Source organism: Callionymus lyra, chromosome 12, assembly GCF_982586985.1.
Source record: "Callionymus lyra chromosome 12, fCalLyr1.hap1.1, whole genome shotgun sequence".
NCBI lineage: Eukaryota > Metazoa > Chordata > Actinopteri > Syngnathiformes > Callionymidae > Callionymus > Callionymus lyra.
This window is the reverse complement of record NC_141829.1, coordinates 17,898,595-18,397,279: the sequence shown is the minus strand read 5'-3', so window position 1 is coordinate 18,397,279 and position 498,685 is coordinate 17,898,595. Positions and strand designations below refer to the sequence as shown.

The 498,685-nt window shown below is 36.7% G+C and overlaps 1 protein-coding gene across 1 annotated transcript; it reads left to right on the top strand.

Annotated features, from left to right (window-relative positions):
* Window positions 1-150,372: 150,372 nt before the first annotated feature.
* On the top strand, window positions 150,373-498,406 carry lrp1bb (low density lipoprotein receptor-related protein 1Bb). Its single transcript, XM_087804844.1, has 92 exons — window positions 150,373-150,742; window positions 245,698-245,820; window positions 275,336-275,473; window positions 300,783-300,902; window positions 301,818-301,946; window positions 303,681-303,938; window positions 307,196-307,358; window positions 313,837-314,059; window positions 315,758-315,950; window positions 316,019-316,162; window positions 319,531-319,767; window positions 319,846-320,026; window positions 324,382-324,601; window positions 324,974-325,163; window positions 326,408-326,530; window positions 326,835-326,978; window positions 329,288-329,413; window positions 331,131-331,244; window positions 338,370-338,450; window positions 338,540-338,710; window positions 343,537-343,719; window positions 351,567-351,767; window positions 355,822-356,067; window positions 360,919-361,116; window positions 362,011-362,215; window positions 366,022-366,186; window positions 366,258-366,502; window positions 372,726-372,857; window positions 372,938-373,165; window positions 375,301-375,475; window positions 375,687-375,781; window positions 379,038-379,187; window positions 388,277-388,417; window positions 388,496-388,621; window positions 389,757-389,888; window positions 390,466-390,600; window positions 390,713-390,842; window positions 392,292-392,418; window positions 392,526-392,677; window positions 394,633-394,757; window positions 394,824-395,195; window positions 400,202-400,391; window positions 401,619-401,823; window positions 405,129-405,321; window positions 408,492-408,617; window positions 411,134-411,262; window positions 411,446-411,565; window positions 413,285-413,398; window positions 413,529-413,678; window positions 414,767-414,889; window positions 422,247-422,366; window positions 424,848-424,976; window positions 425,129-425,251; window positions 427,207-427,347; window positions 427,517-427,704; window positions 430,699-430,882; window positions 430,978-431,063; window positions 435,701-435,823; window positions 441,314-441,495; window positions 441,575-441,774; window positions 443,238-443,426; window positions 443,569-443,717; window positions 444,837-444,930; window positions 445,081-445,197; window positions 446,287-446,406; window positions 447,756-447,875; window positions 454,150-454,266; window positions 458,180-458,286; window positions 460,799-460,931; window positions 462,306-462,412; window positions 462,672-462,804; window positions 463,944-464,066; window positions 464,232-464,354; window positions 467,816-467,953; window positions 468,248-468,382; window positions 469,930-470,049; window positions 470,151-470,392; window positions 470,466-470,689; window positions 472,150-472,256; window positions 474,871-474,987; window positions 475,846-476,019; window positions 478,030-478,155; window positions 479,413-479,577; window positions 485,610-485,771; window positions 486,276-486,450; window positions 487,803-487,907; window positions 491,270-491,383; window positions 491,817-491,893; window positions 493,140-493,230; window positions 493,476-493,626; window positions 495,934-496,008; window positions 497,316-498,406. Exons 1-92 carry the CDS (start codon window positions 150,664-150,666, stop codon window positions 497,454-497,456), a joined length of 13,917 nt encoding a protein of 4,638 aa, XP_087660970.1. The 5' UTR covers window positions 150,373-150,663; the 3' UTR covers window positions 497,457-498,406.
* Window positions 498,407-498,685: the final 279 nt, after the last annotated feature.

The following is a 498,685-nucleotide window of genomic DNA, read 5'->3' as shown; positions in this document are numbered from 1 at the left end:
TTTATTTAATCTACTTAACCGTAGCGGTATTGAGGCGTAACACCTTTTTTTTAAATATTTTAATTTTTTTTTTTAAATTAAAATAAAAAGTGTGGGTCTCCAGGAGCAGCTGGGACGGGACACCCGTTAGCGTCAGTTAGCACAACACCCCCCTCCTGTGTCTCAAGTCTGGATAGCAACAACATGCTATACCTACCGTCAGATGACAATCACTTCGTTCATATGGTTACGTTTTGTTTCAATTTGTTTTCAAAACTTATTGAAGAGGAATCTTCTAAAATAAAATACTATTATTATTATTTATTATTTTTATTATTCATTTTTTTTTATCACTGTCGTGATTTTGGGTTGGTCCATTTTGAGGGTGATGTAAAAATTGTTGTCTCGAGAGTTTTTAAAATCTTAAACTTAACTTTTCAAATTCAACCACTTTATTGAATTCGATACATTTCTCATACTTCTCGACTAGTTTTAAAACGTGAGATGATTCTGTGAAAATAGCAGCAGTTTATGAATAAAGACAGAAATCACCCCCTCGTTTCCTCAAACATGGTACTATCCCACATTGGCAAACTGCATTGCGCATGCGTTCTTCTTCACTCGATGTCGTAAGTAAACTTAAAACCTTGGCTTAGAATCAAAAACTTTTATTGCCAATTTTGTTAACGCAACACATGTTTTTGTGGTGGGATTACAAAATGAATCAATGATATAATTAATTAATAATTCTTAAGACGTTTTTATTATGTTATGTTCAGGCTTTTCCTTGAGTTTCTGGAACTCCTGTTGTGTTATCAGTTTTATCTTGACCTTTAAAGTATATACTTTATTGAGTATTGTTCTGATTGTTTAAGCGCTTTGTGACCCTGGCCTGGAAAAGTGCTATACAAATGGAAATTACTTACTTACTAATATAATTTGAAATAAAATTGGATTACTAAAATAATAAGATACCATAAAATAGCATCTCGTCCTTAAAAGGAAACTCAAAAAATAGGAAAAATACAGTTATGTCATCCTCTACTTCCGCTTTCATGCAACATTTTGTAAAGGTGTATATATAATACATTTGAAATGTGCACGGAATATGTTCAAGGGGATTGAATAGTTTTATAATCAGAATTTCTTTTTTTGTCAGATCAAAACCTTGGTCAACACTACAATTACGCTTAAAATGGCTTCATTAAAACCCAACAAATATAAAGATTTAATAAATCCACTCAAATTGTGTGGTAACGTGCATCCTTGGCCCCTTCAATTGAGTGATTTTCGGGATGCATACTGAAAAAAAAGGGCCTTTTTAAAACCAAAATATATAAATTCAGCACTAACCTACATATTTAGCTCTTATTTAAAAAAGAAATATATACATTTACTTTTTTAGTATTATGTACTGTATGTCTTAATATGTGTTTAAATGGTTAATAATAATAAAAAATAAGCTGCAGTGACAACCTACATTTGAGATGAATAAAGGCATATCATATATAAAATAAAATGAAAAGATTTTTATTTATTTACTTTAATTCTGGATGTATTGGTTCGGCATTAGTCTCATCTGTTAGCAACAGCTGACACACATCTATATGCATTTGTTCAGGTGCTCCACCAAAGCTCTTTTAATCCAGCATTTCCAAAAAAACGGCGCTAGGTTGAGGCAAACAGCCGGATCTTCATGAAAAATAAAATCTCACATCAAAGCCTTATGAAGATTAAAAAAAAACCTCCTCAGGAATAAAAATAAAACAGGTATTTTTTTCCCTTAACAATCTCAGTGGAAATACTTTAATATTTCTAAAACGCAGGTTGCCTTTTTAAAGTCATTTATAAATTCAATTCTTGCGCTAGAATTTTCCAGTCCATAGGGGACATCAAAAAAAAAGCTGCAGCGAGAGCTTGTTACGGACCAACCTTAGTTTGGAGCCAACTTCTCTGTGTTCTCCTTGTTATAATACCAGGGTAGCATTTAAAGTTGCTGTTTGATACTTAAAAGCTGCTTCTTTTGTCCAGAGGATTGGACAAGAAAAGGATGCACTGAATCGATAAGTCTGAGAAATCCACTGGAGTTGAACTTATTATGTGCTTCTGTCAGCTCCGCCGTTCTCAAGCCACTGACTTCTGTGGAGTTTGGAGCAACAAAATAACTAAGTGGGGGCTGGTTTGACAAAGTGTGAGCTTATCCTTACGTCTCGACTGTACAGGATATATATCCCATAATTCCCCAAAACTATGGGTTGTGATTACGATTTAAGACATGGACTTGAGTGAAGGAAAAAGAAAATCTGGTTACAAAAAAAATGTTTTTACCGTTAATCTTTAAAGTAAATTAACAAAAACGTTCAAAGACAATAAATAATGACGCTTCATGAAGCAGTATTCCCATTTTAATTGAAAAATTGTAGCTTTAACTACTAGTGATGGTCTGATGAAGCTTCATGAAGCAGTGTCATTATTTCCAGAGCCCACTAGATGGCGGTCTCTGCACTATTTCCCTTTTGTTTTGAACAACTCTTCTAATGAAACATCACATCATTTTTAAACCAATGGCACCACCTACTGACCTCTAAACAACATGACACTGCTTCATGAAGCTTCACCAGCACATCACTACTAATTACATCTCTAATAAAAGCTAGTAGTGATGGGTTGATGAGGCTTCATGAAGCAGCTGATACTGTATCATGATACAGTTTGAAAGTCCACTAGATGGCCCTCTTAGTGTAAAAGACTCCAGGTTTCATTGAATTAGTAGATCGGAGCAACATACTGTAAAGCACAGAGTGACATCTTGTGGCCATTCAAAATGAGGACAATGTATCATGATACACAGCTGATGCTGTATCGTGATACAGTTTGAAACACCACTAGATCAGTGAATCAATCTAATTAAAATAAAAGATGCCAGGTTTCATTGAATTAGTAGATCAGAGCCAAAGATTTTAAAGATGAGAGTGCCATCTAGTGGCCTTTCAAAATTAAGACACTGTATCATGATACATCTGATGCTGTATCATGAGGCCTCATTAATAGATAATTAATAATTAATGTATATTTTAATGGCTCTCATCCTTTATCAACCCAAACCTCCGTTTGTTTTTCTCTCCATTTTAAATTAGTTATATTTTATTACATGTGTTGTTTTTCAATATGATTAAAAAAAACAACAACAAAAAAATACACAGGCATTTTATAATTATTTGAATGAAACAAGGGAAACATTAAATTATTTAAAATAAATTAAAAACATAGCCTTTTTTATATATATATAAATAATGATTTACTTTCTCCATTGCTTAAATATGTATTACAATTTTCAAATGAGACTATTTTGTAATAAAACATTAAAATGTTGAAGATGAAGTTCTGCGTTATTCTCCATTTGTGAGTAATCGATGAAGTATTGGTAGCACTGCCGGGGGAAGTTGATGCATGTATAAATAGAAGAGGAGAATCTGGATCTAGCAATGTTTCCAATTTATAGGATACAATGAAATGTTTATGGAATTCATAAGAGGAGCCTGGTTTATTATTTCACATTTCCTTCCAAACATTTATTGTGAGTTATTTGTGTCAGCATTGATTTGCTATGTTTGTCCATCCATTTAGCTCGTCCAATGTGTTACTGTTCTTGTTCATCTTCAAGGCGATTGTGTCGAGCGTACAGACCGGGGACCGAATAATGATCTGCCAAATGAATGAAACATATGATTAAACACATGAAATATGTTTCGTTAAAATACAAATATAAAGTACGAAACACCTCCAGGGTGTAGTTTTGTGCTTCGGGAAGTCGTAATTTGACCAGTAAATCAAAAACTTTGACTCGATATACAGAAGACATGTTAACGTCTACACAAACACAAGTAACAAATCATAACTCCGAAAAAAAAACCCAATAATCATTTACAGCTTTATTTCATCCCTCCTCCTCTGTATACATTTCTCACCAATATAAACATGCCTGCAAGTGATTCGTAGCTGCTGTTAACCAATGAGGCGTCTGTATTTTGATCATGTGATGAAGGACTGTAGACAATAGTTTCAATAAAGTTTTGAGAATTGATGACTATTAAGAATTGATCAAATATAATAAAATTACAGCGATAATATTAATAAATAAGTGTTTATTGTACTTATGCATACTACCGTGGCTCACAAAGTGATACTATGTTGACTTGCAGAGTAATACCACCGTGACTCATGGAGTAATACTACGGTGACTTGCAAAGTAATACTACGGTGACTCGCAGAGTGATACTACAATGAGTTGCGGAGTAATACTCCAGTGACTCACAGAGTAATACCGCGGTGACTCACAAGGTAATACTATGGCGACTAACAGAGTAATACAATGGTGACTCGTGGAGTTATACAACGGTAACTCTTGCAGTAACACTACAGACACATCGCAGGATGATACTATGGCGACTCACAAAGTTATACTACGGTGACTCACAGAGTAATACTACGTTGACTCGGGGAGTAATACCACGGTGACTTGCAGAGTGATACTACCTTGACTTGCGCAGTAATACTACGGTGACTTAATCAGAAATACCGCAGTGACTTACAGTTATACTACTATAGGCTCATGGAGTAACACTACATTTAGTCGCGGAGTAATACTACAGTGGCTCGTGGAATAATACCCCGTAGACCAGCAAAGTTATCTCCGGAGCATCGTAGTTTACCAACATTTTGACAGATTTTTGAGCGCCTTATATGACATGAAATGGGTTCAAGGTCAGTAAGTAAAAACAGAATTAATATATAATGCTTTGACTCTGATTCTGATAGGGCATACTTTGTTTTTTGAGAAAGTTAAAAGATTATAGGTGCTCCTTATAGTCAGAAAAATAAGGTAAATCAAGTTGTATGATTCGAAGTTGATCTACAAGAACCATCATTTCTTGCCTGATACTTACTGGAAGGGCTTCGGAATAATGGGATTAGCAGTGTTTTTTAATGGAGACAGAATCCTCTAGTGGCTGTAAAGGGAAAAATAAATAATAATAATAAATATCTGTTGTATAACCAGTGGCATAACGATTAGAAGTGACAGTTACACATGTAGAAAACAAATGTACCTTGACACATGACGTACTTCTACAGCACAGTTGAGAACCATGGTCTAAAAAAACCTAAAAGTATGAAATAAGAATACGCAGTGTACCCAAAACTATTATTTTTATAGCCAGTAGTAACATGTAAATGGTATAAATCGCAAAATATTTGTGATGTTAGTAACATTATAAGCATTTCTGGGGGGGAAATTGAAATGCTGGAATATAAGTGAAGCCAGAATACGAAGCACAGTTTCATGAACACAACAAGACAAAAATGGGTTCTTTGGCAGATTGTCTCCCTGGTACGAGGCTGGTTGACGGAGAGGTAAGCAGACAGGAAGGCAGGTGGGCAGACAGGAGGATCTGGAGGTACGAACAAGAGAATCAGCAGGAGGCGGACGGGCAGGCATAGAGAGAAAACTAAAAAACTTCAATGTGCAGCTAATGCTGCTGAGCAAGCAGCTTCAACTCACCGTGTAACAATTATGTGTGGACAAGTGGGACGGTCTGCTTCTCGTGGAACACAAGAAGCCTCCAGCTTTTTATTCCCCCCCCACTCTCTGCTTAATATTGGGACACAATTCCTAAAGTTTTCCCAACAACTTTTTTAAAGGTGTTTGTTTGAATCCAGAGGGCTACTTTCTTCCATGACAAATCAGAATAAAGTCGATGTTTTATTGGAAAGCTCTGTGGGCACATGATAGTGAAAGATGGCAGATGGTAAAAGAACACAGCCAGGAAGTTTATCTTGATTGATATCATCGACTTTTCCTGGCAACATTTGTTTTTTTAGCACCTGCGGAGACATCTGCGCCGTTGGCATCAAGTAAATTAAGATGCTTCTTCCATAAAAGATTTATGCTCAACTTCCTCTCATTTTTCCACGGGGTGTCTCAGGCATGGACGCCATTGCAAAAGCGTTTTGACGGCTATTGAACCCATGAAAAGGTTTGTTGCTTTTGAAAATAAGAAGCTAAATTCAACCAAGCTATTGGGTTGCCAAAAACATGGGATACATTTGTGTTTATTAAAGATGAATTCCCAAACAGATGTAAGAAAATCATCTCTATTTTAGCTTCAAGGCAGATTCTTTCCTGTGTATTATTAATGCAAGTCATTTTAACCTGTGATACAAAGCATACATGATTTTTGAGAAAATTAAATATTGCTCCTGCTCCTTATAGTCCGAAAATAACGGAGTAATATTACTGTGCCTTGTGGGTTATACTACCTTTTGTGTGGTTATAGTACCTTTTTAGGTTCATTTTATACAACCAGATACTCTGTATCACTAATACCAAGTTGATAACCTGTGATACAAAGCATAGAATTTTACTTTAGTGAAATACAGAGTAATATTACAGTGACTCGCGGAGTAATACTACGGTGACTGACGAAGTAATACCACGTGGACTTGTAGGGTAATAAATATAGTATGGCTTCTTACTATCACTCAACCAGGCATATTTGACTGGAGACTGTTGGTGTAATACTATGGTGACTCAAGGAGTAATACTATGGTAAACTGCAGGCTATTAACACGTGGACTGGCAGAGTAATAATACAATTATTTGCAAAATAATACTAGGTAAATTCACAGAGTATTACAATGACGACTTGCAGATTAATACTACAGTGACACATGGAGTAATACCATGCTGACTAACAAAGTAATACTTTGGATACTTGTGCACTTTTACCATGGTCACTTGCAAAGTAATACTAAAGTTACTCGCGTAGTAATACTATTGTGAGTCGCAGAGTAATTCTACTGTGATTCACAGAGTAATACTACAGTGACTCATGAAATAATACTACCTTAACTCGCGAAGTTATACTACAGTACTTATTAATGTTAAGTCAATTAACCAGTGATACAAAGCATGCCATTTTACTAAAGTGAAACACATAGTAATACTACAGTGACTCGTGGAGTAATACTACGGTAACTCGCAAAGTAATACAACATGGACTCACGTAGTAATAAATATAGTGTGGCTTCTTAGTATCACTGAATAAGGCATATTACTATGGAGCCTGTCGTAATACCACGTGTACTTGTGGAGTAATACTATGGTGACTCGCAGAGTAAAACCATGGTGAATATTGTGAAGTAATAACACGTGGTTTCGCAGAGTAATAAATATAGTGCAGCTTCGTAGTATCATTCAACGAGGCATATTACTATTCAGCCTGTCGGTGTAACACTTTGGTGTATGGCGGAGTTAAACCATGCTGACTTGTGGAGTAATACTACGGTGACTCGCGGATTAATATTATGGTGACTTTCGGGTTAATACTAGAGAGTGGCAGAGTAATAATACAGTGATTAGCAAAATAATACTACTTTACCTTACAGAGTACGTCAATGACAACTTGCAGAGTAATACTACAGTGACTCTTGCAGTAATACTACAGTGATTCGCGGAGTAATCCTACTGTGACACGCGGAGTAATACCATGGTGACCTGCATAATAATACTAAAGTGACTCTTGGAGTTATCCTACCGTGACATGCGGAACAATACCATGGTGACTCAGAGTAATTCTACAGTGATGCGCGTAGTATTACTACAGTGACTCACAGAGTAATAATTCAGGTTAATTTGAGACAACCAGATGCTCTTCTGCGTATTAGTAATGCAAGTCTTAACTCGAGATACAAAGCATGCAGTTTTACGAGAGTTGAGCGAACACGATTATTCATCCCCTTCATTGGCTTTACATGAGAGATCCTCGATAAAGACTTTTAGACAGTGATTTATCTGACCTATTACAATCCTGTTTTAAGGAAAGTTTACTTTATTTATTTCATTATCATAGTATCTGCTTGGATTGTCTGAGGTAAAATGATATGAATAGCATGTCATCCTTAAATCTGTTAATCCAGACAAAAACACTCAAAAAGTCTAATTTACTTTCTGGCATATTGATTTCAGCATGCCTAAATTTACTCTTGACATTTTTTATATACTTGCATCCATCACCTTTATTTTTGTACATTATATTTGCATTCTGTTGAATTTAATTCATATTTATTTCCCCTTCATTTCATGGTTAAATTATTATTATTATTATTGTTCAAAGTTGCAGTATGTCAAAATATGTTTTCATTAAAAAGCAATAATGATAACCTTAAATTGTAAAATTTAAAAGATAAAAAAAACTAAATGAGATCTCTGCATGTTTGCAAGTACTCTTTTGAAAGCTAAGTTTTTCAAAAACGTTTTAAAAAAATATATAATTTTGTAATATTTAATCCCCATCAATTTAAAATTTCTGACATTTCAATTTTTTATTAATTTAATTCAATTTTAATTCAATTTTTTGAATTAATTAAGCAAGTTATTTGATTCATTTTTCTTAGTACTTGACTAATTTTTTTTCAAGTTACTTTATTTGGGGATATCATAAATTATTCAACATCAAGACGTTTCAAGACTGTTGTTTATGAATATTCCATGTTTTTCTCACTTAACATTTTATTATATTGTGCTTCATACAGTAGTTCTTATAAAGTATATACGTTATTATACACTATTTTTTTATTTTGTATTTATTAGTCACAAAAATGGCATTAACTTTTATTAAACAATATTGGAATAAACTATAAATTCCTGTTGGAGGTTTTAGGATTTATTTACTCCCATCCTATAAACTCTAAGAGCTTTAACGCAAACAACACTGACACGGGTTCATGTGTTGCACCACAAATCAACCTGTTGTTTTCCATATTTCCGGTCATTCACCTCATCTAAACAAGTGATCGCGAGCGGCAGCCTGAAATACGTGACCCTATAGGTGCCAACAACCAGCTCATTCACTTCACTTCTTCCCTACTTTAGATGGTAATTACTGCGCAGCCAAGCATGCTGAAGAGAAAGAGGGGTTGAGCCTGTGCTTGGCAAATCTGTGTTTAAATCACTAAGGTCCCTGGCACTTGCTATAATGACAAGTTGTTTTACGAGATGTTTCAAAAAAGCTTATTACGGTGGCTGGAAAACAATTATAATCCTGGGTGGTTTGGGGGTGAGTTTGTTTAAAGCCATGCCTAAGGACCTGGTTAAGAAATTCAACGGCTCAGAAAGTGCTGCATTGGTAATTGTTTTTGAAATTGTGTTTCGAAAATCTAGTTTTCAAACAAATATTTGAATCCATGTTTCCTGAAATTGCACTGAATATTCTTTACAATTTATTTTCCTTCTCCAAGCCACTGAAGTCAACAGGAATATTGTCTTTTTATACATTTTGCGATGAAGCTTCATGAAGCATTGTTTTCAGTTTCAGAAAGCCACTAGATGGCACATTCATTTCGTAACACTTCCTCTCTCTTTGCGCTTGATGGATCTACTGACTCCTTTAAGAAACATCTTAAGACGTTTCTATTTGTTCAGGCTTTTCCTTGAATTTCTCGAACTCCTGTGTTTTTCTCAGTATTATCTTGATCTTTAAAGTATGTACTTTTTTGAGTATTGTTTTGATTGTCTAAGCGCTTTGTGACCCTGGTCTCGAAAAGCGCTATATAAATAAATATTACTTACTTACTTACTTACTTTTATGAAATCTCACGTAGTTTTTATTAAATTGTTGTCTGTGATGATAACAAACACTCCTGTTGTGTTGTTGTTTTTATTTCAGAAATCCTTCTATTGATTGGTATAAAAAACTTTTTGTTTTGCCCTCATGTTAAAAAAACAACAACACTTTTTCGTAAAACAAATTAATTAAAAAAGAAAACAAATATATACAGTATATACACAATTCTTACAGATATAATAAACAACAATAATAATATAATTTAAAAACAAAATAACTGATCTTAAAACTCCACATGAGAACGATGCTTCATGAAGCATCGTGAACACTATTGTTTTGTTCAGGTTTTATTTTTTTTCGTTTGTAGAAATGTATGGCTCACATAAGAATTATCCATAGGTACAATTTTAGCCTTTTATTATTGATGTCTTTTTTTGAATTTTCAGATATTTTTTGAATGCTTTTTTTGCCCATATTCTGTTAAAAACAAACAAACAAAACCGTTTTTATCAAACAAAGTATTGAAAACAAAACTTAAAACGGTATCAGATGGAATAAAGAACAGTAATAATTAAGAAACTAAACGTCTTAACTTAAAATTCCACATGAGGACGAGGCTTCATGAAACGTCACCAGCCCGGTAAATTGGTTCTAATTGGTTAATGTTAAGTTGAAATCATTAGTCTACATTTAAATACTTAATTAAAAAATAAAAAGATGAATAGATCTAACACATCGAGTAACGGTTCAACGCTCTCCTTCAAATGTGATCATCAATAGGAACATTCACTGAAGCTGAAGATGATAACCATGAGATGAAGCTGCTTTGATTCCAAAACAACACTCACGTTTGATCTTGTTATCGCTCAAGAAAATGGACTCATAAAGAAGAACGTAGTTTATCATCTTCCATCATTACACTGGATCATGTCTCATTCATGATGATGGGATTAATACGCCTCGATAAAAATCCGCCTCAGCATCAAGCTGTTCGTATTCTGTCTCGTCTGTCTGCCAATAGTAAAACCTTCCCTCTTGTTTCATCTCACAGTCTTTAAACTCATGCGTGTAGTCAAAGACAAACACAAAAAAAATCCTCACAGCATGTCAGCAGTTTTCTTTACAACCAACAGATGGCAGTAAATCCCTTTTCCCCCTGACTGCTCTCTTCGGCTCTGACATAAATAGAAATTGCTGTTTTGAAGAGTTTCAAAGGAAAAAATGACACACACGAGGAGAACAAAGCACCTGACACACTAGTACACAATTCTTCCTCGGTCCCGGGACGGTTCGTTATTCCGTCTGTACGGAGGACAAGGAACCATTTAGAGGATCCACTTGCAGTTCAAGCAAGATTTGCCAGAATAATTCATCAGAAGTAACTTACATTACTTCTTCATACTTTATAGCCACCTCACTATCCTATTTCCCCCTCGTTGAATATCTTCATGGAACACATTTTTAAGCTTGTTTTTTGGGAACTTAGCTGTTTTATTATGGTCAAATCTGAAAGGCGTCTTCCTCGATGAGTCGCAGACATTCACATCACTCAACAGCCAGTCGTGAAATAAACTATATATTGTGACGGCTGTTACCTCACAGTGTAACATCGTCTGCCTTTAAACTAGAATTTATTGTCATTTATTGAAGTTATTTGCTTCATTGCCTTGAATTAATTTCTAAACTCGTATCTTCAGCGAAAGTGTTTTTTTTAAAATTAAAACTTATGTATTTTCTTCATTTAATAATGTACCTTGTATGGTCAACAAGGTAGACACACACAGGTTTTAAATCACAGTTTTCCCCATAAGTTAAAAATAATATACCTTGAATTAAAAAACTTTAAACAATTGGTTATTTATTCGTTAGTTGTATTGGGCAGTAGCCCAATAACCTGTGAAGTATTTTCCTGGACGACCCTTGAAGCCTTTTCCTCTATTATGCCACCAATAAACAACACAACATAATGTACAACCTACAACTCTATGTTAAGGAGTTATGTTGTAACTGAGGAAAATGGCTGGTTTTCGACCCTGTCCAGATAATGAAGTTAAACTGCACATTTTAAAGTGTCCATTTGTCACTATTGTAAGTAGTGATGGTTTGATGAAGCTTCATGAAGCAGTGTCATTATTTTCAGAGTCCACTAGATGGCGGTTTCCGCAGTATTTTCCTTTGTTTTGAACGACTGTTCTAAGGAAACATTGTCATTTGATGGGGACACCTACTGACCTCTAAACAACATGACACTGTTTCATGAAGCTTCATCAGCACACAACTATTTGTAAGTTCCTACGTGATAACATCTAACGTGGAAAACGACTTTTTAAAAGCTTTTTTTTTTTTACAAGTGAACGAAACTTCAACTAAGCGATTAAGAGTCACTTTTATACCAACATGTATATTATCAAAAGGACGTGCCTGATTGTACGTGAACGGAATGTGTATGGGCTACATGTGACAACGCCTCTAATTGGCTGAACTGTGTCCCATGAAAAAACTTACGAGTAATCAATTCATTTCAACAGTTTTCATTGTATAATAACCACATCTATTTATTTGGTAATCCCCCGTTATTCACTCGAATATTGCAGTGTACAATTACAGTGAATTATTTCGGTCAAACATATTTCGGCCAATCAGTAGCATCGTCACATGTAGCCAGGTAATTGCTTTGGGGAATAAGTAATGTGTGTCGTCAGACCAGGAAATGACAGATGGACAGATGCTTAGAAAACAATCCGATTGACCAAGATAGTAATTTTGTTAATACAAATGTTTAATGTGTGTTACAAATGTTGTTCAACCGTTCAATTGAAGTTCTGTTCACTTATAAAAAAGCTTTTAAAAATGACGTTCGAATTTGCAGGATGTGATGTCATCACGAAGGAAGTGCCCAGACCGAAATGGTACTTACCCCGGACTAAGGCACACCTGTGCAATAATCATGATGTTGAATCAGCATCTTGATACTTTACACCTGTGAGGATGGATGGATTATCTCGGAAAAAGTAAAAGAGCTCACTAACGTAGCTTATCACAGAGTTGGCAAAAATGTAAAGAAAAATAGGGTTTATTGTATATATAGAATAAAATTAAGCATTTTGTGTTTAAGTGAAAAATCAAAGAAAATATAAAAGTTTTTATATTTAATAAGTGTATTTTTCTGAAGTTGATGCTTTTTTTTGTTGTTGAGTAAAATAGTCGCATGACTCGAAAAAAATTACATATTGAAATCGAAGTGTTTCCATTTAAATCTGAACTAAGATTTTTAATTTCAACATGTAGTTAATGAAGGTATTTTTCTTCAAATACTTACCTGAGATGTTTCGATGGCTCTTTTCCATTGAATTTGTTTTTGAGCCAATAATTCCCTGCAGATACTTCATTTGCCCACACAGCAGCCCGTGAGGTCTCACCACACCGTCACCTTCCCTCCATCGATGCTGTCAGAGAATATAATATAAGAGTCTGTCCGTGACTGACAAGACCTCAATCTCCTCAGGAATATTAGTTGGCCAGTGACATCCTGTAACGCACCTCACCTTTGAGTGACTATTTCAAGGTATCCACTGTTTTCTCTTTTTCAAATCCATTAGAAATTGCACTTTTGCACTCAATGTTACTCTTTTACTGGAGTGGGATATTGCAATTTTCACATAATCACCTGAGAAATGAATAGACTGCTAGTGATGATCTGATGACGCTTCAAGAAGCACTGTCATTATTTTCAGAGCCCACTAGATGGCGGTCCATTAGAGTCCATTATTACATAATAATGGGCTTCACTCCTCCTCCAGCCAGCTGTTATCACGGCCCGCTTTGTTTATACAACGAGTCCCTTAGAGGTGGAGACTTCTGGTATTAATGACGCACAGTGACATACGTTAATGCTTGACCAATCATAACAGAGTGGGTGTGGTTATCATAAGCAACATTTCGTCTTCAAAAACCCCCCAAAGTGTTTTCAGTGGGTGGGGCTTAAGCATATTTTCTAATGTAAATATCTTTATTAAAAGAGAGTTTTGTACAAACAGACTCATACTGGTGAGTACAATAGAGGTCCAAGATCAGTTTAAGACTCACTTAAATCAACACAATAGTTACACCTTTAACACTGGAAGTTGTCTGTCTTCGTAAAGTAAAGTCATTGGTAGGTTTTTCCTTTTATTTTATTCACTCTATGTCTATTGCGACAAACAAGCTATTGACCCAGTTTGACTTCTTAAAACCTTAAAAACCTGATTTGAAATGTTAGGAAATATGGTTTTACATGAATTTATTGAAAGCTGTTTTTTTTTTAAAGTGTATGTCTAAAATGCTTTATTTGTGTAAAAGTTGTATCTATTGGTAAGTATCTGATCAGATTTTCAAAGTTTGGGATCAAAACCCTAACTATGATTGGTATAAAATTAAAAAAAAAATAGTCTAACACAATACCAACTCCATATTTTCTAAAGCTGGTACCGCAAACTACAACAAAAGTCCTGTTTTTGCTTGTGCAAGACTTACTCGCTTCCATGAAAGCCTGTGAAAGGGACAGCAAAAAACAAATAAACAAAAAAAGTAAAGAAACCCAAAATGCCTGAGGATTTCAACCTCGACCTCTTCCAGGCGGCACATGTAGACATACTCATGCCAAACATATTCGTGTGAAAACCCAGCAAACCTGAGAAGAGGATTATGTTGTTTGGGCTTTTCAGAATTTCCACACACTCACGCGGCCTATACATGAGCTCTGTAGAGGTCAACCCACTGATGCTGTTCTCTGTTTGAACCAATACAGCGGGTAGCTGCCAGATATGGTGAATCCAGAGTAAACTGGCATCCAACAGGGTAGCTTGTCCGGGATCGGCCTGTAAAGTCGCTCTGCAGCTGCTTCCTCAGTCTTTTCCAGCGACTAAGGCATGTTCTTTACTGCAAGAGTTTTGAGAAACTAAAAGAAGCGGAAGCCAGAGTTCTATTTGTTTTCTTTTCGTTTCATAGATTTGGTTTTAGAGACAGCCATCCTAAAACCATACACCTGCTCTCCAGAGTAAACATATATGGTTTTCCCAAGTTAGGCCTACCTGGGATAAGGAGTTAATCGAAGTGCTAAACAAAGTCATCCAAAAAGCTAATCCTTTACCAACATTTACCGTATTTTCCGAACTATAAGGCGCAATTAAAAGCCTTGAAATTTTCCAATAAACGACAGTGCGCCTTATAATCCGTAGCGCCTTATATATGAACATTACCTGGTGGGTGACTTGTTTACAAACACTTGATGATCCTGCCCCGACTGAACCTACACGCCGTGGGCAGAATTATGTCATTGCATCATCACAGGGTGGGATTAACGTCACACGTCACATTATAGTGTCTATGGAGTAAGATTACTGCCAACATTTTGAGCGAGTGTGTCTTGGTTGTTGTACACTCAAAACCTTTTTTTTTTTTTGACACACCCTCTGGGCTCATTCAAAGTTTTTTCAATTTTTGGGAATTCCTAAAGTTATGATGGTCCACTCATTTCTCTTTACTCACCTGATTGGTTCTTTCCATAAAATGAATTATCCAATAGGGTTGTTTCAACCTGACTTCTGCAAACATAACTAATGTCCCGAAGAGATTTACAGGTCGGACTGTCCAAATTATATTTTGCTGGGTTATTTTTTCTTTTAATTCCTTGAGACTCCATAACAAGTCAGGGTTTAATGTCATTTTAGAATGTAGCTAATCATTAAGATGTGTAATTGTTAGCTTGATAAGAAATGCATTTGGATGGGTTTGAGGATCCCTGGTCTAGAGAAGGATTCAACAAAAAAAAACCTTGTGGCCACATGTGCAATCACAACTGAGGACCATTAATTTTAAGAATAGCATAATGGATTATTTGAATGTAAAATGTAGCAGGTATGTTTTCTGACGTATTAATGTTTGAACTCAATAATTTTATTACTATAATTATTATTATTTTTTGTCTATGCAGTGTCTTTGTAGTTTCGTCATTTTGGTTGTTGGTATCAAACAGGCCATGGTAACCCTTATTATTACTCAGTTTCTATAATGTAGTCATCAGACCAAACAGCTTGGTGGCCCCTGGTCTAGAGTATTGAATATAGTTTTTTGGGTAAAATTTGTTCAAATTTCCAGTTGATCGATGTTCCTACCCTTAGGCACATGCCTTAGATGTTATGGTTGGATTGATAGGAAGCTCAATGTCTTCAAAAGACTGTCAATGTTCAAAAAAAGAAACAAAACAAAATTGATTCTGTGAAAGGTGAATCAAAAGAAACAAACTACCAGAACATAGATCAATTTAATACACCGGCCCCAGGCAGTACACGCAAAAGAAAAAATGCACAAATATCCAGAGACAAGAGGTGAAAGAGCCAGAAAAATAGGAGACTTGCATCAGACTAGCTGGCTGACGCAACACAAGTCTGTTTCAGGAACTCCTTTACAGGAATCCCTCTGTATTGAGAAAAGTCAAATAATGCTGTTCAAGTAATTACTTTGGATGCATGTGGAACCTTTTTACAGTAAATAAGGGCGACACTTTTTCCTGGTATGTCTCGGTCCCCAAGACTACACAATACATGGATCAGCCTTAGATGACAGAAAAAACTGAAGGACAGGTTAAAGAAGAGGTTATACAAAGAAAGTTGCTGTGATTGCAATGTTCATGAATGCTGTCTTGATTGGTTTTGTTGGAATTTGTAGAAATGGCTTCACGTGTGAATCAGCATCAACAGTGAGAACATCAGCTGAAAATAAATTACAGAACGTTGTAAAGACAAGATGAACACGGAGAAATGACCCTAAGATCACCATGTAATGAGTTTCACACTATGACTTTTGACCAAATTAGAGAAAGTATTACAGACCAAGAATACACCTCCACACACCTTAAACAGGAGAGAAAGTAGCACAGACCAGAACCCAATTCTACCCCTACTCCTACTCCTAACCCATATCAAAATAAAACAAACTTTTGCACCGTTTGAACAATCGATGTCTAAATGACCAGAGCCACTGAATTTGGGTCATTTTGACAACGTTGTGAATGAAACAAGTCTGAGGTTTAGTCCGATCAGCTTAGCATGTTTGTGAAATATGGAAATGAGGATAAACATGTTGACACCGTACTCTGGTGGATTGTCCTTGAATTACCTTTCACCATCTGTCTTAAAGCAGAAGACTAGCAGCACGGCATCTTTGTGACGGAATAAAACACATCCAGCTCTTTAGACTTCAGATGCCACCTCCTGCTACCCCTACCCCTCACAAATATCCTAACCTTGCAAAATAAAACAAACTTTTGCACCTTTAGAACGATCGAGTTCTAAATGACTATGGCCACCCTGAATTTGCATCCTTTTGACAACGTTGTGAATGGAGAGTCTCTGAAGTTTGATTCATTCGACAGACCTTGATGTTTACCACAACAACAGGATCATAACATCCTTCTACGAAATCTAAATCCAAGTCTGATGCTTCCGGTACATTTGGGTGTTCAGAACATCTACCTCGTATATTTTGTAAAGCGCGGATCTGTTGTATTGATGTTTAAAATACAAACATTTCCGTGTATGGATTCCAAGTTACTAACGGCCTTGATTCTAAGCAAGCCATACACATGACGACTATGCCATCTAAGTAATTTTTCTCGGCATCAGTTTACTGATGAATCTCCAGCGTCCTCACTCCACCGTAGACGGCGCCGCTTAATTGATGTTCTGGATTGCTCCTCCGTGGTTATGTTTCTACTTGAACCGAACAACACAATCTGCTTGGGGAGTTGTGGAAAGCAATTATTCTGAATTTCACACCACAACTTTGGTCAGTAAACATAACTGTGACTGCATTCCAGAGCTCATCTGAATAATGCTGTCAGGAAACAGAGGGAGACGAGGTCTGCTCGACGAGAAGAGAGAGAGTCGAGATAATTACCCGGTTTCTCACAAAACAACACCAGCACCGCCGACCGAGCTATGAAGCGCCGGACACAAAAGACGTGGTGATTTGTTGTTTGTGGTGAATAATTATAAAGCTATATCTCTTGGCTCAGCATCTCGAGTGAGGGGTTGTTTTTTGGGTGGAGTTTTCTTTTTTTATTGGGCTTTGCTGTAGGAGGCCACCCTCACACTGAGCTTAGTAGCAGGTGAAATATGGAAATGAGGATCAACATGTTGACTCTGTACGCGGCTGGATTGTCCTTGAATTACCTTCACCGAAGATCCTGAAGCAGACTAGCAGCACGGCACTTTTGTGACAGAATAAAAACCATCCAGCTCTTTAGACTTCAGTACTGTGAGTAAGAATCCTTTTTTTCGGGTTGTCTTTATGCCACCTGCTGCTGTCTGTCTGACGTTGCCTCTCCGGCTCATGCTGATCCGTGTCCCTGGAGGAAAATTGCGATCCTCACTAGCTTGGTGTCTTGGAAATAGCCGCGTGCTACTTCCCAAAAGACTCAAAAGACGATTCTCTGTTTGCTGACTCATGCGTGTTGCTGCCAGGCTGGAAAACAGAGAAGCAAAAAAGCAGTTTATTACCTTTCATTTGACTCCCTTTGTCAAGAACACCATAACATATCTATCCATCCATCCATCCATCCATCCATCCATCCATCCATCCATCCATCCATCCATCCATCCATCCATCCATCCATTTTGCAAGGATTATAGGTCATTAAAAAACGGTTTCCTTTTCGTTCAATGAAATCTGGAACATGTTACAATGAATTTAAAAAGTATAAATAAAAAAAGGTGACCGACATTTATTTTAACCGCAACAAACTGAAAGCAAAATCGTAGATTGGGGTGAAACAATTCTTAAAGTTGGACAAACATTGTAATGGCCAATTGTGGTAAAATTGAGCTCCACAGCAGGGGCTTCATCCCCCAAAACTAACTGTACACAAGAATAAAACTTCTTCCAAAATAACTATTACTACTACAACTCTTTAAAGTCTAAATTTCAGTGAGCCATGGATACTGCCAAAAATGTACTGCCTTTAATGCCTTTCCACTTTTATTTACTTTTAGTTTAAACTAAAAATTTGGAGTTGGTCTTCCATTATGTATTATCTTTAGCGTTTCTGCAAAAAGCAGTATTTAAAAAGGCAATGCTACCAAGCTAGCACAATTCGCTCACTGTCATTTAAAACTCCCCCTCTAATAACTCTTCTAAGATTATATTAGTATACATTAGGTAGAACAAACTGTGATTGATCAGTTTGCCGCTTACTCTCCAAACTATAATACATAGCTTTGACTTTGCCAAGGCTTCCTGAAGTCTTGACTGGCTCTAAATAGAGTCAGATGATGTTATCCAATCACATATGTGATCCAGGATTAATGACAGTATTCTATGTAAAATAAATAAATAAAAAATATATAAATTAAAGAGAGTACAATTTTACGATCAATTTTCAGACCTTCTCTAAAGATTTTTCCTCCTGATACTATTACAAACTAAATAACACGAAGCAAAGTGCTATGGGTAGCAGACCAGAAGAATCAATCTCACAGTGAAAAGATCAGTAATAACATCCCATCAATGAACGCAACTTTAAATTTGAAATCAAATCTGAATTACTCAACCAGAATTCTTGCAATTCCCAAAAAGAGTCTGAAGTAATATAACAATTATTTAAATAAATAAAATACTGTTTACAAACCAGAACTTTTCAGCCGCTATTCAGGTCACTCCAATTTCATTAGATGGATTTTAGTTTTAACGTCTCTAGGTCTCAGCACGACATTGAAGTCCACACTGGTGTTTGAAAGCTGCTGGTAAACCTGAGTCAACACTGACACCCATCATCAGTGCCATTACCTTCTCTTGGATTGTCCTCTTTGCTGTGGCCCCCGGACTGATAGCTCCGTACAAAGGCGAGGCGGGCGAAGAAGGAATGATGCAGTTTGATAAAGAATATTGAGTCAAGAGCTGCTATTTACGCTCTACAAACTCATCTCAGCCATCGCGTCTTTAGAAAAGTGGCTTTGTGGAGCACAAACACAGAGCCTTTTTTTTTTTTTTTTTCGGCCGCTGCTCAAGTTGTTATTTGAGGCACAATAGTGTTTGTGGTTTGATCCGTTTAGGGCTTATTTTGAGGGCCATTGAATGCGCTCACCGTAAAATATGTATGTTTATCTGTGAGATACAAAGAAGACATCACAAACAAGCAACACACGCTTATTCATGGAGTAAGCTGCATTACATTGTTCGTGTTGGACAGTTTTACATGTTTTCTTGGTCACTATTACTTCACTGCATGTTCATCGTATACGCAGACGGCTTCTTTGCAAGTAAATCTGCGAGTGATTGAAGTGACAGCAGCAGGCATGGATTTTGCAGGAGCAGTTTTTACAATAAAAAATACAAACAAAACATGTTCAAGTACTTTGTTTATGCACATAGCCGCCCAACACTTTATGTTTATAAAAGCTAGACAGAGAAAATAACAAAAGTTATTGGGAAAAAAAAGAGACACAAATCAATGCTTATGATTGGAATAAACACACTTATTGAAAATAAAGTGCATGCACACAGATCTGCACAACGCATATAAAGCATGTGGTAGGTTTTTCAGATCTAGACTGGAAATTGTAGCGCATTTGTTTTCATGAGGACCTACATAAAACCTTGGACTCTGGAGTCCTGGCAATGCCTACATTAACTAGTTGGTTACCAGATTTACAGTGAAATCAAATCATAAATAAAACTAAAAACAAAATGTGTAAAAAAAACAACAAAAAAAACAGGATTCAATAATTAAAGGAAACATGGAATAATAGGAAATAGCAAGTGACATTTTTTGGCATTTGGAGAAATTGTTGAAAAATGTAGTTAAAAATCATTCCTTTATTAAGTGAAGACATAATGAAAATAAATATAAGAGTGAATAACACACAAAAAAAATCCAATATTATGACAAAACAAGAACCATTTAAATGATTATAATTAAAAGTGAGGTTCTTAACCCTTTTTCTCTTTAGCCACTAAGTAAGATCAGTGGTCTCATTGTTTTTTTGCACCACAGACTGGTTTAACGTCTGGATTATTTTCCCGAACGAACATTCAGATAGAAAGGTTAGGCTTTTAACTTAATTTTTCATAGTTTACAGACTAATTTTTAACCAAAAAAAAACCCCTTGTCAAAAGTCACATGCTAAAGTTAATTCTGTTAAAACAATATTTTCAAACCCAAAAAAACTTTCAGAATGTAAAAATCAAGAAGGAAGGAAGCAAATTCCTCATGGACCGGTAACAGGCATCAGCCCAATCTGTTGAGTGTTCAAATTTGCTCAACCACATTTTAATTGTTCCTTTTGTTTTAAAACACTGCTTTGTTTGATTAGCAATAGAATGTGTGGGAATACTCTGATGCTGCCTCATTTAAAACAAGCTGTAAATCCTTCTAGTTTGTCTTCTTTCAGGTTATTAGAGTATAAAGATGGGAACAGAAATAGTTTCAGTGTGAGTTGGGAAAGTTCTGTATTAACCTCTCCTTGTACAAGTAAAATTGTTTTGACTTAAAACCAATTTGGATCTGTGTTGTGTTTCCTTTGTCTAAGCTCACAACGTTAACTCAATTTCGTAACCTGACAATAGAGAAGAGTTTTTAGCTTTCCTATTTAAATTTGTTACACAGAGAAAAACATTTCCACTTAATCATTGAGTGGAGTTTTGTGAACGAAAACAAAGTCATGGGTTTCTCCTGAGATCTACATCGTAACACAGCTATGATAACTGACATAATAACTCACAAATGGGACAAATGTTTGCGTCTCTCGAATGTTTTTTTTATAATTTCTTTTAACGAGTCTCACTGGAGTGTGGCGCGATGGCTGCGAGTCTCGAGTAGAGAGAGTGTGAATGTTTGGTCTGCTTCAGCTCTAAACTTTCTTTTTGGCCATTTACGCACCAGCGACTCTGGAGACTCAGACAGACGGTGGAAGAAAGTGACTACGAAAATGCCTTGTGTTTGTGAGGAATGCAGAAGTAGAGAGAGAGGGAATTGGAATGATTACTGTTTTTTCTTTTTTTTTTCCCGCTAATACTGGTCGACGCCACGAAATTGGTTTGCTCGTGTGCAAGGCAATTTATTGCTGGAGATCCAGATCAGAAGATTAATGATATGATTATATACTTTCATTCTTATCACCATTATCAAAAAATGTTGCGCATGTATTTAAGCTTTTAATCAATATAATATGGATTTTGAATATGAATGTTAGAATCATCTTCTTACCTTCAGATGAATTACACTAAAGATTTATACTGACTGTACTAAGAAAACTAAGATAGAGGACCGCAGAATATCATATCAGATTTCCAGCGCTTGACCATCGGTTAGCAAAATAACTCAAGGAATTGTAAAAAAAACAACAACAAAAAAAAGCCATCTGGTTTTACACTATTTGAAGGATCTGTTATTTACTGAATTTTCACTGCAAGTTTTGGAACGCTGCCATCCGGTGCTTAGCATATATATGACATTAATGACATGGAAGAGAATGCTATAAAAACGATTTAACAGAACAATATTGGAGAAAAGAGTATGTTTAATTTGGACACGGTTACAAATTTAATTAAAATCCAACTGAAGATCTATTGAGTGTCTTTTTTTTAAAAACAGGTTTTCCTCTCAAGGTTGGGTAAGAAAAAAAAAGGGAAAGTTGAAAGATCAGAATCAGAATATGTTCCTATCAAAGAGAAAAGCAAAAGTTCATAAACCTCGGAACGAGTTAAGGCTGGAGCCAATATGAGTTTGGCAGACGCGCTCAAATATAACACATTTCCTCAGAAGGAAAGTGAAACAATAGCTAAGATCACAGAAGCCCACAGGCTCTGCAGGGAGAAGTAACAAGGTGAACACTTCAACCTTTGACCTTTATTTTTGAGAAGCAGAAACAAGAGAAAATATTTTCCCTGTGAACTTGACTGACGTTTTCTAAAAAAAAAACCAAGAGTGAGATATTAACCGGGTGATTGTGTTTCGACTTAGTTTTTCTATTTAATATTGTAGTGGTGATAGTAAAGAAAGATTAAAAATAATTTTGTTTTTAAACAGTGAATTACTTATTTGTTATCATAAACGCTGCTAGAAAGGAAGGAATGATGTGTTTAGTCATCAGGTTGTCATTGTAACTATGAAAGATTTTCTCTTCGTTTTGCTCAAATTTTCTTAAGAGCCAAAAAAACCTTCTTAAATGAGTCTCAGAAAGAGTATTTCTGTCATTTATCATTGGATCAGCATTGATAAAATGATGAATTAAAGGAGGAGACACACTATTTTAAATAGTGTGCTGTCCAGATATTAATAAGTAGAGATTAATAAAGGATTATCTGTAATATTTGATGTAAATTATCATTTTTTTAAATAGCTTTTTCCCGTTGAAATTCATGATTATGTCAGATGATAACATTGATACATAAGAAAAATTAAATGAAGACTTGAACAAACGCAGTTCTATTAATTTAAATTCTGCTGTATTTGAGACTCAAGTGTTGCCTTGTTATTTTATCTAAATAAAAACATCAAGGTCTATACGAAAAAAACGAGATTTTAAACCATTAATCCGACCAATCAATGTCCACTTCAGGATTTGACTATTCAAGCACAAGAAGACCAACATAAAAAAACCCTTATCTTGCAAAAAGGAACAGCAAAGTTTGATAAATATCATAAAAAAACAACAACAAAACGAATTGGGACTAATAAATAAATAACAATAAACTCATAATTAAAAAGTTATTGTATAATAATAATCGTAATAAAGCGATTAAGAAGCCAAAATAGGTGCTATTAATTCTATTAATGTTCAATGAGTAGACGAGGCCTTATGATACAACATTAGCTGTATCATGATGCAGTGTCTTAACTTGGAAAGGCCACTAGATGTCACTCTCTGCTCTATAATCTTTGGCTCTTATCTACTAATTCAATCAAACCTGGCATCATTTCCACTGAGAGCACCATCTAGTGGCCTTTAAAACTGTATCATGACACAGCATCAGCTGCCTCATGAAGCCTCATCAACCCATCACTACATACAACTATTTAAATCTGCTGAAATTCACTTTCAAAAATCAAAAACTTTTTTCACTCTTGATTTTCCACATAAGTAAGTCATGAACTATACGAGCTCACAACAAAGTTTCACCGCCTCGACCGAAAAGGCCACCACAATTGAAGCCAATTTTCATTCCTACGGAGGAGACACCGGGACCATTACTCTCGGAGCGCAGTTATTCTAAATTCCCGACCAACAATCCATGAGGAGAGAAAAAAAACCCTCCGACAATAAAAACAAACAGACCGTGCTAAATCCACTCAATTCCCACCAAAAGCCCATTCACTTGCAGTCAGCGGCGTGTAGAAAACTGATTGATGAAACGATTATGCTGGGAAATGTGATTCCTCTTCCCGCCCCACCTCGCCACCCCCCCACACCCCAGATAAGAGATGCCACTATCAGTGGCGTTCAGGTGACGCACCCGGTTTGTGTTAGTTCTTCGGATATAGCCGAGAATTTCCACAATATGGACATTTTGTCTTTGTCGGCGACGAGATGAAAGAGGGGAACGCTATCATGCCTTATTCATTTTCTTCCTTCTTTCTGAGGTGGAGATGAAGAGGCAGACACGGAGAGGAGAGAGTTCAATTCATGGGCTCGCAGTTCAATATATCGCTGTATGTTTTTTCTTCCCTCCAAGAGACGCGCACAGAAATTCTTGCTCAAAACTTGATATGAGTTTTCTCCACATTGACCACAAATATTTACTTTCCCAACTTTTGATTCCACCAACCGGGGGGGCCTTGAATGTTGCACCGCTCGGTGGTGTTTGCTTCATTACTGACTAAAAATAAATAAATAAATGATGCGATTGTGCTGTGTTTGCGCAGGCTGTTCAGCGTAGCATACATTAAACATGCAGGTTTCTCTCTTCGCCGATGCATCGCTGCACATCGCTGGACAACGGGGTCAAAATAATTCCTGATCCAAACCCGGGGTTCATGTTGACAACAAGGGTGTGTGTGTGTGTGTGTTGACATGATTCCCCCCCCCCCCCGCTCCCTACCCTGCCGACGACACGACTAATCATGAATAGCAATGGAACGAGATCGGGCCGTGAACAAATGTTTACGCTCTCACTGTCTCACGGAAGCCGAGCGGCAAAGAGGTGGAAAATCAGGAAAGTTGTTTACACATGGATTTGTACATTAACCCAAATCTGCTTCTTGTCAACTGTGGTGTTCGTTGAGAAAGAAACCTCCGTTGATCTCATAGCCTTACAGGAAGTCCATTTGCAGAGAGAGGACGTCTGGGCACAAACAACTGGGGAAGCTTGTCCTTGGGAAGCGCTGGTATGGTGGTGTTCAAGGTCAAAGAAAAATCCATAATAAAGGAACCTTGTTAAAGATCACGTGGTTTCAGGTCCTTACGGACAAGTGAGTTGATTTTCTGGCCTTGGCTGGAGATAAAGGGATTTTATTTTTAAGGAGAATTTACATTTCTATGGTGTGCAGTGTAGTTTTTTGCAATTTTATTAGTGGCTGTAATACATGTCAAATTCAAGGTCTAAGGGCAAAATCCAGTTCTCATAATTACCTAAAGGGTTATTTCATCCGAAATTCATATTTTCCAATTTTCTTTTTCACATCCTGTGTAGACAGTATACTGGATATTTACCTGGAGTACTTCCTTTTTGTGTAGGATGTTGGCCTAGCAGTGCACAAGTTTGTTTTTCAGAACAATTCGTCTTGTTGAGGCATCAATACAAGATGGACGTTAAAGACGAGAACCACATAGTATTTGGTTAGAAGTTTGAAGATGAAGACAACTGAGCTTTAGTCGCTACAATAAAATACATTTTCGCCTCCAAAAAGCAACGAATTACTCTGAAAATAATCCCAACCCTTATTCAACCTTAGGGTGCGTAGAAAATGAGTGAATTTTGGGTGAGCTATCCCTCTAATGTGGGTCCAGTGAGATGGTTGTCTTATTCAAAATGTTATAGGCAGAAAGCAGCAGATTGATGAGCTCTACAAACAGTATACATTTTTTGTCAGCTGCGGGCAGATTTATAAAAAAAAGGACTTCGTTGTCAGTGGCTAAAACAAAGCATTTTACCAACATCTAAATTGACAACTTTAAAGATGAAAGAACAAGGTTGTCTGATCGGTTTAGGTTGTACATGTACATGTACATGTGTGGAATGAGGAATACGCTATTATACCCTACTTTAAAGACATTTTTTTTACTGTATCTACTCTATTTAAGTTTTGAAAAGCTAAAGCCGAGATAAATGTATCTGTATCAAAACTAATCCTTTCATGTTCCCTTTGATTATTTAATCTGGTGACCTTTTCTGTTAGTGACGGGTTGATGAGGTCTCATCATACAAATGAAGTAAATACACTGTATCAAGATACAAATGTGAAGTAAAAAAACTGTATTTTGATACAGTTGTGTAATAAATACACTGTATATACAGCTGTGTAGTGAAGACACTGTATCATGATACAGCTGTGTATTGAAGAAACTGTATCATGATACAGCTGTGAATAAAGACATTGTATCATGATACAGCTATGTAGTGAAGACACTGTATCATGATACAGCTGTGTATTGAATACACTGTATAATGATACAGCGGTGTAGTGAAGACACTGTATCATGATACAGCTGCGTATTGAAGACACTGTATCATGATACAGCTGTGTATTGAAGACATTGTATCATGATACAGCTGTGAATAAAGACAGTGTATCATGATACAGCTGTGTATTAAAGACACTGTATCATGATACAGCTGGTAGTGAAGACACTGTATCATGATACAGCTGTGTAGTGAAGACACTGTATCATATTATATCTGTGTAGTGAAGACACTGTATCATCATAGAGCTGTGTAGTGAAGACACTGTATCATATTATATCTGTGTAGTGAAGACACTGTATCATGATAGAGCTGTGTAGTGAAGACACTGTATCATGATACAGCTGTGTAGTGAAGACACTGTATCGTGATACAGCTGTGTAGTGAAGACCCAAAATCATGATACAGCTGTATACTTAAGACACTGTATCATGACACAGCTGTGTAGTGAAGACACTGTATCATGATACAGATGTGAAGTGAATACACTGTATCATGATACAGCTGTGTAATAAATAATGTATAATGATACAGTGTCTTAATTTTGAAAGGCCACTAGGTGGCACTTTCGGTAGGAAAACAAGGGAAACCCAACAAATACTATTATTATCGTTCACCTGTTATAATCTTTTAGTATTGCATTTAACTTATAACATTCAATTGTGTTATTTCTCAGGTACAACCTTTTCATATTTACTATTGATTAGATGAAATATATTCTGCTGCTTAAGGAGGCCATGAAGAGGAACTACAGGGGGCTCGTCAATACTTTAAGGTTTTAAAAATACTTTTGCTCAATGAACTGCAGATCCACAATATAATAATTGTTTTTAATAGATGAGAAAGAGTTCTGAAATTATTTGAAATACAAGACGCCATTCCTGCGTCGCCGCCCACCACCACATCCTATTGGCTCATCACCATGAACATACGTGTAATGAACTTCACAACCTCTCGCTAATAAACCAATGTATTTGCCTCCAACTGCTGGTGATTGATGTGTTTGCCGTTAGATTTAATATGGAAGCTGTTGATTCGTCTCTAATCTCGGGGGCGGAGGGATGTCATCACAACAAATATCGGCTAAACTGCAATTGATACGGGCGAGTCGTGGAGCCGACTAAGTATCCTGGAATCATTTGAAGTTATTAGGGCTTCGGTTCGGGATTAATACCGTCATCCATCACAGCACAGATAAGTCTTATTACAGTGGCATTTCCAATTCTCTTTATGAGATGAAAAGATGCCAGATCCTGTCGGACTCCCACATATTAAGTTATTACATTTAAGATTTTTATTAAACTTAATCACTGTGTGACAGTGCGCTGTAGTTAATCTATGGATCAGGAACATTTTCGAGGGGTGAATCTAGAATTCACAGAAGCATAAGGAAAAGTACTTGAGTGACACCATCCACCGGTTCAGGAGTTGTGTGGGTCAGTACAAGGGCAGCACCAGCTCAGTGTGTCAACTTAATTTTCTTTCTTTTAAAACTGCAGTTCCACGTCTAGTTCGCGTCGCATATAATCTTATCCGGAATTAAGACTTGTCTAATCAGGGTCGTTGTTTATTCCGAGGACAATTTGAAAAGCTTTCACAGCCGATTAGTCAGACTTTAATGAACATGTTTTGATTTGGGTGTTTTCAAATTGCTTCCATTACAAAGCGAGGTAAGTGCTGTGCTTTAATTCAAGGTAAGACCTTAAACCCTTTTCTGTGTTTTAAGAATTTATTTATTTTTATTTAAACTTTATTCATACAGGTAGTCTCATTGAGAAAATAGTTCTCATTCGCAAGAGAGAAAACATACAATAAAACAAATAAGTTACAGACAGACAAAATATACAGTATAATACGAGTACAAACACAGTACAAATCAAAGTAGATTGAAATTGAGATTTTTCAAGTGCCCTATACAGTAGAGCAGGGATGTCAAATTCAAATACATCAGAGGGCCAACAATACAAATTAGCTAGAAGGTTCAATGTTTATTAAAACATATTAAAATGATTGCATATAACCTATTGAACCAAGACCTAACACAGTGACACAGTGTACCGGCCGCGAGCAGTCACCAGCAAAGGGCTTAATAGACAATTGGCTTCACTTGTCATTGGTAACAGATTGTACTATACTTGTGTTATCAACAGAACTTGGCGGAAGGCAATAATTATACCCGACTTATTAATGGTTCACACAGAACTGCGACCTCCCATGATGCATCCCTGCCAACAGCGAAAGCTTTAAATATGTCAATGATATTTAAATTAACCATAACCAGTGATTCTAGTCTCAGAAAATCAAATGAAAACATGATTATGAAACGGATTCGCTGACATGAAATGTTGTAGTTCAGCGCATCCCCAACCTGCGGACCTGGTTTTCCATATAGTACGCGTCTCAACTCTGATAGTAAAAAGGCTTCGGTAATACTACTGCGAGCCATCACCACTATAGTCAGTCTTTAGCTGCGCAGCAGTTTCAACTAAAATTGCCTTGTTTGAAACATCTTAAGATAAAAGCCTGTGTGCCTTGACTTCGACACATAGAGGGTTCTGTCTCCATTCAAACACCCCATAATCCCATCACATCAAAGCCCTTCCAGTCATTATCAGACAATGAATTATTCACTTCAAATTGGTACTAAACCATATATAACCAACATAAATCGCCTAATATACTGTTTATTATAAGTCCATAGTATTACTCCACCGGCTTTCATAGTATTACTCTGCGAGTCACTGCAGTACTACTCCACCTTTTTCCATAGTATTACTGCTCGAGGCTCCATACTATTACTCCGCGAGGCACAGCAGTATTACTCCACCCGTTTTCATAATATTACTCCTCGAAGCTCCATAGTATAACACAGTGAGTCGCCATAGTATTACTCCGGGAGTCACTGTAGTATTACTCTGCCCGGCTTTGTAGCATTAATCCGCCTGGTTACATAGTGTTACTCCGCAAAGCTCCATAGTATTACTCCGTGAGTGACCGTAGTATTACTCCATGAGTCCCACATAAAATGACCAAAACACCCACGCCTCATTGATCAACATCAATACACATCTAAAATACAGATTCACACGAATGAGTCATGATCATTATTTGGTAAAAGAAGATGTGAGGAGCCATTAAAGTGGCACTGGGGATGAATGTTTGCTATTTTTTGGCAGTAAATATAAAACGTTGCAATAAAAATGTGCATCAATGACATAAGGAAGACAACAAAAATAACTGCTCTGTAAATCAGATTTGACACCAGCCTGGAGTGGTTTGTGGAACGTCCTTATAATACAATCAACAAATTTAAAACGAGACAGAGATGTCTACAACGCTCTCCTCGTCATTCAGAGATGTGAGTCGGAAGTTCTTGTGCGGTCTGCGCGACACCAGGATGGGATTCAGGATAAACATTTCAGTCGCGTCTCACTGAGCAACAAATCACTGAGGGCTGATGGGAGTTCAGCCATCATATGAACGTGAACTGGTGATGGGTTGACTCTCAATAAAAACTACACCAGATTTCTTAACATTAGTAGATCATGGATCATAAAGCAGAGAGTGACATCTAGTGGCCTTTATAAATGAAGACACTGTATCATGATATATCTTCAAAATGTGACCCACCATTTCAGGGTGATTTGCTAAGATCCCTGTTTAAACATACTTGATTGGTCTACAACAACTTGTGTTAAACCCTCAGAACTTGCTAAATAGCTCAATAGCAAATAAGTATTTAAAATTAACCACAAACGAACCATGTTTTTTAAATTCCGTGAAAACACCCAAAAAAAACTATTTTTCTTTCACAAGTGACAAGGTTTTTGTGCGTTTTAGTGCAAAATAATTAAAAAAAGCAATGTTTTGTTTTTACCTTTAGATTATGTGAAAACATCCATTTAGGCAGTATACAAGTTTTTCCCCTTTGAAAGATAGAAATTACTTTTTATTTTTGCACATATAAGAAGGGTTGCATGCCTTTTAGTGCAAATATATATATATATATATATATATATATATATATAGACCACATTAACTATGTAAAACAATAATTTAGGCAATATAGGCATTTTTTTGGCCTTTGGGTGAAATATTGCCATGTTCTTGATTTGCAACTTTTTATTATTTTGCACAACTAAAAAAGTTTTTTTCTACGATGTACCCATTTAAAAAGTAGTGCCATTTTACCCTTTTGAAAAACATTATTACGATATGCTTGATTTGTTTCTTTTAACCTTTTTGTTCTCAGGGTCAAGGTGACCCGAAGGCCCGAGAACAAATGTGTTTCTGGTATCCCTTGTTTTGCTTCTGGATCCAGGTTTAATACCTGTACATTTCAATAAAACACACATTCAGGCGGTATACGCTAACGTCTTGATTTGTACCCTTTTTTCTTTGTTGCATTACGAAAACGTTTTGTGCTCATATTAGCGCCAAATCATTAAAACTACAATGTTCCCTTTCCAACTCCGACACAGTAGATGGGCTCCAATCTCCGCGAGATTACCATCGAGCAGCACAGTGTGTTGGTGTGTTGCCACCGTCTGCCGTCTGCTGAAAGCCCGGTGGATCAACACTGAAGAAGAATCTCTTTCAGCAACAACACAATATGTTGTGTGGCACTGCTTACCAGAAAGACAATCTATCTCTTTCAATACTTGTGAAATAATGATAGTTAACAGACAGATACATTTTTACAGACAGACATATTTATTTTATCTTAACAGATGATTGTGAACATCTGGAGATATTTGTATGTTTTAATAAGAAAAACTGCTGACTCTGGCTTTTGCCAAGATGCCATTTAGCGTTACTTTAGCTAACGTAATGTGATGTTTTTACATTTGTTGGCATAGTTTAACCAATTGGATTACATAAAGTTATTTCACCGCTGAAATAAAAATGACATTGAGCAAGGACTCAGTTGGCTTCTCAGACTTTTCCAGCCAAATCTTAAATTCTAAGAAGATCTCATTTACATTCCCTTAAAGTTCTTTGTGAAGAGGCTTCATTTGAAATCTCCATGACCGTCTGCCAACATGTCTGTCTTTCCCCGTCAGAAGTGCGAAGTTGGCAGCTGCCTCGTCACTGGAAACGATGAATTTTCTAATTGTTACCGCCGTGTCGTGACAGCAGTGGTGCCGCTTGCATTTTGCCAACTTTTTGGAGAGACAGGGATTTGATTAGTAGAGCTGGACTCGTCTGAACATATGTGGAAGAGGAACGAGCCCAGGCCAAGAATGTGAATCATTTGTTTGGTGCAAAAGTTAGAGGACGATTGATTAAAATGTCTGCAGCTTTTGTTTTACAGTTTTAAAATTCAGGTCTTTTTTGGCTTGTTCCGTTTGTGATTAATGGGCGCTGGATTTTTTCTTTTTTTTTTTTTTGTAACTTTTGGCGTCACATTTTACTCAAAACTTTGTTAGAAAAATGATTTGAACTAGCATGCATCAAAACCAGATAGCATGCTGCTATGCTAACCGATGAGATTAAGTCGTTTTGTGAAGTTACAACAACAATTAGCGCCGTCATGATGTGTTAAACCAAACACAAAGTTAATGGTGCCATTTCGCATTGTACCATCTGCAAGCTTTTAAGACGGAGAAAAAATGGTTAGCTTTATCTATTAGTGTCTCGTTCTTAATAAAGCTTCTGATGTGATAACAAAACCAATATTTAGCAAATAAACTGGTAAGCAAAAACATGAATTATTGAGGTCATTACATATACCTTGCCTAATTTCATTCAAACAAAAATAAAACTTTTTCTAGACAAAATTTAATTTGACCACAAACTAAAACTTACCTTTCCTCTAGTTACATTTTATTTTGTCAAGCCAACTTCTATCTTGTCCATTGTTTCTCCAAATGTTGTTGGCAGTTGTCTGTGGTGGCTCCAGTCAGTGTGTGGCGTGGTCTCCTAATGACACAGACAATCTGCCTTTCAAATAAACCGAACTGAACTGAAATCCATGCAAGCCTTTCCATAGACCGGCGTCAGCTCGTTTACGGTTCTGTTCTGTTTACAGTTCAGGATTTGTAATTTCCTGGACTCTTGACTTTTCCTGTCTCTTTTGTTAATCAGAATTGGTTACTTTTATTTTGTTTGATTGACTTTCTCTTGTTATCATCTTTGTGTGTTTCAATTCAATTCAATTTCAATTCAATTTTATTTAAAGTGTCTTATCATAACAAAGTTATCTCAAGACACTATACAGTTGAAATAAGACTACAGTTGATTAAGGAAAAATAGATCCCAGCAATTCAACAAAGAGCAAGAAACAAAACACTGTACAGTGAAACCAAAATGCTGCCCATGACAATGTAGCTTCCAAGCTAACCACCATCCACTCCTTCTTGTAGATCCTGCAATCCGTTGTCTTTTTCACCGTATAGATCTAATCCTGCAGTTGGAAAAAGGTAAATACCATAAGTTACTGTATATGGCTAAACTTTTGAGAACCGTCTTCAGGAAGCATCTAGGTCCACGGATTAGCAATAAGCTTCATTTTCTAGGACAAATACAAATAAAGTAAATAAAAATGTCCCTGAGTAGCTAAAGGGCGGTTTTGACCTCCTTTTTGACAGTTTACCGTTATTGTAGCTTCAAAAAGTCTTTTGGCATGAATCTAATTTATCATGTCCTTAATGCTCTGTAAAGTAGCTTCAACAGCCATTGGCGTCTCCTGAGAACCGGCCCGTGAAGATGAACATGTCGTCGCTCGGGCGCCTTTTGTCAAAGTCAAGAAAAAAACTTCTCTGCAAAAGTGACCAAATATTAGTGCTGAGGAAGGGAGATAGTTTGTTGAAGAGATGGAGATACAAGGAAAAGAAGGAGGTAGAAGCTCATTTCCAACACATGTAATAGTATCGTTGGAAACTTTTTTTTGAAACCTGATTTTAAAAGGTAGATAAATAATAAAATAGTTATAAATCGAGTTGTCTCTCCTGTCTCGGATGGCGTTATAAATGCTGATGCACCTGCGTGATGTGTCAAACCCACACTCGGAGCATGACGGGAATTTATTCCGAGAGCAATCTGCATATGTTAGAACCAAATTCCAAACACAAATCTCTTAAAGCGGGTCATCGGGCGGACAAACCTGTCAGTATCTTCGTGTGTGAATCGCGCTGACGGTGAAGGATTATTTTGCGAAATATCACTCGTGTTGTCAGACACAGAAGCGAATAAATAAAGATAAAAACTGCTGCGATCTCTTTAGTTTATACAGATGTTTATTTCAAAGTTCATAACAGATGATTTCTCAGCGAATATGTTTTCTTCTACATCTTTAAAGTTTGTGTGAATCTTAAACAACTCAAGGTTAACAGGCAGAACAAGGATAATTGACAACGCCTGGAAGAGGCTGGATTTCTGCTATTGCTCGGTCAGAAGGCATATGTTGGAACAGCAGTGTCTCCGAGACAAGAACGTAGCTAATTATCAAACACTGTCAGATATGTGTTGGTTATCACTTCTCACTGCTTGGTGCAGATTTAAAAACAAGCTAATAGAAGTAAATTAAAAAAAGAAAACTTTTGGATTCTCAATGAAACAAACCTGTTAATAATTTGGGATGTATGTTGGTTTTCTTGTCCAACATCAATCCCCTTTTTTTAAAAGCCTTAGTCTCCGAATGACAGCTGTGGTTCTTCAACATACACCTTAAAGTATTATCTGATGGTTTGATGAAGCTTCATGAAGCAGTGTCATTATTTTCAGAGTCCACTAGATGGCGGACTCTGCACTATTTGCCTTTGTTTTACACATCTGTTCTAATAAAACATCACATTCTGAAACTGATGGCGCCACCTACTGACCTCTAAACAACATGACACTGCTTCATTAAGCTTCATACGCCCATTACTACATATCAGATGTACAGTAACTCAAGTGTAAAGGTACTTTTATCTAGTAATGGTCTGATGAAGCTTCATGAAGCAGTGTCATTATTTTCAGAGTCCACTTTATGGAGGTCTCTGCACCATTTCCTTTGTTTAGAACTGTTCTAATGAAACATCATACGATTGTTAAACGGATGGCGCCACCTACTGACCTGTAAACAACATGACACTGCTTAATGAAGCTTCATTATTTATTTTATACCCTAATTTACCAGTGTTTTAAGGCTGGGAATTTGTTGAAAATTAAGTCCTCATTACCTTGAACAACTGTCCCTCCGAGAGTCTGGGACGGACTAGCGTGGCTGACTAAAACAAACACTGTATCATGTATAATTTTCCACAATTCAATTTCCAATCAAAGATCAACATGAAATTCATCCATTCAGTCTTGCTATGACAGGTACACATAAGGCAAGGCACTTCCTGTTTAAGTGATAGTTGTTTTGCTTGTGTTTTTGTGAAGGCGGTTTTGGTTTTTTCTTATTGTGAATGTGCTTCAAGTGTTGTGTAGGAACACCTCAGAACTTTCTTCTATTTGATTTGAAAGATCGACCCCCTCAATGGGAACGTCTTTGAATCCCTCCATGACTATCTGTAGTCACTATGAAGGGAAATGAAGAAATGGCAGTTGTGTGAAGCTCCTACTTTGAGTTAAAATCCTGCTGTAAATCTCACGGCTTAACCGGTTTTCAGTGATGGCTTTGCTTTCCCTTTACGTCTCCTGTTTCTCAACAACGCCACGACTCATTGGAGCTTCACCTCTCCGCCCAAACCCGGGTAGGATCAAGACTGGAGAGGGTAGAGCCAACCACGAACCACACTCCTGATGCAACTGTTGAGGCAGGAATTTATCGAGCAGTCAAACCATTGACCGTGAAACCAGTGGAATCTCCCAAGTCTCAGTGGAGACAACCTGCTCCAAGAGGACATTAGTCTGATGAAAAAAAGGGTCCTAAAGTGATATCCTCCTGGATTTAAACTGGGGCTGAGCCTGTATTTGTTTTTCTTTAGGAATATCGGCCGACCCATAATAATCAAAGTAATTGATGAGATTCCTCTGTTCGGATTTTATCACATTTCTGTCCGGTTGAATGTGTTGGCGCCTCTTAACCGAGCATTGCTCACTTTTATATAGATCCATATTTCCTCCCTTTATTGTCTTATTTTCCTCTGAATGTGTCGTTTAATGAACGCCGGTTGAAATGAATCCGCAAATGGGTATTTTTATTGTTGGAACTGCATCACACTCTGGAAATGAGTTCTGTTTGCAGAGCTCAAGTCGTTTTGGTGAGTAATCGCTAGACTAACAGCACAAACCCCTTTGTTTATACATCATTTAAATTAAAATTGATTCGGTTCTGATGAATGGGAACATTTTGATCACGTGAAAATGAATGAGTGAGTTTAATTTTAAATGCTTTAATTAAAGCTGAAGACACTAGAAAATAACTTGGTTTGTCTCGTTTGGAAAATGTCCATTTAGTCTAAAAAGGGAAAACTTTGAAAACCATATTTAGAAACATACATATTTTTTGAGTAAAACTTGTGACTTATGGGGTAGAACTATCTTGCTTGGCAGTTTTCATACCACTGAAGACCTGTGAAGTTACCAGGAACATAAAACCAGAAACTCCCACATCAAGAGCCTTTAATTATTTTAATTATTGTAGCAAAGTAAACAACTGTGAATCTAAGAAACGACAATGCAGTTACACAATTATGGCACTAGGGAGAGCCAGAAACACCATTTTACAAACTACAGATAGGGCTTTTTTATTTTCTTAAATCTTAAATCATCTTAGAAGAAAAACTGAAGAATCTGTGTGATCAATGAAATTCAACTTCAATGTTTAAAATATGTTGGTTGTTAGCATGGTATAGCGTTGGTAGCAAGTCAGAAAGTGATTTTCAATTTAGTCCCAAGGCAAACTTGGCAGTGTTGGGTCATATTTTTGAGTTTCCAACTCAAATAAATGCATACAGAACTCAAGTTATTTTTCAGTTCAGTTCTGTGTGCCTGTATTTTTCTTTTATGGCCTATAAATATGTGAAAGATTGAACGAACCACTCAGTTTTCAACAACTGCCAGATATTGAAAATGGAAAGCTTTATGAATGTATCTTTTAAAATGAACTACTTATTCAAAGTATGTTTTGAACCTCTACAGTAAAATCAATATCAAAGAAACTGAATGTCTATGACTATACAGTATATACAATGTAACCTTGGTGACATCTGCATTTTACTGTAAAAATGCAGCTGAAAAATCAGAGGTATAAAAAATTGTTGCATGAACCCACATTCCCAAGCTCCCATTACAATAATCCTTTCATCTCTTTGAATAAAAGAGTCACTTTAAAAAAGAAAACCGTCCTTTTTTTTCCAGCGAAAAGGTTTTGCACCCTCATTCTGATCTCTGTCAGGTTAAGAAGTTGTAAACCTTCACCTCATCTGTTCTCTGGATGTCAAATATTGCTTGAAAACTGAAGTCATTTTTCAGTTTGATCTATTAAAAATAGCGTTTTCGACGTAGACATGCTGTTATGACCCCAACGCGTGCACTCTCATGATGGATTCAACTCGTGAGCTCGAGGGCGGGAGCGCGAGGAATAAAATAAAGACGGACATAAATAAATCTGAGTAATGTGTTCTCGACCAGTCGGGGTTCACAGCGCATCATATATGTTGGATGTATCATGGATGTCTTGCTATTTCAGATGATTTCACTTTCTATATACTGTTGTTAATGGTTAGCGACACATCGTATCATAGTTTACTTATGGAAAAGCTTCAGTGTATATAATTATATTTCAATCTATACATGAAATACAATTATTTCATGTATAGATTGAAATCAGTTCATTGAATTAGGTTCGTACCTAACTTTTAGTTATTTTATTTAAATTAATGATTGTGTCAAATCAAAACATTGATATAAAGTAAAAGTAAGATCTTTATAAAGTCATTTATAATTTTTTTAACAGACTTGTTTTCACACAGACAACTCAAACAAAAGAGGAGCAACACGGCAAAAAAAAGATTTATCAAAAGACATCATGCAAATAGAAAGAGTAAAGAGAGAGATTAAAAATAACATTTACACAGTAAAAGCATATTTGACAACAGTAATAAATCAAAAATTGCTGGTATCTTTTTTCGTGACATGCACATCTTATTTCAATTCGCCAGTTTCTGACACTAAAAAGGACCAATGATATTCTCTGGAAGTGACTTCGTTTTCACCAAAATAAATGAATAATCTTAAAGTATTTTTTTCAAGTCCCATACAAACGTTTTTCACATTATCTGAATATCTTCAACAGCAAAGTTTCTGTACTTTAAACCTTGTGTTCTCTCAGGGTCAATGTGACCCGAAGGACCAAAAAAAAAGAAATTTAAGTGGTTGAAGTATCCCTTGTTTTGTTTATGGGCCTTCGGGTCATATTGACCCTGAGATAACACAAGGGTTAAGAATCCTGATTAGAATTGTCCGGGGAAGGATACACAATACATTCATGTCTCCAGGACTCTGTAGAACAATGACACATACATAAATACAACAAAGAAAAATAATTACCTAGTGGTATCAAACAAGTCATATTGATTCATGAAAGCAAATGAACAGGGTAGTTAACTTTAAAAAGGTTTCAAAAAGAAGAGTAATACATGAGGGAAGTCATAACAAAATAATACAGATATGAAGATTTAATGTCGACGAATGATGAGTCACGCAGCAAAAACAGCCCAGAGTAGCTTCTTCAAGGGTGTTTTGATTGATATCTTCTAATATCTCTATTTAATCTCTCGTCTTTAGCAGGAGAGAATACGGCAGAACATTTTGGAATATATAACCCATTGGCAAGTGCTTTACTGTTGAGTCTCGACAGTGACTCTTTCAAGAACACCCTTCATAAGCCGAAAGCAAATATTGACTCATTGTTTAATTTCTTGCTGTTCAGCTTCATTGTTTACTATGTGGTTTCTCGGAGTCTTTTGTGGCATGATGAATGGATTATAGATCTGTGGTTGATGCTGCTGTTTCACGACATGCCGTTAACCAGAACAACCAGACATGAAAGTCTGCCATCTTTATTTCAAATAAAAGTATATTTTCTGAAGGTTTTAACATCGTGATTAGGCTTTACTAGGCAAACTGTTATGGTGTTATTTTCAAATGCTTTTTTGATCACAAGCAAAAGGTGTTAAAAACAGAACCCAACTATTTCCGTTTGTCACACTGTTTTTTTTTCATTCTAGGTCTCTTGCCTGAGGACAAAGCCTCAAGAGTTTTAAAGATCAACAGCAAAAGCCAAGTATGTCCAAGTTACCGGGAATTTTCTGTAGACTAAATAGGGATACAGTATATATATGTGTCTCAACAAGAAGGATCTGTCTCGCCTGTAGTTAATACAAAAACTCTGCAGCGAGAATTCTAATCCGCTCTAGTAGAAGAACTCACATTTCTCCAATACTTAAATCTCTTCACTGGCTGCCAGTTTCTTTTAGGATCAACTTTAAAATTCTGGTTCTTACTTACAGATCTATTCATGGTCAGACTCCTCCTTACATCAGTGATCTGATCCAGCCTTACACCCCAGCTCGGGCTCGGAGGTCTGTGGATCAGAATCTACTGATGGTTCCTGAACACGCTTCAGGACCAGAGGAAAGAAATCCTTCCAGGCTGTTGCTCCTAAGCTTTGGAATGATCTTCCTCTCTCTCTGTGTTTGATAATCTACTGACTACTTCAAGAAACATCTTAAGACGTTCTTATTTGTGCAAGCTCAGCTTTTTTTCTGATTTTCTGGGACTCCTGTATTTGTATTATGTGTTTTAAAGTATATATTTTAACTGTGTATTGATTTTGATTGTTAAATCGCTTCGTGACCCTGGTCTAGAAAGGCGATTTTCAAATAATTACTTACTTACTTAATTATATATATATATGTAAATGTATATAATCTTTTTTGGGGGGGTACTGTAGTATCAAATTCCACCGGGGGCAGTGTGTACTCTGTGAGTATCAAGGAAGAATTTCTCCAAAACAATCTAAAAACAAGACACCTCGATCTATTGATAAACCTGTCAGTTAGAGTCTCATCTGGAAATGCTTTGGATTCGAGGCGGACTGGACTTGGAGTAAATATGAATCCTCAAAAACCTCCAAACGTGTTTTTGAAGTTTGAAAACCAATGGTGGAAAGATTTTGCCAAACACTTGAAAGACATCCTGACTTGTTTAAAGAGTTCAAGGTGAGTGGATTTATGTCATGTTTAACTAACAGTGAACAAACGTTCTGTTATTTGAGAAAGACAAACACTTCCTGAAGCTGCACTTACTACAGACCTGCAAGATTCTAATACTTTATCGTCACATTAAGTTAATGTTAACGTATCTATCTATATATCTATATAGAGTATAGATATATTGATTAATACATGTTGATGTTTAATATTTGCGCAGTAAGCCGAAACAAATCCAAATTAGTAGACCCTCCCACTAATAATGGCATGAACGGACGGACGGGCAGACAGACAGACGGACAGACAGACAGATAAACTTCATAAATCCCACTGGAGATCTCTTTGGTGAAATTTCAGACAGACAATAGATTCATAAAACAAGAACGAACAAAGAGCAATAAAAAGAACAAAAAGAGAAATTACAAAAATCCAAGTATAACAAATGAAGGTCAAAGAAAAGGAGACAAAGAATAAGATAGAATAGAATTATCTTTCCACAATGATAAATGACAATATTTCAAATAAATATCAATAAATTTCAAATGTCAAAATAAATAAATTACTTTCTTTGTAGACAAACCATGCTTTTCTGTGAATATATATATATATATATATATATATATATATATATATATATATATTTACTTATACATTTTTTACTTTTTTTCATTTATGTATTTATACATTCCGTCTACTATTTATTTTGAGAAAATGTATAAATACATGAAAAATGTGTATGTATTTATACATTTAAACATTTATTAATACGTGTCATTTATCGTCCTTCATAGATAATGGGTTCATGGTACACACCAAATATTACCATGGATTTTACTTTATAATAAATTAATCAATACCGACCAATTGGACGACGACAGTATTAAATGAATATGACTTAATAAAAATAATTATTTTGTGGAATCAAAACTAGGTTTTAAACAAAACCTTACATATATATATACAAACCTTATTCGGGCAGACAGGGTTAAAACAAGGCTACTTCAGTCCGAGTCTGCATACGAAAATGAAAAGTGCTAAATATTTAAAATGGAATTATTCACAGCTGTGGACTCAAAGTTTAGCAGAACTCCACTGAGGTTCAGAGTTTTTAAAACACCGCCCGGAACCTCTTAAGAACTCAAAGATGACCTCGTGCAAATGTTGTGAAGATATAAAACGTGAACAGTTCATCTTCGGTGCTTCAGTCTTGCTCAATCAATTCTTGTGTCTATATTCATAATATATTCTGTTATCTAACACCAGATGTTACAATGCTATTATTTCAGTCGTTGAAAGATTCACATGTTTGGCCTTTGAACAACAGCTGAATGTCTATACATATAAATATATGATAAAGACCTCGAAGTACATGGAATGAGATTCAGAACTGGAAAGGATGTCAATACAGGAATACACAACTCATCAACTTTATGGTGCGTGACCATCCAGTCCTGCATATTTACACTGATGGGCATAAATATTGACTCACCCATGTCGTCTCTTCCATGAAATTTCTGAGGGAAATATCAGCTTATTATAAGCTACATCCAACTATCCGACAACTAAAATGCTACTGCGTAGGTTGTTCTACAGATAAAAAAAAAATCAGTCGGTCAAATACAGAAGGAGGTTCAAGGTTGCATGGAATCTCAGGTTTTTAAAACATTGAGGTATGAAAAGTTGTCTGAAGAAAGGCACTTTACACTTTTCTTTTTCTCTGTCAAGATAGTTCAAGCCTCAGTTTTGGTTTGGAAGAGTTACCGTAGTTACACAGGAAATAATTGGTGCAGAAGTAAAGCTATACAGTCAGTGCAAGCTGCTGACGAAAGCAATACAATGTAATTAACATGATTGATGAAAGAAGAATTCAAAGAATCATATGCTTAATATACTTAAAATACTTTTCCCCTGCCAATTTATCTTAATCATCAGCAGCTCAATTCTAATGACTGTTAGTTAATACAGGATTTTTCTTCACAAATGTGTTACTGTTTTCATTGAATAAAGGTTAAAGTAAGTTTGTTTCATTCACTTTGCAAGGGGGGGGCAGTTGACACCCATGAAAATTCAAATCCAAACCATATTTAATCGATTTTCTTTTATAATTGTAGCTTCTTTTGGGCAATCAAATACATTTTTTTTAATATCATCCCATGTCATGTATATTTAAGTGATTTCAGTTTTGTTTTAAATTTCTTACAATCCTTCCAAAAACAAAAATAATAATCTAAGTTACCCGGTCAACCCGGGAAGTTCAGCCACTAGTATATTTGTTTTTCCTTCCCGTCCCATTGGTTGAGGCCATCTTTATCTTCATCCCTGTAACTACTGCCTGAAAGCAAATGATTTTATGAAAAATATTTTGATTCTATTTATTTATTTAGCCAAAAAAAATATTACCAAGCTTTATCTCTAAATTTGGCGGAGCATTAGTCGAACAGTAAAGGGAATGACCCCTCTATCTATTGTAGAAGGGGTCTGATGAAGCTTCATGAAGCAGTGTCATTATTTTCAGACCCCACTCGATGGCGGTCTCTCCACTATTTTTACCTCGTTTTCAACAACTGTTCTAATGAAATTTTTAAACTGAAGGCGCCACCTACTGACCTCTAAACAACACTGACACCGCTTCATGAAGCTTCATCAGTACATCACTACCGCAAACCTCGGCGTCAGCTTAAACGACACTGCCTGAAGAGGGATTTGGAGCAAGACTTTTGATCGGATGAGTAAATAAGACAGTAGTGGTTGTGTAAGTATTCTATCCATTGAAGGTAGTCATCAGAGCTGTGTCTCAAATCGCATACTTGCGTACTTAAACTTAGTATTTTTAGTGCATAAGTGCGTCTCAATTCTTAGTATGCGAAATGTAGTGCACTATGCACACTAAATAGCCACAAAACTGAGTCCAGATCAACGGACACTTTCTACCCTAAATGGCCGCCATCTTAGTGATGTTGTAAACGGAAGTTACGTCACTACCACTCTAATGGAGTGCATTTTTAGCCAGCAGTAGGAGGATGACACTTCTTCGTTGCTGATATGGGGTAAATATCTTGCGAATACTTTGTTTCTCATATTTCTTGATCCAAACAAAACGTGCTGCCAGCAGGTGTGATAGTATAGTGTTCCTATAGCTTGTTGAAATCGTTAAATAGTAGTAGAAGAAGAAGATGTCACGTTGTTTCTGGTTAGCGTGTAGCAGCAGTGTTTGATTTGAGACATACCATCTGTCGAGAATTAGTTACTAGTTAGTACGTACACTATCCTGATGCATACTAACCACCAGTGCACTAAGAGAAGTATAGACATAGAGTTCTGTAGAACGCTCTCCAAAGAACAGTCAGATAAGATTCCATAAAACATGATTAGCCAGATATTGTATTTTGGGGTTGATGACGCTTCATGATACAGCATCTGATACAGTGACATGATTTCAAAAGTCCACTAGATGTCACTCTCTGCTTTAATCTTTGTCTCTGATCTTCTTATTCAATGAAACATGGCATCACTTTCACTGAGATTTCCATCTAGTGGCCTTTCAAACTGTATCACGATACAGCATCGGCTGCTTCATGAAGCCTCATCAACACATCACTAGCTGGAGATGGAAACTCACTGGCAACAGGAAAGGAGACAAAAATAAACAATCAAGTGAGTGATTCGAAAATACTGACAACGTCAAAAACAGCCCACACAGAACATAAAGTATTCCAAGGAGCAAAAGGACGAACTGGAACTGGTAAGGGTTAAAACCAGGTGAGGAAACACAAAACTTGAGGTTGTTTTTTTTGTTGCAGAGAAAAGAAGCTGCCATTCAATCACTCCGGCTGCGTACACATGCCATCCTTTGTCAAGGTGAGAAAATAAATAAATCCAGAAGGGGCTCGACAAAGAGTAAGAACAGGAAATGTACGACATTGGGCAAAGTCTACAATGTACGACAATACATCCTGTTTTTTTTATCAAACTCAAACTTTTATCAAAAGGTTTATTTTATTGACGTCATGTTAGCGCCAAAAGGTTGTGTTTCTATAAAGTCGTGTTCGAGTGAAAAATACAACAAAATATGTTTTCTCCTCTTAGTTATAGTCTGCAGATCTGTCACGTCGCTCATGATATATAAGGTGACATATTAACTGTGCGCTCAATGGAAGCTGCAGGGAAGGTAACTTGCATATGTGATATGTCACTCCAAGATATTGGGAACTGTGCGGTGTCACGAATAATTAATGTGGCTCTTTTTTTTGTGTGTCTTTAGGCTTTGTAGTAATGACTGGCCTGTGAAGAATAATCACCAACGTTTCTATTCTGATCCGCACTTGGCTGCCTCCAGAGTCCTACCAGCGAAAGGGACCCGCCGATGCCTTTATGTGGCTGATTGTAGAAGTATTTTCACATTATTTCAAAAAGTGACTTTCAGACTTTCTGCTGTTGGCCAGATACGGAAGGAAACAAAGAGTTTGAGTAATTATATTACGTGAGTGGAATTGACTCTGGGGCTAAATCCGCAACGTGAATTGTTTAGGAAATAATTGCTACACATTCACGGCGGTACGTTGCTACCGGACTCTAGTGCCTAATTGTATTATTTTACTTCACGTAAACACCTGGAGTCACCATTGAGGTCAGGGTTAAGGATTATTTTTCTAAAAATAGCTAAAACTTTTACACAGTTTCCGCCAAGATCTCAGGAGTGAAAGAAAAAAAAGCATCGAATGTACATATAATGTAGTTTTGTTTGCCGAGACCAAAGATAAAGATGGATTAACAGACAAGGGTCTATCATATATTGAAAAAATATATTAAAGATAAATATTTATTTTGCGCAACGATTCGATGTCAGCGATATTTTTATGAACTGACTCGGCAAGAATGATGTGTCAGGAGATACAGCCTTATATGGAGGAAATCCAGTCTGTCGCTGTGTCTCAAATCACATACTTTAACTTGGTATTTTTAGTGCATACATGCGTCTCAATTCTTAGTATGCGAAATGCAGTGCGCCATGGACAAGTTGTCGTACTAAAACGCTCACAAAACTAAGTATGGATCGATGGACACTTTCTATCCTTAACGGCCGCAACTTTGTGACGTTGACGTTGTAAACAGAAGTTACATTATATATATATATATATATATATATTTGCCTGCTGCTAACTGGAATTAGATAAAAAAAAAACTAGGAAGAATAGGAAGCAAACTTCGAAAATGATAAATATACAAGGATCGTGACAAGATGGGCACCAACAATGGAAATAGTCTTAACCAAAGGTGTTAATGGCATTCTGCATGTATAAACAGGATGTATTTTGCAACAAATATTTTGCCGTAATTAAATTGTGCTTAAGTGATTGTTGTTATACACTGTGGGTAAACTTGACAGTTCACTAGGTAGAATCTCAGTCACTGTTGCCCACACTACAGCCATTACTACATTTTTGTTTATAAACAGTGCGTGACAAAAAAATAGGACCACCCATTTTTAGAGAGTGAATTAATTTTTAGAGTAGCTTAATAAAAATTAAAGTTGTATGTTTTTTTGTTGTTATATTCTACCTACTTTTTTAGTCTCTAAGAAGGTCTGGTTTGAAAGATATCAACATTTTAGGGCCAACGGAACTATTACCTGTTAAGATTGTGAACGAAAAAGAGTGTTATTTAGTTATTGTTTATTTCATAAATAGTATTTTTTTAATCCTGACTTTTTAGCGAAGAACCCAGAGAGTCTTTATTTGTTGTTATTATTATTATTATTAGTTTGTTATGTGTGACTTTCTTGAAAACAATACAGTTTTAGTTTAGGCTCCAGTGTGATCGTCACACTTTTTCTGTTACAGAAAGAAAAAAAAACATCTCTCACGCGATAAAATTTAGCGATCCATGGTATAAGTAATTTTTGTGTTTTTGTACTTCCATAGACAGTGAAAGTAGAATGTAATTGGCCTATTTTGTATTTTTAAAAATAAATCATAGTTTTGTGTAGGTTTTATGCTACATGGTAAAATTCATTACTTTATTATTAATTCAATACTATGACTCATGGTCTGCTGATCTCTTGTTCCTTTCCACTCGGTATGTAATGTTCAAATTACATTTCAATCACAGCATTTTCTTTCATTAATCAGCCCTAAATCATCGAAGCCACTCGCTGAAAAAAGCCCATCAACATCAGTGGGTGTTTTTTTTTTGTTTTTTTTTTAAGAAAACACAACATTCACTGATTAAATTTATGTTCTGAAATTGCAACCCAGACATTCACAGTAGGATTCACCATTCTTTCAAAACCAGAATTATGCTGATAGTCACGCACTTAAGGTCCTCTGAGGCACAAAATGCTCTAACAAGCAGAAGATTTGCGACCTTACTTTTGAATGGCTCTCAAAATCACTCGCCGTTGATTGCGTTGCTGGTCGTGGTAACAGCGAAGCTTCAGTTCTTTTTTTAAAATCTGACAGAACTGGGAAACAGCACAGAAGCCGAAGGTTGAGAAGAAATAGTTTTATAGATGAAGGCGTGCGGCGTTCCTAAGTAACACATGCGGCTTCTGTGGGCGAGGGGTGTCTCTCAGGAAATCAAGTCGGTGAGCGCTGTCTGGAATTATTAATCAACGCGCAGGATTACCTGACGTACCCCAGATTTGGAGGTCTTCAGTCGAGTCGCTCAGATTCTGCACAGGATTTAAATTTGAAACGACTAACTAAACACCTTTATTGAAAAATACCTGTATAAACTGAAGGCATCTAGACATAAACAGAGTAAGTAATATTTACAGTATATAGCGATTTTCTAGACCAGGGTCACAAAGCGCTTAAACAATGAAAACAACAACCAATAAAATATATACTTAAAAGGTCAAGACAGAGACGAACACAGGAGTCTCAGAGAATTAAGGAAAATCCTGTACGAATAAAAAGGTCTTAAGATGTTTCTTGAAGGAGTCAGTAGATCCATCAACTCAGAGGGAAAGGAAGATCGTTCCAAAGCTTAGGAGCAACAGCCTGGAAGGATTTTTCTCCTCTAGTCCTGAACCGTATGCGAGGAACCATCAGTAGATTCTGATCCACAGACCTCAGAGCCCGAGCTGGGGTGTAAGTCTGGATCAGATCAGTGATGTAAGGAGGAGCCTGACCATGAATAGATCTGAAGGTAAGAACTAGAATTTTAAAGTTGATCCTGAAAGAAACTCGTAGCCAGTAAAGAGTTTAAAGAATCGGGGAAATGTGAGTTCTTCTACTAGAGCGGGACAGAATTCTCGCTGCAGGGTTTTGTATTAACTGCAGGCGAGACAGATCCTTCATGTTTAGACACGAAAAATAAACCGTAACAACAAATTTAAGGGACAAAAGTGAGTAAAAACCTGACAGCTAAACCACCACTAATACAAAAAATAGCAAGGTGAGTCTGTGTTGTTCGGAGAACAGAATAACTGATTACTCTCCTAAGGTCAAAAGGTTTCCTCTTGAACAAAAACATGTACCTAATAGGGCGCTTTGTGCAACTAATTGGCTGCCCCTGGTATAGATGAACGAAAGGAAGACGAGTTAAAGAAGCCACCACAAGGCTGGAGAAACCTTTTTATTCGAGGTTCGGGACTTGGGCATAACCTCCATTTCACTTACACCATTACTATACTTTACAGTTCCAGACTCAAGTTTGATTCTGTCAAACTTTTTTCACTAACCTTGCTACCTTCTCAAGGGGGCCATCATAACGCCACAAACGGAGGTCAGGAACGACAAAAAAAAAGTCCAGGGAAGAACTTTCCGGACCGACTGTCAGGGTTGAGGTTTGGGTGCACGTGCTAGACTTTTTTGATGGTGCATGCCATGACCTGACCCATGACCATAAGACCATATGACCCGCCTACCTATTTCAGAGTCATGCCTCACTTTGTTTATTGCGTTGTTCATTTAAGCCCCAGCTTTTGCCAGTTGTGATGTAAGTGGACCTATTCTGAGACTGTAGTTTTGATATTGTTTGCTTGAAACAGTTTTTTACAGTTTTGACCTTTCTGTTTCCATTATTTGATAAAAAAAAAAACTCTTTATGGATTACATTTTTGGACTAAACTGATTTTTTTTATTTGTTTTTGGGTCACCTCTGCTAACCTTCTAGCACGACATACTGTCCTAATACATTTTGAAGAAAAAAAAAGCAGGTTTATTGTGTCGCGCTGATTCCATGTCACCCTCTGACCGATCACTGGCCGCAGTCGAAACAACCTCACATTTTACCTGCTCGCTTGGAACCAGAGCAATTCAATTCAATTTTACTTACAATATCTTATCATAACCAAGGTATTTAAAGACAATTTACAGTTTAAGTAGATCCCAGCGAATCTACAATGAGTGAATCATAGCCTGGTGAGGAAAAACCTCCTTTTAGAAGGCAGAAACCTCGAGAAGAACCAGACTCAGTGTTGACTGACTCTGGCTGTGACCGGCTGAGTCAGTCTAAAGTCAAGTCAAGTAGGACTTTGGGGCCCTAGAGAGTTCACTACTGTTGCCAAAAACATAGACCCAAGATCCTTCCATTTGTTCTTTGTTTCACACCCAATAAGAGTTATTTGTAACTGAAGAAGTCTCTTGGATGATAGAGGTAAAACGTCTTCCCAAAGCTCTACACCAATGGTATCATTTTTTTTGTGGGAGGGTGGATGTAATTATATAAAAATAAAAATACACATAATAATGTTTTAAAACTCGTCAACTTTAAAAGGATTCATTCATTCATTCGTTGTCTACCGCTTTATCCTGGGGTCTGGGGGGGGGGTGAATGGAGCCTATCCCAGTATCATAGGGTGAGAGGCAGGGGACACCCTGGACAGGAGGCCAGTCTGTCGCAGGACACACAAAGACAGACAACCATTCACACACACTCTCTCATACCTACAGACAATTTCCCAAGGTTCTCAATTAACCTCTGTATGTTTTTGGACTGTGGGAGGAAACTGGAGTGCCCGGAGTAAACAAACGCAACACGGGGAGATACATAAAAACTCCACAAAGAAAGGTTGTCCCGGCCTGGAATCGAACCAGCAACCTTTTTGCTGTGATATTTAACATTTTCAAATTATATTTTAAATGTAATACCCTTAATTAAGCAAACCGCACCTGAGGTAACACCAAGTATTTCAACCGGTATATAATATTATTTATTTGAGATTCATCCATCACATCCTTTGAAGACAAAACAACACTTGCTTAAATGGTATTCACGTCCTCACAGATACGTTGCTTCAATAAACTACTAAGGGGAGGAAAAGAATCAAAACAAAATTGGTCTCCCCTCCTCTGCCTGTGTGTCCACCGTCTGCTCTTATTGAGACACACACAACAACACAAACACACACTGACACACAGGCTTTTATTATGTTTACTCACAGCATGCAGTGTCTGCTGTTTGAAGCACTTTTTTTTAATTCCAACTTTGAAAATCCAGCAACTCATTTCGCCGTCTGCCTCTAAGTGCTTCACCAGCGATTCATATTTGTTTACCTCCCCCTGTTAATCAAAAGAAAATATCAGTAAAATGAACTTCCCTAAATGTGAAGTGGATCAAAAAACGAGATTCTTGATGTAACGCGACGGAAATGTTTAAATGAAGGAACAAAAGTTACAGATGAGTGAATCCACCATTTGGTTTCAAAAGTCTGAGTCAATGTTTACATCTCTTGAACATGACAAATGCTCTTTGCCTTTAGCTCCGTCTGCACTTAACGCTCCGCTGCCGGTCCGTCCTTGCTATATCAAATGTTTCGCTAACCTTTCATCACAATCTGTGCGTTTCTACGCTTATTCATACACAACTTTTCAAAGCACTTCCAACACCGCAGGGAGGAGAACATCGTCCCATCTGTCGAGTCAGATCGACTAATAATCATTCACTATATTTTATTTTTTTACAGGGTAATGGACATGAATGTAACATAACTTGAGATTTTAGCTCATTTTATTAACATGCAATCTTAACATTGCATGCACACTTAACAACGGATTGTCCTCTTAAACATTTCCAACACGTGTTAAATTATCATTATCAGTGGGGGTCAAACTTGAGGAACACAGGCCATTTGGGGCCCTCGAGATGATATTCTGCGGGCTGGAAAAGGGTCATTTCTTAGAAAAATGTCAGATGGTTAAGGATTAAATATTATTCCAATCTATGCTATCATTTGTAAGCATTGATTACACCGTTAGGATAGAAGATATTTATTAAAAAAGATTAATAGTATACCACACAAAAATCGCCAAAATATTAAACAACGAAGTAAAAACAAAATACGATCCAGGTCCCAGAGTGAATACATATAGGTCTTGTTTCTTCAAATATAATATTGATGGGTTCATGAGGCTTCATGAAACAGCTGATCCTGTATCGTGATACAGTTTGAAAGACCACTAGATGGCGCTCTCAGAGAAAATGATGCCTGATTTCGTTGAATCAGTAGATCAGAGCAAAAGATTATGAAGCAGACTGACATCTATTAACCTTTGAAAATAAACACTATATCATGAAACAGCTAATGATGTATCACGAGGCCTCATCAACCCACTGGTATATTATCAAACTTTAAATTAAACGTTAAAAAAAATCTTACCATAATACTGAATCAATTGGAGCCCTGGGATAGTTTCTCTGCAACAACATGGTCCTATATAGGGTTTGTGTTTTACTCATTTCACTAGTTTACAGTAGGGGTGTTAGAAAATATTCATATGGCAAAATATTGTGAGATTCTTTTCCATGATACCGTATCGATATATGTTAGCATTGTATCGATTATTGAAAATTCACACCAGTCAATCTGTCCTCCACAGTTTGATACACATTGAAATCCTGCGAGATGACTGAGGATGAGAGGATACAGTCGACTCCAGTAACTTATCCTTTAACATTCTAATGTTACTTCATGGAAAAAGTGTTTTTTACACAAATTAAAACACCTTTTAGTCTGTAATAAACAATCCAACAGACATTAAATAAATTGCTTTTTGTTTCTGCTAAGAAATGCCTCATGGTTTCGAACCAATCGAAGGCTAAAATCCAATAATGCTCTGCAGAATTTAAAACTCTTGCTTGATAGTTAATTATCATCATCCACCATGATCAAACATCACCAGAGCAGCTGGGTGTAACGTTCCAGCCTCTGCAGTATCAGGGCTTTACCTGATATGAAGTTAGCAGTAACAGAAACTTTTAAACAGCTCTGCAGAATTAATGGGTATGCCTCCCACCTCAAGCTGCTGTCTGGACAGCCGGTGTCCTCGACTTAACATGTCCATCACACCAGCCCTCGTCCTTCACTGGCATACTGATGCCGGAGCTGCTCGGTGGAGACAAACAACGGCGAGCTGCTTTTGTTTTGCTTCTCACGCAACATCAGGGAGTGTTTGAAATGCAAAAGTAAAAGTTGCTCTTGCTCAACAACACCTGAGTGAGGTTGTTCTTTCGTCGAACAACTCAAAATATTTCTACTCTACTAATGTAATAAAACTAGTGATGGGATGGTGAAGCTTCATGAAACAGTGTCATGTTGTTTAGAGGTCAGTAGGTGGCGCCATCGGATTAAAAATGTGATTTTTCTTTGAACAGTTCTTCACAACAAAGGAAAATGGTGCAGAGACCGCCATCTAGTGGACTCTGAAAATAATGACATTGCTTCATCAGACCACAACTAAATGAAACCTGACATCAATTTTACTGATAGTGCCATCTAGTGGCATTTTATACTGTATCATGATACAGTATCAGCTGCTTCATGAAGCCTCATTGACCCATAACTACCCAGTCCTATTAGAAATTAAGTGTATATTGTTTTTATTTAATTAAATATAGTACACAACAAACAAAAAATATGATAATTTAGTACTCTCCAAATACTTGACTCTATATTTGCAATACTTTAAGTAGTTGAATAAGTTTCCAAAGAACCTCTTGTACATGCTTTTGCAGAAAAAGGTGAAGTTTAAACAAAGTTGAAGCTCTGTCTGTACGCTTCCTAATTCCTTACGGTTCCTTTCAGTTCTCCTTGCAGATGGCATCATCAATGGAGGTATTTGGATGTTTTGGGATCGTCCGTTGGGACGACAACAAGTGAGCGCCTGTTGCTACATTCGCATCGACATACATTTCTGCCTATAACACTGAAAAAGGAACGGTTTATTATTCTTCAAATAATCCCAAACTTTAAGGTAAGAACATATTCTGGTTGTTATTGTTCTTCGGAATATAAATGGATGTTTGCAACTACCGAATTCTATTCATCACCGTTTTTTACCCTTAATATAAATAAATACATTTTGCATAGAACAATTTATAATAGAACACTAATAAGTACCATAGACTGAACTGTATGGTCTGTTTAATGGAGGGACAAAAGTAGCTTAATAGTTCGCATTGAGGCGCTACTTGCAGGATTTATGGCGCGTTGTTATCGTGCAATAAACAAATGCTTTGTATGATGAGTAAAAATGGAACTGGTGGCAGTTTGAGAACATGTTGATTTATTCTTCGCAGTAACTTGTGAAGAATTGCAGCGCTTACAACAAGAAATCAACCCCTCATGACAACAATCGGGCCTCAGCTGTGTTTGAGTCCTGTTAAGTGCAACATTTTCGCCCTCGTGCCTATTAACAGAATGCCGACGTCGACAGAAAGTCAAGCGCGGACCATTTATAGGAGGGCTGGGACTTGTGAAGCTGCGTGATTAGTCAAGAAAATGAGCCTGAAGTTTAATTAAAGTCATCGGGCTATTAGAAGCCAGTGTGATAGTGCCTCACAATGCCTTCCCCTCTTGTCCATTACCCGTGTTTAATCAGAGGAATCCCTCAGTGATACGCGATAAACGTTACCGCCCCATATGGGTCACTCACCTGTGAACTATAAGGCTGTTATAAGCTGTTGGACAAGGTGAGTAGCTTGAAGCAATTAGCGCATGATAATGTTGATGCAGTTCACCTTGCTTAAAAAGGTACAACACTATAATTCAGCTGATTCGTAACATTATTAATAAATAAAACAAGATTGTCAGATAACCTTTAAAGTCATTAACGTGACAGTTGTTGGACTTTTTTTGCAATTAAGTTGCATCCAGAGAAAACCAGACGTGAGGTTAAAGTATTGAGTCGTCTTATCGACTGCTTATTTTTAGATTGTCCTTGTTTAGGGTTTTGTCGCTGGAGATTGGCAGAGTCATTAGATACAATCAAGCTCAATAAGTACAACGAAGCATTCAGACGCCACGGGTTACGAATGATTCATTAATTAGTCGTAATTACATTTTTATTTGTTAAATCACATTTATAAACAGTAACTTTCATTTTTGGTTGATTTTGTGATTGAGTTGTCGGGATGAAAACAATGGTCGTGTTGGTCTGGTGAATTGTATATTAGAACTATAGTGATACACACTCATGAGTTGATTCAATACGATATATTAAGCTCAGGATACATTTCGATATGATATATTCAGCTCAGGATACATTTCGATACGATATATTCAGCTCAGGATACATTTCGATATGATATATTCAGCTCAGGATACATTTCGATACGATATATTCAGCTCAGGATACATTTCGATACAATATATTCAGCTCAGGATACATTTCTATACGATATATTCAGCTCAGGATACATTTCGATACGATATATTCAGCTCAGGATACATTTCGATACGATATATTCAGCTCAGGATACATTTCGATACGATATATTCAGCTCAGGATACATTTCGATACGATATACTCAGCTCAGGATACATTTCGATACGATATATTCAGCTCAGGATACATTTCGATACGATATACTCAGCTCAGGATACATTTTGATACGATATACTCAGCCCAGGATACATTTCGATACGATATACTCAGCTCAGGATACATTTCGATATGATATATTCAGCTCAGGATACATTTTGATACGATATATTCAGCTCAGGATACATTTCGTTACGATATATTCAGCTCAGGATACATTTCGATATGATATATTCAGCTCAGGATACATTTCAATACGATATATTCAGCTCAGGATACATTTTGATACGATATATTCAGCTCAGGATACATTTCGATACGATATATTCAGCTCAGGATACATTTCAATACGATATATTCAGCTCAGGATACATTTCGATACGATATATTCAGCTCAGGATACATTTTGATACGATATATTCAGCTCAGGATACATTTCGTTACGATATATTTAGCTCAGGATACATTTCAATACGATATATTCAGCTCAGGATACATTTCGATACGATATATTCAGCTCAGGATACATTTCAATACGATATATTCAGCTCAGGATACATTTCGATACGATATATTCAGCTCAGGATACATTTCGATACGATATATTCAGCTCAGGATACATTTCGATACGATATATTCAGCTCAGGATACATTTCGATACGATATACTCAGCTCAGGATACATTTCGATACGATATATTCAGCTCAGGATACATTTCGATACGATATATTTAGCTCAGGATACATTTCGATATGATATATTCAGCTCAGGATACATTTCGATACGATATATTCAGCTCAGGATACATTTCGATACGATATATTCAGCTCAGGATACATTTCGATACGATATATTCAGCTCACTATGTCATAAATTTAGCTTGAAATACAATTCGATACGATATATTCAGCTCTCCATACATTTCTAGACGTTATATTCAGCTAACGATGTGATGTATTTAACTCTCCATAGATTTTCGATACAATATACCTGTATATAGCTCATGATACATTTCAATAAGATATAGTCAGCTCACAATGTATTTCACTATTATATATTCATCTTACAATATGACTCGATACCATATATTCAGCTCACGATATTATTCGATACGATATATTCTGCTCCCGATATGATTTACTACAATATATTCGGCTTATGATATGATTCGATACGATATATTCAGCTTATGATATGATTTACTACGATATTTTCTGCTCACGATATGATTCAATACAATATATTCAGCTTAGGATATGATTTACTACGATATTTTCTGCTCACGATATGATTTACTACAATATATTCAGCACACAATATAATTCACTGTTATATATTCATCTTACGACATGATTTGATACGATATATTCAGCTCATGATATGATTTACTATGATATATTCAGCTCACGATATGATTCGATATATTCATCTCATGATATGATTTACTACGATATTTTCTGCTCAAGATATGATTCGATACGATATATTCAGCACACAATATAATTCACTGTTATATATTCATCTTACGATGTGATTTTGTTGACGATATATTTGGCTCACGATATGATTCTATAAGATATATTCGGCTTATGATATGATTCCTTTCGATATATATTTAGCTCAAGATATGATTCAATATGATATATTGGGCTCATGATATGATTTGGTGATATATATTCAACTCACTACACAATTCGATTCGATATAGTTAGCTGATGAAATATTCCAATACACTTGCATCACTTTTAGAAGAATTTAGGGTGGACTGAATTTTTGTGAGATCTTGTGATTGTATCTTTTTCTCTAATATTTAGAACTAAAAGCCAAAGGAAAGAGGAAAAATGAAAAGTAAAAATTTTCGTTTAAACAGACTTTTAATGTCATTTGTAATTAACACAACAGCCTTATTATTACATATAATTTGCAAATAGACTAATAAAGTACCAAATAACATTAAATTATTCCTAATTAATTGATAAACATTGATGAAATGATATTATGAATATTCATTTATTTTTCTCTCTGTGAAACTGTAAATCAAGATCAAAAAATAAATATTGCCAGTGTTGGTGATGTTACATATTAAAAGAATAAAACAATATAAATATAAGATAAAATACAGTAATAAATAAAGTTGAAATAAGACACAACAATAAATTGAAATGTGAATAATTGGAAAAATCAGTGATTCATTCAATATATGATGATTATTATTATGAACACCATTTAATTTACATTTAAAAATAATTTAAAAGAATTTATTGTAAAAAAAACAACCTGAAAACCTACAGTGAACTCACCACGGATGCAGTTCTACTTTGACGGAGGATTACCTTCACAAGGTTCTAAAAAGCCAAACGAGGGATTTGAAGCAACACAATCTGCTTGTCGTACTTTCATGCATCTGCAGCGTTTTAGTTTGTTTACGAAGACGCTGTTGTCATCGGCCTCGTTTCTCTTCTCATAACTTTCCTTCTGCACCTGCTGCTGCTTGAATCGCCCGGGTTTTTTATCGCCCTCCCGATGAGTTATGACGCCAGATTTATGCGCGTTCGTATGCTGGGTATTAATTGCGAATTACGTTTATGAAGCAGGTGAGATAAATCTATCAGCCGTTGATTAGCGGGAGACGAAGTTTCACCAGGTAATGATGTCTAAAGCTATTAAAAATTTAAACCCACTTGCGTGGATCTCTGTCTGCCTCATTATGTCCCGGGATTATTTCTTTATTTATTTGTGTGCGTCAAATGAGGTCTTCGTCAGAAAGCAAACAAGGGAGAGAAGACAGAAAAGTTAGTGCAGGAGGTTCGCTCGAGGTCACGGTGCCATTCAGAGAAGGATGTGAAGGATTCAAATCTCAAAAGCCTTGATGGACCTTTCAATGGCTCGGAATTATTCCAATGTCGAGCACATAACCCACTCGAATCAACTGCTATGAATGTAGAAAAGAGGCTGAAAAATTATATTTTTACATTTGTGCATGTTTTAAACATCTGTATAATATATATTTTGACATCTGTGTATGTTTTTAATCATTTACTTTAACAACTGTGTATGTTTTAAGCGTCTTTATAACCCTTGTGTTGTATCTGGGTCAAGATGAACGACCTCCACCACTGCATATAAGCCACAGAGGTCGTTCACCTTTGACCCAGAGACCACACAATGTGTTATAACACCAGTTTATGTTTAAATGATATTTTAACATCTGTGTTTGCTTTTCAATATCTATTTGAACATCTGTGTATGTTCTTTTAACATATTTTTAAGCATATAGTTTGACATCTGTGTATATTTTTATATATATTTTAAAATATGTATTTTACCATCTGTGTATATTTTTTTAAACATGTAATTTTACATCTATGTATATTTTTAAACATGTCTTTTTACATCTATGTATATTTGAAACATACATTTTTACATCTATGTATACTTTTAAACATGTATTTTTACATCTGTGTATACTTTTAAACATGTATTTTAACATCTGTGTATATTTTCAAACATTTTTACATCTATGTATATTTTTAAACATGTATTTTTACATCTATGTATATTTGAAACATACATTTTTTCCATCTATGTATACTTTTAAACATACCTTTTACCATCTGTGTATACTTTTAAACAACAAATTTACCATTTGTGTATATTTTTAAACATGTTTACATCTCTGTATATTTTTAAACATGTATTTTTACATCTGTGTATTTTACATCCTTGTATATTTTTAAACATGTATTTTTACATCTATGTATATTTGAAACATACATTTTTTCCATCTATGTATACTTTTAAACATACCTTTTACCATCTGTGTATACTTTTAAACAACAAATTGACCATTTGTGTATATTTTTAAACATGTTTACATCTCTGTATATTTTTAAACATGTATTTTTACATCTGTGTATTTTACATCCTTGTATATTTTGAAACATGTATTTTTACATCTTTGTATATTTTTAAACATGCATTTCAATATCTTAATATATATTTGTAAACATGTACTTTGACATCTGTGTTTACTTTTAAACATATATTTTAACATCTGTGTATATTATTAAACATGTATTTTAAGATCTGTGTTTTTAAAATAAATATTTTAATATGTTTTTTTAACCTATTTCTAAACATATATTTTATTATATTTGTATGTTTTTAAAATATGTATTTTAATATATCTGTGTTAACACATGCTCACATCTGTGTATGTTATCATAACCAAAAGAAAACCAAAATAAAAACACAAAAACACATTTTTTAAAAAGGTTTCTATTCTATCGTGCTGCGCCTCCGCTGTAGTTCTTCTGACGCCCTCCAGGGAAGATGCACCTCACACTTTGAAAATCTACGATGGAAGGAATTATTATTACAGAAACAACAACATTTTTCAATGATTTTCGTCGTCGAACTTGAACCAATTATTGAACAAAAATGGAGTGAGAACAGATCCGAGCCCTCAGACACGATGCTTCAAACGGAGGTGATCCGTCTAAATGAAGCGAACCATGATAGTCCGAATCACTTCAGATCAATCACACAACAAGGACGAAAAAACCCACCAGTTGTCGAGCATATGGTCAATATTTGTAGCGGCGCCAGACCAGCAGGGGAACACCACTATACCCCGAGAAACACAGAGTGAAACTGCCATAAAAAAAAAAAGTACTTAAGGCCTGATTGTTGGTGCCGCCTGGAGCCCAGTTAGAGAACATCCTGAATAGTTGATGTCACGAGCCCGAGGCCACGAGTCAATCAGTGTCTGCGAGCTCGCCCTGAAACAGCCCTTCGCCGGCGTGTTAATTAGTCATGACTTCCCCTCCTGGCGGCGGCGGCAGCAGCAGCTGAAGGTGGAAGGAAGACTTCCCACATTTGATCTGCCAGGATCCTGGTTATCTGTTGTTCAGTATCATTTAGTGGCACCGTTGGCAGATGAAAGCGGATCCTGAGCTGACGCGGGCGGAGCTGACGGCGTCTTAAAGAGGCTCGGGTTCTCTTGAGGCGGGTTAACGTTACGCGGGAATTATTTTCTCTGATATTTAATTGTAGACCGAGTCATAATGAGACCTGATCGCTTTCTTTCTTTCCTTCATTAGTTTTCCCAGATAAGACGTTGTACCGCAAATTAGGGATGGATCTCTGATTGCTGACGATAAATCCGATTGAAAATTACGCAAATCCTATTTCCATTGTTAGATGTACGCCCGATAGTACGGTGGCTGAGAAAGTTCCAAAACTGGGGATGAACAGAAAGCGAAAACCGTGGTAACCGAGGCCGAAACCCAACTTTCCTGACTGAATGACTTCTAGTAACGTTTTCTTCTCCAAGATGCAGTAAATCCCTCATCATGACCATGTTTTAAAGTTATTACTTTATAAAGTTCTCCTATGTTTGAAATCTCGGTGAATGAGAGGTTACGAGAGCCATTATGAATGCAATAATGGTCTTCACTCCTCCTCCAGCTAGCTGTAATCACTAGTGATGGTCTGATGAAGCTTCATTAAGCAGTGTCTTTATGTTCAGAGTCCACTAGATGGCGGTCTCTGCAATATTTGTTTTGAACAACTGTTCTAATGAAACATCACATCATTTTTAAACTGACCTCTGACCAAGATGACACAACTTCATGAAGCTTCATCGACTAGTAATCACGCCCTGCTTTGTTTATACAACGAGTAGCTTGAACCAGGATTGATTATGTGTGGTAACAAACCTCAATTGTACCCCCCGGAAAACTCAGTTTTCAGTGGGTGGGGCTAACGGGTTAACGGTAATATCATATCTGATTTTGCGTCATCACAAAATCCTGTTTCAGAGGTTTTATTTTGCTGATTAAAGTGTTTTAGAACGAAAGCCAAAAATGCACTTTTGGTAGGCGGAATAAATAAATAAATCGGTTCATCCGTAGCCACAACACAAGAGTAGTAGATGAGGCTTCATTAAGCAGCTGATGCTGTATCATGATACAGTTTGAAAGACCATTAGATGGCGCTATGAGTGCAAAATGATTCCAGGTTTCATTGTATTAGTAGATCAGAGCCAAAGATTATAAAGCAGAGAGTGACATCTAGTGGCCACTCAGCATTAAGACACTGTATCATGATACATTTGAAGCCTCATAGTCACATCACTACACAATGGCATTAAGTTATAAAGGGAATTATATTGTTGACCCACTCAGAAAAAGCAAATGAAGCAGAATATTTCAGTATTTTTGTTATTATTCTGATAGATTTTCCGTGTTTAACTAGTACTGCTTGTAACCTATATAGTATGTTTTTCGTACGGCTAAGAATAAAACTAATAACGCTACAGAGAACGCGGTACAATCATGTAACATGATGTAACATGCATGAGTCCATCAGTTCCGTTGTGGCTTTGTGTTGTGTTATTATATACATCCTAAGTATTCATATTTTTTTTAAGTCTTTAAATATTGTTTATCTCATTTTATTTCATAGACCACTGACTAGCATGAATTATTTACCCTTCAAAATAAAACAACAACTTATGTCCATTATACAATAAAATATATGATCATGATTAACATTCAAATTTTCACTCATTTTAAGGGTTACTGATGAACCCAGTTTAATGAATTCAAAATCCAGTCACGCCTCAAAACTGAATCAACAAACGAGGCGCAGGAATATGGGCCAAGATAATTGATGAAGAACCTCCATCGAAGAACGTCCGGCTGTTCCAACAATGAGGCTCTCGCACTGCTCTGAAGACGACCAAGGACATGAATGAATAATGTGTGCAAAAAAAAAAAAAAACGCCGATGCTAAGCAGATTATCCAGGTGTGAATGTGATTGTGAATGGATGATGGAACGCGGCGGAAGAAAACTCTCCAAAGCATGTCGTTATGAGGCAGGAGTCATTTCCCGCGGAGCGATCATGCAGATTCTAGCCCCGTCATGACCGCAGTGAATCTAAAACAGTTCAAGACGTGGCAGACGTATGTTTGAACTATAGAAGGAAAATGGTGAAGTGCTCTGATGGTCCTTAACGTACAGAAACAGAACATTTATTCATCGTCAAGTGAAAGAGGAGAACTTTGATACGTTTTGTTATCGTGCTGAAACACTGACATCTATCTTGGTTCGGGCTCGTCTTTAATTACTGCCATACAAAGCAAAAACTGATACATGAACTGAAAGTGTTTTTCTTCTTTTAAGATGAAAGGACTCAATGATGAGCTACTTTAGATGTATTTAACGAAATGAAGAAAAAAAATAATGTTGGATAAACACGGATCTGGATTATTTGTTCTTTTTGGGTGTGTTTCACGTTAGTTTTTGTTTAAGAGAAGTTAGACTAGTACCTCTGTCTGTATCTGGGATTCATGGTGACAACTAGTGATGGGTTCATGAGGCCTCATGATACTGCTGTGTATTTTAGACACTGTACCATGATACTTGTTTAGTGAACACACTACATCATGATACAGCTGTATGGTGAAGACGATGTATCATGATACAGCTGTGTAGTCAAAACACTGTGTCATGATACAGCTGTGCAATCAAGACACCGTGTCATGATACAGTCGTGTAGTCAAGACACTGTGTCATGATACAGCTGTGCAGTCAAGACACCGTGTCATGATACAGCTGTGTAGTCAAGACACCGTTCCATGATACAGCTGTGCAGTCAAGACACGGTTTCATGAAACAGCCGTGTAGTCAAGACACTGTGTCATGATACAGCTGTGCAGTCAAGACACCGTGTCATGATACAGCTGTGTAGTCAAGACACCGTTCCATGATACAGCTGTGCAGTCAAGACACGGTTTCATGAAACAGCCGTGTAGTCAAGACACTGTGTCATGATACAGCTGTGTAGTCAAGACACTGTTTCATGAAACAACCTTGTAGTCAAGACAGTGTATCATGAAACAACTGTGTAGTCAAGACAGTGTTTCATGAAACAGCTGTGTAGTTAAGACACTGTATCATGATACAGCTGTGTAGTCAAGACACTGTATCATGAAACAACTGTGTAGCCAAGACATTGTATCAGGATACAGCTGTGTAGCCAAGACATTGTATCATGAAACAGCTGTGTAGCCAAGACATTGTATCAGGATACAGCTGTGTAGTCAAGACACTGGTTTTCTAAACAATTGTTTTCTAAATTAACTAAATAAACCAATTAAAAACAGAAACATTGTATTTTCTTTTTAGTTGCAATGGAGACAGTTTTCTGAAGTTTAAAAGGTTAAAATATTGGTATATTCTGAAAACTTGGCATCTGTAATTTTTTTCTCTCTAAAACGTTAATGCAATGCTTGGTTGTAATAAAAAGCAAATTAAAGCATGTCCACCTCATGCCACCTAAAACCCACCACCACCCACTCCCACAGTATCCAATTTTTCTGAGGAAAACACTGTGACAACATAAAACCCTTTTTTTTTTAGAATAAATTTCAATCTCTTTCTTAACCTTGTTATTGAAAACAGCTTTAAATGTGCTTTAAAAATTACCAAAAGAGGCACTTATTACAGTTGTGTTGAAAATAAAACAGTGTATAAAAACCTGAATGAAGCACAAAATCCTTTTAATGGATTTTATTCCGATGCATTGGACAAACTAAACTTTATATCCTTAATTTAAACATGAATAAAAATTAAACCATTTTCCAAGAAATGAATAAATGGGTAATTGGTGAAGTTGAATTAGAGCAGAGGTAAAAGGTAAAGCATTCATGGGCAAAAACGGCTAACAATCATCTGAGCCTTTTTTTTTAGGATGGAGCCCTATTTTACCTTTGCTTCTAAATCAATGGACCGCATTAGATATTGTTCAGAACAGTACACTTTCACTTCGTTTGAAATGTTAAAAGCGTTTCAAGAACTACAGAAAATGAAAGGCTGCTGTGCAAAATTCAACTCTGTTGCCTTAAAAATGGTGCAAAACCAAAAGAAACACAACAGATTATCAAAGACTAAGCAAATGAGCAGCTCCAGGAAGATCAACAAAGGTCTGAAGTTAGGAACTTTTAGGGTACAAGTGGTGCAAACGATGACCACTCGACTTCCACATTGGAGACAGTGAACGTGGTGGTGCAAGCATAATTTGAAGTTTCTCCTTATATTGTGCTCTACCTATTTAGCAAATACCAAGGACCATGGATCAGTTTACCTACATAAAAATAGTGAAATAGGTCATGTTGTCTCATCCTTAAGTGGAAACGCAACAACGCTAACTATCTCACCATCCTGGAGACTAATTTGCGACGTTTCCTCGACACGTTGAGTTTCCAGGGAGTTAGAAATTCAACCATTTTTTTGGAGACTAGTTAAAGACATTTTTAAATCTCTGTCAGATCTTAGCGACCTTGTCCTGGTGAAACCGCAAAAAATTCAAAGTCTCCAAGTCGTTGCGTCTGATCTGTCGCACCGGCGTTGTCACCCGACAGACACTGCAATAACCTCAACCCTTACCCCAACCCTAACCCTGACCTCGACTCTAACCCTAAAATTCAGGCTGTGTCCCAAATATCGCAACTCTGAGTGCACTGCTTTACAGTACATGTACTTGCCCAGTATGCAAATTCCGACTGGTTAGTACTGTCTCAAATCAAACACTGCCGCTACACACTTACCTGGAAAGGACTCGACAGCTTCTTCTTCTACTACTTTTTAACGGTGATTGCAAACTGTTGTTGGAACCTTATTGCTGACATTTGACAGCACTGTTCGCCAATTGAAACAAGTTATTAAGTTGTGTTTCATTGTGTTACTGTGTTTCGTTAGCTTCCATTTAGCTTCATCTACTCCCCTAAGATGGCATCTGTTAAGGGTGGAAAGAGTCCATCCATCCACACTCAATTTTCTGGCCATTTGAGTGCTCATTGTGCACTACATTTTCGCACACTGCTCATCGGGACGCACTTGTGCACTCAAAATATTAAGTGCAGAAGTGCGCAAATTGGGAAACAGCCTAACTCTAACCCTAATCCAAACTCTAACCCTAACCTCGACTCTAACCCAAAAGTTATGGTTGTCCTTGGACCTTAAACCTTCAGAAAGCCTGTGTGGTGTCACAAAAAAATGCAGTTTTTTGAGGGCAAAAAGTTGCAAGAAGTGTGTTGTTGGAAATTAAGTTGTTTACACGAATAAATATGAGTTCAAAAGTGATGCAAAGATTTCAAAACTATATACGATATTTCAGATTGTCTTTTCTCCCAATATATTCATTTTTTTCACCTCATTAATCTTTTCTTTAAAAAAAAAAACGAGGCATCACACAATGTGGTTCGACGTGACGAGTCGTTCTTGAAAAGAAAAACACATTAATATGCTTTTAGAGATGCCGGTCTGTTGGGGGGGAAGCGAACAATAAGATCTTGAGGCTGTGTTCGTCTCCATCGGGGAGCAGACCTTGTATCAAGGTCGAATCTGCAGGTAAGAGAAACCGTGAAGGTGTCAGACGCACGGCGGCCGGATTTAGAGTGGATATACATCAACTTACTTTTGTCTCGTCTCAACATCCCACACTGCCTGAACACAATCATCAAATATTAATGTCCCTGAATTGAATGGATCCGCGAGTTTTATAGAAGCGCAAAAATAAAGCTCGCCGGGGGATGATGCTCGCAACAATGGGAAATACATACACGTGCGAAAAGGCCTGCAAAACAAACACCCTCCGTTCTCATTTGCACTTTCAAAGTATAGCGGCGACTCGAACGCATCCAGATGGCATGAGCGCCGGAGACGGATCGCGTTCACGATCCCTTTTTTTTTTCGCTCGCTCGTTCACTTCGCTCTCGTTTTCAAAAAACGGCACATGCTGCGGAAAAAGTTGTTGTGCGCCGACGACAACGGGCGCCGCAACATTTTCCTCCCGCGCGCTCGCCGTGATTTAAAGCGACGGTCAAAGTTAATGCCGAAGGTCTGCGAAATGGAAATCTTTCAGTTTTATGAAGGAAGGAGAAAGACGTTAGCAAGTGCTCACCGAGCGGCGGCGGCGGCGGCGGCGGCGGCGGCTGAGAAATGGGGACGAAATTGCCGAGTTGTCAGATTGCCACCTGGAGTAGCACGGGCGGCGGAGGTTGGACGTGGAAGAAGGGCTTGAGCATGAAATCCCCCATAAACCAAAAAAACGCGGCAGTCGATCATGGAAGTGAGATGAAAAGGAAATGTTTCACGCAAGGTCACCGCGACGCAGAAGTGACATTAAAAAACAGCTCCCGACGTTAATTCACTCTAAATGTGCCATTTATATGCCGCGGGAAGCTCACCTGCCAATATGTGCTTAGTAAAGCTTTGAGCTAAAAAGGTCATTTGGAAGTTCTCGGAAACTTTTTCCTGCATTACTTCCACGCTTTTGTCAGGAGGAACATTCTTCATCGCGGGGCTACGGTGTCATTTTTTGCCAAAAACCATTTTCATTTTTGATGAGCCGCCCGCGAAGACACGAGGGAGTCTGATTGCTACACACTTCCAACTGATGGCTTCATCTGTGAAGCATCATTTTTTCTTTTTTTCTTTTTACACGGCGACGAGAATAAAGACGACGGGAGTGACGTTATTTATATTGGCGTATTAGTCAGCACGCCGCTCACGTCCTCTTCAGCGTTATCACACACAGAGACGAGAGATCAATTTGCGTTTCTTTGCTCGGGCGGCGGCGCAGCGACTCCACCTGCTTTTTCTCTTTTCCGGCGCGAATTCAGGCAAATTAAGCAAAAGCTCCAGGAAATACAGCGAGTCCTTGAGTCGCCCACGATGTTGAGGAAACTTTCACAACCCCCCCCCCGTGAGTCGTCACTGTTGATGCAGCTTCACATTTACACAAACTTAACTATCATTCAGCAAAATAAATGCAGCAGTTTTTTTTTTAAGAAATCAGTAGCAAAGTACATTTTAAATGTGTTTGAATTTTCTTCGGATTACTCCAGGTATCCATTATAGATTGAATGGAGGGAAGACAAATATGTGCATAATACGCACAATGAAAATAAAATAAATACACCATAACTGTCATTGACATTTCCTCCTTCTCACTTTATTGGTTACGTTAAGTTTCAAGTTCAGGATTTTAACTTGTGATTGACTGATGAAGCTTCATGAAACAGTGTCATTATTTTCAAGGTCCACTAGATGGCGGTTTCTGCACATTTTTCCTTTATTTTGAACAACTGTTCTAATGAAACATCACATCATTTTTAAACCGATGGCGCCACCTACTGACCTCTAAATAACATGACACTGTTTCATGAAGCTTCATCAGCATATCAACAGTTGTAACACAGGTCACTGAAGGTGTCATAAGACTGACTCTGATTGGCTGAGTTGTAGGAAGTGTGTGTTTGGCTTCTGGTTTAAAGGGAAAAAAAGAGAGCAAGTTTTTATTCTTGTTAAACAGAACGAGGAGAGAACAGCGTGTCTGTGTTTTGGTGTTGGCCTCAGTTACCATATAAAGTTAAGAAAAACTTTCTCATTTTGTCGTCAGACTGGAACGCTACAATATATTACAGCTCCTCTTATCGCGCTGCCTCCCCACCCTCGTCTGTAACGCTGTTATTTTTCGCGATCTTTATTTTCATTTTTTTCTTTATTGTATTTACACCTTGGAGAATAAAAACAAGCGATATAATGCTCACTGACACAATCAGGATACAAACACAGTAGGATTCAGACAGAATCTATATATTTAAATATGTAAGTAAGTAATATTTATTTATATAGCGCTTTTCGAGACCAGGGTCACAAAGCGCTTAAACAATCAAAACAATACTCAAAAAAGTACATACTTTAAAGATCAAGATAATACTGAGAACAACACAGGAGTTCCAGAAAATCAAGGAAAAGCCTAAACAAATAGAAACGTCTTAAGAGGTTTCTTAAGTCAGTAGACTCCATCAAGCGCAAAGATGTAGTACTGAATGCTTAAAAAAAAAAAAAAAAAAAAAATACGCGAAACAGCAAGACGTAGAAGTAGCTGGCGAAATAATACTTAATATATACAAGTTTCAGCGTTACTTTGTGTTAGCGTTACATTTTAAAGAATAATCATGTTTATACCACTGATTCTGTTTGCTAAATGCATCTGAACTATATGTAATTTTTTCATCTGAATAATACTTCAGTTATATCGTCATTTTCCCTCATAATATTCTACGTCTACCATGTTTTTACCATGTTTCTGAATAAGGGGAACACAAATTCAGCAGACAAAAATACTTGTAGAATACATAACAATTAAATTAATAAAATCGCTAATATACAAACAAAAATAAAAGAAGTTTAGTATCTCTACATGACCAAAGCATCCACAGAAACAGGGAAAAACAAAAGGAAAGACAAATAAACCAGTGCATGGAATCTTTGAGCGGCGCTCAGGACTCGACTCAGGTGGTTGAAGTAGGTGTCCTGATTACTGATGAGGTTCAGATGTGAGCCATTAGTGAGGAAGAAAAAAAAGAAATGAGACAGGAAGTGAGAGAACACAATAACGCCAAAATAAAATTGAAACATGACAGTTTTACTTGAATTCATCCCATTTTTTTCCTATAATAGTTCACTATCTGAAAGGGTTTCTTCATTCCTCGGTGTCCGTCATTATCAGAATAGCTGTTTTGACACTCACTCTTACAAGGGTAGACAGAAAAAGTGGAAAGTAAAAATATTAACAAAGTAGCTTTTCAGATGTTCAGACTGGAGCGAAAAACTTCTTTGAGGACAATGCAGGGTTTTAATATGAGAATAAAAGTACTCCACAGATTTTTACATTACATGACAGACAGACCTCTGCCAAGCAGCTCACCTCTATCTGCTGCACTGATAGGTTGACGGTATCAAACATTCAGTTTCACTTATTTTCTACTCAGCCTCACGTTGACCAAGGGTTGGGATAATTTTCGGAGTAATCGGTTCTTTTATAGAATCATAGATGAAAATTATATGTGTTACGCGATCAGCGCTCATTTATTTCGTCCTTTTTGTCCAAAAATTCACAATTAAAACATCCAAATACCTCCATACTGCTTGTCCGTAATGTCCATCTTGTAATGAAGTCACAGCATTAGAAATTGTTTGTATAAAAAAAAATAAACAAGTCTTTCTTTTAAGCATGTTTGTAGCAGAAGCTAAACGGCTAACACGCAACTTAGACAGGAAACACTTTAGGTAAATATCAAGCCAGTAGACACTGTTCGCAACCATCAAATGGACTAAGACTAGACTTGCATATTCTCCTAAGCATAGCATACTTCAAAAGATTCCTCGGATCCAGATTGTAATCCCAAACACCACAAAACTTCTTGATCACTTCGCAGACGGACAGATCGTCACCTTTTAAAATTAACATGACCAGTGGCAATAACACCAGGTCCAGAGCCGACTCAAAACCACCGTCCATTCACATGGCAGCAGATAAAAAGTTCAAGAGTTTTTTAATGAAAGTGTTGAAAACACCCACTAAAGATTTGGGCATCTTACCAGCGACAATCACCTTCAGGGCGGAATTTAAACACGTGTGTGTTGATATCACGTAACAAAGTTAAGTTATCATTGCCCCAATTAAACATCTAAAATAACACACTAATATTTAGTTTTTTTTAACTGCTGGAAAACAATTTATTTCTTCATGAGAGAAGAAACCAAAGTGTATTTGCCTCATAATTATGGAACTCCAGGGCATATGAACAGGTTGCAGGTTGACCACGGTGTGTTGTTAATTTGTAATTTGGAGTCCTTGTAATTGTTTTGTGAGAATTGTGTTACTTACTCTGAAATAATTACAACCCTTTACTCGACATGAGGGTGAATAGAACATTTGTGAAATTTGAAAATTGGGAAAACTTTCCCATTAAGTTCCTTATCACAACAAATTTGGATTAGTGAGTATTTAGGCACCTCATGAAATGTTATGTATTTTCTGTTTTCTTGCTTATTCTTAACACAGCATGACCATACTTCAAAAGATTCCTCGGATCCAGATGGTAATCCCAAACACCACAAAACTTCTTGATCATTTCGCTAACAGACGGACAGATAGTCACCTTTAAAATAAACATGACCAGTGGCAATAACACCAGTGCTGTGTCTCAAATCGCATACTACTCTTAGTATACTAGAAGTTAGTATGCATCAGTTTAGTGTACGTACTAACTAGTACGCAAATTCTCCACAGATAGTATGTCTCAAATCAAACACTGCTGCTACACACTAACCGGAAAACACATGACAGCTTCTTCTTCTACTTCTATTTAACGATGTTTCAACAGCTGTTTGAACGCTATCCCCGACACCTGCTGGCAGCACGTTTTACAAGTTTGGAAAAAGAAATAAAGAAAAAATATGAGAATCGAAATATTCGCGAAATATTTAAGATGGTTTCCGGACCGAAGACGTGTCATCCTTCTACTGCTGCTGAAAATGCACCTGTAAGTATATGCATATATATGCATTTAAATATGACGTAACTTCCATTTAAAACGTCATTAAGATGGCGCCTTTTAGGGTGGTTAGTGTCCATCGAACCATACTCAGTTTTGTGGGCGTGTTAGTACGCCAATTTAGTGTGCATGGAACACAAAATTTCGCATACTAAGAATTGAGACGCACTAACGCACTAAAAATACTAACTTTGAGTACGCTAGTATGCTTTTTGAGACACAGCACAGGTCCAGAGCCGACACAAAACCACCGTCCATTCACCTGGCAGCAGATAAAAAGTTCAAGAGTTTTTTAATGAAAGTGTTGAAAACACCAACTAAAGATTTGGGCATCTTACCAGCGACAATCACCTTCGGGGCCCTCCGGGGACGGCCTTTTTCACCGATAAGTTTTGAAAAGCGCCGCCCGACTTGTTGATCAGACACGGCCACTGCACCCGAGGGGTTCAAAGACACTCAGCTGTGTGCGCACTCGAGTGTGAAGGGTTGGACCTGGGAAGCCTGATGTGTATGAGCGAGACAATCGCCGGCCTTGGCCTCTCCGTGCGAGCTGCTCCCGGAATGTGTTTCTCTATGAATGCAAATGAGGAGGAAGAACGCGACGGCGGAATAAATGCGGAGAACAGATGAAACTACCTGGAACACTGATTCACTGAGCTCAGCCGTCGCCGCTTTTGCATGCAGCTCACTCGTGCAGCTCGTTTCCAATATAACCTGGGTTCTCTGATAAAAGGATTTCAGACTATAAGAGGATGTGAACAAGCACGTAATTTGGGAAGAAATATCGAAGAATTGTAGTGGGTGGGGGCTAAATGAGTGATGTACCTGGAGTATTAAATGGTTTTCCACTCTTTGCCCTCAGGCTGTCAGTATAATTTTTAATAATACTTGGGGCATGTAAACCATTTTTCAACTATTGCACTCCATGCCCACTATTGACGTGAGGCCTCCACACTATATAACACGCAGAGCAGAGCCTGTGGTGTGGAATTGAATTGCTGCTTGAGGTCCTCGGCGTAATGGCCGTGCAAAACTGGAGTAAAGCGGTGGAATTTCAACACGTGTGAGTTGATATCACGTAGCAAAAGTTAAGCTATCATTGCCCCAATTAAACATCTATAATAACAGAACAATGTTTGGTTTTTTTAAACTGCAAGAAAACAATTTATTTCCTCATGAGAGTACACACCAACGTGTATTTGCCTCATAATTATGGAACTCCGGGGCATATGAATAAGTTGCAGGTTGACCACGGTGTGTTGTTGATTTGTAATTTGGACTCCTTGTAATTGCTTTGACCACCATGTGAGAATTGTGTTCTTCAGTTTTGTACACAGCATGTGAAGAATTAATGATTATATTGAAGGAGTTCAGTACCATCAGAATATTAAATGTTTTAATTCAACATCACACTTTTTTTCAATCATTTATTTGTATTTGGGATTATTTAATAATTATAATATTGAAACATAGAATTCGTTTTTTATTAAATATTTTCAAAATCAATTTTTTAAAGGGTTTAATGATTCCTATAATTCAAAGATCATTTGTATAGGTTAAAACGTCGCTTAATTCTTGGCCTTTTAAATTAAATATTAAATAAATCTGAGACTTTCCAATTCAATGTTAGCAAAACAGTGCCACCAGACAAAACCTGCTCTTGACTTTTTCAAGTGGTGTCTTGTTTTAAAAAGGGCTCGTATCTGGTTGGACAGAGTCTCTTTCTATAGCTTGTTCTGTAAAAACAAAGTTGGGAGTTTTAGGAAGACAAATTAGGGACAACTTAGAAAGTAAAAGTTTCATAAAGAGACTCACCTGATACTAAAACATGACATCACTTAAAACAAGTCAAAACCAGGTTTTCAAACCTGATACTCCAAAAGACAAACATTCCCATTTTTTTTTAATTCAAAAGGCTATTAATTAAAATAAAAATGGAATATTGAACAATTATTTTTTAACTATTTGAATTAGAGTATGAACTCTAATTCAAATAGTTAATCTAACACTATGTGTGAAAAATACATCATTTATTTAAAAAAAAAGAAGGATATTCAAAAGAAAAAAAACCCAATTAAATTATTTGATAAATTAAAAAAAAAGAACATTTCAATATACAACTAATTGAATAGTTCAAAAAACGATTTTGAATGATTTGAAATGAACAATATTCTGATGGTGCTGATATACTTCCAGATGATTACGCCGTGAGTTTCTTTTCAGTCCTGTATAAAAAATTATCCCGGCCAAATGCCCCAAAAAACTTGTCTCCAATTCAGAGCTGAATTGAATGACACCTGGTCCGTGCTGCTCACAAGTTTATCCCAGTGGGATATAACTGATGGTCCATCTTGTGATCACAATTTTGAACTTTCTATTTTTTATTATATCGTCTATAAATAAATACTAATTTTGTATTATCCAGGAAGAAGAAAAAAACTGATTTTTCAAGACCAAAAGGGAGAGGTTATCAAACTGCTGAATACATGTTTTGACAGCTAAGGTAAAAGTTATTTTTTGCCCCACTTCCCTATGATTAATTTAGTAAGGTTCGGCCCCTTTTATATTTCACCTTAAAGAGCTGGTTCACCCAAAACTTCCCTTATTTTCTATTCACCCTCATTTCAACTAAGGGTTGGGATTGTTTTCAGAATAATCAGTTCCTTTTTAGAGTTATAGACAAAAGTGTTTGTTCATTTTATCGAAAATGAAGCCGAAAATAATCCCAACCCTTTTTCGACCTGTGGGTGAGTCGAAAACGACCGAAGTTTGAAATTTTGGGTGAACCATCACTCTAAATCAAAAGTGTGGATGGATGCTAGAAAGTGGTTGCCAAATTTAGGACCGGGTTGCAGCCGTTACGCCTTAGGGGGTACTGGGGGACGCCAGCCAAATTGTGGCCGGGGTCAGCTTCCCCGCATGCATCACCATACATGCCAAATATAAGCAAAAATTTTAACCAACACCTCCAGCCATCTCCTCCCCCTCAAAGATACAGATGGACCCCAAACCTCATCCGCCAACGTCCAACTGAATCAGTGGGAGGACAGGGGAAGTCAATCTGTCAGGGTCCGTCAAAGAGTGGGTCATACACGGGGTGAGGGCCCTCGGAGTCAGGGGTCAAGTAATAAGGTGGAGTTTCAAGCGACGAGGGAACAATTCAACATGCGTTAAATCACCCTGCACCAGTTCTTGGATCAAACTGACTGAATTCTCCGCATGGTTGACTTGATGGCTGACATACCACACACTGTATTGACTGTGGAACACAACCGTTGGGACACAGTAGTGTTGTGTTTTTTTTTAAAAGAGAAGAGCATCAGAATGTAATTACCGCAATTAGAGGATGCACAGGTTTTCCCACTGACAACAACCAAGGATTTAGGCCATTGGAGCCCGTTGGTTATTTGTAAACTGGCAAAAACTCAATAGTCCGAAAGGGTAACAGAAGAAATATTGAAAATGTGTTCAGTCTATTCACTCATTCGACTGATAAGATTATGGTTAAACCAATATCAACCCCCATTACCTTTTAAAGGCTTTTTCTGTGCATTCACCATTCCCTAGAAAGGTGGTACTATGTTTTACTACGTCTCTCAGCTGGTTCTGGAAATAAAACCACATTGTGGTTCCCTGGGATGAGCTGGAGATTATATTTCTATCGACTGCCGGGACCAACGTTTTTCGATTACAATGTTTATTGGCTTTGATTCATCGTTTTGTGTTGTTCGCTTCCTGGTTTTCGTTTCCCGTTAATTCCTAAAGTTGGTGGACGTTTTGGTTTATCGACATATCTTGGACTCTTATGTGTGAGGTATTGGATTCTGGTTGATTTTTTATTTGGACATTGTTTTATGACAACTCTTGAGATGTTTCTTGAAGGAGTCATTAGATCCATCAAACACAGAGGGAGAGGAAGATCGTTCCAAAGCTTAGGAGGAACAGCCTGGAAGGATTTCTCTCCTCTGGTCCGGAAGCGTGTTCAGGAACCATCAGTAGATTCTGATCCACAGACCTCAGAGCCCGAGCTGGAGTGTAAGGCTGGATCAGACCACTGATGTAAGGAGGAGCCTGACCATGAATAGATCTGAAAGTAAGAACCAGAATTTCTAAAATTGATCTTGAAAGAAACTGGCAGCCAGTGAAGAGATTTAAGAATCAGAGAAATGTGAGTTCTTCTACTAGAGCAGATCAGAATTCTCACTGCAGAGTTCTGTATCAACTGCAGGCGAGACAGCTCCTTCTTGTTTAGACACGAAAACAAACTGTTGTTATAGTCCAGATGATAAGATACAAATGCATGGATTATGAACTCAACATTGTGCTCTGACAACATTTTATTCAGTCCTGTCAAGAGCTGTCTGGTTCCAAACCAACTGGGAACGGCATTCATCACTTATTGGTCTGGATGCCACCGGGGGATATGTAATATACCTGCGACCTTTAAGTCCTTATCTGGATTTAAGTGTTCAATATCTGTGCTCTGTGGGCTTAGATGATATTCTGCTTCTTCCCTTAATGGTCTTTCAAAGGGCGGGAGTCTGTCCCAGCAAACATGTGACAATTTGGAGTCTCCGACTTACTTCTATATTATTTCTTTTTGAGGTAGCAGGAGGGAACCATAGAAAGCCCAAGACAGCATGGGGAGAACAGAAAAATCTAACACATAAGGAACCCAGGTACGTTTCAAGGTTACCTCGACCTGGAATCAAAACCTTCTTTATGTGAGGCTACAACTATTAACACAATCCAACATGGTGCTACACGTACTTTTTTCTTCTTCTTTTGAAGTCTTTTCTTGCACAGTATTCGTGACTTTGATGCAGTGCACTTTCCCCATGTTGCTTCTCCTGCCCCATTTCTCTTTTGCTAAACACTTTTCAATAAAACAAGTTGAATATTCATCGACCAATGGAAAACTAAACCCTTTAAAAACTTCCTCCCAAAGTCCAACAATACCGAGGTCGATTGGGAACTTGTGGAAATTGTCCGTAGATATGAGTGAGTGTGTGAATGGTTGTGTCTGTTAGAGTCCTTTCCAGGGTGTCCCCCACTTCTTGCCTGAAGAAACTGGGATAGCAGCCCAGACACCCCCTACCCCTCACAGCCTAATCCCAAGGGGTAGAAAATGATTGAGTGTGTGTCCATGTGTGTGCAAAATATCCAACACAAAAGATTCAGTGGATGTTTCTGCTTATAGTCGACGGACTTCGTGGTTGTTTTTCAGAACGTGATTATGCAAATATATGTTTAAATCTGTCTGTTAAATAGATGCATGAGCGCCTTTATGTTCATACAACAAACATCAACATCTGCCGGATGAGAAGCGACCTGAGCATCCATCTGGAGCCTCCGTCCACTCGTTTTAATGGGGAACCTCATCCGATCGAAGCCTCTCTCCGCTGAAGACGGCTGTCACTTCTGATCGTAACTGGAGGTAATTGCAAACTCAAATAATGACGTTGTTTAGCTGCAAAGTTACGGGGATGTGAAGACATTTTGCTGTCCAGGGAAAAAGTTAATCAGGGGCTGAAATAATTAAGAGCAAACGATGACTGATGGCTGTCAAGAGGATTTAATTGAGCGTCCTGAGGGACTTTCCCCTCCATCGTGTCCTTGACGCTTTCTAGGCAACGATTCAAGGACACGTTGTATGAAGTGAGGAATAGTAAGTACATTTTAGTCAATTTGTTTTACTGATTCCTTTCATTTCCTGTTGTCTCCTTTTCCATATTCCCCATGTTGACAAGTAGCCCCCGGACTGACCTCATCAGCGATCAGGAACCTTCTTTTACTTCAACCTCCTGAGACCAGACCTGGTCCAGATCGAAGAACCTCCTGCACTGGTTCGGTATTGTTCTCTTGTCTCCCTTTACGACATTCCTGTTGGACCCCATTTTGTATTTTTGACCCTTTGCATGAATGCTTTGGTTTGTTCTGGTTTATTTGTGAGTGTTTTGACCACCGTGTTTTTTTCTCTCTCTTTTACAGGTTCCCTGTTTTTCTCTTTTCATCTCCTGTTTATTTCCCTCAGCAGATGTTTTGGACATTTGAACTCTTCGAGATATTGGACTCTGGTTGTGTTGATTGGACTATTTTAATTGTGTAGTTTGACCTCTGTTGATCACATTGTTATATTTCTGTCGGTAAAGTTTGTCAGTTGAACCTCTGAAAGTGCCCCTTGTTTTACTGAAGCACAGCACCATGGTGCAATGTACTGTTTCCACCACTAGTGGTCGCAACAGTTTGTCATGCAAGAATAGCAACATCGCCCGATAGTTATACGATAATGTTGTCTTTGACGCTGAAGATGGAGAAGCTGACGTGGGTTAGGGTGAGATGACATATGTTTTCATATCCTATCCCATCTTGTCAAGCTACGCATAATACACATGGTCGGAAGGTGGTCAACGAAAAATAAGTAAAATTTGAGGTGCGAAATATTTTCTATGGCTAGCATAGCCTAGCATAACCTTGCGATGACGCAGAGCTTGAGTAATGCGACGCTTTTAACTTTAACGTAAGAGCTCGATTACAGTGTCATGTCTATGTTACTGACTTTTACAGACAACAAAATACTTTGGGTGTGTGGAGAGATCTTTAAGTTACATTAAATACTTTTCTTACTTACTTTACTTACTTGCTTTACTTGACTTACTTTACCGACCTACCTACCTGCCTACTTACTTACTTACTTAAGTGTATTTAATTTACTTACTTACTTACTTACTTACTTTACTTACTTTAGTTTATTAACTTCACTTACTTACTTTACTTGCGTTTTTTACTTATGAACTTACGAACTTACTTACTTATTAACTTACTTACTTACTTTATTTACTTCACTTACTTACTCACTTACTTTATTTACTTCACTTATGTACTTTATTTACTTCACTTACTTTATTTACTTCACTTACTTACTTACTTTAATTAGTTAAATTACTTACTTACTTTATTTACTTCATTTACGTACTTTACTTACTTACTTACTTACTTTACTTTACTTTACTTAACTTACTTGACTTTACTTACTTTACTTACGTACTTACTTTATTTACTTCAGTTACTTACTTTATTTACTTCACTTACGTACTTTACTTTACTTTATTTACTTGACTTTACTTACTTCACTTACTTAACTAACGTACTTTACTGACTTACTTACTTACTTTGTTATAACTTGTGATTAAACAACCAGAGAGGTTTCGTGATAAGTGTTGTCATTTTTAAATATAGCCACTAGTAGTATTGATGGATTGATGAGGCCTTATGACGCAGTGTTTTAATTTTGAAAGGCCACTAGATGGCGTATACTGCTTTAACATATTTGTCACTGCTACTTCACATACTTTGCTTCCAAGACAACAAGAGCAAAATCCTTAAAGCAGGATTGTCCAAAATTTCCTGAGGAGGGCCACATTTGAGGATTAGAAATCTAGCAGGGGCCGAATGTGAACTAATACTCCTAATACTATTGATCCGTTTGATCCATGGGATCTTGTGTGACATGTAATAGTTTTATTGGTCACAAACTTTGCACGTCTGTCTTAAAGCTTTTTATATACTTTACTAGCATTATTTAAAAATGTCTATTTCCACATTTTCCTCAACAAATTTGTTAAAATAATTGAATCATTTGTTAACATTTTAAATGTTAAAACCAGTCTTTTAGACGTGTGTTCATCATCCTCTAGTTTGTGTGTATTCTCTGCTTTCTTTCCCCATTCTGGCAACGATCACATCAATGTTTCTCTCTGCATGATAATGAATAAAACATCTGAAAGAGAAGTATAACGCTGGCGTAATAAGTCATTCCCTAATTACTGCAACAAAAGCCTCCAAGTATAATAGAACAAAGCTTTAATTTTGACTGAAATGTTGCTCAGAGAGCCGCGGTCAATACTCACCCGTCTGACAGAAACGCAGTAAAGGAATCGTTACTGCGTTTACAACGCCGGAGCTAAGATGATTTTGAAGTTTTAAATTAAAATATATACAGACAAACTACAGACTTCCCTGCTCAAATAGAAATGAGGCAGGTCTGAAAGATTCTTATAAAACCTAATAAAAGTAAATCTGTTCAAGGAAATATTTTCACTCAACATTTGATGAATGACAAAAACATTGATAAGTTCACAACGATCCAGGCTGTTGCTGTTAATTTATCGCTTTCATTTTGTAATTGTGACGTTGTAAATAAAGCTGCTGCGTATTCAAAGCTGGTGAAGTCATCAATTATTTCAGGGGTGGATCCGTCTCTCCTAGTGTTGCTGGATGGTGTCTGGCGAACACAGTGTTTATTAACAAACAAGGATTTGAGAAAATGTTGATTCATTAACATATGGATAAAGTTAAACCCATAATCTTGTCATATTCTTTGTTTTCTGGTCACATTATGATATTCAAAGTGATTTGTTTCCTTCTATTTGACTTTATTTTATTTAGTTCTTGTGTATTTCATGTACAAATATTTGTATATTTTATACATTATATTAAATAAAATCAATTAATGTATTCATTCATGTATCAGGTAGTAAAGAAAATAATCCTCTAGACCGTAACCAGCATCTTTGATTAACATTAAAATCTTAATAAATTAATATTTTATATAATTAAATTGTAGCATACCGACTCCAGTCTCTCAGTATTGATTTAGGGCTTAATTCTGTCAAACGTAACAGACTGAGTTACGTTCCTTCATTAATATTTTAGGGCTTAATTGTGTCAATAGTAACATACTGACTTACGTTCTCTCAGTATTATTATAGGGCTTAATTGTGTTGAATGTTACAGACTGAGTTACGTTCTCTCAGTATTATTTTAGGGCTTAATTGTGTTGAATGTTACAGACTGAGTTACGTTCTCTCAGTATTATTTTAAGGCTTAATTTTGTAAAATGTAAGAGACTGAGTTACGTTTTCTTAGTAATGTTTTAGGGCTTAATTGTGTAAATGGTAATGGACAGAGTTTTGTTCCTATTAGTATTATTTTGGGGCTAAATTTTGCCAAATTGTATCCGACAACGTACATAAGCGAATTTCGATTTTCCGATGCGAGTGACAATGCTGAAAATAAATGATTTTGCTTTATTTTATGTTTTTTTTGGTGGGAAATACAGTTTTTTAAATCTTATCCGAAATGTGTTGTTGCCTCATATTAAAAAAAAATGAAAATAAAAAACTGTGTTTCACTTATGTTATGGGAGTCGGTAAAAACTGCTTTACCGACGATCACTATTCAGTTTTACCAACAGTTTTTTTTTTCATTTAAATGAGCCTCAGATACAACTTTATAACTCAGTGTTAATTTTTTTTTCAAGTCAATCAAACAGTAGTTTCAGTGGAAGTTTCAAAAGATTCAATCCCGCACTCGAGGCACATCGGCCAGACGGCACCGATGTTTTTGGAGAGAGGAGCTCTTTGTTTTTGAGTAGGTCTTTCATTCTGGACCTCAGGCGTGTCTGCAGACAAACCAAGGAAGACAAAAACACTGCGAACCGAGGCCAACACTGTTGCTGGACCGAAACAAAGCTGGCTCGATGTGGAGTGAGAGAGAGGAGAACATCTCTTGATGATGAGATGTGGCAGGAAGGAGAAGAATCTGTGCGCTGGGATGTTGTTCAATTATGAGAAGAACAACAAATAAAAAAATGTAAAAAAAATAATAAACAGATAAAGATCCTACATCAGTGCATAAGCTTTCAGTTTGTTATATGTCAATTAAAATCCACAAAATATAATATAAGTTTGAGTAAAGGTTTTTTTTTCGGCTCATCAAAAGGCGTTTCTTTTGCCAAAAACTGTAAAAAAAAAAGAAAAAAAAAAGTAGGGCAGACAAAGCCAGTAGCCTGTTAAAGCAAATTACATTTTCATATGGCTAGTTAAGCTATAAACTACAGATGGGTGACAAATTAAAGGTTGTAGGTCACCGTCAGCCCCTAGACAAATCTAAATGCTCGTTGACTTGGATACTTCATGTCTCTGTAGACCCATTGGGCAGAAAAAAAAAACTTGTCCTCCTAAAAATAAAAAAATAAAAGCCCCAGTCATTTCGTTTGATAAGGGAGGAGGATTTATGTAGAAAATCTCCCATTTTCTACTTTATATGACCGGACAGATTGAGCGCAGTGAAGCGACGTGAAAGATGGAAAGGCCATTTTTGCAAATATGTACTTATAGTCAGTGCGTGTTTTGAGGGAATATTGCAGAGCGAAATTAAATTGCAGAAGCACAAATGTCCCCGTTATGGCGAAGGTGAACCGAACGCGTCCTCGTAGATTTGTCCTTAGGTGCGTTTAAAAAAAAAAATCCTGGTATATATTTAACGGCTTGTTATAGAACATATCCGCGAAGCAACGGCATAATTTCCTCATTTACTTCCTATGAGGTCCAAAACAAATTGTTTTCTCGCTGTAAACTTCCTCCACACTTCTTAGAGGAATGGAGAATCTAATGGTGCAAGAAGCAGAGAGAATGTCAGCATCTCGACTCTCTTACCTGCTGTTTTACAAAGCACAGCATGCTGAAGGCAAGAGTCGGAAAAGAGGTCATGATATCAAGGATTAATGAGCCCCGGTGATCTTCCATTCCTCTCGGATAAGAAAAAAAAAAAAAAAGAAGCCCAGAACACTGGGTAACAACCAAAGTTATACCTTCTGCAAAGAATGTAATGCGGTATCACAAATCGAATTGATTCCCTTATAGAGAATGAATTGAATCAATTAAACTGAATTAAAAAGTCACTCCTTTTCAATCGCTCATCTTTATACTCTTTTCGGGGGAGATTGTCCAGGTTTCTCATGGATTATAGCAAAAAACTTTTTTTCTATTTGAAAAAGAATGTATAAAATCACAAAGATTTTAAATAAAAATTGTGTTTAATGTACTTTTTAATAGTCTTTATTGTTAAGATAAAATATTTAAATAATATATAAGTTTTGTTTTTTTTTAAGATAAAGTTCTTTACTGTGTAATAAGGTGGTAATATTCTTCTCAAGTAGAAAAGTCGGAGCCTATTCATACGTATCCTGTCATGTTCTTTTCTTTGTGAAACACTCTTGTGATCGTCAAGTACTCTGATGTGTAACTGTGGAAAAAGTGTTTCCATTAACCCGAGAAGTACACTTTCTTCATTAAGATTAGTTTAGTTTAGACAAACCTTAGATGGTACATACATGTTGTGTTTGTTTTGAACCTGATGAGTATATTGGTGCTTTAATATTCAACTTTTGAACCAACAATACACGATCTGGAGCTTATAGTCCATGCGTTTGTTTCTTCTCGTTTGGACTATTGACTATTGTAACAGTTTATTTTCATGTCTAAACAAGAAGGAGCTGTTTCGCCTGCAATTAATACAAAACTCTGCTGCAAGAATTCTGACCTGCTCTAGTAGGAGAACTCACATTTCGCCAATCCTTAAAACTCACTGGCTGCCAGTTTCTTTCAGGATCAATTTTAAGATTGTAGTTCTTAATTTCAGAGCTATTCATGGTCAGACTCCTCCTTACATCAGTGATCTGATCCAGCCTTACAACCCAGCTCGGGCTCTGAGGTCTGTGGATCAGAATCTACTGATGGTTCCTGAACACGGTTCCGGACCTGAGGAGAGAAATCCTTCCAGGCTGTTGCTCCTAAGCTTTGGAACGATCTTCATCTCCCTCTGTGTTTGATGATCTACTGACTCCTTCAATTATTTTTATCTACTCAAATGTGGCCCTCTTAGAAAAAAAGGTTTTCACATTACGGCCCATGAGGATTTGCGTCAGCTGCATATCAGAAAAGATGGTGTAGTTCCCTCTTAACTGATCTTATTCAATGTAAAATCTCTAATGAATTCCTTATGTGTTGCTTTGAGTCAGTTCAATGTCTGAGCTTCAGAACAGTTTCAAAGATCGCCATAAGTATATATGTGTCTTGACAAAAAAAAAAGAAATAATACATTCCTTAACATAACATCAAGCTACCTTAATGTCACAGATTCTGACATGCCGAACATAACTCATGTATAGAAGGTGTATTACTAGGTCAACACAGTGATTTTACTTTTAATTTTAGAATATTTTAGAATATTCATTTTTACTATTTTTTGGGGCTAAAATTTTGCAATCATTGCGTTTCAATAGTAAGTTAGTAATTAAGTACCAGTTTGGCACTGATATCTGATAAAACTTGTGATGGGTTGATGGGGCTTCACAAGGCAGCTGATGCTGTATCATGAAACAGTTTCAAAGACCACTAGATGGTGCTCTCAGTGAAAATGATTCCGGGGTTCTTCGGATTAGTAGATCAGAGTCAAATAGTATGAAGCAGAGAGTGACATCTAGTGGCCTTTCAAAAATGAAGACACTGTATCACGAGGCCTCATCACTAGATAAAACCTACATGATACCCATCTCTGAATGAGTGAGACACTGAGCTGTGCCAATGAGAGAAGAAAAAAACAACAGCAGCGAAAAACTAATGATGATGGAAAGTAGCAGGAATTCAGACAGACTTGGAAAATAAACATCTGGCAGACTAACAGGGAGAAAATTGGGGTTAATTACGAGCGGCCAGACTCGTTCCCGACCTCAATCAGGTGCGAACAAAGTCATGTCATTACATAACCCGACTTTTTAGTGGCGCGCTGATGCAGAAGACATCTGTTGTATTTCCCATTGTAAACAACTCCACTGATTGAAAGAGTTGAAACATCTTCTTTCCTGTCTGAATCAAAAAATACGTGACTCAGAAATTGTTCCAAAAAAGTCAAAGTTGAGAGTTTTCTTAAAGTCATTCAGACTCTTTTTTTTGAAGAAGTCTTTAATGTTGGTACCATAATGCTGCACTTGAGTGTTTGAGTGAATCCTATTTTACTTTTTTCCTCTATCAAAAAAAAAGAAGAAAAAAAATCGTCTCAAAGCAACAACTATTGAGAGAAGGAAAAAAGTCCAATGGCACACATAGAGATTATCAGCAGAAACTCTCCTCCTGGATGTGGTTATCTTCCTCTCCTGAGTGGCGGCCTCTATCCTTCGTAAACATAATTTAAATTCCAAAAAGGGATTCCGAACTATTCCCATTGCCAATTATATTGCTGGTTAGATTTATCTGGAGGTGAGTTCTTTCACAAGTGCAACTTAAAAACTATTAAAGCGCGAATGTTTTCATCCGAACAACCTGGTTCTCGGTCTAATTAGAGAACGCTTCATTATTTCTGAATTCCTTTCAGGTGTGTTGTTTGGCAGAGTTGAAAACAATTAAAAAAAGAAAGTTGATTTTCTTGAAAATATTTTAACCTATTTATAAGTATACTTTATACATTTCTTCACTTTTGGCAATTTTTTTCAGTATGTTTTATGTGTTTTACACAGGAGTTCATCTCCGGTCTATCCCTGGCCTCCTAATCCTGTTTGAGGTTCTTGTTTTCTGCGAGTGGACTCTGCTGGACTTGAGGAAATGATTATTAATTCAACACTTGTACTTGTTACTTGTTTAGTACTGCACTTGGTGTCCCTGGACATGACAGAGGTATTCATTATTTATTTTCATCTACAAAGTACAAAATTCTCATGTTGTTGAAGCGTCCTGCTCGTTCATGATGGTAGATTATCCAGTTTCAACGGAGCGTTCACAAAAGATGCCGTGGATTCCAACAGTATCAGATATTTTTGTCCGACACTGATGAAGATACTTTACCGAAAACCAGCTTCAGACTGGGAAAGCTTTGTGCCAGTTCTGGCAAAGTATAATTCCAATTTCGGTTGTTTGAGGAACACTCAACCCCCCCGAGTTGATAATCCAAGATGGCTTAGACCACTGGTCCCCAACCTTTTCCAACTCAAGGACCACTTTTAAGTCTCAAAAACCTTTGCGGCCCACGTGCGGACCCCATAAATAGGAAGGCATTATAATGCGTTCTCATTTCCTTGTCACATGTATAATACTAGAAGTAAATACAATATAATGAAAATAATATTTGAAAATGTTTAATATCCTTCTAAGCTTAACGAGTTTTACGTTTAAAACATTATGTGTATTTTTATTTTTATATAATTACATCCACCCTTCAACAAAAAAACGATAGCATTTTGGAAACGATTTTGCGGCCCACTTGCAATACCTTTGCGGCCCACCAGGTTGGGAATCCCTGGCTTAGACCTCTATTGTACTCATCAGTATTTTTCTTGTTTGCCAATTAAACTAGAAATATTTACATTAGAAAAACACTAAAAACACTTTGTTTTTCTGGATATGAAATCTTGTTTACGATAACCACACCTACCCTGCTGTGATTGGTCAAGAATGGAGGGCCGTCCCCCCGTGTAATCATTCCCTGAAGTCTCCACCTCCATGGGACTTCAACATTTTAACAGGTGAATGAGTCAGGAGAGTTGGGTTTTCAAATTAGTTTAATATAAAAATATATATTTATGTCAAAAGTATTTCCATTTTGATAATATCCGTTTTTCGTAAATTGGCAAAATAAGGGGTGCGGTTGCTCTTATTCACAATTGAGCTTCTAAGAGCTGCCGTTGCTAAATGGCCACGGTTTGATCACTGGATCATAATACAGCCGCCAAAACTCTCAAACATGTTTTTGATAGATTGACTTTATTAATCCCTCTGAAGATCTCCTTCAGGACATTTGGTTCCAGTTGACAGCAGACATCATAAAAACAAGAACAAATTTCAAACCAAAGAACAAAGTGAAAGTGATAAAAAAGTGATAAAGTATAAAGACAACACAAGTTATTAAGTTGTGTTTCATTTTTTTATTACTGTTCCTCCTGTTTTCTGGAGACATTTTCGCCGGTATTTGCTTCCGTTTAGCGTCATCTACGTCACTTAGATGGCGACCATTAAGGGAGCAAAGTAAGGTAAGGTAAGGTAAGGTAAAGGTAAAACTTTATTGTTTTTTTTTTTAATTGTTTTTTTCCAATAGCCAGCTATTTTTCATAAACAATAAAAAATAATAAATAAAAATAAAATAAGAAGAACATAAAGAGAAAAAGAACAAGATGACACAATCTAAGTCTAAAGATAAAGACAAAGAACATAGGTCAAAGAAAAAGAACAAAGACAAAGGATACAAAGACTAACATAGAACAGAACATCCAGATACTTTCACTCCACTCCTGCCCCCGAACTCAGAATTGTACAATTTAATAGCCCAAGGAATGAATGAGTCCCTGAGTCTATTTGTTTTGCACCTGGGTAGGAGCATTCGTGCTCTCATTCTGCTTCTCTGCTCACTGATGACAGTGTTCAGAGGATGACTGTCATCATCCATGATGGACAGTAGTTTGTTCAATGATCTCCTCTCAGCAACTGTCACCAGTGAGTCCAGCTTCATTCCAACCACAGAACCAGCCTTTCTGATCAACCTGTCCAACCTGTTGACACTCCTCTTGGACACATTTCCACCCCAACACACCACAGCATAGAACATGACACTGGCCACCACAGACTGGTAGAACATGCAGAGGAGCTTCTTGCAGATGTTAAATGATCAAAGCCTCCTGAGAAAGTACAGTCTACTCTGAACCTTCTTATATACATGGTCTGTGTTGCAGGACCAGTCCAGTTTACTGTCCATTGATCCAGACTCAATTTTCTGGCCATTTAAGTGCGCCAATTTAGTGCTCATTCCAAAGTACATTTTCGCACACTGCTCATCGGGACGAACTTCACTCTTTCTCGAACACAAATGTACTCCTGTGCCCACAAACATAGTAAATCACATGGAACAGGAAGTCCCGCCCACTTCACAAAAACAGGGAATCCAGTATAGGCAGGTTTATGAATGGCTTATATGCTGTAAAAACTTCTTTTTTTTCTATGCATCTGTCTGGAGAGTACATGATAAGTACAGTAAACAAGTCATGCAGGATTTCTGTGAGCAGTCGATATGTTTACGACCCCCCGGACCCCCGAGTTCTGTACTCCAATAAAAAACAGCATTTTTATAAACTGACAATTCCAGTCCACGTCTGAATCGACGTCCTTCTCTTTGGTAAGCATTTGAATCTTCACACCCCCGACACATATCATTCCCCGCGATTAGTTCCGGATTTTATCCTCCGTCCTTTTCTCCTTCAACCGGGCTTGACGGAGCAGAACGCTCCATCGTTCCACGGTTGTCGTCTCCGCCTCCCGCCACCTATTTATTGGGGCTGCCAGAGGTACTTCTTTATATTTACATGCCTCCGTTGGGCGTTTATATTTTGCACAACCAGTCATGGAGATTTAAACGCGTTTATCGTTGTTTGTTACTCCAATGCTGAGAATGCTGAGTAAGCAAGTTCTTTGTACTTCAGTGTTCTGTAGAGTAGAGCTATGAAATGACATTCAGAGTTAAGATATTTGAATAGAAAAAAAATAAAATTATGCTTTTATTGCAATGCTTTCTTAACTTTGGTGGGTAGTAGGTTGGCTTTAATGGCCATATATATCGCTTTAAACATAAGTTACTTGACAATGAGTTCACTTAAACAGGTGAAAAACAAAATTTTCAGTTTTTATTTCTTGTTCCTTGGACTTATTTAGAAATTGTCGGTGGTTGTTCAGAGCAAACCCAGACCATAATGAAGTATAATTTGTCCGGATAAGTGGTGTTGACGTGCATCCTCCAATACTCAAGGGGGCCACAGCGAGCAAGACAATTAAAAATTGAAAAAATATGATATTGTTATAACCAAATTTTTGTAAAACTGTATGTTTTCTTTCCTTTGGTCTTCATTATACATTTATCTAGAACAATTTTAAACCCTTTAAAAGTAATCAAGAACAGTTTGTCACAGTTTGATTTAAATAAATATGTATTTCATCAGATCCATCCTGGTTCAAAACAAAGTTTCAAAGTGCAAAGGAGAAGCTAAGAGTACAATTATTTACACCCACTGTTGCATGAAATGATCATTATGCTGTTCACACTTGATAAGCAAAGAATACGTCTCACAAAAGTATTCTGGAGATATTTAATTGCAGCTGAAGTTGTAAATATTAACTAATTATGAAACTGTTCTGAGTGCAACGTATTTATTTTACAAAGGGATCAACTTTGTTTCTTTGTAATTATGTTGCTGCCATAAAGTTAGTGGAGAGTGAACGATATGGAAGAAAAATAAACTTCTTCAGAAGCCACACGACCTCAATTTCCATCTTCACGATGCGATAAACAGAAAGAAAACTTCACTTTACAGTTTCTTTTTATCAAGTGTTTATTGGGAATAAACCTCTTCTTCTGTTTTTCAATATGTTTTTGGTCACAGACATTAAAAAAGATTGAAATTCACTGAATGTATAAAGGTTTATTCTTTTCGATCTTTGGCAACGTTCACGAGAAAAATCGTTCTTTTATTCATTATTCTTTTATTTAATCACACCTATTTTAATTATACCAACAAAAAAAAAACAAGCCAATACAAACGTATTGCCATTTTACTGCAGTATTTTCTCGCACCTTACCAAGAAATATTACTTGTTTCTACTTATATTCTTATTATCGTCAGGACTGGAAAACTGGAAAAGAGCGATAAATCAATGAATGAATCATTAGCATTTAGTATTAAATGGATCTAAAGGTGTAAAGTGTAGCTTGACTTGTCCTTCCTTGTTAAATATAAATGAAAATGACTGCGATAAATGTTGTTGGTTGAGTTACATGTTAATGTATCTGCATGTCCCTTTAAATACAAATATAACAGCTCCAAAAAGAAAAATCTATAATTGTTTTCTTGTCATTTTAATTATTTATTTTCGGCACATTGTAGTCACTGGGTGAATTATTTTCAAATTTACTGAAAGTTTTTTGGGAAATTCTGGGCTAAAAAACTGTCCACCGTCTGTTTTCTTGAAGATTAAACACTAATAAAAGTTTTGATTAATAAAAACAACATTGTTTTAGGTGCATTGTTTCGGAGTAAATGAATTGTTAAGTAAACCAGCAGACTTTTTAAAATAATAATTTAACGATGCAGGAAGTGTTTCCAAGATAACAGCCGATCATCTTTGGCGTCAAGAGGACAATAAAAAAAAGAAGCTTATCATATACCGAAGAGACTTTTTCCTCAAAGTCAAAAAGTTCGATTTAATTAAACACTTTATCCTCCTTTTTTTTATGAGACCTACAGGGACTGATCCACTTCTGACTTCTCATGAATGTTGATTTCTATTTTCTTTTTTATTGTTTGGAGACGTTTTTGAAGATTCATTACGCACGCTGCTCCGCTATTGTGCTCACAACAACACAACCCCCCAATGCACACACCATCGTCGGGAACATCCAATGTGTTGCTTGAAAACCCTCGCTGGTGTTTGTTGCGAGAGGCGAACGCTGAGATCTTGATTGTAATCAATACTCTGATGAATCACCACGAGCTCATCAGAAAAACATTTTCATATTCAAAGGTATGCTGTGATGCATGTGCTCGATAGGAACTCATTTTGAATACATTCATTTGTGTTTCTTTTGCCCAAGAATAAAAGAGAAATAAATAAGTGAAATTTAATTTATTTTTCACAAAATATCTAATTTTAATTCCAAATAAATCCCTTTTTATTTATACCTTTTAGACATGGATAAAGCAGTGGGAGGAAAGTGAATATATAAAATACACAGGAAGCTCTTACAACACAACACATCACCAAACCCATGAGCCTTTGAGACATGAAAGCAATTTCAAGATACGTAACTATTAAACCGAGTAATCTCTGTGAGATGTTTCTTTTGTGTAGCAAAATACTCCATAATTGACCCTGAAGATCACTGATTATAGCAACAATCTTTCTTTGACCTTCACTGTTTTTCTTGTTTTGTGTTTTCGCTCTGAAGATTTTATTTCGTTGGATAACAACATTCAGTTGGCATCTCCAATTTTTCTTTCATTTTCAGACATTCAAGCATTTTTCTTTTCCAATATCTGTCATTTGTTTTCCTTGGACATCCATTGTTTGATGGGTGTATTATCTGAGAGTATCACCTGCGGTGCTGCTGACACATACGCCAGCTATTTTAGGCCTTTAAATGCCTTTCACTTTTCAAAGAAAGCCTTTTGTTTTGACTGTAGTTCTAGAGTTGGTCTTTTATTTGTTAGCAAGTATTGTTTTTTTGTCAAAGACCACCTTTAAAATGCGATGCCACTAAGCACAATCCCATTTAAAGCTCCCCCTCTAACCACTCTGCTTAGAAACTGTTGGTCAGTGAGTGCAGGAAGGTCGTGAGCTATGCTTTTTTTGTCCCGTTCACATGAAACCAAATCATAATTGTTCAATTTAACATTCTCTCTCCAAACTAAAATACATTCATTTGACTTTCCCATTGATGTATGAAGTCCTTACAGGGTCTTAATAGAGACAGATGATTCTGGTAGGTTTAAATCCGGATCTTATCCAATCAGAATCATTTGCCAGGATTATGCAGATAAGTAAAATGTATTAAATAGACCAAATATACTATTTAGCAATACTCTAGATAATTATTGATGAAGTGACAGATTTAGTTTGAACATTAATCATGGGGTCAAAGTCATGGGGACTCCAAGTTGCTTTCAAGATCTCATCATGTTGGTATTGAATCACAGCGTGTTGTTGTTTTGACATGTCCCAGCATGCATTGCAATACTGAATGGTTAAACAAGTCGACTAACTTTCTGGATAATTAAATGAAAAATATTTCAGTGGGATTGTAGCTTAGTAGCTTAACTTTTTTTTTTAATTTTATTTATACAGTATCTGTTAAAAAAAAAGAATCTTTCCCAATGAGAATTTTGAAAATAATACGTTTAATCAAGAGCCTTAAATGACTTTGGAGCTCCCGTCACTACATTAAAATGAACATACATTTTTGCCTTTAACTCTAAAAAGGAACATATCACTCTGTAACTAGTAGTGATGGTCTGATGAAGCTTCATGAAGCAGGGTCATGTTGTTTAGAGGTCAGTAGGTGGCGCCATCAGTTTAAAAATGATGCTTCATGAGAACAGTTTTTTTCAAAACAAAAGGCAATAGTGCAGAGACCGCCATCTAGTGGACTCTGAAAATAATGACACTGCTTCATGAAGCTTCATCAGAACATCACTAGTTATGACTAGTAATGGGCAGTTGGAGCTTTATGAAACAGTGTCATGTTGTTTAGAGGTCAGTAGGTGGCGCCATCAGTTTAAAAATGATGCTTCATGAGAAAAGTTATTTTCAAAACAAAAGGCAATAGTGCAGAGACCACCATCTAGTGGACTCTGAAAATAATGACACTGCTTCATGGAGCATCATCAGACCATCACAAATGAGTAAAGAATGAGTGAATCTATCATCTTACCATCATTATCTAGAAAGTAAATATCTCATTAGCATCAACACAAGAATAAAAAATTCAATGCCTCTAAACAAGTCTTCCCACCTTCCTCGTCTATGTAACTATGTGCAAATAATGCCATCCAGAGGGGCCTTCAACAGTTTCTTTACCAGAGTCCATAAGTGCATCTACAGATGCTGGAGACGCTCAGGTGTCTTAACCTCAACACATATAGGCCCATTATTCCTATAACGGAGAGGCGTCCGGCGTGTGCGAGATGCTGCCAAACGCTCAGCAGAAGACAGTCTGGACGTGATTCTAATTGATTTTAATGACTAAGTTGAGATTTTAATAAGCCGGGAAGTGGAGGCAGTTGGAGAAAATGCTGTTTTTTTTGCTTGTTTAGGTTTGACACTTCTGCGGTGTCAGGGTTGCTGCTGTGGGACAAAGACAAAGACTTGAGAAAAAAAATATATTTGCACCACTGAGTGCACCAGAGACCTGGTTATGTATCTTAAATTGGGGAGAAATTCAACACGCCACTCTTGCATGAACCTCGACTTATCAGACGTGCAGTTTTTTTTTTTTTTACTGTTCCCCGCAGACCGTGAAGCCTACAGCCATGAAACAATTCGGAATAAGAGTGGTTGTTAAAGTCGCAGTGCAAGACAATTTTAAAGCATACACTTGGAAATACTGAGGCTTGCTGAAAAAATACTTATCAAGAAATAAGCTTATCATGGGTTGTGTGGGAGCAACACATGGACTCGCCAAATATAAGACATCATTGTTCAACGCTGGGTCACTTTTTATTAAGTAAATACACTTGAAGTTGGCGCTAACTTACCATGTTGAGGGGCCAGAAAAGTGTAGAAATGAAGCATCATCAACCCATCATTGCTAGTGGTGTTGATGAGGCTTCATGAAACAGCTGATGCTGTATCATGATACAGTTTTAAAGACCACTTGATGGCACTCTCAGTGAAAATTATACCAGGTTTCATTGAATAAGTAGATCAGAGCCAAAGGTTATGAATCAGAGAGTGACATCTAGTGGCCTTTTTTTAATATTAAGACACTGTATCATGATACAGCTGATAATGCACCATGAACCATCACTAACCCATCTCTACTCGCTACCATAATGGCACAGATTCTGACAAAGATGATCGTTACTAAAACAATGACAATATAAGTAAGTTAGTAAGTAAGTATAACACAAAATAAACAGTGTTTTAAATAGGAAATAGGGGGGAATTAATCCCATATTTATCCCTACAAAGTGTATTACTATTGAAACACACTTAAATTATTATTATTATTCAAAATATTATAACAAGTTTTCAAATTTTGCGACAATTCTTTAAAAGACATGTGCAAGTTTTTGTACCTATATAATACCCATTTATGTGACCCAGGTCTAGAAGGTGCTTTCAGATAACTATAACTTACTTACTTACTGTATGAGCGACACAGAGAGTTTTACCAGGAATAATCAAAATGTTGTATTAGAGCCAAAGAATATAAAGCAAAGAGTGCCATCTAGTGGGCTTTCAAAATTAAGAGATAGCATCATGATACAGGTGATATTGTATCATGATACTGCATCATGAAACAATATCACCGGTATCATGATACTGTATCATGAAACAATATCACCTGTATCATGAAACAATATCACCTGTATCATGATACTGTATCATGAAACAATATCACCTGTATCATAATACATTTTATATTTTATCATGATACTGTATCATGATACAATATCACCTGTATCATGATAAATTTGATATTGTATCATGATACAGTATCATGATACAATATCACCTGTATCATGATACTGTATCATGAAACAATATCACCTGTATCATAATACATTTTATATTTTATCATGATACTGTATCATGATACAATATCACCTGTATCATGATAAATTTGATATTGTATCATGATACAGTATCATGATAGAATGTCAAATATATCATGATACAGGTGATATTGTTTCGTGATAAATTTGATATTGTATCATGATACAGTATCATGATACAGTATCATGATAGAATATCAAATATATCATGATACAGCAGTGAGTAGTGAGTAGGTTGATGATACGCATGACGATACAGTGACTTTATTTTTGAAAGGACACTAGATGTCACTCTCTGTTTCATCATTTTTGGCTTGGGTTAATGAGGCGTCATGAGTCAGCTGATGCTGTTTCATGATACAGTTTCATAGACCACTTGATGACATTCAGTAAAAATGATGCCAGGTGTCAATGAAGTAGATAAGAACCATGTATTACAATGCTAAGAGTGACATTAAGTAACCTTTCAAAATAAAATAAAATTAAAACACTATCAAGAAGCCCCTCTGAGCCACAGTCACCAGGTTCAAGAATACTTTCTTCAAATCCACCGTCCAAATGGATCTTCCATGAGAGCAGATTAAAGTGACGTTATTAAAGTTTCACACTTGGATTTGAAACGGTGCTCCATGGGAGTCGCACAAAGAGCTGCAGGAGATCTAAAAAAAAAAAACAACATCTTTTCTTCGTTCTTTTTTCTCCCCCCGTCATTTGTTCTCATCACCAATCATCGGCGAGTGGACATCAACCTGCACCTCGCTGGACGTTTCATCTTGATGTGAGAGTCTTGAAGGGTCCACGCTATCAGAGCAGCTATCAAAGAGCACAGTAGGTGCTCCTCTCTTGTCACTACTCTTTATTGTTTCTCGCCAAAAAGCAAGGTCCTTCACCAATCAGCCCGGGAATTGCAGATGGCGCCTCCGGGTCCCAGAGGAGGTCATTACGATGGGGATGAGTGGCTGGAAAGCACTGTAATAGGGGCAGCGGAGTGATAGCCGAGCAAGACCGGGTACTCAATGGGTGAGAAATATAAATTGGAGGATTCTGATATGGAATAGATCGGCTGTCTGGTAAGGAAACTTTTGACAGTAGGTAATCTTGCCGGTGTCAGCAATTCCCAAGTGTAGCATTTTTTTTAGAGAGAAAATCCCTGAAATGTGAAGGAAAAACTTTGATAACAGGAAGTAGGTTTTGATCGAGTGAACAGGCTGTTAATAACACTCTAATCTGAGTTAAGGTGTATATATATTTATATATTCTTTGAAACTTCCATAGTAGATCAATGCAAGTAGATTAAATGTGAGTCATATTTATAATTACACTGTATATATATATATATATATATATATATATACATACATATACATGTTTCAATATGTATGTGTATCTAAAACTCAGAGTATTCCATAGTCTTTTCTGCTTATCTAATTTCAGTATTATCTTGATCTTTAAAGTATGTACTTTTTTGAGTATTGTTTTGATTGTCTAAGCGCTTTGTGACCCTGGTCTCGAAAAGCGCTATAAAAATAAATATTACTTGCTTATCTTATTTCTGGAGCTGATCCGGTTATCTTGTTCTTTCGGTCACTAACCACTAGGGGGAGTGCATTGCCAATAATCTGGCAATACGATGCGGATCACGATACAGGGGCAACGGAACCTCATATTGCCTTGTCAAAAATGTTTATTTTTGGTGTATGTTTTTAGGTATAATTATAATTTTCCTATATATTATTTGTATTTATTATGTTTACGTCATTATTACTTTTGTATTTATTATCATAATTACTGTTCTATTGTATTATTTGTCGTATATTTATTGTTTTTCTTTTACAGTGTATGTGTGCTGTATGTCGTAATAGGTGTATGTACTGCTAAAACAAAAAGCAAAAAAATTCACCAATGTGTGAAAAATAAAGGTCAATATATATATATATAGATTGTGATACTGTAGGAACAAGGATATATTTGTAGTATTGTCAAGGACTTGACTCTGGTGTTTCAGAATTTAAAGACCATAGGACTTTTGTCAAATTTGTAACTGCTTTCTTTTGTTTTGGAAGCAAAATGTGTCCAGACATCAGCTGGAGTCGACTGTATCCTCTCATCCTCAGTCATCGCCAGGATCTTGTGTGAGTTTATTGCCATCTAGAGGCTGGAAGCTTAATTGCAACAAAAAAAATATTTGAATGTCAAAAAAAAAATTCAAATTCTTTTATTTTAGACACACTTATTGAAATATATACCGTTAAACAAAAATAAAATATGATTCGACAAAAAACATAAAAAATGTATTTATGTAATAAATTAAATATAGATACAAAGCTGTAGAATATCGATAAGATATCTTAAAAAAAAAAAGTATTTTGTTCTACAATATTCTCACATTCCTTCTACCCACCATTCGGGACCATAGTTGAAAGAAGGGATAATACATCGAGAGGTTTTCAAATCAACAGACACTACAACAGTCCACTCGTGAGTAAGACTCAAGAGATACTTGAACCGGTCCTTGAGAAGGACCCCCATCTTTTCTGAGAACCAGGGAGCGTGATTATGGGAACATGTTATTCAACATCACTTCAGTTTTATTCATCTTCGTAAAAATCTATTGCTTGAAAACGTTTTTAGAACAAATGGTAATTTTGGATAAAAGCTTTAAGTGTGACTCATTATTTTACTTTAATGTGCAATTGAATTGGATCTTCAAGATTAAGCTTTTAAACTAGTTTGAAATGAGAATTAAAAAGAAAGAAAACCTTCGTCATCTCGACTGTTTTCGAACTCAATGTCTACATTAATCTATGACCATAAAGATAGATATGATTTATAATCCAATTATGTCGTAGAAAAGCCCTTAAGAGAGTTGTGACTGCTGCCCACCTTAACTTAAAATATCAATAATACTGATGAACTAGAGTTATATGTACATCATATAAAGCAGTGGTCCCCAACTTCTGAGAGACTTTTGTTACTGGGCCCCACAGAATAAAATCATACAATCTCAGTTTTCATTATAATTTCTGTCTGAAATGTGTTTTTTTTTCAGCATGTGACTTTTGACTCTTGAAGGAACACAAACTATTTTTTAAAAACAAAACTTGTTTCATAGTCCTTCCATATAAAAAATGTTTAAACAATAACTCACACACTGGCACAAGTCTCTAAAAGCTAGGAGACACATACATACAGAGCACCATCACCATACACAAATATATTTTCTTAACCAGTCCAGAGTTTTTGCTGACTAAGCATTATAGTGAGATGTTTTTTTTATGTAGTTAATTCAGTTTTTGCAGGTCATGCTATTGTATTTTTACTTACTTTCTATCTTGTCAGAAAGTTAGCTGTGACGCTAACGCATTGAGGGAATAAATTGCTTTTCTGTTGTTAGGCTTTCCCTTTGTGATTTCCTTTTTTTGTTTATACACTTGTTTTAAACAATACTCACCCCATCCTGGTTTGGAGAAGAGAACCAGAGGGACTGAACCACCCAGTTAAAATAGGGGTGTGGTCAGTGGCATGTTCAATTTGGACAGGGGGGGGTTTTAGGAGTAACCTTTAATTTGTCGTTTGCTCTCCGCAGGAGGTGTTTTGCTTGTATTTTCTATGGCATGGTTTTTTTTTCCATTTGTTCATTTACATTTTTATTTAAAAAAAAAAGATGACAGCTCCCCGGTACAAAAAGAGGTCGGGGGAAACCAGGGGCCCCCCCCATCTTCTGCTAAATACGGTCGATCACTGATATTTCTCTCTGCGATCAAAACAAACAAATGAAAACATGAATTCTAATTTCATTTACAGTTTATATTTGTTCATTTAAACATTTCTGACATGGATCAAGTACTTAAATTTAAATGATTGCAGACGAGCTACTGCTGTAAATGTTTATATTCAGGGTAATTAACACAAATTCTTTATTTACAGACGATCAGGGGCTCATTTTAAACAGTATAAAAATTGAGTTTAACAAGAATAAAAGTGTAAATAAGTAACTTAAAGCGTAGTAGAGTATTGATGATGATGAAGATGGTCTGGCCGTCTGAGCTTCACATGAATGTGTTACGCAACACACGCGCACATTTTTATCGCATTTATAAAAAAAATCAAAGCCTTTTGTTTCTCAAATAATAAGATGATGTATTTATCTAAGTGTGTTTTTTAAGGAGATCGCTCCGAAACTTCTTTTGCCTTCATTCTGCAGCTTCACTTTGATCAATCTGACGTGATGTTGTTCCACAAGAACGTCTGTGACACTCATAGAGAATCATTTTTTGTAATATTATATAAACAAGCTCATCATTCCTTTACATTTTTTTCTGAATAGCATGAAAAAGCGGATTAAAATATTCAATATAAAACGATCGATGTTGTCTTGATGAATAAAGATCATTCGTTTGGTGAATGAGAACATATTTATAAGTTTGTGAATAATTATCATCCACTTCAAACACTTGTGTGTTATTTTCTGATCAATATTGATTTTTCATGCAACTCTGATGTGAACATCTCAACATGATTAGTGAGGCTGACATGCATCTGAGCAGTAAACAAGGGAAGCTGACCTTGAATGGCTGGTGTGTCTTTATAACATTTCTCTCGCCACACTTGACACAATAACCAGAGGTTCAGAGCTAAAACTAACCACTCATTGAAGTTTCCATGTCCAGTATTTATAAGCGCTTGTTAAATAATCACTTTTTGATGCGACATTTAGACACTACAAAGTCACACTGTGGAATAAAAACAGCTGAAAAGCTAACAACTGTGTGTTTTTAAGATGTTTAATGATTTAAAAAAAAGCTATTTGTAAAAACCTTTTTCTTTACAAGATGATACAATTCAAAGTTAATTATCAGCTCCAGGTGTCGCCTGTGAGTTTGTTTTTTTTTAATATTGAGGAATCTAGTTAATGCAAAACAAACATCACACATTTCCTGCTGCTGAGAGAACAGATTGTCTTTGTGATCTTGTGAACGCTCACAGGAAGAGGAAGGAGAGGAAGGAGGATATTTTTTTTTTGTTCTGTCGAATTGTGAAGGTGATCGTCTCACTTTCTGATGAGAAATGTCTCAGCACTTCACCTTCGACCTCCTAAATCTCAAGTAAAGGAGAAATGATTTCTACAAAGATTACATTTATTAGTCATGTCTTTTTTAACAATAATAATTTCATTGTTTAAAAATGTGATTTTTTTAAAGATTTAATAAAAATATTTTGGATGAGAAAACAAGAAGTTTTAACCTGACAGACGACACAATACTGACTCTGTTGTTCTCAGTATTATCTTGATCTTTAAAGTATGTACTTTTTTTAGTATTGTTTTGATTGTTTAAGCGCTTTGTGACCCTGGTCTCGAAAAGCGCTACATAAATAAATATTACTTACTTACTTACTTACTTACTCCTTTAAGAAACATCTTAAGACGTTTCTATTTGTTCAGGCTTTTCCTTGATTTTCTGGAACTCCTGTTGTGTTATCAGTTTTATCTTGACCTTTAAAGTATATACTTTTTTGAGTATTGTTTTGATTGTTAAAGCGCTTTGTGACCCTGGTCTGGAAAAGCGCTATATAAATTAATATTACTTACTTACTTACTTACAATATAAGGTTTTTAAGTGACGTATCAGAAGATAAAGCCTTTAAAAGATTCAACAAACAAAGCCAGTCTGGTGAGCTTCTGGTGAACAAAGTGACTTTCAAGTCAAAATCTTGGCGGTAAATACAATTCGACGTATTTAGCACGAGCTGATGCCGCTGTGATCGAGCTGACATGTTCGCTCCATTCATCCGCAATTAAAGGGAATAAAATATATTCTGTTCAAATAATCTGTTTTGCGGCGTGTAAAGAAAAATCCCGACATAACATACGTCATGGCCCGAGGGCTTCAATTTCCATTTTTAATGGGGAAAAATAGACTTTTGAGGAAGAAAAACGACCAAAAATAGGAAAGAAAAAAATATAACTTTCAGGTTTTATACATGTTTTAGCTTAAATATGAGAGAATTAAGAAATGCATTAAAATAATGTTTAATTTAATTAAGTTAATTTAAATTATGATGGAAAATATGAGGGAATATAAAAAACACAGAAAACTTTAGTCCGTTTTAATAATAATGAAATAAATGCTTAAATATTTTCCACATATATTCGGTGGAAGAATACTTTTAAGAAAATCCCCCAAAAAATACAAAATAAACCAAAGAAAAAAACACTTAAAATGACCCATTACAAGCAACATCAAAAAATGTATCCAATGTTTAGCAAATTGTTTTAAATCAATAAATATGAAGGAAAGAAATTAATTAATTCAATACAATTTATTTAATATGATTTTATTAAATAATAAGCTGAGGCTCAAGGCTTTTTCTAAATAATAAAAAATGAAATTATCTTTCCTTTTAAATAACTAAAATATCAGACAATAGATTTTTTTCCCCATTATATCTATTAAATAAGTATGTGTTAACCCTTGTGTTGTCTCTGGGTCAAGGTGACCCGGAGGCCCGAAAACAAATATGTTTGTGGTATCCCTTGTTTTGTCTCTGGGTCATAGTGACCTGGGGGCCCGAAAAGAAATGTGGTTGTGGTATCCCTTGTATCGTCTCTGGGTCAAAGTGACCCAAAGGCTTGAAAATCAAATGTGTTTGTGGTATCCCTTGTGTTGTCTCTTGCTCAAGGTGACCCGGAGGCCAAAAAAAAATTGTTTGTGGTATCCCTTGTTTTGTCTCTGGCTCAAAGTGACCCGGAGGCCCGCAAAAGAAATGTGGTTGTGGTATCCCTTGTGATGTCTCAGGGTCAAGGTGAACGACCTCCACCACTGCATATCTATTCATTTTCTCTCACATTTATTTTCATAACTTAAACAATTTAATAGTTTTTTTAATGCGAAGACAGAAACGAAACAGAATTTTTACGTAAGAAATGTGTTAAAAACCATATTATTGGTGAAATAATACAAATTAAATTATTTTTGACAAAAATAAATGTAAATATTAGATTAGTCAACCAAATGTCCCAACCATTGGAAACCATTAAATAAAATAAAAAATAATTAATAAAAAAACAGTAATTTCAGATCAATCTTCAGGAAAATATCTCAACTACCAAAATATCAGAGGATAAATGTACAATCTTTTTAGGAAGAATAAAGATAAAATTCATTTTTTTGACGCATCATGTCTGGTCTCTCGCTTAGAGAAGAGCTCTGTCATTCAGGAGAGACTCGACGTAGAACAACTACACCGAGAGAAACCATCCTCAGTGAAAAATGGATGGATAATCTGAGATAAACTTTTCCTTAGTACAATGTATCATAAATCCATGTGATTGAGTTGAGATATTTCGAGATGTGAAAACACAAACATGACTTTATTGAAAACATTGAAATCAAGATTTTGATTGTGAGCAACATGGAATGAAAAAAAACCACATTCTCTTCTTTGTATTTCATGAATTTCTGAAGACCAGACATTTCCGTTGACACGCTCCCGCACGAGTGGAGGAATTGATTGAAAGAAATGAAAAAGCTGGTGTGAGGGCGGAGGTAGAACAGCGCCGATGACATGTAAACATCCTTTTCCTCTGTATGATTATACTTCGGCGCAGGAGCGCTACCAGAGAGCAGAAGGAAGACACCGGCTGGATTATTTATAAGCTTTTCGGAGGAGGAGGCCGAGTTTGTCAGTCGGAGCTAAGAAGCTGCAGGACAACATCGTCAGGGATTTTACCGACATTAGGAAATATTTGTTCGTCTTTATTTCATGATTAACCGCGGTTTACTCGAAGAGAACCTTCGGCGCTAGAGCGACAGAAGCCGAGGGATCATGATGCTGCCATCAACAGGTAGCTGAAAAAGAAAAGCGAAGAGGTTCCTCACGCTTTTCCTCGCGAAGCTGCATCACGTCGAAGCTCCCGTCAATCCAGGGAAGTCGACGATGAAAAGAGGAACAAGCGAGGGCTCTTAGAGGACTAACTTGAAGGTTAAAATACTTTTTCTTCGGCTTCTGAGGAGTCTGCAAGGTTCAAGTATCTTCCAGACGTTCCCCTCTGTTGTGAATTCTTCACGCTAAATTATTGATTTTCACATTTTTCTTCCCTCTCATACCAACCTTTCATCAAGCGTTTTTCTTGAGGTGTTCATCCACGCTAGAATTTATTATTTTGAAAAATATCCCATTTAAAAATGTAATCTTCTTATTCTTAGTTTACTCGTTTATTTCTGCCTTTTAATCAAATGTTTCTAAATTTGAATTATTATGATTTTTTTTAATTATTTATTCGTTTTTCCAAATTACTGTATTGTTAAAGACTACCATTTCTGAGTCATTTGTTTTTCAACCATCTACTAATCTTTGGCTTTTAACCCCTGTCTTGTCTCTGGGTCAATGTGACCCGGTAGGCTCAAAACAAGTGATCGGATCACAAAGCAGTGTCATGTTGTTTAGAGGTCAGTAGGTGGCGCCATCAGTTTAAAAATGATGTGATGTTTCTTTAGAACAGTTGCTCAAAACAAAGGAAAAATAGTGCAGAGACCGCCATCTAGTGGACTCTGAAATAATGACACTTCTTCATGAAGCTTCATCAGACCAGCAATAACAGAAAAAACAAAAGACAAGGGATACCACAAACATATTTGATTTAGAGCAACTAGGTCACCTTGACCCAGAGACAATACAAGGGCTATCTATTGATAGTTTACATTTATATATAAGTGGATTTATAATCAAATGGCAGACAAAGGGCCAAAGTAGAGGCAAAATAATAATAAACATTTTAAATATTTTTGAATTAAGAATTCTGTATCAAAGGACTTTAGCTACAGCAGGTGTGGCCGGGGGGCCACAAGGGGCCCTTTTGTATCAATATTCTGTATCAATGCGTTTGAAAAAAAAAATGTTTTTGTCCACTTTTTCCTATTACAAACATCAGTCAAAACTAATTGAAACCAAATTTTAAGTACTTTTATATTTCTCATTTATATTTAAATACAATGCATATAAACACATCAAACAATAAAATACAAGTTATAATTTTATTTATTTTAATATAATTACACTTATGATACAGGTGATTTTTTTGTGCGTTTTTTAATTAATTAATTCATTTTATCTTTTGTCGTCTTTCTTTTGGCTGACGGTCCCTCAGAACAACAAGCTCAAAAAGGTCCCAGTGTAACTCACTTCAGTCCTTACTTTCCATCCTGAACCTCATACTTGATTGCACATAATCGTTGACTTTATGCCAGATGCTGGTTCCATTCTCCGCTCACTGTTGTACCTGCAAACAATCTGTGAACACTAATTAAAACGCGACGAGCTTAACAACGCAAAGAACTTGCAACATCACTGAATACATTGTCGCCGTCACTCTCGGCGAATCCAAGACATGTTAGAGGAAATGTACCGAAGACCCACTTCACTGTGACTTGCAGTTGATGAACGTTATGTTGTTGTTGAGTTTAAAAGGAATAAAAACGACTTTTTTTTTCCAGGTATAAACTCTATAAAACATTTATTCAAGTCTCAAGTAATAATAAAACATGCTTTTAGGTCAAAGGTATATGAAGTAAAAGCATTATTGTTTTCCTACCAACCAAACAACAGCAAAACCCAATAAAGAAAATGTGAAGCAAAATATTACAATGTAAGTAAGTAAGTTAGTAAGTAAAATAAAGTGTTTATTTCTAAAGCGTCTTTCTAGACCAGGGTCACAAAGCACTTAAGCAATCAAAAACAATACACAGTTAAAATATATACTTCAAAAGGCCGAGACACATAAGACAATCACAGGAGTCCCAGAAAATCAGGGAAGCCTGCACATATAAAAAAAACTAAAATAAAATAAAGATGTTTCTTGAAGGAGTCAGTAGATCATCAAACACAGAGGGAGAGGAAGATCGTTCCAAAGCTTAGGAGCAACAGTCTGGAAGGATTTCTCTCCTCTGGTCCTGAAGCGTGTTCAGGAACCATCAGTAGATTCTGATCCAAAGACCTCAGTGCCCGAGCTGGGGTGTAAGGTTGGATCAGATCACTGATGGAAGGAGGAGCCTGGCCATGAAAAGCTCTGAAACAAACTGGCCTCCAGTGTAGATTTTTCAGGATCAGGGAAATGTTCTTCTACCAGAGCAGGTCAGAATTCCCGCTGCAGAGTTGAATGCCTTATTGACTTAATCCAAAAAATTAATTATTTTCATGTTTTTCACAAACCATTATTTGACCTATCATAGGACCAAGTTTGTAGTTTAAGAATTGATAAAGTACTTCAGGAATCTCTATGCTTTTAAGGGTTTTGGTTCGGTAAGTCAGCATTACATGGAGCTTTAAAAAGGTCTTTCAGTTAGTGATGGTCTGATGAAGCTTCATGAAACAGTGTCATGTTGTTTCGAGGTCAGTAGGTGGCGCCATCAGTTTAAAAATGATGTGTTGTTTCATTAGAACAGAGGTTCACAACAAATAAAAATAGTGCAGAGACCACCATCTAGTGTTTCATGAAGCTTCATCAGAACATCAATAACAGAAAAAACTTTTTTGTGTTGCGGCTAAAACACTGTCTCACTACTAGGGCTAATGACAAAAGTATTTTAAGGGGCAACTAACGTGTTGATTTAACTCTTTTCATTTAAATATTTGAATTAGAAAATGTGCCAAAGCCCCACCCACTGAAAACACTTGGTTTTTCTGGAGATTACATTTTGTTTACCATAACCACAACCACTCTTCTGTGATTGGTCAAACATTAAGGTTTGTCAACGCGGGTCATCAATCCCGGAAGTCTTCACCTCCAAGGGACTCGTTGTATAAACAAAGCGGGGCGGGATTACAGCTAGCTGGAGGAGGTATGAAGCCATTATTACGTCGCAATGGAATCTCGTAACCTCTCGTTCACCGAAATTTCAGACGGTGACTTTATAAAGTAATAAGTTCGACATATGGTCATGATGAGGGACTTACTGCATCTTGAAAAGGAAGACGTCAACATTTGAAACATGTGAGGGAGTCGGGAGCGTTTGAGTTTCACATTATTTGCCCTTTAAAATGTAGAAACAAGATACGACAACCGGCGCTAAACCTCTTCCGTGACAACAGGTACATGAATTATAAAGACATCTCAGCATTAGTACCACAATGTCCTGTGGATGTCCAACTAAATTGATGCACCTCTCAGCTGAACAATTCTTAAGTAAAGTAGGATTTAAAGATCAATATGAATTTAAAGACTTATCATTTTAGCGAGAACATTCGGTTCTCTGTTGAAGACAAGAGCAGTAAAACACGCTTTTGAGAACAAGAGGTACTTCTGAAAATCATGATATTCAACCCACTCCCTCACAGTTTCTGCATCTTTCTCTCCATCATTTTTCTTTTATCATACCATTAAAAATCATCGCTTATTTTTAAGCGCATTCTTGTGAGAAAAAAAGGCTCGTCTTCGACGCCATGACTCAGGTCACATCCAGACAGATGACCTCAGCAGCTGAGGTCGCCTCCAGCTCCAGGCTCGTAACACAAACTCACTCCCCGGTTACTGGATTGTAATTATAAAGGAAACTCAAAAGGTTAACATTAACGCATAACTTCTATTTAATAAACCAATTAGCGTGTGAAACGACAGTACATGTGCTTTTGTTGCCGCGCGAATGCCATCAATATTAATTTATGCAGAGAGACAGAGAAGTGCTCACGTTCATTAAAGTTCTGAATCTTCTAAATATGAATTCATGGCTGCAAAACTCTTAATTTTTGTTGATGAAGATGAATTATGAATTATCTATTTTTTGCTAATGATCTGTGGGAGGTGTGTGAATATTTCCCAAGGTGAATAAATGTTTGTTATTTTCACCTTTTGAATAGAGTATCCATCTCCATTGATTCCCGTCTTTATGATCGCCGACGTCAAACTTCATAACTTTGGATTCCCTCAAAATGTTTTTTTATTGTTTTGATTATTATATTCTTCTTTCTGTAATCAATTGTGTTGTTTTTTAAATAAGCCATAGATCATCTTGTGGGGCTTTTTTGGCGTATTTAGCGCCACCTATGTTGGGATATTTATTAAATGGAAGAGGTGTAAGCAGAAAATAAACATTCCAATGTTTAACCTTTTATGTAAACTCGTCATACTGAAAGTTTTTTAATGTCCAAAATCATAACTTTACGACTACAGTTGTAACAATAAGATTATTTGTACAATCCATGTAACAAACGTATGTTGACTTTATTACGACAAACCCTTTAATTGCAAATTCTATTTTAGCCTTGTGTTGTCTCTAGATCAAGGCCACACAAGGTATACCCTAAACATACTTGTTCTTGGGCCACCGGGTCACCTTGACCCAGCCACTGCACAAGGGTCAATAAACTCCTTTGCTGTCCCTAACAAGTCAATATTTTATTATTATCTCGGTTCTTCATGAGTTCATCTCTCCATGGAAACATCCTGACTCGATGACCTTCCACCCGCAACTGGAGCAGCTGTTTTTTTTTTTACCATGAGCTCCTTCTGAAAGACCGAGTCACTTACCAGCTGCTTCAGGCAGTAGTCTGGACACCCATCTGTGCTTTGGGTCACCACCCAAATATTGTGAGGGTAGATTCATTGGTAAATTTGGCACCACAAAAAAATCCAACAATGTTTTTATAGTGACAAGATGGTTTTAGATAAGATAAGGGACAGATGTGGCGGATGTCGAAAAAAAAGAGTGAAACCGATTTTGAAGGAAACTAATTGGTCTACGACTTTGACTGCAATAATATTTTGCCCCCTTGTGTGATTGAGTATGACACCCTAGATCTAGAATATCTATCCAGTTGGAAAGTAAATTTAGTGTTTGGTGTACATCCTCGTAACACTAAGAAGATGTCATGGACCTAATGGTTGATTAATGAAACCCTTGTGAAAAGCCTTGCCCAAGAGATCTTCGCCTCTATAAATATTTCCACACAAATGAGTTCACTAGTGTGAATTCTGAATAATTCAAATGTTCAGTTTTTGAATTTTCTTTTTTTTGGTACCATTTTCATCAGCCTCTTAAAGTGTTGCCAGAATCTTCTAGTTTCACTTTCAAACTACTTTCCTGCTCTCTGATGCTCTACAACCTTTCAAGACCGTCAAATGACTTCCTTTGTGCCGTGTCCTGCAGTGACACAGAATTGAATTGTGCTGCAGGGATTTGAAAAAAAAAAGGCAGATTGCTCTGTGAGCGTTGAGCCGCAGTCAGACGGTCTGATTCTGTTATGCCTACAATTCCACCTTTTCAGGAGAGCTCTGGGGTGTCGAGAATGTTTTGCAGTCAATCCTGAAGATGGTTAGATAACGGCTGGAGCCCCGTGCTCGACAGGAAATTTGAGTTGAGATGCGTTTTTTAATCTAGAAGATACCTTTATTTACATTTAATGTCGGTGGTTAATGGTCGATATTAAAATAAATGATGCAGACGAGTTCATCACCCAGACTAATAAAAGTTCACAGAGATTGTATTTTGTGTTACATCCGGGAGATGAAAATCGTAAGCTGGCAACTTAAGCAATAAAAAACAACAGCCTAGTGGAGAAGAAATCCTTGGGTTCCTTTATGAGAACATAAACTCATAATAATAATAACAATAATAAACCCAAGGTTACTATTGTAAGAAAGAAGAACCAATGCCAGTGGACTGGTGCCCTCGATAGCTTCATGCTCACCATCAGCGGCTCCCACAGAACAAAGAAGTCGACCGTTCACAGTTGTAGCGTGGATTATGGGCCGTCCACAGACGGCTGCCCAAGGTCGGAGAAGCATGGACCCAATGCGGCATCTGGGACCACCACCATCACCCTGACCTACGAGAATCACTCTCTGTAGGGGGAGGGGAGTTTGTTAGATGCAGGGATAAATACTGTAAGCACTGAAATATCCATGCTAGCAAAGGCTTGCTGCCAGGGGTCCACTGTACATTGTAGATACAGGAAACCTGCCCCCTCGATTCTCATGTGACTACGCTAACAGCGTTAACCCGGACCATAAGTGTGTGCCTTGTTACTCGCTAGAAGTCCCAGCAGGCGGCAGAGTGTCTACTTTCAGTAGACAGTTGTGTGTTGCAGGGAGAAACACAAAGGACAGTGAACATGTTCCCTGTTCCAGAACATTCCTGTCCTTGACTGGACATCCGGATCAGAACTGTCACAGTTGCAGACACTTATAACAACGTGCACCCCCGGGAGAGTGTCTGCTCCCTTCTTTAGTTTAGCCGGGATGTGACACGCTTAGAGTGACATTAGATGAATCTGCGGCCACACTGTAGAGCGAAGGAAGAGTGTCCTTGCCCTTTTAGTTAATGCTTGTGACTGCGGCTAGAAGAGGACGTCTCTTTGAAGCGGCGGGAAACACCGAACGATTTCTCGGCTGGCAAACAAGTCAGTGATTTGACATCAGAACCTGCTTCACGACAGAGCTGTCACCGGACCCCGGACGTCCACTCATCAGGGATGTGGCGAGTCGAGAGCCAAAAATCGAACGTGGCAGGGAAGCGGTTAGTGGCGCCGGACTGTCAGATCTCACTTAGTAGTCCCGGAGTAAAAGACAAAAACTGGCAGAAGGCGTCGTACCCTATTAAAGCGCTCAGGAAAACCGAGACATACTCTGGAAGTTCTTTCTATAGTTGATAAACTGCAAAAGACAGAGCGGCAGAAAGTTTTCTACCTGGCCAAACTCGCCATGGCACTTGGCGACATGGATACTGCCCCTCCATTAGGGGCTACGGGCCTGCCGGAGTGATTTTACTGGACCTGGGTTGCCGCCCCTAGCCTCGGTGCCATCCTATTTATACTTGGGGCTCCTACACTCTCTACCCTAAAGAAATAGTCTGGGATGCCTTGACCCGCTTTTGTATGGAATTCGAAAATTTGTCTAAACTGTGGACGAAGTGCACTGATTGCACCCTGCTATCTCCGCCCCATCGCCAGGACTTCACGTCATCATCAACATGGCCAACGTGGAAGCCAACGCTAGCGATACTAGTAGCTTGATCGAAAAGGCGATTACGTCTGTTCTTGCCGTTTCAGAGCTGTTCTTACCGGGAATAAGACGTTCTCGCCCTCGCGGCAGATTCCTAAGCCCAACACAACAACGCGGCCACCTGAATAATAAGGCGATCTGATTGGATCGTGGTATGAAAGGGTCATCCAATCGGAAGAGGCCCCGCCCAGCATGCAACATATGATGCCTTCATTAGCTGATTTTGAATTCCAAACGGAAGCGGGTCAAGCGATCCCAGACTATTTTTTTAGGGTATGGCACAGGAATTATCTACTCTCTTATGTGGGCGCAGGTATTTTTGCAGGTGCCCAGGGGCCTTTGTCGGTGTATTTTTTCATCATGCTGCCGATCTCTCTCACATGAGCGACAGGTTTTATCCCAAGAGAAGCTCAATCACCTCTGTTTTGATAAACAGACGTTCTCGATGTACATCCAGATACTGTGAAATACTTAGCACCTCCACCGACGTCTTGCATCCCATCTGCTGTGGCGTTATCAAAGTGATGGCCCACAAGCTGCAAAGGCGCCGCAACACTTTATTTCCAATCTTCGAGCATGCCTCCTTGGGATGCAAGGATCTCACCAACACCGGCCCTCTTGGACTGCAGAATATGTCTCAAGAACCAGAGTCAGAGCAGGTGGAAGGTCGACCCCATGCGAGCCGCCGCTGAGGCAAACAATCCGGGCAGAGAGTGTGAGACACCAGACGCACAAAGCATGTTGTTATGAAGCCGACAGGGTCACACCACAAACCAGGCACACCTGGGGGCTGATGGTCATGGTAAAGATAGTAGATATCTTTGTATGAAAAGTGAAAATGCTACCTTTTGCCAACTGAGACATTTAAGTGGACAAAAGGCCACTTACTGGACCCCGTTGAGTGCCGAGAGCACTAAGATGATGCCACAGGCTGCCTTGGTGAATCCCTCACTCTTTCCTTTTCACTACAAATTAAATCCATGCGTTTTGTTTCACCGGCAACAAGTATGATTCTGATTCTTTCTCAGTGCTGAATGGTGGACTGTAGAAGGTATTAGTGATCGTGATTTGAGAAATGGTTGAACTATAGTGTATTTTCTTAAAAGATGATTATATATACACGTCCCAAATGTTTATAAAACTTAAATGAAAGATTTTTTTCTAATATGTTAAATAAGGAAATCTAAAATAAATACACTTGTCTAAAGAACATTCTCCTTATAGTTTGGGGCCAAAAGAATTGTCAATCGTAGCAAACTGAATTGTTTTCGGTTGGTATAATTTTAGGGCAAAATTGTATCGATTGTGAGGGACCGAGTAACAGTACATTTTTGTGTCTGTATTATTTTTGGAACAACATTTTCAAATGTAACTGACAAAGTGGCTTTTCTTTCGTAAATATTTGGGGCTATAATTGGGGCTTCGCCAGGCGAGGTAAATGATCAGGGAAAAAATTATACCAAAACTGAAATAAGGCAATGAAACTGGTAACTACCATTGTTTCCGTCAGAACTGGTGCCCTCACCAAACCGACTATTGGTAGCCATCACAATGTAGCACATTGAGTGTTCCATTTTATTGTCATTGTATAAATGAGCGACTCTCTGGGTTATGAATGCAAAATACATTATTTGAGAAAAGTCAAACGTTGTTTTCGTGCAGTCAGTTCCTTATTAACCCCATAACTGCCTCTGAAGGCATAAGTGTCAGCCAGGGGTGGCGCCGATGTTCATAACTGAAGTCATTTCCGCTCCATTCTGTGCACTGACGCACACAATGACATCCCGATAAAAGCCCATTTGGGCAGGATTCCATTTGTGTATTTACAGTCGGAGCAAATGGACGGAAATAAGCTGATTGTCTGGTTGTAATGCGCCGGCGACACGTTAAACTCGCCCCATTTCGAAGGTTGAATAATTTGTGTCACTCGGTGTCATCCGTTACAGAAATAGTCTTGAACTGTCAGAGCCAATGAGGTCAGAGATTGAAACGTCGAGGTTGTCTGAATGCCAATGAGGGATGATTGCTGCAGCGTTGCATCAAGTTCTGTGAATGAGACTTTTGAATACATTTCATCCTGACTACACAGAGCTGTTTAGAGACCGGAATAATTCATGTTGAAGTACGACACTATTAACAAGTTATTGCTTTACTTCCCAGCCTGAGAACTCAGTTATTGTGAACTACAAACAGGAATGGACTCCGAGCTTCGGCTTTCATTCCTGGAAAAATGTGTTTTGAACTTTTGACTTTGTTGAAAGGTGAATTGTGATGACAAACATGCCAGTGCTGGATCCAGGTGGCACTTCTGGGCTGATGTAACACGTGGCAACAAAATCAGATTCTAAACCCAACTTAGGTGTGAAGTAAACTTTCCACGATCAGATCATTACTAAAATCTATTTTTAAAATGATGCAATATGTTAAATCTCTGGGGAAAAAAAAAGATTTTGGTTTCCTTAAATTACCATCTTGACTTCCAGGAACACAGTCATTAAAAAAAAAAAAAAAACATACCGTCTTTGGTGCGTATTGAAGGAATGAATGACATTGATGGGAAAAATATATAAATCGAGGAGTTTGGTTGCTATGGTTACCAGGGTTTTCTGTGGCTAAAAGGTTCTTCTTTTTTTTTCTCAGCAGCTGTTAAAGTGAAGCCCATAAGATATCACTGAATGTATCAAACCTTTTTTAAGACGTTGCCTTGATGCGTCTGCACCATCTCATAATCGATCGATCAATTTAAACACGGCTCTTCAATTATGGCTCATCAGTTGCTAATTTGCCCATGCTGCGCTGGTATTATGGTTCATTAGGTAGTTGTTTACACCCGTGGCTTATGTTTATGTCTTTGAGTGAAATTACTCAAAATATTTTTTATGGATTGTTGTTAATAGTCCAATAAAAGTGATAGCACACCCAAAATTTCACTCATTTTCTACTCACCCTCATGTCAACTAAGGGTAGGGATTATTATTGTTAATATAGAAAAAAAAACTTTCTTTACTTCACAATTATAACTGAGTTGAGTAAAAACTTTCACAAAATTGAAATGTATTTATCATTTTAAATCTTGTTCCTTCATAATTTATTTGTTATATGAAAGATACGTAATCCTGGAGCGTAAAAATAAACGTGTATTTTGTGTTATTTTTCAAGACTAAAGAGTCTTATAATATAGTTTACACTGTGGCATTAAAAGAGTAAAAGAAATACACAGAGAAGGATAGTATAAAATGTCAAGCATTTCTTAAACACTGTTAACTACTAACATTTAAGTGTTTTCTTTAACACAACCAACAACGATATCAAGTTGTATAATCGCCCCAATACACCAGGGTCACTCAACTGGAAGGCCGACCAGAAGCAAATATGATTTTCCTGCTCAATTTTACACAGACACGACAGGGAGCTGCAGTTATTCTGTTCAAACATGTAGGCCAAAAACCATGAGAGCATCAGCCCGTGGGTAACATGAGAGGTTGTAAAGACGGATGAAACGATCCGAAAGTGACCTTGTCCGCTGTTAAACATCTGGTGTCCACTGTAAAATCCTCAACAGACGAGGCGTACACGACTTTATGCACGACGGGGGCGTGAACTCTGACGTGTGATGCATTTATTGTCACAAAAAATATGTCCAAATGCCAAAATCTAGAGGAGACATAAGGTGGTTCCTATTAAAGTTATAGGCAAAAAAATGTATATCCATTTTAACGTAGCGAGTGGAGCTCAGTTGTCTTCATCTTCGTCCAAAACCACGCACTTGAAAATATTAAAATACCCAAGTGGTGAGTTAAAAATGAGTGCAATTTGAATTTTAGATGATTTCGGTTAAAGATCATTTGCAGTCTGTTATATGTAGTGCATTTTACCAAAATACTTGCCAGAAGTGTCAACCTAGTATATTCATAGTATACTCTAAGTATAATTCTGTAAACTCAACTATAGACTGCACACCTGGTAGACTGGTAGTATACAGATGAGTATATTTTGAAAGTATACTTCTGTAAACTTAAAATATTCGTCCAAAAAAGTAGTAAATAAGTAAACTTTAAGGACACTACAAGCACATATAATTCAGTTTACTTAACACATTGCATTTTAAAGATGTTGCTGCAAAAGTCAAACTTGTATAAAAACATGTTTTAAAATACAATTTCTGTAGCAATTATTAAATCATTTTCGTAATAATTAAGATCTTCATCTTCTAATTTCCCCCTAACAATGTAAAGAGATGTTAGGAAATCAAGACACACGTCGGCCTTCAGCGTAGAATCTCAAGTGGGGAAAAGCCAGACCGATTGTTTAATGGTACATGATTATGTAACAGTTGACCAACTTCTTAAATTAGCCACATGCTCCTTGAGGGTCTGAGACCATCTGGAGTACATGTGTTGTAGAGTTGTACATGTGCCGTTGGGAGCTTTCCTCCGAGATGAGGTTGCTCGACTCCATCCATTAAGGTAAAGAGTGGATCTCGCTCGTAAGATCACCAGTTTTTTGTTTCTGGTTTAATGGACTGGATTTGCCGGTTGCCGCTATTAGCAGATGACGTTCGTCGTTCATCCCTCGGGTCATAGTAAAGGCAACACTTTTGAGTCGTAGATCTACTCGGAAAGTAGGATTATTTTAAGAAACTGGTGAAAAAAAATATAAGTTTATGCTATTTATGACGTATCCAGGATGCCGAAAAAAGAAGAAAAGCCTGAGAAATAAGTATAATAGTGTCAAATAATGTGATTAATTTTGATAAATCCATTGCAATGATAATTAATGTATTATTTTCTAATCACATTTTTATATACTTATTTATTCTTACTTTACGATTTATGAATTGTGCGGTTTGGACTAGAGCTGGACCCAAGTGCAGATCTAAACAACCAAAGAACAGACAAAAACGAAATGAATCAAAAGGGTTTAATCACAATAAAACCCAAAATCACAAAAAAACAAACAAAAAAAAACCACACACACTAGATAAAAAGCCAAAAAGTAAGCTCAGGCACAAGGACAAAAATACTTGGAACAAGAAAAAACATAATCCACAAAGAGAGAGAGAGAAGGAAACATAGCAGGGAGTGAAGATAATAATCTGGCGCCTGTTGCTGCGGGAGAGGTGGCTTTAAGCTCTGCTGCCGAGGTGGTGATTGCGTGATGAGCTGCAGCTGCTGTCACAACAATAGGCGCCATGGAAAGAAAAGCGACAAACAAAGGTTTCAAAATAACAACTTAACTATACTTTTAAAGTATCATTTATTATTTGATCATGTATTATCAACTAGGAATGTGTATCAGTCCCAGGTATTGCATTGTGGCGTTGGGTTGGAGAAGTAAAAAAATCAACCACAACCATAATTCCTGTACAATCCAATATTTAGTGTTTTATTTATTTACTGTCTTCAATTATAGAGTTATTTTTTTCTCTGCTTAGGGAATTCCTGAACCGTTTAATATTCCTTGTCCCTGCTCTTAACAGATCTCACTTTAAGAGCTCCCTTAAGAGTGATCATTGTTTATCTATACTAGGGTTTACTCTTTGTGGTTAAAAACATCATTCTATGAATTTTATTGGATTTAGGCCACTAGGATATGCTATTCTTTGTACTTAAGGAATACAGCCCCTGATATTTTTATTTCTAATGATTTAGACAAAGTAAAATAGCAATATTCAATCCTGCTGGGGGAAACTAAAGGTTGCGGGCAACACTTGAGTCTTAAATAAAGTAGAATGTACATAACCTTGACATGCACATTTTCAGTTCGGTTCTAAATAACACATTTTTAAAATCAACTTTCATTTTATATATCAATCTTTTGATCCGATACAAGCAGATTTGGGACGATCTGACACCACGGACTGGAACTAGTAAAAGGATCAAAACACGGCGTCACTTCCGTCCCGAGTCTTATAATTCGATTTGTAAAGAAAGATGAACAAACGAGAGTGTGTAACGGGTCGCTTTATTCGCCGCTTCAAGTCAAAGAAAATACAATCTTTAAATAACGATCGAACAGGACCCCTTTCTCCTGGCGACTTCACAGATTGACAGTCCCAGGCAGAATGTTCCCGAGGTGTAGAAGGCTCGCTGTTTTTATGTCAAATTCCCCGTGCAGGAGGTTGTCTTTTTCCGGCCAAATTGTTCTTTCAAGTTCCCTGTGTCACCGGTCACCCGCTGAGAGAGCTCCTAATTTGTCTTCCTGTAATCTGATTATTCAAATGTTCTCGGGCGGGGGTCACCTTCCTTCTTGGGGTGTCGCTGGCTTCTTTTCAGTCTTTTGCTCTCCAGCTTCGTTCTTTGATAAACAATTTTAGTTGTGATTCGCAAACAAACAAACGTTTAAATTTAGAGGCTTAAATGAATCTCAGATAACTTATTACTTACTATCAGTACAGTATATTATGTTTTTTTAATGTTTTAATATTGATTAAATTCAGATCCTAAACTTCTTCAATCACATTAGCTTCATAAATTCAGATTGACTTTCAACTTTATCATCTTATCATAATATTAATTGTCTGGAAATGTAATAGAAAAGAGAATAAACTGTAAATAGACATAAAAAACAATAGAATAATAATGCCATGGTAGTTTTGGTATGTATTTATTTGATTTAGATTTTATTCTACTTTTTTTTTTTGCTTAAGTAGTGATTTTATGTGAAAGAGTTATCACTCTAATTCTGATCCAAGCTTGTCTTGAACCAGTAATCAGTTCTTAGTGTAATGCTGACTGTAAATGTGTGTAGACAAACGTTTTTCCCGCTCTTAGATCAAACGAGTAAATTGTACTTTATATTTTGATTATCTTTTAGCATTATTTTAAGTATGGCGTATAACAATTTTAATCTAACACTAGGAAGCTCCATTAATGGAAGCTGGTGTTGATTGGTTCCAGACTTTGTTAACCTCTCAATAGAACACAAAGGCAGGGAAAAGTAAGTAAGTAAGTAAGTAATATTTATTTATATAGCGCTTTTCGAGACCAGGGTCACAAAGCGCTTTAACAATCCAAACAATACTCAAAACAGTACATACTTCAAAGATCATGACAACACCGAGAACAACACAGGAGTTCGAGAAATTCAAGGAAAAGCCTGAACAAATAGAAACGTCTTAAGATGTTTCTTAAAGGAGTCAGTAGACTCCATCAAGCGCAAAGAGAGAGGAAGATTGTTCCAAAGCTTAGGAGCAACAGCCTGAAAAGATTTCTCTCCTCTGGTCCTGAGCCGTGTGCGTGGAACCATAAGTGGATTCTGATCCACAGACCTCAGAGACCGAGCTGGGGTGTAAGGCTGGATCAGATCAGTGATGTAAGGAGGAGCCTGACCATGAATAGCTCTGAAAGTAAGAACCAGAATTTTAAAGTTGATCCTGAAAGAAACTGGAAGCCAGTGAAGAGTTTTAAGGATCGGAGAAATGTGAGTTCTCCTACTTGAGCGGGTCAGAATTCTAAAGGACCTCGAGGAATATATTCCAAAAAGACCCACAAACATAGTGTAGCATGAACACCAAGATAAAAGTTGAAATTTACTCAACGCTATGTCAGCGTTTGTAGCACCTGCAGGGGAGAAGTGATACTCCCTGAAATACATCTCAAAATAAGTTATTAAACATCTTTCTGCACATTTCTTTTAAGATATGTTACTATAAACACTGCGATTTCTTCAGCACTAAAGATCAAACCCACAATTTTGGAGTCAAGTCAAAATATGTGAATAAAACATGTTGAGAACATAAGTCTACAGCAATTTAAAAAAAAAAAGTTTCTTAATAATAAACAACTGCTTTATTGCTGATGCTGAGATATAAAGTTGTCGTTCATCCCTCAGGCTAAAGTAAGGCAAACACTTTTGTGTCAGATTTATTCAGCATTAAGCTCATTCTACTCAGGTTGAGGACTTTTCTTAGCTATGTTTAGCTGAAAAAAAAAATTAATTAATTAGATTAACTCGTTAAAGATCATATTCAATTAACCTCTCGATTCTTCACTTATTGAGAGCAACAATATTATCTTTATTATTCTTACCCAAGTGTTAATTTTTATCAACCCCTTCGAAAACCGACAATATACACCATGTTTGACACATAATGCATTATTTAATTGGAGATTTGTAGAATTAAACTATAATATAAACATATACTTGTAACAGGATGGTACATTTCCCCTGCAAAAGACTGTAACTTTATTCAGCTTTAATATATTTTTATTTAAAAGTTAAAATTAATAACATTTTTCCAAATCTATCTCCATATCTACATCTGTTATGAGGTGGTTCATTGTAGCTCAACTGACCCTAAATAAACCTCCCAAAAAGTTTTTAATTTTCTAATAATTTAGACCAGCGGTCCAACACAAATACAAGAACTTTTCCTTTGTACATCCCAATCAACGTGGAATTAATTATTTAAGACTTGTTCTTCCCTTTCCACGCCCTCATTTACATATTTAAATGACCCAGAATCAGAAAAAACAGATACAAACATGAATTTGTACTGGATTAATGGTTTATATTCGTTCATTTAAACATTTCTGACACAGATCACATACTTAAATTTAAATGAGTGCAGGCGACCTTTGGTGTAAAATGTTATGTTTTACATACAGTTATTCATGCAAATACTTTATTCATAGAGACGATCTTATTTGAACTATCTTAAAATGGAGTTTAACAAGAATTGAACTGTAAATCAGTAACTGAAAGGACTTATTAGTATTGATGATGTTGTGAAGATGGTCTGATCGTCTGAGCTTCATATAAATGCGCGCAAATTCTTGTTACATTTATAAACTAAAAGTGTTTTGTTTAAAAATGACAAATTTTAACAAATCATGTGACAGTCTAATTAGTGTTTTTCAAAGAGGTCGTGCCGATCATGTGATCACATGAGGGAAACCTGCTTTAGCTGCTTTCATTCTGCATCTTCAGTTTGATCAAACGGATGTGACGTTGTTGCCAGACACCACGGACTGGAACTAGGAAGCTTAATTAATAGCAGCTGGTGTTGATTATTCATTGGTTCCAGCCAGGTTAACCTGTCCAGAGCACACACAGGCGGGGAAGGGACCTGGAAGAATATAGTTTAAAAAGAACAGAATAAAGTAGCGTGAAAACTGACCAAAACGGTAAATATTTTACATGATATGGTTAATATGAACTATTTCAAACAGCTCTTATAACTTGTGATGGCAAGATGAAGCCCCATGACACAGTTCAAGGACTAAAAAAAATGTATAACATGCCAAATGACTGGAGGGAATTGATGGGAAGAGTTTTGATGTAAAATGTGCTTGTGTAATTTTCTTTATGTCTATGATCCAAACCCGAAAACCATTTCCTGAACCAGGCACATGATACCTGCGCTTTCCGAGGCTTCGAACGTCATTAGATACGTCACCAACACATGCTTCGATACAATTGCAACATCACTACTTGAAATAGACTCAAAAATGCAGCATTAATGTAAGAACCATCCTGACCATCAAGAGTGCTGCCTATTATGGTGGCCGTTTTACCTGCTGACGTATTGTCTTTTGTGGAATAAAAATAAAAACGGCCATGGAAAAACTGTCCTCTGAATGGATCACACGCGTCAGGATCTGAGTTAGGCCAAAGATTTTCCCTCGGAGGGTAAACTTGAAACGGTTAAAATGAAAAAAATGCATCAAACGTTCCTGTCACAAGAACCTGCTGTGAAATGTTTGCGTCAATAATATCAGAGAGAGGAAAAAAAACAACCTAAAGTATCCTATTTGTTTTTTCAGATTAGTGTTGTAGCCCGAGGGTTACTCTACCCCTGCGGCCAGGTCAGATCTCTCGCTGCTGGAAAAAAACGTTACATCACGGTCAGACGCCGAGATCCCGGTGGAGAAGACATCACTCGACTCGGTTCTCGACTGAGAAGCCTCCTGGCTTTGCAGTGGAACTGGACAGATGGTGTGTTTTTCCTTTATGTGGGGACAGTATGTTTGGCTGCAGATATTTACCCTAGTCACTGTGTGGCACGGACATGATACATCCTCACAAATATGAGCTGGAAAAGCAGAGAGAAAGCTCAAAGATCCACAAGTCACTCATGCTAATCCATATTTTCAATTAATGTTGTTACAATTAATTTATTTCAACCACAATTTTTATCTTTTTCTGCGTTTAATTGTCTGTTTGTCTGTAAAATAACTGAAAAACTGATGATATTATTGCAATGAAATGTTTAAGAACTCTAAACCTTTTTAGGATGCTTCAGATAACCATCTGGATCCATAAATTATTTGCAGGAACTCTGGAACAAGCTGATCTTATTCTGATGAGCTGTGAAAGTCTTTCACAGAGTGGGAGCAGAAATAAAACAATCATGGGAAAAATATATATTTAATAGAATAAGAAATGAGCTGCTTGGAGGTCTGGAGTCTCTTGAATACTTTTCTAAAGTGATGGTCTGATGAAGCAGTGTCATTATTATCAGAGTCCACTAGGTGGCGGTCTCTGCACTATTTTCCTTTTGTTTTAAACAACTGTTGAAACATCACATTATTTTTTAAACTGATGGCTCCACCTACTGACCTCTAAACAACACGACACTGTTTCATGAAGCTTCACTACTTTTCTAGTATCTGTTATTTCATTTCATTTTTTTTAGCAATTGAAAACTGAATACTTAAAAAAATGGGACCGAAAACATTTCAAAACTTGCTTGCACAACAGGCACACTACACAGAGTATTTAGTACTGACTCAGATGATAGTTTTGCATAGTCTGTTTCTGTCGCCATTTATTACTATTTTTAACATGTGTACTTTATGTCTAAAATACAATGTATAAGTATGTTTAATATTTTGTTTTTGGGACTGCTGTGACAACCTGCATTTCCCCAATGTGGGAAGAACAAAGGAATAACTTAAACACTTCATCAGTCATCATCAAACCGTTTTATTTAAAGTCTTATTATATACAAACATTTGTTGTATTTCAATTCCTTTTAATCTCAAGGATTTACTGTGCAAACATGCTGAAACTCTTCTTGTCAACCTGTTCAAGTATGTCTTCATAAGCCCTTAAATGTAATGTGTTTTTTTTTTTTCAATCTTTGAAGCTTAAAATCCTGTCGCGGTTCTTGTAATAACTGCAACTCTGTTACACGGCCGTAAAAACAAAGATGCTTAAAGTAGGTAAAGAAAGGCTTAACCCACTTTCACAAAGGTGTTTATCGCGGTGTCTGTGACGCTGAAGAAATCGCTCGATTTGATTCATATTTATGCGCAGTAGAGACTTGACAGTTGATCTATTACGACACATTAGTAAAAGAAACATGGTGTAGGTTAATGAACTTAATATGTAACAACCGCACTGACTGCACGATTCATTATTGACTCGATCCGCAGCCCCTGGGCCAAGATTTAATTTAGATTGGAGAAAGTAACATCTCCTCTTATGTTTCTCCTTTTTTTTTTTTCTCGCTTTGCTAACTTCTTAGAAGAGGCAGTTTTTAAGGTCAATCTCTGATATGCAGCCGTGGATGCATTTGGATCAGCTGGGATTTGTGCCGACCAAATATAGGTGGCGGGAGTTGGTGATACATGAGAGCCATCACGGAACAGGGTAATTGCCGCTTATATTGCTAACATGACAAATTGCCTGCACCACTGTGAGGTCCCCAAAGTTAAACTAGCAGCCATGAGGTCATTTTTTGGGTTAAGAGACTTATCAACTGTTGACCTTCACGGGACGGGCCCTTGTCTTGAACAGATCTCAGATAATGGACTCACAGACAGTTTTAGAAACATCAATAGAGGCTTAAATTAATCAAAGATAACTCAATACTTACTATCAGTACGATATATTATGTTTTTTTTAATGGTTTAATATTGATTTAATTTAGATCGAAAGATTCTTCAGTCACATTAGCTTCATAAATTCATATTATAACTTTCAACTTTATCTTATTATCATAATATTTATTGTCTGGAAATGTAATAGAAAAGAGAATATACTGTAAATAGACATAAAAAAACAATAGAAAAATTGCTTAAGTTGTGATTTTTTGTGAAAGAGTTATGGAGAATGAAATGAAAAACAAATGTTTTATTGTCTTTTTGGTCTTTATTTCATTTTGAGGTTGAATACATTATTTTTAAAAGAAGGTACTGTACTATGGAAAATATAATTGACAAAGATATTGATAAGTGTATGAATTCTTGAAAGTAAAGGGAAAACAGATGAGCAAACAAAAAAAGATTGCAAATTAAACGTATCATGACTTTTGCTTAACAATCAGAAAGGTTTCCTATTATTTACCAACTAGTGCAGACTTGGGTATAATGTTGCCTTTCAATGGTGTTAATGTGGCCCAATGAGGTTAGAAAAGAACAAACTAACACATTTTTTGTTTCTATTTTAATATAAAACGCTGATCATGTTTGTTTTAATGAGAATATTTATCCTATTTGTGGGTATATTTTTCATCCTTTACCTCAAGACAATTTGAAAAGGATGGATGGATGGATGTGTGGATGAATGGATGGATAGATGGATAAACTTTATTGATCCCTCTGGAGGTTTCCTTCGGGAAATTGTTTATATATATCCTAAAATATATATATATATAAAAAAAATCATTACAATAACAATATTTTGAACATATTTAAAATGTAATAATATACAGTAAAAAAAATGTTTTTTTTTATAAAATTGGAATAATTACACCTTCTGATGAACTTAGATTTACAATTCTTTTTTTTTGGAAATATATGCTTTTATCTTGTATTTTTAACTTTAAAATCACTTGCCCAATATTTCCCAACAACAAATGTGTTTGAGGTATCCCTCAATTTTAGTCACCAAACAGTTTTTCCTCACAGCAGAGGAACAGCACTACTTTGAGTCTCTCCTGGAATTCCTTTTTTTTTCAGTCACCTTGCGGAGGAAGAACGACTTGTTCTTTTGGCCACGACCCAAATCTTTTTTTACAAGAGGCAGATTGAGAGTTCCACCTCAACGACTTCATCACCACCGATTTCATGGTGGACATTTTCTTTTTTTTGATGGACCTCTGTCAACTATCGACGATGTCTTCGCTGTTCATCCCTTCATTTCCACACTCTTCAGATCCACAGGGATCCCTTCATTAATAACCACAGGTGAAAAAGCTATGAATAATGGCCGCCCTTTTTAAAGAATGTTGACGATTAAATCACGACTGGATGGTATGATGATGAACGACGTCTCACGAGTTGCTCGTAGAATATTTTTCATTAGATTTTCAGCATCGCCAACATGGGAAAATAACTCTTTCATAGAAGCTCTGACGAACGCTCCCTAATGTCCAGCCATGTTAAATGGCTCTCGCTTCATCTTTAATTTATACGTCTAAGATTAGTGGTTATCTTTATATCCTTTGCCTAAATGAAATTTATATCCTTTAAAAAATTCATTGGACATATGATTATTTCATATGCACTCGTCCGTTACACTTTTCATTCCGCGCTTACATTTGAAATACGCTTGCATACGTTTAATGAAACCATCTTGTTGCTCCAGCCTTCAATTTATTTCAGTTTAAAGCATCAGCAGAAATTAACCCTATAAACTACTTCCTCTCACCTTCACTTTAATTTAATACTGAGGAAAACGCTTTCCCTATGACTCAAGATGGATCGGCCATTTGTTTCGCTCAAGGTTTCCTCCGGTAAATTGTCCTTATTTTTCACTCCTCGTTTGTCTTTTCATTTTGTTTAACCATGATGTGCTGTTATGGTGTTTAGGCACTCACTGTAAGAGTGTAAAAACCGTGTGGTTAATACAGTCGTTAAATCAATGAACACGATATTTAGAGATGTGTAAGTGGAGCGTCACTCATCGAATTAACCCAGATCTTAATGCGTTATTACTAATGGAATGGACTTTGCTCCTCATTGAGTCACATTATTTAATTTATATTTAAGTAAGTCATATTTATTTGTGATGCGCCTTTTTTTAGACCAGGGTCACAAAGAGCTTGAACAATCAAAAGCAATTCACAGTTAGAAACCAGACAAATTAAAAAACTTAAAAAGGTCAAGACACATAAAACAAACACAGAGGTTCAAGGAAATTAAGAAAAAGCCTGCACGAATAAAAATGTCTTAAGATGTTTCTTGAAGGAGTCAGTAGATCATCAAACACAGAGTGAGAGGAAGATTGTTCCAAAGCTTATGAGCAACAGTCTGGAAGGATTTCTCTCCTCTGGTCCAGAAGTGTGTTCAGGAACCATCAGTAGATTCTGATCCACAGACATCAGAGCCCGAGCTGGGGTGTAAGTCTGGATCAGATCAGTGATGTAAGGAGGAGTCTGACCATGAATAGATCTGTAAGTAAGAACCAGAATTTTAAAATTGATCCTGAAAGAAACTTGAAGCCAGTGAAGAGTTTTAAGGATCGGAGAAATGTGAGTTCTTCTACTAGAGCAGGTCAGAATTCTCGCTGCAGAGTTTTGTATTAACTGCAGGCAAGACATCTCCTTTTTAATTTAATTAATTAATTAATACAATTTAAATTCTTGGCTGCCTCGGAAACTTATTTCTAAACTATTGAATACTCTGCTATTTGAATTTTGGCCTACAGTCCTTAAGGTTGTAAACTAATTGGTTGTCGAATAACTTGACAAAAGAAATAGTTGAACTTCTAAGTTTGAGATAGTGCCCTGGTTTTAGAAGTAGGGGCCAATTAGGGGGCGCTAGCAGGGTCTCCCAAAATTGGAAGGAACGAAAAAATGGAATGTTTTATAATATATATATTATTCATTAAAAATGACATTTTGCCGTAAACATACAACACACTAACTGCCTTGATGTTCATAAAGACCAAAGAAGCCGACCGACATCCCGCTGTGGAATATTCTGCTGCTAAAAAAAAGCTAAGATCTCGTGTACATTTAAGATGAAAAAAAATATGACAGCGAAAGTAAATAAATGGCCTAATAAAATAAGAAAAGTGGATGAAAGTAAAAGCGTTTCTTTCAATATTTTTAAGCATTTGAAGTTTTTCGCTAATGGTGGGGGACAGGGCGTGGAGAAGTTTGAGCTATTTGACAAGACATTTATTTTAGTCCATTTATAAGTCAACAAGTTATTTCATGTCTAGCAAGAAATGAAATGTTGCTTCAGGAAGGTATATCAATTGTGTTGACCACGATCTTCCATGATATTGTTCTTGTTATGGAGTTTTATGGACATATTTCATGTATTTATTATCGAGTTTAACTAGTAAACAAGAAGTGGATGTTACTCTCGAAATGTGTTGACCTTTGTAAACCCTGATAAGTTTCTTGTTTTAGTTCACTTAAACTCAGTATTTCACATTAGTATTAATGGAAGTGTCAGGCACCATGTGATGCTCTTATTTTTTAGGTGTTATTACTGTGATTGATTGGCGGGTTCTTCCAATTCTTAAGTAGTTCGTGTCCTGACCTTGGTTTATTGATGGACTATTTTCTTCTGACGTTGTCAGCTTCCTTATTTCTTATGTGAGTCTTTTTGATCTTTTCTTTTTTTTTTAGTTGCTGGTCAGCCAACGCCCCTGCCTCCCATCTGAATTGCTGTTTTTTTCTTATCAAGTAGTGGATACGTTTTGTTTTTTGACCTCTTTTTCCTGGTTACGTTTTGGTTTTTATGGACTGCATCAACTGTGATTTAAAACTGTTTGGATCTACCTGGAACTGCTCCCGCATCTGGGTCTCTCGGTTCCGATCCCATGACAGGAAGTAGTGGCTTGTCATTTATATAAATATATATATATATTAGAGGTCGCACTATGTCTACAAACAAGGTAATTTTCAAACTTGAAAAACCAAAATCATGTTTTTACAAGATTAAATTAACCATCGTTCAAGATGGTGATGTATGGCCCCCTGGTTGATCCATATCTGACGTTTATATCTCCTTCAAATGTTAACTTGCATGAAAAAATTTGACTTTATCTCATCTTAATATATATATTTATACATATAAAATTATCAAAATATAACTGCCATTTATTCTTAGTTTATTTAGATGAAGTCCACTAAAATAACCAGGAATTCCTCTTATATTTGATATTGAAAAAAACATGTATAAATTAAATGTGTGCCGGATTTCCTTCGTCCTTCGATTTACAAAAAGTGGTTTAAGTCGCACATATTTCATGGCACATGTAGAAATTTCACCCTTTTTTTTCTTCTAAAATATCACAATATCAAGAACAAGGCGGGTACATTTTCACGTATGCCATCATGTTAGCTAAACGCTACCATTAAATCCATAGGGCCAACGACTAGCGGGCTAGCATAAATAGTTCGAAGGGCATTGTTTGATACCGACGTAAGCAATCTTTCAACTTGAACACTTTCCAGATTCAAGCAGTTCACCTCACGCAAGGTTGTTGCAGCCGAGTCTTTTGAAAACGTCTAAATATAACGTACTCACTGTTACCTTTTTTTTTTTTTCGCCGCGTAAACAAGCCAACGCAGGACGATCCAGGCCCCAGTGGGGGCAAGAGGCAATTATTTGGAAAAAAGCTGCCCTGTTACGGGTTGAAGAAGCGATGGTAATTACCTTTGTGGATCCAGGAGAAGCAGCTTCTCCATCCTTTTTCCTTTTGTTCAGTCTCTTTATAGGCTCATTAATTATGGAACAATGCACAGGTGATTCATCTGAGAGCAGGAAATGTTTAAACCTTTCTTCTTCCTCTCACATGTACACAGCAGCCGAGGGAGGGCTCTTTATCATATGTCAGCGAGCTGCGCATAATTCCACACAGTGTAGTGGAGGCTTTTAATGGAGCTCCGCACAGACGGAGACTGAGGATGTGAGCGAGGTGCACACATCAAAGCAGCCATGGGTTTTTAAATAGTCACCAATTAAGGCCTCCAGATTGACGCTTGTATTATAGTCAAACTATAAAGCGAAGGTGAGCGCAGTCATAGACAGACTTTTGGAGTATCATTAATGTAACTTCTGAACAAAGATTCGGTCCTAACTTTGAAGAATCCACTGTAGAAGCTCATCTTTCCTGCTTTTATCTCTCATCAGGCTCGGGTCAAATTTTGTGTTTGAATAACAAAGCTCTCTCACTCGCCCAGGTGTATTCTTGGATACAATCTTTATTCATATTTATATTGTGACACATGAAGATGCTTGCGTTTAAAATAAGTTAAGGTATGGGTACAATTTTTGTCAAGCGTTCTTAATATCTTCTTAAGAGGATCTTAAGATTTAGCCGAAAATGATTTGTAAGAAGCTTTAAGTGGGCTTTAGCGATAACTTCGTAAGGTGCACATCCCTTCCCCTGGCTAAGAAGGAGTGCTAAGATAGTGATGTTTGCCAGAGACATTCTTAACTGTCTTCTTAGGAGAACCTTAAGATCAAGTCAAAGATGCTTTGTAAGAAGCTATTAGTGGGCTTTTGCAAAGCCTTCATAAGGAGCACCCACTCTCTTCTGGTTGAGAAGGAGTGCCAAGATAGGTATGTTTCTCAGACTCATTCTTAACTGTCTTCTTAGGAAAACCTTAAGATCAAGTCAAAGATGCTTTGTAAGAAGCTATTAGTGGGCTTTTGCAACGCCTTCATAAGGTGCACCCCTTCTCTCATGTTTAAGAAGGAGCGCTAAGAAAGAGGTGTTTGCCAGACTCGTTCATAACTGTCTACTTAGGAGAACCTTAAGATCAAGCCGAAAATTATTTGTAAGAAGCTCTTAGTGGGCTTTATCAATGCCTTCTTAAGGTGCACCTTCCGTCCCCTGGCTAAGAAGGAGCGCTAAGATAGGGATGTTTCCCAGACTTGTTCTTAACTGTCTTCTTAGGAGAACCTTAAGATCAAGCCAAATATTTTTTGTAAGAAGCTCTTAGTGGGCTTTAACAACGCCTTCATAAGGTGCACCCCCTCTCTCCTGGTTAAAAAGGAGCGCTAAGATAGAGGTGTTTCCCAGACTTTTTAATTGTTTTCTAAGGAGAACCTCAAGAACAAGCCAAATCCCTGATTTTGATCTCTGAGCATTTTTTCGATAAGAAGGCTCTTAAGAGTTGGTCATCATCTTAAATTTTCCTTTGTCAAAGGTCTTTAGCTAAGAGTGACTCTGGGAAAGAAATCCTTTTACAGCATTCTTAAGAGCGCTCCTTAGAAGATTGTAGCACTTAAAAGCTTCTTAATCGATCTGGAATTAATTATTATTATGCAAATATTCAATACAATTGTACGTGGTGTAGTTATTAGTGGAGTATAAAGTCATATACCATTAATTTGCGGACTACTTATTCCACACACCTTGGCTAATCTATGGATTTATATGGGTTAATGGGCCCTCCAGGAGGTGCTCTAGTGAGAAGCTCACGAGAGAGACATAAAGGTGAAATATAACGCTCCGAGGAAGGCAGTACCTTCTGGAACAAGAGACGACGGTAATGCAGCAAAAAGCTGGATTTCAACCACTTTTAAACAAGTAGAAGGATACAATGATAGTAAAAAAAAATGTAAACAGTTAATTTGCCAGTCATGCACACAATAAAAAAACACATTTTATTTCATTTATTTAGCATATTTACTGCCTGTTTTGGAAAACTTTTAGACAGGTTCTAACCTATACATGTTAAACAATTTCCAGTTTCTACAAAGTCAAGAAATTGCAGCGTTTATATTTTAAACAAAATATTTTGTCAAGTTCCCTTGTACAGCTGACAGTGCTAGGGTGCCAAAAAACTATGCCAAGTTTCGATGCTCATGCATTTTTCAAAACTTCACATTAATCTGTTACTTTGCACTGGTAATTTAAATGTATTTTTGTTGGAATTGATCCTTTAAAAAAGTATTATTCAGGAACGCGTATAGAAATGAAGGTATTGTTATCAGTAAGTTTCAACATTTTATAATAGATACCTAGTTGTTGGCAGATAAGGTCGGTATTATATTCACAAACCAAACTTCATATAAAAAAGGAAAAATTAATAATATACAGTTTGTGTTTCACTTATTATCACTAGTTTTAATTATAAATAGAACAGCAATTATATGAATTATTTATTCTCTGTATGCTGCATCACAGACTGGTACCAACCCACGTTGCTACACAACAAACCCTTAAATATGTGCCTTAAAGTACAAAACGACCAGTTGGACTGTTGAAAATGTTTTGATCGATCCTTATCTTTCTTTTTTTAATGATGGATTGTATGGCCACATCTTTTCCGAATGATTTTTTTTCTCTTTGTATTGCATATTTTGTTGGTGTTAAACAAAATTCTATAGCATGCCTCACAGTTCTAGATACAGTACATACAGGTCACCGTCCCTGCAAAATATGTAATCTATAAGGGTTGCAGCCAGTGACCATACAGTGATGGAGGATATCAACCTCTTTTACCACTTAACAGACAGAAATTGGCAAAAATACAGCTTGTACAATTTGTGCCAATTTAAAAAACAAACTCGAATTAACCACTGAACTTCAAAAAAGCTTATGTTGTTTTTGTAAAATTATTTTTCCTGCCAATGAGTTCAGGCCCCAGAGGTCTAAGCATGGATGCCCACACTTCCTTCTTCCATATTCTGGCTCTGAGAGAATCCAACACAACAGGAACCTACTGTTGCCAACATGGTGTCAGTTGGCTTCGAGCTTCTACATTAAGGAAACTAGTTGTTAAAGGTCATTGTTGTAGTGGATGACTGTTGGTTTTAAATGTCAGGTTATTTTAAAACAATCCATATTCTTTCATTTCAGTTGATTAGTGAAGGTCTAGGTGATAATGTCAAGATTCAAATACATTATCCCAATTTTCCTCTGTAGTCTGTAGCTCCTCCTCCGTATATATAACCAATATTATGGTATAGAAATGAGAAATGTTGAATGCATGGAAGCATGAAGAGATTACTTTTGATGCATTTGCAACTGAGATGTAAGTAAAATGTTCTCAACGCTTTCTCCACTCCTACATTCTCTTCTACGTCTACTACTATTACTACTGCTACGACCTCTTCTACCTCTACTACTACAACTAATTCTATTACTATAACTACTACTCTAACGACTAGTTACGCCACTACTGTCAAAAGCTCAGAGACGAAAAATGCAAGAACAACATGTTTAAATGTAACATACAAACAACACATTCCACTGAGGGTTGGACTATTACTAGTGATGTGTTGACGAGGCCTCATGATACAGCTCTTAAATGAGGACACTGTATTATAATACAGCTGTATAATAAAGACACAGTATCATGATACAGCTGTGTAGTAAAGACACTGTATAGTGATACAGCTGTGTAGTTAAGACACTGTATTATTATACAGCTCTGTAGTAAAGACACTGTATTAGGATACAGCTGTGTAGTAAAGACTCTACAGCTAAATGTGGACAAAACTGAAACTCTGGTGATTGCTCCTGATGATAAGATTCCAGGGATGAGTCAGTACTTGGGTGACTTAGGTCAGTCTGTCAAACTGACCCTTAGAAACCTGGGTGTTGTATTTGATAAAGACATGTCTCTTGTTCGACACTGCAGAAAACTGACCAGAAACTGTTTCCTTCAACTGAGAAAAATCTCTAAACTTAGGAAAATGTTGTCGGAACATGATCTGGAGCTTGTAATCCATGCGTTTGTTTCTTCTCGTCTGGACTATTGTAACAGTTTGTTTTCATGTCTTAACAAGAAGGAGTTGTCTCGCCTGCAGTTGATTCAAAACTCTGCAGCGAGAATTCTAACCCGCTCAAGTAGAAGAACTCACATTTCTCCGATCCTTAAAACTCTTCAGTGGCTTCCAGTTTCTTTCAGGATCAACTTTAAAATTCTGTTTCTTACTTTCAGAGCTATTCATTGTCAGGCTCCTCCTTACATCAGCGATCTGATCCAGCCTTACACCCCAGCTCGGGCTCTGAGGTCTGTGGATCAGAATCTACTTATGGTTCCACGCACACGACTCAGGACCAGAGGAGAGAAATATTTTCAGGCTGTTGGAACAATCTTCCTCTCTCTTTGCGCTTGATGGAGTCTACTGACTCCTTTAAGAAACATCTTAAGACGTTTCTATTTGTTAAGGCTTTTCCTTGATTTTCTGGAACTCCTGTGTTGTTCTCAGTATTATCTTGATCTTTAAAGTATATACTTTTTTGAGTATTGTTTTGATTGTTAAAGCGCTTTGTGACCCTGGTCTCGAAAAGCGCTATATAAATAAATATTACTTACTTACTTACTTACTCTGTATCATGATACAGCTGTGTAGTTAGGACACTATTATTATACAGCTCTGTATTAAAGACACTTTATTATGATACAGCTGTGTAGTGAAGGCACTGTATCATGATACAGCTTTGTAGTAAAGACACTGTATTATGATACAGCTGTGTAGTGAAGGCACTGTATCATGATACAGCTTTGTAGTAAAGACACTGTATTATGATACAACTGTGTAGTGAAGGCACTGTATCATGATTCCGTCTTGTAGTGAAGAGTGTATCATACAGTGGTGTATTGAATACTGTATCATGATATAGCTGTGTAGTAAAGACTGTATCATGATACAGCTGTGTAGTGAAGACACTGTTTCATGACACAGCAGTGTGATGGTACCAATGGATAGAGTGAATGTCTAGAAATTTGAATGCCACGTTATTTCAAATGTTTCATATCTCTAGATTTAGTCTAAGTTTTCAATGTACCTCTGTGGTCTGAAGCTCTTCCTCCGTCTATAGAGCAGTATAATGGTATAGAAATGGGAATTTTGAACACATGATTAAAAGGTTGATAAACCGTAAAACGTTCTCAAGGCATCTCCTACACAATTCCTGTAAAAAGGCCTCCTTGTGTGAAAAATGTTCTGGAAGACTTGTCGTCTTGGAGCGACGATAAAAAAAACAGGACAATTGGTTGCAAAGTCAATATCAGGCTCCACTAGCGACTTCATACTGTATTCAAGGCTCATGCTTTCAGACGCAGCTGTCGCCAGCAGAGAGAGAAAGTAGCTGTGTGTCTTTCTTTGTCACCTGTCACCGAGCCGGAGCTGAGGCGAGAGACTATCACAGCAACGATGATGTGTCTCTGGAGACAAAGACGCCCCTGGAGAGATGCATCGGACCCACTTTAGTGGCAATTCGCTCATTGTGGCTCCCCTCATGCTGAAGGAACATACAGGGGTCATCTGCCTTTCACACACCACCGAGTTACAGACACTTCAAGCTAATTCAAGTGACAGCGTGGTGCTCTGATGGTTTTTGTGTCGGTGTTTGTGCCGGAAGTGAAACATTTTTTGTGCAGTGATTTTTCAAATCAGTCAGATTACATTTTTGTTGCTATAACATATTATTTAATAATTAAAGCCATCATCCAAACAGAAAAAGATACTAGTAATACTTCAATTACTACCACTACTTCTTCTTATATACTTATTCTAATACTACAACTACTTTTACTACTAGTACTTCTACTTCTTCTACTACTAATAATTCTAATACTAAAACTACTTCTACTTCTACTACTACTTCTATATTATTATTCACTAGTGATGGCTTAACACGGCCTCATTATACAACTGCGTAGTGAAGACACTGTAGGACACTGAATCATGGTACAGCTGTGTAGTGAGGACAATGTTTCACGATACAGCTGTGTAGTGAGGAGGCTGTATCATGATACAACTGCATAGTGAAGTTACTGTGTCATGGTACAGCTGAGTAGTGAAGACACTGTATCATTATACAACTGAGTAATGAACTTACTGTATTATGATACAGCTGTATAGTGAGGACACTGTATCATGAAACAACTAAGTAGTGAAGTTACTTTATCATGATACAACTGTATAGTGAGGATGCTGTACCATGAAACAACTAAGTAGTGAATTTACTGTATCATAATGCAGCTGTGTAGTGAGGACAATGTTCCATGATACAGCTGTATAGTGAGGACACTGTATCATGATACAGTAACTTCACTACGCAGTTGTATCAGGATACAGCTGTATAGTGAGGACACTGTATCATGATACAGTAACTATACTACGCAGTTGTATCAGGATACAGCTGTGTAGTGAGGACACTGTATCATGATACAGCTGTGAAGTGAAGACACTGTATCATGATACAGCTGTGTAGTGAGGACAATGTTTCATGATACAGCTGTGTAGTGAGATCACTGTATCATGATATAACTGCATAGTGAAGTTACTGTATCATGGTACAGCTGAGTAGTGAATACACTTTATCATGGTACAGCTGTTTAGTGAGGACAATGTTCCATGATACAGCTGTATAGCGAGGACACTGTATCATGATACAGTAACTTCACTACGCAGTTGTATCAGGATACAGCTGTATAGTGATGACACTGTATCATGATACAGCTGTCATTCTTTTAACCATGCTGAAAAACCATGCTTGTTTTGACTGGGTATTGAAGTGACTTCGGTCAGCCTCAAGTGGACACTCTATGAAATGCACGTTTTTTAAACTTCTATATTTGACCCCTTGTTTGGGACACACTTTTATCCAAGTCCACTTACACTGTGTCTTCATGTAGCGCCAAGGACTGGATACGTTACTAGGATGTTAAACAGCAAATTTTCTACTTATAATATTTTGTGTGAAGCGATTTTTGTGGTAGGAACTGATAAAATGGATAGTTGGGGAGAATCGATGGAGGATGCAAAAAGCAACATTTCGAGAGAAATATGAAGTCAACTTTTTATTTCCCTCATTGATGCTAAAAAATGTTGTTTCCTTCTGCTTAAGGAATGTGTTCAAAACACTCATTCATAAAAACAAGAACCCGTTTGTTGTGGATAAAGATATATGGGCCGCAGAGAGAAGCCCGGAGTGTGCATGAAGGAAAAAAAAAAGAAATGTGAGAGGAAAACGTGGTGAATACTAAGAGGAGCTGCTGGTGATTACTCCACCTTGAATGCTGTCATGCTAGCTCTTGTTTTATTGTAGCATTTTTCACACTGATTGAACCATGTGTTTGTTTGTGTCGTTTTTTTTAATAGCAAGACTTGGGAATTCAATGTGAAAAATGCGGTTTTAATACTTGAAGTAAATGCTTTATACCATATATATTCATACATATACGGATAGAAGGTCCGTGGGTACGTTTACTCCTCCCACTTTTACAGGTTGATTGTGTGCTATTGTTTGACCTTTGGTGACCTGGCGACCTGTTCAGGGTCTTTCCTGTCTCTTGCCCTCAGTAGCTGGGATAGGAATGGGCTGTAGTCCATTTGACAATAAATGAAAGAATGAGGTTTTTTTTTAAGAGATACATACATTAGGGAAGAAATGACCAAATCCAATTTAATGGCTTATTTTATTTAAGGAAAACCAAAATTTAGTATTTTAGTAATAGTTTATGAACAATATTTAAAAATTCAATAATGCGGTATACTGGTTCAAGTTGTGGAAGAAGGCTGATCATTTTCACTTTTCTTTGAATGTTCTGAAACTTTTTTTAAATATCTGTTCCATTTCTACTGGCTAGTTGTAAATAACACAAGGTCAACAAAGTTGGTTTAATCCATTAAAAGTGTAACTTACCTTATGTTTTCAATAATTGAATGGGTTAATATTAGGCGTTGAAATACTGAATATATCATATCATCAATATATATTAGTAGACGATAAATTAGCCTTATTATTTTTCTTTATTTTTTTATATGTAATCTTAATGTTTTAGCACTATTTCCAGTAAAAAAAAAGAATACAAAAATTATAATTATAGAAGGCAGGACTGAACCTAAAATGTTCTTAAGACTTTACAGTGTAATAAGTATTAAAGTATTCATTATCTTTTCAATTGTTTCATATAAAAGAATAAAAAAGTCAATCTTTTTAAAGATAAAATGATTGTTTTGTTTTTTTAATTTAAAGTTTGATATAAAATGTGTCAACCAGCTTAGGGCCAAGTCTTTAGAGTCACTTATTTTAAATAATGTTTGGTTGTTGTTGTTGTTGTTGTTTAGTCTGTGTCTTTGACTCAGTTAAACATTTTGGGAACTTCATGTTTGAGTCTGAAAAATCATTCTAACAATTGATAAAAAACATTCCCACAAGTGCTTTGATAAATCTGTCTCTGTTGTCTTTTCTACTCCTGGTCCACTTCAGAAACTGTTTTCAGGGTGGAACATTCATTTGGGCGTTCGACAGCATCCCTATCTGAGCCATTTGCTGCACATCAAAGTCTGGTTCAATCCGAGGCTGTTAATCACAGGGAAAAAAAACAAAAAAAAACAAAAAAAAGACCGAAAACAAATGTAATCGTTTTTCTATTGACCAACCCAGCAGCACCAGATTGGAAACTGTTGAGTAAATTCAACCGCGGTTCCAACGATTGACTCTCCAGCCAGCGGCTCCAGCCGTGGACGTGGAATTTGGATGAATCACTTAGTTTGTTTTGAGTAAATTAAATAAAATATGAACTTATTTTAGTGTTGTTTCGACCATCAGGAAATCATGAGTCACGTCTTTGCCTAGACGACAACTTCACTTGCTTTTTCACGAATTCTACCGAAAATCTCGACTTTTATATCAAGATAAAGAGTAAAAAGTTTGGGGGTTTTTTTCAGGGTCAGGTTGTCATTATGGAACACAGGTTTCTAAAAGTCTATTTTCATACTATTTTAATGATCCAAAGATTAGTAAATAACTTTATTGACACATAGAACTGGAACAATCTGTGTCCCATCTCTGAAATTAAATACAATTAGATTATTTTTTAAACCCCTTAGAAACATCTTTTCTACTTTAATGGAGGTTTAATTTAAAAAAAAAAAGGCGTATTTGAGTAGAAAGAAAACACAAAAAAAACATTAATTTTTATCAAAGCTTGAGGCAACACATTCAATCTAAACTTTAACAACCGTTTGAACATTCAATATTTTAATTTAACACCACTCTTTGTTCTGCTTTGTCTGAAGATCTCAATTACCGGACCAATTAACGAACAACTAACGTCTAAAAAAAAATGAAAGTCCATCTGAAAAAAAAAAGGGTAATGTGGTTTTATTTTAGAGAGAGGAATGTCATTAGATCATTATCACGGAACCAACAAAGTCAATTATAACACATAGCCAGTGGCGTTATACGTAAGAAAAGAGCCGAACAATCAATCAGCAATTCAATTAAATAAGATTGATGTGAGTTAAACACTGATTTCAATGGTGTGAAAAATAACAAGCCGTTTAAGCAATGAAATGATTTTGGAAGCTGAAATGAGCGGAGAACATTTCAGTTTGGACGTCAGTTTTAAACAACTACTAATTAAGTAACTGCAAATCAATTTGAACAGTCACAATGTTTTTTTTTACCCCCCCCGCACACAGTCGTTCTGCCTGCTGGAATTGTTTGCCCAACTAAATCTACAATCGGCGGTTGGAATTCTCTGAAGCCATCGGTGCAGAGTCGCCATCTGTTTTCAGGAAGAAAAAAAATGCACGCTGAGCTTGAAAGACGTCAAGAAAAAACTTGAGAGATAAACAAAAAAGATTTCAATGTTGCTTGGAAAAAAAAACTTGTTCATGAATCTTTTTCGGGAGTCGCCACATCCCGGATTCGGGCGTCTGGACTCTTTCCTGCCTTTTGTCTCGCCCGCTTTTCTCTCTGTTTATCCCGTATGAGTTGTGTACAGCATTCAGAGGTGTTGGCAGTTTGTGGCTTACCGCCTCGCCTAATGGTCTCCTATGATTGATGGATCGCAGCAGACTGTTGACAGTGCTCTGCCTCTCACCATTTCATCATTCAGAGCCTTTTACGGAACATAAACACACATCCAAACAAAGACTCTGATAGGTGGTGCCTTTGCTTCTTTATTTTTCAGGGGCGGCACGAAGACCTCTGCCAAGCAGCTCATTGAAAATCAAAAACATGATTATTTATAATTAATGAAAATGTTCATTTGTTTATTATTGACGAAAAGTTGTTTAGAGTATCTTACACAAACTTTAGCTGAAGGTTGACTTGTATTTTAGTTAAATGATTTAAAAAAATGAATAAATAAACCAAAAGGGATTTAAATCAATGTTTTCTACAGATAGCAGAACAATATTTTACTTTATTTTGTTTAATTCATTACTAACTCGCTGCTAAATTACTTTTTTTAAGCTGGTTGCTTCACGATTTTAGTTTAAATTATGATACAGCTGTGTAGGGAAGGCACTGTATCATGATACAGCTGTGTAGTGAATTTTAGTTTAAATAAATACATTGTAATGGAATTGGAATTTCCCCCCAAAATATACCCTTCCTTTCTGATTGGTTGAGATAAGATATATTTTATTATTCTTAAAGGAATAACAACAGAAACACAATGAATTTAAAAGTATTGTAGTCACTTTTGTATACAAAACATATGGAATATAAACCCAACACTAAATTGTAGTGATGGGTTAGTGATGCCTCATGAAGCAGCTGATGCTGTATCATGATACAGTTGAAAAGACCACTAGATGGTACTCTCAGTGAAAATGATCCCAGGTTTTATTAAATCAGAAGATCAGAGCCAAATATTATAAAGCAGAGAGTGACATCTAGTGGCCTTTCAAAATGAACACACTTTATCATGATACAGTCTCATCAATCCATTGTTAGTAACAGGTATCTTGAATGTATTTATATTATCTCGTAAATGGGAATTATAATGTAGCATTACTTATAAAATATATATTTTTAAAGCTTATTGTTTTAGGATTTAATTTCAATGAATTAATTGAAAACTTAATAGAATAATTGATCATTAAATTTGTGTCTATTTTCCATATATCTGGTGAAATTGTGTTAATTTTCAAGATAAGGTATTACTTAAATACTCTCATGAGGACAGAAAAATTAACTTAAAGCAGCAAAATCTGAAACACAATAGAAATAATAATTCAAAAAAAAAAAAGTGTTGTAGATATTAAGGAATATAACACTATGTAAGAGGAACACTATACTAAGTGGCAGTTTATAAAAAAAAGTTTGTTGCTAGTAGTGATGTTTCGATGAAGCTTCATGAAGCAGTCATGTTGTTTAGAGGTCAGTAGGTGGCGCCATCAGTTTAAAAATTATGTTTTAATTAGAACTGTTGTTCAAAAGAAAGGAAAATAGAGCAAAGACTGCTATCTATTGGGCTCTCAAAATAATGACACCGCTTCATGAAGCTTCATCAGACTATTACTAACGATGAGGGCGTATCATGATACAGTGACTTTTGAAAATGCTACTACATTTCACTCTTCTTGGCTCTGATCTACTAATTCAATGAAAAGTGGCATCATGTTTACTAAGAGTGCCATCTATTGGTATTTCAAACTGTATCATGATACAGCATCAGCTGCTTCATGAATCCTCATCAACACATCACTAGTTATGACTAGTGATGGGCAGTTGAAGCTTCATGAAAAAGTGTCATGATGTTTAGAGGTCAGTAGGTGTCGCCATCAGTTTAAAAAATGTTGTAATGTTTCATTAGTACAGTTGTTCAAAACAAAGGAAACTAGTTCAGAGACCGCCATCTAGTGGACTCTGAACATAATGACACTGCTTCATGAAGCTTCATCAGAACATCACTAGTTATGAGCACCCGCAACATTTACATTTGAGTGACTTTTTTTGTAAAAAATACTAGTCTAAAGTGAGTTTATAAAACTTAAGAAGGAGCAGAAACTCAATATCCGACCAGGTCGTGTGAGGTCTGCAGCCTCTTGACTGAATGCTAACAAACGATCATCCTCCCGGCTGCTTTTCCGCCCAGCTGGGTCCGTCCAAAGCGCATGGCCGGAGCTCCCGCACAGCCCCTAATGGTGGGTGGGAGACATCTGGAGATGGTCTGCACCATTATCCCCTTCTTCAGTAAGCAAAAGATATAAAACCGACATCTAACCATCACATCTGGGTCCACTCTCGGTTTTTATTTCTTTAACATTTCAACAGAAGTCTTTGAAAACAGGCACAGTTTGAAGCCGCCACAAATGTTTGTGTCCTTCCAGCCAATAACAACAGGAGAGACGACAAATGTTGAGGGAAGCCCATCCATCGAGATGCCGGTCAGTGGTCAGCGAGATCAGAGGAACTAATGAGGCGAGGAAAACAAACTCCACACGAGGGCACAACACGACGCATGAATGTTTAACACAAGACTAAGAGAGGGAAGACAACGACTCGTGTCCTGGGTGTCGGGTGTTAAAAATAATCGTGTTAATAATAGCAAGTCTCTTTAGGGAACAATCCATACTGACATCAACGTGTGTTTGTTTTGCAGCCAAATATGTCTATTGATGATAAAGAAAACACTTTCTTTAGAGGTCTATTTTAAAGAATCATCCATTCATTCATTCATGGAAGGCAAAAAGGAAAGTAGGAGGAGCAGGATTTTAGCCCTTTTGGTAATATGGATAGATAGATAGATAGATAGATAGATAGATAGATAGATAGATAGATAGATAGATAGATAGATAGATAGATAGATAGATAGATAGATAGATAGATAGATAGATAGATAGATAGATAGATAGATAGATAGATAGTATTTTCCTACGTCATTAACCTTGTAATAAAATAAACAAATATTTTTGAGTCGCCTTTAATTTCATATTTTATATGAATATTCATGACAAATAGTAATACATATTTATTTATTAAATTAATTAATATTATTTAAATGGAATTTTATTGTAATGTCTCTTATTTTATTCACATTTTTAGTTTTTAATTAATTGATATTATTAAGGGTCCTGTTTTGTTTTTTCAATAAACTGGCTGAAATTAGGGTTTTTCTTTGTCATTTGATATACTTATACAACAATGTCATTTTGTTCATTATGGAATAAAGAAAAGCCTTTCATACCTGCTCATTTTTATTCCTAAATTCGTGTGAAATAGCAGATAAAAACTGTGGTGTAAAATCATCATCTGGTCATAATCGACAATAACAAATATTTAAACTTAAATACTTTCATATTTACTCATTTAACTGCTAACACTTGCTAGACATCTCGAACGCTGGAAGGTAGTCGCTCATTTTAACGACAAGTACGAGCCTCTGATTCAAAAAATCTCATTCAAACTCCACATATTTGTGACTTATTTAACCAAAAGTACATTTAGAGATGAAAAGCATCGCCACGACAGATATTAAGTACTTTCCTTCAAGAGCTTCTACGAAAATGTCGTATTCAGCTCGGATCGTGTTCGATGCCGACGTGCAGATGGAGAGTAAGTTTCGGAGTTGTATTAATTATAACCCGTTGGAGCAGGATGACCTACATCTTTGAAATCATGCTGATAAAATTCAGGTCAGCTGTGTTTTTTAGTTAAAAAAAAAAACTCCATGTGGTTAATTTGTCTCTCCTGGGACGTCAAATTCCAGCTGTAGAGATTTTCCAGTGCCTTTTTTATGACCAAATTGGATTTTTTAATATATCCATTTTATGCCTTTTCTACTTATATTTTATTTTGCTTTTAATTGATGAGTGATTCACGTCACAATCTTGAGTCTTTGTCAAATTATTGAAGTGATCAGAAAGTCATTAGAAGAGTAAATGCATAAAAATGATTCAAAATGGAGTTTAAAAAAAAAACAGTTCTTGTGACACATTCCTAATATTCAGTTTTATTTTGGGAGTCAGCACCTGGGAGCTGGACGACTGCTGAATTAGATTTTTTTTTTTCTTTTTTGGATGAGAGAAAAGCAATTTCTGACCCTTCATATGGGCATAATAAAAACTTGAAATATAATGGATTACTTCCTCTTATCAGTCCCGCCGCGCTTCCTCCCTTCCTTTCTCTCCCGCTGGCTTTCACTTTCTCCCCGGGAAGGTGTGGAACGAACGTCAGCGGCTATTAGAGGCTCTGCCGACCAGAGTCCACGTACCACAGAAATGTTTTTTCAATGGAAGTGGGGGACGCAGGTAGATGCTGGCTGAAAAGCTTCTCTGGAAATTGAATTGGACGGAGATGATAATGCTCGGGTGAATACGTGTGAGGAGCTAAACAGCCTCGGCGTCGCCTGTTCGTCGGCTATAAGAGGGATTTGTTGACGCTCGCTGTACTATTGGAGTGTTCTACCTCTGTTTACTAGGTATGCTGCTGGAGTGGCATCAGTGCTGACGTAAAGGTGGGAACAAGACCAACAATCCACCTGTTTGTTTTTGTTTTAAATGTTAAAAAGTGAACAAATAATTCAATGGTTTCAACAAAAATATATTGAAATACATTCCTGCTCACATTTGAACTCGCCTTTGGAAAGCCAGCTGACAATTTATTCCATATTGTTGATATAATATGTGAAAAACAGACATGAGTTAACAAGTGATTTTTCCAAAAATCTTGCAACTGGTCAAACCTGAATTGAGCTCACTACCCAGATAGCAAAGTACATCGATTAAATGTTGATTCTGCGTGGGATTGGTTAGTTTTGGTTGACTAGGTTATGCCATTAGAACATGAATGGTTGAATTTAATATTTTAATTCAAAATTATTCAAATTGTTTTATATAAAAACGTTGCTATAATAGTTTCTACTAGACAATACTAAAAGATTACCGATCTACTTGATGAAACTTTCAATGGTGGCACTTTAAACCAAGATTTCTAAATTGGATTTAAAAGGCTACAAATAAAAAAAATGTAGATTGTTTTTACTAGTGAATGAATTTGATCCAATATGTTTATTAGTGAACTAGTTTGATCAAATATGTTTACTAGTGAACTAATCTGATTGAATATATTTACAGCAGAACTAGTTTGATCAAATATGTTTAAAAGTGAACTAGTTTGAATGAATATGTTTACTAGTGAACTAGATTGAATGAATATGTTTACTAGTGAACTATTTTGATCAAATATGTTTACTAGTGAATGAATTTGATCCAATATGTTTACTAGTGAACTAATCTGATTGAATATATATTTACTCCAGAACTAGTTTGATTGAATATGTTTACTAGTGAACTAATCTGATTGAATATATTTACAGCAGAACTAGTTTGATCAAATATGTTTAAAAGTGAACTAGTTTGAATGAATATGTTTACTAGTGAACTATTTTGATCAAATATGTTTACTAGTGAATGAATTTGATCCAATATGTTTACTAGTGAACTAATCTGATTGAATATATATTTACTCCAGAACTAGTTTGATTGAATATGTTAACTAATGAACTAGTTTGATCTAATAAGTTTACTAGTGAACTAGTATGATCTAATATTTTCACTAGTGAACTAGTTTGATCCAATATGTTTACTAGTGAACTAGTGACAGTAAAGCAGTTTAAAGTTACTTGTTAAACCGTAACCCTTTCTGCAGAAGTACTAGTAAAGGCCCTTAAAGTGTTAACTACATAAAGGCATGATGGCCAGTAGAAAACTAGATATGTTTAGTAAACAGGAACATGTTAACCAGCAGCTCGCCTGACAAAGCCCCTCATGCACAGACAGAATTTATTCCCAAAATTATTCTGACAGAATTCTTATTTCTTAGCTACTTGATCTGTGATTGATTGGTTGCACCATAATAGCAACTTTATTTTGAATTAAGAATTAAGAATAGTAGAATATCAAACTCTACATGTTAATAAGTCAAAAACATTTTTTAAATATTTAATTTCTTAAATCTTTAAATATACAACTTATTAAATTGAGTTAATTAATAAAAACTAAGTAAATCCATCAACATGTTGAAATAAATAAATAATTAAAACATATTCAACCTTTAACCGTAGAAACGGTTGATTTCACTTGCTTAATGAAATAAATAAGTTCTTACAAAAAATAAATTACATTTCAATTCAAAGCTTAATTTTAAAGGTTTAATTCACCCATTCGACGTGAAGGACAAACACTTCATCGGTCGTCCATGATGACGATTTCTCTCGTCTCTCCATCATCATTGTCCAGCGAGCCGGCCTCAAATTTCATCCACATCTCCGCTAATCAGGGCCGATCAAATCAAAAGCGCTCGTACATCTCCGGCTAATACGCTCCGCGTGGAATCCATGGAGGTGAAAATCTTTCTCAAAGGTCAGATGACTCACTTCCTGAAACTCCCCCACCTTCAGCCCCACCTGCCCGAACCTCTTAAATCTCAATCAGGAGCTCGGAGAGAACGGCCTCATTAGGTTCCGATACCCGGCAGCCGACTCTCCCCGACATCACACAACAGCTACTTCTTGCTTTTCGATTGTTCCCACACTTCCCTGGAGGGCCTCTCCACGTGACCCCCTGCTGGGCTCTCATCCTAGAACCTGCTATTATGACCCTCTTTAGAACACATGGCTCTCCAACCTTTTATTAGCAGCGCGAACCAGATAAAATGTTGATATTATTTCCACGGACCGACCTTCAAGGTTCTGCCGATAAACACAGCAAAAAAAAAATAGCATCATCTGCAAAAAAAAAACCCCGACATTACGTGAATAATAATATCATTATAACGCTGACTCAGCAGGAGCTCTTCGTTGGCTTCTTACAACACATATGGTTTTTGTTATAACATATATATATATATATACATATATATGTTTTTGAATGATCTTTTGAAAATGTAGACCATATTTCAGGTATTTTTAATCAATGATTCACTCGTTTATTTTCTGCTGCTTCTTCGGGCGAGAGGCGGGGGACACCCTGGACAGGACCTATGGAGAATTTTCCCAAGTTCCCAATCAAACTCTACTCTATATGTATATTTTCGGGATACAAACTCCTGTGCGCCCCTCGTTATTAATCAATACATGAGAAATGATATAAACACCTGTCGTTATTGTCACTGGGAGCGCCATCTAGTGGCCTGTTTCATGATACAGTTTCTTAACTTAGAAATGAAGAATTTGTTTCTAAAAGCTACCAAATAATTTTTCAACTTTTTGTTGTAGCGTAACTAACGCTGAAGTTATTTTTAAAGCTTGTTGTTTTTAGATTTTAATTCAATAAGTAAATTGAAACTTAATTTAATGATAAATAATTAGTACATTTGTGTTTATTTTCCATAATAATACGGCAAAATTCTTCAGGCCTGTTTAAGATAAGAAATACTTGAGAGAAAATTGTGTTTTGTCAATAAAGAAAATCTTTCATACATTATTAATAAATACAAAATAAATTATTTAAAAGCTTTTTTTTTTTACCAGTAACATAAAGCTTCATGAAGCACTTGTTTTCAGAGCCCACTAGATGGCACTCTATTATATGTTGCTTCAAACAGTTATTTTTATTGTGTGTCACTGACTTAGTAATGATGGTATGACAAAGCTTCATGAAAAAGTGTCATGTTGTTTAGAGGTCAGTAGGTGGCGCCATCAGTTTAAGAATGATGTGACGTAACAATTGTTCAAAACAAAGGAAAACAGTGCAGAGACCGCCATCTAGTGGACTCTGAAAAAAATAACACTGCTTCATGAAGCTTCACCAGACCAACAATAGTACAATATTATGATGCTTCATGAAGCTTCACTAGACAAACACTACTATAATATTACGATGCTTCATGAAGCTTCACCAGAACAACACTACTACAATATTATGATGCTTCATGAAGCTTCACCAGAACAACACTACTACAATATTATGATGCTTCACCAGACCAGCATTACTTCAATATTACAATGTTTTATGAAGCTTCACCAGACCAACAATAGTACAATATTATGATGCTTCGTGAAGCTTCACTAGACAAACACTACTACAATATTACGATGCTTCATGAAGCTTCACCAGAACAACACTACTACAATATTATGATGCTTCATGAAGCTTCACCAGAACAACACTACTACAATATTATGATGCTTCACCAGACCAGCATTACTTCAATGTTACAATGCTTTATGAAGCTTCACCAGACCAACAATAGTACAATATTATGATGCTTCATGAAGCTTCACTAGACAAACACTACTACAATATTACAATGCTTCATGAAGCTTCACCAGAACAACACTACTACAATATTATGATGCTTCATGAAGCTTCACCAGAACAACACTACTACAATATTATGATGCTTCACCAGACCAGCATTACTTCAATATTACAATGCTTTATGAAGCTTCACCAAACCAACACTAGAACAATATTATGATTCTTCATGAAGCTTCACCAGACCAAAGCTCTGGTAAATTATTAAAGGAGCCCTGTAACTTCGTAAGGTAAAAATGGAACCTCAAAAACGTGTTTCCATTGCTTTCGTTTTTAAATTTTCTTTTAAGTAAAAACAAAATCTATTTGAGAAATAGTATATTATTTAGTCAAATATTTTGTTTTATTGACTTTTTTAATGTCGTACCCATTTCCAAGTAGATACAGAAACACAGCTTGTATTTGATTTTACAAATATCTAGCAACAAAAGAATTATTTTCATATTAGCTGCACTTTTTTTATTATCTTCCAGCTTCCAAGGTGACTCAGTAAACACAGCTCGTATCTGATTTCCCTCTCACTCAAGGGCACATAAGATAAGGTGACATGACATTTGGGTAGCCGTGCATGGCACTAAGCTGAGGGCAGCATCAAGGTGTCCCCGCGACGTCGGGCATCGGATTCAGTTCATTATTTAGTGGCGCTGAAGCCGTAAGAGCTTCATGGACACGGAGAGAAAGTTCCATCCGTGCGACGACTCCTCTCAACCCCGTCGTCCACTGGGAGACCGGAACAAAATGAATCTGACCGAGCAGTCAGTCACACATGGAAAAGCAGTGGTGTGTGTTTTTTTTTGTTGTTTTTTTTAAAGAGAAAACTGCCATCTTTATGCATTGGAAAATGTTTTGTCCTGCCTTGAATGTGATGCTTTTTAATTGTGCTTCAATGGAAATAATTCATGTCCCTAGATGGCAGTAGTAAGTCAGACATCAGATCAGAGGAGTGTTCGGTTGGGAGAGAAATCTGTTGGCTTAGTTTGAAGGAAAGAAAAATAGTAGAATGAAAAATATTTTCAATCCAGTGGATTTTGCTGTAAAATATAATGGTTTTGAGTTTCTAAAATATAGCAAAATAGGCAAAAATGTGCTTTTCTTTACAAGAGTCACTCGACCTGATGGAAAAAAAAAGAGAGAAAAACATGTTTCCATGAAAAGAAGGAAGGAAATATCAAGTGTTATAACTACAGTATGTTGAAGAGGCTTCTGTTGTGGATTGATTTCTCTGGAAGAAAAACACACTTGAAATAATCAATATTTGTTGAGCGAGTATAGAAATAAAAAAGGGACATTTTTTTTCACCCACATTGATGTTTAATTTGCTGTGTCATTGGAGAAAATCGATTCGAAGTAATATTATGAATATGTGGATTTTTGTTTAAAGAAAGCTGGGAAAAGCAATTTTTATTAAGACAAATATTGACACAATTTTATGATTCTAATCGTAAAAAAAAAAGGGAACACTGAAGGCTTTAGATTCAATGATTGCAGGTTACATCTGTACATTTAAACATTTCTTAATGAAGAAGAGTTTGAGGTTTTTTTGTTTCCACGTTGTGACTCGTCAGCCGACAACGGTGATAATCGCCCCCTTTGGACTCGCTCCAAACAGCCAAAGAGGTCTGTTTGAATGTGTCTAGTGTTTCAGACGAGTGTGTGTGTGTGTGTCTGTGTGTGTGAGATTAATCACATTTGTGTACTTGTCTACAAAGATAAATCATGTGATCAGACCTTAGGTGTGTGTGCCTGGAGGGGTGGGGAGGTGACAAACCATATGGAATACAAACTATATCAAGGTCTCTGAAGATATATTTGAACGTTCCTGGAACTTTCTAGTTTAGAAACAATATAATTCAAGTTGCATACAATTTGTTTTTTCTCAACCTTCAGACTTCAGTTTTAACATTTATTTTCTACTCAATAATGTCATGAAAAACAAATCTGAAAATGAAATTGGAATAGCTAACACCTCATGACACAATGTCGTTATATTTAGTGCCCACTAGAGGGCGCACTCTGTTATATTTGGAATTTTAAAAGAAAGTCGTTTATTTACAATTGTATGACAGATTTTAAAATGCTTTTACAATAGAAATGTTCCATTTTGCTTCACCAGTACAAAACTAATACATTTTTAATTGATAGCTGTACATTTAACTGATAAAAAAAAGCGCTGTATCCAAGAAAATTTAAATTTAAATAAAATTAAAAAACATTGATTACATTTAAAGGACAATAAAGTATTCAGAGTTTTCTTGTAACAATTCTTTATTCTATTGTTATTCTATTATGTAACTTTGTAGCATTACCTAAATTTCTACTCAATTTATAGTTTATATATTTTTTTTTTTTCCTCCAAACTATCTGTTAAACAATGTCTGTAAAAATATATATAATAATATATGAATTTGATTATTTCCGAGAAAGCAAAAGAAAAGATTCCAAATATAAAAATGTACAATCAATATTTAACTTTTAACAAGATTTATTCAAAAGAAATTGTAATTAATATTTTAAAAAGTAAAAATATATTTGCTTCACCTTAAGTCAACATGAACATAAATTAAATAAAAATAAGCATTAAAATACTTAATTAAAACATAAATAACATAATTCAATAATTCATCTTCTTTCTATGAGCAGGTGTGTGTGCATTTATGAGTGAGTGTGTGTTTGAATTCTAGTGCATTTTGAGATGTATTGTGAGTTGATGGATATTCAACCAGGACTGACCATTGTGAGGCAACATGACGCTTGTTGAGAAAACAAGGTCAACTTCACTCTTCAATCATCCGGTCAAAAATAAATAAATAAATAAACAACTAAAGATGGACAGAATTAACCGACACTGACGCCGTGTGTTTTTGTCCAACCTCTCACCACGTATTGACTGATGCGACACCGAGAGGCTGCTTCCACCGAGTGACACGGGAAACATGAATGCCTTATTAGGCGTCGCTGGCCTTTGCCTTGTACTGCCGCGCCTGCCACTCGCTCTTCTGACACGAGCTCGAGTCCGACCTGCACGACCGCACTCGTCTGCTCGTGACATGAGCTCGCAGGACACATTGTGTTTCACTACCAAGGTGGTAAATTCAGAGCGACTCGATTCCTATCGAACATTTGGACGGGCTAATTACGGGTAGATATTGGAGTCAAGACACAAACAAAACACTGAATTGTTCAGTCACATTCAACTGTAACACAAAAGGACGTTATTCCTAAACACAATGAGAATATAGACGCACAGTGATGGTTAGTGTTTGGTTCTCCTTTACGATTCCCTCCGGTTTCCTCCCACAAAAAACATGAGGTTTATTTAGTAAATGAAATAACGGAAATATAAGTGTTTCCATGATCGTTTCAAATTATAAATACAAAATAACAAGTCATTTTTATTTGGAAAAATTCAATTTGTCATCTCAGAATGTGGAAAAAAAAAATAAACCTGCTTGGAAACATAAGCATTAACAAATAAAAAAAGGTCTTATTCATTTGAAATCATTCAGTTTAGAAATATTTTTTTTAATTGACATTAATATAGAAGTCATAGAAGGTTTAAAAAAAACTACAATATTGAGTCAAATTGTATTTAACAGAAGCTTTTCTCGAGCGGACCATTACAGACAGGTGGGAGTAGGCCGCGATGCAGCGTGCAACTAGGTTGCTCATCACAATCTTATCCAGGGGCTTGGATTGAACTCACGACTTCTTAGACGACAACCCAAATGCATTAATGTGCCTTAAATGCTGCTTTTGTTAACTAAAAAAGTTGTTTATATCTTGTCTTAGGATTCTTTTGGTACAGAATTGCCTTTGAATTAAAAATAAAGTAACAGAAATTCAAAATATACGATGCATCCTCTGAGACAATGTCCATTTTTCGTTGGAGTAAATATAAGGAAAACATTCCAACGAAACTTTTATGTAGTTATTAGCATAAAACATTTTTGTTATTTCCTAAAAAATTGGGGGAAAATGCAAGATTAATTTTTCAACGCTTTCTAGAAAATAGCTTTTTTGAATAGGACGGCTATTTGGGTTTAATCTGACGCTTTCGCCGAACCTATACTTTTGAAACTGAATCAGATTTTATTTTGCCAAAATTTTGGAAAATCTATTACATCGTTATAAACGTTGTCCTCTTCCAACACAAACATAAACCCTAAGAAAAAAAATAGAAAACAAAATGTGTTTAAGGGATGCTAAGCTAAGGTACAGGAATGAGTGGAAAACTAAAGTGGTAATAAGTACTAGTACCAAACTGACCGGCCATGGTTTGTCCTGTAGTTTTTTTTTCATTAAATAAGAATTATGTTATTTTCTCTAATACTTGTGCAGCTGTTGATCTAGAATCACAGCTAAACTAGTTAGTTTGACGTCAATGTAACATTTCCCTGCTAAATCGCAAACCTTTCCCTTTTCTCTTGGCCGTCTTTAGACATTAGTTTAAAGCCCTCTGTCTACAGTCAAAGATGCATGTAGTACATCAAACCCAGCAAAGTATCTTAAGGTTTCAGCATAATGAGATCAGGGCTTTTTTTTCCAGTTCTGGAGACTCTCAAGGAGTCTTGGAAGCTGCTGCCATGCTCCACCTGTTCTGCCGGAGGAACAAGGAGGTCATGTATTTCAATTGCTGCACTGTCTGTCTTTAGGATTATACTTGGGGGGGAAAAAAAACCTCAGCAGTTCTCAAGGTTGGAGCTAAAGCGAAGCCCCGAGATTACGTGGCAAATTTTGGAGAATCTTTTAAGGTTGATTGACAGGTACGCTATGCAACATTGATGTTTTCAGCAAAGTGTGGACATCTAGCCCGGGTAGAATGATCGCAGCTGCAGAATACTTTTCATTTTAGTTTCAACACTTTATTTTTCCTTATAGACGAGAGCTGTGTCTCGAATCGCATACTTGCGTACTTAAATGTAGTATTTTTTATTTCATAACTCAATTCTTAGTATGCGAAATGTAGTGTGCGCCATGCACACTAAATTGTCGTACTAAAACTCCTACAAAACTGAGTATGGATCGATGGACACTTTCTACCCTAAACGGCTGCCATCTTAGTGACGTTGACGTTGTAAACAAAAGTTACTTGACTACCACTCAAATGGAGGCGGCAAGAGAAAACGTTTCGAGCGAAACCCCCTCGGTTAATATATTTTATCTTTATACCGATGTACTGTAAGTTTTTCATGTAATATTTTTCGTTTCTCATATTTCTTGATCCAAACAAAACGTGCTGCCAGCAGGTGTCGGTGATAGTGTTCCTACAGCTGGTTGCAATCATCGTTAAATAGTAGTAGAAGAAGAAGCTGTCGCGTCATTTCCCGTCAGTGCGTACAACAGTGTTTGATTTGAGACGTACTATCTGTCGAGAGTTTGCGTACTAGCTAGTACGTACACTATCCTGATGCATGCTGAGACACAGCATATGATTCATATGAATTTGACTGACGTTGTGTCCCAAATCGCATACTTATCCGAGTGCACAAGTACACATTAAGATAGTGCACGTACTTGGCGCAAATTTGGACAGGGTAGTACTGTCTCAAATCCAACGCTGATGCTACACACTTACCGGAAATGACTTGAGAGCTACTTTTTAACACTGATTGCAACGAGAAATTTGAACCCTATCGCACACACTTTACAGCACCTTTCTCCAATTAAAACAAGTTACTAAGTTATGTTTCATTGTGTTATTATTGTTGTTTCGTGGAAGAATTTGTGTTTTTTTGAGATTTGCGCCGGGATCTGCTCCGAAAACGCATCGTCAGTTTACGTAGCTAGCGTGTAGCGTCATCTACGTCAATAAGATGGCTGTCGTTGAGGGTGGGAAGTCTCCATCGATCCACTCTCAATTTTCCGGCCATTTGAGTGCTCATCGCGCACTACATTTTCGCACACTGCTCATTGGGATGCGCTTGTGCACTCAAAATATTAAGTGTAAGTGCAGAAGTGCGTGATTTGGGACACAGCATTAGGCTCACGTCAACAAGCTAACAAGCTATTCATTTATTACTTCTTAAGAATTAAACTTAAAAGATCTTTCAAGTTAACGTGACAGTTTGATTCTAGTCTCTAGAATCATGTTGTCTCTAAATTAGGGTCTCAAGCCGGTGCTTGAAAGTGGTCATAATTGGGGGGCGATGCAGAACTGTGCCACAGGGCTCAAAAACGTGTGGAGAAAGCGAAAGTAAGTCGGCTCTCTGCACTGTAACCGTTAAACCAACGGACCCATTTGTGGCTCTTTTCTCCACTGTTGCTATTCGCGAGGATCTCCGAGGCAGAACCGTACTTGCTTCTGCTTTTCTGTAACTGCTGCCCAGTTTTGTGTGTGCGTCCAGTGTGCAGCTTTTACAATTTCTGACAACACTCAGCTCCAAAAATAAAGCATTGTTCAGCGGTCGGACTCTTCTGAGGGTCATCCATCAAGAGTTGGACCACAAAGAACTAAATAACTCATCAAAAACACCCACAAAAACATTTATACGGCTACCTTATCATGGCAAAGTGTTCTCTATGGCAACCTGCTAAGAGTTTCCCCCGCGTCTTGCCCTGATCTGCTGGGATAAACCCCAGTCTCCCATGACCCTTATAAGGTACTATACAGTGTGAATAATGGGATTTAACTGATGATTTCCAAGAGTTGATATGTACCTGGTTAGCTGTTGCTAGGGCGTGTTAGCTTTTGGCTTATCATGGTTTTATCTTTTTTTTTTAATTCTGGGTTCTTAGTATTTAGATGCTTAGCTCTGGGAGTTTCTACTCGTGGTTTTAAAACCAAAAATTGATTATGTCAATTAAGTAAAGCGCCAAGAGGGTTTTGTTTTTACTTCTTTTTATTAGTCTTACTGGAAGATTAAAATGAAAAATGATACATTTTTTATTGGAAAGTTTTTGCCCATTTTGCACCAATAATTGAAATCATTTTGAGTTTATTTGTGTGATTCATTAAAAATCTATCAATTTAAATCAACATTCAAATTCAGTAAGATTTTAACAAGTTGCAATTTTCAATGGTAAATGTATGGCATTAAATGATTTATGTCTAATAGTCATTCTTGTCACTATGTTGCTAGTCCGATATGGAAGTCTGGAAGGGTTTAAATATTTTGTGGTTTTTGTGTAGTGTGTTGTATGGGATAGGCTAGCGATGGTTTGATGAGGTATCATGATACAGCCTCTAACTGTCGCCATTTTAAAAAGGTCACTCTGCTTTTCTTCTACTATCAAACCTGGCATCATTTTCTCTGAGAGTGCCATCTAGTGGTCTTTCAAACAACTGTATCATGATACACCATCAGCTGCATCTCAAGTTAAAACTAGTGATGGTCTAATGAAGCTTCATGAAGCAGTGTCATGTTGTTTAGAAGTCATTAGGAGGCGCCAAAATGATGTGGTGATTAATTTAAACAGTTGTTCAAAACAAATTAAAATAGATCACAGACCGCCATCTAGTGGACTCTGAAAATAATGACACTGCTTCACGAAGCTTCATCAGATCATCACTAATTAAAACCAAATTATGTATATTTACTAGAGCTCCAAGAAGGTTTTATTTTTGTTGCTGTCTATCAGTCCCTCTGAAAATTTAAAATACACAAAAATAGAATCCATTATCTGAAAATTGTTTGCCGAATTTGACTCAACAGGTATAATCATGAAGTTTGTCCATCTATCATTTTTTTTAAAAAAAGAACAAGAACTCATAAATGATTAGAATCAGAAAAACATAAATACTTGCTTTGGTTCAATTTACTACAATTTTCTACAGCTGGTAAAGCAACATTCTAAAATGTCCAAGACATAAAATAAATCTATAAACATGTAAAAATACTTTTTTAATCCTGAAATATACAAAATATTAAGATGTATAAATAGATATGAGTACAGGTATGTTCAGTCCAGTGTAAATGAATGCATGTTAAGTTATTATCTTACCAGGGGGAACTCTCCGAGAACTGAAAGAGACTTGAAAATGCCTCAGACTAGTCTATGTTCGAATTTCCCGAAACTCGACTCGACCTGTGTCGCGAAGATGTCATCACCAGGTCGCGAAATTACACATCAAAATCGTAGTTAAAGGTTTGGTTTTAACATCCGAAAATCCTACTTCATTTGACTATGTTGCCTACATTTTTATGGGGACACACATTATAATTCAGTATTTTTCATGGTATAACGGAGTCCCACAATACTTCTGCCACCTGTTGTCCTATTGAATGTCACCAATTCTATTTCAAATGCTCGAAAAAGCATTTCCGTCTTGACTTTTTGCTCTGGAGCTCCATTTCATTTCCAATTACGTCTCCTAATCAAAGCGCATACATCAGCTTGTTTGGAGGTTGAATGGCTGAGATATGACTTCAGTAACTCCTTTGGCTAAAAACCAAGGGTGGGCAATTACAATTCCTCAAGGGTCACATTAAATTCTGTGAATGTTGTTAGGGGCCGTCAAGCAAAAAGAAAGACGAAAAAAAATCCCTAAAAAAAAAGGACATGCGTCATTAGGCCGTGACATTTATTAAGCTAAATAAGCTGCAATTTTATTCTTGTATATACAAGTTTTTTTCCAAACATTTCTTCAACTAACTAAAAAAAAAAAACAGGAAGGATTAATATATACTCGAAAAATTATACTCAAAAGGAAATAAGTGTAAGTAAGTAAGTAAGTAAGCAATTTTTATTTGTATAGCGCTTTTCCAGACCAGGGTCACAAAGCGCTTAAACAATCAAAACAATACTCAACAAAATATATATTTTAAAGGTCAAGATAAAACTGATAACACAACAGGAGTTCCAGAAAATCAAGGAAAAGCCTGAACAAATAAAAACGTCTTAAGATGTTTCTTAAAGGAGTCAGTAGACTCCGCTTCAATTTTATTCTTGTATAGATGAGTTTTTTTTCAAACATTTATTTAACTAACTTAAAAAAAAATACTTTGAGGCATTATTATATACTTGAAAAATTATACTCAAAAGGAAATAAGTGTAAGTAAGTAAGTAAGTAAGTCATTTTTATTTGTATAGCACTTTTCCAGACCAGGGTCACAAAGCGCTTAAATAATCAAAACAATACTCAATAAAATATATACTTTAAAGATCAAGATAATACTGAGAACAACACAGGAGTTCCAGAAAATCAAGGAAAAGCCTTAACAAATAGAAACGTCTTAAGATGTTTCTTAAAGGAGTCAGTAGACTCCGCTTCAATTTTATTCTTGTATAGATGAGTTTTTTTCCAAACATTTCTTCAACTAACTTGAAAAAAACCCAAGAAGGATTAATATATACTCGAAAAATTATACTCAAAAGGAAATAAGTGTGAAAATGTAAATGAATAATAAATACAAAATACATTCGTTAATGCATTAGAACCATTTATACATGATTACACTTTGACATCACGAGGGCCCTAAAGTCAAAGGGGCCAAAAATGTTGGTCCAGGTCTAAAGAGCAGACGATGGAATGAATAAAGCATCCAGTCGCCACTCTCAATATCTGGAAGGGAAAAATAAACTTGAAGTCAGTGCTGAGTAGAATATTTTCTCCTCCTCCTTGACTCTTCATCTTTTTTCTTTTTTTTAATTCTTTTTTTTGTCAGTACCCGGCGCGTCACCCTGACACCCAGAAAAAAAACAACCATCTGATGAATTCCCACCTTTCCGACGTTAAATCATTGAGAAAAGACAGGAAACACACTCATTCTTCATCCTCCTACAATCGCATCACGCCTCCCCTTCTCCCTCTCTCTCTCTCTCTCTCTCTCTCCCTTTTCTTTTTTGCCTCCCCTCATCCTTCCCTGTCTCATTCCTGCGTGTGTTCGCGGCGGCGTGCATGAGTCGCGGGAGCTCTCCTCCGCACTGGACATCACCTCACACACCCGCGCTTTGACTAAGCGGGCGGCGGCGACGGTGGCGGCGGAAGAAGAGAGACCGCGGGGGAAAGACTGGACCCCGGACCAGGACCAGGAGAAGGACCGTGGCTCCCTCTCTCCTCCTCCTCCTCCTCCAAAAAAAAAAAAAAAAAATCCCCCGCTCCTCCGTGAAACATGTCCGAGTTTTTTCTACTCGTCTTTTTAGCCATTTTCTCGGGATTATTTCCAGCGGGTGACGCGGACCAGCAGGAAGGTAAGAGACCCAAGACCGGGGGTGCGCTCAGGTGGCGCAGTCAAGTCCCGGGTTGGTGGAAAATGGGAAAAAAAAAAAAAAAACTTGGCATTCCCGGAGCATATGTTTTTTGGTGGTGCGTTCAAGGAGCATTGGGTGATCATCGGTGTGTTGGATGGAACAAGTGCGAGTCCCTCTTTTTTTTCCCATACACAGAAAATTCATAAAGATCCTTTATTTTTTTTGTCTCCATCTGTCCTGAAACCAAGTGAGATCTTGGATTCCAAAAAGAAAAGATGCAAGAAAAATGTGGGCAACATTTCCATTATTTGATGTGCCAAAATATTGGACAGCAACTCCAGAAGCTGCTTCTTTTTTTTTTTCTAGAAGATGATTATTATTTAAAAAAACTTGTGTCAAGTTGATCATTTCCAGTGTCTTTGGAACAAATGAGGCTCTTGAAGCTTCTTTTTCAAGAGAGCCGAGAGAGTCTTAGTTGAGCTTAAATGGAACCTTAATGATAATTTCCTTATATCTTCCGACAACCAAAGCTGGTTGTTAGTCTAATCATTCTGTTATTAATTTGCTTTGTGTCGGCTGAATTGTTGAATGCCAAGCGGCATGTCTGTGTTTTTTTTTCTTCTTCTTCGCTGCATGAATCTGAAGCTTTTTTCTCTTTTTTTTTGTCCCAAAAGCTAATAGCAACGGTTGTGAGTTTTTTTTCCCTTCTGCTGTGACTCTCTTTATCTCTTGTGTCCATCTAACATTGAGCACGCCGACCCCCGGCAGGTCACTGTGAGCGTCAGTATTGCTGACTGGACGGAACCACAGATTAAAAAAGACACTTTTTTTTTTTCTCAGGCTTTTTTAGTATCATTTGAGAACGAGGAAAACCCCCCGAAAACGTCCTTGATCTTTCGGTGGGTGACTTCACCTTTCAAGATAGGGAAACTCAACCCAAGGTTGTTTTCGAGATGTAAAGCCTTTTCAGGGGGTTGATGATATACTGATGGGTCCTGGCAATAATTCCCCGGTTGAGGATCATTTCTGGAGCCGAGGTGTCACCGTGTGAGGGTACGACGGGTTCAATTAAAAAAAGTATTTTACTTATTCCTGTGTCTTCAACTTAAACTTCACTTTTGTCCTTTATTTATCGCTTTTCTGGTGATTTTATCTTCTGAAATGTGATGTTAGAGGATGTTGGAAACTCATGATACTTACGTCCTATTTTCACATTTAGTATTTTTTATGGATTCTTGGTCAATATCATCCTTTAAAGATTATCTTCAATATTGTTTTGACTTCTATATACATTTGCGAGTGTTGTCAGTCCTTCAAATATTCTTGTTTCACACTAAAAAAGGACTCAAAGGAAGCACTTGTACGACAAGTATCCACATGGGCTACAGTAATAGTATTTCCTCATGGTGGTACTATTCCCTGGAAAGTCTCCCTTGACGTATTAAAGGAGGGTTGCAGGTTTGATTCTATCTCGAGGCTGGTTCGAAGCAAACTCTCGGCTCTCTGTGTTCTTAGGCACTCCTTGAGCATACAGAGGATTTTTCAACTCTTAATTGCCCGTCGGTTTTTAGTGAGTGTGTGAGTGGTTCATGGGTTGATATGTCCAGTGTGTACGTGCCTCTACCCCCTGGTAGCTGGGATTAATATAAGTGGGGGAAAATGAATGAATAATGCTTTTTATAAAAATCATAGAATCACAAAACCCTATATCATGATTTGTATTGCTCAGATTTGATCCGATACTGGTTGCTTTTCGGGCAGTACAATTTATCGGATCGCCAGTTTAAGTCAAAAATGCATTGCGTTGAAAAAAAGGCGTTGGGTTGTCAAAACTAATCGCATGGTACTCAATGAAGAGCGGTGACTATACGGCGTAATAGGCACCGTCCTCCAATTAATGAAGCGTAAAAAAGGGACCATAAATCTTTCTTTTTTTTTTAAATCTTATTCAAAAACTACCAAACTAATGGTTGCAAATCCATGTCAAGTAAAAAAACATTCCCTCTATCAAAATACTTTATCATTAATATTTTAAGTCAATATAGTTATAATGCTTTTAACCACCTTAACAATGTGCTTATTGTCTATTATTTAAGGTAAGGTAAGGTAAGGTAAAACTTTATTGATCCCTGTTTTACTACTGTTAAGAGTTCTTGTATATTCTGGTCTATCTTTCATTAATATGTTTTGTGTAATATATATATATAATTTGTACTTAAATCACCCCAAAGCACTGGTGGGCACCAATTCCCAGTAACCTGTAGATCTTTTATATTGCTATACTTTTTTACCCTTACACATTTTTCGGAATGATTTATATGCAGTATTTTATAAAAATTCAGAACAATCATGGGCAATACATTTATGCTATAAATAACATGTTCTTTGTCTTACTGTAATATAGAGTTTTTGTAAAATTCAATTTGTTACATTTTTCAGGAATAATCTTATGTAATATATCAAGATATACCACACAGATGGAAACACAATTCTGGTTAAGGAATGTCTTTGCTCTTACTACACTAATATGTAAGGTTTTTCTTTCATTTACTTATTTTAAGAAATATTTTCATTATATATTTTGTTGATACTTTTGAATCCCTTTATATCTACACTGTTTGACCCTAAATTGATGGAACTTATGGAAGAATTTTAACCTTTTTTAAATTAATTTGAAGTTATTTTATAATAAATTGTATCGTGGACTTCTGGTTTGTATATGTATTTATAATTTTCTTGTATGTTTTGATATTCATATAAAAGGTTAAACTCACAAAAGCAAATTTTAATATTGTCCACACAAATCCTGCAGTCCTACACGGTGCAAAAATAAACATTGTATAATATAACAACTTAGAATGTAAGTGTTCTTTTTTTATGAGAAAATGTCTGCTGTGTAAGTAATATTCTGTCAGTATAAGGGGATACATTGTGTGTGTGAGCAGGTGTGCATGAGGGGCTTTGCTAGGTGAGTCACACAGCAATGATTTCGGTGTCATTTTGTCAAAAAACTATCTTGACAGGAAAAAGAAAAAGCTGCATCAGCTTCCAGTTTGTCATTCAACGGAGCAATTAAAAGGGGACAAGAGATACAAAAGACATAATAACATTAACACATGAATACTACACAACACAAACGCAATATGGACACGTGTCCTTTATATTGGAAAAATGAGAAAAACAATTAATTTGACAACAATTTCATCAACAATGTCATTGTCACATGGATTAAGCCCAAATGGATAACATGGTAAAGAGACAATATGCTTATTTAGCTCATGTGTTCTATTAAGAGAACCAAACCAACCATACATAGCCTGTGTCTGCATGTTAGCAGCTATTTAAAAAAGAAATCTACTAAACAAGCCTCTGTGATGCTGATGACTAATTGCTCTGCCAGGATGTAAATAAGTAAGTAGGTAGGTCATTATTTGTAAAGCGTCTTTCTAGACCAGGGTAACAAAGCACAATCAAAAACAATACACAGTTAAAATATATACTTTAAAAGGCCAAAACACATTAGACAAACACAGGAGTCTCAGAAAGTTAACAAAAAATGCACGAATAAAAATTTCTGTAGATTCTTGAAGGAGTCAGTAGATCATCAAACACAGAGGAAGAAGAAGTTCGTTCCAAAGCTTGGGAGCAACAGTCTGGAAGGATTTCTCTCCTCTGGTCATGAACTGTGTTCAGGAACCATCAGTAGATTCTGATCCACAGACCTCAGAGCCCGAGCTGGGGTGTAAGGCTGGATCAGATCACTCATAATCTAAGGCCAAGTGCATTGGATCTCTATGCAATTATTATATATATATAGTAGTTTGATACATAATCAAAATTGCTTCATTTTGAAAAAAACAAAAATTATTAGTACAAAAATGTACATATTCTCTGATACTTTGCATTTCATCAATTACATTTTTTTGTCATTTTAAATTAAGTCAGTCACAGATTTGATTGATACGTACATACTAGTGAAGGGTTGATGAGGGTTCATGAAGCAGCTGATGTTGATACAGTTTGGAAGGCCACTAGATGGCACTCTCAGTGATATTAATGCCACTGAGACTCTATTACACTATTACCTCGAGGTGCCAAACTCAAGTCCTGGTGCTCAAATGTAGCGCTATAATCTTTAATGCACACATTTTGTTATGTGATAGTTATTTTTTTTTATTTTGGCAGAATGTATTATAGGGCATATTAAGTGAAACAAATAGACAAGTCAAATTTTGTTCAACTCCATCTCAACATTAAGGTTTAACACATTAATTTTTCAGTTTATTCGTCTTCCGATAACCAATCAAAATATTTGTATCTGAGTTCATCGGTTGGGCAGATCCCTCTCGTCATAATCCTTGATACTATTTTAAGATTTTAAATATGCATTATGGTCCAAATAATACGTTAATTTAATCATAAAATATGTTTTTTTATAAAGGTAATGTAGTGAATTGTATTGTGAAGTGTTATAGGGGTCTTCCTTAAGGAAGATGACAGTGGTGAAGAAAGTGACTTTTTGTATTTTTTAACAAAAAGAACAATATCCTTGAAATCATAAAAATTGGTTTGTATCTACATTTATTTTGACTTTAAAGCCCTGCCGAAGAGTTTCCTTCATAAAGAGGATTTTATTCAAACGGTCTTTTTCCATTTTGGCACTGGTGCTTCAAAGATGTTTTCTGAGATCAAATGCATTGACATGGAGTCACTATAAGGTTATTCTTAAGCAAAAGTTTTTTTTCCCCACTCAGAGTTGTTGAGCCTCCAGTCTTACCAGCTAACACCTCCGAATCTACGCTGTGTAAACAAAGCCAGATTGTTGGTGTTCAAGCATGTTGCTTTGTAATGTGATTCAGGGATTTGGGAATCCATGCTCCCTGATGTCTGCGCAACGACTAAAGAGCTGTTTCCTCTGTGCCTGAATTAAATGAATGTCGCTTGCCACTGAATACCGACGATGCATCGTCACCAATTGAACACTGGAGTGAAAGTTAAAAAAAATGAAAGTTTGAAGAGATAATTCCAACCATTTGAAATGATATTTGATTTTTTTTCTTTCTTGGGATCCAAATCTGTGACGTCCCGGCGAGATTGAATTCCTACTGATTCTAACAAATCCCGTGCCAAGTGGTGTCCTGTCTCTCACACACAAAAGCTTTTGTAATCGCTGGCAGCACCGGACAGCTGCTCAATAATATGCATTAAAGTAATAGATTTTCGGAGTGAATTGCTGGTGCTGCAAATCTGTGATTGGCAATTGAGACACTTGAAAAATAGCTAAATGTTTGGATCGGGGACTTAACAAGACGTGTGAGCAACACGTCGGCTGGAAATCACCCCGTAGCCAAATGTGATTGCGAACCCAGCGGTTGTTTTCTTAAAGCCGGGCTCGCGCACGCTGGGTTTTTTTTTCTTCGGCCTCTGTCTGACAGGAATCATGATCGCACAATTACTCGTGCCATCAGCTGAATTTCAACTTTGTCTGCTACGTCTTCAAGCGGTTGTGCTCAGACTAACTCAGCCCAATTACGTTACATATCTGTGTAATTGAGATTCATCTTCTCTCCCACCACAATTAAATATTGACTTTCATATTCATCACCGAAATCAAATAATATTATCAAAAAGAAAGAATAAAGCCCCGTTCGTCATTGAAGAATGTCGGCTACAAGCTTGCTCGAGTGAGTCAATATTCATCAACGCATCTCATTTGGACACAGATCGACACAAAAATCCAGCAAAGTGAGGTTTTTTTCCCTTTTCAAAGATCATCTTTGAAGGTCAACCCGTCTTAATATCTCTCATTTTTTGGCGTGAGCTCATACATAATAAAGCTGGTGTTGAAATGGAAACAGTGAAAGCGGTTGTATTTATTTCTAAAAGGTCTGTATTGACCTTCAAATATGATTTATCCCAGTCTAATGTGAGGCCCCTGTGAAACTCTATATCCGATCCTGAGGAAGGAAGGGGCCCAGTTGGACTTTTTTCTTTTTTTTCCGGAACCACATGTTGACCTGAGAATTGATCATAGCAGGGTTACCTCCACTCCTATCCGTCGCCGACTTTAACACTTAGTTGACCATTTTTGTGGCCAGATTTTGTCTGAGAAAATTCAGTAATAATTCGATTTTAAAATGGTCAGAAATCGACCTTAAATCCATCTGGTCTCGCCAAGGGATCCAGAGACAAGCAAATAACAGAAAAACAACTTCTATGGACAAACTTTGCATTATAAGTGATGTTTGCTCAAGATTATAGGCTGATTCTTAACATGAACTTTTGCATTTATAAGACAAAATTCTTGTGGATTTTCTGCTGAGAATCCACAGTCATCTGACATCGATTAAGCGATGTTCAACACACAACATATTTGCTCACAGGGTTCAAGAAGCGTTCAAGCATCATCCATCCCTGACCACTCCTTAACGTATTTTTAGTTGTCATGTACAGCGAGTTTATTCTGCGTCTAAAAAACATGGAGCCATGAGTACTTTGCTGACTCAAGGGACCCACAAATAAAACACTTTGAGAGTGTTGTGTTTAATTGGTACTCATTAGTACCAGCGTGACTTAGTCGGTTCCAAAAAGTACAGAAATGCAGTGCCCTACTTGTAGTTGACATAACCTGTCTTGATACCCCATATTCCTGATCTTGGGTTTGTCTTGGTGTCTGTATCAGGGGCGTATCAGTAGCCTCGAAGCATATATGGCCAAGATTATTTTACCTTACCTTTAATGACGACACAACCATTGACACGCCTCCTAACAGTCCACACCACAAATATCAAGTGACAGTGCGGTAGTAATTTATTTCCAGTATGATCCTAATACTCTTCAACTTTAGTGTGTATTAGGAGTTGTGGTTTTAGTCTTCGTCTTTATCCAGGTATTTTTTTGTCTTTGTCATGCCTTGGTCTCAGATAAGGCGGTACCCACTATACCGAAAACGTATTGTCATCTAAACATCTAATACAATGTTCTTTTGCCTTTTTTTGCTCCATGGACTGTTTTCTGTAGGTATTGTTTTTGGCCTTCATGACAGGCAGATAAAGAATTAATTACCATAAAACATGAGTTTAACTCGTGTAGAACTATGGATTTAATGGTATGGATATTTACTGTCACAGTTATTGTGTCAAAAAGGATCATGGTTACCATTATTATCGCGATGTTTTTGCAACATGCTCAAAATGTTCTTAAATGTATTCAAACACGCTGAAATCATTTCACATTATTGGTGAAAAACAAATAAATAGAACATAAAGAAACAACAAATATGCTTCAACAAAACAGTTGAGTCAGCTTAAAAAAGCCCTCAGCATTTTATTTAACCAGTATTAAAAACAAAATCACTGTTTATCGATTCGAGGAAGATTCCAATAATGAAGGAAACATAAACGCTGATCCATCATCAGGCAATAAGAAGACACCGATACGGTGTACATTTTAGGACATCGTCAGGTATCAGACCAAACGGCTTCATCCCTCAGACAAAACAGCCTCAGACAAACCTCCGTCAGATCGAACTTTGTCAACCTTCAAAATAAAAGTCCCCAGACAAAACTACATCAGATAGCGTCTGGAAACAAAAAATATCGCTCCTTCTATTTTAAATAAAACAGGAAATGCATGTGATAATGACGTGATATTAGACAAAACGACATCAGATAGTATCTGGGGAAAAAAAGAAGGTACCTTTTTATTGCGAATGAAACCGGAAATGCACGCGATAACGATGTGATATCAGCCAAAAGGACATCGGAAAGCATATAGAAAAAAAAATAAACGTATAATTTTGTTTCGAATGAAAACCAAAATTCATGTGATAACTATACTACAAAATCCGATGGCATGTTGACGTGTGACGTCACATGTATTTCCGGTATTTAATAATCTATCTTATATTGTTTTGTATTGAAGCCTAAGGCTGCTTCGTCTGAAGGATGAAGCCATTTGGTCTGATACCTGACGATGTCCTAAAATGTACACCGTACACCGAGAGTTATCGTCAAAGAACAGTTTGACAATTACCTAAAAATACCACGTAACCATTACCGTCTTGAAGTTTACCACAGTTAACAATTCTACCGGTAACAGATACATCTACAACTGCTGTATTTTTTCAACTATCATGTGTCCAAGGGAATAAAATTGGACACAGTCAAATGAGTAAAATCCAGTCTTTCTTAAGACTGATAACAACCAGTGATTTTGGGTTGGTTGGTCTTTAACTCGCAGCTAATAAGAACTAACTTGTTACCTTTCCTCAAGGTTTCTGTCTCAAAATGGTACATTCACTTGTTGCAGCGGTTCCTGTCAAAGGACTTATAAAGTGTATATGTAAACACACGTCCATCGTGTTTTCCAGGCCATCTCCCGTAGTTAACAAGTGGCAGACATGGCTTTGGAAGGATGAAGGGCAGTCTGGACAGGAAGTGATGCATTCATTATGTTACTGTACTCAGCCGCGGTACTCACCTTGGATGAAGTCAGAGGTGGAAAAAGCTGCACACTGCCTGGTTGTTATTGGCATCCGCGTCCCACCCACTGTGCTTCATCTGCTCTTTAGTGTTTGTCTTGGCTCCGGAAAACCAGACGAGTCGTCAGAGAAGTTGGTGTTAACTTAGCAGATTAAGCACTTTAAGGTCTGACGCACATTAAACATCCTTCTAGTCATTATTGGTTTTCCGAGGTAGTCGCTTGGCAAATGCTTTGACAGCATTTTTTTTTTATATATTCACTTCTGCATTCTGTCTTCTGCCTTATTTTAATTCTCGCAAAAGTTCCGGAAAGAGCTGACGCGTCCAGATGTATCAGTTAAGTGTTGCCGCTGCGCTTCTCAGGGGGTTAGAGGTGAAGTGTGGCCCGCGGTGGAACCAGCAACCTCCTTCTCATTATAACTGTTCTACTGACTTCTTCCCCCGCAGGTGGAAAAAGTATTGAACCTTCATCATTGGCTTTTGATAGTTTCACCCTAAAATCCCCCCACCCTGAAGAACCTTTTTTTAATGGCTTACAATCAAATCATCAATTGTCTTTGCGAGTCATGTCGCGAAAAAGTCACTAGCGGGGGAAACCGACACACGGCATTGATTACCGATCGACGGAGGTGCAACACATTATGTGTTTCTGTTGATCTCCGAGGTGGACTTAATTATTTATCTGCCTTTGGGGGTTTTAAATTAGGTTTTTTTTTTTTCTGCAATGATGCATAATTGAAAATGTGGGTAATGAATCAATTTCTTATAGCGAAGAACGTCCGACAATCCGGCGAAAAACCCCGAGCTCCGCCACGAAGTGTAATCGCTTCTGTGAAGGAGGGGAAATAAAGATGATGAATTATTAATGGGGGAAAGTACAACTGTTTTATTGCCAAATATGCTAATGAAAATTGGGCATCGGCAGGGAAAATACTCCTCTTGTAAGTTCGCCTTGAGTATGAGGTCATTAGCGAGTGATGGATAAGGTAAAATCCATCATAAAATGAAACATGTGGTGATGTAATGAGTCTTATGGAGGGGACCCGGATACACCAGCTGCCGCTCAAACCCTGATGAGACAATAAAACAAGGTTAGTGAAACGGAAGGGATCGGGTCTGATTGATGGTAAAGGTTAAGTTAAGAAGTAGCTGGCTGGGAAAACTTAAGGCTCCGAGCCGAGGAGTCTCGAAGGAAGGGGAAAGATCTCTGCATCAGTTTAAGTGTCTTGTCAATGTGAAATGTTGAATCGCGAGGCCCCAGATCGAGGCTTTGGCCCCCGAGGACGTGCCCCTCGCGTAACACCGTGAGCTCAGCATGCGCCGGCACGCTAGCTCGCCTTTTTTTCCCATCACACACTGCCCGGAAGCGAATGAAGCTTGTAAGACCAGGGATTGTTTTTTAAAGATTTAGCGGATGATCTACAGTTGTCTTGTAATTCAGATAGTCACCACACGAGGACGTTCCCCCAGAGAAGCTTCTTTGCCTAGGGCCAACAAGAGTCTTGGGACTAGAGCTAGGGCTGGGCGGTATACCGGTTTGTAGCGAATTCCGGTCTTAAATTCGGCCTTAATTTGAATTTTTAAAATTCCGCTATACTATACTATAATAGCCCAAAAAACATCTGGAACGTTGGCAGCGTGAACTGTTTTAGCAAGGGACCCATTTCACTGCTGCACATCAACAACACAGTCTGCACACGCAAGTTTTGAGCCTAGATGGTGTTGAAGTTCTTTGGGTTTAAAAATGTCGGACGCGGACTAAACAACTATCTTTTGCAAATGCTGTTGCGCTAAAGTACTACAGTAGCCATTAGCTTCACCACCTTAACCGAAAACTAATTTTAGAGCACCAGGTTTTAAGAGTACCCTCCACTTCCACAGCTCAATCTGCAAGTAGCAGACCATCAAATAGCGTAAAAACCGATATATTAAAGGATAAAGATGTGATACGAAAGTTTAGTCATACCATTTTGTTAACTAGTCGTATTCTAAATAGTTCAGGAACATAAAAGTATAAAGCTAGGTATGCAGCACCCCAAAAAAGACACAATGAAAGAAAAACAAAGGAAAAAGTTATTTGAAAAACCTTTATATGAATAGGTATGAAAAGACAAAAATAATGAACAAAAGTTTACTTTGACCTTGACAAGTTGAATAAATCAAGGGTCCAATTTCACCACAATGTCATCAAACGGCCTCGTCCAGGTAATTGTATATACAGAGCACTGATAGAAATTGAGGCTTTTATTCATGAGTACGCATTCCTCAAGATTCCTTTAAAAGTACTTCACAGCTCAGAAAATGTTCCTTTCTTTTTAAAAAGTAAAAACAAGAAAATCTTAATATAATGCCTAAGGATATGATTATTTTTTAATACAGGCCCAAGCGAACAGACAAATTTGGGAAAGAAGCAACAACGAAAACTAACAACTATGAGTAAAGTGTTACACAGAGTTGAACAAAAATTTAGGAGAATAATTCAGGAAATTTGCATAAGTGTTGTAAAGAAGGAAAGGACTTGTAGACGACTATAAAACAAATTGGAAAAATGACAAACACAACGAGAAAACACAAAAGAACAAAACGGTTGTGTCAAGGTTAAGATTTGGTCACACAGGACTGAACAGTACGCAGCAAGGATCAGCAAATTGTGAAAATTCTGAAAAACCTGAAACAATAGAACAAGTAATAACTGAGGTCAAAAATGAATTTGGATTTCAAAGATATATTTAGTTGAAATTCCAGTAATAACTGATATGATTTGGTATCTCAGAAAAAAAATCTAAATCAAAATAAGAGTATAATTTGTCATGCTTTATTTATATATCTAATAGTACAATTCTAAAAACAAATATTTATTCTGAACCATACTCCATACCAGTAGGTGGCAGTAATGCACCTTTACTCCGTATGCCAACCGCCATAACAACAATAAGAAGAAGACAGTTTATTTTAGAAGGTGAATAGATAGTCTAGTGGTCTCAATGATGTGTGGTTTGTCTTGTGAATTATTATCGGAGACGGCCATTACATTAGTTTCCAACATAGTTGAGGTACCGGAAACTGAGCACTGTCACACAATAAGGGTTTCAGGGGCAGGTAATTTGCTGACAACACTCTTACTCTACTGTAAAAGATAAAATGATCGGATGCGGATCAAGATCTGTAACGTGGTTTTTGATTAAAACGATCTCCCTGATACCTGAAATGATTGACTGATTCAAGGCACCCCAATATGGGGAGAACCTTTTAAATTTTATAGTTTTAAGCACAGATTTGGTTATTTTAAAATATGTTCTTCGCAAACAAGTTAATTTAAAAGTTGTTTTTGTTTTTTAATCAAATTTAGAAGGGGTGCTAAAATGACACTACACTGAAATTGCTTTTCAACTAAGTAAATGAATCTTTAAAAAATAAAGAAAAGTCCATGACTTTGATTAAAATACTTTTCTACCGTCACAGACAAACGGATAAACATGTCTGTCAGATTGTTGGCGGAGGTGATAAAGGCGTTCAACTGCAAACAAGTTAGAGAAACTGTTTCTCCTGTTAGACGTGTCGAACTGACAGCTCGAGTATCGATGAAACACTTGATTGATAAAATAGATTTTAAGGAGATATTTATATATGTGAGTGGGAGTGGAAGTAGTATCCATTACCGACTCGGAAGCACCGAGGATGCCTCATTGTTGCGATGTTTCTTGGCTCTCCACCCTCAAAATATTAAACCCGCAGTATTGATATTCCCCTGGTTAATGTATGAGCTTGTATGCTCAAAAGCCCGTGGCCCGAGCCCAACACCGAGCATTTTGCTGATTAATACTTTTAGAATTGAATCATCACTCCGTGTGGGCTGAGTGCATTTCCTGCAGGTGTCTGTACCAGGCCCGCTCGTTCTTCCTCTCATAAGTACAACGCGCCGGAGATGAATGATGGGAGTCCGACAGTACTTTGCGGTTTAAAGCGCTCCGGCTCGGATGTCGGACGTGAGCGATAGATAAACTAGATTGTGGTCAAACAGGATGGCAGTTTTCAGACGGCCTGCAGGTTCCTAAGTGTGAGTGTCAAGCCCTGAGTGGCGGCGGTGGCCGGCCGCAGGAATCGAGCTGAGCCGAGCTTTGGGTTTTGCGCTCTCTCTCCCAGCTGCCACCTGGCACCGGGGCGAGTGTGCAGCGCTCCGTCATTGAGTCTTGGCTCGGGAAAAACAGGAAAACAGGGCAGGGATTCATCCATCCCCCCCCCCAGCAAGCTTTATTCAGCAGACAAACCTACACCCACCCACTGATGCTCCTCTTTCGCTTTAATGAGAATAAAACAGCATGTTGTTTTAAAAAAAAAAAAACAGTTTCATAACCGACATCCATCTGTTTGGGATATTTTGGGAAAGATTTACCCCCTTAATTGATTAATGAACCTGATTTATTATTGTTATTACATATCATTATATAACATAATATGCCGCATACATTTCTTCTTCTCTGGACTAATTAGTGGTGAGAAAGTGCAGAGTTAAAACTATGTTATCATATTTACCAACCACTTAAATTATTGTATCGCTACTGGTGTTTTCATCGCGGATTGTGTGGGAGACGAACGTAGAAGTAAAGACGCCAGTTACGATCTTTGAAGGAGTAAACACTAACCTCGACCTTAAGCGATAAAAACTCATTCAAGCTTGGTTAAAACCTTATATTTTATTGAGTATTGTTTTGATTGTTTAAACACTTTTTGACCCTGGTCTAGGAAAGCATTTTATAAATATAAATTACTTATTTACTTACTTACTTATCTAATGTAAAAAATACACATTGTTAACAGTTGAAACTGCGACCAAGATACAACAGCGAACTAACAGCTCTGTGCTTCATAGGATTCAGACATGTAAACTCTGTGTTCTTCTTTCTTACTTTAACAAGTAAAATGTGTGACTTTCAACCAGATCTGATTTATATTCTATGTTCTAGTAAAATTCCTAACCTGACAATTAGTAAAGCCACCTACATTTTTCACAATTATGGAATGCTGTAAAGCCTGGAAATAACCCATGTGACAAATAAATAGTAAAAAAAACCCATCATTATTATTATTTACCAAATTAACTAAGCCAATACTTAGTTAACAAAGGTCTATTGTAATTTAATATTATGTTATGTGGTCATAACGTGAACAGCCTTTTCCCGTAATCCTCAACTACATTGTGCTCTTCACATCAATGAATTGACGTGCAAAACCTTCTTGCATTTATCCATTCATTCATCTTCTTCTCCGGTCACAAAAGGCAGCAGCCGGAACAAAGTCTAGACTAGCTCCTCTGGAAGAACAGGGAGACAGTCTCTCTCAGGGGTTCCCCCCATCTACCCCATGTTAAGCCCCCCAAACACCATTAGCTTGTGGCCACGAAGACCCTTTACAAAACAGAAAATCCTTCAAAAATAATAGAAAATGTTACTTTCTTACTTTAATTTATGTTTCAATAATAATTATTTGTTACGCATTTCAGGCAGTTACGGCCATTTTTTGTATAGTTGTCCATTATTTATTTTTATTTTGGATGGCTATGATATTTTAGCTTTTATTATCATTATATTGACAAATAATGTGACATCATCATTGTCACAGGTGTTGTGGTTAGGTACAATCGGAAATTTGAGAGTCCAAAGATTGAAGCCGTTTGTTTGTAACATATTCAGATTCCAAAGTTTTTATTTAATATTATATTATATTAAATTCCTTTACACTCTTCCCTTCATTTTTTCTGAAGCCCCCATACCGCCCCCTTGGCTGCAGCCGCAACTTTGTAAACCACTGTTCGTTATCACATCTCATGGGTCTGCCCCGGGGATTCCTCCCGATATTATTCGCCTACAACACTTTCTAAAGGAGGCGTACAGGAGCCGCCATTAAAAGGGTGCTGACAGAAGTTCTAGTTTGAGTCTCTCCCGAATCACTTAGCTACTTTAAAGAGAGAAACTTTGATCGTAACCATAAATGAGAGTAGGTAGTTCTGTCAATCAAAAGCTTTGCCTTTTGGCTCAGCTTAGACCGATTCAGGAATCTGAGGCACCAAAATTGCCTTTTATCTTTCCCCTGACTCCTGAACAAAACCCAGAGACAAAGAAGGAAATCAGAAATCCGATATTAAAGTCTAAAAGTGGCTCATCATTTTTACACCAATCTTTGCTTCTAAACCACTGAAAATAAAGCTCAGATCATGATGCTGAGAAAATATTGAATTCATCTTTTTAATGGGTTTTACAACAGTAATTGGTGGTTTGTATAAAGCATTTAAATGCTCTAAAAATGTGCCACCTGGCTTTTAAATCGTAACACCGGCCTTCTATTTGTCAGTGTTACTGTAGAAAATCATCAAATCTCTCTTGAAAAAAGAACTCAATGGTTGTGAAATTTGATCCAAAAAAAATAAATAAAAGTGAAGCGGAATATTAGGGCGTCCCTTTGTGAGGAACCAACTTCTCATTCTCATTCAAACTGCTCATTGAAGTCAGGCCTGAAAGCTCTCCCATAAATCTTCCTTTCATTCTCTGACGGCCAAGTAATTTGAACGTCGTTGTCTCTAACTGGCAACATTTTCCCTTTTTTTTGTTTTTTTAATTGGTGAATGGACTCATTGAACTTTGAAAATCTTGGCACGTCTGTCATACAAAACATAAATCATCAGTAAATCTGGCTAATGCACCAAAATGTGTCATATTTATTAACATTGGACTTGTTTTAATAGTAGAGTTTGGGTCCAAAATGACAAATTTGTTGAAATTGTGTGATGTTGTCTTCTTCTCCTGCTTAACGGCAATCATTAGCTCATGGTTGCCCCCTACAGGAGAGGGGGGGATCTACTGCAGAACAGGTGATTTACTAGTTATGCTGAATAGAAAGGTTGAATATATAATAGCACTGTTTTATTTATTTATTGTTTCTCTTTTTACTGCATGCTGTCTTCTTTTACTGCTTCTTGGTGTTACTTTGCTCATGGTCGCCCCCTACAGGAAAGGAGGGACTACCGCGGAACAGGTGCTTAAATAGTTACACTGAATGGAAAAACAGAGTATATGATAGCACTGTTAATGATTTTTTTGGTTTGTTTTATTCCTCCCCTTCATGCATGCTGTTTTCTTGCACTCCTTTATGGTGACACTTAAAGGAGTATGGTGATTTCGACACTCATAGTTGCCCCCTACAGGAGAGGAGGAACTATTGCAGAACGGGTGCTTCACTAGTTACACTGAATAGAAAGGTAGAACTTACGATAGCGACATTTTTTCTTCTTCTATACAATACTGCTTTCTTCTTCTACTCCTTAATGGTGACACTTACTAATGGTCCCCCCCTAGAGGAAAGGAGGGATTACTTTGGAACAGTTTATTCACAAGTAACGCTGAATAGAAAGATAGAATACAGATAGTACTGGTAATGATTTTAGTTTTTTTTTTTTTTCGTTAATGCATGCTGTTTTCTTCTCCTGCTTCTGGGTGATACTTGGCTCATAGTCGCCCCCTACAGGATAGGAGAGACTACTGCGTAACAAGGGATTTACTAGTTAAGCCGGAAAGAAAGATAGAAAATATTTTTTTGTTTTTTCTCTACTAAATACATCCTGTCTTTTTAATACTCATGGTGACTCTTTGCTCCTGGCCGCCCCCTACAGGAAAGGAGGGACTACTGCAGAACAAGTGCTTCGCTTAACATAATAATTTAGTCATGATTTAGGTAATGCTTAATGCTTAAAGAAACTTTTGAAACTCTTTGTTGGCAGGTCTGTTTAGTAAACCTGCTCATTATCTTTATCTTTAAGAAAGTCGAGCCGTAAAGCTTGTGAAGGTCTGTTATTGAAGAATCAGCACAATGTCAGAGCCCATCTTGATTTATGAGAAGCATCAATGACACTTATCTTGCCGTGAGGACGTTTTGTAGTTCTTTTTCTTCGTAACATTTGCATTCTGAAAGAGATAGAACCATTGAGCTTTCTTCCTTTTTTTTCTTGATGAGCTGGTGATCTTTCTCTTCCTCATATTTTTCTCCTTTTAGAATCATTTATATTGTTTTTGTAAAGCATGAACATGCGATCCAAGGCTATCGCAAGAATAAGGGACACACACACACACACACACACACACACACACACACACACACACACACACACACAAGGTGTGTCACAATTGTGTTTAATTATTTTATCTCCGTATTCATTTGACAAGAACTACAGAAATGCTCCTGCATGCCTGTTTTTAAAGGCAATTGCCAGAAATAACTTTGTCGGAAACCTGGCATTACGCCTTCCGCACGAACATGTGCACGCTTACTCATTCAGCTCCTGAAATGAATGTCGCCGCCATCGCCGCCGCCGCCACCGCCATCGCCGCCACCGCCATCGCCGCCACTGCCACCGCTGCCCTTTTTTCTGGGCTCCAAGCAATCCGGAGCAGTTAGATGGACGATAGAAAGAGAGACTATTGGCATCATTCCCCCTTTTCTCCGAGCAAAGCGAGTGGTGACATCGACTGAGCAGTCATACTCAACTGATATGAATTTCGGGGGCTCTGTTCCCGAGACAACTTTCCGTCTCTGTGTTCGTCCTGACGGAGCACTTAAAGAGAGGCTGCGGTGCCTAAAATATTTGTGGGATTTTAATTATTCATCCCCATGTTCTTTTGTCTCTCAAGGAAACACACAATTTAAAGAGGAAAGATGTGATACTATGTGCCCCCCCACCCCCTAATGGATTTGAGTTCTTTTGTGATAATTTTAGCCGGGTAAATTCAAAATAATCCCGTATGATCACGTCACTTCCAGGATGCGATTGATCCCTCAGTCTTGACTACTTCTTTTCTCTCGCTCTCGGAGGATGATCTTGAGTCTTATTAACTGAGCCGCCATCAATCACGGTTCACTCTTGTTTGGAAGTCTTTGAGGCGGCGAGGACGTCGCTCCTCCTCTCCTCTCGTCTTCCCAGAGCTCTTTTTTCTTTTACGTCGGGTTGAACCGAGTCGTGACGCGCCTCGATGCTCCCGAGCGGAGACCAGAGATTAAGCGCCGGGGCCTCGAAACGAGTCGGGCTGTCACAGGTATCTCACTCTGCTCGGGGGCCCGATAAGGGCCACTTGTTCCTGAACAGCCTTCGCCCAAGTAGAAGAGAAATAAAAGAAGAAGAAGAAGAGAGGAATAAAAACCTATCTGGACATGCTGCAATTTAATATGTTTTCTTTTCTTTTTTTTTGTCGAGAAAACAAGATTGCTTCTGTGGCCTTGGACACATCAGCAAACAAAGATTAGTGGCTGATTCTTTGGCTTGTTGGTGTGTTTTTCTCTCTTTAAAGTGTTCAATGTTCACCCACTTGTTTTTAATTGCTGTGTATTTAGTAGTCGGTCTCTTGGAAAAAACATGGAATAATGTTGTTTTATGTTTTGTTGTTAAAATTGTAAACGGCAAAAAAAAAAAATGGAAAAAAGGCAATCAAAGCAATGTAATTTACATTTTTAACAGGTTTGAGCTGTCATTTGATTGGTTATAACATAACTTTACACTAATTTATTTAAAGAGAAAACATACGTATTTCAATACTTTCTTTATTTACTCAATTGTCAAATGTAGAAGATTAAGTGCCATCTTGAAATAACACTAAATAAGCTATTAATAATTGATCTTATTGTGTATTTTTGCCTTATAAATACCTTTTATTTAAAGTAATGCTAAAAAAATATTTCCCTAAGAAAGGAAAGTAAATGAGAGAACAGAACAATTAAAAAAATATATATCATTATTGACCTAAATGTCAAATGGAAAAGATTAAAAGACATCTTAAGGCACAAATAACCTTTACTTACCCAATTAATAAAATAACACTAAATAAATATACGTTGTTATCTTATTGTGTAGTTTTGTCTTTTAAAAACTTTTGATTTAAAGAAATTTATTATAAAAACGCGTATACACAAAATAAATAATATTACCCCAAGAAAGTAAAGTAAAAGAGAGAAGAGAAAAAAACAAACAAACAAAGATCCTTAATCATTCAAATGTCAAACTCAAAAGATTAAATTAAATCTTTAAATATCACCTAAATAAGCTTGTTATTTTGATGTGTAATTAAAAAAAACAACTTTTTATTTAGAAATATAATATAAAAATAGTCAATAAATATCACCCCAAGAAAGGAAAATAAGATTTTCAAATCCAGTCAAATCAAATCAAACATATCAAATCAAATCAAAGCCTTTAGAAGAATTGATCAATTGTCAAAACAAAACAACAAAATGCTTCACCTAAGCGTGACTGGGATAAAGAATGCAGGCTAACAATTCATAGTGAAGTATACTTAAAAATAAAAGTTCATATGTACCACATGTTACACCAAAATACAGAGAGAATCAAGCAAAAAAAAAAGCATAAAACTGACATTTCTTAGCATGTTGGGAGCACAAGACCATCTGGACTGAACCAAGCTAGGAAAAGAAGACTCTTATTTCTCCAGAGAACAGATACATAATATTTATATTTCCTTAATCACACCATCTTAATCACAGAACTACTCTTGCACAAATCTGTGGTCCAAACACAAGACATAGTATCAAACATATAACACTGCCACACAATTCACCCCCCTAGTGATGGTAGCGCCCGATGACCTCACTGATGACATCATCCAGGTGTTTAAAAGAAGGAAATGATCTGCATTTAACCCTTTTGCCCCTGGATGACATGGTGAGTAAATGATCTCTCCTTCAATATACAGTGAAAACTACAATAATAATGATATGTCAGGGACAGGTGGTGTAAAAAAAAAAAACCTTTTAAAGACAGTTGGCAAACTAACAGTGTTTTTGTTGGTTTCTATTTTAAACAAATATGAGCTGTACATTGAAAACTGCCATCAAGTTAATTTGGTCGATTGGTAGAAACTTAACCGGCAAAAGGCTTTCCAAACGTGGCAAGATAGTCTGCAGTCCTGACTCCACCAATGGGGAAGTGATATAGTAACTAGAGATTGGAAAAGACAAGGAACATGCAAAAAAAGAAAAAGAAAAAATATTTAAATCTACAACATTTACTCCTAAAAACAACCATCAGAAACTGAACTTTTTTTTCTTTAGCTAACAAAGGTTGTGTAGATGGTACAGAAACAAAAAAAATGTGTATCCAAACAACCGAGTACAATTATTCGGACACCAACAAAAATGGATGGAGACGGATGATATTGAGGCAGGAATGTTCAGCCCAAAATCTCACCGGTGTACATGATTCCAAAAAAAACAAACACCAGGAAGAGGTGCCAAGTCTTGGTAAAAAGGGCATCCAAAGAGGTGTTTTCCATGGTGTTTAACCTCAGCCAAATAAAAAGCTGCCTGTTCAGGATTCTGGCGCAAAATTACAGTCCATCTTCGACAGAAAACGCTTGAAATGAGCACAAAAAACCCCAAAATTTTTAACAATGGCTGATGGGTTTATTCCCACCACACTATTCTCTTCTTTCCTGCTGAATTACTATACATATTTTTACCTTTTTATATCTATCTTAAGTTCTGTAAAGGAAGCTAATATAATACTTTTTGATTTGTCTAGCTTTGACAGCTATCAAGTTCTTTTAGTTTGCATTTTGAATAACAACTTTTCTTCATTAACTGGTGGATTTAGATCACACATTTCCAAGTGAAAAACTAAATAAAAAATAAAATATTGTATTTATCCTCAATAGGAAACAAATAATAAAGAGCATCACAGGTTTTTACACACTTAGCTGTCAATTTTTAAATTTTATTTGGTTTCAAAGCTGGCCAAAACGACAAAAAAAGCCACTTCATAGTAAACAAATATTTCATGTAGCATATCCTTAAGTACAGTTAAATGATGGTCTAAGTATATCCTGCCACGGTTAATAAATGAAATACTCTAATGTGTTTGTTGCTCTTCAGACGCCATGAATTTTTTATGCATAAACATGCGAACTTATGGATGAGGAAGGTTACCTTGTGTAATAATACCCTGGAGTGTAAATTACAGTCAGCCATATGGAGGCGCAAGCAATTATGAGTTCCGTCTTTATTATGAAATAAAACATTGGGGGGGTGGGGAATTGAACATGCAACCTTTCAAATTCATTATAACCATAGAATGGATTATCTAATAATCGTGACTGGGGTAAAAGGTTGTCCAGTTAACATGTCATACAGTTAGTAACTTAATATGTTATATGCAGCCATTTTCCAACAACTATTTGAATCGATGACTCATTTTTGATGGAACATTTGACAAAAAGCAATTTATATTATTATTTTATTGAACATTAAACAACATAGAATTAAATTAAAACAATATATTTTGGTTAATACGGTTAACTCACCTCACTGATTGACCACAGTACGTCAAGGTGAAAGACACTGTGGTCTGCAGTACAGGAGCACCTCAGGGGACAGTACTGGCCCCTCTCCTCTTCACCATTTTTTAAAAAAGCCAATGGACCTCAATTGACCTCAATTGTTTAATTTGGTAATAACATTTTTTTTATCCAAAAACATGTCCTTCAATTTTTTTCTTAGATCATTATATTTTTCCTACGTTACTGAACGCCCCATAACCATTCCTAGGTCATTGAATGCATCACACTGGCAGGTGTAGCAATGAGATGAAGATTTGAGATGACATTTTCTCAATAAGCTTTTAATTTTTTTATTTTGTGAACCACATTTGGTCAATTGATACCTGCACGTGGCCAATACTAAATATTGATCATTATTGATCATCGCTTCACAAATGATTGTGGAAAGAAAATGCATGAAAATGGCAGAATTTGCTCTTTTTTATCCTAAAGCTGTTAATGTTTATATAACAAATGTAAACCTTCTTTTTCAAAGTTATTTGCAAACTTATCGTCAACGCAGCAGAAATGCTGAGAAAAAGGCCAACATTTTTGCACTTAAACTCCTTCGTACATTTTATATGTTCTGTATCTGTGTATCGAATATTGAATATATAATAAGACTTGGCACGAACGGAGCATATTCTCTCCTACTCGTCGTCTATTATTCATCTCCACTTATTCTGGATTCTTCTATATTTGTCTAATCTGAGGTTGTGCATCTGTGTGTGTGTGTCAATTGATGCCTTGATTGTGTGTGTCGAGTGAGTGAGTGTGTGTGTGTGAAGAAGCATTTCCTTAAACCTCGTGCGTCGTGCGGCGTAATCTCATTTCTATACATCCTCCTCGTGTGCCTAAGCACCAGGTAATGAGTTTGAGAAACCGATTGTGACATTAATTGGGTGGATATTGAACTTCATGCAAAAGGTGGATGGCAATCAATAGAAGAAAATTGTCAAGTAAAGGTCACGGAACAATTTTGTTGCCTGGAACACATTAGCATACCTCGTCTCATCATCGAGGCGGATGCCGGAGGAAACTTCTGACCAGTGCATAGCATCACTACGAGATGCTGAATGGCTTAAACGTTTCATTAAAGCGTGGTCGAAGGGGTATTATCTTGTGGGATTAAAACGATACCAACGTTTCAGTAGTCGATACCAGTACATTTCTTAAAAACCATGGTTAAAAAAAGAAGCATTTTATTTGAAAATGAGCAATCATGTCACATTCAAAGACATTTTTGTTTCCCTTATAGATGCACAAATGAACTGTGAACAAACGAATGAACATTAACAGTGTTAATCAGCCTTAAAATGTATTGACAAACAGAAATATAACATAACATCTATTTTACAGTCAGTGGTTGTGAGCTGACCTAACGTGTAAAAAAGGTTTTCACATTCTCTTTGCTTTACAAATATTTCTGACTCTTTGATGCAGTCGATGCACCCCTGCTCGGTGTCAGTCGAGGTTTGCTGGAAAGGATAAAGGAAAAATGAAGTTTTATTTCAAATAACATGAGCTCAGCAACACTTCACATAATGTTAGATTTCATATCATCACTGAGATTCACTGACCTTACTCTCTTCAACTAGTCGGGATGTCTTTTAAGTTTTTCTTGTTGGTTTACAAACTTTCGAAGACACGTTTTGCAGGTTTTAAAAGCTTGTATTTACTCCACATTCATCTTGTTCTGCAGACGACGGAGCACTAATGGTGCACACTAGTGATGGGTCCAGGCTCAGTCAGAACAAAGCTGTTGAACTCGGATAGAAAGGAAGAAAGAATGGAATCGGCAAAGAGAAAAAAAAAAAATCTGCGTCGTTTTTTGATCTGGTTTCCAAAAATAAAGTATTTTATTTAGATTGCGTTTGATCTAAATAGTATAGTGATTTATAGTGAATGACAATTCCAATTAAATATTCTACAGGTCGGAGCTGGAGAGATTCTCTTCTTGGGGCAGAATACCTTTTTTAAATAACAAGTTTGTAAAGGAGAATAATGAAAACAATTCTCATCATATTTCAATTACATCACATTTTTTTTACACTTGGAGGAAAATATATACTTTATATCTAGGTGTGTAATTGCATGCAAAAGCCGTAAAAATCCATCAGGTTTCAGTATTGAGTAAAAGTGACTGTATCGGCACAGTATCAATACACTTTGTTCTTTGTTACGCAACAATTCACGAGGCCCTATCAACCCATTACTAGCGCACACACTCTTATATTGAACCTGAAGGTTCTGCCAAGAACACGTGTATATTATGGTACAAAAATAAGTCGTTATTGTTGTTTTTTTTGCGTGTTGGTACCGACGTATCGGTTCTTGTGACAACCGTCGTTAAGTATCCCCTCGTTTTTTTTAATTAAATATCCTATTTCATGTTTGTATCCGAACGATCCCACTGCTATCTTACACCAAACGTCTCCCAGAAAAGACGGCTTGACTTGTTCGACACAACAGATTGCGCTGAATGGTGGATGGTGGAGGTGTCGATCTCTTGTAATGAGTAATGTCGAATGCACCGGCTTTAAACGGCCAATATTGACGCGCCGACAGCAGATTGATGCTCGCTGCACGGAAAGAAAAAAAAGCCGGAGCGCCCGTGAATCTTTGTCAACCCTGTCTGTCAGACTTTTCATAATCAAGCTGTTGCGTCGCTGTCCCAGATGAGTAACCTCATCTGTTGCTGCCATCAGAGAGTCATGTCATCGTCATTAGCTGAGAAATGCCATCGGAGGAGGGAGACAGTGCAGGAAAAACAATTCTGTTTCTAATGATTCAATCCCGGCAGAAATGTGCCTTTTTTCTTAGACGCGTCTGTCAACCTTGGACTCAAATTGTGCCTGAAAATAATGATGCCAGCATAGGTGTCGTTCTAAATTGAAATCATAAGTAAAGATTGCATTGTTTTATCACTATAGAGAAACTTAATGTTGCGAGTAAATGATCTCTGTGACGCTAGATGTCACGGCAACAATGTTTGCAGTCAATATTTGTATAATTTGACTTGTGTGTGTGTGTTAATAGAATATTATGTTGCATATTAAGGGTGTAAGAAAATATAAATACACTTGAATACCGCAAAATATATATAAAATCAATATCCAATAGTACTTTTATTTACAAATGATACACAACATTGATTTCTGTTTTTTAATTTTCATTTTGTCTAACTTGAAACGATAAAATCCCGCAAGATCCTGCCGATGACTGAGGACGAGAGGATACAGTTGACTCCAGCAGCTTTCAAAGCTGATGTTTTGCTTCGAGAAAAATGAAAGCAGTTTGTCTTCAAGAGTCATGTGGTTTGTAAATTCTGCAACACCAGAGTCCAGTACTCGACACTACTATAAATATATACTTGTTCATACAGTATCGCAATATATTGCATTGTTGCCGATGTTTCGCAATACACTAAATCCTTGAAAGTAAACACCCCTTTCGCAAATTATGGGGCTGATAAAGTTTTTAAATTAATTATATATTATAATTAAATTGACAACTGGTTGATCCAATTAAATATTTTAAGGCGTTGACTTACAACAGAGAAATTGGCCCATTGGTTGGAACATGTATCCCAACAAATTAGTTGATATATAACAGAAATCAAATACCGAAGTTAAACGAAAAGTTTTTATTTACACAAACAATAGATGTGTCTTGTGTCTGTGTCCTGAATACAGTATAATCAAGTGAAGGGACTGATTATTGGCTAAAGTCTATTTTTCAATTTTGAAATATACCCAAAATACCTTTTGTGATCACGAGTGGTAGATCGCGATCTACCCATTGAGCACCCCTTTGTGACGGCTGACCATTATAAGCACTTCTGCAACTGCTAATGATGGTACGGCAGAATTTCTTAAAGTAAAACTAGTAAAAAAAAACAACCTAGAACCATCATTTGTACATTTTGATACAACGTGCATTCAAAACCTTTCACACTTGAACAGGATGAATAGACAAACCGATACATGTTGACAGTTAAAGTTAAAACAGAAAAAGTCATATTTTAAAAAAAACAACAACAATTATAACAAGCTGTATTTAACACCATGTCTGAGAGAAAATGATGCCAGATGGTACGAAACGATCCTCAGGGAATGTTCACATTTCATTTCTTTTGAATATAAAACACATTATCATCGGGTGGATAACATCAAGTCGGGAATGAGGAAAAAAAGTTTTCACTTCTTTGCAACATATTCATATCATGTTAGTTTTATTTTAATAAACGCTTTTTCACCTGAACGACGCTGCATAGTGAAAATGATCTATCGTGGTTGACTGAAATACAGCTAAAATCGTCATAGTTCATTCATCAAGACTCAACCGAGCAATTACAGCTCAAATTTGGCGATTATCATTAGAGCTCCTGTGAAGAATTGCGAATACAGATGACAGGGTTGACAAGCAAGTCATTAGGGGATGATTTAGGATTATTATTTTTAGCTATTTTGAAGGGACCTCGTCACACAGAGCGAGCTGTTTAAAAGGCTATTATTTGATAATTTCATGATGGGAAAACGCTGAGCTTAATCTATATTATCATATTTACCCACAACTAATATTATTATGATTGTATTACTGCTGGTGTTTTTCAATCGCTGCTTGTGTAGGAAAGGAACCCCGACCACAAACTCATTCAAGTTTGTGTTTGGAGTAAGAAAGATAACGGCTTGTGCAGCTGTCATGAAAATAAAACATTGCCTCATAAGTAATTAAGACAGGCCTCAAGTAAACTCTGTGTTTTTCTCACTTGTACAAGTAAAACATGACTCTAAACCAGATCTGATTACTCTTCTTTGTTTAAGTAAAAGCCTTAAGTTTCTAAACCTGTCATTTCATAAATATTAAAATGACAATTACCATGTTATTTTCTTCTATAACCTTTTGTATTTGAATTAGAGTTGACGGTCACGGAAACTCCACCCGCGACATACGTCCCCGGCATCGCCTCGTGAAAAATGTCCGCCATAAAGCCAAGCGAGTTGAAGAATCATCTCCTTTATTCTCTTCTCGCAGGGAAGCCAGGTAACAAATTCAGAGCAATTCAATTTGCACCGAACATCCTTTTCTATTAATGTTGCAAATTATCATAAAATATTCCATCCCGAGTCGCTGATGCGCAGTTGTATTTGATGTTTAATGTTGTTTGATGTTTCAAGGTAAAAAAAACAAACAAAAAAAACCAAGCCGCATCCATCTTATCAATTGCTTCGGCTGCTGGAAGACTTTCATAAAGAAATCCATCACGGCCATCGACACGTACGCTAATGGCGGCCCATAGTCGATAAATGTCTCTCTTCATTTACATTTTATTCCATTCTGAGCGATAAATCTCAAATCGGCGCGACACATTTTTAGACCTAAATCCGCCTTGTCTCATAGCGTGAAGGTTCAATCAAAAATTCGTAGCAATTACACGTTTTCCCTTTTTTGTTATTAACCTGTGAGACGGCGCCCGTCGCCCGGTGTGTATCGTTGTCATGAAACAATGTAATGACAGTAATTGGCTATGTGACTCTTCTGCTAATCTCTCCGGCGGAGATAGAAATCACCTGACAAGTTGTCGCGTAAACTGTGCGACCTCTCCTGAGATGCAGCTTCAGGAACCGACCCATTAACGGCGTTGACAAGTGTTTCCTTGTCAGGTGTGTCAAACGCTGACGCTCTCCAAAAAAAAAAGTAAAGAGAAAACAACTTAAAAAAAAACTCTAAAAATAAACCGTCATGCAGGGGGAAAAAAAGAAGGGCTCTCAGCGATCAACTGTGACAAACAGTGAGTGAGTTGTTGTTTTTTAAATATATTCTCTCCTTTTGACCCACGCTTGTGTCAAACCTGAATTCATCTAGTTCATCACTCGCGGTCAAGACAAGGGAAATGTCTTCTCCCTGAGTTCTTTCATCTTTACATCCACGGAAAGCCTTCAGACACAGACTTCAGAACAGCCGTCCTCGTTTTTTTTTTTTTGACATTTCTCTGACAATCTCCGAGCTCCACTTATCAGAGGTCATACGTCAGCATCTGTCTGTCACACAGACGATGACTCACCTCCTTTTCCTGCGTCTCCCAAGTCGAGTCGGCAGTGAAGTCGCTTGTAAGAGTACATTTTTTTTATTAGTAGACACATTAATAGACGTCAAGGAATGCTGTCCTGATTTAAACTTCTGGAGAACTAAGAGTGATGGTTCACCAAAAAAAAATGTTCTACTCACCCTTATGTCGACTAAGGTTTGGATTATTTTCAGAGTAATCTGTTTCTTTTTTAGAGTTACAGGCAAAAATATATGTTCATTTTAATCTAGTGACTGGAGCTCAGGTTTTTTACCTTCATCTTTGTCCAAAAAGACAAGCTTAAAAACATCCAAATACCTCAGTGGCGCTCGTCTGTAACTTCCATCTTGTATTAAAGCCTCGACAAGAGGAATTGTTCAACAAAAACTTAACTCTTAAATTAAATTATGCTTGTCTATAAAAATTCCACTTCAATTTTGATTGTCTTTTTCCATAAACTTATTCTAAACATACCATATTCAACATTAAAAATGTTTTGTGTTTGGTTTACTACGTGAGCTTTTGTGCAAAAAGTAAGCTGATTTGTCAATTGTGTGTTGGTGTGTTAACAGTTTTGGAAATGTTGTGTATCCCTCATTGTATCAAGACAATTATAAATACATATTATTTTTTATAATCTTTTAATCTAACCTGTAAAAGGTCTAGAAAAGTTTGTTTTTCTTCCATTTTAATTCACAATTTAGATAAAGTAGTCATATATATATTTGAAGAATGTCAAAAGCAAGTAATAATTATTATCTGTAAAGCATCTTATCTTTCTCAGACCAGGGTCACGAACCTCTTACAATACACAGTTAAAACGGATGCTTTAAAAGGTCAAGATAAAATGGAGACAAACACAGCAGCGCCAAGACAATCAGAAAAAAGCTGCATACTCGGGCCAAACGCTATCACGATATAATAAAACATCTTCAATCATATTTCCCATGTATTAGTGCAAAAATAAAAGGGAAAATTATAGAAAATCTCATTTGCACATCCCGCATACCGAGTATAATATTTAAAATATATGAATAATAAAAAAAAGAAATGCTTTGCATCATTGATTACTATATAAGTATTATCTTATTCTTATTGTGGTTATAAGCTCTTGTTATTAAAGCTATTGGAGAAGCAGTAATTGAACAATAAAAGAAAAATAAAAAAATGAAAAATAAAAATCACTGCTTTGTCAAAACAATAATAGTAAATTGTTGTTTTTAAACATCTCAGAAAATAGTTGGATTATGTTCAATTTTCTCTTGATTCTCTTCTATTCCTTATTTACTAATGCATAAAAAAGACAATAGGATGCAACTTTGCTTCCAAAGGACATTTGAAGTTTCTAGCCTTCGGCGAGGAAGCTAATTGGAAAAGGAATTTTGTCAGGTTGCGTTTGCTGATAATGCAATAAAACTGTCAGTTCCTCCGTGTCTCTCCGGCTCCTCCTCCGGGCTCACTGGAGTGACCCATCAAGATGTTGCACTTTTATTCCGCCCTCGACTCTCTCGGCACCTCGGGCGTTACATAAAAGTCTTATCAGTCGGAAGACAAAAAGGCGTCAGTGGACGATGACCTAGCTTGAGGTCAGAGTTCTACGAGTCTCTTGCGCCGTCCACCGTTTTCAAACAAAATAAAGGCATCAATGGATTTATTATGTGGTTAAAAAAAAAGAAAAAAGGTACAAACATATAGGATGAAAAACACCCGGATGCATTAACGCATGAATACAGAGATGCTCTTTCAACATATAATGGTGTTGGACTGATGGATGAAAGGAAAGATGCTTTTTACGTGTTTGACCTTTTGTTTTTTTATCGATTTCCGCTTTTCTGTTTTTCTTGTTTTTTTCCTTAAAGCATTCTTTTCATCTGAGACAAGAATAAATCCAAAGAATGGAGCTTTAAAGTATGAAGGTGTGATAAAGCGATATATTGGAGTGTAATTAAAGAAATAAAAAAGAACATGAATTCAATATTCAATGATTTTTAACTATTAAAAAGTCTGGACAAATATTTGCAAGTTGGATCTGGAACGTGCTCTTTTTGGATGTGCAAAGAGCTGCAAAAAAACAACCCTAGTGGCCAATTGAAGCACTTTTTTTTTCTCTAAAGTCTGTTGTGCTCAAGAGTCTTCCAACCTTCTGGAATTTTTCTTTTTGATTACCATCCACAGATTATTCAATCCTCGTCCACTACTTCGATACAAATAAAAGTTTAAATCATTTTAATTTCCATTCAAGACACTATATTGAGGGAAAAAAAAAATGTTCTGTTTTCTTTAGCAGCAGTGGACTTTGTTTTCGTTGGCTTGTCTTGTCGGGAGCATATTTGCTTGTGTTGTGTGAGAGACAAACAATTTTCCCTTTCCAAAAACTTCACATTCGAAGAAGTTGGCCAACTCCTTCCAGCTCATGGTCGCCAAGAAAAAAAATGAAGGAGCCAGTTCTTTATTCCAAAAATACTCCTTTTATTTCCCATTCAAATTTGAACATGTTGACGACTAGGAATCTTCTTGTAAGCACTTTTTATGTAAAGCAACCTTTTAATGAGAATCCTACTTTAGAGAGTTTCTGCTTCTTGTTCAGGGTTGAGCATAGTTTCCTTTTTCAAATGACTTACAAACATTTCTATTTGAAGACATTTTGTTATACAATGTCTAGTTTGGTTTTTCCTTTGAGTGACTAGTGTCTTAAATAACCTAAGAATGAAGTTTACAAAGGTGTAGATTTTATGTAGGTTAAAGCTGTTTTTGTGAATACTTAAAGCTGTGAGGAATGAGGGGAGATTAGTGTGTGCTCACAAACGGCATTGTTGTCCTCTATGCTCGGATAAATCACTGGTTTTGTTGTTTGAGTAAGCGGAAAAAAAATTGAATTACGTCCTTTTTTCCAACATTTTTCTGCCCGAAACTGAAAGAAGCTTATGTGACTTAACTTGTGAATGTCTATGACTTATGAATGTACTCACATTATGTTTGCAATAATAGAACGGTGGACGAAACATTTGTGTTTTTTCATTTTTTAAAATGGATAAATCATGTCAATGTTGATTATGTAACATTACACAGATGACTCAATGCTGTTCCTGGAATTATATATGAAGGTTTTAGTCATTCACTTGTATGGCTTCTAACTGCTGCTCCGTTTAAAACGAGCGAAACGAAGGAAAATACGACAGACAATCCAAACAAACAACATATCAATGTTCTAGATATCAATATTTTAGATTGATGGTTAACATCACATTAATTCAAAAATATCAAAACAAATAAAAAACATGAAAAATAATTGTGATTTTCTACTCACCCTCATGTCGACTAATGGTTGGGTTTATTTCAAGAGTATCAGTTCCTTTTTTTGAGTTATAGGCCAAAATGTAAGTTACTTTTAATGAATGACAACTGATGCAACTTGTTTTCGTTATAATTTTTGTCCAAAAAGACAAACTTAAAAACTTCCAAATACCTCCATACTGCTCGTCTGTAACGTTCATATTGTATTGAAGCTCAGACAAGAGGTATTATTCAGAAAATACTAAAACAAGTATATTATGTTTGTTTTTTTTAGCAGACGCTGCCAGGCTAGCTTCCAGGCTAGCTTCCAGGCTAGCTTCCAGGCTAGCTTCCAGGCTAACTTCCAGGCTAACTGCTAGTGCTACTGTCCTACACGGATAGAAAACACAAGATTTTGGGTGAAGTGTCATTTTAAGCTAGTAGATAAAGATGTTTGCTATCTTGGTGTTTGTTCGACATGTATATATGACATATCGTTGCTAAACCCCAAAATAATGAATAACAACTGTGTTTTTTTTAATCAAGTATGAATAGGCAAGCAGAAATCATCCTTAATTCTTGGCAAATATTTTTGCTTGGACATGTGTTTACAAAACAACATGGCGACTCTTGTGTCAATTTTCCGTTGAATATTGCTGGTAACGTCAAAATGTCTCTCGGTAGTTAACGTCGTCTCTGACTCACTGATTTAAAGCGTGTTGCTGCTGGTTACGTAGAGCATCTTATTGTATGTATTTATAGCTTTAGCATTCACCATGAGTCATTGTTATTGAACCAACCGTAACGGAACATGAAACAAAAACAAGAACATGTTACATATGGCTGCTTTGAGATCATATATACCGTAGCACAGAATATTATGTAAGCCAGTTTTATTTTGCAATTTTTCTTTAATCTCCCCTTTATTTCTTGTGCGATTCAATTTCCAGGTGTTGTCTCCTGCAGATAAAGTCATCTGTCGAACTTCCGTCTTCACAAGAAGTGTTAGCCTGTCTGTTCCCTCGCCTCAGAAATATTACATTTTCCTTAGCGTGTGAATTGCTGCTGCTTCTGCTGCAGGCGAGCGTTTTCCTCCAGGGGCCACGTGCTCTTCATTATTGAAGGGCCCTCCTCCAAACATCCTCCACGTCCCTCTGACCTGATGACTTTTCTGGAGAGCCGGGATACAGTTTAAGTCGCGCTCTTAATCCTCCAGCAGCTCTGTACGCTGTTATCTGAGGGAAGAGGAAAGTGATTATTGGCTAATCGGAGGAAAAAAAATATGCAGCGTGAAAATGAGTTGACCTTTGACTCCAAGTCATTCCAAAATAATTTTTGAGCTATTCTTGGTTTATTACCTGATTCTTCCATTACGGGGAGTGTAAAAATGTGTAAAATGTCAAGTTTATAATCTATATATATATAAAAAAATACACAGCAGTGCCAACATGCCAAGTTTACGTCTGAGGGTTAAAATCTTAATGTAACAATTAATTATGAATTCAACATTAATACAAACGGCAACTAAACTTAATTATTTTACTACTATATTTTTAGATTTTTAATTAAAGTCGATACAATAAAGTAAAGGCGGATCAATTTTAAAATTCTGGGTCTTACTTTCAGAACTATTCATGGTCAGACCTTATATCTGTGATCTGATCCAGCCTTACACCCCAGCTCGGGCTCTGATGTCAGTGGATCAGAATCTACTGTTGGTTCCGCGAACACACTTCAGCCAGCTTGATGTCAAAGCAAGAACCTCTTAAAAGTTATAGATACACATTTTGAAACTACTTTTAAAAAAATGGCAGCACAAACTTATTTGCACTCTCACTTAATTTCACACAAAAGCTTGATGAACATGATTTAAAATAAATAATAATAAAAAAATAATACATGGCCTCACAGCAGGAAAGTTGCTGGTTTAATAAAAAGCTCTGTATGATCTCTTGGGTCGATTTACTCCAGGTACTTTTCTCCCTCAGCCCAAAAACATTGATTTAAAAAAACTCTTCTGTAGCTGCTAAGTGTGCTCCCCTTTGCCCCAACTAGCTGGGATTAGCCTCATCCTTATGTGACCGTGTTAATATCTTAAAATTAGAAGAAGACGAAAAGAAAAATTAAGTCGCACATTCAAGTCAAAATCACAACCACGGACACACACAAACCTGTTAAAACAAAGCACCAGATTAGATTTTATCTAAAAGGTTAACAAATTGGAACGAAACCAGCTTTGGAGCGTGAAAATGTGTTGGTATTTTATGCCTGTAGGTTCTTGATGAGGAACCGTAAAAACAATCAATAAGGGTAACGTCATAATGCCAAAATGAAAGCGAAATTAAAAAGTGAGCGGTTACATTAAAATTCCAAGTGCAATTCTCTTTTCGTCAACGAACAAAAGCCACCCACGAAATAACATCTTTTGAAATGTCTAACTGTAATATCAATGAAGCTTTGAGAGAATGTGCTTTTTTTTTGCATTGTGCTGCGTTAGCCTCAATTATTTTGCACTTTGTAATGAATTGCAATCCCGATCTTTCCTTTAACAGCTGCAATTTGAAACTAGCAGACCAAAAAAAATGAGCAGTATTTGTCGTTGTCAGAGGAATACTAATGTGTGGAAGAAAACTTTGTTGTTGTTGTTTTTTTTTTCCTCCCCGTCTCTTGTCTCCTTATTTGTTCTTCACCCAAAGCTAAACGGGCTATTAATAGTTTATTGTGTGGCTGCTGTTTCATTCCACTGTCTGTGCAAAAGTTCTTCTCCCAAAAAAAATCCAGCCCTGAAGCGGTAGATGTAATTGTTATCGGCATGACTATGTAATTAAACTAATGATGCCATTGTACCTAATAAGGAGCTGCGATGAACAACAACCGCCTAAAGTTGGTAGATGAGATTAAAAAAAAGATGGTTGTTTTTGTCAGACGGGCATATAAGATATTCAGCTTTATTTTGTCTAATGTGCTCACATTTTATCCATGTCTTTAAAATACATTTCTTTCCCGAGGTGTTTCTAATGCATTGTGACCGGTGACTATTACATGGCCTTCATTAGTACAATTGGAAAACTTTCCACAAAGTCAGTCATGCTGGATGCTGTTTTACGATTCAAAGCAAATCCCTCAGCAGTCTAGCAACATGTTTAGAATCGGTGGTTTGTAAATCTGGATTTTGGCCAAACAAAAAGCAAGGTACAGGAACGACCCTGTGGCAAAAAAAGGGTTGGAAATATTCAGTTAATGTAAAGTACTTCTGTCAGTTAAATCTTTTTTAAGGCAGTGTACCAAACGTTTTCTGTGGTACCGACCTAAATTCTTCGATAGTACAAAGTATTGAATCACGCTTCGTCTTTAGTTGGAAAGCCTCTGTCCCCTTGCGTTACTAAAACTTGACATTTGGGGGATTTTTCTGATGATAAACTGGTACGTGGACATCAGATTGTTTTTTTCACTGTCAGAAAAACTGTTCACAAAGTTTCACAGACAAAACAGTTCAATAGCAAAAGATTCAGACTCACACCAGTAAGAGATTGTTCTTCACTGCAGAGGAGACAGCCAGAACCAACGCGGAAGTTAGTTCACACCGACTGTCCGACGAAGGCCTTGCGTTCCTCCCTTTTTGGAGCACTAGATAAAAGTGTCGTCCAAGAACTGGTATCGACGTGAAGATACTGATATCTGTCCTCGTCCACACCATGTCATTTTATCCTTAGTTTTCAACTGTTTTTGTTTTTTGTCTCTTAATGGATATCTTAAAAACATAAATTGGAAGATATGTAGCAATGGTTTTACTGAATCAATTTCATTGCCTTTTGGAATCTTGGCACATAAAAGAGCTTTTAATGATTTTACATAAGTTTGAGAGAAGTCCATGAAATTGAGAATGATCACGGTAATTAAGTTAAAGGGCAAAGTTAAAGGACAATTCATGAAAACTCCAATTTTCCTGACTTATGTTTCAAATGTTGAAGTTGTCCTCTCCAAGATCCAGTAAGTCCCGTAACATGACCATGTTTTAATTATTATTACTTTTAGAGTTCTCCCGAGTTTAAAATCTCAGCGAACGAGAAGTTACAAGATCAGAGTCCATTATGATGTTATAATGGGATTCACTTCTCCTCTGGCCAGCTGTAATCACGCCCACTTTGTTCATACAACGAGTCCTTTGGAGGTGGAGACCTCCGGGATTCATGATGTGTGTTTACAAACTTTGATGTTTGACCAATCACAGCACAGGTGTGGTTATGGTAAACAAGATTTATTCTCCAGAAAAAAGGTTTTCAGTGGGCGGGACATAGGTCATTCTCTAATGTAAATATTTCAATGAAAAGAGTTTTGTACAAACAAAATTATACTGATGATACAATAGAGTCCAACATCTATTTAAGACACACTTAAATCAACACATTAGTTGCCATTTTATTATGATCTGTGATTAATTCACCTGATATACACTTGTTAAACTCGAGGTCAAGGGCACTAACCTGCCCTTGCAAGTCATTTGATATGTTGACCTACAAAGGCGTCTTTAGATAAGATGATAAACAGAGACACTTGTATATTGAGACTTCCAAAAAAACGGTCAAAAAGTTAAAAAGATGGTTAAATAGATACAGATATAAATATTTATATATGAACCGATCTGTCCTTTGAACATAGTCATGATGGACGGAAATATTTGTTTTGTCATGGGAAGGAAGATTATTCAGCTGGTACTTGAACAAGAAGTGCTGCATCCTTATATTGAGATGAGCCACCTGAAGGGGTTTGTATATTTTGTTGAATGCCTCTCGGGAACACTTGAGTATTCCCCGGGAGAGCTTCACCAGGTACACGAGAAGTGAGAGGGGTAAATCTCTGCTCCTTTGTTTCGGCAGCTGGCCCGATGAGTTTCGCTCTGATTAACAAAAGAAAAAAAAAAAAAAAGGATAATTTACATGAACGTCAATGACTGTGACTTAAACATTCGATGATACTTATTGTGTACGGGAGAATCAGGCCAGCGTGAGTTAAAGACTTGACCTGGAGAATGCTATCATACACAATATTCCAGGAAAATCAGGAAGCACTTCGGCGGTATCGAAAAGAAACACGGCTCCCTTTGTCCCATTACACTTTTAATTAAAGGAGAGCGTGATGGGGTGTGCGATGTTCCTACCCTGTGGGGTTGCGACGTCGTTTTTTCATCTTAAGAGCCGCAATTTTATAAAGGTTCTTTTCTTGGCACCTCCAACTGGAAGTGATCATGGACACTGGTCATTTTAGGGGAGAAAATTAAACTCGGACAAAAACGTCTGGTCGAGGACATGATCCATTCTTTTATGGCGCCTCCGCTCTCATTTTGAGCGTTTTTAAAAAGATGGATTCAGCTGATGATCTTGGGGAAAAAAGGAATTTGTGCTTTATTTCGACATCTCTTTTATTCAAGTTTTGGAAAGTTCTTTAATCCAAAGACTTTCTCTCTCAAAGGATTAATCTACTTAAATTTCCCAATGTGGGACTAATAAAAAAACAATCTATCTATCTATTAGCTTAGCATAGCTAGCCTAATGTAACCAATTTTCTGCGAGGACAACAAAATAGATGGATAAACTTAATTGATCCCTCTGAGATCTCCTTCGGGAATTTTGGTTTGTAGTTCACAGCAGACGATGGTTTCATAAAAACAAGAACAAAGTTCAAATAAAAGAGCAAAGGTCAAATAAAAAGAATAAAGTGCAAGGGATGACAAAGTGCAAATAAAAATAACAAAGTGCAAGGAATGACAAAGTGCAAATAAAGAGAACAAAGTGCAATAGATGACAAAGTGCAAATAAAGAGAACATACTGTAGATCAATGGAAATGACGCAAAGAAAAGTATACAAAGATTAACTTAGAATACCATCATCCTCTGACTCTGCCCCCAAATTCAGAATCATACAATCTAATAGCACGAGGAAAATGCCGTAATAAATAAAATATTTTCAATTTATTGAATTGTATCCAGGTCTTGAAACATGTCATATAACAAGGTTATTAAAAGACAAAAGGTGAAGAAAAACTTTACTTTGTCTACACCATTTAATTTTTTTACCCCATTATTAGATTTTCAGTAAAAAAAACTAAATTGAGTTTCATTTTTGTATTAAATTGTCCAAATAAGACCCTTTTCTAAAGGTGAATCTAGCTCATCATTAGGCCCAAATAGATTGTTAGATAGTTAGCACATAATTCCTTATATTTTAGTTTTTGTATTTTGATTTGCAACTAAAAATGACAAAAATCCTTTCTTTAAGCTTTAAATTGAGTTATTACCTAATACAAATATAGTTGGAGAAAAGAAAGTGTTTGGAACACTTAGTTTTTAGCGAGAAAATTATGACTTTTCTCCTAAATGTAACTTAAAATAGCATATTAAGTTGTTTATACTTCATGAATCTGTTGCATTCTGAATATTTTAGAAATCGGGTGATCACCTGGCAACAATTAAATTAAATGACTTTTCTTTATAGACCGTTCTGTTCTACTACATTTACGAAGAATGATCCTGGTTGGTTGTAGATGATTTAGAAGTTATCTTTGCAGTGCAACTACTGAATCAATGCTAGGATTAACCTACATCAATTAAGTTGCTATTAACTGAAGATAATGTTGCGATAAACCCACTTCACTACTATCGTCTTAATGTCCAACTTAACTGCATCCATGAACCCGATGAATCGTTTTTGATTTCGCCTTCTAACTGCTAACATAACCTCCTGCATTAAAGTTACATTATGATCTTCATTTCTATCTAATGGTTTCCGGTATTAAGATGGGAAAGACATATAGATTCCATATGCTAGATTTAACCCAAAATATAAATGTGACATACTTGGACATAAGTAATGTCAGTTGAATGGAGACTCGACAAAATCGTTTTTTTTCAATGATAATTTTTCAACCACAACAACACAACTATGGACCAGGGGAAGAAACAAGGTTGTTGCTAAACAACAGAATAGACACGGACAAAGACGGAGGGAAAATCTCAAACGGACACAAAATGGACCTCAATCACAGAAGATGACAGAACAATCTCACAGAAAGAATAAAATAAAAGAAATGGCGGGAAAAAAACACAGTCATTGGACGGAAGGAACAAATTAAATGGTGAACAGATATCTTGCGGAGGATGAAAAACACTCACTCGTATACGTCTAGAAAAGTTGAATGCACCAGTTAAATCGTCAAACGAACTTTACCATGAAGGATTTGGGACAATTTGACACTGCGGACTGGAACCAGGAACCATAAATAGTGGCTGGGGAAGGTGCTAACAAAATAAAAGCACATGCAAACATCTGCTGAAATGCCTCCCTTTAATTTAACATGAGCACAAATGTGATGTTTTATTTGCTTGCTGAAGCTGTTAATGTTTAATCAAAGCTCTTCTAGTCATGACAAGCAAACAGATCCACTGTTTGCTTGTCAAGTTAAAGCAAATACGATGCTGTTCTTCACAAAGGATTAAAGAAGATGATTATTTATTATTTAATGTTTTATGAACCAAGAATGACTGTTTAGAATTCAATGTTTGCCCTCAAGAACTTCAATTATCTATCACCGAAAAATCATTATTTCCTCTTGTGTTTTCTGTCTGGAAGTCATTGTATTTTAAGACCTTGTCGATGTCGCGCCGCGCTCTCATTTGACAGACTGTGACACAGCTGTTGTTGTCCTGTCGCATCATTATTGGCACGCCGACCCGCCAGTGGAGAAGCCAGCCGGGGACTTGGACGGAATCTCTGCAACTATTACGGAACTATTACGGGGCCTATAAATGCTAATGGAGGGGCCGAGAGACCCCCCGCGGTTCACCAGCGTCCCGTCTCACCTCTTGTCGTCGGCGACGCTAGGAAATAGCCTCGAACCAGGAACCTGACCCAGTCGGCGCGGAGGACGCTGTTTACATTTAAAGCTGTCTCCGTTTACGGCTCGAGGACGACCATTATCAGGTCCAGTCAAGCCAAGATAATTGACTGAAAATGTGATTTCCTCCGCGCAAACGTGATTACGGCTTAGTGGTCGTCTTCCCCGCGCCGACTTCTCTCAGGTTGTTGACAGTAGAGTTTAATCAAGGAGAAATTATTGATGGCAGTATTTATCGGGCCGTGAGAACGAGACACTCCGGCTCTGACGTTTACAAGGAATAAGAAGAAACGGAACAGCGAGATCATTAGTACAAATCAAATAATGACGGTTTTGTTTGGATAAAGAGAAGGCGCTATTGTTCTATTAACCACGACTCGATTGTCTTCATCCTTGTCTCGGCGAGAGCAGGAGCCATTATTGCCAAACCAATGATCTGAGTTGTTTTAATTTAAAAAGACAACAGTATGGATGATTAGTTTAATCGAACCTGTAAATAAAACAGCCGCAGTGTGAAGAGGACATGTCTCCGGTGAGAAAAGTAATTACTCTTCAACTTTTTTTTGGTTAGGTTTAAATTATGTTTTATTTTCCTTCCTTCACAAAATAGGTACTATTGCATGTACTGGTTATACAAACACACCGCTGACTAAAAGGAATTGTACGTTGGTTTGGCCTCACTTTGGCTACGACAGGAATGACATTGAATGATAGCAGTAACTGCCGGTTTTCGTTTGTAGTTAATACAGTTTTTTTTACATGGAAATGTTCGTTTTGGATTCAACACATTCTCCACTTTTATGTTACTTTATATTGTTGAGATATGTTCTTTATCTTTAGACACTTTTACACTTTCTTGTTTTTTATGAATCTATCTTCTGTGTTGCTGTGTGATGGAAAAAACGATTTCCTTAAGGAGACCTCCAAAGTTTGATCTATCTTTCTATATTGGGTAAAAACTTTGTTTTTTAAAGAAATAAAATGAAATGGAAATAAAATGTATATCTATTTAAAAATGTTTAATTCAAATGTTTTCAATGAAGTCATATCTAAATTATTTACATTTTTGCTAGGTATCAATACAAAAAATACACTAATGATGATTATATTGGTTTCTGAATCATACTTTTTTTATTACAAATTGTATCTTTTCCATTCAATTATCACATCTGCTAATTTACCATCAGTATTTTAACCCAACATGGTTTTCTGATGGTAATTTGTAAATGTAACTCCCATTTTGACCATTTGAATGACAATGACCAATGAACATTGACAAGAGACAATTAATCTTTCTCTTTATTAATCATCAACTTTGCATTTACAGTTATTGGCACATGACTAGCAATCGTTTTGTATTTTGTTCGTATACAATAAGGACTCAATGATAAGAATATTTTGTGATGTTCATCTTAAAAATCCTGAGAACATGCTCTCTAAGCTGCCTGTGCATGATTGTGTAGCTATAACTATAGTATGATTTGTTCTTGCAACAAACTGGTAGGGCTGGATATCGATAGAAAGCTTTTGATACTGGTACTGATGCCAATAACTTCACTTAAATATTGGTTCCTGAACAATCCTTTTTTACTACTACTATTGTTTTTATAAAGAAAATTACATGAAAATAAGTACAAATCTTGAGATACATTTTTCATCTATGTTTTCTTACAAAGAAAACAACTTGGAGTGTATAAGAACGTTTTCTAAATACAGTATATTTGCGATACTGTAGTAACAAGGATATACGGTACGCTAATCTGATTTTCACTGCCTTTTGTCACTGATCAGATTTTCTTCATACAAATTCATTCCATTATCAACCTTTGACAAATGCATACCTACCCAAACTTTGCAGCCAAAGAGGAAGCATGTTACAGAAGCATTTTGGTGGGTGCCACAAAAGTACTGAAATTTGGTAGACAGACGCACACGCACACACCCGCACACACACACACAGTTTGTTTGTTTGAAGTGTTTAATGCAAGAGAGTACCGAAAAACAAAGCATGTTTCGGTACTCTTTACTACCGAAGCATTTTGGTCAGTGATTCCAAAGAACCGTAGTTAGGTACTTTTGTTTTCGGTACTTTGTTAGGTACTTTTGTTTTCGGTACTTTGTTAGGTACTTTGTTCGGTAGTTAGCACTTTGCGATTTGTATGGAAATGTATTGCACTTTTGTTTGCAAATGTGAAGTGCAATATAAATTAAATGTATTATTATTATCATACCCAGCCCTGATTACAGACGACACTGTCAGTTCATGATCACATTATGTACCTCTGGGTATCAGGATTGGGCACAAAAAGACCACCGTATGTTCATACTCACTGGTACTGAAGCTGATGCCGTATAAGAATTCAAGTTCAGTAGCCAGTCCTCGCCATTGACGCAGCTCACAATGAATCCCATCTGAAACACGGTCACACTCCGGGTCATGGGGTAACCACATCATTAGAGGCTTCTCGAGTGTAGAGTCCCCTAATTGTTCCCAAGTGGTGGAGCCATTGTGTCACCATTATGTCCCTCCGAAAAAAAAACACCAAAGAAAGGGAGTCCTTATGCCATGGCCACGACCCTCTCACAGAACCCCGACTGTCCCGAGGAAATCTTCCCGGTAAAATATGGATGTTTGGTGTTAAATATTAAGCTGTTTTCATAATGCTGCACCGGCTGTTTGCTACAGGGGTTGATGGTTCGCTGGTATTGAGTCAAACCCAGTTTGACATTCCTCTGTGTTATTGCTCAGTCTTTGTGATCCTTCTCACCGCGAGAGCAGCCTCGGATGAGAAATATAGATGAAACACTTGACTCCTAACTGCTGATTCAGCAGGTATTTATCCATACAGAGGCTTTTATTTGTTTGTGCAGAGAGGAGCCGACAGTGTAAGCTGCTGGCTGACATTGACTTTGGCTCGTCGTGTCATCAGCAAAAAATCTTTAGGTCATGTTGTCTGTTGGAGGGAATTAATGGACTCGCTATCTGCTGCGTCTTGAATCTCAGAGCCGTGCCATCACGGGCAACCGAGGCATTTTCGCCGAAATGGCTTCTAATCATGTCTAATGTTCCATGTAAGAGTCTGCTCGGCCGCCGTGCCGGCACGTCGCGATGATTCCACGGCGAGATGTGGGGAAAGAAGGTTCGCGAAGCTCAAAGTGCTCACATGTCTCTTTCCCTGCCAGGTCTCTTGGCATCTGACCTTATTCCCGACGACATTTTCAGCTATTAATCTGCTGGCATATTGTGATAAAGTGCGTCTCTGGGGTTGTGTGTCCTCATATCCACCGTTTTTTTTTAACGGGGGGGGCTATAAATTGTGCAGGTGCAGCACTTGATTTTCTGGAACTCCTGTGTTGTTCTCAGTATTATCTTGATCTTTAAAGTATATACTTTTTTGAGTATTGTTTTGATTGTTAAAGCGCTTTGTGACCCTGGTCTGGAAAAGCGCTATATAAATAAATATTACTTACTTACTTACTTTCCTGTTGGCTTTGATTCATTATGTTCCAAAGAGAATTTTGATATTTGTGACATTGACACATCTTAAAAATGTCTTGATGAACGTCTGCTAACAATCTAAAGTCACTGTTTCAAATATTCAGAGCGTGAGTGTGTGAGACAATTGTGTTACTGCAGTTTTCCTTTTCAGTAGTCTTGGTTTATATCATGGTACATATATCTGATAGCATTTAATTACAATGGGTGTGTGTATTGGAAATAATTTGGCGATACATATCACGATACAGGGGCCAACGACACAATATATTGAGATGTATTGTGATACTGTAGGAACAAGGATATATTTGTAGTACTGTCAAGTACTATACTCTGGTATTGCGGAAATTACAGACCACATGACTCTTGACGAAGTCGTAACTGCTTGAATTTGTTTTGAAACAAAAATGTGTCCAAACATTGGCTTTAAAAGCTGCTGGAGTCGACTGTATCCTCTCGTCCTAAGTCATCACTGGGATCGTTCGTTTATCTGTTATGACTTGAATTTTAATTGCACAGCAAGTAACACAATGAAATTGTAATTTTTAATACAATACAAATATCAAAGACCAAAAAATACCAACACAAGTTTAAAACCGTGCTGTTGAATATTGCAATAAATGTCCGTAATAATATTTTGAATTATTTGTTTAACAAAAGAAACTATTCATTCTGTTTGGGAAATAAAACATACATTAATTTAAAGATAATGTGATTTATAAAGATATTTTAGGTTTGTTATTTTTATGGGACAGCTGCTATATATAAAAAAGTAAATGAGTGGATAGTGTAGCATTTGTTTTAAAATGACTTGAACAAAGTTATGTTGTCTTTAAAACTTTTTTTTTTTACTGAATTTAATCGTCATGTCTGCAATACTTTTCACCAGTTCCCTTGGTTACTCACCCGCAACCATTTTTCCGGTCAATGAATATGTATTATTATTCACATTTATTTGAAATAAAAGAAAAACAAGTTTTCTGGACTATCTGGAGAGTTTCAGAGCAATATAAATATAAAAATGTACGTTTTTGTCCTAATGTTTTAAGATCAAAATAGTGATCCTTGATGTTGGCATCTGAAATTAGACAAAATAAGAAGTAAATAAGACACTTTCATGAATATAACAAAAACAAAAGTGTTTTTTTGGAGAAGGTTGATTAAAAGATAACCCAGAAATAATGTTTGCTCGCTCAAAGTGCGCTTTGACGGCCTCATTGAGAGGTTTTCAAAAGAGATGAGCTATCCGGTGAATATTTATGAGTTGCGTCGTGACAAAAAGTGGCACTTCAGAGTAGTCAAAATGTCACAGGAAGTGTAATCTTCAAATCACCAACAATTTCCAAACGCCTTGACAGCAAAATATCTGAACTGAGGATTCAATAATTATCCTGACAGCTGTTCTATTTTCTGTCTACTGACCACAGTTGGATTACAAAGTCATTGCCTTTGTGCCAATCACGGTTTTAATCAGTTCTGCGGCTCGCCGGACTCGCCGGGGTTTAATGTGTTGAAGAAAGTAAAATGGATGAAAAGGAAAATAGGCAGATTTAGTCTGTCAGGAGGTTTGCGTTCGCTAAAAGGTTAGAAGTGTCACTAGAAGAGGAGTAAGCCGCCAGCTGTACTTACAGCAGAACACATCTTTATCTCGTCCTGTGATAACATTTAATGGATTTGTTGATGGCGCTTCATCACGAAGCCTGTGTTGTCCGACAGTTAAAATTGCTTTAATTTTCTCTATTTTTTTCATCTTTGACGTTCTTTCTGGCAGGAGCTGCTTTGTGTGATCACAGGTGACGGTTTAGTCTCTATTGTTTGATGGTGAAATTGATGTTGACTTCACAACAAGTACATCATATGGATCATTAGCAGCCGCCGCCGCTGCTGCATGTCAATACTCACCTGTCAGACACTGCCTAGAAATAGCACCGTCATTTGCTTGGTTTGTTACAGACGTCTGGTTTTCAGTTGAACGCAAGGACATCTGATCAGCCCTTAGTAGATTTCAAAATTGTTTTTTTTTTGGTTCAGTCATTTGCTGTATATTTTGTAGGTCATTGGTTTTTTCACTCTTGAATTAGTATTTGAAGAAGAGGGTCCATGTGAAACTACTTGGCTGAAAGGATTTATTGTCTTTTGGCCTCTTTTATCTCTTTGATACCGACCGTGTTGCGATGCTTTTGCAAGATTGTCTATTTCCTTTTATTCCTCTACAAGAAAATTATTTTCACTTCTGACAAGGTTTTCTTTTTTAAATATGTTTTTATTGGAAGGCTACACGAACAATTAAACAAGAAAAATCTGTCTTGCATGCAGTTAATACAAAACTTGTTTCTTTCAGGATCAATTTTTTAAATTCTGGTTCTTACTTTCAGATCTATTCATGGTCAGGCTCCTGCTTAGATTAGATCCAGCCTTACACCCGAGCTCTGAGGTCTGTGGATCAGAATCTACTGATGGTTCCTGAACACACTTCCAGACCAGAGCCCACTGACTCCTTCATAAAACATCTTAATACATTTTTATTTGTGCTTTTCCCTGATTTTCTGGGACTCCTGTATTTGTCTTATGTGTCTTGGCCTTTTAAAATATATATTTTGATTGTATATTGTTTTTAATTGTTAAAGCGCTTTGTGACCCTGGTCTAGAAAGACGCTTTACAAATAACTATTACTTACTTACTTACTTAATACAGAAATGAGTCAGATATAAGAAAACAAACAACTAATTGATAAGAGAAAAGAAAGTTAAACTTTCAACAGATTTTCTTTTGAAAAAACGCAACACAAAAAAAAATACAAAAAAACAATTGTTAAATCAAATACATATATATAAAAAAAATACCGAGTAATATATTTGTTAACTTAACATGTATCAACACAATATTCACAGCGTTTGTTCATTCAACACTCACAAGAGATTTTATTAAAGGCTGATATTTGGTCACATTTTGACTCTCAGTTATAATTACTTTAACCAAAAGATAGTAGATCAATCAATAAATGTCATTAAAGTTCGACTTCCTCCTAAAATCATTCCAAAAAGTGTATCTAAACACAGTGTGGTGAGCTGATAATATCGACTCATATCATTAGATAAGTGTATTGTTACAGCCCTGACTTTGTGAATTTCTCTGAGGAGATGAATAAAGTATCTATCTACTCTGAAAGTTGATTTGTTTATTTTTCAACAAAATTAAATTAAATGTCGCCGTAAATCAATATACATGAATGAATTGTTATTAGTCATCAATGTTTCATTATATAGTCAATAATATTAATTGTCACATGACAGCCGTTTGAGCTCCTCCTGTCTCGTTTTCATTATTTGATATTTCATTAAAAAAGCAACACTATAAAGTACTAGTAAGGCTTTCATATTTTGAATTTCTTGTTTGTTATGTAATAAAACCTCAAACTAACGTTTTGAAGACAATAAAATTGACAAAATGAAAAACCTTGGGAATCTAATGTGCTTCCACTTCCATGAGAAACAAAAAAAATCTGTGTTGGTTTACAGCAGAATATGATTTTATTGACTACAAAGAAAATGTATTTTATCTGAATTTCAGATTCCTTGATTCCTGTTCGGGAAACGGTACAGAATGTTTAGGCCAATCATAGAAGATGCTGTGAAACTTGCTAACAGTGCTGTTTCAGTGCCTTTTTCTGAGTTTGCTCATTTAAAGTGTCTCAGGAAGTTAAAGAGGGCAAGACAGCCGTTCAATTACCTGATGAACTTGCTCAAGCATCAAAGAGCAATACGATGACTTATAGATGAACCCGAATAAAGTTTTAATGGGGTTCAAATTGTGGAGTAAATTGCCAACTAATTGAAGTCAACGTGTCTGGAGCAAGTTTTGATATATTTATTATTTCTCCCAATTTGTGCCATTTCATCAGAAAATACTTCCTATCATGAAACCATCTTCATGTCTAATAGGAGATGATAGAAAATAATCTCATGATGCGTATCCTGATACAGAGACAACAAAACGATATATTGTGATACTGTAGTAACAAGGATATATTTGTAGTATTGTCGAGTACTTGACTCTGGTGTTGCAGGATTTATAGACCACATGAGTCTTGATGAAGTCGTAACTGATTTCATTTGTTTTCAAACCAAAATATGTCCAAACATCAGCTTTAAAAGCTGCTGGAGTCGACTGTATCCTCTTGTCTTCAGTTTAATTTTTTTGATATACCCTTTATTTCAAATACAAACCATAAAATAAATATGATGGAAGTAAAATTATGTTTATTTTAAAGTAAAATAAGATGCTGTTGAATATCGATACGGGAATCGTGAAAAACGATGATCTCTAATCTCTTATTTTGAAATAAGAATGATTCTAAGAACACAGTCACTGCTCAGTTAACTTCCTCTTCTGATTTATTTGCCCGCTCATTGGCACCGACAGGTTATGATTGATGTATTGAATACAGCTGAGTCCTGTTAGTTGCCAATAACTGAAAACCATTGAAGTCTCTGCTCGCATCGATCCTCGGATCCCAGCATCAAGCTGCTTTTTTAATGGAAGTAAATGTACCGTACAGGAGCGGTGACCACGTTAAGCTGCATCACTGTGTCCACACGAGAGGTTGCTGGACACAGGTGGCGTACGAATAATGAAAAAAATAAATAGAGTTGACCAGAGAAACTTGTCAATCATAAATCTAGGTTCCGGTGACACTTTGACCCGTCGTGGGAATCTGCAGCCTCTATCTTTTTTTTGGCCCGGTATTGACACGGGCGCCGCAGAGAAAAGCCACAGAATTAAACCTCCAGCTGTTCCAATTTCTCATCTCTGCCTCTGAAATGATGCGGCTGCTGCTGTAAGCTCCAAACTGAATTAATAATGAATAAAGTCAATAGGTCTTGGGATCCTATATTCTCCCAGGTATCACCTTGAAGTGACTTTGTCCTGCCATAGAGGCATGATGGAAAATTCCTATATATTTACTCCTAGCGAGTGCGCCCCGGCCCCCCATTACTCTGCCATAGTGTGGCGCTCTCTTCGGGGTATTTCGCCCTCATCATTAAAGGAGCGTCCGTCCAGAAAGTGTCCGCGTTGGACGTGATGATCGAAAAGGCTGCGAAGAGAAACTAGTTTGTAATAAATCTTCCACTTTGGAATCACTGACGAGAAACCGTTCAATGATGGCGTGCGATGGAAGTGGCAAACCAGAGTCTGTTTTAGTTGTGTTTGTGCAAACTGATCAAATATGCATCAGCCTGCTGGTATTGGAAGCCCAGCAGATCAATAGCTTTAGTGGGTTTTTTATGAGGAGTCTCCACTGGACAGCCTTGCAATCCGTCCGTCATCATTACTGAGACTAAAGGTGACTTATTGGAAGAAGAAAAAATCTAATTGACATGTTTGTATTAAAAAAAAAAACATGTCTTCATCTTACATTTTTGTTTGTGTACTAAAGAGAGTAAAGAGGTTTTACTTTCAAAGATATTTCAATTTTGCCTCTTGTGTGCTGGATTTTTTTTGCATTGATTTTAGTAGTTATCTTGGATGGTGCAACCTGGCGTGTGGTGGAGTCAGGACCGCAAACTGCTGGTTTGGAGTTTTGAAAAAAAACAGGCTGGTACTTACTTTCATAAATAATCTTGCAACATACATCTCATGTAACTGCTAAGTCTTTTTTGTTAGCTTTATCTCATTTTTTTCTCTAAAATTTTATGAAAAGACCAAAAAAAACAAACATACATTTTTGGAAATCTTTTAAAGTTTTTCAGATCGTCTCTAAAATGAAAGAAAATAAATGCTGCAAAGATAATTTCAGGTCGCAGCAGACCATGTGAACACAAATAAATGTTAGAGACATTTTAAAACTGTGATTTTCTTTAAAAATATGGGAAAAAACAAGATTATTTTGAATCGTAAAAAGTCCAAAATGAATATTAAAATGTCAAAAATTTGATTTTTATGGAGTCAATCCTGCAATCCTGCATTGGTTCTTAATTAAGTCTCAAAAATCTGTAAAAATAAAATGAAAAATAATATTTTTTATTCAAATAGTTGAAAATATGTTAGTTCTCTAAGAATGGGAAAACAAACAACAAAAAAAAACTAAGTTCATGCCTCACTGAACCTTGTGAAAACAGAAATGTTAACACATTTTTGAACATGTGATTATCTGAAGACTCAAAAATCTGGAAAAAAAAAACTCTACCTCTTTTTTCAAGTAAGATTGACTGTCAATTGTCACTTTCACAACAAGAAAGAGTCGAGTGAGCCGTTAAGTCTCAGATGTAGTTGGACTGAGTTGACAGAACTTGAGACAAAGGAAATCTTTGAACATTTTGGAGTTGAAATCTGTTTGTAGAGCATCATTAGTCGGGACTATGAAGGTGCTCTTAGTTTTCAAAGGCCTTCGATGGTTGTAAAGTTGTTTTTTTTGTCAATACTATTAATCTTCCTATATTTAGGTTGTTGTTTTTCTCATCTTATTGTTTATTTCTAATGCTTTTCCCAGACTTCTGTTGAAAGTAAAAGTCATGTAATGCGAACCAGTAACTTCCACTGTAACTGTTCCCTGACCCCCAAAAAAGTGTCAGTCCTGTTCACCATCAGAGTCGACAACTCGGGTTAAATTCCCCAGATCAGTTCAGTCAGTTCAAATTTGTATTTCTCCTCAAATGCCTCTCGACTCCAAACAAGACCGGAGCTTCTTTTAACCTTAGACTTTGTTCTCCTGTTCAAAAAGCTTGACATTTCCGTGTAACAACACGAGGAAATGTCATGTCTGATTTGGACGGCTGTCATTGTTGCGCTCCACTCCGACCCTAAATGTGTTTGCTCTTTAGCCCAAAATAAACAAGACCAGAAAAGTGATTAACCTTGAATCTGTTTAAATGTCAAATAAAATTCGGTAAATATTGTTGTCGAGGAAATTGGAAATCAAAGTGTTGCGACTGGATTATTATGAACGTTCTTCTTGAGCTGTCAGGGAAGGAAGTTGAATTGGAATTTGTTCTGTTGTTTCATATTCATGAATATCTTTTGTCATACACTTGTGAGGAAAATGAAAACTTAATAAAAAAAATACACTCAAACCACACAACTACAGTCACAAAAAATGATGTATTTCTATGTATGATTGTCGTTAGGTTTTTTGCTATAATGCAGTTACCATAAAGAAAAATATGTTCGTGCTATTCCTACATTTTGAGTCATATTTACGACTGTTGGGGAAAGTTTTCATATTCTTCTACACCTTTGTGGGCATATATTACTAGTTTTGTTCCACCCTGGCTGCACCCTACTCTTCACCTAGTATTAAAAATTGCTATACCGGTACTTTTAAAGCAGTGTTGGTTTAATTTTTGTCCCAGCACTTCTTACACGATGACTTCTATATGCATTTGACCATAAAATATTTATAACCACAAAAATATGATGGTTGTCAATCGGATCATTTTCCGTTCTTTCACTTCCTGGTCTGACGAAGTTGTACTTGTTACAAATTCACCTATACCTGTACAACGTAATACAAAGTGACTAACAAGTATTTCTTAAGGAAAAATGTTGACATGTTTTTGTTCGGCAATGGAACACGATTCGTCACATGTAGCCACTTTCTGTTAATATCAAGGTTTAATGTTTATATAAATTGCCCTTTTATCGTTCAACTTCATTCCCTCGTAAAAAAAAAAAGCTTTTAAAAATATGTTGCAGGATGAGACATCATCACATAGGAAGTACCCGGACTAAAAGGGTATTTACACAGCTTGTGCTTCAAGAATGAACATGAAACATCCCCACATATTTTATTAACAAACGTTGAAATTCGCATTTAACGTAATTTAACTTTGAACATGTTCCCATAGTAATAGACTTCGTCTCGATCTATGGTCTGTAAGTATTATTTTGGGTCAAAATTTTGCCAATCGTGAATTACTCTTATGACTATATTTTGAAATACACGGTCATTTTTTGTGTTATAACTGGACAACTAATGCTTGGAGATCACCTGAACATGAAGTTTTGAACTAGTAAGAAGAAGTTTAATTTATAAAGTGATTGTATTGAAATAATGTATTCATGTATGAAGTGCTAATGGCACAGAGAATCACACTGTTGTCACCGTTCATCGTAGCCGCAGAGTTAAAAAAAAACATAATGGAGAAATGTACGCGTACAGCTAAGCAAACCCGCGGTTCTTGAGTGCTAATTCATGTAAAATAGATGCGTCTTCCCACCTTTTGGAAACCTGAACAGATCAAGTAGAGGTTGGGTGTCCCACATTCGCTTGATCACCCCGGGGTTCTGCGTTCATGTTCATGGAACCCGTGATTGCGAGATCTAAAGCGAGGAAGATGTGAAGGGCTTTTTAAAAAGAGTGTTGAAATGTAAACTAAACTAAATACAGAAACTATAGGAGTGGATGTGAGGACGATGTTCTCGCTTGTGGTGAGGAATGATCTGTAGATTAAGTACAACATATTTCAAGTGTTTCTGACCTGAATTGAAGGTTTAAAATAGTATATATACGTATATATGTATTTGTGTTTGTTTGTGCATACTGTTATAACAGTGTTTTTTTTGTTTCGATTGATATATTCCTACACCGTCAGGAAAATTAAAATAGTTTCAGCAATCCATACACATTTAAGGGCATAAAATACACATTTTAGAAACATTATTTCAAAATTATTAAAAAAAAACAAAAACAATTAAATAATACTTATAATTAAAATGTGAAAATAATAAATAATCATTCTAAATATATAAACAACAATAAACATTTATAAGAAGAAAAAATGTTATAAATGTTTACAAGAAAATAAAGTTCATCAGTATTATTATTATTTCTCTTCTATATTTTGTACATATTGGTTATATTTATTCAAAATTTTGTAATTCCGGAGTCGTCCACAACCACGGAAAATTCCACATATGTGTACATATATGTACTGGCGAATAAAGCTGCTCTTGAAACTTGAGTCTTATAAAAAAAAACAAGATAAGATAAGAAGTACTAAAATGTATTTCTCTTTTTGATGCAAGCATTTCTTCCTTTATTCTTTAAATATATAATAAGTATTCATGTTATTTAGTTCCAGGTGTTCACTTATAGAGAAGGAAACTTGCTTGGTTTGTTCATATTAGTCACAAAAAAATACTTTGTTTTTTGTGTAGTTTTAGACAGGCCTTCTTAGGTTTTTTGTTTGCAGGTTAACGAGTAAAATAAGTTAAAAATGTAGGTAAATTGACTTTGTAATTATTACATATTTCACAGTAGGGCAATAAAGTAAACATTTGGGTTTTGGATCGGTTTTTAAAACAAATGTGTTTGTGGTATCCCATCTGTAAAATTTAGTTTATGTATGTATTTTTGGAAGCTAGGGAGGTCGTTGACCCAGAGACGACACAAGGGATATCACAAACGCATTTGTTTTCGGGCGTTCGGGTCACCTTGACCCTGAGCTTACACAAGCGTTAAAGAATGTTCAACAACGTCAATTGATATGGGATTATTAGGAGTTGTTTAATGCATTGTTCCGGCAATTTTTTAGGTTTAAAATATATATTTCTGAGTCACTATCCCCTCACAAAAAATACTTCAAATATTTGGCTTGACATAAAAAAAAAATGGAATCAAACTACTGCCTTCTTTTGTCCGCCGCCTCCCTCGCTGCTCTCAGGATGATTACTTCGTGGACGATCTCGGAGCGACTGGAGAGGATGTAACTTTGATTGTCATGGTGATGAGCGAGCACAACACACCTAATGGTCACGAGTGGGTGCAAAAGTGTCTCGAATGGAATGAAAAGAACAGCGAGAAGAGAATTCCCCGTGACGGTGAAGGAGGGGCTCGGACGGCTGTGTGCGTTTCACCCCTCGGTGTCTGGGATTGTGTTGTGATTGTAGTGTTTTTCCATCCCACCAGTGGAGTGGACGACACCTGTCCCCACCCCTCTGATGGTAGGAGGGCAAAGAATTCCCACTGTGGCTTTGAAGGATGTCTGATTACACTGCGACCCCGACTGAAGTCGCTCTGTTCTGGATCTCAAAGGTTTTCCTTCTTTGGACGTTTGATTGCTTTTAGAGGTGGAGTGAAGTGTAACAGGGGAGGCGAAGGTCTGTTTCACCTCCAGCCTCAAAGTGAATATTCAGACTCATGAAGGGGTAGTATTTACATGGTTCGTTTCCTGGGTTCTTGTTCACGAGTGAGGGGAATAAGGAAGAGGATTGGTGCGTCGTCATTGGGATTACCATTGATTTATCTTCCCAGTTTACGACAGTGGAAGATCTCAGATACAAATGAACGGAAATAGTTTTTTTTTTGGATTTAGGGACGACATCAAGTAGATTAATCAGCCTCAGGCATGATTTTAGCGTGTGGCTATCTTAAAAAACAAATATAAAAAAGTAAAAAAGTACCCGTTTACTATTTTATGAGTTAGTTCAACTAAAATTTACTCATTTTCTTCTCGCCCTCATGTCAACTAACGGTTTGGATTATTTTCGGAGTCATTTTTTCCTTTTTAAAGTTACAGGAAAAAACGTTGTTCATTTTAATGTAGTGACAGGATCTCAGTCAACTTTTGTCTTTGTCCACAAAAACTTAAAAACATCAAAATACCTTCATGGTGTTTGTTTGTAACGTCTTGTATTGAAGCCTGAACATACAAAATAGCTCCAGAAAAAGATGTAAGTGTATATTTTAAGATTGTTTGTAATACAAGCTAAAAGGCTAACATGCTACAAAGACAGGAAGTACTCCAGGTAATTGTACTGTCGACACTGTAAACCCTCGCAATATTCAACATTATCCAAAAATGGCACTAAATCCTAGTCATTTATATGTACAAAAATATGTCAGGACATAATTACTTGCTGCTTACCCCGTGTCAAAGCGCAGTGACAACGTTTTGTTATACTTGAAATTCCTTTTTCACATCAAAAATCGAAAACTACCTTGAAGGTAGTGTATTTTCTAGATATCTATAGTGAATCAATGTTGGCCCACTCATCATATTTGTAAAAGAAAAACATATCCTAAACATGTTCTGTTTTTTTGTTCGATTTCCATTTCCTGTTTCAAAATAAAAGTAATTAAGTAAGTTATATTTGAAGAGCGCTTTTCCAGACCAGGGTCACAAAGGGCTTATACAATCAAAACAACACCCGATAAAATATATGCTTGAAGGGGTCCACTTTCGGGGATTATTACATTTTTATGCCCCAGAAAGAGCGTATAAACGTGGCCAAAATGGCCGACGAAAAAGAACATGTTGACTCCTGAGAAGAAAGGCCTGAGTTGGCGAATAAGAGCCGCTGACAAGGAAATGTTCTAGTGTTTGTGCCAGAAAGACTGTTATCTAACGGCCCCGGGGAGACGAGTGAGCCAGGACTTCCTTTTTTTCGGTAAAAGTCTTGGACGGCAAGAGGGTAAACATCTGGGTTTTATGACGCACATGGAGCTAGCCTTCGATTGTCGAGGATTCACGTGATTTTTTCGGTAACGCTTCTCAGAGATTGAACACTGTCTATAAAAAGCATGTTAATGATGAGGGAGATTCAATGATTATTGGAACAAACACACAATTTTGGGTATTTTTTATCTGACCAACTTCATATTAGGGTTGTCACGTTACCAACATTTAAGTAGTCAGTACCAATACCAAATAAGTGTTCGATACTTTTCCATACCATGGTCAACAAAAAGGAACTTTTACTTTGAAATTCACAGCTCTATTAAACAAAGAAACCAACAATCAATCATTTCAGAATCAGAAACTTTGTGTGTGTTGCAATCACAACATAGGATTTATTTTGTGTTGGAATAATTGTGTTGCCAACATTTTGTTTCACAAAGTTGCAAAACATATTATGAATCCAGTTTTGAGCAACCTTGTTGTGTAATAACAAACCGTCTCTAAACATTTGTCTCATAAATGTGCAAATAATTTACAAAACTCCAAATATATATTACACTCAAACAGTGTTGAGCAGCCTTCAAGTATAATAACAACCCAAAGTATTTGTTTTACAATTGTGTAAATAAATAAGAAAATAATATAGATTTAAACTGTGGTGATGAGCAGAAATAATAATAAAAAGTGTGTAAATAAATGATAAAACCTACAACTATTTATTAATCTGAACGGTGGTGATGAACAGAATTCAGTCATTAATACAACAAACTTTTTCACATTTTCTTTGGTTTTCACACTCATCTGGTCAAAGTTTTATTTTAAATAATAGAACACGTGTATTTGGTACTTAACTTAACCCAAAAAATGCTGGTTCCGTTCTATTTTTTGCATGCTGTTACCGAAGTATCGGTTCTTATGACAACCCTAGTTCGTATTTACAACGACTATCTTTTAATCTGCTTGAATGACATTAGATTATCTAGATGAAGGATGTTGTCTTTCTTGATGAATGACGTCTTCTACTCAGACATGCGCTAAACTGGTTCTCGCCGTCAACCATCCAACGCCGAAGGGATGAGCGATGGAGCTGGTGACAATTGAACTGAGCAAAAATACAGGATTTGGGTCAGGAAAGTAGGCAACAATGGTCCCTCGCCCGCCGTGCGCCTCCAGGCTTAAACGTGGCGCGCTTTCCTTTTCACCTGGTGTCGACTGTAGCGGACACAATTACATAATCTCAGCTCAACATTGCCGATGTTTCCAGGCGCTATCTTTTAATTGGACGAACAGCAGGGGGTTCGTTCTCCATCCGGGGTGACGGATATGTGTGTTTTACCTGCATTCAGCTTGAGGAGAATCGAGTGGAATATAATATGAATCTTGAGCTGCATTTTTTCAACGCGATTGTTCCTCGCAGCTATTTTAGCAGTCAAGGATGGTGCTCTTGTTGAGGTTGGACTCACATTTCAAACACTCTTTTGCTCTTGCCTTGGGTTGAAGCTACGATCCATTATTCAACCATTTTGAAAAAGTTGTCAATTAATTGTAGATGTTTTTTCTAGCTTCAGTTTGTGACAGCTAAGAGTTCTTGGGCATGTTTCAAGATTTATCAGTGATTGTTAAATTCAAGACAGAGACCTGCACCTCGTACTCCCTCTGTGTAGAAGCATGTTGCCGGATAATAAATTAGAGGATTGTGGAACTATTTTTGCAAAGAAAACAGTATTGAAATCTTAAATTTGGTAAACATTAGTGACGCCTCGTGAAGTAGCCGATGCTGTATGATGATACAGTTTGAAAGACCACTAGATGGCGCACTCAGTGAAAACAATCCAAGTTTAATTTAAATTATTAGATCAGAGCTAAAGATTATAAAGCAGAGAATTCAAAAATAAAGACACTGTATCATGATAAAGCCTCATCAACCCAGCACTAGTAAACATGAACACTCACTTTATTCTGTGGCCATTAGCACAACAGATTGTAATCCTCAAAATATACTGTATAAATCCATCATATAGACCAGGGGTGGGCAGTTAAATATCCTCAGGGGCCTCATTATATATTTTTAATGTTGCAAGGGGCCGTCAAGCCAATTGAAAGGAGAAAAACCTATATAAAAAAAAAACATGTCATTGCATTTCAAAACGAGTCTTAAAGAGTTTAAATTGTTATTTAAATGTTTATAAAACGACTTGAAAGCCATGTTTTTTTAAAGATGTCTCTAATTTACCTATTCATTATTTTAAGGGGAAAAACATTCTCACAAAAAGGACCAAAAAATCTCGGGGTGTCGTTTTATTTGGTTATGAATATTCAAAATAAATACAGATACAAAAAAAAAATTGTTATTAAGCTATCAGAAACATTTTCACAAGATCATACTTTGACCTCTTGAGGGCCCCATTAATCCCAGTCAAAAGGCCTCATGTGGCCCCCGGGTTGCACTTTGCCCAGGTCTGGTAAAGAAGGAGCTGGACCAGAAAAGATCTCAAGAAGCTACATCTTATCCCAGCTGATAAGGGAGACAGATGGGTAACACCCTAAAAATGTAACCCGACTGCCGCATGTGATAAAATAAAAACCTCAAATAATTTGGTTTTAATGGGAAATTTATGTGAATAAACCCAACTGTCAAATGTAAGTTTTCCTCTCCAAGATGCAGTAAGTCTCTCATTTTGACCACGTTTTGAACTTACTACTTTATAAAGTTCTTCTCCGTCGGGAATCTTGGCGAACAAAAGGTTACGAGAGCCGAGTCCATTATGACCTAATAATGGTCTTCACTCCTCCTCCAGTCAGCTGTAATCACTCCCTGCTTTGTTTATGCAACGAGTCCCATGGAGGTGGAGACTTTCGGGTCGATGATGCGCGGTGACAAACAGTGATGCTTGACCTATCAGAGCAGAGATTAGAGGTCAAAGATCAACGTAAGAGACACTTGAATCAACACATTACAGAGACGTGCTTTATTAACAACTGTGATGCATTAAAAGACACTATTCTTTGAATAAACACAATAATTTGTCAAATACAAGTTGATACTGGATTTTATATCCATGTTTTCACCACCTTTTGCTAAATATAATTAAATATAAAATATATATTCTTCATTTTCTTTAGCCGTTTCGTTTCTGCTGTGACAATTATGTTTAAATATGTTTATTCTTGTCACTTGCTGGAATATATTTAAGTTTATTGACGGAGTAAGACTAGACGCCAATATATATTAAAACAAAAAAAACGCACACACATTCTTTTTAGCCACTTAACTTTCTTAAACCCTCCGTTGTGTTCTATTTTCGCCCTGGCGAGGGCTGCGGTTGTGATTTCTTTCTTGATTGAAAATGGCAAATTGTTACATTTATCCTGACACTCGGCGGCCCGGGTCCAATCTTAAGGGTATAGCTTTAGACAGACACGAATATCTGCGGCAATGAAAGTTTCAGCCGCTTGTCTGGTGGGCGAACTTTGCCCGGAGCGCCTGACAAAATGCAGCATGATGAGCTGAAGGCAGCTCATTACAAAAGTATCACGCTCACCAGAAAATGTTGGAAAAAAAAGGAGCTGTAGAATCGTGTACACAAAAGGAACAGAAACCAATAATGAGGTTAAATTCCATCTAATTCAAAAACATCTAACACCGTGATCTACGTCGAGAAAGTAGGGGGAGGAAAAAAAAAAAAAGGGCTTAATGGGGAGAAAAGTCTTAAAGTGACAAATCAGACTCGGGGTTTCTCTCTCGTGTGTTTTGCGTGCCTCAGTTAAATCTTCAAAAATTAATTGCAAATCATATTCAGTTTGAATGCGCTGCCAAATGACATGGTAAATTATGCATAACTTTTTAATTGGCTGGTGGCGGAGATTTTCGCTTTGGAGACAACGTGACGAGAAGAGGTGAGGTCATGTTGTGTCTTCAGCTCAGTCACTTTCAGAGGTCACATGGATGAACAGCAGGGGACCCCCCCCATCCCTGGCCCCCCCATCACATTTGTCTTATACTCCTGATAGTTTCCTGTTCAGCCGCGAGCCAGGAAGTGACATTTACCACATGTTAATGCAGCTCTGATTCCCTTTCAAAATGAGGAGTCTTAATATAGACGCCCTCCTTTTTTTTCTTTTTTTCTAAGGGTGTTGAGGAAGAGGACGTGTGTTTGACCTCCACAGATTATCTGACAAATGCTTGAAAAGCTGCCGCACATGATCTTGTTTACTTGTTCCACGGTGTCTCTGTCCTAAGGTTTGGTTTCCGGGTTCGTCAAAGTATCAGTGATACTAAAATATATATATTTTTCTTTCATAATAAGATCAAAGGAATTTAATACGTGATTTAAGTCTTATTTGTTACGTTTATTACGAAATGATAGCCGTATGTATGTTGTATATATTATTTTTTAACGAGATTTAAGTCGTATATATGTGACATTTATTATGAGATTAATGTTTGATGAACTTTGAGCTTTAATGTTTCATTTTATTACGAGATTAAAGTCATTTTACACATCATTAAGGTCGTATTTATTACATTTATTACGATATTTAATTTGTGTACGTGACGTTTATGAGTTTTAGAATATTTTATTCATGACAAAATTGAAGTATAATATTTAATTTATTTCAATATTTAAGTCATGTATATTATCTTTATTACAATATACATTTATTATATTGCTTTTAATAAGAGAGCAAAGTCGTACATATTACATTTAGAACAAGATTAAATATATATGGCATTTATTAAAATAATAAAGTCATATAATGCAGTATTTCAAGTCAATGAGTATAATTTACATGTATAACACAATTTAATCAAGTCATAAATTGAATAAATATGGATTAAAGTCTTATATATATATTACATTTATTATTGATAAATTCATGTATAAGACTAATCGTGCATTAAATGTTTAATATTAGTTGTATTAAGAGATTTAAGTCGTTTAACATTACATGTTTAAACTTGTATAGTATTCCATTTATTACAATATTAAACTTGTATGATATTATATTTATTGAGTTATTAAAGTTGTACAACACTACATTCATTACAAGTTCAAACTTGTATAGTATTACATTTATTACAATATTGAACTTGTATGATATTACATTTATTGAGTGATTAAAGTTGTATAACATTACATTCATTACAAGTTTAAAGTTGTATAGTATTACTTTTATTTAAATATTTGACTTGTATGATATTAAATTTATTGAGTGATTAAAATTGTATAACCTTACATTAATTCCAATTTAAACTTGTTTGACATTACATGTATTACTAGATCACATTTGTATAATATTACATTCATTAAGAAAGTAAAGGCATATGTATTAGATTAATTACAATATTAAAGTTGTGTAATGATACACTTATTAAGCGTTTAAGTCTATATTTCACATCTACTGTGAGTTTAAGTCTATATTTTACCTTCATTACCAGATAACTGTTTGTGTAAGGTAAGGTAAAACTTTATTGTGAAGCTGTGACTAGCTTTGTCACTTCACTTTTTTCTAGGAGCACATTAAAACACATAAAAACTAAACATTATATAAAACAACTTGAGTGGGGCGAGATAAAAAAAAGAAAATACTCAGCACTATCCATGGACGACTGGCCGAGCATTTTCTTTCCACCCTGAGAATAATCACTGTAAAAATAACACAGTAGTGCGATCAAAGGAGGCTGTGATACGTCCATCTATAAAATATGAGCCCACATCACATTAGCAGCTGATAGAAGTATGACACAGTCGCTCTCCTTTAAGAACATCATAGCTCTAAGTGGAGAACAATTTAATGACACTGCTGATTTACTTTGGCAAAGTTGGTACACTTCGGTGACGGAGGGCATCAAACCCAATCATCGTCTCTGTCAGGAGTGTTTATCCTACAGATTTGAAGCTGGAATCTAATTACGGTTGAAATGCTTTCCTGGCAGAACAATGGACGTAAGAGAGACTTCTAACATCTGGGGTTGAGTAGGTTGAACAAGAAAACCTGTTCGATGCATGTGCTTTCGTCAGCTGTGTTTTAAAACATCAGAAACTTTATCTATTGCAACTGTTGTGAAGACGACACGTGATTTTGTTTTGGTGGTGGCACTTCAGAATAAAAGAATGAATTATGAGTAAAAAAAAAGAGATTATTACAAATGAAAATGCAATAAGTGTTTAACAAAACAAACATAAAATGACACATTAATGAGTAATTAATACAAATAAATGACATAAAACCAAAATAAATGACATTTAATTGAATAGTTTTGATGATCAGGACGGCAGATGTAGAAAAAGTTCTTGAAAGTTTTGCAGGAAGGTAGCGGTTGGATCCGGTGAACCGGGGTTCACGGGGTCATATCTGATCTACATGAATACTTATTTTTAAATCATGACGATTAGACTGATGTGTAAGTTAATTAAACATAGTTACAACCAGGTTATATTATTTTACAACTATATATACACTTTCTTTTCTCATATAATTTATAGATTATATACAGATATGTATCAGTTTGAATGTTTATTATTTTGACTGGATGCCAATATTCATTATATACTTTGATGACATTGTTTTTTTTTTATAGTCTGCATTCAAATTCGAATAAAATACAGTAAGAACAATAACAAGTACTAATTAGTTGCTCAGAAGGAAGCGTATTATTGACCCTAGCACCTGAAGAACAGCCAGTTACAGTTTAACTGACTGAACATGTGCTACTGGAAGAGTCAGGAAGGTTTTCTTTCTGTTTTTATTATTATTATTATTGTTTTTTTCTTAAAACAGCTAGTCCCTGTCAGCACAACAACATGTGCCAGATGACCTCCATATTCAAGGTTACTTAACTAATGAAAAAATTGTCTTAACACGTTTGAAATGTGTTAAGACCGAAATAGTGTGTAAAGTCTTTAATTCCATCATCGCAGCTTTTTGCTCTAACTTCAGCACTTATTTTCTGTATTTTAATTGCAACGTTTGACTTCTGAATACATTTTTTTTTATATGTACACCAAAGATGTTGTTTTTAAATAAAAATGTTGAGTATTATCATGTTAAAAATGTGTCCTTAATGATTGCAATAATGTGGGTTTTAAGTGACATGCTTTTAAAGAGACTGTTGGTTCAAGTTTATGATGAGTCAATAAAGCTAACGTCAGCGGATATAAATGCGATAAACGCGACATTCTATTAGTACCTGTCGCCCCCCCGACCCTCCTCCTCCTCCTCGTGTGTCGGTGTTCAACGTTTCGTAGACTCTACTTTTGGCCGACGCCCCGTTTTCGAGACACACATTGACAGAAATCTGGCGAATCAGAGTAATGGGCCATTATAAGCGTTTCCGAAAGCTTTTTAATGTGAAAAAACAACCACTTACATCAGCTGCAATGAATCAGGATAAACCTATTTCTCCATCTTTTCAAGATCCATTAGCTTGTTTTTTTTTTGTTTTTTTTGTTTTTTGGCCGATGGCAAAGGAACATCAGTTTTGTTGCATCACAGATGTGGCTTTATATAAACGTAAACTTCAGCTGGTTCCTTTTCTTTTAAGGCGATTTTTTTTTAAAATTTTTGCTAGAATATATACAAGGAATAATTTAGCAACATATCAATGTCTTGTCAGGATTCTATTTTGTATTTCCTTGTCAAAAGTGTGTCAAAACATCCAGTACTTTTCTATCACTCCATTCCCCTTCAGTGCCGGTGGATGAAAGCGCTGTCCATGGTGCTACTTTCAAGCCCAGGAATCCAGTTTCACAGCAGAACCTCCATCTAAGATGACTTAAAATGTTCTACACCTGCTTTCGTCTGACACATAAACCGACTCACAGCGGTATCATTTGGCTCTACGCGCGGGTGTGAGATGTGGCTTGACGGCATGTTTTTTTTGGAGCATCGGCTCCGCAAGCTAGTTTGATTGATGTTTGGACTCATGGCCACGTTACGCTGCCAAAAGCTATAGAAAGGGAGGAAACAATAAAAAGGTAGCGTAAATGCCATCTCTCGTAGGAATGCTGTGGAAACTGAGAACCCGTACTCAAATCGTGCCGGAGAATTTCGAGGTTACAATGAGTAAAATAGTCGGCCAGGAGTGGACAATTACATTTCTCAAGGGGCCACATAATAGACTGCGGCTGCTGCGGGGAAGTAAATAAGTGACATAAACCATTAAAACACGTATATTATTTTTCTGGAGGGAGAAAAGAACAAATACTTAACCTAGCTAACCGGGGTCATATCATTTATTTAGAGTTTAGCAAGTAGTTAATAACACAATTGCAATCTGTTGTCAGAATCATTGATGTACTTGATGTCTGATTGTTTTATTTTTTGATTGTTCACATTTATTCTCTCTTCACCTCAGTCTGTCCTTGAACAATCCCCCCCCCATAAGAAAAATTGAGAATTTAGAAAAAAACATCTATTCCCTTGTCAGTTACAATGTTAAAACAACCTTTTTAATTAAAAAACAAAACAAAAACTGCAACATCCTTTGAGTAGGAATTGATTTTCCAATAGCTTAGTTAAAATGTTGGAATGGTGGCGAATGTGTGGCCCCCGAAGCTACTGGCACTTGTCCAGGGCGTCGTCCAGTTGTAGCAGGGAGCCTGTGAAACACATGAAATGCTTCATGGTTATAAAATAGTGAAGATGTGTAGATTTCAAGTGTTAATGCTGGTGATGGCTTGATGACTTTTTGTGAAAGGGTAGATGAGGTTTCATGTTGAAGTGTCATGACTCAATGAGATTTCATTAAGGGGTGATGAGGTTTCATGAAAGAGTGGATGAGGTTTCATGATAAGGTGTCATGAAAGATTGGATGAGGTTTCACGATACAGTTGATGAGGTTTCATGGTGAGGTTTCGTTAAACGGTTGATAAGGTTTGATGATGAGGTTTCGTGAAAGAGTGGAAGAGGTTTCATGAAACATTTGAGGTTTCATGATGAGGTTTCATGAAACAGTTGATGAAGTTTCATGAAACAGTTGATATGGTTTCATGAAACAGTTGATGAGGTTTCATGAAAGAGTGTAAGAGGTTTTATGAAACATTTGATGAGGTTTCATGATATGGTTTCATGAAAAATTTGATGAGGTTTCATGATATGGTTTCATGAAACAGTTGATGAGGTTTCGTTGAAAGAGTGGAAGAGGTTTTTTGAAACATTTGATGAGGTTTTATGATATGGTTTCATGAAACGGTTGATGAGGTTTCATGAAAGAGTGGAAGAGGTTTTATGAAACATTTGATGAGGTTTCATGATATGGTTTCATGAAACAGTTGATGAGGTTTCATGAAAGAGTGGAAGAGGTTTTATGAAACATTTGATGAGGTTTCATGATGATGTTTCATGAAACAGTTGATGAGCTTTCATGAAACAGTTGATGAGCTTTCATGAAACAGTTGATGAGGTTTCATGATGAGGTTTCATGATACAGTTGATGAGGTTTCATGATGAGGTTTAATGAAACATTTGCCTCCTTTTCAAAAGCAATTAGACGACCTTTTCTGCTATCAACCACTATTTCACCAAAAACCTGACATCTCTTTAAAACATAATGTACTAAGTTCTGACTATGACGGCACTGTTCCATTAAACCTCACTAACCCACCATGAGTTGAAGCAAAACCGCTAACAAGTGAATGAATCACTTTCACATGTATTCTTTTCACTTGATTTCAATGTGACTAGTTTGGAACATTTCAGGGCTAAAACAAGGCCCCACTTTCTCTCGCCTCCATGTGGGTGATTGTTTGGGGACAGGAGCTGGAATAGTGCTGATGCACTCTGGGAGGCGAGATGAAACATTTATGCCTAAAGCAGCCTCTGAGACTCCGCTAGCCTGCAGCCACACCTGCGAGGCAATATCTCTGCACTTTCAATACACCCCGGGGACCCACTAAGAGGTGCATCTACTCGCAGCTAAAATGTAACCCGGAGTACAACTTGTTGATGCGCCCGATAAATGAAAATCACCCAATCTGTTAATGGCAGCAAATCTTCCGCAATAACCTTCTCTCCGGCCACATTAATCACCAGCATATGCCAAAACAGCATTAGACACTGCATTAGAGAAAGTGTTACAAGTATCTGACCTCTAACATCACAGTATTGAAATTGTAATGAAAAATCTCAGACCGTGAATTGAATGTTCCTTTTAATATCATGGTTCAATTTCCAGAAAATGGATCACTGGATTGGGATTAACTTCCTTCGTTTTAATATAAGTTTGCAGAAACTGCTTCAACCTTTAATCTTCCGTAACTGATGAAAGTGCTGCGTAATAAAATCCTACATTTCAAGTTTTATTTTATGGAACGGTATCACAGAAAGCCTTGACGTATATCTAGATGTATTTATAGAAAGAGATGCATAAATATTTATAGATTAAATGATGCATATCATTTACATTTCACATGTAATCTAATCCATCTAAAATCTTTTATTTAAATTTACAATTAACATATATTCATCCCGTGTTCGTTTTTGTGTTGCAATTAAACTTCTGCAGTCATTACGTCCTCTATAGTTAGAGGAACAATGAAAGCCTTCAATGACTGAGGACGAGAGGATACAGTCGACTCCGGCAGCTTTTAAAGCTGATGTTTGGAAATATTTTGGTTTCAAAACAAATTAAAACAGTTACGACTTCGTCAAAGGGTCACGTGGTCTGTAAATTCTACAACACCAGAGTCAAGTACTCGACAATACTACAAAAATACTTTAGGTAGATAGTACCTACTTATCTACTTGTACTGCTAAACCATACCTGGGTAAAGTGCAACCCGGTCGCATCGGTACAGTCATAGTAAAACAATTAAATATTTGTTTTTCTTTCATTATTTACTTTTGAAAATTTCTTGAGTATTTCTGGTTAGTTAAAGAATATTTATTTTTAATTATCACATACACGCATACCGTCGTAAAATTATATTATCTATCTTAAGTCCATCTATTTAACAATAGTGTTAAATGTGTAACAAAGAAGCCTTTTAAGTATTGACGTAGATCTAGAGGTATTTATAGAAAGAGATGCATAAATACATATAGATTAAAAGATGCGTATCATGTGTGTACAAATATTTAATCTACGCATTAAACAAAACTGATCTCCACAATCCTCCTGAACTACACTTTAATATTGTCAACTGAGATTTAAAAGAACAACTAAAGTGCAAGCAGAGAGTTTTCGAAGCAACACTGCATTTTTGATGTTGGGTTTGTCTTGAGTTAGCCGTGTTAGCCAAGAGTGCTTTGTTGCCTGGAGTGTTGTTAAAAGATTCAAGTGACTTTTTCTACTTGATGTTTTCTTAATGACTTTAGTCTTATTGTTTGTTTTGTTTTCTAGCGAGGGAGTGTCTCTCGCTCGTCATCGTTTGTCCTCTTTCTCTCTTTGCTAATTTGAAGTGTGTTGCCGTTTCACTTTTTGGTTTGCTACGTTGAGGGACAGACGAGGTTATGGTGACGTCCGGCACGATGATGTTTGCAGATGATATAGTGATTCCAAGTGACATTTTAGGGCTTCTTTTTTTTTAGGCATTTTTATTATGTTGTATTGTCCTTTTTGTGCGACCAAGATTATATTCTTTGGATTTTTAATTTCACCTCTAGGTTATCGTTTGGGCTTTATCGGTTACTGATACTTATGAAATGCTACCTTGTTCTAAAAGAAAGAACTCACAATTCTTCAAACAACTTTGAAGTAATATTTCAAAAATATTGAATGATAAAAATATATACACTATTTCAAACGTTTTTATTATTATTTGTTGCTATCTTTAGTAAATGGAACAGACAAAGTAATTCAGTTTATTTTGGACAAAATTGTGTGCAAGAGGTGCTTTTCAAGTGCTGTGAAAATTTGTTTTTAGTTTTTATTTAACCATAACAAAACTGAAAGAAGTACAATAGGGTTGTCAACTCTATACCGTTACTATATTCAATACCACAAGGAAAAAAAAAAAGGAAGATTTTAAACAAAGAAAAAAAGACAAAAATTACCCTTTTTAAAGCATAATAATTAAATATTAATTACAGAACATATACACATAATATTTTTTAATAAAAACGCAGCTGTACCAGAATAAACTGCAACTATGATAATTTGTTTAAGGTCTGAGGTAGTGCAAAAAAAACAAAAAAACAATAAAAGGTCAAGCATACAAACATAGAAGTCCCAGAAAATCAAGTAAAATCCTGCACAATTAAAAATGTCTTAAGATGTTTCTTCAAGGAGTCAGTAGATCATCAAACACAGAGAGAGAAGAAGATCGTTCCAAAGCTTAGGAGCAACAGCCTGGAAGGATTTCTCTCCTCTGGTCCGGAAGCGTGTTCAGGAACCATAAGTAGATCCTGATCCACAGACCTCAGAGCCCGAGCTGTGGTGTAAGGCTAGATTAGATCACTGATTTAAGAAGAAGCCTGCCCATGAATAGATCTGAAAGTTAAAAAACTGAATTTTAAAATTGATCCTGAAAGAAACTAGCAGCCAGTGAAGAATTTAAGGATTGAAGGAATGTGAGTTCTTCTACTAGAGCAGGTCAGAATTATTGCATTCATTTCAAGATAATATGTTAAGACATTTATTATAAATAATAATTCTATTTAAATAAAAAAGTGGATATTTAAATACACATTTATAGTTGTGACATTGACTGGATTTAAAAATGAATAAATACAATTTGTGTCATAAAATATCACTGTGTATGAATGAATAGAAAGTAAAATGGCGACTGAATAGAAGAACCGAAGTTACTGATTGAAAGTTAAAAAAGATCTCGCTGCAGTTTCGTCGCATGCTGACCCAGGCTGTTACAGAAAGTGCCAAAAGAAAACAAGAAAAGTATTTTAATGAAGCCATTGAACATAGAGCTGATGAAAGCTTTCCTTAAGGATGATGCAGTTTCTCTTCCAGCTTTAATTTGAAGCGCCGGGTCACTCTTTCTTTTCATCCGTCTGCAGACATCTCTGTATCTCACCTTGTCACACACTTCCCCATTGAATTTCCTTCTTTCTTTTTTTTTTTAAATATGATTTAAATTGACAAAATCATCGCTGAAGATGTTTTTCTACGACAAAAAGGAAAAAAGAAATTCTTATTTGTCCTTCTCCTGCTTAATGGCCCTGAATAATAATAAAAATCCACTCGTACTCAGCGGGGTATTTGATGTTGCTGTCAGAATCACGTTACGATTCACAAACGTGTCTTGAAGTCTCGGGGAGCTCGTTTATCACAGCGCTGCACAACTGTTTATCAAAACAAACTCCTCCAATTAAATGGAAATTTGACACGTCAAAGATGTTTCTGATCACAGGGAAAAGAGATGATTTTCCTTTTGCCCGTGTTTACGCTGAGGAATGTAAATGTTTACAAACGTGTGTCTTGTTTCGCACTTGTGTTTGTTTATAATGGCGTGACCTGCAGGTGATGCACATCATTGATAATTACAGGCCTGTAAACACTTCCTGTTGTTTAATACAAGTAATTAACAACTTGATTAATTGTTGGAACCAACAATTATATTCAATTTTAACCTCAGATAATAATTTGATTTTAAATAGATTTAATCAAAGCAAATTCATATGAACAAATATAATTTTCTATTAGGGGTGTTAGTGCTGTCGAATATCGTGGAAAATAAGGTTGCGATGTATTGACTCTTTGTCTGTGGTTTATGTTCAATAAAGTGATGAATAAAGTCTATATAATCTAATCTAAATTAATCTAAAATCAGTTTTTTTGAATTTATAATTAACACATGCCACGTTCATTTTTGTGTTACAATTAAACTTCTTATCACTTCTTGTCATTACATCCTCCGTAGTTGGAGGAACAATGAAAGCCTTCAATGACTGAGGATGAGAGGATACAGTCGACGACAACTGTTTATAAAGCTGATATTTTGACATGTTTTTTTATTTTTTGAAATGAAAGCAGTTACAACTTCGTCAAGAGTCATGTGGTCTGTAAATTCTGCACCACCAGAGTCAAGTACCCGACAATACTACAAATATACTTACTGTACTATAAGTAGATAGGTACTACTTCTAGACCCATACCTGGGCTCGGGGGCCGCCTTAGGTTCGCATCGGTTCAGTCATAGTAAAACAATTACATCTATTTTTTTGTCATTATTTACTTTTTTAAATGTCTTTAGTATTTCTGGTTTGTTAAAGAAAATGTATTTTTAATGATCACACATACCGTCAAAATAATTATATTATCTATCTTTAAGTCCGTCTATTTAACAATTTCAATCCCATTTGTAACCATAGTTATTTTCTGATTCAGAAGATTAAATAAAATAAACACTATAAATGATGGGAAAATTACAATGGCAGCTTTGTTTTGTTATATACTTTTGTACAATATTACGACTTATTATGACTGTTGTGGCCCATTTAAATTGGCCATACCAGTGCTAGTCCATTGTTTTGATTTCAAAACACAATGTATCCATATCCATTCAAAGGTCGTGTATTTGCCGTCTTGATCTTTGACTTGTATTGAGTATTGAATACTTGCTTCTTTGGTCTTATGTCGAGCGATTTTCTTTTTTTTCCCCTACATTCTTAAACACAACATCCTCACTCCGGCCTCCTTTAGATACCAATGATCCATCACAGCAACAGAATATTCATTCTTTTTTATTTTTTTCAGGGAAATGCAATGCAACGTCTGGGAAATTTGCAATAACATTTGCAAATATGTTTCAGACTGATACGCCGGCTGTCAGCGACGCTGCCGAGGGAACGCATCCTGCCGAGTGTATAAATAATCCACGCGGTGTTGTTTGCTCTGAGCGTGTTATTAGGTGAGGTCTGCGAGGGACCATTCCGCTGGATAGATGTCACTTTATTAGAACCATTTATCATGACCGACCTGAAGAGGGAGGAGGGAGGGAAGGATGGGGGGATGATTACGTAGCGAGCGACGCGTGTTCTGTCCAAACACTACATATCATCTTCATGTATGAACGCCACCATCACTCAAGAGGAGCGAGTTGCGCGTTTTCAGCTGATGCGGCACATACCGGTGAAAAAATGAGCTTGTTTTTTGGGGATTATTATCATATACCTACATCATTAGGCTTGAGATAATAACTGTTTTTAAGCATAACTTGATAATATTTTTTTTTTAAGAGAGTAAACTATCATTTCAAACGCGTGTGCGTCGATGCCAGAAGGCAATGTTAGTTATGCCACAAACAACTCTGTGTATTCAGTTTTGTTTTCTGTTTTGCATTTCCATATCAACACCTCGACTATGTTATTTATAATACTCATATTTTAAGCACAGACGTATAAAAAAACACTGAGTAATTCCAGACAAACATCTGCTTCATTCTCAGACAGTTTTATATGTTTATAAAAGAAGCGTTAAGACTCGTATCAATCAGAAGTGAACTAGCAAACTGAATACAAATCGAGGGAAATGTTAGTAAATGTCTCTGTGTTTGTTGATGCCAAGTGTGGCATGGATTATGACACAAATATCTGCTTATTTTTAGGTTTAATACACCTGTTTAACTCAGGAAAAATCAATAAATAAGTGTAACATTTCAGCTCAATTTTTTAATATTAATGTTAATGTTAATAATACAAATGTATTGTAATGTTTGGTATAAGTTGAATGTGTATTTATTTCTTTTCTATGTATGACAATTGTCTCTATCAAAAGTTAACTAACAATACAGAAAATGTAGTATTAAAACATTATAAAATGTATGTGTGTAGGTGCCGACTGTGGCATGGATATAATGCCACAAAAACATGTTTATTTGTTAACTACCACTGTAATTCATTAAAAATAACTCGATTTGCATCATGCTTCAGCTTGAACATGTTTTCTACACTTTATTAATACTTAATGTTGTTAATAAATACACACAGTCTAGTGTTGTGTGTATTGATTTGTTTTGTATTTAAAAATATTAGAGAATCATGACAAGTGTCTGTCAGAACGGAATAACAGAATACAAATGGAGTAAAACATTACATGTTTATTTGTCTTGGTGCCAACTGTAGCATGGTTATTTTGCCTCAAATAACTTCTTATCTTTAGGTCCAAGTACCACTATAGTTAATAAAAAATAAACAAGTACAACTAAGATCAATAAGAATTCAAATTTAGCTCAAAACATTGTTTAATTTTCTTTGACATATTAATAATAATACATTTTGATAAATGAACAATATTTAGTGTCATGTATGCTTATTCATGTAGCTCATAAGTGAATTTATTATGAAGATAAAAGAATAGAAATTTGTAAAAATATTTGAAAATATCTCTCTGTGTATGTTGGTGCCGACAGTACCACAATAGTTCATGAAAAAATAATCAATTAAACAAATAAATAGAATCAGCACATTGGCTATTTTCTTTTCAATATATATACTATTTATTGTTATAAATAAATGAATACAATTTAGTACTTTGTATGTTTTTAATGTATTAGTTCCCCAAATTGCTACTTTTATTTGTATTCTGTTTTGTTTATATTCGTATGTATAAATGGCCAATCGTAGGGAAGTTTAAATCACTGTATTTATATTGATTTGTTTTTTACAATAATGTTCAGATTTATTAGTGCTTTATTAGAAGCTTCATAGAGCAGTGTCATGTTGTTTAGAGGTCAGTAGGTGGCGCAATCAGTTTAAAAATGATGTGATTATCATCCCTGGGTGTCTTGCCCCATTAGCAGTACCGTGCACCATGCTTTGGCAAAAATCAAACGACAGAAACAAATACACAATACTCACTTTGAGTGTCTTCCTTTACACAACTAAAACAAGATAACTGTTGTTGAATTAGTTAACATTGGTGATGGGTAGTTGAGGCTTCATGATGTATCTGATGCTTTATCATGATAGTTTGAAAGGCCACTAGATGGCACTCTCAGGTGAAAATGACATCCTTGAATCAGTAGATCAGAGCAAAGTATTATTAAGCATAAAGCGCCATCTAGTGGCCTTTCTTAATAAATACACTGTATCATGAAGCCCCATCAACTAGTGATGGACTGATGAAGCTTCATGGAGCAGTGTCATGTTGTTTAGAGGTCAGTAGGTGGCGCTATCAGTTTAAAAATAATGTGATGTTTCACTAGAACAGTTGTTCAAAACAAAGGAAAATAGAGCAGAGACCGCCATCTAGTGGACTCTGAAAATAATGACACTGCTTCGTGACCATCATTAAAAATACTTCACAAATACAGAACCAAAACTACAAGTTAGAGCTTGTTTTGAGTGAGAACTTTAACTTCCAATTGTCGCCCTAGAATGAAATCAGCTTGGCTTACAATTTCGGGGATATTTTCGCCAACTTTTTTATTTTTCCCCCATAAAGAAGCCAAAGTCCCTCATCTGAACTTGAGTCCAAAACACAGACTTTTGATGCGTCTGGAGTAAAAAAAAAGGGGTGCAGAGAGAGTTATTTTCCTCGTCGCGTGGAGCCAACAGCCTGCAGACTTTTTTATAGTAGACATGAAAGGGTGATGCCACGATGCCGCCTTCTGCTCCTCGCTACAGCAGATTAACAACTGCCAGAGATAAGCAGAGAGTGTACCGGCGTGTCCCTGAAGTTCCGGACACACAGGAAATGTCATAAATTAATTTCAACATGTTCAACTTCAAACAGGTCGCCTTCTTAAAAGTCTCGGAGGAGACGCGTTTAATGCGAAGAAAAGCCGAGTGCAGCGAGATGATAAAAATGAGTTCAATCGAAGTCCGGTTTATCGCCGCATCTCTCGTGGTCGGCAACGAGGTTCTCATCAACTTTTACTTTTTGACAATTTTTGCCACAGAATAGCCTGTAAGTGAATCACTAAAAAAAAAAAAAAAAAAAGTTTGGAAAGTAAAATCGCAGCAGACCTTTATCGTAGCATTTTCTGTCCATCCCTCCGGGGAACGCTCGTGGCTAATTCGTCCTTGAAGCTACATTTTCCTTGTTAGGACTGCAGGGCTTTTCTTTCATCTCAGCCTTGCCAGGGCTGCACATTTGGGCGACTTCTGATTTGTCTGCTGGAAAAGGCCAAGTGGAGCTTTGCATAGAGCGGAATTAGAAACGCTGTCATCGGGGAGGACAGCACTACTGTGTGTTGGCATCGAAATTTCCATAGTGTGTTGATAACATGTATGAGACTAGACGCCTCCGATAAACATAAATCTCTCAATAAAAAAAAGTATATCTAGAAATAAATATGCCTATACCTCTCAAAAATGTACGAAAAAGGAGTTGTTTGGTTGTGTAGACGGGTGGTCATTTTTCCATTTTCTCCATTCAAACCCTTTTTAATCCTATTATAGCAAAGCCTTTCCAGTAGTTATAAGACAGTTCTTTCTTTAGTCTGACTTCAAAAAGGTATTAAATTATAGCAAATTAACAGATAAATCACAAAACTTGACTAAGGCTTAAAATCCATTAATTTTCTATGTATTATGTTATTAGTATGCATTAAATATTTAATGTGGTACTATGCAATCAAAAATCCGTCCAAAATATTGGTGAACTATGACGCAGCATCGCAAGTCACCATAGTGTTACTCCTTGATTCTTCATAGTAATACACTTTAGGGTGTCACACTGCTAATCAATACTTTAATTAATATATGTCATAATTTATGAACATTTTGAACCTTTTATTAGTACAATAAAGTAAGGATATTAATCTTGTACTTGCTGTATCATATAATGTTGTTGCCGTATCATTAACAATAATTTTTAATGGCTTGTAATTCGTAACCGTCAGTAAAATCTCTACATTTTATTGACACCGCCAGTCTCGCATCATATCTACAGACCACATGACCAAAACAAAGATAACTCATTGATCGACAGCAGTTCCGCTTCTCTTGCAGGAATATCTATATTAATTATTTTAATCTTGTGATATGTATTGGATCAAACAACGGCGAGTTTGTTCATGCGAGTTGGATCGCTATTAATTCTTGTCATGAATATATTTGTCAAAACATTTTAAACGTTTATATGCATTTGAAAATTATTGGTTATATTCCTTTTTGAATGCTGGGCTGGGTAGATAGTTCTGACATTAAATAAAAAAGTTGGGAAACCGCTAGTCTAGATGAATCAACTTTTTTTTCCTTTATATTTAGTTTTTTTGTAGCAATGTCAGAGGTTTGATCTACAGTCTCCAAACACAGACGACTTGTGCTTTCAAAGGCCCGCGTATAAATCTGTCATCCTGTGTAGACGGCCATCCGTCACCCGCCAATCAGATCGCTAGTATTTTACACAAAGCTTTCAAGCCAAAACACACGCTGGAAGTCTATAAAGTGTTTGTTGCCACTCATAAAGCTTTATGCAGCAAATGCTTCGAAATGACTCAAGGGAACTTTATGGATTGATTTTTGTCATCCAATAACTTTTCTCTTGTGATTCTCAGCTTTGGACTGTAAGAACAACCACTGACCACGATTGTGGCTGAGAAGCCTTGTCCCATAAATTGACACTTTAACCAATGAAGTTGAGTTCCTACTTCTAACAAACTAGATAAAGACAATTTTGGGATTAGGTTGATGGTAGTGTTGGTCTGATGAAGCTTCATGAAGCAGTGTCATTAGTTTCAGAGTCCACTAGATGGGGGTCTCTGCACTATTTTTGTTTTGTTTTGAAATGTTTTAATGAAACATCACACATTTTTAAACTGATGGCGCCACCTACTGACCTCTAAACAACATGACACTGTTTCATGAAGCTTCATCAGTCCATCACTAGTTGATGAGGCTTCATGATACAGTGTATTTATTAAGAAAGGGCACTAGATGGCGCTTTATGCTTAATAATACTTTGCTCTGATCTACTGATTCAAGGATGTTGTCGTTTTCACCTGAGAGTGCCATCTAGTGGCCTTTTAAACTGTATCATGATACAGCATCAGATGCATCATGACGCCTCATCAACCCATCAACAATGTTAACTAATTCAACAACAGTTATCTTTTTTTCATTGTGTAAAGGAAGACACTCAAAGGGAGTATTGTGTATTTGTTTCTGTTGTTTGATTTTTGCCAAAGCATGGTGTACGGTACTGCTAATGGGGGAAGACACCCAGGGATGAAGTTGTTTCTAGTGACGTGCTGGTGAAGCTTCAAGAAGCAGTGTCATGTTTTTCAGAGGTCAGTAGGTATCGCCATCAGTTTAAAAATGACGTTTCATTAGAACAGTTGTTTAATACAAAGTAAAATTGTCCAGAGATCGCCATCTTGTGGACTGAAAATAAAGACACTGCTTCATGAAGCTTAATCAGACCATCAGTGATTGTTTCAGGACACAAATAAAACGTTGATTCTGGATCCTATTATATCACTTTGTGCATTATTGACGTTCTGGTGCCCACTACAGCTGCAGAGTGGCGCCCGTTCGATAAATAATTCAAGGTAAAGCTGCGTCTACTTGGTCTGCTTTGACCAAGAGGCGTCCACATGTCGCCAGATCTGTTAACCTGGTAAAATGAATGATCAACCGATGTCCAAGCAAGAATCTTGACAAGTAACTTGGCTCATAAGAGTATAGAGCGGTGACAAAGTAACATTGATGGCGTTTTATAACTTACCAGGGTGAAGATGTTTAGCTACAACTGGAGCTGAGTGCCTAACTTCAGTTCGAAGAGAATCAAAACATGCCTAGTCTTTGTTTACAAGAGACTTTTTGTGGTATGACCCAGGTAAGGTTCACATATATAATAATGGCTGCTACATTTATTAAGGCAATTAGCCATATATCGATCTACGTTCACATGTATCTTTATTGTGATTCCATGATGAGCAATGACTTCATGTTACTGACTTAGTTCAGTCTTTTTTAAGTCATGTTTCAGGATCAAAGTTGTAGGTTGTAGGTCATAAACATCTCAGCTGTAGGACGTTGACTCAAAACAACAAAATGACACTGAATTTTATTTATTTATTTTTTACTGCTCTTTTCATTCTTAACTAGTAAATCAGCAATATCACTTTTTTCACAAATTTGCCTTAATTTGAAACATATATATGGTGCTAACTATTCCCTACTACTACTACTACCCTTATTATTAGAGTAATATTGAGAGATAGATGGATAGCCTAATAGAACAAGGTGTCCCTGAGTCTAGTAGTCTTGCATCTTAGTGCTAATAGTGTGAATAGAATCATTTTTTTAAACATAATATATATTTTTAGAGCTGTGTAGCTCAAAAATGAAGCTTAAGTTACAAGTCCCCCAATGGTTTTTCCTTCTTTTGACCCTCAGTAGCTTCGATGTCATTTGTTCGTAATCTGTCACGATTGTACAATTTCTTTCTGTGAGAAAACAACTTGAAGTTTCTCAAGATTACTGTAATTTGTGCAATATAATGTTAATTTTGTTAGATTTGATCTCGGTACCGCAAACATTTTGTCCAGGAACTGGTGTTGAAGTATCAGTATCAAACATTTTCCATCGATATACCGAGTTGTACGTACACCTGGCACTGTATCTTTAAATAATAATTAGATCCCAATAAACACATGATCGTTCCGATACATTTTCTTCACATGTGTAAGTAATAAAAGTTTGTATTGAAGCAGATGGACGGTGATGCCAGCAGTTACCTTGCCTAGGGTGCAGAACCTGCCGAGATTTCCGGAGTTGCGGCGTCGGCTCAGAGGACGTCGAAGGCGGCGACTCGCGCTAACCTCGGGCCGCTCGTGTTCATCACCTTCAGATGTCCACCCTGCCCATCAAGATAGACGCAGATCAGCAGCGCTCGGGCCTCCATCAAGGACGCGCTCGCAGCAAGGACGCAACGGCTTTAATATTTTGATCGTCATAAATATTAGTTTGCATTTACGTACTTACATTATCAATGACGAGCAGTGCCAGGTTTCGAATGATCATTGTGGTGCTGAGACGCAAATGAAATGTGGGAGAAAATTGTAATAAATAATAATAGAATCTTAATTATTCTTCAATTTTTTTGTAATTATTTATAGTGTAGTAACTAAAACTTTAGCAATTTCTTAAATTTTCAAACAAATATTTCCATGAATACTCTTAAGGTACAATGTATTTTTCTTTCATTTATTTTTTAATAGTAAATTATAATGTTTTCTACGGACAAAAAGCTTTATTATTATCTATATTTGTATTGATTTGAATTGGCAATCTTTCAATTACAGTTATCTCTGAGTACGACTAAATAAAACTTTAGGTTTTCAGATTATAGTTGGAGCTATGATGGTTTGATGAAACTTTATGAAACAGTGTCATTATTTTCAGAGTCCACTAGATGGCAGTCTCTGAAGTATTTTTCCTTTTTTTTGAACAACTGTTCTAATGAAACATCAATCATTTTTAAACTGATGGCGCCACCTGCTGACCTCCAAACAACATGACACTGTTTCTTGAAGCTTCACCAGCACATCACTAATTAGAGAAACTATTATTTTGTTTTTTTAACTAAAACCTAATTATGTTTAAATGAACATATTTATTAATGTAAATGATATGATTATAACAACTAAAACTGGTGAAGAGGCTGTATTACTATTCATCAGTTTGGTGTGTAAGAAAAAAAAACTCCACAAAAAAAGCAATTATCAAGTATTATTTTCTGCCTTTTAACTATTTATTAAAAGGTTCTTAAGAAAGGTTTAAAAATGTCCTTAATTTGAATAAATTAATAGAAAAACAAAGCAGATTTTCAGATTTGTATTCATGTTTGAGGGCAAAAAAACCCCAAATATTTTCTCATTTATCAGCCAAATTTGTCGCAAACTAGTCAATTAAAGCCACTGATTCGAAGTGGGAAGCGGCCAAGCTTTAATTCCGGACTCGATCAATCATAAATTAGCCTTGTACGCCTCCGACTGAACTGCTTTTGAGGTGACTTCTCTTTTTGTTTTTTTTATCTTTGTGTTCGTACCAATGGAACCTTGAGCGAAATGGTGCTTGTATGAACCCGGGGGGACGTCATGAGGGTTATTAATCGAGTGCATCAATAACAACAGGTTCTGTTTATCCGTCTCCTGACGTGAGTATTTATCATGTGAAGCAGGTGGAAGTAGGGCAGCCTCGGTCGGTCCCGGGTCCATTTCCCAGTGAAGTGGAATCACTTCCTGCTCGGGTTTTATCTGACAATATCACTCGAACATTCTCGTGTTTTTCGCCCTCAGCTCCCCGCCGGTGTGTAGTTAGGAACGTTGTCATATCTCCTGCTTTATTCGGAGGAAAAACATTTTTTTTTTTACTTTTTTTTTTTCCGTACTTCTGAGTTTGACAGCAATCAAAACCGCCCACTCGTCATTTTTTGACAGCTGAGTAACTGTTCACTGTGCATGAGTTAAAAAAAACTTGGCGGTCCAATTGTCTCGTTTAAAATGGTTCACAAGAGGTTAAATTCAAACACTGCCATGTTCATAATGCCAAAAATGACAGAAATATAATAATATATTAAAGTCCATCAAAGGAAAAAGATGATTCAAGTAGCATGGACACAATGTTATTTGATTTTAAATAGATAGAAGCATTTTATTTTTTATTTTTTTTACAGTAGATCTAATATTTTAGCTGACAATTGTTGTACTAAATTATTTTTATTTTATTTTAAGCGACGCTAATAAATAGTTTTCAGTTACAATTTCAAAAATAAACCTATAGGGTCTGTTCAGCTGAATTTATTTTATATTAATTATTTACAGTATATATATATATATACATATATATATATGGATATATAGAAGGATCAACGTTTACCACCATCAATCCGTTTAGCAACAGAAGAAAAAAAACCGTCAAAAATGTGATAATTATATTCACTCGACTCATTCGACTCACTCTGAATGTTCATTTATTTACAGAGTGGAAAGTCTGGAAAGTCTCAAAACGACTCTAAAATGTTTGCTCAGGTGGCTCCACACCTGTTTCCTGCTCGGCTCGAATGAGTCATGTCTGAACACATAGAAGTACAATTGTACCATTTATTTTGGGACTAAATTACTTTCTCAGACGCATTTTTCTAAAAGAAATAGTTCAAGTAGATTACTACTCCTTATTCCTCAACTAATACATCAGTAAGAAGTGAACAAGGATCATTTCTTTATAACTAAAATGTGTTTCTGATGATGAGCTCATATTTTGGTTAAACACATTTAAAAGAATATTTAAGTGGACAACTCACGCCATCATTTAGGAAGTGACGCAATTATCCGGCCGTTGGACTTGATATACATCACAAAACGAGCTCCGCTCAAAAGTAAAAAGTACATTTAGCACTGTCATCTTTCCACTCCTCTTGTTCTGCTGTAATAAATGGGTCGAGTAGCCACACATCCTTTACTTCTCCTGTCATACTTAATTGCTTGAAAGCCTTTTTCATCTTTGTGAGAAAACAAATGATCAATATTTTTCCGTGTTCCTGTTTGTTCACTTGGAAGTGCAGTCAGTACACCACCTCAATTTAATGCTCTTAAATTATAAACAATACACTGGATTTATCAACGTCATAGTTATTTATCCAATTATTTTACAAATTAACTTTTTCTTTACATTGAATTAGGGAAAATAAATTAATGTATAATATGTGTGTTATGTAGTGTATATTGAGCACAAATTATTTTTTTCTATATGTTTATTTTTCAAACAATAAGAAATATTTAGCACAGAAAGTGATAAAGCATTGAAATTGAAGCTACATTATTAATAGTTCAACTCTACGTATAACCAAAAAAATGCTTTTGATTATAGACCTTTTTTTCTCCTCTTTTATTCCTTTTATTTGTCATTTTTGTGGGTAATTTAATTTTCTAAATAAAGTGCACATTTTAAACGGGAAGTTATAGTAAATGAAATATGACACTTATTACAACTAACTTATTTTATGACATGATAAGTATATACGACATAATGATTTCAAATTGTATTATATATGGAATGTTTATTTTCCTTTTGGAATATTAAAATAAAACACATTTTAAATAAAGGAAATATTTTTCAATCGGATTAAGACTAAATGTTAATTAAGAATTAGTTTATTATTTTTATAATTCAAGTTGTTGTCTCTTCTTTCTCTTGGCTTGACAGTCCCTTTATAACAGTCTGTGGCCCCTGAGGATTTTTGAAAAACACACTAAAATCGCACAACCTTCCGTGTGCGTCACAAGCGATCTCCTGTGAAGTTTTCCTTTTCATCCAAAAGTCTATCTCACGTCCCTGGCAGGTGAACCACAGCTGCCGTATGACGGATTATCCTCCTTATCTTTGGACGTCGCACTTTACAAAATTATCAGCCTCATGCGTTGCCATGGCAACCCTTTACTAAAATATGAAAAAAAAAAAAAGGGTCATCCGAGCAGGAAGTGCGACTGCATCATCATCATCATCATCATGGATCCGACACAAGTGTGTATTTTTGTCTGGCTCATGAAGTCGAGACAAAAGTACAAAACATTTTGTTCAAGTGTATTTAAATGCTAACACTAACAGACACCTGATGTTGTGTTTTTGCTTTCAACACCGTGTTTTTACTTCACACGCTTTAACGTGTGTGTGTGTGTGTGTGTGTGTGTGTGTGTGTGTGTGTGTGTGTGTGTGTGTGTGTGTGTGTGTGTGTGTGTGTGTGTGTGTGTGTGTGTGTGTGTACTTTTATTTGAGCAACAGCATGGGCTCCGTTCTTTTGCTGGTGTTTAACAAGGATGCTAAAAGGTCACGAGGGTGGCTGTGAAAGCAACATCACCCTCTTAGAGGTTGTTGACAGCCTTGTTGATGCCGACTCAACAAAGGTCAAACACTCGCTAAAAGGTACTAAATCAGCCAGTACATTAAAAAAATAACTATATTTTAGACATGCATGATGGACTTTCATATTGTTTAAGATAATTGAGAACTTTTAACATCTATTTTTAATGTCTAGATCTTGTATGGAACAAAATATTTGACAAAATTATGTGAAATTTGAGTCTAATTGGATATTGCATTTGCCCTTTTAGTGATGGGTCGATGAGGCCTCATGAAACAGCTGATGCTGTATCATGATACACTGTCTTAATTTTGAATGGCCACTAGATGGCACTTTCTTCTTTATAATCTCTGGCTCTGATCTACTAATTCACTGAACGCTGGCATCATTTTCACTGAGAGTGCCATCTAGTGGTTTTTCAAACTGTATCATGATACAGCATCAGCTGCTTCATGAAGCCTCATCAACACATCACTAATCATTACTGTTTCTTAGCTTTGCTTAAATATATTTAAAGGTCACAAATCAAAATCATTATTAAATTGTTACACTTTAAGCTAACCATCCAGGGGGGCCATGTACAATGACTTGGCGACCAGATTTGGCCCCTGAGCCCTTTCGTTTAAGGCATTTGAACAATACGAAGTATAAGTTATTCAATCTCTGTTTGTCTCAAAATTCAATTCTTATGGGTATTCATTTAATTTAAAATCTATAATTAATTCTATATTTGATACGGCCAACAGTCGGGTAACATGGCAAATTATGCCGCCAAAAATGTCTTATCTGATACATGCTTCATGAAGCAGTGTCATGTTTTTTAGAGGTCAGTAGGTGGCGCCATCAGTTTAAAAATTATGTGATTTTCCATTAGAACTGCTGCTCAACAAAGGGAAATAGTGCAGAGACGGCCATCTAGTGGACTCTGAAAATAATGAAATTGTTTCATGAAGTTTCATCAAACCATCACTGGTGCCACCGCTACTTCTCAAACCATAAAACCAACCTAAAATCATGCTTAAAGAATTAAAAAAACTTGAATAAAAGTTATTCCTTTCATGTTTTAAATAAAAAAAAAAATTTCCGATCTCCATACAATAACTATAACTATAACTAACTATAACTTACAAAGTTATGTTCTGTAAGTATTATTTTGATGCACATTTATTTTTTGCTAATCTAATATACTGCTTTAAGTACTTGGGTTAGAAATTATTTTTGGCTACATTTTATTAATTAAAACTGAATAATTTCCTGTTCTGCCAGTAAAATTTTACGGCTTAATTGTGTACGCCTGCGATGGCGTGCACGAGTGACTTTACCGAGGTTTGATGAGACATTTGTGAATCACTGACTTTTTTCCTTATAATTGTATTTTTGAATACCAAAAATGTTTTCACCACTTCTAGTTTTCATATTTGGGAATATATATTGAACCAATTCATAATTGATAATGAACATACAAACACAAAGGGGTTCCTATTCCTATTTTAATCAAAAATATAAATATATTTCCTTGTACGTCGCCAGAAAAAGAGACAAAAAGAACTGCTGTTGCATTATCTTCTACTATTTAATTAAATCTGACTTCTCTCACGTGTCGTTTGGACATTCTGTTTGTTAAATTGTTCAAACTCACTGGAGGAAAAGTGGGAGCATGGAGCGTCAGTGTGAGAATGATTGACAGTTGACTCAGCAGGCCTCCTGACAAATATAGCATGATAATGATGTTGCCTCTGGTGTGAAGCTAGGCTTGGCTAAAATGTTCAGGGAAAAAAAAACAAAACACTGGAACTTGAGCGAAATAAATCAATAACTTAGAGGATATTTTTGATTTATCGCGGCGTCTCATCATTGGAAGACATCAACACTTTGACAGCGGAATCTTTAGCTCGTAGCGTATGGGTGGAAGTGGGGTCGGGGTCGTTCATTTATTCATAATCCGCCGCTCCTCCTTCACAGGTCACGGTCATGAATCGTTGGAGTCATTCCCAGCTGATCGTAGGCGAGAAGCTCCAAACACCGAATGGGTTGAGTGTCAAGAGTTTGTCGGTTTAGGGCTCCTTCTAAACACTGATTTCACATTCACTCTTCAGGTAGAAATGATAGATGATTTCCAGAACCCCTCTAGTAAACACCAGCAGTGTTCCTCACGTAAATATCGGATATAATGGGAGCAAAAGAAACAGGGGGGGGGCAGTAGCGCAGCAACCTTGGTTTGAATTGCTTTTCATTTGAACTGAAAAAGGAAGCCACAAAAAGTTAGAAATAATTCTCTATTATTCAAGGTAAGAAAATCGCACACCAGTGGTTTTTCATGTAGTTAAACATTTATTTTTCCCTGAATAATATTCTTCCCAAGCTGTTGAATCCACCATTGCCTTTTCCTACGTTATTGAATGCAACAAAATTGCTGTTTAAGTTTGATGCACTAAAAAACGTTTTTGTGTTGTTTTAAGTTGATGTAAATTATTTGAGCATTGTTTTTTTTTTGTTGAGTAGTGATGTGTTGATGAGTCATGATCCTGTATCATGATACAGTTTAAGAGGCCACTAGATGGTACTCTAATTGAAAATGAAGCCAGGTTTCATTGAATTAGTAAATCAGAGCCACATATTACAAACCAGATAGTGAAATCTAGTGGCCTTTCTAAAATGAAGACACTGTATCATGATACAACTGATGCTGTATCATGAGGCCTCATCAACGCATCACTAATGCTGAGTTGTACATTTGATATTGGCTTGTTGATAAACATAATTTGTCATTATTTTTGGGGAAAACTGCGGTGTATTTCGGTTGGGGTTGTTGGAACTGCGCTGGAACGCAATGTTCCTCAACAATGTTTGGGAAAAACTGTGGGCTTACACTTTGATCTGAAGATAGATGAAGGCTGGCGTTGCCAGTTTTGAGGAATTTTGGAGTTGAAGCCGTAAGTGTTGACTGTCCAGTTTGACACTTGAGTACAGTGATCAGGTGAACTTCTATGAATGACAATTCAAGTCCGGATCTCTGCAGGCTTTCTTGTTGAGGGATGGGTATTATATAGGTGCTACATTAAGTACTTTTGAAACCAAGCCCCAAACTTAAAATAAACAAAAATATGTTATATAAAAATTGTGAGTTTTATTCTAATCTTATAAATGATCATCTTTGTCTGAGTTAAGTTTTGTCATTATTATTTTGCTGCTTCCTTTTTTCAAAAGTAAGTGTCTGGAACGATGAACATTTGTATTTTAGTGCAAAAAAAAAACCGTTAAGGGAAAATGGCACCAAAAACTTAGTTGCTTATCTGTCTGGTTACTAACGTTTATGGTGCCATTATGGTGCAGAGTTGTGATGGGTTGATGAGGACTAATGATACAGTATCAGTTGTATCATGATACAGTGTCTTCATTTTAAAAAGGCCACTAGATGGCACTCTTTGCTTTATAATATTTGTCTCTGATCTACTAATTCAATGACACCTGGCGTCATTTTCACCGAGAGTGCCATCTAGTGTTCTTTAACTGTATCATGATACAGCATCAGAAGCCTCATGACGCCTCATCTACCCAGGCGTCATGAGGCTTCTGATGCTATATCATGATACAGATTGAATGTCTAACTGAAGGTGCAACTCTCTGTGAAAATAATGCCAGGTTTTATTTAATTAGTAGACCAGAGCCAAACATTATCAACCAGAGAGTGACATCTAGTAGTCTTTTAAAATCAAGACACTGTATCACGATACAGCTGATGATGTGTCATGACACCTTACTAACCCATTAACTTCAGAACGCTCTAATAAAAGCTATTCATATATTAACAATGCTATAATTTTCAGTCAATAATATTTAATAATACTTTTATATAAAGTATAATTAACAAAACCTCGACAGTCCTCGAGAGATTGAAATTGTTCGCAGCGAACACACACAGATGCAGGCGGTTATCTTTTCCAACCTTCAAGTTAATATAAAGTGTTGCTGTCAAACATAATTAATTGTTGTACACACGCCCGTCCTATCTCTGCCCACAGACTAGACTCTGCAAGCTAATTTTCAAGGCGCGACTCGCCGCAATCAAACTCCAAGAGAACTTTGGTAGTTATGTGACCAGAGGGAGTCAGGTGTCTCTTGTCATTGAAGTTTCTCCGGGTGCCGTGGTGTGGTTAAGAAGAAGAATTCGCGGATCTTTAAAGAGCGGCGGAGTGTGGAATACTAATGTGTCACTCGCTAACCTTGAAACCAGTTGAAAACAATAAATCTACACTAAATGTTTGAGTGTGTCGTAAATGATCATTTTGTTTTTGTTCATAAAAACCTAATGACGGCGTGTATCCTCCTATCCACTTTCTAACTTCTTCTTCATTTCTGCGGTGGTGAGACGACTACAGGCAATTCCGTAAATGCCTTCAACGCAAATCAAATTCCTCCGCAGGGTAGGAGAAGTACTTCTTGTGCTACTTCAGATAGGAATTGAGATGTTTTTGCCGCGTAATAACAGAGCGCGATTCATCTTTGCTTCGGGCCAATATGTAGATAAATGCATGTTCTCAACCTTGTTTAACAAGAATTATGTGTTGTTTGCCACTTCCTTACTGCCACTAGCTAAAGGACAGTATTGACACTGCATTGTGGGACGACACATCGGGAAATATATGCAGCTGGTTCAGTATCACGATACAGTTTGAAAGGCCACTAGATGGCACTCTCAGTGAACATGATTCCAGGTTTCATTGAATTAGTCGATCATTACCAAAGATTATGAAGCAGGGAGTGACATCTAGTGGTCTTTCAAAATTAAGTCACTTTATCATGATACAGCTGATGCTGTATCACGAAACTTGATCAACATTTCACGAATGTTTTTCTTCCAAAAGGGCAGCAAATAACACAAGAAGGAAAGCTTTGAAACTGTAAGACGCAGAGTTATTTTGACCAAATCCAACCATAAATGGAAAGTGTTGGCAAAATAAAAGTTTAGAGTTATCTTGCTGTTAGCTTGTTGTCTTTGAGAGTCTTGAAATATTAATAATCATTGCTGAAAATGTAGATTTAAAGTGCATAGATTTTAATGATGGTGATTCATGGTATTACTAAAACTCATTTATTTAAGTATGCCAAATATATGCCAACTTTCTAATCTAACGTAGTGGTTTTTATCTTACTTCCTTCAACTCTTTCTTGTTTTCCTATTGTTTTGAATCACATTTGTTGGTCATTCTGAAATATTATTGTGTTTTATTTATGCTTAACTTGCTAAAAATGCATTTAAATACCAAACAACACCCAGAAGAAACAAATACAGTTATGAGGACAGAGTATAGTAATTTCAGGTAGATTTTGTATTTATGCAGTTACCAAAAGGAGCTAAAATTGGGGAAATGATCCTTATTTATTATGGTATACATTTAAATGAAATTGGAGGTATTGACTTGTCATGGGGATCTTCTGCCTATTATGTGTACCATATATATCAATTAAAAAAGGATTTGGGATTCTAGAAATTTCCCTTTCTTAATATGTAGTATACAGAGGTATGGTTCAAATTTCATGAAAATTGGAACTGTAAGGAAATGACAACTAATCGAATCACTTTAAAGTCAGTCTACATGCTTAGTTTCAATTTTGAGTGTTATAAAGCGTTATTACTCCTGACTACTGCTTATTAAGACTCTTGGTTTTAATTTATGTTCTCTCACTAACCGGGGGAAAAGTTCCGAACTAGATGACATTTGTAGAAACATTTCTATCCGGTGGGTCGACTCCGGGGGATTTCTCACATCCTTGTGAAGTTCTGTACTAATTATTCATCCCCCTGCAGACGAGGACACTGGTTGGTTTTAGTATCAACAGACTTTAGTTTTCATCCAGGGAACAACATAGAAAACATGGAAATATATTTGGGAATTACATTTTTTTTTTGCATAATTCAACTTGTGATTATATCTTTCTAAAGTCTATATTTAGTTGAGAGAAGTAGAGTCTTTAAGTCCTGTTAATAAAGCTACTTTTTGTCTTGCGTCACATTGAAAGAGACACGTTTCTGTACTTCAGATGTGACGAAGCTCATCAGATCTGGATCATCCAACTCTAGTGTGCAACGTTGCAGAATTCACCGAAAAGTGAGGAACAAAAAAAACCTAAGAAAGGGCAAGTCCGTCGTAATCACGTTCTTCTATGCTCTGGCGGCGAGCAACGAGACAGAAATGTCACATTTACAATATGAAGTGGTTTATATCGGCTCGCAGACAAAAATGGGAGCCAATTTTTGATTGCTCTTTCATTTTGAAAATCACCTTTTAGAAAAGATGATGCAATAAGAGGCAAGTTTAAATGTGCATCATAAATATTAACAAATACTTCAAATTCAAGTTGGCTAACTTTGGATTCACCTTTTGTTAAGTCTTTTTTTTTTTAAAAACGAAATAGATAGTGTTAAACATTTGTTTTATTCCTATTTTTCTTGTCATTTACTTGCACTTGTAATAGTTATTGTCTGTGTTTAAATGAACTTTCCATTTGTCTCTCTTAGACTTCCTGGAATACATATTTATTGATTATGTTAAAAGTTGAAAATTAGTTGCATTTACTTTTCGATCGATTAGCTCCCTTCCCTGTATTAAAAGGCAGCCTAAAAACTATAATGCCTTAATATATGTCATAAGTCCAAAGCCTTTCTTGAAAATAGACCAACATCAACTCAACAGTGGTTAGAGGGGGAGATTTAAATGGCAGAGAACAACCGTGATGTGGTGGCAAACTTTGTGGCATGACCTTTTTTTTTAGGTGGCCTTTTGTAGAAATACTACAAATAACAAAAAATGGAAGGCCCTATCCAGAATTTGAGTCAAAAGATTGGCCCTAAAAAGTGGAAAGGCATTCTAAGGCAGACAAATATCCGAACTTTCTGTTGAGTAGGTTTCTTGTTGTGGACAGTTTTCCCTTCTGTTTCATATGATGATTTAAAGTCGTACAATAAATGTTTTAGAATTTTTATCGTAACAAAATTGAGAGGAAATTGTTGCTCTTTCTCATGAGATATTTGAATTAAAGAATCCTAAACGAATACATTTGGTTACAAATTCCATCAAAATTAAAGCTTTGGTGAATTTGCGCAGACCTTTGAAATTACAATTTGCTTGAAAGAAAGTCACATGGCAAGAACTGCAAACAATTGTTGCTTTCAAAAATTGCTTTATTTATGAATAGCAGTTTAACCCCTTTACGTCCTCAACCCATATATGGCGCAGAGTTCTGCACGCAAATCCCTGAGTTCAAGTCCCAATATGATTATTTTGGAAATCTTATTAGGATGCGGCTAGTGTTGTTTTTAGCCAAAATAAAATAGATTATTTTTAAGGATAAACTAAACCATGTTTCTTGTTTTCTTCTTTTTGTTCAGACATTTTTTTTTATTCTAACATAATTGAGACCAGAGTTTATTCTGAAGAATGTACTACTTTAGTGTTTCTACTATTTGTTATAGTAGAGAAGAGATGCAATTTTATATTTTGTTATTGAATAGCCAAATGAACCTGAGGATATGGGTGGGAAACCGTGTACTCCCTACCAATCAGGACTATAACTAACCATTCCATGCTATACTTTGATATCATTAGTTTGCATTATAAGTAAAACTATTTCCACATAAACAGCCATAGCTCGAATCCCCTAATTGTCAACGTCTCTCTGTGCCACTGACACCACAGGCGTCTCAGCAGTGCACTCTTGGGCATGATGGAATTTACAGCTAATCTGACTTGTTTTTAATGAGCTCATCGATCGCCGGGGTGCGAGACAGGTGTACAGTTGTCAGGAAATGAATAGCTCACTTTCCCTGTCTGCCGGGGTACAGTGAGGGGCCGTGAGGGATGTGATCCCTCAGCGAAACAGCTCTCACTGCTCCCAGATAATGTAGTTTAATCTGGAGGCAGCGTCCACGGCATTGACATGCCCCGCAGGGAATCAACCCACGTCGGACGAACTTGGTGGTAAACCTTGACAGGCGCCTCAACCCCCTCAGTGAAGGCGAAAACTCCTGTCGGGCTAAGCAGATATTACTCCACTTGATTGGTAATCATGACACGGAGTGGGGTATAAATCCCTGTGACTGCCGCTGGTTAAAATAGAGGTCTTCTAAGGAACAGTTATTAGATGACCTTGGATTGAGGAGGGGGGAGGCGTCGAGGTTGCAAGGGGCCCTATTATTGGCAGCATAATGACATATTTTCATGCAAATGAAATTCACCGATGAATACCCTCTTTTGAGACGGGAGGCTGTTCGGAGAGCTTTAAAAATATGTCTCCCTCTGAATCAAAGTCACACAATTGAACATTCTTTTCGTTATAATAGTTGTTTTTTTTTGCCTGAAAATGTCATTCTTTGAATAATAATGGACTTGTATTATATATATCGGTATATATAATTTAGGCATTATTAAAACGTCTGCACTCCTATTCTGTATGTGGGTAAGTGAGACTCTCAATGGACAATTATGTTTGCTAATGATATCGTGATTTTTGGTGGGAATAAACCCATAATCAAACAAGTTTAGCAGTGGGGATCACTCCTAAACTTTTGCCACATGAAAGAAAGAAAAAAATAAATTAGAGTACTCGAAGCGGATGTCCATTCTTTGCTAGCTCCCCGTCGCTAACCAATTAGCCATACCATAAGCTTCGAATCGGATAGGATCGTTCAGGCAGTCAATCAGTGACTATGGTTTAAATCTTACCAGTAATTTTACAAAACAAAGAACATATTCTTTGCTATATCCTGGCTCATTTCTTAGCAGATCATTGGGGTGTATGTGCCTTCCAATATTGCAGAATTTCCGCTTTATCACCCGATCACGGCCATGCAGTGTACATGTAACCAGGGTCCTCAAAAGTATAAAGAATCAAGAAATAATCGACACTAAAAATTAGTATCCGTTTATGATACTCATTTTTTCAGAGTATCGATAACCTCAACATATTATTCCAATTTGTATTGTTTATTTTATGTATCCTAACTCATGCTGAGACTTTATCACAGTTGCAGTTTCTTCTTGTTTCATTTTAAATAGTAAATATGTAACGTGTGGTTCTTTATATTGTTAACTTTGGCATTTTCCTTGTTAATGATTTTTTTTTGGTATATTTGGGGGTATTTTTTTACCCTTGTGGTAATCGAAAATGGTATTGAGTATCAAAGATTTATGGTATGTAGTTAAACATGTTAGTATTGTTAGTATCTTGAAAATACTTCATATAACAAGGCATGCTGCTGCCACAAGTTTGTTGAAAGTTAGGGGAATACTGGGGATAAAGCATCTGACACAGTGCCTCATAATACGGTATTGTGACTAAAGTCTCTAAATGATGAGCACAATGTGAGGTTTTAGTAAATGTTTCGAGATATTTGTGTTATAATGTTGTAGACCAATGAGGTGCAAGTGTTCTGGTCACAGCAATCACTAACAAGCTTTAAAAAACAATTGTAAAACTTATGAAGTTCCACTGAACTTTATTCAAACACAAATGTTTATAGAACTGATATAAGGTTTAGAATGTTTGTAAGTTACAAAATAGTGCGTATATTTTGCAGATCTGACTTATTGCAGATCGTCTTAAAACATAACCCCCCATGAATAACAAGTGGACGATGAATTACTTCATAATCAGATCCATGAACCAACACATCCTTCTTAGAAGAGCGTCTTTATTCAGTTCTGTGATACCTTTGATTAGAAATGTTGGTTGTCCTGAGTCAACCATTATGTTCCACACCATGGCTGGACTAGTGACCAGGAAATACTGGTTTTGACCAACCAATCCTTGGGTCAAAGGGAATTTGTTTACAGCAAATAAGCTGTTTTAATTGACAGTTGGCTATTCTTGCCCTATTCTTGTACTTGTATTAATGAAATCATATACTTAGGTCAAAGCAGAACAGACAGAATTCTTCCATAATTTTACAAGAATAATGTTATTGAGTGAGAAGGAGGTGAAGAAAAAAACTAAAGAGGAATTAAATGAGATGAATGTGGAAGTGTGGTTTACTGCTATTATATGGAAGAACAGCCAGAGGTATTCAAGTTAAATATACTGAGGTTTATTTGGCAGTAACGTCGAAGGATGAGAACACTTGGAAAGGATCTTCGGATAAAGAATGCTATGGAGGAGGGAAAAGGAGCTAATGAGGTTCAAGGTGGTAAAGGAGGACAGAAAAACATTCTAAAATCCAGGCCTACCATACAAAAAGATTCTTTAGTATATTTCTGCAGATAAACTTGTGACTTGTAGGATTTTATTTTCAATCTCTTGAATTCTAATATCTTATGTTGCATTTTTGCTTTTGTATATATTTGTATTTTAATGTGAGTGAAGCACCAACGGCATACCATAACGTTTTTTTTTGTCATGGATAATGCAACGTTCTCTCACGTCATCATTTGTATGTGCAGTAATGGGGCTTTAAAGAGCGTACGACTTATGACATCTCTCTTATAAATCATTCATTGTTTATCTTTCTATTCTATTCTATTCTATACTGGTTCAGGGATTCAAGCCAAGGCGCGGGAGGCTGCTTCCGCTATTGTGTTCTCAAAGTTTTCATACAGTGTTTTTTTTTTTTTTCCGTTAATTTGTTGACATGCCCCTGCCGCTGTAAAGAAAATACAAGTGACCTCAGTTTCTGGTGAAGGGCAGGTAGCATCTAATGAAGGCCACACAATCCTACCGCATTGATTTTTCTTGCCAGATTCATGGCTGGAATGCAGAGTCGCTGGCTGCTGCCATGGGGAGCAACACATTGTACGAGCCGGTTCCTCCATGAGCCAGAGCCCTTTTTATCTTCTTCCTCTTGGTACATCATTATGTATTCTCTCTCTTTTTTTTTTTTTTTTTTTTGGGATAACACAGCCTACAAGACTGTTGTTGTCGTGGTAATCTTGGCACCATGGTTTCTAAGAATGTCTTAATTGGATTTTTTCTTTTTTTTTCTGAAGGATGTCTTGGGGAAGACGTCGGGCTGACTGAATTACTTTCTTGCTTGACATCCTGAGAGTCGGGAGCACTCCACCAAGTCTATGTTTTTTTTTTTTCATCAGACTTGACTCGGGCGACATTTAAGTTTAAATACCGTATGGCGTCGGTGACTTCCAGAGATGTGCTCGTAATGAAGATTCATTATGCTGGCGCGAGACATCATTGAGATGCATCACGTCACCCGGGTGTCTTCTGGCAGATTAAAGATATGAAGATTAAGGAGAGACTGTATTATACTGTTGTTATACTTATTAACCAGCTTTGGCTGGCTTACAGCCTCGCGCTCATTCATAATTCATCTGACCTGAAGCTGGTCAGGATTCTGCTCTGACAGCCCAGGACCAGGTAAAAATCTATGTGCTGTGTACTCGCATATATTTGGTTTGAGCTTAATGACGCCAAACTTTTTTCAATGAGGGACGGAATTTTTATGAGGTGAAAATGAGGCCAACTGCTATACCTTCTTACTATTACTTGAAGCGAAAAAAGCATGAAAAACTGTTCACTCAAAAAAAGATTTTTCTCACAGATACATAAACAACAAGCAATGAAGTTTTTTTTAAGATTATCAGAAAATGTTTGCAAGATCGGATGACTCAAAATGCAATTTTGTTCTCCGATATATTTTATTTTAACAGTCGGAAAGATTGTGTCAGGTTAGAAAACTGACTTAGGCCTGAACTTGAAACAAATGTATATCAAGGACCAGAATTGGTTTAAAGTCAAGAAAAAAATGTACTTGTACAAAGAGAGAGGAAATACAGAACGTACATACAGTTGGTCTGATTTTCCCCAAAACTGTTTTGGTCGTTTTGGAGACAAGAACAATGTTCACAACTCAAATATTTGTTACATTTTCAGAAATTGATCGTGACTTTTTTTTGTTAAATAATCAATGTTTGTTAAGAACTTATTAAATTGAACATCATCAATGATAAGCAACAGGTTTGTGATTTGATTCATAGTTGTAAGAAAAACTAAAAATAAGAGCATATATCTATGACTGACTCTTAGGTAGGCAATTAAAAAAGCCACACAGGGATACATATTCCTAAACTACTGATAAGCCGAGAGTTGTAATGCTAATTATGGAACATCAGGGTGTTGTTGTGGAAAAACAATTTACTAAGTGCCAATTCAAAGACAAACAAATTGACTGGCGCAAAACAATGTTTTCCTGTCGTCTTTCTTCCATGTTGGTGACGTTATCCACTGAAGCATGTTCCCCGTGCTGTTGCTTTTATAACAACTCCGTTTGATTTGTGGCTCACTCAGTCTGTTAGCTTGATGAAATGCACAGGATTGTGTTATCTGGTCCTGCTTCAATGGAATCCAATACTGTTTAGGAAGACAAATGAAAACTCAAAGCGTTCATTTAATTTTGGTGCATTAAAAGACAGAAGGGAATTGATGCGAATGGAAAACCCATATGAAGAGAGTTGCTGTTGTGTCCCAGATGTTGACTTGTGTGGTAGACGCTCGATGTATCGGTTGAAAATGTTGTTTCAGTTTCAATTTATACTACAAAAATTGACACAAATATATTTGTTTTAAAATGAATACACTATCTTAAAATTAAATTAAAAAAAAACATGATCTTCTTGTTGACACAATATAGCATTTTTTCGATACTTTATGTAGAAACCGCATCCTGAACAAGGTGTTTCTTCTAGCCGTGTGTGCATTAGATCAACTGTTTTTTCCCCCAGAATTTTCAACGGCAACCAAGTGAAAGAAAGGTCGGATAGAGGTGAGGGAGATAAAATGACATCGAGGACGTACAGCTGGCTCATTTTTTGGCCTCTCAGCGTTCAAGGTGAAGTGGCATGAAAGGAAATGGAACATCAATAGGGAACCGGCCTGCTCAGCGGTCCGGGGGCACTTTTCGTTTAAGGCTTCCTTCCTTAGCTGAAGAAACGGTCCTTCTGTCAACAACCATCTGCTTCTGGATGGTAATCAATTCAGCTTTAAAGCCATAGGTGACGCTCCTTTTTTTCGACTTCCTCGAAGCGAGAATGCCTGTGCCAATGGTGAGCCCTGTAATGCAGTCACAGACACCTTCAATGTGATGCTTCTGAAGTGGAAATACTCATGTGGAAAATGCAAACTGTATGGGGTTACATCTGAACACCGAGGGTTGACTTTAACATAGACACATGTTTGATTATTGAGCTGGCACTGAATCTAAATTAATTTGAATTAACTCTTATGAAAGGTTGAAAGATATTTGAGATACTTTTTCACATCTAAACTGTCTAATACTAAAAAAAAAACTAGACGAGAATGCCGTTATTGACCTGAAATTGGATTCATGTCCCGCACAAGAACGCTGCTTTAATTCCAATTTTGATCATTTTTTCTACGTTTGGTGATCAATTGGTTTTGATGAGACGATCAATATGCACAATGTGTAGATGTACATTATTGTTGGTGATGAAGAGAGTGACGACAGGGTTGAAAAGATGGACATTTTTTAGCAGATGTGTGATTAAAGACCTCCATGTAATAGATAGATAGATAGACTCAAAAACGTCCTTTATTCTTGTTTTAATTCCAGTATTTTCAAACTTATATTGAGAAAGATGTATTTAAAAAGCAGTATAAGGCGATATCTGAATTTATTTGGAACAAAAAAGGAACCAGAGTAAGAAGAAAACTTTTACAGTAAGTTAAATTACGTTAAATTTAAGTAATAAATATGTGGGGGATGGATGGATGGATGGATTGGGTACGTAATATCCACATTATATGATCAAACCTTTAATTTGCATTTCCCTAAACCACCTATTAAATACAACTTAAATGATGATATTGATAATAATGGTCATCATCATATTTGTATATATTTTCTATAATACATTTCAAGCTAATTACTCTGGTAATGTATTCCCCAAAGCTATAAGCATGTAAATGTAGCTTAAACATGTTTTTTTTTTTTTTTAAATTTGTGTATGTTAAAACACTAAACTATATAAACGGACACATTATTTGCATATACTCTTTTCCTTCTAATGGTGATCATATCTATTTATTTTTCACCCCGAATGCCATTTATAATATATGAAGTCCCGGCAATATGAAAAGCTGTAAATGGTAAGCTAAGCGTATTTCATCAGTAAAAAGGCAAAAGGACCGAATAGATGGGATGTATGACCTTTTCAGATATGTCCCTGGGTAGTAAATTTGCTGCAGGGTACCATGGCAGGGAGCAGTAGTGCATTGAAATATCACTCCCACCGTTCTTACGCTGCAGACCTGATCCCCCCCCCACGAGCTCCACTCCCACCACTAATGGGTTAGAAACACAGGAAAAGAGATAAAGATAGATCCAGGGAGAGGCGGTGTGGTCAGGTGACTGATTGTTCGCAGGTTAAGCTCAGAAATAAATCTTTGTTTTTTTTTTACCGAGGCAGGTATAGTGGCAGGTCACAGTTGAGCCTCTGATGCCTTTTTCTGCACACTGATCAAAACCAAAGGCTGACAACTACAGGCGGGAAACATGTCAAACCCATGACAGATGTTCCCCTCCAGTGATGGATCCTCGTATAGTTGACTGGACTCTCGCTGAACTCGCCTTCCAGTCCTGCTCAATGACACCAAGAGAGCGAGAAAAAGGATGAAAACAAACGTTAAAGTGCTTTGTAAATAGTCCAGCGAATGACAGATAACGGCATGTATCTCTGTCAGAGGGTTTGCCGGCACCGTGGCTGAAGTTGTGGGATGTTCACCTGGCTCTATAAGTCACCTGTCAGTTTTACCAAAGATGGGTGATTTAAAGCGCACGGAGACGGATTCAACACGGTCGGTCTTAATTATTTTGAACATGACAAAAGATACAAAATAAATCACATTTAGTTAGACAGTAATGGAGCCATGTTGAGCGATGAAGTGATTATTTTGTGTTTTTACCCCCAGTTCCATGTTTGATAATTTGTGTTTCACCTGAGATTTGTTCTACAAAAGCAAGATTAACAAGCAAAGTTAGTCGACAGAGTCTTCTTCCGCTACCGGCCGAGAACTTCAGTCACTGATCACTAGCCGGTCGTGTTTCCAAAAGCCTCTTTAGCTACAGCGGTTTGTCTATTAGGATCCGATTGAATCGTCCAAATATTTATTGTCTGATATGATGATTCTGTTACACATCCCTGAGCTTTGACTGAACTGTCACAACTTTACAACCAACAAAATAAATATTTTTTTATTCCACTACTGACACCTTCAAGAAACATCTAAAGACTCAACTCAACTTTTTTTATAAAGCGCTTTAAAAACAAAAACAGTCGTTACAAAGTGCTGTACAGTGACATAAAATAAAGCATAGCTAAAACACACAAAGGTAAAAACAATATAAAATAAAACAATAATACATTTTTATTTGTGCTGGCTTTTCGATGATTTTTTTCTGCGACTCCATGTGTCTTGGCCTTTTAAAGTATATATTTTAACTAAGTATTGTTTTTGATTGTTAAAGCGCTTTCTGATCCCGGTCTAGAAAGGTGCTTTACAAATAACCTTTACTTACTTACTTACTTTCTTAATTACTTACTTACTTGCTTACTTACTGTTAAAATTTGACTCATACAGAAAACCGTTGCTGGCTGCGTCCAGCAATAAGAGAACAAAATGTTTGTATCCGAGTTTGATCTGAGCTATCGAATAAAAAGGCAGAAAGGAGCAGAGTACAACAGTGGGTTTGGACGAGCCGTAAGAAGCGCTTCCACTCCTTGTTGGTAGTAAATCCAAATTGTCTGACTTTGTTGTTATCCTAACACTTGTCTCTGTTCTCATTCCGATTGTCTGGGAGAAAATCCCTGACACTTACTTACTTACTTACTAAAAGGCGAAAATAAAATGTTTGCCACTTATAAGGTCATCATTGTCTATTCATGGTCAGATATTTAGGGAAATAAAAGTGAATGCTCACATGTTTACGCTCAGATCTGAGTGTTCCGTCTGGGTCATGAATCTGGAGTAGGTTTTTTAGTAGCGGAGACCTTTATGTTCAAATCTGTGCTGAGACACTGTTTACATTTCGTAGCATAAGCACGATTGTCGAGGGGTTTAACAGAGCGAAGAAACATGTACGTTGTTGGAGACACGAGTCTATTCTCAGGGCGAAAGAACCTGCATCCCTTTCAACGTCATGTTCATGAACTCATGCCAAACGTCTGATCCATTATTCACGCACACCACCTCATACGGCATTGTTTCTCTCTTTCTCCACCTACTCCCTCTTTCATCCAGACGCCATCTTGTGTGACATCGGGGAGTTTCACTGTCATGACACGGAAAACTGCGTCCCCGAGGCCTGGCTCTGTGACGGGGAACCCGACTGTCCCGATTCCTCCGATGAAACTGAAAAGATGTGTAAGTTCATTATTTCATCCATTTCTCACTTTTTTCTGTGGAAGTTCTTGTCTTCAGTTGGTGATGTGTTGATGAGGCTTCATGAAGCAGCTGATGCTGTATCATGATACAGTTTGAAAGACTGAAAATGATTCAAGGTTTCATTGTGTTATTAGATCAGATAAAATACTTTAAAGCACAGAGTGACATCTAGTGGCCTTTCAAAATCAAGACAATCATACAGCAAATGTTATATGAAAATAAAGCTAGTATTGGTAACAGTACTTCAAGAAAGAGAGGTTTACAATAATGCAAATGGTAAAAATAGTGAAAACGGCCTGTAAACCAAATCAGAGTAAAAGTAACAAACTTTTAACGTTTTAAAGAACACAAAAAACTTTAAAATGATATTCAGAAGTACAAAGGACAGGCTCTGATTCTTTGGTACTAGTGTCACTGAATGTACTTTTTTTTTTTTATTTAGTAGAAAATATACTTCCATCAATGGATACAAGCAAGTAGTCACGCCAATTTCAAATCTTTCTTTATTATTCATTAACTCTTCACAAACTACTGCGACAATGTCTACCACGAACCAAACTTTCTACGGTCTAACCAGCCCTAGCTGGACATAGGCAATCATTAAAGTTGTTTAAGAGAAAGTATTTTTGGCTTCCGCCAGTGTTGGAAAAGTGAAACTGCAATTTCATAATCCTTTTTTTGAAAGTTTTTAATAATTTATTAAAAGCTAGATAAAGGCTCTTGTTGGTAATTTTTTTTAAATATATTCACGATAGGTTGAAAAAGTATCTCAGTACTTACAAATAGAAAACACTCATAGAAAGTAATAAACGTATTATTTAGGAAAGCTGCCTTTTTATTTATTATAAATCTAGTATTTAAATTTTGACTTTGTGCTGTAGTTGTACTACTGTAAGTAAGTAAGTAAATTATATTTGTAGAGCACTTTTCCAGACCAGGGTCACAAAGCGCTTAAACAATCAAAACAAAAATCAATAAAATATATTCTTAAAAGATCAAGATAACACCGAGAACAACACAGGAGTCTCAGAAAATCTAGGAATAGCCTGCACGATTAAAAATGACTTAATTAGCTTGTTAGCTACTGCAGTTGTAATGGAGGTGTAATACTCTCTTTAAGCTAGTTTACTTTTATTAATGTTTTGTCCAAGGAAACTGAGTGCCTTGTATTTTAGATGATGAATTTAATCTTCCTCAAAAATTTGGTAATGGAACCATCATCTTCTAAAATAAACTTACTTTGCTACAGGTTAGCATTACTCTGCCTAGATAACAAGCTCACTGTGGCACCAAAACCTTAATCTTATTATCCTAAGATTTAAATTTATTTTAAGTGTTTCTTCTTTGATATATGCTCTTTTTATTTGCAATTTGTCATCTCTTTTTGTACTTTGTTCCTTTTATTTGCACTTTGTTCTTCTAGCTTTTATGAAACTTCTGTACTTTCTATCATCTGCTTTGTACTGGAAACTTAATCTCTCAAAGGAGCTCTACAGAGGGATTAATAAAGTCAATCTATTCCAAAATCTGAATTAAAAACTTATATTTAAAGGGATATAAAACAACTTTATTAAATCAAGTGTTTTTGTTCCTATGCGTGTGTGCGAGTCTGTATTCCACAGGTTTGAAGTGAAAGTAGGCTATACCCACCAGTGTTGATTTATTCATGCAACTGCTCTGGGATATGTGTTTTTTTTTTTTATCAGAGTGTTTGTTTTGGCTAAAAGACAACAAAAGCATCGGATACATTAACTACAGAAACTACAACTTTTACAAATAGGGCAACAATTACCGACTACCATTGTGTAACATACCTGAGCAGTGCGGCCCATTAACTGCGTTTAAACAACCCTCATGAGGACATAAGTACTATATAAAGTATATAGAAAAGTATTTTTAGTTCATAGAGCGAAGATAAGCCAAAAAAAATCGGACGTTTTCTCGTCATTTCTTTTTCAAAACAAGGAACAGTATTGTTAAAATTGGGCTGAATTTTGGGATAATTCACAAACTCTCCCTTAATAATGGTTTTACGAGTCGGCATTTTTTTCTGTTGGATAAAAAAATATATAAAAATGATTAGTGCCAGATGGACAGTTGACTGAAACTAATTTGGCTGCTTAAGAAAAGAGAGAAAAAAACTACCTGCTTGATCGACTACTTTTGGAATAAAAGTGCAGAGAGCAAAGTTGTATTTTTAGCTTGCTAAAATTAAACATGCAGGAAGTGGTAATTTTCAATATATGAATATGCACCTGGGGAGGAAAAATAAAAACAATGATGCTAAATGACTTCTGTGTAACCTTTTTTAAGGTTGGTTGTTGTTTACCGTGTCTACGACTGTTTCTATCAACCTAATGTAGTTTGGCAGCTTCATTCCAAGGTCGGAACAAGACACGCCTTCCTTTTTTTTTCAATTTCACCTGCTCAAGAAATGAACAAGTTCAATTACAAAACACACTCGCTGGATCCAACCCAGTATTTGTCATCGACTTTAGTTGTGTATTTGCTCTCACAGCCTTCATATCACAGCTTTACACTCCTGGGTGAACAGAATTACACTTTTGACAGTTTTTTTTTTTCTGGAGGTTGAATTCGTTTTTTGGTACATCCCGCTGAGACTGTCAACCTAACAAGATTCATCCCGAGTTGTGCAAACAATCTGGCGAAAAGTGAACTCGGCGGAGCCTCTGTGTCATTATGAATTTCCTACTTTTGGCAGTGACATCTGTGCATTAATTGAGCACACTGTGCCGAAGTGATGAATCGTCTTGCTTGCAAAAAGGTTGTACATCATGTCGGCTGTGGTTGGATATGTTTCTCCGCGAGAATTTTGACTGCTTCTGCGTAATTACAGTCACAAGCTGTTAACATGGTCGCAGATGCTTGCATAGAGGGTTTTTGGAAATGATGGTGGAAAATTTTTATCTGACGTTTTGATTTTGAAAGTGGTAAATTACATATATGCGGACCTACAACAAGCTTCTCATTTTAAATTTTCATTTTACTTTCTTTATAATATATTATTTCTTTATTTGATTCTTTTCCTTAAAGTGATAATTCACCCAAAAGTCTAAAATTCACTATTTTTCTACTCGCCCTGACGTCGACTAAGGGTTGCGATTGATTTCAGAATAATCTGTATCTATTTGACATTATAGACACAAATGTACGTCCATTTTAAAAGTAGCGATTGGAACTCACTTGTCTTTATCTTTGTCTAAAAAAACACAGGATTAAAAACATCCAAATACCTCCTTACTGCTCGTCCATAACGTCCCACAAGCAAAATATATGGCCTTTTTTTCCGAAGAAGTCCTCATGTTAAGGCTTCAATAAAATGTTTGACGTAACAGGCGAGCACCATGGAGGTATTTGGATGTTTTTAAGAGTTTTTCTTTGGGTGATGACAAAGAAAGGCCAACATCGGTCGGTACTAGAGCTGGGTATCGAAAAAAAAATGTGATCGATAGTTTTTTCAATGCTTATACAAAAATGTATTTTTGAAAGTACATATCTTGAGTTAAATATTTAATTTATCATCAAAAATTACAACTTAATGCTGTTTTCTTACAGAAAAAATAAGTGATAAATACTTCCAAGTGCATCATCACACTTCCCAACAAGTGACAAATGAATCTGATGTTCACTGCATTAGTCACAAACTTGGTTTTCCTTCAGATTATTAGGTTTTGTTCACTTGTGGGTAGTGAAACTTGACTCCAAAAGACGAACCAAGCATGTCTGTCATAGTCCCAAAATAAGTTCGATAACATAAGCATAGAGATACTTTTCTTTTCTCCCTATAACTAGATGAAATATTGATTTTGGGGTGAACCATCCCTTTAAATTAGTTTTATCCGATATAGGATATGAGCTCAATTGTACACCAGGTGACACTTGTTTCGCTACAACATCTTACAGAAGTAGGCCAAGACTCATCTATTTTAGCTTGCCCTGCAGCTTGTCACAACAGAGATTCATGTGTGAATCAAGAGGATAATTCAAAACATCCCCAAAATGTAATCCTCATCTTGTCCTCAATCAACCTTTCTTAGATTTGTTATGCTAATAGACGAACAGCGTCATAGCGTTTGTAGGAATAAACTAGGATTTATTTAGTTTAGTTTTACATATTAGCTCTTCCTTTATACAAATAGCATTGGAAAAAAACCCAGAAAAAACCTAAGGATCTGACCAAAAATAATGTTTAACAAAGTACTTTTTGAAGCCCTCTATGGAGGATGTAATTCGTAGTTTCTACTTAAACTTATACATTTATTTTATTTCTTTGTAATCCAAAATATGTATCGTCCCGTAATAACATGGTTCTCAAGAAGATGTGTTAAAAATCCGAATATGAAAAATGTTCCTGGCAAATGCCAAGGAGACGAAAACTTATGAAAAAAGTACCATTTTTGTCATACTTTCTCAACATTTACGCTTAAAAAAAGTTTTTCATTTTAGGGTTTAGGTTTAGCCTTTATTGTTCTTGTTTTTAAAAGAAGCCCTTTCTATAAATAAATATCTTATAAATACAATTTATGATCCAACTTCACATCTGATATTGTCAAAACAAAGAAACACAATTGGACACAATTAGTTTTTTTCTTTCCAGTTCACTAATATTAATAATAATGCAATGCTTTATAATCTATTAAATAAACTTGTTCAAAAGCCAAAATACTGTCGTAGGTACTAAAGGTCTTCATCAGTATTTTTATCATTATTAAAACTGTCTGTTAACAACATGTTGCCAACAATATAACCTCCACACGATCAGAAAAAAAGAGTCTCACAATCTTCAACAAGGCAATTAATCACCACTTTGATTATCGTCGTCCCTCTTTTATTTACAGACAAAGGAGACCTTGAATATTTATCCAAGGAATTTAGGCCAGCTAATTATCTTGGATTATATATTGATAGAACGGAGAATTAGATCAGCTTTGCCTGGCTAACACAAGACAGAATTGGAATATATTAGGAGAGGGATGTTGACACGCGGAGGGAGAACAAAGACGAGCGAATGAGTGCCTGTGTTTAAACTGATTTGAAACAAAAGTAAAAAAAAAAAAAGAAGCAGAAGTAGCTTGTGAATAGCGGAATATAACAAATTGAAGGAGGTTTTAAGGTAAGAGAAAACCAGCGAATTAAGTGAGAAGTCTGTGATAGACACATTGGTGTATCATACTATTCTACCTAGCTAAGTCCTGAAGACAAATGGTTACTGATTTTTTTTAAATAACTTGACCTTCTCCAAGGACCTGGCAGAAGACTTGGCTTCACCTGTAACCTTGACCATTTTCACTTACACTTTTGACAACATCTTGATGCCGATACTCTTTATATAGTTGCCTGTTTATTATATACTACATACTATGCCTAATACAGCATAGTATATAATGTGTAAAATGGTTTAAAAAAAAAGTATCCGAATTGGTGATTTCCACACAACTTCAAATTTTTGCGCCAACTTTGCGACCTTGGACAAACAAATGACTCAAAGTCCCAAATCTTGACCTTTCGGCCTCGATAGCAAACGTAAAGCGACCTCGGGGGTCATCGAATTTAGGGTCGAGGAACATGACTAACTCTAACCCAAGGCTCTAACTCGACTCCCCTCAAAATAGCGATCCAAAACTTTAGTCAACCTACCCCTTAGTGATGATGCTTCATGAAGCATTGTCATGTTGTTTAGAGGTCAGTAGGTGGCGCCATCAGTTTAAAAATGATGTGATGTTTCATTAGAACAGTTGATCAAAACAAAGGAAAAAGTGCAGAGACCGCCATCTAGTGGACTCTGAAAATAAAGGAACTTCTACGTGAAGCTTCAATGAACCATCACTACTACCCTGAACTTTATCCGTGTGGGACTGGAGATGATCCCTGAGACATTCTGGACTTTCCTGTGATGAAATAAATTACCGTAATATGTTTTTATGTTGCCCCTGTACTCATTATTTATGATATAAAATAAAGAAAATGATTAATTACCAATAAACAGCTTGTTATGGTCCAAAAACAAAAAACATTTTTTGACCAAACTAATGTTTGAAGGAGGTTTTGGACCTTGAGGGGGAAAGATACAAAACTATCCGGAGATTAAAACCTGAACTGCTAATTAAAAACAGATGATGCGCTCTGACCCTGAGGGTCCTACGAGCCCTCGCCATCCTGGGGACCGAGGTCTGCTCACCTGCAACGCCCCATGCTTCCCACCAGAGGGAATGAATTAGCAGTAAAGTGTGACTCATGCACATGGAAAAAAAAAAGAAAGCCTGGTGTGCATTTGCCTGAACTTTTCTGAATTTGCATTCTACTCTGTTGTGGATCAACACAGTTGAGGGCCCCTGAGGGCCATCCCAGAAACACAGGAAACTCATGGATCGTCCTTTAAAATGTTGTTTATTTGTGGGTCATTTAAAATTACATCCTGAATTACAAAAATGTATGTTTTCATGTCACAGTTTATATAAATCGGTATATATTTTTTGTAGTTTTTTAAACATCAACCTGAACAATTTCCGTTAGTTACCACATATAATTAAAACCTACATTTATTCAGATTTTCAATTCATTTATATTATTATTATTATGACCCAAGTTTAGTAACAAACTGCAAAGATAGTTATCTTATATAAATGCATGTTCAGGTAAGGTTCAATAATTATTAATGTAAATGTGTCATTCATCCGTGTGACCTTTTGAAAGTGATGACACTGTTTCATGAATCCGTATAATCCCATCACTAGCCGGTGTGAAATTTACAACCACGTAACACATTTGAGGTGTTGACGGTATTTCCAGGAATTCATTAGATTATGATCTAATGTCTGTAAATCTCAAATTAAATAAAAAATAATTATAAAGTTCAAATTCCCTCGTGAAATAAAGTATATTGATTTATTGATTGATTCATAAAGTATTTTATCGATGGAACCCCCTGTTTCACAACACTGTTTGGTGTCTTGGATACTGTGAATCTCACAATATATAGATATATATTTATGGAAAGGTTTATTTTTTGGGGAGAGGGAAAATAGTCAGTGACCTCTCTCTCTCTCTCTCTGTCTCGCTCGCTCTCTCGCTCTCCATACAGTGGCGGGCCGTCACGGAGCGATGTCGAGCATGTGTGTCGTGGCCATGGAAACCACACGGACTGTAGTGGGAGTGATAACGCACTGATGTTCATTTGATGATAAACGTCTTATTGACATATAACAGTACACGCTCAGATCCCTGTGGTGTATAAACAACCTTAAAGTAATTATTGAGAGGTGGATTCATTCAAATGTGCCCCACTGAAGGCCTATGTGTGAAATGCACGGCCCGCCACTATATATAAACTGAGTACATTTTGAGATCCAATCAAATAAATCGTATTAAGAAAAATAAATCATGATTCCCTCGATTGCCTTCTGTACTTTAGGGGGGGATTTAGTCGCTCGGTCCTCTGGGCTCCCAATGAGAGGGACGGGAAGGTGGCCTTGGATTGGAATACCAGGAGACAAGAAGGAGTTGCCAGTTCATCTGCTGAGCCGCTCGGGACTGGACGGGCTGACGGCAGCTCTGTGGATTGCTGGAGAAAAAACAGCTTGGCTCCGGGGAAGGCTAAAGAAAACCCAGTGCAATGGCTTCACTCCAATTGTTTAGTTCAAAGAAGAACTATCTTTGCTTTTAAGAGCGAACTGTCGCTGCTGTAAAAGCGGCGACCGCAGTGAGAAGAAGGATACTCTGTGTTGAGCTTCTTTAATTGATTCACGTTTTAGAGGCTGGCGGACAAAAAACAAAACAGCTGCTTGTTTGTTGTGCGGTCATGTTTAGTCATGTTTGCTATTTAAATTGCATGAATGCTCTGACTGCGAATAACATCACTTCCTAAATTTATGCCTCGCGCTTGCAAACAGCGTCTTAGAAATAAACCCTTTATAAATCCTGCAGGAAAGGATTTCATGGATGTTTGGCTCTTCTCAGTCGTGGCGCCACGAGGAGACTTGTGTCCCTGGCGGCCGTGTAGACCACTGAATCCTCTGATTGAATTGCCACTCCCAGAGGAAAGGACAATAAAAGGGGTCAGCAGCCGACTTCAAAAAAAACATGGCCGCGAAAACTCTTTCATGGCAGTGGCTTGGCTCGACCCAATCAGCTGTGATGTTGATCTCGCTGTCTCCGAGGCCACGAGGGAGACGAGCTGTTCAAAGACGGCTCCTTGGGGTTCTTCCACTTGTTCCCGTTTGCTTACAGGGGAGGGTATTTCACCGCATGCCATCCTCAGTGTCCCATCGTGCTTTGCACCGAACTCATCAGTTTCCTACAGAGAGCTTCAAAACAACCATTGGGCCAAAAGAACAAAATAGCCCAGAAACTCATCCCAAGATCCAGCGAGAGGCGGATTCCTGAAGCTGCAAATTGTCAAAACAGACAAGGCTGTTGGGCTAGTTTTCAACTTGCTTGGATACCCGCCAGATCAGAAGAGTTTACGCCACAGATTCGGACCTGAAGGTAGCCCAGTGGCCTAGGATAGGGATCCCTGACGTGCACCTCCTGAAGTTCGTCTGTTGTTCGATCTCAAAGCACCGTCATTAAACTTCTCTTCCTCGTTCAAGTGATACGACTGAACACATTTCCGTGGCGTATAAAGTCATGAATTCAATTTTCAATCCAGTCGTAGCTAACCTAGCTAGCATAGTGGTTAACATTTAGCAACAGTGAAAGGGTTATTAAGACGTCATTTTGCAGCTGATATTGTATCATGATACAGTTTTAAAGACCACTAGATGACACTCTCAGTGAAACTGATGCCAGGAATTTTGTAGATTAGAGTCAAAGAGTATAATGCAGAGAGTGACACCTAATGGCCTAGTGCTAGATAATACATCCCTACTTCCCCAAAGGAACTTTCCCAAGGGATTAATAGAGTCATATCTATCCATTTACATCTGATGCTGTATCATGAGGATAAATTGACCCATCACTAGTTAACACCTTCAATTTGATTCAACCCAGGTTAACTAAACCATAATTTAATGACTGTCTTGGTGGGCCTCGTGTTTGACATACACGGTCAAATCAATATTAAGTCATTGACAAAATTATTTAGTTTTTAACATAACAGTTGAGCCAAAAACTTCAAACAATTTTTGTAGATTTCTTAAGATTCTTTCAAGATGGAAAGGAAGCGGGCTGAATTAGAAGCTTAATTTTTGGTAGTTTTCCAGATCACTGTCCAGATACAGGCCAGCTTTTACCCACCAGTTGTCGACTTGTATGACTTTTAATAGCTGCACCATTCGGTCCTATGATCCAATCACTTAAACAAAACAACTTTCTTGTGGCTACAAACAAATGTGTCGGTAAATAAAATAGTCTTGACGATGTATTCATAAAACCTCATGATACTGTATCAGATGTATCATAATACAGTGTCTTGATTTTTAATCGGCCACTAGATGCATTATAGTGTAATTCAATTTACACATGTCATAATTTTTACTAAGAGTGCCTCTAGTTAAGTCAAGTTATTTTGTTGATTCCACTATCTCTTTAAACCTTTTTTTTTTTTCCAAATTATACATGTTTTTTTTTTTCCTTTTTCTACCTTTGGTTTGCAGCTACATTCGCGGGTTTTTATCCGTCCGTCTACATCCCACAGGTCGTATTATATGGCAGCTACCATATTGATATAAATGCTCCACAAATGTGTGCAGCTCCCTCGAGGTTCAACAGAAGCAGAATGGAGGGTTTAAGAAGTAATGTAGCGTTGCACCTTGTTATTGGGCTGAAGGACATTGGCCTTTTGCATTATGGAACGTTCACGGCCATGTTTGTCCACTTCCTTCTCAGGCGAAGCACTTACGCAGATGTGTCAAGAAACGCACACAAACATGTCAACTTGTGGCTCTTTAATATGAGTGCATCCCCGCTAGGTTTTTTGCAAGGATTATTCTGGGATTCTATAAATGTCTGTCACAGTCCATTAATCCCACCTGGTTGCTGCTCTCACATTGTCTTTCATTAGGCATTGGATGATGTATCTTCATAAGAGGGCTCCTGCTTTTCATCAGCAACAAACAAGCACTAACATATTTACAGTGACAGATTGTTAACTGGATATCATGCCTCATACTGTGGCGTGACGGTGACGCCTGCGTTTCGTCTCAGATCAAGAGAAAGCTCGCGTTCAAATGGACGGATTTGTTTGTAACAGGGGTGGGCAATTAGACTTCCCAGAGGGCCACATTATTTACCATAGAGTTGTGAGGGGACGTCGAGCTCGGTAAAATATGAAAAAGTCTTAGAAAACTATACTAAAGAGTTATATTCTTTGGGATGTGGATTGACGAGAATCTGGTGGAGGGATAACGATATATGGGCAACGCAATGATATATTGTAAAACTGTAGGAACAAGGTTATATTTGTAGTATTATCCAAGTACTTGACTCTGTGGCTGAGGCTTTACAGACTGTTGACGAAGTCGTATCTGCTTTCATTTGTTTTGAAACCAAACGACAAACAATGAAGTACAACAAAGATGTCAAAACATCATCAGTTTTAAAAGCTTAAGACTGTATCCTCTCGTACTCTGTCATCGCAAACATCCCGCAGGATTTTATTGATTTTTTTTTTAGATGCGCAGGACGTAATGAGGAGGTTTAATTGCAACAGAAATATGAACAATGTGAGTAATTAAAAGTTAAAGTTAAAAGTTGCGTGTAATTTGAAAATACCAAATACAATGATTCTATTTTACACACAATTAATTAAAATATTAAGCATATAAGAAGTATAATAGAAATTAAACAAGATTTGAAAGGCAAAGAAATATTTCATTCAGTGCTGTTGAGATATCACAATTCATCAGGGTATGAATATTTTCTTACACCCATAGTTTTTATGCTCCGAAATCTGTTCTAAAATAGATATTCTTTGGTATTAAATTGATATTTTATTTAAATGTAAGTACAATGTAAGTCAGGTTAAATAGGATCACAATTTAAAGCGAATGAAAGCTCATCATTCCATAATAAAATGTATTTTAGAGGACTGGCAATAAATTGTAAATTTAAAAATCAAATGCTTGGTGTGAGAAATGGAGTTTTGCTTTGACCATTTATACTGCTTAAGTAAGTAAGTAAGTAATACTTGTATAGTAAGCAGGGGTTCTGCAATTGGTTCAATACATTTTCCCCAGGAAGGCAACACACAATAAAACCGTTAGTGCCGTTCTGTGACTCGACCAACGGCTGAACAGCCTAAAAAGTTTGTCTGATTAAGTCAACTTCCATTGTCAAAATATTTCCCAAAGCTGTCAACTCTAGCAGCGAGTTTCCCACTGCTGGCTGCGCTGTCTTGCACCTCCGTATTAACGCTTTTTTTTACTACTTTGCCTGAAATCTGAGCGAGTCTTAACAAACCCCTACCTGCTGGTGATGATGTTGCACCGCGTCTGTTCGCTGATGCAGCTTCACATTCACAGCTTCCTTAGCAATTAAGCGTCTCTGACATGTTTTCCCTTTGGATATGTGTGTTCTGAAGAAAGACAAACTCTCGCCCTGTCACCAAAGTAGCCAAGGGAAAGAGAATATTTCATCAGTTTTCCATGTTCGCTGTCGTGGACGCCATGTAGTATTTTTTTCCGGTGGATTGTAGCTCATAAATAAGCCAAGGGTGTTAGTGAAGTTCAGAGTGAACTATATTTGTGTGATTTTTAGATTGCTTTGTCTGGAGAGTATTGAAAATGATTTTTTTAAACTTTCAACTAGTAGTATTGGATCGAAGTCAATTTTTTTTTTCATTATAAATTAACTTTTTTTTTGGCAGAATAATAGTCAATTTTCACACGTTCATTTTGAACATATTAAAAGGTTGTTTTCCATGAAAATAATAGCAGTTTCTGTACATGCTCACGTTGCTCTTATTTTAGAATAAAATGTTGTATTGTTGGCTTCCCTTTTAAACGTATATTGTTTCCTTTGAACTCGTAACAATGGTCCCCAACCCAGAAAAAAAAAAAAAAATGTCTGAATGGTGTTAGATTTAAGTAACATTAACTCTTAATAAAAAAAAACAACCAAATGGTTAAGTTTATCATTAAAAAGTCTTTATAGAACCATTTTATTTTTAAAAAACAGCTGTATCCTCTTGTCCTCAATCATTACAGGGATCTCATTGTTCCTTAAGATGCGGATGACATAATGACTGCTGCCATCTTTCGGCAGGAAGTTTAATAGCAACAGATTTTTCGTACTGTACCAGTACCCAAGGCATTTTGTTATAGGGACTCTACGGAAAAATACAACTAAATAAGACAGTTTTTTTCCATGTTTTTTTTTTTTAAGACTGACTATTCTCCAAAGTAACACTAGTCTGTGACTCTTAAACTAAAAAGTAACGTTTATTGGGAAAAAAAATTATGGGTAGAAAAAAGATGGAAAAAAAACAGCTTAGAACTCTTGGTTCAGTGAGATTTTTAATTTACTAAACTTTTTTTTCGGCATTTTTAGTAGGTTTGGATTTGTTTTGCTATTTCTCTGAAAATAATACAGACTCTAAACTGCTTTAAACAGCATCCAGAAATACATATGCAGTGGTTGAGGTTGTTCACCTTGACCAAGAGGCAACACAAGGGATACCACAAACACATTTGTTTTCAGGGTACTGGGTCACCTTGACCAAGAGATAACACAAGAATGAATCAGTTTATTTTCCTAGCTAACCAGGAAGCATATTTTCCCAGCTAATGGCACATATGGGTGGATCTGCGATAGCATATATACACGACGGTGATGATCCATCGATATTGTACAGCAACATCCCAGCATTATATTATCTCTGATCAAACACAATGACACATATCTACAATGACATCTAATTAGAATAATAGCCGTGCACAACAAGGAGATGAACAGCACTCAGGCTGATCATTCTAGGGCTCTTCATCCCGCCGTTGCACCGGTCCTGGCTCTCCACGAGCCCAGTGACATTGGGATTTATTTATTTATTAATCATGAATAATGGGCGGCGTAATATATCTTGAAAGGGATGAAGTGATGTTGTCTCCTGCCACCACTCTATAAACAGCGCGGTCAGAGTCCAGTCATGATTTCAGAGGAGCTGGTACTGGATGATGTTTACAGCAGCAAAAAAAACACTTGTCTGTGTTGTACACAGAAAGGATTGGATTTTGATCCCAAGTGAATATTGAAAATGTTACAGATAGGTCGATGTCGATATAGTGGTTTTGAATTATGAAGGGACCAATAACAAAAAAAGTGGATTGATTGTGAGAATGCGACCACAAATTCACCTCGGAGTTCATGGTGTGTTTCATTGGAGAGGAATGCTTTTCGTTTTTTTCGGGAACTAGAAGTACTGACAAAGCATCTGGAATGCAGACATAAAATATAATAGCATGGTATATAAATATGCTAAAAATCTATAAATTGACAATGAAATTGGAATGCAAAACTAAACTGGTTCTGACATAAATAGTAGTAAACAGACAGAAATACAACACAGATTTTGGCAATTATTTTGCATCGGAAGTTGCTAAAAAAAAGGGACTTATTCCTTATCTCAAACAATTAAGGCCTTAAATTATAATAACATAATCTAAATTTTGTCTGTTTCAATTAACAAAATTAAAGGGCAATTAATGTTAAAAAAAACCATGTTTTGAACGTATTACTTTTATAAGTTCTCCACCGTCTAAAGTCTCAACGAACGAAAGGTTACGTGAGCGGAGTCCATCATAATATAATAATTGATTCACTCCCCGTAATCACGCCCGGCTTTGTTTACACAACAAGTCCCCTGGAGACTTCCAATCAGAGCGAAGGTTGGCATGGTTATGGTAAACAAGATTTAGTCTCCAGAAAAACAAAGCACATTTTCCTATGTAAGTATTTCAATGTAAACTGTTTCGTACAATGATCCATTTAAGAGACACTTCAATCAACACATTAGTTGCCCTTTAACCTAAAAACAATACTTTCAAAACATTTGTACGAAATTTTATTTCCTTATTGAAACTTTAAGGGATGTTTTTTGAGGAATTTTGTCCAAGAAATTAAATGAGTTTCTTCTTCAAGCTCAGTTTTGGCACTATTTTTTATGTACACCTGTATTGGACAAAATCTACACAAGACCCACTACTGCTTGTACCGATACATTTTCACTTGTGCTGCACCCGCTACACAATAAAATCCCGAAAATAACCTCATCAAAATTACAAGTGCGAGGATCAAACCCTTCTCCCAACTGAACTATCTAGGATAGCGATTTTTTTTCATGTATTTTACAAGAGAAAGTGAATAAATTGAAAGTATTGTTTGGCCACACATTAGTATTCCTTCTTCAAATTGCCTCACCCTGGCTACTGGGATTTGAACCGACGACGTTTCATGCCATTGTCGTGGCTGCTCCCCAGACGCCGGGTATGTGACAAAAGTAACTGCTAACAGCTTCTTCTCTCTGAACCTAGTGTTCTCAGTACCCAGCTGGATGTCTAAACAGAGGCAAAACAAAACTTTGAATCCAAATCCGAAGCTTAGTGGCAGCCGGTGCAGAAACGCCAACACTCTTCAGACTGACAGTCAGGGTGAAGCCTTCTGGACACACTACTAAACAAAAGAAGAGATAAATACTAAGGCTGGTGTCAGAAAAGATCGGTACCTTTTTTTTTTCTTTCTTTTCTTTATTCAACAGCACTGTATTCATGTTTTTGGTAGTTTTCTTTTCCAAATAAATAAAAAAGAAATACAGAAATACATTAAGCAACAATTATTTTATGGATTATATTTCAATGAAGTGTGTCTAAAATTAAATAAATCAATATTTTATATATAATTAACAAGCTAAGATTTCGGCCCGGTTGTTCATTTTAGGGTTGCGATTCAAACTTCTTCCTCAGCTAAATAAACGACAAAATCCCGCAAATCCCGGCCATGACTGGGAACGAGAGGATACAGTTGACTCCAGCTGCTTTTAAAGCCGTTGTTTGCAAATAATTTGGCTTTCCGTTCTATTAATCAAACTTAAAGAGAGTGGAACAATCACAAGCTGTTATTTAAATTCATTTCAGAAGAATTTGATTGAAATATATGGTTTTAAATCGTATCGTGATCTTGATGTGTTGTATTGAATCTTGAGATTAGTGTATTGCTACAGAGTGAATTTAAGTGAATTAGGGCTGAATAAGGAAGTATTTATCAACTAAACATGTTAAGTTAAGTATTGAAGGTTTTTTTTCAAAATAAAGCTTGTTGCAACATATGCTTTTCAATGTGTCTCATCTAAAAGTAAATGCTAGTATTGGCTAAACATGGTTTGAATTGTAAAAAATAAAGTTACTAAATTATATATATTTAAGTCTAAGAAGGCACAGTGAAATATCAGCCAACATTTTTTTTTTCAATGAAAGATGTGAAGGTTTTTTATGTGAGATGAAAGCTGCTTGGATTTTCCACAGCAATATTTCATAGATGTCTTTTAACGGTTTGCTAATCTTTCATGACATTTCCGACGTTGCCGCTGCTGTACGGTGAAAACTGAATAACCTTGTAACGATGTATAGACGCCTGCTGTGATCATGCAATCTTTAGTTTGATTCCTGAGAAGTCTTATTTATTCCTTCTTTGTGTGGGCATCGACAACTTCCGCGGCTGAAAAGACATGCACGTCATTATAAATGCCAAACGTATACCTCACACCACTCGGTGTTCTTTTGTAGTGCGACTTTGAAATGGAGGAGATGACGATTTTTTTTTCCGCGTCTCAAAGACTCATTAAAAGAAAAGCCTTTACGTGATTCATACGCTTTTAGCAGAGGTTCATAGCAGGGTTCACACTAATACAACCCATAAGCACATAACAGACTAAAAGCACAACCTTTGCACTTTTGTCTCTTCTTTGTCCAAATCTCTCTTGACAAAACACAGCTGCTGTATAAGCTTTTGTTTACCTTCCAGAATAAGTCCTAGAAGATACGACTCATACTGGCATCAGCGGTTTATGAAGCGATAATGTTTGCAGAGAGAGACTTGAGTCGGTTCTTTTCACACGACTGCTCTTTTAGCACTAACAAGGATTTCCTCTCCTTGTTTGACTAAGTCAAGAAACCTCCTGATAATAAATAAAGACATTAAAAATATATTTACTGTTGTTGATTTTTTGAGATGTTAAATCTAAAGTCAATTTTATATGGTACATTTTTTATACACAAATAAATCATATAAATATGTGATGTGTTGACGAGGCTTCATGAAGCAGCTGATGCTGTATCATGATACAGTTTGAAAGACCACTAGATGGCGCTCTCAGTGGAAATGATGGGAGGTTTCATTGAATTAAACAAGAGTTTTATATAATATTATGAAGCGGAGTAGTGGCCCCTTGTGGTCTTTCAAGATTAGGACACTGTATCATGACACAACTGAGGTGTCATCAACCCATACACTAAAATTAATAAATTCACTGAGTAGAATATACAGAGTACGCCAATAATGAGTTTCTATTTGGGGTTTTTTCAATGAGAAATAGAAACGTTGTCCATTCTGACGTACGTCTTTTTTGGATGTTTGTTCAGCCTCAGTAACAAATGTTAAAGTCAAGATGGATGATTTTTACATTTTATGACGTAGTTGAATCATGCTCATTTCAAGTCGGTGATGAAAAAAGAGCTGAGCCAGAGGAACACTAGTAACAAAGTCATGACCACGGTTGTCACAAAACAAAACATTTCAAACTCAATCTTGACACACAGGAAGATATTTAGTGACATTTTGACTACTTAACTTCATAAACAGGCATAGAACACAACATTATTAACAGGTTAAACATAATCACAGGTAAATTATGAATTGGATAAATACGGAAATTGTCCAAAAAATTGGGAAAAAGGGTAAAAACCTCCAATTAAAACAGAATACAACCTAAATTAAGGTATACATCCTGTATTATTTACAATTTAATATGGAACTTTATTTTAGAACTTGTATAAAATATGCAAATATTGACTTGAATTAACTAGTTAAAATGAAGCAAAATACAGAACAAAACACTCTTTTGGAAAAGGAGTAGGAATATTTAGATATTACTTTATTTGATTTATTCTTAAATGTAGAATGATAGCCTAGCAACTAGGCTAGCTGTTCGCCTAGCAACGTCTGCAAAAAACAAGCTTTAAATATAGATTTGTTTAGGTTTTTCTGAAACATTTCGTCACATCAAGGCTTTAATACAAGATTAAAATGGACGCACATTTTTGCCTTTAACTCTGAAAATACTCTGAAAATAATCCCAACCTTTAGTCGACACGAGGGTGAGTAGAAAATGAGTAGAAAAGAATAGAAAAGTTAGAATTTTTGTGGTGATCTATCACGTTAAGGTCGTACATGCCTGAATACTAATAAAGTTGTTAATTCAGGGAATCGTAATACAATCGTGTTCTTCCTGGAAAACAATTATGGGACTCCGGCCGCAGTCATAAAACAGACTCCTCGATAATATCGTCATTTACTTTCAGCGTGACAGAAAGGACATTTTCTCAGAGCACCGTGTTATGTGGCCATAACGGAATCCTTCTTGGTTCGAGGCCCCGTGATCACAATATACTATTTGCATTATTCATTTCAAGCTGCCCTGGAACAATTAGAATCACAGCTTTGCATAATAGTCGTCCAGGAATGTATCTCTCCTGGCTAATTATCTTGTTGTTTGTTTTTTTGTCAAAATAATGATAAACTGGATTTTTTCTTTTTCTTAAAAGCTGTTTTGTGATGCTGATGTGATGCTTCGCACGTTGGTCCTGTGGAGTGGAATATTGATTCCTAATTAGATCGGGGCTTTTCAATCTCGCACCTGGATTTCTCTGATCACGTTACTGCAGTTTATCGTCTCTTAACAGCATTTATAATTCAAAGGTTTAGGCCGGAGCTACAAAGAGATGTCGTTTGGACTTTTCCGGTCCTAAATGAACGTCTTATGGTCTTCTTTTTATTTTATTTTATGGTAAATAAGAATTCTGACAAATTAACTGCATTGATCTAGTGTTTAGGAATAATGGTGATATCGTACAAATATTTTTTTGTTGTTTTTTTCCAATCTTGCTATATACTTGGACTAAAAAACAAAAATATTTTTGTCACCCTCTCCCTCATTGTCAGCTCCAATATAAAGTGGATTTGATCCCATGTTTACACATTTTGCACAAAAAATCCTTATATTGAACCAAAAATAATGCAAATTTACATTTTTATCGTAACAAAGTGATGGCATATAAAAGTCGAAAGTTTTTTTTTAACATATTTAACTATAACATGTTTAACTATAAGATATAGATTTTTTAGCTTCTGACCTCCAATTTTGTCTTTTAATTTTAAAATGCTGAAATTGTAAAATAAGATTTAAGCAGATTTGTTTTGTTACAATGTTACATCTATATAGCGTCAATGCCTCGATCTAATCTGTGGCAATGATGATGATTTATTTATTTATTTTTTGGTCTGAGAAGAACAAAAATCCTGCTATACCAGTTCTGAATCAGTTTTTAAGAACTATCCCATGTTTAAAAACATTTCATTTATTGTGACAAAAATTATGAGGTAAAAATTCTGAAATATATAAAACAATAAGACATATACAGTGATTTTCTACCATGATGTTACCACTGAATTAATTTATAGAAATACAACACAAAGTTTCAATCTAACGACAAGATAAACACCTTTCATGAACAGTTTGTCTAATGTTCTGACCCTTTTTCTTGACTCTTTCTAAAAAAGTTATTGATAAAATGTATTAATACTATTGGTTTTGGTCTTAAGCCTCTCCATAGGATCTTTCTTTGGACTAGACTTGTATCCAAGACCCTTTTAGCTGAGACCAGGACTGGAGAGTATTGAGATCAAGACGGACCAAGACTTATCCAGATGGAGACCAAAAATAATATAACATTTTTTTTAAAAAAGTATGTAACTTTTTAACTCTGAATCTTGTCTTTCTGCTACAATACATTTTGTTTTGTATTTGTTTCCATCCCATCCTTTTTTCATTCAAGTTTCAATCGAAAAGTATTTTAGTCAAAATGGATTTAGTTTAATCAAAATTGCGAAAGATTTTTTCCTAGTTATCCTCAAGCAAACTTTTATTATAGCGTCTAACTTTGACATTAAACTCTAATCCTAGAAACCCAACTGAACATAATGAGTTCAATGTACTGAACTTCTGATTATAAATAATGTGACACCATCGTTTTTTGTTTCTTTCTCCAAAAACCATTCCCACACGATGTTATCTGCTGAGTCAAACGGGCTGAGACGTGTGCGTCATATTAGAATCTCATCATCCTCAGGCTGATTCACCGATTCACTGCGTACAAGCGACGTCGGTGACTAAGTTTCAACACGTACAACGGATAAATGGGCCTGATTTTCCTTCACTATTCACGCCAATCCGTGTTTCCACGAAGGCAAAATCCTTTTAATGGGGAAATTAGACATCCTTTTCCTGGTAAATTAAATGGGAGCAGCGTCTGTTTGTAATGACGAGAGATAAGCTGAATCACCCGACAGTTCTAACAGCTGCTCAGTAATATTTTATGGCTCGTTCCTTGTATCTGCACATGTAGTTTCTATTTCCACCTCCGTGCTGCGTTTCTATTTCTTGATTTCTTATGTTTATTTCATAGAACACATGGATCTCCCATATGTTTTTTTTTTTTATATCTACATATATGACTCCAGCTACTTCAGTGAACAACTCCTCGATTTCCTGCTTATAGACCGAGAGATTCCATCTTAATTTCTAGACTTTCAGTGTAACTTCCTCTTTTTTTTTTTCCAAACCAATTTCGCCACACAACTGTGATAAGAAGTCGGTAATCCATTTTTAATAATCCCTGAAATTGTTCAAACTCTTGAACGGATTGTGCACTCGAGTCGAGTGCTAATCATGAAAATGAGTGTATCAGTCTGTTGCTCTCGAGTACCTGCCTTGGTTTTTGGGGTTTTTCGATGAAACCGCACACGACAAAACTGGATTCAATTGATCCAGACAAAAAGGATACAATAACGTAAGAAATATCTGAAAAACAAAATGCAAAGGCCTAAATAATTAAGTTTTAAATATTGTTTTGTCCCTCACACCAACTTGCATAGACCCAAAAGTAGTGATCGTCTGATGAAGCTTCATGAAAAAGTGTTGTTTAGAGGTCAGTAGGTGGCGCCATCAGTTTAAAAAATGATGTGATGTTTCATTAGAACAGTTGTTCAAAACAATGGAAAGTAGTGCAGAGACCGCCATCTAGTGGACTCTGAAAATAATGACACTGCTTCATGAAGCTTCATCAGACCATCACTAATTTGATTGTATTTTATTTGATTGAAAAAATAATTGAAAATCAAAATTATAAAAATAATCACCATCACTATTAAAGAATGCTACCAAATTTTTCAGCCGATAGCGACAAATTCTTAAAATTTATGCAGAAGCTGCTAAGGCATGCGTGTCCGCGGGCTACTTGTGGCCCTTGAACAGATTTTATGCGGCCCGAAAGGGTCATTACAAACTACAGTTTGCCAACAAATGCCACACAATTGAAATTGAAAAGGAAAGGAAAGCAATGCGACATGTTAATTCCAATTCCTAAATTATTTTGAAAAATTTTTTTTTGTGTCAATGAAGAATGTTCCTGTTGAATGGGTTAATACATTAGGAGTTTTATTTTGAAAATCTGAGTGAGGTAACTCTTGATTGGACGTCTTAATGTGGCCATCCTGGAAAAAAGTTAGGACTGTGTGCTAAAGGGTTAAAAAACGAAAAAGTAAAATATCAAACTTATTATGAGAATATATGAAGATTTTAAACAAAAAAAAGGGCCTTACAGCAAGAGGGTTGCTGGTTCCCTTCCAGGTCGGGAGGGAGGCAACTTGTCATCTGTTGCTTGGGTTTACTCTGGTTTCCTCCCAGAGTCCAAAAACATATAGAGGTTGATTGTGAACTTGGGGAAATAGTCCATAGGTATGAGTGTGTGTGTGAATGGTTGTGTGTCTTTCTGTGCCCTGCGATAGACCGGCGTCCTGTCCAGGGTGTCCCCCCGCCTCCCGCCCGATGAAACTGGGATAGGCTCCAATAGGCTCCGCGATCCCCATAAGGGGTTAAGTGGCATCGAAAATGGATAAAATAGCTTTTAATTGACTTTAAATTCATAAATTAAATTTATTTCAGTCCAAAATTATTTTTGATTAATGTTTATAATAAGTTTCAAAAAAATTTCATGTAATCAATTTCATAGTTTTCACTGAAACCACATAAAACTGGGCCGCACTCTGGAATAAAGCGACTTTAGAAGAAAGTCAATTTAGTAAAATATTCATGCCTTGACTGTTCTACAGTAGGACGGATTACATCATTAGCATCGATGCAACTAGAAAGTGCACAACCTTTGTAAGTCGTAATTGAAACACGTCTCACATAAATTATTTAGGACGTAATGTAACATGCGAAAAAAAAAAAGGCTCAGATATTCCTCCACAGATCCATTTGATCAGAAGATGTTGTGGGTATAAGTGCACACATTAAGGGGGGGAGGGATGGTTGCGATCTGTTTATTTGGCTGACATTTACTGCCTTTTCTACATTGATTTGCCAAAGGCGTAGAAGCAAACCGGCGATCTCGCCAGCTCAATTAGCAGAGAATGTCAAGCTTTGAATGCTAATTTGATAGAAACTTTAACCATCGCTTCAGTCGATGAGATTATAAGAAATATGGATATCTCGACGCACAGGGTTTGTTGTTCTGCTTGAACTTTATTTATTTTTCTCCCCAGATTGACTCGATTGATTAACTTGGGTAATATTGTTGTTAGTTCTCGTCAACATTAGGTTTTACCTTATTGGTAATTTAGTTATTTGTTAATAGCCATGCCTTATTATAACTAGTGATGGTCTGATGAAGCTTCATGAAGCAGTGCCATGTTGTTTAGAGACCAGTAGGTGGCGCCATCATATTAAAAATGATGTGATGTTTCATTAGAACAAAGGAAAATGGTGCAGAGACCGCCATCTAGTGGACTCTGAAAATAATGACACTGCTTCATGAAGCTTCATCAGACCATCACTATTTATAACCGTACAGTATTTCATTGATTGAAAAAATAATCAAAAATCAAAATTCTAGAAATATAGTGGCTTATAATAAGGATAAATTATGTTAAACATGTGTGTTTTATGTTGCTGTTTAAAGGAACATTATTATCAAACAATACATTTGATATATATATATATATATATATATATATATATATGAACCAGGAAGAAAAATGTGATTTAACCCCATTTAATGTTCAAGTTTATATCCATTTTCTAATTGTAGAGTAATTGAATTTAAATTATTTAACATAAATTCAAAATAAATATGCACATTTATTTCACAAGTTAGCTTTGTTTTAAAAGACAAAAGTAGATTCCAAAATACTCACTGGAAATCCTCTTTAACCCTTGTGTTATGTCTGGGTCAAGGTGACCCAAAAGCATACCACAAACATATTTGTCTTCAAGCCTTTTGGACACCTTGACCCAGTGTTAACACAAGGGTTAATATTAACACCCGACCATGCCTACTTAGTTGTGACTGACTGAGCGAATTACATTTTTGAAAAAAGATAATATTAATAAAAAGATTATAACTATAAATGTGTTTTATCCCGATTCAAAAGCAAGTTTTGTTTTGTTTTTCTTTTTTTAAGTATCTTCTTTTGATCTCCCTGAATTATCGTATAAGATCATTTAGACGCTAACTATGCTATGCAGTGCCTAATAAACAAATAATATCACAAAAGACTCAAACTGATACAGCACAAAATTTGATATGTAGGGTTGAAGTTTTTTTTTTTTTCCCTAAAGGTTTTGTCATCATTTAATCAAAGTAAAAAGCGGAAAGATGGACCCTAACATTGCACCTGGACAGCATCCACATTATAATATTATAATAACCTGGCAACAACGGTTAAAATAAACGACTCAAACCAATCAATAAACACGTTCAACGCTGCTCGTTAACACCGAATTCACTGAGAACATTGGCCGCCATGATGGAGGCCTCGTTGTGATTGGCAGTGGCAGGAAATCAATATTCTGAATGTTATATTTATCGAGCATTGATCAGCCCGACTGTTGTTGCACAACAATCCGGCGAATATTGATACATCACCCAGAGAAGCCGAGGAGAGCGAGACCTGTTTTCATTGCCGACTAACAATGCTAGATATTTTCGCCTCCTAGCCTCGGAGATCGTGTGATGTTTTAATTATAAGGCGTCAGAATCATCTTTATTTCACCATGTTTTCACATAGGCGGTATTTTCAGATGAGGTGTCGGTGTAATACCTAGCAGGATGCATTCAATGCCTCCTACATGCTCGCATTGGTTCGATATTGTTTTCAGGATAGACAACAGGGAATCTGTTGGCATGTGGTTCATCCAGGGCAGCGATCCAGTAGCTCCTGCTTAGGGTTTGTGTTTTCTGCTTCCATTTCTAGACATTCTTCCACAGCAAGACCTGAAATTATCGTTAAACAACAACTGCCAGCTTCTCGAACATGTTTTTTTTCGGAAAGCCCTGAATGCATGTAAGAATCTATATCTTTAAATAAGTAAGAAAGTAATTATTTGTAAAGCGCGATTCTCAGACCAGGGTCAAAAGCACTTTAACAATACAAAACAATACACAGTTAAAATATATACTTTAAAAGATCAAGACACATAAGACAAACACAGGAGTTCCAGAAAATCAGGGAAAAGCTTCGCACAAATAAAAATGTCTTAAGATGTTTCTTGAAGGAATCAGTAGATCCATCAAACACAGAGGGAGAGGAGGATTGTTCCAAAGCTTAGGAGCTGAGATCCACAGACCTCAGAGCCTGAGCTGGTGTGTAAGGCTGGATCAGATCACTGATGTAAGGAGGAGCCTGACCATGAATAGATCTGAAAGTAAGAACCAGAATTTGAAAGTTGATCCTGAAAGAAACTGGAAGCCAGTGAAGAGTTTTAAAGATCAGGGAAATGTAATTTCTCCTACTAGAGAAGGTCATAATTCTCGCTTCAATGTTTTGTATTTACTGCAAGTGAGACAGCTCCTTCTAGACACAACTATTATAATGGTCCAAACTATAACATACAACCTCGTGGTTTATAAGATCCAAATCGTGGGGTGATATTCATTAAGTTAAGATCATTTTTCTGGGTTGAAGGAAACAGTGCTACATACTTCTTTACAGTAATCTACCTGAGCTCTAAATAACCACCATAAACTGCTCTCTGTATGGACTAAGACAGATTTTTGCCATCTTGGCCTAACTCGCACACAAAGGCAGAAATGCTAATGGATAACTACTTCCTTATTTTTAGTACTACACTAGTGTGAATAGGCTAATGTTCTTGGTCTCATTCCAAGGAAGGTTTTTAACCAAATTAGAGTAGCAGAATTTAGGTTACAGCCTTTTAAAAAATGAAGACCTTCTTTTAGCCCTTAGCACTTTGCCAAAAAAAAAAACGGTGGCAGCCTTTTGAGTCGGTGGTTAATCTCACCGTCAATTTAACAATCTGGTGTTCTATTTGGTTGTGAGTGCTGTCTGGTGTTTTTCGCAGTTTTGAATCTTTATAAAAATCCACAGGGGGTACTTTTCCAACATGGGTGTCCAGACATATAGTTACAATAACCAACCAACTTAAGCTTATGTTTATATGATTTGCTATAGGTTGTAAATAATTGCTAGAACTAAATGAATTGTTCAAATATTGATCCTTATTTATTTATTATTTTCAATATCCCTCATTACAACAGTCAACAGTACATCTACAATTCATATACAACGGTAGAAGTGGTTCACAATTTTCTTTTCTGTAGAAAAATAAAAATGTCAACTGTAATCTAGCAATTTTTAACTGGAGCAAATCAATGTTCAACTGTAATCAACCAATTATTAACCAATTTTAGTGATTTAAATGGAGCCGACATACTTAATATATTAATAATATGACTAAAACCACAGAAATGTTAGGGCTTCTTACGGTATTCCTTAAGCAAAATATGACCCACAAATGTGTTTGTGGTATCCCTAGTGTTGTCCCTGGGTCGAGATGAAGGTTGTTTCCGGGCCTTCGGGTCACCTTGACCCTGTGATAACACAAGGGCCAAGCTTAAATATTTCAACATCTTAAAAAAATCTTACAAAAACAAGAATTTTACTCAAATCTTATGGTGTTTCAAACACATACAATAGATTCATGGGTATAAAACAGAATTTCTACTGATTATATGAAGTTTATACTAAGAATATTTTATTTATATTCAAAATAAATATGCACGTTTATTGCACATGTTAGCTTTGTTTTAAAAGACAACATTGTAAAACAACATTGTGTTCCTGATATTATTTACTGTGTTACTTGAGTACCTCTGTACAGAAAACAATAAATAATAATGCATTTTCAAAGTCTCTTCAATCTTAAAAACATCTTATAGATACCTTGGCGAACTACAGGTGGAACCAGCCAAAGAAAAATTCGGCCATGGTGGCAATTTTCAATGCTATTGTGTTCGCTGCCAGATGTCGTTAGAGAATTTCTGGCTGAACGTTGTTGCCCTTCCTGTAGCTCTGCCAAGGTCCATGTATTCAGTGTTTGCTAGTTTTCTGCAAAACAACCTAGCTTGTAATGTACTGTCAATCTTATTTTCTTAGGCCTGACAGACATGTGTGGTGATTTAACATAAACCAGAGTTCAGCAAATGTTGGCTTTTAATAGAGGTTCTTTGAGTCCGTCTGGAGAACATTTCCAGTAAAACTTTGCGAGAGAATATGAAACAACCTGTACTTGACTTTGATTCACCATGAAAACCACACAGTACAGTATCGAGGAGATTGTTAGGGGACTTCTGAACACCCCAGCCGTTGAGAGACCATCTGTTTACCCCGGCGTGACAGATCCGAGCTGCTGAATATTCATGATCCATCCCTCCTCTTATCACATTAGATTAGAGCCCATGTGGTGAGAAGTTAGGGGGAGAGGCTGACAACGCACTTACATTGTCACAGACCTTTACAGCTGTGTGTTAAATAGCACGTTTGCCAAAAGGGATATGCTGAGGCGTCGGCGCCGGCGGTTCCATGGCCGTGCATGTGTTTAAAGGCTTATCTAAGGAAAACATGTCTAAGTGTGAGACCGTGGATAGTCCACTTTGTTTTGTTGACAACAATTGCTTTTATTGTCGTGTCCCTGACACCTGGAGTCGAGAGCTGTTGGTCATTTGAATGTGTTGACGCCGCAGAATCAAAAGGAAATGAACAAGAAAGGTGTTTAGGATACCTCTGTGTGGACGTGTTTTTCTGCTCTTTGTTTGCACTTTGTTCTCTGTCGGCTGCTGTGTGGTGACTGGAACACTCATTTCCCAAATTAATTGTCATAATCAGAATCAGAAATTGTATTGCCAGTGTTGTAAACTCAACACTGTAATTTATTGTGGTGACAGTACAGAATAAACATGAACTAATATTAATTAAATGAAAATGATTTAAGAAAATATAACAAATTAAAATGATTGCAAATGACATGGAAATAAGATATGTTAAATGCAACTAATGTGAAACTCACTCACATGAATTATTCCTCTACAAAATGCAGTGAGTCCCTCATCATGACCATGTTTTGAACTTAATACTTTATGAAATTCTCCCCTGTCTGAAAACACAGCGAACAAGAGGTTACGAGAGTTTATTATGAAATAATAATGGCTTCACTCCTCCTCCAGCCAGCTGTAATCTGTTTATACAACAAGTTCCTTGGAGGTGGAGACTTCCGGGATTGATGACACGCAGTGACAAACCTCTGTGTTTGACCAATCACAGCAGAGTGGGTGTGGTTATGGTAAACACGATTTAATCTCCAGAAAAACAAAGCATTTTCGTTTGTTAATCTAGGGAGCTATTCATTTCTTGAGATGAAGAAAAAAAAAAAAAAAAAAGTTTTCTCTCAAACAGTAGTCAAAACACAAAAAAAAGGAATTGAATTTCATATTTAAAAATGTATATATATTCATTCAGTTTAGTTTTTTTTATAAATATAGTAACCATATATATTTCTGTTTTTTCTAACTATGAGCAATTCTTAAAACATGTTTTGAGAATTACATTAAATGCTATAGGTAAATATTGTATGTTTTACAAAATCACAATAAAAAAATGTATGTATAAAAGTATATCTCCTAAAATCCCACGTATAAAGCAACAATACCTAACACAAGTAGTTAACCATGACATGTATTGTTCTTCATTTCCGTATAAATGGTTTCAATCGTGAACAATAAAGTGGAGTAAAACTCTCTAGCTTTTACTTTAAAGATGCGTAACGTAGTCTCGACTACACGCCCACAAAATCAGTGAGTGTGATGTGACCTACCAAACTGTGGGTCAAAGTGTTTTTTGACAGTAGCCAAGAGACTTTTTAACTTTGATTGATTAACTAGAATGATTCAATAAAACACTTTTCTCAGGTTTTGTAAGCAAATTGGCAAAATTGAGAATTCACAACATTTTAATTATACTATTTATTCTATGGAGACATAGTTTGTTTGAAAGATTCTCTCAAAGTACTTATGTTTTAGGGAAATTCAAAATAATTAGTTCTATATTGTGACTCAAGAAATATGTATTGTATGAAAGTCTGTTCGGAAGAAACCGTCAACATGAAGTCGTAAGTCATTATTGTGCCCAGATAGAAAAAAAAAAAAGGGGGATCTGTAGTCGTGTCGTTCTTTGTCACTCCGGCGCCAAGTGTGAAGATGGTGCACTTTGAAATGTTCCTTAATCGCAGCGTTTCACAAAGCAGGGAAAAAAAAAAAAAAGTGCTGTGATTACTAATCACCCATTCACTCCGAGTGTGCCTTGAAGAGAGCTCTTCGGGGATCAGGAGAAATCCCATCGCACAGGTGATAAATCTTCCCACTAAGTGACCGCAATGGCAAGTCGGTAATTGATATCAATGTAGTTGAGGTGAAGATGTGACACTTTTACGTTGGCGATGCACTGGTCAGCCGTGTTTTATGCGCTTCCCAGGCGGGGGATGAGGATCACATTGAGTTTGTGTGTCGTGAATCCTTTAACGGACGCTCATCACTTTCCCTCGAGGTGATCCCGATAATCAGGCTGTTTCTGGACGACTTTAAAGGGCACCTAATGTGAAAAGCCCAACTCTCTTGACTTATTCACATGTTGTAAATGTTGAAGTTGTCTTCTTCAAAATGCAGTTGGTCATTCATCATGACGTTGCTCCGTAAGTTATAACTTAATAAAGTTCTCTCCCTTATGAAATCTCGCCAAATGAGACAACAGATTTGATTTTACACTCTGACATCACACTGTTGAAAAAGTCCTCCCCTAGAAGCCCTAAATAAGTTAAGAACCTACATGTTAATCGTGAAACAAAATAAATATTTATGTAAACATGGTGAGAGTTACTTCTGCCTTTTAGGTGTTTTTGTAATGTGTACATTAAGCAGCAAACCTTATTTTTATTATTCGTTTTTTAATGTACAAAACGGGAGTTTTAGGGGTGAGTTTGAAATTTACGTGAGTCCTTGAATGCAACTTGTGATTTTGTGACCAATCATAGCAGAGTGGGCGTTGTTGCTTGGATGAGATTTCTTCTTAGCCAAAACAGCGCATTTTAAGTGGGTGGGGCTTAAGTATTTTCTAATGTAAATATATTTTTTAAATGAGAGTTTTGGGCAAAAAGAAACATACTGATGAGTATAATAGAGGTCCTAGAACAATTTAAGAGACACTTAAATCCGCATAGTTCAGTGTTTTCTTTACATACCTACCTGGGCTGTGTCTTAAATTGCGCACTTCTCCAAGTGCACTGGTTTAGAGTACACATTAAGGCAGTGCACGTACTTGTGTAGTGCACAAATTCCGACAGGGTAGTACTGTCTCAAATTAAACACTGCCGCTACACACTTACCGAAAATGACTCGACAGCTTCTTCTTCTACTATTTTTTAACGCTGACCACAACCAGCTGTTGGAACACTATTGCCGAAAAGTCGTGTTTCATTTCGTTGTTACTGTTGTTGTGTTTTATTTGTGGTAAAATGTGTGTTTTCTCGAGACATTTAGGTCGGTATCTGCTCTGTTGTTAGTGACGTAGCTTCATTTTAGCGTCATCTACGTCACTAAGATGGCGGCGGTTAAGGGTGGAAAGTGTCCATCAATCCACACTACATTTTTTAGCCAATTGAGTGCTCATTGCGCACTGCACTACATTTTCGCACCCTGCTCATTGGGACGCACTTGTGCATTCAAAATATTAAGTGTAAGGGCAGAAGTATGTGATTTGGGTCACACCCCTGGTGATATAGGAAGTATACAAGCATATTGTAACCCAGGTTAATTCACTCTTAAATACTTGTTTTTAATGCACACTTTCTATTTTCCAGGTGTGCAGGAGGTGGCCATCAGATGTCCGCTCAACCACATACAATGCATAGGAACAAAAAAATGTATCCACTTCAACAAACTGTGCAACGGAGCCAAGGACTGTGACGACGGCTACGATGAAGGCGTCCACTGTCGAGGTAAAGTCACTTTCAGAGTCAGTTGAGGATTTGTTTGAATGGATACTGTCCATGATTGGAATTGCGGGGGGTTTATGGATAAGCAGCTTCCATGACATGAGCTGACATGTTACATGCTAGGCTTGCAGTTAAGACACGCCTAAGACCAAGATACTCCCGAGACTACGAGAGAGTCGAGTCCAAGACTTTCCTGTTCAAGATAAAATAATGATAATAATAATAATACACAATTGTGTTGTTCAGCCATTCTTGTTATTTTAGTCAGATTATGTATATGTATAAGTTTAGTTCTAAAAATTAAATATATTTTCATGTTTTTTGTTTTTTCTTAGTATAAAAATCTTTTCTTAGCCAAACCCATTTCTCTATTTCAAAGGTTCTTATGATTCAAGACGGATATAATGTCCTCCACCCATTCCTTGTTTAATCGTCAATTTGTTAGTAAAGTTTAGTTTAATTTCGTAAAGGTTTGTTTTGTTACCCCTATTGAATGCACCACCGCTGTTCGAACATTATTGAACACACCACACTAACAATGTGAAGATGTGGTGACATTTTAGTGTTCAAATATATATATATATGTCTTGTTTTCCTCTTGAGCAAGCTATATAATACTACTGCTAATAACAGTACATTTTATTTAAAAGCCCCTTCATGGGCACTTAAGGTCGCTTCACAAAGAAAACAACGAAATAACATAATACAGTTAGATCACATAAAACATGAAATACAACTAGACAATTCCCCGCCAGGTGAGCTGTGCACTTAACCCCGTGATGAAAAAACAATCAAAGCTACAAAAGAGTCAAATCCCTCGTTGAGTATTTGGACTTTGATTTACATTACAAAGTTTGAATGGTGTTTCTACGTGAACGTATGCCAGAGCAGGATATATTTGAAAAACGTCCAGATTTGTGTTTTAGACTTTAACTCTGTCAGTTGGCCCCTTCCACTCTGCTGCATGAACACTCTGCTGTACACAATCATTGAAAACCCTGATTTTTCTTAAAATCACTCACCGTCATTCAAGGGTCACAGTTCAAAAACTACACATCGTAGGAAAACAGTTCTTATACAACTAAAATACTCAGGGCTTGTGCCTACGTTTTAAAGTTTGAATGGTGTTTCTACGTGAACACATGCCAGAGCAGGAGATGTTTGAAAAACGTCACAGATTTTTTTGACCTCGTCCTATTTTCCCCTTATGGGAAATGTATTGCAGTTTTTCAAACTTTTCTGATGAGAAAAATAATAGCAGTGCGAGTCTGATTGTCCCACACTTTTTGATGTATTTTTTGTGTTTGTGTGCACTCAACAGTGCTGGGCGTCATAAGTGCCAAAAACGGAAGGAGGATGAATAATAAGAACAGGCCCGGGGAGTAACAATAGTGGAGTGGAATGGTAGAGACATTTTGGTGTAGTTCATTTTGAAATATAAACCAATTTTAGAGTAGTTCATGTAAGTCGTCAAAATTGGGAGTATTTAGTCATTACAGTTATAGTCACTTTGATAAATGCTGTATGAAGACAAGATATTCAAGATGTATAAAAGTCAGTACCTTGGCTAGTCCATCAAACTGAGCCTGAGAAACCTGGGTGTTGTATTTGACAAAGACACAGACAAGTCTGTTGTTCAACACTGCAGAAAAATGACCAGAAACTGTTTTCTTCAACTGATAAAAATCTTTAAATTCAGATAAATTATCTCAATATGTCATTCTGTAGAAATGGCTAATTTAGCTCATTTCCATTTCACAAACGAACACTGTCACCACAAGGATGGAAAAATATCAACCTCTCCTGTGACAAGAAACCCCGTTTTTAAAGTAGTTCTCACGCTGATAATATGTCTGACTCTGTCGCAGGTTTTCACAACATGGCCATTAATATTTAAAGTGCGACACAAAAAATGGAAACGTGGCATCTGCTTTGTGTTAACATTTGGTGTTTGACGTCTCATGCGAGACTGGGAATGAATATGAATGTGGAAAATGGAAAATCTACACAGTGTTAAAAAAGTGTTAATTACATAATATATTTTGCCCAAACAGCACATTTTTATATAAACATATTAAGTGCTTGTATTTGAACATTTTAATTCATATATCGTTTCAATAATTAGTCAATTTCTTATCATAAAGTATGTTCGATTGAAGTACATGGAACCTTCCATGTATTGCCTGGTGTGTCATCACTCTTGTCAGCTCCCACATTCCATATCATCAAGTACAGAGGTTTCTTATGGCACTTAACGGCTATTCCGGAGTCTGCTTCTTTGTAACGCATTTCTATGCGAACGCTATTAAACAAAAGAGCAGTCGTGATTCTCGACATGCCAGATTCATGATAAATAATAGATTTTTTCAAATCTGAAGCTATTCTAGACATTGTTTTGCTGGAAATGACTTTTCTCGTGGCACATAAGGAGCAGAAGGAGAACCAAGAGTGGAAATGGAAGACGGGGGGACAATGGTAAAGTGTAAAACATAGGTTTGTTTCACCGAAATGCATCTGGCAAGTTCTTTCCCAACATATTCAATGTAGAAAAATTAGGTATCAAGCTTTATTTATGCTTCCATATTATATTTTTATTGAGGCTTTTGACTCGCTGTGGGAATATTTAGCATTCAAGATGGTGGATAAAGTCAATTCAATATCGGCAATGACGACACGGTTTTCTAGAACCAGGTAGGAGAAAGTCCAGAAGGCCATTGTGCCTGATCTTAAAATAAATTAATCTAAAAGTAAACACTCACTGGCTAGTTCAGGTGTCATTATAGGTGAAAAGGGTAGAACAAAAAAAGAGCATCATTAAGAGAGATCTCTAAAGAAACAGAACCAGAACAAGTATGCACAAATATTTTTTAATAAATAAGTTGTAATGTTTGAATGCCCATTTTGACTAAAACTACAAATGTAACTTTGCCTTCAGAAACCCAAATGGAAGAGTGTTAAAATTTGCAACCCCTGCTACATTTTTTGATATTCTGTGGCCTTGCATTTCTTTTTTCTAAAGGCAGGCTGAGCAATGGACTTTTTTACTCTGTCAGATGGTTAATGAATACAGATCATCGCATCAAATGTATTCGATTATATGGTCGTAATTATATAGTAAGGATAAAACAGATCCAAATCCACAAAAAAATAAACTACGAAATCAGATTTTAAAAAAGTCAAAAGACAACTTAGTCTGTGCCATGTTTGACAATAATTTACTACTGGTGTTTGTGAGTTTAAAACTTTTTGGCCAATGGATTTGGCTCTTTTTGGCACTTTGGTCACTAGCTAAAAGTATACCGTATTTTTGGTGGTTTTTTTTTTACATCCAGCTTTACACATCAGTCCATCATTTTGATGTTGACAGTATTTGGTGGACGGAATCCAAATAAAAACTGAAGAAAAACATTCGCTTCTATCCTGGGAAGAATAGCTTCAAGGCTCCTCGCTTGAAAAATATTTCATTTATATTTGAAGTTGCTAAAGTGAAATCCTTTAAACTTCAAAAACAACTGTGGAGAAATTTTGAAAAGTCTTTTGAAAAACAGGTGCGACTTCTTCTTGCGTTTACAAAATAATCTCAAACGCTTATATAACATGGAGGTTTTCCATCTGACTTAGAAGCCACAAAACGACTGTCAAAAACGTTCCCTAAAAATAACTAAATGCTCCACTTACCCTATAGCACTCAGTTGTTTTTCTTCCACTATTTCACTTGGAAAATCCTCTCCTCTTACAATGTCGCTCTGAATTGCCTCGACTGTAGCTCATCGTCTAATAGTCCTGAACTGAGTGCAAGCCGGTGACAAGTGGAGGATCTTCGTTCTGATAGTGGATGAGAAGTGATTGTCGCCAGGTAAAGGCGACTATTGAGAGATGTTAGGGAAGGTCTTGGTTCTCCGTTTGAATTTACTCCCTGACAAAGTCGTGGTATGTATATCTTTGAATATATGTTTCAAGATGAGTCGAGATGCTGGTCCTGAATGTCGTCCAGTTGCCGCTGCTAACCACCACAAAAACTGGCAAAGGATTCGAGGTGTTTAAAGGAAGTCGTTACATTTTTCAGCGCTTTCTTCTCTGTCACTTCTACCAAATGACTTCAGTCTAACACGCCAGACAGTTCCAAAAATGTCCTGCTGCTTTTGGCGCCTCTTTCTCTCCGTGCCCTGGCTCTGGGTCAAAGTCCTTTCTTTTTTTTTTCTCCCTGAGACAGAGATAAGTTACTCTGCTGTTCCTCTTTCATTCCACAATGAAACCTCAGACTAGTGGCTCTCAGGTTGATGGTTTGATTTTCTAGTGTCGTCATTCACACGTATAAGTCGGTGGGATAATTTACAGTATATATGATGTATGTGTCTTGAGGGATATCAGATTATGTAATGAATTGTTTACTTACTTAACTGTCCCTGTTTGCATTTTTTGCTTAATATTCTCTCTTTTTTATCTGTCGTTATTCTCGTTTTAGTTGTTGGTGTAAAAAAAGGTCATTCATTGATTATCTGGTGAATAATTGTATTTATTTTTTTTGTAATTTACAGCATGTTTCATAGACCTGGGGCCTCAAGTACGCGGTTTTATGCACAAAAAACGTGCTTAGCAACCTTTCCATGTCAAATTCCATATGTATCAATACTGAAAAGAGCAAAGTTCATAATTCCGGCCCGGTTTGTAGGTCGGGTACACCAGGATCAGCTGCTCAGATGCATGTCAGCCTAGTCACGTTGAGCTGTTCAACGTGACTAGTTAAATTAACACACAGTAGTTGTAGTTACACAAGTGGATGTTAAATTATTCAAAAACGTATAAATATGTTCTCATTAACCAACAACAACTGTATTTATTAAGACAACATCGATAATTTTATACTGAATATTTTAATCTGTTATTTAACGCTATTCAGAATTTTTTATAAGGAATTATGAGCTTGTTTTAATTATAAAAAAAAGAAAATGATTCATGTCTGATGCTTCCAGTCAACAAAAGTCATGAAGATTTTTGTGAAACAACTTTGATCAAAGTGAAGCTGCAAAATGAAAGCAGCTGAACGGGACAAACAAGTCTGCGATTCATTCTACGTTGATTGGGATGTACGAAGGAAAAATGCCTAAATTCGTGTCGGACACAGATTCATACATTTGATATTTTTGTGCTGCGTCATCTTCTGGATTTCATCTTACGGACATATTCAGTAGAAGATCTACGAACTTCTTAGTACATGAGGCCCCTGATGTTTAATTTATTGTATTTTTGGGTATCTTTTTAGGTTCTTTAACTGCACCTTTCTTGTTATTTTTGTAAATATGATTGTGTGTATATATAATATAGTGCAGATTTATTTTCTATTCTATTTAGATTTATTTTTTTTCTTTTTATTATTTTATTTCTAGGTGTTTTTTTTTGTTTTTTTTTGGTATATTGCTCTTGCTGTTGTTAAACCGAATTTCCCCTCGCGGGACAAATAAAAGGATTCTGATTCTGATTCTTTCAAATACATTGACATTTACAAATAACTAAAAGGATTAAAAAATCGGAAAATAATTAAAATAAAAATGGAAAACAGATAGATTGCAAATAAATTAAAATGGCTTGGTTTTGGAGATCAAATCTTGTTCACCATAACCCCACCCACTCTGCTGTGATTGGTCAAACATTGAGGTTTGTCACCTTGTGTCATCAATCCCGGGAGTCTCCACTTCCAAGGGACTCGTTGTATAAGCAAAGTGGGGTGTGATTACAGCTTGCTGGAGAAGGAGTGAAGCCATCATTACGTCATAATGGAATCCACTCTCGTAACCTCTTGTTCGCTGAGATCGAGACGGGGAAGAACTTTATCAACTAATAAGTGGTCGTGTGAAGGACTTACTGCATCTTGGAAGACTTCAATATTTGAAACATGTGAGTCAGGGATGTTGGAATTTGACATGAGTTGCTCTATTAAAATGATTAAATAGATCAATTAAATTTATATCAAATTATTTGCGTTCCGTGTCTTTCATTTTTATTACAAAACTTATTCTTACAAGTCGTGGACATAGTTTTCTGGTTCTCCGGCATCATTTTCAAAGTTAAGTGGCTCATCTCTGATGAAGTATGTTTATGCGAAAGTCTTAAATTAAGGCAAGTTAAAGTCCCCGGATACAAACACTGTCAGCTCATAACACTGTTGGGACCTAATGACAAATCATATTAACCTGCAGCCAGGTGTTGTTTAACGAACATATTGTGCTTTTTATTCAGCCTGCCGTTGCTCTTTCTAAATTTATCGAAGCATAAGGCACATGAGTTTAAAGGTTTCCTCCCTTGGAAATCCACGTTCACCCAACTCATCCATCCAACAACCTGTTTTTATGCTCTATCGCCTGTACTACCCTTTACTTATCGAACATATGCAGTTACCATGGTGACAGCAGAAGCTATTATTAAGTATTACAACGTTTTGGTTAGGCATGTAATAGAAATTGAAACCAAAATAATACTAAATATTAATAATATCCCTTATAAAATATATCTATTATTTATTGTGTGTGTTATTATTTAATTTTAGGTTACAGCCACGGCGGAACTATTGTTCACGGTTTCTAGGGGGGTGTTATTGTCGTACCCACAGACAGACTATTCACAGTTTTTGCAAGATATATTTTCAAGCGTTTGTTTTTATGTTGTTATCATTGTGATTATTGGAAGAATGTGGATTTTTGAATGTTTTTGTCTTTTAAAATCATGTTTCCATATAAAAAAAAAAGGCCGTATTAACAAATCTATCGAGTTTGTCATTTCGAAGTCGAGGGAATTCAAAACTAAATGTTATTAAGCTTTTGAAATCGTTGTTTCAATGTTATCAATAAACTTTTCCTTGATATTAGTGATGAAGCTTCATGAAACAGTCTCATGTTGTTTAGAGGTCAGTAGGTGGCGAGATCAGTTTAAAAATGACATTAGAACCGTTGTTCAATACAAAGGAAAATATTTGTTATTATTATTATTATTATTTAGCTCTAAAATAAATGTTTAACTTCTCCCACAAATGCTATTATACAGTAACTACCGGGCTGAGCCAATCAGTGCTCAGGATACTGAACGCCGTCCTCTGATTGTGAAGTCTTGTACTAAATTGAACGAAAACTCAAAGAATCCCTAGATACAATCCAAATATAAATACATAATTCATATTATTGTGTTGCCACAAGTTAATAATTCACGTGTTTGATTCCATAACCTGTATTCTGTGCTTTACGTCGATGTTTAATTCAGATAAAGTCTTGAATATTAAATGTACAATATGATTATCAGCGCAGCAGCGCGCCGTGCTATAGCTTCACGTTGATGGATGGCCGTGGCTAAATTCCCGTGTTGTTGTCACTTTGATGAATATTCGGACATTTAGCTTCGCTGAATTGAAACGGCAGGCCCCGGAATAAAAAAAAAAAAACCCTCATTTTTTAATGCGAGTTCAGCGCTTGCGAGCAAATATTTGAGGGCAAAAATCAGGGTCCAGTTAATTAGCGGTAATTAAAAGCCGCGGCTGCTTATTAAGCAGATAATGGTCAGTTCAGATTCTTTTCTCTTCCACCGGGTCTGTTTATCTCCACGGCCGTTCAGCTAAGGATCCCATTTTTATTTCTTCCGACCGCGGTGTCGCATTACAGGACCGCGGACTAATTGTTCCGCTTTGTTTCAAAATTGAAAACCGAAGCGTATTGGTATTTTTCCTTTAAAAGGCTTTTTTAAATAAATAAAAAAATACCGTATCCAATTAAGGCGTTCTGCCCTCTTCTACCGAGAATAATACAAACTGTGACCACCATTTGAATACATTAGCCAGAAACCTGAATCCGTGCTGAGGAGGGTGTGTGCAAGCGTGTGCACCAATAATTGTAATTTCTCATTAATAACTGAGGTTTGTTCGGAATAAATACGATTAGTGGTAATAAACTCATTAATTAGAGGAATTATCTGACTTTCCATAATACCAGGAACTATTTTTGAAGCCTTAGTAATAAATATAATTACATAGTTTTGTCTTTACTTTATTTCTCTAGGTCTCACAACATGTATTAATAAATTGTTTGATACACCTTTATTAGTCCCATGTTGAGAAAATTTAAGTATTTAAAAAAAAAAGAAAGAATTTTAACATGCAGATACATTATATTAAGACATACAGTAGACACACACAAAATAAAAACAATAATAACATTAAAAAATGAATATAACTATAATGGAAAACTAATAAATTAATATTAAATAATAATTAAAGTATCATAATCATGTCATGTATAATATACGATACAATAAACACAATTATAAATAAAATAATGGTAAATATATCAACATACAATAAACAAAAGTACAAGTGCACACACTACAGATGTGAAAAAAAAATGGATGTGGGTGGGAGTCCTACTGTAATTAAACATTTTAATTTTTATAAAATATTCGGACTGAAGTGGGCAGGAAGAAGTGGTGGAATCTCTTCTTTCTCCATTGGGGGTCCATAAATCTGGATCTGAAGGTCCATTCACGATTCAGTAATCTATAATTTATAATCCTTTAACAAAAATAATGATTTTAAATGGTGTGTTATTGTATGGAGCAGTGCAGGGGTCCCAAGCATTCAGATAAAAAAGGCAAAAACAAAAACATACTATGTGCCGACAAATAATTTACAAATATTGGTGCATTAGATAGATAGATAGACTTTATTGTTATACTTCTGCGCTGGTGTCCCTGCTACAAGCTTGTCCCAAATATAGTTCATGTTTCACTCATTTTTACTAGTTAAAAGGTTTATTTTACCAAATCAAGAGTCTTGACGTTTCAAGAGTCGCACGCTAATGTTACTATTATGGTCTATAATATGGTCTATTTTCCAAAATAAAGATCTTTCAGACAGAAGCAATCAATACAATGTAAAGTAAGTAAGTAAGTAATATTTGTAAAGCACTTTTCTAGACCAGGGTCCCAAAGCGCTTAAACAATCAAAACAATACTCAATAAAATATATACTTAAAAGGTCAAGACACATAAGACAAGCACAGTAGATCATGATCATTGATTTTCCTTTCTTTGCAGCGCTGTATATAATTTCTAACGGACCGATACTTAAAGCATGTACATGGTTGGTGTCAATTTATATTACAAATATACTTTATGATAGACTTTACCTCATAATTAAAGAAACAAACAAACCAGGCATGCATTAAATAACCTTTTATCTATATTAACATTTCCTTATTAAAGGTTTCCAGATTAAAACTAGACAGTTTATATGTTTTATCTAGTTTATGATCTAGTTTTCTGTAAATTATTAATCAATGGATTAATCAATCAAATAAATAGGTTTTATTTGATACCGTCAATTAAAAACGTATACTTTTTAACGGTGCTGGTTAACAAACAGTGCCTGAAATGATTATAAAAGAGATAAACTCGCGACATAAAAAAATAAAATAAAATGAAATAACTTTCAAAGTATGATCAAGCTTATAGTTTTGTTCTCTCAACTTCATTTTGCAAATTTTAACAGACTTTTTGATGCATTTTGTCAGTTTTTTTGGGGATCGTTTTGGGGATAAATCGTGTGTACCTTGATCAAACCTTTTTGTTTAATTGTTTAGCAAGAAACATCTTATGACATTTTTATTTGTGCAGGATTTTCTGGGACTCCTGTGTTTGTCTTATGTGTCTCTGCCTTTTAAAGTATATATTTTAACTGTGTATTCTTTTTGATTGTTAAAGCGCTTCGTGACCCTCGTCTAGAAAGGCGCTTTACAAATGACAATTACTTACTTACTTACTTACAAGTTAAGTGAAACAAAACTAAACATTCAGCTAAAAAAACAAACCAAGAAAGGGCAAAAAAAAAAAAATGAATCAGAGAAACAACAACAACAACATGTTATTTAGTAGAAATCAAGCCAGACAAACAGAACACTAACCAAGATAGATTAGTGACGTTAGGATGATAGTAATGTTTCCTTCAAATGCTTTTTAAATGCAGTTTCAAGACATTGATCGCTGCAGTAATCTTGGGTCATTCCGAAGCTTAGGAGCTCTAAAGGCAAAATTGAATGTTTGTAGTCGAAAGCAAACCATTGATCAGTGTAAATAACACCAAAAACGACATGAGGCACCCAACTCTATGCTGCCTTTCTGATTTTGTTGCTAAGGTTTTATTTTATTTGAATTTAATATTAGCTAAAGCAAATATTTACTTTGCTAACGCAGCATTATCTCAGTTGTTTACAATTTGTATTTCTTATGAAAACGTGCATAATGAAATTGAGAGTAAACCCCACAAAATAATATACATACAAATACATTACATTATTATTTTGTCACTTATTTCATTAGTATTGGCAACGTGATTCATTTCCTGTATGTTATACTCACGATAAGGACGGAACAAAGACATGACCTTCACACGGATTCCAAAAACAACCTTGTGAAAACAAATATGTGGGTCCATCCACCGCTGCCGTCCTTAAGACAACAAGTGACGTCCACATATTTTAAGAGATGTTAATCTTCTGCAGCGTAAGCGCGAAAAAAAAAAAAGAAAAGAAAAAACACACACGCATGTGATTAAGATGGAGGAAGTTTCCTGAAGGTGAATAAAAAAGAGTTTGGTGGTTTTCCATCTGGGCACCTTCATATCAGGGCCTCCTGGGATGCTCTGCATGTATATTCATAAGAGGTGGGCAGATAAGGGAGGGGAGAAAGTTTCCTGAGAGGACCCAGCTGGTTGCCTAAAAACTTCTCGATGGTGACCTCAATTTCTCTGCTTTAAGATGAGTTTTGGTCTCAGTGTGTGGCACTGGGCAATGCACGGCGAGTCCCCGGGTGAATATGAGCAGAAGGTGGACATCAAAAAGACTCCAGGGACTACAAAATGGTCATATTTCACTTTTCGCACCAAAAGGCTGGTACCGTTGAAATTGTTATCTGGTGAAGATAAACTCGGTCAAAATGGACATCTTGGTGAAAGTAATAAATGGCATCGGGGAGTTTGCTCGGCATGAAAAAGATGCAGCGCACATGAAACATCAGGCTCTCGTTTAATTCATGACCTTCTCCTGTCCTTGGGGACAAAAATGTCGACGATAAAGATGTTGCAGATTAACTTTTTATTCCGTTTTACTGGAGCAACTCCAGTCCTGCTCAAATGTGTCAACTAGTGATGAGGCCTCATGATGCATCATGATACAGTGTCTTGATTTTAAAAGGACACTAGATGTCACACTTAGCTTTATAATCTTTGTCTCTGGTTTTGTGCTAATTCAATGAAACCTGGCATTATTTTCACTGAGAGTGACATCTAGTGGTCTTTCAAATCAAAGACACTGCATCATGATGTATCGTGAGGCATTATAAGGGTAGACATATTAACATTAAAGCTAAATATAAAAGTTCCTTGAATTGATCCCTGAGAAATGCCTACATATGCTCGCATTGACATTAAATTGCCCCTGTAAAGAAAAAACAGTGATACAAAAACTCTACAAAATCAGGAGAAAATATTAGCATAGATTTGGATTTCCAACTCATGGTAGAAATATCATGAACAGTAAATATTAACGGTCCTAGAATAGAGCCCTGAGGCACACCGACACCACCTTCCAGATATGATGAGAGGTCCAATCTCTTCGGCGCCTCCTCGTTGCGAGGGTCCATCCATCTGATCTGATGGCTTCTATAGAAAGAAACATTTATTATTATCATTTTGTTTATTCGGTAGTTTTGACAAAATGGTTACGATTTACACATATTCTACTCTAGTCTACTTCTATTTAAAGTGGCAGTTGATTTATTTAAAAAAAAACAAGTTACAAAATGATTAATTGATGAAGACAATAAAGTCTTCATACAGAAGTTGACTGCAGTGTTTCGTATCTCATTACTAAAACGTGTCAAAATGAGAATATTGCACGTCGCATGACAAAATCACTCTTTTGTATTGTTGCACATCAATGACACTGAAATGCAAATGATGTTCGCCCCGACTTAAAAACAAAAAAACGACAATGGTGCGTGCACATAAAAGTCCAAAGTCTTGAATGGCGTTAAGCTTCCACATGTGTGCCAGGCGTGCCAGCGCCGCTGCTCACAATGCGACCGCGAATGCCTTTCGGTTCTCGTTTGATATCCTCGGGGGGGCTTTAAACGTAAGGATTTCTCTTCCGCTGGGAAAGTTTGTCTCCTCCTGATCTCTATTATTCTGTGCCAATCGTGCACATGTTGTCATGCGCAGGCCTCGAAACAAGAAGCAATATGACACTTCGACTGCTTCGACGCATTCTGACCCACGCTTCATGGAAATGGGAAATTGGTTTTGAAATACAGGGATAATCTGTGTCAATTTGGACAAAATGCACCGTCTATTGAGCTCAATTATTGTTGCGGTTATGCATGTGTCAGATCTAATTTGATTTGTCGGTCTGTTCATCGTGTAAACATCGGGGTGCAAAACAAAAAATGTCACCTGCAGTGAGAATGAAAGAAAACAAAACACCTTTTGTTGCTCTCCAACCAGGAACGTTCTCCATGACAGCACTTCATATCCGTACTGAAAATCCTCGAGACACTTTCTTTCATCTGGATGAAAACAAAATGCGCTTTTTTAAAAAAAAAAACAAACACAAAAACAAAATGCTTTCTCTTTATGTCAAAAAGCTGTTGAAAGAGTATCGAATAGTTGATGTTTTGAATTAGATTCCCCAGTAAGGAGTCAGATATTGGCCTTGAAATGTCAAGCAGTGATTTTACATCTCCTCATAAATGTCCAGTTGTCGCATCCTTTTTCACATCCGTGAGGTCAAAGTTGACCTTTGTCGTAATCCATACGATGCAAGCTCGTCCAAAGACTTGCTCATTAACGACTGAAGCAGAGCATCGACTGTGTAGGATATTGATGGAGCATCTGTGAGGTCTTCCTGCTGGTGCTAAACCACTTTTAAAGCCAATTGACGGTCATGGCCATTGTAGAAATGCAGTATTCCAGTTTAGCCGGGTCATGAATTACGATTGGTAAAACGAGCCCCATCTAGGCTAAGCTAAGCTTTAGACAGTAGTACATATCAAAATGGTTCAAGGTCAGTTAAGGGATCTGTAGCCTCGACCAGGGCTCAAAATATGAAAAGAAACATAAATTTTTTTAGGGGTATTCTCTTAGTTTTATTCACTTTTCATGATATTTTATTTCTTAAAGGGTTAGATAAACAACAATTCAACACTCATTTTCTACTCACCATCAGGTCGACTAAGAGAGGGGATTAATTTCAGAGTAATCTACTCCTTTTTTAGACAAAAAATAATGTAAGTTAATTTATGAGCGTCGAGGGAGAATCTTACTCAAAAAAGACGCTTAAAACTTTGAAATACCTCCATACTGCTTGTATGGTAGGTCCATATTGTATTAAAGCCTCGAAAAGAAGAATTGTTGCGGAAAAAAAGTCTATTTTTTTTACGCTTGTTTGTGGCAGGCATTGAAAGACTAACAGTGCTATTAACCGGAAGTACTTAAGAAATACTCAAATACTCATAGTAAATATCGCAAGAATAGATGGATGGATGGATGGATGGATGGATAGATAGGTTGACTGTGAAGCCATACTTGATAATTGCTGCTTTATACTATCGTATTTTAGGTGGCCAAAAGAGCTTAACTTTTTTAGCATTTGGATATTCCACCTCAGGCTTGTTAGTTGGTTCCTTTGGTCCTTATCCTGTCAGTAACATTTTGTATTATCTAGCGAGCACAGATTGAGACATTCACAGGTGGTGTGTTCAGATACAATGGGACACTTAAGGCTCAAGGCAGTTTTCGTTTGGCTAGTCTAGGGAAATAATATTTTATCATATATAATTTTACAATCAATTCCATTTTCGCTGCCTTGCAATCACCTGAATTCCCCCCCCCCCCAGGGACCCACAGGCCGACCCCTACTTTGAAAGCCTATGGGGCCGGGACAGATAGCAGTCCGCGAGACATTTGATAATAGAAAGACACAAGAATGAAATGAAAAGAATTGTCCCATGTATTGGATAAAGCTCTTGGAAAAGGGTATGTGAGGGTAGAAAGACCCCTGGCCTAGACTATACTACACTGGCCTAGACTATAATACACTTGGGTACTAAAGTACTTTGGTAGTACTGAGAATGGAAAATGATTTCTAAAGAAAAAAATGTTATAATTAATAAGGCAGTGGCCATCCGATTGATTTGTTCCTTGTAAGCTAGTGTTCTTTTGCATCGTAAATGTGTTACTTGTTTTTTCTGGAGCGGAAATTTACCTAAAAAATTACATTATTTACTTTTTGTTAGAAATTATCTTCAGAAGGTTGAAAGATTTGTTCACCTTGAGAGCTTTAAGACACAAACTAGAATAAAATGCCACAGTGAATTGTTTTGCCTTCAGAATTTAATGTATTGACTTTCAAAAGAAGTTTTGTTATGTATAAACATCAAAAATAAGATGTTTTACTTATTAATCTCAGCTCTTTCCATCTAATTTTCAGGTTTTTTAAGCCCAGGTCCAACAATCTTATGTTCCTCTTGCTGGACAAATCATCCTCTGTTTTCTCCACTTTTTCTCCTCTTGTTTTCGTCTCTCGCTCATCCTCTATTATCTCTCTCTGCCGGCTTCTTTTAATGTATTTGATCCCGAAACACATTGATCTATTCTCGCAGAGCAGATGATTTACATTTCATAGCTTATTCCGTCAAAGGCGTCTCACACCGCCTTGATGTTGAGGAGCGATCCTTAATATTTTGGAAGATGGTGACTGCTTTTGATTAACATTCTGTCAAATACAAATAATGTAGACGTGACGGAATGAGTAAAAATCAACACCTAAAAAAATTAAAATGAGATTCAAATGTGTGTGAACATAAATAAAACGGCAGAGATTTTTAAATATGTAGAGAAAATGTAAACGTTTTTATCCTGATATTAAAAAAATATGACCATGATATAAAAAAAACCTCCAACAATGACGTATATATATATATATATATGTATATATATTTTAAAAAAAATTGAATTTTGGTGATCTTTTATTTGAGTTTTGCTTTAATTTGCCCTACTATAGTGAACATATGAGTTCCTATGCCATTGAACGCACCACCCTTGCCAAAAAAAGAGATGTGTTTGTTGTTTTCAAAAGGAAACAAAAAATGTTTTGGTCACTGTAAATGAAGAGAAAATCAGTTTTTATTAGTCAGCCATTCATTTTGTCGTCCACAACATCGTCCGTGTCATCATCCTAATGCTAGTACGGAACATTGTGCGACCAAGCACTACCAAAACCATCGTAGACCGTTCATGTGTTTTACAAACAAGCTGAATTATTTTCCTTCAAAACAAAACTGAATTATCACTCTTGATTAACTTTTCATCATACTCCAAACAATCCAAATGGATTCTCCAGGGGGGTTCGAATCGTTGCCGCAGTTCTTTCCCATTTATTCGTCAGCTTGGAAAAAACGTGTCATGAAACAGACATATTAGCATATTTATTAAACTTCTGCTCCTCTAATGGATTGACAATTTACCACAAGTAGCCAGACTAATCGTGTTCTGCTCAACAGGTTTTTTTTACCCAAAGATTTGCAGTTTTTCTCTCCGTCTGTTACTGTCACTTTATGAGGGGTTTTTTTTGTTTTATTTATGTTTTTTAACACTGACACTAATAATAAGTCTTGACAAGGAAAGTTTTAAATTGATCAAATTAAAATGGAAAAAAAAAGAAAAAAGCTTTCATGTCTCGGCTCAGTTGCGAGCCTTGTTATCCCCGGTAACCCTGGTACGAATTGACTTGCCAAGCCCCAGCGCACACTATACAAACAAGAACAGGCAATCAATATTTCATGCGACTTACTTTGTTGTTCCACAGTCTGGCAGCATATTGTCACTCACGTCATTACTCTCCCTAACGCGAGGACACAATCCCGGTGTCATCCAACCCCTAACTACAGCGTATTTTGCTCCCTGGAAGTGGTTGGAATTAAAAATGTATTATTCCCTGGAAGAGCTTGACACCCACCCCTGTGACGCCTTCTTCCAATATTTAAGGGCACGTCAGCTGTCGGGCGACACTTTCAAAATCCCGCCGGCAAATTGCGCTGTTCGGGATTAACAGCATTTTCTGTCACATGTGCGTTCCAGTTACTGGATTACTTTTTTTTGTGTGTGTGTTAGAGACTACGTGTGACTACCTTCAAGACCATCCAGCTTTGTGTCACATCAAAGCCGAGGCTCGGGTGACTTTCTGAAACCTCATCAATAAATCGCAGCCAGCGTGATCAGAGCTCATTTTGTGACGGATAATTCCCCTCCGCATATTTTCTGAGAATTCTCATTTTCTTTTTTTCTTTTCTGTACAAACCCTGGAGATTCTATGACCCAATTTTTTTTTCCTGGTTAAATCAATCTTGTCACTCTTACCACCCAGAGGCTACCGACTTCTACTGTCCTGCGATATGTGCTGTAAACCTCATTTAGAAATAGGAACTCCGGCCATAACAGGTAGAGCTCCCTGTTGGATTAATGTGTTAGAGAGGTCCCATATTAATTAAACATTTAAAGAGGTAAACGATAGATCCGCAACATCTTGCACTAAGAATTGTCAATACAGGTTTGCTAGATTCACTTTATTTAAAGTATTTTTCGCAAACAACAAGCTGTATTTTACTCTCTCCTCTTACTTCTTAATACAACCCCCACAGGTTTTTCCAGGTCAATTGCGACTGCTATGTTTAAAGACGCCTCTCAAGGTCTGGCACATCCCATGTTTCACTGGGTCAACACCCGTAATTCAGCGCCTCCTCTGCGCTGCATATTAATACGACATATGTTCTTCACCGCGCAGTCAAAACTGTCTCTTGCTCGGCACGTCCAAATATGTCGCCCATGTGTTTGTGTGGGTTTTTTCTTCTCAGGCTTTCCAAATCTCACAGTCCATCGGTAGAAAAGAAGAGATTATGGTTACATTTGGTGAAGAGATAGTATTTTTGGCACATCAGTGGCATTCCTAGCCAAAGCAACAGTTATTCGAGAATCTATGGTTTCCAGTTTGCGATGCACTTCTTCCGGATTTTAATTGATGACGAATTTTCTTCCAACTTGAATTAATCTTTTCTTTTTTCTCACTTGTGTAACAATAAATGGTTCACAATGAGAAACAAGTGACACAAAAACTGATAAAAAGGTCTTAAAGCAACAATATGTTACATTTTATTTTTATTTATTTTACTGAATCAATTCTACAATATTAAACTTTTTTTGTTAACTAATTTACCTTAACCCGTTTAACCCAGTTATTAAACAGATCATTTGCGATATTGGCTTTTCCGACATTAGGGGGAGCCAGAATCACTATTTTAAAAACTATTCATTGATCCATTACCAGCTGATGATAAATTAAGTTTAGATTGAAGTTCCATAATTTATTTTAATGTTCATGACACTTAAGCGTGTATTATAAAGTCATATCAAACTCCCTCTGTTTAAAACAAGAGGAAAGAAGTCACCTTGTCATTTTTAATCAAATTCTATTCATGTCTATAAGTAAGACCCATTATATCCCATCAGCGAAAGATTACCCTTTTTAATTTAATTTCCACAAATATGAAAAATGGCACCAGGTTGTTTGTTCAAGTGGATCGAAAAGAAACGCCTCTAAAAAATGAACGGGTGGCAGACTTCTCTTAAGGATCCATGATGTCCACTGCCTGAGATAAACATAGTACAGTATTATTAGGAATATAAGGGGCAACTTTAATCCTTTATGTGCCTTATAATTAATTCGGTTCGCCTTGTTTTATTTCTGGTTGTGATTCTGGTAATGAATACATTGCAAAATGTTTAAATACGACTTTGAACGGTACAAGGCTCTTTGGTATTACAACACAAGGCTCCGTAGTATTACTCTGTGATCTTCCGTAGTAATACTATGTGATCTTCCATAGTATCACTATGTGATCTTCCATAGTATTACTATGTGATGCTGAGTTGTATTACTCCGTGATGCTCCGTAGTATTACTATGTGATGCTCAGTAATATTATTCTTTGATGCTCTGTAGTATTACTACGTGATGCTCCGTAGTATTACAACATGATGCTCCATAGTATTACTCCGTGATGCTCCGTAGTATTACTCCATTATGCTCTGTTGGATTTCTCCATGATGCTCCAAAGTATTACTCTGTAATACTTGGTAGTATTACTCCATGATTCTCAGTAGTATTACTCTGCAAGGCTATTTGGCATTACACCACAAGGCTCTGTAGTATTACTCCGTGATGCTCTGTAGTATTACTCCATGATGCTCTGTACTATTTCTCCATCATGTTCTGTAGTATTACTATGTGATGCTCGGTAGTAATACTTCATGATGCTTGGTAGTATTACTTTGCAAGGCTCTTTAGTATTAAACCATAAGGCTCTGAAGTATTACTCTGTGATGCTCCGTAGTATTACTCCATGATGCTCTGTAGTATTTCTCCATGATGCTCTATAGTATTACTATGTGATGCTTGGTAGTATTACTCCATGATGCTTGGTAGTATTACCCTGCAAGGCTCTTTAGTATTACACCACAGGGGTCCTTAGTATTACGCTGTGATGCGTCCTAGTATTACTCCGTGATGCTCCATAGTATTATTCCGTGATGCTCTGTAGTATTACTCTGCAATGCTCAGAAGTATTACTCCTTGATGCTCCGTAGTATTACTATGCAAGGCTCTTTGGTATTACACCACAAGGCTCCGTAGTATTACTCCTTGATGCTTGGTAGTATTACTTCACAAGTTTACTGACTATTACTAATACTACGATACGACAACACGCGCACAATGTGCCTTATGAACGGTGTCCCTCATGTATGTAAATAGATATTTGGCTTTAGAATCCGCTGTACCTCATATTAAAAAATTACATGAGGGCTCATAGTATTGAATATTTTTATCCATTAGTTGTCATTGACAACGCTTTTCCAAACTCTTTACCTGTTCGGAGTATTTCCAAAAGCATTGTTTTTAATGAGGTAATCTTGCATGAGTCGTTGACTTCATTTCAGGAAAGAATATTCTGCTGAAATCACTAAACAGTGGCAAAAAAAAACTAAAACCTGCTATTTCAAAACCAACTAAACATCCTCACAGCTTCTCCGACCTTTTATAGAGAGCTGCAGTATTTAAGTTTGATTAGAACTACATGGTGTCGAGTAAAAGACTCCCTGCTGTTTTACAATGCCTGTCTGTGTTTATGTAGTAGTACAAGTGTACTTTACTGAGCCCCTGAACTTCTGCCTATGTTGGTATGGAAACACATTTTCTCTTTGTTCACTGGTCAAAGGAGTTGGACGTTATAAGAGATATTTCATACTTAATGCGTTTCTTTCATACACAAATACACTTGATTATTCATTTCCTCACATTCACACAGCAGTTCATAGAACATCCACTGCTCTCAGTAGAAAACGTCGTCTCTGTTGTGTTCCTAGTACCTCGAGCGAGGAAAAACCGATCGCCTGCTGTCTTTGAAAATATGTAAGGATTAGTTTTGAGTATCTCGGTGTATTCATGTTGCACGAGACCTCAATACAGAAGATTTGTTGCCGTTTTATGTCCTGAATAATAATGTGTGTGGAGAGAAGAGTGAGCGAATGGAAGTGAACCAAATCAGTTTTAAGATGAACATGTACATGTACTTCGTACTTATTTATGTTTCTTTATGATGGTAGCAGATCTACTCCATCCATTTATCCATTATCCATAATATTCTATCTATTTATACATCCATTATCCATCAATCCAACCATTTATCCATCCATCCATTAATTTATTGTGCAATGTGTCCATTTATCCATCCATCCAAACATTGATCAATTTAATAATTTATCCATCCAGCCAACCATTTATCCATCCATTAATTAAATAATGTGTCCATCCATCATTTATCCATCCATCCAACCATTTATCCATCCACTATCCATCCATAAATTTAATATTGTGTTCATCCAGCATTTATCCATCCATCCATTGTGTATCCATTCATCCATCTATCCTTCCTTCCATCCATCCATTTATCCATTCATCCATCCAGTCAACCTTTTATCCAATAATTGATCCATCCATCCATTTATCCATCCATCCATTTATCCATCAATCCATTTATCCACCCATTCATCTACACAAATAAACAATTTCCCGAAGGAGACCTCCTGGGAGATCAACACAGTTCTATCTATCCGTCCATTATTCCATCCGTCAATTCATTTATCCATCAATTTATTCATCCACCCATTCATTAATGTATCCATTGGTCCATTCATTCATCAATTTATTCATCCACCCATTCATTAATTTATCCATTGGTCCATTCTTCATCAATTGGTCTATCCATCCATCCTTTCATTCATCATCCATCCATTTATCAATGTATCCAACATGTAATCCCTTGTGCATCCATCCATCCTTCCCTCCATCCATCCTTTTATACATCCATGCACCATTCTTCGATCCATTCGTTCATCAATGTATCCACCATCCATCCATTCACCCTCTAGACCAGGGAACGTAGTAGCTCTTGCAAGTATATGTCCTCTGCTCTAGATACATCTATTTAATCACCATCCATTCATCTATTTTCAAATGTCTAAAATGGTGTTTCCAAAATCACAATTTCCCCTGATTTCTGACATCCTTGTCAACACATTTGTTTGGAGCATCAGTCTTCTACCTTTCCCATAGCTTCGTAAAATATGTCTGCCTCCAATCTCCATCGACAGATCCAGCATGACTAACGCATGATTTCACGTGCTTAGTAATAGTGAAACCATCCACAGCTGAGCCTTTTTTCCATATGAATAATTAACGTCTTTAATTTGATACCATAATGTTATGATCACAGAAGGCGAGGCACCTGCGACACGACAGCCCCGGTTGTCTCCTGCTCTAGCGAGTCTGCTCCTCAGACGAACGCTCGTCTGCTTAAGATTCATCCAAAACAGCCTCCGGGCGATCACATCGCGGCATGTAAACGAGGCAGCGGCTCCGTTGAACAAACAGCAACTTGAAGTATTTCTCGTTGAGTGGAGAGAGATTTGCTAATGAATTCTTGAGCGCAGGTGAAGGTTGCCCAGGTGGGTTGGAAATCCATCTTCCTCTTGTTATGGAAAAATGGTTAGATTTCAGGACATTTAACCCGCTGGGGTTCTAGAGGAGGATCTGTAGAAGGAACCGGCAGAAGAGGAGCTAGCATATGCTACGTAAGGGGGGGGGGAGTGAAGGATGCCCCGGACAGGACATCTGCCTTCCAATATGGTTGAACAGTTGACCGGTCGTACGTTTAATGACAACATACTGGTGAGGAACACTTAAGGGTTGAATTTACTGGAGAGATATCTGTACTTAAACACATTCAAACCTGTTGTTTCCAGCGCAACTACTTTGTTAACTGGTACTTTGAGGTAGCAGGGGAAAAAAAGGGCAACATTAATACACTATTATTCTTATTGTTATTAGTCAATAATGTTCCAATAAAAGGGGGAGGTATTACGATTAAAACATTTAGTATAACATATAGTATTTTTTCTACTGTAAATTAGGGATGTGTATTCGAAAAAAACCCTGATACATATCTCAATTCCGGGGCTACGATATGATATATTGGAATATATTGAGAAAACTACATGACTCTTGACGAAACCAAAATATGTCCAGACATTAGCTTTTTTAAAAGCTGCTGGAGTCAACTGTATCCTCTCGTCCTCAGTCATCGCCTGGAACTTGTGGGATTGCATTGTTCATTTAGGTGCAAAACATTGAATTATTGTTTTATATAAACACTTTATTGAAATATAAACCATGAAATAACCTTATTGAATAAATGCTCTATTCCGAACATGATTAGGTCCATAGGAAAATAAACTTCAGACGATAAAACAAAACCAATAAGATTAGAGAAACAAAGATTGCAATTCGCAAAACAATAATAATTAAACGATAATGATATAAACCCATATGTCCGAAAAGGAGTAGGCTGAAGCATACGCTTATTTAAACCTACCCCTTCTCCAAAACTCAATTAATTGCAGCAAACTGTTATTAAAAAATGTTCACATATTAACATTATACATACATATTTACAACATGTAAATTAAATACAGTAAACAAATAATACATAAATAAAAAACACCCGATTGTTCATGTCTTTCTTCTTCCCTGTACCTTGTATTGAAAATGGTTGGAATACAAAAATAATTGAAAATATACTTAATTTAAAAAAAACGATAAAGTGCTGTTGAAAAATATTTTTAACCAAATTTTATTGACATATCTTCAAATGAATAGTGATGGGTTGCTGAGGCTTCATGAAACAGCTGATGCTGTATCATGATACAGTTTGAAAGACCACTAAATGGTGCTCTCAGAAACAAAAAGATTATATAGCAAGAAGAGACATCTAGTTTTCTTTTGAAATGAAGACAATGTGTCATAACTGTAGCATTAAGTGTATCATGAAGCCTTATAAACCCAACAATAGTAATGACCTGGACAATGTATTGCTTTATGTTGATTAAACTGACTTCATAGAGGGAGGAAAGTATTCGCAGTGAAGGGTATGTCACTTTCATGATTGTTTTTGTAGAAGACAATTTTGAGCGTCCTCTTCTGTCTTTCATTACCCTTTTCGTAGAGGAACAATTTTCCATGACTGCGTTCACATGCCTCTCTTATCAAAGTTGAGTGCCTCCATCGCAAATAATCATTTTTGCCTCAATATGGCGCCAGAGGTTTAATAAATGTCCCGATCAGTGCTTCCAGGCTTTTTACCATTTTAATACTCCAATGTTTGCTCGCGCCCTTTAGCCCGAGAAGTTCTCTGCACTGAAATGAAAAAAAAAAAATGCTGTCATTCTACTTCACATTCAGTCAATCAAAACCATTGTGTGGGGGGGCAGGGCCACATGAATCAAATTCAACAAGCGACTCTCGCTTTTTTTTTTACCGGCTTCTCTTTTCAGCAGCTCTGTAATTCAAATGAGTGAGGTACTTAAAACATGGCCCCCGGAGTTGTACACTAGTGATCTGAATATTATGATGTTTATCCCTAGTTTTTCGGAGTGACCTTGAACCACCATCCAACCGTTTTTCTCCGGATACACAACTAAATTGATTCGGCTTGTTAACATGCACAGGAATACAGCGATTTTTGACCGAACAAACTCATTTGCTGACAAATCAATACTTTGTGATTAGCTATGTGCAGTCACTGTAATTATTTCCTTTTTTTTATTTTCCGCTCCAATTATTAACTTGTTTTTTTTATTCCAATTTTTGATAACTTGTTTTAGATTTTGCTTTGTAATGACCTTAAATGATTCATTAATCTTTTTTTCCTCTCAAGACCAATCATGTTAAAAAGGAGGATGAAAGGAATTTCAGTTACACTTTCATGACACTAGGGGAGCCATAAACACATTTATATAATAGTACAGATTGGACATTTAAATGGCAACTAATGTGAAAAACATACTCTCGTGACCATGTTTTCAAAATTAAATAAAGTTCTCCCCCGCATAAAATATTGGCGAACGAGAGGTTACGAGAGTGGAGACGTAAAAATTGTCTTCACTCCTCCTCCAGCCAGCTGTAATCACTACCAGTTTTGTTAATACAACAAGTCCCATGGAGGTGGAGACTTCCTGGATTGATGACGCTGGTTGACAAACCTCAATGCTGGACCAATCACAGCAGAGTGGGTTTAATCTCCAGAAAAAAAAAGTGTTTTCAGTGGGTAGGACTTGAGCACATTTTAGTTTTGTACAAACAGACACATACAGACGAGTACACAATAAAGGTCCAAGAACAGTTTAAATTGACACATTAGTCACACTTTAAATAATGCTCAAATGTTTCTTCAAGAATTAGAGTTGTTGCCTCTGCAGATATGACTAATATTCAGTGTTTTTCTTTTAATTATTTTCCTTTAGAAAAAACAACTTCTTGATTATTATCTGGCTGAGTCTCTATTATCTTTTTTCCTTTCTTTTCTTAACGCAATCAAAAATATCTGTTTCTTTGTCAACTTTCCAACTTCCATTAACACAAGAATGTTCTTATATAGGAAAGAACAAAGACTGTTGATAAAAGCATTTATCTTTTCCGTCTGAAGTTGACATTAATTAATGTTCCGCGGTACCTTATTAATCTTGGAGCAATTAAATCTGAGATTCGAGGCTCACGCTTTCACTTGTGCCTTTTCTTCTGCCGCCAGTCATTTTGCTATAGAAACCATTTCATTCTTCAAACATTGAGTTTAAATTGCAAATTGCTGGCAGAACTACTGTGGTTTCCAGGCAACAGTTTATGGCATATGAATATAATGTAAATGTTGTATACCTGTACATTTAAAAATACATTATTCAAATGGTAAGATGTTAAAAGATCTAGATGTTTAGTATCTGTCTGAACTCCAAACTCTGAGACATTTTTATGTTGTACTTGATTTTTTCTCTTCTACTCAGTATTAAATAGAATAAAAAACAAATCCCTGCTTATTGTAACACATCTTCAAACTCAAAATAATTTACTCGTTATTTTTACCTACTTTAAAACTATTCAAAAACATAGTTAGGCTCATTTGCAAAAACAAAAGTGCTAAAATGCCAGTTATAGCCATTGATCTGATCCGAGAACAGCACTTATCTTAATCTCTCTAATCTGTTGCCAGTATATCATCTTTTATCTCAAAGTCTGTGCAATTATCTTCCCTTTCTTTTTCTTTCCCTTTATGTTTTTGTTCTTATTTTATTTTGATTTATTTTTTATTTTTTATAAAAAAAATGCTGTATGTATTGGCTATTGGGAAAAAAAAACAATTTCCCAAAGGAGACCTCCTGAAGGATCAATAGTGTTTTACCTTATCTTAATTTACCTTAATTTCATAAATCAACAAGACCAGCAGAAATAATATTAAGTTATTTATCCCGGTTTGTGTTCTACTTTTTAAACTCATTACCTTTTGATTCCTTTTTAAAAACCCAATCAGTGTGGTTGAAAATTGAGTTTTTGGCTACCCCCAGTGTTGGAATTGTGTTACTGCATTTACAAAAAAAGTTCAATTAGTTAAAGGGTATTTTTTTTACGTCGGAAAATGACACAAACGTTCATCCACAGATACAATTTCTCTTTCAGCAAAAAAACCCCCCTATTTTCATTTAAATCAATGTTCATTTTACTGCTTGTCATGTTGTTTTTGGTTGTTTTTTTTCCTCTTTTTTTCATTCTTAATTCTGCCCCCTGCAGAGCTGCTGTCAGCCTGCCATGAGCTGCGCTGTCGCTACGGCTGCATCATGACGAGAAACGGCACCTTCTGTTTCTGCGCTGACGGCTTTGAGGTCGGCGACGACGGGAAGAGCTGCAGAGGTGGGTTTGTTGAAGGGCATCTATTATTATTATCATTATTATCATTATTCAAATACGTATTGTTTATTTTAGCCTTTCCTTCTAGGCCTCATGTGCCCTCTTGAGCCCTTTTCCACATCATGAATGTCATTTTAAAACTCACTATTTATACTTTATTTTCAGTTATCATTATTTATTCATGAATCTTTGGCTTCAATTATAAATAAATAAAATTGAAATGATAGTAGAGCTCCCTTTTGCTCCGACTTCTTTTTCCTCATGCATTATTAACGACTTGTTTTTGTGACTTAATTTTTAAATAATTTGCTTCTTTTTGAAATTGTTTTTGCACCTTTTTTTTTCGGTTCTATAGATGACATGGTTTACCCACCTTTATCTGCATTTTTATAAGATAAAGAAAAAACGTATTTTGTTTAATCAAACGTAAATAATGACTTAAAAATGTTTCTTTCATGCAGTTTAAGATCAGATAAACGAGCCGGTCCACACTGTACGTATTCATATGCATCAGTATGATAATGTAGCATTTAGATTGCATCTTTTGCAGCCCTGTAATTTTCCCTGGGTAAGACTACTGAGCAGCTATCTAAAAGGAATCCTCATGTCAGCTATGCATTTGAAATGAGTCTTCACGCGGAGGCTATTACCGCCGCCGTGTCATAAAGAAGCAGAAATTATGCTGCAGGAAGATGTTTAACTAAGCAGCAGTGCTCAGTGAGTTTGATCCTGTTTAGAGGAGATATATGAAGCCTGTAGGTGCTGCAGGGGGCGAGAAAAGAAGTCGTGGCTATAAAAGTAATTATGCCATAGGTAGGGGCCACATTAAGTATACTTTTATGTATTTGGGTCATGTTTCAGCACACCTAATTTGTTACAAATGAATCGGCTGTCTTATTTTTTTGTGTGTGTGTGAAGATCATGATGAATGTGCTACGTACGGCGCGTGCAGCCAAACCTGCACCAACACCTATGGCTCGTACCGATGCAGCTGCGTGGACGGATACGTCCTCCAGCCCGACAAGAGATCCTGCAAAGCTAAACAAGGTGAGCCTTTTTCGGATCCCAATCTGGGATTTTTACTTTTAACGTTAATACAACTTGTTGGTGCCCGCTTCGGTATGATGAACGTTGTTTATCCTTGACCACATCCATCACTTAGAAACAGGTTTTAATGAGTGAATATAATACAGAAAAGTAAACCCAAGGATTATATATGGAGGCGAATTAGCCTAAATAACCAGTACGAGCGAAATATTTCTGCTGGAAACCTAAACATAGACTATCAATATTTATTATTTCTACATCCCTGTGTGTTTAAATTAAACTCTGACCCCCCTTTTAAATCTATTAAGCTCGGGGTAAACGTGGAATCAACTGGAGTATTATTACCCATAAACACAAGTGGACCAAATGGCCAGGTGCATTATGGTGATCCAGCAGGATGGTAGGAGGTTATTATTAGTGTTGATTCTCATGAATATCAATGTTTGTGATCATTTAAGAAGTTGGTTTTAGGGTCTGACGTCGTGGGTGTAATGGCTGAGGCAGACCTCAGTATCATGGGACGAACCACACGCAGATTAGAGCCAGATAAGGAATATAAGATGAAAAAATGAATAATATATGAAGCGGAAAGATGCGTCATAAGCGTGTGATAATTCAAATAGCTATAAGATGATTACATCCTTGATGTGAACAACCATTAAAGACTTGAAGGTTAAGCCTTTTTTTAAACCAGTTTGAGGTTCTTAAATGAATGGAAAAAAACTGTCTCTGACTGCCTTAGCTTTTAAAGAAGTATTAGTTTTAGGTAATGCTTTTGAACCTATTTCTTACTGTAATAGGTGCGTATGAGTTAAAATCTGTTGGAATCTTCAAGGTTTTTTTTTCTATAACCCAGTGAGCTGTCAAGTGCTTGCATTTATGATTCAGTTTACAAAACCTGAGCTGGAATTTTTTTTATCGTGAATATTTAGTAAGTATTTTAATTTGAGCAGATGTTACAAACAGGATGTCAAATGTTTTTTTCTTTTTCGCAAGCAAATGTATATTTATATTAAAAAAAGCTATATAACTTTAGAATTATGGGGAAAATATGGGTAGTAGTTATTATCCACATACAAAATATTTGCCATAATTTCTCAGTTCATTTGTTTAAAAGCGTCTCTGTTGACAAATGTTATGGTTTCATGTAGTTTCTCGCATTTTGGAGCAAATCTTTTTCGATGAAACAAATCATTATTTAACCAAAAGAGGAAAAATCTCCGCATGGATTTTCATTCATCCAGTTCACGGCTATTCTAAAGGGTCCAAAGCAGGACAAATAGACTCCACACAGTCCAGTCATCCTGCTTTGAAATCTTCAGAATGAAAAGGTATTTGAAAAATGTGTCCCTGTATAGTGTGTTTCTGATTTAAATATATTTTTAAATGGCAGAGTTGTCTGTATTTTGTCCAGTTGGACATTTCTTTCTTATAAATGACATAGGAAATCTTATTTACTGACAAATGTTTTTATAGTTTGAGATTTTACAATAAAGTTTGTTTATTTATACAAAAAAACATAATGAAAGAAGTGGCCAACAATGACATCAACTGTATTTAATACACATTTTACTCCATTAATCAACTGTCCTGTTTATTACCATAGGTTTTATACAAAAATATAAATAGAGATAAACTTATTTAGATTTAACTTTCACGACTATATCGTCCATTATTCATCTCAAAAAAGACAGTGTGTTCTAAATGTGTGTGTTCTCTCTCCGCCGTCTCCAGATCCAGGTGACCCCAATTCGTTGCTACTCACGGCCGGATCGGGTCGTCTTGCCATCACACATCTCAACGGAACGGGCCTCCTGCCCCTCAGGTCTCTGAGTTTAAACGGATCGCTGGCCGTGGACTTCCAGCACAACCAGCAGAGCGTTTGCTGGGTGCAATCTTCGGAGAGCGCCGGGCAACTGCGCTGCGCCGAGCTGAGGAACCTCCGCGGCTTCACGCGAGAACGAGAAATAAGAACACAACACAGCTTGCAAAGTAGGTCTTCGGTCGCTCTTACCTTTAATATGCCAGATGCTCTTGGAATCACCATCATGAAACATGATATTTTCCACATTTCACTCCAGTCAAAATGTACTGAGGTGTTTTTTACATAACAATTGGAGTAAGCATCTGTTATATGGACTTTTTTTTTTATTTGACCCTTCTCTGCTGGTCCTTCCAGTGGTTATATCAGTTCAATTGGGGTCTTCTGCCCCCTTTCCATGTACCAGATCGAGTTGCCCTCCCACATAAGACCTCCACTGAGAGGTCAGCAGCCTACACTCTCATTTTAAATCAATTTTGTTTAGCGATTACAGCGTCGGCAGTACTTTAAGATGATGCGGACACACAAGGAGTATGGAAGACGCGTATAAAGATCGAGACAATTACTCATTTAATGTTTACCGAAAACTGGAAAACTACCAGTGTTTGTCAATATGACGACCAACAATAGGACTCAATCACAGGCACAGGTTTTTGTGATAGAATGACTAATGGATTGTTTGATACGTGTAAATATTTTTAGGTAACAACTTTATAAGTGGGTAAAAATTTGATGGTTCTCCCAGATGGAAGAAGGTGATGCTCTGGAGATCTCCTTCGGGAAATTGGGTTTCCAGTTCACTCCAGATGGTAGTTTAATTTAAAAAAAAGAACAAAATGCAAGTATAGACAGCATAGATCCGAAGAAATAACAAGAAGAAAGGATACAAAGATTAACATTGAATAGAATAACATTCTCCTTTTACTCTGCTCCTGCTCACAAACTGGGAGTTATAAAGTCTAAAAGCAGGAGGAATGAATGAGTCCCTGAGTCTATTAGTGATGCATCCATGGAGGACCATTCGTGAACTTAATTGCCTTTAGAAAAGCTCAGGAAGGACTTAATGATCCTCTTTTCTCTCCTGATGCTTTTGTGTCAAAACATATTTTTTATTAATAAGAAAAAACTGACCTTTCTTGTCAGTAACCGAAGAAAATACTTTAATCTTCGGCAATAGTATGTCTTAGATAACTGTCATTCCGGAATGACCCCTTACATAAAACTAGTTCCATCAGGTTATGAGACGGAAATTCATTCGGACTGCCGTCTCTCTCTTTATTTGTTCTTGAACTAATTAGGTCAACAGTTATGACTTTTCTCCCCAAAGCTTTTCCTTCAAAGCTGCTGAGTTTAATAAGATATGTCTGATTTGTTGAATTTAATTGACTTTGTGTTAAGGGTGGACTCGCACCAACTGTGTTACATATTATATCCGTGTGTGTGTGTGTGTGTTTTTTTTTCCCGATGATTTATAATGAGAAGGTTTTCTCCGACTCTCTCCTGGAATATCTTTCTTCACTGCAGGAAGTCGGTGAAGTCACGAGGAACTAGATCTGTGGCATTAATTAGAGCTGCGATGTCTTAGTAAGGGGGGAATTATTATATGCATCATCTACTTTTTTTTAAAGTATTCGTGTGCATGAAAAAAACACTGTGCCAGAGTGTCTAGCCTCCGAAATATTTACGCTACAATTGTCAATAGATTTCGTTAAAAGCAGTTATTTGATGATGCTGCAATTGCAATTCAAGCTTTCGGAAAAGAAGGAAAACAGGACCACTTTGAGACGTTTTTCAATCCCTCAAAAAGGGACTGGAAATACCCTACAGAGGTTGATGCCGTTGTGAGAATATACTTGCTTCTAGCAATGCAAGCAATTCAATGCATTATCGCCTTGCTAAGCACAAACCCATTACATTTTTTAAATTATAAACATGTTTAATATCAACTCAAATGTTTTTACTGCCCAAAATGATTCTGTATTACTCTGCTTTTATTACAAGTCGTGTTGGTTGAAAGGAAAAATATATATATACATATTTAATCTTGATTAAAAAGCCAAAGTATGTTTGTAAGAAGATATAACGGCGAACTAACAGCTCTTTGCTTCAGTAAGGTTTCAGGTAGACATGTTAACTCTGTGTTCTACTTTTCCCTTGCAAGTTTAAATATTTGAGTTTAAACCAGATCTGATTTCTATTCTTTGTTTAAGTAAAATAGTTAAATTAGATTCTAAACCTGACACCTTGTCATAACAATGTTAATATTATTAGTATTATTACTTTGGCACTGAGAATGCTTTATTTTTGTGTAAATTTAAGTTACTCCAAGTTCCACTCAAGATAATTTTAGGGTATTTTTGAAACTTAAATTAATGCTTTCACAGAAATGTATATATATCACAGATATTATATATATATATATATATATATATATATATATATATATATATATATATATATATATATATATTTATTTGTATATTTTCTGCCCCAAATTAGCCATACAAAAACAAGCCAGTAAGTCATTTAAAAAAAAATCAAGTTTTTTAAATTTCGTTCAGTGAATGTTTGTTTCTTAAAAATGATGTTACACACACAACACACATTTTTCTGTTATTAATAATTAAATTCTATTGGGTTACAATAATGTGGATTTAAACCATCAATACTTCCATATATATATATATTTTATATATATATATATATATATATGTTAAATTGAGAAATTTAAAAACATTTCTTATTAATTCCTCTCCTAGCCTTTCATGCAAACCCAGATTATTTTATTTTATCTTCACTTGGCAGATTCCTGCTGAGAGTCTCGCTCACATATTTCTGAGTGTGCATTATAATGAGCAATTACAGCGAAATAGATGCAGAAAAGTTAACCGTCTTCTCCGGGAAGCAAATGGAAGATGGTAGAAGATGTTGTGCATCAGTTTACCAGCACTTAGTCTAAATAAAAAATGGATTAATGTAAACTATACTCCTACAAATAGAGTATTTTTAGTGCAACTTTACTGTATTAAAAGAGTGAATACAGTATGCGTGTGTATCTGTCTTGCTCTTTTTTTTACAAACTGTTTTCTCCTAAGATTGAATTGAAAACCATTTTAAAAGAAAACATATTAAGCACCCGAAGAAAAAAAGAAAACAGCCCTTGGTACACTTTCATTATTGCCTGCCTACTCACTTCCTGCAGAATCCAGTTATCTGCTTTCCTCTTCCTGGAGTCCCTTTTGATTGTGACCTTTAACGACACGGATAACCTCAGAAAATGAATGAAAAAGTGAAGTCCTTTCTTCTGGCAGCTGCACCCAAATCTTCCCAATGCGGACACAAAATGAATTTTTCCTCATGTTAGATGTATATTGCAATGATGATTTCAAAAGATACTGATTTCTTTCTGCATTCTTTTTTCTTGCAGATGTAGAACAGATGGCCATCGACTGGCTGACGGGGAACTTCTACTTTGTTGACCGAGCCACTGACAAGATGTTTGTCTGCGACCACAGTGGGAACACCTGTATAACCATCCTACAACTCAACTTGCAGAATCCTAAAGGAATAGCTCTGGATCCTCTAATGGGGTAAGTTCTGTACGAAACGTCTCTTTTTATCGCCATGAAAAACACACAACTCAATTTCGTACCAATCCTGAGAGAGGCGGTGATGGACTCACTATACAGTTTGTTGTATATGTTTCGTTTCGTGCAATACAAGTCTATATTTAAACGCTGACACGCCGGTGGTTTGCAGTTGTGTATGCACGGGGATGATGGAAAGTGTGTGCCGGATCTCAGGGGGCAGGCATTGCGGTTGAGAGGATTGAATGTAGGAAACAGGATTTTTCAAAGTCGTCTTCCTGCCTCTAATTGGGGAGACACGGGTGCAGCTGTTCCTCAAGATGTGAGCCTGAGAGAGGTGTGTCGGCCGCGAGCGATGGGTTTCACATTGTAGACGGAGACGGCGGCACGTGCTCTCGCCTCACACACTCTTTCATACTCCACTTCCTCGCTCGCTCGCTTGTTCATGGCATGTCCACGCTTAGATAGAAGATGGTGGATAGAAAAGCGTGTCAGAGACACACTTGAATAATAATCGAGTGGTCAACTATCCTGTTGTCAGATACATAAAAATAGAGTTATGATGTTGCCACGATTCCAAGCATTGGAAGGAAATAAACAGAAGAATTTTGACAAAGAAAAAAGATAGGGTACATTTAACATCGTTCTAAAAAAGTGAAAGAAATCACCCACAGAAATAATAACGGCAACTCCAAATGCTCACACTCAAATGGTCTTTTCTGTTCAGAACTAAGACTAGCATAACTGGTCCCAGGATCTAATCCAAGGCAAAGAATGAACCTTTTATTTTGGCTTAAATCTTGTTTTTTTATATATATAAATAATGAGAAGCTAATTGGGAGAGGTATGCAAGTGTTTTCTGTTGGGTTTTTTCTAGATGAACGGAATCAATCATGGAGCTAATGCGTCTTTAGCTCTATTCGCACCGGATAAGTACTACCTGGGGACCTCGGTGTTTTGAAAATGACCCCCCCTCCTCTGCGTTATTTAATTGCGTTCACACTGGATAAGCGACGTCTGTAAAATAGTCATTTTTACTGACATTACCTAGAGATACAGATGTAGAAAGTAGAGCAATTACTGAAAGGGAAAGTTAGTGTAACAAAGCGTTCTTCGTTTAGAGAAGATCAAGTGGACAACCATTTATTTTCTTTCGTTTCTCAACTTGTGCAGACGCTTAACAGCGAGAACGCTATCCTGCACATAAATTTGCCCCGACATTATTCTTACAAAAGAGACCCAGTTTGTTACAGTAGTGTAACCGAGTGTATTCGTGTGGGTTACAATGAGGCTGGAAATTAGTTTGTAGCTGTGCAGCGCGCATGTCTTCTTAACTTTCGTAATGTGGACACCCCCAATAACAAGTAAATCAATCTACTTCCTTTTCAACCCCTTCAAAATAAAACAGCGGAGTGCCTTGAAGTCCGTTACAGTGTCATATCTGCCGCATTCAGAATTATTAACACAGACATTTGGATTCACACGGGATTAGCATTATCACCCGACGTCTGTGTTTGGCATACAATACAAATCGCAGACATGGCGCATTCGCACAGGATTAAAACTTAGACATTCTCCGCAATTATTACAAATTACCCGAGGTCCAGGTAATACTTATCCCATGCGAATCGGAGATAAAACTAATATTAGTATTCTTTATAGCTATTGCCCACCATCAGACTACATGTCCCAGGATGCAGCAGTTCTAGTTCAAGCTTTTTAACCTTTTAAAATTTGGCCAGTTAAAAAGAAAATTGAGATCTTCTTTTCTCGTAACGCTCGTGTTATTTTAGGCTCAAGAGGCCCGAAAACAGAGGCAACACAAAGGATACCACAAACACATTTGCTTTTGGGCCCCTGGGTCACCTTGACCCTGAGATAACACAAGGGTTAAACCTTTGCAAACACACAAAAAATAGTCACATGATAAAGTTAAGTTCAGGCTTGTACAGATCATGTAAACACAAAAGAAATTTGAAGTCTTGGAATGCGGTCCAATACTTCAGAGAAAAAAGAAACCAAAGTGAAGGCCCCCCTGGACCATTTGAACACAATAAAATGTTTTTTGAAATGATTGCATTGGTCAACTTTCCAAAATCGATGAGAACTAAACTTCTGTTACTTTTCATCACTGGCTCAACACTTTTTCTTTTTTTTTACTTTTCAACAGAAAATAAAGTCGAAAACTCTAGAACACTGACTTGTTATTTCTGCTGTCAGTAAAATAAAAGTGTCAACATTTGATCCTTCTGCCCCCCCACCCCCCTCCTGCCACTTGTTTTATCAGGGGTCTTAATTTCCTGGCAAGGATTTTGTCATAGATGCGGCATCAGCGCTTTTTTAATCCAAGAACACATCATTATGCCACGCCGAGGCGCACCTGTTTGGGGAGCCGAGCTCCTTGCTGATGCTGACAGTTTTACTGCTCCTCGGGTTCAAAGGTCGGCCCATCTCCCCCGACTTGGCTCGGGCAGATTAATGTTGGCTCCCTCACTCGCTCCGGTGGTAGGAGTTCATTATCTTTGGTGACGGCTGGAGATCTGCCGGGCGTACGCCACAGCTGGACATTGTGGCCATCTTGCAGTATTTGCAGATCAGAGACTAGAGCGATAGGTTTTCACAGCGACGCGTGGATCTGAACTGTGATCTGAAGAAGCATCATATTGCCCGTGGTTAGAACTTTTCCAAAGAATATATACTGTCTGCATCTTTTGGAAAACTTTTGAATACATATTAATCACTAGAATTTGCGATATGTAGACAAGAGAAATGGCTATTGTTGTTGTTGAGTACAAAAAGTTAATTGCGACCCTAATTATAACAAAACTATAGTAAATAACAATTGTAACAAAGGGGTTAAATCTGGTTTTAAGATGTGGAGCGTGGGAGTACAAAAACCCTGCAGTGTGAATGCCCATAGAGTTTACACAATTAAAAAACATATTTACAGCACTAAAAAAGACAGTGTGGGATAAACACCTATTTGACAAAAATACTCTCCGTACAGCGATGAATCACTTTCGTACATTTTCTTTTTCCCAGTTCCTAGTTTATGAAATCTGGTTAGACGCGTTGTAGTGTTAGTATATTAAGTAAGTAAGTAAGTAAGTAATATTTATTAATATAGCGCTTTTTCAGACCAGGATCACAAAGCGCTTTAACAATCAAAACAATACTCAAAAAAGTATATACTTTAAAGATCAAGATAATACTGAGAACAACACAGGAGTTCTAGAAAATCAAGGAAAACCCTGAACAAATAGAAACGTCTTAAGATGTGTCTTAAAGGAGTCAGTAGATCCATCAAGCGCAAAGAGAGAGGAAGATTGTTCCAAAGCTTAGGAGCAACAGCCTGAAAAGATTTCTCTCCTCTGGTCCTGAGCCGTGTGCGAGGAACCATAAGTAGATTCTGATCCACAGACCTCAGAGCCCGAGCTGGGGTGTAAGGCTGGATCAGATCACTGATGTAAGGAGGAGTCTGACCATGAATAGATCTGAAAGTAAGAACCAGAATTTTAAAGTTGATCCTGAAAGAAACTTATTCAAACATAGTCTAAACCGAAATACTGCATTTCCAATATGCGACCCAGAAATAGTATACCTAGGTGAGTGACCTTCACGTATAGGTCATTCTTGATGGACACACCAGGAGTACTGCTGCATTCAAGTGGTGTCGGAACATCCAAGTTCCCAAATTGGCAATCTTCTCAGCAACCCTAAAACAGTGTGATAGTTTAACCATATTTCTAATTTTACTCATTTTCTACTCACCCTGATGTTGACTAAGAATCTTGCAAAAATGTATTTTCATTTTAATGAAGCAACTGGAACTCACTTCCTCTCATTGTCGTAAATACACACTTAAAAACTTTCAACTTTACTGCTCGTCTGTAACGTCCATTTTGTATCGAAGCCTTGATGAGAGTAAAAAAAACTTAAACAAGTCGATATCTTAAGCTTCTTTTAATCAGACGATGGTAGGCTATCAGCCTACTCTGACAGGGAGTACTCCGGGTAAATATCGTGAGAGCTTCTAGTCTACTGTCTACATGGGAAGTGCTCATGATATTTTCCAGGAGTACTTCCTGTCAGAGTAGTAGGTTTGCCTGACCTAGCAGCTAGCCTAGCAGCATCCGCTACAAACAAAGTTAAAATATTTGGGATGGACTATCACTTGAAACAGCACATGCCTCTGCCAAAACAACAAACTAATCATTACTTTATAACAAGTTACAAATTCTAATAAATTAAATAACTTAAGATTATTGTGGAATTTGGTTGAACCATATGCGAGTTGCTGCAGATATTTAATTTTTTTGCAAGTAATACTTCAATAATGTTTTTCCCATCATTACAAGGAGAAAGTACAAAATGCTCACACTGACATCCCTTCAGTAAAGATGTGAGATTTAAGAAATCATTTCTATACCTACCTAACTTTACTGGTATCCTCTAAGCAGCTTTGAGTGTGTGAATAATGTGCTGCCTATATTAATCGAGGGGCCAACATGCTAGCTGCTGAATTCTTAAATATACTGGGGGCTGTCCAGGGCTTAGCTTGGATTCCTTTGAAGTCCATACCTGTAGTTATGAAGGTATGAATGTGTCAATGCTGGTTTATATTTGTTACCTTTTTTTTGGGTATCAGAATGCTTATTCTGGGGTCTGTTGCAAAATAGTTTGAATTTCCCATCAGTCTTTTGTTGAAATGAATTAAAGATTTTTTTTTGTTGCTGGTTTGATAGTCTGTCAAAGAGGAAAACAGTCAGTTTATCATTGTTAAAATCTACTTTAGCTAAAATTATTCTGGAGTTCTGTGTGAGAAACGAGTGGTTAGAAAACAAAATAATTTTACAACATGATTATATCCTTTGAATGATTGCCTTCATTTTTTTATTTCTCCTCCCATCACGCAGTCTAATGGGCAAATGACTTGTTTAACGATTTATTTTGTCTTTTTTCCACTTTTTTGAATGACTGAATGTATTAAATAATGTGACCAGTGTTTACAATTGTATGATATAATACAATATAATACAAAATGTATTATATTGTAAATGCTAAAGCAAGACATTAAAAACCCTAAGAAATGGTTCGTCCTTCAACACTTCTTCTCAAAACAACCGGATATTGGTCTTGGTGCTTCATCCCTCGGTACCTATATCTTGTTTTTTATTTGTATTCTTTATTGTGCCTGGAGTCGCCATTTATTGGCTACAATATAAAGAGCTACTGACGTTATTATATGTCCTTCATGGAAAGATGCCTTTAGCAACACCTCACGCTAGTTCACCTCCTTTAAAGTCACACAATTCCACTGTAATGTGTGGTTTTTTTTACACAATCCACCGTCACTATAGTGCGCTGATGACTAATAATGCGAGCTTTTAGAACTCACTTAAGACGAAGTGCATTTCCATCAGCCGATGCTTCCCCCGTCTTTATGATTTACTTGTTGTTCGTCTCTTTTTTTTAATGGTCAAATATACATAATCATGCCCGAACAATTGAGGATTAAACTCAAATCGACCCCTAAAATCCCCAAAAGCTGTGAAAAATTGAACCAGAAAGAAGTTATTTTACTTCTCGCCTATAACGGTTTGTGTTTAAGCTGCAGTCTCTGTCCTATTTTTTCATCCCGGTGGTTCTCAATCATTGCTTGACAGCTGTGAAAAATGCAGTAAGTTAAGAAACGGGGTCAAGTACGAACAATTGAAGCATCTTTGCCAGAATTCCAGACAACTGCCGACATCTCCATCACAGTTAAGCGCTTCTAAAAATATCAAGGGAAACTTTGGATACCTCGGAATATTTGTCTAACGCCAGGATGCGTGTCATTACCTCGTGGTAAATGGGGCTTAAAAGAAACATATGCTTCCCTGCACAAGAATTCAAACGCACTTGGATAGAACTGCAAAAATGATTGATTAAGAATGGATTTAAATCATATGCATTAGCTTAAATAACAGAAAGAAAAAGGTATTGTTCGTGTGACAGCAATCATTTGTGTTCGCTCAACCTTCAGGGTATTGTGTATAAGATTACTCGGCTTCCTTTACGCTATAATTTCTACTTGTATTCAGACTTCATCACATGTTGTCAGACACACGCGGCTACTGTACTGTGTTTCTTCTGGAGTTTTCAAGATAAAACGTATAATTATTACACTCGGTGGCGGCACTCATTATAAAAACTTGAGATCTCATGAATATGGAGATGACGTTTCTCTTCAAAAGGTGGAAACAGCAGGTCTTAATTCCACTTCATAGATCAATCGATGTATTCTTGGGAGAGAATCAGCTGAAGTGAGTTGAGATAGATGTGCAAGTTAATTGCAGAACCATGGAAATCGTCTCACAACTATAATATATCTAGATTCCCATTATGTACATCCTTTTTTTTAGATGCATTTAATTTGATGTTTTTCTCTGCCAGGAGTATTTTTTTCTCCAAATCCGTTCAAATGAGTCTTTATGTGCAGGATGATGTTCTTCACCGACTACGGGGACATGGCCAAGGTGGAGCGCTGCAACATGGACGGCAGCAACAGGACACGTCTGGTGGATTATAAAATTGAGCGGCCCACAGCTCTGGCACTGGATTTAGTGAAGAAGCTGGTTTACTGGGCTGATGCCTACCTGGATTACATTGATGTTGTGGATTACCAAGGCAAGAACAGACACAGCATCGTCCACGGAAGCCAAGTGAGTCGCACGTTTACTGGCTTTGTGTCATGTCGGTGTCGGACTAAAGCTGGTGTCAAAATCTAGTTTTCAAGAATAGTTGCTTAGTTTTATTGTCATTTTAGCATATGTCTTATAGAGCTTATGTCTGATGTAAACACTAGTAACAAGTAGAGACTCTCACAAAATGATTGGTTAGCCCTAGTAGCAAGGGGGCGGGGTTTAATATCCACCAGCGTATAATTGACAGATTATATACAAACATGTATATTTACTTACATTCAAATGAATGTATGAATCTTTTCAAACTTAAACTCAATTTCCAGCATTATTATTAAATTATGGTCCTGGCACTCCATTTTACTGTATCGTACACGAATAATTATGTTGCAGTAAATGAATCAGATAAGAAACAGATCGGCATATATAACTTGTGGTTTTTTAAATTTGTGTTAAACAATAAAAATACTACAGATCACTGATTGTAAGGAGGAGACTGACCATGAATAACTCTCAAATTAAGAATCAGAATTTTAAAATTGATACTGAAAGAAACTGGCAGCGAATCCAGGGTTTTAAGGATTGGGGAAATGTGAGTTATTCTACTTGAGCAGGTCAGAATTCTCACTGTGTTCCTGTTAATGTTTTTTAATTTTTCATAGAGCAGATTTGGACCGTAACACTTTTTAAAACAAAATACAGTTTATATCTAAATACTTGATAATAACATTATATATTTTTGTTTTTAACTGGAGATTCAGAGGACTCGATATCATTTTCAAAAAACAAAATTGCCAAACATCACAGAATAGCTGCAGCTTGCACCGTTGTTGACTAAGCTAACAACTTTTAGCATTCAATTGCAAAAATTACTTCACGTATACTGCGTCTCCATCTGTATTATGTGTAATAAGTTACTGGTGGCATTTAAAACTTAATTCACCCTATCTAACTACAAAAAAATAACAAGTAAAAAACATCAAAATGTGGGGGAATGTTCCTGCTTGAGACCTTGAGTCATTGAATTGTTTGTTTTTTTACAGTGAAAAATGAGTATATCATAGCCGTAGTTGACTGCTGAGAGCCATTTCACTGCTCAGTTTAATAGCACTTCTTCCTGATACTTATTAAAAAATAAAGCAATATCCAGTTTAATTATCTTTGTATAAAATATATTTGATTTTCTTGTTTTAGGAGAAGGAAATGTTATTTTTATTGAACCAGTGACCTAATACAACAGGACAATACCTAACTGTACATGGACTTTAATGGTTGATTTTGAGGTTTTCAGTCTTTACCAACATTCAGTGAATTCAGTCACATTAAATAACAGAAATACTACTGGTTATATACAGAATGTGTGAGATCGCTTCTTGTAAAAAAGCCAAAGCACGTCTCCTAGGAGGAGTCCATTTATTGTTTCTCCAGTATTGATCCTGACACATGGTGGTTGGTAGTTGTGTGGTTGAAACCCTCCACAGTGAGGCTTGAATACCCTTTTTTTTTAAACACTGCTCACCCAACCATGTCGCTCTATGTTGTTGTCAATCTGTTCAATCTAGTGTGGGGGCCGTGGTGTCAGACCCTGTGGCCTCCATCAAGGGGCTTTTTTTATTTTATTTTGAGTCCTGCCAACTCACAAGAGACCAACATGTCACGCGACATGTTTTTAGTTCTTTTTGATGTCCCTGATGTTGATATTTGAGGTTTATTTTGCAGGTTTCCGATATTTTTTCGCTGGCCTTGTTCGAGGACTACCTCTACGCTACACATTCTGACCCTTCCAGCGAGGGCTCCACGGTGGAGCTGCTAAGAGTTCCCAGATTTAACCTCACAGCAGAGAGCAGGGCTCTGGCTAGCTTGGGGAACACCCGGGCACTCCGTGTTTACCACAAACTCACTCAACCAAAAGGTCGTTTTTCTTTTGTACACTCTGATGCTTCTGGTTGGAGATTCCTATTCTCATGATTGTTTCCACAGTGAGGAGCCACGCTTGTGAGATGGATCCATATGGAAGGCTGGGCGGATGCTTCCACATTTGTCTTCTGAGCGGCAGCTACAAGTCCAGGACATGCCATTGCCGTACTGGCTACAGCCTGGCCTCCGACGGACAGACCTGCAAAAGTCAGTTACTCTCTAATACGACATATCATATTGTTTTCTAAATCACGCAACACAAAAAAATCAACATAGAAAGGAGTGGATGGTTGTTTCCTTAAGAAGTTATTTAATAAAGTCAGAGAGAGCTCAAATATTCATGTAGTCTCCTCTTAAATCTAAATCCATTTCGTGTCCAATTCTCCCCTTTCTTGCGGCAATTTTCTCCCTTGGTTTTTATTCTGTGGGTAAGCAATTTATTCTGCTAAATTCCAGAAAATTATATTTGTCCATTTGCTTAGTGTTGTTGTTTCCCCCGTTGTACCACTTCTTAAAAGCCGCAATCATATTTTTTCTACAAGCTTTGTGTCTTCCTTTTGTATGGTATACAAAGAAAGATTACAAAGATGCAAATTATTGAGAATACATTAAAAGTTATAGCAAGAAACTTTAACATTTTTTGAATGTATTTCCTCACAGAATGTGTAGGTTTTCTTTTAGGTTCACTTGTGTTTGTGTGCTTATCTATAATTATGTTTCCGAAATGAACTCACAAAGGTTGTATCATATATTTAAAAAGTTGGGGAAATGATACTGATAACTTTTCAGTGTACTTTTGAATTCGTTTTTTTTTAAGGCTCTTTCACTTGTATGGCTTCTAACCAGCGCTGCTTACATGAAGAATACAACAATAAATATTAATAATTTAGTCTCCACTTTTCACCTATTTCAATTTTCAGCCTCGTTTTTTATTCTGTGATAGCAATTATATCCATTCCAGAAATAATATCCTTCCATTCTCTTAGTAAGTAAGTAATATATATATATTTATAGAGCGCTTTTTCAGACCAGGATCACAAAGCGCTTAAACAATCAAAATAATACTGTTGATGTTTCCTCCTTGGGCCTGTACTTGGTGTTGATTTTCTCACAAGCCAAAAACTTTTTCAGTGCAGTATTGGGGAAAAACAAGTGTACAGAGATAGATTATATTAAAAGGAAATAGACAATTATAGCCCAGATTTTTTTATGTACTTCCCTTTTTTTTTTAAGTTCACATTTATATATTTTGTGTTTATCCATCATTGTTAGAAAATGAACTCCTGACATACTTGGAAAATGTTGAAAAATATGATTGAATTTTGATGATTTTCTAAGGTTTTAAAGGACCATCTTTCACTTCTTCAATCATTAATAATAACAATAAATAAACAGATTATTGTATTCGCCCAAATAAAATCAACCATCATTTTACAATGTTGAAAAAATAAGACACAGAATTTGGGTCTTGGGTGCGAAAATACGATTCATGTTCAATGAATTATGAGTTAGATTGTATTCTGTTTCGTAATATCATGTAAAATTAGCCCCTTTGACAGGAGCCCCCTTCACTGCTTTTTTAGTTCTGCATTCTAATATGATCTCCATCAAATGGTGTTGACTCATATATTTTTACCGCTGATTTCTGTCATATTGACATGAATCTGTAAAGGTCAAGCATCAGTTTGTCGATGTCTTCTCGCCACACACACACACATCATCCGTCTCGCTGCTGACATTGACGGAGATTTGTGCTGGCAGACATTTGAAAATAATATTCCGCGATCGATCCCTTCTGGCGCTTGAATGATTATTGCCATAACGAGAGTGAAAGTTTGTCCGCGTCCATCGGCCGATATCATCAATTCCTCGGCGCAGGCCTACTTGACAATAATGTAGAAGATCAAATTGATGACACTATTTGAGGATCTACAACGTTTCGATCCTCGGGTAACAGAGCAGCGTGAGGCTTAGCGTGACACGTTTGATTTATTCCCCTATAATAGACGTTCTGATGACACAGGCTCTCTTTCTGTTCCTTGTCCTTTCCCACTCTCTAAACATAATGAGATTTGGTATTAAATGGCACGGCTTCCTCGTACAGCAGTCACGCCGGAGTTTGATATCTGGGTCTCTCGCAAAGGCTTAATTGTCTCCTGGGTAGTGGGTCCTGTCTCTACAAAATGATAAATTGAATTGATGTATGTGTGGTCCGCACCCCCAGCATCCTTGTCTCTTGGGTGGGGAATGGGTGCGAGGAAAGGTCTCCTTTGCTCACCGGAAGCCCTCCTTCATTCTTTCTCCTGCCTCTCCAGAGGATCCCAAAGTGTTGGGAATATACGTCCCTCCTTTGCGGGCGGTGGAGCTGGCTCAGCATTCTAGGATTCTCTATTTCGCTTCACTTTAACATCGCAGTGGCTGCAGGTCTGTACAGACGTTCGTCCGAGTCTTGGCATTGATGCAGCTTAGTAGCCCGAGCAAGATTGAGGGCCCGGAGTATTCACACTGACACTGATTACTGGCCCCATTACGGCTGGTGGAGGGCCAAAGCTCCTGCTCAGATCTCCGAACATACAGCTGGTAAAATATGTTAGCATTAGAACAGGTGCTGAGGAGTAAGATTGACATATTTATTTAATCATATTGTAGTTTTGGGTCGATTTTTTTTCCTCCAAAAAAAAACGATTTTGTTCAGTTGGTTTCCTGCTATTTCTACCTAAATACTAAACAATTTTCACTGTGCTTTTGGAATTATAGAAACCAAATGTTGGTCCCAAGTCAGTAACATAAGGCAGTTTAGTCACAGGATCGGGAGGGTCATCCAGTTGAAGTAATGTCATAAATAGTGATGGCCGGGTTTACTCCGGGCACCCCGGTCCAAAAACATACAGAGGTTGATTGGGAACTTGGGGAAACTGTCCGTAGGTATAAGTGTGTTTAAATAGTTTAATGTCTCGCAACAGAATGGGATCCTTTTCAGGGTGTCACCTGCCTCTCACTCGAAGAAACTGGGATAGGCTCCACACCCCCTGTTAACCCCATAAGGGATTAAGCGGCAAAATGAATGAATGAATGATAGCTATTGATACAGCTGTTGTGATACAGTTTCTTAATTTTGAAAGGCCACTAGATGGAATTCTAAAGGCTGCCACGTCCCTAGTGAGTCAGTAGGTCATAGCAAAAGAGTTTAAAGAATAGAGTATCTTCGGTAAATAGCCGTATCATGAGGGCTCACTTATACTAAGTAAGCTAAAATAGTAGCTAGCAAGTTTAACCGACTGTTCTAAAATAACCTAATCATCGTAGACTTGGTTCTAATGACTAAGTCTACTGACTCCTTCAAGAAACATCTTAATACGTTTTTATTTGTTAAGGCTTTTCCTGAATTTCTGGAACTCCTGTTGTGTTATCAGTTTTATCTTGACCTTTAAAGTATATACTTTATTGAATATTGTTTTGATTGTTTAAGCGCTTTGTTACCCTGGTCTGGAAAAGCGCTATAAAAATAAAAATGACTTACTTACTTACTTATGGATGCTTTGACAGACACATTTCCTTTTTCCGATGTCTCGCAGAACCTAAGAACGAGCTCTTCCTGTTCTACGGTAAGGGACGCCCCGGGGTCATCAGGGGCCTGGACATGAACACCAAGTCAACAGATGAGCACATGGTGCCAATCGAAGACCTGGTCAACCCGAGGGCCATCGACTACCACGCGGAATCCGGATACGTATACTTCGCCGACACCACCAGTTTCCTCATCGGTCGCCAGAAGACCGACGGGAACGGGCGAGAAACTATTCTCAAAGAGGGTGAGTTCACACAACTGGTTGTGTAACTGATGTTTACTCATCTGAAGAATTTCCGATGCTTTTTTGGAATTGTTGTAGAACTGGACAATGTCGAAGGGATCTCAGTGGACTGGATCGGGAGAAACTTGTACTGGACGAATGATGGATACAGGAAGACGATCAGCGTCGCGAGGCTGGAAAGAGCTTCTCTGACAAGAAAAACACTTCTAGAAGGCAACATGTCTCATCCCAGAGCCATCGTGGTCGACCCTTTAAACAGGTTAGTGATCGTAGTGGGAAGTTTTCATCTACAGAATCCAAGGTTAGAACCTATAGAAAGTTGGACTTTGGATTTCAGACTTTGGCCCTCGTGGGGGATGTGGATTTAATCCGTGACCTCTCTGGCAACAGGTCTTAGAAACACAGCAGTGGTGTGATGTCAGGTGTGAGACGACTCGGCATGAGCCACAGGAGATTTGCTTCCTTAACAAATTTGTTGCCGAAGTGAAGTTCAAGGATTGTTTTGCGGCAACATTTCTTCCAGCAATCTTCACTGATTTATGTTTCTGAAAACCTTCTCTGTTTTGTTTTCCTTCACGTTGTTGGCTAATTTAATTTAATCTCTGTACTCATTAGCCACAATTGAACCAAATGATGGGAGTTCCTGAATGCATCATTTCCTTCTCATTACTTTGTGTAATCGTTTAACGACAGAGGGCCTTTGACATAGACATGATTAATTCCATTAGTTGTGTTGTACTTTCTTGTATTTTGTTGCATGTTTTTGACAGCCTGCGAGACCAATAGAGCATATTACATTTTTTTTTTTTTTTTTAACTTGAAGCCACCAAAGAAGAACTTCCTTTAGTTCTACCCCCCAGTGAAGGCAGTTAGAAAAGCAACCTTTGGCCTTGAAGTCTGTCCACTGAACGCAGCAGTTGTTTGATTTATATCAGCTCAGCTGGAAATGTCTCCTCCAGTGGAATGGATGTATCCCTCTGACAGATAGTCTTAAATGCATCTTGGCGACCTTATTTTCTACTCTGTTTGACACCTCCGGTCTGTGTGGACATGATAAGGACGACCGGTGTTGCCCTAATGCTTTCGTCTGACTCTGTATTTGCTCCGTTTCTTCTTTCATCATGAACTAATGTCACAAAAATGCCAAAAAATCTTCAAAAAGGCGGCAAGCTTTTTAATAAGTTTAGTAATGATTATCAAACTTTAATATTGCTTTTTCGTTGCCCTTTTACACATTCCTTGTGGATTCCAGTGGGTGTGTGGTCGTAAGTTCTCCACGAAGGACTGAAAATAAAATAAAATTGATGCTACACAGAAAATTGTGGGTAACTTTTCCTGAACCAAGAGTCGGCATTTCTTAATGGATGCCATGTATGTTACGAATAGAGTCTAAAACGTATAACCACCAAGGACCGGTTTAAGGTAGCATTATTTGTATGGACCTTTGAACTTGAGCAAAAATAGCAAACATGAAGTGCCTAAAAAATGCATTTGACCATAAGGCTAAATAAACTTTTTTTTCTGCAAAAAGATGGTTTCATAAAACAAACAGCAGTGGCAGGTGAATGTTACTTTGTAGAAAATCCCTTTTTTTTATATTTCTTTATTTCTGTGCCTCCCAGTATCAAATGGCTCAGGGTCGGATACAGAGCCTACGTTCTCTTCTCTTCTCTTTGTCAAACCATAACAAAGTTATCTCAAGACACTTTACAGTTTAAGTAAGACTATATTGGAGAAAAGGACAAACAGATCCCAGTGAATCAACTATGAGTGAATCACAGCGTGACAGTGGGGATGGAAAAACTTCCTTTTAAAAAGGCCAAAAACTTCCCCTCTAGCCATCTAAACCTATAGCAGCAGAACAAAAGGGCTGGTTCAGTCAGAGCCTGAGTCAGTCCTAACTAAAAGGCTTCATCAAAAAGTTTCAAAATTACCCTAAAACAAAACGTTTTAAAGCAGGAAGTCTGTGAGATTTGTTTTAAGCTTTAGTTAAATGATCAAAGAAAACACCTGCTTTCTGTTGGTTGAATTTAAAGACCCATTTTGTTTTTACATTTTTGCATTTAGCAGACGTTTTTACCCAAAACAACTTTTACCAAATGGCACAGTGATGGGAGTAGGCTGCAACGCGCAAGCACAATTATATCCTGAGTTGTCGCCCTTAATTTAATTCCTGTATGTTAATAGTTTCTCTTTATTTACATGGGAAATCAGTATTAATGTAATTATCTATTATTATTTCAAGATTAAGAAACTCCTAAATTTTCCTAAGCTTCTCTGAAAGTATCGCATTCATTTCCCATCACTTTAGCTTTTTTCGCATCACAACAGCAGCGCGAGGAATCCATACGCCTGTCTTGTTGAGCGTGTCTGCATGAGTGTGTGTCTGCACATGTGTGCATGCTGAATAATTCATCAAGTTGTAAAGATGACTCGGAGACAGGGTTCCTCATTCACCCCCACATCCGATTCTCTTTCATCCCCGCCTAAGCCAGACCTCCATCAGTGATGAGGAACATGCGGGGGGGCACGTGACTCAGTCACTAACACTCAAACAGAGCACATCTCGGGAGAATGGTTTACCAGAGAGCAGTTCACGTCAAATCATTGACACAATCACGTTTCAAACATGCGGAGCCTCCGGAGAATGAATTGCGTCTCCTTGTGGAGGAAAACTTTCCGTGGGCATGAATAGGAATCCTCTTATTTTTCTCCTGTGGTAGAAGGATTACCAAGGTAATAATAATAATCACGTTTTGAAATTCAGGGCCACCGAGGAACCGGTTGAGTAGGGGTTGCTGATAGTAGTTTGCATGGGTTAACTCATAGTACTTGGTTTTTTTGCCAAGGTCCAAAAACATACAATGGCTATTATGGACTCTAAATTGTGAGTTTACACATGGTACTAGTACTAAAGGTACTAGTCCCCCCCGTCCCCCCGATAAGGCAGGCAGTAGAAAATGTATAAGTGACTGCCTTCAGGTCCACCACATTTAAGGATACACTTTCCCTGCAGTTTCATGGTCATGCATCACAGATCAACAGGCAATGACCCAGTCAGCAATGAAAAAAAGAAATCAATACACCTAACGCAGGGGAGTGGACCGTCGGGTCCTCAAAGCCCTTAGTGGAGTTTTTTGTTTCAACCGGTCAAGCACTTACAGTTTAACCAATGCGGTTTCAGCTGAAACAAGCAACATCAGACTGACACTTACTTAACTGATTGGACTACCAAGACAACCGGTGGTCAAAAGATGTCATCTTGATTGGTTTCAATACATTTTTTTTTGTGTAAGACTTTACCCACCCTTGACGTAAATATTGCAGTATTTTTATTCACAATATCATATCAATATTAAACAGCACTGTATTGATACATTTTTTTAATCATAGTTATTTTATGGTTTATGTTTTATTTTATCTTAAAATAACCTTTATTTATTTAAAATCTGCAAATAATAACAGTGTAGTTCATTTTTGTGTTTTCTGTAGATTATGGAACAATGAAGTCCGGGCAATGACAGAGGAAGAAATTTGACTATTTTGGTTAAAAACAAATGAAAGAAGTTACGACTTCATCAAGTGTCATGTGATCTGTAAATCTGTGATCCAGAGTCAAGTACCCGACAATACTGCAAATATATCCTTGTTCCTACAGTATTGCAATATGCTGTATTGTTGCCCATGTATCGTGATAAATATTGTATTGCCTGATTCTTGCCAAAACACACCCCTAAAATAAATTAACAATGCAATCAATTGTAATTACTATTTTACTTAATTTCTTAAGTAAGGTCTCTCAGGAGCAGCGTTGATGTCTTTAAGAAAGCGGATTATTCTGGTCTACGACTGTCAAAAAGGTTCTTAAAAGCAATCTTTGTTAGTTCGCATTCTCGCACAGAAGTTTCAACCAAACTTGAACAATCACACGGTTCATTGAGCAGGTATACGGAACCACATACCTTCCCTAACTAGTCCCTGCATAGTGGTGAATAATGGGTGACAACTCTTTGAGGTTTCCAATAGGATGGAATTGTTTGGGTGGAATAGGAGTCTTTCAAGATTCTGTGTGTTATTTCTCTTGTTGAATTCAAGACCACAGTGCTGGATAATGGTTCTCATGTTAAAGATTCAGGAATCCAAGATTGTGTTTAATGACATTAAATCACTAGGAATGGAGGAAAACTAGGCTTCAGACCAAATAATGAAAGCACAACAAACAATTCAGCAATACAAGGGAAATCATGGAGTAGTTTAGCAAAAGAGAAGCTGTCAATCAATCATAAATGCAGTTCGACACATTTCCATTTAACCGTATTCAATCAGTGTTCTACTAGGATTTAGCCTCCCTAGCCTGCTTGCTTTCCCCTCTTTTGTCTGCTTCCCATTGCCTCTCATAGGAATCCGACAAGCTATTTTCAACTTAGTTGGCAGAAAGGCAGGCAACTGGCGAAGAGTGGTTGGTCATATGTCCTCTGGATTGGCATCACAAAAAATACCAGTCGTGTAACTGTAGTCATGGGATGCCTTTTGGTTTCATAGAACGATGACAACAAGTGTTTATTTTCGTAACCCTGTGTTAATAAACCCTGTTTTTTCCTATGTTAAATGTAGCTGGATGTACTGGACGGATTGGGAGGAAGACGAGGTCAACGACAGCATCGGTCGTATCGAGAAAGCCTGGATGGACGGCTCCAACCGCCGCATCTTCGTCACCTCCAACATGCTGTGGCCCAACGGCCTCACGCTCGACCACAGCTCCAGCTCCATGTACTGGTGCGACGCCTACTACGACCACATAGAGAAGATCCACTTGAACGGAACCGGGAGGATGGTGAGCCGGCCAGTTTCTTATTCTTTGAGTCGTACGCAACTCGATGGCATTGAGAGTTCGAAAAGTATCATCTAGTGTTTACTGCCAAGACGTTACTCTCGCAAAGCTGACGCCTCCTGTCAACTGCGGCTTTTCCAGCGAATTAAACTAATGAATTATTTGCGAATGCCGTTCATTCAATGCCAAGACTCTAGTAAACATTATTATAACCAGACAGTGCCGCACGTATAAATTTACACAGAGTAATTGAATCGCATTCATCTTACGCTGTGATCAAAGAGGTTGTAAGCTCATTCACAAACAGCTTGGGTATCGTTTTGTGGCTCAGTGGCTCCCCAAATATTTATTTAATCAGGTTTCTGCTTGTCGCAGGTGGTGTACAGTGGGAAGGAGCTCAACCATCCGTTCGGAATCTCTCATTATCGTAATTTCATTTTTTGGACGGAATACATGAACGCCTCAGTCTTCCAGCTGGATTTGTCATCCGGGGAGGTCACTCTGCTCCGGAGTGAGAGGCCACCTCTTTTCGGCTTGCGTGTCTACGACGCGCAGGGTCAGCAAGGTCGGATTATTATTTTTATCATTCTCAAAGAATTTGGTTAGCCTAATGAATGATGTGTTTAGTTTATCAATTGTGAGTTTTGCAGGTTTGCAGACATGTTTTTCATGACCATATTAGAACTATTTTTCTCAATTCAAGGATGTTCTGCTTCAAAGCAATGGCGCTTTTTATCTTTATTTTTGCAAAAACTGTTTTCTAACGCTTTAAAAAGTGTAGAAGAAAAATAAATTCCCAAAAATAAAGGTCACTTATATGGTAAAAAAAAAAAAAAAAAATCTTGCATGATTTTGAAATCTGTGTGAAATAAATGTGAAAAATCTGGGAATAAAAGTACATTTTCCTAATTAAAAAGAAAAGTTTAAAAGAGTGCCCAAAAACAATGGACTCAATAAATGAAGAAAAAATGCAGCAAAACCAAAGGGAATGTTACCCACATTTTGATCATTTGATTTCCTGGATTCTCAAAATTAAAAAAAAAAATTTTCAATCAAGTAAGTGAAAAAATGCCCCAAAATAAAGAAAGAAAAAATTAAGAAAACAATCTTCAACCCATTTATTTACATCTTTTAAAATTAAAAAAGTATGAGAAGTAAGGAATTAGAACTAAATGTTTCAAAGACTGTTTGGTAAATGACATGACAATAACTGCTAAAAGATTCTGGGTAATCCATGTGCTCAGTCGATACTATAACTGCGATCAGAAATTTAATAGTAAACTTTAATTAATTATTATGATGTTTATCAATTCCATCTTTGCGTATTCATTATTTTAGACCCTTATGTATAACAAACTTAAGTCCAGAGCTCTGTATCTGGCACAACTTTGATTTCAAATATATTTTTCAGATCAGTAAAAAGAGGGTCAACTTTGGTTTAACTTAAAAATGTAGGAGCCAAAATTAACAAAAGTAGGACAAAGCCTTAAAACAGATCGACTATATTCATCGTGTGCAATAGCAAATAGCCGAATAAAGGATTTGCCAAGTCTAATATTTACCACCGTCGTTTTTATTCTGATCTCATCATTGTAACTTCCGTCACCGTTTGATCCATGATCAGTTTATTACTGCACTACCATGATTATTAGATGAGATTTATTGTTATAGGTGACGCAGTTGTTTGCCTATAAAGATATATATGGAGGAGTGAAATGATACACAATTCCGTAGCACCTGCTAAGCTTTGATAAAAAAAACAACTCTCTTGAATAAACAAGACATCTTATGCGTGATCTATTTCTCCAGGTGACAATGCCTGCAGTTTGAATTATGGGGGCTGTGGTACCCTCTGCCTCGCCATCCCAGGAGGCAGAGTGTGTGCCTGCGCTGACAACCAGCTTCTGGAGAAGAACAATGTCACCTGTGCAGGTAGGAGGATATAATGAATCAGACAGAATAAAGGGCTTAAGATCATCTTTTCCCTGCGTAGTATAATCCGGGCTATACCTCAGGGGGGAAAACATCAAATAATAACCTTACCTGTTCTACATTCATTTCTTTTGATGAACGAATAAATGCAGATGAGTACTCGGAGAATACGGAACTTTAAAGTCCCTGTTGATTAGCGCGAGGTCAGGACTCGTTATTAAGAAGTTCTGTTTCATTATCACGCTGTCAATTACGTCTGTTAAGGACATTCCTCACCAAGGCTTTTTTTTTCCCCGCCGTCCAGATGTTTCCAGCAGAGCTGAGGAGCCACAGCGATGTAAAAGCGATGAGTTCCAGTGCCACAATCACCGCTGTATTCGGGCCACATGGAAGTGTGACGGAGACGACGACTGCCTGGACGGCAGCGATGAAGAAAGTCACAGCTGCTGTGAGCGTTTTTTTTTTTTAAATCTACTTGAAGGCCTGCTCTCCCTGGATACTCTGCATCTTTAATTCGACCCCCAGCTCGATGTGTCTCGGGCTCTGGGGTATGATTATGCACCAAACTAAAAAAAAAAGTCCTAGCTTTTTGATGGCTGATTCATTCTCGTAGTCAACCTTTATGTTCTTAAATGTCAAGAAGCAAGGGATGTTGTTTCATCTTCCGCTCTTCTTACTTGAGGAATTTTGGCCAGAAGGAAGATGCCTGTGAATTTCACTGTATTCTCCTTCTTGTTCCTGAATAGTATAAGTAGTAGATATTATTTTATTTGGGTTTCCAATTACATAAATATGAATTCAGATTTGGAGACAAAAAAATTGTCTGGGCCCTGCAATCTCACAGATAGAAAACGAAAATATTTTGGGACTTTAAACCATTCATACAGGGATTCACGATGTAATTGGTTGATGAGGCCTCATGATACATCATCAGCTGTATCATGATACAGTGTCTTTATTTTTAGATTACACTTATTACTAGATGACACTCTTTACTTAATAATCTACCAATTCAGGGAAACCTGGCATCATGTTTACCAATAGTGCCAGTGACGTTTCAAACTGTATCATGATACAGCATCAGCCCACTCATGAAGCGTCATCAAAACATTACTAGGTTCTAGCATATTCACAGACTCAAGAGGCAAAGTATAAACTGTTTTCAATATGGGTAAAAAAAAAATGTGCATATGAGTATACCCTTTAAATTATCTATAATTTAGTTGGCAAAAATGGCTACCACTAAGAAATTATAGTGATGGTAAACAGGTTGTGCCGGCTCAGACACCACATGCTAACTTCTCGATGTTGGATATTTCCTGCTTCCAATAAGATAACCCAGGGAGGTTCGACAACATATCGGCAAAGAAATGCTAAGACAAAGACAAGTGGCATGTAACCATTCTCCTTCTTTTGCCTACATCGGCACATCAAACAGTGTAGTTGCCCTTTTTGACGTTTAACAGATACTGTTTCCATACTGTCTTAATACCTACACTACTTGAGTGTTTTTTTATTTATCTATTGTAAGTAAGTTATTTATATTTGTAGAGCGCTTTTCCAGACCAGGGTCACAAAGCGCCTAAACAATCAAAACAATACCCAATAAAATATAAACTTAAAAAACACAGAGAACAACACTTTGGGGTTTTTCTTATTTGCTGCTACCAGTTTCCTGATGTAATTAGATCTGGCAGTTTCCACCATGTCATTGTATGAAGACATCAGATCCCTGAGGTGGGGGGTGAGGTCTATGCACCTCAAGTTTAGTGGACTTCCAAAGTCTCATTGTAGTTCAAAAGAGAAAACAGTGTTTTGAACTTGACAAAAGACTGGACCAAATCAGTCTGTTTAAAGGTTTATTGAAAGCTTTGCTCTCAGCCGAACAATTAAAATGAAAAAGTGGCAAATTAGCCTTGTCAAGAAAAATTGGAGTTTTGAGAGAAGTAGGTTACAGGAAAAATATAACCAAGTGATCGTTCAGAAACGGGCAAACAGGAATCAGAAAAGCCCTTAGTCGAGATGGGGGGCTGAGGAACCAGGGGTATTATAGCCAAGCATATTGGTAACAGGAGGTAGGAGAGGGCTAGAAAGTCTGGCTTTTAAACTGAAAATCTGGTAAAGTGCACCTGAAGGCTTGTCTGATTTTACCAATGAGAGGCAGCTGTCTGGCCAGGTGAGTAGAGTAGCCTGACTAGGTGGGCGTGGCTAGCAAGTGTATTCGGGCAGAGGTAGCAATGATAGAAAAGGTGTATCCAAAAGTGAAAGCATAATATACTGATTATATACCTGCTTTTCTCGGTTTTTTAAAACTGTCTAAATTAGGACAATTGAAATGTTGCTATGAGAACCAAACACCAGTCCTTCAACAGTTGAAGACAAGTGAAAAAATAAAATGTCTACTTCGGCTACTTTCAAACATTGATAAATTGTAGGCGTGGCTTATTTTGTGTAGCTCTGAAGGATCTGTCAAAATATCTAATTTAGTATTTCACAGCTGTGCTGCAGGTCTATCAATTGTTCTTTTCTAAATCGCTAATGGAGCATCTAATCCTTCGTCAATATACGGATTAACAGAGAAGAATACAGACTGTGCAGAATACGGATTACAAAATCATTTTCTTCTGAATATTTTTTTTTACTGTTTTTTTGGGTTGTTTTTGCAAATGTCAAGAGACAAAAAAGTCTCTCATACATTTCTTTTTCTACTGCAGCTGTTTAAGAATTGCTGACGTTGGTGGAACTTCTTCTTTGCAGACAACCACTCCTGCCCTGCTGATCAGTTCAAATGTAGCAACAACCGCTGCATTCCCAAACGATGGCTGTGTGACGGAACAAATGACTGCGGGAACAACGAGGACGAATCCAACACCACCTGCCTGGGTGAGGATTATCACTATCAGAAAATATTTACTCCGAATATTGTGAACACAAAACAGAATTTGTTGTGGTGTTGACAGTAGTGATGGGTCGATGAGGCCTCATGATAAATTGCACAGTGGCTTTTTCAAACTGTATCGTGATACAGCATCAGACTAGACGTCATTTTCTGATTTATAAACTTTGGCTTTATTGCTAATTCAATGAAACCTGGCATCATTTTCGCCAAGAGTGCAATCTAGTGGCCTTTTAAACTGTTTCACGATACGGATATCAGTTGTTTCATGATACAGTTTCTTCATTTTATAATAAAGTGTGCATATAATATGCAATAATTTAATAGAGAAACATGAATAATAGATAGACTAAAATATACATTGATATATACCATATTATGTATATCATTGTGTTATAGTAAATTAGTACTTTAAATCTGCTCCTAATACAAGGTGAAAGAGGTCGTTATGAAGTACAAAAAGATGGGTAGAAATGATCTTGGTTGTCAAGAAGAGTAACTTAACTATGTTGTTGCCATTTTATTTAATGATTATAAATTAGCTTGTAACATAAACAGATTGAAGAGTGTTATTTTCTGTTTCCCTACGACCTACAGTGGTCTGATGAAAATTCACGAAGCAGTGTCATGTTGTTTAGTGGTCAGTAGGTGGCACCATCAGTTTAAAAATGATGCGATGTTTCATTAGAAAAAATGAAGCTTCATTAGACCATCACTAGTTTTCATAATTAAAAAAAAAAAATTCTAAAAGCAGGGAACATTGTTGGAACATTATAGTCACCGTTCACATTTTTTCTGTCCAAATTCCAAATTAAATCACGTCAAATTAAAAAAAAGACCTATGTCAACAGTTTGGCGAAAAAAAAGAAAAAAGAAAAAAAGACAAAGACACTAAACGTTTTTTGTCAAAAATCAAAATAAAGACAGACAAGTTGTGGTGTAAATACAGTCATCAAATGGTTGGCGGAGTGCTATGTGGCCTCCTCACAGCTAGAAGCGTTCTAATACAGCCTGAGGCAAAAGTGGGGTCTGTTCTTTGGTGAGCTTTATAATTTTCCTTGTGGGGTCTCCAAAACGTTTTCTCTTCATCGCAGGGAGTCTAAAGCTACACAACTGCCTTCATTATATCTCTGAATTGTCTATAAGCGTTCGTTGGTTTGTTTCTAGCAACAAGTCTAGAATTTTAAGCTGGATTTATCACCAGCTGTCACTAAGTTCTTCTCTTTTTCCATTCTTTTTGTACTTTAATGTTATTGATAACTTTCTTCTATTGATTAAAAAAAATGTGGTGGAACGCATGAGGCTTTGAACTAAAATTCATACCTGTTGGAATGTGGAACGTAGGACCCGGGATTGCTCACTATAGCTATGTTTCCATGGCCTTGATTCCGTCATGCCTTTGGCGCTCATGTGGGATTTTATCTTTGCACGATCAATCGATGTGGATTTGCCAGAAGATGATGAATGTTCCCTCGTCACGGGATTGACACGTATAGCATAGCCCACACCAGCAAGACATCACCGGTGCGCCCGCAGCGGAGCGTGTTGCTGTCAAGAAACAACACATTCCCCCCACTGCTCTTGAGTGTTAACAGAAATAGAATCTACATATGTCACGATCATTAGAGCTGTAAAACACTCGTGCAGGTGTGACTGAATGGTGTGTGTTTGCTTTTTTTTTTGTGTGTGTGTTCGCTCTCTCAGCACGGCCCTGCCAGACGGATCAGTTCTCGTGCCAGAATGGGCGATGCATACCCAAAGCTTGGCTGTGTGACCGTGAGGACGACTGCGGGGACAAGTCGGACGAAATATCCTGCAGTGAGTCTTTTTTCTTGATTTTTTTATTTTTTTTTTTAATCAAGGACATTTAGGATAATCTTGTTTCAACATGTTCAATTTGTTGAACGTGTTTTTACTGCCCAATAAATAATTGTGATCTGAATTAACTGTGCTCCAAAGCTCACTTTTTCTTCCAGCCTCTTAACCGGCATAATGTGACTATATAATTCACCCAAACGACTGTTCCAGAATCGTGACAGCACCTTTTTAGAGAGGTTTTTCTATTTTAAAAATGATGGAAGAACCGATAATGTCCTGAAAACGCACCTGAACATAATGAATCATGTTAAGTGGTAGTTCGATAGTTAAGGATATTGAAGGTTTTTCTTAAGTGTGGGTAAAGAAGTCTCTCATTGGTTCCCAAAACGATTCGATTAGATCTTGAAAAGTTCAATCCGACACCAAAAATAGTACTGTTGACCCTCATTAACCTATTCTAAGCAGCAGCAGGGAACTCTGACCTCTGACAGATGAGCCAGAAACAAACATCAATAGAGCCTGAAGAACCAAGAAACCAATTAAACATTAACTTCAGAAAACTGGAGATCACTTATACTTATGCCAAAATATAAAAACACATGCAGGCATGCATCGACATTTTTTATTCTTTGAAATAACCTTTTAAACTTTATTTTGGTATCTTTTATTAACGACTTTGTCTTCTCTTTTTATAATATTTGTAGTTTTCCTGCCTTGTAAAAGGTCAACACCACTGTATTTTTCGCTGCCATTTAAATCCCCCGCTTTAATCACTTGCCATAGAAGCTGTTGGTTATTTAGAATATTTTCTTCTGTTTTTGGATTTTTAGGCAAAGTGTTTGACCGTTTTAATGTAGCAGCTTGAGCTCCAAATCTCCGTAGAAAGCACATTTAAAGACATCCAAATACCTCCACGCTGCTTGTCTGTAACATCCCTCTTGTTGTAATAAACTTCGAAAAGAGGAATTGTTCAAAAACTTAAAGAAGTCTATTTTAAGCTTGTTTGTAGCAGAAGTTTAAACAATAGAATGCTTCATAAACAGGGAAGTATTCTGGGTAAATAAGGCCCAACTCGCACGATATTTATGTTTGTAACATGTTAGCCCTTTAGCTTCTGAGATAATGAGCTCAAAATCTACTTGATAAAGTTCTTCCGGAACAATTCTTCTTGTCAAGGTGTGACGACAATAGGGAAATTACAGATAAGCAGCATCAAGATATTGGCAGTTAGTCCTTTTGGACTGTGATTTTGAGCATTTAACGCAAAATAAAAATTGGACGCTCTGTAATTTAGGAATTATCATTAACACTTAGCATGGCTTTACTGACCCTCTACATGACCCTCTTAGTCTGCATAAAATCTGCTCAAAAGATACACATGGTCAATCATGGTTAAAAAGGTATTTAATGTACTTTGTTACACTAAAAGAAGCAGAATATCCAGGTCTTGTACAAGGTCCTAATGGCTCACCCTAGTGAATAAAGATATAAAGACTTTACCGCATTTGTAATATTAGATAAATGCACATGGGATGAAATATATTTTCAGACCTTGACTCTCTAATGGATAAATGTGTGTTATGTACTTTATCAGTAAACAATAATACGAGGTTGAACCTGATGAAAATGGAATAGCTTTTATAAACATAATAAATATGTTCTTTGACCTCTTAATGGCATATTTATGTCATCTAGCGGTGACACATTTATAAACTGATATTTAAGTCCATGCAGCCCACGTAAGACAACTTCTGTCTGTAGATTTATCCATTTTTTTTCCGCCCCCGCCAATTGTTCACTTGCTTTACGTTTCTTCCGTTTTCATGTAGTGGCTTTTCCACTATTTAAACTACACATTAAAAATAGAATATCTGTTCTTTTCTATCCATGCATGTGACTCGCCGTGAACACCTGGAGCAAACCACCAGTTGAGAATCTGTTTTGAAGATGTATTTATACAGTAATATAATGACTTAATTACACAATTCAAATCGGGAGGAACGTACGAAAACCGCTGGTACTAAAATGCACAATGTGATTTAATGAATAGATTTAAATAATAAGCATTTTACACACAGTTCTTCGATTTCTTGTGAAGCGACCGCCTCGCTGTGCATTTGCTAACAAGCCAACATTAACATGGAAATGAGATAGTAAGGAATTACGAACGGGATAAATTCTACCTGCAAAGAATGCAGATTAAGCATTCACACCAATGATTTGGATGTCAGCTTTTACAAAACAATGTCGTGTGTAATTAAAAAGGATGTATAGCTTGGAGAAGCCGCACAAAAGGCAAGTTTAGCTAAATAGATTAGAGTATATTTTAAGTCCAACATGAATTATAAGTTGTGTACTTCAGAGTGTTTTCTTTGGATCTATGGAAATGTGATTACTGTTCCTCAAGTAAACAATAATTAGGCTGATGATTCATTAGATGCTAGATCAACGACGTCTTAATATTTATGCATAGTCAGTGATATCATTTACATTTGTATTTGTCGGCTTCAGCCGTTGAGGCTCAACAATAAAGATATATTGTGAGATATTTGTGTAATATTTTTTTATTGTATGTATTTTTTTTGGATGATAAAAACTATTTAAAAAAGAGAATACTTAGGCGGGGAAATACAAAATAACCTCAATTAATTGTTTTATTATTCTGGGTATGATTACTTATCTTAACTTTAAATTATTCAAACATGACCAAGTAAAAAAGCACACTGTCAAAATCAAAAATGCTCCCCTTTTTGTAGTTTTTAAATCATTTTTTGTGGTTAAGATTGCAAAAAAAGTGTTTTTCAACTTTTTTTTAAGTTAGTAAGTAAGTAATTTATATTTATAGAGCGCTTTTCCAGACCAGGGTCACAAACCGCCCTAAACAATCAAAAACAAAACTCAATAAAATATATACTTAAAAAGTTAAGATCAAAGTTTTTATCGACTATTTAAATGGATCTAGTTAAGTGAGGGAAACAGATGAGGATAAACTGATTCGATGCAAACTTATCTGCTAGAGATAATTAATTTAAAAAAAAAAACTTTTTGAACATGATTTAAGTCGGGGCTTTTCAACTAAGAGGTTCTTTCAGCAGTTTTTCTGTCTCACATTTTGTTTTGAGTTAGATTTATAGTTTGTGTGGGTTTAATGTGAATTTGGGTCAAATGTGTCTAATTTTGATTGTTGAATTTTTTTTTTTCGTTTTCTTTCTTCCAAAAAGTATATTTCATTTTATTTAATTTCCAGAAAAATAAAATGTTTCTAGTGGGCGGGGCTTGATATCATTTTCAATGAAAATAGAGTTTTGTACAAACAGACACATACTGACTAGTACAATAGAGGTCCAAGATCAATCTAAGACACTTAAATCAGCCTGCAGTTGATTCAAGATTCTGACCCGCTCTAGTAGAAGAACTCACATTTCTCCAATCCTTAAAATTCTTCACTGGTTTCCAGTTTCTTTCAGGATCAACTTTAAAATTCTGGTTCTTACTTTCAGATCTATTCATGTTTAGACTCCTCCTTACATCACTGATCTGATCCAGCCTTACACCCCAGCTCGGGCTCTGAGGTCTGTGGATCAGAATCTACTGATGGTTCCTCGCACACAGTTCAGGACCAGAGGAGAGAAATCCTTCCAGACTGTTGCTCCTAAGTTTTGGAACGATCTTCCTCTCTCTTTGGGCTTGATGGATCTACTGACTCCTTCAAGAAACATCTTAAGACATTCTTATTTGTTCAGGCTTTTCCTTTATATTCTGGAACTCCTGTGTTGTTCTCAGTTTTATCTTGATCTTTAAAGTATATACTTTATTGAATATTGTTTTGTTTGTTTAAGCGCTTTGTGACCCTGGTCTAGAAAAGCGCAATAAAAATACAAATTTCTTACTTACTTACATTAGTTGCCCTTTAACCCTTGTGTTATCTCAGGGTCAAGATGACCAGAAAGGCTTTAAAACAAACATGTATGTGGTATCCCTTTTGTTGCTTCCGGAACCACTGCGTATGTATTTATTGAAGCCAGAAGAAATAAAAGGGATACCACATACACATTTGTTCCCTGGCCTTTGGGTCACCTTGACCCTGTGACAAAACATAGTTTGGAGTCCTTAGTTCTGTACGCACTTCAGGGATGGAGAATATACTGTATATCCGATTAAAAGTTTTGAATAATTTCTTTAGAATATAACTTTTGCAATCCTCTGCTTTAGTCACCAAAGATGGCCTTAAGAAGTGAATCACCGCGTTGTGCTCTTTGCACCGCGGACGAGACGTTCGCTCTCCGAAAAGAAAGAGAAGCCGCTCTGTGGCGGCGGCGTCTCCTTGGTATTACACAATCTGTCACTCCGAGTTTGTGAGCGCGGCGTTCTATGGATTAATCCACGAAAAGAAGCGAGGAGCATGTAAATAAGAGGAAAAAAAAAAACACATGTTGACCCAAGGATATCAAAGCCCTTTGAAGAGTTGTCCCATTTAAATTCAGGGTGTGTTTGTTTGCGATGTTTTATGCAAAGGTAAATGTTCGACTGGATTACGAACGCACGTTCAAAGCAACCGGAGCTTTAAGGTTCTCCCATTAAATCACTATTTATATTAAATCAGCTTTTTTTTTTTTCTTTTTTTTTTTGATTGATGTTTGCAGAGCTCCTCACTCCGGTGTCGCTCCTCAGCCCGTCTTTGTGCGTCCTAAGCTGCCTCGATGCTCAGTCACAAACATCCAGGGTGTAAGCAGTAATTAAAGTTCATGCTCGGCTTCATTCAATCATAATCAAGCTGTGCAGCAAAACATATTCCCCGGCAGACTGATGTCTGAGCTTCCTCAGGCGTCGCTGCTCTGCAGGCAGACCACTGTGAAGCCCTCGCCCGCTCGCTTTAGCTTCCTCTGGAGCCACCGTGGGTTTCCGAACACCTGAAGCTCAGCCGCCCGAGAGATTGACGCTAATTTGGATTTGTGTACTTTTTAAGTGATGGTCAGGCGCTGCCTCATACAGTGCAGTACAGTACCGGGAGCAAACATGTTGTGTGGGTTTACTCCGGGCACTCCAGTTTCCTCCCACAGTCTAAAAACATACAGATATTGATTGGGAAAATATCCGTAGATATGAGTGTGAGTGCAAATGGTTGTGTGTCTTTGTGTGCCTCGTGTCCTGTCCAGGGTTACCCCTACCTCTCGCCCAATGAAACTGGGATAGGCCGCAACCCCCATAAAGGATTAAGCTGCATAGAAAATGACTGAATATCTGTTGTGTTCATTATTTTTATGTTTTACTTTGAAAAACAAAAGGATTTTCTCAAAAAGTCATCGTATCCTGTGACATGTCAAGATACTTGTTTGGTCTTTTACTTTTTTGGTCAAGTTTACCAAGAAATAAAGCAGTAAAAAAAAAGATATAAACTCACAAGCCCCTCCTGACCCAGCGATATCCTTGAAAATAACATTAAAACCGGTCTCCGGTGCAAAAAAGGTCTGGAACCACTGGCCTTGTATTTTAATTCTCTGTCAATTTCAATGTATTTGTTGTTTTTGTATTTATATTATATTATTTTTAATATTTGAATCAATCCCCTGCTTTGATAATTATGCTATACATTGAATTGATCCTGTCAAAAAGCCAAATAATTCATAATAAAATTAATATTTCACGGCTTAATGAATGAAAACGGCAATATTGTATATCCAGAATAATATTTTTATCAAATTTCTCATTTGTGTTGCCACTTTTTTGTGGGCCTTTTAACTTCAAGTGATAAACAGAAGTATTTTTTTTTGAAGATAACTGAATTTAGCTAAAATACCTGCCGTTACCAAGGGATTTTCAATAATCTAAATACAGATGTACTGTTTATACATCTGCTTTCAAATCTTGTTCTATTATTTATCATTTTTCCTTTGTGGATTATATTGTCAAATGTTGGCAGTTACGCACTCAGTTGCTGAATAAACAATGAATTCCTGTGATGACTGAGGACGAGAGGATACAGTTGACTCCTTTTAAAGCGGATGTTTAGACATATTTTTTTCCTTTCAGTTTCACAAATGCAACCAAAAGAAAGTGAAGCAATCACAAGATTTGACAAACAGTCCGTATCCCCTAAAATCACGACTATAATGCAAGTGTAGTGAAATAACCTGCACAGTATTGTGAGTTGAATGTATCGTACCAAATCGTATTTAGATTTGTCTATCGTTACAGCCATAGCAAATACCATGCCATTTAGTTTTAAATACTTTATTGTCAGTTAAACATACTTGCATGGATTTTAAAGCCTGCCAGCTTAATTTTTCGGCCGATCGCATCAGATTCCGATAAGTGACATGGAAGCTGCTAACGGCTAAAAGAAAGTAAATACGTTTTAACTTGCATAATGTTAAAGCTACATAGCTTTCGTTTAGTTTAAAACATTCCTTGTAATGAGACAAAGAACACAAGCCTATTCAGCCGACTCAAGTGCCCTATGTAGATGTAGATTGGCTCACCTACATGTGTCCCATAATGCATTGCAACAGTTGCATCAAGATTCAAAGTTTGAATTTAAAAGACGGATACTGTCACAAGTTGTCATTTCTCTGTAATTCTTCAGTTAGTTAACATAACAGTAGTTTCCAACCAAATATTTGTTGTGTTTCTAAAAAATACCTTGTGTCAAAACACTTGTTTTTGGTCATGTTTGTTCAATAAAATGGGACCGTAAACTTGTGAACATAAGTAAAGCACAAACTCTTAATAGGAACATCTTGTTGCTGAGAAACCAGCTTTTTATTTTGTTTTACATGTTATTACATTTTTATTTTTGCTGTTTTTATTTGAAGGTCGAAAATAATGCAGACTGCAAAAACAGGTTCTTCACATTTGTTAAGATTAAAAAACTTGAAAAAAGTGTATTTCCTTGAACCAGTTAAGCCCATTTTTTTTTTTATTTTAACACTTCGTTCTTACATTTCTTAATTCATTTGTGATTTAAAAATATTAATTATTGAACTTGATTTGTTTTCTATTCTACAGAACTAGTTGATCATGGTTGACCAGCAGGTTTTAAAAAAAATCACATTTCTGAAGCCAAGCAGTGTAGGATTATTTCGACACATTTTGCACAAACACATATCCTGTTGTTTTGCGTTTCAGCTTTTCCCACTTGTGAGCCGCTCACACAGTTCCGTTGCTCCAGCGGGCGATGCATCAGCGAGAAGTGGCACTGTGACTCAGGTGAGAAAAAAAAGGGGGGGGGGGGAAAGAAAGCTAAGTGCTGTTGAAAAGAAAATATGTTCAATGGTATTGTTTGTCTACGCTTATAGACGATGACTGTGGAGATGGAAGTGATGAAGTGGGCTGCATTCAGGCGTGCACCGCTGGCCAGTTCAAGTGCGCCAGCGGCCGCTGCATCCCCGAACACTGGGTGTGCGACGGTAATAATGACTGTGGAGATTTCAGCGACGAAAACGCCACCTGCCGAGGAGTCTCTGCAGGTGAGTAGAAATGCTGCTACTGAAAGCGATTTTTGTTAGATTTAACTGGAGCTGCACAATTTATCGGATTTTAGTTGTTAAAGCTTCCACGATTTAACTGCCGTGATCGATTAAGAAAAACTGGTTTTCTGCACAGTAGTTGGAAAACCACTAGGGATATTCAATAGCAATGTAAGTAAGTAAGTCAGTAAATTATATTTATATTGCGGGGTTAAAAAGCGCTTAAACAATCAAAACAATATTCAATAAAGTATATACTTTAAAGGTCAAGATAACACTGAGAGCAAAACAGGATATCAATATTCAAATGTTTACCTTTGAAAAAACTTTTTATATTTTAATTCAAAGTTATTTTATAGTTTATATTTTAATAGTGTGTGTATAAAAGACTATCATTCGATGTTTTATTTTACAATCAACACTCAAATATTCACAATGTTTATTTTTTTGGGTGCCGCAATTAAACCTCCGGCCACTAGTTGGCAACCTTTGTTTTTTTCCTCCGTGCCAAAGTAACCGATGAAATGGAAGCAATGAGTGGAAAATAAATAAAACACCAGAGTCCAGCAGCTTTTAAAGCTGATTGTTGGACTTATTTTGGCTTTAAAACAAAATTTAAAGCAAAAAAAGTAAACACTGACAGATACTGGATATTACATGTTGCTCCAGGTTGTTTAAGAATGTTAATGCACTTTATTGTTATTATTGTGTTTACATTTTCTGTGAACATTTTGAGAAGCACTTTCCTACTAGCACTTTTGATTAGTGAAAGTATTTGCTAATGTATTTGTTGTAAAAGCCAGAAAAGGTGTTGTTTCTATAAAATATACAATATATCGACATTGCTACAGTATTGCAATGTATCATATTGTTACACATGTATGTATGATACGTATTGTGTCGCCAGATTCTTGTGAATAGACAGCCCCAGTAAGAACTGACAATTATTTTGTATTTATTTCTATTAGTCGTGTAAAGTCTCTATATATGACTATATGGCCTTTGATTTAGAGCTTTTTTCTTTCACTTTTTTTGCCCTACAAAAACACACTTGAAAAAAAAAAATGGTTGTATGAATATAGAAAAAAAAAAGTTACCAAGAATACAATATCATTTTTTGGCTTCTTTATCTTAGCTTGATGGCCTCTCACAAAAGACATTTGTACAAAATGTGGGCCCCTAGGGAATGTAATTGCCCGCCACTCAAGTAGCATAAAAGGAATCAATTCATGAATCCAAAAATAATACCATAATTGGCACTAAAATGTTCTTTCAAGTCTTTAAAATATGAACACACGATAAGTAGTATTTTATTCTAGTTTAATAAGAAAAGTTGGCAAAATGTATTTATTTATTTGTACGAGGCACGGTATACTTAAATCAGCTCGCTTTTCCAGTAGACTAAAAGAGTGACGCTTTAATTCATGTTAAATTTACATTTGGATGAAATTGTCCCTAAACCTTTGTTATAAATGTATTTTTTGTTCATTTTAATTGATTATTATCGTATTAAACGAGTATTAAAATGTCTTAAATGGAACTTGCATTACCAAAATCAAACCTGAAAGCAAACAATGACGAAAGGAGGAATGAACCAGAGATTCCAGTAAAGTTGGTCTTTGCATTCATACCTTTTGATAGCATATATCGGTCATTATATCATTATAGACGTGATTTTTTTTTTGCATTATGATTTATTGTAATTTAATTACAAAAATGCATTTTTTTTTTCCTTGAAACTCTTCACTTATTGGATGGATGGATGGATGGATGGATGGATGGATGGATGGATGGATGGATGGATGGATGGATGGATGGATGGATGGATGGATGGATGGATGGATGGATGGATGGATGGATGGATGGATGGATGGATGGATGGATGGATGGATGGATGGATGGATGGATGGATGGATGGATGGATGGATGGATAAACTTTATTGATTTCTTTTAGATAGATTGATGGTTGATTCATCAAAGAAGAACGAAGTGCAATAAAAATAAAGTCCAAGATGACACAAATCTAAAGATAAAGAACATATTGCTATAAAAATATAGATGTTTTTCCTTAAAATCATGCACAATCTGAATTAATAATCTTGTTCCTAATAATGGTGACAGTAATTGTGAAGCCATGTTTTAAAACCTTTGTGGATCTAGGGCCAAGTTATTGGATTAAAGTTATAAGTGATGCAAGAATTGCTTCACAATTACTCATAATAAATCCTTTGTGTTTTTAAAACTTTACTAACCAAAGCACCGACACACGAGCCCACACACTATCTTGTAGCGAAACATATTTTCTATCCCTCATTTAAATGAGTATCTTAATAAATGTCGGCAGGAATGGATATCGGCGAAGCATCAATGCAACACCAGGGGTTAATTCATAGGGAATGTTTCTTGTGAATATAATTATAATTTGAAACATTCTGCAGTATCGAGCAGCGATAACAAGCTTGACGAATCTGCATCAATCCAATACCTTTGTGCCCCCCCACATATGTGTGACTAATCCCATGAAGGCAACATTTTTTTTTCTGAAAGAGCTTAGATATCGGGGGCTTAATCGCTTCATCTAATTACATCAGAAATGGTCATGAGAGCACCAAGGAAGCGCCAGGCTCGCCTTCTTGTCACTTGCATTTGGAGACCATTCATCAAACCTGTGCGTGGAGCCGACCACAAACCCGTCTACTCCCCTGCGTCTTCCTTTGCTTTCTCTTTAGCCATGAGCGAAATGATTGAATCAGGAAGTGATTCCTGCCTTGAGAGATGAGGGATAAACTGACCATCAAAAACAAGACATCATCTGTTCATGGCACCTGTTTTTACAAATAAAGATAACCTTCTTTTTTTTTTCGGGTTTATATATAAATACACACTTACGTATATACATGCGACCCTCGTAAAGTTGAAGAATTATCATTAAGAAATCCAAAAGCAAAATAGTATTTATTTTTGTTGTTTCTTTCAACATAAAACAACCTTAGGCATTTTTGATTTGTGAGTATTTATTTTTCCTCAAATGATGGTAAAGAAAGTTTAAAAAATGTTCAGAAAAAACGTGACTTATGTTTTTTTTTTAATATATTTTTTAAAGCCTTGTTATAAAATATCGTGGCATGTTAATTTAATTTAGGTTTAGTTGGCTTGAGGGTCCCTAAAAAGGTTACATGACGACATTTATTCACATGACCCTGTTTTAGAGTAAGGGTCAAAAGATAAGGAGAAAAAAAAATGTGTATAAATAAAGATAAATGAAGTCAAAAGTATGATGTAGAAATGATTCTGATTGTTGACTAATATTTTGTGTTTATTTGTATTATTATAGAACTTTTTGTGAGTATTTATTTATTCTCAATTGATGCCAAAGTAATTTAAATAAATGTTTAGAAAAATCATGACTAATATTAAATTTGTATAAACCTGCCTTATAATGCTTTATTATAAACTATCATGACAAAATAAATGATTGTTTAGGTTTTTTTAGTTCTTTTAATTGTTGACGGCCCCTTACAACAGTCGCATAATAACGTGGCCCCTGAGGATAGTTATTTATCTGGCCAAGTAGAAGAACTCACATTTCTCCGATCCTTAAAACTCTTCACTGGCTTCCAGTTTCTTTCGGGATCAACTTTAAAATTCTGGTTCTTACTTTCGGAGCTATCCATGGTCAGGCTCCTCCTTACATCACTGATCTGATCCAGCCTTACACCCCAGCTCGGGCTCTGAGGTCTGTGGATCAGAATCTACTTATGGTTCCACGCACACGGCTCAGGACCAGAGGAGAGAAATCTTTTCAGGCTGTTGCTCCTAAGCTTTGGAACAATCTTCCTCTCTCTTTGCGCTTGATGGATCTACTGACTCCTTTAAGAAACATCTTAAGACGTTTCTATTTGTTCAGGCTTTTCCTTGATTTTCTGGAACTCCTGTGTTGTTCTCAGTATTATCTTGATCTTTAAAGTATATACTTTTTTGAGTATTGTTTTGGTTGTTTAAGCGCTTTGTGACCCTGGTCTGGAAAAGCGCTATATAAATAAATATTACTTACTTACTAACTTACTTACTTGCTTTAAAGTAAGGGTCAAAATATACATGGAGAAATAAATGACTTGAATAGAAGCGTAAAAAGGTTGAAACTTGCATTTAATAACCAATTAACCAAAAATTAGACCTATTTGGATTATCGTCCGTGCAATTGGTAAAAATAGTTCTGATCAAGTAAATCATGTTTATTTAACATGTATAAAATATGGTATGAATATAATTGAAATTGGACCTCAATTTTCATGGGGGTTTTCTTTCCTCCTTAGCTCCCTCTTAAAATTAGTAAAAGAAGCTGAAATTTAAAAAAAAACATTTCCTACTTATTGTATTTCAATCTTAATTGGGGGTCTTTATTGATCCTTTTCTCTTGAGCTGATCAAGTTGCCCATCCCCCTAAAACCTTCTATAGAAGAGTAAAATTTCAAGAGATTTTAAAAATATAGTGTGTGTTTACAACATAATATAACGATCCCGCTGTGTCTGGTTTCCCACAATAATTTACTACCGCAACAAGACTGAAGTGAATGAAGCCCTTAAATCAGTTGTATGTATATTAGAGAGTGAAGGCTCGATGCTTCAAGTGAAATATGGCCCCTCTTTAAACATCACTGACCTATAATTACCGCCAAAGACCCTGATTGCACGTATAAATGTTTGCACAATAAAACATGTGGCGTGATGTAGGACCTCGCGGTCACTGTGTCTTCGGCGCCGACGGTGGCGGCGCCGAAAGCCTCGGCAGTTCAATCAATGCTCCGACGGCTTTTTCGTTCCAGTGCTGCCATCTGTGATTGAATGCGGGGCCGAGGAGTTCCACTGTGTCACAGATGGGACCTGCATCCCAGAGCTCTGGAGATGTGACGGAGACGGCGACTGCGAGGACAGCAGCGACGAGAAGGATTGCAAAGGGCCCAAAAGGATGTGCGATCCAAAAGCCAAGTTCGCCTGCAAAGACACAGGTATTGACGGCGTTAAGGCAGTAAAACAAGTTTATTTATAGACGTGACTTGATATCTGACATATGCTTATTTATTTTTTACATTTTTTTCGGCATAAAAATATATCTCCGAGACATCTCACATTCATACCTTTCCTAGATTTCTATCACATTGACGTCGACTTGCTAGACATGTATCTGCCTTTGAGTGTAAATTCTGCGACAGCTGCCGAGCTGCTCTGGTTATTGTTTATGTGTGTGTATTGACTGTAAAGCACCATCTGAAATAGCTTTGGTAAAGGTGCTCTATAAATACAGTTTTATCACCTCTGTCATGTACCAGTGAAGGTTATGATATGTTGTGTTTTCGACGTTTGTTTGTTCTTTAAAAACGTCATCATTTATAAAGTTGCAGATGGATTTTTGATAGTTTTGACTACAAGTAGGCTGGCTTAGTTCTGTAGTTCAATAGCATGTGTTTTTAATTTATCATTCACTTGTATGGCCTCTCACCGCTAACCATAGCACCACTTGTTACAGTTTCTGACTTTAATGGTGATAACCAGACCGAAGAGCAACACAGATATAGTTCGCCTTGTTTCAGTTTGGTTGTCATTTTCCCCAGATATTTTTTTGGCTAAAATACAAACATTCAAAATGATTTAAAACTAAAGTCATGACCGTACTCGCAAAACTCTCATTTTGTGTAGGCTAACCCAATTCAGCAAAGATACTCAAGATTGTAACTAAAAAACGTATATTAGAATGAGGAAAAAAGGTTCTAAGCTAGTGTAAAGAAGGCGACGGAACATACATTTCACGACTCTTTATCAGAACACAAAATGGAGAATTTTGAGAGGGGTAGACCAAGGGTAGACCAGCCTGGTTTTAATAATGGAATAAGTGAGCTTCTTAGCTTCCTCTATCGGAAGTATAATCCTTTTTTTTTTGACGTTACAAAGGTCCAAAAAGTCCTTGAAACTTGTTCTATGTATGAGGTAATTGACGTGAAGTCCAGATCAAAGCTAACAGTGGTTTTTGCAGCAGGAGCAAGTCCATTATTAAAGGATTTGTTATTGTAAAGGGATGGTCTAATGCTGTGAATCAATTAGTAGAACCTCAAATTTCCATTTAGTTCTGTAAAACAAAAGTTTTTATTGTAGTCATCCAGGACTTGATATGTTTAATACAGGATTATATTACCTGAGTACTTTTATTTGGTTACAATGATAAATACAATCATTTGTCATTGGCATAACGGTGAAAATCTACAGTGTTTCTAATGAAATTGTCTAGCATATAGATGTTAAAAAGGATTGTCCCAAGGACGGAACCTTGTGGGACACCATAGCAAACTGTTGAGTAGAAGTGATTTTCATGTAAGTAATAGTTATTTGTAAAGCACCTTTCTAGACCAGGGTCACAAAGCACTTTGAAAATCAAAAGCAATACAAAGATTGTTTGCCTGGTGCAGTCCGTCTAAGAGACTAAAGTTCCAGTTCCAGTTGTACCTACTTGATTTTGTAGTCCCTGTAAAAGGTGGTCAACTGTGTCAAAAGCAGCATCGCGGTCCAGAAGAACACTTACTGAAACACGGCCCTGATCAGAGGCCATTAGCGGGTCATGTACCAGTGCGGCGTCTGTGCTGTGCTGTTGCCTAAAACCAGAACCAACCTGAAATGTCCCAAATTGACTGTTATTATGGAGATAATCGCACAGCTGACTAGCTGCAACTTTCTCCAGATTTATGCTGCGCTACTTTGTTTTGGTTGGATATTGATGTGTAAAACTTGCTGTATAATTATCTTCCAATTAGCTCCCTAGTTATTTCCCACAAAAGGCTTCAGTCCTCAATATTTAGAGCTTAACTATTCAGCGCCACAAGAAAACATGTTCTCGTTCGACCAATTACAACAAACCGTTTTTAAAAAGCCTGTGTACCCAAACACAGCATTTCTTTTCTTTCAGCCTCTGAATGGAGAAGGTCAAGCGCCGATTCAGTTACTTTCTTGTCTTCAGCCGTGCGGCGTCCCGCACATCCCTTGACAGAATCATCAAGAATGGAGGCATTGCTGTGTAGTGAATGGTTGGTTAGACCACACAATTATTATCCACTTTAATTCCACTGTGTCACACCCCTGCTCGCTGGAGCGGCTCGTCCTGTCCTCAGAAGAACACAGTTTTTCCAATGAAACGTTCAGTCCCGGCGGGTCAATGGGGGGGGCCTTGAACTTTGAGCTTTGTATACTTTCTGGTTCAGAGACATGAAAGTAATTGTACACTTTTAAAATGTCTCAAGGTTTTTGCTCGATACTAATGATGGGTTGATGATACAGCATCAGCTGAGTTTAGTTTCTGGATGTTAAATTTAGCATTAACGCTTGTTTTATCTCAGGGTCAAGATGACCCGAAGGCCCAAAAACAAATGTGTTTGTGGTATTCCTTGTTTTATTTCAGGGTAAAGGTGACCTGGAGATCTGATAACAAATGTGTTTGAGGTATCCCTTGTGTTGTCTCAGACAACACAAGGGATACCACAAACACATTTGATAACAGAAGGGTCAAGCAATACAGTGTCTTTTATTTTTAAATGCCTCTAGATGGTAACCTGTACTTTAAAATATTTGTCTCTGATCTACTAATTCAATGAAACTTGGCATCACTTCCACTGAGAGTGCCATCTAGTGGCCTTTAAAGCTGCATCAACTGCCTCATCAAACCATCTCTGTTAGATACAAATACTGTTTAATTATACTCTCCTACGTAACCACAAAACTAATGGGGCATGGCCTTAAAGTAAATGCAAACTCCTTAAAAGCATATAGAACTAAAACTATAAAGATTTCAACCTGTACACATCAGCTTCTACAATGTATTCCCTGGTTGGAATTAATGTTCCATTGAAAAATCCCAATTTTCGTTATACCTCAATTTGGACATGGCAACTAAAAGAAGCAAGGGCAAGGAAGTGATTTGGCGGAGTATTTCAGTCGGAGATTATATACATTTGACCTCTTCTCTACTCCGCCACTTCTTCATGGTGTCATTAGCCACCATGGGATCGAGATGCCATCATCGGTTTTCATCCGCCCGACACCTCCGAGGCCAAATCTCCACATGCCTTCCCCAAGGAAGCGCCAAACCCAGGTGACCTCATTTAATCACCAATCAGCCCGGCTGTCTTTCTTTGGTCCCTTTTAGCCCCCGATGTCCGCAGTCCCGCCAGGTGTTGCGTTTCCTCTTACGGCACATATTCCTCTTGGTATGATGAGGCTGTTTGAACATGCTAACAGTCTCTTGACGGTCGCTTCAGTCTGGTTCTTACCAAAGTCGCTGTTGATGTAAAAAAGCGACTTTAATGAAAAGAGTTATGAACAATTGGGCGGCTTACAAAAATGAGTCCGTCAAAACGCAAGTGGGAAATAGTCCAAAGCGATCTCCAACAGAGAAGACTGGGTGAAACCGATGTTTGCAAGACTTCTTAGATAAATCGCCTGAATCTCAGGAAGCGAGTGGGCATAATCACAACAGACGGATCTTAAAACACCGATGACAAAGACAAGATTAGAAATAAGTGGGCTTTCACACTATGGAAAATCTCCTGTACAGGGGGTCGTATGCACATATTTCAAGCCATTCTATTTGTATTCACACCGTCTAAATGTTTTGATTTTGTTCACTATATTATTTTGTCTACAACCAAGTAGAGAATCTTCTCGAGTTATCCATAAATGCAACATTCTTTTTTTCTTCTGCATCTTCATGGGGGTTGCGGCATTAACTCGGAGTAACAACACAATAAGTAACTTAAATTTAGAGAGCGATTTTCCAGACCAGGGTCACAAAGCGCTTAAACAATCAAAACAACACTAAATGAAATATATACTTAAAAGGTCAAGATAAAACCGAGAACAACACAGGAGTTCCAGAAATCAGGGAAAAACCTGCACAAAAAAAAGGTCTTAAGATGTTTCTTGAAGGAGGCAGTAAATCCATCAAACACAGAGGAAGAGGAAGATCGTTCCAAAGTTTAGGAGCAACAGTCTGGAAGGATTTCTCTCCTCTGGTCCGGAAGCGTGTTCAGGAATCAGTAGATTCTGATCCACAGACCTCAGAGCCAAAGCTGGGGTGTAAGTCTGGATCAGACCACTGATGTAAGGAGGAGCCTGACCATGAATAGATCTGAAAGTAAGAACCTGAATTTTAAAGTTGATCCTGAAAGAAATTGGAAGCCAGTGAAGAGTTTAAGGATCGGAGAAATGTGAGTTCTTCTACTTGAGCTACATATCACGCCCCTAAATTGATGCCCATCTAGCTTTTTTCCTCTCCTTTACATGTGCAACATTTGCTCGATTCATCTGAACCCCCCTGTCATTACACAAGTTCCGGGAAGACGTGCACAATAGCCTATTTTTAATTCGTATATGTTTCCATGGCAAACCGATTTGGAGAAAAACGTACTGTTCTGTACATACTGTCCTGTGTAATGTTGTCAGTGCACGACCTGGAAAATCATCTGCGATCCATTCGTATGCAGGTGTGTTGCATCAAAAACATAATTTAATCTATATACCTGATCGATTTTATGAAAGATGCAGAACAAAACGACTATTGGAGTCTGTCTGTATTTACTGTACATATCAGGAATTTTTGTCGTCTACAATGTACAATTAGTTGAAACATGACACAATCTTTTTTACCCTTTGATAAACTGGGAATTTCCAAGAAAAAGCACCTTTTTGCTCATTATGATCATTGACACAAACAAGTTTAAAGTAATCTCAATAATAACAACTAAATGGTATAGACACATAATATGCCATGTTATCAGGTACATGGAGAAAGTTGTGTTTTTTTAATACAACGCAAATTGATCGCTGATTTCCCAAATTGTTCTCTACATTATTTTATGTCTGAATCTGGTTGCCATTACAAAATTGAGGATGGTCATATGGAATTGATCGGATCACACAGATTTTCAGGATCCTGTTTTGAACCCAACTTTAATTAGACATGCGGAAACAATGGATTTACAAAAATACCAACTCCCATTAATGAAGTTATAAAAACAAAGAGAAATAAAAAATCCATTTTAGAAAAACAAGATACAAGTCATACTCTGGTTCCCTATGACAAAAACTAGTCGTATTACAAGCTGAAGACTTTCTCTTGTGCACCATGTTCAACGTGTAAAGGCTTAAAGCAAATGAGCTCCATCACATTGTGTCAAAACAGTGTCTAAAAAACAAGAAAAATAACATTATATTTTATGAATCATCTTGTTTGAACATATTTTTTCGGCAACTTTAGCCAACAAATTGAATTTTGCATTGGCACCACCAACTGGTCTGTTGCAATGAGAGTCAAACAGTTTACGGTATTAAAGGATTATTTAATCCGAAATAGAGACGAGGAATTATTAAAGATCTATTTATTATGAATTGAGAGGTATTTAAAAATTCGACATGATTTCAATGCAACTGAAAAAAAGACGTGAAGACGAATAAAGGGAGAGAGATAAACTCTCAAAAGAGTTTTTTGTCAGCCCACCAGAGATATCAGTGCTGCAAAGAAAACTTCTCTAATGTCCTGATGCATTATGTAGAAAATAAATCTTTCAAAGACGCGCTTAGAGAAAGGATCACTCCATAAAAAAGTAACCAGTGCTCAAATGTGTCCTCGCTGAATTAAAGATGAGTTCTTCTATATTTGGAAAAACCACATGTTAAAAAAAAAAAAAATCCTTTGCCACGTTCATAAGCTATAGTTATTTGCACAATCCAACTCTCGACTCACACTCTTAACTTTCTCCGTATGATGAGCTGATGAAATTTTGTTAACAAAGTGTTATTTGGACATAAACTTTAAAACTCGCACCACATATTCGAAGTGACAGGTTGGTTCCTTGGGGTTTCTATTTAACTCATCAGCAATGAGAAAAACAGGCAGATTTGGGATTTGACGGACAACGAGTGTAAATTGGAATGTGCCGCGATTCTTCACACCTCACAGAAAGACGTTGTATCATCTGTGTTTTCTTTTTCCGCTCCCATGTGAGTGTCTTGTTTATGACGTGGGTTGCTAAGTAATAACAGTTTTCATTTTCATTAAAGGTGCGTTTTTGTGTTGTGTTTTAAGAGCTGTGATAACAGACGTTCTCAAATGCATTGCATTGGAAATAGAGAACAAATGAAGAAAGAGAGAGAAAATAAATGAAACCTGGAGAACATATAAATACAATAGTCTCTCAATTATCACAGTAAAGGCATATACTTGCTGTATGTGTTTATTTTTTTTTACCCCTATACATTTCCCGTGCTCTCCCTTCTTTTAACACATCCATCTCAATTACAATAATTTAATGTAAAATCCTTTTTACCCAGATTTTTACCTGTTTATGTACCTCTTTATCATTTCAAAATTGTACCTACAAATACACCCAATTGCACCATTGAACATATTTGGCTGGAGGTCTGGTAAATGCTCATTTTCTTTGATTTGTAAAAACTAGAAAGCATTCTTGGATCACAATTAAATTATAATAATATTAAATTTTTACTCGTATAATAATATTCAGCTTTTAAATTCGAGAAAATACCAAATTTAATGAAAAAACATATCTGTAAAGCAACATCCCTTTTATTATATTAAATAATCGATATTTACACTAAGTCTATTAAACGTTTACCTACATTTTGCATTTATTTCGGAAGGAAAATCAGTGGTTTTGAATGGAGGAATTGCCCAAAATTGCACAAGAACATTGGTGTGCTGGGGAAAAGTATGCCAAGTGTCAAGCAGGAAAAAGGTTAAAAACCTATGTCTGAAACTATGATCCTCCAACTATTACCATTTTTATATGACCAACAATCACTAAAAACACAAACTCTGAGATGGTACGTTCCACTGCCAATTGGCCAATGACATAATAGACTTACATCATGAATAAATATCAATAAATATTGATGAAATATATATGGGCTTGTGAAAGAGTAGTGTTTCCCTTAAAGATTGACCTCTTGCTGCTCTATTCAAGTATTCCTTAACATTCTAAAAGAAATTCGCTGTAACTTCTTGATTCTTTTTTGCAATTTTTAAATGGAGCTTTGTGTGAGCAGCAGCAGCAGTTAGCAGCCATACACGTTAAACGGACTGATTTTGACATACATAAAAAATGGCTCCAAACATATTGAATTTGTTTCACTGTGGATATAATATTTTCAGTTTCCACAATGTTTGGTTGAAGCACATCCAGGGATTTATAACTCTCTGAGATCAGTGAACACTTTTTGACAGCAACCATGCACGCACTGTTCAGCTACAACCGCGTACTGTTTTCATTCCTCTCAACGTAGGAGCTCAACTTTGTAGTTTGTCCTCACAGACGCTGTTGCTGGGAGACAAAAATTGACAACGGTCACTCTCTTTCAGGCTAACTTTGATTTCCTGGACTGGTGTGGTTCAGCAATTCCGGCAGAACCCCTGTTAGCGTTACACTGATTTGAAGGGGGGAGAAAAAAGAGAAAAATCAAGGGGTAAACAGAACGGTGCCGTCGGCAAATAAGCCTGTCTTCATGTTCTCACGAAGATGCAACCCTTTTACTCGCCTTTGGTCGACTCCTGCTGTCTCTGCTCTGTGTAGCCGCAGACACGTATTTGAACATGGAACAATGTAAAGTTTGCTCGGATTGCTCTGAGGTTTTTTTTTCCGTACTTTTTGAAAAGTGAACAACCTCCCTGAAGCGTAGAAAACATGGGTCTCCTAGAGAGAGAATGCATAATTGTCTATTTTAATACATTCCGCCTCAGATATGGTATTAAAATTCAAGTTTCTTCTTCGTTGAAAAATGTACGTCTTGTCTTCTGAAGGGAAGTGCATCACGAAGAGTTGGGTGTGCGACGGCGACGTGGATTGCGAGGACCGCTCGGACGAGGAGTCCTGCCAGTCGGCGGTCTGCGAGCCGCCCAAGTACCACTGTGCCAACGACACGACCGTGTGTCTCACCCCGGATAAAATCTGCAACAGCAAAGTGGACTGTCCCGACCGCTCGGATGAAGGACCGATATGCGGTAACGTCGAATTTTCTTGAGCTTATTTTATAACTTGCATTTTTAATATGGAATAGACGGTGATAGTTGGGTTATAGGGCCAACGTTATTCTTGTCTCACGTCAGTAGAGACTGACGGGCGTTGGAGTCACGGACATGTTTCGTTTTCAGAACGAAGTGCTTGTGTTACTTTTGGTTGGAGGCAGCGTCACTCAACACGTCTTCCAAAATGTCACTTTTTCTGCCACTCGCCAATTTTCTGAATTTAAGGATGTCACATCTATGTCACCATCAGGCTCCATCAGGATGAGTGGGTTGAGTCCAAACTTCTGTTATACACCAAATTTATATAACTTGTACTATCTTCTTTACATACATCTCACTATGGATTTAGAATATTTGGGTAAATGTCACTGTACTCGGATGAAAAACTATAAATTATGAAATATGACATGTTTTAATAACTGTCAACTAATAAATGTCTAAGAAAAAGCGTGGAATGTTTCACAAACCAACTCTTTCTCTCAGTTCTACCAACAAAGAAAATAATACTATGCTAATCTAGTAATAATGTGATTATGACAAAACGTTTTTTTGTTGTTGTTGTTTTTTTCCGTAAAATCAGGGCATAGACATTTATCTTTTAGTGAAAAGTCTTTAACAAATTTAGAGTTCATGCAGGATACACATGATCTAAAAATAATGAATAAAAAAAGAATATAACATGCCATGAGGTATTAAGAGGAAATATAGGTTGTTATGTAATAATAAAATTAATTAAAAAAATGTGGTTAATTAAATTTATACTTTTGGTTTATTCTGTCTTTTCTAAATATGCTTAAATTTGTTTATTCTTTTTGTTTTTATTGTCGTTCTCCATGCGATAAATTCTTGTTATATAATTTATGAAATCTTGGTGAAGTTTAGTTGGATAACGTCGATTTTAATTTAGATTTTTTTTGTATTATATAAACAGCAGATTTTGAAATGCATATATTCATTAAAATAATAAAACATATCAAATGCTAAACAAGCTCTTGGTCGTCAAATAAAATCACTTGTGATGCTAATGCTAAGTTGTAAATACTGAAAATGTTTTTCCTGTTTGTCCGTGAGAGAAGGCTGGTAGGAGCTTTTATTTTGAAATTTCAAATGAGAAACTCTTGGTCCCTGCTTGTTTTGACATCATCAATTAAAGCCCAAAAGATGCAGACATCCCCGCCTTAGGGTAAAGAGCGCCATCATCTGTTCATCATTAGAGCAAAATAATATTTTACGATATACAATAAATGATAATAATAATACAAGCAGTTTGTAATAAAGACTAGTTCCTGCCCAAGTGGCTGTTTTTCATTCCCTCAGAGTCCGTTAATACTTCCTTCTTTTCCCGGGGAAAAAATCCCACGTGTGATCGTCGCGATAATGACAAATCCACAATATGCAACTGTACTTGTCAGCACTGATTGCCTCCCGTTCCCCGGCGTCTGCCAATAAGAGATGAAAGAATTAATGAATGAATAATTAATTGCACCAAAATGCTGCGATGGGTAGATCTCAATATCTTTTGCTGTAATTGCCTGCAGCCGCAATATTTACAAACATCTGAGGAGACGATAATGTTGCATGTGTCGGCGATTATTCTCCGACTGCTCAATTTGTTACTCAGACTATACTGTGCTGGATTATAAAATGTGGCGCTCCGGTGTAAATTCTCTCGACGCCAATTTAAAAAATGAAAACTTGTTCAGGATAAAAGGTACAACTTATGTTCCATTATTGCTTCTCCAATCGATAAACTGTATATGTTTTCTATTCCATTTTATGTCGGTTGTACTGTCAGGTGGTCTTTTTTTTTCCCACCCTGTGTCATGCGTTGACTCAATGTTTCTATTCCACAGTCTGTTGATTCAAAAGACCAAAGGTGCCGAACAAGAGGAAAAACCCGTGGGTTAATGATTATGGCAAACGGGGAAAATGTTTGTTCATGAGTCTTCGGAGGGAAGACGGTGATCTCATATGTCTCGCTGTTGCCATCTAATCTCTTAGTGTGAGCAGAGTCAACACAAAGGTTCATTTTCTTCGAGTGTCACTAAACGGGACTCGAGGGCTCCTATAGGACCCTCGAGGATTTATGCTGTGCTCTTTCAAAAGGACCTTCGTGTCGCTCCGAGACGATTAGCTTGTTTTCTCCGGGAGCTCTGGTGATTCATTTGCGAGGGTCCAGCTGGACCCCTTTCTAGCAATTTGTACAGCCTTCGCTTCTCTTCAAACCGAACCTGATGGATCTATATTTTTAGCATGTTGTTCTGAAGTAGCTAGATTCTTTATTCACTGAAAGCAGGACCTTCCAACTGAATACTGTAGTTACCGGAATCGTTTTCACTTTTTCTAAAAGAAAATGGACTTTGGACAACTTACAAGGAACTATTCTTGCCTCTGAAATATATCGAAGCAGTCATTGAAACAAAAAACTATTGTTTTGAACGTACAGTAATTTTCGGATTGAAAGGCGCATAATATTATAAGGCCCATCAAGTCAGGTGACTGGCGTGTTATGACTCTGGAGCCTCTTGCAGAGTAACACTACAGAGACTGGCGGAATAATACAATGGAGAATCACGTTATAATACTATTGAGCCTCGGGTATTAATACTGCAAAGTCTTGCAGAGTAAAACTACAGAGCCTTGGGGAGCAATACTATTTTGACTCGCGGAGTAATACAACAAAGAATCATGTAATAATACTACTGAGGCTCGGGTATTTATACTGCAAAGTCTTTCAGAGTAACACTACAGAGCCTTGGGGGGTAATACTATGTTGACTCGCGGATTAATAGAATGGAATATCACAGAATAATACTACTGAGCCTCAGGCATTAATACGGCAAAGGCTTGCAGAGTAAAACTATGGCGCCTTCCGGATTAATACTATGTTGGCTCGCGGAGTAATACTATGAAGCATCTAGGAATAATACTCCTGAGCCTTGAGTATTAAGACGGCAGTCTTGCAGAGTAAGACTACTGATTTTCATGGAGTAAAACTACTGAGTCTCGCAGAGTAATACCTTTAAGCCTAGCAGAGTTATACTAGAGAGCGTTGCGGAATAATACTACGGAGCCTTGCAGAGTAATACTATGTTGGCCGTGCAGCGTAAATCTACTGAGTCTCGCGGCGTAAAACGACTGAGTCTCGCGGCGTAAAACGACTGAGTCTCGCGGCGTAAAACGACTGAGTCTCGCGGCGTAAAACGACTGAGTCTCGCAGAGTAAAACGTCTGAGTCTCGCGGCGTAAAACGACTGAGTATCGCGGCGTAAAATGACTGAGTCTCGCTGCGTAAAACGACTGAGTCTCGCGGTGTAAAATGACTGAGTCTCGCTGCGTAAAACGACTGAGTATCGCGGCGTAAAATGACTGAGTCTCGCTGCGTAAAACGACTGAGTCTCGCGGCGTAAAACAACTGAGTCTCGCGGCGTAAAATGACTGAGTCTCGCGGCGTAAAACGACTGAGTATCGCGGCGTAAAACGACTGAGTCTCGCGGCGTAAAACGACTGAGTCTCGCTGCGTAAAACGACTGAGTCTCGCGGCGTAAAACGACTGAGTCTCGCGGCGTAAAACGTCTGAGTTTCGCGGCGTAAAACGACTGAGTCTCGCGGCGTAAAACGACTGAGTCTCGCTGCGTAAAACGACTGAGTCTCGCTGCGTAAAACGACTGAGTATCGCGGCGTAAAACGACTGAGTCTCGCGGCGTTAACAATGTAAAACGACTGAACAAAAGCACAAATCACATCATAAACTGAACAACACGTTAGATGTTTATAACAAAAACAGTTGCACAAAATAAAACTGCAATTACGTTCACTGAGTTTCAATACTTTTTAAATGATGTTATTACTTTTAAGTTTTGCTAATTTCCTAGTGTCAATATTATGTTCAACTCTAGTAAGTGGCCACCAAAAGTGAGGCTCTGTGCAGAGCAGAAAATAATAATCACTTAAAAACACATTGATTAACCTCTTTAGTTTAGCATCGTGGGAGGAAACTGGAGTGAATAACGTTCTTCTCATGACCACAGATTTATGCCTGGTGGCTCGAGGAGGCTGCAGCCACCAGTGTACCGTGGCACCAGGGAAAGGGGTTGTGTGTTCCTGTCCCCCCGGGCTTGACCTGGACTCCAGCAACAAGACATGTGAGGTGGTGGACTACTGCAGCCGACACCTGAAGTGCAGCCAGGTGTGTGAACAGTACAAGACCACGGTGAAGTGTTCCTGTTATCCCGGATGGACGCTTGACCCAGATGGAGACAGCTGTCACAGCACAGGTAACACACCCGGAATTTTAATGTCGCGCTGGAGACTTTTCTACTTAACACGCGTCATCGTCTTTTGTGTTGTCGGTACACGTATGATGTGTTTGGTATGTTCCATGAAGAAAAATCAACTTAAAAAAAGCACAAAAAAATCATTTTTTAATTTTATTGTAACAGTAAATCGTTGCCGAACTAATTTAATTAGTTAATATGTTGAGGTACTAATATAAGGTGGGCAAAACGAGTACCTCAGTATATTAAAGTAAATTAATTTTTTATTTATTTTACAATGTATTGGAATTAGTTCAAAACTGCACCTGATTTAATTTTCTCCACTTTTACTGACGTAAGATCCCCTTTTTATTGATGCTTCTTTTTATATTTGAATGTAGTTATGGGTTTTTTATATCTGTTTTAATGATGTTTTAGTGTGAGTTGGCGCTTTAAATGTTTAGTAAGGGGACCAGGAGTGTCCAGAAAGACACCTTCAAATAAGAAGTATTTGTATTATTTTGTTGTTGTTATAATTAGGGAGGTTAGAGAATATTGATAAGACTATATATTATATATTGTTATACTATGTATTGCAATGTGTTTTTTCACTATAACAAAATGTATCAGATAAAAAAAGGGTTTCACAATATTATTTATGAATATATATAAATTCATTATCTGTGGATAAAATGAAAAACTTCAAAGCACCAGATCAATCTGACAACATGATGAATTGATATATATATAAATATATAAATTCTGAAATATATTGACGCAAGAGGGATTTTGATCATCAGCAAAACAAAGAAATGTTTGAGGGTTGAGAGCCTGTCAGAGTTGATCCAAAAGCTCGTAGTCGTTGCTTCTTCTTTTTCCTCGGGAGGCATCTGTCTGATGAGGCCTGTCTCGTCCTATCTGTAGTGAAGCTGACCGATGTTCTGTTCTCGAACAGGCTGCTTTGCTCTCCTCTGGTCTTTTTGTATCATAAAAGTGGTTTTGGGATTGGCATCGTCATTGCATCTCGATCAGTCTCGGTTAAGATGCCTGTCAGGATCAAAGAAGAATTGTGGCGCGTAAAAACTCAAAATAATTGGTACATAGTTAGTAGTTAATCAAGTTCTAGTTTTGAAATATAGAACGTATGTTTCCCATACTGAGTACGGGCGATTTCAAAGAAAGACACACCATATATAATATGTATTAAATAACAATGCATTCCAGAATTTCAGCTCCTCTTAGCAACGGTAAGCTCTCTAATGTGCAAGTCTAGTGATTTATCTCTTTTTTTAATGAGGCCTCATGAAGCGGCTGATGTTGAATCAGATAAAGGTTGTCACGACATTCAAATTTTTAACCTCAAGACCGATACAATTTTTGATTCCAAAAGGATAGAAAAAAGGCCCCCAAAAGTATGTAAAAATAGGCAAAAATAACCTCCATTTAAAAAAAGAACCACATGTTAAATATTTATAATAAACTGCAAAAAGAAGCTGCAACTGTGATAAGTTTTAGGTCTGAGGTAGTGAAAAAAATTAGTTGATAAAAAAAACCCAATAAGAATTACAAGAACGTTTTAAGGTTTTATGTTATGCATGTCTAAATATGAGTCAAGCACACCTGATAAAAACTAAATTAAATGTTCCTTCCTTGGTTCACCTTTACATACATAGTGATGCATACATTAAGTGATATCTTGGGTTTAGCTGCTTAATAAGTTGTTGGTAGCTATACTTTTGAAAATGGGCATTTGGAAATGATATATTGCGATACTGTAGGATATATGGAGTCAAAGGTATCCTCTCGTCCTCAGTCATCGACTGCGGAGGACGTGATGACTGTTGCCATCTAGCGGACGGAAGTTTAATAGCGACACAAACATTTCAAGATTTGAACATTTTAAATTAAAATGACGTTTTTTTTTATTTTAAACAGACTTTATTTTACTATAAAATGTTAGTAAGCTATGGTTTAAAAAAGTTATATTTAATTTGTTTTGAAACCAAAATATACCCAAAACATCAGCTTCAAAAGCTGCTAGAGTCGACTGCATCCTCTTGTCCTCAGTTATTGCCGGTGATCTCGTTTTCCTTTTGTTGACGGAGGATGTAATCACTGTCGCAATCAAGTGAAAGATTAATTACAAAAAAAAACAAAAAAACGCTGTTTATATTTGATGGTTAATTGTAAATTAAAAATCGTATTATGTCCAAAACACTTTATTGAATAGTAAACCATAAAATAAAATAACTATGATCAAAAATTAAGTATGATTTGAATTCAATCAAATGTTTTTTTTTTGCAAAAATAAATCGATATAGTGCTGTTGAATATTGATACAATATGGTAAAAAATATATATATATTTATATATATATATATATACAATCACCACATATAAACTGCAGGAAAATGTTGGTATTAAATTGAAACAACACGCTGTGTTGCAACAATACACCGAGGCCTGTTTTCTTCTTCTTCTCATTTATTTCCGCCGTTTTCATTCTGAATGATAATTTTTCCGGCTGTTTTGTATCTGCTTCACATACACTCGAGGTGCTGCCTCATCAGATTCACGGGCCATGTTTTGATTACCTGCTTCGCCACTTCACGCCAAGATTGATGACACTTGCAACTGTAATCACACATTAATACTAGCCAGAGAAAACTCAATTGTCATTGGAAGCTGTTTTTCATTTTTTGTTTACTTCCCATGAATCAATTTCTGCATACAAACAGATATTCTTGCTTAATCTGCAGCAGTGGTCGTCTGAGCCGTGGAAGTGCGACGTGCATATCCATCCCTTCTGTGTCAGTTAGACATAATAAAACCCCCCCAAAAAAAAAACATGTTCCTGCCGATACTGTGGCTATAGTCGCTCATTTGTTGTGGCTGTTATTGAAGCTCGGACACATTTTTTAATTGCGTTTGATTAACCTGTTTTCATCGAGCTGGTTTTACTAGTAGCTAAGTTTCCGTGGGGATTATTTCCCCACAAATGTGTTTGTTTGTGATCCGAAAATTCCTACATTTTCGACTGAACTTTGTATGAAACGTGGTGAGTTCTAATCTCGTAAACATTTGTCAGAAGCGCGGCTGCTCGGGAAGCAGACGTATTTATACCGATTAAGCTAATTATCTGTGAACAAAGCCAAAGAGGTTTGGTCTGCGAGCCTCGGCTGCCAGTGGTAACTACTCTTAGCAGCTCCAGCTATTGTGGCATTTATCCTCTAAATGACCTACTTAAATAATTGGTCCGTGAAAACTTTAAAAACAAATGGGCAGTATTTGCTGGAAAAATTTCCTATTAGCTTTAGAACCATAACTATATTGACTTCAAGTACATGTGGATATATCTATGCAATACAATAATTACAATAAGTCATGTCAATATATATATTTTAATTGATTAACTAATATAATATAAACAATATATTTTTTTTTTCTTTTCAATTTAAATGTCATGGCAGATTGATATATATGAAATGTGTTCATAAAGTCATTTGTAGTTTTGAACTGATACAGTTCTAGTAATTTGCGTTGTCCTGTATTTGAGACAAGTCCATGCAACTTTTATTTTGTCTAAAATCTAGTCTAAACCAGAGGTTTCTAACTCAATCACAAGAGGGGTCAACATATGTTAAGCAATCTAAGCCATGGACTTAACAAAACTGGTGTATTTGTATTCAAATTTTCTCTATGTTTGTAATCAACATTAGTTTTACTCTAATTGTTCAACAAATGTTTTAATCTCCAAGATGCAGTAAGTCCCTCATCATGACCACGTTTTGAACGTATTACTTTATAAAGTTCTCGCCCGTCTGAAATCTCGGCGAACAAGAGATTACGAGAGCGGAGTCCATTATGAAGTCTTCACTCCTCTTCCAACCAGCTGTAATCACTGCCCGCTTTGTTTATACAACGAATCTCTCAGAGGTGGAGACTTCTCGGATTGATGACGCACGGTGATAAACATCAACGCTTGCGGCCGTGGTTATGGTAAACAAGATTTAATTTCCCCCAAAAAAAGGTTTTTTAGTGAGTACTGATGATTACAATAGAGGTCAAATATATATTTAAGATACACTTAAATCAACACATTAGTTTGACTTTCATATATGTTGTCAACCGTCTGGCGGGCACACATCAAATATCTTGTTGTGGCGGGAGTTTGAAGTCTTGTAAGTAAACACGTCAAAAAAAAAGTATTGAACGATTCACCAGACCAATCGATGTCAATTTCAGGGTGTGACTGATCATTGTTTTCACCCTATTAAAAAAAGAAATCTGCTTTTACATGATAAAAAAAAAAGAGTAAAAAATCACTTAGTTTGACACTTATTGAATTGTGATTAATCGCCTCATTTGACACCGCTTTTATAATCCGCGGAGAGGACGGCGGTGGGTCGGCCTCGAATGCTGAATCAAGAGTCCAGTAATAGGATCAATGTGTCAGTTCTCCGGGTGAAACAGTCCGGTATTGACCGCATCATCTCTAATGTGTTTGCCCAGTAGGCAAACTGCAGGGGTCACAACGGGGGGTCTGTCCTGCCCTTCAGCTGCGCCAACCTTTGGAGACATTTCATCACCGCTGAAGTTTGGCCAAACTATTTAATTGTGATTGCACTTTAAAATAAATCACCTGCCAAACAAAACGCTGATGGAAAGTTATTCCAGGGAACGCAATAGATGAGGAGCAATTTATTTGGTCAATATACAAATAGAAAAAGGAAGTATAGAAACATTTGAAACATTATTACTGTACAGGAATCAGATGCTACACGTTATAACACTCATTTCAGTTTCAGGAATCGCCAAAGTTGGACACAATCCAAACTGAAAAAAAAAATGTTTTTCTCTCTGCTGTTCCAGACTCCTTCGAGGCTTTCATAATTTTCTCCATCCGCCACGAGATAAGAAGAATTGACCTTCACAAGCGGGACTACAGTCTACTGGTGCCGGGGCTGAGGAACACTATCGCGCTAGACTTCCACTTTAACCGCAGCCTCCTTTACTGGACAGATGTAGTGGAGGATAAGATCTACAGGGGGAGATTGTCGGAGTCTGGAGGTAGGCAGACACATGTGAAGATAAGATTTTAGTTTTGTTTGTTTCTATTGATGCATGAGTACAAGCAGAAATTGAGTTAAATACCTTTTTTGTCTCCTGTATATATCGGTGGTTTGTTCTAGTCTGATAAAATATGTTGTCTTTTATTATGAGAGGAAGTCACAATATTTTTTCATTAAGAAACTCCAGGCCTGATAAATGCAAACCCGTTAAATAATTTTCATGAATGTCACAGTACAGTTTGGAATCCTACTAGTAGAGAGATTGGAATGCCAACCCAATCTGTCTTCTATAGCTACTGCTACTGAACTGGGATCTAAATATTTATATTGGTTAGGGTTAGAGTTAAAATATAACATTTGGATGTAATACGATTTTCTCCCATTAGAAATGTCCTGGTAGAATTCCCATTTTTCCTAGGACAGATTGGAGTTCCAATATTCATTCCAGTTCAGCAGTATTATTCCAATCCGTACTAGTAGGATTCTAGATTCCAGAAAAAACGCACATCTTCTTTTGATAAATAGTCCAAATGTATCTTTGCATGCAATGAATGCAAGGAAATGATTACAAATACTAATGTTAAAAAATGATTCATTAATAGTTGTCTGTAATCAATTGATTTCATAAATTTAACTATATTACATTCAGATCAAAACTTTATTTTCCACCTTCTTCTTGTGATAAATAAATCTTTTCTTTTTGTGTGTTTTAAGTTGTTTCACTCATTGTACAAACCTAACCTAGACAACATTAAAAAAAATGTGTTGTCTCACTACACTTCCCCTTTTCATTTCTACCATATTGAATTAAAGATCTGTTTTCCGTTTATCTGAGCTCCAACCTTCAATGTTCTTCTTCCATATATGCCTAACTGTCCTCTTGTCGTGCCAGGAGTGACGGGTATAGAAGTGGTGGTCCAACATGGTCTGGCTACGCCAGAGGGATTAGCCGTCGACTGGATCACGGGGAAACTGTACTGGATCGACAGCAATCTGGACCAGATCGAGGTGGCCAAGCTAAACGGAGACATGCGTACCACCCTTATCGCCGGAGGCATGGAGCATCCGCGGGCCATCGCACTCGACCCAGGTCAAGGGTATGTCATTTCAAAACTTCTCTATGATGTTGTTGCAGAGATATGACGACTTATTTGTAATTTGTGTCTGACAAATTCATAAATGAAGGCGACAAATCTGAATACATTTGCCTTGCATCAGTGAACGCTAATATAGCTAATAACTCTCTGCGTTGTGTTGATGAAGTTGCACCCTTCCACAAGTGAACATTAAGAAATGTCTTCAGCCAGATGAGTCCATATTATATAACTTATTATCATGAGACAAAACTCTTGTATCTGCAGCTTGTAATGCTAATAATGCTAAGCTAATTTTGTGTATATTACCGAATAGGGGAATCAAGAATGGGTATTAAAGGAGATCAGTTTAGAACACTCAGTGGGAGTAAGGGAGTCGAAGAGCAAATAGCTTTCTAGAAGATGGGGAAGGACCGACGCGGTGTGTGCTTGACCGGAAGGTCACGCCTCTGAGGAGTGCCGTGGCGAGGAGAATGTGGCTACTGTGTTCGTCTCATGTAGCTTGGCATTTCAAAGTATATATTTTAACTGTGTATTGTCTTTGATTGTTAAAGCGCTTTGTGACCCTGGTCTAGAAAAGCGCTTTACAAATTGCTATTACTTACTTACACACTGTAAAAGGTGTATCTTAAGGGAGCAAATGGCACTGTGGAGCAGCAGGGAGAGGCAAAGCCAAGTCTACCACCAACCTCAAATGAAAACAGGTACCGTATTTTCCGCACTATTAGGCGCACCAGATTATAAGGCGCACCTTTAATGAATGGCCAATTTTAGAACTCTTTTCATAAATAGGGCACACCGGATTATAAGGCGCATAGAATAATAGATACAGTCAAACGTTTGACTGGGGTTGCGTTATGCATCCACTAGATAAAGCTGTGCTAAAGGGAATGTCAAGAAAACAGTCAGATAAAGTCAAACTTTATTAAGCATTCTGACAACTCCGTTGACTCCCATGGTAACAATGTTCAAATGCTGTTTTAAAGGCTTCAAGCAGCAGCGTGTGAGACAGTTGTTGTGAGCAGACAAATGTTGAGTGAGCAGCAGTGAAGTTGAGCGCGTGTATGACAGCTAGGGCGCGTGTGTATGACTGGTTGGCCGCACAGCAGAGTGTTTTTGCACAAAAAAAAAAGTTTTTAGTGTACAACAACCGATGGCAGTAATCTCCATGATGTGATGTGCGCCGTAATCCCACCCTGGTTTTAAGTAATCCCGCCCACACCATGTTGGTGTCACAAGTCACCCATCTGGTAATGTTCATATATAAGGCTCTCTGGATTATAAGGCGCACTGTCATTTTTTGAGAAATTTAAAGACTTCTAAGTGCGCATTATAGTGCGGAAAATGCGATACTTGTATGCTGAGGCGCTTTTTAACCACTGTATGTGGTAATGGATGGCAGTAAAACTGGATGGTCACTGAAAATAAAGAATAATTCCTTCAATTAAGTCTGGCCATGACATTTTGTCTTTTTTGCAAAAGTTGACCCGAGAAAGTGAGACTAACCCAGACATGAAGTGGTATAATCTTTGTTCTGGTTTGAGAGGGATTTTTCATTTATTACTCAGAACTAGATATAATTTGTTCCCGTAACATTGACCGCATAGAATATGAAGGTACTGTGTGATGTCGAACATCTTTCCCTGATCCACGGTTTTGAAGTCAAATCGTGGATTCTTATATTGAGTCTTCCGGTTAAGCTTGTGGAGTTTTGATGTATGAACTAGAATGGGTGATGAAAACGCACCTATTAAGTTTGAGGATACTGCTGCTTATACTCACTCACAAGTCAACCACGCCTCTTATTATTCAAATTCAAAGAAATCACCCTCCTATCAATTGTCTTATTGGTGTTTAAGACTCAAGCCATTATTTAAACCAGGTTGTAAATACGTGTTTTTGGGCTGGGTTTGAACCTAACTTAAGGTCTTTCTGCTGCCAGACTCAAGTGGACACTCGATGAACTGCTGCTTTCTGCACTGCCCCATTAGCATTACATTTTAAACTGGATTTTGCCCCTTAGACTGGAACAGATGGATGCAATGCAATCACCTGGAAGGCCATGTCTATATATGTCTTTCTCTCTAAAACAACAGGTGATTTCACATGTTTGCCTGAGGCTACTGGGAGATTATATCTGGGTCACTGCAGCATGACTCTTCCCCTCAAGGAAGCCCGTGTAGATGGATGTGAATCTGAGTGGAAGAGCATGATACCTTAAGCGCCCGAAGGTTCCACCACATTAGCCAGTCTGGGAGAAATGGCTCTGATTTAAGCCTTTTCAGTGTGAGGTAGGAGTCCCCTTTTGGTGCCTCAGAGCAGAGGTAATATCATCAGAGTTGAAGCTTCATTTTGTGTGATATCAGCAGATAAGGTTAACAAATCCATTCAACCACAGAGAGGCAAAGTATTTCCTGTCACCTCGTTGAAACCAAACCCACCCATGCCACACTACCTGCACTCTCCCTTCCCCTAAAAAACTGTATATCGAAAGTCTTTCTAATCTTAAGGCCCATGGGCCCGATCAGGCCCTTCAAGTAACTTGGACTGGCCACCCATGAAAAAAAGAATGGATTATCCGAAAATGTGGCCATGTGTCAAAGGCGTTAACAGTAAGCCGTGAAGTTCCAGTTTAGACAATGCATGTAAAGATTTAACAACGAATGTACTAGAAAAGTAACTACATAAAGGAAATGCGAAAGGCCTTCCCATGTGCCTTTTGTGTCACAATGTCTTTGCCGTCAACAAGGGTCATAACACGAGGTCCTACAATGATATTAGAAGGGTCACAGTCTGGACAACTTTCTGAAAATCTAGCCCTTAGACATTTTTTGTTGAATAGCTCTAATCTTAAAGATCAACAAATGAAACGGCTGTCAAAATGGGCACCCCCCAAATAAAACCAAACCTTTGTAAACTGTCTACGTAAAATTTGTGAATGAAATGATTAATTCAAACTTTTTATAAGTAAAATGGAAAATAGTTTTACACCATATTTGTGATGTAGTTGCCCCTTATCATGTGGAGCTTACCCTGGATAAACACGTTTGAGGACTTCCAGGCGGTTATATGTCCACCATATTTCAGATTAAAGCGAAACCCCAGACATTCCTAAAAATCAATTTAACACTCTTAAGAAATGAGTAATCTTCTTGTGCTCGCTCTCTTATAGTGCTCTTTCGCATTTGGGAGGATGACTGCATTTCATGGCAGGGCAGGATTAATGGCCGCTTTTGGTGCCTAAAGGCGCATTTCCATTTAAGGGCAATAATTCTAATCTAATTACTCGAATCCACTCAAAGTAGTGGGTCATTGATCACGGAGGCCTTATCAAGTGGATCTCGGTATCGATCCAGACAAGGATATTTCTTCCTGACACTGTTTGGTTGTCGTCACCGTGTGATTCAAGCTTGAGTCACCAGTCTCCGGACAGCGTTGGCTGACTTTCTGGATCGAGGCACGACGTGGCGAAGCGTTTCCTCGGGCGGACTCGGACATCGGGAAACTGTTGATGGTCGCATTGATGATTGTGTTCAATTTTCAGGCCTCATTGAGCTGTGAAAAGTCATAATAAAACAGATGGTCCCTCATTTCAAGGCCCGTCGCAGATGTTAAGGGGAGGGGGCACTGGATCACCGGTGCTGTTCACGACTGTTCAACTAATCGATTCCAGTTATGTGCTATTTAATGTAACTGAGTACGAGAAAAATAATTACTCGGAATCCTGGATGGAGTTTATAAATTGGAATTTTTTTTAGGTTTTTCTTTTCAGGTTAAATGCAATAAACTCTATATTCTGTTTGATTTAGAATCCTCTTCTGGACGGATTGGGACGCTACCTTCCCACGCATCGAAGCAGCATCGATGAGCGGAGGAGGACGACACGTTGTTTTTAAAGACATGGAGATCGGAGCGTGGCCTAATGGACTGACCCTGGATCATCTGGAAAAGAGGATAGTTTGGACGGACGCACGGTAAAGTCGTACAAGTTGTATTGATAACCTGGGAGCGCGAAGTAAGCTACATTTCGTCCATATTCCAACAGCTCCGATGCCATATTCTCTGCGCTTTATGACGGAAGGGGCGTCATCGAGATCCTGAGAGGACACGAGTACCTCTCCCATCCCTTCGCCGTGTCTCTTTTCGGAGGCAATGTGTACTGGACCGACTGGAGGACGAACACTTTGGCTAGAGCCAACAAGTGGACCGGGCGCAACGTTACAGTCATCCAGAAGACGAGCGCTCAGCCTTTTGACCTGCAGATATTTCACCCCAGCAGACAACCACAAGGTGAGAGACGCATGTAGAAATCAGACAATATCATATAAAAGAAACTATTTGTTAGAAGAGATAGTGATCAGTAAATGTCCTGGGAGTCAGAACTAAAGGGTCACAGATGGGTAAAAGTCGTTGTGGTTATTAAAGATGAAGTCAAGTGAGTCATCAAAGCTGACTTTCACTTTCTGAAATTCAACCGCAGTTAAACCGAATGTCTATTAATAAATTGAGAGTGTCCCCCCGTCACCGTTGACAACCGTCCCTCCCCTCAGATCTAGAGTCTAGTTGTCATCATCAACGTTACGCTATTATTTCTGTCGATAACAACAACACCTGATCCGTCCACGTCCACCTCAGAAATGAAAATCGATTCGGATCCTTCCTCACTTTCAACGCTTAATGCTGTGACAGTTTATCTGCTACTTCTCTCTCTGAAGTCCGTCCATAACTCCAACCAAATTACAACTCTACTGCTCGGATCATCAAAAGAATCTCTTCATAGTGAACCTACATACACTCTATATTTGCTCTTAATAGCAAAATATTTTTTCAAAAAAACCTTATTGTTGTATGTGTGCGTTCATTGCCTGCACTTCCATGTGTGTGTTTTTTGTCTGTGTTTGCATCTGTGCATTTATGTCTGCGTTTCCACATGTGTGTTTACATATGTTTCCATGTGTGCATTTTTGTGTTCACTTACATGTGTGTGTTTGCATGTGTGCCTTTATGTATGTGTTTGCATATGGGTGTTTGCATGTGCCCGTGCTTGTGTGTGTGCATTTATGTGGGTTTTCATTTGCACATGTGTGTTTGCATGTGGATGCATTTGTTTGTGCGTGCGCTTGCAGGTGTGTGTGCGCTTGCAGATGTACGTGCGCTTGCAGGTGTGCTTGTTTGGATGTGTGTTTTCGCATGTGCATGTGTTTGTATAGGTGTTTGCATGTTTGCATTTTTGTGTGCATTTACATGTGTGCGTGTTTGTATGTGTGGGTTTGCATGTGTGCCCATATGTGTGTGTTTGCATGTGTGCATGCTTGTGTGTGTGCTTGCATTTGCTCATGTGCGTTTGAATGTGTTTGCGTTTGCATGTGTGTATTTGCTTTGTGTGTATGAGTTTCCAAATGTACAATTGCATGTCTATATTTGCATGTGTGTACATTTTCTTTTTAAATATTTTCCATGTGTGCGTTTGTGAGTGTGTTGATGCGTCTGTGTGTTTGAGTGTGTTCCTTTTGTGTGTGTGGTTGCATTTGTGGATTGAATTCAATAAAATCTAAAAGTAGAGAATCACACATTTATAACCATATTATAAATATATATATATATAAATATAAATATATATATAATTTGATATCAAATGTGTTTACAGTATATTTTGCAGATACCAGTGTTAATGAGTACAGAAGAAAGTCAGAAATATTCCCTTTAGTTCACTTTTGTTTCAACCAAACTTTAATTTTGTATCACAAAAGTGATATTTCCTTCGACATCCCCTCATTAGCTGCAGGCGTATAAATCAGACTTGGTTCCAGCTTCACAGCTATAATGGGAAGCAAGAAGGGTTTATAGAAAAAAGGGAATTTCAGAATGTAAAAGTTGCTCTGGTCTAAATGCATCGTTTGACTGAGAGCTTTTGTGCGCGAGCCAGTTCTTGTTACATATGCAAAAATCGAAAGTCTTGCCAAGCTTTAAATTAATGGCATGTAAGTACTTTCTATTCAATTTGTTTTGTTTCTTGTTACGATTAGTCGCCTTCAAATCTATTCAAAATCACTCCTGAAGCAAAAAGTAAAACTCAATAGCAAGACCACCTGACAGACGGGATAGTCTTCATCGAATCTGCCTTTTTCCCCCAACGCCAAAGATCAAACGTAATACTTCCATCCTCACCCGAGCACGCCATACTTACGTCGGAATTACCGTGATGGTAATCGGGTTTACATCTATTAAGCACTTTCCCGTCAGTGTCAGAGTTAATTTACTTGTTTCCTTTCTGTATCTTCCTTCTTGTGACTGTTAGCCGAAGATAAGTATGAGCAATTGGGACTTCTCTTTTTATAAAGACAGTAAGCAGGACTAATCCTGTTTAAAGAGATCAGTGTGTTGTTGGGGAAGTAATGGAGATAAGGGGGGGGTTGGGTTGAAGGAAATATAGGGAAGCAAACGGGGTGAAGAGATAACGCAAGAAAAGAATGAACGAACAAATCCGATACTTAATTACTTCAGGTTGTTTTTTACGTATATACATTTCAAGATTTAAAATTACGGAACTGTCTCAGTAGATCAACGTAACCATCGAAGGTACAAATCAGGAGAGACTGCTCTTACATGTCACCAGAACCAGACTTTTGTACGGCGCGAAACAATAGACCTCTATTTGAAGGCAATTTCTTCCATAATTCATTCATAGAAAAATAATGGTTTTCATTGTCATTGCTTTTCGGGATTTGGAGGATTGATCGACAATCTTTTTTTTTTACTTTGTCATTTCGATAAGTCTTTGTCAGGTTAGGAATCTGACTAAATACTTTTATTTAAACAAAGAATAGAATCAGATCTGGTTTTTACCTGCAAGTGAGATAATAGAATACACACAGTTTACTTGTCTTTTTGAATTATTTCTGATGTTCAGAGCTGTTTAATCTTCATCCCAGTTTTATAAGCGGTTAATCATCTTACTCCAAAGGTGGCAACCAAACGCAAACTTGAAGTTATAATCGTTTAAGGTCGGGGTTGCGTCGACTGCTTCAGAGATCAGTTCCTGGCACGAAAACACCCCCACATTCCGCTCCCACACAAGTAGTGATGAAACAACAGCACTGGTTGATTATAGTATAATAATATAATATGATATCATATAATAATAATATGCAAGTAACAAGTGTTTGGAAAATATGATAACATAATCTCAGCTCAGCATTTTCTCATCAGTCTATTTGGGTTTTTTTCTGAACACAGTACAAGGCATTACATGTGGCTAACCCAGAAATTATTTATTTATTTATCTCAGCTTTTTGTTGTTTTAACACACCTGCACAAATGATATGTGTATAAACAAATAATTGTATTGTTATCCCTTTAAGTTATTAGAGGTGTTTATCGGCAGGAATAAGATGCGTATTACGATGCGATTTATTGTGATACAAGTAATAACAAGGATATATTTGAAGTATTGTCAAAGTACTTAACTCTGGTGTTGCAGTATTTACAGACCACATGACTCTTGACAAAGACGCAACTGCTTTCATTTATTTTAATAAAAAAATATGTCCAAACATCAGCTTTAAAAGCTGCTGGAGTCGACTGTATCCTCTCGTCCTCAGTCATCGCCTGAACTTGTAGGATTGGCTTGTTGCTTTAGCTGCGGAAGACGTGATGACTGCTGCCATCTAGCGGACGGAAGTTTAATAGCGACCCAAAAACTTGTTGCTTTAAAGATTTATAAATTGTAAGTAACAGAATTGTTTTATTTTAAACATACTTTAATTAACTATAAACATTTTTTTTTTAAATATGGTAAAAAATAGTGCAGTATTGTAAAAAAGGCAAATCGTGATATATCTTCGTATCTGTATTTTCTAACAGCCTACGTTAGCATGTTGGAAAACATAAAATAAAGTAAAAGGTTAGCAAGGTGACATTAAAACAAAAATCAACGTGGCAAAATAAATATATTTTATTTTTATTTATTTTATTTTATTTGTTATTGCAACTGCATTGAGGAGCTTCTAAAGAACTACTCAAGTGAAGAATTAGACCATTTATTTTCCAGTTATTTTTTGGGTAGCAAAATAAAAATGTTTTTAAGTCGGATCTAAAGTCTTTAATTTTCCAACAGTATTTGGAAAATGCATATAAAGCACAATATGTATTTACAGTGTCAGTAAGTCAGTGTTCAAAGCTTTATTAACATACAATCATTCGTTCTACTAACGTAGAAATAGTTTTCCATGAACAACTATAAAGACAAAGTACGTGTGAGACAAATACTAAAACATTCTTTACATAGAAAACCAAAGGTCTCATGCTGAGAGCAGCATTCCAGAAACAGTCATAGCTGTTTAAATTCACACTATATTCACACGACTGCCCCGTCTCTGACTTCAGTGAGTCTTTTATCACTGGAGGTAAAAACCTAAAAGTCTCTCGCAAACACTTGGGATCCGTCTTTACCTTCTGTCAACCTTCACAGGCTGATTCGAGAGAAAAAGAAGGCGTTTTCTATTTGCTGCTGAGTCAGACGGCGGATGTTGTCGGGTTCACAGAAGCCACGTATGCCATTTTGAAAGAAGAAAAAAAAAAAAAGAATACTTGATGTGCATCTTGACAAGTGGGAATTGTGCGTTGAAAGATTGTGTTTGACATGAATCATGCAGACAAGATGAAGACATTACTTTGTTTCATGCATGAACTGCAACAATCTTGTTTCGTGAAGGTAATTTGTTTCGCCGGGAAGTAAGTCACGCAAACGCTCGTTTATGAATTCATTGTTGTTTTTAAAACACTGAAGTGAAAAAAAGCTTAAATACACGATGGTGATAGTGAGGGCATCTTTTATTTATTTTTTAGAAGCGGATGAATATATTTAAAAGACTTGTCTTCTAGCGTTTTAGCAAAGCTCAGTAAGTAGCAATGCCAGCAGACAAAAACATGAAACCAATTTCTGTAGTTATTAAAAAAGTTCTGGCTCATTTTTCCATGTTTTTGTTAAGCTATCGCCAGTGTTGGGCAATATATTTAAATGATTTACAGTTACTTCTTTTAATAGTATCACAATTACTTTAAGTTACTTGTTACTTAGGCAAATTTGCCAAGAGTACGGGTAAGTGTAAAGTTTAATGATGTAAATAAATGTGATAATGGAATAAAGTTTGCACGGTTCGTTATTTTTCTTGCCGATACAGATTTTTGCCGTTTTTCTTTTTTTCCACAAACTTTTTTTCCACTATCTTCTTTGTTATTCATCACACAAACCTTTTGAATAACAAAAATAAAAAGCTGAACAAAAATGTCACTTATTTTCTACTAGCCTTCATGTTGACTTATGGTTAGGATTATTTATTATTTTTGAGGAATCTCTTCCTTTTTAGAGTTAAAGACAAAAATGTTTGTTCATTTTAATTTAGTGACTGGAGCTCAGTTGTCTTTATCTTTATCTTCGTCCAAAAATACCAACTTAACAACATCCAAATACCTCCATGGGGCTCATGTGTAACGTCCATGTTGTATCGAAGCATCGACATGAGGAATTGTTAAGAAATAAATTAAACAAATCTATATTTTAATCCTGTTTTTAGCGAAACATTTTAGGCTATCGGCATAAATATTGCATGTCCTGACACTTGCAATGTGTGTTTCAAGCTGAAACACTTGGTGCTGAAACTGAGAGTCCTGGAGCTTTCGCTAAAAACTAGCTTAAAATAAAGACTTGGTTATTTTTTTTCCGAACAATTACAGAGGCTTTAATACAAAATACGTGACGTTATAGAGGAGCAGTGAGGAGGTATTTGGATGTTTTTAAGTGTGTCCAATCCATAGGTCGCTACTTTAGCATGAACATACATTTGTTACCTGTTACTGCAAACAGACACGGATGACTCTCAACTAACAAAAACATACAAACCCTACATTTACATGAAGGTGAGTAGAAAGTGGGTGAACTATCCCTTTAACAAACATCGAGTTGATTTCCGTCTTCCCTTAATCCAAGAATCTATTGTTCGTTTAAGTTAAAGCTAAAGTTGAATGGCAGCAGTTGGATAGCAGAGTGTCCACCATGGAAACTGGACTCCCGACTTATGCTAGTAACAACAAGTAATCAATGTATTAATGAACGTGTTACGGTATTTGACAAAATAGTTAGTAATATGATTATAAACAACACCATCTGGAATTCATAATCCATGTGTTTGTCTTCTCGTTTAGACTATTGAAATGTTCATTTCGTGTCTAAACTAGAAGGTGTCTCGACTGCAGTTAATACAAAACTCTGCAGCGAGAATTCTGACCCGCTCTAGTAGAAGAACTCACATTTCCCCGATCCTTGAAACTCTTCACTGGCTGCCAGTTTCTTTCAGGATCATTTTTTGCTTTGTGTAGAAAATTACTTTACAAATCAACTTTACTTACTAATAGTTCTCTTAACTTTTTACTCTCAACACTGTTCATAACCACAGATATTGACAGAACCAACAGGTTTGATATCTTTCTCTTCTTATTATTCTTCTTCTTGTAGCCCAAAATCCATGCGAGGCGAACAACAGTCGTGGTCCCTGTTCGCATCTGTGCCTCATCAACTATAATTCCACGGCTTCCTGTGCCTGTCCACACCTGATGAAGCTCTCGCCCGACAAACAATCCTGCTTCGGTGAGCAACACGAGCCAAAATCACAGATTGGCTAAAAAAAATCGGTAAGAAAAGGTCAAATCTCTCTCTTCTGTTCCCAGCTTTAAAAAGGTTCCTCCTTTACGTGCGACGGTCGGAAATCCGCGGCGTGGACATCGACAACCCGTACATGAACGTGATGACGGCGCTGACGGTGCCGGACATAGACGACGTGGCGGTGGTGGACTACGACGCGCGGGAGGAGAGGATCTACTGGGCCGACATCAAAACCCAAACCATCAAACGGGCCTTCATCAATGGAACGCAGCTGGAAACGATTATCTCCACAGGTGGGTGGATAAATAAATCGTTTAAAAAAGATTGATTCATGCTTTTGAAGGAGATTCTGTCAGTTGAAACATATGTAAATGTAATTATCACGTTAGCCATAGAGTTATGATAGTATGAAGATGTTTGAAGGTAGAGTCCCATGAAAACTTGCATCCCTTTAATCATCACTAGTCTCTCGTTTTTTTCATTTCTGTGTGTATTTACTGTCCCTCAACAAGATTTAAGTAAATATTAAAAAAAAATCAGAATTTTTTTTAATTTTATATTGGATTTTTTTACTTTTTAGGACATTTTTGAGCAACATTACGATATTAAGCTTGATTTTAAAGCGTCGCTCTTTCATTTATTTTGCTAGATGGTCCCTCACAACTGTAATATGTGGCCCCTAAGGAATTGTATTGCCACTGATCTAGATCTGTACTCTCTGGCACAGCCACACACTGAAAATAATAATTACACTAATACAACTGTATCTAGATATAGAGATTATATGGGCAATAGCTCGGATTCCATTGTAGTTTTTTACAAAATGAGAACTATATTAATAAAATAAATTTTGAAATAGTTTCCATTTGAACACACTTGTTTTTTTCACCTAGAAAAATGTCTTATAATTATCATTATTTACACTTTTTTCCTGATATTTTCCCCAAAAATGTTTTATGTTTTATCTGGATTTATTAAACGTTAAAAAACGATCTGGTGCTTAGAGGTGAAAATCACATTTGGTGTTGAAATGAGCTGTTTGTCAGAGATCTGTGCTTCTTTAGTTAAAAATATGAATCGGTATAATTTCAGTATTTGGCGTTTTAATCAAATTTAAAAAAAATAAAAAATGTGTAAGCAACTTTTGCCTTAAATCTAAAATGTCAGTGATATTCTTTAAATTTTGACAAATATAATAATTGTCGGAATTAATAACTGTCAGTATTATTTTGGGGCTTGATTTTTAATCAATTTTTAAAGATTTATATTTGTTCCGTCAATATTGTTTTGTGGCGTCATTTTTTAAAATTGTAACAGACTGGGTTATGTTCTGTCAGCATTATTTTGTGGCTTAGTTCATACAATTCTGACAGTGGCAAGATTTATGACGACGGTAACAGACTGAGAAACGTTCTGTCGGTATAAATTTGGAGGTCATTTGTGTGTGCATTAAGGGATTTGCCAGACGGATACTGAAACCAAGTCAAGTGCTGCCAATCATCATTACAACCATATTTTGAAATCAATTTAATCAATTTATTTATGTTCTGTCAGTATTTTGTGGCTTAAATCTTTAAATTGTAACAGCCTGGGTTTTGTTTGTCAGCATTATTTTGTGGCTTTTTATTTGTTAAATTCTAACGGAATGGGTTATGTTCTGTTAGTATTATTTTGTGGCTTTATTATTATTCTTTTTTTAATTGTAACAAACTGAGTTATGTTCTGTCAGTTTTGTTTTGTAGCTTACTTCTTACAATTCTGACGGACTGATTTATGTTCTGTCAGCATTATTTTGTGGCTTAATTTTGACAATTGTAACAAACCAAGTCGTCTTCTGCCAGCGTTATTTTGTGGCAAGATTTTTGACGATGGTAACAGATTGAGAAACGTTCTGTCGGTATAATTTTGGAGCTAAATTGTGTGTGCATTAGTGGATTTGCCAGACGGTTTCTGAAACCAAATCAAGTGCTGCCAATCATCATTAACACCATATTTTGAAATCCAAATGTTGAACGTTTGTGTTTCAAACAGAGAAAAAAATAACACTAAAAATTGTTAATTTTCAACAATGCTTTTCCTATATATAAATATAAATATATATACACAATTTATGCAAAACATACTTTAAATACTTCTTTACAAACCTGGGTAAGGAATGATAACAATTAAAAATCTGTTATTTGAAGAGAGAAATAAGATTTATTTAACATGTCTTATGCACTGCCATCGATTCAATCCTTTACAAGTTTCTAGATCAATGACTTCTTTCATATAATAATCGAGGTGGTACATTTCTCATGTGGGTAGAGGCACCTGGGCTGATGAATATCGTTTTGATCGATTCGTTGTGAGGAGCTGCTTCATTATTGTCCAATGTTATTTATGCTCGACCTTGACCTGACAACCCGCCAATCATGTGTTCACGCAGAAGAGGTGAACTGCCGCGGTCTGGCTTTGGACTGGCTCTCCAGGAACTTGTACTGGCTCAGCTCTGAAAACGACGAGTCACAAATCAATGTGGCTCGCTTTGATGGCTCCCTGAAGACCTCCATCATCCACGGCATTGATAAACCAAGGTGCCTTGTACTGCATCCTGTCAAGGGGTAAGTAGATTAGAGGACTCTGTATACCTCGGCCATACCTCTCCGGTAGAATCATCGGAAAACATGCTGGTGGCAGATAAAGGGATTAAACCCGATGCCTTTTAACAGTTAAACGTGTCAAGAAAATGACTCTATATATTTCTCACCAATGGTCAATTACTGGAAACTTTAAAGGTCGTCCCACTTAAGATATGCGTGATTTATTTTCTAGGAAAATCTACTGGACGGACGGCAACAGTATCAACATGGCAAACATGGACGGCAGCAACAGCAAGGTGCTTCACCCCAATCAGAGGGAACCTGTAGGTCAGTAAAGAGTCCGGGTGGATTATGCAGTACATCAACATAATAAGACGATTATATTGGCGCCGCGAAAGAGATAAACACACTAAAGATGAATTCATTTTGATCTGTGATTAATTGAGTTTGAATCTCACCTGCTGGAATAGAATTCCTGATTGTGTCAGATGAGAAAGATTTATTAAAAAGGTGTCTTTAAAAAGTAATGTCTTATTAAGAACAGACTTGAACGGATACAATTCTGGTCTTTTACATTCTGCTGAATTTAATAAATAGACTTTATTAGACACAAGTGTTGCCTGCAGCCTTCTTTGCAACTGCAACTGATCTTAAGCAACACAGTCAATCAAAAAAATATAAAGACAACTTTAAAGAAATATTTCTAGAAATAAAAAAAAAGATTAATCCGAAATATATATTTATACTGTTTATATAAGTAAGTAAGTAATTTATATTTATAGAGCGCTTCTCTAGATCAGTAGATATGTGAGTTCTTCTACTTGAGCAGGTAAGAATTCTCGCTGCACAGTACTGTATCAACTACAGCATTTATGAAGCACTGACTATGACTTTTCAATGCATTTTAACCTCAAATTAAAATGCCTAGAATAATATCTATTTATACAGATAAAACAATAATCCATTGCAAGTTCCAATATGGATAAAATCAGCTGCTTGGCAGAGGTCTGCTCTCCCTATGTGCTTTTGTAGTTAACAGTAGAGTCCAACTATGAAACTAGTACATTCATGTTATGTAAATGAAAGTATTTGGTTGATTTAGCACAAAAAGGCAATTTGATTTATATATATATATATTTAACAATATAAAAATGGATTTGATTTTTGAAATGTATGACATTTTACATCTGTAACCTGTGTCTGTACAAGTTGCCTTTTTTGTTAAATCCATTTAGTTATATAACATGACATTACAGACACATATATGCCTAGGTATATATAAAATATATATGGGAGTATATACATATATACAGTATGTGTATAATAGTGCCATACAGGGACATAGACATGTGCATGAATTTTGTGGATTCGACAAAAGATAAAATTTTATTTCAATGATGGAAAACTTCTGATTTGCTACCATTCTTCACGTCTCAAGGTCAAAATAATGTGTTCTCGCCCCAAACAACAGCAGCGTGTTCCCCTTGTATTTCTTCGCTCTCCCGGGCCTGTCAGCAATACAGATAGCGGGACGCACCATATTTTCTGGAGCTTCATTTATGATCATGGGCTGGACCTGGGGACAAGACTAAATTAATGATGCATTGTGAACGTGAATCTGTCACGTCATAAATCTGACACATGCTCAGAGACGGTGAATTGTCTACAGGCTCCGCCAGCGAAAGAGCTTTTGAGTTCCTTCTATAAATAGTGGTCTTCTAAGAAACCTGTCATGTCAACACGGAGATGGATTGAAAAGATGTCAGCCCTCTTTCCCCTCGATTTGATGTTTCAGTTGGACTTTTTAAATACATCTCCCATGTGTCATGGTCCATTACATCAGCCCTTTGTGTAGAAAAAAGTCAGAGATAGAAGATGAAACATACCAAAAAATGTAGCTGTTAGTAACAAAGCATTTTTTTGGAATAACCTGCCTTTAGATCTTCACTTAACCTTCTTGGTTTGTTTGAGAGTTCCGACTAACAGTCTAAAGAAATACAGAGGATAAATGATAACGCTCTATCCCTTAATTGTGTTTATGTGTGAATGTCCGTCAATGTTGATATTTTGTTAGTACATCAACCAATCATCAGTTGCCTCATACCTAATGGATTAGTTCATTGGTTATCCAAACATACTGATACATTGGAGGTATGGATGGTATGAAGGTTAAATGTTTAGGTATCTGGTTGCTGTAAAAAAGACAGAATAATGGACACACTTTCGAGGCACCAATGGAGGGATCTTCAGAATAAGAATTTTAAGTAAAATTTTGTTACATTTTGGTAGGGCGACACTTTGGCCATAGTAGTTATACTGTACCCAATGATTCTTACCATAGACTTACACCTAGTGATGAGTTAAAAAGACTTCATGAAACCTCTCTTTAAGTATCATGATACAGTGTCTTAATTTGGAAAGGCCACTTGATGTCACTCTGCTTTATAATCGTTGGCTCTGATCTGCTAATTCAATGAAATCCGGCATCTTTTCCAAACCAAGCATTTGATGAACTGGCCTTTCAAAATGAAGACACTGTATCATGATACCTCATCAACCCATCACTACTAAAAGTGACTTGTTTTTTTTTTTGGCCAAATGGAAAATAGAACTAATGCCAATCCCTCAGGGTTTTTGACGAAAAGCAGGTGGGTGGTGTCCAGGAAATAAGTGGATAAAGTGAGGAAAATAAAGTCAGTCTGTTAACACTGACTAGTTGTTTTGTATCGAAGGAATCTGCGATTTTAAAAAAGGACAAAGACACAGGAGTGAATTTAGAATAAAATGGTCTGTAATGAATGAAACTTGCAGAAGTTTAACTCATGGACCCAGAGAAGTGTTGAAGTATTCAACTTCTAAAGGTAACAATGTAACAATATGGACGATCTTCTATAGCGTAGACGCCCATTGGTCATCGCAGTGGAATCCCTAAGAACCAAGAGCCCTCCTCACCTTATGGCCGGACCTTGTGACACTAATGCAAAGTTACAGAGAGACATCTGGACACATCAGCTCATCACATGACTTTACCAGATTGTGTCCTTGAGCTGAAGACATTCTCGCTTCCCTCACTCGACACCGTGGGCTAAGAAAGCATTATTTGGGAGGTTCCATAGGCGCCAACTTCGGTACAACACCGGGGCTGGACTCGACCACATAGAAGTCCACGCTGATAATTGTTCAGAGGCAGTTCAACTCTGTGAGACGGTAGAGATAAAGGTAGTAAATCCACAACTCCAATGAAAGACAATCGAAACACAGCCTCCCACTCCAAACTCCCAGAAGACGCTCTGCACAAACGTATAAAGAGAGGATGTGGTTTATGGGTGAGATGAGGTAAACAATGATGTGTACGGTCACCTTTTGAAAGCCTCAACACTTCCCTCTCGCTTCCACCGTTCGGCAGCAAAAGAGACTTGGCTCCAACACAAAGATTAGTCCCAGAGGAACCGGGGATCCCGGAAAGAAATCCACATAGTCTTTGTGATAACACTTCAAGCGAGAGTTTCTTAAGGAAGTCCGATTGATCCTTTGGTTCGTGGGGGGGGCTCTGATAAATATTTTTGTTGACTTCTCCACACAGGCCTCTCCATCGACTATTCCACGAACAAGCTGTACTGGATCAGCTCGGCCAACAGCACGATCAACCGGTGCAATCTGGACGGCAGCGGCCTGGAGGTGCTGGAGACTCTGAAGAGGCTACTGGCCAAAGGCACGGCGCTGGCCGTGATGGGTGAGTGGACCTCGTCACGAGTGCATCAGGACGCCCCGACAGGGATTAGCCGGGAGTGTGCAGAGATTACGCATTTCAACAGTTAAGTGTGTGGATAGAATAGAGCCATTTAGCCGGGTCCTCGCAACAGTCACGCTTCATCCGTGTGAAGTAGCAGCAGCGGCCTTAGATAATTAAAACACACTGAAGCAGTGATTGATGATTGATTTTCTCACCCGTGAGGTAATGGAAATGGAGGGGATGTTCATTATGTGTTGATTCTGGGGATGAATGCGGGATCAACGGTGGCGCGTCGTTCATCAAATTGTTGGTTTTGTTTTGGATTCAGACCTGAAGATGAGCTCTTGGTGGGTTTTGACAATCGTGATTACAGACTTCAAGTAAGACTTGGAGCAAAACAAACAAGTGTCTGATTTGTGAGAAATCACTCTTTTGTCGCTCTTTGAAAGGAAATTAAGTGATACAATATGTTGGTCTTAACCCTTACACATCAGGCCTCTGGCATTTGATAAATATATATATATATATATTTATAATATATGCAGTATTTTGTTGGTGTCTGTCTGTATAACAAATGCCTCACAGACTGGTGATGGTCCAGGGGCCAGGGGTTGGGAAACATTGCTATACAGTATATATGAAAAAGTTTCAATTTAATTTGATAAATTATATACAATTAAAAATCAATAAGTTTGAAATGGACAATTGTTCACTACAAATCATTACAGGTAAAAAAAATTGAGTTTTTTTCTTATCTAAAAGTATCTTGTGAATATTTTTTTTAATAATATTAAATATGAATTAGATGTGATATATTTACTAAACAATTCAACTCAGCTTTATTAACATAACACTTTAAACCACAGTAGTTTATATAAAGTTCATAAAATGTTGCACCAAAATAAGAAGATTTAAAAACCCTAAGTTAATACTATAAAATCAAATAAATCAAGTAAATGGCACTAAAAAAAAGCTACAGAATCTCATGTTGAGTTAAAAGCCAGGGAATAAAAGTGGGTTCTGTTAAGTGTTTTTCAAGGTTATGGGTTTAGAGGGAATTTTAAAAACATAACGGAAAGTGCAACGAACTCAAAATATGAGTTTGTTCCAAATGACTAGTCCAATATCCAAAATTGTCCAACACCAACAAGGACCATGAAGAACAGAACTTACAAAAGAGTCTCCTGAAAAATAAACCAAAAAGAACAAACAAAACTAATACATGATAAAACATGTGATGTGTTGATCAAGCTTCATGCAGCAGTGTTGTTATCTTTAGAGTCCACTAGATGGCGGTCTCTGCACTATTTTCCTTTGTTTTTATATTGAATTATTGCATTTTTAAACTGATGGCGCCACCTACTGACCTCTAAACAACATGACACTGCTTCATGCAGCTTCACCAGCACATCCCTAGACAAAACCATTACGTTAAACCAAAATAACTTGTAAAAGAAAGGGTTACTATAGAAAAAACAAGACATAGGAACAAAAAAAAAGACAAACCTGGAAACTGAGAAGTTATTAGCTGCTGAGTTGGAAAATCTGGAAATCACCATCCAAGCTGCAGAGCTCAGCAATCCACCCAGCCTTTGTGTGTCTAGCGTAGGAAGAGATGTACAATTGTCCCTCAAAATACAAGTAAAATATAAGAAAACTAAATAATTATACTACTTGGGTTAATAATTAATTATCCCAAACTAGTACTACTGAAATTGAACAAGAACCTGGTCATGAAATGAAATTGTCATTATTGGTTGAAATGAAGGTTGATTTATCCATCTATAGTGCTTTTCCAGACCAGGGTCACAAGGCGCTTAAACAATCAAAATAATACTCAATAAATTATATACTTAAAAGGTCAAGTCAACACCAAGAAAAAAACAAGAGTTTAGTTCTGAAAGTATGAACCAGAATTTTAAAGTTGATCCTGAAAGAAACTGGAAGCTAGTGAAGAGTTTTAAGGATCGGTGAAATGTGAGTTCTTCTACTAGAGCAAAGTCAGAATTCTCGCTGAAGAGTTCTGTGAAAGGAAAGCTTGACAGATATAAAGCCATTATCTAAAGTTGGATGGAGGTGCAGGTAGAAGCGAAGAAGACGAGCAGTGAGACTCATGAATGTGATAATTGACGACATGAAGATGAAGGTGTGAAGAAGGATTTTCAGGTTAAAGTTGAGGTGTCTGACCTAATGAGGCGACCCCCCCGGTGGGAAATGTCATATCAGGAGGAGCTTCTATAGTTAGGACCGGCTCCAGAAACTTGGAGATAATTATATTTTATCAAAAAATACAACATGTAAAAAGTGTCTTTTCATTTATTTGTTAATTAAATCCGGTTAATTTTATTCCTGGCAGCTAATGTATTCTATCGACCACCATATCAGCTCCACATAATGTATGCTGCAATTTATTAAGCGTGCCCCGAGAATGTCAAAGTCCAGCTCATCAGCAGGGGACCTCTGGGTCCAGGACTGTGAGGGTCAGACCTGAGTGATCTAAAGAGAGTCTCCTGCAGAAAGAGAGTGGCTGCGCTGTCAGGCCCCCGAGATAGAGGAGTCTCCTTAATATTCAAGACTCACCGCGGCTCGATCTGCTGTAATCTCTGGCTTTTGTTTGACACTTTGTGTTTGCAGCGGATATGCTCGCGACACACACGCTATACAAATATATGTTCAGTGTAGGATTAATGAAGAGTCGGATTTAAGCCTGCATTGATGCGCGTTAGCATTCATGGCTTCTTTTTTTTTTTTTTTAGTTATTATCGGTCACGTTGCCTTTGATTGGAATAACTTGTTTGACTGTTAAATCTTAAACTCAAGTCACAATATTAACATTTTTAACTTGATACTGATACAGAGGAAAGTATTATATACTCGATACCATTTTCAATAACATAAGGACAGAAAAAAATAACCCCTAACAAGAAGGAGCTGTCTCGCCTGCAGTTAGTACAAAACTCTCCAGTGAGAATTTTGACCCGCTCTGGTAGAAGAACTCACATTTTGTCAATCATTAAAACTCTGTACTGGCTCCCACTTTCTTTCAGGATCTATTTTAAAATTCTGGTTCTTACTTTCAGATCTATTCATGGTCAGACTTTTCCTTACATCAGTGATCTGATCCAGCCTTACACCCCAGATCAGGCTCTGAGGTCTGTGGATCAGAATCTACTGATGGTTCCTGAACACGGTTCAGGACCAGATGAGAGAAATCCTTCAAGGCTTTTGCTCCTAAGCTTTGGAATGATCTTCTTCTCTCTCTGTGTTTGATGGGGTCTACTGATACTTTTGAAAATCAGCATCGTATCCAGATAGAACATTTAAGTAGTGATACGTTTTTTGATTTTCGATACTTTTGATATACCATAGGTATGTTTGGGGGCTTTTCTGTACATCTTAGGTTAAAAATGTCATGTTTAATGTTTTGTTGGTTTATTTTTGTAGTTTCACTGTGAATTTGGGCAATTTCTTGTCTCTTTTTGTTGTTTTGTTTTTTTCAATTTAATGTGTTCCATCTTAACTCCAGTATATACAAAGATGGATTCCATTGCTTGGACTTGGTTGAAGGGCCGCAGAATATCATCTCAAAGGCTGGAAATGGCCCACGGTTTAAGCACCCTCTTATAACTGCTTCTTTTTTATTTCTAAATCAATTACAGCTTCAAAACATGACATCAAATGTTTCCACTGAAAACCAAAATAAACATATTTTTTTAAAAAGCCACAAATATTAAGATGTGTCAATTTATTTCAATACAAAAATCCTGCTCTAGTGGAATGTCACTTGTTTAATGGAAAATAATTGCCACTCAAAAGTGAGACGGATTGCCGTGTTGAATCGGCATTTCCATTACTTGAAAACGAAAAGCAAAACACTTACCAGAAGTGGAATGTATGGAGTGAAAAAGCAGGGTTTGGCATTTCAAGCTCTTGACTTTCACATAAAAGAACGATGGAACTGAAGTTTACTTTCATGTTTGGATTTTTTTTCTCTCACCTTTGGAGAAACATCTATATCTACAGTAAACAAGGCACTAGAGTCAGCCTGGTTACGCTCTCACTGCGTAATAAGGTTTTTGTATAATTTGTCCGTAAAGGCCAAAACTGTAATGAGCAAAAAACTCCATTATTTTGAACTTCAATAGCATGAATAGGCACATTTTCTTTGTCTCATTCCAAAGAAGGCATTACACTGAATAGCTCTGTAGCTAATATATTAAGCAAGTTTCAGCCTTTTAAAAGTCACAAGAGCTTCAACGATTCTGCCTTATTTGTCCGAAAAGCCCAAAATGCCGAAAACCGTGGTGCGTTTACTACTCTCTTATTATTAAATTAGATTACATTAGATAGACTTTACTAACCCCTCTGGAGGTCTCCTTCGGGAAATTGGATTTCGAGTTCACAGCAGACCATTTTTTAAAAACAAGAACAAAGTGCAAATAAACGAACATAGTGCAAGGGATGACAAGGTGCAAATATAAAGAACATGTTTTTTTCCGTCTTGTCTCGTTTTACTTTCTCTCTTTCCAAGGTAGGTTTTAAACTAAAATAGAAATCTTTAGCTCACTTTTTGGACAAGTTGAGCTCTTTTTTTCCCACAAAAAGGCCAAAAAGAAACTACTCCCTTATAAGTGCTACAATGGCTTATTTTCCTCAATTCGTTCCAGGTAAGGTTTAGAACTAAAGAGCTTTGTAGCTCAAATATTATACAAGATAAAGCCTTTCAAAAGTCTCAAGTCCTCCAAAGTTTTTGGCCTTATTTGAAAGAAAAGCCCAAGAGGCTGAAACGTTAAGCTAAAGTGTGAATAGGCTCATTTTTTTCCTCACATTCCAAGGAAAGTTTTGCACCAAAATAGAACTCAGTAGCTTAAATATTAGATACACAAGTTATACAAGTTCGATGAAGGTCATAGGCCAAGGGCAAACAAAGAAATCTTTGTCTTATTTCAAGGAAAGTTTCAAACTAAATAGAAGTCTGTAACTAAAATTGTAAGCAAGTTACAGCCTTTTTAAGCTTACATTTATCAGATTTATGATAGTTTTATATATCGCGCTGGGCAACACCAGTCACTTCAGCTAGTTCAGGAAACACTAGTTGTAAAGAGTATGTCATTATGTTGATAAATGCTGTAATTATAAGTCAAGCCTAAAAGATGCCTCTGGTGTGTAAGTCATTTCATTGGGTATGATTTGTTTTGAAAACTTCAGTCCAATTCCTCCAGCACGACTGACATGAATGATACTGCGGTGGACAGGTTTCTTGTTGGGACAATGCAGACTTCATTATTGCCTTTTACAAATGGGCAGCAGGATGAGGGCTGACACAGACTAATGGCTCGGCCACAGCGTAGTAGCAGGTACAGCAAAACAGCGAAATGATTTTTTTTTTTTTGCATGACTCCATCAATCAAAATTAATAGAGTTTGGTTACGTGCAGGAAATTGGTAACGTGGAGGTTTGACTCGGGGCAATGACAATTTTTATTTTATTTTAGATAATGGAACAACAGAATGTTTAATTTACTTCACTGTCATTTCAGGAGAGTTCAAAAGAGGAGTGTGTCAAGTCATTTAAAAATATCTAATGGAAACTTGGTTTAAATTGAAAATATATATATATATATATATATATATATATATATATATACAAGACAGAGGTGATTATATACAGTAGTATATATGTATATATTTATATGAATAAATGTCCTTCTAATCTTGGAACTACTACAAAGTAATATAATAGAGAAAATACTGAGTGGGTGTAGGAACCTTAAAAGTATTAAAGGCCTAATATGTAGTTTCTAGAAGTGGTGTATTTGACTCCCCCTGGTGTCGGATTAGTCTAACTGAAATTTGAAAAAAACACTAGAAATTCAATAAAACCGGGCATCATTCTCACTTGTGTTGCCTGAGGTTTAAGGTGACCAGATGGCTGTAAACAAATGTGTTTGAGGTATCCCTTAAGTTGTCTCTGGGTCAAGGTGAAACCCTCCCTGGCTGCTAGGAATAAACAGGAGGGCTTTAAAGGCCAAAATCTGATTTAGTCCAGACAACGAATAGTTCATGGTGGTCATTTTGACCCTAGAAGATTTCTGTAGGATCCCTGTAGCACCTGTGAGACGGTAACCATGCTAACTTTAGTGCCCTTTAAAGATGTATCGGAATCAGAATCCAAAACTTTTGTTGTCATTTGTGTAAACACAACATGGACATTTTTTGTGGATTTTGTATGTATAGTGCTCACAGAGTGTCAGATTCATTTAAGTGCAATTATTTGCTTTTGTGTGAATTTCTAAAGAAAAACAATAGTTAATAGTTATGTGTTGATGACGCCTCGTGATACAGCAACGTCTTTGGAAAGGCCACTAGATGTCGCTTTTTTGAATGTAACCTAACATCAGTTTAACTGAGAGTACCATCTAGTGGCCTTTCAAACTGTATCATAATTTCAGAAAATATGAAATGATGTCAAAGTGTTATGTAATATACTTAATATATATTCAATTAATCAATATTTGGGTTTACACTGATCACTAATCAGAGGATAAAAACACAATGTTACCATACAGCTTTACTTGGGCTCTAAGTGGTTAATATCATCCTTAAAGTGATAAAAACGATAAAACGAAATGATGAGATTAAGTAGAAACTGTCGGGAATAAATCATTCTGTGGGTAGATACATAGTCAAGTTACTGAAATACATGCTTTCATTGGTTCCTATTTCCTCCCATAGTCCCCTAAATGTCAACTGTTGACTAGACATTCTAGGTTCTGGTACTTTGGCTTTCTAAACCTCGGTTAAAGTATTAGGAAACCTTTGTAAACCAAATATTATCTTTGTCGACTCATGCTTTGTTATTTCTCCGACCGCTGCACTTGAAAATATTGCCTCGCCTCGCCAGTGTTTTACGACGAAGACGTTCATAAGTGCGAAATACCTCCAAGCTTCCGTCAGCAAAAGGACTGATTGACCTGACGGCCCGAATCGATACAGATGATGCAGTGTGATAAAGAGAAGCCGCCGGTTGTTTCTGTTTCCTGTTCTTTGTTTTTATGTTTTTCTTTTATTTGGGCTGTATGTTTTGGCGATCTCTCAACGCCCGCTCGCGGAGAAAGGTAATGAAGGCGACGTGATAGTGACAAAAAGGTCAATTCGCAGAGGTCCTTTCGGCTCTGTAATAATTGGATTTGCTTGAGGGAAAGGTGAGCGCTTCTCTCCAGACAGTCGGTGATCAATCAGCTTTCACTCGCCTTGAATCAAACCAGCGGTTAAGGGCGGAAATTGAATATGATGTGCCACGAGCGAGCGCTAGGCCAGAGCTCCGCGGCTTCGAATTAACATCGGCTGATCCGCTAATCAAGGCTAGCGTGCCATCGGGGGGTCAAGTGATTTGTAAACTACATGTGGAGTGTCATTCCCACTCAAAGACATGTGATCTTTTTCAACGGTGAAATCGAGAGTAAAGCAATGCACTGTGGGAGTTCAAATGGCTTTATTTGTTTCGATTAAGGACGAGAGGCGAGACGACAACAATGCCATATATATCCACTTCAATTCATTTCTTGTATTGAACGATTGGTGTGGGTTTTTTTTTTTAAGTAGGATTTGTACCTTTCTCCAGCAACTACTACCTAACTAACTAAGATAAGGATGTGATGAAAGGTTTTATTTGCAATTAATGAGCTGAGAAATAATAATTACCTCCACATTTATGCTGTCAAAAGCCCTTTTTTTGTTGTAAAACTGGCAACAAAATGCATTTTCAGGATTCTTGAAAATGGGTGAACCTAGAACTTAGATTTTATTTTTTACTTTGGGGCATTGGAAGAAAGAAAAAAACTATTATGGACTTCAGATAAAGTCAGAATGCTAATATTAAAGTGGGAATTCTAATTTAAATCAAAGTGGGAAATCTGTTTTTTATACTTTAACTCCTGAGATGAAAGAGATTCTGAGATAAAATGTTGACATTTTTCACTAGCCTCGATCCAAATGGCTTCATATTTAATTTGAGTTGAACACATTTTTAGTTGGTAAACTTGGCTCAGTTTAAAAGAATGTAATATCCTTGTAACTTAATTTGTATTTTGTTTGTTAATTAGCTCTTAAACTCAACAATAATTTAGATTTTATTATTATAATTATTTTTTGGGGGGGAGAATAATCAGTCATCAATTTATCCTTCGATAAACAACTATAATATTAAATTAAATACCTGAACTTGAAGATCTTTATTCTATATATTCATGGATTGGAATAATGTCATCAGAACAAAAAATAACGAGTATAATGCATAATGATCAAGCACTCTTTGATTTTTGAATTCAGTTTTGAGATTGGAGGCCATAAAGAAGACCAAGATCAAAAGTATGACATCTCTATTCCGTCACATGAATGGGTCGAGGATTCTTAATCAGTCTGGGATTCACAACAGAAGACGTCTCTGAAAGAGCGAACATTCTTTCATTGATATAATGAACGAATCCAATAAAGAATCTCGATAGATTTTCTAACACCAGCGATGAACCAGGGTTGAATATGAAGCTGTTTTTGTTCTCGTCAGGATCCAATAATGCTCTAAATGTATGAAAGGAACCGCGAACGAGATTTAATTTTCGATATTCATAAATGACACTTAAGTTCATTTGGAAAATCACAATATGTTTGTGATGTGCACTCATTAATTTCTCGTGCTTACACCCGGTGAGCAATCAAGCCTTTTCCACTTGACTGGATGGAATAAATGATCAGGGAACCAATGTTCAACTGCATGACAGAAGCTTTTGTGTCGTGAAATCTATTCCCATCATAATAGAAACACTGTTTCCTGACAGCCATACGCATTCACGCATTGCTGACCACAAGTGGGTGGAAGCAGGAAGCAGTTTCTTTAATCTTAAATTAGTTTGAAAATGTGTAAATTGTTAAGGGGCTTCGCAGTGGAAACATGGCGGCCTCTGTGGACTCAATTTTTGTCATGTTTATATAACAGAAAGAAGAAACTTTTTTTTTTACCAATGCAGCTTATTTAGGGAAGTACTTGGCGACACCAACGTTTTGCTTGATTGTTGCACTTATTTTTCACAGGAAGCAAACTCTGGTGGGCGGATGAAGACTCGGCCCAGTTGGGAACCGTTACCAAGAGAGACGGACGGAACTTCATGATCCATAGGAACAAAACCAGCGGCGTGGTTCACATGAAGGTCTACGACAGGGAGGGTCAGAAAGGTCAATAAACAACTCTTGTTTTTTCCAACAAATCAATCCGTGACGATAGGTAGTATGTCAACAATTGTCGATCTTCAGGGAAGAACCTGTGCCAAGTCAACAACGGGGGATGCTCTCAGCTGTGCTTCCCCACCTCGGAGAACACCCGCAGCTGCTCCTGTACTGTTGGCTATAACCTGCGAAGCGACCGCATGTCTTGCGAAGGTACGAACTTTTTAAGAAAATCGTATGTATTTATGTACAGATTATATCAGGCCCTTCATCTCCACTGTAATATATAACCAGCAGTGTAAAAATCTTGTCTAAATAATAATAATAATTTTAAAAAACAGACGTTTAGTATTGCAAGCATCTATTTTAAAACGTTTTTTTCTGTATTTCCTTGAATAACTTTCACATATTATGTGGATTTGTTTGAAGATTTAGATTGTATTTAATATGTTTTGTATTAAATATCTCTTTGAAAAAAACTTTGGTTATCCCTGGGTTGGTAATGATCGGAGTAACATCAAATTACTTTTTTGTTTATTAATAATTGTCATTAAACTGTACGGCTTCACTAAAAAAACTTTTGTATAGCATGTGTATGTTGTGGCAAAATGTGTTTCACTTTAAAATTACCCAATTGTACAATTTATGAATCATGAAAGATATTCTAATTGATTTTGTTGAATGATGTGTTTGTGTGAAATTGGCTCCTTGGTGGAGGTATGCTGGGTCTCTAGGCTTTTCTAGTTTAATCAATACTAAGTTTGAATTGTAGTGTAGAGTTTAAGAAACAACTTTAGAGCTATTTTGGGTTGTTAAGTACTCCATTATGTTTTATGTGTTGATTGACTATCATCATAAATTGTAAAACTTATACTGCAACACAGAACTAGTATGGTCTGATGATGCTTCATGAAACTGTGTCATTATTGTCAGAGTCCACTAGATGGCGTCACCTACTGACCTCTAAGCAACATGACACTGCTTCATGAAGCTTCATCAGAACATCACTACACAGAACATCTAATGTTGGCGACTCATTTTCTAGTTTTTGTATTACTAATATTTACAGGTTTATTTTTTTTAATAAAATGGACCAAAACAATCAAATTAATGTATTAAGATTCACACGCTAATGTGACTATGGATAATATCCCACTGTTTTTTTTTAAATAAAACCATTTTTAGACATTAATAATCAACAAAAAAACATAGAAATGTATTTTTTCTTTCGGGTTACAAATTTCTCACGGTCCAGTACCGGGCCCCCCGGTGGTTGGGGACCTCTGCTATAAAGTTCAATCATATTAAAAACTCGGGATGATGTTCTTTGCGTTCCCTTGTTCTCTAGGTGTTGATTCATTTTTGATGTACTCCATCCACGAGGGAATCCGTGGAATCTCTCTCGATCCCGACGACAACAGCGAAGCTCTGATGCCCGTCACAGGAACTCTGTTTGCCGTGGGAATCGACTTTCATGCGGGTATGTTTGAAGTGGAAACAGCGGAAGCATCACAGGTTTAACGTCGTTTTTCCAGGTAATTCTGACACTGTTAATCGGAACAGAATTGTTATATAATTGATCGCTTGAAAGCCTGTTGAAATTTTCCAATAAATTCAACGTAATGAAAGAAAAATCCAGTCACGATTACGATGAGATTCAACACCGACTCAAATCTCAACAGCCAAATTGTTGAGGTTGCAGTGCTGCACTTTAGAGCCGAGGGAAAAAAAAAGGCAGGCTGCTATTTTCATATGCTTATGTAACCGGGTTGTAAAACTCAGAAAAAAGCTCATAACAATTTTACAAACTCCAGGGTTTAGCATGAAGCAATTTACTGCCCAGTAAAAAATGTGTCTGCCAGGCGGGCCTGACTGTTCAAGCTGCGTGTGTCAACAACGAGCAGCAGAATGAACTCGCCGGCTCTTTGTCCCCATCATGCTTTATAGAGCCACAATATTTGGTGGAAATGTGCCACGCTGACATAAAACCCGGCTCTGCGGTGGCGGCGGTTCGAGTTCATCATCTTGTTAAGGTTTTTTTTTTTTTGTCCTCGAAGGAAATGACACCGTGTACTGGACGGACATGGGGTTGAACAGAATATCCAGGGCGAAGCGTGACCAGACGTGGCGAGAGGACATCATCACGACTGGAATCAGCAGAGCAGAAGGGATCGCCGTGGACTGGATAGCAGGTCGGCGTTGTCAAAGAATGAACCCATTACGGCTTCAACCTGTCGTTGCTAAATGCTTAAAAGTTTTATCTGGTTTGACATCTATTTTTTTTTTTTTCTCATTATTGTTTAGGAAATCTTTACTGGACCGACCATGGATTCAATCTGATCGAAATCTCTCGTCTGAACGGCGCCTATCGCTCCGTGGTGATATCTGAGGGTCTGGATCAGCCTAAAGGCATCGCAGTCCACCCACAGAAAGGGTAAGCCACACAGGAATTGCTGTTCTAATCTCTCTTCTGTATCAGTCCACTGCTTTATGAAATCCTCCGACAGGTATAAGCGCTAAGATAAGATAAGGATAAACTATTAATCCTCTTGTCATGAAATGTAAAAATGTAGAAACTGATTGTTTCCTCTTCGCTGTAAATACATTAAAGTTTAGTTTTTGTTTTGTTTTTTCATTAAGGATGATAAAATAAATTATTTTTGTCTCTGCATGACTCAATAGTAATACTCTGCAAGGCTATGAATATTACTCCACGAGACTTCGTAGTACTATTTACCAATGCTCTGTAGTATTACTCCGCGAGACTCCATAGTAATTCTCTGCAAGGCTCCATAGTATTATCCCAAACTCTGTTGTGTTAATCCGCAAGAAATAGAAGTAATACTCTCCGAGGCTTTGTTGCATTACTTCCCAAGGCTCATCAAGGTTACTCCACTGGATTCTGTATTGCTACTCCGGAAAGGCTTCGTAGTATTACTTTGTAAGACTGCAGTATGACTTCACTAGGCTCTGTAGTATTACTAAGCAAAGCTGCGTCGAAGCTCCCTAGTATTAGTCTGCGGGGCTTGGTAGTATTACTCCACGATACTCCATAGTAATACTCTGCAAGGCTATGAATATTACTCCGCGAGGCTTACTAGTACTACTCCCCAAGGCTCTGTAGTATTAGTCAGCAAGACTCCATAGTAATACTCTGCAAAGCTATGGATATTACTCGGCAAGGCTTCGCAGTACTACTCCCCAAGGCTCTATAGTATTACTCCGCGAGACTCCATAGTAATACTCTGCAAGCCAATGAATATTACTCCGCGAGTCTTCGTAGTACTACTCCCAAAGGCTCTGTAGTATTACTCTGCGAGACTCTATAGTAATACTCTGCAAGACTCCATAGTATTATCCCGCAAAATCTGTTATGTTAATCCAGAAGTAATAGAAGTAGTATTTTCCGAGGCCTTGTTGCATTACTCCGAGGACTCCAGGACTGCTTAGTATTACTCTGCGAGGCTTCATTGTAATACTCCAATAGGCTTGGTAGTATTACCTAGCGAGGTTCTGTAGTAATATTCCGTAAGACTTCATAGCATTACTCTGCTAGGCTTCGTAGTAACACACTTCAACGCTCAGTTGTATTACCCTGTGATGCTCCTAGAGTTACTCTTCAAGTGTCTGTATAGTTAATATGATGCTTGTACTATGCTAGTATTACTATGCGAGCATGTGTAGTATTGCTGTCAAGGCTTCCTAGGATTACTGGGCCCTTTATCTCTTCAGAGATTTTAATTGTACATGTCATTTCTTTTTAAGTACATTTTATTTTTTCCTTTTCTTAGACTTACTCGATGTACTATAGGAAATCCACTAAAACTGATAAAAACACAACAATGACCACTAATATGTCATGGATTGCAATGTTGTTTTACAGGTATCTCTTCTGGACAGAATGGGGGCAGAAACCCTGCATTGGCCGATCCCGCCTGGATGGTTCAGACCAGGTCACCATGGTCAACACTGGCATCATGTGGCCCAATGGAATCTCAATAGACTATGAGGTCATTTTTAATATTCACATAGAGAGTGACCTTGACCTTTCTTTATTACATCTGGTGATATTTAAGATGCATAGGGAGTCACATGGGTTCTAAAATTGCCTTTTCAGGAAAACACATTATACTGGTGCGACGCCCGCACGGATAAGATCGAGAGAATCAACCTTGAGACAGGTGAGAGCCGGGAGATTATCCTGTCGCTGGCCAACGTGGATCTGTTCTCGGTGGCTGTGTTTGGACCATACATCTACTGGTCTGACAGGTAATCCATTATTACCATGAATTAAAGCACATGATTCATATTGGCCTGTGATAAGGAGCTGGTATCAACTATTCCCACACGTTCCTCCTCTTAGATTAAAAGGATGTCGCACATTAGAGGGCAATTACTTTTTACTCTCTCTGCAGTTTATTTAAAAGTATATGTAGTAGATGGAGAAAGGAAATTGAAACGTAATAAAAGGGCTAACACAACTATAAAAACGACCCCATTGATCCATTCATTTTCCTTAATTTTTTGGGTGTTAGGTATTTTATTTGTGTTTATTTTCTTCGGGATAATAAAGGGTGGGTTTTGATAAGAACTTTACAACAAATAATGTCTTTACTATTTGAGACCCAAATGTGGAGTAAAGAAGAGAGTTCTTATTCACTATTTTATTCGGTTTCCAAGTCAAATTTTTCTGCCATTGTATGGTCATTGAATCCCCAATGATTTGACTGTGTTTTTTTTTTCTATGTTTTTAATTAATTTTTATTATTATTTACTCTTCTTTAGTTTGGAAATAAGTGATCATTTTGTATGTTTGTAGAAGTCTTTCACACTGATAAACCATATTTGCCTTGGTTTATTTATCGTGGTTTGTCATATTCGTTCCATCTGGGGTTGGTTTTTGAAGAGCCCATCATTGTTTGTGTAAATCATCAGCCAATTAAACCAGTGTAAGTAACGGAGAAGCGTCGTCTCCGATTATGATTGTGATAGTTGCAATAAATTCAGGTGCACGTTCGCTTTGTGTTACTATCTCGCTCAATTGGTAGCTCACACAAAGTTAAGGTTGTGGGTTTTTCGCCGGTTCAATCCCCGCTTCGATTAATCTAACAATTTATTTTGCTATTATTATTGATTTGCATTGTGTCTGTGTTGTGTTCGGTTTGTGGGTAGAAAGTATCTCTGACGTTCTGGTGTAGAGGAAAGGTTGTAAATAGCTTTCTTTTATTTATTTTTTTGGGTTTATTCTGTATAATATATGTCATAGTATAATAATAACAGTTTATATTTGAACAGTTTAAACATTTCTGACACGCATCGCACTCATACATAAGTTCAGAGGAGCTCCGGTGTAAATGTGACATACACAGTTATTAACAAGAAAACTGTATTTACAGAGGAGACGAGTGGCCTATTCAAAGCTTAAACTTCAGATCATCGTCATGACTTCTTTGTCTGATTAGAATCTGTGGCTCACCTGCGCATCACAAGCATGTGTTTGTATTATAAGTATTGGATAAAAGTGTTTTACAAATGGTCTTTATGTGATTTAATGTATTAATACAAGTGTGTTCTTAAGAATGTGTCTCCTATCTTGAGTAAAACTGGCTTTTGTTGAGATTTCATTTGAACCTGCAGCATCAGAGCTCTCTTCTATATTTGCTTAGATCGTATCTCATTATGTCACGTGATCTACTCGTGACAGCTTCTTGATCGACGTATTGGGCACGAGATGTTTAGACTATTTTCTACTGATTCTCTTAAATATTAATTCATTCCCTGGGTGTAATGGTGGTGCATGTAGCGTCCCTAAGACAAAAGGTGTAAATGAAAAACGAGTACTACGGTGCTGAAACTTGTAAGGTCCTTTTTGTTGCGGTCTCAGGAGGTCATGGGTTCGAGTTATCATAGTTAACGATCTCATGCTATTATTATATTGAGCTGTCTTTCTTATGATGAGGTCTGGCAGAGCTTGGGGCTGGTTCACTGTCCTTTCATTTTCATTAAGCAAAAGCACAGTCATGTCATTTTTTTTTTCGGGATAAAACCCGACATTTTCATTAATTTTTCAGGAAACATTACGTGGACCTTGGCTTAGCCCCGAATCCCCATCGCAGTTGTCGCTGAGAATCATCTTTCTTTAGCTCAGAATTAGAACGCGATACGCCTTCCTTTTTTTAAATTCTGATTTTCCGATGTCTGTCTCTATGGCGTGCTTGACTCAGGGCCTACTCCAACGGCTCGATCCGACGCTCCTTCAAGACCGACACCAGTGACGCGGTGACCATGAGGAGCGGCCTCGGGGGTAACTTGAAAGATGTCGCCATCTTCAACAGAGGCCGAGAAAAAGGTGGAGGTTTATCGATTATGGCAAACAGTTCCATGTTGCTAAATGGGTTTTTTTTTTTCCTTGAAGGTACGAACCCGTGCGGTCGAAACAATGGCGGCTGCCTGCAGCTGTGCTTCCACCTGGGCAGCGGTCGGCGAACATGCTCCTGCGCTCACGGTCGCCTGGCCGAAGACGGTTTCGCCTGCGAGCGCTACGAAGGATATCTGCTCTACTCCGAGAGGACCATACTGAAAAGCATTCACCTTTCCGATGAGAACGACCTCAACTCGCCCGTCCAGCCCTTCGAGAACCCGTCGCTGTTCAAGAACATCGTCGCGCTGGCCTTCGACTACAGCCAGAAGACGAGCGGGACCAATCGCATCTTTTTCAGCGACGTCCATTTTGGAAATATACAGATGATCAATGACGACTGGACGGAAAGATCCATCGTCACAGAGAGTAAGTGAGCTGGTTTTCGTGGGGCTTGTTAGACTGGTAATAGTTTCAAGATTTTGAAGAAGGATTTTCATTTAAATTATTGAACACGAGACAGCAAAAAGATGTCCTGCGGTACTCATTTAAAAATGATTATGAACAGCACAGACGAAGAACTGCAAGAACTTTGAGGTTTTATATGGTTATTGATTTGGTTTCGAACTGAAACAGCAGCACTAACTGCGAGAAGATGGAAGATCTATTAAAAAGAAAAAAGCCCCTCGATATGTTTTTCCTCGGGAATGAGGCATTTAATGAGAAAAATGTCTGTTACCCCTTTTGTATTTCAAAACTAGTTTTTTCAGCGTATGTCGTATATTAGTGATGATCTGATGAAGCTTCATGAAGCAGTATCATTATTTTCAGAGTCCACTAGATGGAGGTCTCTGCACTATTTTACTTTGTTTTGAACAACGGTTCTAATGAAACATCACATCATGTTTTGAACCTACTGACCTCTAAACAACATGACACTGTTTCATGAAGCTTCATCAGCACATCACTGTTGTATATTCTCCTTAGAGCCGTCCATCACATCCATTCGTCGTGCTCTAGTCTCTATCCGTCTCTCCAAATGAAATCACTATATCATCCGCAAAAAAAATCATAACCAATTAGTAGGGATGTGATATCAATATTTTTTTGACAAACCATTTATCTTGAAGCAGTTCTGGTGCTTAAATGGTGCCTAAAGAATGATTAAAAATCATTTTATTGAAAAGAAATTAAAAAGATGTTGGCACAATATAAAATAACGTTGAATTTGTTTCCGTAGAAATGCCCTTTGTTCTGAATATTGGTAATTTTTAAACACTGTTAGTTACATTCTGTCTGTAGAATTCTGGGGCTAAAGTGTTTACATGAGACAGCATGCATGAGTTTCAATGAAAAAGTGAAACTGCTTTCACTACCGTATTTTTCGCACTATTAGGCGCGTGAGACTGGTGTTGCGAGCAGAAAAATGTTGAGCGAGCAGCAGAGAAGTTCAGCGCGTGTATGACAGCTAGAGCCTGTTCGACATGTTGAAGGCATGTGTATGACTGGTTGAGCGCGCAGCAGAGTAACAAAGACACACTCGCTCAAAACGGTGGCAGTAATCTTACTCCATAGACGTCCGCCATGATGTGACGTGCGTCGTTAATCCCACCCTGTGATGACACAATGACATAATGCGTCCCACTGCGTGTCGGCTCAGTAGGTGCAGAGTCATGAAAGTGTTTGTAATCAAGTCACCCACCAGGTAATGTTCATATATAAGGCGCTCCGGATTAAAAGGCGCACTGACGTTTTGGGGGAAATTCAAAGGCTTTTAAGTGCGCCTTATAGTGCAGAAAATACGGTATATCTCTGTATTTTCTAAAGTTTCTATTGCCTTTACGGTATCTGTTCTCCATGTAGTATTTTTAAACCTCTGTATTTTAACTGCCCTTACCTTACTCATAGTAAGTATTATCTATTATCCATCTGTCAGGAATACGACCAGTTGACAAGTCAAATAATTCAATAATTGAACATCTTCTTACAAATACGAATACGTCTTCATTGGCCATGTGGCAGAATAATCCCCAAAAGACACCTGAATATATACGATCATTTTTGTGTCTGAACCACCATCAATGCAACTTCTGGATCTTTTAACCACGGAAGCAGAATGTTGTATCGCAAGACTCTTTGAAACATTGTACAAAAACTTGGCAAGACTTGCTGCCTTTTGGCAAATTTTGAAATCCTGGACACACGCTTAAGTTTCAGCTCATTAGCTTACCTGGCAGTAGCTTGTTACGAACTGATAAAACTAAGTTATATAAGTTTACAGCGTACTTTCCAAAACTTTAAACCTATTTATTCTGCTGTGATACAACAAATCTACTGCAAATAATGAATCCTCTGTATGTTTAATGTTCGCATAAGATTTTACCAAAAAGAGAATCCATATCAAATAACGATTATCTGATCAAATAGTGTGTTTCTAAACATAACTTATCCTGTGGTTGTCGTGTTACTGCATATATTACCGGAGCTCCGTCTCCTCGTCGAGAACATGCTGCTCCCGCTGAGGCGTACTTTGCTCGGTGTCACATGGGACCGCTTGCCAAACAGTTTAAAATTCACCAACATTTACACTTCCTCCTCCTCGTGTGTTTACCCTTGCTGATACTGCTTTGAAAGAACAATTTAAAGAGTGAATCAATATCGTGTTTGAGCCCCGCTGTCTGCTGACTGTCCTAGAAAATGAATGATGAGACAAATCCCTCTTTATTCCTTCACTAAAGCCCAGTCAGTCCTGTCTTGATGAGCTTGACTGGATTCAGATGAAGAGCAAAAAGCCTTAGTTCTGCTCAGCTGGTATCCGCGCCCGTTCTGTGGCGCCTCCGCTGGGAACAAAACTCAAGTCCATTGCTACCGTCTCATGCAAGAGAAGGAAGCTCCAAAGTGTTACTGATTTATTCCCACACAAACCTACTGACCTGTCTATGACATGGTGTGTAAAGAAAACACATTTTGTTTTTTGTATATTTTACCTTCACAGTCTAATTAGACACATTTTAAATTACGATTTTTCATTTAAGTACCTATTATTACAAAGGTGAATTATAGTTTATTACCCAAAAGTTCACATTTAAACTTAATTGAAGTGATTAATTAAAGTATGCAATGAAAATCCATATTTAATAACTGCTTTAATAACTGATTTATTAAGGGTAGTTTAAAAATAATTCTTCATTTTTCACATTTGAAATTACTCTGTCATCATTTATCAATTCTTTATTTTAGCTAGAAATGTATAAAACATAATATTCAAAATGTTTATTTATTCAAATTCTTTCAGTCATACAACCAAGATGAAACAAATAAATCATCAACAAGCAAAGGATTTGATTTTTGAACATGTCTTGAAAATGATACATTAACGTTACTAAAAAATAATTACAAAATATTGCTGATCTCATCACAAACCCATGTAAACCAAAAGTAAATATAGAAGTTAACAGGAACTTAACACAGTAAAATGGAGGATCAATATCATAGACACAGAAGAAACTGTGTGTCAGGGAAATCACAAGAGAAAAAAGAAACACTAGAGCAATACAATGTTGTCAGCATGGTTATGACGATGACCTGACACCACGGACTGGAACAATGAAACATGAGTAGAGGCTGCAGGAGAGTGAATTGCTGTCTTATAACTTAGATAAAAATACAAATTGTAACAAAAGTGGAAGTACATGCATTTGATTCATTTTAATTAATTTTCCCCCATTTATTTTGTCTTGTATAATTCCATATTGTTAATTTCTGTTCATGTCATTAATGTTCTTTTTTTTTTACCATTTATTACTTATTTATTTTTGTTGTGTGTCTTTTAATGTGACTGAAAGTAGTTCTATAAATAAAAAGCCTACATTTTTCAAATGTTTTTACATGATGAAAGTCTGATATTAATGTGTATATTTTCCCGAAGAAGTACAAATGTGGGCGTTTACTATTTGCTGCAAAGCTCAAATGATTAATTTGATATAAGCTAATGTGAGGATTTCACATCTACAATACATAAATATTTATATATAAGTTTCATACACACTTTAAACAATGTTAAAATGTTACAATTTAGCTCTGAATCGTTAACAGTACACATCCCAGGTACTTTCTGTCCGTTATAAAAACTCAATTTTAGTCTGAGTTGGAAGTCGGCTGAACCTTCTTCTTCTTCGTTCTTGCACGTTGCCGGAATGATGGGATTCTGTTCCCCCCCCTCGTTCCCCGGTTTATTTCCTTCGCCATGAACATAACGGAAACAATCCCTCAGTGATACGTTTCCATGAATATCCTACAGTGAGTGATCCATGAGGGAATTCCGGTCATATATAGCACGCTTACGTGACGACTCAAAACAGCCGCAGGATGGCTTATATCCTAACCTTGGGTTGTGTACACTTCGTGGAAACGTAGGGGTCGTAGCGAGACGATACATTAGCGAAGCAAATGTGCAGTAAATAATGAAACGTTGATACGACTGCTTGTCCACGAGGGAGTTTCTTTTTTCCCATGGATAATATTGCATGTCACATATACTGTATATGTTATCATCAGAATCATATTACGTTTGGGATTTTGAATATAAAAGTTATGTAAATTTAAGTCCGCTATTTGGAATCTTGCCCTGTTTTTTTAAATATTAATGTAATTTATTTATTAACCAATATCATTTCCTTACGTATCTAACATGCATTTTTGAAATTGAAATAGCTTAGCTATTCATGAGCATTACAGAACTATAAATGAGAAATTATTAGATTTAAGTGATGTTATTCTTAAATCATTATACATTTTTTCGTGACCAGCTAACAAAATTCTTGAAAGTTATTTCATTGATTTGTTTTGATTTTTAATAATCTCCTTGGCGGAGGTATGCAATGTCTCCGTGCTTTTTATAGTAAATCATTAATAATCAAAATTCCTATGAGCTCAGTTGGACAGACGGTGGCGCTAGCATTTTAGAACATACAGAACATATAATGAGGATGTAAGTAACAGAAGTGCAGCAACTCTCTCTTGACCGAGATGGATCCCTAAAAATACTTGTGGATCCAGATTGTATTTCAGCAATTTATAATCCGTTCCTTGGCCCGTTTTTAATTTTTTTTAATGCACCTTAGCTCCACAAAAATAAGGTTTGTCATCCTACAAATGACAATTTCCTTAACAAAAATTGTTGTCATAAGTGGGATGTCAACATAGTGGGATTTAAGCTTATAGAGAACGCAGTGGGGTGTTAGGGTGCAATGCTATACAATTATGGATGGTAGATCTGGTCAAAATATTGAGTTTTATTTTAGTCCAAACATGCACATCCCATTACACATCCAACCCTGCGTGAAACCTCCAAGTAGTGATTGATGTCTCCATTTTTTTCTTGTTGCAGATGCTTCCATGTGCTTACAAACCTCTTTTCTGTTATTTTCGCTCAGATGTGGGAACAGTGGAGGGTCTGGCCTACCACCGAGCCTGGGACATGTTGTATTGGACAAGCTCGACTACCTCCGAAATCACCAGGCAAAGTGTGGAGCAGAAGCAAGCTGGTGCCCTGAGCCGGGAGGCCGTCGTTATTCTTTCGGAGGAAGACCACCCACACGCGCTGGCACTGGATGAGTGTCAAAAGTCAGTAAACACGAATGAAATTTGCTCGACCGTGTTCGTCTGCTTTATATGTTCTGCTTTGTGAAGATAACGTTATATTTCACATGACTGGTGGATCGATGGGGTTCAAATATGCCGTTGTAAACCATATGGAATGGGTCCAGAATAAAACGTGAAGCCTTGAAAAAAAAAATCATACACCTATATATATATATATATATTTTTTTTTTTTTTTCACCATTCTATAAGTAATTGGCTCATGAAGCTTCATGTAGCAGTGTCATGTTGTTTCAAGGTTAGTAGGTGGCTTCATCAGTTTAAAAATGATGTTTCATTAGAACAGTTGTTCAAAACAAAATAGCGCAGAGACTGCCATCTAGTGGACTCTGAAAATAATGATACTGCTTCATGAAGCTTCATCAGACTATCACTACATACTAAATTGATATTTCACAATACTGTAGCATTTGTTATTTATTTATTCACATTTTTATTTAATATTTTTTGGCTTTCAAATGTCTTTTTCTACTAAATATTTTCAGTTTATTTATAATCAATTAACGGTGTTTAAAATAAAATAATATGATTTTTATTTTATTTAATTTACATGTAAATATTCTCATATAATTTAAAGTTGGTTTGAAAATTTCACTTTCGAACGCTGGATTCCAGTCATTACCTCCTCTGTGGTAAATCCCGACGATTAACTGAGGACGAGATGATACAGTCGGATCCATTTGCTTTTAAAGCTCATGTTTGGACATATATTGACTTTTAGTGCTAATAATTCAACCATGAGACGGTGAAACAATCACAAGATGTTCACTTAAATTCAGTGTCCCCTATAATCGTTGGGTAAAATATTTAATTATCAAAAATGTATCGAACTGTATCGTGAGATAAGTGTTTCGCAATAGCACTACAAGTTTAGATAATTGTAACACTGTTTAAAAAATCACTCAGACAGTTTTTTTTATATATTCCTGACATTCTCTACAGCCAATGACACAACGACCTCTTTACTAGATTTGTGATTCATAATCTTAAATTACAACAAAATGAGTCTTAGTGTCTTTGCCGCTGAGAGGGATGAGTGTGACAGAGAACAGCGAGAAGGTCGATATCTGACACATCTGCAAACCTCTGGCCATTTTATTAATAGCTTGTTTCACTCAGCATTTTAAACCTCCATTAAAATTCCTCTCTGTTTTTAATTGAAAGAATTTTTCTTCTCTCTTTAAATCTCAGTCTGATGTTTTGGACCAACTGGAACGAGCAGAGGCCCAGCATCATGAGATCCACACTGACGGGCAAGAACCTGAGGATAATCGTCGGGTCGGACATCCTGACACCCAACGGACTGACCATCGATCACACGGCAGAGAAGCTCTACTTCTCCGACGGGACGCTCGGCAAGATAGAACGGTGTGATTTCGACGGCTCCAGCCGATACGTAAGTCAAGAAAATCATTCGTTTTTTGTATTTTTTAACAAGATCTCAGTTGGATATTATGGGAGTTTTTTTTAATCAACCTTTTTTTAATAGATTAAAGAAATGTATGAGCTGTAAAAAATGTATCCCCAATTAAATAATCTCTATCGTATATTCCTTTTGATTTTCAGATTTTTACTTTCTTTCTTTTAAATTGCAAAACAATGACATGTTTGACACAATATGCAAGAGAATACTGTCTTACTTAAAGGGATAATTTACCAAAAATTTGAGTTAAGGAATCTAAAATCTATGTCCATTTTTAATGAAGAGACTGGACTCGACTCAGTTGTCTTCGTCTTCATCTTTGTCCAAAAAGACAAAATTAAAAACATCTAAATACCTCCATACTGCTCGTCTGTAACGTCCCTCTTGTATGGAAGCCTCGACGAGAGGAATGGTTCTGGAAAAAAGTAAAACAAGTCTTTATTTTAAGCTGTCTGTAGCTAAAGTTTAAAGAAAGGATACCAACAGGAAGTAACCGCGGTAAACATCACGGGCGCTTCCAGTTTAGACAAGAGACTGAATGGACTTTATCACCAAACATTCCTCTCCATGGATTGGACTTTTAAAAAGTGTCCCTTTCCTCTAAGTGCTGACACAAGGCCGAAAAAAAATAAAATAAGAAAGAATCTTGTCCGAATCTGCAACAAGTAAAAAAGCAGGTTGATTGTGTGACACTTTAAATAGAACTCTCTCTTCCATCTCAGAAAGTGGGATGTTGTTTCTGACGACCTCTTGTCTTCTGAACTCTTCGCCTACCTTCTTCTTTGTAGCCTTTCACTTTTCAAACTTGGCCTCCGTCTCGTCGAATCAGCTTCACAACCAACCACTGGTACCGTCGACTCTGGCTCATCGCACTGCTCCCCCCCCAGCTGCCTGCTTGGTATGCGGCGTAGAAGCCGTACAGCTGGTGCAGAAAGCAGCATCACATCTGGTGTTCGATCAGTCAAAACGTGTCTCTCAACTACCGCGTCCTTCATTGGCTGCTCATGGCAACCAATATCAAATCACAAAAGTCACCTGCCGAATGATATCATGTGCTGCATGCTCTCAGAGTTTCATATGTCACCAATACAGTGTTTATAATAAACAATAAACAATTTCGGATCAATAAAGTTTTACCTTACCTTAATGTTAAAAACAATGTTGACAACAATGCATAAAAATACTATAAATAATTGCTCATTTATTAGCTGGTTCACATGCCCACGCTGCAATTCATTGAGTTCTTAAAACTTTACTTGTGTTGCACCACTTTGTACCAACATAGTTGAACAAATAACTGTGTATTACAAAAACAATGTGGATACAAAAGGCCAAATTATTGTTCTCTGCCAGATTGTTAGACACTTCCTACAAGATAATACCTGTTTTTAAATGACTGTTAAATAGATCTTAGACTCTATTGTCCTCATCAGTATGTAATTGTACAAAACTCTCTTAATTTAAATATTTGCATTTGAAAATGCGCTTAAGCCCCGCCCACTGCTAACCCTTTGTTTTAAAAACACAAGAATTTCGAAATATATTCTCCCGAAGCACCGTTTTGCCACCTGTATTGGATTAAACGATAAAAGCAAAACTATACCTATCCATGCAAAATATTCCGTAAAAAGTTTGTATGATTTCCTGAAGATTCAGTGTTTGCATGTTGAAATGTATCATAAAAGGAAATTAAAATTAAAATAAAAAAGGTATTTTCTTGCTCTGCAACAGACTTGAATTTCAGCAGGATAACTGGCTGGCAAAAGTGAGATGCCACTTAATTTTTGGCTAGGTGTTACTCCACCAAGCAGAAGCTTCTTTTTATTAGGTCTCCTCAACACTTCCCTGGTGAGGTACTTCTACAGGCATGTCCAAATGAGAGGAGGCCCTGCGGCGGATCCAGTACTTAATGGGAAAACAATCTCAAAAGTAACCCTTGAAATTCCTTGGTATTCTCCCACAAGTTTCTTGGTTAAGTCAGGTGGCCTCTTCCTGCCTGTTTTTCAATTTAAACATAACATATTCATAAGATAATGTATAGAAATTAGCGTCAAATGAATTCACGTTAGTAGTTATTTGGATCCAAACCAGTTGACGGTATTGCGCCATTATGAGTATAGTTGTCCAAAGTCTTCCACAACCATGTAAAAGTGCGCATAATGAGGTTGCTCGGTGGTTTGATTCCCACTTCCAATTAAAGTGTTTAACTGGAACCCCTGTGGTTGATGGACAACTTGAGCACTTATCTAAAGGTTAAGGGTTGTAATCTCATCACTGGTGTGTGGGTCTGATTGTTTTCTATTCATTTGGCACCAATCTAAAGTGTCTATATCGGCCCCAATTGCAGCACCCGGACCGGTTTGGAATGAAATGAGTTAGGGGGGCACGGGGGTGTTTTATTGTGTGCCTCTAATGTGGACAGGGAACGGCGGCGGAGTGTCCTTAAGGACCGGGCAACTCCTCTTCTCTGCAGCAGTGGCTATTAAATGCTGACAGCGTGTTTGGCAACAGAGAGGAACAATAGCTGTGGCATTGCTCACTCCCCCATGCCATTTTCTAGAGAAGAAACCCCGGTCATTAATGAAAGCAGTGCCCCACAAAGGGCAGTGGAGTGCACGGCGAGACAGGATGTCAGCATGTTCGGCTGGAGGAAATGGCCCGGGTTAGCCTCTAAGAGTGAAGCTATAAAATGATGAACAAAGAAAAGGAGTCTTGTGGCGAAGCGGTTCTAGCATTAAAAAAAAGTTTGGCAGTCTGAGAGGAAAAAAAATGAAGCCTTTCAAAGACATGAAGTCATCTCGAGCTAATGTATCGAGAACACACGTGTTGCAGAGGACCGTCCCCGATCTAATTTTCCATCAATATGTTAGCCCATCTGTCGGCGTGTCGGTTTGTGACTCTCACTTGGCCAGTTGTTGAGTCCACACGCTGTGTTTCTTTAATCAACACCTGTCCTATTAATCCCAGTTTGGCGAGAGGCTAATGCGATGTTGCTTACAAGCCCGTCCCGCTAATGACTAAAACTACGGAGCTGCTGGAGCCTCTTATTCCGACGCCGCAAGCCGAGACGGTCACACAAGGAGACGTCTGATAGATTCCTGCCTCCCCTCTCTCGCCCGTGACAGTGCCATTTACTCGCCAGCATCTGGACCCGACAGTCACATGGGTGATAAAAGGCTGATGGCTTGATTAATGAGTCAAATCTTTGGATTTCCCCACCAAAGTTGATCTTATTTCTCATCCCCCTGCTCAATCAATCCATTTTTTTTTTTTAACAGGTTATCGTCAAATCCGGACCCGGAAACTTCTACGGACTCACCATCTACGCCGATTTCCTCTACTGGTCCGACTGGGCCCGCAGATCCGTCCTGCGGACGAACAAGTACACCGGCGGTGACACCAAAGTTCTTCGGGCGGACATACCGCACCAGCCCATGGGAATCATCGCGGTTGCCAGAGATACAAACAAATGTGAGTAAAGCGGGCGGATGTATACAATGTTGTGTCAGCAAATATTTGCATATTGCTTTTAATACAGGTGTTTGCGCTCGTATCTGTTCGTATGGAATCTGTTTTGTTTGACGGCAGCGAACCAAGGCAAATGTTGAAACTACTGTTACAAAATGTCTCTGAATGTTCCCTCATGTGCATGTGGATGTTCTTCAGTTTCTACTGACCAACAAAAGCTATTAGTTGCCCTTAATACTTAATACTTTAAGCAGTGATTACGGATCGTCAAACGTTCGTCGTAATACAATGTAATTGAGTTATATTTGCTCGTTGTTAAAAGATAACTTTTTAGAAAATTATCTACCCTGTTTAAGCTGCTAACCAGTACTTTGCAGATACAAAACTCAAATGATGTGTACTAGTGGAACAAAAATTGTCACTAATACTACTAATGGATGTTTAGTTTTTTAAAAAACTATTAATGCTGCATGAACTACTGGTGCTACCAAGAAGTTGTGATGCTGTATCATACTGTAAGGCCACTAGGTGGCACTCTCAGAGAAAACGATGCCAGGTTTCATTGAATTAGTAGAACAGAGCTAAAGATTATAAATCATGGAGCGCCATCTAGTGGCTTTTAATAATTAAGACAGTGTATCATGATACAATTGATGCTGTATCATAAGGCCTCATCAACCCATCACTAATAATAACGGTTCAGGAAGAGAAAACCAAATTATAGCTTCCTATTGGCTCTTGAACATATTTTAACCAATCAGGGAGCAGAACTTTGCTTTTATGTAAATCCTTTCCCCTTTATTAGGTATACTAGTACTACTAGTAACTTTTCTAGTAGTACACTCTAAAACTAATGCTACCATGTTAGCTTCACTAGTATTAGTAGTGAATACGTGTTAAGCACTCTGGTTTTGCAAGTAGATTTAACAAGTAATATATAAACCACTTTCTTTCAGTAGTATTACTAGTAAAGCTATAATAGATGGATTCACTATGACCTTTTATAGATAAAAAAGAAATGAAAAATGGCTTTAACACAAAGAAAATATAGACTTAATGTTCTCAAAAAGTACCAAATAAATAAATAAATGTTACCAGAGAAATAAAAAATATATAATTTGGTCATGTCATTGTTTTTGATTGATTTAATTGTCTGTTGTGTTTTATAAAGCTGTGAGAAATGAGCTCCTTGGTGGAGGTATGCACTCTCTGCATGTTTCCTAGGATGCTCAAAAGTTAATTTCCAATACCCACTTGTGTTGGTTAAACAAAGACATTGTGTTTAGTTAATGTTTATTATTCGTGGGCACCATAGGGGGGTCAGTGGTCCATGAGTGTGTTGGTCCTGCAGTGGTAGATATGTGGGTTCAGTTGGTTCAACGCGTCGGATATACATGTGAATCCTCCACCCTCAACTGTTTGTGCACTAACCTTAACGCCTCTGATCATCATCCCTCCATCTACACCGACCTATTGTGTCTTGCCTAAGACGCAGAGATGAGCATCACTCTTTTTGTCTCATGAATAAAACACATACGGCCTCAGGCGAAGAAGCAAAGAACACGCGTGTCTTTGATGATTTGAAGTGAACAGCCTGTGTCCCGCTGATTTGCTCATAACATCTTTTCTTTTTTCCAACCAAGATCTTATGTTATATCGGCATGATTGGCACACCTTGTGTTCATCTTTTGAATCTGAAATTTGAACAAACATAGCATGCTGGGTAATGCATGCTGATTGCTTGTTATTTTTCTGACTGGAGGTTATGGGGAAAGTGAACAATCTGTAATAGATGAATCTAAAGATGGATGTATAAATGAATGGATGGATGTATAAATGGATGTATAGATAGATAGATGGGTTGGTGGATGGATGGACTGAAAAAGGGATTTATAGATGGATAGAACGATGGCTAGATGGATAGATGGATGTGTGGATGGATGCATGTATAAATGGGTGGAAGGGAGGATAGATGGATGTAGAGATTGATCAATTGATGTGTAAATGGATGACTGGATATATATATGGATGGATGGAAATATAAATGGATGGATAGATGTATGGATAGATGTATGGATGGATGGAAGAATAGATGGTCCTACCAATGGATAGAAAGATACATGTATGATGGATGGATGAATAGACGGATGTACTTATGTATACAAAGATTTATATAGAGATGGATTGATGGATAGATAAATGGATGAATAGATGGATGGATGAATGGATAGATAAAAAGATAGATGGATGGATGGTTAAATAGATGGACGAATGGGTAGATAGATGAATAGATATATGGATGGAAGTATAAATTGATGGATGTATAAATGGATGGATGAATAGATGGATCTACCGATGGATAGAAAGGTAGATGTATCAATTGATAGTTGGATGATAAGGTGGATGTATAAATGGATGGATGAGTAAATGGACCTACCGATAGATCGATAGATAGATTAGATAGATTAGATAGATTAGATGGATTAGAAAGATTAGATAGATTAGATAGATTAGATAGATTAGATAGATTAGATAGATAGATAGGTAGATAGGTAGATAGGTAGATGGGTAGATGTATAAATGGATGGATAGGTGGTTGGATGAAACGATGGATGTATAAATTGATAGATGGATGTACTGATGGATGAAAAGAAAGATATATATGTATAGATAGATGGATGAATAGCTGGATGTATAAATGGATGGATAGATGGTTGGATGAAATGATGGATGTATAAATTGATGGATGGATGAATAGATGGTTGTACAGATGGATAGAAAGACATATATATATAGATATATATATATCTATATATATATATAGGTGGATGTATAAATGGATGGATGGATGAATAGATGGTTGTACAGATGGATAGAAAGACACACATATATATATATATATATATATATATATATATATATATATATATATATATAGGTGGATGTATAAATGGATGGATGGAGAGAGATTGTTTATTCATTCCTCCATCAAGATTGTTCCAGCTGTGAGGAGGCTGACGTTCACCAAGAAGGTACCAATTATTGTGTCTCGTCACCACCGCTGTATTCACCGTCAGATCAACGTTGCAGAAAAAAAACGTGACGGCAGAAGCGTGTCCCACCGAGTCACTTCCATGTTGCCACTTAACATGCTCCGTCTGATTGTCTTGAAGGTGAGCTCTCTCCATGTCGACACATGAACGGAGGATGCGGCGACCTTTGCCTCCTGACGCCGCACGGGAGGGTTAATTGCAGCTGCCGTGGCGAGCGTGTGCTCTTAGACGACAACAGATGTGTGTGTAAGTCACATTTAATTAAACACCGGGGCTCGCCGCCGCCGCCCGGGCCCCCGAGGGCACCCGTACTAACAAACATTGATTTCCTTTTGACTCGCCGCGCATACGTTATTCATGAAGTGGTCATTTTAGACGTTCAGATATCATCTATCCTAACATGGCTGCTGGAGGAAGGCGAACGTATTCAGAGAGTGTAATGAGAACCCAGGTTAAGGACACAAAACAAAATCCTCAGGAAAGCGAGGGGACATTTTAAGGGCGACAAAGGGAAGAAGCTCACAGAAAAAGAAGAAGTGAATCGATAAATTTAGCCAGTTTTATTAATTATATTCATGTTTTAAGATGCTCTCAGTTTTATTCAGGGACCATAATCAGAGAGCAACGAAAAAAAATACACTTATTAACGCTGGTTGTAATTTTCAGACATATCTCAAGTCACTAACGGATGAAAAAAAATTATATAACCTCACTTGTGATATAATTTATTTAGCAATTGAGCCACAGGTTTAACACTCTATCATATATATGGGAATTGTTGTATTGAGGGACCCGTCATGATTCTCCCCCATATTTTTTTCCCTTAATTCTCTGGAACTCTTGTGTTGTTTCTCAATGTTATCGTGACCTTTAAAGTATATATTTTAGTATTATTTTGATTGTTTAAGCGCTTTGTGACCCTGGTCTGGAAAAGCGCAATTTAAATACAAATTACTAACTTACTTACTATATAATGTGTTAAAAGTTTAAACAAACTATTTTATGTTAGCATCCACCAAGAGAAAAGACAATAATATCTATGTATTTGATGACATTTTATATTATCAATAATCAACCCTTGATAATATATTTCTACTTATGTGTTTAAGTAAAACTAACCCGTTTGTTGCATTCTATAAACTACCGACAACATTTCTACCAAATTCCAACTAGAAAATTTTTCATTTAGAGTCTTGGTCTCCAACCTTTTTTTGTACCACGGACCGGTTATTAAATGCCAGGATTACATTCACGGCCCAACGTTCAGATAGAAAAAATAAAAAATACAATAGTATGACCTGATAGCATAGATGCAAATACATAATAAGTTTATGTGTTTGCATCTATGTGACTTTGACTGTATCCCAATGATGATGTTGCGTATGTGTGTGTCTCCTAGCTTTTAGAGATTTTGTTTTACTAATTTTCACAAGTCAAGAGTCACACACTATTGTTATTTCATAGAAAATTAGCTCTTTTTTATTTATTTTTTAAATGAAACATTTTAGGCATTAATAATAAATACAACCCTGTCACAAACGGGACCGGACCAATGGTTTGGCCACCACAGAATTCGAGAATTTATTTTCAGGAAACTGACAAATGGTTCAATGGTTTCAAAAGATTCAATGTTTTTTAGACCTGCAAAGAAAACAAGATAACATTCATTTTAAAACAACATAATACTAATGATTTGTCTTTGCAAAGGACGCATGAATCAAGCCTCATAGAAAAAGTTATCTTTGAAGAAAATTATTTTTTTATGTTAACCATTTATCAGTTTTCTGCAACTAAATGATCTAAATTAAAGTATTCTTATTTGGAATCTATGAGAAATGTTGTCAGTAGATAATAGAATGAAACACAAACCTATGAGTAGTAAAATCTGAAAAAAATTATGTTTAATATATTAAGTCTGTTAATTTTTAACAGTCATTTATAATAACTTATTCTATATTAACTGTTATCTGTACATTACAAACATTTTAACAGAAAATATTGGGAAATAAAACTAAAATAATGTTGCTTTTATTTTCGCATATACCCAGACAATAATAATCATTCTCAGACTTATGAAGACCTTTTGAGGATTAATCGGAAGAAAATCACAAACTTTATGATGGAAACACAAGGACAGGAGTGAAGATATTAAAATCATTAGCACGCGGCACAAATATCCAAAGCTCTGGAAACATTTTTTGAATATAAATGTAAGTAATATTAGAACATGCAGAAATAAAAGGGCTTTTTCTGTCTGATTTCAGTTTGATTGTACATTTAATTAGATAAATTCATCTATATATATAAAATAAAATTCTTGCTATAAAATAGTTTTAAAATATTTTTTAGTTTTTTGTGTAATTTTAGAAAATCACTCGTATTTAATTACAAAAGCCTTATTTCAATGACAGAGGCCTTTCAAGCACTGAAGAAACTATAATTAGCTGCACTTTACGTCATATTTCAGTTCCGCTATTTGGCAGTGATAGATAACAAGAGATGTAGACGCAGATAATAATAGATAAGTACCAATAATACTGTCAACTAAATGTAATGAGCCTCCTTTCGCAGGCCATTTTCAGGACTACTCTAGTCTCAGAAATACAGTGTGTTTCTCCCAACGGTCTGGGGGATGTTTGATAGGTGTGCGCCATATACTTATTCCTTTGTCAGTGTGTAGAAGCATATTTACAGCTCACAATATAGGCTTCATCTTCCTCAGATAATCATTTATGACCCTTTTTCTTTCTTTCCCACCGCAGCCGAGAACTCCTCCTGTAACATTCACACGGAATTTGAGTGTGGCAATGGAGAGTGCATTAGCTATCAGCTAACCTGCGACGGAATCGCTCACTGCAAAGACAAATCGGATGAAAAGATGCAATACTGTGGTAAGAATCACTTCTTGGTTAGGAGAGCACTCACATACGATTGCAGCGTTTTCGACAAGTCGCCGTATGATTGATTCTGAAATCTTGCAGAATAATCGCATAAATCACTCCCAGATGGCTGTCGGACGGATTCACAGTCATGATTATTTTGGTTATTCATTGCGTACCTGTCCTTGTGTGCAGACAACAGAAGCTGCCGGAAGGGGTTTCGACCGTGCTACAACCAACGATGTGTAGCCAACGGTCGCTTCTGTGACGGGATTGATGACTGTGGGGATAACTCTGATGAAGCCTTCTGTGGCAGTGAGTATAGAGACGTCTGTCTATCCCTCTGTTTATTGATGTTCTTTTCTTTATTTTTTTGTCCTGTGTTCCCTACCTACCTACCTATCCACCACCCATAATACTTACTTACTCGCCCACTATCCGACTTACCTACCTTACTTCCTAACTAGCTACCCACCATCCTTCCTACCTACAAACTAACCTACCATCCTCCTACCTACTCTACGTATCCACCAGACAACCTACCTGGACAAGCCTACCCACCCAACTTACTCACCCACCCAACATACTAGCTACCTACCCACCATCCCACCATCCAACCAACCATTCTACCTACCTACCCACTACCCAACCTACATACATATAAGCCTACCTACTTACCCACTCAACATTCTACCTACCTACCTTACTTTCCACCTAGCTACCCATCATCCTTCCTACCTACAAACTACCCTACCTACTTACCTACCCACCCATCCTCCTACATATCCACCAGAAAACCTACCTACAAACCAGGCAACCTACTTACCCACCCAACTACTTCCCTACCTACCCAACATCCTACCTTCAAACCAACCATCCAACAATTCTACCTATCTATCCACCACCTACCTACCCACAAGCCAACCTACCTGCAAACCAGCCTACCTACTTACCCAACAAACATTCTAACTGACCTACATATCTACCTACCCACCCTCCATCCTACCTACCTACACACCAGCCTACCTCCTTATCCCCACCCAAAGTCTTACCTACCTACCTACCCGAACAATCTCTGCTTATAAGAATAGGCTCTAATTGACACTACATCACGATACAGTGTCTTCCCTTCAAAGCCGTACCATGAGGCCTCATCAACCCACCACTACACCATCCTATAGTACATACCCTATATTGTTGAGTTTATAAAGCCTTCTAAGGCAGCTGATGCTGTGTAATAATGCAGTTCGAGAGTCCACTAGATGGCACTCTTAGTAAAAATGATGCCAGGATTCATTGAATTAGTAGGTCAGAGCTAAAGGTTTTGTAGCAGTGCCATTTGAAATTCAAGAAATTGTATCATTATACATCTGATGTTGTTCCATGAGTCCTCTTCAATCCATCACTGCTATCTACATATTTCCCACCTTCCTAATGCCAAGGATCCTACCCACCGACTCATTATCCCACCTACCTCCTTTACTGTCCGTCCATCCATCATTTAGAAAAAGTATTCATAGTTTTGACACAACAGCATATTTAACGACATTTCCTCTAATGAAAGAGCTGTGGTGTTGATCAGGAGCCTCCGTAGACAGCAGCTCCGTCATCATTTACATCATCCATGGCAGTCAGCAGTCCCGCAATCCCAGACGTTTGCTAGCTCAGTTTGTCATCTCCACTGGTGTGTGTTGGTTTCAATGGGGCGTGAGAATAACATTTATTTCTATTAAGTATTTTGAGTCACTGTCGCAGGAAAGGCAGATAAATGAAATTATTAAACATTTTCAGCAGTGCAAGCAATCTGTGCCTATTAGTCATGATTCCTGCTCCAGGTTGAGGTTTATCCCAGACAGCAAAGCTTTCTGAAAATTATGACTTATCAGGAAATATATCAGCCTGAAAGTTGACTCCAGAGAGACACTTTTCATGGTCCAGAGCTTTTTTAGGGATTTTAGAATAATGTTTGGGAAGGCTTTTTCCTCTGTGTGATATTCTTTTTTCGGCGTCTAAAACATGTATTCTTTCAACCAGATGTCACATGCGGGCCCTCAGAGTCAGCATGCAAAGATGGAAGCTGCATTCCAAGCTCAGCCTGGTGTAACCAGGTCATCGACTGCGCTGACGCCTCTGATGAAAGAAACTGCAGTACGTCGTGTATTCCTCACATTTGCTTTCATTGACCCCGGGAATACGGTTTTATTCGCCATTTGAGAGGAAAATATTTCATCAATGATAGAACAATCTGCTGGACTGACTTCTGTCTTCGTTTTGTCAGACCAAACCGACTGCACTCACTACTACCAGTTGGGAACAAAAGAAAAGGATTTCATCAAATGCAACTCCACCTCGCTGTGCGTCCATCCATCCTGGATCTGTGACGGAGCTAACGACTGTGGAGACTACGCTGATGAGACCAACTGCCAGGGTGAGGACACAAGGCGTTGGCACCTATTAGTGAGAGAGCGAGAAACCCTGGAGTTTCCCCAGCAGTGGTAAAATATTTAGAGAGAAGGGAAGAAATGGCACGTAATTAAAGCTAGTTTTTCAATTGGGAAAAGGGTAAAAAAAATATATTTCTTATAATATCACATGTTACTTCAAATATTGCCTGAATAAATAAGCTAGGGATGGGTTTGCGATATGGTCTTTTTGAAAGGCCACTAGATGGCACTCTTTGCTTTGTAATCTTTGCCTCTGATTTGCTAATTCAATGAAACCTGGCATCATTTTCCCTTAGAGTGCCATCTAGTGGCCTTTCAAAATATAGACTCTGTATCATGATACAGCTGACAAAGTTTCATGAAGCAGTGTAATTTAATCAGAGTCCACTAGATGTTGGTATCTGCACTAGTTTCTTTTGTTTTAAACTGTTCTAAGGAAACAACACATCATTTTTAAACTGATGGCGCCACCTACTGACCTCTAGACAACATGACGCTGCTTCATGAAGCTTCACAAGCCTTGTCAATCTATTACTACAATTAACTACAACCAGTTGTAAATATAGTTCATATTATAGAAAAAAACAGTGATGTAACCATGGTATAATTCACTGCTCTGGTCTGTTGCAGCACAGTACAAGACATGAATGCATATTTGTCTGAGCATTGTCGTGTTTAGGAAAAAGAATCTGGTCGATGCAAAATTTAAAAGCCATAAAAAAATGGGGGAACATCCTCCAAGCCACAGGAGAGTAATTCCAAAAAGAATATCTACATGGTAGGTAGAAAATGGATCTGGCTGCTCTGAGCAGTACAAAAAAAATACACCTAAAAGAATAGTGCTAAAGTTCATAGTGACAGTACCGTAGGGACCGTCTTTTGTTGCCTGAGGAAGTTATAGAAGGAACTAAGGTTAAACCAGGATGTAACCCCTAGTGAAATGATTTAAAAGTTTTTCTGTAAATAAATGTTTATTTTCTGCTCTTGAGTGTGATGACAAGGAAGGGATAATAACTGAAGAAATCTTCATTATCTTGTATCAAATGTCTCTTTTTTCCTGTTGGTCTTCTAGCGTCGCAGGGCCAAAAGTGTGAAGAAGGCCACTTTGCTTGTCCGAGTGGGAATTGCATCTCGAGTGTGTGGCTGTGTGACGGCCAAAAAGACTGCGAAGACGGAGCCGACGAGTTTCAGTGCGGTAATCAAAAAACGTCTTATTTACAACACAAAACGAGGAAATTATGTTTTGTTGCCTATATTGCTATTTTAGATAATAGGGGGAATGTTTACGCTCTATTCAAAAGAAGGTACTTCATTCAAGTCTGAGTCATCAAACAGACCCCCTTCTGTCTACCTCACCCACCATTGTTGCAAACATTTTATTCTCCACAGGAAGAGGAGAGGGAGAGCCATTATCTATCTTGCCTTAAGGCATGTTTTTCCACTTTTTTTGTTGTTTTTTTGCTCCCCCAACATTGTTTTTCTCAGCCGATCTAAGTGGTTGTTTTAAAAGTCAAATTTCAACCCTGAAATTGAGTGGGAATGCTGAGGAAATCATTTTCCCTAAGAGTCTCAACGGACTACATTTCCCATGTCTAGAAGTGTTACAATTAATTAACGAGCATCATCCAGCACTTAAAGAAAAGAGAGAGGAATCTGCTGACCTTTGAGAATGTTTTGCAGCCCTTCCAGAAGTCCGTCCTGATTCCTTAACTTGAACTACTGAATTCATAGGGGATAACTGTATTACTATCTTTTCTCTTCCTTAACTGAAGGTAACATTTGTCACGTTGTTACGATTTATAAATTTAGTTTGACTCAACTTGAGTTTGTCTATGTTTACACTTATCTTTTTGGGGATTTGTAACTGTGAAAGTACTATAATTGTATTCATATTATTAGGAGGAGAAGCACATCCTTAAAGACTCATTCAGTAGTTTTCATAATGGTGTTTCTGGCTCCTCCTAGTGTCAGAAAAGTGTAACTGCACTGTTTAAAAATACATAAACGCTGGTCACGAAGGTCTCCTGTCTAACTACTCATCAATGGATAGAGTAGATTGTTTTGTTTACTTCTTTATAACTTTTTTCTTTTAGTTATAATTCTTGAGTTTTGGTCTTCTCTGTGTTTTTATTTTTTCGGTGGAAGACCATGTTGAAAAAGGCGATGTTTCTGAGCTAACAACATATTACGCTTGTTCATCGCCATTTAAATCTCCCCCTCTGACTACTCCGCTGAGATGAAATTGGTCAGTCTTCAGAAAGACTTGTTTTAGTCTCGCCCAGGTGTTACTAAACTGTGATTGCTCAGTTTACCCATCAATCTCCAAACCAATATGAGAGGTAACGCTGAGGACAATCATGAGGAAATCTGCTGACCTTTGAGAATGTTAAACCTCCCAACAGAAGTGTGTCCTGATTCCTTAACTTCCTATTGATGTTTAATACTAGTGGTGGGTTGATGAGGCCTCATGAAACTGTATCATGATACAGTTAAAGACACCACTAGATGGCACTTTCAGTTGTAATAATTCCAAGTTTAATTGAATTAGTAGATCTGAGACAAAGATTAAAAAGCATAGTGCCATCTAGTCTCCTTTTAAATTGACGACACTGTATCATGATACTGCTGATACTGTATCATGAGGCCTCATCAACCCATCACTAGTGATTACTGCCGAAAGTGTTGTGATCTCTTTAGGATTTAAAGTCAGGAGTTTGACTCAACCTTCAAATGTACGTGTTGTCTTTGAAAACCCTGAGCTTGTACGTCTTTGTTGAAAGGGATGGAGAAAGTTATCAAGGACTACTTTCTTACGCCCCTGACAAGCATTAGCATTCGAGCACAAACAAGTCTGAGTCGATGTCGGAGTAAATAAAGCTCGCCTGTCTGACACGTTGCCTGTTCACACGAGGATAATAGTGAAGTGTGAACTCACTTCAGGATCTGACAGGAGCTTAGTGTTGCTGTGGACGCGACGCAAAGTATTTACCTGTTTATGCACAAATGTACTTGCAATATTTTTCATCGGTGACAAGAACGCCAGAGGGCTAAAACTCAGTTGGAGTTGCAGGGATCGGTTATTTGATGGTGATGACATGGATTCATAACTTCTGTCAAGGTGGTGCTGTCTTCACAGAAAAACATATTAGGTGTTCGATCACTAGGGTACTATGAACTGCATTATTTATGTGGAAAGTTGTTTATGTGTCAAAATATAGTTGAATTAATGTCATTTTAAATATGCTGCAGGCAAGATTAGAACAAGAGCAGGTCTGTGGTTTGTTTGATGTTTTCTAGAAAATCCCTACGAGATGTTCAGATCAGACAATTTTTTTTACTAGATAACGAAGAGTGCAATTAAATTATTGTGGATTTTTTTCCTGACCGATGTTAAAACCATTTGCCTACTTCCACTTTAAACAAAGTTATGGAGATTCTGATTTAAGAGCCAAGAGTACCATCTAGTGCCCTTTCAAAATAAAGAAATTGTATCATGAAACCTCATTTAGTTTCACAAGGCTCATTATACAATTTTACACACAATATCTTTTTTCAGTTTTTTAAATTGTGGAAGAAGATTATTTTTTTACAATTACTAAAACTGTATTTATTCTCTAATAACAATACGGCAATAATTCAGGTTTTTCAAGAAATCATTAAGACATTGGACGAGTGATGTGTTGAAGAAGCCTCATGAAATTATGTAATGAAGACACAATATCATAATACAATGTCTTCATTTAAAAAGGCCACTAGATGTCACTGTCTGCTTCATCTTTGGCTCGAATCTACTACAGATATTTAATCAAAACCTGATAGTATTGTCAAATTCAGATTGCTAGGTATCATTGAATTAGTAGAACTGATGGTCTGATGAAGCTTCATGAGTAATTGTCATTATTTTCAGACCCCACTAGATGGCGTTTTTTTTAACAAATGTTCTAATGAAAAATTGTGTCATTTTTAAACTGATGGCGCCACCTACTGACCTCTGAACAACATGACACTGCTTCATGAAGCTTCATCAGACCATCACTACTTTATACATGAAAGTAAAAAGTTGTAAAACAGAGTGCCATATAGTGGCCTGTGAAAATTAAAACATTGTATCATGATACACCACGCATGGGCAATTAAAATTCTTCAAGGTCCACATTAAATTCTGTGAATGTTGTTAGGGGCCGTTTAGCAAAGAGAAAGACGAGAAAATCCCTAAAAAAAAAAAGGACATTTGTCATTAGGCGGTGACATTTATTAAGCTAAATAATCTGCAATTTTATTCTTGTATATATGAGTTTTTTTCAAAACATTTCTTCAACTTACTTTAAAAAAAATATTTTGAGGGATAAATATATACTCAAAAAATGAAAATGTAAATAAGTGATGTGAAAATGTAATTGAATAATAAATACAAAATACTTTTGTTAATGCATTAGAAGCATTTATACATGATCATACTTTGACATTACGAGGGCCGTATAAACACAGTCAAAGGGCTGCATGAATACAGTCAAACCTTGGGTAGTCCAAAGTAAAATTCATGAGCCAAAAGAGCACAGAAAAAAAGAAGAAAAGATAGGAAAGAAACCAATAATAGGAACCAGTCAATGATTAAAAAATACTTCAGCTGTTGCTGAATCAATCATCAGCACACCTGGACTCTCAGGCAGAAGGTCTACGGATGTTAAACATAATAGTAATTACATGGTATAACGACAGCTGTTGGTTCTTGTCCAACCATTGTGTGGGGGAAGATATAAATAAAGTTTATTCCAGCAATCTGTGAATACTTGAACTAGTGTTCGCTTGATTTAACTCACTACAAAGTTCATGATTCTAAACCCTATTTTGTCCTATTCTTCACGTTTATTTGACCAATTTATTTGGGAGGATGAAATACCCTCTCGGGTCCAGCTGGGAGGAGGCGCCGTGTCGGACTCATGATGTATACATTATAAATCATTTGCTCCGAGGAGGGAAATTCATTTTCCTGATGGGACACACAAGACGGGTAAACACGAATGAAAAATGCATGACTGAAAAGAACCTTGGTTGATGGTGTTTTGAATTCTCCACCACAATCCCACAACCCTTTTTTTTATTTTATTTACCTCACATCCATACGGTCCAGTCGCAAGATTACGTTTGATTCTAATTGAATTCTTGATCGGAAAAAAAACTGTCTTCGACTGACGGATACATTTTACCTCGGAAATTTAATTTTTGCGCCGACAAGTTCTTCCATTCCTCGCACATCGCTGATGATATGAATTATGGCTCAGTTCTACAAGAAGGTCTGAATAGCTTTTCAGGACAAATAGACAATATTCCCATTCCTCCAAGTTAATTATCATATAAAAAGCTTCAGCCGCTGATAATCGGACCGGCGGCGGAGGGCTTTCAGGAAAATGTCATTACGTATCAGGAATTTCTAATTTCACATCAGCTTAGATGAGGCAGACTTTTGTCACTCCGCAGTGCGTCTGCTTATTCCCCTGTAAGTGGGAGAGTATTGAAAGTGAGACAAGGGTGACTCTCTTTGATACATTTAATGTGCTGCTAGTATATTCTTATGGAAAACAGCACCATAGCATAGTAGTCTCCCTCTCTCTGGTGCTGTTTCAAGTCACGCCATCATGGACTCGAGGTTATCAAGGTTTGTCACCGCGCGTCACCAATCCTGGAGGTCTCCACCTCCAAGGGACTTGTTGTATAAACAAAGCAGGGGCTTGATTACAGCCTGCTGGAGGAGGCGGGAAGCCATTATTAGGTTATAATGAACAAGGCTCTCATAACCTCTCGTTCGCTGAGATTTCAGACGAGGGAGAACTTTATAAAGTAATAAGTTCAAAACATGGTCATGATGAGAGACTTACTGCATCTTGGAGAAGAAGATTTCAACTTTTGAAACATGTGAGTGAGTCAGGAGATTTTTAGTTTCACATTAGTGTTGGATTGCTTTTTTTTTTGGAAATTCTTCATTAAAAGATGCCAATTTTCTGTAAAAAGTCTCTTGCGTGTCAGTTTCTGGTTTGGGTTACAAGGAAAACATTTTTTAAAACGAAACTCTGAACATCTCGTTGGCAAACGTTGGAGTATATAAACCTCAGATGGGTTTATTTTATTTCTTGGCTTTAAAACTATTTAAATATAAACCAGTGGTTTGTCAATTTGTTCAAGATAAAGTTCAAATTGACTGTGTCGCAGTTAATGTGACTTTTGACCGTATAGTTACAATTTAAATTGGACAAAACACAAAAGGTCTTTCTAGCTTGAAAAGGTTCCTAAACTAAAATTGGAATGGAATTTAAAGCATGCTAATGTGTAAGCCTTTGAAATCCAAAAGTGGCAAACCGTGAACTCCACAGCTGAGCCTTCACCTCAGCTATAACACATATCTCCAAAACAAAAAAAACAAAAACTAATCAAGTAAAATTCAGAAAACCGGAGTAAAGAGTAAAGAGACTCAATATTTGTCTGCCTTCAAATGCATGTTGCTTTTTTAAGACTAATTCTGGAGTGGGTCTTCTGTTTTACAATTATTTGTAGTTTTTTAGTAAAAGGCATCCTTGAAAGAGACAATGCCAACAAGCTAACAACAACATCACTATTGTTAAGCTGCCATTTGGCTCCCATTTAAATCTCCCCCTCTAACCACTCTGCTGAGTTTCCACTGTTCAGACTTCAGAAAGCCTGGCAGCTCGGTTATGTCTTTGCTGACTACAACTTTCACCTTAATCTCCAAACCAAAATACATATTTTTGACTTTACCACAAAAATGTGGTCTTAAGTCTCGGTTCAGATTAAGGATTCCCTTCAGAATACAGATGTAAAAAATTTATTAAAATGCATTTCTGAAGGCGTAGAAGGTCGTGAAGATTCTTCAAATCGTTTTGACCATAACACAATGACCTTCTGACGTACTTTTGAGCTCAATGAAAATTGTATTCCAAATTTTCATAAACCTACTTCCTCTATGTGTGTGTTTTGTAGATTTTTTCACCATCATGAAATAATGAATTTTTGACCTGCAGATGGTTCAGGAGTTATTGTTCCGAGAAGCTTGTGCAGATTAATTCAATCTTCCGTGGGCACTTGTACTGAAGAAGTGTTGGTGGTTACCGTAATGACAGTAATATGAGCGCAGAGCCCCGAGTTCTCCACGCTCAGATACTGTTAAGATAGCGACGACAGAATAGTCAATTTAACACCCAGGCATAATAAGAACTGTGGCAGGTAGGGTTCAATACAGATTGTATGATGGATAGATGTACTGATAACAAATACTGGGGTGATGCAAACTCTTGATCTTGCTACTTATTTCAGTGTGTTGTTGAAGAAATAAAGATTTGCGCAAACTGTTTGAAATGGGGGACACATAATAACTATTTATAAGCTACTTATTTTTATCTGTATTCACAGAAAATTATCCACCATAATAAAGTACTCACTCTCAGACTCTCATCGTGTCTTTGCTCTACTCTTAATAGCATGATGATAAGAAGTTTAACGACACCTTACTTACTGATTATCAACAAAAAATAAAGATAAGCTATAGTAAAATAAGTTAACTAGCTTCTTTATTTATACCCTTTATTAGGTGTAAGTACAATGATAGTACTGAAGTTATTTACTATTATTAATACATCATAAAGTAGTAAACCAAAAAAAAACCTGTATGAATAGCATTTACAATATAATTTCTCAAAAATAAATATTTATGGCATATAGAACACAATACGTGTACAGTAATTAGGATGCTTGTAATACTTATAATACATGTTTTTCAACCAGTATAAAAAGACTGTTAAGGGTAAAACAGTTTTGAAATGTATAACCGTTACAAAATAAATTGTGAATTAAGTATGAATATGCTGCCACTTTAGAATAGGAAACATATTCACAATTACAAATACTTGTTTAAGAGTCATTAGGTTGCTAGTATTACTTTATGAGTTGTCCTTTTCAACTTTGAAAGAGACAGAATTATTAAAAGGAAATTACTTCTCTCATGGTGCCTACTCCTAAAAATGGGTACAGATGGTTTTCACCAAAATTAATCTTTAATTACTTTTTTTATTTTCTGGTAATAACCAGTAATTAATGTGTTGTTCAGAGTTATTATCAGGCTGTTAAGGCTAAATATAGTCACAATAAATGGGGTGTGAGTTAGTACTTTATAATGGTTAATAAATGACTACATGTTAATACACATTTAGATAAATAGCTTATTAATAGTTAATGTGTTTCTCATTCTGAAGTCTCACCAGATTGAGAACGGAGAGGATGTTTTGAGGTAAATAAGGTTCCATATGAAACAGACGAACACACAAAAACATGTTCATAGAAGACTTGAGCGACTGCTTATTCACTGGAGAAGAAGAAGCGAACAGCAAGCTCGCCGAGGGCCAAACAGGCATCAGTCCACATGTTTTGCTTTCATTAAAAAAACAGCCTCCACTTTGGGCTACGCTGCCTTTTATTGTTGTTTCCCCGTCTAAACTCTTTTTGATTTATGGCATTGAAATGTATTTTTTTTATTCCCCCTGCAGACTCGTCGTGCTTGTGGAACCAGTTTGCGTGCTCCAAGAACAAGTGCATCGCCAAACAGTGGCTGTGCGACGGCGAGAACGACTGCGAGGACGGCCTGGACGAGAGCGTGCAGATCTGCGGTGAGTGACATTTCGCTTCTGGTGAATAATTCACAATTTAAAAAAAAAAAAATGAAAGGTCAGAATTAATACATGGAGAATGGGACGCTGCCTCTTTTTAACATTTTTAGATGAATAGAATTGACTGTGAATGAAGCCCCGAAACATCTGCGGTGGTTTAAATATCATCACGTTGAGTGAAGTGTGGATGGAATGGAAGCGACTATGAGACTGAACAAATGGAAACCATTGATGAGATTCAAGGCCAGACGTGTTCGAGGCTCTTTTTCCAAGAGATTAAAAGATTAAAGAAGGATCGATGTCCTGAGTTTCTCTTCCCTCTACACATGACAATGTTAGAAAAGTAAAGTTTATAGCAAAGATGGGAAAATGGCGGTCAGTGTTTTGAGGAAACGTGGCGAGGACAGGTGTGACGAGGAGGGAGGATGGGAGGTGAGAGTGGAGGAGGCTGACATGCTCAAGCAAACTCTGATGGAAAAATTTGATATAAAAACGGTAGTTTGATTTAAAACAACACACGCTCAGAGTTGTTTAAATGTTAGATGTTGCAAATAAATTCACAATTTTGAATAAATCGACCAATCTTACACTTATACACTTTATAATTTTGTATTCATGATAAGTAAATAAAATAATGATGATATTAAAAGAGCAACAAATAAAAATGGTGTCTAATGTATATTATTAATGATAATTAACTTTACAATGATATGATCTTCTTGTTTATTAAGTACATTTTTCGTAGTCTTTCTATATCTTTACAATCACAATTGGTTCATCACTTTAAATGTATGTAAAAGTAATTGAATTGAACTATATCAAAGCACTGCTTTAATCTATCTTATTTTTTTCATAGTTTTACTTTTTCGGTCTTTACTATAAAGTTGCAGGTTACTCTAGACAGCACTAAACATCTTATATGAATCTTAAGGATCATAGAAAATAATTGATTGGAAAAGAGACAAGAGAAAAGAGGATGAAATATATAAAATGGTCTTTTTAGGGGAAAAAAAAACCCTGCATCAACCGGACAAAAGAAAAGGGGATCTGACTCACAGTTGCTAGCACATTCAAACTGGCAGCACCATTGAACACACACACAAAAGATATTTTACATGTATAAAAGTCATTTTAAAAGGTATTTTTAACCATCATAAATATGCATCTTTTGGGGTTTTTTTTCTTGAAATACCTCTATGACAATATGAAAAGACATTTCGGAAGTTGTCACTCCTTTTATAAGGATTTTTCCTTCAGCATTTGTTAACCATAATACACTTTTCTTACTTTTTTAAATGGTCAGGTATAACTAAAATAGTGGTTAGTAGTGACGTGTTGATGAGGCGTCATGAAGCGGCTGATGCTGTATCATGATACAGTTTCAACGGCAACTCTGAGTAAAAATTATGCCAGGTTTCAATGAATTAGTACATCAGAGTCAAATACTATAAAGCAGAGAGTGACATCTAGTGGCCTTTAAAAATGAAGACGCCGTATCGTGATGTATCATGAGGCTTCATCAACCCATCACTATTGGTAAACATTTCTCCCCCTTTTAAAATAAGTCTTGTTTTTAAGACCTGACGAATCCTGCCAAGTCATTTTATGTGGCCCACATCAAAGTATATTAATGTTCTAGTTGATATGAGGACTTTTAAATACACCAGTGTTTAAGATAAGTTAAGGAACAAAGACTATGGATGTCATCAATAATAATAATAATCATTGAACAAACTACTGTCCATCATGGATGGATCATCCTCTGAACATTGTCATGAGTGCACGAATGCTCCTACCCAGGTGCAAAACAAATAGATTCAGGGACTCATTCATTCCTCAGGCTATTAAATTGTACAATTCTGAGTTCGGGGGCAGGAGTGGAGTGAAAGTATCTGGATGTTCTGTTCTATGTTAGTCTTAGTATCCTTTGTCTTTGTTCTTTTTCTTTGACCTATGTTCTTTGTCTTTATCTTTAGACTTAGATTGTGTCATCTTGTTCTGTCTCTTTATGTTCTTCTTATTTTATTTTTATTTATTATTTTGTATTATTTATGAAAAATTGCTGGCTATTGGAAATAAAACAATTTCCCGAAGGAGACCTCCTGAGGGATCAATAAAGTTTTTTACCTTACCTAACCTTACCTAATAAGAGTAAACACTGAGTATTGGTGAAGGACAAATAAAGAGATAATTAAGTTAATTGATTTTGATATTGTCTTTACGTCCTTTGAGACTCAGACTCTTAAGTCAACACAAGTGATGGGTTGACGAGGCCTCATGATACCGCATCAGATGTATCATGATACAGTGGCTTAAGCCTGATTCAAGATAAGCAAAGGCGATTTGAAATAAATGTGGAGAATGTTGGAGATTTAATTCCCATGCGATTGCGCCATGTCTGTGATTTATTTATTTCAAAACATGTTGGCTGTTTGACTTCACGCGTCCTTTAGTAATGTCTGGTGCTGCTTGTGCTCTCAGGCACGGTGACGTGCGCTCCAGGCCTCTTCAGCTGCCCCGGCTCGTACGCCTGCGTTCCCAAACGCTGGCTCTGCGACGGCGAGAGAGACTGCCCCGACGGGAGCGATGAACTCTCAGCAGCTGGATGTGGTAAACGACCCCTCCGTCAGCTATAATCATTTCAAACCAAAAAAAAAAAAAAAATGGTCGTCCTCCGTCCTGTAATAACCGTGGATTATGTCGTTCTTTACAAGTCGTATTAAAGAAATATTTCCTAAAACTACTCATTTCATGCACGGCAGCCCCCAACAACACATGCGACGACAGCTCATTTCACTGCCACAACAAAGCCTGCATCCCTCAGCGCTTCGTCTGCGATCACGACGACGACTGTGGCGACGGATCCGACGAATCCGTGGAATGTGGTGAGATATTTTACCTTTTTTTTTTATCCCATCATTCACCAGAGGCTGACTCCTTCCCGTCCGCTCTATTTGTTTCTTTTTCTGATCTCCTCCGATCGTGACATATTGCTGACAAACTGTGTAAGATAAAACTCATTTATAATTGTAGTCATTGGTGATGTGTCGTGACTTCAGGCAGCTGGAGAAGAAGAAAAAAAAGTCTAGGTCATTTAAAGTTCATTTTGCATTTAAAACGCGAGCGGGCTCAAACAATAGTGTGTGATAAAGAAATTGTAGCTCATTCAAATCATTGTCAAGGCGTCTCATATCCTCTAGCGACACACTCTTTTCACCATATGCCGTTGTTGAAGTCAAGTCAAGACGACAGATTCAACACTTCTTTATACTTCCATACGGAATGATTGTGTGTTTTATAATAATGAGCATATCCACAACACACATTCACACCGGAGAACCAATTAACAACTATACGTTTTTCTAATCTGTGGGAGGAAACTGGAGTCTTGAGATAAATGAGTGCAATCCTTGGCAGGAAGTAAAATCCTCCATATACCTGTTCCGTTTATTAAGCTATTTGTTCTTGACCGATACGTTAGGTTTTTCAATTGTTTTTTGGCTCCTCCAGCGTCAGAACAGTGTAGCTGCAATATTTTGGATCTTCTGGTGCGCAGTTGACACGTACTGCATGGGAGTTTCTCGTTTTGTCTTATGGTAACTTCAGAAATATCACAGAATTATGGAACCTCGTAGACTCTCTGGACAGTAAAGATAATAACTTAAGAGTTCTACCATAAGTCATAGCCATTCTGAAATAAAATAAATCATTACAGAAAATATGAAAACAAAAGGTAACGTCCAACTCATATATATACTGTATATATTATTTATTTAAGTCATAAAAGTAAGATAAAGTAAAGCAAACGTATTCAAACCTTTGTTGGGTTCATTTTAATTTAATGGCTTGTTATAATCGTTACTAAAAATGTATTTAAAGTTTTTCATGAATAACATTTTCAATAACTGGCACCTATCCTGCTAAACTATAAATGACTGTAATCATTAAAAAACTACTCTAATAAAGTTCTACTATACAAATACATGGTGTTCCATTTTTTTTTAATATTCAACATAATAGGGATTATATGTTTAATTATAATAATTTAAAAGTGTTAAATATACCTGCTTAACGTGTGTACCAATTAAAAAAGGTGTTTAACGGTTTTACCAATTAAAGCAAATTATCACAGCAGTGTCTGAAAGTAATAGTAATAAAATATATATATACAACAATTAAAAAATAAATTTAAGATTGTTATGGTTTGGTTTTTTTCCAGATAAATCAAGGGTTTTGAAATGTACATAATGTTGTACTAACTAAAGTTTGTACCAACTTAAATATAGTGATCGATTGAAAATAAAGGTTTGCCCAAACTCTGTAATAAGTACTTTTAAAGCAATGGAAATGGAGCGTTAAGACACAATAAAGGTTGTTCAGTGTTGGAAAAAGATTTATTCTGTAAACCTTGAAGAACCCTAACCTTGAAGAAGATACCTCTAAATAAATTGGTATGCTGTAATGTTAAATCAATAATAACTAAAACAGCTTTTGTTCATTTATAAATCGATAAGATTAATCAATAGGTTTAGTCTGGATGAGGTTGGTGAGTTCTGTAGTGCCGTCTTTTTATTTTTTAAATAAGTATAAAAGCCCCTTTTTGCCACAATATATCCAAACATTATTGAAACAAATATTTTCTTATTTTATAAAACTTATAAGGATGAATTTGTTTGTAGTTTTTGCCTCAGAAAAATGTTTTTTTTCGGTATTGAAGTGTCGTCTGTAAACATTTTCTCTGCTTAATCTAAAGAATAAATCTGGTTCCATTTGCTCAGAAACGAAAAAATGACCATAAGATGTGGTCTGAACTCGTGATTAAACGTCTTTTTCTTTTCAGTCTATCGCTCCTGCGGATCAGAGGAGTTTCGCTGCGGGGACGGTCGTTGTCTCCTCAGTGCACAGTGGGAGTGCGATGGCTATGCAGACTGCCCGGACCACTCTGACGAACTACCTCTGAACCTCAAATGTCTAGCTGCAGGTGAGAAAGCTGTTCGCCCGCTCAGCTGGAGTCTCTTCATCAGCGTTAGCAGCGTTTGCGGCGACATATGGTGCAAACAAAGATAGCGATTCAACCAGAGGGGAAACTTTTTTTTTTCTCTGAAAGAATAAGAAAAACCGTCACCTGTCCTTTTTTTTTTTTCTTTCAGGAAGCCTTTGCAACGGCTCCTTCTTCATGTGCTCCAACGGACGCTGCATCTCCGAGGGGAATCTCTGTGACGGCAAGGATGATTGCGGGGACGGATCGGATGAGAGGAACTGTAACGTGAACGAGTGCCTGAACCGGCGGGTCAGCAGGTGCACGCAAGACTGCCAGGATCTTCCTGTGGGATACAAGGTAGGAAAAAGCCGGTGGACACGTCACGCCTGAGAGAGATTCCTTCCTGCAGGTGCTGCTTCCCAGGATACGGATGATCCTTTAACCTCGTTTATCCACCTGAAGGTTAAACCTGGTGGCAGCAGGTTCGTGGGTGGAAACGTTAACTCCGGAATCTATAAGAGAACATGTGACTCGAATGTTAAATGCGCGGAAATGTATTGATCTCAGAATGTAGGTGTTGCCGTCTCTGCTTATGATTCATAGCTGTTGATACGATCGTGACAAATATGTTTATCAAACATTGACTAAATCCTGCTTCTTTACCCGTTTTTTTCATAAACGATGTGCTGGAAAAATAACATCTGTAAATAGTCTACAAGTAGAGTATAGTATAAGTATTCACACGTCAAAGACATAATTCACATATCAAAGACAGAATTTACGTATTAAAGTCATAATTATGAAGACATAATTACAATATTAACGACCAAATTACGATATTATACAGAATTATAATGTTGACGACATACTTACGAAGTTAGACACAGAATTCCGATGTTAACAACAGAATTCCGATGTTAAAGACAGAATTCACGTATTAAAGATAGAATTACGATATTAACGACAGAATTATAATGTTGACGACATACTTACGAAGTTAGACACAGAATTCCGATGTTAACAACAGAATTCCGATGTTAAAGACAGAATTCACGTATTAAAGATAGAATTACGATATTAACGACAGAATTACGATATTAACGTCAGTATTAAGATATTAAAAGACAGAATTCACGTTTTAAAGTCACAATTCTGATAATGAATACAACATTTCAATATTAACGACAAAATTCACGTATTAAAGACAGAATTACGATATTAACAACAGAATTATAATGTTGACGACATACTTACGAAGTTAGACACAGAATTCCGATGTTAACAACAGAATTCCGATGTTAAAGACAGAATTCACGTATTAAAGATAGAATTACGATATTAACGACAGAATTACGATATTAACGTCAGTATTAAGATATTAAAAGACAGAATTCATGTTTTAAAGTCACAATTCTGATAATGAATACAACATTTCAATATTAACGACAAAATTCACGTATTAAAGACAGAATTCCGATATTAACGTCAGAATTCTGCTATTAAAAGCAAAATTCACTTATAAAAGACAGAATTTCGATATTAACTTCAGAATTCCGTTATTAACGTTAGAATTCCGATATTAAAGACAGAATTCAACTACTAAAGAAATAATTCATGTATTAAAGACAGAATTCCGTTATTAAAGTCAGAATTCCGATACTAAAGACATAATTTGCGTATTAAAGACAAAATTATGTTATTAACGTCAGAATGCCGATATTAAAGACAGAATTTACGTATTAAAGTCATACTTCCGATAATGAAGACATGATTTAAATATTAACGACAGAATTCCGTTATTAACTTCAGAATTCTGATATTAAAGGCAGAATTTACGTATTAAAGTCATACTTCCGATAATGAAGGCATAATTTCAATATTAACGACATAATTCCCATATTAACGACAAAATTCATGTATTAAAGACAGAATTCCGATATTAACATCATAATTACGATATTAACGTCAGAATTCTGCTACCAAATAACAGAATTCGCTTATTAAAGACAGAATTCAGATATTAACGTCCGAATTCACGTAGTCATGAAGTCAGAATTTTGATATTAAAGACAGAATTTAAATATAAAAAATGTATTTAATGTTGCTGATATTAAATGCATATCTTTTGTTTATTTTATTCCTCCTCTGAGTCACCCAAGTCATACCATTCACAGCTTGTAGGTTTGTTTTCAGGTCAAGGCACAACATCCGTGGGTTTTACGGCTGATGCCACATTCGGTGTCCATATCTATATATATTACTGCATAATGGTCTTCATTGGGTTAGAAAAGTGTCTGAAAGCAGAGAAAATCTCTTTTGCCCGTCACAGCAGGGTCAGCGCTGGGCAGAGAGCACATCAATGGCCCTGAGCTCATCTATCTCTGGTCCGACTGAGAGATCAGAAAACTGGCCCTCGAGGTTATAAGTTAGGATAAGAAGGATTTTCTGTAGATTCAGAGCAGCTGATACAAGCACTTTCAGTTATTTTTAGGGAGGCTCTGGTCACTGGTCTCTGATTGATTTTTCTTTTCTGGGTACAATATCTTCCAGGGTCTGAGTCAGGACTTTGATTGAAACTGCAAAAAAGAAAAGTCAGTCACCCTGTTTTGATTTCTATTTGACTCATTTTCGTTGACCTCATGTCCACTAAAATGGCTCATTTTGCGACTGATGGTTCACCAAAAAGCACAGTCATAGCGATAGTAAAGGTGTGTGAGAACTGAGCACTTTATCAATTTTTTTTTTATGTATTTATAATTATCATGCAAATAATCACTGCGTTCTTTTTTGTGTGGTAATTAAACTTCTGCCCTCTAGTTGGCAGCAGTAAATACCTCCTCAATATTTAAAGTAACAATGAAATTCCATGAGATCCTGGCGATGACTGAGGACGAGAGGATACAGTCAACTCCAGCAGCTTTTAAGGCTGACATTTGAACATATTTTGGTTTCAAAACAAATGAAAGCAATTCCAACTTTGTCAAGAGTCATGTGGTCTGTCAATACTGCAACACCAGAGTGAAGTACTCGACAATACTAAAAATGAATATCAGTATCGCAACATATGGTATTGTTTTCCCTGTATAGTGATACATATGGTAGCTAGATTCTCTCCAATACACACCCCTAGTCTCGTTTTCCATAATGCACTGCAACAGTCTTAATCTCAATTAAACATGATGTTTTCAGACATGTCCGTGACTTAATAAGTCATTTATTACGTTTACTTTTGGCCTGTTATTTCTGACACGTAAAGAATATAATCCAATAAATTTCAGAACTTTTTTATTTTATTTTATTTTACTGCGATTGTGCCATTTTTGTCCTGACTATGTTGCTTGTTGTTTCCAGTGTAAATGCTGGCCCGGGTTCCACCTGAAGGATGACGGGAAGACGTGTGTGGATATTGACGAGTGCTTCGCCACACTTCCGTGCAGTCAGCGCTGCATCAACACTTTCGGCTCCTACAAGTGCTTGTGCGTGGACGGCTACGAAGCCTTGGAGCGCAACCCGCATAAATGCAAGGCTCTTTCGGGTTGGTGTCGGCTTTGATCTCAGCATCTTCTCTCAGATTTGAAGAGCAGCTATTCGGTTCCATCAGGCTATAATGCCGTCTGCTCCGTGTTTCAGCTGAAGAGCCCTTTCTCATAATGGCGGACCACCATGAGATCCGGAAGCTGAGCGTGGATGGTTCAAATTACACCATTCTCAAACAGGTAGCTTCACTTTTTGACTTCAATCCGTCTATCTGACTGTCTCCCTGTATTTCTGTCTGTCGGTCTGCCTTTCTCCATATCTTTTCGTCTGTGTGTCTGTCTTTCAGTCGGTCTGCTGGTCTGTATTTATGTCTTTCTACCTGCCTGTATTTATTTTTGTCAGTCTGTATGTCGGTCCATCTCTATGTCCATCTGTTGGTCTCACTTTTGGTCTACCTATGGGTCTGTATGTCTGTCTGACTCTCTGTAGAACTGTCTGTGTAGGTATGTCTGTCTGTCTCTTGTTTAGTCTCTATTTACAGTATGTCTGGATGTCTGCCTGGCTTTATGTTGGACTTTTTGTTTTAAAGTCTACCAGTCTCCCTTTTTTATGGGTCTGTCTGTCTGTCTGTATTTATATATGTCTATATTCTTTTCTGTCTGTCAGTCAGTATGTCTGTTAGTCCATCCGCTCGTCTATCTCTGTTTTGTTCTTTCTTTTGGTCTCACTGTTGGTCTATCTATTGGTCTGTTTGTCTGTCTGTCTGTCGGCCTCTCTATCAGTCTGTCTGTCCGTCTGTATTCATGTCTATCAGTCTACCTGTATGCCCGTCTATATGTCTGTCTGCTGGTCTGTAACTCGGCCTGCCTCTAATTATGTCGGTCTGTCTGCCGGCCTGCTTGTATTTATGACTTTATGTCTGTCTGTCTGTCTGTCTGTCTGTCTGTCTGTCTGTCTGTCCTATCCTATCCTCTGTCTTTCTGTCGGTATCAATGTTGGGTCTGTTTGTAGGGCTCCCTTTTTCCCTGCATGTAGATCTGTTGGTCTCTCTTTCGGTCTCTCTGTAGATAAGATGTCAGTGTCTCTGTCTGTCTCTCCGGGGGTGTCTCCGAGGGTCTCTCTGTTGGTCTCTCTTACTGTCTCTCCAAGGGTCGGTCTCTCTGTCGGTTTCTCTTTCGGTCTCTCTGTCGGTCTATCTGTCGGTCTCTCTTTCAGTCTCTCTGTCGGTCTCTCCGTCGGTCTCTCCGTCTGTCTCTCCGGGGGTGTCTCTGAGGGTCTCTCTGTCGGTCTCTCTTACTGTCTCTCCAAGGGTCGGTCTCTCTTTCTGTCTCTCTGTCGGTCTCTCTGTCGGTCTCTCTTTCTGTCTCTCTGACGGTCTCTCTGACTGTCTCTCTGTCGGTCTCTCTGTCAGTATTTATGTCTTCTCTCTGTCTCTTTGTGTTGGTCTTTTTGTCTACCAGTCCCCTGTCTTACCTGTCTCCCTATCTATAGGTCTGTCTTTCAGTCTTTTAAAATCTAAATTATTCATTCAGTTTGGACCATTCCGTTTTACGTCCCATAATAAATGGTCGAGCATAACAAAAGAAAACTATCTATATCACATTAGATTCTTGGATATTTGCCTCAAAATAAGGGTTTAAGCATAAAAAGTCTTTCCTCTGCATGTGTCTCGATATTAACTCAGTATGTGGGGTGTTTTGATCCTGTTGAAATGCATCCAGATGATATTGTTTGAAAGTAACAGTGCGCCTTCAGATTCAAGTAAACATTATTACGAAGCCTGAAAACAAAATTATATTTTCTTTTTTCCAGCGAACACTGGCTTTATTTGACATCAAGATAATTGGAGTTTGTCTCAAACAATGTTTTCTGTTGTTCTTCTTATTTACCAACATATTTTTTGAGGGGGAAGAAGTGTCTACACATATCCTAGCATCAGAGGTTCGGAACAAATGCTTTGATTAGTAATCCTGGGCAAACATAACAACACGTGGAAAATGATGAAGACAAACGTTTTACTGAAAGTGGTTTGGAAATGTTTCGTTGTAATTTTGGGTTTTTAAGCCAGGATTGTTTAGTGGGTTTGAAAGAGTTGCAATGCATGCAATCAAACTGAAACAGGATTGTTTAGTGGGTTTGAAAGAGTTGCAATGCATGCAATCAAACTGAAACTGGATTTGTTGTTGCAGAAGAAACTAGACCTCAATGAAGTCGCCTAAAAATGAAAGGGCACTTTTTATTTTATTTTAATTGTTTGTAATGTTTGGTACATGATTTGTTTCACTAATTCTTTGTTTATTGATTGTCTTTATTTTTTTATGTTGGAGTTTAGTTATGTTTGAATTCTGAGCTTAGATCTCTTACTCTTATAGTCAAGCAATCATCAAATTGTTGTCATAGTTCAAAATTAATAACAATTTCATAGTATTGGCCCTTAGTTATAAAAATACATTATTTTTCCGATATTTTCTTTTCTTTTGGTCAATTTTGTCATAAGACGCATCTTTTTTGCAATCTTTTTAATTATTTGACCATCAATATATATATAAATATATATATATATATATATATATAAATATATATATATATATATATATATATATATATATATATATATATATTTATATATATTTTTAATAAAAAATACATACTTATAAAGTAAAAATAATATAGGTCCAAAGGCAAACTATTTGTGTGGCATTTAAAAAATGAATTTCAAGGATACCCTTGTGCAGAAAACCATCCAGTTCTAATGGAGTGAGTCATTCATTTTGGCAGAACGGCACAGACACACAAATGCCCCGAATGTCCAGCTTCCACAGCAAACCACATCTCCTGATTGAAAGGAAGAAAGAAAAAAAAAGGTGCCCCTCAGAGATCACAGAAGAAAAGCTATTTCAATTGCTCTTTTGTCTCGTTCTTCCTTTCACTGGCCATGGCCAGACCGACAGTTAATTATCTCAAACGGTTGGCTGTGATTGACCGCTTGTCTCCTCTTACTGTCATATTAACCTCTTGACTCGGCACACTCTGCTGTCGGTATCGTATCACTCCCCAACCACAAATCACTTTAATTACAGCACGTTAGCATTAATGGAAACAAGAGAGAGGGAAATGTGTATATGGATCCACTAAGTGCAGGAGGATTTCATCACTAAATCTTTCTTACCCAATGGCTCAATTACACTTTACTTAGCTTACAATTCTGAACATGGTAGTTGGTAAAGAGTCCAAAAAGCCTAATTCCTTTTTTCCACTTGAATAAAACCGTGTTAGAAAAACATTTCAGTCATTTAGAGTTGTATATTTTTTACATTTTCCACCCGACATCAGCAGTATCTGTTAAGTATTATGGACAATATCACTCTCAGCTCTAACATTTTTACTGCTTTCATTATTAGTTCAAGCAATAGTGTTACTGTTATTGTTTTTTGATTGCTTTGTTCTTTGCCAAATCAGTTGTATTTCAATATAGAAGTCACACGTTAGAATCTGACTTAAAGCTATAACTTAAACAAATAATATAAACTCAGTTCAGTTCAGTTTATTTTAAATCAATGCTCAAAGTAGCACCTTTTTTACTTGCAAGGAGAAAGAAAAACACAGAGTTTTCATTCCTGTCGGAGAGCTCTTGTTATGTCAGGTTAAGTAATAATACTTTACTTAACACTCACAAATGACCTCGGTTAAGTAAAGATACTTATTATTTATTTAGTTATTTTATCAAACAATAAAGATATAGTACATTTCTATAATTTCCCGCCTCTTTTTAAATATTCACAAACCATACCACACAAGGGCAAAATATAATATTATTCAAAATCCACTTCTCTTTATTTTCAGTAATGGAATCATTATTATTACTTTCTCTTTGTTGTAGTCGTCACCAGGTGGTAATATCCGCTAACATACCTCAGGAGATTCAAGAAAAACTCGAATGACATTTTTTGAATATATTTTAAATTCTTTCAAAAGATTGGCTGACTCAAAGATTGCTTTATATCTTGCTAAATTATGCATTGCTTTTTCTTAACAAGATATTTGAGGAATATGATTTTCCCCTTAAAAGACCAAAAACACATCTCTGTTGTTCAAATAACCCCTGTGCTAGCTTAGGGTCAAGGTGACCGGAAGGCCCGAAAACAAATGTGTTTGTGGTATCCCTTGTGTTGTCACCGGGTCAAACTGGCTTCCAGAAATACATATGCATTGGTGGAGGTCGTTCGCCCTGACCCAGAGACAACACAAGGGATACCACAAACACGTTTGTTTTTGGGTCGTCCTTTGGGTCACCTTGAACCTGAAATAACAAGGGCTACACATTTGAATCCAGGCGATGCATGAATCAAGCTTTATTGCGAAATATACCTTTTTTTACAAACACTTATTTACTGCAGACTCTCCTGCATCATAGCGTCTATATCCCAGTAGTGTAGCTCAATATCTGGAGGCTCTGAAAGGGGTGGACATGTTTCATCTCCTGGAATCACATCTCGATTGTGGAAAGGAGATCCCAGGGGACATTTTTACACCTGTCTGTGAGGTTTGTTAATAATCTGATGAAGATCTTCTATGGTGATCAAGGTCTTGTCTCACCTGTCAGACCGTCTGACACCTTTTTCAAGGCGCCCATGGTGCGAGACAGCAGGTTGTGACGTACAGCTACGTATGAGTGACGGTCCGGTTTACTTGGAATGACAGACTCGAGTTGAAAAAGGAAGTATGATGAACATGTTGGAAGCGGTCTTAGTCGGTATCTATGGCTATATCGCATTTTTTAAACCAACCTAATGAAGACACAACAGTCTCTCTGACTAAATGTACAATTCTGTGACACAAATTTTAAAACTTCTATGAACTTTTTGTTTGGTTTTAGGGACTTAACAACATCATCCATATCGACTTTGACTACAAGAAGGAGTTTATCTACTGGGTGGACTCGACGCGGCCCAGCGGACGCAAGATTAACAGAATGCGGCTCAACGGAAGTGACCTGAAGGTAAGTTGTACCGAAATTATTCAATGAATTGAATGTCTCATATCATGGGGCGTCATAGCTCAGATGGTAGAGTGGTTGCCTGCAATCCAAAAGGTTGCAGGTTCAATCCCAGCTCCAGACAAGCTTGTATCGTTGTGTCCCTGAGCAAGACACTTTACCCTAATTGCTCCTGATGGCAGATTCGGCGCCACGTGGTGCAGTCTACTCCCATCAGTATGTGTGAATGGCTGTCAAAGCGCTTTGTGACCCTGGTCTAGAAAGGCGCTATATAAATAGAGATTATTATTATAAAGCGGACGACAATTGTTGTGAGAGCCAATGTGACGCAAAACCTCCTTTTAATGGCTGTTATTTTTCGTGTCAATTTGATTTGCTACCAAAAGTCACAGTACCTAATCCTGGGATAAATAATTTGAGCTTGATTTACTACTAATTTTTTAGAGTAGAGGCATGATTTTTCGATTTTTATAAATTTTTAAGGACAGAAAGGGAAATAAAACATTTTTAGCAACTAGCATTAACATTTAGCAACTTTGCTTTTTTTCAAACCTATTTAAAAGTTGTTTTTTTGTGCATTGCTGTAACACTTGTTGTTGAATAAACCAGTTCATAATGGAGTATATGGGCTAATACAATCTGCCTGAGGGCCGCAAATTCACCCCTGGCAGCACTTTAGACTAATCTTTTGTCTACTGTGGATTTTTTTAAACCTTTGTAAACAATAGCATTTAACATTGGAAGTTCGGGTCCAAGAACTATCGTCTCCACAAGAACTTTTCGATATAGTTATGCAGGGGCAGGAGCGAGTACCAGGTAACTCAACCATCTAACCTCATGGCCACATTTCAGTTACAGATTTATCGCGATTGAAGCCAAATAACCAACATTTCGAGAGACTAGAATCTTCATACATTTTTCCAATGTCACTAACAAACATTTCAGTTGCGTAAAGTTGTATTTATTTACATTTTTTTTCATGACATCAGCAATTTCTGTTAGGTATTATGGACTATATCACTCTCAACTATTACTTTTTTACTGCTGTTATTATTAGTATTACCATTAGCGTTATTATTGTTCCTGTATTTTATTGGTTTTGTTATTTTTTGAATCAGTTATATTTCAATATAAGTGTCAGGTAAGGAATTTTACTCAGAGCTTAAATAACTTAAACTTAACCTAAATAAAGAATATAGATCAACAAGGAGAAAAAGAAGACAGATTTTTCATTGCTTTCTGAATCTTTTTTGAAACAGAGAGCTGATAGTTCGCCATTATATCTTTGTCACAGTTTCAAAGTTGGAGTTTCACAATGTCACTGACCTCATCTCACATGTTCAATTGGTCATTTTTGGGATAAATTGAGGATTTAAGGAGCTTTGACCGGGCAAGGTCAGGTATATTTTGGCGATAAATTTCAAAATTGGAATTTTAGGTGAATACTTGTTTAGGTATTCCAGAGGTTTGGGAATTTTAGTTATTTTCCTTAGCCGTCTTTGTGGTTGTTTGTGTGCGGTTGTTTTGTCTACATTTTGTAAGGGCTTAGGAAACCAAGCACATACAGTAGATCGCAAAGACGTACAGAAAACTAAAACTGTATAATGTTTAATAGTAAGGTGTGTTTTTGATTTATTTACGAAATCTCTTTTCAAGATAATGAACAAATGCTTTTCTGTTTAGAACTGGTTCTATAAGTGAATACACATAGAGATCCCTCAGTTCTCCATCTCTATCTATCTATCTATCTATCAATCTATCTATCTATCTCTCCCGTTACAGCGTATAAGAGCTTTACGGAGAATCGGTATGTTACTTTTTGGTAATAGACATTGAATATAGTACCAAGAAAACACACCATAAAGTTTAATAAAGATTAGAATAACTGAACCACAAATTTAAAGCGTCCATCAAGGGTTCATACCTGATTCATAGCATTTTCCCCGATACATCTGAAAACTCTCACTCCCTCAAATATATTACAAACTAACAGCTTTTCCTCGTGAGAAGAGAAAAGTTCCCGGGCAACTCTCCAAAAAGCCATCGCACGGTGATTTAGTTCCTGTTTTATTTTGAATAAAGGGACACTTTAAACGGTTCCCTGAATAGATTCTTGGTACTAAATCCTACATCTGAAAGTGGTTTATCATGATGTGCCTTGTCGGGAATTTAAAATTTACTCATATATCTCCGTCTTGAGAGTTGTGTTACTCTTTTGTAGACAAGCTGATGTTGTTGATATGCAACACTGTAATCAAAGTACCTGTTGATTTCCTTTAGGGTTGAACAACATGTAGTACTTGTTGAACACTGTGTTATCTAGGAAATACATGTCATGCATCCAAAGAAATATCCTAAATATCAAAGTACAATCCAATCTAAATGTATTACCACTAGAGTAATATTAACAAGATATTTCAAAAGATGAAAGGATGTAATATTTAATCTGCTCTGTCCCACAAGTCCCCCCAAAATTCAAACTGCTAATGAAAATATTAGAATCCTTTCAGAAACTGTATGTGGACATAATTTTACCTCCCAGAAAAGAATTCAATCCACATTCAAAGAAACTTTGGGACGATATTTGCATTCTCCCGAATGCTGACGACGAGAAAGTTGCTTTTAATTAAGCAGATTTGGACTGGAAGATGAGCAGTTGGGAGAACATAATACGACCACCTGGGCTTCAAACTCACATACTGGTTCAAAGGAATCATTCTGAATCAGTTCAATTATTTCCACAGACTGTATCGGTGCCACGGCAGTAGGAGGATGAACTTTCTGAGACTTAATCATGGAGAAACTATAAGAGCGGCTTTTATCTCCTGAAAAGATCTGGAGGAAATTGAGGCGTGAATCGTTCAGATTCATTATTTCTTGCTGGTCTTTCTTCGTGCTGAATCGGTGATTCAGATTTCCCAATTTGTCTGTGTTTTATCGTCTTGGTTTTTATTTGACCCACGTGGAAGGAAATGGTTACGGTAAATTAACACCTTTCCGGGTATGTTAGTAGATCAAAAATAATGTTTCAACCACCTTTTTCTTCAAATCTATTAGTACCATGAGAGAAATACATTACCTTTAATGATAAATGATTTCTCTTCCGACGTTTTTATTCGGCAGGGGTTACCACCATAAACCATAACTTAAACATCCTTCCTAGTCCCCACACATTATTTCTTTATGCCTTCCTTTTATACATTTCTCAACCTCATTGATCGTCCTTCTCTTGAATTGTTTCTTCTCTCCATGTTTTAAACCAAGTCTATTAGAGTTCAGAATTTAAAAATAAAAGCTTCTATATCTTCAACCAGATAAACACAAAATTGACATAAAAATTCTATTTTAAGTTGTTCTTTCTAGTGCTTTAAGTGTCTTTCAAATCAAAACCACATAAAGTTATATTTAGTTTATTTAAAAATGTCTGGTTTGAAACCAGCTCTCGGCATTTTCATTTTTATGACGTCATTTTATAGATTTTTGTCCTTGCGATTTCCAGGCTTTTTTCTTCTTTTTTTAGTGAAGGAATTCACTCTGGTTACACGATCAAATGTCTCTCATTTATTGCGTTCATTATTATATTATTTATATCAATTCAAATAAAAACTATTCAAATAAATTAACAATAAAAAAAAATACAAAAATCTAAACAAAATTGATTTATTTTTTCCTCGGGTGCTCAATGACTGCCATTTTTAAAACAGCCCTTTTTTTCCCTCTTCACTTCTATACATTTTCGTGTTAATGATTAAAGAAAACATCCTCGGGCACTTTATGTTCTGTTATGTCTGACTGCAAGCTTGCTGGGATTCTGCAAAAAAAAAAAACAGAAGTGTGTCAAGAAACGTCCTTTTCTCCTGCCAGCTGGATCACCCGTTGTTTATAACAGCAGCTCAAAAGAAAGACTGGTTTGGGGATATTGTTGGAGGAAATTTCCTCGATTTGGTTAAATAACCCTCATTTGCATTTTAACTAATTCTCTCTCGGAGCTTACTGCGATGAGCTGCTTCCTCTTTTCTCTTGGCTCGTCTCTCTCTCTCTCTCTTTCCATCGCTCTCTCTCTCTCTCTCTCTCTCTCTCGCCGTGCACCTGCTTTAATTAAAACGTGCACATTTAACCGAGGCTGAGTTTGAAGCGATCCAGACTTCTCTGCTGCAAATTAGCAGTTACAAATGATGATCCACAAACAAGTCATTAAATAAGCCGGGGATTCGTTGGAGCACTGTGGGTGAGAACCTCCTGGAGGACGAGTGAATCACTCACGTCGCCGGGGCAGCTATCCAAGTGAAGAGGCCTGGCCTCCCTCCTATAGGGATCATTAAAGTGATTTCGAGGACCTCCTGCCATTGAGGTTTGCCTGGGAAATCCAGGGAAGCAGTCAGGGGTCACCTTGACTATCTCCTCAAGGATATAAATCGGGGCGGAAAGGTGGTTCTACTCCTTACCTCTTCCACATCATCAATCCTTTCACCATGTCTCAGTCGCACGCAATGAAATTGTAGTATAGTTGAACTAGTCGATAAAGAGGTTTGGTTTGTGCCGACATAGGAGCTTCAGATTTCCTTTTAATAACTAGGAAGAGCACTATCTTAGAGTGATAGGGTTTTTATTTTTTTTATTTTTTTTGGGGGGGGTGGGGGTTTGGCTTCTGTACTAATTATATTGTGTTTATAGTTGAATTTGCATATCTTTTTATTGGTATATTTTCCGTCTTTATCCTGCCTGTTAATTGTCATATGTTATTGTAATTTCTCTGTACATTCCCAGATGTTTGCACAACATTTTGTTATTTTAAGACGTGTTTATCTGTAACCGGTGCTGCTAGAATAGGGAATTTATCTTCCTGAGATAAATAAAAGTATGTATCAATCTATCTATCTAACCCAAAATCCAAAAGTCGCTTGTTTTCTACTGGCGAGGTCAGGTGCAAAACATTTTGCGATAAATTCCAGTATTTGAATGTCTTGGAAAACTCAACACATACTTTAAAATGTATGAAGGTGTATACTTTTTTTAAGTAAGTATGTGAGAAGTTTGGGTTGTTTAAGTTTTTTTCACAATTTCAACCCCCATTGTGTTGCATTAGTGTTTGGTTGGCCATAAATGATTGAATTTTTAATTTATTTCGGCCCGTATCAAAATAACTAATGTGTATTTGCTTTCCATCAATCATGTGAATGAACAGTATTGAAAGTTGCATATTGCCACAAGGAACTGGTTTGCTGCCCAGACTGTCTTTAATGATTTATAGTTTTATTTAAAATTAAAAAGTGTCTCCCAATTCCAAACATTTCCCAATTTCGAACAAAATAGAACAATTAACAAAAATTGGTTTCATTTTGGCTCCTAAAAGAAGGAAGTAGACAATGATTCAGTGGAATCCAAAACAATTGGAAAATGTTCCAATTTACTATTTTGATCTTGAAAATATGGCTCCTATTATTTGAACCCTTCCAATGAAGTTCATTTTTCTTTTATTTTTTACATCATTAGGTCGTCCACAGAACAGCAGTTCCAAGTGCCCTGGCAGTGGACTGGATTGGAAAGAACTTGTACTGGTGCGATGCCGAAAGGAAAACTCTGGAGGTGTCCAAAGCCAATGGTCTGTATCCCACAATCCTCATCAGCTCTGGTCTGAAGAACCCGTCCGACCTGGCGCTGGACCCACAGACTGGGTAAGCAAAGAGAGTTTTAACGAGTTGTTGAAAGTGGCTTCTCAACCCTGATGTCATTTTTTTTCTTGTTTCCCATCAGATATGTTTTCTGGGTGGACTGCTGCGAACCGGCCTACGTCGGGCGCATTGGCATGGATGGAAGAGGACAGAAGGTCATTGTTGACACGGAGATTTACAGCCCGACCGCTCTCACCATCGACTACACCAACAAGAGGCTGTACTGGGCGGATGATAACCACATCCTTTTTTCCAACATGGACGGCACCCATAGACGCAAAGGTGCTCTTTTAAAAATGCTTTTACTGCTGTAGATATATCATGACTAGAATTATGTGTGTGTTTGTATAAACCCTTGCTGCACTTCTATTTCATTTTGGGATTTAAGTAGAGATGGCGTGTCATTGAAATAAAAAAATAAATAAAAAAGTCAAAATTAATTAACTGCAGGTATTCAACATTCTGGTAGAGATCCAGACCAGATGGCCAGTCCTTCGGGGTGGATGATTAATAATGAACGTTTTTTTTCTTCTTTTTTTTTAATCGATGAAGCGAAAAAAGATTAAAAGCAATATCCAGTTGATTCTTTCTTCTTTTTTTTTCCATTATATCAATTACCATTTATTTAATGATTTAGAATGAATTATTCATCTTCCAAATGTTTGACCTTGAGGAGACATGTTGGAGGCAAAAACTATATGAAACATAAAGTTTCCTGTTAACAATTTGGACTTATTTAGATGCATTTATGTATGGTATATATATTATATGTTTTTTTTCTCTCTGTTCTTCTGTTGGTTGTTGTGTGGATTTCCAAAAGAAACATTCCCAAGGGATTAATTAAATACTATTAATCTGTCTATAACTATGGGTTCGTCACGAGGCCTCGTCCACCTTTAACTTAACTAAGTGCAAAAGTTGATTGTAATAAAATTAATTAAGACAGAATTTTAACAATTCATTTTACACTTTAACCTAATGTAACTATTTACTTTGACCTTACCATCATTCATTTTATTAAAACCACATATTTCCAACTTGTCAGTGTATCAAGATATTTAATAGCATGTAAAATATGCTCACAAAGACATGAACAAATTTCCATGAAAGGTTTTTAATGAGAAACTAAAGCACTGACTTTTATGATCTTTATCTACTGCATTGTTTAACTTTAAAGGGTAACTAATTTCAAACTCTACCGGCTTACTAGCATATTTCAAATGTTGAGTCTTCCTCTCCAAGATGCAGTAAGTCTCTCATCATGACCATGTTTTGAACTTATTACTTTATAAAATTCTTCCCCGTCTGAAATCTCGGCAAACGAGAGGTTACGAGAGTGGAGTCCCTTGGAACCTCTATGCTTGACTCACAGTAGAGTGGCTGTGGTTATGGTAAATAAAATCTAATCTCCAGAAAAAGTGTTTTTCAGTGGGAGGGGCTTAAGCAAATTTTCTTTATTTCAATGAAAAGAGAGTTTTGTACAAACAAACATACTGATGATACAATAGAGGTCCAAGATCAGTTTAAGACACACTTAAATCAACACATTAGTTCCCCTTTAAGGATTTCAAACGCTAAAAAAAGCTCTCTCAGTATATGGATCATGCTTATGTAGGTCAATAATATTGGGTAAAAGCCACTAAATGTGTGGCTGCTTGGCAGGCGTCTGCGTTGCCTTAGTGCTTTTCTAGTTTGTGATATAAGACACGCATGTTCTAAGATGCTTATTCTGATCCTTCCTTCAGTGTCCTACGATCACATCCAAGGCGTGATGGCGCTGACTTTGTTCGAGGACTTTGTTTATTGGACCGACGGGAAATCCAAATCTCTCCGCCGCGTTCACAAGACAACCGGAGCCCAGGGGATGGAGCTTCTGAACTCCTGGCAAGCAATCAAATCCATCAAGGTCTACCACTCCCTCCGCCAGCCCGAAGGTATCCAGTCCATCTGGCGCTTGTGTTCGCTCCATACCCCCCTAAACCCCCCCCATGCTGTGTTGTGGTTAATATTGAGAACGGAATGCTCTGTGTAATACAGTTCAGGCTCTCTGCCATGCACTTCTGTCCTTCTGCACAGTTCCCAAGCACCAGTGTCAGATTGCAAATGGAGGATGCAGCCACCTGTGTCTCCTGTCTCCGGGAGGGGAACACAAATGCGCCTGTCCGAGTAATTTTTACCTGGCTGCCGATAATAAGACCTGCCTCTCCAACTGCACCTCCAGTCAGGTCGGCTTCATTTAGCAATAAAGTGGTTTTGACTCATCCCACCTCAACAGACTTCACATTTACATTGTCCTTTTTTGTCTCTTTTAAGACGTAGCAAATCAGAAACACATACAATTATTATTTGTTTATTTATTTTTTGTATTTTGTACTGTCATCACCATACAAAAATCATGCGTTTAAAACACTGTTAATACATCCTTAGCTAGCTGTAGTGTAGGCACAGCGATGGACTCGTTGAAAAATAACAAAAGAAATAACACGAAAAATAAATACAAAAATGGCCAAATTCACAGTGAACCCACACAAAAATCCACAAGACAATTAAATATTTCCAAGGGAATAATAAAATATGAACCATTCAAATATCTATACTTATAGTTAATTACATGTCCGTCTCTTAGTAATATACCTCCAGAAGTCAGAACCGGATTTTAAAATTTTCAGAAATAGTTTTTAATTTGAACAAGGGGTAGATGATACTAATGGGTTGATGAGGCATCATGATACAGTGTCAACAAGTGTCTCTATTTTTTTCGCCAGTAGCGGTCACTCTGCTGCTATAATTTAAGAAGTACAATAATACTTGCAACACAGGATTTTTGTATGGATATGACAGTACAAAATAAAAAGAATGTAATAAAATGAGATTAATAAAATACAATAAATGGCCAAATTTAAAGTTCAATGACACAAAAATCCAAAAGACAATGAAAAACAAAATATAAAAAACAAGTTTTTTCTTTTTAAATATGCAGGAAATAAAGCTTCCAGAAAGATTTAAATTGGCTTTTTCAAAAATTATAAATTAAAAGTAAAGAACTTACCTCTGTTGGCCTCCAAGACAGAGACTCCTGGTGTATGACCTCAAATAGTAAATATTACATGTTGTTAACTGTATTTATATTATGTTGAAGTTATATATAACTTCAACATGTGCAGATCTAGAAACAAAAATGTTCTTCAATAAGGTTCTCAGTTTACTTCGCATTTATGTTTATGGATTTATTTCATTCATTCTATTTTGTACTGTCAACACCAACACAAATTCATGTGCTATGTTCACACCGATGACAATAATTGTTTTGTGGTTCTGATTCTTGCTCTTCTCCGGTCCAACAGTTTCGATGTGGGACAGACGAGTGTATTCCGTTCTGGTGGAAATGCGACACTGTCGACGACTGCGGGGATGGTTCCGATGAACCTGCAGACTGTCGTGAGTACTCGCCAGATATCCTGACCTTTTTTAAAGAAAGACTTGTGACTTTTTTCCTGGAAAATATCCGCAGTTAATATATCAATATATAAATCAAACGTGCCCATTTTACCAGAGAAACTGAACTTTATTGGGGTTTTTTTCCGACAGCTGAATTCAAATGTCAACCCGGACGCTTCCAGTGCGGCACTGGCCTGTGTGCACTTCCACCTTTTATCTGTGACGGAGAAAACGACTGCGGCGATAACTCGGACGAAGCCAACTGTGGTACGTTTAAAAGAGTTCTGGCCAAGCTTCCACTGATGTCTTACTGTTTGTTTTATGTTGATTAAATGCACTTATTTGTCAAGGATTAAATTCTCTTTTTTCCTATTTTTGATTTCATCTTACATAGACGTTTGTAATGACATTTCTCAGTTCTACTTTGTTTTATTTCCCTTATTTGCAGATATTTATACAGTTTTGTGAACGACATATATTCTAGATATTTCAGTTTAGCTCATGAAAATAGAAAGATATGTTTTGTTCAGTATATAAGTTAAACTGGAAAATATATATATTTTAAGCACATTATTTTAACCTAGCAATTCAAATTAAAACGCCTGATTTAAAGTGATATTTCACCCAAAATCTAAATTTCACTCATTTTCTACTCACCCCGTCAACTAAGGGTTGGGATTATTTTCGGAATAATCCTTTCATTTTTAGAGTTATAGGCAAAAATGTACATCCATATTACCTCCACATACTGAGCTAACTTTTCTTTATCCAAAAAGACACAACAAAAACTATTCAAATAGCTCCGTATTTCTTGTATATAATGTGCTTCTTGTATTGAAGGACCAACAAGATAAATTAAAAAAAAGTCCATATCACGCAAGCTACGAGTGTTTCCTGTCTGTGTAGCATGTTAGCCATTTAGCTTCTAGAAACAAGCGTAAAAATGTAGATTTAAAAAAAATGTTTTGGATCAATTTCTCGTGTTGGGGCTTCAATACAAGAACGACTTTACAGACGAGCAGTTTGGAGGTATTTTGACGTATTTAATTTAATCTATTTGGACGAAGAAAGTGTAGCTCCATTTTTCCATAAAGAATGTAAACCCTGAGGACATGAAGGTAAGTATTAAATGAGTGAAATTAGATTTTTTTGGTGAACTATCTTATTATCTACTTGATATGTGGGCGGATAAGCTGCTTAAGGTGTTAAAATACTGAACACTTTAACTGCTGTGTAGCTTTAAGTGTGTCTTATTTTGGTGGTCCCAAACTACATCATTATTTATCTAAAAAGGACTCATTCAGTATCTATTAGTGGTTTGAAATGTCTTTGTATTTCCCCCTCTTTCTTTTGCAGAGACGTACATCTGTCTGTCTGGTCAGTTCAAGTGCACCAGGAAACAGAAATGCATTCCTCTGAACCTGCGATGCAACGGTCAGGACGACTGCGGGGACGGCGAAGATGAAACGGACTGCCGTAAGAGCCTGCATTTTAATTTCCCCCCTGAAGCTAACATATTATTTGCATGATATGAACCAGTCCAGGGATTCAAGATAGGGTTGGTCTTTGGAAAATTCTGATTCCTCACGATTTGACCTTCGTTTTTTTTAACTAGTTTCGAGACTCAAAAACAAAGCTGAAGCTATTTACATATCGTTTTAATTATATTTAAAATAGTGCTAGATGGATGGATGGATGGATGGATGGATAGTTGAGCCAATAATCTTTTTTTATTTCACTTGAATTTATTATTTAGCCGGATTATTAAAATTAATTTACCTTTTTTTCAACATTTTTATTGTATTAAAACTGTTGAATGCAACCTCCAAAAATAAAGCATATGGTCTTTATTAAGTGCTGTAAGTTAAAACATCCAAAAACAAGTATTATATAATACACCAGACAATGTTGATTTCAGGGTGTGACTGGATTTTTTCACCAAAAGCACAATAAGACGAAAACACACACAAAAAAGATTTTAAGGAAAAAGGAATCTTGAACACAAAAATGATAGATTAAAAAAAATGGTTTAATGCCATACAAAAATGGATAATTATGACTGAAATTACTAAAACGCAATTGGAATAATATATACTAAGAATCATATATATTTATACTGATAATACATTGGTGGCAAAACACCAAATTGGTTGTACTTCTTGTGTGCGTTTCTAATATACAATAGATTGCTTTTATGAAACTGATACTTTAATTTAGGTAAGATTCATGTGACTTAGGCAACATTTTTCACATAATGGATCAATCTTTATGAAATTAATATTTTTCTTAGTGACCGAATTTTATTTTATTCTATTTTATTTTTTCTTTTATTTCATCTTAACCATCTTATATATTCTTAAATATTCAATATTATAATAATCAACTATACGAGCAATAATTGTGACGTTACAAATAACACGTTTATTTTCTAAAGTATGGAGTGTTGAATGACTGTTAGCGCATCGCTAAAGACATGCTAAACTATCAAACATACCATTTAGTTCATTTCCATGATTTCATATTTCAGTTTTTGAGGGAAAAAAATGTGTTAATTTATCTTTTTAACATCATGCTGGATCTTTTTTACCTTTTCCTATTGTTTTTACAGTAGTTTCTCCTCAACATTAGTCGGCTCAAGTCTCTCTCTGCTAGCTCCATCTGTCCCCTGTCATCCTGCTCCTGCACCATGTTTGTATTGATTTCAAGACCAATTGAGATCCCTGACCTACAGCGTCATGATAAATGACCGGCTTCTCGTTCCGTCTTTTTTATCGTCATGATTTGAGAATAAACTTTTTTTTTTCCTTCTTCTTTTTTTTTTTTAGCTGAAAGCACGTGTTCGCCTGATCAGTTCCAGTGCAAGGCCTCGATGCACTGCATCTCCAAACTGTGGGTTTGTGACGAGGACCCCGATTGTGCGGACGGCTCGGATGAAGCCAACTGTGGTGAGTTTTGCAGAAAAGAGAGACTGAGTGGAAACAATGTAACCGCCAAGTGGCACACAAGTGTGACAGTCACACAATTTTAGCCATTTTCACACCACACTTGACATTTCTAACGCTTATATTTACCCATTTATGCTCTTTATTTAGTCTATCTTAAATTACACAGTGGGTTATCTTAACATTTTATCAATTTCAAAGCTATCGGTGGTTCGGATTTCTCCAGTCGTGAGCCGCAATTAAAATAAGAATCATCAAAATTCTTGCGTAACTTTGCCGTAATTTCCCCGAAACGCCATTCAAAACTAGGAAATAAACTCAAATTAAGAGCATTAAATCAGCCGTGTCTGCCTGTTAATCCTTCAATATCATGGTCATACTCAGTACTGTTTAAAATGTTCGTTATTCATTAATTTATTTTGTTATTATTCATTATTTTGCACCATCAATATTTAAATAAAATAAAACTAATTTCGCATTTTCACCCAGTAATATTAGTGAATGTCTGATGAAGCTTCATGAAACAGTGTCATGTTGTTTAGAGGTCAGTAGGTGGTGCCATTTAAAATGATGTGATGTTTTCATTAAAACACTTGTTCAAAACAAAATAATGTTAGTGCAGAGACTGCCATCTAGTGGACTCTGGAAATAATGAAACTGCTTCATGAAGCTTCATCACTATTAAATAGGCTTCAGATAATTTAAAATGGCAAATTTAAGGTGGGAAATAATAAAATATAGTAACTTTTGAATATAGAATTGTAAAGAAATTGTTAATCAAAACATAATGTTTTAAATTTAAGATGCTTGTACTCAGTAAGTTACGATCAATAGATCTTTTCTAGAAGATACCACAAAATATAACATTTTAACGATACATTTTGGGAGAAATTAATCATTTAATAATTTATATTTTAACAATTTTAGCAACAGGATATTGTGGAAGATTATGCTACAGCTGGCATTAAGGTGAGGGAATCCGTTATTAATCATAAGAATTTATTTTTTTTAAAGCCAAATGAATTTGTACACCGATGACACTCAAATCACTCTAGTTATCAGAAACTTTGTCATTTCATATGATGCCATCAATTAGCTTCAGAAATGCATTAAGGTCTAAACAACAGTTTCAACTCAAAAAAAAAAGGTTGACAAACAAATGTCAAGACTTGGTATTTATTATTCAGAATCCATATGTCCTCCTTGAAATAGAAATCACAACCGGAACGAATGACTTCAGTAGCTTCGAAAGTTCTGAAAAAGAGTTCTGCCGAAACAACTCGGAGCTTCTTGTGGGAGTGATGGCTGTCGGCGGAGAGAAAAAATATTGCTAAGAAAGTGCTGAAGCAGAAAGACCTGCTGCCCGAGTGTTGTTTACGTTCAGAAGCCAGGGCGAGGAGATGCATATTGACAATCAAAATCTACTCCGTCCAACGCTGGACTACACACACTGAGGTTCCTGGTTAAAAAAATAATAATTAAATAAAGAAAGTGATTTAAGAAAAAAAAAAAGAGGGGAAAAGGTGACAGTTTGCTCAGTTACACCAAGAGCGTCCATTTTACACTTTGTGACGACAGCCTTGTTAACCTGCTAACGTTTAGCAAAACGTCAGAAGCATCAAAATGGCGTCAACGAGCGACAGAACAAAGCTGTGAACGCTTCAGTATTTAACCCGACACTCCAACGTTCAGGTGTCAAAATCACTACAATGAGAGAATATATTTGATTGACTCGACGACTTTCCAATTGAACAACAACTGCTTTATAGATGTATGGAGCTTTTAATTGTCGTGGTCTGACAGCGGCTTCATATTTTCTTTTATTCCAATGAAAATTCCCTCACTATGATTAAAAGGCGAGGAGGGAAAAATCTGCTCAAGATTTAGCTGCAGGTGATTTAAACTACTTGCTATATTGTGTTTCAAACGCTCCCTGCTGTGCGGTTCCTCATGAACAGTCATACATTATTCAAGATTCAGGCTATTTAAGTATATCGTCCATTTTCTTTCCTATTTCTATTTTTTTTTCTGGTTACCTGGTTACTTTGAACTCCACGTGTTACCATAAACAATTCTGTCAAAATTCCATTTACCTTTCTGTGTTTTCAATAGAAATGTCCTGTAAAGTCTCTTTTTATTGTAAAATAATTTCTGATAAACATGTGTCAAACAAACCCAGGGGCCAATTCCTTCCCGCCAAGTACTTTTATGACAAATATTTAGACATTTGTTCGCCTTAAATTCCCTGGAAAAATGTTTTTTTTTTTCATTTAATTAAGAAAACTTTTGTACTCGCACAATAAAGACTCTCTCCTGTTACATTTTTGACTGAAAAATCGAAATCATTGGCTTTTAAAGGTAAATATTGAATCATTTTTCTTACTTTTATTAATGGACTGTATTTAAGTAACATTTCCACCACATTTTTAATAATTTATCTGAAGCTTAAATTAGCCGTGTCTTTGTATCGTTAATCACTGCTTTAACAACCTAAATTTTTCCTAATATGGGAAAAATGAAGACCAGTTTAATTTAATTTAATTGTGCTATGATTCATGTATCTTTGACCCCTTTGTTTCTAGCATTAATATCGCTGAATGTATCCATTATTTATTCTATTAGTATGAACTTAACACAGTTTTTATGAAATAAAATTGTGGCTCACAATTTTTCCAATCTAGGAGGTAAATTTTTTTTTTTTTTCTTGTATTACTATAATAAATGTATAATTTACACCATTATTCCATTATTCTGAGCATTAATACGTATAAATGTATCGATTAATTCATTATATTAACCTTAACTAAAAGCATATTTTATACATGGGTTGTGTAACAAGTTTGGCAATCTTTCAAACAAATATATCGCATTTTAATGTATACATCTGTACTGCATGTCTTAATAAAATGCGTTTATGTTCCTAATACTAGAGACATATCTTCCCTTATCTTATTATTATTTCTATTGGTATTGGTATTTTTATTTTATTTATTGTGTTCTTAATGTCAAGCAATGATTTGAAAATGAGGCAACGGTTTAATTTAACACTTTTATTTTCTATTGAAAACATGAATTTTTATTTCCATAAAAGGGAAAATGTAACAGTAACCTAGTAAATATTACTAGTGATGGTCTGGTGAAGCTTCATGAAACAGTGTCATGTTGTTTAGAGGTCAGTAATTAAAAAAATTACTTTTCATTAGTTGTTCAAAACAAAGGAAAATAGTGCAGAGACCGCCATCTAGTGGACTCTGAAAATAATGAGACTGCTTAATGAAGCTTCATCAGACTATTACTTCCTAGATAATACTACATTACCCCAAAAAAAAACTATTGCACCTCGATATCATGAACTTCAGAAGGTGTTCATGCGTTACTCTAACAGTAACTATGTGAGTTGTTAGGATATTTATTCTTCAGTAGCTGAAAGGTATGTGTTAAAAGCATCACCTGTTAATTCTCTTCTTACACACTTGAAAGAATACAAAAAAAGGTGAGTCGCTGTCGGCTTTCTTTGGGGTTTCACGTCTGATTACCGAATAAAAGTTGATAGTACTGTAATGAGTTTTTTTTTCTCCGTTCCTCTGACACATCTTTTATTTGCTGTGAGTGACTGATCATTTTTTTAATGACTCACTTTGCCGAGTGTCCTTTACATTTCATATCGTGGTCACATCTTCATTCAAAGAGAAAAAAAAAAGAAATGACTGTTACCTTGGCCATTGTCCCCGATAATGTCTGCACATCAAAAACACATTTTTAATATTTCATGAATAAAGATCAATTTCCCTTTACTTTGCAGCGTATAATTCAGATTCAATTACTTTTACTTAAAAAATCTGTAGAAATACTGATTACATTTTCAATTTAACTAGACTCACATTTGTTTTACGAAGCAATATGAAGTTGTTACTTTCTGGTTTTATTTTGAAAATCTCTCTCAGTACTCACCAGGGAGGTGCGGTCAGGGTGGGCAGGTGACGGCCGAACCTTCTTCACTCTTAAGCCGAGCTTAAATCTGGAGAGTTCTCGCTTAACTTTACGTTAAATTCACCAAAACGCCATTTAATAGCAGGAAAAATTCCTTCCTTGTAATCCTTTATTATCACAGTCATACTCTATGCTATCCAAGATTGCTAATCCTTTTCAAATTATTTATTAGTGCATTCGTCGTTTTTTATATCTATTGATTGTTTAAAACAAATTTAGATTTGTTGTCCAGTTAAATAAGTTTCCCTCTTTTTATATACTTAAATAAATCTGTAAATCTGACACTTAAGGAGTCACTGCCTCACCAACCATGAACCTCACCACACGTCACCCAGAATAAGTTACGACGTGATAAACATCTTTAAAATTTACATTAGAGAGAACAAATCATTTCCAAAAACATAAAAAACCATAATAATAAAAAAGTTGGTACCTAGTGTTGCTTTAACCAAAAGATCCTCAGTGTAAAAGTTCCATTACTTCCTTTAAAACATTCGAAAAGATGTGAAAAAGTAAATGCATAAAGGAATAAATAAAATCACGCAGCTGTAGGCGATTTTGGATTCTTTTCAAATCTTCAAGTGCTCTCTAAGAACAAACACATATTTCCATATTAATAACAAGCAACAACATGTCTTTTATTTTCACATGCGCCTGTTTTTCTGTTCTCCATAAATTATAAACGCCACAGATCCAGGATTCAGGCTGTTCAAGCTGATACTGAGGCTATTGTCTCTTGTGTTTGTACAAACAAGCAGACGACAGACTATTTAGAATGAAACCTTAAACTGAGCTGCGTCTTGATTTTCTTGATAAATATCATTAAATTGAATAAAAGTCTAAGCTAATTCATACTCAAAATAGGTTATTATTATTGTGATTATTACTGAAAGTATTTTTGTTGTTGTCAGGATATTAAGGATATTTAATATTATATATATATATATATAATGTTTTAATTAGTGTTGTAATTGTACTTTTACTAATGTCTATTGTCGTCTATATATGTATTATTAGTTTATTTATTATTCTGATTATTTTGCTTTATTATTTACCCTTTTTTTAATACTACTAAATTTCTTTATTTTATCATTATTTGTACTATTTTTTAAGGTTTTATTCTGTGTATAATTCACTCTTTTTTTTTTAAATATATAAACATGTGTACTGCATGTCTTAATATAATGTATTTTTATATTTAATCACTTCTTTAACAACCTAAATTTCCCCAATATGGGAAGAATAAAGAAACAATTTAATTTAATTTAATTTAATTTATTTACTGTTGCTATAGTGCATGTATCTTTTTATAAATGTATTACCAGCATTAATAGTGAATATTAAATGTATACATTATTAATTATATTAATATTAACTTAACACCGTTTTTTTATGAAATAAAATATGTATATTATTTTCCCAATATGGGAAGAAAAAATGAATGTCTTAATTTTTAGATTTTTTAGTGTTTTTTTATTGTATTTTATTATAATAAATGTATATTTTACACTATTATTTCCAGCATTAATATATATACAAATGTTTACATTAACGAATCATATTAATCTTAACTAAAAGCAGCTTTTATACACTAGTTGTGTAACAAGTGTGGCAATCTTTCAAATTCTTCCAATATGGGAAAAATAAAGACATATTTTATCTTGTCTTTTATTTAATTTCATTTTACACCAATATTTCTGGCAATAATATTGCTTGATGTATCATAAATTAATTCTAAACATCTTATCTAAAAGCAGCTTGTATAAAAACAAATCAGCACAGGTTCTCTAGGTTGTGTAACAACGTTTCAAACAAATGCATCTTCACACATTTCAAGACTTCAACATCTCATCAGTGTTTAACAGACGACTAGTACATTTCCTATATTTCATTCTTTATCTTGGACCTTTCCGACATTTACTTTTTTCAGTCGTCTCTGAATAAAAAGGGCCGAAATAATTCCAAAATCAATCCCGGATAAAGTTTTCAACGTCTGCTGTTCAAAAAGTCAAGTCGGGTATTTTATTTTTCCAGGAAAGTCAATTCTATTCCAACTTCTTGTCACCGACCCTGCGGAGGATGATTGCTAGCACAGTCAGGTATTTCATCGTACGCGGCGTTAGCCTCCGGTGTGCATACTGTTTTTTGAACTCCGTGTCAGACTTGCTCAGGGAAACCCTGAGGAAACGATGATTACACCCGAAAATATGATAGCGAGTGCACCATTAATATTCATGCTCTTTGAAGCCATTTTCATCTTTGTGTTTGTTTGCTCCTGATGAAAAAGATGAAAAGACCTGTGGACCTCATGAATACCGCTGCGAGAATAACAACTGCATCCCAGACCACTGGAGGTGTGACAGCCAGAATGACTGCGGAGACAACTCGGATGAGCAGAACTGCAGTGAGTATCTGACTCCCTCACTCCCTGTCAGCCCGGTTTGTTCATTTGTACACACAACTGATGCACACCTCGGAGGTGAAGGATCGAGTCTTCTCTGAAGAGACCCGACTGCTCCTCGTGTGGTTCTTTTTTTTTTGCGTCGGAAAATACTGGGAAACTTTCGGCTGATCCCGAGAAGCTTTTGGATTCACCCGTGATGTTTAACAATAAATGTGTCTGTGATGTCTTTAACTTTATCGAAATGTTTTTTTTTTGTTATTGTTTGCTTGTTCAACTATTGCAAATGTCCTATACATAAGTGATTTTGTTTATTATTTATAAGTTATTCAACAATAATAGATGTTTTAACAGTTTTTTTTGTGACATAACATGTTTAAAACCCTAACCTGGCATGAAATTATGTATTTAAACTAATGAACATTTTTAAAATGACAACATTTTACTAATTATTCTTGGTGTTTCAGGTGTGGTAGAACTTCTCGTACTACATACTTTTGAGTGAAACCTTAAAAACGTGAAAACAAAACAGCTAAACTTACTCAAATTAAATCATTTTCTTAATGACTTTAGGACTTTATAAACTTTTTTTTTTACCTTCATCTAGCTCCCCCTCAGTGAACTCATAGTTACACCTGTGTAAAGTACATTTTACAACTTTCTTTAGTAAAATTAGGTTTTTGGTGACATTTTCTATGCTGTTTTTGAAACACTTTCCCAAAACAGCGAGATAGTACACCGATAAGTCTTTTTAAGTAGATGCTATTATGGTTTATGATCATGTACGACAACTTAAAACAAGCTTTATAAATTAGTACAAGTGATGCTATCAAGCGTTGTTATTACAAGTGATGCTATCAAGGGTTGTTATTACAAGTGATGCTATCAAGTGTTGTTGTTACAAGTGATGCTATCAAGTGTTGTTGTTACAAGTGATGCTATCAAGTGTTATTACAAGTGATGTTATCAAGTGTTATTACAAGTGATGTTATCAAGTGTTGTTATTACAGGTGATGCTATCAAGTGTTATTACAAGTGATGTTATCAAGTGTTGTTATTACAGGTGATGCTATCAAGTGTTATTACAAGTGATGTTATCAAGTGTTGTTATTACAGGTGATGCTATCAAGTGTTATTACAAGTGATGTTATCAAGTGTTGTTATCACAGGTGATGCTATAAAGTGTTGTTGTTACAAGTGATGCTATTAAGTGTTATTACAAGTGATGGTATTAAGTGTTGTTATTACAAGTGATGCTATCAAGGGTTTTTATTACAAGTGATGCAATCAAGTGTTATTACAAGTGATGTTATCAAGTGTTGTTATTACAGGTGATGCTATCAAGTGTTATTACAAGTGATGCTAGCAAGTGTGGTTGTTACAAGTGACGCTATCAAGTGTTATTACAAGTGATGTTATCAAGTGTTGTTATTACAGGTGATGCTATCAAGTGTTATTACAAGTGATGTTATCAAGTGTTGTTATTACAGGTGATGCTATCAAGTGTTATTACAAGTGATGTTATCAAGTGTTGTGATCACAGGTGATGCTATCAAGTGTTGTTGTTACAAGTGATGCTATCAAGTGTTGTTGTTACAAGTGATGCTATCAAGTGTTATTACAAGTGATGTTATCAAGTGTTATTACAAGTGATGTTATCAAGTGTGGTTGTTACAAGTGACGCTATCAAGTGTTATTACAAGTGATGTTATCAAGTGTTGTTATTACAGGTGATGCTATCAAGTGTTATTACAAGTGATGTTATCAAGTGTTGTTATTACAGGTGATGCTATCAAGTGTTATTACAAGTGATGTTATCAAGTGTTGTTATCACAGGTGATGCTATCAAGTGTTGTTGTTACAAGTGATGCTATTAAGTGTTATTACAAGTGATGGTATTAAGTCTTGTTATTACAAGTGATGCTATCAAGGGTTTTTATTACAAGTGATGCAATCAAGTGTTATTACAAGTGATGTTATCAAGTGTTGTTATTACAGGTGATGCTATCAAGTGTTATTACAAGTGATGTTATCAAGTGTTGTTATTACAGGTGATGCTATCAAGTGTTGTTGTTACAAGTGATGCTATTAAGTGTTATTACAAGTGATGCTATCAAGTGTTATTACAAGTGATGTTATCAAGTGTTGTTATTACAGGTGATGCTATCAAGTGTTATTACAAGTGATGTTATCAAGTGTTGTTATTACAGGTGATGCTATCAAGTGTTGTTGTTACAAGTGATGCTATTAAGTGTTATTACAAGTGATGGTATTAAGTGTTGTTGTTACAAGTGATGCTATTAAGTGTTATTACAAGTGATGGTATCAAGTGTTGTTATTACAAGTGATGCTATCAAGGGTTGTTATTACAAGTGATGCAATCGAGTGTTATTACAAGTGATGCTCGCAAGTGTGGTTGTTACAAGTGACGCTATCAAGTGTTGTTGTTACAAGTGATGCTATCAAGTGTTATTACAAGTAATGCTATCAAGTGTTATTGTTACAAGTGATGCTATTAAGTGTTATTACAAGTGATGGTATCAAGTGTTGTTATTACAAGTGATGCTATCAAGGGTTGTTATTACAAGTGATGCAATCGAGTGTTATTACAAGTGATGCTCGCAAGTGTGGTTGTTACAAGTGACGCTATCAAGTGTTGTTGTTACAAGTGATGCTATCAAGTGTTATTACAAGTAATGCTATCAAGTGTTATTACAAGTGATGCTATTAAGAGCTATTAATTCAAGACTTTTTGTGTTAATATAAATATCATAAGATTTTATTTTTAAAAAGACGTTTGAATCGAGAATTCAACCAAATTACGTGTTTTTTCTTTTCTAAATAACTTTTTTATATTTTAAATGAATCATTAATTCGAAAAAAAAATTGAAAAACAGGAATTATTTATGGTTGTGAAAAATAAAGAAAATTAGTTAAATGAAATACATAACACAATAAGCGACATTTCATTAACTAGCATATAAAATGCATATTCATAATTCAAATTAAATCAAATTCATTTATATTATTGACATTTCTGTTTAGTGTTTGAGTCTTAAAACTAGATTAAGATATAAAACGGTTTCAGAATGCATTAAATACTACTTATAATACATTTTTTTAAGTTGCCATACATGATTAAAAACGGTCATAATAACTTATATACCGCTTTATAAATGCATGCATTATAATATCTTAGGAAACTTGTTTAAAATACATTATACATAAAAGTGTTACAGATTTATTTTTTTTTTCTATTCAAATGAAGGATTTAAAAGTCGGACAAATGTATGAGAATTTATGCATAGCTTGATTGTACATCGTACAGATGGTGAGCGAATTTCCAATGCATCTTGGGGTGTCAATCAAACCTAGGGTGTCAATCAAACCTATGGTGTCTTAATCCTAATCCTCTACTGTACCATTGGTTAAGAATCGTCCAACCCACTTCTACCTATCACGTCTATTTCTGTTCCTCCTCGTTACAATAGCAATAATGGTAAATTAAAATATCTAATGTGTTGTTCCCATGTCCTGCTGTGTCCCCCCCCCGAAGAAGAACTAATGGCAGCCGCTCTGAGTTGCTAAAAGTTGGTATTAATGAGGGAAGAGCGCGGGCAGAAGATCTGATGCAGCTGTTTAGCTGCTTCCTAATCGAGTCCTTGGGGACAAACTGGCACTAAGTGGCAGTAACATGAGTTTTGGCTACAGAGAATATGTTGACGCCGCTGCTGTGAAACCGAATGTATTAACATCCTAAACAGCTCTGTCACTGTTCTCCTCTTTCTTTTCCTCCTCCACTCACAAAACGTTTCGTAATGGTTTACAACAACTGATCGTGAACTGGGGGGATTTTCTTGTGCTCAGACAAAAGTTATTTACCTTTGACACGACCTTTGTGTTTGTCCCGACTCAGAGCCGGTCACCTGTAACCACAAGGACTTTGCCTGTGCTAACGGAGACTGCATCTCCTCTAGATTCCGATGTGACGGAGATTACGACTGTTTGGATAATTCAGACGAGGTTAGTAACCGTGGATGGAGCGTTTGAAATTTCCCAGGGGGCCGCATTATATATCCTGGGACTGTTGTGAGGGGGCTTAACGGCAGAGGGAAGAAGAAATTAATGACGAAGGAAGAAATACAGCATATATTTGTGTGGTGTTAAAAAGTTTGAAAAGATTAGCAACAATTTTCAATGTCTCTTAATTTAACTGTAATTAAACTTCTTTTTTTTTCATCATTCTTATGGTCAAATCAATACATTTAGGAATATTTCAAATTAAATTGTCTCTTATCAGGGTTATTATTCAATAATAATAATAACAAATAATAAGACATGCTGATGCTCAAGTATAACAATATTAATAATAATGGATAATTTCATGTGTACTTTTCAACCATTAATTCTCTTATCACGGTTATAATTCATATAATAACTAGACATCCGGGTGGGTTAATAATAATATAAGACACATGGATTTATGAGCACTTCAATAATAATAATAATAATAATTAGACATCTTGACTTATGAGTACGATAATAATAATAATAAGACATCTTGATTTATGAGCACTTCATTAATAATAATAAAAATAATAATAATTAGAAATCTTGATGTATGAGCACTTTAATAATAATAATAATAAGACATCTTGATTTATGAGCACTTCATTAATAATAATAAAAATAATAATAATTAGAAATCTTGATGTATGAGCACTTTAATAATAATAATAATAATAAGACATCTTGATTTATGAGCATTTCAATAATAATAATGATAATAAGACATCTTGATGTATCAGCACTTCAATAATAATAATAATTAGAAATCTTGATGTATGAGCACTTTAATAATAATAATAATTAGAAATCTTGATTTATGAGCACTTCAATAATAATGATAAGACATCTTGATTTATGAGCACTTCAATAATAATGATAAGACATCTTGATTTATGAGCACTTCAATAATAATAATAATTAGAAATCTTGATTTATGAGAACTTCAATAATAATAATAATAACACATCTCGATTTATGAGAACTTCAATAATAATAATAATAACACATCTTGATTTATGAGAACTTCAATAATAATAATAATAATAACACATCTCGATTTATGAGCACTTCAATAATAATACTAATAACACATCTTGATTTATGAGAACTTCAATAATAATATTTGATGCATGAACACAGAAAAACCAACAGTTCCTGGAAGCAAACCAGCAACCTTCTAGCTGTGAGCAAAGCAAATCACTAAAATAACATCAACATTAACTGACTATGGAAATTATTCCCTTGTTTTCTCCTTAAATAGATTATTTTATCAAGTCATTTATAATAAGACAAAATAATACAGTATAAAAAACAATCATTCAATTACAAGTTTATTTGTTTTGTTTCACTAACAGAAGCATTTGAACATGATCTAATAAAGATATTATTCCTAACACCGGGTTTCATCCAGATATATTCAAACTATAATAATGAAACTGCATCTCACATGGTATTAAATTGTTCCTAAACTTTTATGAAGCAATAAGAAGTTGTCGAGTCATTTTCTCTGCGCTGAAGTCTGCAGAAAACAAAACAAACCTTTCTCTCGTTTAAAAGAAATCCCTATAGAAGCAAAGTGGCAAAATAAAATGCAAGTGGAGTTGTGAACTTGTGCATGGATATGACCCTCGGGCGTAGTGACCTCTGACAAGGTCAAACGCCCTCTGGCTCATCAACACAAGGTTCACTTAATAAATCATTCAGACTGAATATTTATGTTTGTATCAGATGTTTGAAAAAATTGATCTGATATTTCAGCCTAGTTGTTTTTGTCACTATGAATAAATATCGAAAAATGCAACTGTTTTGCTTCAGATCAAATTCTAATATAAAATGTGTTTCTTGTCCATCATTTTCTACTTTATTGAAACATTAATTTTGATAATTTAAGCAGAAAAACCTGCCGTTTGTACTGTAAACTCTGTATAAACCACATGTTTTAATTAAATCAGCATTCATTATTTGCCGAGGCCGAATACGATGGTTTAACTTGTTTAAATGTTACATTACGAGTCAATTTTAGGTTAATATTCATTTGTTATGAATACGGCTGTTTTTTTTTTCAGGGACAAAGTCCTTGTTATCATGATAAATTATTTATATTCATTCTCGGCTCCGGTCGACATGAGACGCACTGCGCCGACCTGCTACAACCTCGTTCTTGCGTGTCTCCCCGGTGCACACTTTGCGGGTCCTCAAAGTCAAATTGTTGTTCTATTTTTTATTTTTTGTATATTTAGTGAACTACTAAATGTTCTGTTGTTATTATTGAGACGTTCTCCAAACCTTCATGTTTAACAATTGCTTGAAATGACCATTAAATCCCATCCATGTATTCATGGGAGGATGTTTGAACTTTAAATTGACTTAAAACAACATTATATTGCTTTGTTTAGTGTTGCAGGATCTAACATTTGTACAAGTCAAAATTAACTCTTTTATCTACCTCTTCCATGATCACCTGCAGAAAGGCTGCGAGGCTCACTGCGCGGACGACCAGTTCCGCTGTCATAATAATCTTTGCATTTCGCAAAAGTGGTTGTGCGACGGCCAGGAAGATTGTAAGATGGGCGAGGATGAGAAAAACTGCCAGGAAACAGGTACAAGTTTTGTTTTGTTCTTAGATTTAAGATACACACTCACTCATTAATTAGGTAAGACAAGGTCAGTTGTAATTGTAATTATTTTCTATATCCAGTATTGATGTAAAATCACATCAAAGACTAGGGTATAATTAGGAAAGAATGAAAGTGCAGACCTCTGCCAAGCAGCTCTGTTGCACTCATAATGTAACCTATTTTGGCACCACAGACTATAATTGTATTATTGTAAAAGTTGTTTTTGTAAAGCTGTTTTTTTCAATTGTAATGGATGCATTATGGTACTAGCCAAAACATTAATGCATCCTTCAAAATACTATTGGATCCGTATGGTAATACTGAACACCTCCTTATTTAAATCAGGAGTTCCTTTTCCTGTGTTGTTCTCGGTATTATCTTGATCTTTTAAGAATATATTTCATTGAGTTTTCTTTTGATTGTTTAAGCGCTTTGTGAGCCTGGTCTGGAAAAGCGCTCTACAAATACTTACTAACTTAATTACTTACTTACTATTCCAGTGGTTTGCAATTTCATATTCATGTAAAACATCAAAGACTAGGGTATAATTAAGAAAATAGGAAAGCACAGACCTCTGCCAAGCAGCTCTGTTGCACTCATAATGTGACCTGCTGTAATAATTAAGAAAAAATGAAAATTTAAAATTAATTAAAAAAGAATAATCTGAAGCTCATTGTATATAGGTAGGTTGTGTCCATTGAGATCAAGTAATCTCAGAACATCCATGTTTCCCGGTTCAGTAGCTGTTAGCAACCCTAAGACAGTAGGAAAGGAACATAGAACACATTTTGGCATCCTAGACTAATATTGTATTTTTGTAAAGTTTTTTTTTTGTCATGATTGCACTAGAGAAACAATAATGCATCCTTCAAAATATTATTGGATCCAGATGGTAATACTGAGCAAGACCTCATTTCAATTGATTTTCCTATTGCAGTTCACACGTGGCTGTTGTGAAAGTATAGAAATAAGTAATAAATAAAAGCTAAATGTGCAAAAAAATGTTATTTTATTGTATTTTTTAAAACCTTTATTTTTTTAATATCCAATATAATACTTTATATCCTCTTTGTGTGGGAATAAATACTCAAAAAAAGACAAAAAGCACTTACACAAAACCATACTGTCATATTTAGAGACTGAAAGGAAATACTATTACTACTACTTAAATAAATACAATCTAAATAATTAATAAAATCAACTAAATGTTAGTTACTACTTAACTCGTGAGAGCCACATAAATGGAGTCAAGAGGCCCGGACTTAACTCTTTGCTCTATTAGATTCAACTTTTTTTTTCTTTCTCTGGATTCTGAAAAAATATTGCATTTTTCTCTGATTGATTCCTTTCTTGCAGTGGCTCCGTCGTGCTCGGTCAACGAGTATGTGTGCGCCAGCGGAGGATGCGTGTCTGCCAGTCTGCGCTGTGATGGACATGACAACTGCCTGGATGGTTCAGACGAGGTGCACTTTTCATATTACCTCCCGATTCCAGATCCGCTTCAACGGTTTCCCTTTCTGTTCCCCCACCACCACCCCCCTAAAAAATAGTCTTAACTTTTAAGTAGGACAGTTTCACAACAAGAACTTCCCTGTCAGGCCACGGAACGTTCCGAGGTTAACGGCGGCATCGCTCACCAGCCGTCGACGTCTTCTGATTGCGGCTGACAGCATCACTTGAAGGGATGTGTTGTTGATTTATGGCTTTTTCCCGTGATGACAGATTGGGTGCGTGAAAGAGTGCAGGGAGGATGAGTTCCTGTGTCTGAACCGGGCCCACTGCATCCCTCGGCGCTGGCGCTGCGATGGAGTTCTCGACTGCATGGACCACAGTGACGAGGAAAATTGCAACCAGGGTAGGTTGTGATGACGCGGCACCGTGTTCTCCTGCGTTCGCTCGCTCGTGGTGAGGAACGTTCCCTGAAGCTGCTTCGTGTCACACTTACGAGACGGAGCTCTGTTTGGAATGAGACCGAGCGAATATTGTATGCACTAATAAAATAAAATGAATATTTATATTGTTTTTTAAAAAACACAGTGTATTATTAAAAACAAATACAGGGTATGTTTTAAAAAATAATAATAAAAAAGTCATTTTATTTCATATATAAACATGTGTTTTTATAATTGTTAGTAAAAGAAAATGTAATTATTTACATTTGAACAGGAAAATAATTGTATTTATTAATGAAATTATTCATCTTTCATTATTTAGATTATTTAAAAAAAAATGCTATATTGTATATTTATATATGAAATAATTGTAAGTTCTTATATAATAATGATAATAATAATCTCTATATAATTGTTTGGATGGTTAATCAAATACTATGTTGTATATATTAATATATGAAATAATTCCCTGTTTGCATGTTAATGATTGCACTTTCTTTTACTAACAATTATTTTGAAAACATACTGTATGTTAAAATAATAAATAATATATATATTTTTTAAATGTTAATATGTTTGTGGGTATTTTTTTTTACTGTGTGATAAATATTTCAAACAGATACTGTGTGAAATTGCATTTGTTTTTAGTTTTTTTTTTTGTAAATATTCACATTGGTGAAACATTTTTTATTATAACATATATAAAAGACTTCTTTTTTTTTTCTTTAGTGTATTCAGTAAAATAAAAAGGTTGTAAGGTATAATATATTGAGTAATCCAACCAGTAGATAAAAATGTAGCATTTTGTTTAAAATAAAATAAATGTATTGCCTTTGTCGATGTACTGTAAGTTTTTTATATACATATATACACCGTAAAAAAAAGTGTTGGTTATTATATATATTGACCATTATCAGTTGAAGCGGAGAAGGTTTAATTCAGTAATAATGGTGATGATAACCAGGTGAAGGAATCAGGAAGTTATGGTAAAAGTAATGAGAAGTTAATCGTCTCTGACTTTCTTTTTCTGACTGCTGACTACTACTTGTCAATGAAACAGTATTTGAACCTAATCGGCAGCGAAAAAATCTTCTATTTTCAGGAGCTTTTTTCTGCCGGGCGGATGAATTCATCTGCAACAACACGCTATGCAAACTCCACACATGGCTGTGCGACGGCAAAGACGACTGCGGAGATAATTCCGACGAAGACTCAGACATGTGTGGTGGGTGGAATCCTTTCATTTGAATTTTCCTAATACATATTTCATTCGGAGCTCTCTCTTCTCTCCTCTTCCGTCTCCCTGGAGAAAAGAATGCTGTTGTTTTGTTGCAGGAAAAAAAAAACGACAGACACGTCCATTAGCTTTTTTGTGCCTTTTCATCCACAGCCCAACTTCCCTGCCCTCCCACAAGGCCATTTCGATGCAGGAATAATCGTGCATGTCTGCGCACCGACCAAGTGTGCAACAAAGTGGACGACTGCAGCGATAACTCGGATGAAGAAGAATGCGGTGAGCGAAGCTTCAGTACACAGCTGATGTGCAGGGAACACACAAGTCGCGGATGTAAACAACCGTGTTTAACTGGTTGGAATAGTTGTAATTGAACATGTCTTTTTAAAGTGATTTATACCATCATAAGAATATAAACCAACATGTTCCACATCTTGTCACGCCTTTTGTACTTCATGTCATGGTTTACAAACTCCATGAACCCTCATTATTTTCTATTTATTCTCCCTCTTTTCTTTTACATGTTTCTCCGTACAACTCTTTCTTTTGGATCAAACCATTCATGTGCTTTGTGCATCTTGAGAGATTTAGATTTTAGAATGTCAACAGATATAATGATGCTTATGTAAATTGTCCTCTATCTATCCAAATCTATGCAATTCAAAAAAAGAATCAATCAGACCTAATGCAGTATTTGTAGAATAGATAGCGAACACTGCAAGTTCAACAGAGCTAACGCAGTTAGCCACCGTTTAGCTAAACAAACAGTATAAAATAAGACACATAAATTACACAATAAACATTACAATATGTTTCTTAACTTAAAAAGAAAGTGTTTTCATCAAATAATGTTTAAAAACGTTACAGAGCAAAAATGAACAGTGGCGTACCTGCGGATAGACAGCGATCGCTGAACGTCATCAGCGAATACCCTCGCTTCGACGTAAAGCTAGTAAATACCTTTCGAATTACAAGTCGATAGTGTCACCTAGTGGCGAAACCTATTTGCTCGGTTCCATCTACAGAAGAGCAGCTCTGTGTCTAAAAAATAAATACATTTAAATTCAAATTTTTATTCACAATTAACATGTAAATATAGTATTCACATACTATATTCATCGCTGAATAAAGGTCAGCGGTCTTTTTCTTCATTTCTGTTTTAGAAAAAGGCTTCAAATTATTACGTCGATCGCAGCTAAAACAAGAATTAAATCCCACGAGATCCCAGCGATGACTGAGGATGAGAGGATACAGTCGACTCAACAGCTATTAAAGCTGATGTTTGGACTTGTTTTTAGTATTAAAACCAATGATAAACAGTAATAAACATGACCACAACTACACATGACTACACATTTACCTTGCTCTAGTTTTTGTTACATGAAAATGCTCATGAAAATTTATTCAAAACTCTTTGAGCTACCTAATGACCGAGCCAAATGCCGTCAAAAAGCCGTTGGCAGAAGCCAAAACTGCTTGAATGTGCGGAAAAAAAAGGCTCAAATATTTAATTAAATTCTCTTCACCAGTGCTAAACGACCGACGCTGCCGTGACAGCGACTTGGCCGAGTGAAGCAGAAAGCAGTTGTGGGGACAATTTCCTGGAACAGTTTCATCACAGAAGTGTAGCACTTGTACACACTCCAAGTCTAGCGCTCTTGATTCCCCATCGAAAAGCAGGGTTCGCAGTATTGGCAAAACAAACGGGGATGAAAGGTTATACCTCCTATTGTCATCGTCGAAACCGGCACCCTAGGGAGTCTGAGATCAATACGAGATTAAAAACAGATTTGCCTTTTGTAACATGATGTGATATTGTGAAGGAGAAACGAGAGAAGTTTTGCCTGTGGCGCACCATTAAAAGGTTAGGCGAAGAAGAGGAGGCAACAAGACCAGATGTCAACAGTTGAAGCGTACGGGTCATGACGGAATATTCTTCACGCCTTTTCCTGGTTCTTAGGAAGAAAACCTTGAATTATCGATATGGTTTCCCATTTTCTGCCTTCAGTCCTTGGACGCCATCCTTCTGCTGCGTCTTTGAATTAGTGCACGGAGCAGAGCGGCACGGAAATGACCAGATAAATGACTTCATTCATATTTCACCCTTTCATTCAGAATGTCCTCCCTCTATCTTCCTTTCCGGTTCTATCGATGCGACCATCAATCTCCTACTCCACTCCATTACCTCCCTGCTTTGCACTCCTCCACCTTCCATCCATCCCCTCCATCTCACCTCAATCCCATCATTTTCACCGTCACTAAGTAGTAATGGTCATTCTTTCACTCCTTTCCTCTCGGTGCCTGACGTCTTACTATATTTCTTAACAGAGGCGACGTCTGTGTCGAACATGACTTGGATTTGAACTACAGAACATGGTTAAACTATACCACGAGGATATCTGAGGCTACGTTGAACCGTTAGCTTCACACAAACTGATCATTTTATCATATACTAGTGATGGTCTGACGAAGCTTCATGAAGCATCGTTATTAAGAGTCCACTAGATGGTGCTCTCTGCATTATTTTCCGAACTGTTCAAATGAAACATCACATCATTTTTAAACTGATAGCGCCACCTACTGACCTCTAAACAACATGACATTGCCTCATGAAACTTCACTAACCCATTGCTAGTAAATATATATGCTCTTTAGCATATATTTTTTTTGTTTTGGCTTCATTTTATGAAGTATTTCTATTCAAAAACTTGTTTTAAAAACATTTTTTCAAAGGACATTGTACCCATGTAATAGTAAGTCCAGCCTACAATAAACACATTTTTACAGAACAGCTTTTATGAAGAAATCAACGTCACAAATGGAACTCTATTCATTTAATTTAATTTAATTGTACAACAGGTACAACATGTCTTTTTTTAACCTTAACCATCTATTAATGGTTAATAGATAAATAAAATCCTTATTTTGGGTTTCTATTTTCCTTTTTAAAATATAAGATATTATTTGACCAAATGGTTTTACACACTGTGGTCATTATAAAAAGGATAATATTAGCTATATAGATTATGGTTGATTCATATATAAATGTCTTAAAAATGTCTTCTTTTGGATCAAGGCTCTCAAACCCTATTGTTGATTTCATTCATTTTTTTTAAATGTAATTATTTCAGGCTGACATTATTTTGTATTGTGCCTTCGTTGATCCAAGGGCCATTTGTGGCCTGTGGAAAATATAATGGCGTCCCCTCCATTGAGGGTTTAACTTTGCGTTTTGATCAAGGGTCTTCATCCTTGTACGACGTCAGGCATTTAAAGAATGAAGAAACATCTCAAGACATTTGTTCAGGCTTTTCCTTGATTTTTTTGGAACTCCTGTGTAGTTCTCTGTGTTATCTTGATCTTTTAAGTATATATTTTATTGAGTATTGTTTTGATGGTTTAAGCGCTTTGTGACCCTGGTCAGGAAAAGCGCTCTATAAATATTACTTACCTACATCGCTTTGATTATATAGTTAAAATGGAACAAATGTATTCAACAGAAAATATAGAGGCAAATGAAATTAGGCCAAAAATGGCTTGAACATTCACTGTGGATCACCCAAAATTCCTCAAAACCTTAAAAACACATTATAAAATAAGATTTGAATAAAATATGAGTAGGAAAAACAACTTAAAGGCCCAGTCTGGATGGTTTTGTAGAATGGTACTTCTAACATTTCCTAGATATAAACATGTGTAGATCACTAATGGTATATTTGTTGTACGTTGTCCTCAAACAGAAGAGGTCGTCGGCAGACCTCGCCCGTGCGGGAAGACAGAGTTCTCCTGCAACAACCGGCGTTGCGTCCCGCTGGAGCTGCAGTGCGACCTCTTCAACGACTGCGGCGACGGCTCCGATGAACAAGACTGCAAGTCCTGTAAGTACGGCAGCGCTTGACTTCAGGAGAAGAAAAAAAAAAAAATCAAATAAGCATTTGGGTGGGGAGATGAAAAGGGTGCGGTGTCACCATCAGGGAGCTCAACGATCTCTGGTTTTTCAGGGGGGATGTTTTGTTGTTTATGCTAATGTATATACGCGGTGTTTGTTGTAAACAGAACGAAGTGAAAGGGGTTGTCCTATTGACTTGTGCACATCAAAGGAAGCGCACAGCAGGTGTGCAAGACGCAGCGGTCCAATGGATAATCAAAGTATCTGTCTTTTTTTTTTTCAGTTTCGGGTGGAGATGTATGCGGAAAGAAGATGAACCTCTGCGGAGAAGAGGCGGTTTGCAATCAGACCTTTGTAAACGCCGTCTGTCAGTGCAAACCTGGCTTCAAGAGGGTCCAACACTCTGGGCAATGTGAAGGTAGTTTGTGTGAAGCGTCTCCTGTTTATCTTCACGGACTTGTTTTTTTTTTCCTCGATGAAAAGGCCCCAGACGGGAAAAAAAAGAAGAACATACATTTTGGATTTTACCCAAATTTGTGGAGACGTATTTTCTCGATGCCTTTGATATTTCACGTCTACCCGCTGGCGAAGTTGCAAACCTTTCAATTTCTTTTCCTGTCATGGATGCAGTTGTTGTATACCGACGCACATTTCCCTGCAGAACTCAAATCCGAATCCACAGAGAAAGTGTTTCCCGCTGTCGTATTACCATTCCACACGACTCGCATAAACAAGTTCAATTTGTTACAAGCCGTGTTCCCTTACAGACACTGTACTCCGCGCTTTCAAAATAAAGCGGATTTGTTTTTTGGCCAAAGTGTACAACCCAGCGAGGCGCATTCTTAAACCACCTTTTTGCGTCACTGATCTAAAAAAAAAATCCTCGTATGTCTAGGGGTTTGTATTGGCAAGTATAACATATGCAGTACTGTGTGAACAAGGATATATTTGTTGTATTGTAAGTAAGTAATTAATTTATATTTGTAGTGCGCGTTTCTAGACCAGGGTCGAGTACTTGACTCTGGTGTTGTAGAATTGACATACCATTGGCAAGAATCTGCGATACGATACGTATCACGATACAAGGGCAACAATTAGATATATTGCGATACTCTAGGTACAACGATATATTTGTTGTATTGCCCGAGTACTTTTCTGCATGACTCTTGAAAAAGTCGGAACTGTTTTCGGTTTTTTGAAACCAAAATATGTCCAAACATCTCTTTTTAAAAGCTGTTGGATTCGACTGTATCCTCTCGTCCACAGCCATCACCAGAATCTAGCGGGAACTTTTTCTTTAGCTGCGAAGGATGAAATGATCGATTCCAACACAAAAAACCTGTATTGTACTTGGATGTTAATTGTACATTTAATATATTTATATCTCTATTTATGTTTAAAATATATTTAATTTGAGAGACAGCTTAATGAACCATAAAATAACTAAACTAAAAAATGAAAAATATAATAAAATGATTTGAAAGCCAAAAAAAACATTGATACAGTGCTGTTGAATTTTGATTTGAGTATTGTGAAAAGAAAATATTGCGACATATTGCTGTTTCGATGTTATCAAACACCCCTTATGTCAAGTACAGTATATGTATTTTCATATAAATCACACCAAAACATAGCCTTAAAAAATAGACAATTTATAAAAAAAAATAATAATAATATCTCTATTTAAAATCCTATTAAGGTTAAAATGATTCATTTTATTGTTCTTTATATTTTAAAGAATTATCATTTTATTACTTAACCCTACATTTGAAGTCTAGTTGAATAAATTGACTTTCAGAATATTTGCTCTTTTATTTAAAAATAACAAAACGACTAATATAAATATGTTTTGTTTCAATCAGGGACAGCTTTTTTTCAATATTACTTTTCTATAACGTCTTTCTTTCTCCTCTAATTGTTTTGAAAATGTCCAACATTGACTTGCTTTGACCTCTTTTGTTCCAGAGGTAAACGAGTGTCTTCAGTTTGACGCCTGTCCTCACTACTGCAGCAACACAAAAGGATCTTTCAAGTGCACGTGTGACCGAAATTATAAAGAGATGGATGGTAGCTGCGTCGCAAAAGGTATTCAGCGAAATTGATCGCCGCGTTCAAAGCGTCCTAGATTAGAAACGACCTAGAATCAACTTGTGACGTCGACTAACTTTTTCTTTCTCGAACTCCAGGGCCGGAGGAGAGAATGCTCTACATCGCTAATGATACCGAGATCCAAAGTTTCGCGTATCCGTTCAACCAGAGCCAGGGACACAAACTGTTGATTCACATCGAAGACAACGCTCGCATCATCGGGATGGACAGTTTGTTTCACCACCAAAGATTCATTTGGGCGACGCAGTTCAACCCCGGCGGGATTTTCTACAAGGAAATCCCCGAACGGAGTCAAACTAAATCCAATACCAAAAACATAGTGAGTGCTTTTCATACGCATGTTTGTATTCGGAAATTCGCTGACTCGGATTGTTTTTCTTCTTCCGCGGCAGTGTTCCGACTTCAGGCGACCCAGAGATGTCGCCGCCGACTGGATCACGGGAAATATTTACTGGACGGATCACTCACGGATGCACTGGTTCAGCTATTACACAGCCCATTGGACTAAGTTGCGGTATTCCATTAACGTTGGTCAACTCAAGGGACCCAACTGCACACGCCTGATTACCGACATAGCTGGAGAACCTTACGCTATTGCAGTCAACCCATCAAGGGGGTAAGTTCCTAAAACGTATAAGGGGTGTCAAATGATGCGATTAATGTATCGCTGCCATAGTTCAAGTTTTTTATCGCATTCATCTGGGTTTTTTTTACTCTTTACAGCAGCAAAACTTTATTTTATTAAATCCCAATTAATAACATAACAATGAACCTTAACATGGGGTTAATAATAGAACTAGGGTTTAAGAGTATATTGAACCACGTTAATCATTAGGATAGATTAATCCAAATGAATGTGTCAATAAAGCCTACATTTCGACAAACCTGATGATAACTAATATCATTTATCAGTTGAAATGGCGCAAATTACAATAGAAGTAAAATTCAGGTGTCCCACCTCCAAAATGTAACGGTTGTCAACCAGCTTTCAATAAACCAACTAATATGTCTCTCAAATAGATGTTGGACCTTTATTGTACTCAGTATTTTTCTGTTTGTACAAAACGCTCTTTTCATTGAAATATTTACATTAGAAAATTATGTTAAGCCCCGCCCACTAAAAACACTTTGTTTTTATTGAGATGAAATGGTTCGTTACCATAACCACATCCACTTTGCTGTGATTAGTCAAGCGTTGAGGTTTGTCACAGCGTGTCATCAATCCCGCGAAGTCTCCACCTCTAAGGGTCTTGTTATATAAACAAAGCGGGCGAGTTTACAGCTGGCTGGAGACGGAGTGAAGCCATTATTAAGTCATAATGGACTCCGCTCTCGTAACCCCTCGTTTGTCGATATTTTAGATGGGGGAGAAATTTATGAAGTAATAACTTCAAAACATGGTCATGATGAGAACATTTAAGACATGTTAGTGAGTCATAAGATTTGGGTTTTTACATTAGTTGGCCTTTAACAGTTGAAAGACATCAATTTTGCATTTCTTTCTCAAACTCATGATTTGTGCCGCCTATTTAAAATTGGAAGGCCAAATTTCTTATATTGATTGTGTTGATATTTGCTTGATATGGCTTTTAAGAGATGAAATACAGATATTATATCATAAGTTGAAGTATCACATATATTTCTGTATCAATATTTTTCCCACATCTTGACAGTTATACTGTTTAATAGGAGGGACAAAATCATGCAAGTTAGTCATAGAAAAATAACCAAAAGCATGAATAAACATAAACTTTTATTAAGTTTAATTTAAAGTTATTGAAAAATAATAAATAAGTCAGTTATGCTGATAACTATAAAGGTATCTCACAAGAGACCTACAGTTGCATAACAGAAGGCAGACAATATTATTTTGTTTAGGGCTTTTCTTTGAGTCTGTGATGTTTGATATGAAGAGTCATTAGATGCTCCAGAAATATAGCGTGAAAACATCTGTGAAAACGAACAATACGGCGTTATCCATGTATTTATGCGTCTATAGAGATGCGTGCTCCGTCTGTAATGTTTTATGAGCTGATGGTATCACTGGGGAATCGTATTTCTCTCTCTGTGCTGCAGAATGATGTACTGGAGTGTTATCGGCGATCACTCCCACATAGAGGAATCCGCCATGGACGGCTCCTTACGCCGAGTCCTCCTGGAGAAAAACCTGCGGAGACCGACCGGTGGGTATTTTCATATCACAGCGCATGTATTATTCATGAGTTAATACTGCTCTCTTTGGGTTTCTCTTACTAATAGGAAGTTTAGTTTTTTTTTCCCCACAAAATGTGTGTGTTTGTGAACAACAAGGCCTACATTGAGGGAGTGAATAAGAAGTGTGTCCATTACAAGATGTATTTTTCATCATTTCAACTGGATATTAACAATTACAAATATTTATATTTTTTAAAAGACTATTGGGTAAAATCAGTGAACTAATGATGCAAAACTATGGATAAAAAATCTGCAAACAGGAGTATTTTAGTGACCTGGAGAAAGGCTTTTACAGAATACCAATGTCCGTCCTCCTCATTAATCCATTGCTACCAGCTTCTCTAGTCACACTTATTCACTTCACCTCCTTATTAACCAAAACCTCTTCTTTCACCTGGTCGCTCTATCATTATTCATCCAACCCCGTCTCATCTTTTCACGAGTCCAAACCATCACCTTTACCTTCAAATTTCTGTCCCACTGATATATCTTTATCTCGTCTTTTCTACTCACTACCAAACCAACTACTATCTTATAAAGCTCCATCTTTCAGGCTTTCTGTTATTCATGTGTAATATACCACCCCTGACTTTCTTCTCGACCTCTTCCATCCTGCCCGCACTTTCCTCTTCACCTCCTCTGATCCGAAACACTTTAATTGTTTTTACTATCCAGACTCTAGCATCTTTACTCTTTGTTATCTCCCTTGTTTGGGCATATGCATTCCTCTTCCTCAAATCACTATATAATCAAAAACATCTTGTGATCCAAGTCATCTCTACCCTCCTCTGCCACTCTATCCATCAATAAGTAAGTAGTAAGAAAGTAATGGCTATTTATAAAGCGCATTTCTAGACCAGGGTCACAAAGCACTTTAAAAATCAAAAACATACACAGTTAAAATATATAGTTTAATGGCCGAGACATAAGACAAACACAGGAGTATTACTTCTACTACTACCAAAAAATATCTAAATTTACATCATTTTATTATGAAAACTCACTGTCAAAGAAATAACTTTGTGACCATGAGTTCAAAACATTTAAAATGTTCTGCTCTACTCGAAATTTAAACTTTCTTATTGTCACCAATACTTTGTGTTGAAGTATTAACACATGGATAGTTTTTGCCAATACCTCATGATGAATATCCAAAAATAACTAATTAAAAATAACCTCTTTACTGTTATTTCCAACCACTAACTCTTAACTTCTTGATAAATAATTATCTGATGAAACAAACATGGTAAAGTATTTTTTTGTTTTTTAACGCTACACTCAATAAACCCGCTGATGCATTTGTGCATAAAAGAGAATGCAAGACAGCTCGAAAGAAATAAACAAAGTCAAACCTAGAATGGCTGAAGCCCACCAACATCCTGTCTTCCTCATACAGTATCATAGGACTTTATTTATATCATCAGAGACACTCGGAGATTGTACCACGAAAACAGAATCAACTGTATCATGATACAATGTCTTAGTTTTAGAACTCTAGATGTCACTCTGCTTCATAATATTTGGCTCTGATCTACTAATTCAATGAAACCTGGTATCATTTTCACTGAGAGTGCCATCTAGTGGTCTTTCAAACTGTATCATGATACAGTATCCGCTGCTTCATGAAGCCTCATCAATCCATCACTACTCCTATCCAGAGGTGGCATAATCATCACGTCCTTAAAGTAGTTAAACTGTTATCAAGTAACACATTTGAAGGCCATAAAAACAACTCTTTTATAAGTTTTGTTTTTGTCACAACTTTCCACTCGTCCTTCAGCATTTTTATTTCTCTCTCTGCCCAGCTGAGCTGCTCACACAATGACAGACAGATGATGTTTATACATTCCTGGGAGCAATTGGAATACCAAGATGCCACGCAAACTGTCTGCCTGTGTCCAACGAAAAATAACAGATCGGCCTTCAAATCTCTGCACGATGAGCCATAAGATCACAGAAGTGAATTATATATTTATGCTCTTTTAATCAGCTAAACCTAAACAAAGTGTAACATTGAATTATAGAGTCAAGCGACGCCTTGTCGTACTACATTTCCTCCAAGACATAAGCTCTTGTTTTAGAACCAGAAACAACAAAGAGAAGTTTTTCACAGCCGTTTATATATATATGTTGACAGTCTAACAGCCAGCTTGTCTTGTTTTAAAGTGCCACACCAGCCCTTCCTCTGTTTCAAGAAATCAATCCTTTGTCTTGGTCACTAAGAAGAAATCTATCATGCGAGGTTAGAAAAGTGCGGATCTATTTAAACATTGCGGGGATGTGCTCAATTCTCAGGACAGGCTTTGATTAACCTAAACTGATGCACAGGTTCAGAATTGCAATGTAAGCACACACAAACGCACACAATTAAACTACAACGGCTACAAAAGAAACAGTATTGATTGTCGAAGAATAGTGGCTCAGGAAGACAAAGGAAAAGTAGCGTTACGTTCTGCCGATGACCCACGTTGAACCGCCTCGACTTTAAACGTGTTGTTGCTTCATTACTGGTCTTTGTTTAGTGAACTTTTTGTTGTTGTTGTGTGTGTTTGATTTTCTCTCTCTGTCTCGCTGTCCCATCAGGTCTGGCTATTGACTACTTCAACCAACGTTTGTACTGGGCCGATCCTGAGCTCTCGCACATCGGAAGTATGAGATTGGATGGTTCCGACCCTTTCGTGACCCTCGGGGAGAAACATGGTAAAACAATAATTTGATCAAATACAGCATAATACATTTGTAATGATACATTTAATCATAAATTGTGGTTTATTATATTATATACCTGTTCTACCCATGCTTATGTGGGTTCATCCGAGGCACTCCGGTTTCTTCCCACAGCAAGAACAGATTGAAAAAAATGCTTATTTTCCGCACTGTACGTTGCACTGGATTATAAGTCGCACCGTCAAAGGTTATGCTATTTTTGAACTTTTTCATATATAAAAGTGAGTGGATTATAAGGCGCATTAAGCCAAACAAAAAGGGTCTGATAATTCTGTCAGTCAAACTCTATTAAATGTGTACACAATATCCTCAACCTCGTTCAGAAAAAACAACTTTTATCGCTAAATCAAGCGTTAGCGTCTTTAAAACAACTCTTGAAATTTTTCAGCTCTAACACGTAAAATACAATAAACTCATTTTTTTGTTGATTCCTCGTTCACAAATCCCTCAAATTCTTCCTCTTAAGTCTGTGAGATCAAAAGTTGAGTGGCTTGAGTGCCTGATGCTGTCTTACTGAATGTGTTCACCTTCCGTCATCCACTGCTCCCACGCAGTTTCACTTTTATTTAAAAATGCAATGCTTTTAAGTGAGCCTTATAGTCCAGATAATACACTTACTATAAATTGACGATGTGTCTCTGTGTGCCCTCTCGACTTGGTTTGTCTTTGCCTCTGACCCTAAGTAGATGGGATTGCCTGCCACCCTCCGATCCCTTATAAAGAAATGAGGAGTTGCAGTTGAATTAATAAAATATAAAGATTTATTATATATTGTTTATCTATGAGATGTCCAAATAAAATGAAAAACGTGTATAATTTGTGTCTCTCCAGGAATCTCCCAACCCTACCGCATTGACGTATTTGAAGACTTCATCTATGGAACTGGAATAAAACACGAAGTGTTCAAGATTCACAAATACGGCAAACTGCCGGTTGAAATCCTGAATCTGGGCGTTGAGAAGCCGACCAATGTACTGATCTCTCATCGTTTCAAACAACAGGACGGTAAGAGTTATTGATTTTAAATCCCAAGGATTAACAATCGCCTACGTATATGCTAGCACATTTGATGAATTAGCCTATTAGCTGGATAATGCAGGGAGATTCCTCTGAGGTTGTGTTCAATGTTGGGATTTTCAAAAAGTGTTTCTGGAGACAGTCAATCAATAAGGCCTGCGTCCCTCCACCCACTGTTCTTTTGTGCTCCGTATCAGAGCAACGCTGCTTATTTCTCTGGATTCAATGGAAAGGCAACATGAGACAACCGAGTCTTGGTCAGTTTTTTTTTTTTTTTTTCTTCTCCTAAAGTGAAGCTGTTTCGTTCTCTGGAGACTCATTAGACTCGCTGTGGTTTCTGTAGTGTGTGGGCAGAACACGAACACATCTAGCGAAAAATGACGACTTTAACTTTTGATGTTTGCTGTAAAAGTCGGGCTAGTAGAGCATTCCAAGCAAATCTGAATGCTCATTGGAATCAAGTCTCCTAACCAGTGGCAGCCTTTTCTTTTTTCCGTACAGTTTTCAACCAGGTTACAAATATTTCATCATCTTTCTCTCCCTTGTTAACCCCATTTGTGTAAGACATGTTTATGTCTTTATTCCTCACTTTCTATTTGCATTGTTCTTCTTGGAATGACCAAATATCTTTTTAATATATAACAATGTTTTTGCTTTGTAAAGAGTCAAAGTGTATCATTATAAAGTTTCCATGTAACGAAGCTACAGATACTGTATTTAATTTCATTTTCTGGTCAATTGATTTTTCATAATATTGCAAAGTATTTCGTTTGTTGTCTCATATTCATTTTTAAAAATAACATTTATATTTAATATTTGTTGAATAGGATTTAATTTATCCATTGTCCTTTATTCTTCTAATTGAATACAGAACAATTTAATTCTATTATTGAAAATTCCAATACTCTAGGTCCAATCTGAATTACATTTATACCAAATTTAACGTCTCAAGTATTATTTCCATAATTGTAAATACAGCCTGGTATTTCAGCAGAGAGCCTGCTCATGAATAGATTTGAAAGTAAGAACCTGAATTTCAAAATTGATCCTGAAAGAAACTGGCAGCCAGTGAAGAGTTTTAAGGATCGGGCAAATGTGAGTTCTTCTACTGGAGCATTACAGAAATATCGATGCAGAGTTTTGTATGAACTGTAGGCGAGACACCTCAAATTTATATCCAACTGAAGTGTTAATGCAGGATTTAATGAGATGTAGTCAATTGTTTTTCTAGTATTGCAAAATTTGTAAAAGTTTGTTTGTTGTCCTGTCTCCACCTCGTATTTATAAATTTTGCCTTAATATTTGTTGGATAGAATGTATAATTTAATGATTCTTTTTGATCCGATCCATTAAAAATGACAATATTTTTGATTTGATATTTGAGTTTAAGGTTCTATAGGCTTGAAATAGGATCAAAACACCCCCATGAAAATTCAAACATGTCCAATGTCTATGTACTAAGTAAGAGAGTTTTCCAGATTCTCAGCCATTTTTTCCAATTATAAGGGGGTAGAAGACACCACTGGAAATTCAAATACTGTAGGTCATTTTAGTGAAATGTATACCATATTTAATACATTTTAAATAAGGATTATTTCCTTTTTCATATCACAGATGGTCCAAGCTATGCCTGGTTACTAAGATAATGTTTTTTTGTAAAAAAAAAAAAAAAAAGGGGTTGTTTTTTGCCTTTAATCTTGCTTGTTAGTAGCCTTTTACGTTAAGTGTTTTGTAAAAAGGCGCAAGATTCCATGTAATTATCATGTCTACGAACCACAGTTGGCAGCTTGAAGGACACTTCAGATCGCTGCTAATCAATGTAACAACACAAGCTTATTTATATGTTCCACAATCCTTGATTATTTAATGAGTACAAGCCTGAAGCAGAGAGCTCTTAATTAGGTTTATTTAACAAACACCCTTTTTTTTTCACAAAACAAAACTTCATTTGCTTCACCACATTTGAACTTTTTTTTTTTCTTTTTCTATCCCCTGCAGCACCAAATCCTTGCCTGAGAATGTCCTGCGACTTCATGTGCCTGCTGAACCCGATGGGCGCCCGGTGCACGTGTCCGGAGGGGAAGGTTCTGGTGAATGGAAGCTGCAGTGATGTCAACATCTCAGGTCAGTCGCGCCATGAGCTTGTACTGTATTATAGGACATGTAGAATTGGTAGGAACAGTTTTTTTTTGTTGTACCTGTGGGCCATTGGTTAATAGACTTTTTGAAGCCATGACAAAAGGTCACTTGTACTTATACCGCTGGCCAGATTTGTCCTTGAGCCAGGCATGACTGCTGAAGTACCTAATGTTGACAAAATACTTTTTTAACAGCCATCTTGGCCAGTACGAATCCCCAGAGTAAAAGAAAGCAGTTTTATTGATTCAAATATTTCTTATATATTTACCTCCTCCAAGGAGGTTATGTTGTCGACTTTTTCAACCGTCTGTCCGTTCCCAAGATAACTCAAATATGGACAATAAGACTTGATCACTGAACCATTGTTGACTGTCCCGAATGTGTTTTTGAAGTAATGTCCTATTGCACTTTACACTAATACTCGCTAATACTCTTACAATATTTTGAACCTACTTTATTAATAACTAGGATCAGTTTATGTTTTATTTGGTTTACTATTGTCCTTATCTATTCACCGCTGGATAGTGGGATTCCTTTGACTGTCAATATAGACTTGACCTTGACCCCTTGAACCTTTATGGATCCTATCTCGAAAGTTACGCGATGTATGATCGCGTTACGCAACGAAATTGCCCTCTGCTGTCCCATCTAGCTCATTGCTATAGACGATTTCAAATGCTAAAAAAGGTTCCTAATTATATAAATCAAGGGTGTTGAGTGATATCATATCAAAAGTAATAGTTAAGGAGTCTGTATCGCCAATTTACAGAATTTACAAATCTATTATAACAAAATTCTATCAAGTGAGTATAAACTCGCATAGTAAAGCATCTATATTTTCAAAAAGCTCAACACAAGATCGAGATACTGTTCATAGAAAGTCAGGAATAACTTTTTTTAAGCGTTCATGAATTACAGGAAAAACTTTGTAAGTAAGTAATAGTTATTTGTGTTTTTTTCCCTGTTTATTTGATTCTAATGAAATATAAAAACATTTGGTTTAATATAAGGGATTCTAATATGTATTATATCAACATATAAATAATAAAAAAAATAAAACGTTTAAGAAATTAATTAATTGATTTAGTGTTAGTATAAAAAGTCTGCACTCTCTTGTGTAATTTTCTAGCTTTAGGTCAAGATCACCAAAAAACTATTGTCTACTGTCTAATATAATGAATCATGCTGTTTTGATTCATGAGCATCTGCAGTGAGTGACTCATTTGGTTTTGTTCGTTTAAGGCGAACTGTGTCGGCCTCCGTGTGAAAACGGCGGCCGTTGTTTGGCGAACGAGAAGGGAGACTGGAGGTGTTACTGCTGGCCGGACTTCTCAGGGGAGCGATGCGAGGTCAACCACTGCGCCGACTACTGCATCAACGGAGGCACTTGCACCGGCTCGCCTCTAGGTAAGGATGATGCGCTGCAACTAAAGCTACGATACGTCACATCCTTGTGGTTAACAAGAAGGTTGCAGGATTCCAGCTTGACGTAACCTACGTCTTTTTCAGCGTGGGGTTTCTGTGTTTCTGTGTTTACATAGATAGATGGATAAACTTTATTGATACCTCTGGAGATCTCCTTTGGGAAATTGGGTTTCCAGTACACAGCAGACGATAGTTTCCTAAAACAAGAACAAAGAGCAATAAGAAGAACAATGGCAAAGAATGACTAAGTGCAGATATGAAGATATTTATGGGTATTTTTCAGCCACATCTATCATAATAATCCGTTGAAGAAATGTCTTCAAATTCATCAAAAATAACAGATCATTAATTTCGTGGGCCAAATATCTTCAACATGTCTAATCGTACCATTGTCACGATATTGTAAAAATAATTGGTAAAAAAGAATCCCAAATTATGGATTTGCATTGTTAAACACAGTGAAACAACTTTTGGAATCAGTTGAATGTGATTTATGAAAAGCCGGCGTATACTGTTTGGATTTGGACTTTTGTTTTATCAACAAACTAGTTCAGGACATTTTCATTTTAAGTATCTCAGACTCAGTTTGCAAGGGATTATGGGATTGCTTTCGGCCATTTCCTGTTGGAAGTCATTTCACCTATTTTAAAAAAGCTGGTCCATTATCCAAAATACTAAAAATACCTCAAAATAACTTTGATTTAAAGGCAAAACTACTCTAAAAATGTGTGATGGTTGGTTCCGAATGAAAGAGAAAAAGTTTACATACACAATTTATGCATGTTTGACTATGAATCCACACCATATTCAGTTCATCCAACGGGTTGCGTTTGAATGCAGTTTAGTTTCTGTGAAGCCGAGGGCGTTTTAATTAAGAAAAGATCACTGCTTGTTCTAAATGTTCATCTTTAACCTCCTCACTCTTCGTCCACTCCTCGATGTATTGTAAGCGGTTTTATAATTCACTTTCCTAACAACATTATAAGCCAACAGAGACTCATTAGTGTCTGGACATGTTTACTTCAACCCCTCCGGAGATAATCTTTTATCTCTTTCATATAGCAACACTTACCATGAAGGATATTTTCGCCTGCCAAAAAGTAAAAAAAAAAAAAGAAAAAAAAAGTCTTTCCCATTAAGTTAGGTGAAGCTATTTCATTTCCACCCTCGATTCCCATTTCCTCTCAAGCATCAACCAAAGTGCAGTGTGACATTCATCTTCCTTTAAACTTTCACGCCTTCTTCGCTTTTGGCTCAACATATGCCAGATGAGCAGTTTTTTATCATTGACGCCGCTGTCGAACTCGACTACAATTTTCTACCTTTTAAAAAAAAAAAATGTGGTCCCTTTTTTCATGCTTTTATGTTCCACGGAACATCCAGTGCTATCCTGCAATTTAGAGAATGAATATGCTGATGTCGGAAGAGAAATTGAATCAATAGTCCAAAAAAAGATAAAAAGATGTGTTGCTGTTTGGGACCAATTATTCTACAATTTGAAAATCAAATCTGTGCTTTGGTATCTTGAATGTGGTGGCGCTTAAATAAACATAAGAATATTAAAAATCAATGTAAAGCCTCCATCTCTTTACATTTTTACCTTTAGCTATACAACAATCCGATGATGGATGTAACACAATAAATCAACAAACATCGGCGTATATATTCTCCCTCACGTTAATTAGAAGCAGCTTCTTGGCCAAGAAAAAAGTGTTTATTTTAATAGATTAAAAAAATCAAAAGGCAGCAAAACACAACTGTTGCCAAACAGGACGCAGGAAAAAAAAGAAAAAAAAGAGAGGATCAATGTCTTCTAAAAGTCAAGTCTGGACACGATGGTGCGACGCCAATTAATGAATCCTCAGCAGACACACGAGATTATCTGATGATAGAAAATAGATGCTGGCAGTTGTTGAATGTAAAATGGTTGTGACTTCTATTACTTACTTACTTGTTAAAGGATTTTTCAGATGTGAGAATGTTATACTAATTAGTAGTAGAAAAGAAAAATATTCTTGATCGCCAACCATTTAACCATGGCCAATAGGCGTAATATAAATTATCGATATGTCGATATATAGCGTGATATTCTTTTCCATGGTACCGATAGTTGACAGAACTGTATCGATTGTTAAATGGCAGCAGTCATTACGTCCTCCGCAGCTAATTGAACATTTAATATACCGTGAGATCCCTGCGTTGACTGAGGACAAGAGGATACAGTCATCCGGTCCTCCAGCTTTCAAAGCTGATGTTTATTATATATATATTTTGGGCTCAAAATATACAAAAACAGTTACGACTTCGTCAAGAGTCATGTGGTCTGTAACTTCTGCAATACCAGAGTCAAGTACTCAACTATACTACAAATATATCCTCGTTACTACGGTATCACAATATATCGTTGGTTGTCTGATGATGATCATGATACGTATCGTAACCCCCAGAGTCTTGCCAATACACCCCTTAAGTCCAGTCACCGTAAACAGCTCAAATGTCTATGTTTAATTCCTAAGACGTTTCTTTGTTTAATGCTATAATTATTCCCGCAAAAATAAGTACATGGATACACTTCAGGAAAAGGGGACACTAGGACCATGAAAACTCAAAAATGTCCAATTTAGATCAAAAATTAAATAATTTGTTATTAGATTAGTAGTATTTTCTTTAATCTTTGCATATATATATGTATATATATATGGTATTTATTTCATAACCTCAATTAATGACCTCATTAAGGGCTAATTTGTTAGCGCATTCATGCTTAAATCATTCCAAACAAAGTTACATCGATAAACCGTGTTAGGACTTTTGATTAGACTTTCTTTGCGATCCATAAATACATCCTCCATCAGCGCATCATTACCCTCATTTATTCTGTAAAAAAAAAAAAACACTTAAGCATTGGAATAAACTTGGCTGCTAAACGATGTAGAGGCACATTAAGCATTAGTTCTAATGTACCGGCTCTCTATACAGCCTAAGACATACAAATGAACGAGGAGTTTTTACCCTTTATTTGGTTCTAAATTACCTTCTCTACTGATGTTTTAAGTCTGCTCTCACGGGCGTCATCGTGACTTCATGCGTAAGCACCATTGTCAATCCGTCACTCAAGCAACCCCCCTTTTTTCTTTTTTTTTTTCTCCATCTTTTGAGTGTCGAAGGGCTACTGTGTATCTACACCGACGCTAATGAGCCGCTAATGGAGCCGCGTAGCATTATCACCGTGGATAAAAGATGGAGCTGGTTGAGTGATGAAGACGTTGGTATCTTTGGACACTGAGACTAATGAAGGCAACATTTGTTTCGTGCTTAAGAATACATCAATGAGCAGCGGCACCTTAGCAACGCCACGGAAAAAACAAATGATGCGTTTTTTTGCCTTCGGGAAAATCGGATTGTATGAAGTCGACTTATACGTTTATATATACATGTATATATATATATATAATTGATGATAAAGTAATATTTAAGGTAAGGTAAGGTACAACTTTATAGATCCCTCAGGAGAGAAAATATAGCAATTTTTCATAAAAAAATAAATCAAAATAAAATAAGAACAAGAACAAAGAGAAATGAAGAGAAGATGATACAATCCAAGTCTAAAGATAAAGATAAAGAACATAGATCAAAGAAAAATAACAAAGACAAAGGATACAAAGACTAACATAGAACAGAACATCCAGATACTTTTACTCCACTCCTGCCCCGAACTCAGAATTGTACAATCTAATAGCCCAAGGAATGAATGAGTCCTTGAGTCTATTTATTTATTTATTAGTTAAAGTGTGTTGTTTTTTTCATTTAAAAAAGAGCCGGAAAAAAAAATTAAATCTGTTAATATAACCCTCGAAAGTTCAGTGTCTGACAGGAGTTTTTCCTCCAAACAACCCAGATTTGGCTCAGCTCTGCTTGTTGGAAAGTCGACTGATCCCAGCAGCTAAACCCAGATTATCTCAGTCACAAGTATGAGGTGGAGGACTGTGACATTATCAAGTAGTAATTTCTAACCTACATAGAAAAAATACAACCTGGATCCCAGGGCGAATCGGCTGCCTGCCTTCATCCCCGCGCCCGGAAACTTTTCCTAAATGTTTGGCATGTGCTCAAGTATAAATGTGCTATATAGCAACACGATTTATATTCAGGGGAAATGGCAACAAATACAACTTCTGAAATATAACCACAATGTTTGTAATCATCCGTCGTTGCCGAGTCAAAACAAAAACGCGAAAATGAATAAGAAACACTTGCTTGAATGGTGATTATTTATTATTATTGCCAAGAAGCGTTCAGCATCCACCTCCAGGACTTTTGTGTCACATCAGCAGAGTAAAGTCGAGCCTGACAGCGAGCCACTTATGGTGTCAGCAAACCATGATGAATAGTTGCAATAGTTGCCTGGAAGAAAAGATGATGATCGCAAAATGAATCTTATGTTTCCTTTATCAGCGTCAAAAATTGGAGTCTTTACTTTGTGACAGCTTTTTATAACGCTGTTTTACGATGAGCCCGTCTACGTGCAGGGAAATCATAAAATGATGCTGATGCTTCACTTTTGTTCAGAGACCTTCACCAGAGAGGTGACGTTCTGCTGCCGTTTACCCGTCCTATTGCAAAGTAACTTGAAGAACTGTCATGAGATTTCAACAAAATGTTGAGACTACGAACAGATTTTTTTTGGTGTTCCAGACCAGTGGTTTTTAAATAGTTGGGCCTCCAGGGGGCGGTAAGGGGGGGTCTTATAAAGTTGGACGATAGGGACGAATGGAATTTATTGGAATATAATGGATTTTTTAAACATTTCCGATTCTAGCTAACCACACTACCCGTTACAAGTAGCTTGTAGTTAGCAAGTAAGCAGGAAATGAATAGGTTTCTGACAGGAAATAGATCAAAGGAGTAGACAAACTAGTAAGCAAGTAAGCTTTATTTGTACAGCGTCTTTCACAGACCAGGGTCACAAAGTGATTAAACAACAACCCTGACTATTCAGCTGCGATAAATGTTAAATCGCATGGCCATCAAAAATGAGAAAATATGAGGCAGCAAAGGAAGTATGGCTTCAAACATTTCTTTTTAGTTTAATGCCTTTAAAACACAATATTTATGTCCAAATAAAATACCATATATTGATTCTAGCAAGAAAATGCACTATAAAAGTTTATGATTCTTTATATTTTTTTTGAAGTATTTTCTGTGTTTCGCAAAGGGGGTCCCCAGCCACAGGTTAATAGGGTAATTTGGGGGGGCATTGTAAAGTTTAAGAACTTCTTGTCCAGACTCGCATCTAGAGCTACACTTTATTGACCAGACTGTAGCACGAGCTCTACTGGGTTGTGCATGCAAGTTCTGTAACGCTAACTGTCCCAATGAGCTCATTTTAGTTTAACTTTTGTCAACGATATTTCAAATATAGACGTTTTAAAATGTATTTAAGGAACTAATGGTCCAAAGTCCATGCAGTGACTGGAGCTTAACAATTAACATTTTATTAAAAATAACAAGACGAAAAACCTAATGTATCACTAGAACTAGTGGGAAGACTGACTCAAGTAAGAAATCTATGAATAAAAAAGAAATCTGAGTTATGCTGGATAGAACAAACGGGTAGAATACATAAATATAAAAAAGTAAAACACAAGCTTATGATAGCAAGGGACACGTAAAACTCAAACTGCAGTTCAAATCTAATAAGCACCAGAAATATAAACACTAGAATGTCGGAAAATCAATTGGCATCTGACACCACGGACTGGAACCTGGGAAGCTTTTCTAGTCAACAGCTGGTAGACACTAAACATAAAAAATGATAGAAGGGAAATAATCTTAAACGTGGGTTAAATCCAGCTGCTTGGCGGAGGTCTGCGCTTCGTGATCGCTTTTCTAGTTTGTTCATATAGAAAGGTGATCAAATTAAATGCGTCGATAGAAAATGTTCAGAGGTAGTTTGATCATTATCAACAAAGCTAACACTTTTGTTGATGTTAACCAATGACTTTGTTGTGCAGGTAAACCAACGTGCCACTGCCCGGTGGGCTTCTCTGGCTCGTTCTGCGAACGGAGGATTTGCGACAACTATTGTTTGAACGGCGGCACCTGTGACATCACCCAGGGGAACCAGCCCGTGTGCCGCTGTTTAGCAGAGTACACCGGCGATCGCTGTCTATATCGTGAGTCCTGCCTCCTCAACGTATGTATGACACCGTTGTTATGGATTCCCTGTTTGATTGACGTTGGCCTTTCAGCCGAAGACGCAAACAATTTCAACAACGAGGACGGATTTGAAAAGCCAGATTTGCTCGGTGAAAGCATCTCAGTGTTCACACAGGAAAACAACTTCACAAAAGTGTTTTCTTTTTTTTAAGAGATTCTAGCACTTTTATCAGACAAACCTCAGAGTTTCTTTGCTGAAGATGAACGTTTTATTTTTCCTCTCCTAAGCTTCATCATTAGTGGCTCTGTGAAAACATTCTCTAAAAGCACCTCATTAGTATCTATTCAATTGCTGTTTGCCCAAAGGGTGTGTCTGAGATGTCATTGGATGAGGATTATTAAGTTCCATTAAAGCACTGAACCTTTTTTTTTTTTCAATCAAACAATCTTAACTTTTTTTTACCGTCTGACGATGCAATTTCTCTCTCTTTCTTTTTATTTTTTTTTATTGCTGTGAAAAGACATCTGCCATCATTACTGCGTGAACTCCAAGGCGTGCACTCTATCCAGTAGTGGATACGTGGAGTGTGTGTGTCCGGCCAGGTTCGAGGGTACGAAGTGTGAGGTGGACAAGTGTCTACGATGTCACGGAGCTCCGTGTCTCATCAACGAAGAGACTGGTGACGTGGTTTGCAAGTGAGTACTTTATTGTTCTTTTTGTGGTCAATATTGATAGGATTACCTAATGTAAAATATATTATTTGTAGTAGAAATAGTAGTGGTTTAGTATTTGTATTTTTTTTTCATTATTATTGTTGTAAAATGGCCATTTTTACTTTCCTTTTTAAAAAATAAATAAAGTTGACATTGATGTTAGTGTGTGTATTGGCAAGAATCTGGCGATACGATACTTATCAAGATACTTCGGCAACAATACGATATATTGCAAAACTCTAGGAACAACGATATATTTGTTGTATTGCCCGAGTACTTTCCTAACTCTTGACCAAGTCATAACTGCTTAAATTTGTTTTAAAACAAAAATATGTCCAAACATCAGCTTTAACTGCTGCTGGAGTCAACTGTATCCTCTCGTTCCCAGTCATATTTATTGTTCATTTAGCTGCAGAGGACATAATGATGTCTAGCGGCCGGAAGTTAAATCTGAACAGAAAAATGAAGAAACGGCTTTAATATTTGGATGTTAATCGTAAAAAATAGAATTATTTGGGTTTACACTCACATTATTGAACCATAAACCAAGTCAACCTTGTTTAACTTTGTTTGTTTGCAACTGACTAAATTGTTTTACAACAAAAATAAACTGTATGCATTACAAACAAAGCCAGATATTACAATCATATCGATCTTTTTTTCTCTTGATGTAGTTTCACATGCGTTTAAAAACATGGAAGGGGGGCTTATTTTCTCCACCACAGCCACACTGGCGCTTCTAAGATGATAGCCGACTTTGTAGCGCTTAATTCATGTATAAAAAAAAATCCAGCAAACCACTTTTGGCAGTTGAGATCAACAAATAGGTCAATTATTTAAAAAAGAATTGGAATTAATCTGCATGTTCACGCCAAAAATGTGTGCGCTGTATTTTTAGAGCCGTCAAAAAACATCTGATTTAACCGCGACATTTAAAAGTCCATTGAACAAAATGTACCAAGGGGCCACATTTGGGACAGTTGTGACCGTCAATTCAAATTAACTAATTTGCAAAGAAAAATAAGCTCATTCTTAAGAGTTGACTTAAATATAAAATAAACCAACTATCCTCAAAGTATCAACACCTTTTAAAGTCACTTTATTCCAAATAGTTTTTTCCAATTAAGCTGTCAAAATCAGTTTTGTAGATTTATTCCAACCTCATGAGGGTTAAACGAGTCAAAGGGCTTCACTTCTGATCTAGAATGTTCCTTTTTTATTTTCTTTTTTTAGTCACAATGATAACGTCTGATGAAGCTACCATTTCTATGGGCCTCTTATGAAAGTGGAGCAATTCATCTGTCATGAGCTCCAATTATTTTCTCGCCCACCAGTTGCACAAACGGCAGAATTGCACCGAGCTGTCAGCTGTGTGACGGATATTGCTACAATGGAGGCACCTGTCACCTGGACCCAGACACCAACCTGCCGTTCTGTCAGTAAGTCCACACCTAATGGTGGAGGAATGTTCCCCGCTATTATCTCCACTTTATGTTTCTTATAAAAAAAACGCCTGCTTCCGCCTCGAGCCCCGGTCTTAAGCAACTTTTAACAATTCCGCTTCCACCTGCGCGTAAAGACGTTACAGCAGCGATATCTTCCCCGTGGAAGAGGATTATGGGATGTTTCATGTGACTTGTTGAGGGGGTCATGTCACAGCAGGAGGTTGACTTCCGGCTCACTTTAACGCGTGACACCTCAGAGAAGCTTAGGTTTTTTTTTTCCTTTTCCTAAAGGTTTCAATCCCTACCTTGGTTTTGGCTTTTTTGAACACATCCAACCCGGCTCATCCCTGTAGTTGAGAGCTGGTGTCAGACTTCTGCCGACTCTTGCTCCCAAAATAAACTAATTCAAATGTCAGCGGTTGAAAATGGCATGGTATTCACTTGTCTCCCAGACATCAGAATCCCGTCCTTATTGCGGCGCTCGAGCTGTAATTGCATGAAGCACTTTGACTGAAATCTCCTGGGAGGAAACTTGAACATGAATTCCCAAGCCAAAACATTTTTTCTTTTTCTTTGCAAAAGCCTCCATTGTCCACTGTAGTCGAATTGAAATTTCCCCATTCAGCCGCCACCAGTTGAAGGGGGATAAAATCAATTTCTATGCAAATGATTGCACTATATTCAATGAGGTCAACAGATTCCGATAAGGCGCTTGATTATTTCCTGAAATGAACAGATTATGTGGGAAGATGGATGGGTCGCCATAAAGGAAGTCTGACCTCAATAACTCTAAGTAAATGTATTTTCCATCAGGGCTGATCCGTGCCAAAACCTTTTGAGGCGGAGCCGCGTCAGTTGTAACGACAGCTTCAAAAGTCATTTCTCCTCATTTTAATACTTCAATAAATGTCATGGATCTATCAGTGCAGCACCTTAAAGAGCCGGCGAAGTGGGTGGCTTCTTTTCGTAGTGGTTGAAAAATATTCAATATAGTTTTGGGCGGTTTTATACGATTGACAAATGTTGAACTCTGATGCAAAAATGACCGTCTTTAAACTAGTTTTGTAATCATCATAAATGATTCTTATGGAATACTAAACAATTCCTAAAGAGGTTGTATTGGCTACTATTCTTACTATTTTTATACGCCATTGATATGATTAACACGTTGAGAACTATTATATACATTTACGCTGATGAAAAATGCATAATATTCTCTGTGGAAAAAACACTTTAATTTAATTGAAAACATTGTGTTTTAGACATTAAATGAGATTAATATGAAACCTGATGACACTGTAAATGAAAAATGTAGATGTAATGTCAGAGATCTGTCTCATCAGGGTTGATTAGCGTATTGCGGTTATCCAGTATTTGCAAATATATAATATATCAGGAAATAAACAGACAAGATAAACTGCTCCTCCACTAAAATAACATTATAAAAGGGTAACTAAAACTCATGGTGAACAGAGAAGATTTATTTATTTATTTTGATTATTACAGCGGAGAGTATAGCGAAGATAAATGACAGCGTTTTCCGGACCCGTCAACACGAACGACAACAACATGAAAATATGATTTACTGAGTGTAGGAGTTAAATCGTCTCTGTATAGTATAGTGAAAGATAAATTGGAGTCAAGTTCATGCTTCCCTGAATCAAGTGGGATTCAATGCATCATAAGTCGTATAAGTTATCATACAATGGTTAACAAAATAAACTTTATTTTGATCTCATTTTAACTTGATGGTAAATGGCTCTTACTTATATAGCGCTTTTCTATGCTTATTCAGCAGCCAAAGCGCTGAACACTAAGTTACGCATTCACACATTTATACACACAGTCACACACTGATGGCAGTAGGCCGCGACGCAGCGCGCGAGCTGAACCATCAGAACCAATCAGGGTAAAGAGCCTTGCTCAGGGACAAAATGCCACAATCTCGTCCGGAACTGGGATTGAACCCGCAACTTCTCAGACCACAATCAACCACTCAACCGTCTGAGCCACGACACCCCGAATTATTGATAATTACATAATAATTATTCAATTAAAATGTTATTTCCAGCAATATAAAGACACTAGAGGGATTTTTTTTGTTGTAGTAGTAATTTTGAAAGACCACTAAAGGTCACTCTCTACTTTATAATCTTTGGCTCTGATCTACTAATTTAATGAAACCTGGTAACATTTTAAGTAAGAGCGCCATCTAGTGGTCATTCAAACTGTAGCAGCCTCAGACAAACATCCGTCAAACGAAGCAGCCTTAGGCTTCATACAAAACAACATTAGATAGATAATTAAATAGATAATTTTATTTATCTGAGTTCGGAAATTCACAATTCAAGCAGAAGATTTACAGATGAACACATTTAAAAAAAATAAAAAGCAAGAATACAAAGTTTTGCTAACTTTGGGAATGTACATAGTCAGGTATCAGACCAAACGGCCTCAGAAAAACCTCCGTCAGACGAAGCAGCCTCAGAATGAACGGCCTCAGACGAAGCAGCCTCAGACAAACCTCCGTCAGATCGAACTTTGTCAACCTTCAAAATAAAAGTCCCCAGACAAAACTACATCAGATAGTGCCTGGAAAAAATAAGCGAACCGTTTTATTGCAAATTGAACCGGAAGTGCATGTGATAACGACGTGACATTAGACAAATCGACATCAGATAGCATCTGGGAAAAAAATCACCGGACCATTTTATTTCGAATAAAACCGGAAATACATGTGACGTCACACGTCAACATGCCATCGGATTTTGTAGTATAGTTATCACATGAATTTTGGTTTTCATTCGAAATAAAATGATGCGTTTATTTTTTTTTCTATATGCTATCCGATGTCCTTTTGGCTGATATCACATCGTTATCGTGTGCATATCTGGTTTCATTCGCAATAAAACGGTACGTTATTTTTTTCACCAGATGCTATCTGATGTCGTTTTGTCTAATATCACGTTGTTATCACATGCATTTCCTGTTTTATTTGAAATAAAAAGGAGCGATTTTTTTTGTTTCTGATGTAGTTTTGTCTGGGGACTTTTATTTTGAAGGTTGACAAAGTTCGATCTGACGGAGGTTTGTCTGAGGCTGTTTTGTCTGAGGCTGCTTCGTCTGACGGATGAAGCCGTTTGGTCTGACACCTGACGATGTCCTAAAATGTACACCGTACACTACCCATGTTTGCATGGTTTAAAAAGTTTTCCAAATCCTGAGCAGGAGTTTTCTGAAAGTTTCACATTCCGACTCTGGACGAAGTGTCAATCACTCTGAAAAGCTCAAGGTCGAAAACTCTCTCTCCAAAAACCGCCTTATCAATCCAAACACACTGTTGTTTTTTTTTGCAGCTGCACTCCAGGGTTCAAGAACCAACGTTGTGATGAGCTGGCCAACCCCTGCGATTACTTCTGTCAGAACGAGGGGATATGCACATTAACGGCTCATAACAAACCACGCTGCAAGTAGGTCACTCCTCCCGATGTGTTGAAAGCCCTCGCGCCCGCTTTGTTCACACCTTCACCCTTCGCTTGGCTCCATCCCGTCCTGTCCGGTGTGTTGTCGCTGTGTTAACTACCACACAACATGTGCTGAGTGTTTTTTATTTATAGCTGCTGTTACATAGAGGGCAACTATATTCAGTTATTGTGCATGTTGCAACTTTTGTGTTGGTTTCGCTCATTTCGTTTTTGGTTGTGTATAGTGGTTGATCATCAACTTAGAACATCGAGGTAATCGTTTGTAGCTTTTTATAATAAGATTAAATCGACATTTGCATGATCCTGAGGCGAATTTCATTCTGCCATCAAGCATAACAAACCCATTAATGTTCTTAACTGCTTTTTTTCTTTTAAATAATGTGTAATAATGCTGGTGGCGTGTGACTCTCACCCTCAGATGTTCAGCAAACTGGGCCGGCACTCAGTGTGAGAGACCCGCTCCGAAGAGCAGCAGGTCGGACAACACCACTGGAGGTACGTTGGGAAAACAAAGACTTGAAAATGAATAACCTGTTATGGAAATGAGAGAAATACTCCTCAAAGAAACATGTTCAAAATATTTGCTTAGTTAATGTTTTTATGAATGAAATTATAGGGAGAAAAATGTGATGTTTAGAAAGAAATAGAACGAAAGATGTGTTTCAAAAAATGAAACGCTTAGTCTAGAGAAAAAAGAAATGACGTTAAAACTAAAATTGTGTTTTGAGGAAATTATATCCTCAGACAAGAAGATTGGACGAAGCAATACTATTGAGAAAAAATATGTCAATTGAAAATATTGAAGTTGAATGAATTGTGCTTTGAAAAATAAAATCATTGAAAAAGTGATTTAAAATGAAACGTTATTGTGAAAAACATAACGAGAGAAACACACAACAAAATACATAGTAACTGAATTTATGTGAAGAAAAGTGAATAAAAAGACCAACTGTTGATTATTTATTCAAAAGTAAAGGATACTCTTGGAACAAACAATATATAAATGCAAAATAAAATATAATCAAGCCAAAGAAGTCACCGTTCTGTGTTGTCCGAAGATTCTTTATGACATTTAAGAGAAAATAATAAGCAAAAAAAAATTAAAAAGGTGTAAAATGGAAGGATAAAGAATCTAAAATAGAAAAATACAAATCTCCACCAGGAAAATAAAGGTTATATGATAAAGAAAAGAAGCAAGATTTTTAAAAGAAGAAGATGGAAGTACTTTTACTATTAAAAAACAGTATATATCAATAGAAAAAGAATGTGATAAAGCCTGATAAATAAGAATTCTGTATTGTGTATAAACAAAATAGATGGATAGAGATGTTGTTTATGAAGTTCAAGCGGTCAAAAATTAAATGTTTTAAAATAAAGAACAATAAGAAGTATTTATAAAAGATGGGGAAATATAATATATAAATATAATATATAAATATAAAAAAATTAAAAAAAACACTTCTAACCTCAACCAAAATAAATAAGGGAAATAACAAAAACATTTACAACATGTTGGATCAGTAAAGTTTCTTAATACAAGACTTGTTGGAAAAGTCGAAGGTTTGTGTTGTGAAAGTCATAGTTTGATCCGCGGACTGAGAAAATTGCTCCGAAAACACCCGCAGCATCCTGAAGCAAAAAAGTTTCACAGGTGGTGTGTTTGGAAGCCATTCTTCATCAAAGGCGACACTGCTATCTCAATCCATCTCACCACATCATCTCTCCCCTGTCTGTTCCCCAGGGAGCATAGCTATCATTGTGCCGCTGGTCCTGCTGGTCATCTTGATTGTGATGGTGGTAGCCGGTGTTTACATCTGCAGACGGAGGCAAAGGTAACCTTGGACGGGGCGGGGTGGAAGAAAAAGCAATGAAGATAAAGTCAGACAGCAACAAGTGTGCAGATAGACGACACGAAGATAAAAAAAAACTTCTTAAACTAGATTCTTATCAAGGGCTCATGAACGTGGTCTGGAATTACAGCTCCAGGATCTCCGAGTGCTTCATTGTTGATTTGTTGTTCTCGACCCACACGGTGTTGTCGTTTAAAAATCTATCTTCCTGTGCGGCCCCCCCTCAGGGGGAAGCGAGTCCAGAGGCAGCCCATGACGAACGGAGGGATCAACGTGGAGATCGGGAACCCGTCGTACAACATGTATGAGGTGGAACATGACAACCATGCGGATGCGGGCAGCCTGCTGAGACCCAACTTCACTCTGGACCCTCATAAGGTGGGTTTTGAAGAGCCGCAGTTTCACCGGACGACTTAAAGGGATAGTTCAGCCGAAATTTAAGTCTCACTCATTTTCTACTCGCCCCCATGTCGACTAAGGATTGGGATTATTTTCAGGGTAATCTGTTCCTTTAGATGTTCCATAGACAAAAACGATTGTCGAACGTAGCATAAAGGGCTCAATTTTCTTCATTCAAAAAGACACACTTAAAAACATCCAAATACTGTTTGTCTGTATTGCGCCTCATATTTGCATAGTGGAAATAGTTTAGGGAAAAAAGTCTATATTTTAAACTCATTTCTAGCCAGTTTCAGAAAATGACAAGAGTTAGAACAGGGTGTCATTGGCCAATAAAGCAAAAGGCGTATTTTTAAATGTAGTACTATACTATTATTAAGACTGATTTTCTTCGACACCATGCCTCCCGTAGGTAGTGATGGTCTAATGAAGCAGCGTCAGTATTTTCCAGAGTCCATTAGATGGCGGTCTCTGCGCTATTTTCCTTTGTTACTAATAAAACATCACATCAATTTTAAACTCATGGCGCCACCTATTGACCTCTAAACAACATGACACTGCTTCAAGAAGCTTCATCACTACCTATAGTCTCATCTTTGAAAATGTCATTTGACTAAAATGATTAAAATATGATGATTTTAATTAATATTTTTTCCAATAGCATATATTGAATTGTTATATTTTGAGGGTTAATAATCTATATCTATGGCAGTCATTGATGCTAGCTTGGGATAATTATTGATTTATAGCATCATAATCCTGTGACCCTTTGAAGACGACATATATATGCGTAACAGCTAAAACATTTTTTTTTTAATTATTAAATTATCCAAAATTAAAAGTGATCTGAAACCAAAAGTTGGTTTTAAAAACAATTAATTGCTATGGAACAAAATAATGAATAATAACAAAATTCAATACATGTATAAGAAATATTTTCCAACAGTACCTAGTATGACCGTGATAATAAAGATTTAAAGGGAGGACAAAGTTGATTTAATGATCTTAATTTGACAGTTTATTTCTTTCTTCTGAATGGTGACCAGGGAAATTCCTGCAAAATTTTTGCAAATATTTTTGTAAATATTTCTAAAATATTTTTAGATTGTGTGTAGTGTTTCTGTGATGAAAAATAGACGCCCAGACTCATCTTATGTTGCTTGTATTAAGTTGATATAGCGGTGGTTCCTTCCCTGGTGGGTTAGGTTGACTTAAAAGAAACAACTTTTATTTTAAAAAAAAGAGTATTAAATGTGTAAATATAAGTGTGAGAAACATCAAGTGTGGCCTGTGGTGTGAGAATGGCTCAAATCATGTGACTGTCATACTCAAAGAAAATGTGACACTTGGCAACCCTGTTATAGTGGAAGCTTAAAGGCTTACTGGCTACTTAGACGGAAAAACACTTGGCCTAAATGTTTCCCTACAACAACAACAAAAAAAAGCTGAAAATGTATAGCATTCTCTCCCAAAAATGCACATTAAAGAAGAGCAGTATGAGGTATTTGGATGTTTTTAAGTGTGACTTTTTGGATGAAGAAAATGTTCGCTACATAAGCAGTTTTTTGCCTGTAACTCCAAAAAAGAAACCGATTACTCTAAAAATCTTCCCTCCTTTTAGGGCGAAAATGAGTGGAATTATAATTTTGGGTGAACTATCTCTTCAGTGTTGCAGTTTGGCCTCTGGCGTGGTTATGAAGTGTGACACACATCAACTGTACGGACTTTTAAGTGGGCAGCTGAGGTTCGGATTGAAGTAAAGACGCTTCATGCCCGGGCTGCAGATTGAAGTATTATCATGCTCTATAAAAGAAGCTCACAAACTCTTTGCATCTGTGTTTTTTTTTAATCGTCCACGCCGTTCATGAAGATACTAAATAAGTTATGAATTTAGGAGAGATCAAGTGAAAGCCCTTTTTTACGGCTGCAAATGTATTCAGAGGCCGTGAACCTCCGCAACCTTTTCTTCTGGCAGGTGATTTATTCTGCTCTCGAGTCCTCGAACTTCCCACTCGTACACGGCATATCAAATGAATCATAACACCTTCACTGACGGTATTATCTGGCTCTGCCGCTTCAACCTTCAAGTCCAACACTGTTGCTTTCGGCCCTGCCAACTCTTGACATCTGCTCGCCTCTCGTCCGACGCTCCCGCCGATGTCCGCTAATACTTCTTGTTCCGCTCGCCTCTGCTGGAGCTTTTTTTTTTTGGATTGTCCTTCTCTGTGCATGTGGATGACTGAATGCTTTAACCAACACCGGCGCCCCCTGCCTGCTTTGTTGCAGGGCTGGTGTGTGAAATCCACCGATCCACGTAACTTAAGCATGAATTCCGTGCCCAAGGAGGTCATCCCGGGACAGGTGAATCTCTCTCCATCCCGGGGGTCGCGTCGCATGTGTGCATGCCTTGTAAAAAAAATACTAACAAGTTTTAGATAATAAAAAAGACTCTTAAACAAACTGTTATATTTATAATTCTAAAGAAAGATTGGAATAAGCAATACCTTCGAGGAAACAGTTTGTCAATGTAAAATAATATACAATACAGAGGTTTAATAAAAGGTTGGTTTTTAAAATTGCTAAAATATTAAGTTTTCTTGGGGCTGCTGTGTTTGTCACTGTAATGTCTTGAGCTTTTAAAGTTATTACATTTATTTGTATTTGAACTTTCTTACTTATATGTTAGAAAAAATAGTAAAAATCAATGCAAATTTGTGCATTGTGATTTGTTCAAAAAGTGAAGATGGAGAAAGATATATGGATGGATGGATGGATGGATGGATGGATGGATAACATTTATAATATAAGTGAAATGATATGTATACATGCATTAAGTTAATTGTAGTTGACAAGTTATCCTGAAAGAAGTAACTGAAGGTATCTTAAAAATCCTGTTTGATCATTTGAAAAATTTACCATTATAAGTTTAACATGCATGCAAAGCCTAAGATAGTTAAAAGAAATATTACATTTTGAAAAAAATTAAATAGATGGAAATCAGTCTATGAATGTGATGAAAATAAATGGATGTTAATTTGATGTTATTTGAGATTATATAATAAAGTAGTTCAAATACAGGAGTACCCAATAATTGTTTTCTAAAATAATACCTTGTACTCATAAATACTAAAAATATATTGAGTTATTTGTTTGTGGGGGGTGGGGAGGTTATTTGTGTTGTGGCTGTAATGGAGATGCGTTGTTATCAAGGGAACCTTTATGTCTTATTTTATGTATTTTGAATTGAAAATGTTGTTAATATTTAAGACATTTACAGCTAATGTAAAAAAAAAAATGAGATTCAATAAGATAAATTTGTTTAGTAAAGCTTCAGGAAGCAGTGTCCTTATTTTCAGATTCCACTAGATGGCGGTCTCTGAACTATTTTCCTTTGTTTTGAACAACGTTTCTAATGGAACATCATTTTTAAACTGGTGGCGCCACCTACTGACCTCTAAACACCATGACACTGTTTCATGAAGCTTCATCAGCACATCACTACTTATAAATAATTAATTAATAATAAATATAAATATTAATAAATATGCTAAAGTAATTTAAAAACCTCTATTATATTGATTTAATGTCAATATACATTGATAGTTAATTCCAGATGTGACTTAGAACAATTGTACAGTAACTATATATTATTTGTTTTCCCTTCACAGCCCATGAACTACTCCAACCCAGTGTATGCAAAGATCTACATCGACGGACAAAACTGTCGGAAGCCCGTCATTAATATAGACGGACGGAGAGATTTACTCCCAAAGAAACTCGAGGGAACAATTCATGAAACCGCCGCATAGCCTATCTTTACACTTTGTACTTGTTTTTATTTTTAACTGCAGGATACAATGTAAAATACGAAAAAGGAAGAAACGATACAATAATATTTCCACGTCCGGTTGAGGATTTTCTGGCTCGACATCAGTGCTGGGTTGTGCTTCGGATTCTTCAGTTCCTCCATCTCCAGCTCGTTCTCCGGACATTAGTTTTCACGATGCAATAGCGATGGATTTGGTGAAGTTTAAAGCTGCTGTTTCTCAAAAAACCCTTCTCGACACCACAAGCTACCCTCAGTTGAAATTGCAGTGCACTTAGCATCTGTTTCAGAAACTGTACAATGTTGTTAGCTTACACCGTTTTTTTTTTTGTTGTTACCATGTCACAAGCGTGTGCATTTTTATTAAGTTCATCTTTTGTGGGGAATACAAAGGACAGATTCAAACCCACAACCTTTTATTTTCATAATTTTTCTTTCTCAGATTGGATTCAGTTAAGGCCATGATGAATGAATGATCATTTTATCTCCCACAGTTTGTAATCCCAGAGTTCCACTGTCTTTTTTTCCTCCAGCTTCATCAACCTTTTCTCATGTTTTAATGAAACTACAATACTGCACCAGTTAAAGACTTTTCACGTTGAACGAGACGAACAACCCACTTTGAATGTTCACTGATCAGATTCCCAGATCCTGTGCTGTACACTGAATATCATATTTTTCTAGCTCTCGTGTCGACGGATCAAAGATGTAGACAGAAATACATTTAACACAGATACAGTAAACAGTTAATAAGAGTTGCCATAGAGCTCATCTGTTGCTTTGAGAGAGGAAAGATGATAAATATAAGAATTTTATAATTTTGTATTTGATTTGTATGTGGTTCGGCTGCTTGTATTTTGAAGAAATGTAATAAATGTAAGTACTTTTTTATATAAAAATGTAAATGAATATTGAATAAAAGGGGCTTATTTATGTTGTGTCTTGTTCTTGCTGCAAAAGTTTTTTGGTGGGATTTACTGAAGTGGCTGGGAAGTGCAATACAAATTTATAGTTTCTATATTATTTTCAGACTATTCAAAAAAATGTCAGGGTTTTTACATTTGTATCAGAGTTTATAAATATCGTTCTTTTGTTTGTTAATGTGTATCTTTACTGTATTGTGTATATTTGTTTCAGAGTTTGTACATTTGTTTCTTCAGTTTGTAAATATGTTTTAACGTTGTAAATTGTTTCTAGAGTTAATGAATTTGT

Excerpts from the sequence above, each read along its gene's own strand:
- lrp1bb (XM_087804844.1), top strand. The coding sequence starts at position 150,664 with ATGTCCGAGTTTTTTCTACTCGTCTTTTTAGCCATTTTCTCGGGATTA. Across the intron at positions 375,476-375,686 it reads GTACTGCATCCTGTCAAGGG|GAAAATCTACTGGACGGACG; the intron begins GTAAGTAGATTA and ends TTTATTTTCTAG. Across the intron at positions 394,758-394,823 it reads CAACAGAGGCCGAGAAAAAG|GTACGAACCCGTGCGGTCGA; the intron begins GTGGAGGTTTAT and ends TTTTCCTTGAAG.